The sequence below is a fragment of the Centruroides vittatus genome, unplaced genomic scaffold, assembly GCF_030686945.1.
Source record: "Centruroides vittatus isolate TY-2023 unplaced genomic scaffold, ASM3068694v2 contig_134, whole genome shotgun sequence".
NCBI lineage: Eukaryota > Metazoa > Arthropoda > Arachnida > Scorpiones > Buthidae > Centruroides > Centruroides vittatus.
The window spans coordinates 119,554-686,074 of NW_027120852.1; the positions used below are offsets into that span (position 1 = coordinate 119,554).

Genomic DNA, 566,521 nt, shown 5'->3' on the forward strand with positions numbered 1-566,521 from the left:
GTAAAATTGAACCTGAATAAAACTGATGTCCAAGGAGACAAAAGTTTGCAGTTGTGGAGAGTCGAATTCCCTTGTGGTTCAACCACGAAAAACAGAAAAATGTTCTTCTAATGCTCGCAGGGTGGAAAGAATTTTTTTAAATGAATAATCTTCAGGTACAGGAATTTATTTATTTTATGAATCGACGTTCTTTCACCACTAATTAGTGAACAAATGGTCTTTAAATTATCTTCCCACCCCTATAACAATTAGTGAAATAATGTTGATATTGTTTCTTAGAAGGGTCTTCTCTCGCACAAAATGTATCTACGTTCGAAGCATTTTTTTTTTAATTTAAACTTTTCAGAATTGTATATTTAGATTCTGAAAGGAAATTTAATTAATTAGAGTTGTATCCGAATAAAATAAAAGTCACGAAGAATCGATTTATTAGCAACGATTAACGCACTGCGAACTGTCGCGTCGCCTAGAAAATGGCGTGAGTTAACGATGCAGACAATGGAACTAACGGACGCCTTATTACGTACAGAAAAACCAATTTACTGTAGGCAATTTTTGGAGCAGTTTCTATTGATGCACCCACACATTTGAGTGTCGAGCGTGTGAAAATCTCGTGATGATGAGATTTGCCACGCAATATATATTTAGTAATTCATAAACACAGTTATGGGGAAGATCCGTTCACAAGTATTAGTATAATACCTTAAATGCGACATATCGTACTAATTTTCTTTCTATAAATACGTTATAGATCCAGGAAAAATGCCGGTATGCTCGCTATGAATGAAAGTAAGTGTGTAAGAATTAAATGAATCACACGTTGCCTGGCTATCACGTGATTCGGTCTTAATTGAATGCGGATTCGGATTCTTTAGCGAGGTATTTACATTCGAGACAATAAAAAATATTTATAGACGTATAATGTAACAGAAGAAAATATAAATAATTAAATATGGAAGTGTTACAGACCACGTGCTTGTGGTGTAGTGGTTATCACATCCGCCTAACACGCGGAAGGTCCCAGGTTCGAGCCCTGGCAGGCACACTTAATTTTTTTTTCCGTCTTTATTGTCTTCTTTTATCATGTCATTTCCTTTTCTATCACACGTAATTTTATTTAAAGTTATTTAAGTATTAAAAATTTTAATCATTAATGCTAGCGCCATCTGTTGGCGAGGAAGAAAACAATTTCAAAAATCCAAGTGTTTTATTTCGACACGAGAAAACAATATTTATATACATAAAAAAGTTCTGTAATATTTTTTGTTCTCCGCTCGATTTATCAACTTAAAATTGCTGCAACGAATAGCAGAAAAGAAGAAAAAAAACAAAAAAAGTACAATTCTAAGAAACGACGGCGATTGTTCCCTGAGAAATGAGACTAGAGATAAAGTTACACATCGAAAATGTTACGCCCCCGTTTGGTTTTTTTTCGAACGGTCCGAGTTAAATTTTAGCTAATCGACGCGTCACTAACTTCAAAAATCGGTGGTTTGATCGTAAAAAGAAAATAAAGTGCTAATTCTTATAACGACGGAATCCGCGACGATCGGCCTGTTATCGTGACGTCACCGTAAAAAAACACAGGAGGTCACCGCGACAATTGCAATTTTCGAGTGACACTAATAATAAATCGATGGGTAGTGGTGACGTCATAAAAATAATAAATCAATCTGTTTGGGTCAATTGTTACGGATCGAAACGTCACATGTTTTACGACGTCACGCCATCGTCGCTAATTCGTCACGGTGCGAATGGGCTTAAGGCTGCGAGACGGCGGAGCTCGGAGCCCCATTGATAATAATCAAGACTGAAAGATCTTGAAGCCTTTGTTGAATAGTTTCATTTTGGGATTCCTCTCGGCTAGAACCAGACTTCTGTTAGGTTCTTCGTTTTTCCGGGCAGACAGGGACGATTTGACGGGTGATTTTTGCGAACGGGTGTTGAGGAGGCGGGTACCATTGGTGGGTGCGGATTCTCCTATGTACAGAGACTTGTTGGCTTCTCTTCTCAATATCTGACGCACGGTTTCTTGAAAGACAGCTGCCACTTCGTCGTATTCTTCCGCCGCTGTCGATTCTAAAAAGGTTGCTTCGTATTTAGTGGCTACGTTGATTCCTTCCTGTTTACTCACTTGCCTGTCAAAAAAAAAAATAATCGAGTGAACACACAAAGCCACAGAATTGATCATCATGTGGCCGGCCTTAGAAATTCAAAAGGACACGAGTCACTTTCATATTTCTAAACACTAAAAATGTAAAAAACTACTAAAGCATTAGGCCTGGAGGTCTTCTAAATTAAGAAGCCAGTCAAATGGCCTCCTTTCTCTGTTTAATAGGCCTTGCATGCAATTGTAAACGATAGATTTAAATAACATCACGGAATTTGAATTAAGTATCCTCCCCGAACTAAGTACCATCACGAAATTTGAGACCCCCTCGAATGAAGATACAAGCTTAATGGATTGCTCGATCCTTTCTTCGATAGGACCTACATACGATTGCAAACGACAGGTTTTATATTAGCGAGGTTGAAGCCGAAGTTTTAAACGCGAAAAAGTGTATGTCGGACGTTCAGCGCCGCTTTCCTGTAAGCCTAGAAGTTTGACAATGGCGTTTGGAATGTCGAGCGTGATTCCACTGACTTTCCAAACACCATTGTCAAACTTCTAGGCTTACAGGAAAGCGGCGCTGAACGTCCGACATACACTTTTTCGCGTTTAAAACTTCAGCCTCAACCTCGCTATTATCATCACGATACCGAATTGACGTCACGATGGCTATTACACAAGGTATTATAATCCGTAACATTCGTCATGCGATAACGATTGCAATTTAGGACGTTATTTACGAAAACAACTCGTCGATTATTCTTTTGTTATCGGTGCAAATTGCAATAAAGAAATATAACTATCGGCCTCGTATTTTCCAATATTATCGATTAGTGATAGTGTACTCGACGCAAAAGCGTAACAAATAACCAAAAATACTAGCCTGTATCGCTCCAAATCAACTTTGTTCCCTACTAGTATCAAAGGTATTTCTCTAGGACTGGAATTCTGTACTAAGTCCATATAAGAGTTGGCCTGTTCGAAACTCGACCTGTTAGTGATACTATAGACGATTATAAAACCATCTGCCCATTTTAAATAACGATCTGGTGTCTTGTAATCCTGAAAAGTTGTAAACAGGTGTTTAACTTCCAAAAATTATCACACAAAACACTCGAAACCTGCCACTTACCTTATCGCACGTGTCCATAATATTCAAAATTACCTCTTTCTGGTCGACGACATCCACCTTGGAATACGTATTTTCTAAAAATACAATGAGATTATTAACCATTGTCACGTCACTACCGGTGGTAAGTTATCGTTCCGATAAATGACGTATAAGAAATTCCCAACCAATGGCGGGATTCGTAACGCAGTTTAAACCGTTCCATTGTTGTGCCGTTTCTATTTTTAATAACTGTTTTCAACGAAATTTTCTTGTAGGTTTTTAAGAAAGAATCGACTAAAAATACGACTCGTCAACGGAAGTGAAAATACTACTAAAAATAATACAATGTACCGCTTATAGGCATCGTAGAAATCAGCTGTTTTACTACGTGACATCATTTCGTTGCGTCATCAAACGATATATAAAAGAATAATGCGCATAACTTGCCCTAATTGGGATGGAAAGTGTTTAAAAGAAAAAAGGGTCTTACCTAATTCCGGATCGTATTCATTTATAAAACGCTTGGTGATGTACTTCACGGTCAAGGCTGTAAAAAAAATGAAAAAAACACGTGTCAAAACAGGTGTAATGGCGAATTCTAAACACTTACAACACAACTGGTTGCGATATTACCAAACATTTGTATGTCCTCCAAAGAACGGAATGCTAAGAATATTTATATAAATAATTTTTCTCTTTCTATATAGAATAAGCGAGGGAGGCATGTCCTAAATTAGTAATATCTAATTGCTTCTTAGGATAAATAAGGGTGAAATGCCCCGTATTAACAATTAAACGCTTACGACATAACTAGTTGCGATAAAATCAAACATTTGCTTCCACTCGAAAGAATGGAATGTTTAGAAAACTCGAATATTTTTCTGTCTTTCTACGTGCCCTTTAAAAGTATTAATTAAGGTATGTAGGATAAGAGGGTAACGGCCTAAATTAGTAACTAATTGCTGTCTAGAATAAATAATAATATCTCGTGCGTTGTTATACGTTAAGCGGGGCAAAGGTTTCTTACTTAATACTTTAGTAATTATTAATGCGAGGCATCTATCCCTCAATTAAACTGTACTCAAAATATCCGCACATTTTTAAGTTTTATTGCCAATTTATCCAGAAAATAATCGAAACCGAACTCAAAACCACCATTTTGTTTGGCCACGTTTCTCGTCCGAACCCATAAATGCATCGATTTTATGTCCACAGCGTAATTTTTACCCTAGCGAACTTCGAGCGAACTTACCATCGACTTTTTCCACCTCGAAGCGCCATATTCTCCCTGGTGGTTGCGTTCTTTTAATTAGCAGCTAGTAAACGGATTCAAAGAGCATCTTGCGGATGAAATATAACTAAAATTAAATTAGTGTTTCCCGCCTCCTTAAGTACTTTTGCCAGACGTCGCCATTCGACACTTAAGCTAAGTGGTGCTCTAAAACGGATTTTTTTCGAAGACCTAACAGGAAATTAACTCTCGACGATGATAAGTATCGGTTGTTACACGCCATTAAACTCGAGTAAACACACTAAGTAAACAAATGCTTAAAGAAAAAAATGCATATTCAAACAGATGCTCTTATCATAAATCATAATTATTACTTTAGTAATTATAACGCCCCTATAGGAGATGCTATCTACCAAATAATAAACTTCGAATGATATTACGGAGGATGTCAATGTCGATGAACTATTTACTTTCGTTTAAAAAGAAATGAGTTACGATAACGATCGTGACGCGTAACGCTTTGCAATAAAAATAACATTAAATATTTAAAAATTTTTAATAATGATTAATCAATAGATGGCGACACGCTTAAAATACCGAATACGTTTAATTTTTAATCAAATTTATTAGCCTAATTTCAGCCTAAATTATTACGTAATCCGGTAAAAATTATTCGTATTTTTTATGTCGGCGTCTGTTTAATTTATTATTAATTTTAAAAATGTTATTAATAAAAAATTAACCAATATTTTTTTTAAATTAAAAGTGTTGTTTAGTTGATTTTTTTTAAAAATTTTCATAGAGATGTAATTTAAATTTCGTCACGAACAAGCGATTAGATCCTAGTTATACTTTACTCGAAGGTAATTTTTTTCATAAAAATACGAAGGCCTCGAGTTACTTTCGAGATTTAGGAATTTAGAAAAGAAAAATCTTAATTCATTTATACTTTATGATAATTTTCGTGTAATTAAAGATGTCGGCATTTGTTAAAGTATTGCAAGAGATACGACGCAGATGTTCCATTTAAAGCAAAGATAATGTAAATGTTTTAATTCTCGAAAGTACTCATCGATGAGGCGATATTCAATTATAAAATACTTTTAGAATTATTTTCTACGTTTTATTGCACTTTTTTACAAGTAAATATTTTAATTTTATTGTTAGATATTGAAAAAAGTATCTATGTTTATCGACTTTAAAACTTGATGAGAGTTTATAACGCGTGGCAAATTACGTCAGAGTCGTCGGATGCACAACTGGCGAACAGACGTTTTGTAAGAGGATGTTATTTTGGTTCTCTGACATTGGCATCGCTACCTGTGCGACTGAAAAGATTCCCAGATGTGGAAGACACTACACAAAACGGAACAATAACTAAACACCCGCTAGTTCCTTTGTGTAATTATCGATACGGCCTTTAAGTAGTTGATTTTATGTAACGCATGTTTTATTAAATATTTAATCATTTATTAAAAACCAGGCGCTTTTTAAGTCGTTTCGCCACACGAAATATTGAAGAAAGATTGCTTTGCACCTCCGCCGCTTGGAAATTTTGAAAGAGATGACCTTAAGCTTAGCTCTTCCACGTAATAACGGCGACTTTTTGAGTTTCGGACCGACTTACGTTACGACAAAAGTTGTATTAGTTTAAATATAAAGTTAAAAGCAAAACTTACCCGATTTTCCCACTCCCAAAGAGCCTAGTATAGCCAAATTGATCTCAGGCAAGGAAACGCTGGGACCTGTTGGCGTTCTTCGGCCGCTCATTTTGGAACGCGCATCACGTGACGATGGCAACCCCCCGCAGAAGTCCTCTTATTTATATAAGTTGGGAGGATCTACGTCACGGCTATTTCTAGCCGGAGATGACGTCGGTTAGACTTCTGCGCCTCGTTGCGGTTCCGAAACAAACGTCATCGAAAACGACCCCCTCGTCCTTCGTCGTTCTTTGTGGTTTGGCTGAACTTTAGGTTTTTGACATGCGATTTTATACTAGGGCGGCGATATTTTGGGAAGAGAAAATTTTGTTCGAATTTAATATTTATTTTTACGAAATGGTGGATATAAATTAAACTTCCATTTTTAACTGTGATTGCATTAAAATTTAAAAAAAAATAAAATAAATTTCCATTCTAATTTCCTTAATCGCAATAATAGGCAAGATAATGGCCATTTTTAAATCTCATATTTCATTTATTGGACGATTTAAAATTAAAATATTCAAAATAACCAATTAAGTATCAGTTATCATTCGAAATGTAAATTTCACTTTAGTCTCATTGGTCACTTTAAACCTCGAACGAAGGAATTAGCCAATGAGGCGAAAAAGTTCCGATAGACACGTAATTATTAATAATAAAGGTTTATTATCCGAATATAATTACAGAACACGTGCAGGTGGTAGCGTAGGAATCATTCAGGCTTCACGAAGCGTATCGTTTCTCTTCGTGGAAACGGTGACAGGCTGGAAGCTGACAATAGATCGACTTCACCCGGCACGCGGCCTCCCTAATATCACGGGATAGCTCCATCGGTACGCATTGTTTCGAATTCACGTAACTTCATTGTGCGATTCACCGGGGGCGAATTCGATAAAGACTCAGAATAGGCCGGGACGAGTGCAATATGACCTTATACGAACATTATTGCCACTCATCCTGACCTACCCGGAAATCAAATATGCGTGGTGATCCACACCGCACCTAAAATAGAAAAATTATGAAGAAATTAATTTCCTATACACGAGGAGTAACCTCTCATCGGCACTCGAATTAGAGGTTACTCCTGGTGGAATCTACGAATGGTTCTACGTTGTATCTACTCCATAATAGAGCCAATCTCCGGGTAAAAGATTGTTTCGTGGCCCAGAAAAACTAAATTTCGCGTAAAATATTCAGAAATTTGGTGCCTCTCGAAGGTAAATCCACAATTCTTATCTGGTTACATCGCTATTTTTGCTTAATTGATAAGCGGGGAGATCAGAAATAGAAAATCTTGCGGGCGCCATTTTTGATTCTATCGGAATAACTTTACTGTTCTAACATTTCTTCCAACAAATTTTCTACAGTTTATTGTTTGATCTCGTGACTAGATTACGTTTCTTCATTTATAATACGTCATAACTAGTTTGAATAGACTGCATAAGCGACACTTACATCGTGATACTGCGTTACTATAAATGGTGTCTTACCTGAAGAGTTGGGACGTCACCGTCATTCTTCTGTTTAAAACGTTGTCGAATCGCTCGTAGGATTGTTTAAAAATACATAAATTTAATATTTTTCTCCTTTGTTTAAGAGTTTTCGTGCCACGATTAACAGATACTCAGCGCGTGGTGCTTGTAGAACAATACTAAAATTCAAAAAATCTAGTGTTTGTACCCTTAAGAAACAATGAAGAAAAGGAGAGTTTCATACCTAAAAGGTGACCACATTCCCGTTTTGGTAGAGATGGAGGTAGACAATAAAGCACGAGCAATGCCGAGGGGATATTCCCGCCGAACGAGGTGAGACGTCGTCTTACCTGAGTCCAGGTGAGCCGAGGGGTGCGACCGTCAGCCAGCGAATCCGGGAGCCGAGTGACGAGGTCGGGAATAGGAAGCTAACCGGCCCGGGGGCACCGGAACTGGTTCGTGGACCAAATCCCCATCCGGACGCCGACAGATGGGAAGATTCTTTCCGAGGGGGAAGCGGGAAAGGGAAGAGCAACCATCTGCTCTTACGCACTTGTATAATAGGGTTCTCGGCCGGAGGCCCCGCACACTTAGCGTGTGAATCGAAGAAAAAAGCTCGTCTCACCTGCAAACGTTCCCTTTTCTTCCCCCTTCCGGACTAAACATTTTTGTGAGGCCTTATTGGGTTTGTGTCAAGACGTTCGGCTCCGCGCCGAATCGGTAAGAAAAAACGCTCGAAAATCGGGCGGAATCGATATCCGAGGCAAAATTCGGCGGTGGCGATGTAACTTCGACGCTTTACGCAACCGTTATAACGGGTAGAGATACCTAACCCGCTCGATTTTACGAAAATCCCTTCTTCCATCGCTCGGACAACTAAACTCCTCCAACAAGAAAGTTCGAGTTTAAATAGCGAAGGTGGTCGAACCCACGCCCGATTTTTACAAGAAAACGCTTCAAAAATCGGGATAATTTTTTTTTTCTGGGGGCCGAACGACGGAACAAAGAACCGTCCCCGGGGCAGGAAGTAAAAGCGATACTAACAAACGGTTAGAAAAGCCACTGCCAGGTGTTCTGCGCCGTCCGTGCGCCCCCTTTCGCTTCCCCTCGGGACCATCTGTCCCGACGCGTCCCACCTGGTCTCACAGAATTAATCTCGTCCGACGTAGATCATTATCCCGTTGCTTCGGCCCGTTCCCATAATAGAATCAAAGAAGACCATCGTCGACAGGTTAAATATTTACACGACGTCATCATGGAGGAGACATTTTCTTAATTAAACTCCTCCCCCGCGCTCTATAAACAACTGATTTTCCTACATTCGACCCACCGGCGAATAATTTAAAATTAAAACCTAACCTCGCGTGTTCTCCACACAATTACTCTAGTGTTGTGTAGTGTGTTCCCGCTTCAATTCTCCGCTTTACCATACTTATTAAGATAACTTTCAAGTGTTAAATCATTTGTTTTCACGTTAGGAAATGCTCTTTCCGGCCTTTCTAGTTTGTAACCTTGGAACAATACGGCCGATACCGCCGGCTCTTATCCCCAGGCTAGTGTAAAGTCGGGATGAAGTAAACATCGCATCTCACGCGAGATTCTACGCGCGTAATGCAGGAAATGGCGCGTACGCTCGACTTTCCACTGGAGTAAATAAGCTACTTAGTTGGTTTGTTAGTCCACGTACGATTTGCCCAATTCTGTGTCCTTCCGTGACGAACTTTCTGCCATTTTTATGGGGATTACCGTGACTTTACGAGCACTTTCTTAAAGACTCGTATTTAAAAAAAGTCCTTTTCGTGGCATTCGGCGATTTTCGAACTAATCTTGCGATTGGTAATTGCGAGGATACGCGGAAATTCCTACACTCCAGCTTAATGTACTGTATAATTACGGGATTGTTATCTGATTTGGCGGCTTTGTTATCGCATTACCCGCCATTTTATTTTAAAAGTGGCGAGTAATGTGAGAACAAAGATGGTCGATAGATGGGTTTTTAACTTTATCACGGCCAGATACAAATCACCTCGTAAGAATTTATAAAACTACGCGTTAAAATGCTTGATTTACGCTTCGAAAATACATAAGAACACCCTATTTTTAATAAAAATCCCCCTTTTGTATCCTGCCGTTCGACTTCTCCTGTTAAACTGCGAAGGTAATTACTTTGTTTAGGTTATCTTTCCTCGCCTTAATTGCCCCTCCTTTCTAATTATGATCATTAGTTAACGTATTCTTTCTAGCAAAAGCCCATCTACCATTTAAAATACAGCTTTCACCCTCTACTTTTTGGTATTTTGGCATTTATAATTAACCTAAATTTACGGCACGTGAAAAACCCAGTAACGCAACGTTACGGCTAAATCGTAACGCGAATTGTAACGGTATTTCCCGGCTCAATTTTATATCGTTACGCGTAGAAGTAGAGGTATTATCGACGTACAAAACTGGACAATTTCGTGTGACGAAATATTTTAGCGGTAAAATAAATGCAAAGTAAATTTCTATCTGGTTCCATTTTTCTTGCCGGTGGAAGTTCGACGACTTCCAGACTGCAGCGGGCTTTTATAAAAGGGCAGCTTTTCTCCCTCACCTGCCTTTTATTCTCTTTTCTCTACTCGTGTATACAAATTGGAACATTCGGCTATTATCCGCAGGAAGAGACCTTGTTTTGTGCGTGTTTGAAGCTCGAATTTTCGGGTTTTTAAAAATTGTTATTGCTTTTTCCTGTTTCTCGCTGCGATATTTTAAATTAATGAAAACTTTCGTACCTTTTCCAACTTCTGAACACTTTGAATCCTCTTCAAACCCTCTAAAAATGCTTAAATCTCTTGATAATCGTCTTCTGAGTAGTCAAATTGTCTTTAAAACCTTCTAAAAATGCCCAATTCCACTTTAAAATCCTTTAAAAATGAACCGATCTCTTCGAAAATCTTTAAAGAATCTATCATTTAAACGTTTTCAAGATTTCAAATCGTATAAATTGCGTGCACTTATACGGATCATCGCGCAACTTTTATAAAAAGAAAAATGTGACGTTTAATACGTTACGATCTTATCGAACGTAACGTATTAAAAATTAAAATAAGAGAGAGTGCATTATTTCATTATTAAGTTACGATGCAAAAAGAAAAAGAAAAGCTATTAGTCTGTGGAAGCTACAAAACCTTTCGTCGTGACCTCTGCCCTTTCAAATGACGACTCTAAAGACACGTAACTATTCGAAAACTCATAGTATGACCTTCGTTATATCTATAACCGCCCCACTCTTTATGTTATATACGAGACGTGAAATACGGTAACATTTTACACCGTAACAACTTCCGTTTCCGGTTTTGTATGGTTCTAAAAATACGAAATATATTATTATTTTTTTATCTTTTGAATTATCTAATAGCCGAATGGTTCCTATTATGGATTGTAGAAAAAATCCACGATGTGAATTGTTTAGTGTATGCGTAGAATTTAAAATGTGAACAGTTCACGTCCCTAACCCCGAAGGAATTTTTCGTATTTCTGATCCCGTAGTAACTGTGTCATATTCTTGATCCTGAGGAGTTGTCCATATTCTTGGGCGCGAAGAATTGTTTAAAAACCCTGATCCTAAAGGAGCTGTGTCTATTCCTAATCCCGAAGAGCTGTCCACATTACAAATGCTAAAGGAACAATATATATTGTGAGCACGATTGCTAAATGAATCGTTCATCAAGGATCCTAGTTCATAATACGAACTACTTTTTCAAAATAGGTGTCGAATAGTTCAGCGGCGTAGCAAACATAATTGGTGCCCGACACTTTATTGGCATCCTCTCCCCCTCCAGAAACACATATAGTTTGTCTCGGAGACCATTTGGGCGCCCCTCTGCGAGTGGCGCCCTGTGCATGATACACCCCCTTGCACCCCCTCGCTACGCCACTGGAATAGTTCATATTCTGAATAAGAAATAGGACACCGAATCGAGGAGTTCATACATAACACAAACACTACGAATAAACTTCAGTTCTTTGTAGATATTAATAATATAGTTAAATGAAAGAATATATTGAGTGGGGTTTCTATAAGTTAAGTAAAAAGCAAAGAATTCTCACGGTTCTTTAACTTCCTCCAGCGTATTAAAACGCCATTGGAGACGATTCGTATGCGGTATTCGTCAATACTCGATTGTCTTCCTCTTATCTGTACAACAACGTTGTATTCTTTTAAATGACACAAAATAACACCGTGTCGAGAGAATCTGATACATTTCACTCCGAAAGACAACTCTATTGTTCAATACCGTGTTTGCAGTGTTATCGTGATACGCGAGTAGACCTACACAGCATCGCTTTGTGTCGCATACACCAGTGTTGTTTCTACGGCAAATTGTTATGAATTTATGTAAATTTTTTTTAGTATAATATATTATTCCACTCGTTGGATCGGTGGTAACAAAATGACGTCACAAATGTTCGTATTGTTCGATCAAAACTTTCGTTTCTGACACTGCGTTCGACCCCAACGACCTTGATCTATATTCGAGAATGTAGCGACTCTTAAATTATTTATTGGCTTTTAAATAAAACTGAAATGAGTAATGTAATATTTTGGGTGGTCCAAAAATCTCCACTCCCTTCGAATGACGCAAAATGGTAAAAAAAAAAACTTTAGCGCAAGGCGCGCGGTGGCGTCGTCTGCGACGCCAGCGCGCGCCGAAGACCTCGATACAAACATTAAAATATTTTTATTACTTCTAAACTGATGTATTTGGAATCGAATTAATTCAAAATATTATTATTATTATAATTATTTGGAAAATTACACACTTAGTTACTTTTTTTATAAAAACGTCTTTTAATCAAGCGCAGCGTGAGACTGTCGCGCAACGCGTTACCCGGCGAACCAGCGCGGCGTCGTCTTTAACGCCGAGACGAAAGACGAACGCTCAAAATCATTTTTTACCAAATGTTTAGCCAGTTATCCGCAGTTGTTTACTCGCTTAATCCGCGTGTTTTACATTTAAATTAAAATACAAAGGGACGAAGATGAAAAGAAATTCTACTTTTCTCTCGACCGAAAATCGTGGAAGAACTATTAGCGGCCGTGATTAGGGCTCTAGCCGGGATAGTTGGATAGCGACATCTAGTGAAAAAGATTGAAACGTAATTAATTATAATTATTTTTAAAATTATATATATATATTTTTTGCTATTATTTTTTTAATCAGATTTGTTAAAAATATTTTTCGAACAATTCAATAATTTTTAAATTTAATTATAAATTATTAAATTCTATATTTTTAAATATTTATTTTACTACCTGGACATCGACCGAATAGTCTTTATTTTACTTTACATTACTTTATTCTTCGTGGTAGAATATGTAAAAAAACTTTGGATTATTATTAAAGATAGACAAATAGATAAAATTTCATTATTCTAATGATTTAATGAAAAAACGCGTCAGCTTATTGTCTTGAAGGATCCAGGCAGGGCACAACTGGATCCTTGGTCATATAACACGCCCTTCTCTCCATCACATACATGTAAAAGCGTAAAGATCTAAATTACAGACTGATAACGTAAAGCCGTAAGCCTCAGTTTATGTAGTTTGTGTGCAAATCCGGCCCTGGACACCGGTTGGTAAGTTTTGTAGCGACAAACATTAAAATGGGAATTTCTACAAAAACCAGTTAAACAGTGTTTATTTCTAACATTTTATCGATGACGGCCGAAGAGTTAAGACTGTAAATATGTCTGCTTGCAGCTCTGGATTCTAGGTTCGACTCGAATCATCAGAAATTTCCAGATATGGTTTGATCCAACCACGTCGACCCGTTTCTATCATCTGACTACGCCCTATTACAGATCCGATCCAATCAACGATGGACATAAAAATCCGTTCTTATTGTCCACGAGATGGAGAAAATAATAGAAAAATTATTCAAAGAACCAACTGCAGATATATAAAATCATTATTTAGTGGTTTTATCCACTGAATACATGTAGTTGGTCGCGGATTCGCGCCCGACCAGCGGACTGGACGTGTGGAGTTTATCGGGTTTTCTTCGCTTGTTTAACCATCTAAATAGGGTCCACTTCCTCTAGAACGTGTTTCCGGGAAGTATCTCTCACCTCGGATGATCGTCCACGAGTTGCTTGGTGTATTCCACCAAACCTCAAATCTCAAGAAGAGTATTAAGTTCGAGTTATCACCTTGCTCGTAATGAATATTTTTTTAATGCGCGCATCATTTTCAGTTAAATTTCCTTATTTAATTTATTTTATTTTGGATTCTGTTCGAATGGCAGCGGGGAGTATGTATCACTCCAACTTCGCTTTTTTTACTTGTTAAATTATTTGTAGTTGGACAGTAATTAAAATGTTAAGAAAATATCAGTTAAAAAGTAATACTGTATTTCTTTTGAGCTATATTATATAAACAAATTTATAAATTAGGCTATTTTTTGGCTAATCGTCATTATTGGATCGGATCTTGGCAACACTGATTTTAGTTATGTCGGGAAGAGGAAGGAAGCCACGAGGTAGAAGAAAAGATGTGGTGGACGACGTTCGTGGAGAAAATGTACCTCCTCCCATCATTCAACCTCCCGCTATGTATCCGGTAAATGAAAATTACGCATGTTTATTACGTTGTTTTCCATTGTGAACGTATAAACTCTTAAAATTGGTCACACGTGATGTAAACACGTGATACACGTGGTTTACAGTTCCATTTCGTTCGCCTGCGTATAAGTTCAACTCACGAGTTTATGAAAAAATAAAGATCTTGGAAGTTAAATATTTAAACGTGGATTTGTATCTCGGCTGTCAGATTTTAATTTGGTGCCAGCGTGTACTCTTTTTTTAATGAATCTAAATTTGGTAATTTGGAGGAGGGGGTTGATCAGAGTGCTGGTACAAATATAGCTGTGAATGAGATGGTTGGAATCTTATCAGAGCCTACAGGAGTAAAAATGTAAAGGAATCGGTGGTCAACATGTGTGCCTTCATGAGACAGCCCCAAAATCAATTTTACTCTGGGGCCAACAAGCTGAAAGTATTAAATGGTATTATGAATTGAATAATTAGGTGTAATTTGTCAACAGATCCTAGAGTTAAAAGATGAAATAATATATTCACTTGGATATTTAAATTATAAAATAGAAATTGAGATGAGGAAAAATACTAATGTTTGGAATAAGTAAATCATAAAGAAAGAAACAATGAATCAGAATCTATTTTATTGTAGATGATGAAAATTGAGGATTGTCATTTGTGCTCCTTAATTTGTGATTAGGAAATTGGAACTTAAGAGTGAATTTTTCAGGCAATTTTCTGAAATTGTGTGATTCGGCTTGAAGAGAACAGCTACTAGAGAGGAATGATAGGATACACATTTAAAGAGAATGAGGTTATATGTGCTACTTATACGAATGCACAATATTTAGTAGTAACAAAATAGTTGAACATTTAATATTTGATTAAAATTATCTACATTGAATCGATTACAATATACTAATTTATTTATTCATTTATAGTTTCGGACAATTCTACGAGCGTATAAATTTAATTCGTTTGAACTGCACTTAACGTCAATGTAAGTGATAAAGTATGTAAGATACATTGCCTTTTGACAGTGAAAATACTTTAAATGAAGTAATAAAACTTCAAAATATACAAGTACTTTCAAATTGCATAATGTACAGTACACATAACTCTACCAAAAACCTTATAACCGATGAAAGGTAGAGTTATGTTTACAACCCAGTGTTTATAGGAGTTAAATGTACAATACTTATATAATTTGCAATTTTTTTATTTTATTACTTAAAAATTAAACCATTTATTGCCAAAAGATAGTCTGCCTTACTTATTTTGTTTCTTAATTTATTTACGTGCATTTGAACTGTTAACAAAGAAAAATTGCATGAATAGTTCAATCTTTTGACTGGTTGATTTAAATTGCATATATTTTAAGTTAAAATTCAGTTATAGAACAAGACTAGTGAGAAACCTCACCTCTTTTTTCCTTCCAATATCCGTATTAAAATCGGGGATCAAGACAAAAAAAAGCTATTTTATTATTTCTTTATAAGCACTGCATTTTGGATTAAATTTTCTTAATATCTCCTCAAGCTATAAATACACAAAAAATGCACTAACAAAGTTATTTGATGTATTAATTACAAATACTATAAGATACAAAACACTAACCTTCTGACATAATAGTCATTTAAGTTGTTTTACCCTCATTTCACATTTACAATTTCCTTTACAGTTTAGTATTACGTCGTACCGTACGGAATTAATCTCCATTCCGTTATTGTGATGTGCTCTTTAAACCGTCAAAAATTTACATTTTTTTCTTCGCATCAATTCCACAATCATTCTCTTCACAATGAGGGAACCGCAGAGAGTGATGATATTTTAACCGAATGTTCTCCTATACAAAATATTTTTCCATTACAAATGAAGAAAATAGATATATTAAGTTAAATTTAAAAACACAGGACGATAAATATGTATCCTTTCCTTATATACAGGGTATATTTGAGAAATAAAAAATATTTTATTAACTTTGATATAGTGTTGGCTGCAAAGCTAAAGAATAAAGTGGATTATAATGTAAAGTTTAATGAGCAAGTTTTCAGTTTTTGTTTAAACTGAAAACTTGCTCACTATACTTTATCTGGAAAATTCTTTGAATAAATTCAATAATGTAAACTTGAACAGTCTTCATATTTTACACAACAAAAACTCAAAAACTGTTATAGCTTATGTTATAATGTACTAGCTTGTCAAATGTATTATAAAACTCTCTACAAAGTTACTAAAATGTATTCAGTTATCTTAATTAAATCTTAAAATGGGAAACTGAATGAAGCATTAAGATTTGTTTTAAATATTTACATATAAAGATGTAAATCGATAAGAAAATGATATATTCGAGTTTTAATATGAACTCGGTTTACATTTTGTTTACAAAATAATAATTTTTTACATTTATATTTTGCAGCCGCTGGAATTTAAACCGGTTCCTCTCGTAAGTAACGAAGAGGAAAATTATTTATTGGCACTGAAACAGGAACTGAGGGGAACGCTACGCGATTCTGGATTTTACGTTCAACCCGTCCTGGTTAAAAAAGACATCGAGAGGTATTCCGATAAATACCAACAAAAGGACATGACGGCAAATGACATTAAGTGGGGTGAGTTTATTACCATAAATTTTCTTTAGTGCAAGATTACCCAAAAGTAAAAGTCTGCTTGCATTTGTAGATGTTTTATGTTCGAGCGGGTTACTTTTGTAGTTTTGAAAGAAATTAATTTAAGTTGAATGTTTGTAAATATAACTGAAATATCCAGCACAAATTATACTTACTAAAACTAATAAAAAAAACAAATGTTTTTGACAATTTTCAAATTGTCATCTACGGGTTCTTAAATTAATTTGAGTCTTTCTACGGTTTGTGTATTTTTGATCGTATACATCTAGCTTTATAATGTAAAAATGAGTTGGAATATACAAAAGCATTATCTATAAAAGCACTTCCTTGTGATTTTAACAGGCCAGACTCATAAATGCTTTGATAGATAAAAAATAATAGTAAAGTGGTATTTATATTGAGTATGTGAGAAAACTTAACAAATAAAGGGACATTATCAGAGATGGCATTGGATAGAATGTACATTAATTGGAATAACACTGAAATTTTGAAGTAAAACAGGGAGCATGTTGATAAGAACAATTGAAGTGTTAAGTTTTTGAAATTCGAGGGATAAAAAATTTAACAGTAAGTCAGAACTCATTACATAAATTGAAAGAATTGTCTTTATTTAGTTTTTTAATAGCCTAATTGATGTATAATTTGATGGACAGCACGTGGCCGTGCAGTTAAGGTGGCGGCCTACCACTCCGGAGGACCGGACTCCGGTCCTTGCAGATAGGAAGATCCCTGGGAATTTTTCGGGGGTTGTCCGTCCGATTACGTCCGACTCCATACCTCGCCTGGGTCCCATTGCAGGCTTATCAGAAACCCATAGTGGGCTTGCTAAAAAAAACCCTCTTAATGACTACAAGGCGGAAAGTTAAAAAAATATAGTTTATGTGAAACACGTCAATGGTTATTTAGTTCAAACTTGTTTCTGGGAAAGTCGGCATAATTTGAAAATGTTTAATTATAAATAATAGTTTTGGCCTTATTTCTGAATTAGAATTTTGAAAATTGAATTTGCTAATTTTCTATGAATCTTTAAAGTCAGAAAACTTGTAAAAAATTTGTGAATTTTCTGTTCAGAATTCTGAACTGTGTTAACAGAAAAATAGGATTCTAAAACAAAAATCTGTTTACACCTATCCACTTCTGTTTTCAAGAATTTTTGGAAAAAGCATTACATTTTTATTGCATGCTTAACCGAAGAGATTATAATCGACATTTCTTTTAATTGCACTTTAAATATCCATTTTAGATTTTAAAAGATTTCCAAAGGAACTGAGGGACGTCAAACGTAAAAGACCCGCCGCCAAACAGCCGAAAGTATCCAAGAAACGAAAGAAAAACTTTTCCCAAGATGATATTAAAAATAAACTTGAGGTAAGCAATCCTTCTGTAGAATTTACTATTTTATTTACTTTTATATGTAAACTATATGTGGCAATATTCCCAAATTTCATTTTAATTAGTCAATAAAATTACTGTTTGTCATTCTGTAAAATTATATATTATTTTTGTTTAAGAATTTGATATTTTGGATTCACTATCTTAAATCTGCTGTAAATTTAAAATATACCCTAAAAATTATGGTAGATGCTTGATTATTTAGAATATTAAAAAAAAAAATTATACAGAATGCAGCATTTTTATAGAAAACTTGTGCCAAATGACTGGTATATATTAAATACAGCATTCCCTTTTGTGATTTTATATCAGTTCAAAATTATTATTCTTATTATACAGACTGGTGGGCCACAAATATTTTCTACGTTCTACATATACAAAAACTAGGTTTGTTACCATCATAAGTGAAGTGTGAAACGTGTTTGCATGCCGATTAATGAGTACTAGGGCCGTAGTTTGGCAGCACCAATGCCGGCGAAAAAACTTGTTCCAAAAATTCCTACGTCAAACAATTGTACGTCTCATATAAAGGTATGGTACACAAGCCTTTTTGCAGAAAGCGTTTGTCCTGCCACTTTTTTTGTGTCAAGGATGCTTTGTTATAGAATCTGGATAGAGTTCTTTGTTATATTTTATACTTAATTTTTTCCATTTCAATCAAAAAATATAAAATACCAAAACATTTGTTTTGTCGAGCCTTGTCCAATATAGAAATATTTATAAGCTTACATCTGCCAAAACCAAATTGAAAGAGGGAGAAATGCACTAAGTATTGGAAATAGGACAATCTTCCCAAATAAAGTGTCTGTCCAAGCAATCTTTTGTTACTTAAAATTGCAGGGGAATGGTACTTATAAGAATAGTATAATGCCATAAAACTTTCAAGCCTCGGGCTGATTTTTTATTTACTAAGTTTAATATTACCATTTCACAAAGTAGAAAACATTTAGCAGTAAGTGCCAATCATTATAAATTAATCTTGTTTTCAGATTATGTGATATAGGTAATGCTCAACTGTATATCAATGCATTGTAGTCATAATATTGCTTTTACACTGCAGAGTTAAATGTTTACTAGTATAAAATGCAGTGAAAAAAGACCAATATTAATTGTCATAAAATGTTATATTTAGCAATTGGAAACAAACGAGAAATCCGAGACGAGCGAAGAGGAGCAAGAGGAGGCAAAAGAGGACGAAGAGGAAGGCGATAAGGACGAAGAAGAATTATACGATGAAGAAGAACAAGAGGAAGTAAGTAGTTTCGTACTTTGACGCAGTAGAATTTAATAACTTTTATTCTGAAAAAAGTGAACAGTTTCTGGCATTTACCATTCATTTTTTATATATTAGAATTTTTTCTTTTATATGCAGGGTATGCTATATAAAAACACTTGACATTTGTCATTTCATATTTAACATTAGAATACATATTTGGGAAATATTGATTTTCAGATGCTTTGAGTGCACATTAGAATATTATACTGAATTGTAAGTGCTAAAATTATAACACCAGGCAAGTTGGTGAAAGTACCAAACTTACTTCTGTGGGAACCGAGCTTGAGTACAGGTTGGCTCAGATACATTACCTAGATGGAGCACTACAATTTTATCAAAATTGCAATAATCTACATTGTGTACAAACATTTGAGGCAAGCAATTTTTGATGCAGTCTTGCTTTGGGAAAGTTTTTCTAGTTTCTGTTACAACAATTGCTTGTGATTATCATTGGCTGTGTGCAATCTAGTATTGACTGAGGTCATATTTTCACTTAATCATTCACCAAGGATAACGTTATGTAAACCATCGCTGCATCCAGATCTATGAAATCTATATGCTTCTCTCTCTTCGCTTTCTTTGTCAGTTAACACACAACACCCATTTGTAGTTATTTAAGTGTCATATATCGAGGGGGGTCAGATGTAACGATGTTATTCGTTATTAGCATTTGCAATCTTTTATAATACCTCAAAAATAAGCATTTTGCCATTTTATAATAATTAAAAATATGAGATTTTGTTATAAAAAGGTTTTTGTAACAGATGTTAATCATAATAAATTTGTTTGTGGCACCAATATAAAAGTTAAAACTTGGCCAACAGTATTTAATTAAAAAAAAATATAAAAATATTTTTAAAATAAAATCTCATAACTGGGAAAGTTATACAACTCATTGCTGAATTTTTTTTTGTTTTTGAATCAAAAGTTGAAGTGTGTGGGGCCATCAAAATACAGGAAATCCTCGTTGAATTTCAAATTAAGATAAGAAATAATCACGACTAAATTATCTGAGATTTACATATTTCTATACAATATGCCAAATGCCACATAACTGATATAATTTATTAAGCAAATGGAATACAGCTATGTATACGAACACTATTTTCGTTAATTAATTATTATTATTATTAACGAAAACAGTGTTCTGTATATATCTTATATATAAAATTCTCGTGTCACAATTTTTGTTACCGTACTCCTCCGAAACGGCTTTACCGATTTTTACCAAATTTTATATGCATACTCAGTAGGTCTGAGAATCGGCTACTATCTATTTTTCATACCCCTACACCATTTTCCCCCTTTCAAAAATGTATTTATATATGGATTAAGGCTTTTATGTCCAACAGATGGCGCTACCTTCCGAACGACCTAAGTTTGCTTTTCTGTGAGAATGGACTGAAGCAGATCATTTTCTATCTATCTGTATAAATAAAATATAACGTTCGTTTGTTCCTACCGATTCCTTTGAAATTTTGACACAACGTTGCATTCGAATACGCACGTGTTTCTATATAATATACATGTCGAAATTCTCCATACTGGGGGAGATGGACGGGATTAAGGCTTACCGTGAAGAACTCGGCTTCTATTATACTATTTTACATGCAGTTTTTTGCGTTTTTAATTGCGTCAACAGAATATACACTAAAAAGGGATTTTTCGATATTCCCCAGCGGGAAAAGTGACGGGATTAAGGCTTACTGTGAAGAACTCGGCTTTTATTATATTATTTTAGATGCGTTGTTGATTGCGTTTTAATAGGGTACGTCAAGAGAATGTACACTAAGAAGGGATTTTTTGAAATTCCCCCCACGGGAGAAGTGTTATACATTTATAATAGATACATTTTGAGCCACAACAACGCGTGGCCGGGTCAGCTAGTATATATATATATATATATATATATAACTGCAGGTAAACAGCACACTTAGGATGAAAACTTCACAAGATGCCAGATAGTTTTTTTATAAAAAATTAAGCAGAATTCCTCAACGTAATCAAAATTATTTTTAAAGTAGCCCAAATGTAGTAACCTAAACTCCTACAAATATCTCAATCTGCAACTTGTAGTCCAATCTTGCAATCCCAAAACACAGCCATATTTTATGAGATGGAAAAAATAGCCCACAAGTAAGGAGATACCCAAAAATGTAAAAAGCAAAGTCATATTGCCAAGATTAGAGTTGTTCTAGGTCTATTGTTCTCTTATTCATTTAGATCAAAGTGCCTCCATACTATGAGTTAACATATGCATATCACAGTTCAGACAGAATTTTCACTTTGTGTTTCAAACTAACCAACTTCCTTAACATGTAAATTGCTATATCTGTGGCCAGGACAGATAGTTCGAAACTTTTTACATAACCGTACTATCAGAGTTCAAATCAGTGAGAACTGCGATATGTGGGTGGGCAATCTAATTCACACATATTATTGTGTGCCAAAACTATAAGATGCTGAGTATTGGCAAATTGGAATAAAAAGTTGTAAGCTGCATACGCAAAGATGTTGCAGTGGGGAATTACCTAATAGGTCCCTATCTGCCCACTTTTTCCATAATCATCAAGGATTTATTAAAAAGAAAAGAAAGAGAACTAACAAAACATGCACTCAATGTATTAATCATAAAGTCATGATTGAGAGGTAAAAATATTTTGAATGTTTTCCTGCAAGTATTCAATTTAATGTACAATAAATGTACTGCAGTTCACTAGTTAAGCACACACTAAATTCTTAAGGAATAAATCCAAAGCTTAAATTGGTATTTTTATTTGCAGGGTACAGATTATGCAGTCAATTATTTCGACAACGGAGAAGACTATCTGGACGAAGACGACAACATGGACGACGGACCACTTTATTAAAGAAATTAGCCAAATATTGCATTTGTAAATATATCACATCATCAATATATGAAATTTTATTTAATACTGTTTCAAAGACGAAACAGACAATTTATCATCTTCTTCCAATAAAAAATACGAATTTCACGTAGACAATTGATGTAAATCATCGAGTTTGATTAAAAATGTGCCACACAATTTAATTTTTTTTTCTTTTTGTATATACACTTATAATACATTGAAATACTTAAGTAGAAATCCTGTACAATACGTCAATGGTCCCTTATCTAGCACTCTTCCATACCACTACTATACACAATCGTTTATAAAATAGTTGTAATATGTACAATCCATACAATTTCAAGGTTTAATTACAAAGTGTTGTCGTACTGTGATGTAAAACAGTCCTCTTCTGGCATAAAAATCACATTTAAAAATTAAGAATGGTGCAAGTTTGAGAATACAAATTTGAAAATTAGTTATTTTATCTTAAACAAAAATTTAATGGCACATATTGAAAATTTTAGATCATGTTTTAGTGTTCTCTGAAAGATGTGATGAGAAATTAAAATATCAGTTTTAAAAAAACTGTAAAGCACAATATAAATTTTGGTTCTGTATCGAATAAAATCTTCAAATATAAATTTGACTAGACTTTAAAGAATTCCAAATTTACAGGTAATTAAGATTTTAACAACCAAAAATCCTGAGTTTTTTAGTATATCGGACTGAGTGAGTAAATTTTAATTTGTCCTAGAAAATTTTTGAAGTACTAATTTATTGCTCACATTAAAAATATATCTTGGTAAGAAAAATATTTAGCCACCATTCTGACTATGTATTTCTGTTGAATTGTTTACCTGAGGCACCAAACTTTTGTGTAACTGAATATATAGAATTACAATGATTGGCAAAATCAATGCAAAAACTACTATTGCCACAATCAGTGTCTTCCACTGGAGACCGCAGTCGGCCCCGTTATACTTTGCGCTCCCGCCGTCCACCAGTGGTCGGAACTGCGGAGCGGTCAGCGTGACGGCGGCCTCCTCTAAAGAATCTTTATAGAGTTTTGTGGATTCTCTTATTTTGGTCAGGTCTTCGTCCATTTTCTTCAGGAACGCCGCCGCTTCCGATCTCTCCTCTCCATTCAGGACTCGACCTATCCCCAAGTGGAACGTTCTTACGGATTCCCCTTCCTGTTCTGCATCGACCGTGCCGTTGCTGCACCCGGCAGAGGGTAAGATCTCGGTCAAAATACTGTAACTCTTAACGGGAATTTTAATTTTCTTTAGACCATAAAACTCTTGATTGCTGAGTAATCTATTTGCCCTTTTCAATTCTGCTACCTGTAATATAACAATAAAAAACACATTAATAATACTAATTTTTTCATTCAATCCCATACAAATAAGTAGTATTTATATCTACATTTAATATTTGTACACATCAAAACCTGAAGGAGTGGACTTAATTCATAGACAATATACTATGCAAATGATCTTCCTAAAAGTGTGCCACTATCTGCAGATCATTTTTAAGTAACATTAATCTAGAATGTCTCAATCTGCAAAAGGATTTTTACAGAAAATAACTTTTAATATACATACTGGATTTCTATAATAATTTAAGTGTTTGGCCATATTAACAAATCTCATTAAGTAAACATCTTCCATATAATGCCAATAAACCCCTTCCCAAAACTGCTAATTCACAATCTATTCCTATTATTTTAAATGAGAAAAAGCATAACGTCAATCCGAAATCTCTAATTTTCAAAAATGTAGCTAAGATCCATAAGTAACAAAACTATCATGTTTTGTCATGTATGCAAAATATTTAAAAAATTCTGATAGCCAAACAATTGATGATGTTAACATGTTAACACATGATACTATTGTATGCAGAAAATGCTGTCTGCACACTGTATCTTAAACATATATATATGTGTCAAATGTAAAGTTACTGTTCTTTTGAAGTTTCTCCCAACGAAGGTCAGTAAAATACAGCCAAAAATGTTATAAAGTGGTTAATGCAATTTTTAAGATTTTTTGGAGTGACCTCTTGGCTGTTACAATCGGTAAAAATTTTACATTATGAACATACAAAGTGCTATATCTCTGTTGACCACCTCCATGTGATATACAGTTTAAATTCTAATGAACTATAATAATGGTATAATAAATGCTGTTTTAGTAAACAATACATTTAGTATAACCAATCCGGGAGAAAACTAACATGTTAAATAAATGCATTATTTAAGATTTAATATAAAAGAAATATAACAAACTCTTAATTCTCATTCTGCAGGTATAAAAATCCATTCTGAGTGATAAAAACAATGTTTCCGGAAAAAATAATTTTGAAAATGTTATTTAAGTATTAGAACTACCATATTTAAGTGTCTGTCAGTAACTGTTAAATTAGGTTAGTTTAGTCAACAGAATTTTAAACCTGTTTATCATATTTTACAGTTCGCATTTGAATTGCAAAAGTGATGCAGCTGTTAAAATTTATGGAAGAAGATAATCTGCTTTGCAGCCATCTTTCCCATCTCCAACAATTGACATTTTTTTTTACTTTTTTGTTTAAATTAATGTAAAGGCAATATCATACAGACATTATTATTTCTCCTCAATATAACAAAAACCATTAAAAGTAATTTCAAACAATAAGATATTCATATAAAATATATTTAGAAAAACTTAAAATTCAACATTTGGAGGTATATATTATTCTTTTGCAATTAAATTTGTGTATGTGATACTCTATGTATAGCATAGTTTCTATATTAACAACTGATTTATAATAATAGACCAAAAAAAAAGTCTGATTTTAATATAGAGGGAACAGAAAGGAACATACAGACAAAATATTTCTGTTACACAAGACTGCAAATACAGTGAATAAATGATGCAAGTTTGAAAACATTGGGAAATCCTAAACATATTCAAGCAATGTCATAAAACACGGGTGATACAATTTACTTAAAAGAAAATATATTTCAGAAATTTTTTACAATAGAGAAAATGCCCAAACTAGTAAAACGTAACTGATTAAAGACTGAATATTAATGAAACCAGCAGAAATTAAGCAAAAATCTTCCTCTGCAAATGAGAGTTGTTTGATTAAATTATTGACACGTAAATTGAAGGTACGCTTAGAACGAAAAATTACATCTAAATCCCGAACTTGAACCAGTTATGTATTATGGCAGTCAATTTGAATGTTAAACAGTAATTTAACTAGACTGAATAACATTACATTCATTTTTTAAATTTTAATCAGGAGAATTAATATCTTAAAGGATTTGTTTAAATTATTTATGTTGTCTTATAGTTATTTCTTTTTTTTCTTCCAATTCTTTTATAAGTTTACCTTATCTCCTATTGGCTAGAAAAGAATCATGTAATTTTACACCATTGTTACTATTCATTTTTATTTCTAGTTTTAATAATATCCAAACATTCTAATATTCTCTTTCTTAACAATTCTGATAGTATTCTTTTTAATCTCATGGCCAAATATTACAATGGCAAACAACTGAGGAATATTGGTTATTAATTTTGATGGCATTTATATGTTCCTTTATTCTTTCACCAACATATGTTTTGCTATTAACACAACTACACTGGAAATTATAAACTACATTCTTACTATATAGGATATTTTGTTCTGTTTTTTGATTATTATTATTATTATTAATGGTTTTCTTTAAGCTATTAAACTATTCTGGAATCACTATAAAATTGTAATTTTTTAAAATTTGTTTTATTTTTTCAAAAATGCCTTTTTCATACTTTAATTTTACATAATTATTTTGAAAATTTCTATTTAGTATTTTGATCAGTCTGATTATTTTTATATTCCATTTGATATAGCCAATTAAGAATTTTTTTAGAGTAACCATTTAACAAAAACATATTAAGAACTTTGTTAATTTCTATCTGTTGATCATATGTTCTAGTGTTCTATCTTGTATTTTTTGAATATACATATTAAAAGTATTCTATTTTATATACGACGGTACTTCCGATTTGTAATTAATCACTTTTGGTATCAGACAATTTTCTGCATATTTTTAATAGATTATTTTGGATTTTTTACAAAATATCCTAATATCTACTTTTTATATTCAAACTGAAGTTCTTTATCAGAGCTGTTTGCTCTTTCTACTATTGTTTCTTCATTTGTTATATTACAATCAAAAACAATTAGGAAATCATGAACATATCTATATATAGGTTTAATCCTTCTATCTTAGCAATTTTATTATCAATTTTAATTCTGCTAAAATTGGGACCGAATAGGATCCGATCGGTATCTCGTTTTTGCATGTAAAATACCATCATGTTGAAAATAATTATTTTTTAATACTAAATTTACAAGTTCCAGTAACCATTCTGGACAATTTATATTTTATAATGTTCTTTTGATTCTTTCTTATGTGATGGAAGGATACATACTTACAATGTCTAATGACATTAACATTTCATTTATCTGTAGACCACCTAATTTACTTATATCATCATCCATATTCCTAATACTATATTGGGACATATCGAATCAAATTTTTGTTTAATAAATTTTTCTAAATTATAAAAAACGGTGCCTGATATCTATTAATGGTCTATACTTTGTAGGGACCTTCTGTGTTTTTACTCTGTTTATTTTTGGTAACCTATTTGACTTCAATTAACCTGTTGTATTTTTCTATTATAAATAAATATCCCGATTATTCTTGCAATACAGTAGTTTAAACTACTGACATTCCTTACAGTGGTAGAACTACAAAGCGATTTGGCCAAACCACGGCCTACCAAACATGTCAAGCAAAATGCCTACAACTAAAAGAAACATCAAAACAATTGTTTTGATTACGGGTCGGGTGTATCTTCTTTCAGTCAATGGCTAAATGCTTGGGGAGGATGCAAGATCCATCCTTTGTGGCAAAAAGTGGAGTTGAGAGAGAGAGGAGGCTCATATTGGGATTTCTAACCATGTCTGAAATGAAGTTCCGCTTGAAGAACGAGTTGCACTGCTAATTTCTTATTTTAATTATACACTTAACTGTTGTTAAAGACAATAAATACCAAGAAATAATAATGGTTGAATTATATATATTAATAATAATTATATAACTTGAAAATTTATTAATTATAATTTTTTGATTATTTAACATGTAATTTTAATGTTAAAATCAATAAAACCATAATTTCCACTAATAACAATCTTATTTATTTATCTCAATTGTCATTATTATGGTATATTTGTTGATTATTTTTATTGGAACAGGAAAGTCCCGATTGAATTAAATAGATTCTACTATATTTCTGAAAATTTGGCAAAACTTCTGATTCTTTTTGTTTACCACGAGATATAAAGCGAATTTTCTTTGAATCTTTAAACTCAAAAAACTAGAATTGATCCATTATTTGCAGTAAAGACTATTTTATAATGGGCATACTATGCTTTAAAGTGAGTCTAACCAACCAGAAAGAGAAGACTATTAATAATCCTATCATGCAGGCTTTCTAACATTAGTTAGTATTGTTGGAGATGGATCCCTACTTACTAAATTGGAAGTATTCTTAAACATTTAAAAGTTCTTTAATTTTGCTCATGTTTAACATTTGAACCCGTTAAGATGGAGTATTAGATATGACGATAGTTCAATCTTAATAAATCCCAGACTTAAACCGTTTTAGCGATTTATGATTAAATTAACTTAACATGACTTAGGAAATCATTTATTGGTAAAAAGCTGAATTATAAATGCTTGAATGTAAGTTTCACCATTTAAGCTAATTATATGCAAAGTTTACATAAATAAATACTCAAAACCCTCATAATCCAGCAGGAAAGGTTTTATTAAACTAACATTTGTTTTTAAAAGATGCCTTTAATTCAATGCACAATCCAGTGACACATTATCCTATGGGAAAAAAGGGCAATTGACTGGGACCACAAACTAATCATTTATAAGAAAACATTTCACCCCAAAAATTCCTCCAAAGAAAAATGCCTATATGTGGGGCCCCCTAATTCAATTCTGCCTGGGCCTCATGAAGCTATAATATGCCACTGGTACAATCTGAGGAGAGCTTTAAAAAATGTTACGTTAATAAAACTTTTCCCGATGAATTTTAAAGACTTTTGAATATTTATTAATTTAAATAGATCTAATATAGCATAAATTTTAATGTACAGTAGTACAAAGTTTGTCACTATTTACTGATTAATTTTTTAAAAATGTACGATAAAATTTTTACGAGATCTCGATGCAGTAGATGTCTTTATCTACACGATATCTATTCCACGTGAAACAGTACATATTAAATAGATAATGTTACGTTTAAATCATATTAACTACACTATAAACATAGCAATCTACAGATCTTAATAATGAAACAATTCTTCTGTAAAATTACTAAAATGTAGTTTTTTTAAAAATTTTAAAATTAAGAAGTTTAAAAGTTCTCTATATATGTGTACACAGTAGAAAAAATAATGTTATTAATTTTAAAGTTAACTTATTATAAATAAAATATGTGCCACAATAATTTTCATTAATGGATTTAAAATTATAAATTATGCAATTAATTCTATTCTGGCCACAAAATAATAATCACTGTAAAGGAATTTGGAAAGTACTCATTAATCAGTATAAAAATACATTTCCTTGAAATTATTTTTAAATGTTGCACAATTGAAGAAATCCCCAACTTAAACCACTTCCCATTGTTAAATTCAGGATAGTCTTTAAATTTAAATTTGTCCCTAAAGTATTATATAATAAATGGTATGTAAAATTTCTCAACAAAATAATATCAAATCATATTATAAATTATTAGCTGATAAAATTATACTAATAATACAGTATTTTAATATTTTATCAACAAATAAAGTTTGAAAATTTCTGCTTATATCAAATTTTTTCTCTTTCAAATTTGTATTTATAATTAGAATCAAATTAGAAAAGTAGTCATTGAACTTCCTGAATATTTCTAGTATTTTCCATTCGGAAATAATATTCACAGCTGTCAAATGTCTCATTGTTTGAACTATTTACATTTTCTCCTTAAGTACGGGTAGTTTAACCATCTGTTCATGCACTAAAACATTTGAAATTAGACATAAATTGGATACCTTAATACAATAGATTTTTATATAATTATGATATTTCTCAATTACACAGAATGACAATAAAATTCAAATTTATACTTTCAGCATGTCGCTACAAAATATTCAATTCCCAAAATATTATGAAATCATGTTCATAAATTTACTTTATCATTCTTATTAACGAATAAATTTGCATCATCTGAAATGTTCATTTATTGTTTGTATAAAATTATTTGAAACTAAACAATGTAAATCTATCTAAAGTAAAAACTTGATATGTTACAAATTTTATACTCTAATAATCTTGGCTACTGCATTCAAGGTATGAGTCATTGTAATTTTAGATATAGCTTACAATGTAAGGGGAACTTTTAGATGGCTAAAAAACTTTTAAAAATTAAATTCATATTACAATTACATGGCTTTTAAATAAATATACATCATCATTACGTAAATATTTTTGAACTTTTACGTTTCATCTTGAAATGTATTTGAAACAAAGTGTGAAGTCATTAAAAATAATTTTGTTATGGTAATTAGGATGTGTATAGTTAATTACAAAATGATTTATTTATTTTCAGCCATTCTGTATGCTAAGAAATTAAAATATATCAATATTAAGTATAGATTTCTGCTTGCAATAATTTAATTTTGTACAACCCCGTTCCACAGTTTAATCAATCTTTCCCTGCTAAAAATTACTATATGACCTATTAATCATGTACAAACTTTCAAATCTCTATTTCTTAATTAACAATCTCTCGAATTTTGATTCCTTAACTGGAAACCCTCCATGTGACTTCTCAAACATCAATTTGATGTTGAGTAAAAACCATTGCTAAATAAAAATTTTACCTTTTAAAATTTTTCTAAACATTTATTTTTGAAACAACAATGATAAATTATGTACTCCGAGACCGTCTTCCTTTTATTCTTTTTTATCTTCGCTACTAGGTGCATTAATTGACACAAGGCTTTTTTACATCGTCTTTATTCTGGATCCTCTACAGGCCGATACGCATTTCGAGCAAAGGCCCCTCATCTGACGGCATGACTTGCAGGATTTTCTTCAGATGGTGTTGACATGTATACATTCCGTTTAAAAATTACTTATTTATACAGGTAAAATTACGAGTATATGCTGGTTGATGTTCGATGTTAAACCATAAAACCTTCACTGTAATAGTAATTTAAAATTGTAGATATATTTTAAACTGCAATGGTATTTTTAAAAATTTTACCCGTAAATAAGTAATTTTTAAATGGAATGTATACGTGTCAACACCACCTGAGGAAAATCCCGCAAGTCATGCCGACGGATGAGGAGCCTTTGCCTGAAATGCGTATCGGCCTATAGAGGATCCAGAATAAAGATGATGTAAAAAAGCCTTGTGTCTATTAATGAAGATAAAAAAGAACAATGATAAAGTTATGTATTGCTTTAAAGATAAATAATTTCTAACATATTTTTGCAATATATTCAATCATCAAAAATATGAATATGCATTTTTTGAAGGTGTTTTCGAATGTATACCTTGTTTGAAATGATTTTGTGTAATATTTAAATATGTAATTTCTAAGTCACTAAAAATCATATAAATAGTTAACTTATGCAGTTTTTTAGTGCTTAAATGTCCTAGCCTTAGTAGTGACATTAATCAGTGGCATGTTATACCAAAGCAGGGATGTAGCCAGAAATTTGTGTGTGGGTCATCAACTCGGCTGATAGCTTGTGTAGACTTAGTTAAGGTAAGTAAGCTACCATAAGATATGCAAAGGCTCACAATCATTAGAAAGGAGCCGCTATAGAGCTAGTAGAAGGAACGGCAAAACTAGATCGAGGTGCCTCTAGCGGCGACGCCGGGTGACAGAATCGGGGCTACAGAGGCGGCACCAGTGTTGTTCCACCTAATACTTTTGTATTAATCTAGTACTTTTTTACTTGTTCAAGTACCAAGAACCCAACACAATTTTCTTAGTACCATTCATGAAATCCTAATACCTTTCCTTTCAATTTAGTACCTTTCAAAACATTTGTTTTTATTCTATATTTCTATATTTTTTTACTTTACTTTGGCAATAAATAGATGTTTTTATTCCTTCCTCATTCAAGTGCAGCAGTTGAACGTATTTTTTTGCAATTAAATTTAATAAAAACTAAACTACAAAATCGAGTTCTTACCGATTCCTGTGAAGCACCATTATTAGCAAAGGAGCTACTTAAAAGCAACAACGATAAAATGTTACACTTGGAAACTTGGAAACCATCATCTGCTTCAATCATACAAAAACATTCTAGTGAGGAAGATTCTGATGATGATAATCTTACCAGTGATTTTTCAATGTGATAATTTTAAAGTTAAGTACTTCATGTACATTACTTTGTTTCAACATTTTGTTCATTTAATTGTTGTTGAGGAATAATAGCATTCTTGCAATATATGAATTTATCCTGTATGAATTTTGTATGTTACATGTAACACAATATATATTTTAATAAACAGAAATTTGATAAATTATAAATTTATATATTATTTATAAGTATATATTTAAAAATAATATATAATATATACATACATTCGGCAGTTTACGGTCAAAGTAATGCCTGCATTAGTCGATACAATCACTTCTCGACTTGCATCCGAAGTTGCAGAACCGAACCCCGTCGTAAGTTGAGAAGTAACTGTACTTAATAACAGAACAGTTAGCCATCTTACACAAGCACATGTGAAGGGTAACTAACTGCAGAACAAAACTAAAGATGACACAATCAATTGCAAGATATATATGTATATGATATATATTTTACAAAAACTAAAAAAATTGATACATTTTTAAAAATTTTTTAATGAAATTTTTTCGTCTTAAGTGCAAATGGTCATAAGTCGAGAAGTGACTAGATCATTTTGACTTAATTTATTGATTCTGCACGTATGTATGTCGTATTATCAATATTAATATCGATTTTTAAAAAAAATACTATCCCACATTACTGGTTAACTTTGTACCTGGCAGCGCAGTAATATAGGTAACACTAAAACTGACCACACAACAGTTATTTGAGGTTTTGTTATGGCAGAAAGCTATGGTTCATTATCATAGGAACAAAACAAGCACCACATGTCCAACCCAAAGATGCACGTGTTTTCCCGAAACAGTTTGCTTTGCCTGCGTACAGGTGGTGCTCAACTCAGTTCCACTAGCTCTATACTAGGGATGGGCAACCTGCGGCCCGCGACGCACAAAATGTGAATAAATATATCAATTTCCCCACTTAAGGAAGTATGCAACAAAATTCAAACGTTATTTTTACAACTTATGTATGTGAATAGTTTTTCCCGCAATGAATTTAGTAAAAATTAAAACAAGAAACCGGCTAACAGACACATCAAAACTAATTTAAAACTAGCAGTGACGAGTATTTAACCAAATATTTCCAATATATTACATTTACATCAGTTTCAGAAGCTAAATTAAGTATACCTATGCTAATTTATAATTATATACGAATAAATAATTCTGATTTACCAACATTTTTTTCTCTTTCTCTTGTATGCGGCCCGCATTGGTTCAAAAGTCTTAAAATGCAGCCTTACATAGAAAAAGGTTGCCCATCCCTGCTCTATACCATTATCGACTGTATGTCACACACAAACCATCAAAACACACGACAACACTCAATAAAAAAAGAGGGAAGGCCGAAGAACAAGTATTAAATCTTATACTTCCTTACCTCCCAGCTACCCACAGGGTCCAGCATTCAAGTCCGAGGCAACTGTTTTTCCATTTTGGCAATCGACCACCAGCGACATTCTTTTACATCCGATTTACTTTAAAGCTCGAGCAGAGCGGCAAGAAGGACGATCAGAGCAAAGGGGAAGAAGAATGCGGGCAAGAGAAATGCCACCCACCTAGCTACGTCCCCACCGAGGCAAAACGACATTCGTCGGACTTCAGTTCTAACGCACTTACAAATTATTTTATTTATTATTGTTATAATCAGAAATAAAACAACGACCGATACTAAATGCAACAATTTCAAAATTAAAACTGTGTTTGATTACCACTCAAATTTGTTAAAAATTGTATAAATTTAAGCACAGACTTGCATAATGGGGCAAGCATCGTAATATACAGGGCAAGTCATAAGTCTCCATACAAATGGTGAAAGCAGCGACTAATTTCTTTTTTGTTTTCGGGAAGGCAAACCAATCGAAAAGAAATGCCACTAACGAAGGAAGAATGAATCGACAATATTCTGTTGCATCATACGATACCATTTATACGAATAAAATAAATATTAGTCACCGCTTTCACCACTTGCACAGAGACTTACGACTCACCCCGTACTCTGCTCGAAATCGAGATCCGACAGCATATAGCAACACTTTTCCGGTCATATTTATATAAAAGTTACATAAAATATCACCAAACAAGAGTACGATTACACCTCCGGACGTAACAGTCGAAACCGTACAGGAGCCATAAAATTCATCCACGGGAGAAAAATCGTCAAACAAACCACACCATTATAAACGTTGCGAAAAGTTCACTGAGTTCAGCGTTATATCCGCTGAACTCAGTGAACTTTTCGCAATGTTTATACGGTCTTTGGCGTGAATATTGTCGTACTGACATTTAACCACACCATTGCATGCGACCCCCTGCGAAACGTGGCACCGCAAAAACGACTCGTTTCCGGGACGTACACGATCGGGAGCGGCACCAATCCGCCAAGACCATCGTGCCCAACTGTTTAGTTCGGGCACCCCGTGCCAACTTCGAGTAACCCGCCAGACCATTCACGCAGCACTTGACATTATATAGTTTTAGGGCGCCGGGCTCATCTACACACGGTGCAGGTCTACGTGCGGAGTGTGGGTCAAGGCAAGCCTCGTCCAACGCGGAACACGGAAAATAAGCTGTCGTACCGAAAAGCAGTAAAAACCGACTTTCGGTGGCGAATAACTGGCAAAGGGTCGCACATACGGGTACGGTTCCTTAATGTTTTTTCATACAGTGGGTGGGAAACCCCTCATTCTTACCCAAACAAAACTAGATTTACGGAAAACCAACAGAACATACCGGGCAACGATAGAGGAGAGATAACTTTTGAAGAGAGTCGCCCTCCCGAATTTGATGTTCCAAATAATGGACAGATTTGGAGGGGGGCGATTTCCTTTCTTTGAGAGGATAAACCTGAGAAGACAAGATTTCATCTTCGGTCGTGTCTCGGCCATGAATTTCGTCGTCGTCAGTTTCTAGTCGAGTATAATTATACTTTTTTCGTTTATCTTTTCTTCTTTTCCCCACATGTCTGAAGAAATCCGAACTCATCACAGATGCGATCACTCTTCATCTGCCATATTCTCGCTGCCAAACCTTAACCTATTTATTCTATACAATAACATATTTTATGTCAAATTGTTACGGATTAAAGTCGCCTATAAAAATTAAAAAACCAAACGGCAATTCTCGGAAACACTGTGTCACAAATTCGCCGAGAAACTGCAGTGTTGCCAACAAATCGCATTCGAAATTTATTACGAAAAAATCTTTAAAATTAAAAAAATGCCTAAATTATTATTTTTATTTTAAAATATGTAAATTGATTTAAAATAATATACATAAATATATTATATTTCTTATAAAAAAATAATAATTAGTACATATTTAAATATACTGCCCGGATGGTGGGATGGAACGTCCACGCTCTATCGGAAGGGCCGGGATCGCGGTACTTTGGTCGGGATAGATTTGTAGTTTCTTTCTCGTTTTAGTATATATGCGGAAAGGAATGTAAATATAATATATTTAATTAAATATATGATTCTCGAGATACGAACTTCCAACTTAGATCCGAACTTGGATGATCGGATCCAAATAATCATGATTTTTTTATAGATGTTCAGAATCAGAAAATCGTTTCAACTGTCGTCATTTGCAGCCCATTGCTACGTAACATCACCTATAATTTGTAATTGCGTATAGTACTTAACGTTCCACAGAAAAACGTTTCAATTCATTGGTTACGTGGTTCGCTTTGCTTCGCGCCCACGGGCTTGGTCCATTTGTTTTCACTAAGGACAGTTTTTATAAAACTTTGTGACGATTCAACTTCCTACCATCAGTCCCTATTTGCTTCTTCTCCTTCGTTTTATTATCCGTGGATGGCCACCCAACTCTCCCACACCCGCGCATTGCTCACTTGGAGATATTTATGGCTTAATTAACATAATTGAGGTTATGCTAAGGATAGCCAGGCGTTCTCTTTCATCCAAATGCGTCCTCGCTTTAGATGCTGAATGTCTGAGCAAAAAATTTTAATCGGAAAATGTCCTTTGCTTTTCATACGCAGATTGAAACATTTGATGTTTTAATGCGCCACAACATTTTAATTATAAAGGTAGAAACATTGCTTCGTACCGTGAACTATAATCCTCAGCAGTAATTGATGTTTGACAGAAGTAAAAGAAAACTTTGGTAGAAAAGTAAGTTGTTATGTTTGAGATTTAAGAAAACTATTCGAAATATCTGATGAGTTTGACTTTTAATTGGTTGAATCTAAAACAGAATATTGAGTACGGGTAGATATACAGAGGACTACGTAACTTCACACGTTTATCGAGAATACATTTTGGATGGTACAGTACTTAATTTACGCAGGATGGCCAAAGCGGTCAGCCTACCGCTCTGGGGACTCGGGATCGAATCCGAGCGGTTCAAAAACCCCAGGAATTTTTTGGGGTGGTTTGTCCCGTCACTCACACCCGGAGAGCCCACCAGTGGCCGATTGGATAAAATCCACTGAACACTGGTAACTAACTACCAGTGTTCAGTGGATTTTATCCAATCGGCTGGTCACGCGGAGTTTTTCGGGTCTTCTTCACGTTAGTAACGCCTAGATAGGGATAAAAGATTTTCCGAGAAACATTTCTCTCTTCGGCAGGTTGCGTTGCCTTAATCAAACCAAACCTCACACCCGACGTTCCCATTGTTGTCCTAGCAAAACTCGCCATGGGTTTTTTTTATAACTTTTTCCGTTTTGTGTGCACTAGAGGGCCTCTTTTAGCAAGTCCATAATGAGATCGGCCAGGCCCACAATGGGGCAGCCGGGTGCTGAGGGACGGTGCCCGACATATTCGGACGGACCACCCCCGAAGAATTCCTAGGGATTTTTCGACCTCGGGTCCCACAGAGCGGTAGGCTGTCATCTTGACCGCTAGGCTATCCGGCCGCTAGTAACTAGCCATGGGCCTCTTATAAAGGTCTTCTTATAAGATTTTACGATAAACGCAGTAAATTTTCAGAATTTATTTCAGCATCTGTTTCTGGCTACTTAGTTGTTAGTTAGTTAATGTGAGTAGTGTAACCAGATCGGACGTAAAAAGAGGCCCAAATTTATATAAATCGCTATACCTTTTAATAAATTTTCGCTTTTAATACTTACATAATGGATTATAACAAATATGTATAAATTATTAGGCCAGTAATTAGCTCTACAATCAAATTATTTTTCGTATATTTAGCAATTTTATTAATTAATTTTTTACGAAGAGGGCGACCCTCTAGACCTTTCCCTGGTTACTCCATTGTATTATTACTTTTTTATGACTGACATAAAAAAATAAACTAATTAAAGTTACGTAAATTAATAAAGATACTCAGACATCAATCGCATATCTTTCCAACAAATTCGATAAAATACAAGAAAAGTTAAATTAACTTTCATACGGCCATATTTACAACCGAGCAACAAGAAATTAAACCAATAATCATTCGCGACTGAAGTGAATGGCAATTGGTTATTAGAGAGGTTACGGCCGACGTTTTCGTGGCAAAAACGTAAACGCCTCCTTCCCGTAAACCTAGAAGTTTAGAACGTTAGTAGAATCCTGCTCGACGTTCCAAACGCCATTTCAAACGTTTCAAACCTGCGCAAATGCCCTTAAGTAAGACTATTTTTGGCCTCTTTAATGTCCATAGAGTGGAAGAGTTAAAATAAAAAGAAAAGATTACGCCATAACTTGACGCAACTTGCGGATTTTAATTTAAGGAGAGTTTTCGTGGATGGTCTTTCACGTCGAGCTCCATTATGGCGTTATTTTCATTTTAGGCTTGACCAAATCCGCAAAAGTCCTTGTAGTCTCCCAGGAAGGAAAGATTAAAAGTTAATATCACATCAATTTATAAATATTTTGTAATCTTTGATGGATCCATTTTGACGTATCCAGTTTGAAAACATTCAATACGATAAGTTTAATAATGTGATAACACTGAAATCTTTTTAGATCAGTGAATAATCGGTAGAGTTTATCTGAAATGCATTATTAAGTGTTTATTTTATAGATTTACAACGTTGTTTTTAAGTTTAATTCGTAATTTTTACTGCTCTTAGAGTCGAAATTGCGAAAAAATTTCATCAAGTAACAGCTTAAAACTAGTTGATTGATGATGATCTTTTACTGATAAGTGAGATATTCGTGATCTTACTCGTACTTGAAAGACAACTTATCGTTGTAGATAATAATATACGTGTCCAATAATCTTAAATGATTTCTTTCTAATGACCGTAGCTACGATAAACAAATATTAAGCATATTTTTATGCAGCTTTTGCGAAATCACTATCTTTTATTTACAAGAAAAAATAATGAGTTTGTATTTCATTTTTCAGGATAGCTTTTATTAAATAAATAACCTAAATTTAAGTTTAAAGAATATTTAGCTTCATTTGTTTTTAAAAAGTTATAAATAATAATAATATACGTTTTGAAAAACTAATGTAAAAAAATTAGTAAGAAAAGTATCAGAGCCACCTTGATTATTCTGCCAAGATTTCGTTACGTTTTCCAATATGGCGCCGATAACATGGTGAGAATATTTTAACTGATTTAAAAATTATATTAAAAGACACTTACGTTAAATAAAATAATTAAAAGAATAAAGTTCGGTTTATCAATATTCAAAAATTTCAAAGAAATTTAATTACTTTTATAACAATTTGTTAGAAATGTCTTACAAAGTGTCGTGACATTATGAGAAGCCATTCTTAGATAGGTTAGCTTTGATTTTTTAATGAAAAAAAAATAAAGAATAAACCTTTTTAATTTACTGAATATTTTTAACACAGAAATACACAAATATAAATTTTCAATTCAATTTACTTTATGTCCTGAGAAGTGTCAGTTCAGCGATAATTTTCTGAATGCAAGATACTTATTTTACATGTCCTAATTATAATTGTTTATCATTCGGTGTTAAATCAGCAACGAAACAAGTAAATAATATTTTAATCTTTCATCTTTTGGCATTTTAAACACGGGAAATAACTATTATCGATGTTTATGAAGACTAGCTTCAAGATGATGCCGAGCATCTTAAAGATGGAGTAAGATCATCAAGATGATGGTGTAGAAACCATCTTTCTGATGATATAGCATTGAAATGGTCTTCTTTTTCATCCTTATAATATTTTCTGTCTTTATTTTTTGCCATTTCAAATACGATCTTGTTATATTTAAGGTATCAAATAGGACTAATTCTATTAAAAATATGTCAGAAGACTTCTTAAAGATGATACAGATTAGTATTTTTAAAATGGTCTTAGATGTATGAGGTCTGCAGGGTCTGTCAGAGATGTACAGAGGTGTGCTGCGTGAAACGTGTGTGGTTCACCAAGCCTCTGCACATCTTTGACAGACCCAGCGTCGTAACCAGCTTTACACTTGCGCTGTGCAAAGTTTTATTTTTGGCCTTCTTGAATTTTTTTGGGGGGGAATAATAATAACTAAAGAAATATGATAAAAGTATTGCTTATAAATATTTTTTGTGTACACAAGAAATATAGATACTTGAATTGCTTTTGGTCCTTATGTTACAATATAAGAAGATAAGAACTAATTTTTGGGTACTACGGTGGACTTATCGCACAATGTTGATGTAGTCGGAAAAATTATACAGGTTTATGCATTTCGGACAGGTCGTTTGTTCCTGTATTTATTATTGCCGTATTTATTATATAGGCCTATTGGTTGATATATAAACGCCTGTATATCAATCACGTCACCCTGTGTCGCTCTCCGCTATATCGGATGGATATTGTAACTACCATTAGCAGTGGCGTAGCGAACATAACTGGCGTCCGGGGCACGACACTTTATTGGAGCCCCCTTCCCCTCCAGAAACACATATGGTTTGTCTTGGAGACCATTTGGGCAGCCCTCTGCGAGTGGCGCCCGGTTCATGATACACCCCCTTGCCCCCTCGCTACGCCACTGGCCATTAGTTTACCTACAAAAATAAAAAATAACACATGTTAGTGCATACAACCATATCAGAAAGAATTATGTATGTACTGTACGTTATCTTACGCTAAACGTGCATTTGAAAATTGGGAGTGTCTTATCCCTCCGTACGTAGGTTAAATACATAAATAAGCGTTTAGCTATTTTGTTAATTATTACAGTTAATTAACACAAATAATTAGCATCAGTTTAATTTTAATTACAAAGCAGATGTATTCGCTGTTACAGCAGACTCCATTTTTTAAAGACTTACTCGTTTCTTGAAATATCGTCTTAAAGCAGTCATTTTATTTCCATAAATTCAGGGTCGTAAAATGGATTAGGTTCTTAAAAATTAATCCTAATAATAGTGAGATGACTAATAAATTATGCAACACTTAAATATAACATTTCACACACTTATAATAGAAAATTTATACCACTCCTAAAAGCAAAGCAAAGTCGTAGTAAAGCGAGAACAGTTGCACAGTAGAACTGCGATTATCCGAATTGATTCGGATAATCGAATATTTCGGTTGACATGTATAGAATGAAATTACAGATAAAAATCATATCACAGTATTATACAAATATTGTTACTGTATTTATTTACTTATCAATAAATACAATAACATCCTACCGATCATTTGGATCTGTTATAGCAAATAGACTCGTGACGTAAGAGAACTGCAGCGTGATGTCAGTGGGAGAGAGAAAGGATAACGAGCAGTGGTTCGGATAATTGGACATTCGGTTAATCGACGTTCGAATAATCAAAGTTTTGCTCGCTTTACGAGTTTGCATCTATAATTTATGACGTTTCAAGTACCGATTTTATATACGCTATTTTAAAATAAAGGCTATTTCATTGGACTTAGAAATTGTAACTTCCGGTAACAATTAAGATCTATTAACCTAGTTAAATAAATAGGGGTTAGTAGATTTTCTTGCAGCCTCAATATTTGATTTCTAATATATGTCTTACTCGGGATATTTAGTAAATCGCGTTAAACAGAGTGGAACTGATTTTAACTAATGTGCCTTTCCTGACGTAGAATAGTTCAAATTTCGTGAAATGGAATTTATTGCAACGGATACGCTATTCTCAGATTACAAGTTGCGAGTGTAATGATAAATGAAGCGCTAAAACCTTGCATCTAGACTTATATAGACTGTATTCGTTGCTACGATGGAGATTCTAGAAAATTTAACTCTAATTTTTAATATTATTTTTGGGTGTTTATATGTAACGATTAATCGTAAGTGGGAATTACCCGTGTATCTCTCACGAAAATAAAAGTAATTCCCACTTACGAATAACTACTGCAGTATAAAAAGCTTTGTTTTATAAATAAATTGGCCTTTTTTTTAAATGGCGAATTTTATAGCAGATAGAAAGGAAATTACTAGCCCGAAAAAGATAAGTGATTAGGGCCTTTCTCAACTTCTGAAAGGCCCTTCTTTTCATTACAAAACCAAAAGTCTTCGTAAGGGTAGTTAACAAGAAGAAAACGGGCGAAATTAAATGCTGTCGTGTCAATTTTAGGGAAAGAACTAAGAGGAAATGTGAAAATATCGATATTAAAAAGTCAGTTATATAATTTGTTTGGTTGCATAAGAGTTAATTTGGAAAAATTCCATGTTTTACGCTTCACCCGAAACGAATTTCCCGAATCGATGTATGTACAGTACATAAGCCTTTAAACAAATATTTAGTAAAAGTTTTGCCACCGAATGAATGAATTTACAGAATTATCTTAGGCCGGAAAGCGAAAAGATGTACTGTACTTCACTAATCAGCGAACGGGAGCGTTAGCTGCGAAGTTATTCGTAAAATTACCAAAACTAACAGAAATGGCCAAAATAAACTTTCGAATAAACCTGGCAAGAGGATAGATATTATTTTTGATTTCACTTGGCTGTTAAAAAGTAAGTCGAACCTCAGATATTTCGTTTAAAATGCTACCAAGTTCTTTGGCATATTTCGCCAACTCTCTTCTCTCTCGCTCTCATCATCCCCTTTATCTGCCAACTTTTTATTTCGCAGATTTATAAAATGAATGAAGTAAGTGGGTTGTTTGGCTGTATCCATCGTATTGTTTATGGCGTAGAATGCGTCATTCGTTGCCATCCTCTCAGAAATTTCTGGCCCCGATTCCCAAAGTTCAAGAACATTTCTTGCGTAACGTAAATGTTGACGTTTATAGAGGTTTAATCCGGGAGACACGACATTCCGCCAGTTACTTTTGTTCGTTTCTTTTAAATCTTTCTCTGGGAAATTGCACCCAACTTAATAAGAATGGCGCCGCTAATCCTAGTAAACAAATTTCATCTTCTAATAGAGGAAGAGAGGAAAAAAATTAATGTTTTTCCCCCATTTCTGCTGACAAAAATAGATTTTTAAATGTACTCTTCTTCGAAGGAACGGCTCTAATAATGTCGGACGTAAATAAAAGCCGAACTTCCTTTACTCTACCGACGAAGTGTGGAAGATATTAATTACTTTAGTGAAAGGCTTTTACATCTAAGAATTCGAGGAATGATCGAAAGCTAAAATGATACGTAAAATGTTTGTAAGGCCCCCTAGAAGACAAGAAAACGGCACTACTTAAAATAATTAAAAGCGACTATAGAAAAGTGAAGGTTTTGACACAATTTCAATATAATTTGTTACAAAAGTACAAATTATAACTACATTTTGATAGGCCTACGACAGATCTCGCTTTACGACCTAATTGATTTCTAAAAAAAAGGCCAAGCCAGCTGTCAAATTTCCGTACGTTCAGCGAAGTGAATTGAGGTTACCTTCCTGGGTATTATCTACGCGATACCAACAAAAATTCGGCAGTTTATATCATTACGATGAGAAATTTATACTTGTTAAAGCGGCGGTTATAAATCGAACGGTCGTAAAGTGAGGGTCTCCTATAATCGTTGTCTTGATTCAAGATGGATTCGCATTTGGATCAAATCTCACTTTTTCGTTTCGATAATGACATTTATTTGTCTCGAATGAATCAATATGCCATAATTTTTTTTTTAATTTTTTCTATTAAAACTAGTTACGCAAGCTTCAAAATATCATACAATGCCTGATTTAGACTCGTGGCCTTTAAGTTTTAACATATGAAGCTGTTTTCCTTATTAAATAAATTTAAAAGAGCAACGCCCTAAATTACCATCTCGTGGGATGAAGCCTTTCAATAAGGTATTTCGTGTATCATTATTAAAAATTCATATTAGTAATAAAGCGAACGGTCGTAAAGCGGGGGTCTACTGTACTCATTAATTTACGAGATTTAGGCCTAATCATATAGGTATTTGCCACGCGATTGGTGAAGGCTCTCTACAGAGTCCACTTAAGACTTTAGCACGGTATGTACCGTATATATAAATAAACAACCGTGCCCGAATTATTCTAATCTTAATGACGGATTAAACTTAACACAAGATGGCTGCACAGCTGCTTATCTTTAATCCAAATTACGTAATACGTATAAAATTAAGTAGCCACGTTCTAGCCCAATAAATCCGTTCTTATCGTTTGATTATTAAAATTCAGACTAGGTCGTTTCTATATTTATATAAATTTATATATTTAATTTTAAAACTTTTATATATTTTTTACGTATAATAATTAATACGCAACGAAAAATTGTTAATAATTCGTTTTAATATATTGTAAAATAATAAAGCCACGACGACGTTCTAACGTAGCTCACGAATCGTCTGCTTTTGAACTTTCTTATTGGAGCAAATCTCTTATCGTTATTTTTCAAAAAACGCGAGATAAAAATTCTATTTTACTTATAATAATTAAAATATGGCAAAAATCAAGAACAATTAGCTGTAATTAATATATTAATAATGCCGTGGCGACATTCTGACGTAAGCGCACGAGACTAGAATTTCGAAAATCGTCTGCTTTTCTAAAAAATGAACTCTGTAAAATGCGGTAAAAAGATGGTGAAACGTCGTTTATTCGAAGAGTGTTGTTCGGAGAAGAAACTAAAACTTACGAAGAGTAAAAATAATGCAAAATCTGTGAGTAATTCACTTCTGAAGGACCTGGATTTAGACAATTATTTCGGGTTCGGATTTCTTTCCGATTCGAGCGACGAAGATACAAAAAGAAATTTTAAAGACGATGGCAACGACTGTGAATTGACTCTTACCAAAGAAAACCTGGCTTGGTTATTAAACCTACAAGTCGGAACGTTGTTTAACGAAAAAAAAACCATCTACCACGACCACAGTTATGAAAAAAGTCGAGATCGTAAGTAGGCTTAAAACCAATGGCAACTTTAGCCATAGGCAATCTAGGCTTTTGCCTAAGATTTTACTTAAGTCTTACGCAAAAGCCCTAAAAGCGGAGTATTTACAGTACGTCAGAAGTACAGTACCTAAGGACAGGTGCTTCTGACATACGTGCTTATCGATTAGAATTTGCTATTAGGTTTTTAACTCTCCGTTCTGTCAGGATCAGGTCGACAATGAGAGTTGTGGACCTGACCTTCAATTCTAGTTTCCCGCAGTGATAGACTAACACCTTATTAAATATCATGTGATGTGGGCTTAACATAATATAAACTTACATATATAAGTATGAACTGCTTCGTAATGTAGCTTTAGTGCCGAGAAACAGACGTTTTCGACCTGTCCTAAGACCTCTTTGGCTTTTAAATAAAATGTTTGAAAAACAACATGCATTTTTCGAACGTCTTATTTAAAAACTGAAGTTGAACTAAAACAGGCGGGAAATGTTTATTTCTTAAAATAAAACTTTTGGCTAGCTGAAAAAGCAGTTTATATTTCTATTTCGTAAAATACGATGCCAACATCTATTCAATTTGAAGATAAATTTACATAAAAGGGACTTGCCAGCTCACGTTTGCCTTGATCTGTCATAGTCTAAAACTATTATCATAAAAGTATACGTCTGTAAATAAACTATTGACAAGATTATTTACAGAGGTATATGAACTTGTATATACTTTCGCAGATTAATTAAACAGATCTTCAGTTTTTATTTAAAAATAAATTTTTAGATTATCATTCAACAACCGAGGAATATTTGTGTTTGACAGTAAAACCCGAGAAACCGCCATATACTTACAAGGAATTAATTGAATTAGCCCTTAAAGAAAGATCGCAATTAACCGTTTCGGAAATTTATCAATGGATTGGGTAAGTGTTTTTATAAATTTAATAAAAAATAAGAAATTTAATTACGTAAAAATCGAGTTTCATTTCCATTAAAAACTTTCCATATTTGCATTATTGTTTCTGTGAAAATAATGAATACAAAAGTCTCAATACATATTTATCAACGTGTTAATCATATATTACTTTATGGTGTTAATCAATTTATTTTCGAATAGTCGGTCAAGTTAGTTACTAAATACTCCGTACAAGGCAAATTGGTAGCACTGTGTTATCGTATTCCTATTGGTTTCACAATTTACATCGTTGCGTCTTGTCCAGAACTCGATTCTCGGAATGCATTCGATTCTTTCCCTCATTAATTCCAACAAATACTAATATTAACAAAGGTACAGATTTATTAATTTTACTAGAAAATAAAGAAAAGGATTTAACATAAAGAAATTGCTTTGTTCTTAAAGAATTTACTTATTTTCATTAGTTTAAAATAGCAAATTTTAAACTGATTAAGTAGTGGTTTGATATAATTTTATAAAACTTCATTTAAATTACATAAATAATTACATAAATCCAAAAAAATAATTTTGGAAGTTATTAAATTGTCTTGATTAGTTAAATAGCAATTTCTTGATAGTCCATTTCGGTGTTTTTCTATTCGAATTTTATGAAACACTTGCTTTAATAAAGAAATAAATACCTATTATACAAATATTTCTTTATTATGCAAAATTCATAAAAATAGATAGCAATACTATTAAATCAGGGGTTCTCAAATGTGGTCAACAAAAATGCCTCGAGGTTGTTCTAGATTAATTTTGTTCGGTTCTTCAATCCAGGGAGCCGATTTTGTAACTACATTCACTAAATATTGTCGAAATACCCGTCAGTTTGGACATTTTTCGAGTTAAGTTCATCTTTGTTCTATATAAAGAGACGGTCACGAGTATGACCAACTCCTGTTATAGAACATATACCTATTTCTTAATCGAACTTCAGTAAAAATTTTAGAAATCATTCAATTTAAAATTAACAAATTTGAAGAATGGATCTATTATTTACATCATTTATTTAATATCAAAAAATATGGTTGATGCCCAATTTGTATAAATTATATTAAGAATTTTGTTTTTAATCAGCTTCTGTTTTATAACTTGAAATAGATCTTCATTCTTTGCATAGCAGTGGGTCATGTGGCACAGTGAAATCCAGTCTGTAAGATATTAAAAAAATACTCGTATAACCATTTTATTTTAGAGTGCATGTTCATTATTTATTTTAATTAACTTTTTTCCCTAAATACTTATAGAATTATGTAAAATTCAAGTTTAAACTGGATATATTTCATACCTATGCGGTGGTAGTCGAACAACTCACAAGTTTACCCCGTTAGCGACAAAATATGCGTGAGTTGGCAGACAATCGTCCCGATAACAGCAACACATTGGATTGAAAATAGTCTCCTTCGTTCCACAATGTAGAATTTGATCGCAATTATTGAATTATTTGAAAACTTAATTTCAATAGATAAGTGTATAATCGAATGTAAGATTTCCCTATCAAATTTAATTCACTTTGAAGATTTATCTTTCACACACTAATTAAAAAGCAATTCTGGGATTGTCCTGTCTTCTCAAATTAAGATTTTCATATACTCCCTCCTTTTCTAGTGAAGTGTAGATAGAAATGTTGAAGAGATATATAGAATCAGGCTTTGCGACTTTACATTTAAACTGATGTTTCTTTAGAATATAATTTACATAAAATATTTTTAAAAATCCCATTGTCCCATTGATTGTTTAAGATGATACAAAAAGAATTGTAATTGGTTGGATCTCGTTTAAATTTTATGAAGTTATGCAGATAAGTAGCTTTGATTTTTTAACAAAAAAATCTTTTCTTTGTTAAAAACACAAAGCTACTTATCAGCATGTTTCATGGATTTTCGATAGACGTGTATGTATATATGCACTGTATACTGTATGTATAAAAAAATATTTGAAACTAGATTTTTTTTTAAATAGCAAAATAAAATAAAATTGTGGTCGACGTTATTTAACATTTAATAAATGTAAAAATACAGAGCTTTCACAAAGATAAAACCTTTGTCGTTGCCTTTTCCTTTCGTCGTTGCACACCATCAGTAGTCCATCGAAAATTACAAAAATTACGGAGACGACCTTTCTTGGAATTATATTGTTTAGCATATTTACGGTTTTACAGTTATGCAGAGCCTTCTGGCAGACAAACATACTAATTCTGACACACTAACGGTCATATTCATGACCAAGGAACAAAAGTTAGAAGTTAGCCAAATACTGTTCATTTTATTTTTAGTGCGTGAACCGTTATTGTTTAACTTCTTACTCTAACTATTGATCCTAGGTTATGAATACGGCCATAATAAGCAGATACGCAATTCCGCAATTTTTACAGTGTTTTAGAGGTATAAGAGATCCAAAAATGCCCTATAAAGCCTTTCAAACGTATTGTTACAGCTCTGGAAGGGAGAACATAATCCCAACTTTATTCCCTTCTAGAGCTGAAGAAGGTTTAAGTCTTAAGGGAAACCCTACGTTTTTGAAAAATGTAAGGTTCGCTTGCATTTTTTGGTAAAGCACAGAAAAATGAAAGGCATTGAGATTGACACTTAGCACTACGGCAGAGAGCATCTTAAATCAGAGCTACCCTTTCTCGAGCTGAAACAATACGTTTGAAAGACTGTGTTTATAAAACAATTTTGGATCCCCTACGTCTCTAGAAACGTTGCAAAATATTTTCACCACTTAGCGGAACATCCTGTATCTATGTAACTTTTTAAACTTTGTGATAATATTTAAAGATACAAAGTTTAAAAGTGTTCTGTAAAAGCATATTTTCTATGGAATTATCGCTTATAGGCCTATACTTGTAATCTTATAAATTTTACATTTATAATATTGTGTTTCATTTAGAATTTAATAGTTACGTTTCATTTATTTTCCGTATTAACACCTTCTCTACCTCTTTTGGCACCTCAATCTGGTCCCATAGAATGTATGGCTTTATATCTCGTTTTTGCCCTTTGGGAGCCTGTTTCTTTATAATCCATGTCATCTTTCTGCAATACTTCCTTTCCAAGGTATTTTTAACCCTTTCCGTAAGCTTTACTGTTCTACCGTTGATCTCGTTTAACCATTCTGGATTTCTTTGGTATATTGTGTTTTCCAAATCAATGAACTCATTTAAAATTCCATATTTTTTGTTCTTCGTAAGTCTGATTGACCTACGTAAACATGCCTCTTGAAACCTCTTCCTTAACGTGTCGCATTCTAACGGTACTCTAATTCTGTGTATGGACATCGGAAATACCTTGTTATCCGCACATTCTTTAAGGAACCTCAATTTGCAGCCAGTTTTAACTAGTTTCAACGCAACCTTTCTGTATAACTTATACATGTTGGCCGGTGCCGCCATTGAAACAATCCTTACTTCCTCAGCAGATTTACCAACAATAATACACAAACACCTAATTTTTCCTGAGGATGACCTATAATAACTAGGTTGAAAACGTTTGAAAATAAAGATATAAGCAAGCTCAGCAAGTAATTAGGTGTTTGTGTATTATTGTTAATGATTTTAGCCGAATTAGAAAGTGGTAAAATGCTGTAGTAAATTCTTCTGTATGGTATTCTTTAAAGAATGGGCCCAATTATGTTCCTGGCGACAAAAGCGAATGGGAAACTGCAATAGCTGAGCTGGAAAGAGGGATGGCCGGCCTTAACGAGGTTGAAAGAGATTATTTCAGATGGAAAATGGCATTTAGAAAAAAGAAAGAGGAACTAAAAATGAAGGGAAAAGAAAGATTAAATGTGAAGTTTACAAAGGAATGGATGGCAAGAGAGCAGCTAGTGTTAACAAAAGCGGATAAGACTAAACAAATGGTAATTATGAAAAGAGAAAGGTATAATGAAGCCATCAAGGATTATATTAGGAAGACGGAATGTAATATTGTGGATGAAAAGATTGTAACGGCAACGAACAACAAGGTTAAGCGGCTTGAAAGAACACCACTCTCAACGTACCTGCCATTCTTAAAAAGATCGCATAATCCTAACCCCCGAATGCCACGAATATTTGCGTTCGCGAAAACACATAAGGAGGGCAAGGAGATTCGGCCGGTAGTTGAAAAATGCAATGCACCAACCTTTATACTGGAGAAGAGATTAAAAAAGTACATATATGAGGAGATGGTGGAAAATATGTATGTAGCGAATGATCCGAATAAGGTAGTAAAGGACTTGCAGGATTTGGCTTTAATGAACGATGAGGTGGGGACGGTAATGGATTATGAAAGCATGTACCCGTCCGTGAATCTAACATCATGCTTCAATGCCCTTACTGAATTTTTGATAGAGCATAATCCAGGGTTGGCGGCGCATGTTGAGGACTTAAATGGACTTGCGGATTTGATGTGCTATCAATCGTTTTTTGGATTTGGTGGGGTGACATACAAGCAAAAGAAAGGTGTCCCGATGGGAAGTCCCATGTCGGGACTCCTATGCGAGTTGGTAGTACGTCAACTAGAAAAAGATATCCTAAGATCATTTGAGGAGTACATTGTAATGTACAAGAGATATGTGGATGACGTATTGATAATTTGGAAGGATGAACGAAAGATTGGAGATTTTTTAATTGCTATGAATGACAATCCGCATGGGTTAAAGCTAAAAATGGAACAAAAAAAGCCGTACGCAACTCCATTTTCTGGACATAAATATAAAGTTTAAAAGGGGAGGTATACAAACTTTAGTATATTTAAAACCCACGCTTGCGCTTCTATATATACCGGCGTGGTCTAATGATCCGTTCAAATATAAGATGGCAGCGTTTAAAGCGCTTATTAAAAGGGCGTACGTATACTGCACAGATGTACGAGATCAAATTAAGGAGATTGACAGAATTAAAAAAGTGGCAAAGCAGTTAGGTTATAAAGCAAACATAATAGAAGGGTTACTTAAGAGTTACAAACAGCATAGACACAGAGGATTTAATAGAGAGGATCGGATCAGCAAGTTCACGTACGACAGAAAAATGGAAGGGGTGATAGAAGAGTTATGTAGATATAAAGGCACAAAAATGATTTATAAAAGAGCACCAAGCATATACAGATTACTTAGAAATGATAAGGACGCAATGAGAATGCAGGATAAGGCGGGGGTTTATAAGATTCCATTTGAGAACGAGCAATTAGCGGTAACAAAAGAATATATTGGAGTAACTAGACGTAATTTGGCAACACGTATAAAAGAACACAAATATGATGTAAAAAAAGGGCACAATAACACCATTTTGGCGATCATGGGACAAGAGGAAGGAGCGAACGTAAAATGGGATGAAGCGAGAATAGTAAAGGCAGTCCATTCCCCGACGATTGCATTAGGGATGGAGAAAGTAGAAATATATAAGAGTAAGGTGGAAAACAAATGTTTAAATGCAAAAGACGCAAATAATCTTCCAACAGCATGGAAATACGTAATAGAAAAAGAAATGGGATTTAAAAACCCGTAGAAAGGACATGGCAGCTTTAACTGGTTTAATCTACTTTTGATACAATATTTATTTATTTATTTATTTATTTTATGTTTGTTAATTAGTAATGTTTTTAATGTGTTTGTAGTTGGTTTAATTTGTTATTATTTAAACCGTTAAAATTTTTGAAAATTTCGAAACGTTGTAATATCACGAGCATTCGAAGGCTATATATTCGAATGTGAAAATGGAATAAATTTTTCCTGAGGATGACCTTTAATAACTAGGTTGAAAACGTTTGAAAATAAAGATATAAGCAAGCTCAGCAAGTAATTAGGTGTTTGTGTACTATTGTTGGTAAATCTGCTGAGGAAGTAAGGATTAAAATCATTAATTTTTTTCAAAATAACTAAATTGAAGTTTGAACTTTATAAGGCAATAATAAAAAGGCTTTCTATTTTTCCTTGAAATTTAATATTTGTAATGGGCGGATGTCCAGGGTCAGTTCGCCGAATTTAAATTATACGTATTTAGTCACAAAACTGTTAATTATCAGATAATTTCCAAGAAACTTTCTTTGATAGTCAAAATGTATTAGTGTTAGTTTGAAGGATGGTTTACGGAAAATAATATATTTATGTTAAATTCTTTAAATAATTAAAAATATACAGAAACAATTTTGACAATTTAAAAATTACAAAATTGTAACTTATAAATTTATTAAGCAATTTAAATTTGTAATTTTTGTCTTACCCTCGGAACAAGAAGTAATTGCTATCCTTTGACGAATTGATATTAGAGTAAAATTTAACACAGAAATTAAGATATTTTATTAGAAATTGTACATTAGTAACAACATATGTTCTTTAATTAACATTTGCATTATTATTATTTGCAAAATCGAAATATCAATCAATCGCTGTTAAATTTATTCTGATTTTCTTTCTATCTGAATAATCATACCAACTATTTTAAAATTACAGAATTTTCTATATTCATAAATAACACCAGTATTAATCTTTTAATACAGATCTTACTTTTATAAATTTTATGTCTCCTGGTAATAAGATAAAACACTTTTGTATCTTTAAATTAATAAACACTAATACATTATATTACCAACAATATTCTTCGAATTGTTAAACACAAGAGCGTGTTATTAACTCAATCACTTGGCTTTTGACTCCACCTTTATTTAGTTGAGATCACCCGTCAATATCTCCATAACAACGACTAACAATATTCTTTTCTTTTTACAGTAACACTTTATTAAAATTTTCTTACATGGTTTGTTTTGAAAGCATTTTATAGCTATAGAAGTCTAGAAAATGTTTACAAAAGTAAAGATATATAGAACCACAAAAAGAATATTTAATTGACTAACTTTTTCGAATTAAATTTACGTAGTTTAAACACTCTTTCACCTTGCCATAAAATCACTCAAATTTTACTGTTTTGTGCCGATTCTGAAACGGCGAGCCGCAAGAGATAGCAAAATATATCACAAACATTATGAAAGTATATTTTAAAAACGAGAAGAAATCGATTTGTACAAAGTGGCAGCATTTATTCTCTGTTGAATTCATATTGCTACTTGTTAGTCTTGCAGTTTCTAAATGTTTTTAAAAATAAGTCGATACAAATCCTATTGTTTTTAAGATGTAGATGGATTTCGTCATTCTATCTCGACAAAAATGGTAGGCTAGAAGAATTGCTATAATAAAACACTATTATGTAAATTCAAACGTAAATAACAAACTAATCTTATTATTTATCTATATATAATCTTTCTATTTGATTAAATATTAATTAATTCTTAACATAGGGAACACTTTCCTTTTTATCGTAATTCTGACGGCAGATGGAAAGTAAGTACACGAGCTAAAATTCTAAAAAACTTTATAATTTTTGTAATGATATCATAAAATAATTTATATTTAGAAATCTATTCGATACAACTTATCTATAAATCCACATTTCGAGAAAGGCGAAAAGTCCGATAGAGGAGGTCATTTATGGAAAATAGTTCCAATAGATTTTACTACGAATAACCAAATATTTGCGCATAATACGCACGTGAGTATCTTGGAATTTATTTTACTATATTATAATTAATTAAAACGAAATAAAATTTTTAAATATTTATTTAGAAAGAAAGAAAACGTAGAAGGAAATCTCATAATCCAGATTCATTTTACAATTACAAAACTACGTTCAGTGAAGTATCTAATGATATCCACCTGGATGCGATCAGTAATAAGCGTAATTTGTTACATTTTGACCACCAAGATTCACCAATTAAAAGAACAAAAGGTATACTTTACGGTCAGCAGGAAGAGAAGGTTCACGTAGAAGCTATACCATATACAGATGTGTTCGATCAAAGTTACTGTTCATCAAACTTAGATTACCAGTGGCCACAAATAGGTAATTTACTTAAATTTAGAAACTTTGTATCTATTTTCGACTAATTTATGTTTATTTTACAGAAAATATAGACTTTCAAAATGTATTGACAAATCAAATATATCTTACGGATGTTGGACAAGAATGTAATACCATTTCAGACTTCTCTTACCAATTCCATCCCATATAAAAATCGCCCGAACTGTTTAGCGAGTTCATTCGATTATAACATTTAAATATATTCAATTTATTTATTTCTCGGATTTTACCAACTGAACATATTTTCTTTAGATGTTTACATTGTATAAATGATATTTGTTTAGTTTAATTAAGATTATTTTAAGCATATTTTGGCAAAACTACACGATAGCATGATATTTAGTGTATGCTCTACCCTTTAAATAAATATTTCTCGAAATATAGATGTATCATATTTCGTTTCATGCAGAATATTTATATTTTTTGTACTACCGTTTAAATATGCATGTTTAAAATAAAAGTTTATTCGTTGATTCTAAATCTTTTGTTGATAATTATCGCCAGATTTTTTTGAATTTACAATATTTTTCTCGTTATTTTCATAATTTTAAATGTATTTTATACGATCGATTTAAATTTTGTAGCAGATTTCAAAGAAGAAATATGAAAACAAGTTGGAAAGAAACATCAACAAGGAGCAAACGAGAGGGGAAAACGTCCAAAAATACAGCATTGCAGCTGTCATATTAAACGTGCATTTTGAAGAGAATTTTCTCTTTTGGTGAAAGTATGACGCACACTTTAAATCGATTTGGCAGCAAAATCGAAATATTAGAAGAAACGGAAAATTAAAAAAAATATATGTCATTTAAAATATGAATTTATTTTTAATTTATTATTGTAGTGTTTTAGAGTTATATCTACTTATCTCCTTTTATAATTATAAATTATATTTATCTCAAATATTTGTATTTTTTTTTTTTTTTTTTTTTATAGAAAAAAGTGCATTTCTACGTTAACGGTAATGAAATCTGAAATGAGGAATGTAAGTAAGAATATATTTCAAACGATGATTTTGGCACTTATTCAAGATTTAAATGAAGCTTTCTTCTCAATAAATAATGAAATATAACTTCATTATTATACAGTTATAAAAAATGTTGCAAATATATAAATTTAACATGAATAATAATGAAATATTAAGAAAAAATGCAAAATTTTGATCGATTTTCTTACAATAATATAATAAATATTATCAATGATTATTTTTGTTTTATTTGGTGATATAGATTGGTACGTGTAGAAAGCGAATTGAAGATTGCAATGAATTGTAGGATGTACGCTTCAAAATTAACTTCAGTTTGCTAAAACCATAAATGGAAAGCACCCCCACATTAACTTATCCAATCAGACTTTAACTGGCAATGGAGAAAGATGCCTGGGAAAAAGGTGTCAGTTGTCTTATGCCATACCCAGTTCTCAAAGGTCTTGGGGTGCTCTTTGTGATTGTGCCGTGAAGAGGTTTGGTGTAAATCATCAATAACTCTGTCTATTGACTAGGATTATTCTGGAAGCTTGTAAGTATGTTTATCGTTAAAGTTTTTAGTTATTGGACTTCATTTTGAAAATAATTTTTCTTATATACACTACTTTGATTGCATTTAAAAGAAGTAATTTTTTAAATAAATATCTGTAACTCAGATTTAGCAAAATTTTAGGTCTTTATTCCATGAAATTTCTTTCGTTTCTAATTAGCATCGATTAAACAAGATATTTTAATTAATTTGAGTTCGTGAAATAATCTTTTTAAAATAAAAATCATCTTTTATATACATGTAATAAACGTAGACTTCTTCAATGTTTTTTCTGCAACCATTTTTTGTCATAATTTCCAATATAAAAATCTTTCCTCTTCCTCTTAAGCACTGAATTCAGAACCGTAGAACGTTTGCTGACGAAGCTCATTCATTAACTGTTTTTGCCAAAAATTAAGACGAAATGCAGACAGAACGAAAACATTTTTCTGGCTACAATTATCTTGTTAACTTAGACTTTGTTGATAGGATATATTTCATAATTCAAAGAGATTAATTAAAATGGCAACTCAACTGGTAATCTATTCCAGTTTAAGTGTCGAGAATACACTTGGCTCGATTGTTTAAGACACAAGTGAAGGAATGATTTTGCTTTTTACATTTCAACAACGACTTTCTTGTTTTTCGCGAACGGAAGTGTGCCGAAAATTTAGAAAAACTGGCATGGATGGCAGTGATTGATGCATCACAAAATAATAGAACGTTTAACGATTTCATGCCAAATTCCCGTGTATTATGCAGGATATTTGATAATCCACTATTTACTCAATGAAGTTTAACTGGTTATTTTTTATCATCGGTTAAAAAAGCATTAGTAAAAGGAATTAAATATTTATGCCTAGATGATTTAAAACTTATTTTTTAATTATCATTGTTTTAAAATTTTAGTTTAATGTTAATTAAGATGAAAGCATATAAACATCTAAAATTATTCTATTAAATTTTTATAGAACGTTAAAAGCACATTTTAAAACTACCTTATTTAATTTTGTTTAGATAAATCTTTATAATTTTCAACGTATTTAAGGCAAAGATCTTAAAAGATTTAGCCAATGGAAATAAAACCTGCCAAACAAATTTTTGAACGTCACTCGAGAAGACTGAAACTAGTATATTTATTACATCCTTTTCGTTACACTATGTTTAGACGGCGACATCTAAAATTAACTTTTCAACATTTGAAAAGAATCGCGTCGCCTTTTAAAAAATTTTAATGTTTTATGACAATGATGTCCGACATCTCCTAAAACATGGCTTTCCCTACTGAATGCAACTATATTTTTAAACTGTCATATCTTTTAAAGTAAAGGAAAATAATTTTAAAAGCAGTTGTCGAGTAAAAAATATTATTTTTAGTTCAAACATTATATCATTTTTGTTGTTAAGTGATAGTAGTAAAGTAGATGTTGTTAACACAAACAGAATTACAATTCATTGACCCGTTAACTGCTGAATGAACGATATAAATAGGAATCTTGAATAGGTACAATCTTGACAAGATAACTTTGTATGTTAACAATTCCAATTCAAAGAGAAAAATACTTAAGATAGGAGGGGAATATATCGAACGTTTAAAAATATCCGGCTTGTTGCCAAAATAAACAACTTGACTATATAATCTTGTTCACTTATTTGTTTCTCTGAATTTTTATTGTTTAAACCTTGCTCAGCGAAGTGGTATAAACGTCATTCAAGTCGTATTGTTTATTTTCCCCCAATTTTAAAGTTTTTCTTCCTTTTCCAGCTATAATACTTCTCCAACTATAATACTTCAGTAATAAAAATGGTTTAATATATAAATTTTTCAAATTCTTTATTCGTTTATTTTCAATAATTAACACCATTTTATAAACAGAATTTTGGAAATAAATTGATAATTAACACAACTTTTTTAATGTAATGTAAATAAGGCTAGCGGGCAGAAAATATACTTTTAGGAACTTTCTAAGAATAATTTGATGCGTTCCCCCCTCCTAATTCAGGAAATGAAAGATTTCGACCTTTCATTTTCTGAATTATGGGAAAAATATGGTCTTAACAAACCCGAACTATTCACACTTCAAAAAAGATGCATTCGAAAAGAAGACAATGATTTATCGTGGTATTAACTTAGCTTAACGGTGCAAACAGTGAAAAATAAGATCATTAACTTCAAGTTAAATGCGGTAAGAAACCAAGAGCGAGAGAAGAAAAAAATTGTTACAAATCCTCCCGGAAATGACATATCATAAACAAACTATAAATAGAATGTAACTCAGTGAACATGTATTTTGCAGTAATTTTTTTTTTCAAAAAAACTCATTCAGCTAGTATCAATTTTCCTCTTTTTAATTTCCCCTTTAGTTCATGGCTCACGACACAGACCTTGTAGCGACGTACTCTCGGAAAATATTAAGATATAATATTACCCGTTAGGAACTTAGCCATGATATACTTTAAAACTCAAAGTGTTTTAAAGCATCTAAACCACACCTTTACATGCCAAATATAGAGCACGACCAAAGTTTGAAGTATGTATGCCAACTGATACAATTTTCTTCATCATGACGAATGATATCTATCTTTCTTATCGTTTCTCCTCAGATTCGCTTAATAAAGATGTTTAACAGATGTTTTAAATTTATATATATATATATATAATTTTGTCATATTCGTGGTTAAAATTTTATGCATTCATTTTATGTTAAAAATTTAATATTATAAAAGTAATTATCTTAGCATTCGTTTTTCCTTATAAAACTGACTGAAACAGTTTATTTTGCAATATATAATAAATACACCATAGAAATTATTAAACAAATTTTTACGTTACGTTATAATTTAACAAAATTTAACTAAAAATATAGCTTAAAATGGTAACACAAAACTGTTATTTCAATCATATAAATTGATAAATATAGTTCTAAAAAATTATTAAAAAATAATCTCTGTTTATTTTTATTAACATTTTTAAGTTTTGCATGGTTATATTTATAAGAAAATTTAACAAGTTAATAACGAAATAAATTATAGAAGAATACTTATTAGTAACAATCATATAACTACATTAAATCTAAATAATTCAATTAATTTCAGAACTTTTTAAGTGTTAAATTTTTATTTAATTATAACTTTATCAGGTTTGAATATAATTTCATTATTTTAAGAGTTTACTGACCGGATATTTTCCTATTTCTATATCACACTGCTGTAATTTTATATCTACACATATAAATTCTGTAAAGTTATTAATATATCAACATATCTTATCGATTTAGCTTTAAGTCTTCTGTTACAGGGTCAACTTGGTAAAATGTCTGCCCTTTGCCATTCTATACCGAATGGCAAAGGGCAGACATTTAGGGCAAGGGTATAGCTTGTGTGTATTATATAGATTAGTTTTCTAACTTACATGATTATCTTTACATCTATTTGTAGAAACTTAATAGATATTTGAATTTATTACATTGATATTTCTCACCCTAGTTTTATTGTGAGTCGAATTAATTTCCTAATATCTTTTCTAAATATTTACACTAATTTCATTTGTCTATTCTAAAAAATTACTTCTGTACTTCTGTCATTATTCTATAAAAGTTCATAAAGTGCGATTCGTTAGAAGCTAATATGATTTAATCTTATTTTAGTTGGCCAAAATACTATGCAGTCGTATTATAATGGCTTACAGAAATGCAAATTTATGATTTTGTTCGTTTGAAATTCATTTAAAAGGTTCTAATCCATAGATAATAGAGTAAATTAATGAAAATAATCAATAGTATCGATACTTTTGCAAAATTTATACATGTTCAATGAATTTTTGCAGTTTAAATTACATAATTAAAATGTTTATTCGTGGCTTATAAGTAATTTTTAAAAGTATATTCGATACAGTTTGTCACTGGAACAAATTTTTGGAATATTTCCAAATATAAAATTTTTAAATTTAATATATTATTGGAAAGATTTCAATTTAAACATAGAATGTTAAAAAATGAGAAATATTGATAATTTATAATTGATTGATTCGGGAATCGATTAATGATGATGATGAATTTTAATTTTAATGCCTTTACTCTAATCCGTTTAAAACTTGGCATAGACGTGACTGGTGTCAAATTTGCAATTCTCTGCTATATATTTCGATAGTAGATGACAAGAGCGTCTAGGAATGTTTCTCGGGTCACCTTGAATGAATCGAGTAATTTCTCTATTTTATAGATAAATTACTAAGATATTGCCCCTCTATATAGCATATAAATTATAAAACAAGTAAATATAGTTCCTTATTTTCTTACTTTTGGATTATTATGTTAATGGAAATTACTTCTCTACATCAAATATGATTTATAATCATTTTTCTTCTTTATTTAAAAGTCTATTTTTATTACGGTGTTTGAAATAATGTAAAGCCGTGTTATGAATGTGTTATAGTTCAGAGAGCCCGTGTGACTGCTGCTAAATAAGGCTAAGAAATCTGTTTTCGGTATCAGTTCAGGCGAGAAAAAGAACATCTGGATAACTTATATGATGAGCATAAATCACCCGAGTAAACATTTATCACTTCAGGTGATGATCCAAGATACGCGACATTCTCAACTTTGCCAGAGAACTTCTAGATTACCGAGAACATGATGAATGATTATTGATTATCTTTAATCGAATTTCAAACATTTTAAACTACGGTTATTCTAAATAATTAAATAGAATACTTTAAAATATTATTTTTAAGCTTTAAATGTAGCATGCTACCAGAAATAATTAAATAATCTCTATAAATCAATTAATGAGTGGATTATTATTTTTAGAAAGTACATTATTTAAATTGAAAACCTAAAATGAAATTACCTATTTTGTATAAAAGTTAAATGAAATTTTATTACATTTAAAAATTATATTAACGTATTTTAATTCCCTATTAAGTTATAAGTATTAAAATAGGACATCCGCTTAATAAAACGAGAAATTTGGGTGAAAAAATCCACATTTTAAGAAAGAATGCAAGTAATTTTGATAAAAATCACAAAAATTTGGAAAAGTTTTCCTACTACCAAATAAGACTAGTTTTTTATACATATATATAATATAAAAGTCAACTGATATCCAAAACCACATTTTTTTTTCTTATATAAACACATTCCAAAGGTTGTTAATTAGTTTTTAAAACCGGGATGGTATGTCAAATTTGAAGTAAAATCAGAAAAAAATCTTCCTCGTTTGAAACCGTAGATATTTTTTAAAGATTCTTCTTTTGGAACCAATCCGTCATCTTGTCATTCATGAACCAATATTCGTATTTTTCGTTATATGACACCCACATTCACTAGTAAGCATTACCGTAGATAGAATGTCAAATTGGTTGCCAAATGATATTTCGTGCTAATGGCGATTCATACGATCTGTGTCGAAACACTAATTTCTAAAATACGCGAAATAGAATTTCCTAAAGAAGAATCATCTTTATTAGTTCTACTTAGAAATGAATCTTGGCAAAGTTTAGTAAATATTCTACTTTTTTTTTGCCTTATACTTAAATACAGATTGATTCACTTCGTTCAAGTGACTTACTTAAAGTGCCATAATTTGTAAAAGGTTTATTAAATATTGTAATTTCCTTCGAAAATTTACAAATTTGCAAACTGTTTATGTACTTATAAACGTGAAACGTCGTAAATTATTTTGTTTTTATTCTCTAGTACCATTTTAAATAGTTATATATACATAAAAATTAGTTTTAACAGCTAAACTACTTATTGAAATATTAATACAGCGAGGTTTAATTACATGATTTACGAAATATTAAGTTTCGAATTAATTTTAGAAATTTTTTCAGCATATAAAATTGATTATAAACTATAAATACATATAAAACGTGCTAAATTATTTATATAAGGATATTTGAGTGTGTGGACTGAGAACGTCTTGTTCTGGGGAATATTTATAAGAAAATTGCTGAATCTTGATAAAATAAATATATTCTGAATGCAGAAAAAATAAACTTTCGAGCGCTTATAACTTAACATTAAAAGTTCATTTTATTAAGATTAATGTATTTTTAAAGTATTATATCTATAATAATTTAATTTTAATTAAATATTTTCTACTTTAAAGGTTAAAATGCCATCGAAGTCATCGGATAAACCAATTATAACGGATAATAGGGATGGCACAGTTAGTATTAAGTACGATCCTAAAGTAGAAGGTGTTCACGAACTCCACATCAAGTATAATCACGAACACGTACAAGGTAAACTTTTCTATATCTAATAATAATTAATGTAAAAACACCACGTTAATTAATTAAAATGTCATTTAGTCGTAAAATTAAAGATTTATTTCGACAACGGGAAACACGGCATCGGATTAAAATTAAAATTCCAACATGTCATTGTTTACATTTAACGAAAGCGGTTAGCCGTAAAGATATTTGTTTTTTATTCTACAAAGAGAAACAGGCCTTTGTTCTATTTGGCAAGGACGATTAATTCTTGTCTTGTTTCCGTGTTTATAACTTCGTTCTTTTGTTACCGTGCTTAATCTTACAACTGTTTACCTTTCTTAAATGTGAATGAAAGCGTTTAAAAGATACTTCAGAAGATACAAATGACAAAGCAAAAAGATACTAACTTATATTTTCGCGTAGCAAAGTGTATAATTTTAAATTTCTCATTAACAAGTTTTCAATATTTGCACATATTTACAGGAAGTCCTTATAAATTTCACATCGACAATATTTCTTCCGGTTACGTCACCGCTTGTGGCGAAGGCCTGGCACGTGGGAATGCTGGAGATCCCTGTAATTTTATCGTTTATACAAGAGGGGGTAGTAAGTAAAATATCTTCTTATTAATGAGTTAAAATAAAAAATATACCTTAATTTTGTATTCATTTAATTTCCTCTAGCCAATTTATCGGTTCACGTCGATGGACCTACAAAATCAGAGGTTAATTGTCACGATAATAAAGATGGAAGCGTCAGCGTGTCTTACATACCTCCGGCTCCAGGAGAATATAAAGTATCTGTGAAACTTGATGGAAAACATATCAAGGACAGTCCATACACAGTTAAAATTGCAGGTCGGTAAAAATAGAAATTAAGAAAATTGCGTAATCTTCTCTAGAACATTAGAATCAAATTTTAACAACAGTTTAATCCAAGTTTATTCTAGAACAGCCTTTGACATTTTACAACGTGTAATCGCGCTCAAACAAACAAACTTTATTTATTTACATTGCATTTACATCCATAAATTTTTAATTTTCTTGATATATTTAAATAATATAACCTGCTTATATATAAAAAATACTGTTTAACTTATATTTATTTATTAAAATTGTAATCATTTAAATAACCGCATAATTTAATATTCCTAATATAAATCTAAATTATCAAACATGTCATAAATTATTTTTTACACTATTAATAGAGGATTAATCGTTTTATATTCAATTAAAGTTTGAATTGAAAGAATAAATTTTGATTATTAAAAATTAAAATTTTAAACTGAATACTTTTCCAATTATAAGTTCATGAATTTTTTAATTATATTTTGACGCTTTCAAAATTTCGTAAAAATTTAAAATACATTTTGTACAGTTTAAGTCTTTAGAATAAGAAACTTGATAATTTTTATTTATTTAAATATAAATTACTGTGTTAATTACGTTAATAAGAATGTGATTTGTCCCTCATTTACACAAATTTTCACCTATGTTTAGATGAATAGAAGTTTCGTAGATTTCGAATGTCTGGTATAAAAGCAAAAATCAAGTTTCTGCATTTAGAATAATGGAAGTCGAAGATTTATACTAATTTTTAATTTTCTAAATAATATATCGATGTATAGAATGAATTATGTGTATTATTTTGAAAATATAATTAATTTTATCTTAATGAATATGGGCTTATACGGGATGTCCACTTAAACATCCATCCATGATGAATGAGGTGGCATGCCATCGTGCTGGTATCATCAAACTTGCCGTAATTGTGTCAATGGCAAATCATCGAAATATTCGTCCACCACCGTGTTAGGATATTCAGATATCGGTCATTATTCGGGGTACCGTCGATGAATACAGGACCGAGAAGCTGTTCATCTCAATTCCCGCATCGAACGCTTAGGGTAAAACGTACTCAGTGTCGCATGCGTGTTAGTCACACCGTCACCATGTTCTGCCCAGTGGCGCACATGGTGACGATTCTGGAAAAACAGTGCTCGTCGTCCCATAAAATATGCCGAAGGAGTGGTTCGTCGTGCTGTAAATTTAACGTCATGTTCTACCACTCAAATCGCTGTGCTGCATCTCCTGCATGTTGTGGTGGTTGCAGATGGCGGTGCATGTCATGGCGACCTAATATCCTCCGTATTTGTATTAGCTACAGTCCACAACCTAACCCACTGTTTTCAACCTTTCTTTCATAGTTCCGCCCTGTTTCTTTATAGGATTATCGCTCTTTTCATATTTTTAGTAATACACGTAAGACATGTTATGGCGCTGCTCATCACTAAATTTCATTGTACCCGGGTGAAAACACTGACTTAACCTACTTTAACCAATGTTGGAAATATCTCTTTTGCTTCTGGATTTAACTTATGTTTAAGTGTCACCCCATACATTCATTATAGGCCTAAACTTTGTTTTATTCGCTGATTTTGTCTTTGTTTTATATTAATAAAAAAGCATAAAATAAAATTTATATATATATAAATTTTATATTATGCTTTTTATTGTATTTATTTATTTCAGAAACAGCGTGCATATAATGACCTTTGTTCGTTTTGCTCGTCTCTATACCAGTCATGAACAACCCATGGGCCTGCGAGGCCTTAATATGCCGGTCCTGGGCTTTGTCAACGCAAATTTATTTTCTAGTTTTCTGCTTCGTGCCATTTTGCAACCCTAATTCGACGGTCAGAGGACAAAAGGGCATAAGTAACTTTTTATCGATTATTAGTTTATTGAAGTTAAGTCGTCACTAAACATAATGTACTTTTATGTTTATTACAGTAACGTCCTGCACAAATTAATTTCCATAATTTTCATATACATAAGCAAAAAAAAAAAAACAACATAATATTATTCTAAAATATGAACTATAAAGTTATTTTTAGTTTCTGAAAATATATTGATATTTTTGACTTATACTCTTTTACCCTCTGACCCTCTAATATTCATAACGAAGAACGTTAAAACTAAACTTGACCAGTAAAAAGATGAGAATAAAACTACTGGTATATATTACTAGTGTGCATATCATTAGCATATTAGCATTTTAGTATGTAGTCTACTGGCGGCTAGGCAATATATTGTTATTCAACAGGCCTGAAACTCCATAAGAAAAACTTTATGCGGCCCGCAACCGGAAAAGATTGTTCATCACTGCCTTACATCGTGGCAAAAGGCATCATATGATGCGCAGTGCAGCGATATCAGGAGGAACAAACAAACAAACGCACTATTCAATTATATTATTATTTATAATATCAATATTTACAGTATTAATATACGAGCGGCCGGATGGCCGAGCGGTCAAGGTTAGCAGCCTACCGGCCTGGGGACCCGGGATCGAATCCGGACGGGTCGAAAAATCCCCAGGAATTTTTCGGGGGTGGTCCGTCCAAATATGTCAGTCCCCGTCCCTCACCACCCGGCCTCCCCATTGTGGGCCTGGCCGAACCCATAATGGGCTTGCTCTAAGAGGCCCTCTTAGTGCCCACAGGGCGGAAAGAGTTAAAAAAAAGAGTATTAATATATGCCAATAATATTTAAAATTAATTGTAGCAATGACAGACATTAAATAAAAGCAATAAATTGTCTCGTTTACAAAAAATAATAATAAAATTTCATAGAATCTGTATGGATAATGAGGTATTAAAACTACCATGACATTTTAAATATTTATGTATTTGTATTTATAAATTTTACAATTAAAATTTCACAGGTGTTTGAAAGTTATTTCATTTATTCTTCACATATGCTAAAAAATAATCCATAACATTTAGTAATATTAAAAGTCTTTAAACTCTCGTCAGAACACATCAATACTCTAGATTTAAAATGCATGATTCATTTTAAGTGGGAGGGCCAAATTACGTGACTTTCCACTAGAATAGAAATGAGTATGAACGTCTAAAAAAGTTTGTGGAAAGGGAAAAATGCATAACTTGGCGGATTCCATCTATAGAAATGGTGCCAAGATTGCAGTTAGTGAAGAGAAGAAGCAGTTTTACTACCGTAGATTCATGAAAATGGCTTTCAAAATGTTTTTTCCATTTTTTAACTATGTTGCTTCCTGGCTACACTGTGCATTACATTACAGATTCCATTCCGAAACAGTTCTCAACTATTTCTCGGTCTTACAGCTGCTTATAATGTCGTAAAACTATATTTAAAGTTTAGACTGCATAAATTGTTATATATAATTAGAAATTTAAAATGTTTTTATAAGAACTTGATTAAAAAAGAAGATAATAAATTTTTAGGTGAAGGACGAAAACGAAGTCAAGTATCCGTTATGCATTCCAGTGAAGTGTCGATTAATTGTACCGAAAAAGATTTAAAGACTTTAAATGCGAGTATTGTCGCACCTTCGGGATTGGAAGAACCTTGTTTTTTAAAAAGAATGAAAGATGGATTAGTTGGTGAGTGTATTTATTCATTTGCTTTTCACTAATATTTTAAATCAATTTAACTAAATATGACTCATTGAATATGGACCAATGATTATGTAGAACACTTCAAAAATATAAATTCAAATTTTATTCACAAATTTATACATAAAAAGTAATACTTACCATATTACCATATTTAACATTTACCATTTTCTGGAAGAATCTTCGAAAAATTCTTCTCTGTCGTTTATTAAACTGATATAAGTTCACGCTTTCTTTTAAAGAGAATAATTATAGGATATTCTGTATTTCTGCAATTATCAGATGTTTTAAGAAGAAATACTATGAATGAAACTGGTAAAATTTAGTTTGTATTAATAGATTTTTCATTCTGAATATCTTCATTCAAAAATCAAAAGAAAGAGAAAATGGTTGGCAGAAGTGTTTTTAGTATTTGCCAAGGTCTTTTCTCTTTCTCAGATCTATCATTTCTGCCTCTTAAACAAAACCAATTTAGAGCGTAGAAATTTATTAAGTATGTTTCGTATTCGGACGGGTATATAATATATTTAGAATCTTAAAATTAAAAAAAATATGAATAATTTTTATTGCATCTCTTCATGCATGTTCTAAAATTGCATAACATATTCATCATGTTTAGTTTAAAAAATTAAAATTTATTATTTAAAAATATTGTTTCTATACAGTTTATCATTCTTTACATCAATGAATTGCTTCACATAATATTTTCTGAAATAGTTTCATATGTGTATTATTTGTAATACATAAATTACGAGAGAAAATTATATTCGTATTATGCGTGGGTACGAAAAAATATTACATAATACCCGTTACTTTGTTCAAAATATGGAAAATGTAATAGAAAAAGTAATATGAAATCATATAGAATTTCAGCAAACATTTTACTATCATTAAATATCATCGCTATTGATTAAACACGTAATTAAAAACTAATAAAGTTTCTATAAATTCACAATAGGTCTAATTCTTCCAACTATTTTCATCAATAATAAATAAAAGTTAAAATAACATTAGTTAGTTATTATCAACAGGCTAAGAGGGATGTTATAAATATTATGTAGATATTAAAGTAAAATTTGGGTTGGTTTGGCCTAATTATCCTTCAAACGTTCAAGATTAAATCATTTAAATATAAATCTATTCAATAAAGTACATGTCGATTTATGAAAATGCAATGTAATTATTACATAAAATTAATAAATTTTAAGACATGCCTGTTGAAACAGTCACCTTTTATTCCAAATTTCATTTTTCAGAATAACGCTTCGATCGCACTGACCTTATTGTGTAAGTTGTTTGGCCGTTTTGCACATAGTTTCCTCTTAGCTGCCATTTCCACGGAAATGTATGGCGGCTTAGAGGAAAATATGTGCAAGACTGCATATTTCCAAGGAATTGCAAATTGCATAGGTGTTTTTACTTTCCGAGCACACAGCCAATAAAAGACCTCTACATATAAAACATTCAAATAATTTCTATATACAGGGTAATTCAGGAGGAATCTTTAATATTTCGGGAGATGATAGTATGAGTGATTATAAACAAAAACGTTCATATGAACATGTATCTGATTCCTTGTCTTAAAATTTTTGCTGACGAGCATTTCGGTACTGCGCAGCTATACGAAAAATTAGAGGAAACAGGTCCAGTGGTGAAAATTTCCTTCAATTATTATTTTCTAATTTGGTCTTCGATTTGGTTAAACAGACTTAAAGTTAAATAATAATAATAATAACAACAATGTTCATCCAGTCATTTCGGTTATTTCATCGTATGTTCTGTGTTTATCTAGGTCAGGGGTGGCGAAAGTAGCACGTAAGAAAAAATCGTCCTTTCGGTTTATCACCCGATCATCCTTTTTTCAATCAGCTTTTTTCATTTATTCTAATTAAAGCATATTCCTTTAATTTCTTTAAATACCGTTATTCGAGGTCTAAAAACTTTGGCATGCATAAACATGTTTAAAGCTAAGAATGCTTACTATATTGCACCTTAAAAAGATTCGCCACCCATCATCTAGGTCGTGTCTTCTGTTTGTCTTATTTAGCTTGTGCAGGGCCCAGCTGTACCCTTCTTTCGAGGGTTTTACCCGAGGGAATCCGGATACATCAGGTAGTAAAAAATGTAAGGCATATTGTTTTCTTCCCGCAACCTCCTCTAAAAATTTCTTGATCTGCTATTGTTTAAAATCGATAGATATATTCACAAGCAGTTTACAATTATTCTATGATAAGCAAACTTGGTATTAATTCAATTCATTCTTCACTTAAAAGCGCACAACCGACACTATACTGTAAATTTTATGCTTAAATTCTATTGTTAAGTCTTGTTTACTTGTATTCGAATTTTATAAATTAATGAGAAATTTTCTATGAGTGATTACGTATTTTCTTTCTAATGATAAAGATAAATTGTTTTGTTAACGGGAGAAAATTACTAGAAAAAGTTTAGAAATTATATTTAAATTCTTAATTTTATAATAGTATTTAATTTCATTGATTAGATACTATTATGAATCACTAAATATATTCATTTGTTGAATAATATGAAATATTAATATATTTTTTTAATAGTATGGTGATATTTTAGGAATTCGCCCGTTGTCCTTGTCCACAGATACAGTGATAATGTCAATAAAATAGAGAGATGGAAATAAAAATAAATCTGGACAATAAGAATTTATTAAGATAACTTTAGTTCAACTTTTAAAAAAATCTAGCAACCAGTTGCATCTTCCCCGGCAAAAAATTTAAAATTGTGGTTCTACCATCTATTATGATATTTTATTTACAAAAACTTTACATATTAATTATCATGAAATGGCAAAATGCTTAATTTCAAGGGTAGACACGAGTTTCATAGAAAAAAATTGAAAATACTAACGAGCAATTATTTATTATGACATCGTCGCAATGCCAGGCTGCAATTTTTAATCATATTTTTAATACATTTAATTTAAAATATATGCTCCCCACCTCGAATTAGTGGTGGCCCCTGTACATCATACTTTTCCTTTAACAATAGAGTCGTGCCGGTCGTCTAACTCCTTTCGGAGGTAAATGTTTTAATTGATATAACCCGACTTCAGGTGCAAATCGGAAGTTCGTATACAGTTAATCTAGGCCTCCTGCTCCTAAGTTTATTATAAGTTATACCTTTGTCTTAATTCTTTTTACCTCTTTGTCCTTACTTTTTACATTTCTGTTTGTATATGTCTACTTCGACTTTGTTTATTAAAAAGGACTTATACCGGTGAAGTTTCTGATTAGCAAAGAGAGGAAATCTTAGTCAAAAGTCAAAACAAAATATCTTTATTTTCATCCGAAAATAAAGATACTTTGTTTATACCTTTGTGTATTTGGCATGTATTTCGAGTGTTTTTGAACATAGTTTAAAAGTAAATAATGTGAATTTAATACATTTTTTTTAATTAACAAGTAAGTAGATCTATATTTAAAAGCACTCGAAATGCATAAGTACACAAAATGAATAAAATAAAAAATCTGTCCCACGAAAAAGTAAAAAAATTTGGAAAAAGTTTATCTAAGGTTTTTAAATCATTATAATAGATAATTTTTCTGTTATTTAATTTAAATCTGTTATTAGAAATACTTTTAATTTTTGGGCAAATATTTTCGTAATTCTCTAACATCTAAGTATCTTATGAGAGAATTGATGAGTCTCATGGAAATTAGTAATTTATTTTAACGTCTTTCAGAGATTGTTCAATTATAACTATTCTTTTGTTGAATTAACTGATAATGATTCTTAAAGATCGAAAAAGTTTTCAGAAAATTGTTTTGTAGCTTTTAACAACCTGTGATGATTATTTTGTAAACATTCTTCACATCATTATGTAAACATCATAGATAATTCTTCATAGATATATCATTGATGAAGATTGAGAACAAACGAACTTTTATTGAGATTCGGTTTGTAATGACGGCTATACTTTTAGAAGTTACGGATATAAATCGAAATAAATCAAAAGAGAATATTATCCCTGATTGTTTGTTTTATTAGGTCTGATAGGTTGAATACAAAATATGGATTAAAAATAGTCCTTTTCAGATAATCTCGGCACTTTAGAAATAATAGCAACTCAACTTTAAGTAAAAACTATTTAATAAAATTGAGATAATTGACATCTTCGACACGTTTTAACCTTAAAATACCAATAAAGTCACCCACAAAATTTCTTTGAATTACATTCGAAATTCTTCACCAAACACATTTTCACTCCCAAGGTATAACGATTTTCTCCTTTTGGGAAACACTGCACAACACATTCGGGTTTCCTATTACGCGCCACGCGATGGCTAATTAACGAGTCAGAAAATATCTTGATTTATTATCAAAATAGATAGTTAATAACAGTATGATTTTTTAAACATACTTATTTAAATCAAAAACGTCTCGACGATTTAATAATTTTATAAATTAAAATGATAGTATTTAATACAATAAAAAGTAATTAATTAATTTAACTATAACATAATTAATAACGGAATTTTAAAATTACTTTGAGGACTCGCAATGTTATGCTTAATGTGAAAAATGTAAAATAATTATATTATTGTAGCATTAAACATCCGAGAAATGACAACAATTTAGCCGAAAGAAGGCATTTACTGATTAAAATAATCATTTCATTTAGTTATTCAAATATTCCACATTATCTTATAGTATATTGAAAATTATAGACCACTCTTCCAAGACAATTTTTTTTTAAATGCGAAGTAAGAACATATAAAGACTGTTACTAAAAATTAGTGAAAATGATGGCCATCTTTCTTTAATAGATTGATTTATACTAAGAAATGCACAACTAAATTAAGAACCGAATAATACATTCACAAAATTAACAAATTTGTTATTTCATTTTAAAATATGTATAATAGAAAGTTTCTATTATATATAGGGAAAACCCGATCGAGATTACTTTTATTAAACTCATCATATATGAATTTTTTCTGGGTTATTCTTTAGTAATCTTTTCTATTCTTTCGTAATAGTTGACGTTATATAAGTAGTAACTGGTGTTCGGCGTATAATAACGCCGTGTTATTTAAACGATATCTTGTCATAGTGCTTCGATAGATTTCACCCGTTTTCAAACAGATAAAGATCTTTCTCTCGAACTATTAGAAGTGGGCTTTGTCGAAACTTTATTTGGAAAAGCTAGACTTCAAATCTCCATCTTCATAAACTTTAATTGCAGTAGTGTGATTGCCCTTTTATTCCTTCTGGCAATTGTATTAACTTTAAAGATAGAAAAAGCTTTTCATATCCATGGCAATGGTTTTTATGAAAAACCGGGAATTACTGACATTAACTAATTATTATTATTCTGTAATATTTTATATCTTATTTTTATATCTATTATACTTCTATACTTCTTAAAATTATCACAATTATTTACATTTATAATTTTTTGTTCTTTTACATCGTTGTTTTTGTTCCAATTAAAATTTTCGTTACTGGGAGTTAAAGGTTTAGTTGATTGTGCTTTTTATTACTTCGAAAATAACAAAAATTGATGTAATTTATCTTCTAAAAACGATCAGTGTCTACATATTTTTAAAAATTGATCTTAAATTATTAACACAATTTTTTTTTAAAATCATAATATATCTTAAAATATTCGACTGTATCTTCGTATACCTTATTTTTTCTAACAGTATCAGCTATCACGTCTAAAATAAAACAAAAGTATTAAGAAATAAAGTATTCGTTTGAGGATAATAATAATGATTAAGCTTTTCACTGTTTCTTTCACTAAAAGAAAAAAAAAATACAAGAAACTTTTCCTTCTTCTTGGTTTTAATGCTTCTTTGCTAACTTGAGAAAATCGTTTCGTTAGCTCCTTTTACATTTTCAAATTTACCATGAAAAGTTTTAAAAAAATTCTCCAATAAATTCAATAACGTAAGACCTTTAATTAGTGTGCATTCGGGAGGAAATTCGCGAGAACCCGTAATTTAAATTTCACTCGTTAAAGTAACAGAGTATTGTAATAGGTCAAATTTTGACCTACCTGTTGTTTTACGTTTCTCGACATTTAAGGTTCTCTGGTCCAAAAAATCAGAAAGTGGAAACAAAAGTGCGTGTGTATGTTGGTCCGTATTACGGACTGAAATTTTTGAAATTTGGCAGGAACACTTCTATATATAAACATTTTCAACATTGCTTTACATTTTCAACATTGTAAGTCGAGGGAAAGGAGAGATAGAGGAAGTAGGGATCATATCTTGAGCCAGACTTAATGAAAATTTCACACGTTGTTGGACTGCAATTTTAAAAACTTGTCGTCCGTCTGTCTGTCTTTCCTCAATCTCGAGAACTGAGTTGATAGATAAAAGCCGAGACCAGATATAGAAAGTTTAAGAATGGGAGCCCCGATTAACTGTATACGAACTTCCGATGTAAACCGGAAATCACACGTTATTTCAATTGAAAAATTTTTTCCTATAAGGAGTTAGATAGATGACGGCACGACTCTCTTGCTAACAGGAAAAGTATGATGTACAGGCGCAAGACACTACTAACTTGAAGTGGAGAGCATACATTTTAAATCAAATAAATTAAAAATTGCAGTCCGGCATTGTGACGATGTCACAATAAATAATTGCTCGTTGGTATTTACATTTTTTTTAACTCAACCTTTTATCCGAATAAGGCTTTGCGTTTTTTTCTAACTTTTATAAACTATAATTGAAAATTGCCCTCCTTAATCTCCTGTTCCAGTGCCGGAAAGTCCCTAATTATGAATTGTTTCACATTTTTACTGATTATTTCTATAAATTTATCATGATAAATAAATAGTATTTTCCTGTAGAAAGTTTGTGTAAAAACACATAACATCTTATTTATTAATTTTAATTAAGAGATATAAAAAGCAGGGATACGAAACAGAAAATACGTGGTATATAAAACTCGAAACTCTCTAATTTGTTTGCTTAAGCGCAAGCTAGTTAAATTCGTAAACGTCAAATATCTTTTTTATTTCATGTAGTAAAGCAAAAAAAAAAAAAAAAAAAAATATTTTCAGGTGGATTTATTTGTTAAACTAAAACTATTATATCGTTAATGATAGAGATTTATTTATTGTTTATTAACTTGTGTGGCATTTCTTCTAAATGGGAATAAGCATTTCTATCATTTGTCATAACAATTCTAATCGAAGCAAAAATTTAATTAAAGTTTTTGGCTTTCGGGTGCGAGACTTCCGTGAGATATCGTTTGGTGATAAAATGTTTAATTTCTAAAAGTATTTGATTTATGGAACACTTTTTTTTTTAGAAAACTTAAAGGTTTATAAAGACGTTTCTCACGGAAATGGGAAGGCAATCCCGTAAGATTATTGTATTTTTAACAATTAAATAGACTTACTTATCGATATATTTATTAATTACCCCTTAAATAATACTTTAGAAAGCAATATTTAACGAAGCGCGATTGGTCGTAACGACTTTAAATTTTTCTGCAGGTATTTCGTTCACACCTCGCGAAAAGGGTGAACATTCCGTCAACGTGAAACGTCTAGGAAATCACGTAAAAGGAAGTCCCTTTAAAATTCTGGTTGCGGAGAAAGAAATAGGAGACGCATCAAAGGTTAAAGTTTACGGAAATGCTTTGAAAGATGGAGAAACTCACGTAGAGAACGAATTTGTGGTGGAAACGACAAATGCCGGTGGGTACACGTGAAAAATTTAAAGCTCTTTTTAAGGAACCGGAATTCGAACCTCTTTCTACATTTAATTCTTTTTCTTTCGATATTCAGGTTACGGAGGTTTAAACTTTTCCATAGAAGGACCGAGTAAAGCGGACATCAATTACGAAGATAAAAAAGACGGAACTATAAGATTTTTCTACACCGTAACCGAACCGGGTTACTACATCGCCAATCTGAAATTTGCCGATCATCACGTGAAGGGTAAGTTACGTGGCGACGTTTGATCCGCACGACAGACTTTCGGGTAATCGGTCGAATTTTGCATAATTAGGAAGCCCGAGCGCCATAAAAATAATCGGAGAGAAATCCAACATCCAGAGAGAAACCATCAAAAGGTTCAGGAAACCCGCTCCCGTGGTCGGCGTGGGCAACGAATGTCGATTGTTTTACAAGATGGCAGGTGAGTGTCGAGCGCCTTTACGTACCGTACGCGGCACTGCCCTGGTATTTATAAATGGAACAAATCGTAGGAACCGTGGCTTTTGACATGGCCGCCAAATTCACCGCTCCCAATGGAGACATGGACGACGCAGAAATCATAGACAAAGAAGATTCGGTTTACGCTATCCACTTCGTCCCCAAAGAAGTGGGCAACTACGCCGTCAGCGTTCGATATAAGGACATGCACATCCCTGGTTCTCCCTTCCAATATACGGTCGGACCCTTCCTGAACTTTGGGGCTCACAGGGTGCACGCCGGAGGTTTCGGACTAGAACGAGGACTGGCCAACGAACCGTGTAAGTGGTGACTCCAATCCCAAACAATATTTACGATATTTGCGATAACACATGTAAGCGTGGCAAAACCACGTGGTAAATGTTATTTTGGCATTCGATTTATTTTACAAAGGTGAATTTAACGTGTGGACGAGAGAGGCGGGTGCCGGCACGCTGGCCATATCCATGGAAGGACCTTCCAAAGCCGAACTGGACATGAAAGACCTAGGCGACGACCAGACGGCTCTGGTTTCCTACATCGTTACGGAGCCGGGTAAAGCCTCGATCTCTACTTTTGGTTGTCTTTTCGTCACCGATTCTTAGTCTTTGTCTCTTCCCTCCTTCAGGCAACTACCGCATAGGAATCAAGTTCAACGACGAGCCGATTCCCGACAGTCCTTTCAACATCTTCGTCATGGCGCCGGTGGGAGAAGCCAGGAAGATCGAATTGGGACGGATGCCCGATTCCAGCGCCCTTCAGGTCAACAAACCCATTGCCTTCAACATCCAGATGAACGGGGCCAAGGGCATGCTGGACGGAAAAACCATATCGCCTTCGGGAGTGGAGGACGACTGTTTCGTGGCACCTGTCGACGAAGGTGAGAACCCGACCCCCGTTTTATTTAGCCGTAAATTCGTCACAAATGGTAACTCGGCCATTTTCTCAACGCAGATCAATGGGCGCTTCGTTTCATACCTCGAGAGAACGGGATTTACTACATCCACATCTGCCTCAACAACATCCACATTCGCGAGAGTCCCTTCCGCGTTCTGATAGGGAAGGACGACGCCGACCCGGCGGCGGTCACCGCCTACGGAAACGGATTAAAGGAGGCCCGCTCTGGTAAAATTTCCTCTTACGTCACACCCCCGGAGGCCCGGACTGGTAAGAAAGGTCTTTTGTCTTTTTTAGGTGCCAAAACCGATTTCATCGTGGACACGTGCAGCGCGGGAGCGGGACAATTGGTGGTGACGGTAGAAGGACCTTCGCACGTCACCATGGATTGGACGGAAGTGGAAGAGGGTTACAAGTTTCGTTACACTCCTCTGGCACCCGGCGATTACTACATTAATATAAAATACAACGGTTATCACATCGTCGGAAGCCCCTTCAAAGTTCACAGCACAGGTAAGATCGCTTCCTTCCCAACGTGCAATTGCCCGGTTTGCAACACCGCGGAGGAAATTCGTGTATTTCCAGTTTATAAGCGCATTCGAGACGCTAATTCGTGATAGGTAACTGGCATAAAGAGGAATGTTTTGTAAAAGCGAATTAAAAATTACCAAATCGGGTCAAATCCTAGAGAAGGAAAGACTGCAGACGTCGCCGGTAAATGCCGTTAACAGAATTTCTAACATTAGTAATTTCAATTTTTGACAGGGAGCCTATTCGCCGAACCGGGTCTAACGGAAGTATCGTCGCTAACCGTCGACACAGTTCCGAAACAGGCCAAACACAAGGTAGACCACCTACCCCAGTTCCGTTCGGACGCCTCCAGAGTGACCTGCAAAGGACACGGGCTGAAAAAGGCCATGACCCACAAAAACAATCAGTTCACCGTCAACTGTCTGGACGCGGGTACGATCGCCTGGGTCATTCCCACCCCCGACCGACCTACCACCTCGCTGACCTTATCTGTCTTTATCTCTAGGTAACAACTTCCTGTTCGTGTCCCTCTACGGTCCCAAGGGTCCCTGCGACGAACTCAGCGTGAAACACATGGGAAGGAATCTGTACCAAGTGGGTTACGTCATCAAGGATCGCGGCGATTATGCCCTGATAGTGAAGTGGGGAGACGACCACATCCCCGGAAGTCCCTTCAGAGTGGAAGGATCTTGAGATCGTCGAGGTCGCAGTTTCGCCAATGTTTGACTGAATCAGACACCATCTAGACACGTTTCGTCATCCATTGTTCAGAAAGTTCTTTTCCCGACATATCAGCGATTACGCGTCCACCCGATGCTAAAAATATTCGTTTCGTCATAACCGTTTGTCGTTTTTCTTTTCTTTTCCGTAGTCGAATAGACACGTTCGTGTTATTTAATTCGATTTCTCTTCCGAAAATTGTGTAAGATAACAGATGGATTTCTATTCGCACGTTTGGACCAGCGTCTCTTCCCCGTGGGTTTGGCCCGTTTTCTTTTCCATTAGTCGGCAGGAACCCGATCGTTGGAAACATTTGGTCGCATCACTGCCAAAGGAGCCAGGATTAGCATTGAAGTCGTTCCTGCCATACGAACACCGGGGCCACTCATTAACGTTTGCGTCTCCGCTTTATAACCGCCAAAGTCGGCCTTTCGACCTTTAACCCTGGCAGCAAATTCCGTTTCCCTCCCAACGCGTAACCCATTAACCACGATTAACCTCCGATGGACTAAACGCCCGGCAGACTTTTTGGAAAACGGTGCGCGTAACACCAGAATAATCCTTAGCGTCTTCTATTTAATTCCTCTAAACGACGGCCTCCGCGCTTCCTTCCCCAAAACTCGGCTTTTAAATAATCTGGAAGTAATCGCTTCCTTCGAATGCCATGAGAAATAATAAAAGAGTATCATTCAATTAACAGTGTCAAATACTTTATTTCGATATTTGAAAACTTAACAAACGAAACGTAATGTACTTTAGCACCCTTCGTGTGAGCGGAATACTTGGTGACGGAAGTGATGGATAACAATAGAGAGAAGTGTTCGTATTCAAATACAGAGTAGGTAATATCGAGAAGTTCTGAAACGACATTGCATTATCTATATTAATTAATCGGAAAAATTGGCCTTCAATATTTCAAGTTCCGACAACTTTCCTTTACCCCACGTCGATTCCCAACGTAGCAATCGCCCGAATTGTGACGTAGACGATAAATACGTTTCGGAAATTATCGGCTTTTCCGCCAACGATACTAAATAGAAAAACGTAAAAATTAAGTAACGGCAACGAGCCGCAACCGCACTCGAAAGACCGGCGGAGATGCCACCGATAATACGACGTCGGCACCATTTTTAATTAATTAAAGGCCGGTTGGCCTACGGTAACGCGCGACGAATTCTATTGGTTGTTAGTCGACGCCTCCTTTGGCACTAATACGGCGATCCGGAAGAAATCACCGGTCCAAAAAATTGTCTAGCAAAGTAACAAATATCGGACAATCACGCGAGATTATTAAAAATATACGCGCAGCAAAAATGGTAAAAATTCGTAAACGCTAATTAAGGTAGAAAAGTAGAGTGACCCGCGCTTTCGTTTCGTTTCGTTATCAGAGGACGGGACGATCGTCCAAATTACAGAGGAAAGGCCTAAAGTTGCATTTAAAAAATACCAGGCCGAAAAATCTGCCGGATTTCGAAAACTAGGGGGCCCGGCGGATAAAGGCTTCATTATTGCGCAAGAGTAGAACGTCAGTGTTATTTTACCGTCACATCACCGAGACGTCGTCCAGACTGACTCCCGCGTAAACGTGATGGTAGTGACTGCTCCAGAGAATAGACAGGAACCAGGAGGAGGAAAGGCCTCCCGCCGCTCCCAGGACGGACATGACCAGCATCAGCACCCTCATGGACGACAGGACCGTCCGGCAATCCGTGCCGCGGTAGGGAAACAACTGGTCGTACAATTGTCCGTCTTTGCGACACACGCAGTCTCCCCCCGAGGGGGAACAGGAACTGTACCGATCCACGTACAGGAAGACGTGCACCGACAGAAAGACCGACGCTATGGTGCTGGTCAGGACGGACACCGGAAGTGCCACGAAACACGCCACCTGAAACGAAAATCGTCTTTTAGTTTCTTCCTAATCCGAAGATTTTCGGATTAGGAAGGAGTTACCTTAAAAGAAAAGACGGACTTCTTGGCCGAGTGCTTGTTTTTGCATCCGAAGACCAAGACGCTGGATATGAGTCCGGACAAAAGTAACTGGAAACAGAAAAACTCGTGATGGCGCTTTTAAAGAAAGAAAACGCCCGAATTCGGGTGGAAAATCGGAATATCGATACTCACGGGTATGGATGCCCAAAGAGGGAAGTGTCGGACGGAGAGGGAAGGGACGGTGAAGGCGGCGTGGATGGCCACCGCGGTCAGGACCGCCCCCGTCACCACCTGAACGATAGACAGTAGGGCGGCGCACCTCCAACATTTCATATCTGAAAGGGAAAAGTCTTCCGTTAATCGTTAACTCGCCACTTTAAGTATTACCGATCGTGAGAATCTATATTACTAACAGTACTCGATATCAACCGTTTGCTGTGTAAACGGTACACGACCAATAATCGGACGAAACAAATCGAAAGGGAGATCGACACAAGGTGACGCGGTCAATTCTCGTTTAGCACAATTTAGCGTACGATAAAAACGAAATACGGGAAACGACTTCTTACCCGTGGCAAAAAAAATAAAGCGTAGGTTAAATACAGTCTGACCTCGATATAGCGCCGCAATTTGTCGGCACTAAATGGAGTATGGCGTTACTAACGGCTTCAAACAATTGTATGTAGACTTCATTACTATTGTAGGTTTGAGAGCTGGAAGCCAGGTGATTCGGTGTAAAAACACAAAATCTTACGTTTTAACAATTGACAGGTGAAGAATGGTTCCGTATTTAATACTTACGGGTGATCCGAGGGTGACACTTATTTAGGAGGGCATTATACCGAGGTTTGATTGTACATATATTTAATAAAATAAACCTAAAGCTCCCAAGAAAAACATCGACGCGCATCTCAGATTCCTTATTACAGATGTATTACATAAATCGAATGCGAAGTTATGTACCGTCCGCTAATTCCGCAATTTACAAATCAAACGACGAGTAAACGATGCTCCGTCATCAGTAACACCAGTCTATCGTCACGGTATTACTACCGTGACGATAGACCGACGTCTTCGTTAGTTGTTCGTTCGTATATTTTCCCGTAGACGAATCCAATTTGATGGAATTCGTTTATCTTATTAAACAACTTTTATGGTTTGTAACTATCCTCATAGAAAAATCCAAAGACAAAATGGTCCACTCCACCAGTGTATTTATTAACCGTACTAAACCGGGATAAAAACAAAAGTTACAAGTGGACGTTCGGACGGCAAACTTCTTTCCGGTGTCTTCGCATCTCGACTTTTGCTAGCCACTTTCACGAAAATAATAATTGCGAGGTTGAGGCCGATGTTTTAAACGCGAAAACGTGTACGATCGGACTTTCGGCAGCGCCGACTTCGGCTAACAGAATCATGCTAAAGTCAGTCGAATCACGCTCGACATTCCAAACGCCATTGTCAAACTTCTAGACTTACAGGAAAGCGGCGCCGAACGTTCGACGTACACGTTTTCGCGTTTAAAACTTCGGCCTCAACCTCGCTAATAATTCTAGTTTCTTGTAAATATCTATTCGTCATTACTTATCAATATAGTCTGTCAAATAAGCATTATATAGTTCTACGTTTCGAGTTACCACTGGCGCCATCTTTGTCTCCTATTGTCTACAGTATAACACACGTAGCAACTAAAATTCGATTATTATTCATTGGATAAAAAACTTCTGGCAAGCTTCGTAAACTTTAAATCTTTAACTAATGGCGCAATCCGGCAAACGACACTTTTAAAGACTTTTATCTCGTCTTGAATTTTTTCGTGTCGACGGAGCATTAAATTTTGAGTAATAAGACGAAAACCCTCGAAACTATCTTTGCTCAAAAATAATAAAGCGGAAACGAGTTACTCGACTTTCCCGGCAACATTTCAAATTTTAGTGATGCCATCCGTTATCATATTTTATTTAAAAATATATACATACAATTACCTCCCCGAATTCTTTTGCATTTCTCGACGTTTCCCGGTATCCAGTGTCCAAAAATATACAAATCATTTTTTGACCAATGGCCATACTTTTCCTGTTATACGTAACAGCCGGGAAAATAAAAATTAGAATTCGGATAAATAAACTCCTAATGGTTCTCTGCTGGCACACCACCAGTGATGCCAAATCAAAGACATTTTAATAGCAACTATTATAGTACGTAACAAGTCGTACGAAAGCAGTTACTCGTGACTGGCTTCCGTTTTCTAAATTGTTCATTCAAACCACGTGCCAAAAAATTATAATTGCAGATTACTATTTCACACATTTAATAATAATGAATTTACCGGTTAAAGGTTCGCTAAACATTTCAGGATATCGTTTCTAAGATCAAAAGGGATGATGAAATCAGATAAAACAGCTCTGTCGGGCCCCGTCCCTCACCACCCGATCGCCCCATTGTGGGCCTGGCCGAACCCATAATGGGCCTTCTAAAAGAGGCCCTCTTAGTGCCCACAGGGCGGAAAGAGTTAAAAAAAAAAAAAGATAAAACAGCTCTAGAAAACGGTAACGCCAACAGAAAACGTAAAAATTGTAAACAATGCAAAATTACTGATTTTTTGCCATCGATCGATATAATAAAGAAATGTAGTGTCTGATACACTAAAATGTCAAGTTTCTTTTTTAAACTGGCCGTGTTTGATTGTTTTTAAAAAGCAGTTCGATTTAAAGCAACAAGCAAGATTGTATTAAGCGCAGTTCGGCTGTAGGAAACTTGGCTTAGTAATCAACCCTCTTATTAGACCCGACTGATTCTATTAAGCAGACTCCACCGTATTATGTTCTTCCTGGGATTTCTCTAACGCAGTGTTTCTCGATGGTGGCGATATCCAGGACCGGATTTTAGGCGATTGGAGCGATTGGTGCCAATCGGGCCCCGCGCTTGAAGGGGCCCCCGCATCACGTCAAAATTTATATATTTAAAAATAGTACATGTTACAAAAATAAATATCTAGGTATATTATTATTAAAAATAAAACAACATATTTCAATATGTAAATTAACAGTTAATTAATTTTGTTATTTAAAGTTTGAGGGGCCCCGCAAAAAAAAATTCAATCGGGCCTCGCACCTATTGGATCCGGCGCTGGCGATATCGCCCCCATGTGGGCGTTTTTCCGTGTTGGGGGAGGGCGATTAGTAACAATTTATATTTTGGGGACGAAAAACAATTTTCTGGGCGATATAATAAAACATTATATTAATTAAGAATAATTAGCTATTTTATTCCTTATATCATACAATAAACAAACAACATTATACTAGTACATAAATGTTTAATTTTTTCACAAAGTATAGCCTATAATTATCAAACAAACTAATAAACCCAACAAAACTTTTTTTGAAGTGATGGGGGCGATACTACATAACCGTTTTATTGAAGGGGGCGACGATTCGTTAGAGGTTGAGAAACACTGCTCTAACGGGATCCCGGGTGTTTTTTAACCCGGGAAATCCCGCAAATTTCTTAAAAGTTCACTTTTTCCTTATTTTGTGTTAAGGTTGAGGAAATTTTGCGAATAGAAAGTATAATTAACTCGAACTGTCAGAACACATTTGTATTTATTAATTTTAAGCCCGCTTATTAGTTTTGCTGGTTATGGCACGTCACGGATGTGGCAGGACTGAAAATTCTTTACTTGTAATATCTCGAATAATTGTGCCGATGCCGTCTTAATTTTTAACCGTGCCCGGTAACTTCACTAATTGCATTACGCGGGTTGTGCAGATTGGACGAGGATCAAACGAGTATAAAATATTCAAGTACCAAGTTTTTCTTCGTAAACCCGATTATTAAAGCCAAAAGAACTGCCGAATTATCGGGCTGTAAGCCGGCTGCCACTATTAAAACAACCGAAGTAGACAAATCGAGAATACTAGACGGCAAAAGAACAGCTGCAACTCATCTGGAAAACGAACTAGAAATCTTCCAGGCTACGGGTGAAAAACACACACAAAATTCGTCTTCTCTTAAATGCATTAAAGACGATTCCACCCACATCCACTGAATCGAAAAGAGCATTTTCGATTCAGTGCGGGTCTTTTCGTTACTAAATAAGAATCAAATCGAGTGATGAGAGTATCGACCATCTTTGCTTTTTAAAATCTTATTATATAAATTTACAATAATATTTTGTATTGTTTTATTTAAAAAACGAAAATTACCTCTTCTAAGTTAGAAGTTTGATCTAAGTTCACTTTTTTCTTTAAATTTTCCGGAATTCCGGGACAAGCAAAGGACCGGGAAATGAGAAACTCTACTTCTCGCAGACTAACGACAACGAATCGATAGGCGGGTGAAAATTATTAATGTATAAAACGAAAGGCAAGTAGCGAGCAAAATTATTCAAAAACGAACTAAGTCGATAGAGATTTTGGAAGATTTCCATTTCGAGCGAAAATAGAACAAAATGAAAATAACTTACCCCCACACAAAACAGTAGAAATACTTTAACTTCTACACTTTCGCCTCGACTACGAAAGAATATTGAGTAAGAAACACTTAATAATTCGTTCACGTATCGTAACGCGCCACTTCACCGCTTTAAATACGCAAAAACAAAACTGAAACTATCCGCAAAGAATTTGTTTACATCTTACCTCTAAAACATATGTCGTCCGGCATGCTGCCAACCTCGAGACCAAATTTTAATTCGCCAATTAAAAATAACTATCGTAAGATATAAATTACTTTAAACTATTACTTCAATTCGTAAATATAATAATAATAAATACTTAAACTAGAAAATACTCGCACAGATTATAGATAGTTCGCCATCTCTCCTTTTTTTTTTTAACTTTTTCCGCCCTGTGGGCACTAAGAGGGCCTCTTTTAGTAGACCCATTATGGATTCGGCCAGGCCCACAATGGGGCTCCGGGTGGTGAGGGACGGGGCCCGACATATCCGAACGGACCACCCCCCGAAAAATTCCTGGGGACTATTCGACCCGTTCGGATTCGATCCCGGGTCCCCCAGAGCGGTAGGCTGCCACCTTGACCGCTCGGCCATCCGGCCGCCATCTCTCCTTCCCGGCTTTTGGTTTATTGTTATACTCCGACGTACACGAGATAGAAGAAGCAATAAATATCTTTATAATTGTGAATATTTTATATTTTATTATTGTCCCGGACGTTGTATCAATTACATTTTAGTTTTAAATATTTTCTATTCTAAGTGCATCTAATTAAATTTATATTTAAAAATACGGCAACGTCAAAATCTATAAATTCGATTTAAGTGTTGCCAGCCAAACTGTAATAATTCTATAAAATTTTATCACGTAACAAGTTGTTTTTTCGATTTGTTATTTTTCTTCCGAATCGAATCGATAATTTGGAGGTTTGTGAAAACAATATCAAAGTACAGTATAGAAATTTATAATAGTAACGTCTGGTTCTTTGATGGTAGAGATGGATGTGTGGAAAAATATCGTAAAAGATATCCTTTCCGAGATCAAGAGTCGCGTGCCGGATTATGACGATTCCTTACTTTTGGGTCCTCGCGATACGAACGAAGCCAATCCATCGGGCTATCTTCGGGTAAATTGGTTTTTTTTTTTTTTTGGTGTGTGTGTGTGTGTGTCTGTAAAAAGTGTCAGTTTCTTACCTTTTACTCGCAGGATTTGTTGGGAATGGCGAAAATGTTAGTAATGAAAATTCCGAAGGATGGGACGGACGAGAAATCGGATAAAATCGGTAGGTTAATAAATAATTTTCTATTTCGCTTTCTCTACCCGAGACAAATAAGAGTAATTTTAAGTGACGTAAGCGATTATAAACGTTTATATTGAAAATAATCATAAGAAAGTAAAGAATAACTTACGAATTTCAATAGTCGTGCCGAGTGAGGAATCCCGTTTTAGTTGCTCTTTCCCCGATACAGCAAGTTTTGTGTCCGTCGTCCAGATGCGCAATAAGGCATCATCCGTAACTGCTTGATTTTTAGACAATATTAGAATTACGAAAGATTTGCTTCTTCTGATGCGACACCCCACGAATTTTCACTACATACACAAGGGAGAAGCGAATCTTGTTGTTGTGACAAAATTTTCATCTTCGGTGCTTTGGAGTGTCCACGAAGACTAGCTCAAACGTCTGAACACGCGCCTCCAACATGGCGGACACATTGAATACAGCTCGCAACCATTTTGTAGACAATTTGCATGCGAATAACTCCTAAACGAATAAAATTAAGGTAAAATCGGATCTTTTGGGATAAATTTTAGGTTCAATTCATATACGACACGTCCTCTTCCCATTGAAAATTGTGAGCTGCATTCAAAGTAGCGGTTACGAACGTAACCCTAACAAACTTCAATCCCTCTTTAAAGTGATATAAGCTTAACGTTTTCTGCGCCTGTATTGAAGTTTTAATTGCTTACATCATTTGTAACAATGTGCATCGATAAAAACATAAAAAGAGGTAAATGAATTTTACGGTAGGTGAGCTTCGAAAACAATTACAACTGTATCAACTACGTTGCAATAGTTTAAATGGACTCATCCGAAAGCTGCAAGAGCAATGCACGAATCAAAGCGAAGTGGTGACGTCTTGCATTGGTAATTTCGTAATATGCCTTATACTTCTGTTCTAAGAAGAATTCGTAATGATTTTTAAAATAATGCAATTCGCAGATTTTATTATTCGAATGAGACATACCGGAGACAAATTTCTGGAAGAGATGATATTCAAGTACGAAGAAGAGAAGACAAAGAAAGAAGAAGCGGAGGTAAGCGCCTGTTCAATTATGCAAAACACGAGAAAGGACTACAATCGACATTCATGTATAACACTGCACGACTAATGCTTCCGAAAACTAAACAAACAAACATATTATAAATCACCTGTGTCACCCAGCACCGACGTACGAAAGGACCATTGCGCGGTCCGACCGGAAATCGAGGACGGGCATGATATATCCGGAAGTGTACCCATTTGAAAGTCTACAACGGGTTCTTACTCTGTGTATTTTCAGTTTTTCCCACGGGGTCCAACATCCACACCATCTCGACTTTCAAATACGTATTACAATTTGTAGTTGTATCTTTACAGAAAGAATTGATGAAAATGGAAAGTGCTTACACTTCGACACTTCAGATACTTTCAGAAATATCAGACATGGCCAAGAAGTTGCGCGCTCGCTTTGTCGAAAATAGAAGCTCAAGAATAGAAGAATTGGAGGAATTCGATAAAAAAGACGAAGAAAAAAACGGTTGACGAGACGTTACTATGAAAAATATAAATTTTTTACGTATATAAAGTTATAAACTTTTCTTCCTATAGACGACCCTCCGTGTTCGATATCCGAATACACCACCATAATCGATCGTATGACGTATACTAAATTAGAGCCACTTCGAATCGGTAAGTTGTAATAGAAACAATAAAACGGGCACGTTCCAGGAATTTTTATTTGAAATTTTGAATATTTCGTGCAGGCATCGATTGCGGGGAGTAGAAAAACCAGGACCTTTTGCCTTCTACTGGACTTTTAATATTTCCACTGGCAAATTTATTCAAAATCTCCGAAAAACAACAGATTTATTCAAAATTAATTTTCATATAAATTTCAATAAATAAATATTAATAGCCAACTATTTCTTTAAAATCGCATAAATTCTCGCATGCCATAGTAGCCAAATGGCCGCGCGACAAGACGTTTGCATACTCTGCAGGAAAATCTGGATTCGAATTTGGTTTCCACGTATTAAATTTGAAAAATTTTATCGAAATGTTTAAACTTTTTACAGAGTTCGTACAATAAATGGACAGAACAATCGCCTATGCCAATCACTCCAACTCAAGTAGCGCTCGCAACCCATAATGGGTAACTAAATAGCATTAAATATCTACGGCTGTAGAGTGAATCGTGTTTATTGACGTGAAGTGGCTATTTTTTGCCAGTCAAAGCGGGACGCTTTTGGCACGTGCCAATTTCGAGTAGAATACAATCTCGGTAATCCGACATACGGATAGGTGTCGAATTAATGTAAGCTTTTCTATTCCAGTACATTTGTATTAAAGTTATTTTTATCCGTTCAACTTGGCTCCCCGAGATTAAATCTTGAGTACACAACTGGTTCCATTTATGAAGTTATCACTTTTAATTTCCTTTATTACTCGTGTTTTTCTGCAGATAAATATAAGATTATACTAGAACAAATAAATAAAGCTAAGGTTGTGCTTCTATTCTCTGTAATACGAATTGCCCTATGCAGTTACCATCACGCGATAGCAAAGGCAGCTTTGGCAGTATCACAAGATATATTGAATTATTAGTCGAGTTGTAAAGTTGTGATGTGAATGTAGGAGCAATTCCGTCCCTCGATGCATCATTCGATCGACCGGCAAGGCACATTATACCATGTATTCGTGCAGAATCGGCAAATTGAGAGCGTCCAAAGCCTCCTTTGTGACAGACATTCTAAGAATTTGGCAAATTTTCCAACGGCCATTACAATGCCATATCTTTTTGTAAATAGATACAGAAACTACCATAAAAGAATGTAGGATATTTGCTTATAATGTATAGCATCACAAAGAAGGTTTGGCTATTGCTTTTGTCGATTCCTCCAAAAATTAGTTTGTGGCTGGCTCTTCTAGTAACCTCCCCTGGTATTAAAAGTTATCTGTGTCGATACAAATTGATGTTGTAGTCAGTGTTAGCTAATGGAAAACGATAGAAAGACGCTATTTTTTGAAAAGGAAAAAACAGGGAGCACAAAATCATTGGGAAGAACAATATTGCCAATAGGTAAAGTGAAAGAAGCTTGTTTGATATTCTATACAGAAATTATCAAGAAATCTTAAAAGATAAAAAAAAATTGAATTCGGAAATAAATTTGCAAATTCAACAACTTTATAAATTTATTCTAAAATTATTTAATTTACTGTAATAGAAATGTATGGTCTTTTAAACAGCAATAAATAACTATTTATACAGTATTTCTATTCGTTTTCCTTTAATTTCTTGGATTCGAATCTTTTGTAAATGGAATAGAGGGCGCCGAGGGTGAGACAGGCCACCACCGTTCCCTGCGCGGTCACTCGAAGTTGCATCAGGTATACGGAAGTAGTCATCTTGCCCCGTCTTCTGTAGTTGTAGATGCCGTACAGACAGGCCAGAGTGCATCCCGCCAGACCTGAAAATAGAAATCACATTTTGTCAATTTTATTTATTGTGCATCTCCCAAATGCATGTTGAAATAACATTGATATTGTATAAAAGTAATAATAGCTGTGTATTAGCATATTTTTCAGAAATCGTTTCCAAACAATACATACCGAGAATATCAGACTTTAGATTTAATTAAATCTGAGCAAAACATTTGAGTCGAACGCAACGAAAGTATTAGGCCATTCCTAAAGAATTCCTATAAGTTACACCTTACATCTCAGAGATGGGTTTAGAAATAAGTCAGTAAAATATACTACTACATAGGTTTACAAAATTCTATAACCAACAAAGATTTAATTTTTAAAAGAAAATTCATATTTTACAAATATTTTTAAAAGATAGAGAAATTAAAATTCTTTAAAACTACCGAACAATTTATAAAATGTTGCCAGAACGTTTAAGAAGTTTACACAAATCCATAAATTTGAATAGATCAGGATGAAGAGAAAGCAGATGAAATTTAGATGCCATATTAGCCTAAGAAAAATGAAAGGAGAAATGACCCAGAAATACAGACACCAACAAAATTATATTTACAGATCCACTGAATGAAGGATACTTTAACTGGTCTAAAAAAAATAATGCAATGTTTCCATGTATTTAGAATAAACCACCACATAAAACTAAAAAATTATGGAAATACTTTTTTGGGTATTAATTAATGGGACGTAGATCTGTTTGTTAGCATCGACGATAAGATTTATCACCATCTGCAGACTCAAATATATCCAAAATTACTGTAATTTTGGGTGCACAACTCATGCTGGTGTATACCATGCAAAAAATTGAGAGAACATAAATAAAACCCTCCTATAAGATATGCATATAAAAGACTTGAAATTGCTTCTTGCAATGCCAAAAACTAAGAAAAATACTAACACTGTCTATCAGTGTTATTATTTTACTTGAAATATTATTACAAATACTTTTGACGAATTACAGATAAATTTGTTTGCATTTCTCAACGTTTTGAGGTCCCCAGAGTCCAAAAATGTGAAATATCTTGAGGTCATTTTTTGATCAATTGCCAAATTTTCTCTCATATATAATAGCCAGGAAAGTAAAAATTGGACGACGATTTAATAGTAAATAAGACTACCGTATCATCAAAATACCGCCAAAAATAAAGAAAACTGTAAAACTGGGTACAAGTATCAATCATCACATATATTAGAATATTAGACATATAAAACATCCAAATCTCAACAACGGAGGAAAAAACATCAAACAAGAACTAGTGCAAGACATAAAATGTATAAACAGATTGATAAAAATGGAAAGACATTAATTACATCAAATAAAAATAGGAAAAATATAACAAAGAATGTGGCACTGCTTATAGAATAAAATGTATTTGTAAACAGCCAAAATTTTATTTTCAAGAAACTGGAAGAACATTTGGTAAAAGATGAAAAGACACCAGGAAACTGTAAGGCTTAAGAATACAGAATTGCCGCAGTATCAATACCGTCAAGAAGAAAAATTTAATATACATAAAAATAGATATAAAACATTACCTAGTAAAAAAAGTATGTTTAAACAAAACATAAAAGCATTTTTCCATAATAAATGGAAATAATGGAGTAAAGGTAGACAGAATACGGAGTGACGACATTGATAATAGCAGACTTAGGTAATCATCTATAGCAGATAATGTAGAAGCAAAATATTTACAAGTGCACAAAAAACGTTTGGGTTGACCGTAACAGAAATTTCAAACTTTTTCTGAGAAAAATGTACACTAATTTCATAAAAATATCATAATTTAATATCGACGTAAGAATCCGTTTCTTTCTTAAAAGCAAGGTAAAAAATAAAGCAGTGTCATTAACAAACGTAATAATTTGTTTGTACAAACCAGTACTAGATATGTTAACGTCAGTCATTTAATTATAAGTGTAATGCATTTTGTGTGTTATTTACACAAACTTTTTATTTTATAGTCCCAAGGAGAGCAAGTGTTGGGCTGGAAATGCATTATTAAGAAAGTTTTTAAGAGCCGTCTTCCAAGTAATCGGTCCGAAGAGAACTATGCTCTAGTGTTTCTCGTATTAGATTAATTTAATTGTTACAACAAAATACTTAATTCAATTGCAGCCAATATAATAATGTGAACAAATTATTTGAATTTACATAATATACGTATTGATGAATTTCAATTTTTCCCCCCTGGAGGGAGGCAGTTAGACACTAACTGCCTTATACAACTAACTAATGATTACAATAATTTTTGAATTAAACTTAATTATTATTTTGAATTAAATTTCAATAATTATTAAATAAAATTAACAAATTCAAAACTAAAGATAGTTTAAAAAATAATTCAAAAAAGTAATTATAATATAAAATCCATTTTATATTAATTAAAATAGCATTCATATTAAATTTTATATACTACATCTTTTAATCATGTCCACAAAGACAATAGCTTAGTATGGGGGTATATGCACACAAGTGTGCGCTTGCACGTTGTCTTTTCTAATGCACGTTTGACGATGCCTCGTGTACGGTACCGAGCCTTAATGGGAAGTTGCTACCGAAAATTCCTCCGAAATACCAAGAATTTCACCACCGTACTCGCCACCTAGTAATTCGACCGCAGAAGGATTTGAAACTATCCAATTACGTAAATTAAGTATAAAAATAAATACGACCGTTTTTATTTTGAGACTAATTTCCTTCGTCCAGTAGTATTAATAAAAAAAATTAAACAGACGATTTTATTATTGATATTAAAATTATTTCTTTAAACTTTTTTAATTGTAAAGAATTATTGTAAAAAAATTTAATTGTTTTTGACTTCTTATATCTTGTGTTGAATGAACATTAATCTATCTTAATTGCAAGTTGCACATACAATAATATGCTTTCAGAGGGAGAGAGAAATGAAGAGAGAAGTTACCGGTCAAATCCAAGTTGGATGGAAGAACTAGAAACATGCCAGGAGTTGTTCGTGACAAGAGGATAGGGTAAAAAAAACTACAGTAAGACTGATATTTGTACAAGGTGCACAAACTTTACCTCGAGCCTCAAAACACACAATCAGCAGCAGGACGAGCGTTGCAAAAATGAAAATACCGAAATGGATACACAGAATGAGGAGGATGAACTAAATTACAAAATGAACATTTAAGAGGAACAATAAAGCTAACAGACTTTGCTGGAAAAAAGTGAAACACAAGACTGACATGATACTAGATGCATTATGACAAAATGTGAAGTCTGATTATAATGGAGCCTGGAAGCAACTGAGAAAAAACAATGACCCCATATAAAAAGAGAATATGTAAGCTATAAAAAGAATTTAACAAAATCAAGTTTATGCTCTTACAACCCAATTGGTTCCAAGAAAACAATATTTAGAAGGGATCACTTAAAATATTAATTCACGGTAATCGTTTAAAGTAGAAAAATTTTTACAGATATCCGCAAGAGAGAAACAAGCGGTCAAATTTTGACGAAAGGGCAATTATGAAAATATGAAATCGAGCAAACCGGAAATACGAAAATGTTAAGCGAGATTAAACTTACAGTCAAACTACCAAATGTAGATAGCAACATAAGCAAAACTCCAACTGGTTGGTACTCCATACAGCTATTGTAATGCAATTTCACTCTTGTATGTTTCTGTAGTGGGCATTTTGAATATCATACTTAATTGTAGTAGAATTTGATTCTTGTTTGAATGATTATGTTAATTTTCTATTGGCTTTTAATATGCCTTAAACCTAAACTTAGCATAACCACAAATGACTTTAAGGTGACTTTTTTCATTTCATTTTTTATTGACTCAAATATGCATTTCACATTATTATATAGTATTGAATTAACAGTTAAAAATTTCACATCTTTTTTTGTATAAAACAGGTAGAATATGCATAAAAATTTTAACTTTAGGTTGGATTCCATAACAGAAGTTCTATTATTCCCTTAACGTACGAAACAGTTTTCACAATTTTCTAATACTTCCAACAACTGAACTCACAAAATGTTTTACCCCAATATCCATTTCACTGACAACTGCTTATCTGAAATATTTTTGAGTCTAGCTTGAGTTTTTGAAAAGAAAGAAAAAAAAATCAAATATATTCAATTAAAAATATAACTCGTTTGCTTTCTAATTATCATCTATTTAATTACTTTTAATTAGAAAATATATAACTTTCAATTATAGAAAACTGTGCTGTAATAATTCTTTGTTCTTCTAGAATAGGGGTCGGCAAACTATGGCCTGCGGGAACGATAGGAATTACTAACTCAGAAGTCCGGCGTGACGAAATATTGTCTCAAAAGAATTAGTTTCATTCTTCACATTAGTACAAATTTTCATGATTCTATAGTAAGTTCAGTAACAACGTTTTTATTTGTTTTTAAGTATCAGCAATAATGTGTATAAATATTAGATATGTAAAAATATTACTTCCTAATAAAATGATCTGATGCAACAATTTAAATTTTTATATGTATTTTTTAAATCTATTTCAAACTTTTCAGTCAAGTTTCCATATCAAATTTTATAAATGTAGAAATCAATGCTATTATAAACAATTACCAATATAATACATCTCAAAGCCGGATGATATATTAATAAACCAACAAATGCCTAAAGAATCGGGCTATTATACGGCTATAATTAAATAATAAATACAAATGAATTTGGTATAGAGGTAAGCATTAGGCGCCATCTCTTATCTAAATTAATAATTATAATTTGATAATTTAATAAATAATTTAGAACATTCTGGAAGAATAAAGCTGACCCGGGGTGGGGCTTGAACCCGCAGCCTCCGATTGCCTGCGGAGCGCTATCAATTTTCTAAATTAATTATAAAAATTATAATTATTAATTTAGATAAGAGATGGCGCCTAACGCTTACCTCTATACCAAATTCATTTATATTTATTATTTAATTATAGCCATATAACAGCCCGGTTATTTAGGCATTTGTTAGTTTATTAAACAATTACCATTTATATTTAACATTTTACTGACCGCAATAAAGTTGTGCATCTAACAATATTTATTGCAGACAGGTTTAAATTCAAAGAACAAGTATTATTACAATTTAAATCAAATTTGAATCTCAAAATGTATTCAACTGCCAACAGGTTTCAAATAAAATTCCCCAAACAACAAGTAAACTTAGTAAATTTATTTATTTCAATAAATTTTCCGTTACTGGTTTTGTTCTGTTGATTTTCAAAAAGTAAAAAGCTATAGGCTTTATTTTTCTTTCTTCGGTAACACATCACACAAGGAGCATTTGTTGATATTGATTTTATTGGAGGAAATTCATTTCGGGTCTTAGTGACCCCTTTTCTTTTTGTAAAGTCTAAGAACTGAAGAGGGGTCACTAAGACCCAAAATGCATTTCCTCCAATAAAATCAATATCAGCAAATGCTCCTTGTGTTACTGAAGAAAGAAAAAAAGCCCATAGCTTTTAATTCCTTAACATCAAATTTATTTATAATTTTTAGAATATAATGGAAGAAACTTATACCATAAAATTAGCATGTAGAATCTGAGGGAACCCTACCCCCACCAGGCACATCTCTCCTGTGGTGGGTGAAGGAAGCCCAAATTGTTTGATCTGAGTAAAGAACTGAATAAAAGTGTTAGAGCAGGCAAAGGAAAAAAATTTCTATTTCTTCCCAGTATATGAATTACACCAACAAAAATTTGTATGATAGTGCTGACACTTATAGCAATGGTGTAAGGGACCTTTGCTGACAGGGAAAGTAATGTGGCTTCCAAGTTGTCACCATGAAAAACCCCCAAAGAATAGGACAGAAGTTGAGAATCGACACGTGGAATGTTAGAATTATGCTAAGATTGGAAAACTGGAAAACTTAGATGAAAATGAAGAGAAAGAGATTGGATTTAGTGTAGATATAAGTGAAGTAAAGTATGAAGGATCAAGAGATTTATATAGTGATAAGTTGAGAGTAATCTATTGTGGAAATGTGAGGAAGGAATGGCATGGCAACTGTTCTTGGTAAGAAAATAAAGGATAAGGTTGAGGGAGGGTATAGACTGTGAATAATAGGATCATGGTGGTGAAAATAAAGGTCAAAAAGTTGCTGTTCATTCATGTGTATATGCCAACAAGTGACAATCCAGATGATTAGAAGAAATGTATGCTCAGATTAATAAAATTATGCAAAGAGAAAGAAGAGAATGGTTGTGTTACAATAATGGGCAATATAAATGCTGTGTTTGATGATGATGATTATAGGTGATTATGGATATTGATGATAGAATGAAAGAGAAGAAAGGCTACTGAACTTCTGCAAAGAGAATACAATTATTATTAACACTTGATTCAAAAACCATAAGAAAAGATACACTTGGAAGGCCTCAGGAGACAAGAAAAGGTTTCAGATTAACTACATTTTGATTGGAATGAAATCTTTAAATAGCATCAAAAGTGCATTTACTCATCCTAAAGCTGAAATAAATTTGGACAAAAATCTAATTATTGTGGAATTGCAGATGTGACTGAAAGGAATTAGTCAAAAATTCAGAAGTAATGGAATATGGGAGAATTTAATGTTAAAAAATATCTTCAATCTGCCTTGCCATTTCGTAAGTTAAATACAGTGGAACCTTGGTATACGTCTGCTTTAGAATACGTCCCGTTTGGACAAAACAAATTTTGCTCAGTATACGACTTAATTCAATTATACCCGCCATCTACAAACAAGTAGCACTATCGGTGTACTAGACAAGACTAGATGTTTGCAATGCCAGGGTTTATAACTTTGTTAAATTTCTTCTGATTTTAATTTGTAAGTAAAACTTTTTATTAATCATGAATTGCAAAAAGGCAAATGAAAAGCAACAGAAAACTAAAAAATGACTAGAATCACAATGGAACTAAAAAAACAGATTGTTGAGAAATACGAAGGTGGCATGGGTGTTCGAGATTTAACTGTTGCATACCGTATTCCGAGAACGACGATATCGACAATGGTGAAAAATAAAGACATTATTAAATCTGCTAACGTGGCGAAAGGGGTTTAATCAATTTCTAAACAGATTATTAGTATTAAGGAGAGTTTGATTTGATATGATTTTGATTTAATGATTTAAATAATATAATACAATATACTGTAACAACTTTAAAAATCTATAATAAAATTTTTTTTTTTATTAATGTGCTCAAACAGTGTTTAAATTATTTTACAACCCCATTAATATATCATATCAAGAGGGTTTTTTTTTTTTACATGAAAACGAATTAATCATTTTTACATTACTTCTTATGGGAAATATTGGTTTGGTATACGTCCTATTCGGTATAAGTCCAAACATCGGGAACGAATTAAGGTCGTATACCGAGTTCCACTGTACTTCAATTAGTAATAATGTAATAAACCAATGGAAAATTTTGAAGGAGGAAATAATCAAGGCAGCTGAAAAGATCTCAGGATCAAAAAATAGTGTAAGGTTAAAAAAAACTTGAATAACTTGATATGATAGAAAAAAATGGAAGAAAGATAAAAATGGAAGTGTAATAATGATAGAAAAAGAAATACAGAGAATTGAAAAATTGCTTTTAAAAGAAAACCAAAGGGGGCAAGAATTAAATGGTTAGATAATGAGTGCAAGGGAAGAGAAATGGAGAGGTATGACATGTATGATAAGGTTAAAAATTGATAATAGAATAATCAGGGCATTTGAAATGTTGATATAGAGAAGAATGTTAAAAATAAGCTGGATTGATAAAATTAATAATTACAAAGTGCCGGAAAGAACTGGAGAAAAAAGATAACTATTGAAGAAAACTGGTTAGGACATATGAGAAAAGACGGAATAATGAAAGAGGTTATCTGTATTAAATGTTTATTTCAGGTAGCTATCATTTAAATTTATCACAAAGGAGCATTTTCTTCCTTTATTAGGACAGCTTCAACTTCTTGACAAACATCAGTCACTGTTCAAATTAAATTCAAACTTTCCAACTGTTTTTGAGGATCAAACAATATTTAAATGCTATTACATATTTTTGTTCTAAATTTGTAAAAAAAAAATACTCCATGCAAGCACAGCATTAACCTCGCTTCTCTGCCACTAAAAATATTAACTTACATCCAAATACTAACTTTACACTCTTACATCAAACTGCCTCACTCATTTTTGTCACGTAAACATCTAATTATATCTTCCCAATTTTTGCAGTACTCCCTTCAATCTTGTATCCAGTTCTATCAAGTCTTGTGCATTAATGATGTTAAGATGCTTTTTTTACTATGTAAATAAAATCATTGTTCTTAATGCCATACCAGCTTCTAAGTATTATTGGCGTTGTTTCCAACTTTCTTCTATTTCTTTCTCTATGGCCCATTGTGTTAAAATTGTGCTGCTCATGGTAATGAATTTGAAATGCTCTTTAACCCAGAGATTCACACAGATCTACAAGTTGATCCTATGAAAAGAAAATTCCTTAATCCCTTTGTCAATCGTAGATTTTCAGCTTTTTCACTTCTTCCATCTTCTCTTTATCCATTCTAATTATCTGTATGATTAAGGGTAATCTTTTAATTACTATTTAGGAGTTATATTTTTTCTCTAATGGTGTTTGTTCACACCCGGTTTATAATAAATATTGTCAGATGAACAACTTTATTAGTCAGTAAAATGTTAAATAGGCCTATAAATGGTAATTGTTCATAATAGCATCAATTTGTAACTTAATAAAATTTGATACAGAAATTTTATGACTGGAGGAGTGCTGCAGACATTCAAAATGCATATCTTAATTATTAAATGTTGTCACATCAGGTCATGTGTTGACCTTGCCTTTTTCTGAAAGAGTAAACAATGTAGAAAATGTGTAACTTAAAAATCAAACACTTGGAAAACAATGAAGAAATATAAAATAAATTTATCTCCTATAAAATATTGTACATCATTGTGTGTGAAATGAATTGGTGAAATCATTTCTTTTGTGTAAGTACATTTATATTCAGTTTTATTTTAAAATGAATCAAGGGAAGAATAGATTAAACAGAATACTCACCTATAACCATAAAAGGTGCATCCTTCGTTTTTCTCGCTAACTTTTGGCCTCCAGATTCCTGATCGTAACTCGAAATATCTTCTAGGGAGTCTTTCATATTACTGGTCTTTTTTTTTTTTTAAAGGAAAACTAAAAATATATGAGTATTAATTTAATGATTCAACTTTTTTAATATTAAATAATCAATATAATGTTAAAAATTTAAGTAAATGCACATTTTATTGATCTTAGTTTCTTCATTAGTAATCTTTACTAATACATAAATGGCAGCAGAATCTAGAACATGCTCATTTAATACACAAGAAAAATTTGCATTGCTTGAGAATATCAAAGCATATTCAGTTTGTGAATAAAAGGAAAATATAAATTTGTATTCTTCATTTTATTTTTGAATTAAATTTTTCTCATTCTTTTTCATTTCAAATGTTTATATTTTGAAATGACAATAATACACTGACACAACAAACATAAGTGATGACAATATCTTTAATTACAATAAACACTACCGCTTAGGGGCAGTCCATAAATTACGTAAGGTATTTTGGGGTGGGTGGGGGGCGAGGCTTTCTTACGATTTCTTACTCGGGTAGGGGCTAATAAATCTCGGCTTACGTAATATTCCTATTTTTTAATCTCATTGAGTGGTGGAATTTTGAATTTGGCGGTTTCTATTAAAAATGCTCGTTGTACTAATGCCATCTCGTGTAACGTGATAGAATAACAACACTAGCAGACTCACGCTCTACACATTTATCATCATGGGAGAAAGGCCATGTGGTGGTTTCTGTGTCTCTCTTTTTTTTTTTATTAGAATAAGTGAACCACTTCTATGGGTGTATAACACTAAGAATACGTAAACTAAAATACATGATACAAAGTAAACATAAAATAAGTATTCAGCTTTCAGTGAAAACTAAAATGTATCACTAGAAATTATAATTAGTCTTTTCTTCAGTATATTCTGAACATAATTGTAAAAAGCATCAAACAATGGCTTCTGAACAAGCTTATCGAGTGGACATGGCCACCCGAAACCAAGCGTAAAGATTTCTAATTTCAGAATAAGTCTATCTTGATCGTAAATTGGACAATGATAGATCATACGGTCGACAATGTCTAGGTTTTCTGTAAGAGGCAGTTTCTGCCCGGTTATACATCGCCAGGTGGTTTCTAAAACTATCATGCTCAGTAAGTAGTTGATCAGTAGTGAATGTTAAATCTCTAAGTAATGATGAGAACCTGCATTCAGCACTAGGAAAACAGTCTTGTTATTCTACCAGTTTTGCTGCTCAACCATTATTCATTCCACTTTTGAATAGCATTGATATGAATATAATTTTTAAGGCTGGTGTAAGGAACTGAGTCCGAACCTTATTTTTTATTTTATTATTATTTCCGTTTTATTATCTTTTTGTTTGGGGTTTATGTTTATTTAGGACGAAGGTTCCCCACCACTCTCTTGTTAGTAATGAAAAATGAAGAAAAAACAACTCACGGAGAAATAAGCGCCATAGGAAAATATCATGCGCACGTGCGCTGCCCGGCGGAAGTAACAGTCCGCAGAAAAAAAATGGGGGGGGAGTCCCCACAATCACTAGTAGAGAAATACTTGATAAACCGTCTTAAACATCCCAGAAAATTATGATAAATATTTTGTAAACGGTTTATAAGCTTTGTCGGAAACTTAAAGCTACCAGAACAAAGTTAATGTTAGCAACTAAGTATGTAAATAAGAGGAGTAACCCAGCTCAAGTGTGACGTCACCTCACAGTATAAAACCCGTACGTTAACCGAAGGAGGAGGGGTGATTTCCAAACCGAGGTGATTTCCAAATCGAGGCGACTGTGAGAGCGAGGTTAATTCGAAAGCGAAGTATTTTCTGATACAAGTGCGGATGATCCAAGGTGCTAAAGAGGAGTTCGATTGACGATATCGAAAGGATTGAGGAAATAGTTTCTTCGTATAGTGAGGTGACGGATAGACGTTTAATTAGTAAGAGATTTTGTTCATAGTTGCTAAGTTTTTGATTTGTCGAATTTCAAAGGGGAATTACTATTAAGTTAAGCTAAGTTTATTGTCGGGTTGACTTGTTGATTTTCGTTAATAAATTTTGTTTGGAATTATTGATATTTGTACGTAGTACGTTCTAGTTGCTAATTAAATATATTTGAACTTTTGATTTGACTTGATATTTATCGTTGTTATTACTAATTTTTCAGTGCACGCTTAAAAGCCCAGGCCTGGCAAACTAATCTCGAATCCGCGTAAAGTACCCGTTAGGTTAACGGAAGTTTTACCGACCGTAATTATAGTCGGTTTCCTAAGATACTAAAAAAAATAGTACTTTACACTGCTACGTGAGAGAGGGATGCGAGTGTAGTCCAGTCAGTGTCCTTTGCAGCCGACTTAGCCTCAAAGTCGGCTTTTTCATTTCCTAGTATGCCAGTATGGCCAGGAACAAATATAAAAGTTATTATATTTACAAGATTTTTAATATGGTGCTGGATATATGTGATTTTATTGCTATTGCAGTTGGGATTTAATAGAGCTTTTATGACAGACTGAAAAATCACTGTAAATGTTGATAGACAGTTTTGTTTGGTAGTGAACTGACCCACTGAACAGCTTGGTAGACAGCATCATCTTCAGCTTGATATATGGGTGGTATAGTACCTTCTAACATATTTTGGGCAAAAATGTCAGTTTGGAGGAAGATAAATACTTGAGCGGACATGAAGGGGGCTTTTGGACTTATCTGTGTAGATATTGGACTTATCTGTGTGTAGATATCTGTAGTCTGCTTGGTTATCCATGGAGGAAGCAGATAACACCAAATGTACCCTGGTGATAACCTTGTTTACAGGGTGATAGTAGCTTAATTGCAATGTGGTAGCATATGAACAGCAGTAGATAGGAGTAGAGACTGTTGTTGAGCCTTGATGTTTGTAGTTCTAATGTAGTAGTTTAGAACCACTCTACAATACATAGTGGCAAAGGAAGTAGCTCTCCTAGTATCAGACAGACATTAGTAGAAACAGTTCTGCAGCACTTTAAAATTCTGATGGCAAACTGTCTTTGAAAGAGTAATTTACTTGCTACTGAATTTTTATTACTTACATGACCCCAGCTAGAGGCAACTTCTGCTATCCGTGCAGACACGTTACCAGTTACGCTACCCGGACCTTCAGTCCGATCGCCTCCTCCAGTATATATAAGCTAACACGACGACCATTACTTGATGTGTCCCCAGCCGGCATTGTAATGGCCGTCGAGTTAGCTTATATATACTGGAGGAGGCGATCGGACTGAAGGTCCGGGTAGCGTAACTGGTAACGTGTCTGCACGGATAGCAGAAGTTGCGGGTTCGAGTCCCGCTTCGGGCCGATTTCTTTTCCTCCAGTTCCAAATTATTAAACTTATTAATTTAATTTAATTATAATTATTAAGTTTAGTAAGAGATGGCGCCTAACGCCAAGCTCTAGTGACAAATTGTCTTATTAATTATTTATTTATTATAGCCGACTCTAGCCCGATAATTTGGCTCTTCTGGATGTAAAGTCTTTAATAAATAATAGTACATATTAATTAACTAATTAATAATTATATACATTGGACCTAAGGTTTTTAGGGTTTCATAAAAAATTTTTTTTTGTTAAAATCTTTCTATAAAATCCCGCATAAATATTATGTAAGATAGGGAAGAGGAGGGGATCAAAGAAAATATTACGGTTTCTTACACGGGGGTGGGTGGGGTCTAGAATGGCCGAAATCGGCCTTACGTAATTTATGGACGGCTCCTTATCATAATTACAGATGTTGTGCAATGTTATCAGAACTCGCAAATCCAAAACATAAGTTAAAATACACTTATTTGCTTTACTGCAGTGATCTGGAAACCCAGACAAACCCATAATAGCTTGCTGAAAAGGCCTCTTAAATGCCTACAGGGTGGATAAAATTTAAAAAATTTGAGATGTCTACAATTCCTAATTTGTACAAGTCAATTAAAAAAACACTAAAATAATGCTACCAGTCTAACTTCACTCCACCTCAAAAAAGTCAAATTAGTTATAGTAACTACCAAATATTCAAACATTCTAATTACATTTTGATTTAAAAGTTAGTTTTCATATAGACTATAAATATTTTCAACATTTAGTTTAATTTAGAACTTAAAATTAGATAGAGTTAGATAACCTAATAAATAGGATTTAACAATATGGAGGGCTTATCACACCGAGGCCAACAGAAATAAGGACCAGATCTTTTACAAAAAAGTTGTGATTATTAAAGACTAACTTTTTTGTAAAAGATCTGGACCTTATTTCTGTCGGCCTCGGTGCGATAAGCCCTCCATATTGTTAAATCCTATTTATTAGGTTATCTAACTATCTAGTTTATAGTCGTGGGCTAAAAGCGTCGTTTATTATTAGAACTTAAAATATTTAATGGTAAACCATAGCTTTCTACAGAATACGAGGCTAGGCACGTGCCCGTATCGGAAACCTGCCACCGCTATTATGAAATATGGGTATCGTAAGATGAAAATAAAGAACAAATTGCATCCTTTTTCCTTTCAACAAAGAAGTTTAGCCATGGTTACTAGATAATCTGGTTTGGGAGCAGAACAGAATTTCCTACCTAGAGCCACTAGAAACGCTGCAATTAGGATCCAGACAGAGTATATACAAAACATATAAAACTAATACATAACTAGACTTCTAAATATAAATTAAGATCTTTCTGGATATATTTAAATTCAGAAAAAGGAACTGTTAAGAATTTTTCCAAAATTGCAAGGGCACGCTCTCTAATAAATGACAAAAAATTATGTTTAATATGACCTAATAGTGCATGATGAATTTTTACTTTTTAAATAAAAAAATTACTTAAAAAATAAAAGCATTAAAATTATTTAAGTCTTCATTACTTTAAAAATGCATGCATTTTACCCCTCACCAATAATAGTTTTCCCCCCTTCTTTTTTTAAATTAATAATTTAATTTCATATAATAAAAGAGTTAATACATATACATTACACTGTTTTATTCTTTAAACCAGACAATAGAACAAAAATTCAAGTTTTTATAACAAATCAAAATTTTATACAAAAACTCTCCTTAACAGATTTGTTGAATTAACTTTTATGTCTAGGGTATTGTGACTATTACACTACAGAGATGAAAGATACCACCGCACCTTACAGATTCTGACAATTATTACAAAATTACAACACAAGATGGATTTTGTAATCAAACTTCTTAGATAAGGCATCTAACTACATTTGATTAATTTAAATAGAGAGTAAGTTATTATTAAGATTAACAACAATTAAAATTATTAACAATACTTCAGTCTCAGAACTGGGCAGTAGGAAGAAAAAAAATGTACGTAAAACCTCAAAGTCAGTCCAGAGGTGAAAATATTAAAAAGTTCAAATGTTTTTGACCAAATCGAACCTTTGAGAAGAAAAGTTGAAATCCGGGACAACGGTCGAAGGAAGTTCTCAAAACATTTCGTTGTAAATTCACTGTTCAATGAGTATATGTTTATATTCAGAGCTTACGCTAGCCTAAAAGTTTTGAGTCACAGTGACTTGTTAGGTTTGTAAATGTGAGTCAACTTAAGTAATCAAGAACTGTCAGTCAGTCAGTTTCAAAAAATGCATTTATTGTGTACTTTGTACATCATTACAAGTTGAAATATATTGCAGATATTATAACTTAAAAAAACACCAAATTTTTCCATTTTTCCATGCCAAAAATTGTTTTCTTTCATGCCCATTTTGCCTGAAATTGTGGTTAAGTTTATGTTGATATTTGCAATTTTAGTCATTTTTTTTACAGAAAAGTGAAAATTGGCCCAGAATTTGACCACAATTGTTTTAGGTGTAAAAAAATGTGTACACCTAAGTTTGTCAACTTTTGCCTAGAATTTATAAATCTAGGTATCTGGCAACACTGATAAGATTCAAGCTTGCCTACCTGTCAATGAGGTTATGACTTTGCCAAGCCAATCTGGTAAGCCTACATTTGTTCAAGTCATGTACTGTACATCTTAACCTTTACACAATGGAAGGAAGCTCAGCTTTGGTTAGATTGTTGGCCACTACGCCATACGGCATTTGCATTGTTGATCCCGTACCCTCTCATACTAGATTACGGCACGCCGATAGTTGCAATCTCGAATTTCAGCAACTCGCAGACTGACTCGCCAGTAAAAATGTTGCCAAAGCCGTAGAAATATTAAATTTGAGGAGTAAAAACTCAAGTGAGCAAATGCACCGATATTTGGATTTTAGCTGTTCTTTGAACATTCGGTCTAGAATTCAAACATTCCATCCCAGATCTCGGCCGCTAATGAAAGGTCTACGGAGGTGATAAACATTTAAACTTTTTAATATCTTCACTGCTGGAGTGAGGAGTGAGGTAAAATTATTGATTTGGCAATGGAGAAATTAATAGAAATTATATTATTCAATAGAGTGGTTATTCATTTCCCAATATCCGGTTTCATCACATGCATCCAATAAGATACATTGCCACAAAACTAGGCACACTCGATATCATTCACGGTTCGGTTTGACACCATTAAAGTTGAAGCAGCAACTAGTTAAATTAATGAAGCAAGCAATACACTTTTAACAGTGGATAAAACTTGAAAAATGCTGACATTTTTGACCCAGTTAAATCATCCTTAGATAAGACATACCTAAGAATGCTAGTGTAGCTATCCAGCACCAGCATTTCTCTTACATTCATTTACACCTAAAGACAGCCTATTTGATTTGATCAGTTACGTTTTATCGTAGAATAAATGCCAACATTAAATTTGTAATTATAATGTTAAAATATTGTCACTACAGCAATAAAACGTTCCAAGTTGAAGCATTCAATACAAAATTTACTCCATCAACAATATATTCATTCATAGAGTATAATTATGTTACATTAATGGATAGTTATTTAATGAATTTATAACCTCTTATGGTAATTTTTGGTAGATCGCAAATAATTAATTCACAATCGGTTCCACACTATTTCCGATTTAGCAAAGGATAGAGGAAAAACAACTTGTATTAAACAGTACTTATTTTTTTTTTTTATCACTTTTTATATATTAGTAGGACTAGATACATTCTTCACCGTTTTCCTTAGAAAAATCAAGACACTGATAAAAGAAGGGCCTAATTTTATAAAATTTTATTTAAATTTGAAAGAATCTAATATATATAGGTATCCCCGTACAACAAGGCATCCCTTCAACACAGTTCTGCTCTAACAGTTCAAAAATTAGAAAAATTCCCCATACATCATGGTGTTCTTACAATGTGATATGATTTTGCTCTAGGTTTGGAGACATCTTCATACAAAACGTCAGTTTTTAGGTGCAAACACTGGTCATTCACAATATAGATTCGAACATATACCTAAGCACTAATTTTCCAGCAAATAAATGTAAACAAACTTACACTTCGAACGTTTTCAGCCACAAATTTATTGGCCTCCTTCAGGAAAACAACCTGTCGAAGTGTAAGTTTTTTTACGTTTATTTGATGGAAAATTAGTGCTTAGGTATATGTTTGAATCTATATGTACCGTTCCAGTTTTTTTGAGGAAGTTATATTCATGGTCATTCAATATTTTTTTTTATTCAAGCAAGCATGTGTGTCATCTCATATTTGCCCATAGATTTTAGAATGTTGAAAATTTCTTTTGTTTCGTGCCTTTCACTCTGCTTTCTCTAAAGAGAATCGACCGTACAATTTTTCTTTTTCCTCGTCCTAGCTTTCCTATAAATCGGGTGTGGTTGCCGACAGTGCCGTAAACAAACCAAAAGACCATCCCCGTGTTTTGTTTTTATAGATTAAATTTTTAAACGCAAGCAAATTAAAATATCAATTTTATTAAAAAGAAACAGTAAAAAATCAAGATGTTGCCAATACTTCAGATTAAGGGCAATATAAAAACTCAGATGTTTCACTAAAAAGGGTTAAAGTGTACCTAGGTAACCCCTATGGCGACATTTCCGGAGTCTCGATAGCATTTGCGATTAGAAATGCAAATTTTTAATTTTCGTGGCCCGAGGATGCACGTTCTAACGCAACCTACTCTAATAAATTACCAAATTATTGGTAATTTATTAGGGAATAGAATAGGTTAGGTTAGAATGTGTTCCCTGATTCTAGCAAACAGAAGAAAACAATTTGGTAATTTATTAGAATAGGTTAGGTTAGGTTAGAACGTGCGTCCTCAGGCCCACGGAAATTAAAAATTTGCATTTCTAATTGCAAATGCTATTGAGATTCCAGAAGTGCCACCACAGGGGTATGGTGGCACTTCCGTAATCACTTACCTAGGTACACTTTAGCCCTAAAAAAAAACATACCTGTTTAACAGTATTTAGCAGTAAAGAAAAAATGAATATTAACGTTCAATACTTTTGATTGCGATTGTTAATCGATTATCGATTGCTTTAATAAATATACTTATCTTAATAACAAAAAAGAATAATAGACTTTTAAAAGCCTTACCGTCCTTAATTCGAATATTACTGTTAATTGTCTACTTGGACTTTACTTATTAATAGGACTTTAAACACCTGTGTAAAGTCCTATTAATAAGTAAAGTCCAAGTAGACAATTAACAATAAGAATAATAGACTTTTGCTAACTTTCGGAACTTAACCCCACATTTTCTGCATCACGGATTTGCCTAACACGACTCTTTATAGGAACCTAGCTACGGCATTATACGGGAATATCTGTAACGGATACAACTAACACCGTAATTACCATAAATATCAAACAAATCAGTGGCACGCTCCAGGGGTGAGCCAAGTGTCCACGACACCCCAAAAATAAAAGGAAAAGAAACATTAGTAAATTTTCCAATAGTATTTTCCTAATTAAAATTCATTTTTATTTATATTGTGTCACTTGTTCTTTTACTACATTACTTACGAATTAGCAGTCACAAACCAAAACAAAGAGCTCAATTCCTCTCTTAACAAAAAAATCCAGCTGTTCACCTAATATCTGTAGAATTAAAATAGGATCTTGCTTGTCAGAGGCAAAAACTAGACACCGGACAAGAGTACAACTCTCAAAAATTGTCACCCAAGTAACAAACACCACGTGTTTTTTGCCCAGATAAGGCATACGAACAAATACTGCCGAGGGATAATGGGCCACCTACCATAATTCAGTAAGTGGTGAATGGGCACGTAAGGGAGAGAGAATATATTCCAATTAATGAATTTATACTTTAGCAGGCCAACAAAATTGGATGACAAAATCAAACAGGCAGAACGGTAGAAAGTCGTCAATGTAGAAGCATTAGCGGCATAGAACAGGCGATGCATCCGATTAGCACCAAGTGGAGTGGCGATTTTCATCGAATTTCGTGTATAATAGATTATATATATGTAGAATTTGTCACAAAACTTCTATAATTAGCATTTAACTTTATATTTAATACAATTTACACGACATTTCTTACTAAACAGAAGCAATGTCCGACAACTCACCACAACGACCTTCCCCTCCGGTCGGAATCGGCGCCGAAAAAGATAAATTTTCCCTTCACGCCGAATGACGAAATCGCATTTCTGACGTCGTTATGAGATCACGAATTACGCAATAATATTACATCACTAATGACGTAACGGAAATTTTTTAATTTTTAAATTACAGTATTTATTTATTATATTCGAAAGTTTTTAATTTATATATTCGTAAATGTTTTAATAAAATCTCTACAGATTATTGCTTGTTTTTAGATTAGAAAATTTATATAATATAATAAAAATATAATCGTATCTATATAATTTATTCGGATAAATTTATAAAATTTATCCGAATAGGCTGGATGGGATTGTCCGATTTAACATGGCGGCGGACACCGCTTTAGCAGTTTAAACAATTTTAATACAGTATTAATCATTTTTCAAAATTTTATCGGGCACTTTTGTCTTTTTTTAACTTATTATGACAATTCACGAACCACTTTAAGAAAAAAATTAGAAAATATATTAAATATGAAAATGTAATTCGTTGAAAGTTTAAAAATCGTGGAAAATTTCACTTTACTTTGAAAGGAAGATAGGTTAATTGATACAGTCTCTAGGAAGCGTGTATTGCATAAATTTATTGAAACGGATTCGCGGAAGTTTGCACAATTTAAATAATATAAAATTCGAAATTTTTCGAAGACTATTTTATATTTTGTCCCATAATTTTCTTATGCGGTATTATATCGGCTTATGCGCGGCCTTTTTCGATTGAATTGAGAAATGAAATGTCATCTAAAAGTTCGAATTGATTTTTTAAATGTAGGCAAATTATATATTCTCACTACGCTACTTAAAAGTGTATCTAGCGGTCAGATGTTCGCGAAGTAAAGTATTGACCTTTCCTTCATGTGGCGATTACCATGGAAGATCCGGATTCGATTTGCGATTCAATGCCTCCCGAGAGGATTTATTGTGTTACGGTAACCATACTTAGGCCAGTACTGCGTTCTCCGCCAGTGGCCGAGGGATTCTGTGGCTGATTTTTCCAACGTCGGCTTCTGTTTAACCCGCCAACGCGACTTCGTTAACCCGGGCGACGTCCAGGTCCAGGTTATTCGTGCTGTAAACGTATGACAACCATACTTGTTTTACAGTAGTGTAGCGTAGTGGGGGCGGCAAAATTTCACAATAAATAATAATATCTTGTAAAAATACCTAAATAAGGGGACGGCGAAATTTTCCTCCGCCCCGGGCGGCTGACACCCACGCTACGCCACTGTTGTTTTATCTACAGAAGTGGAGAAACATATATCTAAACCCAGTGGCGTAGCTAGCATGGGTGACAGCCGGTGCGGATATCGTGGTGTCACCCTTTTTAACTATTTTATAAAACACTGTTGAATTGTAATATCTTCGCACTCGAGCAACTTGAACGCTATATTGAGTATGCGATGTCGCGACGTATAAGTTTAGATTTATAGAATAATGCGAGCTCTGTGGCGTCTCCTCGTAGCGAAGAAACAGTCATGGGAGGCGAGCCGTTGACCTCTTTTGTTCTTTTGGGTACAGGCCTACCGGGTGTCACCCGTGTAGGGATGACACCCGGGGCGGGTCTCCCCCACCGCCCCCTAGCTACGCCTCTGTCTAAACCCAGGTGTTTACAGATCACTGGCACGGAGAACAGATGCTGTTTAGCTGCCGCGCCACTCTGTATCAGATGTTGCTTATGGGTCGCTCTTTGTCTCCTTTTTTTTCATAGACCTTATTTGCATGAGTGATCTTATTGGTAACCAATGCTCCTGCCGGAATTTCTCTATTGTTCGTTGGAACTACTAAGCTCTCTCATCTCGACAAGGTAGAGAAAAGAGGTTCTGCCATTTTTTGGTACTAATTAGAATGGTGTTGTAATAAACGGCAAAAACTGTCAATGAATAAAACTCCGATAAATGTAGATAATAATTATAATTATAACAATACTTCAGTGCATTTATTGTTAATTCTCAGAATATTTTATACTAAATATATTAAATATACGTTTAAAAAAGTTCAAAGTTTTCATAAACGAAAGATAATCCAAAATACTTTAGAAATTATTACATTATATAAATTATAAAAAATGTATATATTTTTGAAAATATTATTTTTATTAATAAATTATTTATTTAAAAAGTAATTCGATAGGTTCTAATTTTCATTGTGGTTTTATTAACAAAATTATAAATTTTCGATAATTCGATTTCATGAAACTGGCAACACTTAAAGTCGCCTTCTAAGATGGCGTCCGCATGGAGCATGGAAAAGAAGCATTCGGATCGTGAAAGGTTTTTTCTTGTTTATATATTCAAATATTTATATATATGCAATTACTGTTGCCGTTTATTAATAAATCTGAAGCTAAATTATTAAATTATGCTATTACTTTTTCTTTGGTAAACTGTAGGTCTTCTCAAACCGAACCTGTCACGTAGCATATGTTTGTATTAATGGGATTCATCAGCTGTTCTGTCGAAATGTGTATCGAAATGTTTAAGATTGTTTCTAAAATATTTTCACACATATTAATTCGTTATTAATACCGTAATTAAATTTGGAAGATTCCAGCTCTGAACGAGGGGTTGACACCCTTGGATTTGCATCCCCCTCATTTAGGTCTAGAATCTTACCATCAAATTGTTATTTATGGATCTTGTTTAATCTGTAGGGTGCATTCATTAATTACGTGTACAGTTTTTGAATCACTTTCGACCCCATTTATCCCTGTTGTTTATAATGATAAAATTAGTAAGATGTGAACTCTGATTTGCCACCCCCGGAATTCTACATGCTCTGCAACAGTCAAGGCAAACCTTGGCTGCAAACCTTAATCGACACTCTGCGCGTAGTTGTGAGCCCACGGCTTGCACCTCGGTACCTGTGTGGGGGCAAGCTCGCATAAAACTATGTAATGTTGAGTACTCCACGAATGGTAGAGTGGGCTGAAAAGTTAAATGCAATAGTGGAGCATTTGGTGTGACTCCCGATTACACCCTGAAAGTAGGTTGATTTTGGGGTATATCTCGCAAAGGGTCACATGTAGAAATATGATTCCTTTTAATTTTTTTTACTCCTATGCTGGTGACATTACAGATGTTTTTTTCTTTCCATCCTTACCACTTGGAGATGTTTGAACTTTATATCTACTGGAGAATAGGCACTGGTAAATGTAGATTTTTAGCTTTTTCTTCAAATTTATGTTTACATAATTGCCATTCGATGAAATTCTACAATTGAAAAGTTTTTCAAAGATTAGTCACCAGAGACAGCTAAAAATCCACATTTACCAGTGCCTATTCTCTAGTAGATATAAAGCTCAAACATTCCCAAGTGGTAAGGATGGAAAGAAAGAAGACATCTGTAATACCACCAGTTCTGATTTTTTAATTGGATATTTTTTGTTTTTTTTTAAAGGACTTTTTTATTTTGATGGCCAAGTAGCCTACAAAGATCAGTCGTCAAAAAAGTTTGTATTCTAGAACACAAAGTGAATAAATGGTGGTTTCTTTTGGACAGACTTTGTCTTCAAATTTATTTATATATTATATATATATATATATAAACATTTTGTAAACCTGATATATTTGTAATAAGCCAAACAATCAATGGATTATGTCGGGCTATTTTTCATGATTAAATTTAATTAATTTTTCGCTAGAGGGAGGCATTAGGTGCCATCTCTTATTAAATTTAATAATTATAAATAAGTTAAGTAATTTAGAATATTCTAGAAGAAAAGAATTGGTCTGGAATGGGACTCAAACCCGCAACTTTCCGCTTACCATGCAGACACAGAAATTAATTAAATTTAATCATAGAAAATCATTCCAATGTAATCCGGTGGTTACAGTGATTGATTTCAAAGAGTCCAAAATATTGGTGTAGACTCTGTCACAGATTGTACTTTACTGAAGGGGTATCAGCAAAAATTCTGATACAAAATGCATTTAAATAAAATATCTGAGAATTAATCGTCTTCTGAGTAATTTTGAACTCGGGTGATTGTTAGATTCGAAAGGCAGAGCATTTCAGTTTATTTATCCAAAAAACCCCTTTTAAGTAGTTATAAGACTGGATTTACAATTTTATATGTTCATGTAAAGTGTGTCTAAAATCTTTGTGTATTCTCAGATAGCTATTAGAATACTATAAAGCATGTTAGGTCACTTGATAAATTGAGGTTTATGCATTTTATTTAGAATAATTCCAAAGCAATTTAAATGCTATTGGCTTATCGCGTATAAATATAATAAAGTTAAAGTATAAAAACTACAAATACTGTAGAGTCCCGCTAGTCCAAACTAATTGGGACAGAGCCCTGTTTGGATTAGTGGATTAGCCGAATAATTGAAATAGTGCAGAAGCAAGCAGTAAAACAGGTCTGGTTTATATAGATCCAACACCATCAATGACTTTTGTTTCTGTTTTTGTGTGTAAGTACTGTATAGATAATGCTGTTTTAATAGGCCATGTCAAACACTGATTTATTAATTTTGTACAGTATTAATACAGTACTACAGTAAAATACAATTTTGTTTTTGCTGTGGAATTCTAAAATTAGTTACAGCTTTATCTCTGTCTCTGGTTTGAATCTAATTTTGATATTTCTAATAGAAAATTTATAATACAGCAAAGAATTAGTGACTAATAATTATTTCTGTTTATAATTTAAGAATATTCAATTAAATAATTTTACTGTTGTAGGTGGGTTTGTTTATATCCTGCATACATTAATAGCAAGAAGACAGTTGCAGAAGGAAGGAGGATTCCGAAAAATAAAGTAAATTATATTATTATAATTACATTTTAATGGACTATTGTTTATATGATATCAATTTTTTTTTTATTATAGCCTTAAAATAATTGTAAAGTGATATCTAATGGCAAATGCTTTCTGTACATTTCTATTACATACTTTTAAATACTGATATTGTGCAGTATATCATAGTATGGTGCAACAAAAACATAAATTACTTAATGTGATAAGGCTATGATTCTATACATTTCTATACATAGAGATTTATTATATAAATATTGATTTAGAAATCTAACCACAAATTATCTATGTTGCAAGTACTGTATACATAACATTTAAAAACTTAAAAATATTTTTACACTTTCATATTATATAGATAACTTAAAATTTCATAAATACGGGGTCTTCAAAATGAATGCTACCATTCTAAATGACTTTGACTATGTTTATTATCCAAGAAGTATGTGACATACACCAATCGATAGTCTGTGTTTTGTATTCCATCTGCATCTGAATCTCATCTGCTACCTGTAGGAAGTATAATAAATGAAAATAGCAACTCCATAACAGAGAAGCATTTTGTATTTTGCAGTTTACAAAGTTGGAATGACCTGTCAGTGTGCAACCTGAGTAATCTGTAGGAGCTACAGAATTTTGGCTGCCATGGGTGTATTGACAATGGATACGCCATAACCGGCATAGGAAGAATTTGAGTATCTGTTGGATGTATACTGTATAACGTGCATGTTTTGAGAAATTTGGGAAAATGTAAAACTTGGATGTTTTCCAGTGTTTTAATGTAATTACGATGTTCTCAGATAATTAACATAATTACAATAATTTAAAATGGTGGCCTTTGTTTGGAAGACCCTGTGTATTTGTATGTATTGTAATTAGCAACTTTACAATTCTTAGTAAAGAATATAATCTCTCTACACACCAGAATTTGTAATAATTGAATAAATTCTTTTAACCAGTGTCGATCTATTTTTAGAATCGCAAACGTTTTCACAGCCCCTCCTGGGCTCTTCTTCAGGCTTCGTCGTATAGGCCGTTAACATTCGAATAAATATTCAATTTGAATTTCTTTTCGGAATAATTGCTTTCTTCTTTTAGTAAAGAATAATTGTTAAATTTAGTACAACCTAAAATAACATGAAAAATTGAATTGTATACTGTTTTTAACAAATGTTTGGTTTTACATTTTGTGATATTAAATTACAAAACTTCTGATGAGGAACAGTGATAAAAAATATTTGTGTTTCCTCAATGTGGATTCTTGTCTGATTAGAGAACCTCTGAGGAATAGTTTAGAATTTCTTTACCATCTCTGGAATCTAAATATTATCCATGCATTTGCTATGTATGGAAATCCATATGATCATAAAAGATTCTGGCAGTTAAGGCAATTCCAGTTAAGTGTGATTCAAGCCTATCATTTATAATGAAGCCTCTCATAATTGACTGAAATATGAATTTAATTTCAGTCAATTGGCTGGTTGTTGAGTCACTTCTGACCTTGGCTTGTAATCAGCAGATTGATGTGGAACAAACAAGTACTGGTTGTTCTTGTTTTTCATGTCAGAAAAAAATGTGATTTTGTTTAACTGCATTGTAAAGGTACAACTCCTGGAAAACTCTGGTATGATGGTCTATGGGTGGCACCCATGTGATGGCAACTAACAAGGTTCTCTTGATGTGGGGTCACCAAGAGCTGAACAGTTTTTGTAATTATGGATCCTACAAGCCAGAAACCTCTGCTGTTGATCAGTCACTACCAAAGAATGTCGCATCCTCTATACTTGATTTTACACATAAGTGGTAAACTTCCTTCCAAGTCCAAAAATTACTTAATCAACAGTTGGTAAAACCTAAATCACCCAAACAAAATAAAAGAGTTATTATCAGATGAGCTTTTAGTAGAGACCACATCTCTTCAACAGACCTGACAGCCAAAACTGATAGCCAAATAGAGCTTGCAGACCAAGATGTAACAGCTGAATGACATTTACTAACCAAACATCTCATTTTGACATTTAATTTGCCAATACTATCATCTAAACATTGTTGCATGTTGTTTGCTTTTTATTGTTCATCCATATGTGCCAAATCCATTTTATTGCTTACAATGTCAGCATTATGATCATTCCAAAACGTCTTGCCAAGGGATGAGTATACACTCAGAATGTGGAACTACAGGTCACAAGTGTATCATGTAATTACATATTGTAAGTATATTCCTGCTTGCTGCTAACCCAAACTATGTCAAGCAAAGAATTCAATGACATAGGCTTCTGTATTGAAATCCACAACAAGTAAAACATCTGTTAGGTTTAACTTTTTCATATTATCTACCAATGCAAACCACTCAGCATGGTTCCTGGCTTATAAAGTTTAAGTAAAGAACAAGTCTCTTAATTTTCATGATGATATGAGATTTATAGAGAAACAACAGCAGACTGCACTGAATCACAGCACTGTTTAATAAGAAGGACTTTAGCTTCAATGACAACCAAATCTCATGCATCCATTTTTGTTGTAGATGTGGATTGCACATAGATCCAAACACCCACTGAAACAACAGAGATTCTAGTGATGAGTAACCGAAATTTCTGGGTGTTACTTTTGATGGAAAGCTCAGTTTCCATCACATTTATGCAGTCTAAAATATATGCCTGAAATTACTAAAGCACCCCATGATAAGCAGCTTAGAATTCTAAGCTGCTTATCATGGGGAGCTGATAAATGCTCCATGCTAAGAATTTATTATGCTCTAATTCACTCAAAGACTATGGTTGTGCTCTTTATGGCTCTGTACATGAATCTACTCTCTCCAATCATCAAGCCTTGAATTTGTGTTCACACATCTCATGTGCAAAGCTTCTAGTTGATACATCTGAGATGTTGCCATCACTGAGGAAGAAACAGTTGCTTCAGTAGTATTATGTAAAGGCAAAATGTCAGTGTCATCCATCCATACAGGTGGATTAGACTGAGATCTTCAATATTTAGTCAAATTTAAAAAGGTTATAGGTCTATGTCGTCATTAAGTTCTGACCACATTACATTATAACCTCTCAGATGCTATTATGTTAAAGGAATTTTATATTTACTGTATTAAACATTTTTCAAGTCCACTTGACTCATCTTCAGATATAACTTTCAATAATACTTAATTAAATATAACTGATATTTGAATCTTCAAACATCTGTTGAATTTTGCATGTGAGAATACATGATTTAAAATAGTAAAATTTTAGTTTGTAAATTTCTCGTCTGTATAATATGCAGAAAGTAACTGTAAGCATAGAATAAACAAACAAAACAACATAAAAATGCAAAAGAAGAAAAAGAAAGAAAAAACAGAGAAAAGAACAAAACAACTAAAACTATTTTATCATTATCTATTATTCTGTATATATTCTGGTGCCTTTATCCATTTTGTTTGTGTTCCTTGTTTCGGCTTACAAATAAAGTTATCCCGTCTTGGATAATTCCCTCCATCTCAGTTGACCTTAGCTTAAAGCAATATCTTAAGGATTCTACTCCAGACAGCAATTATAAGCAATACTTTGCAGAAATCAATCACCAAAACAGTCATTTCATACCATACATACACAGATGGCTAAATCCAAGAATTGTGTTGGTTAAGCCACGGTTGTTTTGATGAAATTATGGCAGATCAGATTTCTCCTTTGACCTCCATTTTTATTATGGAGTTATATCCTATCCACTTAGCTTTAAAGCATATTGCAAAAAAAAGTTATTGTTGCTGCACTGTTTATTATGATTCACTTAATGCATTGCAGGATTCTGATTTTGTGTACATACATACATAAATACATACAAGAAAGACATCGGCTGTACACGAAATGTTTAGCTGGCAGAAAAGAGGGTAAGGGAAAGGGGGAAGAAGGAGGGAGAGGAGATAGACAGTAGAGAAAGGTAGGAACCCTCTGAATGGCATACATATGGCTACAGTACCCTCTATGTTTGATGTTGGCATGCAGTTTTTATGTTGCAAGGCCGTAGTCTCCCAAAAGGTCTAAAAGAAAACCTGAGTGTAGCGAACACCAATAATTGAGTGCCGCCACAAACAGCTAAGTGTAGAAGTTAGTGCCAAGTGGCTGTTAGTAGGAAGACTTATATCTACTTAATACTAATAAAACTGAACGCGATTGCAAATCTTAATACTACTAAACAGCTAGACAGACAATGCAAATGGAAATGAACACAATGACAAACTAGATGAGACAAACGGACAAGACCCCAACTTTTTATTTATTTATTTATTTTTATTTTATTTTTGAACATTAACTTACTAACTAAACTAACCTACCATAACCTAGCACAAATCTAAACAGAGGACTAAATCTAACAAACCCTAATTTAATATAACCTAACTTATCATATCCTAATTGGAAACCAAGCTAAGAGTCCCTACTCTTAGCTTGGTTTCCAATTAGCAACTTACAATTAGGACTAACCGAACTTAGACTGAAAAAAAAGACAGAAAAAAGAATTAAAATACAAAATTAAAAGGCAGCTAAATGCTGACAGTTGAAACAAAGCAAGGAAAAGCTAATTGTCATCCATACCCCTGGAGTGAATGCTCTCAAGAGCCCCACTAAGGGATTTAAATGTGAGTAGATGATTGAACATTGTACGAGTGTGAATGAGTTGGTGTTGATTGCAAGGCAAGTTGTATCCTTCAAGAATAGCAGCTCTCATTAAACTATCCCTAATGTGATTGTACCTATTGCAGCGAAAAACTAAGTGAAGTGGTGTTTGGTCCTCCTGAATACCACAATTGCATTGTGGATTGTCCCCAAGGTTAAATCTATGCAAGTATTGCTTAAAGTTGCTGTGTCCTGTAAGTAGCTGAGTGAGGGTGTAACTAGGGTAAAAGTGGTCAAGAATTACAGTAGTGTCAACCTTGGGATGAAAGTGTAGGTGAACCTACTAGTGGTGTCGCAGTCCCAGCTGTCTTGCCAGAGAATGAAGATTTGCTTCTTGACATGATTGTTTATGTACAAGGTAGGAATGTAACAAAGTACTAGTGACTGAAGACTTTGCAGCTTGTTTGGCAAGATGGTCAGTGGTCTTGTTGCCGAAAACCCCATGTGACCTGGGACCCATTGGAAATCTATTCTAATGTTGTTGTCTAAGTGTCTGAGAATGTGGTGTATGAGATGGACAAGTTTTAAGTGGCTATCAGACTTTGCAATCCTGTGTAAAGCTTACTGTCAGAATGAATATGATAGTGTAAATAGTGTCTTTTGTCCTTCCTATGCCTAATGTGAATTAAGCTCATATAAATAGCTAAAGTTTTCTGCCTGTGCTATTGAGCAGTGTGAACCTAGATGGAAGCATGCATTGTGATGCTCATGGCCTATGTCGGAGTGAACTACAAAAGCAGTATCCACGTTGTCATCCATCTTGGAACTGTCAGTGTAAATCCTAAACATGGGATGATCACCTGGATCTTCAAAGTAAACGTCAGAGACAAGCTGATGGGAGGGATGGTAATTGCAAGTCGGGAGGGTATTTTTGTCGATGCTGAATTTTTTGATATCATCGATCAAGGTCAAACTGGGGGAAATCTTACCTACTCTAATCATATTGTTGACATCCGGGTCGCTATAATCTTGCCAGGGCAAGGTGACAAGATTTTCCTGTCAAATAATGCATTTAATTTCTAAGTCGATAGAGGTCAATCCTGACATTACCAAAAGGACACTAGTGGGTGCAGTCCTATAAGCCTTATAAATGTGGAGAGCTGCAATCCTTTGAACAGATAACAGTTTTTTTGCAGTTATGGACTTTGGTGGCCACGTGGCCCCAGATCTGACGGCATAGAGAGTGCTGGCTGAATCTCACCCCTGTAAATAAGCTTAGTAGCATTAGGGCCAAGGCCCCATGTGTTCGTAGCAATACTAATGAGGGCATTGGCTGTCTTTTTAGCTTTGTCCGTGATGTATTTGATGTGGGGTGTGAAGTTAAGTCACTCATCAAGAATAATGCCTAAATATTTAATTTCCGTTGTTTGCTTTATTCTGTGAGCACCTATTTGAAGGGTAAGCTTCCTGATGGTGCATTCCTACCAATTATCATGCTTTCGCATTTATCTGTGTTAATGGGTTGCCTATGTTTAATACTCCACTAGTGAATGTTATTGAGTATGTCGTCGCATATGTCATGTAAGCGTTCACTGTGAAGCTAGGATAATTGTATTGTCTGCATAGCCCTGTATGCAGGAGGCAGGATGTTGTTTAAGTGCAGAATAGAGTTATAGGCTATGTTCCAGAGACCAGGACCAGATCTCAATCCCGAGGACAGCCTCGAGTTATGGGTATGACTATGTTATTTTGTGTTGTATACCTGCACTCCTGTTGCTAAGATAGGATTGAAGAAGTTTGTAAAGATTTTGAGGGCAGTGATGAGCATGTAATATGTGTAGGATGGAAGGCCACCAGGTGTGATTGAAGGTGCCTCTAAAGTCAATAGTGATAATTGCAGCATGCTGATTGTTTTGTTTAGCCTGGTGGATGTAGTTAATGATCTGATGGATGGCATCTACTGTATCTTTATTTTTAGAGAAGCCGAACTGATTCTGATGCAGGTGTCTATGCTTGCATAGGTGCCATGTGATCCTATTAATTATTAGACCGTCTAACACTTTTCCCAGAGTTGGGAGAAGGCAGATCAGCCTGTATTTTTTGTAAGTGTTATTGCTGGTGGGTTTGGGAATCAATTTGACACTAGCCTTTTTCCACTGAGTAGGAAAAAGGCCAGTGTTTAAGCAGATATTGAAGAGAATAACAAATGCTGTAGGATTGGCCTCAAATGCATGTTTTATCAACCTAGTGGTTATGCTGTCAAGACCTGGGCTTTGTTATCTGTGAGCAAACAGATGGCATTTGAAACCTCGATGTAGGTGAAGTTGTGTTGTCTGTATTAGGTGGAGTGAGTGTAGAACTCTGGATGGACTGCTTGTGTGTTGTCATCCTGCTGTGGGTCATCCGAAGGGTAAAGGCTGGTGAGGATGTGCGTGATAGTTTCTTCTGTGTTGTTGGTGTAGCGACCTTCAGGGAGCTGGATAGTGGAGGGAGTTTGAAGCTGGCATTTTTCCTTACAAGCTAACAAGTAAGTAGTACGGTTCAGACCAGGGGTTGCAACCACAAGTGTTGGTACAGAAATCCTTCCAAGTGTTAGTCCTTGTTTTAGAGTTTTGTAAGCATTGTGTTTGTTCCTGTACTTGTCTCTAAGTGTGACTTTAATGTTTGGGTCCTGTTCATTCCTAAATTGCCTCCTTAATCTCCTAACTACTTTTTCTTGTTTTCTAGCTCAGTAGAAAACAAGAAAAAGCATTTTGTTTGATGCTTTCTGATTAGAAATGAACTTGTGCAACCGGAAGCTAGAATCAGGTGGTTCTGGAAATGTTTGTAAAGTTATTTATTTTACATATATACTGTAAACATATTCTGATAATACTAAGTTCCAGTAAGAGTGAAGTATGTTTGTGTGTTAAATTACTTTAAGCATATCAGTGAATTTTAAAAAAATCGAAAATCATGTCCAAGTTTGGTCTATGGCCAACATTCTTGGTAAATTTGTGTCAATCTGGAATCAGGTGGATTCCAAAAATATTAATAAAGTCATTTATTTACATGTTTAATGAAAACTGAAGAGGTTCAGTAATCTTATCATTTATGCAATGTTTGTCTTCCAAGATAATTATAAAGGAGGATAATTATCAAATGGCCAAGATTCGACTACGGCTGTGACTTAAAAAGTTATGCCGAGGAAACGTGCATTGAAAAATTAAAGAATATTTAGAAATAAATTCCTGTGATACTTTATCAGTTGTTTTAAAAGAGTAATTTTTAGAAATGTGTTGTCATTTGTTGTAAATTTACTGATTTTTATCTCAGCCTTAAAATTTATAATAAAAAATACCTATCTTTGGACTAGACAAAATTCATCTTACCATTTCTTTTCAACAGTTAATTTATTAAAAAAAAAGTCTCTCTCTAATAAGGCATAAAGTTGTCATTGATAAAAATGCAGAATATATTTTAACTCAGAATTTTGAAGTAGCAGTTTTCATTCATTAGAAAGCCTTTCTCATTTAAAAATTATATTATCATACAACATTTGAAGGAATTTAATATGTGATAAATCAGATGAAGCTGTAATACTTTGATTTGTTGATAATTGTTGCAAAGATCATAGTATTTTATGCTTATTATAAAACGCGCACACAAAAATGTTAAAATATCTGTGGAAACCATCAACTTTTTTATTGCCGGAGGTTTTAAATTGTTATATTTACTCGAGAAGTAAAAAGTAATTGAAAAATGTTTGAGAGAATTAATTGACTGTTTCCATTATCACAAAAATGAATTGGTTTTCTGACTTTATATTATTATTAAAAATGTTGTTGATAAGTTTATTTGGTCTACCGATTGGGTAAAACTACCGAACACTGGGAGTTGGTACTGGGTTTGAACCCGATCAACGGCCTGCCACATCAGTTTTCCAGGTTTTCTTTCTGTCTAACATCAAAGTAAGAGCCAGTTACACATAGGAAGTCCTCCAGGAGGCATCCCTTGGCAGATTGCCCTTTTGTTGCTTTACCTTATCCCATCAAACGAATAAACATATTTTTATACAGAAGTATATTGTAAAGTTGTCAGATATGTTGTCTTGCAGAGGTTTGAGGTGCTCAGAATAATAATAAATTTCTTCTCTATATTTAATGCACTACTATAAACATTCTCTAAATTTCTTTCAGTCTATTACAAGAATACATCCAAAGCATAAAACAAAAGTTTAAAACTTATTTCAGTAGATTTCTATATGATTTCCATTAAAAATGTAAATCGACAGTTTGATATTTTCGACAAAATATTGTTAGACTGCGAATAAAAAAATTGCATCGTTAAATCCACATTTATAGAAGTATTGGCAAATACTCTGCTTTTTAGGATCCAGATGATGCAAGATCGCCTGTTCTAAATTATTAGGATAGCTGCCAAAATTAAAATAATATCTCTTACTTGTTATAATTACAAAATTGTATAACTGTTGTACTATGCATTTATGTAGCCAGCATGACGTAGCAATAAAAGTATTGTCAACATTACAAGCATTTGCATTGATTATAATGCATTTTGTTTTCATGACTAATTTAATAATATATATTTTAATGTCAAATGTGTTTTAACTATAATAATTTTAAATTGTTTATAATTCTTTAGTGTGTGGAAAATCCGACGTATCACGAAATTAGAGATGTTCTGGATGCAGCTGGTTTTAAAGTAGGAGTAGAGGTAACATATTTTTATCAATAATTATTGTCTGATGAGATAATTGCTTGTTAAATAGAAATAAAAATACTTTTAATTATAAAACACAGTACATTATATTTTTTTAAAATAAAGAAATATAATTATTAAAACTCATTAAACATTTTAATTGTCAACAAACTGAAGTCACAATATATGAAACAACACACAGTACAGAACCTTTTCACTGGAACAGTTTATGGTTCTATGCTCTGAATTACTTTATAAAATTTTAACACTGTTTTAATAAGAAATATGCAGTTTTTCAGTCTGATATAATTTTCAAAATAATAGATATGTATAATAAAATTCTTAAATAAACTATTGTTTATTTACAATTAAAATATTGATATTGTTTTTATAGAACAATAAATATATAAATGAATAAAATAATATATATGTATTAATGATGAGATGAAATAATGGTCATATAATTGAGATTTTCACATAAAATAATTTATTATATCTGTAATTAAAAGTTTTGGTGCCTACAAACAGCAAAAATTGAAACTACATTATCAGATAATAAAAGCACATGGTAATATATATTATTATGCCTTTTATTCTCTCAAAGCTGTTTTTTACTTTTTCTTGTACAAAAACATTTGCAATTACTTATTTTGAGTATATTTGAAACTACAGAGAAGTTGAGAACTATGCTATTGTGAAATACATAAAACTTAAGAGATTTACTGCAACTGTTGTAATTATCTTAATAACTTAGCTTTATTTTCATTATCAAATATGTGTATTCAAAACAACTAATTACTTAAAAGAATCATCTAGAGGAAGGAAGGAAGTAAGAGAATTAAAATGTACCGGTATCCGTCATATAACGTGATAGTTTTGTTCCGAAAAAGTGTCGTGTAACGCGAATCCATGCTATACGAAACGGGACTAATGCAAAACACGGTGATACATTTCAGAAGTTAGCAAAAGTATACTATTCTTTTTCATTACTAAGAGAAATACGTTTATTAAAGCAATCAAATATTAAAAAAAATCACAATTAAAAGTTCTGTATTAGATGTTGTTATTAATTTTAGCCAAATGAGGGTATTTTCTTTTTACAAAGTATTGCCGTCATCTCGGCTTTCTTTTTTATTGATTTTGATCAGAAATATCGGCAACATTTTCATATTTTATATTTTTATCATAACAAATTTTTATGGATGATGAAATAAAAATATGTAATTAGTCAAAAATTTGTTCTAGTGGTTGGCGTTTGTTTGGTTGAATACCGAGCGACTTTTTTCTAGGATTTGTGTTTGAGTACTGAGATAACACTGTATTTTATTTATCATTTTACAAATGATTGCTTACCTACGGTTAAAAAAATAACACTTACCTGAAAATGTTTAAATAAACTTCACTAAATATGAAGATTAATCTATAAAAAGAAAACACAGTGACAGTCTTTAGGGCTAAAGTCTGAAAGCAACGACAATGACACCTGGTTGAGAGGAAAGTTAGTGCAACTTTTTTTCTTTGTCCTATCAGTTTTTATTAAAGTAAACTTGACAAAGAGCACAAAATAAATTGAAAATTTCAATATTCTAAAATTTGTGGACAAATTTGAGACATGCATTCTTGAATTTTAAAAAAAATATTGAATAATGAAGTTGACACACAAAAATTGTGAAATTTTGTACTGAGGATTTCCAAATCTGTGTCAGAGCGAGATTAGAAGTTGTGTCGTACGGGGATATCCCCAATTTTCAAACTGTTGTAGAAGTACCATGTTGTACAAGGGATACCTGTAATTTGTTCAGTTATTGGATTGTCATGACTTTGAAAGAGGATGGAGCAAAGAGTTGTTCAGATTACTTCTGAATGGTATTTTAGGTTGGAAAATTAGACAGTTGTGTTTAAAATGTTAGGAGGTAAAAATGATTCTTCATTCATTATAAATATAATGATGTGTAAATATGACAGTAATGATCCAATGGAATGAAGTCACCAGCAGGTCTGCATATAAAAAGTATGCTGACTGAATTACTAAGAATTCTAGAAGTGGGCAAAGTCAGGAATTAGGTAGAAAAGACTTAACAAGAATTCTGCATTACCGAGCAATGCTCTGGATATTTGATTGAGGCACTTATGTTGCAGACATGTCGTATACCATAATCTTTAGTGCATTTTTAATGTTTTCTTTTACTTGTTAATTTGTTTCACGCAGCATAACTATTTTGGAAGAGTTTTTTTCTCTATTTACAAATAGCATAACTACTACACAATGCTTACAGAGTACACTAATTTCTTAAAGATAAGTGTGAATTATATAAATTTTTTAATGTAGGATTTAATCTAAATGTTCATTTGATTCAAACTTACTGTCAGGAACTAGTAGATAACCCTCCGAGTTTCAGAATTTTTGGCTTTGAGATGTAATGCAAAATAGATGCGCACGCACACAATTTTGTAAGGGTTTGTTTATTTTTGAACTCCCAGAGTGTCAAAAAGTCAAGAAATCCAAAAAAACTAGGAGGGATCAAAATTTGACAATCATCATGCTTTCCCTGTTATATTCAAAACAGCCAAAAAAATAAAAATCTAATTATAAATAATAATGTTAAAATTTTTACAATATGATGGTATGAAAGTAGTTTTCATCTATAAATGTTATAAAAGAAAATATTATATATTGGAATTTTTTAAGCAATCGAATCGACATAAAGTAACAGTCTTCTTGATTTTTAAACTGAAGGAGAAACACCGATATTTCAAATTTTGGCTTTTTAAAGAAATAATGGCATAACCAAAATAGTTATATGCTCTCGACAAGAGAAAAATAATTTAGCCGTTTGTTTTCCGAAGTTGAGCTTAAAATATAGGATTGCAGTTAACCAAGAAGCTGTTACTTTTAAGAATTATACAAAAAAGTAATGTAAACAATATTTTTAAATTTTCAAATTTACATATTTGTAATAAAATCATTAGTTTGTTGGTTAAATGTTTTCTTGAGTTGTAGTTCTAGATTCAAAATATGTGAAATATATCAATATATCAATATTTGTTAATGCAACTGCAGTATGCTATGGATTTCTCTCACATTTCCATGGTTTTAGCTAGTTTACATTCTTCTATTGTCTTCTAAGATCTTACCTTTCTTCCATCAAACTCCAATGTTGGTTTCTTTAATTCTCAAATCTAACAACTTCACACACATTTCTGATATGAATATATTAAAAAAGTACATTCTACATCTGTATAAAACAGTAATGTTGTTCTCACATTCCTGCTATTTGGTATATTTTCATTTTTTTCATAATTAAACAAACTGATAGGTCTTTTAACATGATAAATTTTCTGTCTTTGTCGGGCATAACTTTTTACATTTGTTAAAATTGTTAGTTGTACAGTAGAGCGTTGTTTATCCGAAACGTTGGTTAACCGAAAGCTTTCCGGTCGGACTGTGTCGTGCCGAATCGAACATTTTTGATACTAGATTAACTTCTAAAGTATAATTTTTTTGTTTTTATATTTTTCAATATATTAATTTTGTTTGTACAAAATAAAGAAATAATTTTTAGCGATACAATAGCCACGAGTATTATTATAAAAACTTTCGTTAGGCTGAAAATCGACGAAAATTCAACGCAAAGCGACACGCGACGGAGAAACATTTCAACATGGGATAGGTTAATATATTTTTCATACATAATCGGTTATCCGAAAAATAAGTTATCCGAACAACCCTGGTCCCCAATTGATTCGGATAAACGACGCTCTACTGTATATGCAAGATGCATGATTTTCAGTATTTACACTAGAACAGTCATATGTCTTTCAGTGAGATCATAAAATTAGAATTTATCAATTTTTAGTCTTTCTGACAACCAAAGTAATGTATGTAATTAAACTCTGCATTACAATATTGCAAATATTTTAATGTAAACCCAATAATCCATTGATTTTTGGTAATTTATTCCAAGAATTTGGAAGTTGAAATCTTTACCTCACTGAGAAAACTCTCTCTTTTAAAATGTGATTCTTATAATGGAAATATTAGTATTTTATAAAATTTAAAAAGCTGAAAACTTAAAAAATTAAAAAGATAAATACGATAAATATCCCCTGATAGAATGATTTAAGAAAATGTTTAAAATCATAAATTCCAATCTACTCAAAACAGTATTTGCATGGCCAATTTTGCTTATCTATCTACCAGGCTCATTCACCATAGTGCCCAGTTGGCAGTAATCGTAAGCCTGCAAAATATGGCAAACTCTGCTTTATTACAGAGAATCCATCATAAATTGATTTTGTGTGTCAAACTGATTGTAAATCAATAATCCGCCATACTTCTGTCATCTATAGCAATGTCAGAATTTGATCGTATACTTTTTTGGTTTGTGTCTTTGAGATCTTTACCATTATGCACTCTATCATTGTTGTAGTGGATCAAAACCAATTTGAAAAGCATATTAACCGAGTAAAATTGTATAAGTTCTGTTTCTGTAAATTTATTCTGGAAGGTTTACTAAGTGTGCTTCATACACATCTTTTCATAAAAATCATTTTTGTATAATTTTGAGAGAATAATACATATTCCTCTGTTGTGTTACATATAATACAAAATGAATTGTTATTTTATTGCATTTCATTAAATTAATTAATAATGTTTTGGAACAAGTTAAATAATAGTTTCGTAGACACACTTCCAGTAAAGAATAATTAATTAAAACTTTTAGATGTCAAATATTGAGTTTAATAGTGTATAAAATAGCATTATTTGGTAATGAAAGTGTATAAGGAAGTAAAAGTTCAGTATTAAAAAATGATTTTTTATATTTCTATTGTCTTTTGTTACATGATCAAAGAGTAAAACTTTTGGTTTGAAAAATGAAAAGGCTTTTTTTTTCTTAATTTATTTTAGATTTTCCTTGTCTAAATTGCTCGAAGCTAAATAAAATTTGTCCAAATTATGCCTTTGTTTGTCTGCAACAATATAGATTCTGCTTAATTTTAAATGATCAGTATTTTATTAAAATATAAAATAAGAAAGAAGCAATTCATTACAAAAGTTGATCACAATTTTTTTTTTCTTAAAGTTAAAATTCTTTAATAGTAAATATGATATACAGTCTGTGAAACATCATGTGAAGTTAATGCATTATGTGATACTTCACAGAATATTTCTGATTTTATTTGATTAATATTACCATTTGTCTTTCTTTTAATAAACAAATTAAACTGGTTTTATTATTAATAAGGATATGTGTAATAAATTGACAGTTCTACTTAACATTCGTGCCAAAATTTGCTTTTAAATTATTCATTTTGTTGAAACTGTTTGTTTGTTTAGATAGTTGTAATTTTATAAAATAATCTGTAAGTTAGCAAATGTTTTTGATCTTAAAATGTTACAAGCAAAGACTATTAACCTATACTCCTAATTATAGTTGTGAAATGAGCACAGCCATACGTTTTCTGGGGAGAAATGAAACTTTACCACACAGAGGAAGTAGTAAGGTGACTACGTAAGAGTAATGTCTTAAATTCGATACGGTTACGTCGAGGTGCAACGGAGTTCTTGACGAAGAGAACTACCAAATGTAAATTTATCTGCCAATTTATGGCATAAAATCAACAGAACAAATTAATAAGAAAATCTAATTTATTATTGATATAACCGAAATTTTTAAATTTCTACAATAAATGGAATTTATAAACTTTCATATACACCGAGTAGTCTTGATAACTTAATAGAGTGGTTAAGGAAGTGATGGCAAATCTTTTTCCTAAGGTGGGTCGGAATTGAATGTGAAATAAATGAAAAGAAAATAGTAGTGTGATTATAACAAATGTTTCATTTAATAGAAAACAGCTATTGTTTATTTGATGATAGTCTTTCTGAGGTTTACGATTACTGGCCTTCGAGACTTTTCGGGCGGCTTTACGACCCTGCTTTAGCATAACATATGCAAAGTTTTGAAATCTATCAAATACTTTTTTGACAATTTATAAAAACTAATACTTTCTAAACTTTTGGTGCGGGTACCTCAAAATTGATGTAACGGTCAGATTCTCCTGTACGGGTTAAGGTGTCGGCCTATTTGGGACGCAGGACAAACCCGGACGGGTCGCAAAACCCCCGGCAGTCCATCCCAGAAATTTTAGACCCCCGACCCTCGCCACCCGGTCTAAATTATCCACCGCAGGCCTGCTCGAACTCTCTCGGTGCCTGCCGGGACAGAAATAACAATAAACCCTTTCGTCTTACCTTAGTGATTTACGTCATCCAAATGCCCTTGGCATTATAGAAATTTTAAGATCAATTTACGTATCCCATAGGTTTATGTAAATTTATAGTTATCCCAAAAGTATTGAATAAAAAATAAATTTAATCCAGATTCATATAATCTTGATTTAAGAGAAGTCATTTGGACAACCAGTAACTTATGTAATTACTGTTTTATTAAATCATAGGGTTTTATGATTTAGTATAATTGCATGAATGTATAGAAAATCAAAGAAGAAATGAGGAAAATTTACGTATTTTACTTTTTTAAATAAAAATTATCGTATTGAACATTTTTAATCCAGCCAAAAAGTTTCACTTGTTACAAATGAGTGCATAAGTTGCAATTATTAGTACAAATGTATGCACGAAGACCATGTAGATAGCAATAATTTTGTCAGTTTGTTTATAAGAAAGCACTAACCTTATAATACCTTCAGGAATTAATCTCGGCAAAAAGTTTGGCTCCATGAATTCTCCAAATTCAGCATACAGCTGTATCTCAGACAAATAAAGGATTGCAGTTGTGGTTCACTGGCGTGCCAGATAATTCCAACAGAGTTCCTTACAAGCACTATCCTAGTATCCTATAAAAATACACTCAGAAGCCCACACTGTTCGAGATTTTCGGTGTTGTTTGTTGCTCTTCGAATGATAGAAATGTCTGCAAAATGCGCGGTCAAAAACTTTGCACAACTGACGGAGTTCGAGAGAGGCGGCAATATCGGACTGAGGAAGCAAAGCGGCCGTTTTTTCGAATTTCCTGCTATCTGGGCTGTTCCGACCCGACGAAGAGATGTGGGGAATAGTTGATGTATTAGGGGGCACAAACAGGCCAAGCAGGTTCCGGACGCTCTAGACAGACCACCGGAAGACAAGCATAAACCGTTGCAACTCCGCATTGTTCGACACCCAGAGAGTCTTTCTATAGAACCCTGTTGGAATCACTGCAAATGAAGTTAACAGTTGACTTCATTTGCAATGATGCCATAACAGAGAAGCATAGACTAATACAAACTGTCAGCTTTATTGCTTTTAGTAACGAATTCGGGTTTTATTCTAGAATAGAAGATCAATGTGTAGTGTGGAGGACCACTGGCGAGCGCTTTAACTCCAATTTTACTGTTAAGCGGCACTCTGCACCACTGCTGGCGTGCCTTACGTTCAGGAAATCCTGCATTCTCGTGTGTTGCGTTTCGTACCAGGGCTGCAAGTAGCCATTTTCCGGTAAGATAATGCTCGGCAACGCGGCTGAGGTTTCCCACGAAGGTCTTAATCACGTGGCCACAGTTCTACCCGATCTGCAGATTTGTCGCTCTTGGAGCATATTTGGGACCAGACGGGACGCCAGCTCCTGGCATTACAAGTGTGAGAGTCCTTTCGTTTCCATGCAAGCTGGCATCTTACAATCGCCAACTGTTCTACATAAGAATTGCTCTTTAAATCAGTTTTCTACCAGATAAATGTGGAATGCTTTCTTTAAAATAACTTTATATGTTGTTATATTTCTCAGGAACACTCCGTGAATAATAAAAACCTTCAGACTAAAATATGTAACGAAGCTGCTCTTTTGTTACAACACGGGAAGCGTCAAAAGTGCTAATGCATTTTTGATGTAATTCTCGAATTTATTCTCTAACAGACGAGGCAAATCACGACGCGTTGTACTTACTATGGTAATTTTCGTATGGCCAAACCCGAAACGGCATCTATTAAACCAGTGGCATACGTTTATGTAGATGGATAGTAAGATCCTAGCCGAATTTCATTGCAAAATAGTTACATTTTTACTCCGCGATGCATTTTTCTATATTAGGATTAAGGTGTACCGAAATGGCATTTGAGGCTGGACGACGTACATTTTAAACGAGTATCCTTCGAGTTAGTTTGCAGTTTTACTTAACTTTTTAATATCAAAGTATCGATGGGCATTCGAGAAATTACCCAGAAAGCAAACTAAATGTCGGCATCCGTCTTTTACATGAAAGTATTTGTTTCGGTTGTTCTACATAAGAATTGGAGTATCGTATCCAGGAAGGCAAACAGAAAGAATCAGAGCGGAGAAATTTCGGCAATTAGCAGAATGTCCGAGACAAGTTTTCTGGCAGAAGAAACTTCAGTGTTGACAGAGATCACCAGAACGAAGACTTGGCTATTGCAATTTTTTTAAGAAGTGCCATTTCAAATTGATCAAATGTCTGAATTTTCTTCAGCTGCCAGTTCGATTGAGAAAGAGGATACTTGAAAGAATGGAACTATAAAAGAATTGTTCGCACTGGTTCTTGCAAAGTGGCATTGGATGCAACTCTAGAATCGGTTGGAGAATGTTCATCCCCATTTGAACTTCTGCGCTCGAAACACAATGCTTTGCTGTGTAAGTGACACTAGTCGGAAAACCGGAAGGTATTTTTTTAAATATCACACTAAAGAACAAAACACAATACGTAATCTTCATTTTAACATCTTATTTAAGGGTTGGCCCAAATTGAGATCCCTTCGTGTTGTACGCTTCACGCATTCCTTGGATTTTGTTTTTTAATCTTTCTGTGCCATCGAAGAAATTTCGGTGAATTAATGACGTTTCTCTGTAGTCTTTCCCAGAATAAGGATGTTTTATACGCCAAGGAAAATAGTTTCGTGTTCGTTACTAAGTAGAACGAATATTAGAAAATAATAGGACACGCTTAAACTTTTATAATTTATTTGAAATTGCCTACCTGTCTGCATGAAATTAGAGATGCGAAAAACGATTTGAATTTTCGATTTATTATCTACGGCGCGGAGTGATGCAGCACGTCGGCTCCGTTCTTATTCTAGTTAATGCTGTAATATTTTATTTTACATTATTACTTACAACTTTCGCTTTTCTGATGCCAATTACTCCTCGTTAGGACCTAAATTACTCATTTGTTTTCTGAAAAACAATTAAAATACCACGTCAGGAGATTGAAAGGGGGTGAAATTTGACAATGTGCGAAGTTTTATAGAATTTAGAACGGCCGAGTGAAGCTCTAAAGGTCGTCGTTATTTTAACAAGGGATAAAGTTCGTAATAATAAGTAGTTTACTAAAACACATGAAAAATCAGTTCGAGTGTTAAATGGATTTTAATTAGATTTGATATCTTAAAGTTCTATTCTGTAATTACTCTCTTACTAATATATATTTTAATATATTTTCTCAGAACAAGATGTACCCTCGAGAATTGAATCACGATAACATAATATACAGGGGGAGGATTCGAGTACAGTTAAAAAATGACGACGGTACTCCAGTCAATTCCAATTATCCCACTCGTAAGTATCTTCTCTGTCTTAATTTTGACCCTCTTATCCGCCATTTTTGCCTGGTAGCACAAGGGCCCCGGCTGTCGTTCAACCTAATTAAGTCCCAAATAGTAAAAAATTTGGCACTTTTACACATTTTAATAATAGAGAAATGGTTAAAATTGAAGATAAAGTATATAAAAAAGCTAATTTGAAAAGGAATATAACAGTGTATAATATAAATAAACGAGCTCAAATATCTGTCGGATTCATACAATAAATACACCCAGCTGTATTTATTGTATGACTCCGAGGAGTCAGAAGGGAATAATTAGTTTCGAATAAATTAGTCTCTGCGGTAATATTGTTATTTACGCGACACTACGCTACGCCAGATAGTGATTTCCCTAAAACAGGTGAGGCAACCCACATATTAACATACGGAAAATCCAGGAATAAATTATAAACAGTACAACACACGTGGATAATTTTTTTTTCACCACGCGAATTGTAGATTTTGTTCCGGTTAAAAAAAAAGCAAATCTTATTGCTTATAGGAGCGTTTGTTCACAGAAAGGGAAGTGCCAAAAGATACAGATCTTCGCCCTTTTAATTTTAAAGTCGATGAAATCGAGAACGAAATTTTTTTCATTCGATAGAAAAATCGTATACGAGACTAATTTTAATTATAATGTTGCCATCGTTCTACAAAAGAACACCTGTAACTATTTGCCACGTTGCCAGTTTTGATTTACAACGTTCGGTTACGCGAAGTTTTAGTAGCGCGTGTTTAAGGACCTAATTCTTTGGTGCCGGTGTTGTCCGAGTAGACGAAACACCAAGAAGTTTCCCGGTTTTCGAACGAAACACTGGATACAGATGAGTATTTTGTGGTATACGTTTGGTGTGACTGTCTGTACTTTGTTCGGAAGCACTAACGTGTGTCCTTGTCTTTCTTTCGGAACAGGTACTTCGCTAATGTACTACGTGTCGGAGATGATACCCAAACTGAAAACCAGAACGCAGAAGCAAGGTGGCGGCGACCAAAATCAGAACCCGCAGAATGCAGCCAAGAAGAGCAAGGGGAAGAAGGGCAAACGATGAAATTCGCGCACGATCCTCTTCTTCTCCCTGTTTTCTCCATCTCTGGGGTTTTGCCATTTTGCGAAACGCGAAACCGAAAACTTTCTTTTGTGTACGTCACTTCCGATTCCGGAAACCGAACACGCCATTGGCCGATTTGAAAAACAAACTAACTCTACAAAATTCACCAATAAAATTTACTAATTATACAATAGAACGATTACGAAATGTACTGTATAACTGAATAATCGATTATTTAATGTACCGTACGTTCGACAAACTTATGTAATATAATATTTCGAATAAATTACGATTTTCGTAAAATCGATTTCCGTCGATTACTTACTCGCTCGACGCCATTTTGCCTTTGAAATTGGCATTGTTCTCACTATTGTAGAAGTCGTTAAATAGGGGGAGAGAATTAAAATTTATAAAAATGCAGTCGAGAGGCTGTCGTAGGCCGATTGGCACGGCCAGACCTCGATATGACGTTTTCTTAAATAGCTCCATCCTCGTAAAGCGTAGCCGAATCGGATCTTGCTCGTAAATATCGAATAAGGGATTGTGAGTATACGGTGTCATCACGCGACCTAGAAACTCGAAATTTGGCGCAGATTCTCATTGTTAGAGGTTTTTTCGATTAAACACCGCAATCAGACTCTCAACCGGTTTTAGAGACGAACAGGTGATGTGGCGTTAAATCGAAGTTTGTATTGCAGGAGCGCTTGTGTTGCAATCTTCGATCCTATCCATTACCATTTAATTTCGAAATTACGTTTACTCGTATTCGGGGGACGTTTCAAACCGGAAATGGAATCATTAAGATGCTGGTTTCGACCTTAAAAGAACGATTTAGCGCGCGCGTGAGCGTTCCGTGACGAAACTTCGTTGTTTACACACGATGGCCATTGTAAATTCTCGACTCCTAAACCGGAAACGGAAGTTATTAACGGCGACGTCGATCGCGTCGGAACACGCGAAACGTGGTAGTGACGAGACGATCTTCGTGTACTTAGCCTGGTTTTTTCTTCTTGTTTGGTTGTTGAATATCGCGTTTATAAATGTTTTAAACGCTACTCTTACTACAGCTGCCGCTAATAATGACAGTGTTAAAGCAAAACGAAATATTCTACCGGTAGCGTGTTGTCCGGTCGTTGCCGACTTTCGGGGAACTCGCAGCAACCTTACACTTTAATTTAATCGATATTAAATGTCCATCGGGAAACATCTCGAGAAATTTGGAGGATTTTCTTCGATTAAAATCAAAAAGTAATTTTCTTAAGAAGCCGTCTGCATCGGGACTCCTAACCATTTAGGTACAGGGGGCGTAGTTTACGCAGCCTGACTCGGAAAAATCGTTGCGGAACAACGCTCGCTCCGGAAGGTCAAAGTTCGCGTGGTTTAGAAGCGTGGCAAAGGGTGGTAGGGAATAAGTTCGTTCCATGACATCCACCGAGTGGAGGGAGGGAGTATTCGTCGGGTTTTACACTCGGAACCGGATGTAGAGACGGGAAATTCGAAATGGAATAGAAAAAGTGGGGACGGGCGGACTTTTCGGCGCTATTTTTGCCGACGTCGCGAACGATCGATAAGGGAAGATAAAGCGACGGCGGGAACGAGTGGAGCGACCGCGACTGGTCGTCGCTCCGTCGCGAAGTAGAACGAGAGACGATAAGAAAATGCACGCGTTCGGCGCTTCCGAGGGGGGAGGTCGAATGCCGCGCGATTCGGTCGGTGGCGTCGCTTCTATTTTAAAAACGTGGCCGGAAATTAGCGACGCGACTTCCGTCCGCCAAAGGAAAAGGACCGGACGAATCGCTTTCCGGTCATTATTAGACCGGACGCCGCCGCACGGTCGCGCGTCGCAAAGTTTTTTTTTTTATTTATTTTTGGTTTTGTTTGCGACGAGGGGGCGCCGTTGGGACTCAGGCGTCACGTGAGAGTAAATTCTGCACATTACATAAATTTCGACTTTGTTAATAAACACTTGAAAGGCGTCGCCGCTCATTACGCGGAATAAACGACGCGACTTATCCTAATTTCTAAACTAGTGTTTAATTTATCGCCGGTTTAACGGCATTGTTTGTTACAGAAATGCCAGGCGGGCGAAGGTCGTAGCGAGTTACTTTCTAAAAACTTTGCGTTACGCGAGTGACGATGGCGACCTTTGTTTAAATAGGTAAAAAGGAAGATTGGGAAAACAATCGAGATTTAACAATAGGGAAGCGCCTCTTCCTTACCCATCGATCGATTTCTTCCTTATTTTTCTCTTCGATGGGCCAGTTGTAGTCGATGTACATAAACACTGCACGTGACTGTCTTGGGAGGACCCCAAAATTTTTAAAGTGCTAAGCGTTTCGGATGGCGTATCGTCTAAAACAATGCGTTCTTCCGACGACGTGACGCGTGGCCATCGGTTACGCCACCTAAATGCGGAAGTCGTCTCGTTGGCGCTTCTTCTCCGACGTTACGTCTAAATGCGTCGCTTCGGGGGATCGAACCTATCGCAATCAATCGCGCGTAATGCACGAGATGCGACCTACAGTTTTCGAGCCGAACGCCAGAACGCAACACCCAAGCGCGTTATTTGTCGCGTAGACGCGAGCCGCGCGCGAAAATAGGAAGGCGACGTATTTCTATTTCCGGCGGTTTGGCCGTAACGGGAAGACCGGCGACGAGAGACCGGGTTTCACAGTTTTCCCCGACGGTAATTAGAACGGCACCGGCGGAATATTCGCGTCACGCGAGCGACGTTATTTATTTGTTTATTCACGCTCGAAGGGGAGACGAAAGCGACAGCAAAACGCTGCGAATAGCAAAAATAAAACTTTGCGTAACCGCGAACCAGACCGAGTTTGGATTTACAACACAATACGATAAAGTTTATTGTTTGGCTTATCAAACCGGTCGGCTCATTGTTACGGTTAATAGTAACGATACAGAGGAAAAAGCGCTTATGTATAGGTAACAATTCGAGAACCGATATCGATCGAGCGTAACACTCGGAGGGGGGACGTGCGCAATTTTGTAAAAATGGGACGGAAAGTAGAGAGAGAGTTAACAAAAGGAGCATTTTCCCGTGCAGATGGAAACAGATAAACAGCGTGACAGACGTCGTCGACGGTTGGCGTAACTTCGATACCTTTACTTATAAAGCGTAACCGAGTCGACGGACGAAACCAGGTTCTCGGCCATCGGCCGTCACTTTCCAATAACGGCCGGAGTGTTAGGAAAGCCAAGAAAGTCGGGGAAAAAATAAACTTTGGCCTTTTAATAAATATTCGCGGTTACGTTTTTCCCCGATTTCGGTAGAAATTCCCGCTCGGCCGGTCGCCGCCGTGGCGCGCGCGCTTTCCCACGTTTTTAAAGTTCCCTCGCCGCCCCGTCGCCATCTACCGAGGGAAGAGGCAACTAACCCGACTTCCGGTCGTCCCGTAGCCGGAAAAGGAGCGAGGACGAGAGTGGACGGTCCGGGCGCGAAAGCGGAGAAGGGAAGAAGGGAGCGCGCGGCCCGCGGGCCCCCTGGCCTCCTTCCTCCCCGGAGACGGCCCGGGCGGCAGCGGCAGCGGCGGCGGCGTCCGGGAAACTCGATCCGGCGTCGGGGCAACCTTCCGCGTCGAGTAGCGCCCGTCGGTCTAGACGGTCACGTGAGACGCGTCGGACCCGTTGCGCCGTTAATCCGCGCGGCGTCGGCGTCGGTGTCGGCGCGCGCCGGCGGGTGGCCGCGTCCGCCAGGTCGGCGCTGGAGTCCGGAGCGGTCCACCCGGCGCGGGGGTGGCCGGCGGCGGCGGGAGGAGGGAGCCAACGGGCGCCGTCGGAGACAAATCGCCATCGGACGCGGCCGCGCGGGTGGCTTCGTCCGCAGTCGGCCATCGTGGAAGCGTTATTAGCGCGTGCCCGGCAGTCGGGTGTCGACGGGAGCGAGAAGAGAGTCGGCCATTGGCAGAGACGGGCGCGTCGACAGTCGACGACATGTTCGCTTCCGTTCATGTTTCGCAGTAGACGCAGCTGCCTGATCCGCCGCTTATGGAAGAGACGCGGGACCGACGGACAGGCGGAACGCTGGCCCGAGGACCCCGAGGACAAGTCTGCGGCCTACGCCGTGCTCAAGAGGCTGAAGGAGGTGCACCTGGAGGCCCTGGTCCGAGCGGTCGAGTCTCGGGGCGCCGAACCCTCCGACTGCGTGCCCGTGCCGGCGGCCGAGGCCCGCCCGGGCCGAAGGACCTCTTCGCCCCACGTTCTGTGCTGTCGCCTGTGGAGGTGGCCCGAACTCGGACATTCGCAGCAGCTCAAGCGCCTGGCCTGCTGTCGCACGGGGCGCGACTCTACCTCCGTCTGCTGCAACCCCTACCACTGGAGCAGGATCTGTCAGCCCGGTGAGTCCCTTTTCTTCTTCTTCTGGCGGGCCCCGGGCCCTTCCGGTGGCGGCCCGAGCGGGGGACGCAGGCCGGCGCCGTCCGTTATCGGCCTCGGCAGACAATTAAGGTTGGCACGAGGCCCGTGCCGGAGACCGCGCGGCTGGCTCCTTTCCTCCTCCCCCTTTTGGTGCCGGCGCCGTCGGACCGGGCGCGCGCTGCGACCGCCTTTCCGGGACGGTCTGCCCGATTCTTTATAAATAGCCGGGAAATTTCCCTCTGATGTTTCTTGTTTTTTCTTTGTCAGAATCGCCGCCTCCGCCCTACGGCAGCTGCGTCCGGGACGGACAACGTCCTCCAGGTAATTTCCCTCTTTCTTTCGCCCGCCGGAAACTGGGTTACGGACGCGCGCGACTTTTACCCCGTCCGGGAGACGATTTCGGAGCGGGAAGGTCGTCTCCCGGCGGAAGACCTAACCGGAAGCGCGTGCCGTCCGTCGGTGGCCGCCGCCACGTCACGGGCGTACGTGCCCGGTCTCACGAAGGTCGTCGGACGCGGTAAAACCGCTAGGGGGCGCTCTTCCGGAGCGTCGGGTCGACCGGAAGCGCCGCCGGGACACCGGTCCCGGTAAATATTTACGCCTTCCGGAAGAGGTGGCCCGACGGCCCGTTTCTTTCCCCCCGACGGAGTTTAAAGGTCGGCGTCGTTCGCCGTTCCTTCGATTGGCGCCACCGTTCTAACTCGGCCGATCGTCTGCCCTACTTTCTCGACCGGTATTTTGGCCGCCGACTCGGCGCCATCTTGTTTTCCCGTTTGGGCCGGGTCCGGTCTTTCGCCTCCCTCGCTCATTGTTTTTTTCCTTTGTGTCTTTGCAGCTCGCGCAGACGAGTCGACGCCGTCCGACGGAGGAGGAGGAGGAGGAGGAGGGCGCGTGTGGTGTTACGTCGCCTATTGGGAACAATGCACCCGAGTGGGAAGACTGTATCACGTGTACAAATCGAGTCTGGACATTTTCTCTCAGGTGGCTCGAGGCGAGGGTCTGTGCCTTTCCACCCTGGCCCAGAACCACGCCACCTCCAACGACAGCGTTCTCAAGACCCGCGACAAGATCGGACTGGGACTGACGCTGACCCGGGAGGACGACGAGGTGTGGATCTACAATCGCTCCGAGCACTCGCTCTTCTTCAACTCCCCCGCCCTGGATCCTCCCTCCACCCGCAACCTCACCGTTCACAAATTGCCTCCGGGTCACTCCGTCAAGGTCTTCGATTACGGCCAGTGCGGCCGGGACGACGACGACGAAGGGTCTTCGGACGGACCGGTGGACCCCAACGCCGTCCGCGTCAGTTTCGCCAAGGGATGGGGTCCCAGGTACTCGCGCCGTTTCGTCACTTCCTGCCCGTGCTGGTTGGAGATTCTGCTGTCCGTCGACAGGTGACGCCCGACCAGTCTTCCCGGAAATGCCGTCGGGGAGACGACCACTCCTTCCGGTCTTTCCATTCGATAGTACAAACTGCGTGAACTCGCGGTCGGGAGTTCGCGTTGTCTTTTCTTACTCGCACCGCAACAAACCGTGCGTTCGTAAACGCATATACAGTATATAAATAAATATATATATTATATATATATAACATTATTTAAGAATTGTTATACGAGGATAAAGGAAGAAGTCCGGGTTTTATCGATTATTTAAAAAGAAAAAAGTGTAGGAGACCCGACGGCGCGCGGACGATCAAGCCAAGGAAGAGCTTCGTGTTCGCTAATCGCGCGGAGGAGACGGAGCACATATTCGAACGGGTTCTACCTCACGTTCCGCCGTCCGCCACGCCACGCAGCGGCGTTTTCGAACCGTTAGCGACTCCATCCATTTTTTGTTTTCCTTGTGTTTTTTCCCCTCTTCCAATCGAATGAAAGCGTTCGAAGAGCTGTAAATAATATAAACAAATGCGGCGTTTTGTATCGGAGAGAAGCCAAACCGTCTCTTGATTCCACCGGAACTTGTATAAAAACAAAACAAAACAAAAAAAAAAAGGTTGAATTGTTAATGTTTATAAAAGTAATAAATAGCGAAAAATCTCTCGTACTCTCATTTCCGTTCCTGTTCTTTCGTATTTCTCCCGCTGGCCGATACCGTCGACTCTCGATTAACCGGCACCAGCGGAGAGAAGCGGCGCGGGTACCGGTTAATCGAGAATAAGAAAATTCCCGTTTTCTCCGATCTACATACGAAATATTGCGCTAAGTAAGTCGGATTGGCGTAACTTTGTTACGGTGGAAAGCGCTAAACCGAGGGGCGCATTATCCGTTCTCGTCGCACGCGGGGAGGAAACAGACGCCGGATACGCGTCTACAATGCTAGGCCGTCAACGTTTTTCCAAGTAATTAATCTGCAGCTGTCGTCGCCGAAAAGAGCTTTTGTTCCGATCGAATTCTTTTTATTCCGTCAAACAATAAATAGCGAACAGAAGCGCCGTTGTTTAATTAATAATATACTTCGGTAATCCTCCCCCTTCCCGTTTACGTCGCGCAATTCGGACCGGTGGCGGAAGAAAGTGACGTAACACTCGGAGCGCGTAACCTCGTAACTCGCGCATTTAAACCAACGATAAAAGAGATTTGGCCACGAATTTGCGTCACAAATTCCCGCTTTAAGAGTAATGGGAACGAGGTTTGCCGGTTGCAAATCGACGACGTGAAAAAATTTACCGCCATTCGTTAATATTATTCGTCGCTTTTCCAGAAAATTCCTCCCCTCCTTTTCGAGTCGCGTCGAAAAGGAGGGGAGGAATTTTCCCCGCCTTAATGTCCGATACGCTCGTAAATCCTCGGACGCGGTTAACGTTCCCGCGTCGAAAATTTAAAAGTACATATTATATATTAAAATAAATTGTGACAAACGTTTCTTCGGTAGCGATTTTGCGACGTCGGCGATAAATATCGACTGGAGTTTTGTGAGTAACGACGCAAACGTGTGATACTAACTCGTTCATTGAGAGCATTCGCCCAACCAGTTGATGACACGTGACACTCCCAACACGTCGGTGTTGTTACGTAACACGAGACTATACTAAAGAAACGAAACTGGTCTGGCAAATATTAGCCATGGTTAAAAATACATTTTGTTTTGCTCTGATTACGGTCCGTTCGATTGTCGGTCCTCTTAAAGAGGTTCTACAAAATTACCTCCGAAGAGAATCGTTACAAACAAAATCTTCTATAATGGCCTTTGGGACTACAATGCTTAACGATACGTTTACTTCTATAGGCTACTTACGTCAATTACGAACGTCGCGGATGTTTCTAGTGGCGGCGCGGGGTAAAATGAGGATCTGAAATGAAAAAAAAAAAAAAAACAATAGTGCCGGGTACTTCGGATCGTTTAGGGCCTGGCTCCGTTCTTAAAAACTGTATACGTTTACCGTGTCTATTGTTATTTAACGAGGAGGAAGGGGCCCTTTACCAATAACATTTTAGGGCTTCGAATTTACCAGAAATATTACGTAATTAGCCAGTTACGACTTTGCGCTCGCTACCGTAACTTTAATTGTTTACGCGAATTAAAACAAACCGTTCGTCACGCGACAATTTCGAGTAAGGTGTCAGCCCGCTTTCCCGTACGACGAATAATTTTCTAGCGTACGTAAATAAGTTTTCTTTACAAAAAGACATTTGGGACAATTGTATTATTTAAAGGCATTGTTTAATGGCATTCCCACACGAATGTAGTGTTTTCATTGGGTATTTTTAAACGACGAAGTTCGTCGATAACCATAAATGATTCATTCTCTCACACTAATCCGAGTCCGTCGGCGTAACGTAACACTCGGTCGTCCTTAGTGTAACTTTTAATCGATAGAAAAGTAACGTAACGACGTCACGCGTGGCCGGCCTTTCTTAATAGGGGAAAGTTACGCCACGAAACTTTACAATTTCGGGGAAAATTGTCCCCCTCCCCGAAGGGACGTGCATTACTTAAGAACCCGCGGTATAATAGAACTCGAGCGATAAGATTCTCTAAAGATAAAACGACGTTTCGGTTAGCACAAAAATAGATTTTAGCTGCCAAATTTCTACGGGAAATCACCTCAAAACTGGTCATTTCATCCACGCATTCCAGTCTTAAAGCTTAAGAGGCCCTTCCGTTCTTAAAACGTAACGAATTTAAAAGCGCCAGGCCCTCGGCCTTTTAGTTCGGGCATAAATCCAGCCCGGGTTGGTGGATACAAAGTATAAAGTAGACTTTTTAAACTCGCGGTTAAGGGTGTTTTAACCGAGCGAATTAGTTAAAATGTAAAAGAGTATTGGGGATTTAAACTGTTCGGAATGTGTTTTAAAAGGTTTAGTTGTTATTTTGTTTTTTATCCTTTAATTTATGCCTCTGAAGAGGAGCCAACCAGACTCCAAAGCGCTTAAGCTTTCAATATTTTAAAGAATTTCTGGCGGATTTTCGAAGACGAAATTTATACGGATAAACGGGTTTAAATGAAGAATATTTGGCCGACGATAAAGGAAAAAGAGTTGCAGGAAGCTGGAAAATGCAAGTTTCTGGTTAATTGGTCGTTAAGAAATAATCAAAGCCCAGATCTATTTTTACTCGGAATTTCTTTGGAAAAGATGCGAGACTGAAAAATTGCGTAATTCAACAACCTTTATTTGGATTAGATAGACAATATAAAGAATATTGTCCCGTCTTTATACTTCGATAAAACAAGATAAAGAAAAAAAATCGGCGATAGTATTTTTAAAAACAATTTGAAAATATTTACCCATTCATTTATCAGTCGACAAACAATTTTTTTCTTTTCTTTCCATACTTTCCCTCTGTTACATACACGAACCGTGCGTAACACGGGGAAAGTATGACGATCGATCAAACTCTCCAAATTTTTACATTTTTGGATTCGGGGAACACCAAACGTCGAGAAACGCAAAAAATTTAGGGGTTTTCTCTGTATGTATGGATGTTAGTGTGGGCGGAGGGGAAGGCACGATCTTCTTTACCCCTCCGAAGCTTAATAACTTCCGTGCCTTTTGTCGAAAGTTTTTGAAATTTGGCGAGGAGATTCGTATATCGGGAAGATTAATACTGTTAAGTTTTGGTGGTTAAAAGTCGAGGGGGCTGAGGAGATACGGGGGGTGGCGTTACGCGTGTCTAGCGGAGTCGGACTTAACATTTACATTTGTTTTTAAAATTAAAATTTGTCTCTATCCTCAAATCGTGTCTTTTGTCGTTTTACAATAATTTAAAATATTAAATAAAGGCTTTATAAATAAAAAAATCTCGTAGCAGATGGCGCCACGCGCGATTTCAACTTCTTTGCTGGAAAAGTTACGCAACTCGTTGCCGGATTTTTTAAATATTTAATGATTTTTTTAGAATTTCAAAGTAAGGGCGATTCGTTATAATTTTCGATTATATTTAGAAACTTATCGGACTACGCCGTTCTTTTTCGTAGAAATTTAATAATAAAGCGGCGAAATTCCCCAGAAAATTTGCATCCGATACGAAATTTTCTATTGTAATTTATATCGGGTGTTAAATTCCTACTTTACTAAGGCCTGTACTGAAAGAGAGCCTACTAAAATTCGGATAAGTTTACATTTGTTTATAAACAATTATCAATGAATCCAAGTATCTCACGGTATTTATATTATCTAAAAATTTTTAAAAAATGTAAAATATTTAAACCGTATCGCATCGATAAAGCCTGCAATTCAGACTTTTTTCTTGTCGGTGGGATATTTTGCCAGTAAACAATTAAAAAATTGTGGGAACAATTTCGGTTTTGTATCGATCTTTCCACACTTATTATGCGGGACAACATAAAAAAAAAAGAAATTGTGCCAATAAAGAATGCGAAACAGTTCAAAAAAAACAAAATAATTACATTTTTTTGGGTAATTTCGCGTCATCCTCCGCGCCACAAAAAAATAATAAATGAATTTAAAAATCGTAACGCGCTCCACTTTCCATTTTAAATACCCGAAAAATAATATTAATTCTTTTTTATTTTTAAATTTAAAATATTTCCTATCGAAGTGTGCAGATTTTTTTAGTACGGAGAACTAAGACCTTACTGTACTCGGTGGCACGTTATTCTAGGGTAAAAAAAGGGCAATTTTCTGGGGCCCCAAACTAATCTGTTATAAGACGTATGAAGTCGACACCGTACGGGGGCCCCTAATTTAAATTTGTCCGGGCCCCATCGAGCCGTAACTGTACTTCGAATCTCAATATTATTGAAGTAGGTCGAGCCGTCTGCTATTAAACTTATTCCCAGAAAGAAAAACAAAGGGTCTACCCTTGGAAACGTAGCGTAACTCGGATCTATATTACGACTACGTCTCGAAGAATTTCGTGGGTTCCGCCATATTTATGGCGGAATATTAATTTTTGGTAGAATTACGTTAAATAAAATCTTTATTAATTATTGGACGGTGCGATAAAATAGCGATTTTATTTCTTTTTCAAACGGATAAAGTCGATTCGATCGACCGAAAGGCGACGTAAATCTAATCTGCTTATTTTCTGTCGATAAAGAAAAAGTTCTTGCAAAAGTCCAAACGATTAGTTAAGGAATTTACGTTACACGAACAGGAAAATTAATAGGAAAAATTAATTAATCTTCCTCCGTCTCGTCTTCCACCTCCGGGGTCGAAGGGTCGAATTAATCGAATATTTAAGCCCTTCTCTATACTCTCTCGCTATTAATAGACGAGAAAACGAACCCAAACACCAGAAATTCAAGAACGGTTTGAATAATTAAAGAAATTTAATTTTTCGGTGCCGTTAAAGCCAACAAAAGCGGTGGCAGCAAACGGGGTGAACGACGAAACGAAAAGAGTCCATTTATCTTTTTGTTTCCGACTCTACCCCGAGACACAGATACCGACTGACGAAACAAGGTTGACGAAACTATGACGTGTTAGCGCCATCTAGCGGAAACGATTGGAATCGTTTTTTTCCAATTAGGAATTAAGAAGAAACAAACAGAAATACGAAATACGAAACAATAAAATTAACAAATTAGCATTAGATTTGTTCAAATGTTTGGATATTAACTTCTAGTGCGAATCTCTCATGGAACGAATTTACAGTTCGGGTGGTGCGTGAGGGTATTATTTTCCCCGAATATTCGCGTACAAAACGGAGAAAAAGCGGGAAAGAGGAAAAAGTAAGTTTTCCCACGCTGGAAAGTCCAATTAATTAAAGAAAGATGAGAGTGACGCGTGGAGATATTCCCCCACACTTCATTGAATGCAAGTAAGAAATTCCCCACGAATTATGATTGCCTTGCACGTATTATAATTCTTTTCGATCCACTTTGAACGGGGTAGATGCGATTGACACCGACCGGGTCGCCGACACGACATAACGGTCACTCGGTTCGCTCCAGAGAACACGAGACAGGACCATCCTGTGTATTTAAGTGCCGACGGAGTGGACTTGGTCACATCCAGCTGCGAAACGACCGAGACGAGACTAAGGTTACCATCCACAGCGGCGGAAGTCCATCTTGCAAAATGGTCAAGCTGATATCCCTTTGGGTAAGTGCGAACTTTGCTCTTCTCTCTTTTGCGCAATTTCGCGTTTACGACAACAGATGGAGACTCGTTCCGCGTGTTTACCAACCTTCCAATCAATTCATTATAAAAGTATTATCATGTTTTTTAGGAATTTTCATTCAGAAATAAGATTTTCCCCGTTAAATTTTAATTTAACGCCCGAGTCTTATTTCTTTAACTTTACTATTAGATAATTACCTTTAGTGTGAATGGAAGCAGTGAATTTTCGGGAAGTATGACGTATTTTAAGTTACGTAGGTATAATTATTAGCATGTGCAATGACGAAGTTTCGTATCTCTAGGGAAAGTTAGGGATGTATTCGTTAGCCTTGGCGTGCTGTATGTATGTAGTTAGTGGCGAAGAATTAGCTTTAGAAAGGAAGTTGTCGGATTTGACTGCGCCCGAAGCTTTGGCGTTTGGAGATTTGGAAGGAGCGGAGAGTAAGCATCACAGTCATTCCGAGAAACATCATCATCACCACGGAGAACACAGTAAACATCACAAGGAACACGACGGTCACGACGAAGGCCACAAAGACGACAAACACCATCACCACGACTGGGAAGACCACGACGATCACCAGCACCACGAAGAAGGCGATCACCACCACCACAAAGAAGGGCACGAACACGAAGGACACCATCACCAGAATCATCACCACGAAGGCGATCACCACCACCACGAGGAGGACGGAGAAGGGCACCACCACCAAAAACACGGCGATCATCACCACAAGGACCACGGGCATAAAAAGCACGGCTTCAAAAATTACTACCATAAAGAAGAACACGGACATCACAAAACCTACCACGATCACCACCACGACGGCGACCACCACGATAAGGAACACGAAGACCACCACGAACACGAGCATCACGGGCACAAACATCATAAACACCACCACGAAAAAGACGATCACGACGACCACGAACACGGCCACGAGCATCACAAACACCACGAGGGTGGCCATCACAGTCAACACGGAGAACACCATAAACATCACGGCCATCACGATCACGACGAACACGATCATCATCACAAAGGTCATCATCATCATCACGAGCACGACGAACACGGAGGACACGGCCACAAACACCACGAGAAATACAGTGGCCATCACAAACATCACCGTCGTTAGTTTAATAAAACAAATGATATTTATAATTATTTATATTGTGACGCATAATTACCACTGTAATTATTTGCGCAAGTGGTTCTCTGTAATGGACCTATTTATGAAACGAAACCTCAATAAATTGGTTTACTGTTAGATCGCGTGGATCATTTATATAATCTAGTTTGTTCCCATTTGAATCTCCAGAAATCAAGTCATGATATATATATTTATATACTGTATATATATGCGTTATATGATGGAGTCGATGAACCTTCATCGTGTAATATTTAAGGACTTTTTACTTATTGAGTAAGTAAAGATTTTTCATTTAATTAAGAATATTTATTATTGTCACACCTATTTATTCCAATATTTAAAGAGCAAAACCTGTGTATGACTTAGAAAATTCGTTAGCATTTTATATTATTTATAAATAATAGCTTATATTATGAAGATGGGTTCTAGAGCAAAATAAAGTGTTGTTTTGATTGGTTTCATTTGTTTCTAATTTGAATAATTTGAATTCTTATTCAAATATTGCTGGTGTTTATTCATGCAATAAAAATGTTTTTGAAGTATTTTATGAAATTTTCTCTAAAATAATTTTCGTTATTTAGGAGCATTCGGCTTATTTTTTCTTCATTATCTACCTATTTTGGATGCCCGGTGTTAATACCGAAAATAGCGAGGAAGGTTCTATTGATTATCCTATTCGTTTGATCGATTTATTAAATTCTGGAAATCACGAGGTTGCGGATTTGGAAGTGAGCGAAACTAAACATCATCCTCACCACGAACATCACGGTTCGGAGCATCATCACCATCACGGTAAACACGAGCATCATCATCATAAGCACCATCACCACGACGATGGTCATAAGCACGACGAAGGCGAACACCACAAATGGAATAAGCATCGCCACCACCACCACCACGAAGACGGCGACCACCATCACAAAAAACACGGTCATCATCACGAGAAACACCATCACGACAAACACGACAAAGAAAGCGATCGTCATCATCGCGAACATCACGGCGACGGCCATCATCACGAAAAAAAGGGAGACCATCATCATAAGAGCCACGGCCACAAGAAGGACGGCTTTAAAAACTATTACCACAAAGAAGAACACGGCCACCACAAAACCTATCACGATCATCACCACGACGGCGATCATCACAGCAAACATCACGAAGACCACAACGAACACGAACACCACAAAAAGAAACATCACGGACACCATCACGATAAAGGCCATCACCACGACGACGAAGACAAACATCACCACCATAAACACCATAAAAGCGAGCATCACAACCACCACGGAGATCATCATAAAAAACACGGACATCACGAAAAGAAAGAACACGATCATCATCACAAAGGCCATCATCATCACCACGAACACGACGAACACGGAGGACACGGACACGAACACCACAAAGAATATCACAGCGGCCACCCCCACCACCATCACGATCATCACCATCACGACCACCACCATCATCATCACTAATTTACCCACGGCATGCGGATGGAATGCTTATAAATTGATTAATATGTGCTTTCAAAATTTGCTCAATTGAATTTTTTAGTTTTTTACTTTTGTATTACTTTTTATACCATTTTATAGAAATAAAGGCTTTTGTATACGAAAGAAAAATCATATTTCAATTTTTCGGCAGTTCGGAAGTCAACGAGAAATCTTCTGTTGGTTACAAGTATTTACGACGTATAATAACACGCAATTGTTTCGGAGATGCGCGTACGTTAATTTTTAAAGCAGTTAGGATACTGCAAAGTATAAGGAGGGTGAAGCACAATGGATGACGAAGGGTGCAGGAATAATGAGAATGAGAGGAGGAGTAGAAACAAATCACAAAGTCATTATGTTTACGCTTCTGGTTGTAAATGCAATTTTACATACCGTTGCTGTAAAAATGAGATGTAAAATTGCAATGGATGTATCGAAAGAAAGAGCAATTGTATTTACTGTTTGAGTCCTTCTGTTTGCATAAATTTAATTTTTGTGTAATCGAGACACCACTTTCGACTCTTCGTATGAAATCTCCCATGGATTTTATTGCTAATTTACTATGGCATCGCTATTTACACATTTAACGGGATTTATTTTAATAATTGTATGCTTATCTAATCGAATTCCTTCTGTATGTTGGATCATACAATTTTAAAAATATTCTTCTGTAAATTACATTAGTGGCATTCACATTGGCTTCTTGGAGTATTTCGTATCAAAAATATTTTCGAATGTATTTCTAAATCAAATTTCGTCTGCATTTCGTAGTATTTTGCACAATTAGTTGTGAAAAATTCGACTCTCACTTATCGGAAAATAATAATTTGGTAAACATTTTCTATGTATATATATATTTAATTATTAAAATGTTTAAATTGAATTATTATATTTATGCACGTCTGACTATTTAAATGTTTTCTTCCCTAGGGAATGTTAGCGTTATGCACTATATTTGCTTATTGGGTGTCAACGACTGATGCGGATAGAGTGGAAGAAATAGAATTTACGGATTTCCCTTCGTTCCTCTTGAAATTCTTGAGAGATTCGCGTGGAAGCGAAGAAGAACTGGACGTAGCCGAAGGTAAACAGCACAAAAAATCTCACCAGAAAAGTAAAGAAAGTGGCAGTAAGAAACTAGAAGTTGCAGAAGGAAAACATCCTCAAGACAAACATCACGGGAAAAAGTATCATTATCATCATAAAAGTCACGAGTCTCATCACAAAAAGCATCGAGATCACGAAGACGGACATAAGCATCACGATCATCATCACAGCAAATATAAGAAACACGGGAGCCGACATCATCACGAAGAAGGAAGCCATCATCGTAAAAAGCACGGACAACATAGCGGCAAGAGTCGTCATCATAAAAGCCACGAACACGGCGATCGTCATAAATCTAAATACCACAAAGACGGCCATCGTCATCGAATACACGGAGATCATCACAACAAAGATTTGGGCCATAAGAAACACGGCTTCAAGAATAAATACCATAAAGAAGAATACGGTTATCATAAAACTTATCACGATCATCTGCGTGACGGTAAATATAAATCCAAAGATCGCGAAGAACATGGCAAACACAAGAAAAAACCACCCCAGAAAGTTCAACACCATCATCATCCCCAAAAGGAACACAAAGAAGAGCATCACGAAGATCATCACCATCACGACGACGGACATCACGACGATCACCATCACCATCACGATCATCATCATCACGGCGAGCACGAGCACCATCACCATCACCACCACCACCACCACCACCATCACCATTATCATCATCGCTAGAAGACGATAATTATATCTCTATCGTATTCTATCGCGCTAACAATTAAATTTTGATGTGTTGCCAAAATAGCATAGAATTTTGTATATTTTTATACATTGTATACAAATTTTAATAATAAAAATTTATATTTTACGACGAATTTCGTTTTTTATCTTCAAAGATCGGATGTTACGCCAAAAATTTGGAAAAGTAACCTGGAATTTTTAGAATTTTACGAGAATTTGTATGCAGAAAAAACAATCAAACAATTGTTCTAAAAAGTAAAATGATTTTATTTTAATACAACAGGTGTTCGTGGGGATCGTTATCGTCGGCGAGGCTTTCGCAGACCAATCAAAAGAGTTAAAATCATCAGAGGCGAAGAACTACCCTCACAGCTATCATCACCATCACGTGACGAGCAAAGACGAACAAGGCAGACATAACAAAGAGGGTAAAGGAAAGAAGAGTGGAGGGAAAGTATACGAACAGCACGAGCAGTACGGTGACGGACACGAGCGCAACAGAGGTAGCAGCTACCTCAAAACCTTTAAGTACGATAGTAAATCTCCCAGCGACGAGAGCCACAACAAGAAAGACAAAGACGTAGAACGTTACAGCTTTCGTCGTCGGGGTGGTCGAGGAAGAGACAAAGGACACGAACTGAAAGGGTTTAGGAATGCCGATCATAAAGAGCAGCAAGGAGACGGCATGTCCTATCATCGCATGCAATACAAGGGAGATCCACCGATGGATCACTCCGACAAGCAACACAGGCGCCAGTACTACTACCGACCCCGAAATCACCCCGATAAACGTCATCACGACGACTTCCACGATTATTATCGTAAACCGTAAACTGTACACGCCGACTTAAATATGGTGTATATTAAAGTTTTTTGAGTAAATATTGCTTCTACTTTTTAATAAATAATTGCAGAAAGAAGCTAATTAATGGGTTCGAATTTAAACCCATCAATTAGAATCTCTACCCTGTGGCTTACGGGGTGAGAATTGTGTGCTGCGTTCTAATTAACCATTAGGAGTTTCAAACATTCGAATTCCTAATCTGAGCTGTAAGAGGATTAATACGGGACCTTCCCTGTATTAATCCTCTTACTGCTCGTCGTGATACTATCATACATACAAATATATACACCTAGTCAGCAACAATATAGTCTTTCAGCAATTCGTGCTACACTAATACATTTAAAACGATAAACCTGTATGTAGAACATCTATTTAAATACACTATATACAGGTTTTTATATAAAAAAAAGGGGGTAATAATAATAAAATACACGTAAAGGTAGGCACGAAAGGGATTAAACAGTCGCCTAAATAAACACTGCGTAAGAAACACCAATAAAATTCTCCCAATTAATAACTGCCAGAACGTTTCGTAGAATAACACCTTTTCTTTAAAAGAACAGAAAAAACTCACACCCGAAAAATCCCACTCCACATTTCCGTTTTTTAACGGAAATGACGTAAATCACGTCATCTCGACTTCTCAAAGAACGCCACAAATTGCGAAACGTTCGAATGTCGTATTAATCCAACACCAGGAAGGGAAAACAGGTTTTTCGAACCGACACTTTTATATGGGGATTCCAAATAAATTTATCTCCCAAAGGGGGGGGAAGAAACGTGAAATCACGTGATTATTTTTAATCATATCCGCGTTTCACGCGCGGTGACTGGCAGAATGTACAGTACAGTGATGTTTATCGCGGCGGTGTTAGTCCGTATTGTTGCCCGGACATATTTGGACTTATCAATTAACGATACTTCATACAAACGATGTACACGCCAGATTCGAGGAGTTTAATAAATACGGGGGTCGATGTACGGAATCTCTATCTCAGAAGGGGGAATGTTTCGGTGGAGTGGCCAGACAGATGTCAAAGGTAATGTCGTCTTTTCGTGTATTTAAATATCAGTCTCGAGATTTTAAGTTTATTATTAACAAATATTACGAATTTTTCCTTTTATACGCATATAAAATTACTTCTGTATTTAAAAATACAAGTGATTAATAAAATATTATTCTTGCTATCGATAAATTTACTATCGAAACTTTATCTGAAAGTTTAAAGGTTAATTTCGATCCTTGACAGACCTTCTCAATGATCCTACACGAGTTTTTGGAACTTTCTTTTACTCGGGGATAACTTTTCCACACAAGAATCGTCGTCAATTGAACTTTTGTAACTCCTATAAAATTTACACAGCCTTATAACACTACTAAATACACTTAAGTGGCACGTGAAAGCACACTATTCTACGTTGCCAGAGGCATAGAAAGTTAATTTATTGTTCAATTTTATTCAATTACTAGCTGTTACCCGTGGCTTTGCCCGCGAGGGTTTTGCAATTTGATAGACAAAGCCTTCAGTTCAGCCCCAAATATATAAAATTACTTGCGTTACACACACCCATTATTACCGAGAATCTTCTAATGCAATCGAACGTTTTCAATTTGATCGATTTTCTAGTACGTTTGCAATCGTTCTATAATCGAACAAGTATGTAGTAACAAATTCGAATTTAAAACGGTTCGAACATTTGGTTAAAAAGTCACACGTACTGTACATATTGTACGTTTGGAAATTAAGTTATTACTACCAGAAACAAAAAATCGCATCTAGAATAGTACAGTAGAAGCCGTCCTTCGGGTTAAGACTTAATGCTCTCTCTCTCCCCCACGGGGGAATTTCGAAAAATCCCTTCTTAGTGTGACATACCCTGTGTACCAAACTTCACCTCTTTAGGTTTAACGGTTTGCTCTGGGCAGTGATGAATCAGTCAATCAGTCAGGACAAGTAATTTTATATATTTAGATTTAAATACACTTTTCAACAGATATTTATTTTAAAAAATCGAAACATCACCCCTTCGCTTTACAACTACTATGCATTGTTATACAATAGGCCACGATCTGCAATAAATAAATCAAGTCAGAGATATATTTAATATATGATTCGTATCCGTTAAGGTTATAAATATATATATATATATATACAATAAAACCTGTGTAAACCGGACTGGTACGGTACCGAATATTTTCTCCGGTTTGGTAGGTTTTTTTAAAGACAGAAAATCGCTGCATTACTAAGAATTTTTCTGGTTTAGGCAAGTTTCCGTTTGATTAAGGTTCCGTTTTGGACAGGTTTTACTGTATTATTAAAAAATAAAATGTTAAAGAACTCGTTGTGCGTTATATAATTATATAGCGTTAGAAAATACTAATATTTAAACCTTTATAAACGTTTTGTTCGCGGCCTTATGGATAAATAAATTGTTAAATTACTTCGATATCGTCCTAATTGGGTCGAACCCGGTTTAGCTTCGGACGGAGTTTTGCAAGGTTTATTAAATATTGCCTAAATGGATTAATCGGTCTTTATACCCGTATGCAATTTAGTATAATGGATCTGTATTCGCTTACAATATGATTTATGTCCATTGTATTTCGTGTTAATAAAGGTTATGCGAGTTAACAATATAGAGTAGAGAATGTTACATTATTCCAAAATTTAAAAAATTCGTGACTATCGATTGCTTGTCTTCCTCTTCCCGTGTGAGAGGGAGATCTAATTTATTTGTCTTTATCGAAATGCATAAATAAATTGAAAGCGCTATTGTCCGCATTCCGCTTCGCCGCTATAAATGCACTTTTTGAGATCCAATTGTTATATATTTGCAAATTCACCGTTCTGCGAAGACGTGGAATACGATAAAATAATTGTTGAGAGCCTTTAACATTCTCTGTGTGCCAATTCAACTCGCATCCTTCTATGTCAACAAGGTAAAACTTCCTCGTGTTATTTTATATGAAAGATCGTCATTTCGAGTCTATCGAATTGTTCCATTCGTTGGATATTTAATATAGTAGAATGGTAATTTTAATTCGTTTTCACCAGTTCGAAACAATATAGAGAATTTGTTATTTGGTTTTTCCAAATATAAGTAGTGTTTTTAATCGTTAATATAGTAAATATTTACTCGGAAACAAAGTAAACGGAAAGCTCGTATTGTTACAATAGGAAATGCCGTCTAGCGTATCGATGATTTTATTTATATTTACTTTCATTTGAATACTATCGAGTCGTATCGTATACACACACGTGTCGAAGTACACAATAATCGATGAGTAATCTGTGTGTTTCATACAACTCGATAACACGTCAACCATCGATCCTGTGTTAATTTAGTATATCCTACTAAAATTATAAGCCAATTAAATTTCCATTGAAAAATCTCGTTACTAACGATAAATGTTTCTTCGATCCATCCCATTTATCCGTATATAACGTTTTTTATTATGGCTGTATTATTGCCGGGTTATCTAGTTCACTACGAATAGTTGTTCACTATGTTAAGCACAAAGAAGAAATTAACTGTAGATTAATGATTGAAATAGTATTTAAAAACTAAAAACAGGATTAAATTTCCGTTTCCTATTTTTAGAGGATTTGGAATTTCCGTATCCAGTTTCATTTCTCCTTTACAAATATTTGGACGTTTTTATTGCTTAATTAGACGTTATCTAATATTAGTGAAGTTACGAGTTCTGCAAATCGTCAAACTTTTTCTCAACTGGAAAAAATCTGTCGTTAATCACCATAAACACGTTTTAATACATTTATACTATATCCAGGAGAAGTATTGGCTTTTCTCCTAATAAGTGCGTACAAAATAGTTATGGGGAGAGGAGAAGGAAAGAAGGAGAACGAGAAGATAAAAAGAGAGAAAGAAAGGATCCCTGTGAGCGGCGTACGTAGGCTAAGGTTACTACTCCCTACACGTTTAATAATGGCGTGCAGTTTTTTAGGCTGCCAGGTCGTGGGTCTAAAAGAAAATCTGAGTTATGGCTCACACAATTAAGTAGTGCAGCTAGATAAAAGGTAGACAGAGTAAAGTTTAAAACTACAGCGAAGGTTTAAATCTAATACTAAAATTAATACAAAATCTAAACTAGAAACCCTATAGGAAACAGAATAACATAACCGAAATAACCAGGAGAAACAGCTTAAAAAACTGATAACTTAAAGTAAACCTATTACTAAACGAGAATGTTGACAAGGACAGATAAGAACGTGCCATTATCTGAGTTGTTGTCCTTCTCAGCGTACAAACACAAACACACTAACCTCACTCGGCCACCCTATTGTGGGCCTAGCCGAATCCATAACGGGCTTGCTAAAAGAGGCCCTCTTAGTGCCCACAGGACGGAAAGAGTATAAAAAAAAACACTAATACAAACATAAACGCACAAATACAAACAGAAACATATTAATACAAACGCACACGCCTGATTCACGACACAGTTTACAGTCGATGCGTAATACAACTCCCAGTAATCACTCTTATAAAAATGCTTAAACTTTTAAGATTTCTGGCTTTATAATGAGTTCATCAAAATTTTAATTTACTTCTCTTTTCTTTCGTTTCAAAATTCACTTTTAAATCGTTAATGAGACCCAACGATCTTCGTTTGTGTTTCCATCAAATCTTTACTCGGAATTTCTCACTAAATTCGTTACGTATTTCTTAATTTAAACTACATAAATAGATCGAAATTATTTTATTTGAAGTCCGAAATCATTAACCACCGTTTTACTTTTTTGTTTCTCAATCGAAATTAAAAAAGATACCGTAATGATTAGGTCGGTTGCATTTTGCTTTCGCCGCCATGATGAAGGTTGATACCTTTTCGCGTCATTTGACTGAGAAATTATAGCGGGGGAACTTGCCGTTGCCGAAAACAGATTAAAATATTTTATTTTGCATTTACTTTTTATTTCTTACAACAATATTATGATATATAAAATATTTTTACTTTCCTCATTCGCAAATAAACATGTACGGTTACGAGGGAGAAATTTGTTTACCGGAAAAGGAGCCATTTCAATTATGTTTACGGTGAAACCTGGGTAAACAGGACTCGCACGGAACCGAATATTTTTCTCGGTTTGGCAGGTTTCCGTTTTGAACAGGTTTTACCGTATATAATCTCTAATTTGCTTAAAGTAAATAATATACAGTAGAAAGTCCGTCAATCGGGTCACGATATTCAGAGTAAAGAAAAAAAAAAAAAAAAAAAAAAAAAAAAAATGACGAACAAATGAATCTCGAACGATTTACTTACGTGCGGTGACAAAATGTAGTCATTGTGACTCAACGAGCTAGAATGTACAGTACTACATAGAGTGGCGCCTGAAGTGATGCCCTGTTTGAGAAAAATTGAATACACGTCCGCCATTTTCCTTTTAGTCAAGGGGGAGTGGTATCTGTGTTGTGTAAAGGCAACGAGCTAAAATATTCTAATTCGTTGATAGCATCCGTCGTTGCCACCAAGAACGCTGTAACCATAGTCACAGCCACTCTATGTACTATATTCTAGTTTGTTGTTGTGACAAATGTACCAGTTTCGGTTTTAATTACATTAATGTTACATGTAGTTATTCTAATTACGCGAACTTTTATTCTCTAGTTAAATTAATTATAAATGTGCACTGTCAAATAAATAAAAGAAAAAAATCCAGCAACGAGTTGCATAACTTTTCCGACGGAAACACTAAGATGTATTAGCACAAAATTAAAATTGTGTATGGCGCCGTCTGTCACGAGATTTTGTTAGAAAATAACTTTTATATTATTAATTATTATAAAATGAATTTTATATAAAAATGTACATGCTAATAACGAGTAAAATCTTCGTTAAGTCCGACTCCACTCAAGATAAGGGACAGTCCACAAATGGCGTCCACACTGGAAAAGGGAGTTACGTTCGTTAAGTTATGGCAACGCAACACTTAGGGATGCCTCCCGGAAAGTCTTTTAAGGGAAACTGGCCACAATTTAGTTGTTACAGACGTGGAAAAACCCGGAAAAATCCACAGAGCTAGCCCGTCCGAGCGAGGCGCGAACCCACAACCAAATCCCCAGCGTTTAGGGTACGAAGACCACTTGGCAACTGATCACTCGCGACTTAAGTGTATTTAGTAGCGTTATAAAGCTGTGTTCGTTTATAGGAGTTACAAAAGTTCAATTGGCATGGAAGGAGTTATGACAAGTCGGACAAAGGGGAGAGGAGGAGGAATTGAACTTCAATAGACATCCGTTTTATTTCATTAAATTTTATACACTTTTTGCATTTTATTATTAGTAAAGTGATAAAGGTTTCGAGGGGAGTCGAGTTTTGTCGAACGTCCGAAGAGGGAAGCGGAAGTCAAAATTTCAAGAAAAATGCGGACGTAATTTATGGACAACTGCTAAGACACGCGACTCTCTCTATCTCTCCACTCCTCGAATTTTAACCACCAAAATTTAATACTACCGATGTTCCTTATATACAAGTTACCGTGCCAAATTTTATCTCGCTCCGAGATATTAAACGAAATAGACGCTAAAACACACACACGCACACACACACGTCCATGGAATTTTTTTTCTGTTTTATTTATTACTTTCTTGGGTTCGGGAAGTTTCAAAACGTGTAGATTTACGAAAACCCGAAAGAAATACGGCACGGTTCTAATACTTCCCGTGTTATAAAGTGTACATAAAGGAAAAAGCCGAGAAAGTAAAATACAGTATTGTAAATGTCAATTGTATTATTCGTGTTTTTTGATTATCGGAGTGTACTTTCAGTATCCTCATCTTTGGTTTACAGGAATTTCTACCGTATTTTAATTGTTTACTTGTTCGTAACTGTGTAACCCCTCACGTAACCGTGATAAATATAAAATCCACCAATTAGGGTTTGAAAATAAATAAAAATAGGCCTAATTAAGAAGTTCGCCATTTTTCGTTTTTCTTGAGTAAGTTATTCGTCGAGACGATTAATTTAATTTTATTTGTATTCTGTAATTATAAAATTTAGTGGTGTTTCTATTTGTAATCAATGGAGATTTTAATGAGGGTTGTTGAATGGAAGAGTGATTTGTGCGTTACGCTTATCAAATAATTAAAAGAAAGTATAGGATTTACTATACTTTTCCTAATTTAAGACTTAACGTGTTACATAAACATTTCTCAACTTCAATTCAAAGAACTAAAACTATTTTAAGAAAATTGATGCTCTGTCTGTATTACACAATCTTTTCTTTCTCCATTTGCTACAGATTTGTCGCTAGTATCGAATATACCAGTTGTCTATGTTATGTAGTTCAAACACGTAAGAGCCATTAGTATGAATTCGCTGCCAACTGTTGGAATATCGATCGTAATCGGTGAAATTCTAACTCGTTGCACAACGCTGTTAATCGAGCAATGTTAAGATAGCATTTTCATTTTTTCTCGTCAATCCTTTAATAGAATTTAAATCGAGAATAAATTTGTCGACTTTTAATAAAATACGCTCCTATTGTTATAAATTATGACGAGTCGTCTCGTTACTTTCCCGACTCTAATACATAGGCCTAAAATAGGGAATGTATGGCCGTGGGTCAACAAATGACCTTCCAGAATTTTACATTTTTGGACCGAGGAAAGCTTGAATCGTGGAGAAATACAAAACAAAATTCGGGGGTAATTCCTGTATGTATGCATATTAATGTTATTTACCCTTATAAAACTCAACTCTACCTTCGAAATAAATTTTTTTTTGTCATTTCATACTAATTAAAAATATAAAAAGGATTTTTAATAAAATATCATAACAGATGGCGCCACACACGCAGTTTTAAATGTCGCCGGGAAAGTTAAGCAGTTCGTTGCTACATTTTTTTTTTTGTAATATAATTAGTTTTCAAAAAGTAATCTTCATTAATTCACATTTTGTTTTACCTCCAAAACGGCGCGTGTCCTATTTCGGTGTCGTCATAGCGGATAGCTAGACTTTTTAAAAGGAAATTTTGAGGAAAATGTCAAGAATTCAAATTACAAATTGTGAAAATCACACAAGAAATTACTACTTATTATGTCTTTCGTAAAATATGTCAAGAGCGTTTCTTTCAGGTTAGTGGTTAAATGTAATCGAAGAATTTAGGTAAACATTTCAAGAAATCGTCAAAAATAAATTTAGTAATAAGACAAAAATCTAGTCATTGTTGGAAAATAATTACAAACATTCTTATTCAGCTGCAATTTTCTTAAATTGCAGCTCAATAAGAACCTATAAATTCCCACTATAGTCGGTTTGCTGTCTGTCATTCCTTAATATCAAGAAAGGAGTTAGAAGGATGAAATCTGAGACCACGAGTGAAAACTTTAAGGGCAGGAGGCCCGGATTAACTGTATAAAAACTTCAAATTTGTGCTTACAAGTCTCGTTATTTCAATTCAAAAATTTGAATTGAAAATTAGAAGAAAGAAGATGGTAAAAATGGCTACATAAATTGTATCGCAATTATTCTGGTCCCGTCCCTGGTCATCCGGCCACCCCATTGTGGACCTAGCTAAACCTACGATTGTATAAAGGGCTCACGGGGAGGAAAAGAGTTAAAACAGCAATAAAAAGTTAATTAAAACGATTATGGTTATGAGCACTTCTTAGAGCCAACAGAGAAAAAAGGAAAAGATATCGCGTGAAGTTGTCCAATCACAGAACATAGATCATTGCATAAGCCCATACCCGTTTGAAGGCCGGTCGAGACGGTTAAAGTATCCACCTGTGGCTCTGGGACCCAGCATCGAATTCAACCGAATAAAACATAATATTTCGCGAGTGTTCCTGTAAATAATATATCCATCCATATGCCGGGAGTGGAAAGAATACTTTACGCGCTAACGGTCGTAGAATGTTATCCCAAAATATTACTGATATTTCAAGCAGGACATTAGACTCGCTATCCACCATGTTTTCAAAAGCTTTTGAAAACATGACGGATAGCGAGAAGACGCCAATAACACGCGTCATAGTTTGTTCGTAACACTAGACCCAGCGCTGCTGTTGGTTGCAATACTAGATTTTAGATTAAATACACACCGCTGAGGCTTGCAAACCAATCTCAGACTTTGTAGCAGACGATCAATGGATTTTCTATGGAAAGTGTATATTTAAATCTCATGGAGTTTTCTAGTAAATAAAATCAATCATTTAAATTTTTTCGGGGGCTTACAGAGCCCAAACCTCCAATTGTATGGGCTGGTTGAACTACCAGACAGGTATTCGTAGCTTACATTTTGGCAGCCGAATTCTCGAATTTTTCGTTGGTGCACGGTTTAATATTTTTGTAATTTAGCTCTTAGGCTAGTTCCCAAAAGAAGACCCTCCGTAAGGGTTCAAGCTTCGGGGTTCCAAACACGTAGGTCTAGCAGTAGTCTACATTTTTAGAAGCTTGAATTGTTACCGTATCAAACAACAGGACCGTCGAGAGGGGGCGAGCTAGGAATTTTCTGGGCCCGGAGAAAATTAGAAGGCTCGCAGAGGTTCCCGCTTCTTTACAATTAAAGTTACTTTACTAACAGAAAGAACTTTTAAGACTGCTTTTTATTAATAAAAAAAAAACAAACGTACTACGTATTTCATTTTTTAAAAAGAGGCAAAAGAGTCCCGCCCGCCTTACTCGGGGCTTTCATACAAGCTCCCGTTGGCCCTAACAAACGATGAGAAATACACGTTTTCTTAATCCTCTGATTGATGGCAAGCGCCGGCTACCGGCTGTAGTTTGCACTAGAAAAAACGCTGAAATTAGTAGTTACGCAGACCACGCGCTTATTAAAACAAACGAAGGTGTGTATAACCCGAAAACTAAAAGAATATCGTAATAAAATATATAAAAAAATACAATGTTTTAAGATATAGCGAAAGAAATAGAAACTAATGGTATTTTCGATCGAACTTTTCTTGTTCTTTCGCGTTTTATCATCGTCTAGTCTATTTATCAACTAGATCAGATTTTAGTTCCCCGAATAAGTAATTATTTAAATATTATCAACCACTTTACGACTGTAACGTTAGCATCTAAATATTCCGCTGTACTGGACAAATACGTATAAAGTGAACCAGCTGCACTGGGGGGAAATCTCGCAAACTAAAGCCCGATTCCCTCCAGAGTTACGTTTCATTACCGTCTGTTTACGTACCCGTATCAGTCAAATGCCTTCCCACCTAAATAAGGGTACGCGTTTAAATGGGAAGTACACCGTACGTTAGTTCACGCAACCAATGAAACACGCCGCTCACCGTTTGAAAATTACAAGATAACCAATCAGGAACTAGAACAACATTTTAAAACTAAAATCGTAACGGTAATTAAATGGAAATGTGCCTCGTACTTGCATTTTTTCTCGTTGTTTTATTTACCTCTGTACTCTGGTATAGATTTATTTAGTAAACTCGGGTTTCCGAAATACGTTACACCGAGGGCGGTAAAATCGAAAATAAGCAGAATTTCAAATCTTTCTGTCTTCATATCAGAGAAAATCCTCGAATATAATGTAATATAATGCTGCCAAGAGATTTTTTATTCTTTTATTGGATTAAATGAATAATACCGCACTACGATTTATTAAAATATTTTATTTTTATTACATAATAGGTAAGAGAAATTCGCGAAACGAACGACAACGTTATCTTTCTAAATGCTGGCGATTATTATCAAGGTACCTTTATGTATACCGTTCATAAATGGAAAATAGTAGCAGATTTTATGAACCGATTGGGGCACGATGCTATGGTAAGTAAGCGTATTTTTGTACGGAATACAACTATAAATACAAATACTCGGTCCCGGTGCCAATTAGATACCGTGGCTAGCGCTGAATAGCGTTATGTCATTCCAATACATTCATCAAATTTTCGGTTTCTCCATCTTAATAACAGTATTGCTTAACTAAATCGTGGGCCAACTTGCAAAGAGGTTTATTAAATAATTAATTTAAATCCCTCTAGGCTCTGGGAAATCACGAATTTGATGACGGAGTCGAAGGACTATTACCGTTTTTGGAAAACGTGAAGTTTCCAGTTCTCGGATGTAATATCGATGTCAGCAAAGTACCCTCTTTAAAAGGAAAAATACTTTCATCGATCGAACGTGACGTAGGAGGTCAGAAAATAGGGATTATCGGTTACGTAACGCCAGAAACTTCCTTTTTAGCTCGTCCCGGTAACGTGTCGTTTAAGACCGAAAGCGACTGTCTGAAAGAACAGGCGGAACAATTAAACAGTAAGGGAATTAAAATTATCGTCGCACTCGGTCATTCCGGATTTAGGAGGGATCTCGAAATTGCTAGAAGTACACCTTATCTGGATGTCGTAGTGGGAGGACACACCGATACCTTTTTGTATACAGGTTTGAATTTTTTAGCTTATTTTCGTAGTATGCCTAATAATGTATGCGTTTCTGAAATATTGCTGTTGTATTTATTCTAGGAAATCCTCCTTCGATCGAGAAACCTCAAGGTAAATATCCGGTCGTGATCGATAAAGACGACGGAAGTAAGACTCTGGTAGTTCAAGATTATACCTATGGAAAATATTTAGGATTTCTTCAAGTGAAATTTACGGACGTTGGAAAAGTTCAAAGTTGGACGGGAAATCCTATTCTTTTAGACGAAAAAGTCGAAGAAGGTCAGTGTTTATCTTAAGAATTTCCTCTGTAATTCTTCAACCTGTAAGATATTACAATCGAAGATCAAATATAAAATTTAAATCATTACACAAAATGGTCAATGTTGCCTATGGTTCCAAAATGGCTGCTCGTCTCCGATTCCAGCAAATAGAAGAGAGGAAACAGTGGGAACGCACGTTCTAACCTAACCTATTCTAATAATTTTGTTGGTAATAATTATGGTAATTTATTAGAATAGGTTAGGTTAGAACGTGCGTTCCCGCTGTTTCCTTTCTTCTATTTGCTGGAATCAGAGACGAGCCGCCATTTTGGAACCATAGGCAACATTAACCCAAAAATGTTCTTCATAGGTACAAAAACAATTAAAAACTCTTACACGGATACATTTCCACGAATGTTTTAATTGTATTACGGTGAATTTCTTTGTAAATAGGTTTGAAATTTATTTACGTTTTAGATCCTTTAATACAAAACGCCTTGAAGCCTTACGTTGACGAAGTGGAAAAAATGTCGAAAGAAGTGGTAGGAAAATCGCGAGTATTGCTTCTCGGCGAACGAAGTACTTGCAGAATGAGAGAATGCAACATGGGCAACATGTTAACCGATGCCGTGGTCAGCGAATTGACGAAAATGCCAAGAGACGGAGGTGGACTTCGGTTAGTGTCGCTCTTTGGAATTCGGGAGGAATTCGCTCTTCCATCGACGAAAGATCGCCGACGGTAGGTTTATCGTTAGACCGTTTCTTCCTTTCATTCTCGAAAATCTTTTAACCACACAATTCTAAACGTACACGTTTGAAGTCCCGTTTTATATTTTATACAGGAAACATTACAATGGAAGATCTGATGAACGTTATTCCCTTCGCTTGCATTTTCATAATAGTTGAACTGAAAGGAAGCGATCTGATCGCAGCTATGGAAGAAGCTGTCGAAAATTATGACGTAACGGGCATTGACCCTCCCGGGGCGTTCTTACAAGTTTCTGGTAAATTAATTTACAGATTTTACATTAAAGTTGGATATAATTTTTTAATCACCATTTCTTTAGAAAATTATATATTTTATACGAGTTAATTTACTAATTTAAATCGACGGTTACGGCATAGTTTTTATTATCTTAGGAATGAAGATCCATTATAATATGAAGAAAAACCCGGGAAAACGAGTGGAAAGAATGGCGATTAAATGCTCTAACTGTAGAATTCCGAAATATTTTCCTCTAAATACCACTTCTTACTATAAAGTTGCAATTCCAGACTTCATTTACAATAATGGCGACGGATTTAAAACTTTTGCGGAAAAGTCCACGTCTGTTATTAGTACAGGTAAGGTTTTACGACAGAAATTTATAAATATTATCGTTTTTCTTTGTTTCGTTAACCAGACCGGAGACAGAGAACTCTTTTCGCCACGGCTCCACCCGGTTTCGGAGGGATCCGGTAATGTTAAGTGTTGTAGTGCGGGTTGCATTAAGTGTATATATTCAATAAACACGTGCATATATTCAACAAATAAATGTTTTTACCGAACAATATACTTCGAAATTTACGACGGAAGAAGTAAACTTATACAATTTCATACTTTATCAGAACTCTCAAAAATCCATAAAGTTAATCCGTGTCTCTGTTAATTTATACAGTTCGTATACAAATGCTATACGCACGAAATCGCCAAGAAAGGAATCCTTTTAATCTTTCGCTGTGTAGCGGCTCCACAATTTAAACGATTAAACTAAACGAGGTGGTAGGTATTCGATAAAATACGACGATTTGTATTCGGCAAAGTGCAGGGTTATCAAAACAATGACGATGATAATTAACATCGTCCTTGGCAAGCGCGCACTCTTCTAAGAAATTGTTTTGAAAAACACAGCGGCTGTTCTTTAATTCGTAGAATACTTTAAAATATATATATATATATAATTTACTTATTAATTTATCTAAATATTTATTAAATGGAACAATTTATATTCAGGTTTTTAATATTCAATTTTAAAAGTTGGCAGTGTAAAATTACCTTACGCACCCGCGTATTTATTTTAAGTTATATCGAATGTAGCGGCTTATATTTTGTATTAAATGTGAACCAATTTAAATTTAGGTTTAGAGGACAGTGACGTTATTAAATCGTATTTACGAACTTCTTCTCCACTCGTCATCGGTGTAGAAGATAGAATAAGTTTCCAAGACGAAAACCTGTGTTTAAAGTCGACGAATTTTCAATCTTCCAACAGGAAAGTTAATATTTTATTAATTATTCTTTCGGTGGTTTATTCTTGTCTACGTTAGAATCGGTTAACTTTGAAAAAAACAGTCTCCCGCTCGCTTATCTTCTATCGTCTTTAGTATAGGCCCTATACTATATGTATTGTTTATGTTTTATATCTAACTGCCGATAAGATAAGCACTTAACCTAATAATAATTTACATCTTAATATTAAAAGATATAATAATAATATATTGTCGAATATCTTTCATTAAACTATACACAAAATGTATATATAATTACTCGTATTATAATGCTAAAATGTAAAATTACGTAGTCTTACCAACAGTAAAATATAAAATAATGATAATTGCATCTAATTATATATATTTATATTATATCCATTTACTTTTTCGTACGAATTTCATTTAGTACAAAGCGAATGTATTTAAGAAACCCAAAAAATTATAAATGTGATTTTAAAAAAACAGACAAATGACACGTATAATATAATAAATAACTGATGTATATTTTTTGTAAAATTTAAATTATAATATTTAATTTTAAATGCGTCATACTAGATGTAATTATTCTTAAATATCGGGAATAGAAATAGGAATTTGACACTCCCGAGCTCTTCGCCTTGTGCGGCCAAATCCTGGACAATATAACCTACTTTACTGTGTAAATTGTAGATATTTATGTAAATCGGTAATTTTAATATATTTGAAATAAAGAATTTGATTGTTTCTGCATGTTCTGTAACTTCTGTTTAAGTAATATAATAACCGTAGGAACGGCATCTTATAAATTTAAAGTAAAATTCCGCATTTGACATTTATTTAATTAAAAAATAACCATAAAAAAGTGTAAAGTGTGTGGTTGAAAATGGGTTTTGTTTTTCGACGTATTTATTTATTAACGAAGACGAAAAATTAATGAAATTTTTAAAAAATAAATACTTAACAGTTTAACAATTTAAAAGTTTAAACGAGCGAGCGTTTCGTAACCACGCCATCGGATGCGACTTAAAAGGTTGGGGAAGATTTAAAAAAGTGCATTTTAATGACGTTTAATTCAGTTATTTTGTCTATACAAGAATAGCCCGTTGACTAGTCGTCGTGTGACGCCATTATCCGGTAAGTGTCCGGGGAAGTTTCGTCTTCGCTGTCGCTGTCCTCGGCCATGCTGACACCGCTGTCGTCGCCGATAGAATTTAAAATCTCTTGAAAGTTAAGCTGAGCTTCCTGCATTATCAAGTGTTGCCAGAGGCTGACCACCAAAGGGTGATCCAACGGAAGTTTCTCCTCTTCCGTCAGGTAACGGATGGCTTCGACCGCGCAACTTCTGTACCCGATTAAGATCTTCCTCCAATCGTCGTCCGTGGACTCTGAATGGACTATGGACGCGGCCATTCAGAAGACATTCATCCTGCCAAAAAAATTAGGAAGCCATTAATAAATCAATAAAAATACACCAGTTATTTCCTCTTCTTCCAGCTTCACCTGTTCTTTGGCCCTCACCTGTCCCACGTGACTAGACAGATGCTTCGAATCGTTTCAAAGATTTAAGTAATATCAGCTGCTCTTAATATTAATTAAAATTTGCGTTATTCCCGTTTTTCGCCGTCGAGTTTAATTGTTTAATTAAAAAAATCCGTTAAAATTCGTTGCCGAGGAATCTCCAGTCGGAGTCTATAAAATGTGTGCGCCCCTCTATTGATGTAAATAACGTAAAGATCTGGTCTTTTACTTTATGTGTCGAGTATAACTTGTCTACTCGGACTTTCTTTATATCGAAGAGACGAAACACGCGCAATCAACCGGGCATTAAATCGTATTAAAAGGCCTTTATTGGTTAAGGTTAATAAAGGCTTTTTAACTTCCTCTCTTCCTCGACTTTTCCTTCCAAACTTAAGCTCCGTGTCTCCAGCATCCTTATTCACTTCCTTCCGTCTTTTCCTCTGTCTACATTTAGCTGTTGGCTTGTTTATTCCCACAGCAGAAACGCTTTTGTTAGTCTCGAGGGGGACAATACACGTTCCTATATTACTAAGCATTACTTAGAACAAAACAATTGTAGAAACACAGCCCCGTGCAATAGTCTTCGTGAACACTTCCATATCACACGCCTCTATTATATTAGACTAATAATGTATATAATATTTGTACAATAGTATGAATATAATAATGCGTAACTAACAGATCCAATTTGAACACAAACTAGATTTTATGAGATTAATTGCCTTTCGAATAATGTTAAATACTGCTAAACACTAGTATTTAGTGCATTTATAACTATACATTAAATACTAATACTAGAAATTGTTTCATAATTTAATGAAAGAGTTTAATTTATTATTTATAAAGTATTAAATAAAATATTTAATTAGAAAAAATGATAGGCCTACAGTATATCATTTTATTAAAACAATACTCGACATTAACCCCTCTGTTATTATTTTAATTACCATTAAAGCACTTTCGTTCGAATTTTAGTTTTATCAATTGCAGCGAGAAGTCGGAGGAGCGCGTGAAATGATACGATACAGAAGGTTACCCTCGGGGTCAAAAGTTCAAATCTGCCGGCAGATACGATAAAAAACTGGATCGGCGATCCTTTTTTCCGTCAGTTCTACCGAAACAATAGGAATTCAAATAAGAGATAAAAAGAAATTTATCGGACGTATTGAATAGGCAATACGAATATATTATTTCTTTCCGTTTTCGTGTGGCTTAACGCATAAAACACCCGGTGTTAGAGACACTGCCAAGCGATGTTTTGTAATACGGACAAAACTTATTTTTGTGTAGTGTTTTTTTCTGGATGCGTCCAGACCAAGGCTGGTTAATATGGCATCTGCCAAAAACCGTAATCGTTTGCCTTGGGCAACAGGTGGCCAATGTAGAGTTGTCCTTGACTAGAATACTGTTCACCTGTCATTAAAACAGGTACAATGGTTATAAGTGTGATGTGTCAAAAATATCGGACTACACCCTGAAATATTTACTTTGCCGCAGCAGAAGACGGAATAACGACTCCACCCATCCATTCGCTCGCATGTTGATAACAATTGATGCATTACGAGGTATCGTGTTTACGTGTCAACGGCCACCGTCGTTTCTTCCACTCGATCCGACTTGGAAAAATCGTCGACCGTGAAACGTCGATTAAATACACACAAAAAATAAAATTAATAATCGAAGAGGCTAAAGCGCGGGACTCGAGTTTTATCGAGAATTCGATTTAGCGCCGACACATGAATTATTCATCGCCTTCTGCACAATCATTAGATAGGAGTTTGTTTCTCACGCAACTCCTCTAAGCTCATTATTTTAATTCGACCATACCCTAAGGAATTTCCAATTAATCTGAAATATTTCAAATCTCGTTTGACGAGAACGTCCGTCTGTACACCCGTAAGTACAATTATTATGTATAAGATGCGATTAACTCTTTAAATCGTATTCATAACAGAAGTCATTTAAAAAATAATGGAGTAACTGGTTACCAGAACCATTTGTTAAGAGGGGGAGAGCGCGAGGAAGATGGCGGAATGCCTGCGGATCCATATATCGATTAGGATCCTCTGTACTCGAAGAAAACGAAAATACGGGAGTAGTGTTAAATTTATTTTCAAATCCCTCGTTCTAAGCTTACGACTAAGTCGCGAATGGTGCCGGTAGGACAATACTTACCTGCACTGCACGAGGATAAGATGTGTTGTGGAGGTAAATTCCGACACACGTTCACACGCACTCGCACACACACACATTCGTCCAGTCGTAACTACGGAGCAGTCTCGATCAGCCAACCGATGCTTGTGTAAAGACTCAGCACGTGCCAGATGGTTGACAGACACGAGCGAGACACGCTCCACAAATCAACCAACCAATGGCCATTGTTGATGAAATGACGTCAGAGGTCTGTCTGATTTTTCCGAGTTCGGCATCTGCCCGTATTCGGAGGAATGAATGGTGGTGGCCAGGTGACAATTGGTCGGCACGACCAGATGCCGGTTGTCGCGAGCCACGCGCGAGTTGTACAACAAGAACAATAGGATCTCCATCTTCCGGAAGTTCTTTTATGATTTCCAACACCTTTGTTTCGGTTCCTTCTCGATACGTCAGCCGGATCGACAATGGTTTGACCGACGTGTTTACCGAATGTCCGATTCAAAACACTATTATTAAAATTTTCAATACGACCCCAAGAAATTCGTGTGTTTAATTTCCCAAGTGATCTACAATTCGAAAAAATAAAACCAACCTTAAAGCACGTGACTCGATTTCTCTTCTAATTTTAACAGCGATCGATTTAGAATACACTAAAACAATTAAATTATTGGTGTTGAAATGAATTAATTCACAACACGGGCATTTACGTGTTCTGTTCTATGAAATTTAAATCTATTAAAGTATTCTTCGAGTTAACACGAGTCAACTAGTGTTACGTCTCTCCATTTCCTTCGGTGTTAAGTGTTCACAATTGAATAAATCTCTTCCCTCTCGAGGAATTAAAACACCTAAATCGAACAGAAGTTATCGTAGTATTGGTAGACGAAAGAAATCTCCGGGTTAATTGTTAAGGGTGAGGATATTTTCAGGTTATTGTTCTTTGTAGATTTTCTCGAACCAGACAGATGTTGGGCTAGTCTCCCTGTTCTATACACACACCTGTCCCTGCAAGGGAAGCCTTCAAGCTGCGATTCTTCGGCTGATTTGCCATGGATTATCCTTTATAAAAATTATTTAGGAGCCTGAATTTTAAGTTTAAGTGTATTCTTATACAGTAAAAGACAGAAAAAAGTGGATAAAGAATGGAACGCAACACGGAAATTCGGTGTTTTTTGCTAAGAATCCCCAACAAAAATACTAGGAAGTTGCATAAATTACAAATCGAGCATTTTTGCTACAGCTAAGGGGTCGAATTTATCACACTAGAATAAATAACGTATATATTTATATACTTTATATATATATAAATTAATACAAGCCGTGAATATGAATGTATTTATTATTTATTTATTGTTTTCATCGACGTTGTACAGAAATGACACAGCCACACCAATTTAAAATTAATTAAAAATAAATAATTTAATTATCGATCCGCTTAGACCCTATATTTAATAAGGTGTAAATGTACTGGTCGAGTTTCTCTGTAAATTACAGCAAATTTTTTAAATTATAATTAAAATATACGCGGATGCCTATTATTATAAATATAGGCCTAATACGGGATGGTGTGTATTATCTATATACAAATATAAAATATAAAAGATATTCATTATCGTCAGGATATTTGAATCAAGTTAATATTAGATACAGGCCCTATCACGAGGAACCAGCGGAAGTCATTTGGTCGGGATCTCACGTTTAACAGACCTCGGAAATGTAGGAAATTGGGGCCTCCCCGTACTTCCGAAAGGCCTCCGTTGTACATTTCGTACAGATACACTTCGTTTCTAGGAATTATTCATAATTTTTGAGGAATTTTTTATGTATATTTTAATTGTCTTGGATCCCAAGAGGGCCTTTTTCGTCATGGATTATGGAGCGAACTTACGATGATCTATTGTGATTTCTCTTGTGGGTCTCATGACCAATCACATTAGAGAAATGGGGGAGTCCCACGCCATGATGATTTGTGGTGGATCCCGGTCCTCAGAGGCCTAGGCTCTGGAGGCCCGCATCATTAAACTAGCCTAAAAGTATATGTTTTAGAGTAGTGTATAAATACCTTCTCGGTCTAATACGTAAATGTATTGTTTTCTTCACTCGATTCATCCCTCTGCACTTATTAAACAACCAGAATAATATAAAATCCATTTTTATATACAACATCTTTAAATTCCGTTGTAAATTTTACAAAAACAACGATAATGTTGACGATGCAACACCGTGTCTTTGAAAGTTTCTTCCGTCAACAGATGGCGACACCATAACTAATCTTGTAACAGAAGGTCCAAAAGAGAACAAGAAGGTTAATTTTAAGGAACACTTAACCAGATTAAAGGGAAAAATCGATTAACTCCCATGACTTACATTCAACACCTAGAACACTACAATGTTCCTTTACACGTTGCCGATTTGCATATTGCACGTGCTTACATACAATTCTCGTTGTTTTGTGGTTTAGCGCCACACTCGATTCGGAACTCACACGGCGCTAAATTGAGGTTAAAATATAAAATAGGAACTACACGCTATACGTTCGATTTCTTTCATGGAGTGACCTTTAAAAGTGACGTCCTTACCTTTCGAGTGTGACGTGATTAAAAAAATTGTCCCAATTAAACCGCGACACAATTTGCTTAGCAATTTCACCTTTCCCCTTTTTGTTTGATATTTACACAGATACGAATAAAATTAACGATTTTAAAACACTCGTCGCATATCTATGAAGAGAGTTAATTAATTAAAGTCGCAGCCGATCTATAATTAGAAAAACAAGCTTGGTTTTTAAAATAAATACTTTTAATTAATTATTACAAATAGGCACTACGCGAGGACACCAGCAAAGCCCGGGCCTGGCATTTACTAAGACCTCGAAAACTTTAATTTTTCGGAATATACCGGAGGGCCTGGAAAATTTTCGAGTGGGAAGACGGTCAGACATCCCGACGCTCCTTTATTAACTGGTATTTAGTAATCATTGGTAAAAAGGATTAGAATGAAATGTAATGATAAAAGTACAGCCCATCAGACTCATTAAATCAGTACACTTCTTTAACTCTCAGTGATCATAGAGGTCGCTGATCATCATCATCATCTGGACGGTACGGGTCTCGTCACCAGCGCGAAGAGACGAAGAAAAACGTGGCCAATGACGTATATATACTACTACTCGAAAGTGCATGCGACTCTCCGGTGTGGCTTTAAACAATCGCCGTTTTCTCCTTTATTAAAAAATCACCGAAGCTTTTCTTGTGTATTCCATTAGATTTTTCTATTATCCTTTATTATCACTTTAAATATTTGAAAAATACGCTCATGGCCGTATTTTAAGCGCACAAATCTATAAAATTACCGTAGCGTAATAGGAAAAAATCGATAAGAATGGCTTATTCGATTAACTTTACGATAATTTTATATTGTTTACGTATGTAAACAATTTAAAGAAGGTAAATACGTTTGTCGGGATGTTGCCATCAAACCGCAGACGTGAATTTCGCTTCGAGGTTAGAACAGTTGGCCAATTATTTAAGTGTCTTTCTGCGAAAACGGGACACGGAAATTTTATCTATTATCCAAATGCCACGTGGATTCGCACTTGCAGATACGATTTTATCTTCTGTTCGCGTGACTACGTTTAATGGCGCTTTATTTTTCTCAATGTATTCGAAAAGTTTTAAAATACAGATATTTTTACGTGTTATCGAGTTCAGATAAGCCAGAAATGTTTGCTTTGCAGGTGTACGACGGCGATGGAAATGTCACCGTGCACCTACATTGCGTCATTTGTAAGTGCACCATGATTTTTCCATAATTTTACACGGTACACAATAAATGGTACAGATACACACACTATTTATTGTGTCCTCGACAAGCATCTGGTAAAAATATGCGTCTAATTAAAAATATGATGGGATTTTCGAGGGCCTTGTCAGTTTCATAAAATTAAGCCACTCCACCTTACGGGGCAACTTTAGAATTTCAAACGAGACCCCTTATTCTTTCTATTTTCTTGGATTTAGGATTATAGAACGATAAAGTTTTATTTAAAGTCCTTTTCCAAATTACTAATTTCGAAAGTTACGACCACTTAGAAACGCTTTTTTCTTATATAATTTACATTACAGGGGTGGGGAATTAATTTTAATGAAATCGAAAAGGCCCCCGAAGAATAAATAACTTTTATTATTATTTCTTTTTAACCAGATATTTATCGGAGATATTATAAATGGACCACCCGGTATACGACTGCTTACGATTAAAATTTTAATTAGAATAATACGTAAAAAGCAATTAAGATACCGTGTTTAATTTACTTATATCACTCGTGAGTAAGATAAATAACGTATGGTGGGACGTAAAAGTAATTTATCTTCGAGTATAGATATTGGCACGCATTTTCTCTCCCCAATCCTCCCGACCGTGAAATTTTAGTACAAGAAATACAGTAGTTTCCTTTGTTACAAATGCACAAATTTGCAATCGTGAACAATGGCCTCTGATTTACGAATTATATAGTAACTCCGTACAATAGACAAATAGACCTAATAGAGGAAACGTATTCCTTGTTCCAAGAAGAGAAGAGCAATATTCTCGAGGCACGATGGTTGAGGTTTGTACGTAAACCTCCGTGCCACACTTGCCGGTGGGCAATTTTCAAGGTTAGTATAGTCTGTCTACGGAAAGATTCGTCTCGAGTATTAACCAATGGGCATCGGCCATCGGTGGCAAGTTACTTCCGGTTTCTTTCTCGTTTCTTAAACACGTCACCGTCATTATAAACGTTCTAGTATTGGAATACGAGGAAGTTGGCTTAAACGTCTGATTATTTACACTTAATAGAGAGGTTGAGGCGCAAGTACAAACGTTAAACTTGCACGGCAAGCAGAAGTACACGTTTGACGTTCTAAGTCCAAGTAAAAGACGTTGCGGCGCTCGTTCACAACATCATGTGACTCAGTGGACGTGGCGCGTTGACTCGCGGGAAAATTTGTTGAAAAAACGGCGGATACATTTAACATCAAAGGTTACCAGCGAAGGTAAATAAACAAATTAAACTGTTTAAAAGTATCTATAAGATGTTTAATAACACTAAATAATTCTTTTTAATTAACATCGTGTCTTCTACCGTACGATCGGACGACAGGACTACCTCATACTTTTGTCGAGGGAAGTAGTGGCTTATGTAAATTCGAAAGCTGCTCGGAAAATTAACTGCTAGAAAATTTGCAAACGTATTACGCCGTCTATGGTAGATGCCGTGAAAGAACAAACCTACCTTAAGATAAGCTATTATGAAGACAAATATATGTAAATTCTATAGGCACTTCGCATCACTCGCTAAAAAATTGAATAATTCATTTCTGGGTTAAAATCGTCTGTTTCTTTACAATATTATTCGTAAATGCTTAAATAACCATTATTTTAATAAAATACGTCATAATTTTAACCACAAACACACAAAAATGAAGTAGTTTAACCGATCTTCTACTCGCCATTCTAGACGTAGCAAACGCCATTATCGACCTTATACCGGTAGAATTGCCAGATGGCGGCGCTCGTCCGTCCGCCGTTCACGTTTTGGGCTGAATACGTGCGCCTCAACCTCTCTAATGCTATAAAACATTAACACAATTAACGGAAGTCGTTCTGCCGTTAGTCAGAAAAAATAAAATAAAATTCACATATTGCCCGAAGTATTAAGCGAAAAGTGCCGACGTCATTAGGGAATGTGCCATTGGTTTAACCCAAGCGACATCATGCGTGAGTTGTTTATAAGTGTGGAATATTACAAGTCGAACGCGTTGACATTTCGACCGATTCATGTAGGCCTACAACAAAATGGCCGTTTCTAAAATCGAAGTTACGAATATCGCTAGTGCAGTCTTATCCGAAATATTTTTCTTAGATTGCTTCCGGTAAAGTTATTCGTATCATATCATCTTTTAACCCGCAATTTAAACACTCAAATATATTTAGAAACATCGATATCGTCGGGCGCCATTTTCTTCGCCAGGTAAATTGACTTTCCTTCGTGAATTCCGTTTAAAACGTCACCTACATCGAGCACGCGCACAGAGTAGAATTTGTGCTACCGACTCGTTAGGTTACGTTCGTAAAGTCGACAATTCATTATTATAGAGGAAATTAATAGAATCGAGAACGTGGCGGCGAGTGTTCAAAATGTCCCCATCGCCATCTTACCAACGCGCAGGAACACGGCTTTTCACCATTCAGTGTCTTAGAATTTGTGCATTGGAAATTGGAGCGGTACGAACCGTATGTTTGTGTTCTCGTAAGAAAGAATTTACGGGTTTTTAATCCTTAGAAGACACCGTAGACTAAATTGTACTGGCGGAGGAAAACCGTGTGGCACCGGCGGTAAATGGATTAGCATAGTTTTAGTAAACTAAACTAAAACTATGCTAATCCACAAGTAAGACGACTAAAACAACGTTAGTATAGATACAACACGTCAAACGAGTGATTCTTCTTCTGTCTCATACTAGGATCTTCGTCGATTCTTGCTCTTCCCCTATGTGTAGCGACTTTTAATAGCGTCAAAGATTATCCGGGTTTTCCTCCTCCTGTAAGCCCGTGAAATTTGGCAAAACACTTTTATAACACCACGTATATTCTACGGTGTGACGTAAACAATTACCGGAATTCGTCCATAAATGTATTCCGAGTTAGGAGAGGAATAAAAGATCGTGTAGAAAAGAGATGGGTAAGGTAAAACTATCACGTAGTTATAGATATTTTAATAAAGCGAATACGTGTTTTTTTCAGGGATGGGGCTAGAGACCACACTGACAGCGAAAAAGATAATAATTTCATTATTTTTATTGGTAGAATTTCAGTAAACTAAATAAGTCCAAAATAAAAATTTACTAAATATTTAAGTCAATTATACTTTTATTGTTCATAAAGGTTTTGCAATTTCATGGATTTGTAATAAAATATGATAAAATTTCATCAGTTTAAAAGGATATTTGTTAGAAGAGGGTCAAATAAACATTTCATTTAGACAATGTTCTTTTGTTTGAAATATTATTAATAATAATTTAACAAGAAAGTTTCTTTGTATAATACTGATATTTATTTTATCTGAACTCCAGACAAAGTTTAAAAATCTAACTTTCATTTAGAAAAGGAAATATATTTATATATATTTGTTTCAAAAATAACATTTATGTGAAATGTTCACTCGATAAGAGAAATTTTTTATTATTGTGCATTTTCTGGACAATAAAGAAAGAAAGGAAAAAAAAAAACACAACATACCACATTAAAGTAAGACAATTCACAAAATTATTTTCATTATATGGCAAAAAAAGAATAAAACGTTTATGCACCTTTCCTTTTAGAGATATGTCCTCCGAAACTTGGTTCGAATGCGTGTGTTCGTGGAAGTTACAAATTAACGCGACCGAAGTCGGTAGACGTTATTTCCTTCGCCGAAACGTCGGCCCGGCCGGCTACAGACTCAACAGGTCGTCCGTCTGTTCTTCCATGAACGGGTCCATATCACAGCTTTCTCCTTGATTCTGCACGAACTGTTCCAAGTTTTTCAGGTCTTCCGTCTTGTAGTTTGTGTTAAACATGGGATGAGATCGCGACTGTGCCAGTCTGAAAAATTTCCAGATTAATTTTTAATTACCGTTGCTACCTTAATGCATTCGCAGACCGATTTTAAAAAGTGATTTTGAACGTTTTATGTCTAGGCCACTTTGCGAATGTGTTAACGTGATTTTGATCGTATTTAAGATAATTACAATATTTCGTATGAATATTAATTTCAATTAGATTAATATAATATAAACATTTTATTGAATTTGTTGGTTAACTTATTTATTGTAACACTAAATATATTTAACTTATGAAATGACATTCTAGTTTTGAATGCCAGAGAATGATTTTAAAGATTAAACTACTAAAAATCAAAGAGAATTGCAATGCCAAAAATATTATAAAATGAAATGTAAAATGTTTTCGAGACCAAATAACAACCTTACTACAATCCTTGCCAAAACCGACATAATTATTCAAAATACTTTTGATCGATCATCAAATTATATGATTATTGACCAGATATTTCCGATTGCGAAGTTATTATAACACCATAATTAACTAAACTAAGCTCCCACTTTCAAATACTGTTGTGACTGCAGACTATGCTTTGATTTGGTGATATCTTTGTAAGAATTAGTGTAGTTCATCCAGACTCATTACGTACGGAAAATGATAATCTATCTTTTGATTAAGGCAAATAACTCCTATACAAATTAATGTTAGGTTTGGAATTGTACTTTTGTAAGAAATTTGGAGTAGGATTTATAATGTTAAAACCATAGACAGGCAATGGTGTCAAAGTTGTAAGGTCTTACTATGCCTAATCTCCCTCTGTGCATAATAAAAAACAATAATAATACTTAAATATGAAATAGTACAATATTTTAAATGATTAATCTTGTTACACTAGATTAATATGAAATAAATTTCCTTTAATACCGAGATGACAAAAAATGAAGTTTCTTATTTGGCGGAAACTAACAAAACTTTATACGATGTTATAAGATGTCGACAAAACTTAGAGAAAAGAAACTGCACTGGCAAAAATAATAATCATAAAATGCTTAGAAATACTAAATAAATCACTTTGATCATAGAGTACTTTACAAATTAATAAACTCATAATAAATGAAAAAAATTAGCATCTGTCTTAAGTAATATTAGTTTACTAATAGAAAATGTCAATATGCATTAATTCCAAATCTAGAAATTCTTAAATCTTTAGTCAGATGTGAAATTAATAAGTGTTAACTAAACAATTCAACTGAAAAAAGAAAGAGTAATTTAAAGTTTAAATCGTCTTTTCTAACAGTTTAAGTTTGTTTATGTTACTCAAAAATTGTAAATTTTAAGATTACTTCTTTCAATCAATAATACAGTCAAATCTCAACTTAGTGCTACAATTTACTTGCTCCTGAAACTTTAAGTTACTTCGGTTTAATGCCAATAACATTATACATGTTTCGTGCAGTTTACATATAAATGAGTTTAAAAGTTTGTCATCACTAAATTACTCAAACTTCACTTGCAATGTAAAAATCATATTTCATAATTCACAAGTACAAAAAGGATTCTTTATTTACTATTTGTGAAGACAATCCATTTGCAAGTATTTGTTAGCACTTTACAAAAGTGGCACTATATGAAAGTTTAAAAGTTCTAATGTTAAAGTAGTCAAAGAATCTTTAAAAGTTAATAATACAGTGTCGTAGTGTATTTAAAATGGACAAAATTGCAATTTGTAGGAGAAAGACTGCACTACATTTGTGTAATTCTCTGTATAGATGACAATAATTTTATCCGAGGGATTGAGTTTGCTGTAATGATGTGTGAGCAATTTGTCTTTAACATCAAAATTGTTATATATTGAAGTTTTCTTGAATGGTTGGTTATTGAAGAAAAAAGTTTTGAACACTTTTTTCGAAGAAATTTTACCCAAAAGTCAAACTTTTCTTATAACTCAAACACAAACAAAAATGGCCATATTGTGCATTGTATGTCTGTATGGGTACACATGATAAGGCCAAGATTAACCCAATGTTGCCAGATTGGGTTAATTTTTATTTTCAGATCCAAGCAATGAAAATCATTACTTTTCTAAATCCACCAATATAAATTTGGGACACATATTGAACAAGACCAGCCATCAGTTCATCTGCTCTTGTTCTGAAAGCATCCTTGCATAACTTGTTTTTGATGTTTTTGTAATAACACCCATGTGCATTTACCATGGTGCATAAGAAGAATGTTGAGGGTTACGAAACCTCAGAGAACATTTGAAAGAGCAACGACCTAGGTAAAAAAGGAACTCGTTGCTAATCAATATGGGCATTTATAGGGTTTGGGAACAGATTAATTCACTTTACATTATTCCTTGTGGAAAAATTACTTTGGAACTCAAACACCCTCTAATAACAAATTGAATTTGAGTTCCAGGGTGCCACTGTATTACTGAAATCATAATGAAATTTTAAAAATTTTGAAAATATTATTTGTAACAAATTAAGACATTTTAAGTAAGTCACTGCTTTGTATTACTTGCTTGAATAATCTGATTAATCAAAAATGGTCCTTTATATTATTATATATGAATTAAACTGTTTAGGTTATGCTATTTAGATATAGGCTAAATAGGATGCCTATTTTTTTCGTATTTGCTTTATTTCATAAACTGAAAACAAACCAAATTTTCAAGATACATTTACACTAACTGTTTAATCAATCAAATTATAAAATATGATCTAAAACTAGACAGTTACATTATATATCTCTAAATTAAATTTTGTAATTTGGCTAATTAAAAAATGAGTGCAAACTTAGCCTGAAAATTCAACAGTTTAATTTATAATTCATTGGTTCACAGTTTTGTTATATTGTTTAAACAAATTTTTATGTTTTCAGAGAAACTTAACAGAAAATACTTACGTAGAAAAACTGTCATTGAGATTCATGTCATGCTCGAAGCCCTGTGAAAGAAAAATATACATAAATTTGTCTTAGTTTCATAAATGTTATTATTTTAATTTTTATGGTTTAAAAATCAGAAGCTTATCTAACAGACAATATGTTAAATCCCTATCATCTACAATTTATACAATTATCCAATATCGGTATACTGAATGATTAAATGAAAAATTTACTTTATTTACAATACAAGAACAGACATAATGCTACAGTATAAACATTATGAGCTGACTACACTTGCTATTTGTTACAAGAAACAATTCTTGAATATTTGTAGTAAATAAATGTTCAAGAACATTTATTTACTAAGGGCAACATTTGAAACTCCTTGTAGAGTACACACCAGTCACAAGTCAAGTTTTCATTTAATCATTCTGTAGCAATTGCATGATTACATTCTCATACATTAAAATATTTTTGCATAATATAAAATAGTAAACCAACAGTTTATTTGATATTATCCTATGTTAATTTATGAAAAACATGTCATTTGATATCAGTTGACAATTTAAAAAAATGTAAATACTGTGACAGAAATTACTCCTTAATGTTTAATAATTGTCATGTTATTAGCATTATCTATTCTATGTTTAGAATATACCAAAATGTTAAGATTTTCCTATTTTCTGAGTTAATAGCTTCAATAAAATATACCATGTGAGGTTTCTCTGCATGGCCCCGAGTACAGTAATACCTTGATTTACGCTATCCCGACTTATGTGAACCTGGAGTTATGCAATTTTCAAATCTCGTTGATTCGTCTTTTGTTTGAGCACCATGCAACTCTTGATTACTCACTCCCCCACACTATTGTTCAGCTTACATGTTTGGGCGTGTTGCGCGGAATCGATGCATAGCTACAATTTATTTTGTTATTTATTTCTGTGTTTGTTATATCTACAGACTTGAGAGACTTTACTATGTCATCCAAACGAAGTAGAACTGATTCTTCTGCATCAAACAAGAAAAGAAAAACTTTATCTTTGAAATGTAAAGTTAACATTATTAAAGACTTCAATACAAAAATGAAAATTTGTGAATTGGCAAAGAAGTTTGATCTACTGGAATCAACTGACAGAACAATTATAAAAAGTAAAAAAAAAAAATTCTCAAAGCTGTGAAAAATGCTCAATCTTTAAATTCAAGCATAATTTTTAAACATTATGGTATTATCACTGAGATGGAAACAATGTTAAAATTATGGTGTGATAATCAAGCAAATGTGAAAAATTGTCCTGTTGATCAGAACACAGTGTGCTCTCAAGCTAAGCTGATTTTTGAGAGATTGAAAGAGGATGCTGGAGATGTGGCTAAAGAAGAAAAGTTTAAAGCTAGTAACAGTTGGTTCAGTTGATTCAAAAGTCGCTGTAATTGGCATAGCATTGCAGAAAGTGGAGAGGATGCAAATGCTGATAAAGAGGCTGCGTCTTACTATCCAGAGAAATTCAAAGCTATTGATAGATGAAGGTGGCTATACCAGCCAAACCATATTCAACATAGATGAGACTGGCCTGTTCTAAAAGAAGATTCCTAATAAGAACTCTTATCGCGCGTGAAGAGAAAACCTTTCCAGGTTTTAAGGCTGCCAAAGATCGGTTGACAGTGATGGCTGGTCCGAATGCAGCTGGTGATTGTAAGTTAAAACTTCTCTTAGTTTATCGCTCAGAAAATCCAAGAGCATTGAAAAATAAATCTAAAGCTGGCTTGCCTGTGATGTGAAGTCAAATCGTAAAGCTTAAGGTGACAGCTTCCCTTTTTCAGGTCTGGTTTGGTCATCACTTCATACCTAAAGTCAAATGTTATTGCTAATCTAAACAAATTCCATTTAAAGTGATGCTAATAATCGACAATGCACCAGGTCATCCCCCTGCAACTTTAACTAATTTTGATCCACGTGTGAATGTTGTATTTTTGCCACTAAATGCAACCAGCTTGCTTCAACCGATGGATCACGGAGTCATCAAAACATTCAAAGCTTATTACACGAGACAATCGTTTACACATCTGCATGAAGCTATGAGACAAAACGAGCTCTCTGTTAAAGACTTTTGGAAACAATTCAATGTTTCAGATGCAGTGAGAATCATTGGACAATCTTGGAATAAAGTTTCACAAAAAACTTTAAATGGCATCTGGAAAAAAATGTGTCCTTTTTTTTCACCACTGAAACTCAGGCAGAATCAGTGCCAGAGCCTATTGAAATTGGTAATGTGATTGAAGTTGTTGATCTTGCCAGGCAAATAAATTTAGAAGTGGATAGTAATGATGTTCAAGAACTGCTGGATTCCCACAATCAGGAGCTGACAATTGACAAGCTCATAGAAATGTGTGAGCAAGAGCAAGACATTGAAGAACTTGATTCTTTAGACCCAGTTCAATCAGAAGATCGAATGACAGTTGGAAACTTGACAGAAGGCCTCGGTTCAATTGAAAAGGGGTTACAAATTTTAGAAAATATAGACTCCAACGAAGAGCGCATTTCTTCTACAAAACGAGAAATAAAAAAATTATTAGCATGCTATGAGGAAATTTTGCAAGAGAAAAAATCTTTGAGCTGTCAGACGAATTTGTTAGATTTTATGAAGCCTTCTACATCAAAATAAATACGATTTTAATTACGGTTATACGGTTATACAATAAATACGGTTTACGATTTTAATAATATAATTTGTTATACATATGTATTATCCAAGATTTTATTAAACATTTTTTTCTAAATTATTGTTTTCTTTAGTCTCCGGCCCCAATTAAAAATAATTTGTATGTATTTATATGCGAAATTATACTCCAACTTACGCGGTTATCGCTCGGTCCCACCTGTCGCGTAAATTTAGGGTATTACTGTACTTGAGATCATGCAGAGAAGCCAATCTTGTCACTCTTGTTTGAGTGTGTCCAGCTGATTCCCTTTAGAGTATTTTAACTTGACAAAAAAGTTTCAAACTAATCTCAGTATGCTCTACATCTTTGTAATTTAAACTAAGTCATTATCTTTCGTAGGACAAAAAATAGGATCTGCCCTCATGCAAAGGGAGAATGAAATGTATGGCATACAACCTCACAAATAGCTTGCAAATTATTCCATGAAATGAATATTTTGACTTGTTTAACAAAGTCACCTTCAGGTTACAGAATAAAAATGTTTCTTTTGTAAAAACAAAATAATTTGCTGAATAATTTGCCTTTATACAAACTAAATTAATCTAATTTTGATTTTATAAAATATCAAAGCTAATTTATCTTACCAATTTCCTCATTGTTTCGTTTGTCACGGTTTCCGATTCATTATTAAAATCTATTAACGTAATTTGATTATTTCTTTCGGGACCATTATTGCTTTCGGAACTCGATTCCTTTGTTTTATTTTCTGCAGATTCTTTATCCTAAAGAATAAAATTTATAATGCAAATTAATGTAATTAGTCTATGAAAACAATAAATATGCAATCAAACTACAACTGGAGTAGTTAGCAATGAAAAGAATGAAAAACACTCAGTCCACTGACAAATATTTAATTTAATTTAATATTCTAAACTATTCTTTGTCCTGTATGTTCTAAAGAAGCAAATATATGTTTGATTATTACAATATTCCCATTAATTTAATTTTTGTAGTGACTAAAGATCCATTAAATTCACTCATCCTAAAACAGAATTATTTACCTGATTACTAGTTTGGTTAAGCTTTTCCCCCTGTGCATGTTCCCAGATGTCGAATGCGATGTTAAAAGCTTGGGATATGGTGAGGGCCGCTGCCTGTGCCACCTTTCGTTTGGAACAGAGAAATGCATGGCACTCGTATGTCTCATTTTTGTTCGTGGCAATGAATGCGACCACTCTGTCGTAATTTGCATCCGCCGAGCAGAAAGATATCCTGAAAATACAGAATCCAGCAAAGATTACGTACGATTATTTAAATTATTTTAGATCGTTTATATATTATACTTTACCTATAAATAGAAAAATTTGATTGCGTTTCTCCAGAATTTAGATCCGATATTAATATTCCTTTTGGATTAACCGTCATCGCAACTCTCTGAAGCTTTTTACTGCTAGCTTTTGCCTGAAATATATTAAAGAAATTAATGAAATAAAAGAATATTGAAACCTTTCACTAATCTAACCATCTTTAACAATGACTAGATTAATGAGAATTCACTTGGGTTTTTCTTTTAACTCTGTCCCACATCATCACGAGGGCTTTTTTGGAGCCATCGCAGTTTTGATCGAATCCGCAAGAAGGACAATCGAGTGGAAAAGAATGGGGTATAACGATCCAGTTCGATTCACCCACGAAAATTTCTGTACTACACTGGCTCAAACCAGACACCCTAGAGTGGCCAATGCCTCGGCCTATCGCTCTCATCGAGAATGCACGAAGATATATTATATTATATATATTTTAAATAATCTAATTTGTATTAGAAATTAAAAACTACACTAACTAGATTCTTATACAAACATTGGTTAGATTAAATTGTAATTAGAAAAATTTGTCATTAAGGTGGGATAGGCTGTGTTTTAATAACAATTTCATAATTAGATAAGTTAAAGATATCCAGAAAAATCCATTTAGGACTAGAACTGAACTCTACAAGCTTGGTAAATGATTTCTGATGGTTCTAAATCAATAATTATATTATCAAAATTACCATAAATTTACCAACCCACAGCAATGTATACTGCCACAAAAAGTGAGAAGTGAAACTGCAAGAGACACTGCGTGGCCTTTACCACTTAATGACCTGCAGAGAAACCATTTTTTTTTGACAGCATTTGCTTTGGGTATTTTAACTAAACAAGAGAACAGTTTGTACCAAAGTCGAGATTCACTACAATTCAGTAATTTAAATGATACCGTCATCAAACGCAATTAACTTAAAACTGGATATATTACAAAATAACAACACAAATTCCAGAACAAACTTCACTACAAAAAGAACGTTTTTGACATTTTATTTTAGTGGAGTTTTTGTGGTTTCCGTGTTCTTATTTTGGCGACACCATCTTACACAGAACTCAAAATGGGATTCGAATCCGTGGGAAGATCGGGGCGCACGGCAACCATGCCGCCTTAGCCCAATACCAATTAACCACACACTCGCATTTAGCTAATACTTAGTAAAAGTAACATATGGACTGGCACAATGTATTGTCTGCACCCCAAATGTGGGACGATCTGACAGTCAGAAACAGATTTAAAAGTTCACATATTAGTGAAAAACGTCCACAGCTTTCACAGAAGTACTTTAAAAGGAGCAAGAATTGTTGGAAAGAAACACTTTGAGCAAATTTTAATTACAATTTCTACCGGCGGTGTCGCTGCTCAGAGATCCATGCTAAACATCATAATAAAACGAGTAAGGTAATTTCCCAAGTTCATCTCATTAAAGTCGTAAAGTAATGGCAATCTTTTCCGTGACTAGATGGCCTGCCACCGGTCACGTGATACTAGAGCGCCTAGTTTTTTTCCAGCCGATTACTCCCATACCTTAGTGAGGTTGAGGCCGAAGTTTTAAACGCGAAAACGTGTACGTCGGACGTTCGGCGCAGCTTTTCCTGTAAGCTTAGAAGTTTGACAATGGTATTTAGAAAGTGGAATCACGCTCGACATTCCAAACGCCATTGTCAAACTTCTAGGCTTACAGGAAAGCGGGTCGGACGTCCGACGTACACGTTTTCGCGTTTAAAACTTCGGCCTCAACCTCGCTATTATCGCAACATTTTTTTCCACTGCGCACGCCGTGTTTAAGAATTGCCAGAAGGTGGCGTTCCGTTTTTCGTCGCCATTTGTTATTTATAGATCTTCACGTTTCGTACGGGCGCTACCTAACGGCAGGAATTGTAACTAAAATTTCCGTAAATTGTTTTCACTTAAAACTTAATTTTTTCTGCGGAAATGTGTGTATTTAGTATCGGGACTCGAATCTATGCAATTGGAATAGTAGCGACTGACGACAACGCCGTCGCCAGAGTGCATTCGGCCTTGTATAAACCACTATAAAGGGCGGGCGCGGCGTTTGGTGTAACGCGTCGCTTTACAAAACGTAACTCGATATTTTCCAATAAACGTCCAACGCGTTAATTTCCCGAAAGGCGTGCCCCTACATCACCGCATTACGCAGTCTGCCGACATACTTTATCTTATAGAAAATTCTACTGTCCTAAGAGCGGGTGACGATGGATATGAAAGATACGTCGCGACGTAGACGTCATTTATTTATAAATATCGCTTGAAATATCTCGTTCTGTCCATAGTAACCTATTTTCGAAATATATCTCCAGTACGATCGGCATTTGTTTATGTCATTCTTTATATAAACTGTTTACAGAGAACGATCCTATTTTTTTCCGACGTGGGCAGAGATGTAAGCAACCACAGTTAAAAATTTTATATTTTCTAGAATATCGGCAAATTATCTTTTATAAAATGATGATCTAACGCATTGTTTTGAACAAATGTTTTCGGTCGTTTAATTAAAAAGGATTGGATATACGCGAAACTCGAGCGTTTAGGTCTGTACCACGACAAAGGATTAAATGCGGGAGGTTAACCAATAAGAATTCGCGTATTAAAAGTAAAACGAATGGTAATTGGTTAACTTCAACTCTAGATTCTCGGTCGAGAATACGGCCAGTTTCTTGAGATCTTCAATTTTTCAAGACGTTCTCGAATGGTCTTGAAGAACCGAATCTTGTAATCCCGAAGATCTCTAAAGCTTTTCGAGTAAACTTTCCCGAATTAATTTTCGTTATTTATTATTAAATTCGTATTTCCGGAGAGCAATTTAACGTTTAAGTTACTCGTTTCCTCTTCTTTCTTCAATTCAATCCTCCTCCGCCGAGGTTTGAAACAAAGAGAAAGTTATTACAAAGAGAGAAATAGGGAGTTAACGAACCAGAACTAATCAACGAAAACAAAGGCAAGAAATTTGTGTAAATTATACGAAAGATGAGAGAGCGGCACGAGAGGAAAATAACCCTTCTAGCTATTGGATGAATGGAACAATTGAGACGAGAAGAAACGACCTTGAAACCAATAAAAGAAAAGCCAGTTTAAAAAAAGTGAGAGTAACTATGCGAACGTCTAGCGTGTTGCAATCATTTTTAAGTCGATATATTTAATAAGAAGCAATTAGATAAACAGAAATTAGTAACCACCAAAATAAATTATCAATCAAATTATCATAATAATTAACATACTTCCATTTAGCGCCGCGGTTTCTTCGCCTAAGAAATTGGCACTAAATCGAGTGCGGCGTTAAACTGAAGTAACAAACAGTAAGAATTACACACAGACGTAAGACCCATACAAAACCTTCATTCCGGAAGTCACCTGACATAATAACAATGCCGTTTACTACGCAAAATCATACATTCAGTGATTCACGAATATCCAAAGGATTCCGTATTCACTGGCGCTTTACCAGGGTGGCGCTATGTCGACGTATATTAGCATATATATGTGTGTAATTGCTCTTATTCTGTGACTCTGCCGCACATTCCTGCTTCGTGTTAATCAATGTAAAAACTGTCGTTGTCTAATGATAAGAATGAAATTACATTTTTCAGCACTTTTTAAAAGTAAAAAAAAAAAACCATTGGGTATTGAAGAGTACGCCAGAATGGGCGAGACATACTTTCGGTCGACCAACGGCATTTTTAACATAAAGTTGGCTTTTGGGCCAACTTTTTATGTTAAAAATCGAAAGTGAAAGAGCAATAAATAAATTTATATACAATCTGGTTGTAATTCATAATTTGCTTATCGAAAATGGCGATTTAGATAATTGGGCAGCTTTCTTGGTCCTTATTTTGAAATCCCCTGATATTCCTGGTAATATTTTTAATCCAATTCAATGTAAAACTTTGAATATTTTATTTATACAAAACTGACTTACGCAAATTTATTCTCTGACGTAAGAAGGATACACGAAAAATAAACCACACGTGATAAGATCCAAAGATTTAAACAAATGCTTATCTCTTGTTTAGTGCAAACTATAATTAAATCATTAATAAAAATTACAAAAATATTAAGAATAACAGCCAAATTATTTATTTAAATTACAATTTCTAATCTATAAACTTATTTTCTTTCAAAAATAACAATTTTCTTATTAAAATAGAAATTTTCAGTCATAAAATCATACCATAAAACATTTCCTAATATTGAACCAGTCAAAGCTGCCCAAGCATTTTATTCATCCATTTGAAGGAACAAACGTCGGTGTGGAGTCTTCAATTCTTGCCAATATTACTTGATTAAATGGCATTTTTTCATTACACTTCACTATTAACTATATAATTATTTTTTTCCCATATAAAATTTTTAATTCAAAGCTTTAAATCTTGTTTTTGCATATTTGGATCTCATGGTATAATGGAATAATAAATAATCAATTTTTTTCTTGATACAATTGTATAATAAGTGCAGTGGCATAGCGAGGGGGGTGCAAGGGGGTGTATCGTGCACCGGGCGCCACTTGCAGAAGGGCACCCAAATGGTCTCCAAGACAAACTATACGTGTTTCTGGAGGGGGAGAGGGGCGCTAATAAAGTGTCCGGCGCCAGTTATGTTCACTATGCCACTGTGTAACCTGAATGTGATGGAAAAAAATCAATGAAATTATCAAGTTAGGATGATAGACTCCAAAACAAAATCTAATTTTAAACTTAGCTTTCCCACAAAAAGACTGAACGAGGTGGCAAATAAGATAACAATAAAACTATAAAAGTATAAGATTATTACGTATTTCAATTACTTTTATATTTTATTGTCTTAATATTTTTTTGCACTGCGATAACGTAACAAGTTGCGTCTAAACTTTGACTTTATCGTAGAATGATTTAATTTCCTAATTTCTTTGTATTGATGGAATTATTCTTTTGAGTGTGTATAATTGAAAATTAAATGACGTTATTCTTTATATTAGCATTCTCATTATTTATGCTAATACTCTATATTCTATATGGCATTGAAGTTTTTTTTTTTTTTTAAACCATCTACTAATATTTCTTATGTTTGAACTTTCAACAAAAATATTTCCTTTCTAAAATAATATTTTATTGCAATCATTATTAAGAATAACCGTGCGATCGATACGTCTTAAATTAAAAGATTCGACAGAATCCCGTCTGCCGAGCATTGTTTGGCACGGTTGTTGGCTTGTAATTATAGAAATTATTTTGGGATGCTTTTTCACATACATGTGGCACAAGAAGTTTTACATTTGAAGACTTGTGAAATTTACTCTGTTATTACTTTTAGTCTTTAATAATTTATCTGATAGTTTGACTAAAATTATTTATTTGGAAGAGGTTTCTAATAATTACATTTGAATGTTTCAATGTATTTGTTTTAACATATTATGTTATTTAATAAATAAAATGATGTTATTTCCCAAAAATATTGTTTTGATATTGTGATTAACAGGTATGCAGATGTTAACTGATGCTTGGTGAATCTTTTTACCAAACAATTTACCAGTTTCTGCACAATATATGCATAAATGTTAGTGCTTCTTCAAGTAGCTAATGTGTATCAAGATATAATACACCAAAACAAGATTAATCATTGGAAGAAATGCAAATGTTTTATATCTACTTTATGTAGAAACATGTACTGTACTATGCTTACATTTGCTTATCTAAAACATTACATTAAAAATTAATAACTTTCATATTTATTAAAAGTTTTTAAAAATGTGTTTGATATTTATGTTATACTGTATTTACAAATGATTTTGATAAAATTTTTCTTCGAGAAAATTTGCATTTTATATGAACACATTGGGTACATTCCAGTATGCATAAAACACTACATTGGTGAACCACAATGTGCTAAAATATGTTCCAATATTCGTCAATGAGTTCGTAATTGCAGTGACTGATGTGCACTGCATTCATTGGGCTGTGGATTTGTTGAGCTCTGACGAAGCAATACGATATTTGCTATTCATCTGTATTCAGTGGTGTAGCTAGCATGGGTGACACGTGGAGCAGATATTGTGGTGTCACCCTTTTAAACTCTTTTATAAAACACTGTTGAATTGTAATATCTTCGCACTTGAGTAACTTGAACACTATATTGAATATGAGATGTCATGATGTATGAGTTTAGATTTATAGAATAAATCATAGTAAGATTTTTAGCTGGCGCAAGCCCTCGTGGTGTCTTCTCGTAGCGAAGAAACTGTCATGGGAGGCGAGCCATTGACCCTTTTGTTTTTTTTTAGGTATAGGCCTACCGGGTGTCACCCCTATGCAGGTGACACCCGGGGCGGGCCACCCCCACCACCCCGCCTATGTCTGTATTAACCCAAAGTTATACAAAATAAGAGCTGATATAGCATCATTTGCTTCTGTCATCTTTTTAGGTTGCCTGACATTCCAGTAAAAGCTTATTAAACTGTTCACCGGTACATTGACTGTGGCCGAGATTGATGCATACTCGCATGTATCCATTGAGAAAAAAATTTAAACAAAATCATTTCAAATTATATGCATGTTAAACTTCATATTTAACTCTTAATGATCATCACTTTCATTTAACTCCTTACTGAACAGGAACTAAAACACTGCATGGATCAATAAATCTATAACTGGCCCATTTTCCCTCCTAATTAATTCCAATTAAATTTCTTAATCCATTTTTCCTTATTTAATTGTAATTATTATAATAATCACAATTATAATTATAAATTTAGATTTCCACACACACATAATTTGAATAGGTGTTGTTAAATCCATCATATTTTTTAAACTGTTTATATCTCCTGTATTTATATTAAAGTATTCTGTAGTAGATTATTATTTTCATCAATTATAATTTTTCCAAATCATAATTTTTTACTTCTAGTATCTTGTATTTGCTGAATTCTGTAGATTAACACTGACTCACAATTAATGCTATTCTTTATGTGTACTGTATATATGTGCTAATACGGATGTACTCTTATGGATTTAGCTTTAGGTCCTATCTATTACCAGGGTGTATGACCCTATTTAATGGTTATTTATAAAAATAATCTTTCCTTGTATAAAATAATAATTATAAATTAATGTATTTTAAATGTGCAATAAATTTTCTTGTTAGAATTCTTGACATATTTAACATATTGTTGAGTCATTTTAAATAAATTTTGCAACAGAATATATATAAAATTACTGATTAAAGCTCCATACCATGGAAATAATAGCTTTGATGGCATCCGCCGTCGACTGCTGCCCGTTAGGTTCTTCTACCAGCGTACTGCCCAGATATTTCACGTAAAAAGTAATTCCATCTAAAACTGGTTGCTTGATGCTATCTCCCCATTCTTCGGGTAACTCTGACAAGAAAAACATTCGGTTAAACGTAATCAATATTATCTAATTTATCATAGATTTTATAAACAATAGTAAGAAAAAAACATGAATGAAACTTGACATATCAAATTAATAAACACATCATATGTTACCAGTATTTCCTGTCCTCAATATATTTAACCGCACAATTAGCAAAATAGGTCAATTCGTAGTTTTTTCGGCTACAAATTTGATCGTATTTTCCTAGTCGGAAGCTTAAGTTAGCAGAATGCAAGCTGCTTTTATAAACTGAAAATTCATGCAATAAATAAGTTATTGATATAAGAGATAATAAACATACACTAGATAAATATATATGTTAGTAGAATGCTGAATAGCTAATAAATGGATTTAATTTTATGTTTCTGGATGCAGAAACATGATTTTTTTTTTGGATATACTGTAAGTAACTTTTGTCATAAGAACAAATTCAAGAAAACATATATTTCACTTTAAATATAAACAAAATGAATCATTTCTGAAAAAATAAAATAAAAATGGGTTTCTTTCATGTTTAATTTTATGAATGAATGGCTGAAGGTATTTTACACATTAAAAACATACAGAAGAAAGTAAATAATAATTAGATGTGATAGAAATGTAAAAACATATTTAGTTTCTTTCACGTATTTTTAATATGCAATTGCTCCAATGAAATAGTTTTTATGCCAGTTTTTATTTTACTTTATTAAAAAAATATCAATATTCTGATGTACACAAACGAATGTGTTATACTGTACTCGAATTATAAATTTCATTACTATTATACTTGACGACCGAAGATAGAAACAGTTATTTTTAGAGGGAAATATTTCCATCTTTATAAGTAAATTCAAGGCTTTGAGTGATATTTACACATTCTGAACTGTTAAACATAATTATGTAATTAATTTTGCAAAAATTCACCTAAATACATTATTAAAATGTGTAACAATTTTGTCCAGTTAAATTTAATTTTGTTTTAAATATTTTATTTAACGCGAATTTTTGTATATTATGAAGAATGTCGAAAATATTTTTCGTTACTGTTGAACATTCTAAATTAAACTTTACATAATTTGTATTAAAATTTAAGCTGCTGATTTTTTTATAATTTACTTTTAATTAAAAATATTTTCATTAGAGATCTCAATAAAACAAACTTACAAAAGTACATCTAGCCTAATTATTATAATGGAAGTCTTGAATAGAATAAAAACTATGCAATAAAAACGTCTCTAGAATTTAATTTACTTTAACACAGATAATAATTTTCTTATTTGCAATTTAGAATACTGTATATAGCTAGCCTTGTTTTTTTAAATGAAAATTTAGTTTTATATGAATATTTTAATAAAATTCCTTAATGATAAATAAAAATATTTTGTTTAAAGTATGAAGTAAAATATAAAATTAATTCAAAAGTTTATATAAGGACTCGACCTATAATGTAAGTACAATCAATAAGACAGTATAATAGACATAATTACTTCGGAATTTTATTTATTCTTCTAAAGACGACGTAACTGGCGTGTGAATCGACACTTGAAATGTCATTGAAAAAATTAAACGCGGTTGTTATATAGAATTGTGCACCAGTCGTCTTCTTTAGAAGAATAAATGAAGAAAGATTACTAACAGTTTGGTTCTCTAAATTTAAAATATACAACTTAAAGTATTTAAGTAAGTTGTTTGTTGTGTTTTATGCCCAAAGAAAGTACTCAATTGCTTAATTTATTCAACTCCAGTTAAAACAAATTACAGATATCTATCTAATTCTTGTTTGCCCCGATGATGTATTCAATCCACTAGTTTTTTAATTCTGCAACAGACAGTTTTTACTGTGGCAACTGTGGCTGCATGTGGACACTAAGAAAACCTTGTGCCAGAGAAGTGATTCTTGTAATCTTTCGCTCGTTACCTATCGTCAAAACACCTCTCATTTTAGACAGTTTCTGATAAAAAACTTACCTCGGATTATAAAATATTAAAAACAAAGGAACGTAGATACCGTGACGACAGATTCGTATCGTGTTTTAACACGGTCGTGGCCACGAGTCGTTTTACGTGGCCGCACGTGCAGCCGTGAAAAAATGTATTCCGAGATCCCATTCTAGACACAAAGTTTGGATTTACGAAGAAAATTCATCTAATTAACAGAAAAATATAAATTTAAAAATATTTTAGCGAGATTGGAATGAAAGGTTTCTGCTTAAATAAAAGAACATTTGTATTTTTATGATTTAAAATTAATTAAATGAGTATGTACTGTACATAGCATATAATTTATCATCATACTTTAAAATTGATTACTTTCATTTTATTTTTTCAGCAGTTGTAAGTTCATTCCGTTCTTGTGTTTTAAACTCCCAAATTATTCTATATTACAATAAGAGATAACTTTTATCTTTTTTGAATTTATAGAGTTATTTGATCTTTGTTTAAAAATTCTCATTTAATAAACTTATAATTAGGATCAAAACTGTCACATCACTGAAAGAATTAAATGGTAAAAAATTGTCATTGGTTAAATAAACGAGAGTGGGAGAGAAATTAACAATTGCTTGTACGCATCTAACAAAGATGACGTACGATTTAAAGTACATTTACATTTACATCTACAAATTAGGATTTTAATATAAATCATCAGAGTTATTTCTCAAATTAAATAAAATTAAAGTATTTAAAAATAAAAATTTAATTTGAAAAAGTTATTTGTTAAGAAAAGTATTAAAGCTTTGTACTTTTGAACTTGTACACACTCTTTCATTAGCTAGTAAAAATGCCATTGATTAGAACTTCAATTTAAAAATACTGTAGACTAAATGGTATTTAAACAAATTATAGATCTTTACTGTTTTGAATAAAACCTTATTAATTAATAATTAAAATAGTGTGTTGTCAAAAGCTGGAACTTATCTCAACAATAATCAATCTCACACACAGACTTGCGTGTTTTAAAATGTTTGTTTTTATAAAATATTGCTGGAAGACATAAGCAAGGTGTGAGATTGATTATAATTAAAATAATTAAATATTAAACCTATTAAGTAAATGAAAGAGAGTTTAATATTAAAGTTATTTTACAAAATGTAAAAAGATAAATTTGTAAAACAATGATATAAAAATATATTCTTACAATATTTAAAATTATTATTTGTGTTACTGTTCTTTGAAAAGCGCACGAATAATTTCAAGTTTATGCAACAACTTATCCTAATTCAAAAAATAAAAATAATCTTAACGAGAATGTCGTAACGACTCCTTAAGAGCAAGGCCGTTATTTTAATTTTCGAGTTACTAAAAAATGGATCGACATTTCCGTATCAATTTTAGATTTAAATTGATTCTTGTATTCGAATCCATTGTATTATTGCACTCTTTTGAAATAGTCACTTGTTAAATAAACCGATACAGACAAATGAGATTACAATAGTTTCTTATCTATATTTTATATTGTTTTATATCTCGATTCTAAACTGTAGGAAATGTTTTAACCATTACGCGGTGACAATTATTTTTTTTTAACAATTATATAATTACAACAATTATATTTAATTAAGTTGACTACTTGGACTTAAATTGAATAAAGTTTAAATTACAATAAGTTAATCCCATAATTTGCTTCTCGTTCTCCTCTCGACGTAAGGATCGGTAAATAAACGCATACACGATTGGAGTAATTATTGAAGATTAATGTTTGAGAAAATTATTATATCGATATAATAATATAATAAATCAAAAATGTAAAGTCATCTTAACCCTTCAGAGTTTCTTCCCGGCAATAATGTCTAATTTGCAACCAAATATATTAATTTTTTTCTGTCAAACCATTGTTAAACATTGTCATCAATATACTCAAATTATAACTTTGGTTACTCATACAACTTTCCCATTAAATCACCAAATTTTAGATTTTGAATTATCATCATTCTAATCCGGCGAGAAGCAATCCACGTAATACCACCACTACATTGTAACCTTCACCAAACAATATAAAAACTTTATTGAAATTTCATAAATATAATCAAACGACACCCTGCAGTAGTAGTATTCAAATCTTCAATGTGATAAATTATAAATATTCATTTCTAAAAACTTTTAAATTGCTATTAGCTTACATAAACATTGCATCACTGAAACAGATGCATGTACAATTGTAAAATATTTCAAGTTATTAAAATATAAACAGGATGATAATGAGAATTTTTAAAAAGTAACATAGGTAAAATATAGAATTTTATTATTATTAACATTAAAATAAAATTAATTTCTTTAAATATCAAATCAGGATGTTAGATAAATTACAACTTTCTTGTGCAGAGATTTCAAAATCCTCACCGGATCGTTAACAAATGTGAAAATTTATCCGACCAGTCTTTGCACTATCGGTGGAGTGTAAGGTTATATAAAGCGGTCTTTCTTGCCAAGGATGTTATCATAAATGGTATTGTATATCTAAACACACCAGAGAACTTCCTTGTTTATTGATTAGAAGTATGAAACATTTAATTTTTTAACAAAAAAAAACTCCGTATAAAGAAATGACAGTGTCTGAACCGAAATTTCTCAAGACGGATACGTTGGTCACATTTCTTAGCCAAATCTCGTGTCGGAATTTTCATTTTTGGATTTTAATAAAGGACAATGTATTAACACGAACGCTATTAAGCCAGTAAATCTTCAAAATTTTTTCTAATAAGTGTACCTTGCTATTATTCAAGTACATATGCATTGCATTGTCCTTTGCAAATCCCCAAAATGTCATACATCTAGTATGTGCAAATATCTCATAAATATGTATCAAATGAGAGTATTGTTTAGTTTTTCATGTTACTGGGTTACACTAAATATTTATAACTAGCAGCGTTAAAAAAACAACTTGAAACAAATGACATTGTAATAATTACTCATCAGAAAATTTTCAAATTTGTTAATTTTATTCTGTTCCTATGAATCACACAAAATGTTGGATATTCTACTGTATTTATTTTAAAAATTTAATACAGAATTAAGTAAAAATTTGACGTTAAAAACACGAGTTTTAGCACTTTTCGGGTTTACTTCAATACCGGGGAACACTTAAAGCAACGTCTTTTCTAACGAAAATTTTCCGACTCGCGGAGCATTCTTCATAATTAATTAGAAAAACGGAATTAAAATCAAATTTGTGATTCGGGACAATGACGATTTTTCATATTAGCTTGCTTTTCGTCGATATATTTATTAAGTTTATTAATTTAAATGCAAGTTACCGAATTCTTGTTGTTTGGAATGTGTTTAGAACTAACTTTAAAATAATTTTATAAATATTTATAATTTTTAGTTCATAAAAAAATAATAAAGCAAAGAACTTATTGTAAAAATGCACTTATTCTATTAACGAAAAGTCCACAGTTTCTCTAATATACAACCTTGTGCATAAACAAGGCATAAAATAATTGTCTCTAGTGTTCTAAACAAGTTAATTGTTGTCTCAAGAAGAAATACTTCACACTGTAGATCATTTTTTTCTTAATTTGAAATAAAATATCTAATTATATATTGTAAAATAAACCTGTTAGAATGAATTTAAAACTATAAAAGAGAAAAATTTTATAAGGAAAGCAATCATTTAAATTCAATAACAAGTATAAAATAATCTCTTTTAATTAAAAATATTTACTCGAAAACAAAGTCGAACATTTAGCAACGTACGTAAACATCTATCCAATGATGGCATAAACAATCTACTCTAATCTGTCAAAAAAAGTATCAAAATATAAATTTATAAAATTTATTATAAACAAAAGTAGCAACTTGTGAACGTTTGTTGTTTGTTGCGTGAATACATATTTATTTTCTGTTGCCGATTTTAGTTTCAAATTGAGATTTTTGATTATGTCAATAACATGTTTTGAAAATTATAATTAATTGGTAATAACATTGCGGTTAATGTAACCCTTGGTGACAACATGGCAGCTCGTCTCCGATTCCAGCATGGAAACAGTGGGACGCACGTTCTAACCTAACCTATTATAATAAATTACCATAATTATTAGCAACCAAATTATTAGAATAGGTTATGTTAGAACGCGCGTCCCACTGTTTCCTTGCTGGAATCGGAGACAAGCCGCCATCTTGGCACTAAGGGTTACATTAACCAAAATGGCTAATATTATAAAAAAGTTTTTGTCTTAAAAATATCGTTTTATTTCAATTGTGACTGACGTACACGTACACGTACACTCACTGATATTTTTGAAGTTATGTGCACTTAGTAAATTCAAAACAGACTATAAACATAAAAATAAAATATTTGCTTTAATGAATTTTAAAAACCGAGAAAGAACACGAGTTCTAGCTCTCATACTATACGTCATCAAAGGAGCATCTTTAGGTGTTTTTGATGATACGCTGCAAGTCTAAAAAGTTTTATTTCTATTTTGCTTTTTAAATTTCATTAAAGCAAATGCTTTTCGTGTTTACTGATCATTGTTTACGGTAAATATAGTATTAGAATTAATTATTATGTTGAAAATGTAATTTTAATGATTTTGTTGGAGTTTAAAAGGTTATTTTCAAACGGATCTCCAGTTGAAAAACGTATGAAAATTAATTATATTTACCGGAGAATGGAAAGCAATTATTATCGTGTTATGACCACATAATTTTGCGTGAGATTAGACTGCAGAAAAGTATTTGTGCCTGTAAGAAATCTTTTTAGACTTGATTTTATAAAAGAAATCCAAATCGAAAAGCACTCGTAATATATAAAACAGATATTTAAATGTAACGAAATATGGTTTTACTCTGCATTCCTTTTTCTCTTAAAACTGTAATTCATTTCTTAATAAGAATTTTAAGTTACAAACTGTTCCCATTCTATCAAAATCATATTATTTGAAATAAAAATAAAAAATTGTCTGAAATGAAAATTTCTTTTTAAAGTTACCTTATATTTTATGTTATTCTGTAAATGAATTTGTTCTTATTTTATACTATAGTTCGGAAAAGAGTGACGAATTCAAATAGCACAACTTTCGCGAACAAGGTCTGGCACGAAAAGCAGAAGTATGACACAGACTATGTTGTAGGATTGTAATAGTCCATCAATATGTTAATTTACTACGATATTGTAATAGAATACTTTATAAGTTCTAGATTAAATTGGCAATTTACTTTTCAACCTTTCATTTAAAAGTTGGTTGGCAAACTATTTTTTATAACTATTGCAATCCAGAACCAATTAAATCCAGTCTATAGGAATACGGTTAACCCGTACACGTTTAAGAAACATTCCCCTTAAATTCGTAGATATCGCCAAACAGACCGAAAATCCTTCATAAATAAGAGGCCATTTAATTATTGGAACAAAACACAGTGAAAATCTAATTAAATCTTCCCACACAAGTTCAATTTGTATGTATATATATGATACGACAGACGTGCTACGTTCGAGTTGACCAGACAGTCGGGCACTGGGGCTTCGTTCCACAATTGGAGTATCCGCCCGAAACCTCGACGGAAGGAGCCGGAGTGACATTTCTCGTCTGCTCGGTCCCGAAGATCTCGTCCGGCGACCGAGGCGTCGGCCCGACGCCCCACGGAACGAGTCGAAAAGCCCGGCATTTTTTGGAGATCCGTCTCGGAGGCACCGGGGTCCGACGGCAAAGGCCCCGGCACCCACGGAACGGGAAGAGTAATACAAAAAGAGTCTAAAGCATACAAAACCGACAGAAACACGGCCACGTTACGTATCCAATATCAAACAATTGGAGCTCGGGCAGACAAGAATAAGACACCGGGACACCTTTCTCACTCCACATCACCCCTCCCAATTGCCCGGATACTATTCAAAGAATAATCAGCTTTATAAATCTCTGTCTCGACCAGTCAAGGAGTAGCTTAAGTCCAAATTTCTAGGTAAAAAACAGGAATAAAACACTTTACGCGATTACACCAGACAGTATATCGTGTATAAAAGAGAATAAGAGAAACGAACTTCAGGCAATGGCTATCAGATCGAACGGGTCAATGGCACGACTTTCTTTATTAATTAGAACAGAGGAAAATTACGGCTTAAACATGGCCCGGAGGAGGCATTAATTGCCCGTCTACGTATTGTATTCGTGCTATTAAAACAAGGGCGATAGTAAACAACGCGAGAAAGCACGCGCGCCCGTCAATCACGCGATTAAAGGGCACGAATAAACGCGGGAAAGTTCGTTCCGTAACCAAAAAATAGCCAAATTCTTTAATAAAAACGAAAAAAAAGGACTCACTTTTGTGTTTGGAACGTCCGAAAAATCCCGAATTAATCCGCACGGCTTTAAACAGCGATGCCATCGATACTTGTGACGCGAGTACAGAAGGAACTAGATCGAAGCGACGTCTGCCGGTCGAGCGGCGTCCAATGAGAACCGGGTTTACTTGTTCTCCTTCTCGGCTCCGTTTCTATTTTTAATCTAGGTCAAAGGTAAAAGTTGCGAAAACGTTCCTCTCCGGCCGATTTGAACAGTTTTTTAAATTAAAAATTGAAAAAAAAACACTGGGCTATTTTGTTCCGATTATATAAAATTGGGAAGAGAGATCCGCAAACAGGTTCTCCAATTGGGAGCCAGAGCCAAGGGGAATTGGGAATTAAATGAGGATATCCCAGAGAAAATATAATTTTATTAATAGAAAATTATAATTATAAACGTATTCGAAGTATAATTTGTTTTGCAACTTATTTCTACTCGTTTTAAACTTTGTATGTAAATTTCAATTAGGTAAACCCATTTTATCGGCGCTGTTTCCATACTTTGCAGCACCGTGGCAACATATCGGCATGCTATATTTTATTGTGTACAGATTCAGATATTTAGCCTAATTTGCCTTCACTACGCCGAATAAAGGATAATTTTATCGGCCGTCTATCAAAATTACCCTATAGAAGAGACGAAACCGTAAAGGCAAACCATCCTAAATATTTTATTTACGTACAGTACATACGTTGCAGCTGTTGCTCGTAAAAAAAGACTCGAAAAAAATATTTATAGAAGAAACTCTGATAAATTAAATGAGTTTTACTCCGTATTAATTTTATCGGATTTATAAGTTATTCCTGTACTTTTTTTTTCCAATTTAATGATGCCACTCCGCTGTTTTCTCACGAAAAATGCTCGCCCTTTATCCGGAAAAATGCTAGATTAATAAATGTACAACGGCAATTTTATTTTAAATGTAAAAAATAGCTTCTCTTTCATAAGATCGGGCTGCGATCCTTAGAAAAATGATACCTTTACTTGCAATTCCTTAGCGGATATCGAATGTTAGATATAAAATTATTCTTGCATTTTATTGCCGAATTTTCTTTTCAATTAATTAATTAATTAATGACTAAGTAAATGAAGTTTTGCGCTGTTAATAATACAGAAAAATACACCCAGACTACAGGAGCTGTATTTCATACGTGTATTTTAAAGGGGTGATAATGGGTATTTAAATGGTACGCAAAAGGAATTAGGTTTAAACTACGAATTCTTAATTAAGTAAACTGGTCTTGACACTAATTTTGAATCGTTGCCAGATATAGAGAAGGTGACGGAGTAGATATTCTACCTTCCGCCTCACACTTCCGAGAATTTGCAGTGTGATAATAAATGTTGGATATCGCCTATTGTCTATAAAAAATACATAAAAGTTTTCATTCGATACGAAAAAATTACTGTATATTTATAAAGGGTGATCAAACTGCGATCGACATCGCAGTTATACTCGGGTATTTCACGGTTATATTCATCACCGTGCACCTATATTATAGAGGTAGCCTATAATGCAGATGCGCAGTGAGTTTTTAATCATCCTGTATAAATAAATAACTTGATTTTTGAAACTTCTAATGTATAATCTTAAATAAGCTTAGTATAAATTAAAACTCTGTAACAATTACGATGGTAAGCGCATAAGGATAATACTGTAAAACCTCTCAAGGTATTAAGCTAATTAAATTCTCACAAGTAGTAGGAGCATTGAATATATTGAATTATGTTTACTGTATGTAAATAACTGTTTAAAAATTAAATGAATAAATTACCGTGTTTATGTTATCACTTAAATTATTTTTCTTATACTTTCCGATAATTAAATTAGCAAATATTTGTCCAGAATCCAGAAGTAAACGTGTACTTAAAGATAAAGGTAGCTTCCCAGCATGACACTCTACCGATATATGCACTAATTTATTTACATAATAATACAGGCGTAAGAAGAAGACAACATTGTAATTAAATTTATGACAATAGAAACTCTTAGAACATAATAGAACCCGCTAAATTTCGGAAACGTGGAGAGATACGACGTAACTTCCGGTTCCGATGGAGTCTCGTCCTAGACGTACGATATAAACTTGCGACGTTATATATAACTAAATTACTTTTCTATAGAAGTTTCAATTATATTGGCGTATATAGAAGCTTTCATAGTCGCGAACTCATGCGTAACTACTTCTGATATCGCCTAAGGATAAGAACAATTAGATGCGCTAACCCCCCCAACGTCTCCAGTCTGCTTCGGTGGTAGAATTATGGTTTCCGCTAATCTTTGTTAAGTCGTGTAAAGTATAATGAATACAATTGAAGATATAAGACACTGTAAAAAAATAATATAATGAAAAGAAGTTGACGACCGCTCGTTCAGACCCATTAAAGTTCCCTCCTTAACGAGAGTGACTCAACGTAAAGTACTATTGAAAGGTAATAAGCCGTAAATTCTTATTTAAAACATCAAAATAAGTGACTTTCGATATAAAAAGTATGTAAGAAATTTTGTAAATAAGGGAAAAGGGATGATGAGACTGGTTTGCATATACCGATTGGTTCCTCAAACACGTAAACGAAACGGGAATAGGAATTTTGTAATATAAATCGTTTTCGTTAGGGTGACAATAAACTCAACACGTAAACGATCACGTGACCCGAGACTCGCCCTTAGAGGTAACGTATACGTGTATCCGACCATTTAGCAAACACGATTTTGCTCGTTTCGACTAGCAAATTCGTGTTTAGTGCCTCGCAAAACGTGCGTATCGATCAAACGAGCGACATTGACCTTATTCCTCCTACGAAGTGTCTCTGGGGAAATAAAATTGCAAAATTTGATCTTACGAGAATTATTTGTTAAATAATGAAGCGATAATATTGGTATTTTAAAAATGTTTTTCGTCCTTTGGACATTAACAGGGCCCCTTTACGTGGCCCGATCTATACAGCACGAACCTTTAAATTCATCAGAATTTATCGGCTTCCGTGCCTCATCACCTCGTTGTCCGTGGCCGAACCAACGATGGGCATGATTAAAATGCCCTCTTAGTACTCACAGGGCGAAAAACGTAAAAAATATTTCGCATGGACCGCCCAAGAAACATTTTCTGATTCGGAATCAAGCTCGAATCCCCAGAGCAGTAAGCCCAGGCCTTTATCTTCCCGATTATTGGGCCGTTAAAACATAACTGAAACGAAAACCCTGTATGTTTCAGTTTTGTTTTCAGGTAATGTGGAGTCCAGGCTTTACAATCGCAGGTAGGCCTATGTGTGCTATATTTATAATAAATATCCTACTTTTGAAGGTTAGAACCTCAAAATCACAGAAAACGCGAGTGTGTAATCCATATAATTGTTTTGATTACACACGTGTTTACTGTTCATACCTTTTCAGGTCCGTGCAAACGGGGTGCACTAGATGAACCACATCGGGATCCCCCAAAACAGAATGAAATTTGAAAGAGATACAAGGATACAAGAAGCCTCTTTGGTTTCTTTGTGCCAAAATATATATTTAATACAACAATTGTGCAACAATTTACAGGAATTTTCCAGAGATGCAATCGTTTCAATTTGAAAAAAAAAATCCACGTCTTCCCTTTTCTCCTATTCCTTCTTCTCTTACAAAACAGTAAACATTTTTATTTCATCTCATTAACTCAACAAAGAATCACTTAATGCAGATTTTTAAACGAATGAAATAATTGATATTTAATCGGTTCATCGATAAAAAACACAAAAGTGGCACCAAAATTCCAACCTCGAACTTGTACTTTGAACGGCTCGTTGCAAAGCACACGATCATCACAAAGTGGTTATCTGTAAATAACTTTAATTACGATTAATTTAGCTCAGTTTACGTATATACAGAGCGTGGGAGTATCATACAGACGACCTTTTATCTTATAAGGGTGGATCGATAAATAAGAGGGCGGGGAAACCAGCCGTGCCGATGTTTTCGGCTGGTTACTTATGGATCCACTCTGATATAATATTAATATTTTCGATACTTAACGTTGAAAACGTTCTTCGGTGATTAATTCAATTGCATCTTAACCAAATTTTTCGTAGTAATGAGGATGTTCTTCGTTACCACGCAAAATGTATTTTGTTAAGACAAAGTTAATGAAATTCATTCTCCACCAATCTTACACGGTTAAAAATTTACATCTGCATCTTCGAATTTAATTGGTGAGAGAGTCGCGCGTGTGGTTCCTATGTGGTTCCTAGATTTCCGGTAACGAGGGTGACACCTGCTGATGTTGTGCCGTTTGATCCTCGCGAAATATATTTATCGATCATAAACGTCATTTATTTATATCGAGAATAAAAATATCGGCAATTTAAAATAAGCTTTACACAATATATGGAATAAATTCGTCATAACTTTAACCAGGACGATCGGGGTTCGATTTCTGTCGAATGACTCTCGTGATAATAGTTACGCTACTGTATTAAATCAGGTGATTTGCTACTGTATTTTAATGGGTTATATTCATTAAAATATTTGGACGAATATAAATCGACAAGAATGGTTCCCCGTATAATTTTGGGCACAAGTTTTCTGGATACGTTACTTGGAGACTCGTGACTTTCGTTCAGGATACTGTCGAGTAAATTGATTGTTAATGTTACGTTTAGTCATCAAATATACTTAATATATGACTAAAGTATAATGTAAACACGAAATTAGGAGGTTAAAATTGCGCATTGTGTAAAGCATTACTTGTATATTTAGTAATAGTAGTAAGTGACATTGATAAAGGATGTATGTAGGAGAACAAGGGTATGTGTGTAAAGAATTCTTGGAAGTGTAAAATCATTTATCCTGATCAGTCGAGAGCTTCCAATAATTCGTGTTCGGACAGGCATTATCCCATCCTTTATTTACGTTTATGTATTCTTAATTGTTCTTAAAATTTATAAGTATGACGACCCAGAAAGATAATCTTCAATTCATCGCTGCAAACTAATCCGGTAATTATTATATCGATAGAGATTCCGTTAATACAACATTAGAGAAGTTTTTATCTACGATATTTATATTGTTTTTTATGTGAACGTAAGAAAACGCTGTGTCCCAAGACACGATGAATAAAGGGCCAAACATATTTCACCATTTCTTCGCCTGGCGTAAATTTTAATGGGGATTTCCCAAGTTAGTATCGTGAAAAAATTCGATATTTCACTTAATTTTGGAGGAAAATCTAAAGGAAACTTTGCATTCGATTAAACAAATCTTCAAGTATTTGCCAAAGGTGGTAATTGCAAAAGTAAATTTAGGAATAACGCCGTGCGTCATCATTCGCTTTCTTCCAAGGCGAAATTCACAATTTGAAATTCGTGCTTTTTATACAACTTGCATTTCTATATGGGAAATATACTTTTGATTTTCTAAATAATCTTTTCAACATAAATTATGTTTGCTTAAACTTCCATAATTTGTTAATTTTGCTGCAATGGAGTCGATTAGCGCGGCCACCTCTAACGATCGATTCCATCGTAGACGAAGAACGACGATGCCCACCGCAAAGAAGACCATTGCGGGTTATCTATCGATTTGAAATTGTAATTACGACGTCACGCAACAGTTTTTCCTTTGCTTAAACTTAATAAAATCGCCTTCGAAAATCACTCTTTCCCACCATTACGTACGACTCCTACATAATAAATTACAGGGGTGTAGATTAGATTCTAAATTAGAAAATGCCAGACACGTTGAACCCTTAACTTTCATTTCTCATATTTCATCGCATCTTGCAGTAAAATTATTACATTTAGACTGCAGAATTGTCCTTTGAAAAAAAAGTGAAATCTAAATAAGTTTTTCGTGCTAGAAATTGTATGAATTCGCCAATTTTCTTGTAATTTCTGCAATTTTTCCCTTTACGCTCTTGATGATTAATCAATATGTTATTATGATATGTGGGGTGATCAAAGTACAATATAGGTGTACAGTGACTTTTCGATTTCCTTTACGATTTATATTATGATTAATTTAATATTCGTTTTTAAAACCATTTCTGTAATATATTCGAAAAATAAACGAGTAAACTTGTATACTGCATATAGAAACTACGGGAGAATATTTAATAATTATTTAATATAAACGACTACGCAAAATCATAAGAAGTAATCAAATATGTTTCCTCCTTAAAACAAATTTTAAACTGCATTTAACATCGTAGAAACCCGTTCCGACCCTTCAATGGATTGCGATCTACCAGTTGGGAAGCTCTGACCCACACTTTTTATCTTTATCCTCGTCTGTGCCTTCCTTTTTTCTCGGAATTGTTTGTTGCTCTATCTATTATCGCATACGTAGCGGCCCAAAAAGCAGTTAAGCGAGTTAAACTGACTTCTTTTGTAATTTCATTAACTAATTGTCTTTTCTAACTGCTATGCCGAAGGTAAAGTCTCAACTTTCAAAAGCTCAAATAAATAGGTTTTTCGTGATAAACACGGACTAAAAGCTGTATGAAATTAGCCTGTCAGATATAAAGGATGAACTATTAACCCTCTTAACACGCTCAACACCCGATTATCGCACGGCATCTGTAACGAATCTCTCATTAAAGTATCTATTCTAGAAATTAGACTTTCTTACATTTGAATACACTGTATATACAAAATTCTTGACCTTTTCTACTCGTAGGAGTGACTTTCGGTGTGGCTATATCAATTGTGTAAACAATTATATGATGTTTCCATCCGGTAATCATCGATATTATTGCAAATAACACGTTCGGGGAATGGCGCGTATCGCCCACGATTTATTTCCTAGAGAAATGCAAATTTCCAGAATTCAAAATTTCAATTCGTTCGAGTTTTAATCTGTTAAGATAAGGGGATTTATGTAAACAGTTAATACCCAAGTTTATGGTTCACGTATCGAAACCTCGGAAGGGGAACGTTGCGAAATTTTGATGAAATTACTATTGGTCGGATCCACCGTGAACACGTGATAAACCCTTTAAAAAAGTAAGTCTGGTCGTGAGGGTTTGTAGAAAATTTCTATAATAATTGTAGAATGAGTAGAGCGGAAATTTATTTTTTATTCGTTTGGATGATGGTGGGAGTCCATTGCTTCCCTCGTAAGTACTTTTTCCAGAATGTAGTATTAATATTCACGAATTAGAGCTTTAAATTATCCAGGAACACGCTTTTCATCCTTCCTCTCCTCGAGGTAAAGGGAGAGAAAGTTCAAGGCAAACTAGATTAATTAAATATATACAGATCACCAAGTTCACAAAATCATTACTTTTTTATGTAAATATTAATTTTCTCGACTGTTTTAACTACTTTTTAAAATAATTTTACCAGTAAACTCTAAATTTTTAACCCATATTCACTGCTTGTCGCTGCGTAATCCTTCGTTTGAATGCTGGTTTTAGTCTCTAGCATCATCCAGGATAAGCTATTTAATGTATAAATGCTAGGAATTCGAACGTCTTTATGTTGTCTGTAATCGTGGCAATTATTTTTACTCGGTTCACTCGATATTTTTATTTATTTTATTGCGTTTAAAATAAAAATCCGCCATTTTTTCCTCGAATATTAATCTCTGCTCTATTGTTTTCCGGCATCCTTGGCTTACATCCAAGACTGCTACCCCTTTTTTCCTTTCCTCATCGAGGGAACTTTTATTAATTTTACTGTCGAGACTGGCAATAAAATTAATGAAAATCATTTTATAAAATACCAAAAAATCTGTAAAAAATTTATAATTAAAATAACAATTTGAAAAACTCTTTTTCGTAATTTAAATTCATAATTCTGTGGGGAACCGGGATGCAATCCGATCCGGATATTTCTAGAAAATTTACGTGCGTGGTCCTCTTTTGATTCGCTGGGACCCTCATTACTCGGCCCTTGTTGTGGGCCTGGCCGAACCCACGAATGGTATGATTAAAATGGTTTTCTTAAGCCTGGACTCCACATTACCCGAAAACAGAACTGAAACATACATTGTTTTCGTTTAATGTCCACAGGACGGAAAAAAGGCAAAAATGAAAAAATAAAACTAGTAGTTAGTACAATGGTTATAGTGCATAGTACAATAAATTGAGTATCGTTTAAACCACTACTTAATTTTTACTATTGTTTATCTCGATTATTATAATTTCAAGATATATTTCATGCTCTCGATTTCAGTTTTAGTACCATTTTTGTTCTGAAAACTAACGACCACGTAAAGTTTTAATTATTACTTCCAAGCGATTATTTTTGAGTATTGCCGAAAATCTTCATTTTTATATAGTGAAAATAGTTTATCTTTAATGCTGCTCGGGAGACAAGAAACAAAATCCAATTCCTCATTACAAATAGTAATCATTTACGTTATCTTCTTCCTAAAATCTGTAAACAAATTGAAATATCAAATCTAATCGTTTCATTACTTAAATTACAATAATTGTATTAAAAAATATATACTTGTTGAATAAAGTATATTCGTATTTAAAACCACAATTGAGGCAATCGGGACCTTACGCATCCGGGTTTCTTGAAAATCTTTTGGAATGAGGGTTCTTTGAAAGTCCCGAGGTTTGGGGAAATTTTTCGTTGAAAATTTCTCAATAAGAGGTAGGCCGATGCCTTACCTCTTCGGCTCCCGACCTATATTTAATGCGAATTAATTAATACAAACTACGAAGGTCGATGGCCGAGCGTTTAAAGTACCCACAAAATGGATAGAGAAGTAACCACTGTCCATAAATTACGTAATGCTCTTTTTAAACTCTTCAACTTACATCCAATCCCCGTAATGCTCCGTAACGCTGTCGTTTATACCTACCCCCAAATCATATTCTCATAATGCTACTAAGGAATAATACACGGCACGAGGTACTGGAAGTTATATTATTTTATTAACTGCAGTCAAGCTTCGATTTTCGAACTTAATCCGTTCCTAAAAGTTGTTCGAAAACCGATTTGTTCTCAATCCGAAACAAATTTTCCCATAATGCTTGCTCTCCACTTAGCGCGGTCGCCGTCCTACGTGCCTCCACACTTCGGGCGAAATGGAAGGCGATTTGCGATGAAGTAGGGAAATTTTTTTAAATGGCAGCAAAACTTTCATCTTTAACACAAGAAGTGCAGGGAGTTGACCGTCTATGACGGCTCTTGCCGAGTAGCTTGTTCGGCAACCGGGGCAAATATGGCGTTTAAATTTTGTTTGTAAACCGAATTGTTTGTCATAAAAGGCGTTCGAAACCCGAGGTTTGACGGTACACATTAAAGTACATACGGTGCCATAAACAACACGGTTTGCTATTCAACACTTCGGAAACAAAAATGAATCGTTCCGTTACCCGAGGATTGAGACCGTAGTATTACGTAACATTTTGTGAACATCTCCACCCTCTGTAACCATTGTATCAATTACCTGCATACCCACTCATCCATATCTGCGTTACGTAACTTACGACCAGCTTGCTTACGTTTTTCACTTACTAGATTTTTGTTATTCTGTATATTATTAATTTATAGTTATTACGTAAACATCTATAATACCATTAAGTTATTTCTGAATTAGAAATCAAAACTAATTGTAGTAACTGACAATGAAATCGAATGTACTGTACAGTACTGTACATCGAGTCTTTCATAACAATTAGTTAAGTAATATAACAAAACCATGTTCTAAACAATTTCTTTCAAGATCCTTAACAGAAACTACATTTCTTTTAAGAATCCTCGTTTTTCAAGGCCTGCACCGTAGAAAGTCGATACATCACACCACATCAAGCATCGCGTATTTGAAAGTTTCACGGACAATTAAATGGTTTACTGAATGTAATTACCGTATTTACAGGCAAATTAATTTACTCGAAATCTAACGTAATGTTACGTATAGGAGCGACCTAATTTCGCGGTGCTACAATCGACAGATAAAGTAGTGCTTTCTCGTTACGTGGTGGGTTTGGTCTCTTTGTATTATATGAATCTACAATGATACAGAATCTGATTATTTTTTTTGAAAACCGTTTCGAATAATAGTTTCCACCGCATATAAATTACTTGGCAATATAAGAACACTCCAGAAAAATTCCGGACGTACAGCACAATTTTAAAAAACGATCCGAAAAATTAAGAGTATTAAAATCAGTTTTAATTTTATATTTTTGCTTGAAGATAATAAAGAGGAGTAAATAAGAATACAAATCGGTTAATGTTACTTTAGGTAGCCAAGATGGCGGCTCGTCTCTCAATGGCGTGCCGTGACATTTGATGATAGGGAAGCTGTGTTTCTGTAAAAAGCCGACTTCCAGGGGCAATCAGTTAATTGCGCGTCAGTGATGACCTAGGGTCCATTCGTACGCGCGTGGTGGCAGAAGAGACGTATCTGACAAAAACCGACAAAAAAGAAACATAAAATAAACATATACTATGTACAAAATAGTTTGCTTTAGGACAATCAGCCGTTTGGACATCCTGAGCGTCGATGTGGTTCTTTGATGATCGATCGAAGGTGGTCCCGGGACAGTGGCGTTGACAAGTCTGTAGGGCACGGGGAGACCTACCTCTGTTGGCGTCGGGGACACGGTCTAAGTCCGAAGTGACACGGGTTACGGGTTGGCACAATAGGCGAGAAACTGTTTTTTTTTTTTTTTTTTTTTTTTTTTTTTCCTGCGCGTTGACACACGGCATTTTGGTTATTCGGAACGTTAACCGAGTGCCAGGTGTCCTCGATTGTCGGAGATTATATCAATCTCCGTTCTTTCTTTCATCCATTTTGATTGGTCGTTCTCCCTCAATCACGCATCCCGAGTGGTTGGTCCCTGGTTACTAAATGTAACGAGACTCTTACTTGGAGCCGGAGAAAAGTCAAAATAGAAGATGAATTCGATCTTCCACCGATCATAGGACGACTTCCTTCCACGATTTATGATTTCTGCCTCGCAGTTTGATATAAACAATGGGGATACAAACGACTTTTACCTGTTTTTTTTAAACTAATAAATTTTTCTCTAAATTAATTACTTCATCATAAAGTCGCTGGTCGTCGACTCCATCAACGTATTCGAAAGCTTTTTTTCTATTGAAAGCAATGCTAGCGACCACGATTTTTCCTCCGACCGAGTGTTCCTGGCCAATGTATGAATTTGTTCCGTAGTCGAAAAACTGCGCTAAACAGACCCACCGATAGATGGTATCGTAAATATTAATGATATTAAATCATATAATTCTTTTAGTATGTCTTTGTTCGGATCGACATTAATTATAATATGTTTTATGTCTAAGAGTTACTTGTCAATATAGTCCGGACACGAATATAAATATTGCGATTCGCTGCGTAATTTAGATAAATCAAAAAATTTCCCATAAAATTTACTTAATTTAAAGAATTAAAACATTCTTAGAAAAATTGTTTTTCGTAATAATAAAATTATTAACATCTAAAAGTGATAAAAATTCTAAAAATTTTATGTCAATATAATTACAGTATAATTAAAAGAAAATTATAATCAAATATAACTTTGCAAAATAAGTACATAAAAATAACATTGAATACTCTTTACTTTTTAAATCTTAAACAATTCACTTAGTCAGATAGCTCCCTGCCAGTGACTAAGGGATAGAATCGTTGGAAGCGTTACACGTGTGTAGCTTCCACCAGCTAAACCGGGTGTGGTTGGTGCTCTGTAAAGCGCACGCGCCAATGCCCTCTGGCTGCTTTACACCATTCAGTTATTCTCGCCGTGGAAGCTGTCTCGTAAGCGCTTCCATTCCGCCATTGATATTCGAATATACAATAGTAATCTTATCGTTTTTTTTCACATGTAGTATAGAAATTTGTAATAAGATACATAATGCAGTTATAATAAAATATTAATTTTAATTAATTCAAAGTACGTTAAAATAAGAAACTATATTTTAGAAACTACAAGGGAAGGTGGAAGCGGCGCTTCCACTGCTTCCAATCACGGCACGCCACTGTCGTCTCTAATTCCAGCAAGGAAACAGTGGGACGCACGTTCTAACCTAACGTAACCTATTCTAATAATTTGGTTGCTAATAATTATGATAATTTGTTAGGTTAGAACGTGCGTCCCACTGTTTCCTTGCTGGAATTAGGGACGAGCCGCCATCTTGGCTACCTAAGGTAACATTAACCCTCCAGGTTCGTTTTCGATATTAAAGTAATTTAACCCTAGATTACTAAGCTTGCTTTACCGGTGCATAATTACTAACTACAAATAAATTTTATAATTTGTTAGTATGAAAACAAATATTATTCTTTAAAAATCTTGAGAGGTTGTAAGTGTAATCTTAGAGGCAACTTAATGTTTATTAAAAGCTGTTGTACTGTTTTTGTTGTCACAAGTTAGGCGGCAAAGTGCAAATGTTCTGCACAGAATGCTTGCTCAAATTGCGATGTTTCCAATAAATGCTTTGGCCTGTCACGCTAATTTTTTGATATGCAGATGTAACAGGTAATCCATTTTGAAAGATTAGGTCCTTGTTGTTGTTGTTCTCATCAACTTTAATCAATTCCTGTAAGCGAGTACTGCATAGTTAGGATATACTGCCTCTCTAAACAATATCCTATTATTACTTACAAAGTTTCGCTATAAAATCTTTTCTTTGTTCAGATCTTTATCAGTAAGAGTCCTATCTTCCATTTTCTGGTCGTTTTATATTAGAAAGACATTAATATTAACATTGATTTTATTAGTATTAATTATTTAATGTTCAGTCATTCAAAGTTCAAAATAACAATAATACCAACCTTTTCATAAATTAAATACACACACACTTGATAAATTGTTAAAATAGACATAAGTAGCTTGTTAGCACCATAGAGGAGGCTATATGTAACAAATGCCTATAACTTTTACAAAGTCACCATGCACTATTATTTGAGTTTCACAAATTTTATGAATGCTTAGTATTCTATAATTAATAATAATTCTATGCTTTAGTGGTAATAGCCACGTGTCTGCTGAAAACTTTTCTTGTATCCCTAAGATAGGTACATCACACATTGGGAAACACTGTAATACGTGAACTAGATTTATTCAATTTATAAAAGCTATTAGGCTGTCTGTTGCCAGTCGATGCAATTCCGCATCGTGTGAAGGTCGCACGATGAAGAATTGAATCGATTGGTGGCAAACGTGTTAAACAATTTGTATAAACTTACTGTCTATAATGTTTTTAAAGCATTAAATCAGACGATACAAATATAAGACCATTTTTCCTTTCTCGATATAATCGGGGAATAACGAATGATCTACACCAAGATTACTTAATCTTTCTTACATCTCGTTCAAATACGAACTTAATGTTTATACATTTTGACTCCCAAATTAGAATTTTATCTAGTGATTTTATCCAATTGTAAGACTTTTTAGGGGGCGCCTTGTACTCGAGGTCGACGAGAAGGGACGCCGAGACCGTATCCCTAGGATCTGAACTATTCTAATTTACGTACTTATTTTCATATAAATAATCAAACTTTTGATAATAGAAAAAGTATTACAAAAAATAAAACTATTTCATTATTACAAGAGAGCACTTTGAAGTGTTGAGAATATGATAGCCTAGTTGCGTAGCACTACACCTGTTTGTCATCATATGGAAGAAGTATGGCTATTGTCATGATCTAGCCAGTGATTCCTGAGATCTTTCCCTAAACATTCATTTGATAAGCTTCTGGATGATCCCAAAAACCTTGGTGTGAAAAGAAAAATCAGTTATCCACTAAAATTTGAATTCTTAGCATCCCACTTAATAATAATCATATTGTCGGATTTAATAATAATCATATTGTCCAATTTACCTTAGCTCTATGTAGAGAAGTTATTGTTCTACATATTTTAAATAATTTTGAATGTTCTCTGAGTAGAAAAAGCCTTCTTAATTCTCTATCATATAATATAATTATTTATTAATTGATTTATTTTAAGAACAGAGAATCCTAGTTATATGAGTATTAATGTTTTCTATGTAAAACAAACTTAATAAACTAGGATTTTCCTTTTAAGGGAGTTCAAAATTTGTACAGAATTGATTAAAATTTACCATTTATTTAACAATAATTTAATATTAATTTGAATTGATATAACAACTGATGTCGAATTTTAGACAAATTATTTTATTTAAGGTAATTATTAGAATTTATACAGTTAATAGTAAATATGGATAAAAAAGACTGTAGTAAAATACATTTTTCTTTTCAGAACAAGTAAATTTATCTGAGTTTCAAAATATCACTGGTATGTTAATTTTATTTAAATAAATTAATTTATATTTGCTTTTTAGGATTTTAAGATGAAAATAGCAATAAAATGCTAGTACTTTCAAGCTTTCTAGCTCATTCTTAAAAGGTATCAAGACTGTTTTTTTGGTACTTTCGAGGATGGGCTGGAAAGTCTGAAAGTACTGAGATTTTAGTGAACATTTTTCGTCTTGAAAGACTATGTGCCGAAGGAAGTTGGAGAAATAATTTTGGTTGATAAATTGACGTGTCTGTAATTACTAAAATAATTTTTTACTTTTATTACCAGAATGTTTTTATAATGGTTCTCGATATAATTTTGGAGAAGAAGTACCCGTTGGAAACAGTTGTTTGAAGTGTGTCTGTGACGAGCATTTCAACCAATTAGGCGAAGCTTCCTGTGCTATAATTGATTGCCAGTGGGGTTATTTATTCTCGTTATATCCGGGATGTGTCCCTTTATATTCGGACGAAGAATGTTGTCCGATAAAATGGGACTGTGGTGAGTGTACTTATTTATATAATAAAAGCATTTCGTAAACTGTAAATTTTAGTTCATTATGTGAGATATTAAAAAGTTTGTTAATTTCAATATATTAAAAATTTAAAGTAGAGATTAATAATAATATACTGCACTCTTAGAACCTATAACCGGTGTGATATAAAAAAACAAAGGATGCTTATCACCACAAACGTTTTCGAACTACTGAGAGTTCTTCAGGTGTGAGACTGAATTACTGATGGGACAGAGCAAACTGTTAAATACTTTTACTACTACTTTTTCTTTGTCTTAGCTTTTTTCATGTTTATATGGGGGTTGGCATTTCCATTTTTAATCTGTCTTCTCCACTTTTCTCTATCCAGAGTGTCATCTCTCCTTCATCCCTCCTCTTCCAAATTCTCTACCACCTTGTCTCTCCATCTCAACTTTGGTCTTCCATGCTTCCTCATCCCTATTGCTTCCAACATACTAATTCTCTTTCCAATGTAGTCCTCAATTCTCTCCACATGTCCAAACCATCTTAATCTACTTTCCTCTATTTGCTTACTTATAGGATCTGCCTTGACTGTTCCTCGTATGTAATCATTCCAAATTCTGTCTTTCTTTGTCACACCACACATCCATCTTAGCATTCTCATTTCTGCTGAATCCATCTTCTTTTCCTGGGCTCTTGTAATTGACCATGTCTCAGCACTAAACATCATCACAGATCTTACCATGGTTTTGTATATTCTTTTTTTCATTTTTCAGCTTATTTTTTTTTATCACATAGTACCCCACTCATCTTTTTGCAGTTCAGCCATCCACTCTGAACTCTATGTTGGATTTCTGCACTCATTACTACATATGATCCAAGACACTTAAATTTGGAAGCTGTTATTAACTTTTCACCCTGGAATTGTATATAACTTTCATCCCCTCTAACAAATGTCATAAATACTGTCTGCTCTGCTGATCTTCATACCTTTCTCTTCCAGTGCTTTTCTCCATTTCTCTACCTTATCTTGAGATGTTTCAGACAGCACAATGTTGGCCTCACACTGCATATTCCATGATGCCTTGCTCTTCACATCTTCCACTATTACATCCATCACCAAATTGAACAGAAACAGGCTAAGGGCTGAGCCCTGGTGCAGTCAAACTCTCACAGTGAATTTCTCTGTCATACCTACACTACTCTTGAGTCATTGCTCTCTTATACATTTCTTTTATAAGTCTTACATACTTTTCTGGTATTCCTTTTACCCTTATATATTTCCATTGTCCTGTTTAGGCACCCTGTCATACTCTTACTCTAGGTCTATCAATACCATATACACTTCTGCCTGCATCTCTACTTTTCCATCTGCTGCTTCAGAGCAAAGATTGCATCTGTTGTTCCTCTTCCCAGCATGAAACCAAACTGTTCCTTGCTTATTGATGTCTCTTGTCTTAACCTTCCTTCCACAATTCTCTCCTAGATCTTCATTGAGTATGACATCAATTTAATTCCTCTGTAACTCTCATGTTCCTGCACATCTTTTTCTTTCTAAATTAGTACCAAAATATTTTTCCTCTACTAATCTAGTATCCTCTCTTGCTGACACAGCTTTTTCATAAGATCCCATGCAATATCAACACCCTCTTTGTCCAAACATTTCCATATCTCAACTGGAAACTGATCAGCTCTTGTTGCTTTCCCATTCTTCATTTTTCTTTCCACCTCCTTGCTTATATCTATTGTCACTCCTTCATTTTTCTCCCCATTCTCACATAATACTCTTCAGTAGCTTCCTATAAAATAATTCTTCCATCTTTCTTTTATCTTCTCTTGGTCTTGTAACACTACCATTTTTCATCTTTAATCTGTTTTATTGATATGAAATCTTTGATGTCTCATCCCTTGCTTTTGCAATTCTTATCAGCTGTCTATCCCCATTTTTTCTTTCCAATTTCTCATAGGCCTTTTGCCTTTGCTATTGGTACAGCCCTTTGTCTTTTTGCTTGCCATCTTATATGTTTTTTTATCATCCCTGTTACATTTCATTTCCATCTTTTCTTCATTTCCTTCTTTTTTTTTTTATTGTAACTTGCATCTCCTTGTTCTACCACCAAGCCTCTTTTCCATAGGGTGGCCTTTTCCTGATGTTTTCTGTAATACCTCTTCTCTAATTTTTCTTGTAATGCTACTATTAAATTCCCACCATTCCTGCACATCTTCCAGTAAATTTATTCTTTCAAGCACTTTTCTTAAACTTTCTGTTCAGGTCCCTCTCTTTCAATTTCCACCACTTTATCCTTTGTTCTTTCTTTCCTGAGTGTCTCTGGATCTTGTTTTCACCCAACCAACTACAATCAATCTGTGTTGTGCAGCTACACTTTCTCTGTTAATCACCTTGCAGTTCCTCATTTCCTTAAGATGTTTCTTGCAATATATAGTCAATCTGCAGTCAATCCTAACCCCACTCTTGTATGTTATAAGCTGATTCTCCTTCATTTTGAAGTAAGTGTTGCCAGGTCAAATGTTACTGCATATTTTACTATTCTATCTCCCTCTTTATTTCTCTCACCTATACTCCATTTATCAGGCACTTTTCTCTCTTTTACACTTTTCCACATATCCATTTAAATCACCCCAATGATAAGCCTCTCACTCTCTAGTATTTCCATTACCATTTCATCTAATTCCACTCAGAAGTTATCCTTTTCTTCTTCCCTGCATTCTGTTTGGGGATCATACACACATACTCTTGGGATTAAACTTCTTATCTCTAGCTTAACACTCATAATCTTGTCACTTCTGATTACCTCACAAACACCATTTCTTAACTACTTTTCAATAATACTACTCCATTTCTGCAAAGAACATTTTCTAGCCATCCCCCAGCTCCCTTGCTCTACCTTCTTTCCATCTAGTTTCCTTCAGGTATAAAGTCCTTAGCCTTCTTTATTGCATCATCAAGTCTATTAACTCTCTGCTTTTCTAGTCATTGTCCCAATGCTTAACATTTCCAGTCTAACATTAAACACCTTCCTCTTCTCCTTTTCTTGGACTAACTTCTTTAGTCAAACCTGTCCTTAGTTCAGTAGCCCTAGCTCATTTCTTTCAGTTTTCAGACAACATACTGTGCATCATTTGTGGGATATGCCCAAATTCTCATATATTCTCTCTTAACCATTATTCCGTTTGGATTTGCCATATAAGTTTTATGGTCGGATGCCCTTCCTGACCGCTCACCATTCACTGGGCTTGGAATGGCACCTAATGGGCTGGTTTGCTCTCTATGTGGCTGCTATTTAAAATAATTCTGTTAAATATATCACTGTCGCAAGTTATGTGTTCACAGATAGTGAGTAGGATACCTTACAAGTAAGTATAAAATTATACACGACTACTTTGGTCCGTTTCAAAGTCATACTGAACCAAAAAGTGGTGGGCTTGATAGAGACGCTCACGTCGTGGCCATTTATTTGTTAGAAAAATAATACAAAGGTTATATAACACAAAGCGTTGCTACACACATAGATAATGACAGGAGAGAAATTTAACAAATTCATTTCATTAAAATTATAGAGACAGTTACTTAAAGAGAATTTAAATCAATTTAAATATTAGAATGTCTTTCTTCTAAATATTCTAAATATTTGATTTTTTATTTTATAGTATTTTATATTTATATAGTAGACTTTTAGTAGAAGTAGTGTGTCGGCTCCGGGTGTTGACTTATGCGAAGTCGACTGTATTTATATATATTATATAGTACATTATATTTCTGTAGTATTTTTGTATAGTAGAAGTATTTTATATTTATAGAGTATATTTGAAACAAATTTACTCTATAAATATAAAGTATTTAGCTTAAAATTATAAAACTTTTCCATATTACAGAGAAAAAAATAGAAACAGTGATACCAGAATTGAATTGTCAGAGAATTTTTGTTATGCATAATCAACTTTGAGAACAAGTGGGAAAAATCTGCCTGTGAAGTGAGCGAGACAAGCATATGAGTTGCTTAGCTCTCTGTCTGACCTGTAGTAAAGCCCCTAGTTTGTGGTGTGTGTGTGTGTGTGTACTATATATATATATATACACTGCAAATTATATTTACTATATATATATATATATATATGTGAGTGTGTGTGTAAAAATATAATAGAAATTTTAATTTTGAAAATAATAAATTGGATAATTAAGTTTTTTTATGTAAATTATTTTAGGTGCCGGCTTGTTGATAAAAGATGATTCTTGTCAATGTGATTTGAACCCCATAACAAAACATTATGAAAGCAGAGGATGTACACCTGTGTATGGAAAGAAAGGATGTCATTGTCCAACTAGATACACATGTCCAGAAGTTCCAGAAAAGTCTTCAGGTATTTTTATATTTTATTGCATATATTATTAATAAATATTATTAATCTTTAAGCAATTCTATAACTTTAACTTTTTTTGTGATATATGCTTATCATTGGGGTCATTGAGATGGAAGAGCTGGGGACTTTTTCTTGGACCCAGAGAAAAATTATTGCCCATAGCAGTTCCTACCCCTATAAGTTAAAGCTATTTTTATTAGCAAAATATAAGAGCTTTAAGATTGCTTTTCATAAAAAACAGCACACCTCTGAACCTTAAAAGTACAATTCCAGAATAGTTTAATGAAGATAAAACACAAATGTTTTCGATCTACATAGGAGATTTATCTGCATTAAACTGTTCTGGAATTGTAATTTTAAGGTTCAGAGGTGTGCTGTTTTTTATGATATACTATATTTCAGTCTTACAGTGTTTGAACAATTGCTTTTCATTAATAAAAGAAACATTCCAATTATTCTATTGTTTAAAAGAATGACTAAATGGGCCCACTCTACCTCTAGGCCGCACAAAAGCTCTTGACGGTCCTGCTTACCAGGCTTGAAATAATTTTTTTCCAATTTGTTTTGTTAATGACAAGTTCGATATTATATTATTTTTCATATACTATATATAGAATATTGATAATTAAATAAACTTACTTTCCATCAGTCATATTTTGTTTCATTAATGTAGTACTGAACTGTTTTTTGAAAAGGTCAAGTTTAAAGGATTTCCAAGCTGTAAGGTAATTGTTTGGTCGAGCATCTATATATCGGGCTTTGGGATGTTTAGTATATTCGGAAATATTGGTATTTATTTGTAAAGCAAACCGATATTCCAATTTTTAGAAAATTTTTGATACACGTCCTTTACATTATTTTGCTACAGCAGGCATTCAAACATGCCAATGGCTGTGACTACAGACTTACTGTGCTGTAAAATAAGCCCATGATACACAGAGCATCCTTTCTGCATGTGATTTGTCACTGATAACCACATGATGTACTGCTGTTGTTGCTTTTGGCAAGTACTAACTTGGTACAAGACACTGTTTTGTAGGAGACAGAGCATACTTTTAGCAAACCTTTGTGCTGAGTTCTAATTTCCAGCAACGAGTAATGCAGTGGTGGTGTTGGTGGGGCAATTTGGCATGCCATTATTTCAAGAGCTCAATTTTTGACTTTCTGGTCATTCTTATATTTTAGCATAACAATAAAAAATTTATTTATAATAAATTAAACAAATTTATTGATATTTTTACAAATCGCCATCTATGTAAAAAATTAAATGAATTGAAACTGTTGAGGTGCCTATAACTAAGACTTATATGACATAAGAAAAGAAATTGGGAATTTGAACTTCTGTAGTCAGGTGCTTGGTAAAATGAGAATTATGCTTACTTAGAAGAAAGAGATATTATTATCATGTTTTTCTTTTCCATTGTCATATTCTAGCATTGTGTAGAGGAATGGCCAGATGGCTGAGACAGTTAAGGCATCACCCTACTGCTCTGGAGTCTTGAGAATACGTTTCCAAGAATTTTAAATTGAATTTGAGATTTTGGAAAGGTAGAACATTTGAAGAACAAGTGCTGAAACAGTAAACTTTTTGAAATTTAATCTGAAGTTGATGAACATTTCTGTTAGTCAAGTGATCAGTATTCAAAAAAGTGGTCCTAATGTCTTATGTGCTTATATTTCACTCATCTCTTGAAGAGAAATTATACATGAATATAAACATCCAAACTCAATAGTTATACAGGTACTCCTCACTTTACGACGGAGTTCTGTTCTGACGACTACGTCGTTAAGCGAATTAGTCGATAAGCGAGGAGCTTGCGCCGGGAATATAGGATCGTTGTAAAATTATACAAATTATGCAACAAACTTCAAATTTATTCATAAAAAGACTATTATAGTACTGTAAGACTATTATAGTACGCTTAGTGTGCATGTCACCACTCGCCACTGACCGACACTCAAGCCGAGAAAGGGGATTCCCCGAATTGCAGGTCGAAACTCGATTGGTCGTAAGTGCGAGTGGTCGTTAAGCAGATAGGTTGTAAAGTGAGGAGTACCTGTATACTAAAGCCAAGCAATTAGTGAATATAACCTGATATAATTTAGCAATCATTTGAGAAATCATACATTGAAGATGGCCTTAGAAAGGCTGAAAACATTTTGAAGGTTTTTTTAAACTATGAACTGAAGATTAAGGTAGCAATTACTTTTAACTCAAGTAGATAATGTTAAGTCAATTAAATTTAATCAGACTTGCTTCTGTTTAACTAATCTAGTGATCATGGGTTACCCATTTAGATTCACGGTGACATCATCTTTAATTTGGATATCCAACCCACACAGTACAGGATGGTTATAAATTATTGAGTGCATTTCAGGAAGGAATAAAAAAAAACCACAAACATAGTGACCTCTATTTTGTTTCAGATGATAAGAGTAGCTATAAGAGTTTGTGCTAATCTTGGCTAAACATAGGTGGCATTGTGATGGAAAATTAGGGAACCTTCTTTTCCAAATATACAGTGACTATCACTACATACCTTGATATGTTGTAGAGTTATGCATGTGAAACTACAAAGTGAATAGTGGGAACTGAATGTTTACTTCCAGCAAGATGGGGCACCTCTACACTGGGATTTAATTGTTCAGGACTACCTACAGGAAAAATTTCCTGAATGTTGGATTGTCTGCAGAGGACCAATTTCCTGGCCACCTCAATTTCCCAACATTACACCACTTGATTTCTTTTTTTGGGGTTTGTCAAAGATAGAGTGTACACAGGTTTGTGACATTGAAGAACTGAAAAGACAAATTTGTGAAGTCAGTGGAGGAATAATTGCTGAAATGCTCTATAACACATGATGTGAAATTGAATGCTGCCTAATGTTTTATGTGCTACACATGGAACTCATATGGAATTTATTTAAAGTGTAAAATATTTTATTCAATGGTCTATTAAATAAAACAGCATACTTGTGAGTACTTTACCATGTTTTATTCCGCCCCAAAATGTGCTCAATAGTTTATAATTATCCTATACAATGTAAAGGTGTATTTCCCATCTTAAGCCATTCACTAGTTCCAACTTTCAAGTAACTAATTACAGGAGCAAGCTTTACTTGCAACAGATAAAATGTTGCTAATTTAATAATTAAATGTAAGTTTTTATGTTAAATGTTATGCTGTCTGCCTATGATAAAAAATAATATGAATCAGAAAATGCTTATTGGTCTTCTAACTAGCTATGTACTGTACCTATAGTTAGAGAGTACAATAAATACAATACAATAAATTTCTTTAAAAAGTTTGACTCTCAATAAAAATATTTTGTTTATTGATGCAACAATATATTAAAATTTAAACATTAAGAATATTTTTAGAAAAAAACTATGATTATTGTGATTCATTTATTAACAAATATATAAGATGTTTGCTTCAGTGTCACCAATGAATTTTCTGGCTTCTTTGTGTGATTGAATATAATTCTGTAACATTCTTGATTAATAATTTATAAAATGCAAGCCATGCGTTCCATTTATTTATTTACTCTGAAATATTAAAAAGAAAAAAACTTTTTCCTATCAAAATTATAAGGAATGTGATTAATAAATTAATCTGATTTAAAAAATAACATAAAACAATATTTCCTGCTTGAATTTAATGGAATATTATTTTTAAAAGTGTGTAGATATCGCGGAAAAACTTACGAAATCGGCGAAAGTATCGAATTAGATAATCCTTGCCAGATGTGCCGATGTACCTCTTTGACGTCCGAAGAAGCAACTATACAATGTGTTAATGTCGAATGTCCCTCACATTTTGGTGTTCCTCTAAAAGAAGGTTGTTACTACGGTCACAATTTTTCTTATTGTTGTCCTCGGGAAATATGTCGTAAGTTTTAATTTTTAAACTTAAAGTTAATATTTGACTATTTTTAAGATTATGTATTTATTAATTTATAATCTTTTAAATTTTAGCTACAGAAGAGGAAAGTGACAACTGTAAGTATATAGATTTTTCTTTATACAAGGATTTTTAAATTATATTAATTAATGTAGATAACAATAATATTTATTAATCCATAAATATTAAAACACCATTAAAAGCTGGAAAATAATCAACTCACAGACATCTTCTATATATATGCCAACAAGTACATTTATTGTAAGAACCAACATTTTTGATAACTTTGAGACTTTCATCAGGTTATTGTACATTTCTATAAAGAAAATGTGATTAATTGAAAAAATTTTAAATGGAACATTCTATACGAATTGTGATGATATTCAAATTCAAATGTAACACAATAAAAATTACAGAATATGTAAAAAAATATATCAGTAATAATAAAATGTAATGTTACCTTTGACTGTAGGCAAACTTTAGTGCAATGCCTCGTATTGTAACTATTGTCACCAAAATCAAAGTGATCAAAAACATTTGTTCTTCCAATAGATGTACCTGCTGGAAGGTGTTTGTGAGTTGTTAATCCATAAATAATAATACATTGGGCCACTAACAAAAAAATATCGTTATTAAATTATAATTATTTCTATTATATTATTAAATAGAGAAAATGAAAAAATTTATTTGATTATAAAAATTTATTCTTGTAATGCATTTTGTAATTCCTACCTAGTTTATACTTCTTCTCTTCTTTCCTCAACCCAGGGGTTGGTGGGAAGAATCAAGTCCACCATTCACTTCTATTTAGTGCCAGTTACTTAATTTTGCTATAGTACATTCTGCCTTTCACTATATCCCAATACTTCATTGTTGGTCATCCTCCTACTGCTTTTATCTTCATCATTTCCTCAAATAATGCCTTCATCCATTCCGAATGTATTAATAGATATCCTATCGTATTATTTGTTTGTTTATAGTATTAAGAATGCTTCTTGTTTATTCTGCTCTTTCTAAAACCTGATCATTGGACAATATTTCAGTCCAAACTACTTTCTGTATTCTTCTCCAGTATCACATTTCAAAGGCCTGTAGTTTTTATCCTCAATGTTTATGTTTCTGCAACCTAATAGGTTACTCCCCAAACATAACTTTTGATGAGATTTTTCTTCACATCCACAGAGATGTTCTGTGATGTTAGCATTCCTTTTATTCTGTAGAATGATTCCTTACCCTGAGCCATTCTTGATGTCACATTTTTTTCACATCTTCCTTCAGATGTTATGAGGCTTCCCAAGTAATGGAAATTCTGTCTAATTCTTTCCTGTCTAGTTTATATGTAGAAAACAAAATACTTAGGATATTTGATACTAATCTCTTCATTATTAAATTCAAGTATTGATTGTTTAGAAATCAAACTAATAATTGTAATAATTTGGCATTACATCTAAATACATTACTATTTGTTATTTGGATCAGCAAGACTAACCCAACTGCATAGTGTTGATAAACCAATGGATCGAAGTCCACGGATGTAACAAGGATGTATATTAAGGACTCAAGTAATGACCAATTACACGTGCACGAATTTAGTGAAACAACAGTAATTTATTCTAACAGTACAATATCCTAACCCTCAAGTTTACAAGATACACGACTTAAAACTAACGAAATTCACAATACTCTATATACATATATACATACACATTTTCCTTCTCTTTACGTCAATTTTCAAAACTAATAGTTCAGTCCGATACCTGAACGTAATTCACGTCACCCGAAGTATGTCCCTCGTTGATACTCCTCGATTACACTACGATGGAAACGGATTGTGCTTCCCGACTGAAAATGGTCACTCTTCCTAGACTCCTGTTCTCCCGGTCTAACTCCGACGCCCTTGCTGACTCTTTCCTCGACGAATCCGAAAACAGCCAAAAAAAGAAATGTCCTACAATCGTGAGAGTTCCTCAATTTATACTCCCGCTCTCCGGAAGTCCGCTTCACATATTGTCCCACTCTGAACCAATCAGAAGGCTTTACACGTATTCTAAGGTGACATCATAACAAAATTCCACGCGACACGGTACAAAACAAGAAAACCCGATACATACAAAAAAGGAAACCGAGAAAAAAATATATATATATATATAAAAATAATAATAATACATAGTCGCGTAGCACTACAATAGTTTGCCTCACATTTGGATGTGCCTTTTGGTTACAGAATCTGTCACATCACAGATACTAACGATAAGTATCTCTGGAAGCTTGTCTCTTGCCTGTAAAAGTCCCTCTTAATGATAAAAGATTGCAAGTAATAAAAAATAAGAATAAAAGATTATTTGTTATCAAAGTATCAGCATAACTTTAACAATTAAATAATTTAATTAAATTTAAATATAAGAGAACATAGACTATTTATTTAAGGAAACTAAAAATTGTTATTTAATCTGGAATATGAATAATTCAGGCTGGAGTTTGAATCAACAACCTTCATTTAATGTGTTTCTTTAATATGTAATATCCAAACACTCTCTGTCAAACTTTTAATAAATATTTTAATTTTAGGTTAGTGTATAAACTTAATGGCTATTTATTGTCACATTAACCAGAAGTTCCTTTCCATCTGTAGATTGTTACAGGTGGAATTAAGAAGATGAGAACATCAAAAAGTAATATATGAATAGAAATATGCTTATCTGTAATTAGATGTACTGTAACATGATAACAAAGATAATATATAATGGAAGAAAATGATATAGATGTTAAATGCTTTCAGACAATTTAATACTAAAATATGAAAGATTTAATTATATAGGTCTTGATATGCAGAATTATTTATCAGAATGTTCATTTTTTTAATTACTAAACCCTCTTTTAATAAATACGGATCTATGATTTGTACCACTGTGACTAATTAATATAATTTATCTCAAAATTATTGTTATACCAACTTAAAAATGCTTTAGTTTCTTTTCATAGAAACTTAACTGCATTTAATAAAAAACAAAAGTAATCAAGATGCTTAAATTATGAATAAATCAGACATTTAATAATTGATTAATGTTTTCAAAACAGATTTATTTTATCATCACTTCATAATAAAAGATAAAATAAATAACAAAATTTAAGTATTAAGAGTAAGCATAAAATTGCTTGAGAGAATAAATCATACAGAAATGCACAACAGAGATGGATATACAGGCTTCATTAATTATGGAGGAAATGCATTTTAGATTATATATTCCACAAATGATGATCAAGGAGGATCAAGAACAAAAAATGATGGCCTGGCATGGTGTGGCTAATTCTGTTGTGGCTCAAGTCAGTTAATAGTGAGTAAAAGTCAAACTAACTGTTCATTCTAGAGAAAAATCAATAATCAAATTGATTAATTGATCTTTAATTAGTTCATTTTTACTTTCCTGGTTTTATGTATAACATACATAATGAAAGACAATGGTTGTACAGTGTTTAGTCAGTGGAAGAAGGGGAGGAGAGAGAGAGAAAGGGAAGAAAGAGGGTAACTAGATAGAAAGAAGAGAATGGAAGGATTCCTCTGAGCAGTATACATATGGTTACCCCCCTCTATGTTTAATGCTGGCGTGCAGTTTTAAGGCTATAATCAGTGGGTTTAAAAGAAAACCTGAGTGGTAGCATATATCAAGAAGTAGCATAGGTACATGTAAGCTATACAGAGTAAAGTTTAAGACTTAAAACTAAAGTAAAAGCTTTAAACTAATATTAAAATTAATACAGAAACTAAGCTAGCAAGCCCTGTAAGAAGTAGAATAACCTAATTGAAACAACCAAGAGAAACGGCAAATATACTGATAACTTAAATCTAAGTTAACTCTTGTAAAATCTTGTAAAATTGACAACATAATTTGTTCACATAAAGCTGGACAATCGGGAACCTTTTTTTGCCAATTCTTAACAGTCAAAATCTTAACAGCCACTCTCCATCGATTAGACTTATGAGTTTCTCCGAATTCCGATTTCTGAATAATCATCTGTTTTCATGTGGGAATGGATTAAAACTTATATCGGTCTCCCGTGTGATTTCAGAATTTCAATCTGGAATTCGATTCAAAAGCTTTGCTTTTCCTATCGCTATTCATTTTTACTCCTGACAATATACAAAAGAATGATTCAAATGACCTAGATAAAATACTTACGTTTTTAAATGCAAGAGGGTAAGCATCCGGTAAAATTGCAAATACACGGTTCACAAAAATATGTGAAAAGCAAAGAATCTTTTGCTTGCACGTATCATACCTAGGAATTGAAGCTGTGATAAATGAATAAAAACCTCATCTTATATGCAAGTAAATACGGCATTTATTTATTTGTTTTCTGTTAATATTTTATTTATTTAATTATGTTAATGATGTTTGTTTACGTTAATAGTTTTATATTCTTTGTTTATAGTAAATTTTTATTTTAATATCTGGTATTTTATACAGTATTTCAGTGCGAATGTGATGGCAAAAAATATAAATTAGGGGAACGAATAGATCAGAAAGAAAATCCCTGCTTGCAATGTTTGTGCACCGAGAACTGGAATGGTGTCAACGAAGCCAGTTGCAAACCCATTCAGTGTAGCATCGATGAACCTTATTTAAAACACGAGTGTATTCCTGTTTATTACGAGAATGGCTGTTGTCCTATTCAGTTTTATTGCCGTAAGATTTTAATATTTATTATAAAATAATGTAGCAAATTTTTACAAACATTAAATTTAATTTCATTATTTTGAAATGTTAAACTAGTTATATCAATTAAATTGAAAGCTACTGTTTTAAATTTTATAAATAATACTAATAGATTATCATGGTATCCATCAGTCTTTGGTATGCAAGGGAGACATTTCTCTCTTTAACACAAATTAGCAAGGGGAATCTCAAAAAAGTTGAGGAAAAGTTCAATTACATTAAAAAAATTCATGAGAATGTTAAATTGTTACACACTAACACATTAATACAGTATATGCATAGAGTATTAATGTTTGAAATGCTGTAAATCTAGGGATAATAGAGATTTACGAGATGAGCATTGTTTTATGAAGCAACCTAGGGTCGGAAACAAAATTGGCAGAACTGTGGCATGAAAAACATTTGGACACACCTGTCTGATAGGCAACTGTCATTTTGCATCTGCAATTATCTTCTCTGTCTTATTGTGTATGTGTTTTGGGATAATGAATACTAGATACATACAGGATAGTGAATGAAACTTTATTTGATATTTTTCTATGTATCTATGACAAATATTTGAAGTGGCAACTGTCAACTTTGTTACACAGAGTACAATGATAAATTATATTTTGTTGTTATGTATTTGGTCTTTTGGGCTATGAGTGGATGGCAATGGGGATTAGGGATGCGACAACAACAGCTCTATGGGAAAGCAACAATTTTCAGTTTCTGCGACTCAGTGATGACATTTATTATTCTGGTATGCTCAAATTACTCTAATAAAGAATATTATAGTTCCTAAATGTGATTGTGTTGTATTAGTCAAGTGTGGCAGATACACAACAGTTGTATTCTTGTGATGAGTGCTTGTTTCTTTTGATAGTATCAAATGATACAGATAAACAGTTCTTTTTTTGATTTCACTGGTGTTTCATATACCATACCGTACTCTTTTCGACATATCTCCAGAGAAAGAAGTTGGGAGGTGAGTCCAAATTTTCTGCATATTGTAGCTCTGCCAATTCTTGACAGCTAATTTATGACCCTAGATTGCTTCATAGAAAATATTCAACCTCTACTATGTACCATCCTTTAAATTTAAACATTAACATCTCATATACAGGGTGGTCTATTTATAATGTCCCTGACAAATATCTTGTAAAAATGTGTTCAATTAAAAAATTGATCAGAATAAAAGTTGAGTATTTTTGGGGGTCTTTTCAATTTCATAAAAATTAAGCCATCCCCTTTCCCCTGTAAGAAGGGGCATGGATCAATTTTAGAATTTCAAATGGGACACTGTGTATTTTCTTTTTATATTTTTGGATTTTCAATTAAAAAATAATAAAGTTGCTCCCTGTTTCCTTACAGGAGGTAGGAATGGCTTAATTTTTATGGAATTGAAAATATAACTTTTATTTTAATAGATTTTTTAATTGGACACACATTTTATGAGATATTTATCAGGGACGTTATAAATGAATCACACTGCATATATTGAATAAAGGAATAGCATCAAAAAATGTCAAACACAGTCACAATATATGATATATAATCTAGATTCTGCCAGTCATATACAGAAAGTCTACCATCACCCTCCAGGAAACCAGAAATGCCATCTTTGTTTTTCTCTCAATTCAAAGATTTAATAAAAAATATTTCATCTCACAGCACATTTTAATTTAACATATTGTCATAATCTGCACATATTCTGATAGTAGTTATGTATTTATTAAATACAGTCGATTCTGCTTAATTGGGACACATTGGGACTAATCCATTTTGGCTCAATTAAGCGGCTGTCCCAATTAAATGAACTAACAGTAAATTCTATAATAAAATATGTAATACGTAGGTAAATAAATAAGTAGGTAATAAATAATAATTAGGTACCTATTTTAATGCTTTATTAAACCAAAATACAGAAAATATTTGTACTATAAATTTGCCAGACTCGTGACGATAGATAACTGATTTGCATAATGCTAGTGTTGCCAAATATTAGTAGTGACTTAAACAAGGGTTGACCATTCGATCTGTTCCTGATCGAACAATTTTTCCTTTCTTTCTTTTTAGTTAGAACATGTTCTAACTAAAAATGGCGAAAGAAAGGGTTCGTCCAAAAGTCATTTTACGATCTTCCTTTGAGCACAGTTTCCTTTACTTGGAGATGGGCCACTTTGGTGGGAGTGTCCGTAGAATCTGCCAGTTCGATGCCGGTCTCCACAATTTGATGGCTGCTGTCTGAATCTAGACGTAATTATGCACACAATACCTTCCAACTCCTTCCAACTCAGTCGAGAGACCTCGAAAAATTGTCCGGCGATATTTTTCCCTTTGCTTTTGAGGGGATTGTCTGGTCCAATCTAGAGCAGGGTCAGTAACTTGTATTCAATTCAGGTCTGCCTCAGACGAAATTCCCGTGTGATACATCATGCTATGCTGACCCCCTCCAAAAATCTACGCCCAAGCAAAAGACAAAATTGCTTTGTCTCTGCCAACCATTATCTCTATACGACATTAGTGTACATAGTGCCTACATATTTTTGAAAGATAACTAAAATATATAAAAAATTGCTAAATTCCTTTTCAACTTAACTTAACTTTAGGAATATTCAACTAAAATGCTTCAGAAAAACATTGAGTTTAAGAATGTTCCCATAGACAAAATTGTTGGGGGTGTGTTGAGCACTTAACCAAAATTTTCGTGCATCATTCTGAATTGTTTAGCACAATACATGCATGTATGCATACTGTTGAGAACCCCTAATAGTATATATATGTATATACTGTCTTATTATATATTAAATTTTCTGAACAATTTTTACTATAAAGTGCACACAGTAGCATTAGACAGACATTAAGTTTGTATCAATATTATATGTATTTAAAATGAATCAAAAAGGTAATGTTGGAAATTCATACATTGGTAGGTTATTCAGTATGCAAACTAACCATTTGATGGAGGTTCTTAAGCTTAAGGGACCCCAAATATTAATAATTATATATTAAATGGGACATACAGGAGTTGCAAAATTAGTTAATATGTAAATTTGCTATTTTCTACTGTTTGTACAGATAGGTCTTAAGTAGATCTTGTTACAAAAATACATTTGCTTGATAGGAAAAATTAGTAGTTTATTATCCTGTAGAAAATACAAGAGTTTAGGAATTAAATGTTACTTTTTCACAATTTCCATAATTATTGGTTGTTCGGAAAGTAATTTCGTTTTTTCCATAGAAAAATAAACACAATATTCTTATAATAAATAAATATTTTATTGAATTATATATTGACCATTTTGGTCAAATACCTGTTGTCATTGTTTCTGGTAGTAGCACGATTTCGCATTCATAAAAGTTTTGATCGTCATTTACAAAAAACCGATCAGAGTGATTTTTGACATTGTCATTTCAAGTAAATGTCTTACAGTTAAAAAAAATTTGTATAGACTGGAACAAGTAACAATCTGAGCGTGTCTGATCTGGCGAATATGGTCGGTGCGATAACGCATCCCATCTAAGCTATAACAGTTTCTGACCAGTTACCAAACTCGTGTGAAATTTGGCATTATCGTGGTAAAACGCTACACTTTGTTTGTCGATCAATTCTGGCCTTTTCTGTTTGATGATATTACTCAATTTGTTTACTCCATGGCATACACTTTTGAATCAATTGTTAAATTGTCTGGTAAAAGCTCAAAAAAAAAATTTCTTTAAAATCTAACCATAGAGAGCATCTTTCGTTAATAACGTGTGGAACCCATATATCGAGCTTTGAAACGAAACCAATTCGTTTTAAGTAATAATAAACGGTTCAATTTAACAGATTTAATCTCTTAGTGATTTCGCGTGTTGTTATACGGCAGATTGCTTCCATCGGTACCTTTATTTTGTTTTCGTTTGTTTCAAATGGCCATCCGGAATGTGGTGTATCTTCGATATTAAAATTGTCAGGACGCAATTTTGTAAACAACATTGGCACCATCTTTCTCTCAACACGTCTTCTCCAAACATGTAACACATATTTTTTCTCGTTTCAACGGCATTTTGATTTTTTAGTTATAAAAAAGCAAAATATGCCGAAAACGATGCTTTCGATTTTCCATATTTGATGGGTCACCAAAAAAAACAATTGTACAGAATCGAACAAATTTTTTTACAAATAAGCCTTAAAATGTCAGCTGTCGAAGTATATAATGAAAATGTGGTTTAAAATAAAATTAACTGGTGAAAATACACGTAATTCCTGTAGTAATAAAAAAACGAAATTACTTTCCGAACAACCCAATAGTTAATTGTTATAGTTGGAAGATCAAGGATCAAATCTCAAGGGGAAAGTAAGTTTCTTAATTTCATGTAATGAAATATTTTAGTTATTATTATATATTTATTTCTATTTTGGCATTTGATAAATTTATTGTTCACATTTGGTTTGGTTAACATTTTAATTTTATTCATTATTTTTCCAGCAACATCAGCCGAACAACAAACTGGTCAAAAAAGTCTGTTAGAAGGTAATGAAAGTTAATTATTGTGTAGAAAATTCAGTATAATTTGTTTAACAATTTATTTTTTTCACATAGTCATTACTTAGAATTATGATCTTTAACACTTACCGATACTTTCAAATAACTGTGCTTAAAAGCAGTCATCCGAAAGTATCAATAAGTGTTAAAGACAATGATTTATCGTAAAAAAATAAATGTTGAATATCAAAACATTTTCTAATTTGATCCAAGATATGCGTATTGAGAGTTTTACATAAATATTATACTGTAGCCTATAGTTCATTCTGTTTAGTAAATGATAGTTAAAGTATAAACTACTAGATATTAGAAATACAGTAAATCTTCAATTTATTGGATCTTCACATTACAAATTTTAAGTTTAAAGGATGAAAAATGTCTTCCCTAAAGGAAATAACTATAAAACCTTTTCTTTTATTATCCAGTAGAACATGTTAAAAGATATTGGGTCAATAAATCAATGAGTATGGATTACTTAATGTACTATACATTATAATCATATTCAATCTGTACTTATATGTTATAACATTTTAATACATCTTACATGTTATAAATTTATATTCATTATTAATTAATGTGTGTTTTTAAAGTACGTTCGAGTTAATGGACTTTCGACAATAACGGACACCTCTTTTAACCAATTAGTTTGCTAAATCAAGGATTTACTATATTAAAGGTCTTTTAAGATATCTCCTGTTTAAAATAATAAAATTTCAGTTGCACTTTCTGTAACTTGACTAACAATTTACTCACAAAACTATTATTTTTGTCTTTAGTGAAAGCTTGTTAAAAAGTGTATTTCCATATTTTCTATGTACTTTTTTATGCTGTATCATTATTATGTAGTTATTGGACACTTCAGATACATACATATGTGCATACTTACAAATTATGTATGATCATGTGTGTATGCATATATAGCAAACAGTTTGCACATTAATAATTTTTAAAGTTATACAGTTCTTTAACCAATTATAACCCTGCTGGGCCACCTGTAGTGTGAATATCTGATGTGATATGAGTGGGCATGGAGGCATACGGGTGCTGTATGGTGTCCTGCATCATCTCGGTCTACAGTTGCTGCAAGCAGTCCTCTAGTTTGGCCAAACTCCTATGGTAGATTATCAAACTATTCTTTATCCTTCCTTTCTCCTTTTAGTTGTAAGTAGTAATAGTATTAGGTTTAAGATTGATAGGTTCTCCTTGTTAGTGTTAAGCAGGATTGTATATATATATTAATTGTGGTGGGAAGTTTGAATGAGAGCGGGGATTTTGTACACATATCTATATATAATTGTTTCTGTGACAGGCATTCCAATCTCTGTTCCCTCAGTTGACCAATAAAACGATTTGATTGTTATTTACGTTGTCATTTTATCATGCGTCATCGTTTTATCCTTTTATATATATATATATATATCAACTTCCTGAAACCCGATGTATAGATACTAAGCCAAACAATTGCTGTAATTAATCAGGCTCTTATCTAAATTAATAATTTAGATAAGAGATGGGACCTAATGTCTACCTCTAGTACCAAATTACTTGATTTCTAATTATTAATTATAACATATTAATAGCCTGAGTAATTATGGAAATTGTTTGGCTTAATCCTTGTATATTTAATCTTTCATGAATGTTTAATATTTGATATTCATTTATGTTAATTTTCTTATTTTAGATAATCAATGCTCTTTTGATGGTAAAACTTACAACATAGGAGAAAAATTTATTTTAAAACCTGCTGATAAATGTGTGACGTGTGAATGTTCCATGCCGCCAGATATAATGTGTATACACAAAGCTTGTCCTTCTCCACCATCTTATGAGTTTTGTTATTCAGTTCAAGATCCAGATAAATGTTGTTTGGAATATAATTGTACAAAAGAAGGTAATATATTTGTAGAAATTATTATATTTACTTATTTATAGTAATATTTTTACTGTATAATTTGATATGTTAAATCTACTTTATAAAAATATATCAGTAAGTTGTTGTAATTTGCATATATTCTTCTGTGATTATCAGGTAAGTGCACCCCTATCAGTCAGGACTCTGACACCACCTATATATTTGACTTCAGAGATATAGGAAACCCATTTGAATGATTTTTGGCATGTGTTTTTCAATGCACGAGAGCAAGCATCATATGTGGGACTTGGGTGGATGGAGGAGGGAAGTAAGAAAGACTGGGAAACCTGGAAGTGATGCACTCAACACCAAAATTTTTCTAAAACAAGCTACATTTATTGATGGGAGTATATTTTGCTATGATTATACAAATAAAAATAAATTCTAAATTACATAAAGACACCTGACAATAAAATGGCATACTTATCGACGGTGCACTTATCGAATCGCTACTTCAAAGCTATCTTAACAACACAATTCTACTGCCCATGAAAAAAGAGGGTTTGCATTAGGTTGCATATAGATTACCTTCAGTAATAAGTGATGTTTTCAGGGCAACTATTTCTCTATTTCTTCTCCATTTCTATTGGTCTTCTATTGATTTCTGGGCAGTGGTTATTGGATCAAAGGGCGACTTTTGTAGCAGTTGGAATAGTCGAGTAGCAACGGGACTGGACTGGAACTAGTTGATTGAACTAGACTGAGTGATGACCACCAAACTGTGTAAATGGGAGAGGCCACGAGTCTCCTCCTTGGGCAGAACTAGTTGACCTAGTTGACCTTTTGGTGGTCCTTTTATACCTTTCCCTACTCTCTCTGGGTCAAAACATTTTGTTAATCATTAATTTGTCTCACATTGTTTATATGTTAATTGTACATTAAATTACTTAAAAATTAATTTGAAAAGTATAAATTTACCAATCAGTTTCTAAAACTATACCAGATTTAGAAACAATATAATGTCAAATTTAGAAACATTTTTATACCTAAGTTTCTAAATCTAGTTTCAAGTTAATAAAGTTTCTAAATTTATTAAAGATTACGTAATTATAAATTTAAAATCAAAATCAGTGAAAATGGGTCTAAAACTGATTGAACTTTGGTTATTTTTAAAAATTTATTTATTGAACTATAAATTAGTGATATTATACTGACATGTTAATAAAATTGCTCTATTCAAAGATTGATTCTAAAATCAAATGTTAAGAGGTGAAACCAAGAATAGGTCCCAGAAATTGAGTCGGGTCACCCAGTCTATAGTGGAGGATACTGAGGAAACAATGAAAAATGTTATATTGCAGAATAGTTGAATTACAATTTCACAAAATGACAGATTCAAATTTCATGAGAAACTCCAATTAAAACTATGTCATTAACTGGAATTCACAGGTAATCTGACCCATATTGTGCCCTCCCTTTCTAACCGCTCGGCCAATTTTACTACTCAAATTCATCCATAATGAACAAATCCGAAACAGTCTTATGGCAGAGTCAACTATTTATTAAAGGCTGCTCATCCATCTCACTATGCAAAATGTTATAGGACTTCCTTCTGGTGATGACACAAATGAAAAATACAATATACATTTGATAAAATTGCCAAGACTATACAGTAGACCCCTCTATAACACGGGTTTGTATAACACGGTGAAAAAATTGCAACCGGGTTCGTATAACACGGTAAAACATCAACGCCAACACGTGTCGTGACAGGATTGACAAATCTGGACCAATAGTGGATATTGTACAAACCATTGAGTTTAAACAAGCACTGGACCTACTAAAAAACATTTATTATTCAACGGCCATAAAAATTATATTTTTATTAATGATGTCGCCAAAGTTCAGCGAATTTTTCTGCAAAAAATTCGCTGATCAGGAAACATGCGCCCGCCATTCGACGAGCCGCTCTGCGACGAAAACAGGCTTAAGCAATGGCGTCGTCGAACGGTGCGCACTCGGTAAGTAATCTTACAGTTTTTTGTTTATAACATAGTTTATATGGATTATTCCCAAAAAATTATACATGATTTGGAAATCTTGAGTCAAATTAATCTAGAATTGATTAATTTTATGGAAGAAAACCTTTCAAACAGCCATAGCCCCTAAACTGAACACGTGCCGAGCTGTGATTGGCTCATGTATTTAAGTGACTCGTACAACACGGAACGTATCTACCTTGTTATAGAGGGGGGTCTACTGTAATTGTAAAATTAAACTGTATATTAATTTTAGTAATATATAGTTTATTCTCATATTTTCACTGGTCAAGTTTAGTTTGAATGTTCTTTGTCACAAATAGCAGCTTAATTAGAGTTGTGTAATGGCAACAAGATAGAAAACAGGAAAATAAAATTACATTGACAAAGTCACAAGGGCTGCATATTAGGACCTCGAGGGCTGTATGCCATGGGCAGGGGTGCTCATAACTCATTAGATTATTAATAGAGGAAAGCTTATTGTAGAGTAAGGATTTGTAAATATCAGCAACAAAAAATAACCAATATTAAAGTGAAACGTCTTTGCTGCTCATTTCTGATGACAAAAACACATCATTGAAACCAGGCACTCATTCTGGATGGTAGTTATTGCAATGTGTAAGATATTATTGTTTCTAATGCTGTATCTTAAGATATTCAAGTTTTCAATTAACTAATCTTAAAAAGTAAAATGTTTATTCTTTTTATTTCATTGATTTGAACAAGAATAGTACAAAAAAGATTAAATTTCACAAAAGTGTTTCATCATTAATATTGACTAAGACAAATGCAGAAAGAAAAAAGTATTAAGCTCAAATTTGAGCAAGTGAGCCACCCAAGAAGGTGTCTGATTTTACAAAACACAAAGAAGTTCACTTAAATACAAGGGTTCAGCACACATTCTTCCTTGTTTTTATTTTATAAATACAAATGAGATACAAGAAAATTATAATTACAGTACTCCTATTCAACACTGTGTGGAAGGCTATGTAGTAGTCCAAACTCAACCAAAATTTGTAGGCTAAGTTTTCTAGCCATGAAGAAAAGATTCAGTTTCAGAACTCACCATTATGAGACTTCTGGCACTGTAACAGCAACAAAATCTTGGCACAATTTCTTAAGGTGTCATAGATCTCAAACACATTTGCAGCATTGGTATTGTTTTCATTAAATATGCAAGAATTAGAATGTTATAAGTAAATCTCACTTTTTTAAATAAATCAGTCAATGACAAAAACTTTTCAAACTTAATCCTAACATAAGTCAACCTCTTGCAACATTGACTTTCTAACAATGCATGCATAATGTTAAGGTTTGTGCAGGCCAACTTCTCAGATTGATTATGCTGCACGTACCTGAACCTCACAAACAACTTTACCAGAAATATGTTCGAGCTGTCGCGACCATTGCTGCCGATCTGCAATAATAAAAACGTTATTTCACTTGCCGTAGACAGTTTTATATCCAGAAATTGACTTTAGCATGTGTACATTATGCATATTTTTGCCACTCTTAGCACCTCATCCCATGATTACTTTTGGAACAAAATTATTCCCCACAGAAATCTCTTCTGCATGTTTGGAAACATCAGTATACAAAATGTGGATTGCTACAAATCCTTCCAGGCTGCATTGAATGGGGGTATCTTAATTATGATCACCTGGTTTAAAACTAAATTAAAGCAAATGATAATTAAATTAAACTGTAATTAAACAATTTATTAGAATTTTGAAAAAGAAACAATATTTAATTTTATTATTTTCCCTTAGCTGAATCCCTTCTATCTACAGTTTCTGACTTCATAGTTCATCACAGTGGTGATTGGATACTATTAAAACTGAAAGAGTCTCCTCAACATAGTGTTTCAGCTGAAAAAAAGGGTATATTTTTGAACTATTTATTCAAAATCTAGAATTTTTTTAATGAGGACTTAGATGATTGGCCCTTTCACTTATTACTAAATATCGTTATTTACATTTTGTTAAAACAGAAAAGAAGTGCAATATTCCTCAGTGTCCAGATGGCTGCGTAATCGAAGAAAGTAAATCAGAAGATGTGTGTCCAGGATGCCGTTGCCACATATTTACTAGCCCTCGTGAGTGTTGAGTATAAAATTTTAGTTTTATCATTATTATTTTCAGACATTTTATAATCCATAAAGCATTATTTGTGAAACTTAATATAAAATTTATATCTTGTATTAGCTCTTAATTTAATTTTTAATTTTTGCAGTTTATTTAATAATTATGTTATTAGACTAATACTTACAAATTAAATGTTTCAGCTAAATTTGAGGCAAACTGTCCATTAATAAATTGCGTTGGGCCATATTGTATGGCATACAAAGATAAAAATGGTTGCGCCCGTTGCATATGTGCTCCTCTTTGTCCACCCATTTCTTGCAATCCCAACTGTGAAATTGTACGTGATGAAGCTACCAATTGTCCTATTTGTAAATGTGCAGGTAGGTTAAACTACGTTAAATATTTATATCGGACTAATAATTAATACAATTATTTCTGTTTCATTATTTTCACTAGTAACTTTTATTTAGTTAACTATTAAAATTATTAGAATACTAATTTGAAATATATATATATATATATGACTGACTGCACACAATCCAGCATCAAATTGTCCACAACGGTAAGTGCAGCAAGAAGACAAGCAACCAAGTTGCTTTCTGTAGTTTTCAACAGTCACAACCTGTGCTCAGAGTCCAATCCTCATGCAATCCACTCACAGAGATATCAAGTCTGCTGGTCTGTAAATGTGTGGGCAAGCATACTGGGCAATTGCATTATTGGATCGTATCTGCTGCCTAAATGGCTTGACGGGACATTCATACTTGGTATTTCTCCATGATATACTAACTGATTTCCTTGATGACGTACTCTTATTGGCAAAAGTGACTTATGATTTCAGCATGATGGAGCACTGGCACATTTCTGCTCTCCTGTACACGATCGGTTGGATACAGAATATCCATGTTGCTGGATCAAATAGATGTTATAAAAATTTGACATATGTTTTCTTAATTAATGAAATTCATTTTCTTGGTTCCTGTTTGGATAATCATAAAATGTTACCATGCACTTGAAATTGTCCCCTCTTCCTTAAAATTGATGCATTCCCCCTCTCAATATGAGTTTGTAAATCTCCAGAGGTTCAACTTTAGCATGCTCTGACTGAATGGCGTGTCTGATGAGACTAGCTTGTTTTAAGTTTGCTTTCACTCCTGTTTTGGAGGCACGTGTGGATAGAGCAGTGGTTTGTTTCTTGAAGCAGGCATTAGGTGCCATCCCTTATTAAATTAATATTTATGAATAATGTAGAATATTCCGAAAGAAAAGATTGGTCAAAAGTGGGACTTAAACCTGCAACTCTCACTTACTGTGCAGGCACGTTGCCAGTTATTCTACTCGAACCTTCGGTTTGTTTCTTCTTTTCTATGTCATATTTGTATTGTACAATTCATTTAGTCAGTGATCTGTTAGTGTATCCAATATATACTAGAACTTGATCAAATCTTTTGTCAACTACTGGAACCTTGTATACTCCCAGTAAATGTAAATTTATTTTCATTTGGAAATCATACATTTCTACGTAAGGACTGTGTAACAAACCTACTTAGAAATCACAGATATATGGATTGCACTATTTAAACTTTTAAATAATTAACTCAATATCTTGCATCAAATACAGTAAAACTTTTGTAATTCAAATATTTCTTTAACTCGAAGAAAATGAAACACTTGCTAGGCATCAATGGAATAGCATAAGGATTTAACATCTCCAACTTGAATTTCCTTCACTCAAACTCTCTCCAAGTAGAAGCTTTTCACAGTCCTCTGACACTGATTTATGTTACTTTCAACTTCTCTGAGTCAAATTTTAATATTTATCTTATCCAAAGTGATTATTATCAGATATCCATGAAATTTTCAGAAAGTTAGTTGTATCTACTATCTAACTCCCATTGGCAGACATTCCAGTGCAAAGAGAGAGAGGACTATTACTTTATGTCAGCAAGATGTACCTGCAAAACTGTTTAATTCCATTAGCTACATTGAACATTTTGCTGAAAGGCATTATGTGGACTGCTTAAAACAAAAAAAAGCTATCAAAGATTCTTTATCTAATGCAAAAGAGGTAAAAATAAAAATCTATTCAGAATCAGCTGACTTGAATCATCTGTAACTTGTAAGTTTCTTCATGCTCCTTGGAGCTTCCAGTTAGAGAAGTTTTAATGCGTTTAAATTTATTTTTGTTATTTTATAATCCTATTACCTCGTGGTATTAGCTCATAGTTATAGTAAAATATGTATAAACTTGATTCAGTATAATATTAGTTGGTTCACTTATAAACAAAATTTTTGGACTCTGTCCATATTATATTAGTTTTGCAGTATATTTAATATTTGTTACAGAAGGATAATCGGATCTTTGGATCCATTTGTAAATTAGAAAAATGCATTTCAAATTCAATATTATTTTATAATTATTTTAATTTATGGATGTTTAATCCAATATCAAAGATGTAATGGAAATAAAGGGCCTAATAGCTAAAAAAATTAATTTAATTGTTTTAATTTCTGAGTGTAGGTGATAAGGTGACATCATATTCATGTATTTAACTGTACATGTGATATTTCATTGTAATAAAAATTTATACAAGATAATTACAATTTTAAAAGGGCTGCACGAAAACGTCGACTGGGCCGTGGGTCGGACATGCAGGCTTAGTGTATTGTTACTTAAATAAAATGCAACAATTATCTGATTTATTTATTTTATTTATATTTGATATTGCTGATGTATTTTGTAAAAAAGAATACGTTTGTAATTATAAAACAATGTTTAAAAAATTGATTTTATTAAAAACTTAAAATTTTAATTTCAGATATGGCTACATATCAATTATTTTGTTCTCCTCCTAAATGTGAAGCAGGATGTCATATACAACCAGCCTTACCCGGAGAATGTCCTGGATGTGCCTGTCCTGGTATGCATAATATAAAAACTAATAAATTAAGTTACTAATTTTATTTTTTTGAATTTCTGGGGCTCGGCCAACCCCGTCACGTAAACACAGGATGGCCATTTAGTTTGAATTTTAGAAAAATTGGTATTCCCGACACCAGTTAGGATATATTAGTAATAGCGTCCTAACTCGCAATTTGATCCTTCTCGATTTAAGAAGAGAACTTTATACCGTAGGTAAGATGATGGAGTTAGGCAATTAATTAACCAAGACAAACTTCAAAAAATTAACTAGAATTTGATTTATTAATAAAAGAGACAAGACACAAAAATTTCATGAATATGGAGAAAATTAAAATCAGTAAGCACTTTAAAATAATCAATACAAATTTTTCTTCCTAATTTTTTTCTCTACTTTCAAACTTTCTATTCTTACTAAAATTTCATTAAAACAAAACCATGTTAAATTGTTGTTTCCATCAATGTTAGAACAAGATAAGACCACCTCTTTCAACTATCAACAATTCTCTACATTTGAGAGCATTTACACAAAGCTATATTACGTCTTAATCCCTTTGTAATTCTTTCCCTTAATTTGGAGAATAATTCTTTGGTTTTGGCATCGACTTTAGACGGAATTTTGGTGGGATCAACACTTGTTAGGTGACAGGAGACTAGCACAAAAACTACTAGGAGAGCCAAGAGGAGAACTCAGCAAAGAGCACCCATTTAGGGGTTACCTTCCCCTTTTAAACAAAATCTTCCTCCAATTAGAACTTCAAAATAAGCTCTCCGTTCTTCTGACGTGACGGAAATGGTCGGTTTGGCGGATAAGTCACGCGAGATTTCACGTTAAAGCTATCACTGTTGAGGGAAACTGTATTATCTTAATCTAACATAAAGGAATTCCTTTTCCGACATTGTAAATTTTACAAAAATATAACAAAAAGAATTTTGTCAAAAATCTAATAATTCTCCCTATTTGTTAAAATTAAATTATTAACTCTGGATTCTCACTTTTCCATTTTGAAGGACCTGAATTCAAATTGGGACTGGATCTGTAGAAATTTTTAAGAATGGTTTGATCTGTATGTTTTGAACCATCCTTTGTCATTTAGTTACCTCGTTTGTGGACTGGGTGGAACTGTGACAGATCTGTCAAAAAAGCCCTCCCATTGCCAAAAGGCAGGAACAATTTCAGGAAAAAAAATATTTTTGAAAAGTTTTCTTTATTTTTAGTGAATTTTTAAAAATTTTCATTTTATACATAAAATCTTATAATTTGTGTGAATAAAATTTAATCTTGTTTCTGTTAGTTAGAGAAGATTTAAATTAAAGATTGTTTTAAGAAAGAGAGAACTTTTGATTTCAACTTTTGACTGAGATGATAATTTTAACAAGAATGCTGAAATCGAGAATTCATTGATCATACAAAGTTTTTAAATTAGTCATTTATAACAGAATCAATGAGTTATTTTAAATATATGCATGATAATGTAAAAAATTAATTAATTTAGGCAGCGACCCGGTAGAAATTCAGTGTTCCCAACCGAAATGTGAGCCGGGATGCTCCGTGCAGAAAGTATCGCCCGGTCAGTGTCCTGGTTGTGTATGTTTTGGTAAGTATTAAATTTTTTTTATACTAAATTTAAATTAGATTATAATTTATAATATCCACAAACTATGTGAACTCTGGTCTCTGGAACTAATTAATGAGCAGATTGCCTTAGTCATTAATAAGTTCCTACACTACTGTTATTAGTTTTTGTGTATTGATAGTTGATAAATGAAGACCAGCAAAATGTGTCCTACACATTTTGGCTGGTCTTCGTGGAATGAGGATGAAGACGGTGCTTAGTGTTGTCGAGTATCTAAGAGATGAGTGAAACTAAACTTGAGTATGAAAAGTTTATGAACTTATTGGAGTGATGGCATAGTGAATTTTGAATATAGAAAAAAAGGAAGATGGAAGCACAAAGTGAGTCTAAGGAAGTTCCATGTGGCCCCTCACGGAAGCTAAATAACATTTGTACATCTTGGATATTCTATTATTTTCTATCAGTCATTTTGCTATTTCTTTTCTATACCCTCTGATCTCTTTTTCCCCTTAGCATAAGTTAGTTTTAAGGATTAGTTATGAGGAAACTCTTGTTGTATTATCTGAGCTCAGTTCCTTTGTATACTTTGCAATATTGCGTAATTGTCCCGCCAACATTTCAGATTTTGGGTGACCCCCTGTTATACTGTTTTAGAGTTGGAATCCGTCGGAATTTGTATCTTTTGGACATAAATAAATAAATACTTTTTTCCACCATCTGCTGTGCATGATTCCTTGTTCACTGTATTCGTTCTTGTCGGCTAATGGTATTTTCATTCATAACTTTACAGTAGGATGTCAGTTAAAGCGGCTGGACCGACCTAGCTATAAATTGAATCCAACAGCTGGGTGTGCAAAAACTTTACAAATTTAAGAATAATTTATTTGCTTGGATTTCATAGAAACAATTCGTTCTTAATTTTAAAATTACATACTAATTACAGTATTTAATATTGTAATTCAGTTGTTTTGTTCTTTCCATTATTAAAGCAATTAAAATTAAGAACTAATCTATAAAACTCCAGATCTTTAATCAAAAATCTCCCCAATTCTGTTAACTTCCTGTGTCCAATGTGCACATCAACTGTGTTAACTAATCATTTGGCATTGTTACATCATACAAAGCACCAAATATAAAAGAAAGTGAAATTTTTTGAGTTGGAGTGAACATTGATTTGTGACATATATCTATACTGCCAATGACAATACTATTGAGACAATGCTAAGAGGGACTTTTTCAGAGTCTGAAATGCATTTTGGGGTATTGTATACATATTAGATTTAATCATTGTAAAATTTCTTTATTCTTTTGTAAACTTAAATATAAAATAAAGAAAATTTTTGTTTATATTCACTGGTGTGATAAGTCCTAAAATATAAATAACTAGTTAGGTTATTAGAAATATTTAATGAAATTAAAGGCAAAATGCAAAAAGTAATACTATTGAAGTTGTAAGCATAAGTCAAAAAACATGCACCTGGTTGGGATTTGGCTCCTGCGACTGGGAAAGCTGGAAGCAACGTGTTTTGTATTAAACGACATAGTATAATCGTTATTAAATTCACAGGACCACACTTTGTATTATGTATTAACCAATATTTTCTATTAATCAAACTCGTTAACATTGAAATGCCTATTCTCTTTCACGAGGTTTCAACTCTGCTTCACATTAATGTGGATTTTGCATAAATGAGTAATGTAATAAAAGGTTTGACTGTATTTATTTGATGAAAGCATATAATTTTTATACAACTTCTGATACCAAAATTTTAAAATTGCATTATATAGTGGGTGATCGGTTAACGGACCTAATCCGTTCCAAGACTTTGTTTGCCATCCGAATTGTTAGTTAACCGATTATCGATTTACCATAGGTTTTTATGGGAATTTGATTAATTTGTTCTGGAGACCCCAAAAAATTAAAAATATATACTTTCTTACTACATTTATTTATATGTAATAATAAAAATACATATATACCAGTCTTGCATTTTTATTAGTCGTGTTTTTCCGTTTGTGGTGGGGGTTAAAGAATCCGTCTAACGTCGATTGCTTTCCTGTCTTCTTTGGGATTTTTCGGAAGTAATTAATAGCATTGTAATTGTAGAGATCGCTAAGCCTATTAACCTCAACCTGGTTTGGATGCCATTCTAAGACCATTCTTCTGAGATCCTCCCACTTCTTCAAAAGATCTTTAATAGCAGATATCGGCATTAATCCTCTTTTTCACAAGAAAACATATCTTGCCGAGTTTCTTGGTGTTCTTCATTCGAGAATTCTTGGTGTTTTTCTGTCATCAGATCAATTTCAAGTTGTTCTGTTATGAGCTCTTTGATGTTCTTTATTTCTCAGATGTGATTTTTGTTACTCCTTTAGCTGCTTGAGTCTTCTTGAATATACTGTATCTTTCTTAGATAAGATTGAACTGCAGCCTACCTTAGACCTGTTTGAGCCATACTGCCAGCAACATCAAACATCTGCCACTCTCACCTTTTGGAAATAAAAACCGACGCAAAACTTACCGACAGTCTCGCGAATATTATAAAAAATTGTTTCTGTCAAAAAAATAAGAGGCTGGAATTACAAGGGAGAGTTTCAAAGTTTGGAGGAATACTATTCGATCAGGGTTGAGCATCGATATCGACGTCTCCCGTGCTCCGAAAAGTTTCGAATCATTTCCCGAAGAGAAGGGAAGACTAATCAGTATTCATTATTTTACGTTGCTGCTTCTCATGTTTGTTCTGCGAGGCGTTTGTTATCCGATTTGTTCGTAGTCCGAACCGTTCGTTAACCGATCACTCACTGTAATGATATTTATGTCAAAATGTGAAAAAAGCCAATTAATATAATGAGATTTAGCATTTAATTTGTTTTAAATACGTCTTTCATAATTCAATATTAAATCTGGCTTACTACAGCAATGCAAAAGTATACCAAGTACAGTGAAATTCCATTAACATGGCATCCAGTATGCCAGCAAACCCGATAAGTCGGCATGTCCAGTTCATCTTTAGAGGGTAGTATCAGTGAACTGGATATTCATCTATATTTATATGTAACTAGGTAGCCAGTTAATTAAAACTGTAAATAATAATTAAATTTTAAAATATTTAATTTAAATTTAAAACTAAATTAAAATTTAAAACTCTGAATGTAATCTGATGACCCAATGACCAAGATAGTAAAGGCATTAGCCTGCTGCACTGGGCAGCAGTGTGTCTCACTCAAAAACCTGGAAATTTTTTATGAGTGGTCTAGCCTAGATACATCGAAACCTCTTCACTGGATGCTCTCATTGTTGGACTGGCTAAATCCACAATGGACCTGGAAAAAAGACCTTCTTGATGCTTACATGGCAGAAAGAGTTAAAAACAATAGCAAATTACTCATCTCTCATCTCTATGCTTACAACACAAAGCACCAAATTATCAGAATATTAACGTCAAATATAGTTGAAAATCCCAAAAAGCGCTCAATCGGTTGAATGTTTTGACTCTTTTAATGCTTTAGAGTTCTTTTCTTTTAAGTCTAAGCTTACATAACTGCCATTTAATAATAAATATGATTATTTTTTAAATATTTTTCTCTGCAAATATATACAAATATTGTCAAAAGTTTTGTTTTTACTACTGTATTATGCAAATTTTGATCCTCATTTAAATGTTATCAAAACAATTGCATAAAAGTTAAATTCAGTCAGAACCAAAATAAGATAGAAAAAAACTTTTTAAATCTCATTTACATCATAAAATCATCTGTTATGTGATAAAATGCAGTATGAATATGTTTTGCTTATCCCTTAAAATATGTTTTAACATCATCAAGAAAGCTTTTCCATTAATTATTATTATTGATGTATAATGCCACAGTCTAATACTTAGTGTGAATATTATTTATTAGCTTCTGAGAATATTTGAAAAAAAATAAATAAAAATAGTAAATTAATTTAGTTACATCAAATGATGATACATTAATGAAGGGCAAGAAAGTTCCAATCTAGAGTCATTGGTGGGGACATAGATTTATATATAAGCAGAAACACTATGCTCTCCGTTAATAAATACAATTATACATGTAAAAATGTATTTTATATATGTAAAATTTACACTTTATACTTGACACTTGTTGATACTTTACACATTTAATTAGTTAAATATTTATTAATCTTAGGATGAATTTTGGAAAAGTCTCAAGAAAATAGAATGAAATGAGATTTGAACCAATAGATTTTGTATAGTGAGCAATTATGGATGATTACACCATTCAAATACTTTCAGATCTTTTGTAAATACAGTATAGCATCGATTATCCGACTCAATTGGGGACTGGGGTTGGTCGGATAACCGAAAAGTATGAAAAAATACATTATTAGTATAGTGTATTAGGTCTGGTTTAAATACTAGCCTCCCTTTCATGGTCGAGCCAGTGCTGCCAGCTAAAACATGCAAAAATTTAACAAAAATAATATTAAAGTAGCCAAGACGTAACCAAATATTGTAGCGCCACATCACTAGTGGACATTTGAATTTGCCGACTAGAACGCAGTTGGTTAACCGATAAGTCGGTTAATCGGGGGTCGGATAATCGATGCTCTACTGTATATAATTTAGCATAATGGTAGTAATATAATTTGTTTTCTGTAAAAGTTGATTTAGTATTCATATTTTAAGAATACGATTCTTTTATAGATATAACAAATCCAAGTTTCAAGCACTGTTCGCCTCCAAAATGTGATCTCCCGTGTCGTATCCAAACGAATGTCGATCCCGGCGAATGTCCCGGATGTGTTTGTCCTGGTAACTTATTATCACATTGAATTTGTTTAATTTATGATGAAATAAATGAAATTTTTCACGATTTTCTTATTTTTTATGTATTATAACAGATCCTAATTTCAAGCATTGTTCACCTCCAAGATGTGATGCTCCTTGTTACGTTCAAACTGACGTTGCTCCCGGTGAATGCCCCAGATGCATTTGTTCTGGTAAGTGAGCAAGGAAGTATGAATACATTCAGATTCCACTTTCTGTCAGGGATATATTCTTAAAACAACAGCGTAAAACGGAAGTAATACAATTGAAATATTGAAGATTGTCAACTTTCATGACAGTATTTTTGGAAATTGAAAATTGATCTTCATTTGTCTTTTTAATATAAGATTAAAGAATTGAAGTAAGCCAAAAAATATTTTAACATATAAAGGAACAGTTTAAAACTAACCTGTATAATAATTTTTCATGGAATATAATTTAATCAGTGGGGGAAAAGTGAGATAATATCTCAACTTCAAAGCTTAGTTGAAAACAGTGGTACGTCACGGGCCCGTGAAAATTTGAATCAGGGAGCCCCGTGCACAGTGTTTACTTCAGACATTTTTCTTCGGTGGAATTTTTCGGTGGAAATCCCCCATTATCCTTGTTCCTTTGTTTTTATTATTCAACCTCTGAAAAGTTAAGTTCTGCACTGTACCACACCAACAATCTATGGTCTCTAGATATGGTGCCAAATTTAAATTTTAATATCTTACTGCAGCAATGAGTTTATAAAAGATTGGTTTGGGGGCCTCAGGCAATTGCCCTTTTTGCCCATACCACTAGTTCAAAAAAACTGTAAGCATTGAGGATGAGATATTTTTCTGCACTTTTTTAGCTTTAAATAGTTTTCTCTAGTTCAAAGATATAGGTTTTCTTGTTTTTTTGGCACACCAATGGCCAAATGAATAAAAACACTGATAGTTGGTTGTGGGTTTGTACCTGGCCAATGGGCTTACCTTGTGGAGTTTTCTGGGTTTTCTTTATGGTAGTAACACTTAAACAGGGACCAGTTTTTTATAAAAGACCTGTCAGGAAGCATCCCCTTCCTCAGATCTCCCATGCATTGTGTTTCTATACACGGATAAAACACGCCTTTTAATTTTACATACATTTTTGATATATTTTCTTTAATCTGCTAAACATTTCCTTGTTTTTAGCCATGCAAATATCTTTATAACAATTATAAATCAATATTTAATTTTTAATTTACATTAAATTTAAATCAAATATTAATTTATTTATAATTACAATGAAACCTGGTTAACTTGAACTAGGAAAACTTGAAATCTCATTTACTCAAAGTGGTTTTCTTTCCCCGATTGTGTCTAGCAAAGGGATTTATACGTTAAATCAGTGTTTAATTGCAATGGGGTTTTGGTACAGTATTTTCATAAAATCTCTGGATTTTAATTTTCCATTAAATAAAATGATTATTGCTTATCTATCGAGTAAACTAATCAGAAACTATCCATAAAGTGTGAACCACATATGACTAAAAATAAACATCATGTAACACGATGGCAGGTGGGGGTTGATGACTTTCAGACAGCGCGTGTGACCCGGATAGCGTAACTGCCATTAAAACCCGCTTTTTATTCAAACATTTTTTTATTTTATTCGATTGCCGACAGATTTCTCCGGTTAGCTAATATAATAAATAAATAGATTTTTGATAAATTAATTTTTAAAAAATGACTATATTGCAATTCTATGTAAAAATTTTAACTTTTGTGGCAAAATTTTAAAAATAAAACAGTCGTAAAGAGTGGTTTTTTTGGCGATTAAAAAATAAAAACCAGATTGATTCTAGACACAAAATATTGCAATTAAAAGGAGCCCTTAATAAACATTTAGGAGTGAATGGAAAAACCTTTTCACGAAAGTATTTCTAGGTAGCTTATTTACGTATTTGGTTGAGTGTTTACAAGTTTCTGGACAGAGAGGATTACATTGACACAATGATTCTACATAATAAGACTCACAGAAATACTGTATGATTCTAATTGTTTTTGTTTATATTAATCTCTATTTTTAGCATTTTCATACCATTTTGTTTATTTGTTTGTTTAATTATTTTGTTAATGTTAATTTACTATGTAAGCACTCTCTTTTGGATGCTTTTTAATTTTTAAATTATTACCATTGCATTCGATTTTCTTATGTTTGTTATTTTTATTTAAATTTGTGTAATTCGCCGAAGAAGGCCTACGATATTAGGTCAAAAACGTTCCGATTTACTGAATTTACCGCCGGAGTTACAAGGTGCTCTGTTTATTCTGTTTCTTATTCTGTGGTTAGATCTTATTTATTTAGTTTTACATAATTTAAAGAAGCTGTCCTAAGTTTATGACAATTTCTCTGGCATGCAGGACGTTGTCATAAATCACAAAACTCACTTCCAACACACATTAGTAAAAAAATAAATAACTAATTAAATTAATCAATTAATGCTCAATATGCTTTCTGTATAGCAAAGCTGTTCGATTTCCACAATTGAAGTTCTTTTAGTTTTGAAAAAGATTATAAATTACTAAGCTAGTTCAGAAAAAACAAAAAGCGGGAATCCAAAACACACACAATGATAGAAAGTAGTTTGGTGTAAATTATATTAAATTATTTTGATTTTACAAACTTTTCTATAAATGATTCGATAACAATTCCTCATTTCGAGAACTGTTCACCTCTGAAATGTGATTCCTGCGTCGTGTTTACACTGATTTTGCTCGTGATTCGTGTCCCAGTAAGTGCAATAAAACTCACCTGTAACAAATTACCTCAAGGAAGCACAGAGAATTCATTATAAAGGATTTTTATTAAATGGAAAAATGTATCAATGACGAAAAGAAGACATGGTATTTTGAGTGTGTTGCTATTGACAATGAAAATATCCTTGAATTTATATTCATAAGAAAGTAAAGTATTATGTATGCATTTTACAAGAGAAAATTGAATATAAGATATAGTAATTTTTAGTGAAATTGAGAAAAATATTATGATTGAAATAAATGTTCTTACATATTTTTGTTAAAAATAGTAACTTTTGTCTGTATTCCTTACACCAAAAAATACTGTATTTTAAACAAATGATTCTAGTTTTACTTAAAAAATCAAAAATTCTATCTGGATTAATTTTACTCCATTAATGCGTGGATCATAACATTTTATTTATTTGAAAAACCTTATAATTCTATCCAATGATATGTGTAAATCACTCTTTAGTTATCAGAACTACAGGTGTTGCTTTTTAGGGCAGTAAAATAGCAACAATAGCATGGAGTCTAGTTCTTGTGCTCCCACCCCCACTCCACAGTAGCTGTTCAATAATAATTTAGATTTATATTTTATGGTAAACGTACACATAATTAATTTTGTAGTTTTGTATAACATTTGTTGTACACTTGCAATTTAAAATTTAAGATTTATGCAATTATTCCCGTGTTTGAAACATTTAAATTTTGTACATTAACTCTCCAATTTTGAAATATTATATTCCATTATTCAAATTTTTCTAAAAAATTAGAATCTTTTGTATTCTATATTCAAACTTCCTTGTCTGAAGACAAGTTATACATTGTCAAAAGTACTAATGAGAATTTTGTGTAATTAAAGTTGTTATAATGCTGAAAAACAGTTGCTTTTCTTTATTATATTGAGTTATTTTTAAATGTAGAAAAGACAAATTTTTAATATTTCATATAAACAGTTTTTAAAGAAAAATATAACAGAACAATAAACTGCTTCACTTGATTTACAAGTTGCTCTCTAGCACTTTTGGAAAACTAAATCCGTCATCAGACGTGCAAGTGACTTAAATTGGTACGTAAACTTAATTTGTTTGTTTGTCTTCTGATGACGGGTTTAGCTGTGAGCAAGTGCTAGAGGGTGACTTGCAAACTCTAGTAAAGCAGCTTATTGTTTTGTTTTAGTTTTCAAAGAATTTGGTGTTGTTTCCACATTAAAAAAGAGAAATTTGTAATAAAGCTTGCTGTGTAAATGGTCAACTGTATTCAACATAAATGAATTTTCTTAATTAAAATTAATTTTTCATAATTTTACTATTTTTTTCAAATTAAAACAGATATAACAGATCCTAATTTCAAGCATTGTTCACCTCCAAGATGCGATGCGCCTTGTTATATTGAACCTTTTTTTATTCCCGGTGAATGTCCTAAATGCGCTTGTCCTGGTAAGCAATATTTATTATTAACATTAAAGAAAAACCTTAAATTAAAATTAAATCATTAAGATATTTAATGATTTCTTTTATTGATAGTTGTCTATTATGATTGTGTGGATTGTTTTCCATAAATTATCTTTATTCAGTATCCAAAGCAAAATTTGGTATAAATTATTCAATAACATTGAAGAAAAAGTATTTTTTTTTAAACAAGTTAATGAACTAATAAATATTACATTTTATTTAAAATATTGTGTAATTACGTTTCAATTTTTATTTTAGTTTTTCAGAAAAATTAACACCAGCATACAAGGTATATAGTAAAGTCCTTAAACACACACGTAACTGACGAATGTAGCTATAATTATGAACGTGGCATATTAGTTACAGTAAAGTGATTACGGCTACAAAACGAGACTGCTTTTTGTGCCCCTAGTGGTAAAATTTGGAAGTTGGCACTTCCGTCTCGTAAACAATGCACAATATGGGAAAAAGTCAATCAGAAAGTTGTAGAACGTGATCGATTTAGGAGAAAAGTTGCTTTGCATACGTGAATAAAAAGCATAAAATACTAACATACATATTGAGCTTAGATGGTAAAATGTATATTTCTCGTGTTCATTTGTATATTTTCATTCGTTTCTTGTGTTTATTTCTCATTTTTCTATAACTTTGTGCCGCATTTGTTACCGTGTGTCGTCCACAGTCGGTACTTAAGGATTTTACAATGCCCCCCGTATATCTGAAAGACAAACCATTTTTGTATTAAAATTAAGCTAAATCAATTAAATTTAGCTTAATTCTAACCTTAAAATATTCATTTTTATAATAATCTTATAATAATATTTTAAAAATCATCATTTAGATATATCTAATTTTTATTTCTAGAGAACCACACTATTTATTTTTTACTTTCTTGGGAAACTATGGTGATTGATCATAAAATGACCACAAGATTTTTACATTTTTGGACTTGGTACCTTAAAACGTTGATAAATGCAAAACAGTTTGGGGTTTTTTCTGTGTGTATGTGGGGAGCACGATTTTGTTCGCCCTCTTTGAATAACTTGCGATTTTTGTTGAAAATTTCTGAAATTTTGCAGGGAGATTTGTGTATTAGGGGAATTGATGCTATTAAATTTTGGTGATTAAAAGTCAACAGGGTGGAGAGAAAGGGTGGTTGCGTGTCTTATCTCGAGTAGGGTCGGACTTAATGATGATTTTACTCATTAATAGCATTTATAATTTTTTTATAAAACCCATACTTTCATACTTTCAAAATTAAGCTTTTGCCATTTTATAATAATTAAAAATATAAAAAGTTTTTAATAATAAAATATCATAGCAGATGGTGCCACACGCACAGTTTTAAATGTTGCCAGGAAAGTTAAGCAACTCATTGCTGGCTTGTTTTCTTTATTTGTTGTTCTAAAAAAAGCATGAATCTATGCAAATCTTGCAGATGGCTCCATTGATTCTATTACACTTTGTGATTTTATAATCAATATCCAATTCAATATCTGCTATCATGTTTTCTAAATATAAAAATTTATAACCCGTTCTATACCTTATTATTGATACCCATTTATCCTTGATTATAGTGTTACGGGTTACATAAAGGTTTTATTTCTGTCTTAGTGATTTTTTGCAGGGTATATGCTGGTCTGTTATGTGCAACTATCGGTTATTCTTGCAAAATTAAAATATTTCATATTTTCATATATATTTGTATATTGTAACAGATATAACAGGTCTTGATGTCAAGCTTTGCTCACCTCCGAAATGTGATGCACCCTGCCACATTCAAACTAATAATGTTCCTGGTTCTTGTCCTGAATGTGTTTGTCCTGGTAAATATTTAACATAAATGAATGTCTAATTTAAAACAAGCTTTTTCTGAATTTTGTAAATATTTTATGCTCTAACAGATATAACAGATCCAAATTTCAAGCACTGTTCACCACCAAGATGTGATGCGCCTTGTCATGTCCAAACTGATGTTGCTCCTGGTGAATGCCCTGGATGTGTTTGTCCTGGTAACCTATTTCATATAAATGAATTTGTTTAATTTAAATGAAATATTTCAAGATTTCCTTATTTTTTATATATTACAACAGATATAACAGATCCTAATTTCAAGCATTGTTCACCACCAAGATGTGATGCGCCTTGTCACGTTCAAATTGATGTTGCTCCTGGTGAATGTCCAGGATGTGTTTGTCCTGGTATGTGTTGAAGATGAGCAGTTTACATTTAATCTAATTTATCAAAAATTTTTAATTATTTGATTGTATGAATGTTTTAGTAGGCAGTTCTAATTTCAAACATTGTTCGTCTCCAAACTGCAATTCTCCGTGTCGTATTCAAAGTAACGTTGCTCCCGGATTGTGTCCAGGATGTATTTGTCCCGGTATGTGTTTTAATTTGAATATGAATTTATGGATACAAATATATTATTTTAATATTTAGAATAAGTTATTAAATAATTTCAATAATATAATTATTATTGAGTTAAATTAAAAATTTGGCTAAATAAAACTGAACAACAGACTAATTTTAACTATGTGCCAAACGATAAAAACAAAAGGTTTGGTCGGTAATTTTCTTGTAAACAAAAATTTGATGATGATAAATGCCGAACAATACATTATTCAAATTTTTGTATAATTCTCAGACATCAGAACCTAAGCTATCAATGCTCCTACTTGCATATGCTGAAAGTGTAGAGAGAGTATTGATAATGATCAACATATAATTTTCTTAACAAAGAGCAGTAAGAATTATTTACAGACTTACAATTAAAATATTAGAATGCTCTACCTCTGTCTTGCAGAACATTGTGACAATGATGTATGTAGCAAATGTACAACAGAGCTAGCTAAAAAAGTGACAGAGAGTAACTTTGAGCCACAAACTTCCTTTTTAAAACACTGTGGGGATCGAAAAACATTATTCGTGCGTGAATCCCTTTACATCTCAACGATGTCACCATTCAACTCTCCCAAGCTAGATATACTAGAGCAGTGGATAGCACTGTTTAACCTTCTAAAGATGTAAATTGCATGGTTTGCAATAAAGCATCTCACAGCATCATTAGCACTGCTATAAATTTATTATTTGTTTATTTAATGTTTAATTTATTATGAATTATGTATTTTATATTTTAATCCAATTTAATTTTTTAATGTTTTTCTTTTACATATTATTGTATTTTTGCATTATTGTATAATTTTGTATATTGTATATATATGCAATTTCAATTCTGTGCACTTGCAGGACGAACAATTTGAAAAAAATGTTATTTGGGTTCTATTCTTGAATTCAAATGTTTTGTTCTCTAAGAATGATTCTGCCTGAAGAGAACAGTTATGTGTTGTCAAAAGTACTTGCAAATAAATCTTTTTACGTAATGCCGACAAACAGTGGTGTATATTAGGGAAAAGGAATTGAAAAGTACAAATAAAAGATACTAAATCTTCTATAATCTTTTATAGGTATAACAGATCCAGATTTCCTGCATTGTTCACCTCCAAAGTGCGATGCGCCTTGTAGCATGCAAACTATGATTGCGCCCGGTCAGTGTCCTGGATGCGTATGTCCCGGTAAGTAGTTTGCCACAAATAGAAATCTTAAAATGATTTTTATATTGGATGTTATCACTCAAAATAATGGCCAAGATGACGAAACATTTTATTTTAAATTAAAATTATTTATTTTATACATTTCTTTGCAGAAATACCAATAACAGATCCTAATTTTAAGCATTGTTCACCTCCAAGATGCGATCCACCTTGTTACGTTCAAACTAATGTTGCTCTTGGTGAATGCCCCGGATGCACTTGTCCTGGCAAGTATTAAATCTATTAATCTATATTAATATTTTTGATAAAATGTCCCATTAATTTGATGAATTGTTCTACAGATAGTTCATTGACAGATCCTCATTTTAAGCATTGTTTAACTCCAAAATGTGACCCCTGGTGTTACATTCAAATTAATGTTACTTCTGGTTCGTGTCCTGGATGCATCTGTCCTGGTAAATATTAATATGAATAGGTTAAAATTAATGACATTGTTTCTTATGTGGATCTATCTTTAATCTCTTATAAATAAATACTTCTTTCTTTAGCACATTAACCACCAAATCAGATGTATACGTCCGATACCGATCGGCTTAGGAGTCGTGTCGGACATTTTCGACTGACTCCCTCGGTTTAGCCAGAGCCGAGTCGGCTACTTACGGTTGACAATCTGTGTAAATTTGTATTACCTTTTAAAAACATGGCATCCGACGAACGTGTTAAAAATATCATGGAATTGCGGGAAGAAATAAGTAACTGATAATAGAAAATATGTATGAGTAAATTAATTATAAAATTGAATGGTTGTATCTCAAAACTTGTTTGATCCAGAAAAAGAAATAAATTTTACAGTACAGGAAAGCCAAAAAACTGCTGCTCAAATAAGGTACTTTTCATATAAATGGTGGGCTTCGGTTGCTTATATCAACAACAGTAAATGAGAATTCAAATGTGCCTTTCATATCACAGAGAGCCACCATTTGGAAAGGAAAATTCAACAGTTGTTAACGATCATAGCTACACGAACAAGTTTTGGATTCAGCCCTTCATTTATGATTTATGATGTTGTCCAACGTGTTAAGAACTAATTTTTTAAAAATTAGTGAATTTGGCTAGAAGAATGGTAATATTTTTCTATATTTCTCTTGTTACGAATAGTGATATTTTATTCACTCTATAAAATTTAACATACAACTTGTGAATAAGAACCCCTTACCAAAATTTAGACAAATTTTTGAATTGAAAAGAAGGAATGTAAATATTTAACATAATTTTTAAAACTGAAATGAAGTTTTCTGATCTTTTACATATTGTAACAGATATAACAGATCCAAATTTCAAGCACTGTTCACCTCCAAAGTGTGATGCACCTTGTCATGTTCAAACTGATGTTGCTCCTGGTGAATGCCCGGGATGTGTTTGTCCTGGTATGTGTTGAAGATGAGCAATTTACATTTAATCAGATTTATCTAAAATTTTTAATTATTTGATTGTATGAATGTTTTTGTAGATGATTTGATAACATATCCTAATTTCAAACATTGTTCGCCTCCGAATTGTGATCCGTCCTGTCATATTAAAACAAATGTTGCTCTTGGTGAATGCCCCGGTTGTATTTGTCCTGGTAAGTATTTGGTTGCAGTCTTTATTTTCATAAGGTAATGCATACAAAGGACGGACAAACTAGTCGAGGTAATGTTCTCGTCATCGACTGGCTGGCCGACCGATTGTACCAGCTGTCAGGGAACATAAAAACCCCTAACTTTCTCTGAATTCTTTCGTCATTAAACGGTTGGCAGTTGAAGGTTTTGCTTTGTGAAGCTTTGCTATTGTCCATGCTTAGTCAATGAGGAACAGAAAGTTCTTTCTAGATGTTTCACCTGTCCAAGACAAAAAGGCATGTTTCTGCTATCCTCATTTTTGTAGATGATAGCGTTACTAGTAAATTATAAAATTTGATACCAAACACGAGTATTACATATTATCAAAATATTACAGTTTAAATAATAAGACTAGTCATGACACATTCTGAAAATCAGGAACATGCTAAAACCTCTTGATAGTGTCAACTTTTCATTTGAGGCTACTCAACTTTCATTAAAAAATTTCAATGCTAAAATGCTCCAAATACAACACCTAGCATTTTTCTTGAATTTGCTTTTTGTCTGTTAGTTTTATTAATGGCCATCAACATCTGTTGTAAATACTGGATTTATTATATACAGAATGGGAAATAGAGCCCGATTAGAAAATCATTAATGTTTATTAGTTTATTTTAACCGAGGAATGCATTTTGGACCTTCTTGTCCCTCATTGGCCCCTATACAAGTTATACATTGTAAGTAATTGTGCATCTTTTTTGACACCTGAATACATACATAAATAAGAAGTTTCACTTACATATTTTGACGATGACTACCTTATTCATTTTGAAAAGCAACTTGAAACTTTTTAACCATACAACCACAGATGTCAACACCATTAGAACCACATTTTCACTTATGATCATCTCATACATTTTAACAGCCCTACTCCCTTTCACTCTTGTTTTTACACACACTTAACTGTATGTCCCTCCTCTAGTCTACACTTAGCATCTTGTTTCAAGTCTGGCCTCAGTTGGAACTATTGAAGCAATCACCAGCATCAAGCAGTCTCTATATTCAACACTTCAATATGCAAATGTTCTCAAGAATAATATTTCAATTTCTTTTTAAAATTTAAAAATTTCAATGGACAAAAAATAGATGGCAGAGGTACATTTGCATATTGAAGAAAGCACCAATTTTTTAGTTTTTAAAATCAAAATGATTGAATTCTTGATTGGAATAGAATGACTTTTATTAAGCAATTACTTCTTTGTATAAGTCATTAAAAGTTATATTTCTACAGATTTTTTTCATTAAGTTAATTTTTTTTATCTTCTAATCGATTACTGTAGTTACTACTTGTCATTAAATATTCAAAATTAATAATTTAACCTTTTTTAGATGTAACACATCCTTATTTCAAGCATTGCTCGCCTCCAAAATGTGATTCGCCTTGTTACATTCAAACTGAGGTTGCTCCTGGTTCGTGCCCTGGATGCATTTGCCCCAGTATGTGTTTAAGATGGACAATTTCACGTTAAAAATTTTCATTAAATTACATTAAATTGTTTAATTTTATGAATTTTTCTGTAGGTGATTTAATAACAGATCCTAATTTCAAGCATTGCTTGCCTCCAAAATGTGATTTGCCTTGTTACATTCAAACTGAAGTTGCTCCTGGTTTGTGCCCCAGATGCATTTGCCCCGGTATGTGTTTAAGATGGACAATTTCACATTAAAAATTTTCATTAAATTACATTAAATTGTTTAATTTTATGAATTTTTCTGTAGGTGATTTAATAACAGATCCTAATTTCAAGCATTGTTCACCTCCAAAATGCGATGCGCCTTGTTACATTGAAACTAATATTGCTCCCGGATCATGTCCCAGATGTGTTTGTCCTGGCAAGTACTAAATATTAATAATCTATATTAATACTTGTTATATTGTTATTGGGCTACAGTTTTCAAATTACAAACCTATAAATTTCCATTCTCGTTTATCTTTCATTAATCTCAAGAACAGAGTCAGATAAATGAAAATCGAGACCAGATATGAAAAGCCTAGGGATTAGAGGCTCCACTTAACTATATACAGTGGAACCTTGCTTAACAAGCACCTCGCACAACGAGCATTTCGCATAACAAGCAAAACAAATTGTAAAAATTTGCCTCGCTTAACGAGCGATATTTCGCATAACGAGTGACGAGGAGAGGGGAAAGTCCCGAATTGTGCGCATGCGGCATTCTCCATCAGTCTGTGTTTAGCACTTGTTCTACTAGCATATTAGTGTCACTTGTGATCTCACATTTTTCCAAACTTGTGTTCGCACATATTACTTATAAATATCAACAACCATAGCCCATAGCCCATAGCCCATTATATAATAAACATGCCAAACGATATGCCAAATTCTTGGGTCATTAAATTTAATGACCAATTCCAAATTAAATTTTAGAAATGTCTGAATTAAAAATTAACTATTTATAATTATTAAATTTAATACAAGATGGAAATATAAAATATAACTGCCTACCTCTAGTCAAATTAATTAATTTCTAATATTTAATTATAGCATTTACATAACCCAAGAATTTGGCATATCGTTTGGAGTGTTTATCAAACGTATTAGCTGTAATTTTCTTTTTTTTTTGTTTCTGTAAATAGAATTCTCATTCCAGGATGATTCATTCTGTGCTAGAGGAAAAGATGATGATGATTCACGCTTCTTAACAGGGTACATTGTACAATTTTTTTTGGCCTGGAATGCATTATCGTATTTTACATTAATTTCTATGGGAAAAATTGTTTCGCTTAACGAGTGCTTTGCATTACGAGTAAGACTCTGGAACGAATTATGCTCGTTAAGCGAGGTTCCACTGTGTGAACCTTCCAGTCTAGTCATAAAGTCACAGTTTTTTAAATTCAAACATGAATAAAAATTGTAGCCTGGCATTATGATAAATTTATGATTATTTATGAATTCTTTTACAGGGGGTTCAATAACAGATCCTCATTTTAAGCATTGTTCACCTCCAAAATGTGATCCGCCATGTCAAATTAAAACTAATATTGCTCCCGGTGAATGCCCCCAATGTGTTTGTCCCGGTAAGTGTTAATATAAACAGTTCTTCTAGATTTATTTTTTCATATATTCACATTGTCCATAAGAGGCAAGTTTCTAAAAATTTTAGTCAATTTTACTAGGATATTTTATAAATCTTTCTTAAAGACAGAGAATTACCTTTAATAATGCAGCCAAACTCCATTCATATGTTTTTCAAGGGAACTGAGGAAAACATCAATGTATAATTATGAAAAATGTACAACTGAGAAATGTATAAACAGAGTCTGACTGCATTTATTTTTAATTAATTAAATTACAAACATGACTAAAAAATCTGACAGTTTAAATTTTGATTGATTCATAAATTATTTTTATAAATAAAGAGAGATTATTATTGGCTTTTAAACATATTAGATATTAATTAGAAACAAAATCCTGTATAATTATATTTATAATATGATACTTATAATTTCTTTTATAGAAATAACAGATCCAAGTTTCAAGCCCTGTTCGACTCCAAAATGTGCTCCACTTTGTCACATTCAAACAGACGTTGCTCCGGGATCGTGTCCCAGATGTGTTTGTCCTGGTACATATTTAACATTTTAAAACCAAAATTAAATATTCTAGAATTTCATGAAATTTTTACATGTAACAGATATAACGGATCCCAATTTCAAGCATTGTTCACCTCCAAAGTGTGATGCACCTTGTTATGTTCAAACTGATGTTGTTCCTGGTGAATGCCCTGGATGTGTTTGTCCTGGTAATCATAAAAATATACATTCTTTGTCTATGAACTTTTTTGCAATTACATAATGTTACAAGTATGCACACTTTCCATATATTTCAATCACTTCACATTCATTAGCCAATAATCTACTACTAACACTCCATCTTTGATGCAATATACTTGATAAGGACAGTTTTATTGATGAAAATGTGTGATATTTGAGAAAAGTTTTTTATTGTTTTTTTAATTCGTTTTGATTTATCTTAATTAGTATTAACATTGCAACATAAATTTTACTTATTTTTACATTATTCATTTATATTGTTTAGTCATGATGAATAAAATAAGTAAGCTAAATAAAGAAAAGATGCATGGATGTGGCAATAAAAGTGTTGACTTTCCACTCTGAGGAACTCAAATTCAACTCTAGGTCCATCATTGGAAATTTTCGTGTGTAGTTTGACCTGTATACGTCTGGCTACTTTCCTCGCCACCTTATCATCCTATTGTGGGCCTGACCAAAGCCACAATGGGCACAAAAAAGGCCTTCTTGCTATCCTTAAGATGGAGAGTTTAAAAGATAAGGCTATATGCAGCCAGTATTCCCTACACTATTATTGGAGATTTGAAGAGAGTTATGTGAAATACATCATTAAAATTGAATTAATTTTTGTTTATGTGAAAAAGATTAAATATACACTGAGTGGCCAAAAAAATTAGACACACCCCTTATTTGAAAGTAAACCAGTCCAACAGTGACAGTGTCGTAACAATGCAGAATTGCTTATATAAGGAACGCTCAGCTTCGGACAATGTAGTTATCACAAAAGTTAATGTCAAAATGGGTAAGACAAAAGATTTAAGTGACTTTGAACGAGGGATGATTGTCAGTGCAAGAAGAGCTGGTGCCAGCATCTATGAAACGACAACTCTTTTAGGATTTTCTCGCCCAACAGCATCTCGGGTGTTTAGAGAGTGGCAGTTGAGAAAAAAAAACTTCAAGCGATAAGGACAATTCTGGTCGAAAAAGGCTGGTGGATGAGAGAGGTGAAAGGCAATTAGCACGCATAGTCCGCAACAACACGACAAATTACAGCAGAATTCAATGCCGGTGCATCACAAGACATATCCCAACACACAACAAGACAGACTTTGCAAAGGATGCAGCAGGAGACCATCAAGAGTGCCTTTGGTATCACAGAAAAATAGGAAAAGGCACCTGTTGTGGGCCCAGGAATGACGAAATTGGTCACTGGAGGACTGGAAAAAGTAGCCTGGTTCGACGAATCTCGTTTCCTGCTCCATCATGCAGATGGCAGGATCAGAATATGGCACAAACAACACGAATTCATGGACCTTTCCTGCCAAATGACAACTCTTCAGGCTGGTGGCGGTGGAATTATGGTGTGGGGAATGTTTTCCTGGAGTACACTGGGTTCCTTGATAGTTGTGGGCACATCTCTGAATGTTTCTATATTTATAGGGGGATAGGAGGCATTACTCAGTGATATATCCTCAAAGAAATGAAAAGTGAGAAGGGTTAGTTGGAGGGAAAGTCTGTTGTGGCAGGGGCCAAAAGTGGGTGGAAAAGTTGAAGAGAATTGAGAAGAGGAAGGGGGAGGTCATGAGCCGCACCAGGAACTTTATTTAAAACAAACAGGTTACATATGGAAATAATATTTACAAAAGAAAACGAGAGGGGTACAGATTTTTAGGTCCATACATAAAAATGCGACTATAAGTCTGTTCCTTATTCACAAAAGTAGTCATTGCTTGGCATAGTACCGTAAAATTTACAATATTGATGCCATAATGGTGAATACCATGATTAGGTTTACAGGAAATTCTGCTTAGCAGATAAGAGTTGTAACTCACCTACACACAAGTAGCTATACATTATACACATGTTAAACGCGGGTTGAACCACAGCCTACAATAAGAAACAGCCTAGTCAAATGGGGGAAATCCCATTGAAGAGTTGTGTCCAAACGAAAATATTTTCTCCCGCTAGATGGAGCCACACAACGGACCATAACAACACACACTGATTAAGTTATCCTAGCTACATGCTGTCATATGTTCGTAAAATAAAACAGTAATTCAAACAGGATATAGCAAATTATTGATTTTTTTTAATTAAGATTTTGCCCGGATTTCTGCAGAACAATCTAAAACAATAGACATGTTATCAATAATTATCTAGACGGTTAAATGCGATAATAATTAATGGGCTAGATGTACTGTACCTATTCTGGTCATATTAAAACAATTTTCAACTTTAAAAAATATTTTTATATCCTTACAATTTTTTAAAGCAATGAAACAGTAAAAATAATGCAAAAAACATGTTCTCTTTTACTTTATTACAATAATTTTTATTAATTTTAACATTTTATAAACAAAATTTAAATTTTTTAAAATATACAAAAATCACGAGTTTTCACCAGGCCTGTACCAGTTGTGGCCACCCCATGTTTATAGAGGTGCCACTTTTATTATTTTTCTTGATAAAGCTTTATTATTTGACGTTTTGGGTCTATGATTCTCCCGAATATAAGTGTCGTTCACAGTTCTTATGTAGTTGGAAATGTAGGGTCTGATGAATTTTCTTAGAATTACATTACACAGTATATTTTGGTGTCCATCTTTACCACACATAAACAATGGATTTTTCTCCATCCAAGGAAGAATAATCTTACATAAATTATGCATCACAGCTGGTTGCTGAATTAAAAATGGTAAGCCTGCATGAATAGCCTTCTCCAGTTGCTGCAAAAACCCAATAAACTCTACTTTTGGATATAAGAGCCCGCCTAGATCATTTAAATTTATTATGCCCATGATAGGTGCAGGGGATTTCACTGATGCAAGTATGTCCAAACAGTCGGAACATTCAATTTTCTCTTCGGTGATACGTACTAAGTATCCAGCAATGTATGCCATTGTAGCAGATTGAATGTTTGGCTTTATAATATTGGAAGGTCTAATCTCTAGCTGTTTCAGTTGTGGCTCAATATGCTTAGTAACTTCCTTGATAGTATAGTTCTTATCCATGCATGCCTTTAAAAATAATAAATTATTATTATAATGATTACTTTATTAGGTATATTAAATTAAATTAAATTAGGTCTATTAAAGTAATTTATTAATCAAAATATAATACCTGATTTACAATAATGGACATGTCTTCATTAGGAGACATCCATTCCTCACAATCTAAGCTTTCTGCATTGCTTTCAAGGGATGCACTAATTAGTCCTGTTTTAAGAATTGTATGCAGTCCTTGCATTATGCTGCAGGCGTTTGTCTGGTCATTGAATCCAGACATGGACCGCAGTCCACTAAAAAGGTTCTCTATATCATCTGAATTGAATTTTCTGGTTAATATAAAATCAAAACCATTCTCCAACAAATACCTGATACACAGAACAGTGGATCTGGTTGTGAGACAAGCAGCTTCATAAGTTTGCTTACTGATAAATTGAACATTGGGACTGTCACAGCTATCTTTCCAGGACTGTAAATATCCCAAAAACTCACCATCCAACCAATTGAGCCTTTCATCATTAGCAGAAACAAACTGCATCACTGTTGCATTTCTGGAATGAATGTGGTGTTGAGTATTGCTGATATTGTGAATAGCAAACCATTTTTGCATCATTTCCAAATACTCAATTGTGCCCTCGGCCTCAACAAAGTTCAAGTTCCCAAACCTGTGTCCGTGCTTCTGTAAAAACTTCAGTGCAGCAATTACATTTTGGCTGCATATGTCCACTGCACGCTTAACCTTCATCTTATCAAAATTTGTTGGATAGACATGTTTAAAAGTTAAGCATCTTACTGGTTTAATAACATGATCTCTCTGTAGGTGAAACAAGTTTCGGAGAAATACACCACTAATATGTTTTCCATGATTCACCATTACCCTACTTGGAGAAAGAAGCAATGACCAGAAATTTTTTAATATATGACATGGATCATATGATAGGAATATTGAACGATTATTATCCATTGGATGTGGAATCTTTGGAATTGGAGGGTTAACAGCACTAAGTAATTCAAATAACTTAACATTTTTACTATGGCCATCAGCAACTATCCTGAGTACTTTTAGACCTGCTGTCTCCACTGAATGAATCACATCTAAAGTTAAAGTATAAAGTTCCTGACCTTTTAAATCATTGATAAAAAAATATGCAACAGGAATTCGAAAATTTTTTGATAATCCTGAAAACACAAAACACAGGAGACTATTTGCTGTGACATGTTCAAGTCCAAGTTGTTTTTCCAGGCCATTCATTTTTACTGTTCCCACTACTTCGTCTGCTTGCTTGTTATACTGTTGATTAGGTTTAATGGTCATTTCATCCAAAATAAGTGAACCTAATTTTTCCACTTGTGACAACTTTTTTGCCTCCTGAGTTAATCGTTGCTTAATTAGGGAACCCACACTAACCCCAGAAACAGAGCCTATATATCTTTTCAATGTTGATTTTGATGGTAATGATAAAAGTGGAGTTTTCCTAGCAAATGTATATGCCCTAGAAGACTTTTTGCTCCATAAGACACAGTATTTTACTGTGTTGTCACTCCAACGAGGCTTTTGTTTATTGTAAACAACCATCAATATTCTCTTTTTCAATCCTGGTTTATAATCTGATTCTAGAAAGTGCTTACTGCAGACAACTGACCAGTCACTTGGCTTCCAAAGTTTGGAACTGTTTTCATCTGTAAATTTTAAAAAGAGTTAGCTTATACAGTAAATCTATTAGTTATACCATCTATAAATAATTTGTATGCATAAATAGATAAATTGTACAAAAATTTAAAATGCAATTGCAATATAGCCTAATCTCATTGAAGTTAGGGGTTGTGCAAAAACCGTACTTGTCCTCATTAAGGGGGAGTATATGTATTTAATTTTATTTGTATTTTAAAAAGCTGAAATTAAATGCTTTTCAAATACACCCATGTAGTTTTCAGCAATGTCTTTCTACCGTTTTTGAAATATCCGAGAAATTTGATAAAAGGAAGTAATATATAAATTTTCGAGGGTTGAAATTTTCCATGTGCTTTTTTAGGGAGGTTTTATAAAAGCCACAAAAGATCATAATGGGAAGGGGAAGTAAGATTTGGGAAATATGGGGACACGTGGTTTTTGCACGAACCCTTACAGCATATAATAAAATAATTGCAAAAGTGTAGCATCAATGGCAAGTAGCATAGATGTTAGAAAATTATTCGTTTTTCCTACATTATTTAATTATGGAGTATTAAATAAATCTTACCTTTTCTACTGACAGCTTTTATCCATTTTAAACGTAAACTCTCTTCTGCTGGATATTCGTGAAAACTTGTTCCATCTTTTTTTGATTTATTTGATGTACAAAACGGCACAGAGCAATGAACCATTTTAAATCAAACTTTATAAAAATTTACCAATATCTTGATGTAAAATATTTTCAAAATTTTAATTTTTTAAATATATTATAACCACGTCTTTACAACAGAATTAGCATTGATCACTTGATCGAATAGTCCGGTCATCAGCGCTCCTAGTGAGGACTATGTGCAAACCGCCTCAGGAATCGACACACGTGTTCAGAGCAAATGACTAGGCTGTTTCTTATTGTAGGCTGTGGTTGAACTATGAAGATGTTTCTTACTCATTGTCGTGTTGCAGGTCCAGTGCCTTTGTTGACTCGACAAAGGTTTATAAGTGCCTTGAAGATCATCTTATTTCTAACTAACTTGTAAGACGTTGTGGTCGCAAGGCCAGTTGTATCCCTCCTGTAACACTGTCCTAAGTAGATTCATCCTATGTTGGGTGTATTGGTTGCAGTCGAATATGAGATGCTGTGCGTCTTGTTGCGAAGTCCCATCGCACTGACAATGCGGGGAGTTCCTGTGCCCAAATCTGTTTAGGTAGGCCAGGAAGTTCCTGTGGCTGGTGAACAATTGAGTAGTTCTGAAGTTAATGCTGAGGTGTTGAAGCTGTAGCCGCTGTGCATTGCATCTCTGAATAGCACGACTTACCTCAACATCGTTGCCGATCACATACACACATATATGGTTGTAATGTTCTCTGATGGAGATGGTCACTCTCAGCAGGACAATGCACCTTGCCACCGTGCTCGATCGGTCTCAAATTGGTTTGAGGAACATCAATCAGAGTTTAACCTACTTCCACGGCCAGTTCAGTCTCCTGACCTCGATTCTTTGGAGCATTTTTGGGACAAAGTCGAAAGATCATTTCAAAGCTTGGAAATGTCACCATCCAATTTGACCCAATTTATAGCTGCCGTTATGTCAGCATGGGCCAACATTCCTCAGCAACGGTATCAGCAACTTGTTGAATCCATGCAAGAAGAATATCGGTTGTGATCAGAGCTAAAGATGGACCAACTCATTATTAGAGGATGTGTAGTGCTATGCGACTATTTATTATTATTATTATTATTTTGTTGTCTCGATTTCCTTTTTTGTATGTATCAGGTTTTCTTGGATTGTACCATGTCGCATGTATTTTTGTTATGATGTCATCTTAGGTATACGTGAAAAGCCTTCTGATTGGTCCAGAGTGGGACACGTGAATGAAGTGGACTTCCGGAGAGCGGCAAGTATAAATTAGGGAACTCTCACGATTGAGGACACTTTTGTTTTTGGATTCGTCAAGGAAGGTAGGAAGAGGAAAGGTCAGCAAGGACGTCTGAGTCGAGAAAGGGCGACCATTTTCAGTCGGGAAGTATATCCGTTTCCATCGTAATGCAATTGAGTATCAACGGGGGATGTACGTCTGGTAACATGAATTACATTCAGGTTTCGGACAGAACTATTAGTTTTGAGGTTTGGTGTAAAGAAAAAAGGAACGCTCGGGAACTCGAGACCATGATTCATGGAAGGCTACTATATGCAATTATCATATATGAGGAAAGCGTGTATGTATATAGAGTATTGTAAATTTCATTAGTTTTAAGTCGTGTATCGTGTAAACTTGAGGGATAGGAAGTATCTCACGGTTATTGTCCTGTTAGAATAAATTTACTGTTGTTTCGCCAATTTCGTGCATGTGTAATTGGTCATCATTTGAGTTCTTAATATACATCCATATTACATCCGTGGATTTCGATCCATCGGAAAATCTACAGATGTCTAATTTTTTGGCCACTCAGTGTATAAATAACTACTGTAACAATACAATTTGGATTTATTATTTGTTTACAATCTAAAATTTGGAAAGCAAGTATTGAAAATTTGTTGTGCATTATGTGGTTTAGTAATAAGAAAATAATAATAATAAACTATTTTGCAGACAGCAGATCATACGATATCATCCCCAAAGTTTTATGCTTGATGCCGTTGTGTCTTGCACCGTGTCACATTCAACAATATATAAATCACGGTGAATGTCCCAGTTGCATTTGTCCAGGTATAAAAATACTCTAATTTATGCATTAATTTTTTTTTATTCTGTAAGAAATTTAATTATATTAATTTATTGATTTTGCTATTACATAAATATTATCATCTATAGATGTTGCCAAGTTCTCATTACATTGTTCTATGCCAAAGTGTGATTCTTCTTGCCAAATTGAAAGAAATGTTCTTCCTGGCAAGTGTCCTAGGTGCAATTGTCCTGGTGAGTTTTGCAATCCTGATTTTATGCTATTTAAAAATTATTAACTAAGTAGTCATATGCAAATTATAGTTTTAGTAGTTTTCAACCTGACTTTCGCAGTGTTTCAAGAAGTGTTATGAGATCGGATAATTTGACTTAAAAAATAATTTTCTTCTTTTGAAACCGTGTTGTTTAATTCTGTTAATTCACAAACACAAGGTGCGTTATTTTTTCAACACTAGGCGATATTCAACTAAATAAAATGGAATATCGCCTAATGTTGAAAAAATAACGTACCTTGTGTTTGTGAATTAAAAAATAATTATTAGTTATTAGATACAGTAAAACGTGCATAAACTGGAATCATACCATACCGAATTAATTTTTAACCTATTGGACAGGTTTAATCCAAATTAATCTGAAGTGATTCCAACTAAAGATGGGAGAATTTGAATGCAAGAATTGAGAACTATTTCATTCTAAAAAGTTCTTATTGCTCCAAGAACTTGTACTAGGTATTTGATTACTTCTCGGATGCAATTGTTGAGTTCGCACAATGGCAAACAAGCCAGTTTGAGTACAAAAAACTAGTGTTTTGCTCTGCCATCAGAAATTTTAATACTCTGATCAATCATTTACTTCAGCATATTTATCAACATCAATCAACTTATTTTTGAATACCAATACTATTATTTATGAAACACACTGTACAAGGCAAATTGGCAGTGCTTGTGTTACATTCTTCTCATTGTTTTAACAAATTACAATCATTGCTTTGTTCCCAGAACTTTTTTGATTCTGCTCTTAGTTAATTGTAACAAAGATGTGTCCATGTCCCTTTGTCATGTGATCTTTCTCTGTAAAGGTTCAGAATTTAAGATTTCCAGATTATAGAAAATTTTAACATAGAAAAATCTTCCTGTTAGACAGGTTTCACTGTATTTACTCAACGTAGTAAGTATGGTTGCTGTGTATACTAATTCTGTGTGTACCGTCCTTGTAATCCAAATAATGATTCTGGTAGACGATCATACAGCAATGGTTAGGGAAATTTTCGTTTATTTAATCAAATGCATTTCGGGTTGGTTTATCTCCCAACCCCTCTTCAGTGCTGTTAAAGAATACAAAATATGGTAAGATTTCCGACAATATTAAACATCACGTAAATTGGAATACAACAACATAAAACTTGCATATCATATGTTGGTACATTTTAAAAAATATTTTTCTATATTTTAACACAAAGGTGTATTACATTCTCTATAACATAAAAATTTTTTTTTTATGATTTATGTTATAGAGAATGTAATACACCTTTGTGTTAAAATATAGAAAAATATTTTTTAAAATGTACCAACATATGATATGCAAGTTTTATGTTGTTGTATTCCAATTTACGTGATGTTTAATATTGTCGGAAATCCTTACCATATTTTGTATTCTTTAACAGCACTGAAGAGGGGTTGGGAGATAAACCAACCCGAAATGCATTTGATTAAATAAACGAAAATTTCCCTAACTATTGCTGTATGATCGTCTACCAGAATCATTATTTGGATTACAAGGACGGTGCACACAGAATTAGTATTTACTCAAATCTAAGATGCCCTTTAATTTCTACATGCTCACCCACAGATCTTTTTAATGAACAATTTGAGACAGAATTAAGTCAACAGAAATGTTCAGTATTATTTGTATTAAGTAACAATTATATTATACATTGTATATTTTAAACTTATGCTAGATTTTAAATTATATATTAAATTTCCAGAGGAAATTTCTGAATAATAAATGATAATTTCAATGTAATCCTGATTTAATGAGATCAAAGATGAAAATTATGTATTACAAATATTCAAAATATCTTTTATGGATGCATTTTGACAAGTACGACTTTACCTTTAACGGACAATTTCGACGTTATCGGCAACTCGTCGTCATTATTAACACTTTACGACATAGGATCCCAGTGCCGAAATAAGCAGATAATCTGAAAGCTTCATAGAAAATCTAATTCAAATTTTTAAAAAGTAATGCTTTCAATTTGGTAATATATAATTTGAGTTATTTATGGTATAAAGCTTTTATGGAAAGTTGATATATCTGCTCTTAAGGACACCGAAACCACTTGTTAATCTAGAAATGTTTTCGGTCTTAATTGGATCATCTTCAATTATTGAAGAACAGACTACACATTTGGATCTCAAAATGGAATGATGTTGATAATTTAAAAATTATTTTTTGTTGTTCGATTTTGGGATTCAAATGTATTCTGTTCTCCAGTAGCAGAAGATGGTCCGATTAAGGCCGAAAATGTTTCTAGATTAAAGAACGGTTTGGCATCCTTAACGAGCAGATACGTTGACTTAACAGCGATAATAAGCTTTAAATGTAAAGAAATATTTTCTGTTCTTTAAGAATATGAAAAAGTTTTACTATAGAAAATATTACTAGAGTTCAAAGTGTGGTATAAATTTTAAGATGATATTTTCATATATTTATATGTCAAAAAATTCTCTTTTAATATCAAGATGTTCAGAATATTTTTGACAGTTTTATGTTATAATTATTTTAGCTTTGTAGGTGAAATTTATAAAACTAAAATTACCACCGATTAATATTCAACATTAATAATAGCATTAATACTTTGCATAATCCATGAATATTTTTATTCAGAAAGAGAAGACCTTCCCGAGATATGGTGTTCCCCTCCGAAATGTGCTTCGAATTGTTATCTTCAGCATCTCCCCGACGAACCCTGTCCCGGATGCGTCTGTCTTCCGGAAGGTGAGCGGATATTTTATTATATTTACACCGACGACAAACGTAGTTGGCCGTTGCAATTTGTTCTGAAAACATTAACGAAGCAAGCAGATAACTGCAGGTTTCTAGAAACCATTACTTTCGTATTTGAGTATTTTTGAACTCGTTACTAATACAAGTTTGGGGATGACCTTGGCAATAAAATTCAAATAAGAATTGTGTGGCAAGATGTTTCTAAAATAAAAACTGTTGTCAAACAAGATTAAATCAAGCAATACAGATATTACAAGATCATCCTTGAAGATGGACTAGTAAAGAATTTGAAAGTAATGGTTTCTAAAAGACTGAAGTAGTTAATGGGTGTTTTTGGCCATTTTAAATGGTTATCAGATTTATTATTTTGAATTGTTTTGAGAATGGGATTAATATGTAAATCCAGTGAAAAATCTTGATTTAAAATGGAGTATTATTTAATTTTGAAATTCTGCCATATTCTAAAACTCTGTCTGAGGATTGACAGTTTCTCTTATATTTATCACAATATATATAGACTCATCATATGTCACATTGTGATCATTCTATAAAACAATCTTATATTTCCAGATTTAATGGACAGCTGATAATATTAGGCCATCATTTCCCTCTGATGGTCCTTCGCGTAAAGGATCACTAATATTAATATGTGTATTCGTTGTACTAGTTTCGGTTCTACATTATTTTCATAGTTTCTGTTAACTTGCATTTCAATAAAAGTAAATAATGATTGCTATCAAATGGTGTTCGTATATTGTCACGGTGATGTCTGGTTTTTACCTATTGCGGTCTTTGATCTGATATCTACCAGCCTTCATTTCAATGGATACTTAGAGAACAATCGAGTCAACATTGGTGCGAGATAGACCGTCTTGTCTACTATTCTAGCCCGGTCACGAACAGGGAGAACTGCACGCCCTCATTCTCTGATGTGTCTTTATGGTCTACAGTAAAACCTGGTAGGTGAGCCTATAATTGTTTAAATGCCAGCACCCTGGTGATGACTTGTGGTGTGGCAGTGGGGGTGGTCTGGTAGGCCCTAAGCAGCATTAACCCTTTCCATGCGGAAAACCTTTAGCATTAAGTAAATAGGTGGAATTCGTTATGCGGCGCATTTTTGCACTTTTGGGTAATTTTTTGAATCGCGATATTTCGCTTCAATATCGCGCTATATTCAATCTGTTTTTTGTGTTTGATTAAAAACATATGAAGTTTACGAACAAAATATATAAAGGAACAACACCGGAGTGAAAATAAATTAAAACCAACAACTGTAGTGCCTTTGACCGGTGTGCTTCTCTCCTCTTTCTCTGTAAAACGCAAACGTTTTCGAACCTCGTTGGTTGGAGATGCCCAACGATTTTCGAGTGGCTTAGGAACGGAAAAGACGCTCCAGATAAAAACAGACTTCCAGGAATATACTCTATACCCATCGCCGACCAGAGATAACAGCGAAGCCATCTACATCGGATCCACCAAACGCAACATACACATGAGGATCAAGGACCACAAAGCGGACATATTACACCATAGACAAAACACCGCCCTAGCAGTCTATTCATCCGATCCAGAAATAGAGCCTCTTTTCACCCGTGCCGCAATCATTCACCCCACGTTTCGACAAGATCACCTCAAATGGCTTGAAGCTATATACATCTTACTCAACACCCGCAGTAACACGCACTGCATCAATTTTAAAAAGGAGGTCATCTTATCATCGGCTTGGGAAGCCTTTCTCAACAGATCCCTGACGTAGCGCTATACTCACATCGCGCAAGTCTAATATGACGACATTGGCTGCACGCAACAGCGTTCCAGAATGCAAATTTTTCTAAATCAACGATCAACTTCGACGGGATATTTAAATTTTGTAGAACAGAATTCCGTTACGCCTGAGGAAGAACCAACGAGGTTCGAAAACGTTTGCGTTTCACAGAGAAAGAGGAGAGAAGCACACCGGTCAAAGGCACTACAGTTGTTGGTTTTAATTTATGTTTACGAACAAATTTGAAGGTTACGAACCAAAAAAAAAATTAATTTACAGAGAATTACTGAACTTTGTACATCTGTTAGATAGAAACATCTGTCCTCTATTAAACAAAACAAACTGCAGCTTTCTACCTAGAGTGGGGGAGAAGTTATTGCCATTATTCACACTGTCTCTAATTATTTAGCTGGGAGAGTAGTCGATTGTTATCGTGAAGCGACACCGATTAGTCAGCTGTACAACTGTGTCAGTCGTAGAGCTTTGCTCTTACTTTTGTAAAATAATTAAATGTATTCAAAATATATATGAATTCATTTGACAAAAATTTTAAAGCCAAATTAACAGCGCAAACACCTTCCATAGACATAGGAAGGTGGAGTTTCCCAGGAATATTTATTGCTAGATAGTTTTAAAAACATATTTACTCGCCTAAATATTGTCAAATTAGTTAATTAGAATTAAAAATCGAATTTACAGTGATTGTTTACATTTTACTTTGAAGGTTGGAGGCAGGGCTTTTCGCAGCAATTTTTTCGTTTCATAAGTCTGTGATTAGTTAAAGTAACGTCAACAAAGACAGAAGAGACTCAATAAAACTGTAGAAGGAGTTTCCCTTTGATTGTTTTCAGCCAACTATGTAGTTAACTGCGAAGATTTACTGTAGAATAGTAGGGGATGTATTTACCAAAATATTTATGGCCCAGGGGTGGTAACAAAATATTTATTGGCTTAAACAAAGTCAATCAACATACAGAAGAGCGAATCAAAGCTAAGATCTCTGGAAAACTCAAATATAGCGCAAATTAATCGAATTTTTTAATTGTTACCGATCGGTAAGTTTCGCATCACCGATAAGCGAAGAAGTCACGTGATACACACCGATCAGTAGCTAACCGCATGGAAAAGGTTAAGAGAGTGATCTGTTGGACCCGAGTTGTGCACCATAAAGGACAGAAGTCTCAGAGAAAAGCAAGCAATAGAAATTTGGATAGAATGACGACCAAAGATCCATTTGAGATAAAGGCTTTTATCCCTTTTGGTCTTTTGACTGACTGTTCTGATTGCTAGGTATTCGGAAGGATGAGAAATCACTATCTTTTTTCATTCTCAGGTGGAATTTGAGACTTTCTAAGACAATGCTAAAGTTTGAAACCAATCTGAGTCATTCAGTCTTGGGAACTTAAACACAAAGATTGTTTATGCACTATTCTTTTCTATTTTTAAGAGTTTTAATTCCCTTTTTCCTATAGTAAAACATTTTTAAGCACATTTAGTGAGAGGTTCAGACTTTTTCCAGAACCTCATAAAATGTACATTATTAATAGAGTTAAATAATTTAAACTTTTGCTTATTAATTTCTTTTTAGACATTCATAAACGTCACTGTTCCATGCCGAAATGCGAAGATCCCTGCAGACTCAACACGGATGTACCCGTTGGCGCATGTCCGTCCTGCATCTGTCCGGGTAAATTCATATTTACATTTAAAATCTAATTACCTTATATATCTATTTAAATGATTCTAAGAAGCTGTCAGTTGATAAGTAATATGAAACAAAAAATTTATATTTTAGATATTCCATTTAAAGTTTGGCATTCATTAGATTTTGTTACATTCAGCATTTGTAATTTTCAGTCAATGGTCCTCTCTGCTTAATCTTTGATCGAGAAAATTCCACAAGGTAATTTGTAAGCAACTTATTTTAGCAAAATAAAAATTTATCCATTTGGTCTGTAGGATGTCGAAACACACGACTTCATCTTAGAACAACAAATAAGAGTGTCCACTCTTATTTGCAAATTCATAATCTATAGATGCATACAAAAATTTTGTAGAAATTTGTAATTAGCTTGGATGATTTGATTTCCTGCTGTAGTGCTAACTTTGGCTACCGAATGGATGGCATGATGATAAATTATGATTTGATTTTAAAGAAAACAAGTACTTATCTTTAAAATAAGTACAAATGAACCCATGACAGTATAATATTCTTTGTTTGCCTCATGAACACATGCATTAAAATTTTTTTATCAATTGAAAGGGTCTGATTGAAGGAAGTGTTTAAATTTATTTTTTTTTATACATGGCACAATGTCTCAGTACATGGAAGCAAATGGAATGATGTACTGTGCTTCCGTTCACTTACGGACATTATCACTCGTGTGCAAAGGCACTTAGCCTTGCCAACACAAGGAGGATACCAGGAGAGGAAGCCCTCTCGGTCTCATTACATCTTTATTCACTAAACTTTCTGGAACAAGAGTGACTTTGGCTGTCTGCCAATCTGTCTTCTACTCTCTGCAAGAGCCTGGGAGAAAAGTGTAAAATTTTTAACGACGCGTCTTAATAGCAGAGATTGGGATTCTCTTTCCCTGCCGGTAATTTCTCGTCGATCTTTCGCAGCATCTGCCGACGTCGCAGTCTTTGGTTATTTGTCTCGTTCCGTCTTTTATGTCAGAAGATTGCCCATTAACTGGATCAAAAACATTTAACAGTGGTAACAGTATAAGTTTGCATTTTTCCAAACCATTAAGTATTGCTCTTAATACAGAAAGTAAAGTATTCTAATAAGCCAGTAATAACCAATTTTCCAAAGAGAATTCTGAAAGTTATTTAACTCCCAAAAATTATTTTTCTGTAAATTGAAGCTGCAACTTCAATTTACAATCAAGATAATATTGGACCTCTTCAGTAAAGTCATCATTAAGTAACTTAATTACACTTTTGTAAGCTTATTAAGAATTTGGCTTACAGGTACTTATTATCGCAACACATTCATAAATTTAGATGCAGTATTGTGCTTATTAACTACATTGGCGCACACCTCACAAAAAATTAAAACAAAAATAAAAAATTTATTTAGCCCGTGCCGTCAAAAACAAAATGTTCTATCCGTAAGCAATTTAGAAGACATTCTGTCATTCCGTATTTCTGGATGTAATTATAAAATAAGTGAAAGAGAAGAAAGGAAGGGAGTATTTGAGAAGAAAGTGCATTATGAAAAATAATGAAGTAATTATTATTATTATTATTATTATTATTATCTTTTGAACAGGGTCAAATGAATTGGTAGTGGGCAGATAGGATAATGCAATTCTGTTTAGAAAATATAATATAAACATTTTATTTTACTACCATCTTCAATTTTGATTATTATTATAAGAATTATAATTTAAAATGGATTTTCGAACTGCAATCATTTTTAAAACAAATTAATGTCATTTTGCTAACAAAATCCAAACTACAATAATACCGCTGTGTGTAAACAAAATATGAAATGTTTAAAACAACCTCCCTAGCTTCATCTTTTAACATACAAGTGTATAAAATGCTTATGAAAAGTTTCAGTCCCCTTGGCAAATATATAATCATTTTAATTAGGGGTTAAATCTTTTGTTGGACCGATACAAAAGTAAAAAAGTATCTAGCTTAATGTCAATAATACCTGTGCAGAATATTTCTTGTTTGAAGTGCAGGATGGCAAGAATTATTGCCATACTGCATATGGAGTAAATTAGTGACTATTACTTTAACCACTTATGTCGTCATTGTCGATTGAAGACTTTGAAACTCGTCATTGGATATTGTAGAATCTACTGCTTAGTTCTCTACGACGAATAAGAGCTAATGCATGCTAAACCTGACAGTTCTGTGCGTGTTATGTGGAAGGGAGGGTATGGCCGGATATTTTAAATAGGAGCATCTAATAATATCAATTAAAATGTGGAATGACATACAAAAAAAGGAGATATGCATATATCTTATGGTTTTGGGAAAAATTGCAAGGTGTGTAAAGAATTTTGCGATTTTTTCATTTGTCTAAACTTCTTTAAAAATCTATTAGACGGTTTTCGTATTACAGTTTAAAACATTTGAAAGGGACGTGGATTATTTGCAGAAAATCTTAATATGTCTGGAATAATGATAGAATAAATGGAAGCAATTCTAACTATCATTAGATTAATCTATAACAATTATCTGAATGAATTTATATATAAATCATAAATCGGATTACGAGCAGTAAATATTCTCAGTTGGCACAATGATACTAGACATAAGTTATTAATTTAATCTCAAACAAAGAAATTTAATAATTCTTACATTTACTTATTACAATTCAAGTTATTTTAATAATATTTTATAAATTACAGGTGACAGTGTCCATAAATACTGTTCTCCTCCAAAATGCAAAGAGCCCTGTCTAATACAGAGAAACGTGATTCCCGGAGAATGTCCCGGATGCATTTGTCCAAGTAAGATCCGACAAAACTAGTAATTTTTCTAATTCGGTTTAATTCTAAATAATGCCGAGATGTTGTCACTTTACATTCTGGATAAATGGATGCAGGGGACAAATGACCACTTGTTTGATGTTCTTGAAAAATTTAATTTGTTAAATGGCATAAAAACTACATTAAAAATATAATTAATATATTTTAATTAAGACAATTTCTAAAATTTGAAATAATTACATTAAACTTTCATTTATTACAAAAGATGTAACAACAGAACACCAGAAATACAAAAAATACTGCTCACCTCCTTTATGTCCTGATCAGTGCACAGTGCAGAAGGATCTGCCTCCTGGAGAATGCCCTGGATGTGACTGCCCGGGTATGTAAACTGTAATTAAAATTATTAATTTTTTTTTATTTATCTTTATGATCAATTTATTTTTTTAAATTTAGATGGACGGTTACACTGTTCGCCTCCCAGATGCGATTCACCCTGCCGCACCCACGTTGTTACACCTGGAGGATGCCCTATCTGTTTGTGTCCTGGTAAGTGTATTTGTTGTTATTACACATCACAAAATTTGGGCACCACCCCAATTTTGGAAGAATACGGTGAAATTTGCTCTAAACATTACACGAGACCTCCTTTCAAAACATAATTAATGGACTACTGCTATAGGCAATAGCTTTTAAATGTACCACTTTGAGATAATCTCAATACTCTGTTACACAATCTGAAACTTTGTGACGTGCATGGTCTGTCCTCTCCTACTCGGCAGTGATAACTTTCTGGAGTGATAGAGGTGTATGGTTTGTTGTAGCATGTCCCAGATATGCTTTATGGAAGTCTGTGTGTGGAGATTTCATGGGTCACTTGATCTGTCCTCCTGCTGCAAGTGTGTGTTTACAAAATGCCCATGCTGACAGGGTGTCAAAGACATGCAACACGTCCAGACTCTCGTCCCACTTGTCGAGTGTCAGACTGCACTGTGCCATCATTGTAAGATCCCACTCATTTGTATCAAGCTTTATGGTGATGCTGGTTGAGTGTTCTAGCTCAAAAATCATCATGTAATGCATTGATACGGAATGAGTTTCTGAATGCCACTGGAGTGGCATTTGGAAACTCTGAACAGAGCCCTCTCAAAGTAACCTCAGAATTATGACTCTGCAAAAGTGTCACATACCAAGTCCCAAGTTTGATTTTCTTACATGTGGTTGACCAGTGCAATACCTATCATCAATACATCCAGTGTTTTGGAATCTTTGCCAATATGCAAAACAGCACTGTGGCCTCTCCCAGGATTCAAGCATTTCACAATAAGGTCTGTCAGTATGAAAGATTGCAAGCCGTAATCTGCGAGCTATCAAAACGGAGTAATGGATCGACGAGGCATAATTTCAATACTCCTCTTGGGAGGTTGCACGTAGTCTTGTTAGATTGACTATCATAAAATGGTTTGGGCTCAGCTGGTTCATTGAAGCCAGTTCAGAGGTGGTGACAAACTTTGGCTAAGATTTAATAAATATACACATGCTATAAAGATGTTATGTTTAGTTACTGTATTATCAGGTGACAAATGCATGAATAGAAGAGACTAAACAGTCCAAGACGGATAAAGATAACTAAAGAATAGTAAGCTGTAAGCTTTCAAAGAAACCATTGTTTGCCATTGCATAAATAGAATGCAGTCTGGTAGTGATATTTTGAAGTGTCATGTGATACAGTTCTAGAATGACAAGGAAAGGGGGCTTACTGTGAAACTAGACAAGTTCTACTTAATAAAGAATTGAATGCTAATTGTGAAAATGTCCTCCTTTATCTCACTATTGGAAGTTTAAAGTTGACAATGCACGTAGAAAAGACTAAAGCCTTCTGATAGATTGTCCTCTGTAGCAAAGAGGTTTCAAGTTATGTAAACTATGTAATAAGTTACAGATTTGTGATTGAACACCTCTCTAATGCTGTCTTTGTTTTTAATATTTTATACAATAAAAATGCAAAAATTTTAGAGATCCAACCTACTTAGAAGGAAGAAACAATTTTTTTTCTTTATTTTAAGATTTTATCCTGGAACCTCTCTCAGTAGAAGCAGCTGCATACATCATCAACTTTAATTGCCAATTTCTTTAAAACCAGGATGATACCGAGGTAAACAAGGGCATTTTTAGAGTCTGCATAAAAGAAAACGTGCCACGAGATAAAAAAATGTCTTTGACCCGTTAACTGTTTGGAGAAATAATGTAATGTAATGAATGGCCCATTCGACAACCAATGCTCTTAATTTCAAATATTAATGATGATGTAACATTCTTTGCTATTAAAAACAACAAAATCTAAAGGAGTCAATGCCCATAGAGGTATTCCTAAATGAAAGTGTGTACTATAAATAGAAGAGGTGATGGGAATTGTGTAAATTTTTTGTATTTTGTGGTGATTAATTTAATAACTAAAATATGGAAACCGAAGAGAAACACCAAAAGTGCAATACCATTTATCATCCAACATTTTTGGACCTTGTAAAGAAACTCTAGTATGAGGTTTTTCTTAAAATTCAAACTAGAAATGTCAGTACTAGACTTTCTGATTACAGCTGAAGAGAATATTGCAGAAACTGGATAACAATAAATTCCACTACAAATTCTTTGAAAAAAGTCAAAAATATTCATAATTGTGAACACCCTCCAAGACAGCTTAGTGCAAAAGCTGTAAATATAGGAATAGGATAGGAATTGGGGTCCATTCTGAGACAGAGGCCATTCATTAACTACTTTAAGATATTTCTTCCAATAGTTCTTGTAATGGGAAAACCTTTACCCATTTACTATAAAGTATTTCAGTCATTACTGACTACAAGTTACCATTTCTTGAATCTTAATATTGTACACTATTCATTTTTAATCTGTTATAAAAACAAGCTTCTTAATGTTATTTGGACCATTTATTTTGAAAGTGGTGTAAGTCCATTTTTGGAAAAAATTGAGAAATCACACAATATACATACAATTTAGTGTGAACTTATTATTTATGAACAATTCACACTTAGCATTTTAAGATAACCGTATGCTTTGATCGATTAAAAATTTGTCGGTAAACGACATTGCGTAACCGTCGATTACGAAAGTGGAGTAAGTCCATTTTCTGCAGTCTAATTAAGCACTTGGGTTGTCCATAAATTACATCTGCATTTTTACTGAAATTTTTACACCCCCCCTCACGTCCCAGTTTGTCCAAGTTTTTGTAACCCCTTCCCCTCTTTGAACGTCTAACATAACGCAACCCTTGTTAAAACCTTCATCACTTTATGAATGATAGATACCATAAGTAGAAATGTAACACAAGAAACTTTATACATTTTATTATATTTATTTCAAACTGTATAAAATTTAATGAAATAAATGGATGTCCCCTAATGCTCAAACCCCCTTGTCCAACTTTTTAAGTGAAGGGTTGACCCCCTCCCTTGCTTCCAGTGTGGACAGCCCCTTACAACAGAGTAAAACTATGAATTTTATCAACAAATGTACAATTTAATGGAATGGAAAAAACATCCATGTAATGAACCTAAATGGTAAGCTCATAATAATGATAATTTTATTGTTAAGTAAATATTTTTAATAAAATAGTTTATCATGTTAAGAATTAACAACACTACATATAATAGCAAGAAATAAAATTGAGTTTTACATAATAAAATTTTACAGTTCAATAATTATGAAAGTGGTGTAAGTCCATTTATGGCTTAGAAAGAATATATTAGTTTAGTTAAATAAAGTGTACTGTGTGAATTTATATTTTTGAATCAACTAAAATGCAAATGTTTTAAATATCTAAAAAAAAAGAAAAAATGGAAAAGCCTAAATATTTTTCGAGACAAGCAACGTCTCGTCTCCAATAAAAATGAGGTTCTTAAAATGACTAGTGTACAATACTAAGAATACATATACGGAGTCACTCGTAAGCAGGAGGAGGCAAATTATGTGGAGAAGTTTTTCCTTAAGGTTGGTGTTTCTTTCTACTTAATTAAAACGTATGAAATTTCGGGTTTTGCTAACGAGGGGACGGTGGGACGTCGGGCTCGCCGATTTTGATCAAACTCGATTAGGTTATAGTGCATCCCCAACCGCTGATACGTGCTAAGCAGAAAGGCATAATACTTGACGAGTTTGATAAAAATTGGTGACCCCAATGTGGTGCCATCTCCTCGAAAGACCTAAAGCAAGAGAACATTGGATTTTATAAACCACGAAACTCAAGTTTCACTATCACTGAGACCGAGCACACGTGTAAAGTGATAACCTTATGTATGTAGCTGACTCGGAAGACAATATTCTTTTATATATTACTGTGTGTGCTTAAATGCATTTCTTCCGACATCCATTTATAGGAAAAAATCCTAAATAACTTATCACTACACCCAATGAGTATATAATAAATCACCAAACGATCGCTTAAATATCGGGCTTAAATGATTGGTACAAAGTAATATATAGCTGGCCGTGGGCGTAGGAGTCGTCCACAGTCAGTGCCGTATTTAACCAAGTAAGGTTATATCTAAATTAATATACTTCTGTAAGCGAAGACTCGCTCTGGGTCCTGGTGGCGTAACTGGCAAGCAGAGGTTGCGGGTTCGAGCCCCGTCCCGGGTCAGTTCTTTTATTCCAGAAAAATAAATAATTAAATAAAATTTTAGAACCAATTATAATTATTAATTTCTTAAGAGATGGCACCTAATTATAATTGGTTCTATCTCTTAAGAAATTAATAATTATAATTGGTTCTAAAATTTTATTTAATTTATTTTTCTGGAATAAAAGAACTGACCCGGGACGGGGCTCGAACCCGCAACCTCTGCTTGCCGTGCGGTGCGCTTGCCAGTTACGCCACCCGGACCCAGAGCGAGTCTTCGCTTCCAGAAGTATATTAATTTAGATATAACCTTACTTGGTTAAATACGGCACAGGCTGGGGACGACTCCTACGCCCACGGCCAAAGAACATCTCCACGACGGCACTCGGCCAGCTATATATTACTTTGTACCAATCATTTAAGTAGCCCTAAATAACTTAATCATATTATAAATAGAACATGAATAATGAAATAGAATTGTATCTTACTTAATCTCTATTTGTATAATCTCTAATAAGAGTTAACATAAATGAAAAATAATGTAACTATTGATTTTTGATTCAGTTATATTTAGCTGTGTGTTGCTACCTCATAAAAGCTCATTAAGTTGATTATTTCAAGAGACAATACTTTAGCATAAATATCGTCCAAGTCTCTTGTCGTAATAACATTTTTGAAAAATCATATTGTTATAATTCCCAATTTTATGCAAACTAAAGCAATTAATTTCTTTGCAGATAATTTACAGAAGCACTGTTCCATGCCCAACTGCCAACCTCCCTGTGAAGTGCAAAGATCAGTGGTGTACGGAGAATGTCCGGGATGCATCTGTCCCGTCGCCTAAAACGAGCAGCCATTACCAATTACTCTAACCAAACTAAATATCAGGAGGGGTGTAAAATATTGTGAGCATTAATCATTTTATAAATGTATGCATAACATCTTTGTTTGAAATAAAAATGATAATTACATTGTAAATTATTGGATTTAAATGTTACTTACACCATCTTTTCTTATTCAAATGTTCACTGTAAATTTATGAAAGCATTTATGTGCAATTTTACATTAAAAACCTAAAAAATGTTTTTTTCCCCTCAAATTAACATCAATTTCACTAACGTCCTATAACTACACATCATCTATTATATATATATATGTTAGTCAAAACCTGTTTTTAGTTAGAACACGTTGAAACTAGTTTATACTGGATGTCTTTGTTAAAACCCATTTTGTCTAATTAAGACTTCCAGTATAAACTAGTTTCAACTAGTTAAAATGCATCCTAACTAAAAACTGGTTTTGACTGCAACATATAGAGTGATTCGGGGTAAGATGCCTACTTTTTGATATTTTCAAACGGTGACGTCAGATATTGTCACGTGTTTGTATGACGAAGCGTTGGGCCAATATCGAGTGCGGAAAATCTGTAGTTCGCTACCGTTACCTCATTTTCTACATCCGAGAAGAATAAAAGCAAGATAAGAACGAAGTTTTTGTTGCGAAATGTTTCTAGAGTCATTTTAAAACTAAAAGCTAAAATAGAATTTATTAAAAATTGCAAAAAACAATTAATGTGCGAGTTAAGGTTCTAAAGTTTCCATTGTGAACTACTGCCGATCTCGATCAGACATGCTAGAACACGTGACTCCGCAAGGCACCTTACCCTGACAAATGGAAAAGATGCCATATTTTTCTTGGGATAACATGCCTATTTTTTGTTAATTGAATTCCAATATGCCTATTTTAAATAAATTTTTGTTTTCTCGTTTTATTGCAGGATAATGATATATAAGGACTTCTCAAAAAGGTTTTTGGACTGAAAAAAGCTTTCAGCTAGCTTTAGAGCACGTTAGAATGGGTGGAAACTTAACAATACTTATACTGTGCTGTTACACTCATCATGAAGTACTTTGTACTACATACGCAATAAATTAAATTTGGTTAAGATATTCGAAAGTTAATTTTATGCAATTATATTTGTTATCTTACCCTAATGGCATTTGGCATCTCACCCGGATACTTGGGGTGAGATGCCTAAAATGCCAGACGGTAAAAAAGTCGTCATTGCAAACACAATATACAATTATTTTTCATATACTCCAAACTTTTATTTGAAAAACATGCTCAAGAATATGATATTTTCGTTACAGGCCTCCAAAACCCAAATTATCGCTATAGTTTCCTTCATAAGCGAAATGTTAGGCATCTTCCCCCGAATCACTATACATAACTTTATTTATTTCCCCAAACATATTTATGTAGCTAAAATTAGTTTTAACTAATGTTAAAAGTTAAAACTAGTTTTATCTAAAATCAAAATATGTACAGCAGTAAATTAACTAGACAAAACCCATTTTGTCTAGTTAAAACTAGAATTTACTGCTAGTCAAAAATGAATTTGAGTTAAAACTAGCTTTAACTAGACAAAACGGGTTTTAACAAAGACATCCAGTATAAACTAGTTAAAATGCGTTCTAACTAAAAACAGGTTTTGACTGTAACGTATATATATACAGTGGTGATATTCGAAATATTTAACAAAGGGTTCGCTAGCAGAAAATTTTTTCCTAACAATCACCGACACAACAAAATAGAAGTTCTGGCTATAAATAAACACAATACCTTTTCTTGCGATATATCTAATAATCAGTGGCGTATTTGGAACGTAAGGGGCCCTGGGCAAAGACCAGGTAACAATAGTATATTAGTGCTGTCGACCTTTTTTGTTTTTCTTTTATGAGGAGAAATTTTTCACCCGAATGGCACTGCTGATAATAGACAGATGTCATCGTCTCTCAAAATACAATATCCTTTTTATTTCGCTGTCCATAGCCCGACACGCGTTCCATGGCCATCTTGTATTATCTCGCGTGCGAGATTGTGGGATCTCTCTTATGACTGGATCTAGTTTCAAGAACTCTCTTGAATCGATCGCGATTAAACCTTGTTTCGGTCGAGAGAGATCGCACCAAGGCATAGTCCCCGACCTTGCTCACAATCTAGATTGAAATGCTCGGTGTGAACGGGGTACAAGGCTCTAGTTTAGTAGTGTTACAGAGTATAATACGTATATTTTAATATATTTTTTAAAAGAAACAAAACCACTGAGAAATGTTACGTGTTTTTAACAAGGTTCGGGAAACTGAAAATTTTACCAATGGGTTCGGCCGAACCTGTGCGAACCCGCCGAATATCACCACTGTATGTATGTATGTATATATATATATATATATATATATATATATATAAAACTATACATTATTTATGACCAACTAAAAGAATTTCTATATCTTCCTTATATCAGCAACATGATAACAGTTGCAATATTTTTAATTTTGTAGTTGTCAAAATACAGTAGATCAGTAGACTATTTACTGTAATTACAGATTTAAGTTGTTTAGCAGATTCAAAACATACTTCATCATTTTATCAAATTAATCTATTTTGTACATCTATAAACACACTTTAAATTATTCCAGTAACTTAAATTCTCCTACATTAAATATTAATTTAAGGCCGTGGTCTGCGGAACTCAGGTGTTCCTTGAAGCCACTTCAAGCGTTCTGCGAAAAAATCAAATATACAACTAAAAATTGTCAAAAAAGAAAAATCGAATCAATGTACAATAACTTTTGTATGGGAATGTAATCAGCAAATGCCAATGATGTCATATACAAGACCGAATGCACTCTTGATTTCAAAAAGGTTTGCCACCTCCCGTTTTAAAGCCAGTGTATTGTAAGTGTTCCAAGGAAAAAAAAAATGTCAAAGGTTAGCGTTCTCTGACTTCAAAAAAGATTGAGAACCACAGATTTAAGGTGTGTGTTTATTATATTGACATTTTCCTCCAGTTCTTTAGTCAATCGGCAATTTTAAGGCAAATGTTATATATAGAAACAGAGTGTAACCAGGAACTGACGAAATCTATGCTGGAAATGGTGGGCACTCGCTTTAGCTCCGTCGTCCCAGCAGGCGATACCCTCGAGGCAATCGAGCCGAAGCAACCGGGGAGGGGGGACAAGGAGAATTGCCTCCGTACGGGTCAAGCAACGGAAGCAGGAAGTCGGGCTACTTATCTACATATTCTATTAGCTACTAAACCTATATAAATTTCTAAACAAAAAATTTACAGGGTGTAAAAGAACTCTGTGCCAATATTTAGGAATAGGGTCAGAAAATAAGCTTAAAATTCTCTATAAAGTTTTCAAAACTTGCTTAGTTTTTGAGATTTGGCAGGAAAAAACAAAAAACAAAATTTTAAACCAACAAAAAGAAACAGTTTGTTTTCCACTTGTGTTACCAACACTTACAAACTGAAGCTTTGTCTTTTGAATACGTGGAAATCAAACAGATTAAACCAAGTATTTGGCTTCAACTGTTTGTAGAAGTAAACATAAGCATCCATTGAAGACATTTTGAGCAATCCTTGTAAATTATTCTGTTTAATCTTGTAAAAGACAAAATGACGTTCAAAATAAATTTACATTGAAAAACTCTTGCTTCCTGGCTATTTATTTTTTTTATCATAAAACAGGCAAATTCTGCAAAATGGATAAAGCTTTGTTCTCATATTTTCAGACTGATTCTAAGGTAAAAAAATTAAGCTTGAAATCCTCTATAAATATTTTCAACCTCTGTTCTCGAGATATAGCCTTTGCAAGGTAATTTCAAAAACAAGCAAACTGGATTTTGAAAAATTTTTACAGAGGATTTTAAGCTTATTTTTGACCTTTGCCAATATTTTTGGATAGATTCTAAGTTTTTTACACCCGGTATATGAACAAGTGGGCAAAGCTCGTGGGGCGAGTGACAGATAGTCTCCTAGCATAATATAAAGCTTTGTTTATTATAATTCGGAGTTAACCGTTATTGTTATTTTAGCTACCGGTACCTGTTTACCATCTTAATCGGTGCTTTAAATACCATTTTAATCGTTATTTGCTCATTGTATGGTGGATTAAATTGCCAATATTTCTTATCGCAATTATATTCTAGATGTTGCCGAAAGTGATTGCAGGCAGATTACATACTAATTAAGAACTAAATCACTGTTATTTTTAGGACCTGACATTTTATTAAATGAAAAATATTTTCAGTAAAAATCCTTATTAATTTTGAATTTCTTCTAATTTAAATATTCTATCTGAACGGTTACAATTTTCGAATTTGAAATCCACGCAATAAGAACATGTGAAATAATATAAATAAGATGAAACATTGTTCTTGAATTTTTACAAAATTCTAACACACATAATTAGGCAAAATTTTGACATTAACCTTTTGCAGACAGAAGAGAAATCAATGAAATTTGTCAACTGTATCCAGGAACTGCCAATTTCACAAGCATGCTGTGTATTATTAATGTTAATGCCTTTCCAAAACATTTTATAAAATTGCTCTAAAATTCTTATTGGGGCATAACCATTCCACTCTTTCAATGGATTTATTCTGTAATACGTCTGTATATAAAGCTTTCCTAGACAAGGCATTGGTTATAACCTCTTTAGAAGCATTGGACTAATGTTCTTCTTTTTCTCTTAGAAACTGATGTAATAGGTGGAACCAATACAATATAAATTAACTAAAGGTTTAACTGTAAATTAACTGAATAGTTTAAAGGTTTTAATGGAGTTATTTAATAGTTTATTACCAGCTTAAAAAAATTCAATAAATTAACTAAATTTATTAATAAGAAAGATTTGTAAATGCTATTTTTATCTACTTTTTTCAATGTTATCTGACCGAAGATCTGCAAAACAATAACTCTTGATTATTATATCTATTGGCAAGTCTTTAATTAGAGATGCCAGGATGTTGGCCATGCTTTTTCCAGTAATTATCAATCATTTTTTATTAGATTTTATTGCTGCTAGTAGTATATCATCTTTCATAACTGCATACCAACTAGCATATATCGCAAACAGAGTCACCGCCCACTGTTAGTACAGTCTAACTCTAGTTTTACATAATTTAAAACAAATATATGGTAATTAATCTTTATTTTTGCTAAATATCAACTTGATATCTTGCAAGTTTAACAAAATTGAGCCCGTCAAACCGAGTCACAGGCATCAAAAAAACTACTGCATCATTCCATCAATAAACATAGAATTCCTTAAATCTTCTGAAACAGCTTTTCCTCTGGCCATTGTAGACAAAATGCAAAGGTTGGTAAATAAAAGCAAAAAAACACCTTATATCATTCACATGATCACTGCAGGCTAAAATAAGGGTAAAATAATCAGTTGTTTCAGAAATACTGCAACTGTAACATTATTTAAATACAAATTATCAGCAGGTCTATGTTCATTGATAGAGGTGACGCAGCAGTCTATGTTTTTTGATGCCTGTGACTCAAGTTTGACGGGATCAATTTTGTTAAACTTGCAAGATATCAAGTTGATATTTAGCAAAAATAAAGATTAATTACTGTATATTTGTTTTAAATTATGTAAAACATTCATGCAATGAATCAAAGCTACTTTTTTTTAAACCTATCTATTGGATAGCATGTTAACTGCATCCTGGGCTAAGTTCAGTGGAGATACTCTAGATTACTGTTTAAATGTCACACAATCAACTGTGCCAGCTTCGGTTCGGTCAAATATTTTTCTGCAGACTGGTTAAATTTTTTTACAGATTGGCATCGGTCGATGGATTGATGACCGATGGAATTAAAGGAATTAAAATATTTAGAGGTTGCTGTGGTAAAACATTGTTATCTAAACAATTTAACCCACTATCTAGCACACACCTTTAACAATAGACCACAAAATATCTCCAACTCCACACACACAGTAGTAGAATACAACCAAGACCTGCATGCCATTTATAAAGAAATAGCTAACAGAAAAGTCAATTTAGCTTTCAAGCACAGACCTATTATAGCCTACACAAGTTACTGAACAATGGTAAGGACCAACAAGTATAGAGCTCCAGGTGTATGTAGGGTTCCAGTGAGTGATAACAGATGCAATAAAAACCTATCATATATATAAGATAAAAAAAGGGCTCCTTGTGTAAAAGGCAAGAACACCAGTACGACATTGACAATAAGAGAACTCAATACCACTTTGACTGTTTAGACACTTGACAATGATTTTCAAACTGACCTACAACATGCTACACTTATAAGACATTTCGTGCAAACTGACCATCTCAAGATCCTAGAAGCATGGAAATCTTCAAGACCAAGCTTAAAGAACAGTGTATTAATTTGAAAGATAAACTACAAATCTTGTATGCCTGGCAACACTTCTACACTATACAAAGACCTAACAAAGCTCCCAACCTCTTTTTATGGTGTTTTAAGTGTTTCTTTATACAACATTCTGTTGTGAACTCATCCCACATATTTGTTACAATTTTCTTATTTTATAACCTCGTGTCCCACGTATTTTCCTTTCCATAATACAATATGTTCTTTTCTTTATTATTTTTTACCACACATTTTAAAATGTTACAATATATTTATTTTTATTTACATTTATCTCTGTTTTAAAATTCATAATACTTTATGTTCCACGAAGCATTCCAAAATGAAACACTAAATTTGAAAAATAACATTTTTTTGCATCATCCCTATATACATTGAAAACATTACCTTCCTACAAATGAGAGATTCATTAAACCTAGGAATATAACAAGACACTTCAATTTAAAACAATTCTACACAAAAATAAAAATAGTGTAGAAAAAGTGGAATTTTTGGGCTATATAATTAACTATGACTCTTGGGCTGGACATTTTGCTCTGCTTGCCCATAGAATTAACATTGCGAACTTTCGACTCTCTCTACTCACGGGTTGAATTTTAAAATACCATTTGCATCGCAATCTAGACAGAGATGAATTCTATTTGTGTGCAAGAAATGATTTAAATCAGTTAAGCAGTTTTGGAGAAGTTAACAGTCACACAAATATTAAAGTCATCTCTAAGAGAGCTCGGTCTCATTCCCCTCGATAAAAAAAAGTTAATGTAAAAGGAGTTTTGTTCGTTAGTTTTATGCCAAAGATTGTTTCTAATATCAGTTTTGGTAGTTGTATCATGCTTAAAATTGGCATGCCAATAAAATTTGCCAATTTTCTTTGTTACAAATCTTTAATTCACTCGTAAATGTATCACTTTTATGATAGTCTGAGAACCTTGGATAGTATTTTGGCAATTTACGAAATTATAATTATTTAATATTTATTAAAATGTTAAACAAGTCAAGAGAAAAAGCAGATTTAGACAGGGAAGTTCATGAGATTTTTCTCTCTGATAACACTTCTTTTTGAAATGACAAATCTTCCTGAGATAACTACTCACCCAATGAAGCAGTTTGCCAAAATTCTTGGATTGGACAAGGGTCCAGCTTCCGTGTGATTAAGACCAAATTTGAACACATGGAAGAGTGAGAAGAAGAGACCGAATAAAAGGGAAAGGTGAAAGAAAGTTTGAGTGTTTGAATCTGAGTAATGTTGGAGTAACTTTGTTTGTCCTCCGGATGCACCTTTAAGATCCTATCATCTATTTTAGTACTTAGAACTGTTGTCTCGTCCTGACAATGGACTCTGCGATTAATAATTATATGGAATTACTTAGAACCATCCATCAACGTGGAACTGTGAAGAGTGAACTGAAAAAAGGAACTTCCTGTCCTGTTAAAGCCAGATAATAGTTCTCAAAATTGATAGATTAGCATGAGATTTTACAGGATTCTTTCGCTTAACTGCCCTTCTTCCATCATGTAGCAGAAGAGTATTTAGACAAATTTAATTGGATAAATTTTTTGGATAAAAAGGAGGGGTTACCCCAACTTGGTAGTTCCTGACCATTTTTAATTGTTCCTTGGCAAATCTATCAATCAAAATTCCCACCTAACAAAGAAAAGAATAAGCACAACTTCTAATGCTTATAAAAGAAGAGAGACAATAAAGACAAAGGGAAATAACTAAGTATATTATAATTATGTTATGTTGTAAGCTCTCTCTGTCTCTCAATCGAAAGGAAAGATCAAAAGGTAGGGTAATTTCTGTTGTTTCTATTATAATTTGATAATCATAGATTATATTTAAAGCACATTAATGTAAGGATTGGGGGAAACAATATAGGTGTAGTCATGGTTTTGATTTATGTTGTTATTTCATTTTTGTTAATAAACTGAACTTGTTTCGATATAGAGTATGTTTGAATATATATTTTTCATAAGGTCTAACACCATCATCTTGCCCACAAAACGAACTTCTCCTCCTCAAACATCCAGTAGATCAAATCACGAGTTAGGAGGTGTTAAATTATCCTAAACAGTGTTGGGAATCCCGATTTTCAGTTTAGGATTAAATTAAACGACCAACGAACACGTGACAGGGTCGACTGGAGCCCTGGAAATTCACATATACATAACAGCTTCCTGTATTGCAAAAAGAGGAAAAATACAGGTGTATCGAATATCCTGACCCGGGGCACTTCACAATAAGGTGAGAATCTGGAGTTGAAGAGATATATTTTTATAAATTTGTTAAATTTATATTTTACAATTTTTTTTCTATCAAGTTGATTTGAAATGATTTTATCTCTGAAAGGAAGCACTTCCTTTGAGTCATGATTTAGTTCCTCCTAAAACAGTAGCTAAGTATGATGTCTCACTTAACTATCGGCTAAAAAACTGCCTAGCATACTCCTCGTGTCGGAAGCATAAAATGATGTTCAAGTAATATTATTGGTGATCCAATGAGTATATAAGGTGAAGGGTCACCTCCAAAAGTGCTTAAGTTGTGTGTCTGTCACCTTTAGCCATACGCTTAGGTCGTGCATCAGACATCCTTTAGCCACCATGCTTCAGTTATACAGTTAAGTCAACTAGACTTTAACTGTATAGTAGTTCCACCTGCTCGTTTTGGTGCTCTTACTGAGTGTCAAATTGTGAAGCTGTAGAACTCCCTATTCTCCATCTCCAGATGTTAACAATGCTCCTGACATCTTCACCACATTTGAATGTATGTAAAGGTAACAAAATAATTATATTGGTGTAAACTCTCTTGGGATCCTTAGTCTCAAATTGATGTCATTGAACTCGCTCGTGTTACTATAACTCACATAATTGGTAGTCTCGAGTTAGACCCATCGAGCAAACTTGAAAGGCAAGCAGAAATACATGTCATACCCACTTGGTTATGTATGTCGTTAAGCACGATGGGATTATTTACAATGCATTTGGTTTGCCACTATAATGATTTGACCGATCAACTTAACTGTAACAAGTTGTAAACAAATCAACATGAATTAGTTTACACGTGTTATAGTTAGTTTATTCATAAAGCAATATAGTACGCAGAAACAAAATAGAAACATCCAATGTTATATTTTAAAAAATAAGTGAAGAACAAAAAGAAATATTTACATATATAGAAAATAATATAAAGATAAACAGTGGAAAATTCAACAAATTTACAAGGAAAAGACAATTCGATTTGTGGAGAGAATTAGTTGAAAAATTAAATGCATGTGTTGGAGCTATTATGCCATCTACAAGAGACTTTTCTAACCATTGAATTTTTCCATATAAATGCATCATGTACACTACAAGGAAAATGAGCACTAACATTCATTATATACATGTTTGCATCACATTCTGAAAAAAGTATATTGAATAAAATTATGTATTAATTCTGTGTGTGTGGTTAGTGTATCATAAAGTTAAATGCATACCAAATGTTGGATCCACATATGGAATAAGAAATCAACCAACATTTTCTTGGAAGATGATATTTTGTGATATTCCGAATCAGAATGAAAAATGTTGGTCGATTCCTTATTGCACGTATGTATCCAATTAAACAGTTAATTTTATAATGCTCGTAGCATAATTCATTTTCAGCAATGAATTATTAATTCAATATAAAAATACAATATCAAAAGTAACTTTTTAATTGCTAGATCTATTTTGATAGATAAGTAATGTAATATTTACCAATTGCACATTAAGAGTGATATCCTTTTCTATTAACATATATATGTTCTGGATAATTGATATTCTCTACAGGTGGCGATACAACTGCTACATGACAACAATTAATTGCCCCTATTACACCAGGGAAAGAGTATTTTTCGTGAAACCTAAAATGAAAAATTTACAATTTATTATTACTACTACTAAGAATGCCACAGTATTATTAATTCACTTACTGCTGTTTCAATCGTGCATGATCTTGTATGTTGAATGGAATTCTAACCCAATCCTTTAATAAATTAGTCCTTATAGCTTTTCAAACACTTCTAATCGCTCAACTTACTGATTTCTGGCCTATACTTAGAGTAAAATCTTGGCCTATTCCTAACTGGTACGAACCACGGGCAAAAACCATACGGCCGCCAATACCTAATGAACAGTAATATAATACATAAATAAAACAGAATCAAACTTACTTATGAATGCTAGCTATAATTCATTCAGAATAAAAAAAATAACTTTTACACAATACACTTAATGTAATCTTTAAATTTGAGTGTGTTAAAATTATATTAAGATCTTAATTCTAAAATATTTAATTTTAGTAAAATTAACATAACAATGTCTACAATATATAGTGACATACACTTATGCAATTTTTACTCACATAATTATTACTAGAGGAAGATATTTTAAATACATATATTGTAATATCATTTAAACTTATAATAAATGATTATTTAGCACATTCACATCCGTATTATATTATAATTTAAACTTACTTTAGTTTAAACACAATGCCGATCTACTAGTCTGATCTTTCGGTGTTGGTCGAAGTGTATTAATAAGATTTGATGCCACTTCTTCAAAAGCCTAAATAATCTCCCGAAATGTTTTTTGTGAAGATCAAAGGCATCTACTCGTGGTTGAAAAATTCCTTACTTTCTTAAACGACATCTTTCTAATGTTTTGATTGTGATCAGAATATCATATCAGTCAGCCATTTCCACTTTCGTGTAGAGATCTCGCATGCTCGACTCAAAGTGAGTAAGAATTCGCATGGAGAGATGGGAAAGCACGAGTTATAACTCGAGACTACCAATTTCGTGTTGGAGTGCGAGATGGTACCACGTGACACCTTCGACATGTTGGGAGTCGTAACGCGAAAAAATCGAGACGGTTGGGGTCGAGGATCATGCGAGATTTTGAGTAGTTAGAGGTTAGTCAATGAACCTAACCAATTGTAATCTGTATAGTTATCGTTTGTTTATTCTTATTTTAATTATCATCATGTATAGATTTAATTAGTCATTTAAATAAATAGTCAAGTTAGAGTATAACAAGACTAAGTGCCTAACTCCATCGTCAGTCCTACGGAAAATTGTCACCCCCACGTATATAGTTGATCTTGCGAGTAAGATAAAAGTAAAACCCTCCTAAGTCCCAGTCATACTATTCGATAAAAGCATTTTCAGACCACTTGGAAATTAAGAAACTAATGCAATTTCATCGCGAATTAGAATGCAAATTTAGTCTACCGTAATTGGTGTCAGGACCCAACGTTAAAAAGGAGATTTTACTAATATCTCCTGAATCTTGACATTATCCAGTTAGCGAGAGGGTAATCTGGAACACCCTCCCCAATCTCACATTTGGTGACAGGAGTTTGGGTCTTTTCCTGTACCCTCACTGGCATTCTCACAATAGTGTTAGTTGTCATTTTCTTTGTCTCTTTTCTGTTCAATAAAGTTTAATTTCTTGAAGAAAAAGTGTATGCAACTTATTTTGCATACACAAAGAAGTGAAAAAAGACAGTCTTTGACCACTACACACAGCATTATAGAACTACTGACAACCAACATCAGTAATTAGAAAATTGATTAAATAAATAAATTATAAACAAAGTCTCAAAAATTCAGTTAACATATTTTATTATAAAACGAAAATTTTTATTGTACAAAATATTTGATTTATTTTATCCTTGCCATATTTATATACTCACTTTAAGTTATTAAAATATATTTATTATATACATAAAACATATTTTTTTGCCATAATTTTGTCGAGGCAATATTATGGCTACCTATCATCGTTTGCAGATACAAAATTTTGCAATAGACTGGCTTTTTGACGATCATTTTGTATACATTTACATTTATTTATATATATTGCATACGACAATTCATAGAAGTGGTTAAATTGAATAATTTCAAAAGGGTCAATAGGACCGTATAGAATTTCAAAACTAATTATTTATTCCAACTAAGATCTTCTATTTTGCATCACGTGGAAGAATCTCTGGCATCCAGTACGCCGGCGGGAACGTTCACTTCCAGACCGTCCAACTCTTTCGTCACGCAAACTTGACAACCCAGTCTGGATCTGAATAGCAATTATAAGTAATCATTTCTTTAAAATTATGATCAATAATTCTAATTTATGCTAATTTAATAAGTTATCGGCTTAATGTAATTTAGAAGTACATGTCGGCTAATATACTACTTGCTTGGCTACAATACATAATGCTATTTACTTCCTATTTTTAATAATTATATCATGTTATAGTTTAGCTTCATTTATCTTTGTTTAGAAAAAAGTCAAGAGACATTGTATGTGTATATAGGTATGTAAATATATTTTAATCATGGTGTGTGTTTGTGTGTATATAATAATAATAATAATAATAATAATCCTATATTAATTTTATAGTGATGAAAATCAAATTTGCTAAGAAGTGAAACTAAATAATTTTTCACACTTTGCTTTGCTAGTAAATGTATGTGAAGCAAGCTTTAATTACATTATCTAATTAATTCTGCAACAACAAAATCTTGAAAGAGTAAATAATGGTTTTAAAATCTCATTTAGATTTAAGACCACCATACAAAAATAAGAGCAATATAAAGTATTAGAGAACTGTTATGCAAGTTCCTGGTACATATCCGATTCAGACTGTTCATGTTATTTTCCATCTTTGCTTCCTGGCAGCCATTTTCAGTGTGGATTAGATCCATCTGTATCTAGCATAATTTTGATTGACTACATTTCCTTTAAATTTATTGTTATGAAAAGTGTGCAAGCATGTTAATAAATTAAATCAATCAATTATTTTTCTTTTGTACTGTACATATCAGAAGTTGTATGCATCACTTGCATTTCTGAATAAGATTTTTGTTCAAGATGACAATTACAAAGTTGATTTGCATGGAAGCAATAAAAAATGTGATAAATGTGTTTTGGTGTCACTAAGTTCTAAATTATTGTTCTATATTAGAATAAATACATCTATAGTTCATAAACTGTTTTATAGCCATTTGCTTTTAATAAACATTTGATAAAATGGCCAGGACTATAATTTTACAATTATAGTCCTGGCCTTTTTATCAAATGTTTATTATAATTTTTTATTTGTGCCATCACTAAAAGGAAGTTTTGTAATGTTTTGCATAGTGAGGCAGATGAGTAGCCACTAATGAAAGGTCAACTCTACTGTAAGACTGTTGTTTTCACGAGGTGTGAGAAAGGAGATCAAAAGACTCATTTGTATAGTCTTAATTGTGTATCATCTTCAGGCTTATGGCTCCAGTGTCCAAGGTTGTTGTCTCTACCCAACTTCACATCGAAAAAGGTGTCGCAAATGTGAAGTTGGTAGAGACAACAACCTTGGACACTGGAGCCATGAGCCTGGAGGGAATGGATAACACCAATCCAAAATGCATTGTTAAATAGGTGAAATAAAGTGAACTATTTTAATCTCAGTCTCTGTTTATTGCAAGATAGTTAAGAAAGATATACATGATAAAGATCACTATTCTCACTATAAGAAGAAACTTTTACACCTGTAATGTTTGATCCTTTTTTTCCCTTGTTGGTTATTACAAATAAATTTTTGATGTAAAGCCTCATAATATATGACAGTATCTCTCCAATATCAAAGTTAGCAGTGTTTTATATTTTACATTTACAAAATGCACTGTATCAATTTGCAACAAAATAAAAGTTCGTAATGAGTATTTTCAGAATTTTTCACATCTCACATATTTACAATGTCCAAGAAGAAAAGGTAACAGAATACGATTGTTAGAAAGTAAACTATGTATGAAGCATTGTAATTCTATCACCCTATGCTATCATCAAATATAAAAGATAGCTGTGACCAACCAAGGCATGGTACAGAAACTGTTCAAAATTGATACGGACAGTCATTATTAATACAAATATTGAAGAAATTTGAAAAAAATGAACAAACTAATAGTTTTTATAAAAGAAAAGGTTAAAAATCTCATTTAATATATATGCATGATGTATATATTAAATTATGTACTAAATTGCACAGCATAAGTACTAAACTAAATTACACGATGCATGTGATTTGATTTAATACACAACTTTTGTACAGATGTTTTCTATGAAAAAAATTACATACATTTTTTTAATACAAAATTTATTTTAGTCATTAACAATATTATATTTCATAATTATTTAAAGATTGAGAATGTGTATCATTGTCATCATAAACTTCTGTTAGAGATCTGAAATCAGTTTTATTCACTTAAACCATTTTTCCAAAATAATTTATATTTAATAATTAACAATAAATAAATAAAATAGAAATTTAAGTACATATCTATATAACTCATATGACAGTAATTAAAAGTTTCAAGTGTTTTGTTTTTCAATCCTTAATGTTTTCAAACATGTTTTGGCTGTCACAGTCAGGTTATGCTGTAGTGTTAGATGTTTGAAGTTATGTTCTATTTTCTATCTTTCAGGGCAGTGCTTCACCACTATTTAAACAGTTTGCCAGATTAACTAAATGTAAATAACAGACAAGAACGGCATATTATATGTTTGGATCTAATTCCATTTTATTACATTGTGTGAAGAGCTAGAGGGGTTAATTAGAGCTAATTAGCCTACTGGTTTAATTATAAATCAAAAGGAAAAACTTGAGGAAAAGCCTGGATCTTCACCAGGAACTTTCTGATTGAAAAGATAACATCCCTCTGAATCACTAATATTTGGACTTATGTTACAAAGTTAGCCAAACAGGCAATTAGTCATGATAACAAACTGTCAAACAAACAAATTCATGAAGTAAAACGAGTAACAATACCAGAAAGATGTCAAGAAATCGTCGAAATATTCGATTCTTGACAACCCGTATCAGCAACCCATACCTGGACCCAAATCGAACTTAGAACACATTAAATCAAAGTCACCTGAGTCAGTTCTCACGCGTGACGGGTATAAAAACGGGTCACACCCGATCATCGGGGCGATTCGTCCAAAGAAAGCCTCCTAACCGACAACACTACTTCAGACCTCTAATTTGCCACCTCGGAGCCGTCCCGGATTTAGTCGCTTTACCAGTGAAACATAGAGGTATTTTACTTGGAAATTGATGAGATTCTCTCTCTCTCGGGAAAAGTTAGTTTATAGGTTAGACTAGTGTCAACTAAAATAACTAGAGAGATGAATTATATCAATCCATATCCTTCACGGCAGGACTGTTTAATTTCTGTCAACCATAATCTTATAGAATTGTTAAGTTTATATCGAATATCTTGTTTAATCCTTTCCTTTTTTGTACTCTTTAGTTAGTTAAATACAGTAGAGCATCGATTATCCGAATCAGTTGGAAACTGGGGTTATTTGGAAAATTGATTTTTTGGATAAACGATTATGTACGGAAAAATACATTATTAATATAGTATATTAGTATATCCCAATAATAGCATATTAATATATCCCATGTTGAAATTTTTCTCCATTGCATGTTGCTTCACGTTGAATTTTCGTCAATGTTAAGCCTAATGAAATTTTTTATAATAATAATCGTGGCTATTGTATCATTAAAAATTATTTCTTTATTTTGTACAAACAAAATAAATATACTGAAAAATATAAAAACAAAAAAATTATACTTTAGAAGTTAATCTAGTATCAAAAACATTTGAATTGGCACGACACACGTCCCGACACAGTCCGACCGGAATGCTTTCGGTTAACCGATGTTTGAATAATCGATGCTCTACTGTATAAGCATAACATATTTAATATAAGTGTCATCATTCGTGTATCGCCGACACCTTATTGACGACCTTTGCGACCTCCCCACTCGATTTATAGCCCTCCTAGCCATTCATTGACAGTGAATGGGCTTAGCCAGCCTGTTGCCAATAAGAGGGATTTAGAGTTTCCTTCTCCACACCCCCACAGTTCTCACAATTGTACGAGAAAACAGTTCCATAGAAAATAAGAAACATTGCCATGTATTTTGTACCAGCATAAGCAGATAAATGCTACTAATATGTTTGTTTAGGCACAATCTTTAAATCAGTTTGATGATGATACAATGCACAATTACACTGTTAAAACTGATTTAAAAACCTACAAAAACCTTACTGAACATGTTACTGCCTGGAGTCTTAGTGAAGTGTCCAAACAAATTCCGATTTGTAAAATACTAGTATATCTGACACTAAAATTGTTTGAAGGTAATGTCAGCTATTTTTCGAACATTGCCTAATCGTAGGGCACTTCAGATTATCAGATACCAAATTAATATACTTCTTTGATATGATCAATTTAAAATTTGTTATGCCAAAGCAGATTATTTGACAGAAAAAGTTAATTTTTGAGTAAGAGTATATTTTCTTAAAATTGTGCATAATTTTATTTATATTTATAAGCTATTATTAAAGCAACTCTTGGAATGTTTAAAGTACTTACGTGGGCGATCTTCCGAAAGCCAGATCGAGCATGTCCAGTTCTTCATCTGTAGGTTCTTCTTCCAGTCTGTCGTAGTCGCTCTGCTTAAATATCAGATGGCATGTGGAACACGATAGCGTTCCTTCGCAGGCACCTAATCAATTAAAATAAAAGAAATTAAATAACATTAATGTGAGCCCGCAGAAAGATCCGATCCGATCAGAAAGAGAAACCAAAAATCCAAGACATCGCGATCAGATCAAAAAGAGAAAACAGAAGTCACGGTCATTGCGAGTCAGCAAATTAGTCATCGAACATTGAATAATAGACTGGCTCAATGCCAACAACGATAGTATAAAAACCCGAGCAACTCTGGAAAAGCGCGATCATCCAGGAAGGTCTGAATCCAGTGTCTCCAGTCATCGGACCACATATCACCCGGACATAAGACTGATTCCAGCTTCCATAGTCCAGGAGGTCGTCGCATACGGTCATCGGACCACCTATCAAGGTATATTGACTTTGTAAACTCTCTCCCACTAGACTGTATTGGTTAGCTTGCGGTTAGCACTAGGCATATTTTATCTGCATTTTAGCAGTAATTATCTGTATTCTTTATTTTATGTGTATCTTTAGTGTATGTGCGCTTTTGTTAGTTAATAAACCTTTATTGTTATTTGTCAAACCTGTCTCCTGTCAAAGTAAGGACGCCTGTCGACTTACTGACGCACCTCCCCACTCACTTTTTGCCTCCTAGCCATCCAACGACAACGAGGTCGGGTTTTACCAACCCGTGCAGCGTAAGTGGTCAGCGAGGTTTTCCCCCTGACCCTCTGCTTATCTCACATTAACATTGCAGTATGAATCAAATACATTGCCATTCATGATGTGCAATAATCAATGCACATCATGAACTGCAATGTACTAAAATGTGTTCTGATATTCACCAAAAAGTTTGCAGGCACATTGCATTTGTTGGACTGTGAATATGGTGAGATCTGATAAAGCAATATGGCCAACTACATGGTTATATTATTCCAACATTAACTGCTTGTCATTAATCAGTTTTGCTAACTTTTCTTTAATACTTTATCTGTATCATTATCTTTCATTCACACTGATGCACATTTTACAAAACATTTTAAATTTCAAAATTCAAACTCATCCAATGCCACACAATTGCTTTTTGCCAGAAGACAATGCAAAACTATTCATTCTCTGCAGAGAATTTTTCAATAACTATTTATCATATTACTTAAAATAATGTAAACTTACCATATCCTTCTAAATCTATGTCATTGTTGACGACTATGTCCAGTAGATTGTCACCTTCTTTCCCTGTTGCGGTGATTCTTTCTCCATTGGCTTTAATGTATGTAACTGTTACACTAAAGTGGATTTAAAAAATGTTATTAATATGCAAAATATCTTTTAATTTATTAATAATATTTCTACAGCTTGTTCAAAAATGCAACAGGTATATGGTCAAGCTAGCCAAAGTGGTTAACTTAATAAAGTTAATCAGGTAAAAATTACGAGCCCAATTTTGCACCTATGTGGTGTCGATATCCAATGCTGGATATCCTATTGACTGTTTATATTCGCACATCTCCACCTAGCAGCCGATTTGAACATTGAGTTCGTCTGTGCTTGTTACGCCTGCTTTGGAATGGAACTATATATTCTCGCTACTGTCATACAACTATCGGATAGATTATAAGAAAAAGTCTCAATGAATTGAATCTCAAGAATACATCTTGGCATATCTGGCACCGAAAATCTAGTGTTCGATGCTGGACAATGCCAAGATTTTGTCCGACTATCAGGTGAAGATAGTTGGACAAAATCTTGGCAATATAGGTAGCCAGATAAACATGTGAAATTCTCCCATAAGAGCCCATATACTTTGTAATTGGATATGTGATGCAGGGATGTAGCCAGAAATTTTTGAGTGAGACACCCACGGGAAAAAGTCTGCAGAAAAAAAAGCTTTCGGATCGGTGTAAATTTAAGTCAAATTTTTAACTTTTCATTATATAAACATGTGTCTTAGTCAAGCAATGTGTAGAACATGGCAAAAAGCATAATTTTCAGGAAAGAGATGAGTTTTAAAAAATAAACTAAATGCCAACAACAAATAAAATCTACATTATATCCAACTCCACATATGATATGGCACGTGACACCCTAACTTTCCATCCCCTTGACCTTTCAAAACTGAAATTTAATAGCATCAATGCCCCCTTACATACAAGCTACCATGCCAAATTTTGTTTAATATCTAAGGCTGGAGTAATGATGAAATGAACAGATGCCATAACACACACACACATAAATTTCCCCCTTTTTTGGTTTAAAGGGTCTGAAAAATATGGCAAATGTGCAAAAAACTCAGACGGTCAAATTTGATGCAATTCCAATACTTTCCCTTGTTACATAAGTAACAGCTGGGAAAGTAAAATACTTGTTAATTCAACTAAAATGAGTTTACCAACGAAACAAATTTAGTAATTAACTATATATTATTATATAATAGTAAGGATTATTAAAAATATATTAATTATATTCTTAATAATCCTTGCTGTTAATATGTCTCCTGTATGATCATATAAATATAAAATATTGAGCACAAAAAACCATTTTAAAAAACAGACACTGAAAAATATTACAATAAAAAAGACAAAAAACTTGTTAGAGTCCACAGAGAAAAACATTCTTTGCTTGGACACTGTCAGCAGAAACAGAAAGGATGATTGAAAAAGACAGAAATCATATGATATATTACGTGCCAGATGATTTCTCTTACTTTGGGCATGAGTGCTATAGGTTTGCCATCCTTGATCTAGAGCTTTAATCCATTCTGGCTCTATATTGTCTGGGCCAGCAGCCTTACTGGGTTTGAGCTTTTACAACTTCCCATTTGAGTATTGGTGGGCCTTCTAACTCCCTGGGAGGCTCAATCTCCTCCCTGTCGCCTTGGAATAATTCCTTTCCATATTCATACCACCTTTTCATTATTTCCTCTGTCTCCAGGACCATTCTCCCATTTAAATATCTTATACCTTGTGTTTGAAAATTCCATGTTTTAAAAGTTACTTCTCTGATTTTTTCATGGAGTTCTTTTATTTTCTTTGTCCAAACTTTCAATTTCTTCACATGTTTTGTTAAGCCACTCTTCTTTAGCCTTTCTACACTCTCTTTTTATAGATCTTGTTAAATTCTTATAACCTGGTTTATTTTTTAAACGTTTCCTATTCTCCATCATATTTAGAATTTCGTCAGTCATCCAAGGTTTGCTAAATTTCCTAATGTATTCTGGGATGTTATTATTAGCAGCTCTACTTATACATTCCTTAAAGGCAATCCATGCTTCATTGATATCCTCTATTAATTGATTATATGCTTTATTTATTTTATTGTTATTGATCTCCCTATTAAATTCTTCATTAAATTTTACTTTTACTTTTATGTTCTCTTCCTTTAATACTGCTGAATTTAACTTCTTTGCTACTGACTTTTGCTTGCAGGTTTTTAGTTTAATTTTTGCTTTCACTACAACTGGATTATGGTCGGAATTAATATCTGCTCCAGGATATGTCTTGGCTTGTTTTATAATATTTCTGAATCTTTCCTTTATCAAAATGAAGTCTATTTGATCCTGCATATGTCACCTGGACTTTTCCATGTATACACTCTTCTTGCTGGATGTTTAAAACAGGGTGTTGGTGATTATCAACTTATTTTCCTCACAAAATTGAATGAGTCTATCTCCTCTTTTATTTTTCTTACCAAGTCCATATTGGCCCATGCATTCCAAAAACTTCTCATTGCCCATTTTTGTGTTAAAATCACCCATAACTATGATTATATCATTTTGATTTTGCCATTTCCACCGATTCCTTCAGATTTTCATAGACTATTTCAACATCATCTTTCTCATGACCAGTTGTGGGAGCATAAACCTGGATTAGGAGGATGTCTAAAGGTTGAGTAGCTATCTTTACTGCAATGATTCTCTCGTTGACTGCAGTGAAGCCCTTTATTGATCTTGCTATACTATTCTTCATTATGATAGCTACTCCATTTACATGTGCCTCTGCTCCCAAGTACATCATTGTATATTCATTCTTATTAAACTTTCCTGAACCTGTCTATCTTGTTTCACAAATACCTACAACATCAAGCTGCATTGACTTTATTTCTTGAATAAGATTAACTAGCTTTTCCGATTCATACAGTGTTCTAACATTCCAAGTTCCTATGTTAAGAAGTACATTCCTGGTCTTCAGTTTGGGTATTTCCGATGTCGTCCTCCCAAGTGGGGTTAAGATGGCCTCTTCGTATTCTCTAATATTGAGTCAATTTTTTCTAATAAACTTGCTATTCTAATCTAATAAACTTGCTATTCTCAGGACCCGACTCCTCTTCCCTGTAGCAATCATTAGAGACACAGTTCACAGGGGGCTCGACCTTGTCCCTATAACTAATTATTTTAGTGGTAGCAGTTCTCATGGCTTACTATGGTGGAGGATACGTGGTGAGGCTCCAATCTCTTCCATGGTGACTGGCCCACATCTCACTTTGGATGCCAAGAATGTGCCCTTAGTATGTCACCTACTTTGCTGTTATGCCCATTACACCATTGATCTTTGATATTAGATTCTTCTGCCGCACTGGCCATTCCAGACTTCGTGCACTATAGAGTGGCACACCCTAACTACCAGTAGCAGATGGCACTACTGATACTCTCAGTTAGTTTAGCCCACCAGCCGAGGCAGTTTCCCAGGGTGTGGCCATTGGCATGCACTACCAACTACTTGGAGCCATAAGTGAGAGTTGGGTCCTCATGGGGAACAGTCTACGGTGTCCACTGTTTCAGTGCGGCTGACACTTTCAAAAGTTACTACCCCTCTAAGAACCCCATACACCCCCATTTACTCTATCTTAAATTCTAGGTTCTAACCGCGTGAGAGAGAGTTTGACATAAATTTCCCGAGTATGACATACTACCTTGACAATTTGTAGACTTGATGTTGACTTGCAATTCAGTCTTCTAGGGCAGGGCTGTCCAACTGCGGCCGCGGCTAACGCCCCAAATTATTTTTACGGCCCGCGAGTACATTTTACTATGAATAAATTTATGTTACTAAATTATTATTATTAATATTAAAATTATTTTACTGTGTGAAAATTATGGCCACAATGTTCTCATTAATATATTACGAATATTTTAAAGTTTTCTTTTTAGTATAAATAAAATATTTTTTTAATTAACATAAACTGACTATGCATTTATCAACCTTCTTGGCCTCCGAAATGTTTGGTGAAGAAAATATGGCCCGCGGGCTATGATAAGTTGGACAGCGCTGTTCTAGGGAAAAGTTCATTTCTATTCGTTCTTAAAGTTCTTTCTCTTTCACAAAATTTAAGTCTTGATTCTTCTACTTGGCATTTTTCTACTTTTGGGAGAATAATTCGGCTCGGACTTAGGACGAGGCTTTGGAGTACCTTTGCGTGTTTTAACAAGGAAAGCTTTTTACAGACTCCTAATTATACATTGGAGAACCCTAGTTCACTTCTTTGTGGGTTGAAGTTTCTAAGCAGACTCCTATCTATATTGGAGGACCAACCTTTATTTCTACTTCAAAAGCTGTGGATGGACTCCCTGATTTGGGCACGTATTTCGATAATATCCTTACAGTTTACCCAATCAAATCCTTTCAATCTTACATCATTTGGGAAATAAACAAAGGGATAAAACTGTTTGACGTCAACGTGATAAAGTGATGATAAACAATCTTTAAATCGGAAACTAACTTCCTTTTTGACGGAAGGGGGTTAAAATCCTCCCTCTACAAAACTGATGAATTTAAGATATTTCTGGTCCTTTCTAAGTTAAATTAATACAATATTTAGTTTGGAACATCATCTAACAACAGATTGTACAAAAATTTAGGACCTTTGCAGTTCATTATTTATAGTTATTATGTAAAGAGGGGGCAAAATGACTGTTATCAGTCATCACATCAATTTCTGTCAACACTTCCTTCTACCGACTGCATAGTTGTTAGATTAAATATTTTTATAATATTTTTAAATAAATAAAGTAAAATATTTTTTCTTTAACCTTTAAGAAATTAGAAAAGGGGGAAAAGGAGGGCTTCCAGTCCTCACAGGTTATTAGAGATTATAAATTCGGGCACTTTATCGGAACCGTCGAGAGCTTGTTGTGGGGCCTGTGCTCTTTTGTTCAAAAAAAGTTGACAAATGAAATACATAGGATGTTTCTTTATTAATACAAAGTAGTCTTAAAGCTATTTTTGTTGATAAAAACATTAATTTATAGGAGTAAGGAAACTATTAGCTCCTAAGTTTTCTCTGGGCCTAGAGAAAAAAATTTCCATCTCTCTCCTCTAGTCCAGTAATCTCCAAAGTTGTTTGATTGCATATCCCTAAGACAAAAATAATTATAACTTGTATCCTCTATAATATAACATAATATACTTACATTTAAATTAAATTACAAATTTACATTTTGTATTAGAACTACAGTATTTTGACTGTATAGGGGACACACATGGTATTTTGAAGAAAAACTTGGCTTACCCTACTTTGGAGACCACTGCTCTAGACAATCCTACACATTATTATTGGAATCTATCATGTCTAGGAAGAAATTTTAACAGATTTTTGTGCTTACATAATAAATTAAACAAAGAAAATTACAATATCAAAATTACATTTACAAAGTATTTTTGTTTTTACGTACAATGTAATTTTGATTAAAAAGTTTTGGTAATTGTGAATTAAATGATTATCGAATCATAAAATGCAAATCAAACAATACATTTTTATTGATGTGGCACTACGTGACAACTCGTTAAAAAAGATGCGACCGAAACTAAATATGCGGATCTAAGTTGCTACTTGTTATCTTGTACCTTTATGTGGCTACTGAATATTCTAGCATTTAATTGCATGTGGTGGAGAAAAACCAAAATCAGACATTTCTTTATAAAGTTTTTACAATGATTCACGTAACTAATTTAAAAATATCAAAAATTACTACTGCATAAACAACAACAGGAAAGAGGGACACCGTCAACCGGGCTACCGTCTTTTCTATTGATCTACGAGGTAAATTTAAATATTTTAAAGAAATCAATTACAAAATCATTCTTTTAACTCAACGTATTTATTCACGTTACATACTTTTCTATTTATTTATAAAAATAAATATAGCCCTGTAGAGTAGTTGATATTTACCCCCCAAAATTAACAAATACAGTAGAGCACCAATTATCCAAATACCGATAAACCAAAACGTCGGTTAATCAAAATCATTCCAGTCGGCAAATTCAAATTTCCACTAGTGCTGTGGTGCCAAAGCACTCTCCCCCTTCCTGCACTCTCCCAACCTAAACTGTAGGCCTACTTTAATGTACTACTTTATGTAAGGTATGTACTTGTAAGACATGCGATACAAAATATATGCGGTACAGTTTTGTGTTTAATATATTTTTTCGTAAATGATCGGTTAGCCGAACGACCCCAGTCCCGAATTGTTTCGGATAATCGATGCTCTACTGTATGCATAAAAACAGACAACAATTACCTAAAATTAAAAATATATTATACTATAGTTTTAATCAAAAAAGTATAAAAGTTCTTCAAAAAACTGCTTTTATTTGATATGATTTGTTAATTGCTTTGACTTAAAATAATTAACAATGCTACAGTATGTTACTCCAAAACATTTTCTTTTCCTAAGTTGGAAATAACGCTTAACTCACAGTATATAACTTGTACTGTACCTCAAATCTTAACCACATTTATATTTATATCTATTTTACCAATATTAAAAAAAATCCACCAAACTGTACACTTGTTAAGTGAGCAAAAATTTTTAACTTTACATCACCCAAATAATGGTTACCTAATTAACAGTCGTCCACTTGATTATCACCCATGAAAGATTATTATTTAAATCCTGTTTTTTTAATTTACTTTGTTAAATAGAAAACTTAAATCAAAGACTAAGTTTGTCAAAGAACAATCACCGTTTATTCACTTTAACTGTTCTGAAAAGACAGTCATCAAAAACTAATAGTTTTTGATTACTGACCTTTCTTTGTAGGCTACTTCGTTGCCAAAATTTTTTAAAGGAAATATTTCTAAATAAAGTTTATTTAAATTATTAAATAGAAAACTTGGATGTTGTATAGATTACTCCCGATGGAATTTCGAGACTGAGTATATATCTGAACCGAGAGGACTGAGACGAGTTCGACGGTACCCTACTTTTGGACCAGAGACAAAAGATAAGAAAGTTATATTTACAATTTCTTGCCTTTCACAACGCATTCTACGTCATTTTAGAATTTTTCAATAGGTGGCACTTTGATTCTTTATACATATTGTCCCTATTAAAAAATTATTTCATTATCTCATCAAGTTTATTGATAATCAAACTTTAACAACTTACATCGCAATTGGGAGTTGCGTCGCTCTCTCTGCTAAGCCTATTGCGTGTTTAACAGGCAGTCCGCCAAACCGGCCATAAAGACACATCCGCAAAGACTAAAGAAAACTGCCCACGTAAAAGGCCAAGAAAACAGATTGTACACTCACCTTCAACAGAGGCAGATGTTGATCCACAGGAACAGCAATCGTCTGCATTTGGAGTAAATTCTTTTTGCACGTTCCGCACTCCTCCACCCCGGGGCCTAAGGCCCCTTGGCCACCAACACACTTGCTATCGCTCACGGTCGGCTAGTACTACGCACCACTTTCGCGGCTTGTCCAAAAACCCTAACCTACCCCTCCGGGAGGTGACCGTCCCTAGTTAGGCTAATAGAAAACCTTTTATTTCAGCTCAATCGATATTAAGGCTGCAAGTCCACGCATGGTTGGATTAAATACATTACCATAGAAAACTCTAAAATGGCGTAGAATTCATTGTGAAAGACAAGAAATCGTAAATATGATAACTGTCTTATTTGTTGTCTCCGGTCCAAAAGTAGGGTACCATTGAACTCGTCTCGATCCCCTCGGTTCAGATGTATACTTAAAGTCCCGAAATTCCACCAGGATTAATCTATACAACAGCCGAAAACTTCAGACTCAAAGTAGCCAATATAATTGATTTGACCAAAAATTGATTTATGTAAATCATTTCATTCTATAGAAGCATGTTTCTGTAAATTATTAGCACTTAAGCACAATACAAGAGAGCAGTCAGTTGTATTCTGCTTAAATTTTTATATGCTTTTTACAATGTTTTATAAGAATTATATGCAATTAGGTTTTATAGAAACATGGTCTTTCTGTAGTCATTCAAACATACTACATTTTAAAGAAATTTATAACCTAAAAACATGAAATATAATTGTTATTTTTCAAAATAAGCTTTCCTTTAAAATTATAAAATAACCTGGTAGGTTTTTTTAAACAGGATTTAAAATAATAGGTCCTGTTAAAATAGAGATATCCAATAGTAAAACCATACCTTGAATCAAAATTTACCTCTAAAAGCTTTTTTGATAACTGGTGATCACACAATACATTTAATAGAAAGAAATACACGATCCTCTATATATTTTGCAAATACAATGTATATGGCATTAATGCTTGGATCACCTATATTCCATTACTTGGTGATGTATGTGATTCAGCAGGAATTTTAGCCTTGCTTTAAACAGAACTTAAGCTGGACATAACATAGAAGGAAAGTCATTCAGCAAGATAAATTTTGTGATCTGCTAATATTAGTTTGTGCATTTGCACCTTAAACATGCAATAAATGTGAACTCGTGGGTCAGGATGAATTATGTGATCCACTAATATGTCTTCGAATCTAGGCATTTGCCAAAAATAAATTGTGTACTCTTCTATTCTTTAAACCCACTTAAAAACCATGAGTCCTCATTTCTTTACTTAAAGGCTCTTAAAAAAGAACTAACTCCTTTTCTTATCAAAAACAAAGTCTACAAGCAGATTTGAAAAAAAAAAGTCATTTTAAGTCTTAAGCATATTTGCTTGCTTGATCATGGCACATCATTATATTTTGTCGCATTGCATTGAGTTGATCCATACTATTGCCACAATTTTTTAAAATGGCAAGACACATTTACACTAAGAGCAGCCGATTTTACTTCTAAAGTCGTCGATTCAATATTCTGAAAGGTACACTGATGAGATTCCAATCATGTATAGGGACATTATGTCAATATCATCATGCTTATGGGAGAACTGTCAATAGCTTGGACTTGCCATGATATGGCGACCAAAGACTTCTCTTTGGTCGCCATATCATAGCAGTTACTAAATGAAGGATTGCTAAAACTCATGTCTGACTGTATATTTAAAAATAAATGTTACAAGACATATAATGAAAGTTATGCACCTCATAATGAGGGCAAACTCGCATAACAATTTTCATAATTAAATTTTTAGAATTTAAGAATCTTCAATATGGAGAAATTGTCATAATGATCTTTTCCAACTCCAGTAGATCCCTTAGATTTTTTAACATTTACATTACTGGTTTTATTCTAATAATAACCAACCTTGAATAGTAGCTTTATCTACTATTCAAGGTCTTCTAAAAATTAGGAAATAATTACAATAGGTACTTTTTTTATTTAAAAATATGAAATACGTAAAACTTATAATCAAAATATGACATATTATTGATTAATATCGATAAAATTTCTAACTCAAGAAAAAAAAACCAGTAAAACAAACACTCACTTGAAAAGCAAATGTTTGCATCCATTTTTAAAAAGACATTATATTTTAAAATGTATAATATGCAGTAAGTATACACTTCCTTAAATCTGTTACCGGCGCGTAACGCATATAAGATATATGCGTTATGCGCCGGTACCAGGTTTAAGGAAGTGTAGATTTTACTCCGATGCCGAAGTCGGAGTCGGTTCCGTATGTAATGAGTATACTTACTTTCAAATTATTTCCTTACTATTGGTAACAATTGTCATAAAGATACCAATTTCCATTCCAAAAATAAAATTGTTTTCAAAATTAAATATTTATTTGTGAAAATTTGAACATTTTATTAATAAGGGATTTGGAACAATAAATAACATTCTGAAATAGTCCACAGAGAAAACATGCAGTTTAAAACAGTATCCACAGCTATTATTTCAATAAAATGATTTTAAAAAGTTAAAAATGTAAAAAATATAAAATATTTTATCAACATGATTAACCCGATAACCCAGTTCCATCACAATGCCACATATCATCCCAGATCGAACACAACAATGCAGATATGATAAACACATTATCTGTTACAGTTTTAAATAAATAAAAAAATTAAAAACTAACTAAAAATATTTCTAATTATTTTGCGAGTGCAGAATAGTAATTTCCTTCACATCCCACATCACTTTAGGGATCTTAATGCACCATCCCAAAGCTTCCAAGTGGCATGGTAATTAATCAATCCTGGCAATAAGTAGAGAAATTCTCACGCCCCATTAATTATCCTGGCAATAAATGTATACATTAAAGTATATATTAATAATATTTAGTTCAATTTTATAATAAAAGTGGGAATATTACAGAACTTTCGTTTAATGTAACACTTCCAGTACATTGTTTAACCGGATAATCATCATTTTTTTTTCTTTTCCTGTTATGTAACGAGAGGTGAATGAATTTTTTTATTTTTATAAGCATTAGTTAACTCTAGAGCATAAATTGAGAGTCAGAAAGTTAAAAATTCGTGATTCAATCATCATCTTACCTACTTTTCTTCAATTTAGGAGCACTTTCGCAAAAAGTTCTCTGCCCATTCGGTAATTTGGATCGATCGCAGGATTTCCCGCAAAATAATTTATTTAATGCGACGGATTGCGGGCACAAGCTCGTGCAACGGCGCGCGTAGAAGTTCGTTAAACGAAAACATTCTCTTCCTAATAAATTAAAAGTCATTTTTTCGATGTTAAAGCCAACCGCTTACCACTCGACTGGCAGAAGATAAACCCACCATGTGACGATTGTTAACTCGTGGCCATCTGGCGGCAAAAAATATTCTCGTCTTCGATTTATATATTTTGTCTTTATTTTCAGATTTAGAAAACATATACATTTAATTTTAATAAAAATTATAGTATACTGGTAAATAATTTAGTATATAAACAAATATAGTTTTTGTTAATTTTAAGGAATTTTTTTTTTTTTGCATAATTGAACGTCTTTAATATCAGGTGGCGAAGGTGTAGTTATCTCACATGTTTTCCGACGTAGGGTCCTTTTAATATCGTTTAGGTAAACTGTCAATTAAGTTTACGTGTCTGTTTGTTTCTCTAGTTTCTATTTTACTAATATTTATTTTTCAGTAATTATTAACGGATATCTTAGTGAATCTAATACGTTTTAAACTCTTCTTACACGCAACTTGATCTGCACGTGACCTTTGGCAAAGTCATAGTTCGTTATATTAACACGTGATCGGAAGTGTCTGGGAGTTTTGTTAACATTGCATTTTCCACATCAAGTTTTATAATTTGTGCATTACTGATGTTAAAATTACAACCAGTGGATGTGTTAATAAACAGCATCAAATGTATAAATCGATTTGAGCCACGTGCATTTTTTTTTACTGAGATGCGGGCTTTTACCAATATATTTGATAACCTGTAACAAAACAGTACTGGAGGTTATCAAATATATTGGGAAAAAGCTTCTTAAATAATATATGCAAACTAGTAATATATATATATAGTATAGTTTATTCTAATCTTTTCACTGGTCGAGTTCCGTTTGAATGTTTTCACCACAAATGTCGGTTCAATTAGGGCCGCACGGTGGCACGTCCGAGACGGAAGACGGGAAAATGAGTTCGTGTTAACAAAGCCCAGGGTTGCAAATTAGGACCTCGAGAGCTGTGGGTAGCTTGTGACTGCTGTAAATGCTAAGATATGAAAAATTAAATAATTAACTAAATTTTAGAAAAAAACTTTATTTGTTTGAGAATCCAAATTATTATTCTATAAAATTTTTAAAGCTAATGATATTTTATTCTTACTTTGTTGTATCTTTATGTGTAATGTCCAATTTACAAGGAATTTTTTGCGTAAGGCTAAATTTTCTAATCTTCTACTGGCAGATGAATTGCCATTTAGAGCTGTTGTAATTTGCCTACTTGAAATGTGACTGTGTTAATTCCTGTGTATGCTGTCTACTAGGACCTTGCTTATTAATAAGACTTATTATCTGGTGTAGTTTCTGATTAGCAAAAAGAGATCATCTAAGTCAAAACAAAATATCTTTACAAATTAAATGCATAGAAGTATCACAAAGTGTCTTCTTATTAATCTTAACCACTTTGGGAATTAACTGTCCTTATGGGAGAGTCAACCTTCTTTTTTAGGCTACTCTTCTGCCTCAATAGGTAAAATACAGTTAAAAATATTGTCCAAGTTTTTGGCACAATCATTAAATTTAGTTTACAAATTAAAAAAATATAATTATAAAATGCTAGGACGATATGCTTACGTTACAAATTAAATGCGTAGAAGTATCACAAAGTCTTCTTAATCTTTAATTTGTAAACTAAATTTAATGATTGTGCTGAAAACTTGGACAATATTTCTAACTGTATTTTACCTATTGAGGCAGAAGAGTAGCCTAAAAAGGAAGGGCGACTCCATCGTAAGGACGGTTAATTCCCGAAGTGATGAAAAGGACATTAAGATTAAGAAGAAAACACTTTGTGATACTTCTATGCATTTAATTTGTGATGCATGCATATCGTTCTGGCATTTTATAATTATATTTTGTAATTTGTAAACAAAATAACTTTATTTTTACCTGTGAAAATATTTTAAAATTAATTTTTTTCACTGTACTTGTAAAATTTGTACTAAAATAAATAAAAATATGTTGTTTTTTAAAATAAAATGATTTATTGATTCAATTTTCCATAAAAATACCAATTTTAAAAAGTTTTCCTAGTCATAAAGGTAGTCATAAAAATTTTATTCTCCTTTCTTTGTGCAAGTGAATAATTAAATTCCCTCTCTTCCAATGAGAGGAATATGCTATGCACAGATTCATACAAAATTATGAAATTTAATGACTGTTTGTTAATATGTATCAGTATATAAATTTACACAAAATTTAACCTTGACACCTTAGTATTGGTTCAATTAATTACAGTGTTACCAAGCTGCTTTTTGCAAATCATTATTTTTCTCCAATAAATTTGTTTTAATGCTTTGACTTAAAAGTGATATCGCTTCTAGAATTTTGGTAAAGCAGTTTTCATATTTGCTTTAATAATGTGGAACTGTCATATATTGTTGCTATCGTGTCTGTTTTGAAAGATAATTATGAAATGGAGAGGGATTTTATAATGTTTAATTACTTACAGATAAAGCTGTAGGATAAGTGAACGACAACATGGCATCTCAGGTCTTAGCCAACTTATCTGAAAAAGTAGCTTTGATAACAGGTAAGAAACATTAGCGAAGAATCAAGCATGTTAAATTGTACAGAGTATCGATGCTCATAATTACATAGCATTGGTATTTAAATAACAGAAAATAATATAACAATGTCAAAAATACGTAGGTGCAAGTTCGGGAATCGGTGCGGCCACGGCCGTTCTCTTCTCAAAACTCGGCGTCCGGGTGTCTTTAACGGGAAGAAATAAAGAAAATTTAGAAAGCGTTTCTAAAAAGTGCGAGGAGGTCTCGAGCTCAAAGTACAAAGTTAGTAAACTTCAAGATTTCAATACTGTATTTTTATTAAATTGAATTCTTAGTTGAATCTCTTTTTTGTAGCCTCTTATGGTAGTTGGAGACTTAACAAAAGAAACCGACGTAAAGAGATTGGTTGACGAAACCATTAAACAATTTGGAAAATTAGACATATTGGTAAGTTTCAGTTTGGTTATCCTTCAAAAATATTAGCAATAAATTGATAAATATTTAGTTATTGTCCTTTGTCACATAACAATGGCTTCTCCTATATGGTGCCAAACGGAGATGATGCATTCGGTTAAGATTCCAATGATTTTATATCATCATATAGAAATTATGTTATTGTAACTTTGATTAATATCACACTATTCAAATAATTCAAATATATTGAATAACTATTATATATTTTTATATAACTTCTTTCTGACATTGAAGAGAATTTGAACTCTTGCTCAGGTATATAAATCATCTCTTCTGTTATAAATTTTCTTTGCTGTTCATATCTTTGCTGCAACTAATTAAGAAATTTTTGCATTTCTGTCTCTGTTTATAATAATACAGATATTTGACAACAAACAAAAATTTGCACAGCATGCAAAAATTGAGCCAAACAATATAGTATATTATTTAAATTTAGTATGTAAATATCATTAAGAACAAAGAAACTAATACAAAATGTCTACTAATTCTCTCAACAAGAAGAAAAGACAAGAATGAAAGAAATTTCTGAAATACTAGCAACAGATCTTATATAATGCATGATTCCTCAGTTAAATTCTTTAATAGAATTGCATAACGATTTTGTTTAAAATTAAGGCTAGATAGAAGTATAATCTTATTTATTCTGTCAATAAACAGCAATTTGGAATTATTAAATTTCATTTTTAAAACCTAAAATTATCTTCCTACTTTTTGTTGGTCTTTTTATAGCTGCAGAGAAATTTCTGTAATTAAAAATTTAATGATGTCTTTGCTACAGTCTTGCATAATCGAGGTAAATTTTATACGTAATCAATGAAACTGTATATTTTATTACAGGTTAATAATGCTGGCATAATAGAGTTTGGTACAATTGAAAACACCTCGTTGGAACAGTACGACAGGATGTTTAACATTAATGTTAGGTTGGTGAAACACTATTTATATTTCTTTATAGCATTTGAGCAGTTTTTAATATAAGGGGTTGGACAAAATAATTTGAACAGTCAAATTGAACTCTTTCTGAAATGTGCAATCACAGGTACAGCCTGTTTTCATCGTTTGTCTAGATTATATCACTGTTGATAAACTTTACTAACAACAATGATGTAAGCTAGGCTGTTGAAAAAGCTATTTGACTGTTTTAAACATGATTATGTCAGACCTAAAAGATTTCCAAATGGAAATGATTGTTTGTGTATGCCTATTAGGTAGGGGCTTCTTTGACCTGAGATGCTGAGTTGATGGGTGTAACAAAATCTACTGTTTCTTTCATTACATTTTAGTATGCAAAGAGAGGCAAACATCTGCTAACAGAAGCAGCTGTGGTCAAAAGTCAAAGCTGGATGTGAGGGACAGTGCAGATTACTGCAGATTTGGCTGCAAGTGCAAGGGTATCAATATTGGGGAAAACCGTCCAACATGCACTGTGTAAAGATAATATTAATGGCAGGGGCTGCAAAAGCTAAACATTTGTTGATATCATGAAACATCAAACAGCATGTCCAGTGGTACAAAGAGTACAAAACATGGACACTAGAGACATGGAAACATGTGAAATGGTCCAATGAATTCAACTGTGTTTCCCACTTCTGGTCATGTGAAGCCCCATGTGAAACCCACTGTCAAGCATGGAGGAAGTTGCTGTATGATTTGGGATGCAATTTTTCAGGACAACAATGCTTCTACCCGCACTGCTGGATGTGTTTGATCTTGGTTTGAGGATTATGAAACTAAACTTAGCATATACCTTGACCACCTTAATCACCAGACTTGATTATTATTGAGCCTGTGGGGCATCTTGAGAAAAAGATTAGGAGCTGATTTCTGCCACCTACTTCAATCAAAGAATTAACATCAGTATTAGTTGAATAATGGTCAAAATTGACATTAAAGTTGTTTGTGATTTATATTTGTCTATTCCTCAACATATTTCAGCTGTATTATCTGCAAAAGGGAGTTGTACCCCTTATTAATAAATGAAAAGTGATCTTTTGTTGGTATTTTGTCCAACCCCTGTACACGTGTATGTGTGAGAACTTGGGGGGTATAGAAGGGAACTCTAAACTCCTCTTATTGGCGATGGGATGGCTAAGCCCGTTCATGGTGTCTAGGGATGGTGTAAGTTAAGCATGAGTGGGAGGGTCAGTGAGGTCGTTGATAAGGTGTTGGCGATACACGAGTAATCAATCATTTAAACAGACAGAACAAGTTTAATATACAAACAAAAATGAGATTACACTGGAAGGATAAATACAAACGATAGCCAATTGACAAGAGTCAAGACCGACATAGAATAACAGGAAATTAATTCCCTAGCATGGTTAAGCTATCTTAATAAGTCAACCGAGAGAGAGAGTTTACATAGTCAAAAAAAAAAAAAAAAAAAAAAAAACGTACCTTGATAAGCATTCTGACGACAGAGTGTAGAGCTTGTGGTCAAGGTGGAGGACAGGAGCAAGGTCTGGTAGAGGTTTTTGATGCTTGCCCCAACAATCGGGTGTGAGCCTCTTTTATATGGTTTTAGTGGGGCAGAATTATCATGTGATCTTTGATTTAATAGCTCGGAGTTTGAGCCACGTCTGGGTCCAGCTGACAAGGGATGTCGCGGACCGGACGGTTTGGTCTGATTGTTGATATTTTATGTTGGTTTGTATGGTGGAACAATGTTATTTACGAGGGTGTCACGAGCGGGCAAGGAGAGAGGAAAAAATGAAAGTTTCCCTTTTCTGGTGGTCGACGATCAGCGAAATAATTAACAAGATCTTGCTTTTTATAATTAACTAAAATGCAGATCACGGGGTCGAAATCTCAGATAAGTATGGCAGCATATTTGTCAAAACTTAAACTGCTCATTTCAATCAATATTCATTGTACAACACATACTTGGTTCTGCCTTTACATCTTAGGTCAAATTACTTTACATTACATTAAGACACTTTTTTGCACAAGATAAATTGACTTGTATAACATTATGTAGAAGTATCTAATAACTAAATTGGTTTAAAATTTGGATGTTTGCATGTATACATGCAAAATTTGTCATACAGTTTACTAGCAACTTCACACCAGTGAGTTACATTAGTTTATTCTGATAAGGTTTCATGAAAGTAAACAAAATTAAATAAATTTTAAAGGGATACATAATACTAGGTAGAACTGTCAGGATGGTTCAACCCGGGCTCCTAGTGAAAGTATCAACATTAGGGTCAAACTGTTCTTTGAACTGCTTTTGGATTTGGCAGATGGCATTGTATGTGGCATCATGCCAAATCTCATCATTTCTTGTATTTGTTAATTAATTACTTGAATTTTTATTTTCAGATCAATTTATCACTTGACGATGTTAGCCACACCATTTTTAATAAACAGCAAAGGTTGCATAGTAAACGTGTCGAGCGTTAACGGCTTGAGATCGGTAAAAAATTAATCTAAAAAAGCTAAAGGAAATTATTATTTTAATTGTCTTTTGATGTATTAAAATTTCTTTCAGTTTCCTGGAGTTTTGGCATACTGCATGTCAAAAAGTGCTATCGATCAGTTTACTCGATGCACGGCTATCGGTAAGTATTCAGAATGTTTACAAATTTTGCAACGTTATCGTATATTTGCGAATATTGGAATTGTTTGATATAGACGACCACACTTGAAACCGTATAATGTTTCCGCATTAGGATAAATTTTTTTGTAGTTTCATTGCATTAGATATCATCTTCAATTTTGATTGAAACAAGATTGAACATGATTGATTTGTTATTGTAAAGGCAGTTTAAGGTGACGTTACAAAATAAATTTAAACGATCGCCCTATCTTATGATAAGTTACCAGGATGAAATTCTATTGAATAATGATATCGACGACATGCCGATTATCTTTGTGTAACTTACGTTTTTGATAAAATATCAAGTGTATATTTTTTTAATTGTCGTCGCCGGGGAAATTTTATAGCAGTTTACTAATCGAGGCAGACGAGAAGCATCTAAAAAACCGGTCGACCTTTCCACGAGACTTATTTTCCGAGATGCATAGAAAGGACGAGACGTAAAGACATTTTTAATTTATTAATCTTTTTTTGAAAGTTTTTATAAATTTTCTGAGTGTATCTTTAATTTATATTGGCATGACTTATAAATAATAAGTGTATTAAATAAATTTAAACTGCATATAAATAATTAATTAGGAGGAAATGTGTTTATAGTAAAATTTAAAGGAAGTATTTTACAAATTAAGTTCAATATTAATAATATGTAATTTATACCATAAATACAACAAAATATGCATTTTTTGGTTACACTTGTAAGTTAAATTCATGGCTACGGCTAATTATAACATCTTTGGTTATCCACACCATTTCTAGCAGATGGCATTCAAAATTTAATGCTTTTTCTATGAGAGAATCTTTTTCCAAAAAATTGTTGAAAGTGGAAGTAGATAGAACCAAATAGTTTTTGCATTAGAATCCTGTTTAGTTCTTAACTTCTTAACGTAGGGCTCAGAATTTTGAAAATCAAATTGGTTTACTTTTTACAAATTTTCTACAATTTTAAAAACTAATAGCAAATTAACGTATTCAGTTTTTAAAATACTTCAGAATTAAACAGTATTCTAATGCAAAGTTTTATTTACTTCTGTTGTTGAGAATTCATGGAAAAATTAATTTTCTAATGCTGTCTACTGGAGAAGGAATGCATAACCAAAGAGGTTACACTCGTCTTTAAAGAACTCTTACACCAAATAAAATTTTAGAACTCTTTCAAACGGACTTAAAAAGTCGAAACAGTCAAAATAACGTTTTATTGTTTCGACGTTTTAAATCTCTCCGAGAAAGATCCAAATAAGAGAGGAGGATGTCAAAAAGTTGTATTCATCATTAAATACAAGAAGTTCCTTAAACCAAAAAGTTAATGATAACTTTTAATGGTAGAAAAGATTTGAAAGATGTTCGGAATAATAAAATTGTTATAATATAGAAAATTACATATTTAATTGTAAACGACAAATGTACATTTTAGACAATATAAATATATGCTTTTTTTTTTAATTATCAAAAAAAATTGAAAAGATTAAGAATGTATGACACAACTCTCAAAGGAACCTTAAAATATCTGCACTAACAAATTTTAATATTTTTATGGTTCTTTTCAGAGTTGTGTTGCATATATTTTCTTCCAGCCTGATAAAGATTTTAGAAGATTACGAATAAATAATAACTTTAATTCTGATATTTTATTAAGAATTATTTTTTCTATTTTAATATGATTATCATCACATAAAATGCTGCTTTTTTTAAAAATAGAATTGGCTTCTAAAGGAGTCAGAGTAAATGCCGTAAAGTAAGTAAAATTATAAACCATCGTTTCTTTTTTTTCGTAATTTTATTATATCTTCCTTCGAGTATATAATTTGAATTTTGGATTAGTCTCTTAATGTATTGTGTATTATCAGTGAAATGTCTGGCAGTTTTAGTTAGGTATTGAATAAATCACCAGTGATGTATTTGTCCCTCAAAACAAAAATTTCTGTGTATTTTTAATGGTCTAGAAATGAAACTTTCTTTAATTTAATAGTAAAAACTTATTTGGAATTTCTTAAACATGGAAAAGCCAATTTGGTGATTGTTAGTTGCTTTGTTAACACAAAATAATGTTATACTACATGTTATGTTACTGATATTAACCATACTATAGCTAGATTTGATATGTAATGGGTAGCCAGACATTGGAATTGAAAATAAAGTCCGTTTCGTACTATCCGAGGAGCATCGCGCAGACCCAATAACATATTAATCTGTTGGAGTGAGGAAAGTGAACCGGATTCCTCGTTAATCGGTTAATATTCTTTAAGAGATATCCCGACAGTGGCCACAGAGATGGTCGAAAACATTTAATAAATAGATTGCCAGTTAAAATTGAAATTTTTTTGCTTCATAATCAGATTATATTGTATATTTTGTAAACTGATGTTAATTTTGATAAATGTTATAGAAAAACTATCATCATTTAATTTTTAAAGTGCATTTTTTTTAAAAAGAAAAGAGTCGGACAAACGGAGAAAATGCAAAAATACAATTTTGGGTAATTTTATTGATGTTTTTTAATAAATTTACAATACATACGTTCAATTAATTAATTTTATGATCGAGTTTGATTTTAAATTAAATGTATTTTAAAAGCATCAAAACAGATGTTATATGGTATTTGTAATGTCATTTCTGAAGTAGGGGTGATTTTTGTCCGTGCAATTTTTTAAAATTTTAAATACTTACCTATTGTGGCTTTGGACCCTATTAATGCACTCCATTTTTCATAAAGCTTTAATCATGGCAACTTTGTCCACATTTCAAAATATATAAATTACTTTGCTATATAAACGAAACTAGTCTTTACTCTTAATAGTAAGTTGTAACTGTACACAAAAATTCATTTGATAGTAGTAAAAATACAGAATAATTTTGTGTCGTTTGTTTAATGACGATAACATCTGAAATTCTTTTGTGTAATGTCTACACAAAGTACCAATGTACTAAAAATCTGTGACCGACCGTCGAAAACAAAATTAACACGCCACGAGGTCGGACGGTGTCGACCAGAATGGAAAATAACGTGGTGATGCTAGATTGGTATCTTATTGCAAGGACCCATTAGTCGTAAGCATACTTAGCATCAAAGAAACTTTACAAATTATTTATTTATTTTATTAGGTTATTAGAAATTTACTTGAAACTATGGTATGTTATATCACAAGGGGTTGAAAATGTGGAAAATATAGAAAATAGATATGAAAGAAATTAACAGGAAATAAATTTGTTTTGTATGATTTGTAATTTATATTTCTTATTAAACTTTCGTTAGTAGAAATTTTGCAAATAATCATTATTAGCTTTTTATGTAATTAGTTTTGATTTCTTGATATGTGTAAAAACATTAAATTGTTCTTGATTGTACAAAAATAATAACTATTGAGCCCTGTTAAGAAATAATTGTCTTGTTTTCGAAATGTAATTATATTTAAAAAATAAACTTTAATTATTTTTTTATTCATTTTTGGAATAAATGCGCCTAAACTTTTATGCAATTATTTCCAGATTTAGAGTTTGCAATTCAATAGCAATTTAGTAAGCGTAGTTGTATGTAGACAATGTTAATGACGTAATTTGAATATATTTCATATTAACTATAATAAATCTCTACTTTCAGATGTAATTGGTTTCTGGAAAGTCACTAAGTATCATAAATCAAACTAATTTTTTCATAAATTGAGGTTCTGTCCTTGAAAATAAACATTTAATTATATCATATTATGTTGAAATGACAACAAAATAAAATATAAATAATTTAATATAATCTTTTATACTGTATAATCATGATAGAAAACTTATGATAGTGTTAAAACACTGCTGTATTTTATTAATTTAAAATTTACAAAATATAAGGTATAAATGATCTAAAATCTTCTCCATAGAAATCTTTAACAATAAAGTTTACATACTAAAAGTGATTTATTAAATACTATAGGTACTAAACTGTTGACAGAGAATATATTATTTAAAGTATTTAAATTGTCCACATTTATCATCTGTTATAAATATCTGGTTTTAATTCAATACAATTTTTTGTATCAAATGATTTTACTGCTTTCAATCTTACTAATTTATTACTCCATTTTGGAAGGTAATATCACTACACTCGTACCAATGAATTATTACAAATGTATGTACGGTAGTTTGCTCGACGGATTACATTTTATATTTCTAACGCGCAAATTTATTTATTTCCTAGAATTACGTGACTACAATTTCAATATAAATTTAACATTGCTTCTGAAAATAAGCTGTGATAATTTTCTAAAACAAGAATCTATTTTAATTATTATTATCTTCAATTAACTGTAATGCAAACTTACATTTTTTGAAGTCTGAAAAATTACAATTTTACAGCCCCGGAGTGACCGTGACAGAATTACAGAAACGGGGAGGACTCTCCGACGATGCTTATAACAAAGTAAGTGTCCGTAATTAAATATCTTATTTAATTTTACGAAAACTGTTAATGCAATGCATAAATAGATTTCTGTAACTGAAAATAATTTATTTATATTTTTCTGTTATGTTTTTTAAAAAGGAAAAAATTTTTACTCTACACTTGTTCTGATAAAACTTAGCTCCCGACTTAAAAACTTTCCTCAAAATTCTCGGTAAATTTTGACTCTCATAAATAACTGTAAAGAATTAGAAATGGAATCACTAAATCATACTCGCAATATCATGTATTACTAAAATGGTAAGTCTATACTGTAATAAGGATAGAGAAATGTTTTCTGTACAGAAAACCTAAGGTACCAAACCAAATATCTGACCTGTTAGAGACCAGAAGTGGTCTGGATTTTCCATTTTTCTGCATAAAGGTTAAATATATGCTTAAAATATAAAATAAACAATGGAAAAGTAAAGAATAAAACTGTTTTTAACACACCGTAGACCAGCAGTCGTGCCAGAATGGGTACGGTGTGACGTGTGCGCCACCGAAAACAAAAAACATAGTAACAAAATAAATAGCATCCATCCAATATTTTAGCTTCCCATTGATATCGGAGAAAATGCCATTACTCCCACAGATCGCACGTCTTCGAAGGCATTTAAAATATTTTCAGACATTACCAAATTCTCTTGTTAAATCCATCTAAAGCATCCTGTCCGAATGCAATAAATAGTTCCATAGAAGTATACTAATGGAAAAGTGCTAACAAAAATCCACACCGGCTCATTTTCTGGCAACAAAGCATTAGAAAAGTGGATCTCAAAATTTTCAAATTATTTTTGTGTTGGTATTTATAACGATTTAATTACATTCTACACAAATATATTAAGTCAATACACTCATTTCGTATGTACTGTACAGTACATTACATTTCCCTTTTATTAATCAATTATATTCAAGTAAATTATTTAATTAATACCGCTTGCAGAAATTCACCATCGATTACTTGTCGTAGAGTATCCGATAAACAGTTTACTTTAAAATTAGAACAGTTGGTCGTATTTGGCCTTGGTTTCCCACATATTGCGCCAATGTCGTTAAAAACGGGTGGGACGGAATGGTCGAATTACGTAAAATTGACGAGAGAAAGCGATACGAATGACGTATCACTGCAAAAGTATGGTCACTCTCTTTTGTTAACGTTAGCTTCTAAAACGAGACGAACGTGCAGAAAAATGCACTTATCTCTTTCGGAATTTCCGGAGTTACAAAAACGTCTGTAATTAGATAAAACTCGAGCCGAATGCAGTAATTGATATTAAAAAAATTCGCACAATATCCAAAAAAACACTTTACATGTACAAAATTTGTATGCTCACTATCGCTTTCTTTGAAAGTTAAATATACTCGTCATACTCTGAACAGTATAATGCAGTGTCACCTAAGAGAATTGGGTTTTCCCTATTCCATCTTCTCTGTTAACGATGTAACGATGACCGATGCGAAATAAAGTTTAAATTGCCAGTCATCCATTTTAATTTTTAACGTATATTTATTTCTCGAAACCAAACCAAATGTAGAATTTACTGTAACTTTATCCAGAAGAATTCTAGTTAATGATGTTGCAATCACCTCTCACCTCAATGGTGAAAGCCGAATGCCGTCTGGTTCCACGGACAACAAATCTGAAGAGATGGCGACGTGACGGAGACATTCCTGTGAATCTGCAGAGCCGGAAAAGGCCGCTACTCCGTCGTGTAAGGCCGATTAGGGCCCCGAATGTACCTTCGAAGTACCTACTAGGAGTGACCCGTCATACGAGATTACTTGTCAGATCGGCACACCGGAAGTGGGAGGTCGAACGCCAAGCAATGCGCTTCGACCCCCCCCCATATTTTCGGTTTACCTTCGAGCGACGGTTACACCGAAATTATTGAAGACGGGGCTTCCGAGAGCCTTTCTGAGTAGCGAATTTAAGGCACTCTCGTAGTGCATTTATAGATTTTTAGGTGTTTTCTGAAGTAGTTTAAATTTATTTCCGATAATTATTGTGATCGTAAATTGTTATTTCTTTCAGTTCTTGGAACACAGCAAGACCACCCACGCTCTGGGAAGACCGGGAAATCCCGAAGAAGTGGCCAACACTATAGCATTTCTAGCGTCGGATGGCGCGTCGTTCGTGACGGGTGTGACGATACCCGTAGATGGAGGACGTCACGCTCTCTGCCCTCGATAAATTCTCCGAAACTAAGAATAAACGTGACTAAGAAATTTGTAAATTGCGTGTTTCTTAATTGCTAAGCGTTAGCGAACTGGCTAATGTAAACAAACGGGAGGAACAACGAGAGACCATTTGTTTAAATTTTCTCCAATGCCAAGTTGTGTGGTGCTCCGTTACATGACGTAACAGATATTCCATGTCTCAAGATGATGTGTTTTTAGATTCGAAAACTCTTATTGGAATATACAAAAGGTCAAAAAACCATTATCTGGGTCGATTTATAATAATTTTTCCTCGTAAAAAAACAATAAACATTTGTAGTGCAGTGTCACCTCGACGACAGTTATTTTTACACGCGTGGTCGACCTATTGCCTGATATAATAAATAAAAATAAATTGTAGGAACAAGTAATCGTATATACTCGTTAGGACAATTGCGCAATTGTCTGTTCCGTAATATTTCGTCTATTTTAAAACTTTTCTAACTAGTTATTCGAGAAAAATATTTTGCGGAAGAGCGAATTTGTTCGATGCCCGGGAATCGATTCGAAAGCCAAAATTGTCATTTATCTAACGGTATGAAATAACGAATTTTGAACAGTGCTTCGACGTAACGTTCTGCTTCGTTTGGATCGTGTGGACTTTCCTCGGAACATAGTGACGTGACGAGATTCTTTACGTATCGCACTATTTTCATCTGAAATTTCTTACTTTATGAAAATACTGTAAGTGATACGTAAAGAATTCCATTGTTACGTGAAGAAAAAACTTTTCAGAAAGTAATAGAACACCGGTTTTTGAATTATCGCGTTATCTTGAGTAAAAGTTCAGACAGGCGTGTATACGGGGGTTGTTTACAGAAGCTCCAACTTAATTTGACCTCATTTCTATCGGACATCGATCCGTTTCTACGCGAAATTTGTCGGAAAATTACATTTTATTGTGGACTTTTAACTTTTTCCTTCCTATTACTGGGCCCGAACCGCCGCGGGTCTAACTTAACTTGGCCATACCGCTGATGAAAACATTTCGAATACGAATCCTCGGACTGCTGAAGATTATTGTTAATGGCTCCAATATGGGAGAATCTACATATAAAACTACAAAGTATAAACAACCCAATTTTTATTGTGCTCAGAATTATTAAATAAATTTGGTGTAAGATGTTAGACATAATTTAGACTATAAATAATGGTTATGTAAAAATATACATGTATCCTTAACCTCGTTCTGCGTCTTTTAGTGTTTGATCACGTGAATGATGCCACAAGCCAAGCGATCGCCGGAATTTCCGCTCTTCTTGCTCTCTTCGTCTCCCCCTTGTCCTAAATCGTCTGGATTGGCGTGCACCTGTCAACGATTCTCTATGTTAATAAACGGGTGAGTAAAAACTATAATCGACCTAAATTTGTAAATTATGGGTTTATGGTTCCCACTTCAATTGGATAAATCAATTCAAAAAAGGTTACCATTCGTCATTTGTTTTCGTTTAGTGACGTATTTTCGTATTGAACTCGTGAAAAAAGTAAATTAGACCACTAGCCAACCGTTACGAAAAACGCCACTTACGAAAAACAATACTGTATTTTCTTGAATATTTATGTTCTATGCTCCTTTTTATTCTTAAAGAACTGGACTATCCCGCGTGTTAATGGATACAAAAGGCTTACCACCATGGTTCTTCCGAGCACGGAATGTTCTCCAAACAGGCTCATCACTTGGTCCACTTTGTACACTTTGGCCACTCCGTGTCCGCCGGCCACGATGTTACCCAAATCTCCCAAGTGTCTGCAATGTGGAAAGATACTCACAGTTTGACACACCCAGTGTTTACCAGAAAATTAACCGAAATTTACCTGTCGTCATCGAATTGTCCTCCGTGGTTCTTGTGGTAGGGGTTGTAATGTTCTCCCGCACTCTCGCATCCTAGACAATCGAAAAACGTTACCAGAAGACTGCTGTGTGTAATTACCATTTATCTTTGTTAAAATAAACACTCACCATGAGTTAAATCTCCGAATTCGTGAACGTGCATTCCGTGTTCACCCTTTTCCAAACCGTGGATCTCTCCCGTTATAATCACGGGACTAATGGGCGACTGAAATTTAAAGATAATTTTATGAAATTCCTGGCGATAAACAAAGTTAACTGAAGCAAAAAATAAGTAAAATTATTTAATAAGAGAATGAACTTTTTCCTCTGTACCAGTTATTGTATGCGATATGATATTTTTCCGCACGGGCATAATATATTAAGATCGCAATCGATCCACGCTGTTTTAAACGTAAATTTTTGTTAATTGTAAGATAATTTATCAAAAATAATCAAGGAAAATTCGCAATAAAACTTAAAAATTACCATACTAAATGCTGGAGGTGCGAAATTAATCCGACATCTTCATTTCCATGGTAATAGCAACTTTTTAATTATTAAATTCGAGTTTTTTTACTTTTATTTATCTTTTACTTATCAAAAATATTCATTTTTTGACCCAGTTACGCTCCGAAACCATCCAAATTGGACAATTTATCAATGGAAGGCTGAAAATGACTCACGCATCTTTGCAGGTTTCTTTGGTACTTTTAATAATTTAAATAAATAACGAGGGGTGATTAAGCGATTTCATCGAAAAAATCGAATTATAACTTATTAGTTCGATAAACAGAAATTGAATTTTCCGGGTTGTTCCCCTTTCTCGTTAGCCTGCTTTCTAGTTCAGACTTAAAGAATTATTAAAAAATAATATAAAGCAGGGCATTCGAAATATGGAACTTGCTAAAAACATTGTCTCTCTGCCTTACTCCTATCGAATTTTGATCTAACAATTTCTTTAATTATTTGATTTTTTCATACAGTGCAAACTGTAGAAAACGGAAATCTTCCAAAAAAGAAAAATTCTTCGAAACAAAGCGATTTTCTATGTTAAAAAACCTGCCAAGCCGGAAAACAGTGCGATTCCGGTTTACACAGGTTTTACTGTATGTAATTCATTTTCGTATTATTATAAGAATGAAAAAAGCTCTAAAATTACTGTTTAAAATTTTTTAAAAAAGGCGACGAACTTGTCTTTCTAAAAGAACGCTCTCTCACTAAAAAGGGATCCTTTCCTTAAAAGTTAGACTTTGTTCTCTTCTATAACAAGGCTGATTCTTTCTGGAAAAAAGGCTCCTCTATAAAACGAGGCAATTCGACCTTTCTTAAAGAGACTATTCTTTAAAAAATGCAATTTTATCACAGTAACAACGACGTCGCGCTCGAAACAGTAGCTAAGGTTTAGCGCTCTGCCACGTCCACCCCTACCTAAAATCTTTGCCAATTTTACAAATTACATAAAATAAGAATTAATTAAAACAATAGAATGGTTTTAATTAGCTTACAGATTGATGGAAGTAAAGAACTCCGTTGGTGTGTTGACCTTCCATGTAAGCGATGGCATTCAGAGGTTTGGAATGGCCCACGTGATGAAGAGGAGCGAAGTTATCCAACATGGGGTAGAAGTATTGAGAATTGACAGAAACAATCAAGAAGACGACGAAAGCGAAGAGGGCGACTTTTGCCATGTTTACTTGTCTGGAGTCGACTACAGAATGAGATTTGAGATTTTCTCCTTTATATTTGCCCTAATCACGTGATCGTTCGGCAGTTCATTTGATTTGCTTAAGGGGAATTTTATGTCGTTCTGTTTATTTTTTTAACAATCGAACGCGAGTAGGTCTTATTAGATAACAAAATATATTTTTCGTTTTTAATTTATAATCTATTAATAATGCGGGAATATGCTCACATCTCTGGTGTATTTTAAATATAGAAAGAAATGGGTCGAAAGGCGATCGTTTAACCAGAATTTGAAGTTTAAAAATAGTTTTAAAACATGCAAAAATGTTTTAATTCTTTGCAACGAAAGTTCATTGCGTGAAGGATAAATATCTACCTCAAAAATAGAAAGCTTGTTGTATGGCTTTTAACTGGCATTTTCTTTAAAAATGCCTCCATGTCTCCTTTGCAATAAACATCAAATGGTAACGAACGAACACACAGACATACTATTTTTACGGGATATACATCGCACTTGAATACACAGAGTTGCGATACTTTGACGGGAATGCGATTTCGATAGAATTACCTATACCGTTAGAATTGGATTCCGGAAGAGTCCGAGTTCGATTCTCTTGCTGTAATTTCTTGTTCTTCGAGTGCGAATGAAATGGCACGCACGCAATTGTAATAAAATTGCATACACTATGTCACGTTACGAATCTCCAGGCCCTAAACGAAAGGAGGCTACGCGTAGGTCGTAATATAGAGAGCAGACATTGGACCAAACGTAAAGTTTTCCTTTTAAAAAAGGGCGCTAAAATTCGCCTTTTTTTTAGCAGGGCCATTATTCGGCCAGGTCTACAATTTTCCCTCAACCGCTAGCCAAAACGTTTACTATAAAAAGTATACCTAGTATTACCTACATTTTGTTAACAAATTGACTATCCGTACTATTACTATTTGACCTTGATGCAATAACCAACGATTTACGATTTTACGCTATGTATACGCGTATCGATAGGCCATACAAGGCATAGGCAACAAATCAAATAAAATTAAATAGGGCCCTTTAGGCCTACGACTGGATCTCTAAGCAAGTATCTTATATCTACCGAATAAAAGGTCGTTGCGCATAATAATAACACAGGAATCCTTACGGAAGTGCAATTGTAAGTGTATGCACGGATCTATTAACTGTTGCATGGGACAACTTACATTTTTATGTTACGTTTAATGTATTCTGTAATATTCCATATAAAACAAAAGATAAAAAGCTGACCCCGATCCTATCGATCATTATGTAAATTAGTGCGTCAACAGATACTTTAAATGAGGTTATAAGGTGTGTATCAGCCTTAATTGCCGTTATCGTTATTATTTAACTCAAGAAAGTAGTTTTTCATTAAGGGCTTAGGAGAGTAAGTAGGCTTTGTGACCGTGTTCATGTGTGTAACGCGTTTGTCGAAACTGAATAAAAGTAACGAAGCGGCTGCAAAGATAAAGTTTCTGTTGTCTTAAACGTTTCTAACAGGTTTAAGAAAAGGATCCGGTCACGTGTGCTCGGAGGCCCTGCCAAAAACAATAGTTTCCACCCTCCTTAATATCGGGTTGATAGCGCCCTCTATTGAAGAATTTCCGAACCTCACCGGCCTAATAGACAAAACTTCGCCCGCAGTTAAAAAGAATAGTTAGTTATTAATTGTCATCTCACTCCGAAATCGGGAAAATTCCCCAAAAGGTGGGTTTTCTTTCACCCGTTTCGCCGTTTCCTCATCGCCTTTTACTTTCACCCGAACGGTCGAGCCCGTCGATCGATATTTCGGATGCCAGCGACGTCACGCTACGGAGAAGCGAGCACGTGGACGAATTTACGAAAAGAATGGAGAGGAGAAGGGCACCCAGACAGCTCAGCACCGAAGACAAATTAAAAATACTGGAAGAAGTCGACAAAAATCCGCACATGAAACGTATGGAAATCGCTCAAAAACTGAATCTCCCACCCTCCACGTTGAGCACCATCGTGTCTAACAGGTAAACGACATAACGCTGTTAAAGACGCTTACGACGTATTCGCTTACAACACACGCGCTACGTAACTGTACCGTGTGACGTAGGAAGATGAATGGCGCTTGTTTTTCTTTGTTCTCGACACTCCTCCCCGCGAAACGGCGATTGCTGGATGCAGGAGTGCAAAACAGGAATAAAGAACATTTGTTTCCTGGCGTCTTCTCAACGTAGTCTATAGCACGAAAACACTACACTAGTTAAAGGAAAATTCTCCTGTTTATTATTATTATTACAGAAGCTAAAACTGGTGTAGTGTTTTCGTGTAGTAATTTTTAACACCACTTTCCTTATTTAGTCGACGGGATATTTGTATTTTGGACTTTTATCGACTTCGAAGTGTATCGTCTCTACGTCTCCCGTTTACTACGAAATCGACTCGATCGATCGCTATTTCGGGGCATGTAAGAAGAGACGATGAGGTCTGTAACGAAAAAAATATAAATAAATAAATAAAAATAAAAAATTCCGTCTCTCCGTGTCGTTTCGACTTTTTGTTTCCGTTATAAAAATATGACGTCGATCGTTTAAATTTTTTCGATTCGGAAACAAATATGGCGTCGCTTCTCGATTTTGACAACCTTATTTGATTTTAATACTTTTTTAGAATCCGTTTAAACGTTTTAATCGATGATGTTTTTTGTTCCACTATTCGATTAACTGGAGAATTGCTCGTAATTCGAATGATAAGTGGAAAAAAGGGTTTAACAGTTGTTTCGGGTTTCCTGTTTGTAATGTAATTGTTAAAGTAACATCTTACTTATTCTACAATTATACGTTTAATGAATTAAAGCAATAATATGATTTATGCACGGTTTAATTTACTGTGGAACTCCAATTATCCGAGGTTTCGCATTATCCGTAAACAAATAAACTACTTTTCTTATGCTGTAATTCATAGTGTTTAAAACGATAATACGTATTACCCCGGATAATCGAGGTTAAAGGAAAAGTAATGCGCAGATTGTAATCGGAATTTCCAGGTTTAGGCTTTTTCCCCAAATTTAGGGAATTTACTAGCGAATACTCAAATGCTACGACGACATAAAGTAAATTCGTATACTACGAACACCTCCAATATGGCGCCGTATTGGAGGTGTTTGTAATACAATGGCTTCTATAGAGAATCGGACTTTAATCGCTTTTTAAAATTAATTTATCGAAAATCCATTTATTTATTACGTCAGCTAGTCGGAGAAATCAATCAGTAATGAAGTAAAAAAGAAAAATGTAGGAAAAAGTAAGTTCGAATGGCAGTTACAGAATCTAGGTCACGCGCGATCACCACCCCTCGCCCGCCGTCACGTGACATCGTGTTTATTTTTAATCGTGCGAGGTTTCTCTCGCTTTATACAACGTTTCCGATTAATTTATTCTCTAGGTGAACGTTATTTTATTTAAATTAAAATTCTGGAGAGTTTATGAAAGTACTGTATCAAAATCCCATTTGAGTTAACCGGTTTGATTTAACATGTAATCTAGACGACAGCGAAACAAAATGACTTCGAGTTATCCAGCTTCCATTGCAATTACTTAAATAACGTGTTTTGAATGGCATCAATAGTTGTAATTACTGCTAGTATTTAGATTTTTTTTTAACTCTTTCCACCCTGTGGGCACTAAGAGGGCCTGTTTTAGTAGGCCTATTATGGGTTCGGCCAGGCCCACAATGGGGCGACCGGGTGGTGAGGGACGAGGCCCGACATAGCCGAATGGACCAACCCCCCAAAAAATTCCTGGGGATTTCTCGACCCGTTCGGATTCGAACCCGGGTCCCCTAGAGCGGTAGGCTGCCACCTTGACCGCTCGGCCATCCGGCCTCCGCTATTATTTAGATTATTTACAGTCTTTGAAACTCGTAACAATTGGAGGTTTTTTCTATTATACTTAGAGGTTTTCTTGGTAGTATGATTTTACACAAAACGGCAACACTGACCACTGTCAATACGACGTGTTTTTCTTGTCTCTAGCTGTAAAATGTTGCTATGCCTCGTGCATTTTTATTGTTTTGTACGCATAATTCGCAATATTTCGATAATTAGAATATTAGATCCCCTCAAATTATTTCCGGATTCCTTAGAATTGGAATTAGCACGAGCTACAGTAGTTGTTCTTAATTAGTGAATCCAAATCTCATCCAAACCAGAGGTAATCCCCACGCACTTCGCCTTTTCCTTATCTCGTTTTTTTCTGGTCCGAAACGTGATGCGATTGATTCTTCAGAGAGCGTCACCACAAGCAGTAACGTCGCGAGATTGTCGAAGAAAGACAGTCACGTGACTACATAAATTATGTATGGTTTATGGACTATGGCTTTAGTACAACTGGAGTATACTTGGGTGGTCTCAAACTACACCCATTCTGGGTAAGGCCTAACCCACAATGGAGCCGGCAGATTGTCAATAGAGTTAGCTAGACAGGGATTGGAGGCTTGGCTTCCCGAAGGCTAAACAGTCCCAAAAATTCGCGAAATGATAAAGCCAAAGTGAAATTCTTAGGTGCCAATCTAGAAAAACAGAACCCCTACGAAGGGTTTATTACGGTAATGATGGTAAGGAACAGGGCTCAGGAACCATATTGGATAAAACTGAAGTCCCTTTCACCCCACACGGAAATTGATTATGAGCCACTTCATTTTTACATTGGGCGATATGGACCGTTTGCAAATATGTTTTGAAATGTCAATAACGTCACTTCCAATAAAAATCAAATATTTGAAAATTACGGTGCAATGTTCAGTCAAGGTGGCAGCCTACCGCTCTGGGGGACCCGGGTTCGAATCCCAACGGGTCGAAAAATCTCCAGGAATTTTTCGGGAGGTGGTCCGTCCGGATATGACGGGCCCCGTCCCTCACCACCCGGCCGCTCCATTGTGGGCCTGGCCGAACCCACAATGGGCTTGCTTAAAGAGGCCCTCTTAGTGCCCACAGGGCGGAAAGAGTTTTAAAAAAAAGTAGCCAAGTGGAAGAAACCACCCAACATCGGTAGTCGGTGGTGGATTGGCTTCTGGCCAACGACCCGGCCGCGTAGAATTTTCTGGGTTTTCTTTGCGTAAAGAGGGACCAGTTTTCCATAGAGAGTCCTCCGGGGAGGCATCCCCCCTCGGCAGATGGTCCACGTCTCGTGTTGCCGTATACAAAGAAACAAACGCTCTTTCAATCACTAGTTGTCATGAGTTTCACCCCGCACACATATTGTATAATAGACGTAGAAGGAATTATACGCGTTTTCTTTGTTATCGTTCTCCTCCTAGTCGATCGTTGCCTTTTTAAGAGGAAAACAGGAAGGGAAACTTGCTCCTGTATTTCCTACAGGTGCGTCTATAGCAAGAAAACACTACTCTAGTTAAAGGAAAATACTTCGGTATTATTATATTAAAAACTGGTTATAGTGTTGTTTGGATAATAATTATAATACAATATTCTTTATTTAGTTCACGGAATATTTGTTTTGGAGTTTTTATCGACTTATCTCTGAAGTATATCGTCTGTCTACATCTCCCGTCTATTACGAAATCGACGCCATCGATCGTTATTTGGGGGTTTCTAAAAAAGACGACGAGGCCCGTAACGGGTAAATAACATTTCACGTCGTCCTGATGTCCTTTCGACTTTCACTGCTCTATTTCTTTTTTCTTTCGTGAAATTTCACCTCGGATCGATTAAAATCGTTCTTGTCTTGCATTTCTTCGAATGTAGAATCCATCGAAACTTTCGATTTTGTAAGTTTATGCCTAATAAATTCCCCGAATTAGTAGTATAAGTCATAATTTAGAGTAGACAATTGCAGAATGCGCCTACAATATGATAATAATACAGGTTGAAAACGAATCGACTGTCTGTAATAACAATTCTGCAATGTAATCTCATTCGTCGTCCGGGAGCTTACAATACTGATGATGCGTACAGTACATTGCCATAACATTAGTAGGGGCAGCAAGACGACCGAAATTCTTTGTGGTCCCTAGGAAAATAATAAACATTTGTAATGAGCCCTGCATTTTATTTTTGTTCCAATTATCAGGCCCAAAATGGCGCGGTCTGGTGTGAGGGACGGAACTCGACGCATCCGGAAGAACCCTCCTCGAAAAATTCCTGGGGTTTTTAGACCATCCCAGCTCCTCTAGAGCGATAAGCTGCCAAACTTGCCAAATTTACGATCCAAAATTTTCTCACGTGCCAACCTAAATTTTTGGGAGTGTATTATTTGGCGTCTTTTAAGAATCGAGAGAACGTTTCCAAATAATGAAAAACCCACACTAGAAACCCGATAAATTCTCTACGGAACAGGAAAAATATAAAAAGGGATGGTACAGAAATCACACGCCCTAGTATAGGCGCATTCGTATTGTCAGATCGATGCTCCATTTTACACATCTCCGTTACAAAAAAAAAAAAATTATACGAGAATGACGTAAAAATATATACAGTGAAACCTGTTCAAAACGTAACCTGACTAAACGAAAAAATATTCTTCGGAACGGAACGATTTTCTAAGTTAGAAAAGAACCTATTCAAATCGAAAGAAATATTCGGTACCGTACAATTCCGGTTTACACAGGTTCTACTGTACTATACAGAAGAAAACAGTTGCCTGTGACGTTTATTTTTTACACACTCTAGTGACATCGTTCTAATTTGCATAAAAATTTCTTCAAATTCGATCTCCCTGAACGTAGGACAACGGCAATAAAAATCATTGGTAATTTAAATTTTAAATATAACTAACAACAACAAAACAATTAAATTTTAAAGTTAATCGATTCTAACCGTCGTTGACGTAATCCAACCAATTTTCTGTAATTTCCCGTCCATCTAACTTTGGTAAATTTGAAATTACAATTTCTATTGGCTAGAAAATTTTAAACTTTACTCCGCGATTGGTTATAGAAAGTTCCGTCTTCTAACGGCGATTGGCTAAACGGAAGCGACGTCACTAATAAGGTTTCTTCCGGCGAATGTATTATTTTTCTGCCGGAAAATCGAGAGAATTGAAAATATTTTACTGTAAAAATCGAGATTAATCAAAAAGAAATGGGAAAATATGCTAAAAGTAGAAATTATGGTTTGTAAAAAACGGTTTCTATTTCAGCTAACAGATGGCGGGACCTGTCTATTTGATACGAAACGTAAAACTTCCGGAAATACGTCACCGTTGACGGAACGAATAATTATGACTTATAAAATTTGAATTTAATCTGCCACGAAATAACAAGTCGAGTTGATCACGCCTCATTTACTTTATTTTCACTGTTTTTTTTACGATAGTTCGCTATACGAAGGTCGTGAAGCGTTACGCTTCTCCATCACGTATCGTTGTATCTCTATTGACATACGAGAAAGCTCCGCGAATGTTACTTGAAATCGTACAAATGCTTCATTTAGGAAGTCGTAAAACGAGTTGTAAACTCTTTATCCTTGAGTATTTACGGTATCCACGTCAACAGTAAGCTGTGTTAGCCGCACAGCACACAGTTAATACAGCTATATTTGTGCTGTGCTGTTCTTACTGTAAATCGACGCACCAAATTGTTAAATCGAAGTTTAAATTCGCTCGGGTTATTTTATGTTCCTGTTTATCCATTTAACACCGCGAATAAATATGTTTACCCCATTTTCGTCACAGGTATAACAAATGTATTTGGGAGAGAGCCAGACATTTTCTTTTGTATTTTAGGACTGGATTTGGCTTTTCCGTCTCGATAAACATTTGTGACATATTTTTATTAGAAAGAAGAGAAATGCTCGTTTTCGAAGTTGGCACTAAATCGAGTGTGGCGCTAAACTGAAGGACCTCAAACTATAAGAATGGTGATATAAGAAACTATATACATCTCGTTATTATATATAATAACGAGATATATATACAAAGTATACGATTTCGCATACTTGAGCTCTGTATATTATTCGTATCGGAATGTAATTTATGACGTATAAACTGATTTAGGAGTTATTTGTAATAATAGCAGTTATTATTTGGAAAATAATTTAACGTTTTTATTGTTTTTCAGGGAAAAAATCATGTGGTGCGTAGAAAAATTCAGCATCAAAAGGAAACGCTCTCGAGAAGGGAAGTTTGCGCATTTGGAGTACGCAATGGTGGAATGGATCAAACAGATTCAAGAATACGACGTTCTGATCGACGGGCTGATGATAAAAGAACAGGCCTGTCACATGGCCAATCTGATGGGAATCGAAGACTTCAAAGCCAGTAACGGCTGGATCGACAGGTTCAAAAATCGATACGCCATCGTTTACAGCAGCGAAAATAAAGAAAAAACTTGGTTCTCCACCGTTTCCAAGGATTACAAATCGGAGGACGTCTTCAGCGCCAAAGAAATCGGTATATATTACGATCTGGTACCCGAAGACATGGCCACCCACCAGGAACCAATTGGCAAGAGGCTAACAATATTGCTGTGTTGCAACCAGTCCGGAACCGAAAAACTCCCGCTCCTGGTTATAGGAAAGCACCAAAATCCTCGATCCTTCAAAAATATTCGCACGCTTCCTTGTAAATACGTAGCAAACAAGAACGCGTGGATGACTCGTAAAGTCTTCGAAGCTTACCTGAAAGCTCTCGATACCAAAATGGCGGCCAAAAACAGAAACGTTCTTTTGTTATTGGATCGAAGTTCTTCGCATCCTCCGGATACCGAGCGCATAAGTAACATCAACATCGAGTACTTCCCGTCGGACGAGAGTGACGTGTTACGCCCTCTGAAACAAGGCGTGATCAAGGAATTTAAACGGAACTATCGAAGACACCTGATTCAAAAGTGGGTTTCGTTAACGGATCGTTCTTTCAAGCCCAAAATTAGTGTGTTAGACGCTCTATACTTCGCGGTATCGGCTTGGGACGAGGTAGAAAAATCCACCATTGTAAGCAGTTTTAGGAAGACGAAATTTCTTAGAAGAAGAGAAATGGGGGAGGAAGATTCACAGTGTCATCCTTTGGTACCGTCGGACATTTGGCTACGGGCCGCATCTAGCGAAGAATTGCAATTCGACCATTACGTGTCCTGCGACGACGACGTACCTGTCTGTCAGACGACGGCCGATCAAACGCTTTACCCTAAACAGAGGAGAGGAAGAGGAGACGAAGAGAACGACGAGGAACCTTCCAAGATTCCATCCTTCTCGGAAGCCGTGCAAGCTTTAGATACCATCAGGAATTACGTCACTAGCTTTGACGTGGGAGACAAAGCCGTGTCGGCCATTACCAAAATGAATTCTGTCGTTCACAACGTAGCGGGTATTTCGTCGAAACGAGCCAAACTGCAGTGAAGTAGTCCCCTCGACGAAATTTTTGTAAATTCCTTTTTTAGTACTTTATTTATTGAGCCGTTCGATTGTTTAAGTTCACGTTACTGTTGTAAGGATTCGCACTTGTTTTTGTCGTTTACGGTTGTATTTTTACCAAAATTCTATGGGTGGACAGTCAGCGCCGGATTAAGCCTCTAGCGGGCCCTAGACAAAATTTAAATTGGGGCCCCATTTAAATAAGTTGCTTCTAAACAAATCTTATATAATGTGACATTAACGTAGGTAGCATGGGTGACACCCAGTGCGGATATCGTGGTGTCACCCCAAGTCACACCGTGGTGTCATCCTTTTTAACTCTTTTATAAAACACTATTGAATTGTAATATCTTCGCACTCGAGCAACTTGAACGCTATATCGAATATGCGATGTCGCGACGTATAAGTTTAGATTTAGAAAATAAATCATAACCATACATCAGTACTACCACAAGAGGCGGCCCTAGGAAGATTTCTAGATGGTGCGAGAGATCTCGTGGCGTACAGTACATTACTTCTGACGCACGGGTGGCTGTTGACTTTTTTTTTTTTTTTTTTTTTTAGGCAATGGCTGGTCGACTGCAGCTTACTAACCATTGTTAAATACAGCCTTTTCTGTCCTATCGAATTTCTTAAATAATTTTTAACTCGTTTTGAAACACAGAAATCTTCTGCACTGAAGCCGGGCCCCTCTGAATTACGGGCCCTAGACATTTGTCTACTTTGCCTATTCGATAATCCGGCCCTGGGTAGACTAAGGATGAAGATACGCTTTATAAACACGTGGCCAACCGAGATTTCGACGAAACCTTCTTATATTTAACATAAAATAATTGTAAAGTGATAATAAATGACATTATTTTCGAACCTATTTTTCCCAATTGTTTTATTTTTATTAAACATTAAAGGAACGAGCGTGGAAAACCAACCAGATCGGTGTTTCGTCTACGACATTTGATCTATATTCTTCCAATCGCATTCCAGAAGTCTCGCTTCAGATTTATTGGAGTATTTCGAGTACTTAAACATATTTTGATCTAAACATCTGTTTAGCATCGTCAACCCGACCGATTTCTTTAAATTTCGTTATACTCTACCAGAGTGTCGTCAGTCCTGTTACCCGTATAAAATTATAATTTACCTTCTGTAATGTTTTTTCTGAATTCACGATGACATTCGAGTCTGCAGAGGTAAACCCGAGCTTACAGTGAAACCTGTGTAAAACGGATATTTTGTAGAAACCAGTCTAAACGGAAAATAATCACAAAGCTATAATACTGCTATAAGCAGAAACCCGTCCTTAAACGGGAAAAACCTGTTCTTAGACCCGTCAAAAAACCAGAATTAATTTAAAATATACGCTTTCCACCTCAAATTACTAGTGGCTTGCCCTTGTACATCATTAACAATAGTCGTGCTTTCGGGGGAAAATTTTTGAATTGAAATAACGTGACTTCCGGTTTTTATCGAAGTTGCCCCTAATCTTTCCATATATGGTTTCGTCTTTCATCCATCCAACTCTGTTCTCGATATTAAAGGATAGAAAGCAGGAATTTATAGGTCTACGATTTTTACTTTTCTGGCTATTACATATAACAGAGGGAAAGTATGGCAATCGGTCAAAGAATGACTCCCAATATTTTTACATTTTTGGACTGAGGACACCATGAAACGTAAAAAAAATTCGGGAGTAATTTCTGTATGTATGGCGGTTAGTGTGCGTGAGGGGCACGATTTTGTTCACCCTTGTTTGAAGCTTAATAACTCCGGTTCTTTTGGTCGAAAATTTTTGAAATTTTGCAGGGAGGTTTGTGTATTAGGGAGATCGATGCTGTTAAATTTTGGTGATTAAAGATCGAGGGAATGGGGAGATAATGAGAGTCGTGTGCATCTCCAGTAGGGTCGGGCTTAATGACGATTTTACTGGTTATAAGCATTTTCATTTTGTTCTTTTTTTATAAAACCCGTCTCTACCCTCAAATTAAGCTTATTACCATTTTATAATAGTTAAAATATAAAAAGTTTTTTAAAATAAAATATGATAACGGATGGCGCCAGCAAAATTTTAAATCTCGCCGGGAAAGTTGAGCAAATCGTTGCTGGTTTATTTCAAATTGCAGCCCAATTACGGAATGGCGCAACAGACAACTCTTCACTCGCGAGCAGCTGATTAAAGTTAAATTCGGTAATCACACGATTGCTATTTAACTATTTTAATTTTAAAAACTCGTTCAGTAACCTTTCTGGAACAGTCTAGACATATAAAAAAAGAAATCCCTCGGGCATTCATTATTACTTACGCGTCGCTCTCATTGTTCTTTCTTCCAATTTCTTATTTTAATAGGGCATCTAAAAGAGGCGCAACTTTTTGTACGATAAGCCAATATCGCGCCGACTTATTCCGTGAACTGGCAGACGAAGTAAACCGGAACAATGAAGGAACGGCGCTTAAATTAGACTGAAGACAAATGGCCGAAACAGATGCGTTAAGTAGTAAATGGGAAGGCGGTCTGGTCCTATTTTTCTTAAAACTGATCCGTATTATTTGTTTTAATAAAACTGAGTATTATTAGCGTCTTAAAGGGTACCTTTTCGAATCATTTCTTCTCGCTCTTCGCTTGTGGCCATTCGCGAGAAAATACTTTAATTTTTCCATTTTTGAAGATTCTCTCTTTCGTCTCTGATTGTTGAATACGAACGGTTTTCAAATATAATTCGTTCCTAAAAGTTCGAAAACCGAAACTAATTTTCCTATAAGAAACATGGATTACTCCGTTTTTCCACTCCCAAAACAAAGCCTTTTTGTTACCTTTTTAGATTTTTTTATGCATCAAAATGCCTGAAAATGCAATCACAATAAATATTTGATCATTTAATTGGCCAAGATAATCCAATCCGAATGTCCAATTTAACAATCAATTGTTTATATCGTTACGGTTGTTGTTGTTCTAAACGTTTAAATTCAATTAGAAATAGCATTTTCTAAAAATCGAACTTTTAATAATGTCCATTGTGCCATTGTATGCGACGTAATTATTTACTGTGGTTGCAATGGACGATAATGATGCGTGTGTTCCGCGTGTGTAGTGTGAGTGTGTAGTTGCGTGTGCGTGTTTTCAGATAAGCGTCAGTTTTCTCGTAAATGGAAATTAAAAAGGTAGTTGAAATGTTGAAATGTAGGAAATTAAGGTGAAAGACGGAAGTGTAGAAAATAATCATCCAGCAAGACATCGTTACGCACACGTTTGTGACGCTCGACTGCGTTCATTTTCCCACGAACTGCGGTAAAACACACAAGGGAATTCCTCCGATAAAAGTCTGTAAATTCCCTTATTATAAACAACAGTAACTACGATACTGAAAAATTCTTATTAAGAAAATGTAACAAAGAAAATATACAAAAAATTTGTCTATCAATAAATAAATCGAACGCTATTTTTACTATTTCTTACGCCCACAATGCCAAGTGCTTTTGGAAAATTCTTGTGAAACGAACATCAACGAAAATTTAGCATCATCCATAATAATTTTATATAAATCATCACACTAAAACGACACGATAATTACTTTCTCGTGTGTTATAACGATAAATAATGGATTATGCCGGGCCCACAATGGGCGAGGCCTGATCAAAATACACACAAATTTCAATATTTTACTCCAATTGGTTGTTAACAAAATTTTATGCAAATTTTTTGTGCAGTTATTCGTTCGGTTTTTGTTTAATTACGTGGCAGTTATAAGGATACTTAAGGCAGTCACGTGTTAAGGACCGGTAGGCGTTAGCGAAACAAAGAATTATATTGAATGATCTCGATCGGCTACGAGAGAGACGGATACTTTCGGAAGAGATTTACGTGATAAAATTTTTATTTAAAAATTATTTTGAAAGTGAATTTTAAGAGGTAAAATAAGAGCGGAAGCACCGCCATTATTATCGTCTGGAACGAGAATCGTTTACGTCCAGCAAGTATAAATACGAAAGTAATTAAGAAAGTATTAAATAAATATAGAAATAGTCTCGAAATATACGCGGATTACCATAAACTTATAAAAAATGGGCCGTGAGCACTCGAAAGACGAATAATGGCGTCACTTCCCGTTTACTGATGTGCAATAGGAGCACGTATGCCTCTGTCGTTTTTAATTCGGAATTAAGCTCAATTAGGATTATTGGCACCGGTGGGCCGATAATCCTGATCGAACCTGATCAACCGATTAACGGCTGGCCGCGTGGAGTTTCCTGGGTTTTCTTTACGTGTCTAACACTTAAACAGAGGATAATTTCTCATAGAAATTCACTTGGGAGGTGTCCTCCCTTGGCAGATCGCCCACGTCTTGCGTTGCTTTATAATATCAATCCAATCCTAATTGGATTGAATTGGATTGATGCAACGCATGTTTTCTAGCGATGGTTGTATTTATTATTTCGCGTTTACCTCATTTTATTTTATAACATACACAACAAAATACATTTTGGCAAATTCCTTTTGCTCGACGGTAGTTTATTCGGGTTTTTTTTCGGTAGATTTGAAACAAAAATCGCTAGATCTACCGAAAAGTCGGAGGCATTAACAATCCCGGATGATAGACTTATGCGATTGGTGGAATACCGATCACGTGTAGTGTACGAAACTTTGGTTCCGATTAGTTTTACGTGAAATTTTTCCACTTGTTGGAAAATTTGATTTTTTCCATAGTTTGAGTGTTGAAAATTAAGGTTCCGTTTCTGGAAATAAGACTTTTAACTACGTAATATCGCGTATATGTTAAATATGGCGCTTCCTACGGCCGTAACAGAGAATTGACATCATTCGTAAAAAAATACAACGCGAGTAATTGGTAATACTAGGGTTTCTCAAACGGGATCCCGGTTGTTTTTTTTTAACCCGGGAAATATCCTGAAAAATTCCGCAAATTTCTTCAAAATTTACTTCTTTCTTATTTTGTGTTCAGTTGAGGAAATTTTGCAAATAGAAAGCATAATTAACTCATAAATTGACAAAATACATTTCTGTTTATTAATTTTAAACCTACTTATTAGATTTTTAAATTTTTGCTCGTTATGGCATGTCACAAACGGTCAATAATCAATACGTAGCTTATTTGTGGCAGGACTCTGAAAATTCTTCACTTGTCAGAACCTGTAATATCTGGAATAATTGTGCTTACGCTGTCTTAGTTTTTAACCATGCCCAGTAGCTTCAATAACTGCGTAACGCCAGGTTGTGCAAATTAGGCAAGGATTCAAACGAGTACGAAGTGTGCAATTATGTAATTTTCATAAACCCGATTATTAAAGACAAACGAACTGCCGAATTATCGGGCTATAAGCTTAATGTTTCTATTAAAGCAGTCGAGATAGACAAATCAAGAATACTAGACAGTAAAAGAAATACTACAATCTCGAAAACGAACTAGAAATCTTCCAGGCTACGGGTGAAAATCACATAACATCTGTCTTCCCTTGAATGCATTAAAAACGATTCCACCCACATCAATTGAATCGGAAAAGGCATTCTCGGTAGCGAGACTTTTCTTTACTAAAATAAGAATTAGATCGAGTGATGGGAGTATTGATCATCTTTGCTTTTTAAAATCTTATAAAAATTTACAACTAGTTAAGTAACGCTGCATCAGCGTGTAGTCGGAACGAAGCTGCTCGCATCTTTATTTTCTAGATTATGAGGGAAAAAGAAACAAAGGATCATTCGTTTGCAACAATATATTTGATTTCTATTGGATCATTTAAAGGTACAAATATAAGGTCGGAATAAGCCATTAATTAATTGCTATGCCAACGTTTCACGAAATTCTGTCTGTCACTACGGGCCTTGGACTTACAGATTGACTCGTAGCGATCTTTATTGTAACTCTCTAAAAATACTGAGTCAGTTATTTTTTCACTCGACTCAATGTAACATAGGTAAGACCGATAGCTGTCTCTTTTTTCCCTATATCTATTTTGATTTTTGGAAGAGTTAATCCCTGTGATTTATGTATAGTCATCGAGTATGCTAAGGTAAGGGGGAACTGTCTACGAGATCGCAATATACTGCCATCGTTCGAAGAGCGTGTTATGGGGATTATTGGAAACAGATTACCATAGATGAATTCCACTAAAATAAACAGAGGAAGAGCGGGAGGGCGAGCATTAGGATCATATATAATGTAGCGTATAGTTCCTAGTGAACCATTGACGAGACCTCCTCGCACCCATAAGTTGACTCTCGGCATGATTCTGGCATTAACTGAGAGATTCAAATACTTGGAGAGACCAAGAGCCGAGTCATCTTTGGACGAAGGCGGGGCAATATCTGGAGTGTTTTCGGATGCTATATAAGCAACAGGGTGCCCAGTTGACTGCAAGTAGTCTTCGTTGCTTTGTTTAACTCGCTCGTTTGTTGGATATAGCCGTTTGGAACTGATCAAGTTCATCTCTGGATAAATAGGCTCCATTTCTTGTCGTCAGAGTGTTCAGATCTGTATCAGAGAAATCACCCGAAGCTAGATGTTGTAAGACATCTGTGAAGGAACTATCTGCGCTATTTTGTCTATGAGAATTACTAAGTACAACGAACTTCACAAAAGAATCAAATGCGAATGTAATGTAATGTCCCAACAAGGTCCCTACCTTGTTGGGACATTACATTGTAAAAAACACTCGAGGAGAGAGGAGTATCTTTAACAGGAAGCTGACGAAAATCACCAAACAAATAGACAAAGAATCCACCAAACGGCTCATCTTTCTCGGGGTTTATCTCCCTCAATCTTCTCTCGATCATGTAAAGCATTCTTGCACCAATCATGGACATTTCATCGATGGTGATGAATTTGAGCGACTTCATCTCAATCTGGAATTTCTGTGCAGCTTTTTTGTTTAGAGATCGAAATTTCGTACTAACGATAGGAAGACGAAGGAGAGAATGGATCGTAAAGCCATCAATATTGATCACTGCTACTCCATGTTACAGAATAATAAGTTAAAAAAAGAAAACTTTTTTAACTTATTATTCCATAAAGATTCTTTATATCTGTTGTGTATCTAGTTAGCGGTAACATTTACCTTTCAAAATTACTGTTTTAATGCTTGTCATATTTTCCGACCACTAGATGACGCTTCTACACGTGCGTGCAGGAAGCGACTAACACTTGACTTCGTGCATTCCTTGTCAACAAAATAACTCTGGAATGAGTTGTCCGATCTTGATGAAATTTTCTCGGACGACTCACCATCACTCAAGGACGAACTGATTAAAATTTCAACTCTCAAAAATGATCTATACTGAAGAAAAACCCCTATCTCCAGTTCTACAAAAACAGATCATTTTTGAAAGTTGAAATTTTAATCAGTTCGTCCTTGAATGATGGTGAGTCGTCCGAGAAAATTTCATCAAGATCGGACAACTCATTCCAGAGTTATTTTGTTGACAAGGGATGCACGAAGTCAAGTATTAGTCGTCACTACGTTCCGACATAATACTTTGTATTAGGTTTTATTTAAAAAACGAAAATTACCTTCTAACTTAGAAGTTTGATCTGAATTCATATTTTTTATTTTTAACTCAATTCAAAGCTTTTTTTTGTTGTTGTTGTTGTTGTTGTTGTTGTACGCAGTTTCCAGCAAACTTTAATAATTTTTTTCTATTTGTAAACATTTCTACGTAATTCAAAGGTAATTTTTAATATAGGCCTATATCTTACACAGCATTATTAATATGATATTGGAGGTTACAGAACGTATCGAATTACTTTAAAAAACGAAAAATAATTAAATCATTTGATTCTAAGATATTTTGTATATCTTAAAAATAATTAATTCTATCCAGGGAAACAGTTTACTTTTATCCCGGAATCCCGGAAAATGAGAAACCCTAGGTCAGTGATTCTCAAACTTTTTTTCGTCACGGTACACTTTTAATAATTTAAGAGTTTGGCGGCACACGCGGTTACTTCAGTAAGTACCGCAGGACAACCGGTGACGTCATAATAGTGATTTTTTAAACACAGTTGGTTATTTAGGTACATTTTCTAAACGCCTTGGTAACTACCGGCAGTTACCGATAACACCGGTTACAAGGTAGAACCGAATGAACTACTTGTTTGACGTCGCTTATGTATGGGTATTCGTAGTGGCGGCACACTTCGAAAATCTCGCTGCACACTAAAGTACCGCGTCAAGGAGGATGCACACATGCGGTGCGGCAAGGAAAAGCGGTGAAGCAAACGCGTCTTCTCCGCGCGGCAGCACGACCACACAAGCGGCAATCCGTTTACATTTCGGCGCATGCGTTCAGTATTCAAGATGGCGAATGATATCGACACTCCGCTATCCACGTGTTTACAAATTTTGTTTTGTACGGCTCGTTTTATTTAGCTAGAAGATTTCGTCGAAGATTCGAATGAATATTTTGGATTAGAGATATCGTATTGGCAAGAATCTTGCCGAGATATTTTGTTGGATCGATAAAGAACTGATGTACAAAATAGGCTTATTCTTCGATTAAGATCTCTCGATAAAGAATACTATTTCGAGTAAGATTCGGTTGTTTTGTTCTTTGAATTAAATAATATATGATTACTGTATCTGTGTAGAATTTGTGTTAAATTTATTATTCTTTCTTCTTTATTCTGATGTTAGTTATCTCGGTTAACCACGTCGAACTTTCCGCCATTAAAACACCACGTGATTGTATTTTCTCACGTGACTGCCAGACGAAATGTTATTGGCTGATAGAAACGCGTCTTGGCGGCGGCCGCCGCGAAAGATAGAATTCGACCAACTTTCGCGGCATGGGAAAAGCGGCACGAAATAGACCTCTGCGGCGAGAAAAAGTGACGTCATTCTGCCGCTTTTCCTTGCCGCGCCGCATGTGTGCATCCGGCTTCACAGTAGTTGAGAATCACTGCCCTAGGTAATACATTACAAATTTAATGCATTGAAGTATCACAAAAGTGTCTTCTTAATTTTTAACGTCCTTATTTCACACTTCGGGAAAAGGACGTATAAAAAGTTATGTAATTATTTGTAATAATTATATAACTACATAACTCTTATTATCGCGTGAAACCGCTGCGTAATGTTAATTAATTAGTTGTAAGGAGGAGATTAAAACGATTTCCACGTAATATTCTTTTAATTGTAGCTCATTCATTAATATTTACTGCAATAACATTTGAATTTCTGGTTACGTAAGCAGTTTGATCGATGATCTTCGTTAAAAGTTTCGGTTGGAAGAGGAAATGAATGACAAACAGCAAAAAATAAGTGTTAAGAATAATAGAACTAGGATGTATCTCAACATCGGAGTAACGAAAACTCGAAATTTATTTAGTGCAACGTGCAATAAATGCCATTACCTGGAATTGTTGAGAGAATCATGTAGATACGATTGGAATAAGAGGATAAATTCAGGACTTGCCGACGACTTGTTAAAATAGGATGTTAGTATTCAATAAATCCAACGGGAGGGCTCAACACGACTTCGTATCTACACGACACTAACGATAAAAATACAATATTGTGCCATAAAGTCGACTACAGTTGTACAGTACTTCAATGTAGCATCTATAGACAGCTAAAGAAAGATGGCGGCAACGATGGATACCTAAAAGAATTAAAAATGGCACAACCGAACACAGATTACAGGTTGTAGAACAGCTGCGATAAGTTAAAAGATAAAGAATATGGAAAAAATGAATTGAAGAGGATAAGATTCAAGATGGACATCTGGATTCGTATTGTTCAGTTTGGTTTGTCCGTATACGTGGGCGATCTACCGAATGGTGCCACCCGGGAGAACTTTTATTAAGAATTATAAACCGGAAGAAAACCAGGAAAACTCCACGTGGCCGGACGCGAACCCAGGGTTCGGTGGTTTTATCCATTGGGATACCGGTGGATTCGTATTATTCGGAATGCTCTTGGCATTTTATTGTTCGTGACGTATGATAGTCTTCACGACTTTTGCTGGTGTGTTGAACGCTGTAAAAAGAGTCAAGAAAGAAAATTTGTTAGCAGATTGTCTGCTATAGGAAATTGCGAACATTTCGGTATTTTCTGCAATGTTGATTCCACGAAACGGACTCTCGCAAAATGGGAATTTCGCATATTATCTATTGCAGGAAACAATGAAATGTCTAACTCTGCCATCCGCGTTACGAATTCCTTGAACAGTAAATCAGTTTTTCTTTATAATATTACGTAGATCCGTCCGGGATTGATTAAATTAAAAACAAATACAACAATCTTTTTCATTTTAGTTTTTTATTTATTAAAAAGTTCGCCAATAGTGTAAAGTCATATTTTTATGCTAAAATAGAAGAGACTGAAAAACTCTAGTTTAGTATTTAATGAAAGACCAACATAATTTCATTACATACTTTATACTTTTTAATACGGCTTCGAAATTTAAATTATTTCTGGTACTGTCTGATAGAGTGGCTGTATTAATTAACAGCTGGGAAGTCCACTTTGTAAAAGTCAGATTCAAATTAATAGTAGGCAATTTGCTGACAAACCGGCTAAACACGTGACCATAAACGACGTCACACGAATAAACCAAGGATACTGGGATATGTTTTTCTCCGTTTACCCGTTTCCGAAGCACGCAAACGTAAGTCACTATTCCACTTTTTTGTGTTTTTTAATGGCAGTTTCCTAACCTCTTTCACGTAAGTTGTGCTTCGTTATTCCTTAAAAACCGCCTACATTTCGCTAATTACTGTTTATCGAGTACACAGTTCTATAAATTAATGTTTAAAATCTTGGTAAAAACGTTTGAAAGATCCTTTTCGAACCGACAAGTGGTACTAATTAAACCTTTATTTAACAAAACATATCCAAATGACCTCGCAGGCTGACAAACAAAACTGTCCACCTGCATGAATTTTAAAAACTTTAGTCAACTCAAATAACTTATTCATTCTTGTACATATTATTTTGATATGATATATGAATTATGAATTATTCGGTTATTTTGTTTCCCGTCTAACTACAAATAAAATTCGACCTATTATGAGGTCAGTGGCTGTTTAAAATAGCTTTAAAATTTAAAAATGGCGACGTAAATATATGCGTTTTCCTCCTGTATATTTGATTAACTTTAGTACTTTAAAAAATTAGAGCTTCTGTGTTACACATTCTCTAATTTTAATATTTAAACACAAAATAATTCACCGATTTCGCGCGAAGCAATTGTTTTACTTAATGGAACAATGAACTCGAAATACAGGATTGAACGCCGCCCCAGGGACGCATTTCATAAACTTTTGTACTTAAAATGATGCAAATTTAAGTAATTTTCGGTACTTAGACTCAGATTATTTCACGTCTACTGGAAACGAAGTGTAAACTAAAAAATTGCACAAACTATTTTCGACTTCTACGCACAATAAGCGAAGTATTTTCGATCCGAACTACTTTTGTGTTGTTTGTTCCACATTCGATAATTGCCAATTTTAGTGGCACGACGTAGTAAAAAATACTTTCACATATTTCCCCGTGTGTCGACAATAAAACATAAACACGCGACGTTGGTAAATTCGAAACTTTCTTATAACGTCAGCGCTGAATTTTCTTGGAAAAAGTCCAAATTCCCCTCACTCCTATTGATAATAGTAGTAGATATGCAATACAATTATTTCAGTTTTCCATCAGCATAAATGCAATTAACGAAAAGAATCGTTGTTTTGAATCAACACGAAGCAAAGTTGGAATGCTTTTAGTAAGTAAATCTTAAAACAAAAGTTTAAAGTAGCTTTTCTAATTTTTAATGTAATAAATAATCGCGCTTGGAAGCAGCAAATTCGGCCAAATAAACAAGTAGCAGCCACGATCAAAAGCGACCAGTGATTTTTGAGACAAAATTTGTTTATTTTAAATCCAGCAGAGAGTTGCTAAACTTTCCCGGTAAACAAAGTTACAATTGCGTGTGGTGCCATCTGTTATCAGATTTTATTATTATAAAATGGCAAAATGCCTAATTTTGAGGGTAGAAAAAAATTTTATAAAGATTTGTAAATGCTAACCCAGCAAAATCCGACCCCTCTCCAGATACGGCACGTGACCTCGTTCTTTCCCCACTCCTTCGACCTTTAACCACCAAAATTTAATTGTATCGATGCCCCCAACACGCAAACAACCCTCAAAATTTCAGAAAATGTCGACAAATGACACGGAAATAGACGGACAAAACTGTGCCCCCCCACACAAACACCTACGCTCACAGAAACCCCAAGTTTTTTTCCTTTTTGCATTTTTGGAGGTTTCGGGATCCCCGAGTCCAAAAATGCATAAAAGGTGGGGAGAGTAATTTTCTGACCGATGGCCATACTTTCCCGGCTGTTATATAACAGAAAATTCACACAAAACTCATGAATTTATTCATTTTTTTGGAAAATATTGTATTATTTGATCGCAGTTTTATAACCGATCACGAACTTATTACAGCTGAACGAATGCGTGAAAGTAAGCAAAGTTTATAGAAGTATTATTTACCAAAGTTCTTAGCCTGACAATTGTAATTCCTATTATGAAAAGTGTTGCCACCCTTATAGGTTAATTGACATTACTATTCTTTTACACTAATTCTAAGTGAGATTGACTGGAGAGATGTAGTAAGATACGCAATTCCTAAAAATAACTGCGACCTTGCGCGTTGTTTTTTCCAGCATGAATGAGAGGAACACGTTTTTTGGTCATAGCAACGTCAAACTATAGGATGCGCGGCGCAACTCCATTTTCTCTTCCTCAGTTTCGTAGAGTCACACGCGAAGGAAGGAATCACGCGACGAATCTGCAGTGAATAGTGTATTCGTCGTTTCGTTTTCACTCGATTTTAACTCCGTAAGTCGCATTTCTGACGTATAATACTAATTTGCACATTGTGCATTCTGACGTAGAGTTCGGGTGCTAATTTTTAAAGTCGCGTAGAACGATGAAGAGAGGGGAGGAATACGTAATGCGTAAATGTTATAGGAGAGAAATTAATGTATAATACGAAACGTTCGTTCGATTTAATATAAGATTTCGCTAGTGAAAACTTTGCCTGTTCTCGGGTCAACAACACGTCATCGTCCCGATTCTTGCCAAAATAACTGAGAAGAGAATCATTGTACTAAAGTTTAACGGGGTTAGCGTGTGTGCCGTAGTACAATAAGAGTTCTTTTGTGGAAAATAATCTCGCATCGGAAAAAATATCGCACAGTAGCTTATCCAGAACGAACTTCAAAAACAATACAAGTTAAAATCTCGAGGTTGAGGCCAGATATGGTGGCCTCTATTAACTACATACGAACTTCCGATTTCTACTGGAAGTCACGTGATATTTTAAACATAAAATATGATTAAAACTTGCAGCCCGGCATTGTGACGATGCCTCAGTATGTGTCTGAGTTTTTATTTTAAAAATGAAAAAATCAAAAACTCATTCGGCCCAAGAACAGGTAAAACAACAACAATTATCAAATTACAGTTACTTATTCAGTTTCTTCCTCCTTTGCATTTCCATAGAAATCGAAGCTGAACCCATGGACAAAAATAAACAGAGGCCGGCCGATCTGATCGATTTGGTGGGAGGTTACGGACCTTGGCAAAGGGACATCTTCATCATGTTTCTGTTCGCCAGCTTTCCAGGCTCGTGGCAAGGTTTGGGTGTTAGTTTCTTTGCCGCCGACATGGACCATTGGTGCGCCAGACCACCCGATGCCAACGTAACCGAGGAAGAATGGAAAAATTTCAGTATTCCGAAAGAAAAAGTTAATGGAATTTACACGCAGAGTTCTTGCAATGTGTACACCAACCGTTTCAGAAACGAAACCGCAGCATGCCACAAATGGGAATACGACACTTCCGTTTTTACTTCCACCATCATTAGTGAGGTACGTATATTTACAAAACGATAAAAACAAGTTGAAAGTCGCAAGAAATGTATTAAAATTTGCAAGTAAAAATTGTATAGAACAATAGCAAATCAACAGTAAACACACGTACTCGGCTATAGATGAACAGAGCAGAAACCAGTCTAACGCGGAAACGTGGACTGTTTTTGGGAACCAGTCGCCAAACTAAAGCTTAGTTCACACTGAACGCAATTCGCCGGCGAAAGCGAAAAACGGAGCGAATAACACGTCAGACACGACGTCGTTTCCGGCGAATTTTACCATTTCGCCAATCGCTTCGAAGTTCGGAACCGTCGAGCTATTTCGCTAGCGAAAAAACTTCGCCACCAATCGTATTCCCGCTAGTTGTCACCGTGGTTCTTGTTTTCAAGATGGCTACAGAAACTTCCTACGCAATAGAGTAAATGTTGTAATTACGGATTTTTAATATTCCTCTCACCCAGCATCGTTTTCTTTTCGACGTATCATTCTTTCTCGATAAATAAACAAACGTGGTTAACGACGGAATGTCGGAAGCGGCCATTTTGTTTTTCGAGATGACGTTTTCTCTCGTTCGCAAATGATTGGCTCCTTAAAATTCGCAATCGCTTTTGCTATTCGCTTAGTGTGAACTAAGCTTAACGTTAGTAAAGCGGAATTTTACGGCTTAACAGCAGCTAAATTCTAAATCGTAACTAACGTTTAGCATTCAGGTCCGAATAGAGCTTCGTAGTGAAGAGAGATACAGGTTATGTTACTGTATTTGTTTTCTTTATTAAAATAGCGATCGTCTGGAAAGCATCTGTGATCCCATAGCGTCGTGTTTCGTTTTAGACAGGTTTATTGTATTTTAAAAGTATAAAACTTGCGAAAAATATAATTGTTCTGTTTTATGACTTTTCCTGCTAAATAATATGTTTTTAAATGTTAATATCAAAATATAAATGTTCACGAGTTGTTACAGGACGTTTATCGTCATCGTAAATCATTCGTATGATGACTCAGAAATTTAAAACATATTATTCGTGTGCTTAGCGTCACGAATTTGAATGAAAATAAAGAAATTTCAAAATAGGATACGTTTAAAATGTATATAAATTTGCAAAATTATTAAAGATAAGCGATTTCTAGAAATTAACTTCAGATTTAAATTCTAGAGCTTAATTCTAATTATGAGTCTAAAAATTATAAGAAAAATAAATTAACCATTCTAAATAATATGCAAAGGATATTTTTCTTCGTAGTAATTTTTCTCTACTCGATCCTGGTCAATTTTAATAATTAGATGATTGGAAAAGTTTTTTTCTCTCAAATATATTATTTTAAAAATATGAAGCAACAAAATTGCGTAACTTTCCCGATAAACAAAGTTAAATTTATATGTGGAGCCATCTGTTACGAGATTTTATTAAAGAACTTTTTGTATTATTATTATTATTATTATTATTGTAAAGTGACAAAAAAAAACTTAGTTTTGAGGGTAGAGACAAATTTTATTTTTTAAAAAAAGTTGTAAACGCTAATAACTAGTAAAATTTTCATTAAGTCCGAAACCATTCCCGATATCACAAGTGACCCCTCGACCTTTAACCACCAAAATTTATGAATATCACAAGATATGCCGGTTATTCACAAAATATCGTGCCAAATTTCGTGTTTTAATCATTATCCCATCCCGAGATATTAAACGAAATACATGCCAACACACACACAAACCCCGTGAATTTTTCCCATTATTTGACATTTTGCCCATTGTCTACGGTCGACAGTGGAATTCTTTGGCATTTTGTCGGAAAATTAGCCAAATTTTCTGATATTTACATTGTTATTTTTTAAAATATGTCCGATTCGTGAAAACGGCATATTTCTATTCTTTTCTTTTTCTTCTTCTTTTTTTTTGTAGCGATCTGGATGACAAATTTTACTAGAGAAGATCCGAGGAAGAATGCAAAAATTAAATTATTACAGAAAACTAATGATATTGTTTCCTCTGTAGTGGGATCTGGTATGCGATAGAGCGTGGTATTCGTCTTTCAGCCAATCCATCTACATGGCCGGCTACATGTTGGCAGTTCTAATTTTTGGTCAACTGTCCGACAGGTAAGTACTTCAGTGGTATGAGTAAAGTATCCATGGCGTGAGTATATATTCACAGAGTAAAATATTTCAGGATCGGCAGACGACCGGTCATGCTGTTGTGCGTGGTTATAACTTTCGTATCGGGATTAGTAGGCGCATTTTCTGTCAATTTTCCCATGTATGCCGCTACCAGATTTTTAGTGGCCATGGGTGCTTCGGGTCTCTTCACCTCGGCTTTCGTCGTACGTGAGTATTTCCATTCTTTTTTCTAGTATTCGAAGAGTAACGTTTGTTCCCCAATGAATGCTTTATTGGGGAACTCTAATTCTTCGAGTATTCACTGGGAAAACTAATTCTTCGAGTATTCATTGAGGAGCTGCAAATATTCATTGGGCAGCTGCATTTCTTCAAGTATTCATTGGGGAACAAAGATTCAAATATTAATTTTAAAAAAAATGATTATTCTCTTTATAAGATGTTACAAATATTTTAACGATATATTATTTTTGATATATTCTGTCGCTTTAAATGATTGAATACACAGTTAGAATATGCAACTGTACCTTTGATATTGGGTTTGAATTTCAGTATTTTTGGGAATCTGTTTAGAAAGATTTACGATCCGTTTTCTGGCCTTTACATTGTAAAAATTGAAGTAAGAAAAGCAATTTTTTCAGGTGGATCCAATTGTTCCGCCCTCCTTCCGATTTTACTTCTGATTTTCTCTTTGCATGATTAACAATATGCCGCATGTATTTATGTAATATTCTGCATACCGTACGCTCTCGTACATTTTTTAAAAATCAAACAGTGTGATTCTAACATATATTAAAATGTACGAAAATTATTTAGAAATGTCATGTTGTGTGACTTTTATGTACAGTACGTCATACTTTTTGTATACATACCATTCAATTGAAAATTTATACAGAATACTTCAGAAAATAAACAGTAAGAAAGAAAAGTCAAATTTTACATATTTATGTATACGTAACGTGAATCTAACTCCGACCCACGAAAAGTAAATTTGAAAATTCCACTTAAGTTTAACTATTAAATGTATTCGTCTAACCGATAAATGATCAATATTTCAGAATGACTAACAAATTCTTAGTTCACTAAAATGTATACTACAATTTTTTTATAATCATTTCCTTTACAATATAATTGAACGTACACCAAATATTAAACAAGATATGGTAAAACCTCGATTTAACGGACTAAATGGGGCGAAGGGGTGTCCGTTATAATATAGTAGGTTTTCCCAGTTCGCGTGTTAAAAATTTGACAAATTAGTTTATCTATTTTTTATTTATGTAGATATGTTTGTGAAAATAAAATTAAGTACAGTAAAACCTGTGTAAACCGGAATCACAGGGTATCGAATATTCTTTTCCGTCTTAAACAGGTTTTTTATTTTAATGTAGGAAATCGCTCCGTGCCGAAGAACGTTTACCATTTAGGCAGATTTCCGTTTTAATCAGGTTCCGTTCTGGACAGGTTTTGCTGTATGTGCGAGAAATTTAATTTCACAGATAAGCTTTCTATATGTATTATTATTTACGTACTCACCGTAGTTCCGAGACTGTAGTAGAACTAATTAGAAATATATATATATGTATTTTTTAAAATATACTTTAAACGTATTTAATTAAGAGCGGTGGATAACCCGTTAATTAGGGGTATTTGTCATACGGTTTCTAATGTCATACGTAACACTAAGTCACGTATGACATTAGGAACAAAAATTTTGTCAGTTAAATCGGGGGTTTACTGTGTATACGAGGTGAATGAAAGTTCTATTACACTAACAATTCAGTGAGAGTCTGAGAATGTTACCCCTTTCTATATCAAGTTTTAATTAAGTCATTTATTTAACTTAGAATAATTAGAGAAGCCCGAAATAAATGAAAATACATTATCGAAATGATAATAACATAACATCTTTGGAGTGACTTTCTCGTTTTCATCATCAATTTTTCTACGAAGATATTACTTCACAAATTTAAATCGTGGAAAATTATAATTAGGTTTCTGTTTATTTCCAGTGGTGGAGATAGTGGGGCCCGAATATAGGTCCTTTTTCGGGATCGCTATCGAATTTGGTTGGGCCACCGGATATATTTTGCTGCCCTGTTTGGCTTGGTTGATCAAAGATTGGCATCATTTACAACTGGCCGTCAGTATTCCCGTTGTTTTTCTCGCAGCATTTTGGTAATACGAGTCGAAATTCTTCGATTTCACTGTTAAAACGAGAATATTTCATTATGTTTTTAAATACAGGTGGGTACCGGAATCGCCTCGTTGGCTTCTGACTCAAGGAAGGTTAGAAGAATGCGAAGCCGTCTTGAAAAAGGCAGCATCCAAGAACGGAAAAGATGCTTCCAACTTGGGAGCGGATATCAAAACCTTCTACAAAGTAGCAGAAAAGGTAAGTATATTAAATTATTTTCAGAATATTTGACATGTTCATGATGTTAATGACTAAACAGGAACAAGAAATAAACACGGTGAGGCATTACACGATACTAGACTTACTGAAGTACCCCAACATGAGGAAGAAGACGTTGAACATTTACTTCAATTGGTAAGCTCATTGCTTTCTTACGTGGTGCCCTTTCTCGTATTTTACATTAATTCTTGCACTTTGACAGGTGTGTAAACGCATTCGTTTACTATGCTCTGTCTCTGAATACCAGCGAGCTGGGAGGAAATATATTTATCAACTTCTTTATAGCGGGAGCGGTAGAATATCCCGCTTACGCCGTATCTATCTTCGTTATTAAGCATATAGGAAGGAAGATTCCTCTAATGGGAACTATGATATTTGGAGGTTTAGCTTGCATTCTAACCTTACCCATACCAGAACGTGAGTGTTAGAATCACTAAAATTTGGTTTATTTCTTAAAATATGCATAAATTAAACCTATTTTTCCATTGTAAAGACCTTCTATGGGTGAAAATAACGCTAGCCATGGTGGGAAAGTTTTGTATAACCGCATCTTTTGGTATAATCTACGTGTTCTCAGCCGAACTCTTTCCCACGGTGGTTAGAAACGTGGGCGTGGGTTCCAGCTCCACCTTCGCCAGAGTTGGTTCGATTGTGGCACCTTACGGCAAGGAACTGGTAAAATTTCACATTTTTAGTAAAAAATGTAAAGCTTTCTTCACAATAATTAAAACAAGGCAAAATATTCCAGAGTCGAGCAACTTACACCAATCTTCCATTAATTATCTACGGGGCTATTTCCATAATTGCGGGAGCTTTGGTCGCCCTTTTGCCAGAAACAAATAATAAACCGGTGCCGGATACTTTAGAAGAAGCCGAATTAACTTCTAGGTTCGTATTTTCCTGATGTTAATTCGTTAACTTCGTAAATTTCCAGTGAAAATGCGTTTAATTTCTCTCTTTCTTTTAGAAAAATGTCTTCGCAAACTCCAATCGAAATAAGTACAATATGTAAATAACTTCTTGGTTGGAAGACGGTGGGATTTACTTCTTTCTACAAGAGAGGAGGAAGGATTTCACTTCTATATATGCAAGAATAATTAAACGGAAAACACTTTTCCTATTTTTTCACGAGAATTTTTTACGAATTTATTCCCAATTATTCGGAAAACTCGAAAGGTGTACATTAATACATGCCACGTCAACTTTTCTCGTTGAGTTATGAAGACAACGTAGACCAATTTTTTTGGAAAGCATCGTGTGACTATTTTTAACCTTACCAATAACAAATTGTTGGGTTGAAAGGTCTTCTCGGGCACACCGAAGCGCGTAAGAAATTATTAGCAAAAGAAACTTTCAGACGTAAGTCTTACGTTTACTCAGAATGATAAATTGAAGAAATCGTCTTTTGATGATGTGCTTGAGGAGTTTGCAGCCGAGAAGATTCGGAAGAAGTTGTAATTTACACGATAAACTAAGTAATAAATTGTATATTGATGATAAACGAGTTTCGTTCCTCCTTCAAAAACCTTACAAACCAAAAGAGTTCTTCGCTTTTACTTTTGCACAATCATTGCAAAAACAAAAAAATCTCGCATTTAAAATTTTCTAGATACAACTTCGAAATATCTTATGTGATCATTTTTATAATTTCCTCGGCACCTCGCCACATTTAAACACCACCTTCTCAGACATTAAAAAAATATAGTAGACAGTATTAAAAATACGAAAAACCCCAGGAACGACAAAATGGCGACTACTTGGCCAAATTTCGATGACGTCGTGCAACTTTCGCTACGTAATGCCTTTAGTTATGGGAAGAGTTGGTGTGGCACGATTTTTTCAAATTAAAGCTTGATAACTTCTTTGTCTTCAGTCAAAAATTTCTGAAATTTTGCGTAGATGTTTGTGTACTAGGGGAGAGTATTTCTAGAAATTTTCAGGAAAATCGAGCCATTGGTTCGGGAGATATTAAGGGGTGCCATGTATGAAAAAGCTTCCGAGTTAAGAAATGCTTTTACTCGTATGTCGAGTTGATCAAAATCGAGAAAAATTTTCTTTGGTTAATGTAAGATCTTATTTTTCGAATTCACATTTCTTTTGTGAAATCGTGAAATGTTTGCACTAAATGCGTTGTGTAAATAACCCATCAATACTCATTATTAAAGCTTCAGTTATAAATCATAAAAGATGTTTGATACCTACATAGAAAGATGTTCGTGTATCAAATACTTCTATATAATGTTTCTTACAAAAGATATCAAGAAAAGTATCCAGTGACTAGAAGCGTAATACTTAGCATAAGCAAATCTCTCATCGAGAACAATATCTTTTAAACTCGTGAATTGCGTTATACCGAGGGAAGAGCGTATTAACGATATTCGAAGTGTCGAGACAAAAAATATTTAGATTTTCAGTCTTCGAATTACGTATTTATATTTTAATATAATAAAGAATTGCTAATAATAATTGCTCTACAATATTTCGGAGCAACATTTCTACATTTCGAAAGCTCGTCAGTCGAAATTCAAATTAAAATGGTGAGTGATAAGATTCGGTCCTGCAATTTAACAGCAACGAAATCAATCGTTTGTACTACTTTTTAACTTTTAAATAATCAATATTTTACCTATAATACACAGTAAATTCTTTAATAAAACCTTCTTCCACACGAACATGACACAGGAAATCATGAAAATACAATTTTCAAAATATCCTTCACAAATAGAAATTCGTGTAAAAATTCGTTCGAAAAAACGTAGCCTCGAAGAAGAAAGTTTATCTAATATACCAACCAAAATGCTTTATATATACATTTATGATAAATATATTTCGTTCAAAAATGCAAGAAAGAGTTAAATTTATGAAAAAACCTATATAAAATTAGGACGTTTCTGTCTCTTCTCCGTACACTTCTAAATCCTTCGACCCACCTGAAATATTTCTGTTACCCTAAATAATTGACAAGGCGCCACTGTTTGTCGAACAAGCGAAATAAAAAGAAAATCGGCTGACAAGGGGTACGCAAGTCAGAAAAGGTTGGGAACCGCTACTCTAGAACTACGCGAAAAATATAGGCTACCGTAAATCTCGAGACCAACCCTTTACATGAATTTATCTCCTTGACACTTTGTGATCATGTTAAAATATTATGTAATACAGCATAAATATCTTGATAATTTATTAAAATATTGACGAATATAGTTAAATACTTTAAAGTATTAAAATGTATAAAGTTTATACATTGTATGTGGGATGATCACAGACAGTTATTTTACAAAGCCAATAAAACAGATAAATACTTATCTTGAGGAAATGAATACAAAGAGTTTATCTGCCAGAACTGTTGATCAAAACTAAAACCTCATCAATAAGTGGCGCGTTATCCTGTGAGCAAAAAAGGGAATTGCCTGGGGCTCCGCAAATAGGGGCCCACAAATCAATCCTTTATACGAAAACATATCCCTCAAAAAATATCCTCTAAGAAAATGTCTATAGTCAACATTGTACATGTGATCCCCAATTCAAATTTGCCTGAACCCCGTGTCCAGGCAAATTTGAATTGGGAACCCCATAACGCTCCGCTGACATCAGTCATACATACTCCATCACGGAAATTTTAATGTGAAACACAAACGTTTACGACCGTATTTATGGGCTGTTCTATAAATCGAATCAGTTACAAAAGTTTCAAATACCGAACACCATTTTTAAATTTTCGTTTTTCGGCCATTAAGGGGTATTGCACAATGAATGCAGCTATACTCGCCACAGCGTATAGATAGGTTCCATCCGATGGAATTAAAATAAATCTTCATCAGTGTGGCGAGTACACAGTTCACCAAACAAAAATCATGTGTCGTTTATCATCGGTGAGAATAACGAAGTGCAATACCAAAGGCATTGAATGCAGTGAGTAGTCGTTTTTATTATGGCTATATATTCCGACAATAACGAATAAGCATCATATACAAATATTTTTCTTCTTTACAGCAGGAAAAAATAAATTATTAACTTAAACTTGAATCTTGTAATAAAATATTAAAGTTAATTCTGCCGTTCGATATCAAATAATTTTTTCATTAAAAAAAGAAAAAGTGAAGATTCTAATGATCGAGAAGCGTCGACATGTAGCAAACTAACGAATCAATTAGCACAAGTAAATCATCAGAAACTGAGGGCTCTATTAGTGAAGATTTGACTACTTTTAACATTAAGCAACAAACAAGCACTGTTGAAACACCAGAAACAGTAAGTTCTCGTAAAAATGTTGTATTAACAAACAATGTAAAAACTCGTTTATATTAAGAGAGTTACCTAAAAATGAAATTCACGCGGTGTGGTGATAAGTTAATTCCCAGACCTGAATGTATTGTGTGTGGTTCGGTTTTATCAAACGAAGCTATGGTTTCCAGTAAACTATGGCAACATTTCTCTACGAAACATGATCACTTGTCTAAAAAACTCCTGAATATTTCAAAGATCTGATAAGATTACAAGAAAAACAAAGTAAAAGTTTTGTAAGAAAAAAATATACAATTGCCGATCATTCGCCGAAATAGTCGCATATGAAACAAACCCTGTTATAGTTCCCACCATCTGACATTTACCCATATTCTGATGTTAATTTATTCTATACTTCGTTCTGGATGTCTCACTGCTTCGTACTTGGGTAACAATAATTGCTCTGTTTGTTTACTCAATTTATATGCATTACTGTATACTGTACTTCCGACTGTTTATATTTATCGCTTTATGTCCTACTGTATTATTCTTTCATTTTGTGTTAATTTTTATATCTTCTGTAATTACGTGTTATTGCATCTGTATTAGTAGCTTGACAATGCTTATGCGGAGCCAGGCTGCACATTATGCTAATAAATAATGTTAATAATAATAATAAAATAATCTACGTATACTTCCAAGATAGACCATTTGTTTTAAAATGTGTTCGACATATCAAAAACATCTTTTTCCGTCGTAGTTTTTTTCGAATTTCTTGTAACATAAAAATTCATCCACAATTTTATCATCTCCAATAAATCGAGTGAAAACAAGTAATTGTGCTCTATCACCGATATCAGTTGACCCATCCAACTGCAAACTAAATATTTTCTATTAGATTATTTTATTTATAATTGATATTTCAATATCAACTAATACATCTACTCATAGTGTCGTTTGATAAAGGAACCTTCTTTATTTCCTCTGCTTCGGCACCAAAAATTGTTCTCACAATTGCTATACAGGCCGGGCGAATTGATTTCGCCGATAAATGAAAACATTGTAACTCACTGCTTCATTCATCGTGAATAATTGGTAGCAAAGACAATAGGCCTGGAACTAAAAAGTGTATTAGAAGAAATCATTAAAATGGTTAATTACATCAAAACTAGAAGATTAAAATTGCGAATATTTGCAAAAGTACACGAAGAAATGCAATTTGACCACAATAATCTTCTTCAAACCGAAGTGAGATGGCTTTCAAAAGGTCGAGTATTAATTCGTGTTTTTGAACTTAAAAAGGTAATATTAATATTTTTTCAACATGAAGACATACCAGAATTTTGTGAATGATCACAAAATAATTTTTGGTGTTCCAAACTACCATATTTAACAGACATATTTGATCAAGTTGAACTTCAGCGTGCGAGGAAGAAATGAAAACATTTTGACATCTGCAGATGAAATTAAAGCTTTTAAATATAAAATAAAAATGTGGAAGATAAAAGTAAACACAAATAATGCAGAAATGTTTCTTAAAGTTGCCGAAGGAAAATATAATAATAAAGATTTGCAAAAGCTATTTACAGTCATTTAACATCGTTAGAAGAAAAATTAATCATTATTTCCCCGACATATCAGTTGATTTGTACGACTGGATTCGAAGTCCGTTTGTAAACATCAGAAGTAAGTGAGTTAAATCTTACAGAAGCCGAAGAATTAATTGATATACGTAACGAATGCACGTTAAGATCGAAGCATTCAGAAATATGTGTGGATTCATTTTGGATAACAATTACGAAGGAATACTCCAATATAGGGTTCAAAGCACCTGACAAAGCACTTGGTGTGCTATCAGACAAAAAATTGAGAACCACTGATATAAACTACCGTATATTTAAAAGCGAACAGTCACTTAGTTCACACACTTCTCATAGATCGAATTTAGAAAAGAGGTCTCAAATTATACCTCGTGAAGACTCCTTTGACAAAATTTCACTCACAAAGGACAATTTGAATGCTTTGCGGGTGACTTACGAAACCTCAAAAGAAAGGTTAAGACACTGAAGTTTCTCGTGTTTCTCACGTAAGACACTTTGAAGTTTCTTTAGTGTCGTCGTCTGGTATGCTTTACATGAATAGACAATCACTTTTACGTTTAAAGGTTGTGTTATTGATTTTTTTCAAATAGATACTGTCGTATTCCAGAATATGAATTCTTTACTTTTAGTATACTTAACTGCATCTATTGCACACGTTTTATTTTATATTATATAACAAGAATTTGCAAAAAAAAAGTAATTTCAAAATAAAATAAATGAAATTCTTATTCTTTATAACTATTATGAAATATCCGAACGGCTTATTGGAGACACACATTACAAATAGAGAAGAAGCAGTTATATACAATGCAGTAATTATGTAATAAAAATATTTTATATAGTTTTATATAATACATATATCATAATAACTTATTACAAAGCACAGTCGTTAACGTTACCTGTGACGATAAATACAGTTCCTTATAAATATTTTTACTTTTTGTCTGTGGTTAATATATCTTGATCCAATGTTAACAAAAGGTTTGCTAAAAACGTCCTCTTAGTATCGACAGGGCGGAAGGAGTTAATAAAAAAAAAATCCGCCGAAATCACTTATCCGGCACCCAACAGGTCCCAATGATGCCGGATTAGTGTCGGTCAACCTGTATTGTATTTTCTACTTTGAGACAATTAATTATAATAAAGGTTCGTTTTTGAATTATAGAAAAGTAATAATTTCCATTGTTGGAGAGGAAAGTTGTTATAGAAAATTTTACGTGTTTATTTATATATATAAATGAGGATGTTTGGTTGTTTGTTCGTTATACATCCTAGGGCGTTCGACCAATTGTTACGAAACTCGGCGGTTACGTTTACATACTTCTAACTTATAATCTAATAATTTTAATCTTTGCTGTTGTTAACTTTTGTCTGGGTAATTAATAAAATAAGCGCAAGTTTTGTAAAAATGCTGAAGTGTCTATTAAACACTGCTAATTCATCAATAATTTGAAAATTCAAGTTATTTTGTATATAAGTTTAAAATGCTTACAAGACATTAATTATGACTTGAACATGGAAGAAAATATAAATTACAATTAACAGATAAAATACCGCGTGTTGGATACCGGGGTCAACTAATAAAAAAGTAAAGGAAGGATTGATGGGAATTAGATTGAGAAAAAATAAGAACAAGTTTTCTATTGTAAATTAAAGACACAGTCGATTCAAAAGACCACCATTTATTACGTTCTTTTAGATTAAAACATTTGGACGATCTGACCTTTCTTTTTAGGCTACTTGGCCGCCTCTAGTTAAAAAACACAAAATTTTGGGTCCTAAAAATATTCTGCACCCCTTTTCATAAGTTATATTGCACCATACTACTTTTCGCTGCCTGAAGACGGCTACACTTAGTCAAGCATATTGTCAGCAAAAAATCAACGAGGCAGCCAAGAAAGCAAATTCCTTGACTTTTTGACAATTTTTAACAAATTCTCTGACATTTCATGACTTTTTCTGAACGCTAATGAAAATCCCTGATTTTCCAGGTGCGAGGGAACCCTGTCCAGTTTTACTTAAACGTGCTTGCAAAGAATGCGACCTTGTATCACACTGAGATGCTCGGCAAGATGACATTTCAGTTTGATGACGTACAGTTGGGAATTATAAAGTTCATCATCGAACAGCTAAATCTTATTGTTCCAGCTAACCTAGATGTGAGGAAATATTTTTAAAGAATGGCAACCAGAAGTCATTATTAAATGCAATACTACCAAAACGTGTTGGAAATAACGGCGTGCGTCGGTGTGGTGTAAGGAATGTTGATATATTTCGTATAGCTATTCCTATTCCATGCAATATTTTCATTGATAACTACGGGGTGTCCCAAAAGTCTCCATAGCGACACAAATCAAGTCGTCCAGTGGCCGAATAAATAAAACCATTGAACAATGGTACTTAGTCATTGATTCGTGTCTGACCAATGGGCTGGCCACCATGCAGTGTTCTGGGTTTTCTTCGTGTGTCTAACACCTAAACAAAATCCAGTTTCCAGATAGGAAGTCTGCTAAAAGTTACTCCATTGGCAGATCAACCACGTGTTCCGTTGCCTTACTCCGTCAATCCACTGACACAAATCTTAATGCTGACATTTTAATGTTTTGTGAATAAAGTTACATTTCACCTTGTAGGTACGGAAACTTTTGGGGCACCCTGTATATGAAAATTTGCAATAAGACTCTTAGAACCAAGAGTTTCAATAAGCGGAAATTGGATACACTGCATTAAAATAAGTCATTTCGATTTTATGTTGAGAATTTATATTTTGTGAAGTAGGTTACGATGAGAATTTTTCCCATATTTTATTTTATGTGTATGTAAGTTATATATATGGTTAATTGTAATAATTAAAATTTATGGTGTAACTAATCCCCTGTTTTGGGCCTAGTGCTCTAAGTAGAAATAAACATTTAGAATACTAAAATAATAATACTAAATATTTTTTGTTTTAGCTCTTAACTCATTATTTTTTTAATATTACAAATCATTGCTTTTTGTAAGAGAAATTAGTGAATGTCTGAATTCCAATTATTATTTGCTTGTACAAGATTATTATAAGTTATTTATTTACGGCTTATTACCGATAACGGGAATAATTAATGTTTAATGATTAAGAATCAGTTCATTTAAAGTATATTTTTGTTAAAATTAATTGAAATAAACTAAATTATGTGTAAAAAAACAGCTGGAGGGCTTAATGATATTTGTAAATACTGTTTACTTAAGTAGGAATCATAGGTCACCAATGTCGGCCATCTTGCAAAATGGCGGCATTAATGATTAGACCTGTTGTAGTTGGCTGTGATATTACATTCCTATCACTCTCGAGTCTAATACTAAATCTGGTTTTGTTCGAGGTGTATCTTCTTTCATGTTTATGTACAGTTTATAATATTTTGCGAACTATGACACTCAATACGTGTTTGCTCAGTTCCCATCTAGTTTTATTCATGTTTAACTTGTAATATTTTGACCTATATATGTATCTTCGTATTTTAATCATTTATATAGTTTAAAAACGCTTCTGGTTAGGTGTAAAATACTGTACTTTAAAATTTAAAAATGGTGTTCGGTATTTGAAACTTTTGTAACTTATTCGATTTATAGAACGGCCCATAAATATGGCCGAAAACGTTTGTTTTACATTAAAATTTCGGTGATGGAGTATCTACGACTGATGTCAGTGGAGCGTTATATCTTCATGGAATCCAGGCAAATTTGAATTGGGGATCACATGTACTGTACAATGCTGACTATAGGCATTTTTCTTCCAGGGTATTTTTTGAGCGATATATTTTCTTATAAAAGATTGATTTGTGTGCCCCTGTTCGTGGGACCCTAGGAAATTTCCCGTTTTGCCCACGGGATAACGCTTCACTTATTGATGTGTTTTTATTTTGATCAACGGTTCTGGCAAATAAACTCTTTGTATTCATTTCCTCAAGACAAGAATATGTCTGTTTTATTGGCTTTGTAAAATAACTGTCTATGATTATCCCATATACAATGTATAAAATATTAAAATAGTTAAATATACTCGTCAATATTTTAATAAATTATCAAGATATTTATGCTGTATCACATATTTTAAATATTTGTAATATCAAGATCATTATGCAATATTTGAACGGAATAAATCATTGTTGTTACATCACTATCATAATTCTATTATATATAAATATTTATCACTTATGTGTAAGTGATAAATGTTTATATATAATGGAATTATAAAAAAATATAGTGTATAAATGTTATTATATGAAGCTTTATATAAATTCTGTGAATAAAACAAGTAGAGGGGAGTGTTTAAAGGTGATAAAATGCAATAAAGTGCTGTTTCATAACAGGGAATGAACTTAATTAAATGAAATTGTAATAAATAGAGGCTACTTCCAGAGATAAATGAGTGTAAAATGTGTTTACGTTGCATAATTTTGGTGTAAATTGATTTTCAAGGAATAGAAATGTCTTCAAGTGTATAATTCATATTTGAAGTACTATAATTCAAATATGAAGTATAAATTTTCATCATTCAAAAAGAATTTCTATATAAAGTACTTACCATTTAAATCATTGTTCGTATCGAAGATTATTTTCACAAACAGTAATTCGTAATTTAACAACTTCGAGTTAAAAAGAACTGGCTTATATAAAATCCAACATGGCGGCGTTTTCTAGTCGTTATGGAAACGCGCGATATTTTTAAATTGATATTGCAAATAATTTTTAATTATTATAGCATATTAATTACGGAAAATTTAAATAAAATAGTATACAACTGTTTTGAGCGGTTCAACTTTTTGGGAGGAGCCAACGAATACAACTAGTAAACCCGACCTGGGCCGCCGTCTTTGAAGTCAATTGAACACGTGAAAGTTTTTCCGCCAGAGGACGTGTTTATTGTCTTCAATGTTGCCAGGTAATTTTTAATGAAATAAGCAATTTTTTCGGAAAATGGCAATGTCCCCGGATTTGCCTAAATAAATCTGATCATCCTACTTTAGGAAGTCCAAGAAATAAGGCAAAGAAGTATAAAACAATACCAGAAAGGTGTAAGATTTCGTGATATGAAATCTACTTTATGATGGACTCGGCGGAGAATTTTTTAAACGAGGATAGAGAAAAATCAACCATTATGAACTACTCTAGATAAATTGCGCAAACGAGCAAGGATAAAAATACTATTTTTTAAATTTTGTTATTTAAAAATTTTTTAAAAAGTGGCCCGAAAATCTCATACTCGAGATCTCAGATAATTACATTCCTCCTCCCGTTATCGATATTACACAGCCGAATTTGTATTTGTTAATACCATAAGCATGCGGTGAGGGGTGATTCGTTAGAATAAAACGGAATTTCCTAACAATACAAAAAGACAGTTAAGCAACGCAACAAAAAATGCACGCATACTTCGCTAGATCCAAATCTCGTTTAGGCTAATTCTTAAAACTGAAAAAAAACATTATAAACAACAAAATGTCGATTATCACTCGACCCGAACAATCAATAATTAGTTTATCCTTGTATTTCTAAGAAAAACAAGTGAAAAAATGAAATATATATCCGGTGACATAACACTACCTTTTCCTTCGAGAATTTGAATTTCCTTACGTCAAGTCACATCACGCGCGAGCCTATGTTATTATTTTCGCACATGCCACGTGCTTCTTTTCTTCGCCGTGTTAACCGAAAGAGTTCAATAGGACACGAGACTACACTCCGAAAGAAAACATAAACAATCGACTAAATAGGGAAATGGGTTAGAAACAAAAAGGATTCTGTGTTAGCGCATTGTAAAGATCCGACTCTCGCCCATTATGGGGTGGGATTAGTTCGATCTTACTAAACTTCGCTTCTCGGGAATTTATCTAATCGCCGACAAACCGTCTAAGTCACGTGACTCGAAGAACAGTCGCTGCAGATATCCACCCTCGTGTTTTTCTGTTGGCAGTCTCGTACTAAAGAACGTGCAAGTAAGTTACACGCTCCACTTTTTCTCTCTTTATTCTTTAGTAAATTCTTCCTGTATTCAAGGTACACTCGAATTTTTATTGTAATCGTGTAAATTAGTAACTTTCTATCACTTTTTAAAAATTTTTCCAAGTGTTTCGTACATTATAATAATTGCACACGCGGAAGTTAAGTGTAATGTAAGCTGTATAATTACAGCTTTGTCAACAGAAACTGTATTTCTCCAGTTTCTGTTACATTGGAGCCACAGGCAACACAACGTTAAACTATAGGAACCGCAGGTGGATAAAATTAGAATTACAGTATGAATTACATTAAGAACACGAAACTGAGACCCAAGCAAAAACATTTTTTCTCTTCGGATGTTGATTTTTTCACGGGGTGAACGTGTACTTGTGTATTACAACTCCTTCTGTTACTCATTTATTAATTAAACACCTGTACGATCATATTTTGTGGGTATTTATAGCACGGTAGCAGTTACTAGGCCCGTGTACTTACTTGCGCATACTCGGGCATTGCACAGGTGTTGAGCAAATCTTTATACTGAGCTCGCTGTCTAAAATAGAATTCGAACTCGATAGCCACACCACAACATAATTAAATAATTCAATTTAAAAATATCCTGTCGAGTAATTTTTAATTAATTTATTAGCTAAAAATAAAAACAAAAGTGTCTAATTATGTAATAATTTAATGCGTGTCAAATATGTTCGGAAATGCGGAAAATTAACGCGCGTAGAGCGTGTGAAAGGCAACTTTTTGGTGTTAATTGCAATTAAAAGCTTGACATTTTGGAATTTTGCAAACTTTTAACCTCGTGAAATTATTTTCAAAGCATAAATTATGCTTGAAAATTAACAAAATACGAAAATTATAAGCAAGAAAGAGGATAAATTCCGATATCGGACGAATGCCCTGACCTGTTGCAAACAGGATTTAGGTCTCGAAATCATCGAAATTTTAAGTAAATACATCAATTTTACTTCACAAAAATAATAACAAAGAAAAAAAGATAAACGACCCCGCTGCCAACTATTTTTGACTTTCTAAGTGATATTTTTTTTTCGCCTTAACCTGACAGTGACCCCATTTGAACTTCGTCACGTCTCACCAAATCCGTTTTTGCCTGGTAATACACATTTGAAAAAGCTCATTTTAATGATTTTAAAGTTGAGAAATGCTTAAATTTCGATGGAAATAATTACATCCGTCGCGGGGATCGATCATTTTTGGAAAAATTCCAAATTTTCGATTCATTCCGCTCGGGCAGACGGGAATGATTGTCTTTCCTGTCTTTCGTGACGTTGGAGATTTCATAATTTGAGAAAATACAATTTAAGTTACGTTTGGGGAATTTATTTCCGAAAAGTCTAAACGTTGCTCGTGAATAAATTTGGAAAATGTCACCGAATTTCTTCGTGTTAAGCGCGTAACTTCAGCAAAAAAATGCGTCACTAATTAAGCATCGACATCAACAAAACTGACTCCGGGGGCAATTATCAAACTAAACAAGATAATGTGACGATAGATTTTTGTAGACGATCGATTTGTTTACTCGAGTAACAGCCTGGAAATTGCGTAAAGTTTATATTTTTCTGGTTAAATTATCTCCTTTCCTTGAATAAAAACGTCCGGTTTTTCCCGAAAACACGAAAATTACCATTAAGGTGGCAAATTTAAACACACTTTTTGGCACAAACAATCCGTTCCGACCCGTGTGTAACCGGCAATTCGAATGATTAAACTGTTCATAAGACGATTGCTGCAAAATGGGTAAGGTTGGAAGGATGAGTAACTGGGGCCAATATTAAGATTTACAATCTCTAAAAATACATGACCTTGTTACGCGCCGCTTTCGCAGTATGAATGGAAAAAGAAGAAAATTTCCGATCATTCCCAGCTTCGGAAGTGAGGAATATCCAACGAATGCGCAGTTTAAGCAGTTATACAACTTTCATTGTTCTTTCTCGGCTTGCGTGTGAAGAGGGGAGCTCGCGCACTAACTTTCCGGTAAGTTAAACCTCTACATGCTTTGTTTTAATCCAATTTTGGGACCCCCTAACGAGCTCGTAACACTAAATGACAGCGTATTAACGCGTGGAATCGTTACTTCCCCCCGTTCTGGGGTCAGCAACACGTCATCTTTCGGGATCCCTGCCAAGGTATCTGGAGAAGAATCGTTACGGTTACGGGATGGGTGATGAATGAGGTGCGAGACATTTCTATTTTTGCCCTATTATGCAAATAATTTGACGTCAGCCAAGTAACACGAGATCATTTAACGAGTGACTATCAAAAGATCGAAATTTTAACGAGGAAAGAATAGAATTTGGTGCGAATTCTTGCCCAAAACGCCAACTTTAAGTGACATTTTGCACTCGTTAGTGGGGAAAACGTAAACAGGGCAACGTTTGCAACCTTCTACGAAATATCGTTGACTTAAATGACCCGTAAGTCACGTGTTATCTTATCACGTAATTGCCGTATATAACACGTGACATTCGGGGGTATACTACGATTGAAAAACGTGCAAAGAGTGGAAATTATTTTTTAATGAGTTGGCCAGAAACAATAAGATAATAGGCAATTTGTTATAAAGGTGTCGGCTTAACGACGTCACCATTCAATATATAGTTACGTAGTAATCCATATCCTATCACTTTCTAAGGAACTTTGGTCTCGCTATCACTTCCCATAAACATCTGGCATTTCTGGTGTATTAAAAACACAGTTTTATTTTTTTATTTCTAGAAGACCTTGTAGACGACAATGAACAAGAAGAACAGAAATAGACCCGCGGATCTAATTGATCTGGTGGGTGGATACGGACCATGGCAGAGGGATATTTTCATTATGTTCTTCTTCGGCAGCTTTCCTAGCTCGTGGCAAGGTTTGGGTGTTAGTTTCTTTGCAGCCGACATGGACCACTGGTGTGCCAGACCCCCCAATTCCAACCTGACCGTGGAGGAATGGAAGAATTACAGTATTCCCAAAGAAGTGGTTAACGGCGTTTATAAACACAGTAACTGTAAAATGTATAACCAGTTCAGGAATGAAACCGTGGAGTGCCAAAAGTGGGAGTATGACACTTCGGTTTTTACCTCTACCATCGTTAGCCAGGTAAGTTTACTTTGAAAGTTCTGTCATGTCACAGAAGTATCCTGTAAACTTCCCTTTCGAACTCCAAACTCTGTAGTATCTTAAATCTCCCTGCAAACTCGAACTTCAAACTCCAAATCGCTTGGTATCCAAAAGGAGAATGTGTCCTCCATTTCGCCTTCTCTCTCTATTCAAACACAACCCTAGTGTCTTCTTTTTCAGAAATCCTCTTCCCACACTCGAAGGTCCATCGTGGTACCACAATAAGCTTTTTTTTTTTTTTTTTTTTTTTAACTCTTTTCGCCCTGTGGGCACTAAGAGGGCCTCTTTTAGAAGGCCCATTATGGGTTCGGCCAGGCCCACAATGGGGCGACCGGGTGGTGAGGGACGGGGCCCGACATATCCGAACGGACCACCCCCGAAAAATTCCTGGGGACAATCTTAGTTTGCAACGTTTAATTGAGTTGCGATATCTTTCACGAAATCGTCATCGATATTCCGGTTTCATTTTCCTGAAAATTCAATTGTTTTATTGAGTTTTAAGTCGACAAACGACTCTACATGAGCCTTAATCTGACTTTGAAGTCTGAATTTAAAGTTTATGGCGGTAATTTTGTAAGGCTATGAATTTCCACCATAATCCATATTCGAGATGATAATGACAATGATCCCGAACCTGAAGAATGTGTAGGATTTATGCTCATTGCAATTTAGCAGTATCATAAACATCAATTTTATGCAATTTAGTGTTTTCTACAGGTAAATCCACCGTTCTCTTCCATTAGAAACATTAAATTCCAATACTTTAGTACAGTAGAAATTATTATCTTGTATCTTTCACGCTCGTTGTTTATATTTCTTTATCAAATCAATAAATAAAGATTTCACAACTTGATTTGTGTAATAAATATTAATCTTGTTACAATTATTGAGGTGTATTTTACTGGGCACGTGTCAATGCCACTCCAATAATGCGTATCAACATCCTTCAAACGATTTAATTCGTGATTTAAATGCCTTCTGCAATTTTATTTTTTTTTGTATACCTCACAACTGCCTTCGTAAGGAATTCGGGTTAAAATTGGCACTCTCGAGATTTTCGGTAACAGAGCCTTATAAAATAAAGTGCTCGAAGAACTCGAACTCAAATTCCTCGAGCGCTTTACGCGACCAACAGTATGGTCCTAATAACCAATTGTTGATATCGGCGACCTCAGCACAAGTTTCGGGTCTTTTTTTACTGTATTGGGCTGCAATTTTCAGATTGCAGACCTATACATTCCCACTGTCGCCCGTCCGTCCGTCCTTCGTTAATCTCGAGAACGGCGTTACGTAAATGAAAATCGAGGCCAGATAGGGTGGCTGGGATTTACTATATACAAACTTCCGGTTCGGACCGGAAATCGTGTCTTTTTAAATTAAAAGATTATTAAAATTGCAGTCTGGCAATGTGGAAATGTCACAATAACATATATTCGATTTTTTACATTTTAATTTCGAATTTACCATTGCATTTTTTATTTTTAGTGGGATCTGGTGTGCGACAGAGAATGGTACGCATCCTTCAGTCAAGCTATCTACATGGCGGGATTCATGCTTGCCGTTCTCATTTTCGGTCAACTGTCCGACAGGTAACGCTATGTAATGTTTATTTACCATAATTATGTACACGTTTATTTACCATACTTATGGAACCGAATCACCTTTAGGTTCGGCAGAAGACCAATTATACTGTTGAGCATCGGCATCACTTTCGTAGCGGGATTAATTGGCGCATTTTCTGTCAATTTCGCCATGTATGCCGCCAGCAGATTCTTAGTAGCTATGGGAGCTTCGGGTCTCTTCACGGCAGCCTTTGTAGTGCGTGAGTATATCCCGTTTTCTCCCCCCTTAATGCCCATTCGAATTCCTTACCCCTATTTTGTTCCAGTGGTGGAGATAGTGGGGCCCGAATATAGGTCCTTTTTCGGGATCGCTATCGAATTTGGTTGGGCCACCGGATATATTTTGCTGCCCTGTTTGGCTTGGCTGATCAACGATTGGCATTATTTGCAACTGGCTTTGAGCATACCTGTCATCTTGCTGGTAACATTTTGGTGGTAAGTAGCGAACTTTACGATTTCATTATGCAAATTAGATGCTTCATGAAGTTCTCGTTGTAGGTGGGTGCCGGAATCGCCTCGATGGCTTCTGTCGCAAGGAAGGTTAGAAGAATGCGAAGCCATTTTGAAAAAGGCTGCATCCAAGAACGGCAAAGATGCTACCAATCTGGGAGCGGATATCAAAACTTTCTACAAAGCAGCGGAGAAAGTGAGTAGATATACAAAATTATGTACAGAATATTCATGTTCATGTAAAATCTGAAATGACCAAACAGGAGCAAGAAATGCACACGGTGAAGCGCTACACAATCCTCGATCTACTGAAATATTCCAACATGAGAAAGAAGACGTTGAACATTTACTTCAATTGGTAAGCTCATCGCTTTCTTACACGGTGCCCTTTCTCGTGTTTTGTATTAATTCTATCACTTTGACAGGTGTGTAAACGCATTCGTTTACTATGCTCTGTCTTTAAATACGGGCGAATTGGGTGGAAGTATATTTATCAACTTCTTTATAGCGGGAGCAGTAGAATTTCCCGCTTACGTAGTATCTATCATCGTTATCAAGCATATTGGTAGGAAGATTCCTCTAATGGCAGCCATGATTATAGGAGGTTTGGCTTGCCTCCTCATAATTCCCATACCAAATTGTAAGAAATTACTTTATTTGAACTTTATGAGCAATCGAACCCTTCATTCACATTATTAATTTTTTTCCGCTTTAAAGACCTTCTATGGGTGAAAATAACATTAGCTATGGTGGGTAAGTTCTGTCTAACAGCTTCTTTTGGTATAATCTACGTGTTCTCAGCCGAACTCTTTCCCACGGTGGTTAGAAACGTGGGTGTGGGTTCAAGTTCCACTTTCGCCAGAGTTGGCTCGATTGTGGCACCCTTTGGCAAGGATCTGGTAAGTTGGTTTATTGAGATAATTAAGGTTCTGCAAGGATCTCGGCATTTGTAAAACAAAGCGTATTTCAGGGTCGTGCAACTTACGTCAACCTCCCTTTAATCATCTATGGAGTCATTTCCATGGTAGCCGGAGCATTGGTCGTTCTATTACCAGAAACAAACAACAAACCCGTGCCAGATACAATAGAAGAAGCCGAACAGATTTCTAGGTTTGTGAAATTTTATTTTCGATTCATTAAATTTACATTGTAAAGTGAAAAATGTTTATTATTTTGTAGAAAACTTCCGTGTCCCACTAAAACGGAGCTAGCAACCATTAGTAAATGAGTTTTTCGGCGGAGAAACGGTGCGAGTCCATCATTTTGGTATAAAAAATGTGTAGAAGAACGTAAAAGTTTTGCTGACGTCGTGGCACGATTCTTTTTATTAAACACAAGCTTTAAATGTCCATTTTATACCAGAAAATTTTACCTTCTAAATCATTTTTAGCTCTTTAAGCAACACTCTCTCTCAGGAAAAATGAAAACTTTATCCAATTACGTGACACATTTGTACTTCTCATAATTATGGTAAAATTTGGATGGTAACCAATCAGGTTTAATTATCGTCATCCGCCATTATTATCCAATGACAATTTTCCCAAAATATGGAAGCTTAAGACAGTCACTACCTTATAATCATCTCGTATTCACATATTTTATCTTATATATGCGTATATATAATCAATACTTTTATATTTTACGTGAAAAATTCAAATGTTTTAAATGTGACGAAATAATCGAAACTTTGAAGAGTAAGAATCGATTCTTTAATTATTGACGTTCCTTTTGCTAAAGAATTTTTCGATACGTTCCTGTAACGAAATGTATACTTTATTATAAAATTTTGTTACGCGTGACTAATCTGCCGAATGTCGAAACAATACAAACCCAATGTCAACGGTTCGAGGGATACACTAAGCAATTATGTAACGGAAGATCAAGTCGATACCGTAAACGAGAAACGTGTAAATATGTCCTTTCGCATAATAAATTGTTCTTAAGTATTTTTTTAAATGTTGTGTTTTATGTGCGCGTATAGTCCTTAGATAACGGAAACAATAACAACTTCTATATCGAGATAATGTAAATTGTAAGTTAATGCGTAACGTTGTTTTTTCTTTGTTCTTTACACGTAATTTGCATAGATATAAATCAATGAGTTGACATTCTAGGAGAGATGCGTAACACTACTTGATGGAATAACGCCGGATGGCAAATTTAAAAGATTAGTTTTTTTAACGTGCTGTCTTCAAAAATTCATTTTTAATTTTTAAATTTTAATACTACTTGATTTTATCCCATCGTCGCCCGATGATGGGGCGACGATGGGATACCCCTCGATATACCACGTGATATTATCCACATCACTCGAGCCGTTCACCCTCACTCACACTCGTGAAGTCAGAACGAGTGACTAAAACGAGGGTGCATATCGGGGAACATGTCTGTCGATAGTGCATTCGAACGTGCTTTTATTATTATTTTTACAGTAGGGAGATAGAGGGGGTAAGACTTAATGAAGATTTTATTCGTTATTAACATTTATGCCCTTTTATAAAACTCACCCCTACCGTCAAAATTAAGCTTTTTGCCGTTTTATAGTGATTAAACATATAGTTCTTGTAACAATATACGATAACAGATGGCGCCACACATGCACGATTCTTGAGTTAATACATGCTATAAAAATTAACACAATTAATAGAAAAGTCGTTCTGCCATCTTGTGACAGAAAATAAAATAAAATTCTCATATTGCCGACGTCATTAGGGAATGTGTCATTGGTATCTGTTGCGTATAAAGAAAGAAGAAACCTATGATATACACAGACATTATTATGCATTCAGTAATATATATATATATATAACAGTCTTTTATTTGGGAGGAGATATTCAATAGAGAAAATGTTCTCTCTCCATTGCCACATTTTGACTTGTTCATTCCAGAAATTTGACCCAAATTGCCAAATTCCTTTGTATAATTTGTAGATGTTTGAAAACGTTAAAAGCATGATATTTACATTCCTTGTGTCTCCAAAACAAATAAATTTATCAACACAATTGAAGAAACTTGCATGAATGGTGCTACTATAATTTTCTGCTTAGCCTCTATCTTCAATCACATTTCTCTAAATTTGGCTACCTACTTTAATTCTTTACTTACAGAGTTAGGATTGATTAACGGAATAAGGCAATGCGACAATTAGGCTATTTGCCAAATAGAGAGGATGCCTATCGAAGGGACTTTCTGTGGGAAATCGGTCCCCGTTTAGGTGTCGGGTGAGTAAATAAACCTAGAAAACTCCGTCCGACTGGTCGTTTGTGGTGCAGACCGGCAGCCGACTACCGGCGTTCGGCAAGTTTATCTGCTCGACAGCCGGTCTTTTATCCTTAAGAGAATAGAAAATAGGACGTTAGATGAAAATTATAAACTTTTGTAAGGCTATCACGACACGATATATTGATATTTAATTAAATGACAAATTAGTACAACTCGTTAACAATATATTAGTTTAGGTGTAAATATCAATGCTTTATTATTATTATGAGGGCTTACGGGAGAAAAACTTTTTGTAAAGCTTGAATATACTGACGTGAAATAATGCAAGAAGAAAAATATGCCTATTAATGGAATGTTTACAACATTTATTCAAAAGTTGATGTATTAAAATAACTAATAATTGATTAAGTTTTTAAATGTGGTAACATCTGCTGAACAGACATCATTAACAATCATTTAATATCAGAATTAGCATGTCCCAAAACATATAAAACTGCTTATTTCAGAGATTTGGTAATAGTTATTTTTAATATATTTTTGTCCTACAAACCTTGAGATGTATAATCATTGTCAGTCTTAACCAATGCTTAAATGATAAACTAAGTCCAAGTTGCAAAGTCCATACCCAAAACCAGTGAATTTGACTCAATTTCTAAATCTTCAACTCTAATTCCTTCGTAAGAAATCAATACGTATTAAAAACTGTAAATGATGATGTAAGACGGTTTGTCACCGTGGGGTGAATCGTTGGTCTATTTTTTATACTTAGATATGTGTCGTAAATTGAATTAATTCATTAGTTTAAGTTTAATACATTGAGATGAGAGCTGGTAAAATATATCAACTATAACTCCAATTCTACAGTCCTATATGAAATGCTAATCTTAATGATTATTTATTCACAGTAAAGTAGTTTAAACTGCTATCATTTCTTACTTCCATTATACATTAGCATACTAATTGTTTCTTCAAGTGTAGCTTTCAATTGCTTTACAGATAGTACTGCTAAACTTGACAAGTAAGCAATACTGCATGAATTAATGTTAGAGAGTACTTAATAATAATTATAATTAATAAATGATAAAGTTATACAATTTTTAATTGTTTTATGCATGTCTTTTTAATCTCCAGAGACAATAAAACCACAATTTCCATTAACTGTAGTCTTATTAACTTAACCATTTATTTCCAATGTAATGAATCCCAAAGTAATTACAATAAGAGAATTTTACTATATTTTTCACTTAGTTTTATCTCATCTCAATTGTTCGGCACAGTAACAAATGTTATAGATGAAGTCTAATTGGCAATGACGGTAAAAATACAATCACCACAAAATAATTTAAATACGAACAAATGTTTTCGGCTACTAGAAGCAGCCGAAGTCAAGATTTTGCATTTGGTCGCGTATAAATTTGACTCGGACGATATAAATATTACACCAAATTATTCTGAGCTTATGTTTTAATAGTATAAAACAATACATAGATTTAAATTGATAAAATGATCTAATTACTATAAATTAAAACATGCAATTAACTTTAGGCACTTTGGATGACAAATGAATACATTCTTTGGGCAACGGTTTAACTCTCGGTAGAAAGACGAAATTCTTAGATAGAGAAATTCAACATTTATTATTAAAACTTTTAGAATTTTTCAAATAATCTTAATTTTTGAATTTAATATTTTTAGAAAACAATTTTTTGTGTTTTTGTCTTAATTTATACAACATTAAAGACAGGAAAATGTCATACTAAATATTAATTTTGAACAATATAGTGTATTAAAAATTTATATTGGTTAAGAAAATATGGAATGTCAATTCAAACATTTCTCATTATTTAAAAAGTATTACTAAATAATCATTATTCTCAAAATTGTTCACAAACATTTCTGGTCCTAGATGAAGATGAAAACACTTCTTACCACTTCTTCAAATCTAGTCTGTGTCGACGTTTTAATCGATTTTACCCAATGCTCTAATTCTTTCTAGGAGTGATGGATGACTGTGATGCCAGGTGGAATACCAAGAATCGTTTAATGGAAATCCCAGATTATCTTTGTTTAACTTTATCAGTGCACCTCTCAGATCGGCAGCTTTGTTCATCGATTTGGCAAAGGCGTCGGCTTGGTACTCGAAGTGGCGACTCAGTGCAGTGTTCAAGAAAGAATGTATCTGCAAAAAGATGTTACATGGTTGTATTTTTTAAAAAATAAATACTTTATATTGTATTGTTGTACATTATATTGTTTAAATAATTAAATTAATTATAAATTTACATTAAAAAACAAACTTGGTCATTTATCAAAAAGTTGATGGCTTATTGAGCATGGTTTCAAACTTAAAATTTCTTGTTTGAGGATTTTGAGTTTAGCATTCCTGTTCTTGAATAAAATTCAAGAACAGGAATGCTTTTCTTTTATTTCTGATCAAAAAAATTATATAAAAAATATAATACAAAACATTTGATTTCTTAGTACATCTATGAATCAAGATGAGAAATGCTTATAACTTTATTAATAATAGCTATCATTTCATCAGAATATCTTAAAAACTACAAACAATTACACATCTAGCAATAATGTCATCTAATACAATTAGAAACATTTACTCTAGAACTTTATATAAAATAAAATATAAAAATATATTCATGCAATAATTAAATGATTAATACACAAGTTCATCAAACAAAAATTCACAAATCAGAACAGAAAAAGTATGCTTGACTAAAAATGAAGGAAATATGAGGTCCATACAGAAAGTAATGCAAATGTGTGCATAACTTTTTTATTAACTGATATGAGTCATTCAAATTGCAAACGTTTGCAGAGTAACTCTTCCTTGCACAGAAAGTCATAGTGAGCATTTTTTGGGATGATAATCCTTGATTTTTTGGAATGTGGCTCTACCATGACTAGTGAGCAGTACTGTACATTTAAGAAGCTTAGTGAAACCATGTGGATGAAAGGACCAAGCAAGAATTTAAAAGCATCTACATTCACTATGACAACATGCAACCATATACATCTCTGGCAACTGGCAAATTCAGCTGGTTGGCATTCTCCCATCCATTGTACAGTCCAAATCTGGCACTTTCTGACTTCCACCTGTTTGGTCCAATGAAGGACAGTCTTTTGATGATTTCATGACACAAACAAGGTGAAAGTGGCTGTGAAGAAGTGGGTACAACAGTGCATAGATGAATTTTTCAAGAAGAATTCCAGAATTGGATTCAATAATGGCACAAATAAATTGCTTATAATGAAGACTATGTTGAGTAGCATCTTTGTACAGAGAAGATACTCTACAGACACATGTAATTTGAACAAACTATTCCAGTAAATAAAAAAGTTATGCCCATTTCTGCATTACCTTCGGCACAGTCCCTCATAAATGATATAATTAATGTTTCCATATAAAATTGTCCCATTGAAAGACAGTATTACCATGTCTCGATACCTTAGGATGTTACTAAAAAGCATTCGATTAAACTCACCAAAGCATCAGTTTTGGAAAATGAAGGAAGACAACATTAAAATCTATAATTGATATATATAATGACATCGATTATTCCGACTTAATTGTGGACTGGGGTTGGTCGGATAACTGAAAAGTCGGATAACCGAAAAGTATGAAAAAATACATTATTAGTATAGTGTATTAGGCCTGGTTTAAATACTAGCCTCCCTTTCTATGAACGTGTTTTGATTTAACCGATAAGTCGGTTAATCGGTGGTTGGATAATCGATGCTCTACTGTATATATTAATTGACATACAGTGTAAATTATATTAGAGACTGTTAACACATTGGCACTTACAGTTTTGTTAATTATGAGAGGGACAATAAGAGAGATAGTATCCTGACTCAAAACTGCCCATGAAAAGTTATTAGAATCTGTGTAGATTCTTCATTAGTAGGGAAATTTTCATGTTACATGATTGCCAATTCATTGATAATTAGAAATAGACAAGCAATGAGAGAATACAGCAGATTTTCAGTCTTTATGACTGTTATACATTTTTCAGTATGATTGTAAGAAATGCCGTATTGTTTTCTTAGTTATCTCAAGTATACAAGTAGTATTGTATCATTCAAGCTGTATATTCTGAAATAGACAGTTTATAATACAGAGTCTGGAAATTACAGTTTGATTTAAGACAACATTCCAGTTCCAATTAAATCATAAGACTGGTTTACCATTTATCAGAGTTTATAATAAATGTCATTCTTAGAATAAAAAACAATTTCCCTAAATTGTTGATTTATGTTTTATGATATTTCTAGTATTATTACACTGGCAGAAAATAAAATCCCAACACCAAGAAAAAATTAGTTTAGAGGAATGAAATTCAGGCAAAGCATTTTTCTAGGTAACATATTTATTTGATTGATCGTTGTGTAAGGTCACAGGTCTAAAGTATGTGCATTTTGTGGAAAGATTCCATTCTCAAATGTGAAATGGTGTCAAATCAGCAACAGTTAATGCTGGTTATAGGTGACATTGAATTTGTCATCCAATAATGTCCCATATGTGCTTGATGGGAGAATCACAGGCCGAGGCAACATGTCGGCACTCTGTAGAGCACATTGGGTGACAACAGCAGTATGATGATGTGAGTTATCCTGTTGGAAAACGGGGTAACCCCCTTGGATATTGCTCATTAATGGCAGTACAACCAGTTCAATCACAAGTCTGATGTAAAAATTTGCTGTCAAGGTGCTTGGGATAATGACAAGAGTGCTCCTGCTGTCATAGGAAATTACTCCCCAGACCATAACTCCTGGTGTAGGTCCACTGTGTCTACTCACAGATACTTGGTTTCAAGTGCTCACCTGGCATCCTTCTAACCAACGTACGGCCATCACTGACACCAAGACAGAAACGGCTCTCATCTGAGAACACAACAGACCCACTCTGCCCTCAAATGAGCTCTTGCTTGACACCACTGAATTTGCAGTGAATTGACAGTGATTTGGAGTTAGTGAAATGAACGCCACAGAGTGTCTGGCTCGGAGCTGTTCCTCAAATAATCAATTTGTTACAGTTCACTGGGTCACTCTTGTGCCAACAGAAGCTCTAATTTCTGCTGCAGATGCAGTACGATGCGCCACAGCCATGTGGCGAATACAGTGGACTTCCCTCTCAGTAGTGGCCAATGTGCAGCCAGATCCAGGTCTTCTTGAGACAACACCTTCCTGTGACCAGAGCTGCCAACAATCATGCACAGTGGATACATCTCTGCCAAGTCTTTCTGCAATAGTGCAGAAAGAAAATCCACCTTCTCGTAGCCCTATTACAACAGCCTTGTTCAAACTCAGTAAGCTGCTGATACTGCCTTCTTCGTCTCCTTAAAGGATTCTTGACTCAAACCTTAACCCAAAACATTAAATCCAGACAATAAATAATGCTCAACAAGTTTACATTGTGTATTTACAGCAAATGTGATTTTCATGTTCATAGTGGCACGGCACTACTCGTGCCACTCTTCTTCGTCTAGCGTGAAATTTGAATAGATGTCATCTTTCAGATATGAAAACACACCTACCAAGTTTTTCTTGGTAGCACAACTCTTTCTTGGTGTTGGGATTTTATTTTCCATCAGTGTATTTTTATACAATACAGACATCATCTTTAGAAAATTAATAATCATTTTTAATATTAATAAATTAAAATTTTCTCTTAAACAAATGACAAAGTCCATCTTAAGAGATAAATAGATATAAAACAATCACATTGCAAAAAAATAAATCTTTAAACCTGCATATTAAATAATTTATAAAATGTTCATGAAATAGTTAGAAATGAAGAAATAATTTTGATTTCCTATCAGAATTTAAATGTTTATCATTTTAATCTATACTACTATATAAAGAGACAAAGTATTTTTCATTTGTGACCACTAACCATGAAAACTACTGAACCAATCATTACCAAATTTTAACTGTAGTATCTTTATGATCCCCGGAATGTTTACCACTAATCAAACTTTCAGATTTATTATTAATTAAATAAAACTTCAACGGATTTTTGTCTGTCTATTTGTCTCTCTCTTCACTAAGACGGCGACACATGAATTAGTACTTTCTGTCTATAAGAAAAGTCTATTATATTGAAGTTTACTATTATATTTGAAGAACTTACATTAAATTATAATTAGTTAATTAGCAAAATCTTCGAGGAATTAAAAAAGTGACGTCATCATGCTAGATGGCAGTATGTGTACTTACGGCGGATTTTCGAATCATTACGCATTAATTTCTGCAGGTAATTGTACAAAATATTCAAAATAGTTATTGGATTTATCTCAAGTGAATATTTTTGATCATAACTGTAGACAACGTGAATATAAGCAGAGCAGTCTCAAAGACTGGAAGAGCAACAAATTTGTTCGGCTCAAAATCAAATGCGATATTGCAAGAAATTTTTTAGGTTTCAAATCAGCTTTTGATTATTATCCTGAAAATGACTATTTGGATATGAAAGAGGTTCGAATAGGTAAAATGATCAAAAATATGTGATCATTGTTTTGCCAAAAAATAGTATGATGAAACTTCTGGACATTATCCACAAGAGTTTCTTAATGGTCTCAGCCCATTTGGATTCCCACCACAAATTAAAATTAAAAGTTGGTACTCCAATTATGTTGTTACATAATGTTAAACTTCCCAATCTCTGTAATGGTACCAGGTTACAAATTACAGTTATGCGTGACAATATCATTAAAGCTATAATTCTCAATGGACGACTGGGGAAATTGGGATTCTAGGAATAAATGCAATAATTCCTACCGAACTACCATTTCAATTTAAGCATTTACAATTTCCAATTAAAGTTTCTTTTGCTATTACAATTAACAAATCACAAGGCCAAACATTCCAACACACTGGAGTGGATCTTCGTAGAGAGAGCTTCTCCCATGGGCTTTCCAGAACTGGAAATCATAACAATCAAATAATTTTGATACCGACAGGTGACAAAACTCACAATATAACTTATTCAGATGTATTATGATTTTATATTTTGCAATACTCTATTGCAATACTACACATTGATCATCCAAAAATAATTAATGAACAATTACTTCAAATTTTCGAAGTTCTATGTGTGTATAAGAGTGGGCAAGGCCACAACGGGGGATGCTAGTAATACATACATAGCAGATTTTGTACAGTATTTTGAACAACAAATAAGTCAGTGAACAGAAATTCTGTTTCCTCTACAGACGAAGCAGTCAAATAGAAGACAGTTAACTAAATCTAACAAATCAGAGAGATGATAAGTTACCTAATTTATGGAACTGAACAGATCATGTAAACAGTGAAAAATCATAAGAAGAATCTAATGGGATCAACGTTATCTCTCTACTCACTAATAATAGTACTCTGCCAATTGTTAGTGAAGAAAAGCAACTTTTGAAGTTGAATCAGTGCTGTTACATATACTAAACTTGATAATAATACTATTAATTTTAATTGACATTTAAATTTTGATAATTCAAATGAATTAAATGTTAATCAGCAAATCGTCTACATTCTTAAAAAAAATCAGGAAATACTGGTTTTATTTCAAATGAACTGTATGACAATTTTATTTTTGTGGCCCCACAAACAACTGCTATCTTATCAAATTTTTAAATGTTATCAATTATTTAATTTCTTTGACAAATAAATTTTAAAGGTCACAAAAATGAACACACAGTTTATCAAATTTATCATTTCATATTGAACATAATTATTATTTATAACATAATTCATATTTATCGTTTCAGGTTCATATTCAAGCCATACAAAGACTATCAGAAATGAACACATTAAATGTAGAAATATATTAAAAATTTTATATATTTCATAGTAAATGTATGATCATGAGATTATTGATGAGATGAAATTAATTTGTTACCAAATGTTTTCTAAATAATCATGCATTAGAGATTGCTAATACATCATAATTAGTGACCTCTATTGCCATGTATCTTATTTCCATATCACTATAAACAACTAATTTCATTGCATCATTTTAATGATTTTATTAGACCAATATTTAAGAGGTAATGCAAATATTTAAGAGGTTAACTTAGCTCATGCTCATTAGTCTATTACAGTAATGTCACAAGTACTTAAATGAAAATCTAGACAAAGTTGTTATGGAATACTCTTTCAAGAAATGTTGCACTTCCAATGTTTTAAATGAAACTGAAGATAATTGCAAATGGGAAAATGTAAGAATTAAATTAGTGTTGATTTGGAAGAGTCTAACACAGAAAAGAAATAAGTTTCTGGTTTTGATACTACAGAAGACAATGATAACTTACTTTACTGTTCAATAAATACTAAACAATTTATGTCAACAGAATCAGTCCTTCTGACATAAATTTGTATCAAGCTGTCTATTTTTCAAAAAAAGAAAAATTCTGTGAGCGAGCATATAGAAATTAAGGTGTGTCTTAGATTTGAGTAAATACAGTATATACAAAAGAAATAATAACTATTTTATACAAAAAAAAAAAATTCTTTCTGCTAAATTTCATATTCAGCACATACTCCAGATATATAATGTATGCTACATAAAAGAATGATAATTAAAATTAATACATTTTAATTATAATTTTATAATTTTAATTTTATCATACAATTACATATTTTTATTTTAAAATTTAATAACTATTCTATAGAAGTCAATAATTTATATTAATAGAACAAACCTCATCATAAGGAGCTAAAATGTACAATATTATTATAAGCAAACCAATCATGATGGGCTGTTCGGTGTGAAAGCCAAATGCTGCATATAGAACCTTTTTCTTAAATAATAGTGCAAAAACACTAAAGCATATCAGCAAATTAACCTGAAAATAGAAATTTTACATTAAAGAAAAATAATTTTCAAAAATATTTAAAACAAATTATTAAAATTATTCCATATAAATATTGTAATATCCTAACAAAATCAATTACAAGTTTATTGTTACACATAAAACCTGTCAAATTATATACAATTTGACAGGTCTTACGTACAACAATAACTGTGATTGTGCAATTAATCTTTAAACTTTGATCACAGGTAAAACACTTTCTGATTTTTGCATAGCTCCACTTATGCTCTGCTCAATAATCAGAAAATTACTTTCTCTTTGTATAATATTTTACAAAAAATTAAGAATATTCAATATCATATTCAAGAAATGAAAAAGCCAAAGATTATCAAAACAAAAAAATTTATAAATTTTAATTTTTCTCTATATTTTCAATATTACAATAAATATTATCTTTAAAAGGATATTTAATATATTTCAAATACATACTTGTGCAATTACTATATTTTTTAAATTATGGTTTAATTTCCAATGTCCCAATTCATGTCCCAATACAGCAAGAATTTCATCATTATTACAACCACCTTTATTCTGCAAGAAAAACAAGTTAAGATTTTTATTTACACAATTAAAAGCATTTAAAATTAAATTTGAGCAAACTATATTTACCTGATTATCAGAATGTTCCTTGTCCTCTTTAGACTCATAATCTTTAATAAGAGTATCAAACAAAACAATTCTTTTGTTTTTATAAAATCCATAGAAGAAAGCATTGCTATGAGCAGAGCGTTTGGAACCTAATTTTAAATGTATTTATTATTTTTTAATACAAAAATAACCTTAAAATCTAACAACTATATGTTAAAAAATAATTCAATCTGGCTACTTAAATAGTATAAATGCAGTACACTCTTGTTAATGTAAACAAATTTTACTCTTTTTTTTTTTACTAATTGTTCTGGCCAGAAACAAAAGAAGTTCACTAATCTTTTTTAAAAACATGATGAAATTATGAAATGAATGTGTACTATATATTTTGGCATAAATAGATCCTAAATATAGTATAAATTTTTAAAATATATTCATTCAAAAATATCACACAGACAACCTTTTCATTTTCCAGCACAATTATTTAATGTTTGGACAATGTTTACAAACTGTTTTACAGATCAATAAGCTTACATATACATTACGTATCTTTTGTTCTATTTCTGAAACATTAGAACATTCTGTGAGATCTGGAAATTCCCTTTGACGTAAAGTTTTACTAAATTATATCCGAATTAATAATTACCCCTTTATATTCAGATATAATCCAAATATAACACGACTTATAATAAAATTATTCCCTATATTAAATCGAAAATTTTCCTATTATAAACATCCTGCCTTAAAAACGGTCCTGGATATAAACATCCTGGCTAAAAACGGTCCTGGACGAGAAAATATGCGTCCCCGGCCGTATAACTGTCAACTATCCATTGTTCTTACGCTGAGTACAGATCATCTTGCAACTTAAGTTTATAGTTAGCGCCCAAATTCGCCGTATTGTTTCCAATCCCGGGAACACCTGTGGCCTAAGCACATGCACGTGACCAACTTTCCCAGCAAAAAGCTATATAAGAGGCTTCCTCCCCCCCTCTGGGGAGTCAATCATCGATTTAGATCAGGTCGCGATCTCGTCCATTTTGTCCTGTGTGCCTAAGGGAATATTTTACGTAGTGCCTCAAGAGTTACCGATCCTTGTGACCGACAGAATATTTGAATTACTGATTGTCCAAGAGGTATGGAACCCATTTATGTGAACTCTCTCTCCCCCTTCGCGTGATAGGGATAAATAGCTTTTTATATGTCACCCCTTTTATGTCAGATTTTTGTAACGTATATTTTGGTTTCCATTAAATCGTTGTTATCCTGTTAAATGGTGTCTTGTTTGCTCGAATATTCGCTTATCGCCTTACCACGACTCCACCTTCCCTCCTACACTCGACCGGATGAAAAAGTAGTCCCGTCCCTACGGGATCCCTACCGACAAATAAGCCATCTCTGACACGTGGGCAAGTCCCTCCGACTTGTTGCCGAAATTAGACAGAGGTCTGACCTCGTACTCCCTCCTCGGTACCCACAATTCAAAATACATTTACCATGATTTTTAAATTTTGGAATTTATAACTCTCTCTAAAACCAATAACTGGTGCAAAGTAAGGTTAAGCAACAAATAACAGACGTTTTCTTAACTCCTTCAGAGTTCTTCCTAGAACTCAAAAGAAGTTAAGAAGGCCTTGGCAGCAGAGTTTAATTGACAATCTTATTTAAGGGTAACACAGGAGTACATATGTGCATAAATCCCTTGTTCAAACTCTTCATCTTACAGTTTGATTATATATTTGAATATTATATTTTAGAATGAATTTAGAAGATCCAGCTAATTTCAAATTAAAAAACCCAAAGAAATTGGAAAGAGTTAAGAAAACATTTGTTATTTGTTGCTTAACCTTACTTTGCACTGGTTATGGTTTTAGAGTGTTATATTATTATTATTATTATTATTATACTGGTGTGGTATGCAGATATTTGAATTTATATAAAAAGTTTTGTTCTTTTTAATTTAACAACAAATCTATTTGCATCTAAAATAATTACTTGTTATATATGTTACCAGCAAAACCCGATTTTATGCCAAACTAGTTTGGCGTAAAATCGGGTTTTGCTGGTTTGGCGTAAGCATGTCAGGCCAAACTAGTTTAGAATTATTATTCAAGTATATTAATGGTTGAAATAAAATTAAAAGGCAATCAATTAGATGAACAATATTTATTCAAACATAATCTACTTAATAATTATGGTAATTTATTAGAATAGGTTAGGTTAGGTTAGAACACACATCCCCACTGTTCCCTGTTTACTGATTGTTGGACTCGGAGATGAGCCGCCAACCTTCGATACGTAGGGTAACATTAACCCCATTTTTTATAATTAAGTAGACTATGTTTGAATAAATATTGTGCATCTAATTGATTGCCTTTTAATTTTATTTTAACAATTAATATATTTAACCATTAATATACTTGAATAATAATTCTAAACTAGTTTGACCTGACATGCTTACGCCAAACCAGTCTGGCGTAGGCAAAACTAGTTTGGCGTAAAATCGGAACATTTTGCCGGTAACATATATAAACAAAAACGGAGAAGCAGATGATAAGTGCACTATTACATTTGTGCATTCCTTTGGGAGTTGTCATAATATGGCCTCCAAGTGGTTGATAACAAGTCACAATCTTTGCAGTTTAAACAGATCTTGCCCAATGTTGCTTTACAAATTTCAAGTATCTCTAAAGTTCTTGTCTTGTTTCTTTTAAAGTTCACTTTTATCAATTTTGCTTCATCAACCTAGCCTCTAACCCAATATATTGCTAGTGTGGAGAACTATTTTTTCTTTTTAATATCATATTTGTGCTCATTTATTCTACTAGAAATTGATTTACTTTTAAATAGATTGTTGCAGAGCAAAAGATAACTTATTTTTTCAAAAACAAAACATAATTTTATTAAAATTTTTAATACTACTGTTATTATATCTACAGAGTTTATTAACATAATAAATGCTAAATAGCTCAATCTATAATTATAAGATATATACATTCTTTAAACCAGTACTAAAATGCATTTTGGCCCTCTTCAGTTAGAATATTTGGTCTACAAGATTTTATACAAAACATTGTATAACAAGACTAATATAACAAGACATCCATCAGTTTAAATTACAAGTATACAATACTTTGTAACCAAAGTTGAGGATATCATATAAATAGACAATTTAAATTATGGAATCAATAAGCCCATGAATAAATATTCACTAACTATGTATAAAAATATCAATATTACATTATTATGTGATGTATCTATTACACTCACAAAGACATGAAATAATATGTATAAAAAAAAATGTAGAATCAAAATGTTAAACGTATGGTGGCTGTCAACAGCTGATTGACTATTTTATATGATATGTTTAACTTTGATTACATAGTATTGTATACTTGTAATTTAAACTGGGGGATGGTCTTGTTGTATATCAAGTCTCATACTTCCCAGCAAGGAGTACTCATACTTGTTTATGTAAAAATCTAAATTTGTCAATGACAATGCAAAGTTGTTTTGTTTTTGCCACTCTTTGATTACATGATTCTTTCAATTATAAGATTGCCACTTTTAGGGCCCTTATAAGAAGCATCTACATGCATTGTTCATCAGCAAGAGATAGGAAAATAGAACTTGATTACATCTCAAGTATAGCCAGACAACATGGATATCCTTGCACAACTAGTTAACTCTCCTATTTTATGTCAAGAATAACCCATAGAACACTTGCAATCAGACAACAGGTCACATATGGTCATTATGTATAATAAGGTCCTAGCTAACATCTATCAGGAAATTTCCCACTCCACAAATAACAAGATCACATACAGGAGATCTCCTATTATTTTTTCAAGTATCAGAAATGATAAAGACCCAATAGAAAGGAGCTGCTTGCTGGGAAGCTATACTATCCCTATACAAGATCATAGGGTGAAACATCCTATATTGGAGCCCATTACTCAATGCCTGAACATAAAGATTATGGAACATGTGTACAATTTGGGAACAATCAGTATACAAAGAAGGGACTCTCCACAACAGCACTGGCTAGTTTTGCCAATGATAACAATGTTCATGTTAAATTTTATAATGCCTGTATCTTACACCACTGTGATGACCCAGCCAGCATGAAGTATCTTGAACAAATCAAAATATTCAAGGCCTTAAAAACAGGTACGGCAATTTAATTATAAAAGAGATGGACTCTCAACTACGTGGAAGGTAGTTCTATGACCTCCAATAAGTCTTGTATTAAGGCATATATGTTTTATTTAGTATATTGTAAAATCTTTTAATTTTTAAATTGTTATATATTGTAATATGCAGATTGAAGCACAATGTTAATGCAGCATTGTACAGTACATATGCACATTTCACGACAATGCCATGTTTTAAATTTGTATGGTGTTCTATTTTTAAAATACACATTTATTTATATCTACATTTTTCTAACTTGAAAATGACCATTTAAAATGAAAGAAAACATATGTTTTCTTTAAATATATTCATTTTTTGCTGGTTTTTTGTATTTACATGCATATACAAGAATTACTAAAAGTAGAACAGTTATACCACTAACTTATGTTATTGTGAGGTTCCAGACAAGGTTTGAAATCAAATTAATTATACACTATTAAAAAAAAGAAAAGTTACTGTTAAATCAGAACAAAGGTTGCATAAGTTATGTAAGAGAGAGAAGAGAGAGAGAGAGAGAGAGAGAGGAAAAAAAACTGTAGTAGTCAAAGCAAATGCAACGTGGAGATAAACAACGTCATAGATCATAGTGGAATGTCGACTCGGAGATATGAAATTTTGACAGAATGCTCATATATAAGTGATCTAAGTTAGAAAATTGGGAAAACAGGAAAGGATGATGGTCAAAGAAAAGGCAATAATGGAGTAAGATACGAGCACAGGTTTCACAGTTTCAACATCTCCCAGTCAGAGTTGACAGATAGTATCAGGTAGACTCTGAAATGGACCTTTCTCATGACCCAAACAGGTCTTGGTTTTCACCTGGAGACAGAGGAGTGGCAAATCAGGAAGTGAAATGAGGGATGTAGGGCCAATCAAAAAGACAGACAGAGAGAAAAATAAACTATAAAAACCCCAAAATCCAAGGTCAAAGCACAGTTTTCATCAATTTTGTTCTGTGACGAATCTGTGCCATCCAGAACAATGAAATAGCTACTGTTTGGATAACACCACTCTATGAGCTACCAACTTGAGTCTCCCACACTTCTGGACAGACTCAGCAATGTTACTGCCCAAGACCATCATCAGTCATCTCCCTCCATTGCCAACTATCAACTGTCAGACTCTTTAAATGATCTGTCAACACATCCAGCCACACAACTGAGGAAATAATCTCTGTGGAAACATGAACGTTGTCCCCTTCAAACCCCGATTGGTGTCGTGACCTCAGAAACAAACTGTTTATTAGCATTATATAAGTTCAAAAAATTACATACCCAGAACCTTTTACAGTGTGACAAATATTAACAAACAAATGTTTTCGAACCCCTTCTGGGCTCTGCTTCAGGTCACAAATCGATTCTAGATGGATGCTCGATTGCCGTTAAATATCAGTTTGATTGGCATGTCATTTAAATATCAGCTTGATCGTAGTTCGAAAGGATTTACAAAAAACGTGTATAACAGGTGACTAGAGTGTGCTGTGAATTAACTCTTGCCAGGCCAATGACAAAACCATCTCCTCTTTAAAATTTATGCACGTGCTGGTGATGGACGATTTAAAGATGTGCGTAGCCTCCAACCATTTGAGGTGTTCAATGGGAGGTGCATTGTGAAGGAGATTTGCCTGGGTGAAGTCTGCTACTAAGTCTGGATTGGTTACATACGTAGTGAGGGCCATGGAGGTTCTCCCATGATGAATGTCCGCTTGATGTTCTTGTAATCTGACACCCGTGGATAGTTTAGTAGAGCCTATATATATCAGGCTCCTATCGCACCTACTATCCCTTAAAGGGACTATAGATTCTGGGACATCTGTTGGGGTTAGGAGGGTCCTTCCCATTATGTAGGATGTTGAAAATAGTAGGGCACCTCCTGAAAGCAAGACGTAGCTGGCGCTTCCTGGCAACCTTGGTGTATAGAGATCTTAAGTACGGGTTGTATGTGATGGAGATTCATTCTATGTCTTCCGGTTGGTTATCAGCATGCTGGTCCAATTCCCATGCGTTTTCTGAATATATACGTTGATGATGTATCAGCCTATGTATACCTTTGTGATACCCGTGCTCAGTAGCTAAGTGGACTATATACGCTAGTTCGGTATCACGAGTCTGGATGTTGGAAGAATGTGTAAAGGCTTTTCTGATTAAGGCTCTAAAGGCTGGAGTCTTGTATGTAACCAGATTGCAGGACCCAGCAGGAATGTACAACAATGTAGATCTGGGTTTATGATATACTGAAGTGTGGATGCCCAAGCTTTCCACTTTAAATTTTTATATTCAGAAAGTGCACTTCGGAAGGGTTAGATTGCTCTATTTCCAGTGTCACCCCGTAGAGGTTATTGTTAAAAGAATCGACCAAGGTTGTTACATCCAATGCGGTTTTCCAAAAAATGATGTAATCAATATACCTCCTATACAAGCAGAGCCCAGAAGGGGTTCAAAAACATTTGTTTGTCGATATTTGTGTTATCACACTGTAAAAGGTTCTGAGTATGTAATTTTTTGAAGTAATTCCAGTGTGGTGAGTAGTGAGTTATTTATTATGTAAGTTACTTTTGATTCACAATAAATGGTTTTGTAAGGACATGTGTCATCTCTACCTCTAACTCCACCACCCACATGCGAAAAGACCCTAGACCACTCCTGACATGGGACTAACTGATCCCCCCCTCGTAAGTCAGCAAACTCATATTATTGTTATTAATTATAAATTAATTTTGAATTTGATTCAATAGAGAAAATTCAGGAAAAAATTACATGAAGCAAAACCTGAATCCACATCATCTGCTTACCACACAGTTTAATTGTTGAATGTTACTTAGAACTCTATTTGTCCAATTGTTTAATTAAATTCAATATAGCCAAATTCCATAATTTAATTAATGAAAATTATCTTAATTCTAGTCTAAAAATAAATTTTTAGATTTGTTTTTGTTTTTACTATTTTTGTACTAAACATATTAACTAATGTAAATAAATTACAGTCAATTAAGCTATTGATGTTGTTTCAAAGGAAATTTTTTTTATCAAGTCAAATAACTAGAAAACTAAAATACAATAGAGCGTCGTTTATCCGAATCAATTGGGGACTTGGGTTGTTCGGATAACTTATATTTTGGATAACCGATTATGTATGAAAAAATATATTAACCTATCCCATGTTGAAATTTTTCTCCGTTGTGTGTCACTTCGCGTTAAATTTTTGTCAATTTTAAGCCTAACAAAAATTTTTATAATAATAATCGTGGCTATTATATCATTAAAAATCATTTCTTTATTTTGTACAAACAAAAAATAAATATATTGAAAAATATAAAAACAAAAAAATTGTACTTTAGAAGTTAATCTAGTATCAAAAACGTTCGATTCAGCACGACACAGTCCGACTGGAAAGCTTTCAGTTAACCGACGTTTTGGTTGATCGGCTTTCGGATAAACGACGCTCTACTGTATTTATTCTAATTTCTCTTATTCACATTTAAAGTAATTTTCTTATGAAAGTATAATAAAATAGAAGTATAACGAGAACATTTCAAATAAAATTTAATTTTATTTGAAGTGAAGTTGAAGTGATTATTGTGATGAAGTGATGTTAAAAATTCATAAATTGTACCCAATTTAACATTTTTCAAGAAACTGGTGAAAAAAAGGCATTATATTGTGGCATATGTATGAAAGAACCTACTAATAGAAAGAAAATAAAGTTGCCTTTCTTACGAAAAGTATTGTTGGTTTTTTATTACAGTAACCAATCTTACAGCAAAACAAAAATAATCAATGTACAAAAGGTTTAAAAAACAAGCTCACTTAAAAATTTTAAACTAGTTAGATTTTAATAATCCAATAATATACAATTTAATACTCTAAAATAAATACTAAATTTATTTTAAACAAAGAATGTTCTAACTATATAGTTTTATTCAAATATACTGATATTATATTCTGCAGAACAGTATTAATATATTTATAGTATTTAATCATAGAGATCAACATTTATCTTTTTTTTTTTTTTATTTCCAGTTAACATAGTTTGAGAATGAGAATTTATAATATACTTTTTATATAATTAATCAGCTAATTAAGAAATATTGAGTTTTTATTTACCTTCAATAACATATATCTTCTTTAATGGAAAATTAATACTAGCAGATAATTCTTCAATATCAGATTTTAATTTTCCTTCTGATAGTGGTTCATATTTATCAAACAAGGGTGCAATATAATCAAGATAAACAGTTACCAAAATCTAAAAAAAAGAGAAAGTAATATTCAAAAAATTACATACAAATTATTTTCATTATACATAAAACCTGCATAAACTGGAATTACACAGTACTGAAACCATTTTCTTCATTTTGGCAGAATTTGTTAAAATCTAAACTATGTCAGATAAATGTCACATAGTTACATTTGTTTTTATAGTAAAATCTGTTTTATGTATGTAAAAAAAACTTTGTTACTAGACTGAAAAAAATTTGATTGTAAAAAGTTTTCACTGTTTCCAAGAACTGAGTAGGGTATTCAAATATTTCTAGGATGTGATCCTTATGAGCTCATGTAACAGTGAACAAGCCAATTAGAGTAACAAAACTTGGTGTCTGGCCCTGATGTCCAAAACTCTAACTACATGGTGGTAGATGGTATTACAGAGACAAAGTTATTCTGTAAACTGGCTTCTCAAGGAATTTTAATGCTATAATTAATTATTTACTTCAATCTTTGTAATTAACAACATTTAATTGGCTTGCTTTTGAATACTCCGTCTACTTAGTATATAACTATTACATACAAGGCAAGCAGACAGCACTGTGTTACTATATTTTCATTTCATAAACAAATAACCTTAATTTTTTTATAAATCCAGCACAACTTTAATGAATTGACTGTTTTTGGTCTATTTTATAGGCTAGCATCAAGCCAAAGTTACAACCTAAAGTTTGTGCGCTCTATTTTAGAATGTACACAAAATATTACAAATTCAAGAATTTGGAATATTAGGAAATTTTAAATGCATGTTCTAGATAAAATTTATAAATAAGGATTGAAAAATTATAAATTTTAAATATATTTATATTTTACAGTGTTAACTACAATTTCAGATTTTGAATGATGTTAAGATTGATATAACAACATAACAATTATGGTCACTCTGCCTGTTCAAAACTTTGGCTTGTTCAAAACTTACTTTAACTCCCAGTTCAAGATGAATATAGTATTTTTGAGTTTTTTCGTTTTGATGTTATACCTGTGTTATCAATCTTTTATTTAGTGATCTGTTGGTGGACCCAATGTAAATTAGATTACAATTAAAAATCTCATCAGTGACTGGGACACTATACACTCCTGGTGCCTTCATTCTAACTATATTGATTTTACAACTGCATAATAGTTTATGTACTGTGGGATTGTGGTGCTCATATATTTAGCAATTTCCTTACATATTTCCTTTAAATCCTCCACAACACAGGTCCTCCAGGAAGCTCTGATTTTTCCCCCACTTCTCATATGTAACCACTTTTGATTTTCCAACAGAGTGGTAAAAAAGTTTTACTGTATTTTAAAACTGTTGTATTGAAACAAATAGAATCCTATACCTGAAGGATCAGTAAACAAAAACTAAATAAACAGCAGTAATCCACATTCCTGAAGTTTTTTCTGTTCTGAAAAATACTTTGTTCATCCTAATTCCAAACTGTATAATTTTAAATTTTTATATAATAATAATTTTTTCTTTAAACTTGTCATTTTAAAATGAACAGAAATTGTCAAAATCATTTTGATTTTACAATTTATTTTTGTATATTATAATAAAACAGTTATATATTAAAAGGACCGTGAATAATCAAACATCTTTACAACACCCGATACAAGTTAAGCTATCCACTAACCAAAGCCGAATATAATCGAGTGAGAAATGGCTATAATGTTAATAATTAATAGGTAATTTGGCATTAGAGGTAGACGTTAGGTGCCATCTCTTAATAAATTTAAGTGTATCAGGTGTAGTAAAGATGTTTGATTATTTATATACGCCTTGCCGGGGTTTGCGATGACCGGTTGAGTGCCTTGGGTTGCACGTTGTGGACGATGAATTCGTCCCCAGCTGGCGTTGTAATAACTGTCAATGGTTATAGCTTATATATGCTGGAAGAGGAGATCGGGCCGAAGGTCCAGGTAGCATAACTGGTAACGTGTCTGCACGGATAGCAGAAGTTGCAGGTTCGAGTCCCGCTTTGGGCCGATTCTTTTCTTCCAGTAATTCTAAATTATTATTTAAATTATTTAATTAATTGTAATTATTAAATTTATTAAGAGATGGTGCCTAACATCTACCTCTAATGCCAAATTGTCTATTAATTATTAACATTATAGCCATTTCTCACCCAATTATATTCAGCTTTGGTTGGTGGAAAGGACTGTGGATATAATGATTAGAATTTTATTACAATACATATTTAAATAAGAGTGTATTGATAGCAAAAAGAGTACATATATAAATAAATTTTAAAAATGTAACAAGCAAAAAGTTATATTTCAATAAACTTACCAAAGTAACTGCCACAGAGAATAACCACAAATACAAGAAAAAATAATCTCCTCCCATTTTAACAATTTGTACAACACATGCAGATACTGGCAATGCAATCATCATGATCACTAAAAACTTCTTCAATTTATCAGTAATGAAGAATGTTGGTGTCTATTAACATATAAAAAATAATACAAAAATTGTATTTGAATCTTTTATAAATAGAAAAAAAAATGTTACAATTTTCAATCTCTTTACTTTCCAAACTTTATTTAGATATACAACAAAAGCTCTATATTCATGCATTCTTTATCTGTAAATTACACACATTTGCAAACATTTATCATAGTCACAAAGCTAAAATTAGTTTATTTGTGGAAGGATTAACAAAAATAACATATCAATAGATACACAGTCAAAGAATTTTTAATACTTTTTATCTTAGAATACAATTTATATTGCCAATTTTAACACTGCATTAATAAATAAATATACTATCTTTAGTTTCTTGCATTATTACAGCATGAGCTCTTATTAGGATAGTAAATATCATGCTTTATATAAGTATGTATTGTGAATGTCAGTGACATGTTTTATAAGTAGACTTTTATTTTTTTTTATCTTTATAAATCAACAAACTTAAGTCAGCTAAACACTCTAGTAGCAAACTATTGAAAAGCCTAAAACAGTGATGCTCCTTTAAGACAAAATTAAAGTACTAGCTAATTTTGAAGAGAGAAAAATTAGCATCTACAATTGATTACACTTTCATTGTAAATAAATCTATCATAAGATACATTAAAGAAGAAAAAGTTAAAAATGTTAGCAAAAGTTCTTTATATAAAAATATATATTTTTTTAATTTTCTAATCTTATATTACTTAAATTTCCTAGCTTAATTTTTTCAATGAACTTTTTCCTTTCTGTATTTGCAATTTCCATTTTTCCACAATTTTGCAGAACATAATCCCAAGAACGTAAAGTTTCTATGGTATAGATCTTTTTATCATCAACACTAGAACCTATCTAAATTATTATACATCTAACATTTCAGAAAAACTTTAAAATAAATAAATTAAAAACTTTATCAAGAATACTTAGTAAAAATTATAACAATTTTTAAGTGAATAAAATGAAAAACTATTTTATTGAAACTTCAAAAATATAAATTGAAAATGTACTTAATTTTAGCAACTACAATAAAGAATAAAACTTTCTTCCAATATTGAGACTAGTGATCTTTCCCAATTATCCACAATAAACAGAGACTAAGATTAATAAATCAATTCACTTTATTTGCCTATTTAATAATGTATTTCAGATTGGTATTTTCCAATCCCTCTTCAGGCTACAAATTTTAAATGTAAAATACAATTTTAAGAAAATATGTTAAAAAAATCTCATTATTTAGGGTGATAAAATTTTGATAATGGATAATATTATCTATTGTCAAAATTCTATCAACCTAAATAATGGGATGGAAATTGATAACAGATGGTATGACATCATTAAGAACCATAAAAGGTGTCACAAATGTGAAGTCAGATAGTGAAACACAAAGCAGTGAGGTTTTTTGTATACTTGTAAATTTAAATGTTTTTTTAATATATAGTTTCTTAAAATTTGTAGCTTGAAGAGGGATTGAAAAATACCAATACAAAATGCATTATATAGGCCAGGGTTGTCCAACTGGCGGCCCGCGGGCCGTATACGGCCCACCAAATTATTTTTACGGCCCGCGAGTACATTTTACTATGAATAAATTTATGTTACTAAATTATTATTATTAATATTAAAATTATTTTACTATGTGAAAATTACGGCCACAATGTTCTCATTAATATATTACGAATATTTTAAAGTTTTCTTTTTAGTATAAATAAAATATTTTTTTAATTAACATAAACTGACTTTTCATTTATCAACCTTCTTGGCCCCTGAAATGTTTGGTGAAAAAAATATGGCCCGCGGGCTATGATAAGTTGGACAGCGCTGATATAGGCTAATAAGATGAATTGATTTATTGATCTTGGTCTCTGTTTATTGCAGATAATTAAGAAAAATGTGATAAAGATCACTAGCTCAATATTGGAAGAAACTTTATTCATTGTTATATCTGTTCCATTTTAATATTTTTATTAAACAGTTTATAATAAAGAGGTTTCAATTCTTTTGTAACAAAAACATGGAACTAACAATTGAATTTTTACCTTTAAGTGTTCAAGTTATAAATTTGAACATTTTCAAATTTATATCACATTTAAGTATAAAATATTTATTTTTATAAACAATAACAAACTGAAAAATTCAAATAATAATATAAGCAGCTTATAACTAGCAGTAAGGTCATTACTGCATATATACTGTACATACATACACATTTTTATTTAAATATTTATGAAATTATAATGCTTCCTGCATAAGATATAACCACAGCTGTAACAAATCTTACCTTACTTTTTTCTTGGTACATAATAAAAGGGGTCTAAGATATTCAGGAAATTCAAGATAGAAACAGTTATCAAGGTATTTTTCACTGTTTTCATATTTATAAATTTTCTTTTTATGTAGTTTATGTAACAAAGACAGAAGTTTTTGATTTGGGATATTTTCTTAGATAAAAAATTACTCGAATAAATTATTTAACATCAATAGGCATTTGAATCATCCTCCATAAAATAAATATATATAATCTAAGTTTTGCAGTTTGATAAAAGATGGAAAATATTGAATTTTAGGAAAAGCAACAGTCATGACAAGTACTCTATTTTTCCATATCTGTACCACTTGTATGCTTAAGAACACTTTGTCATTTAAAATTTAAATAATATTCTTTAGAATATTCTTCTTAGTCAATCATTGAAAAAAGTGACAAAGCCAGAAATAATTTGGAAGTCTTTTTCAAATACGGTAAAACCCTGATTATCCGAGGTAACGTGGACCAATGCAACCTTGGATAAAATGGATGACCATGATAATTTTAGATTAAAAATTACAAATATAATAGACTAACAAATGAGCCCAGCATTGCTTGGGCAAGCGATTTGGATGATTTGGTAAATATTGTACGTTTGGAAATTAAGTTATTACTATCAACAGTAATCTTTGACAACCATAGTGATTGTTATATAACACATACCCTCTTATTGCTGAGAATCATTTTATGCTTCAAACGAACGTTTTCAACCTGATCAATTTTCTGGAACATTTACAATCATTCTATAATCGAACCAATATGCAATATCAAATTTAACACGGTTCAAACATTTGGTTAAAAAATCAAAATATATAAAAATATTTATAACAATGTCTGAAATGTTATCAATTTAATACACCTAAGTACTCAATAAATACACAACTCAATAAAGACTAAATGTACTTAAAAACAAAAATTTGCATCTAAAATAGTACAGTAAAAGCCATTATTCAGGTTAAGCATTAAGCCTCTCCCTCCCCCACAGGGGAATTTCCAAAAATCCCTTCTTAGTGTGCACTTTTATGACGTACACTGTGTACCAAGTTTCACCTCTTTAGGTTCAGCAGTTTGCTCTGGGCAATGATGAATCAGTAAGTCAGTCAGGACAAGTAATTTTATATATTTAGATTTGTGGTAATAATTTAAAGCCTCTTTTTATAGTGAATTTAATCATATAGCCTATAGCAACATTTTTTACATCATTTATTATATAGCTAATACATACAATAAGAATAAAAATGTGCAGTATTGTAGTTACATTTTAATACAAATTATTTGCCTCACTGAAGTTAAAATGATAAAAGGTTCCACCACCTTGTCATTATATGCATCAGAAAATGCTCAAAAAGCTCAAATGCAGAAAATGTCAAAGCTTTACTACACCAAACATGCATGTTACTCACTGCCCTACAATGTAACCATATAAAAGTCTTGGAATCCTTGAAAAGTTGAGCATAACAGTAATTGCATAAATCAAAAAGATGAAATACAGGTATCAGAAGTGTGGCAAGAACTTTAAGATAATTCCTTGCAAGCTCTGTCTGTGCATGTCTGGCACATGCCTGTATTTTTAAAAGAACAAAATTCTATGGAAGCTCTACTGATACATTCCAAGAATAAAACAATTTAGCCTGAATCATAACTCAGGAAGAATCCAAAAGTTTTTGGAATAGAGTTTGTGATCTTCACTCGACTTATTTTAGATATTTTGGTGTTTTACTGTGTACTCTAACATTCAGTTTGAGATAAATAGTGTTGTGGTGCTATGTCTCAATGATAAGATTTTATTTATTCTGTATCCTACACTTCATCTTTCTATTGCAACTGAACAGGTTTTAAAATAGCATGAAATTCTCAATGATATTGTTTGTAATACTGCCCCAATCTCCAACCCTTCTAACAGTCCGCTCCATCTATTTTATTAAATAATTTTAAATGATGTGAAAAGCTGTATAGTTTCAAAAAATTTGATTTTACATAAATAAATATCTAATTCAAGCAATTATATTGCTTATATCAAACATCTTTAAAAATTTTTTACTACTTTAATTTAAAATATTTAAATAATTCAAAAAAGAACCAACCAGTTTATTGAATCCATGTCGTTCTTCAATGACGAAATTGCCATAAGCCGAGAAAGGAAGATCTATTATAAAATTCAAACAACTTGCCAAAAACACAAAGACTAGAGTTTGAGTTATCTGCCAGGAAAAGAAAAATTATTAATTTACAATAAATTAATAAATTATACAATGTTTAATAAACATTTTAGTTACATTTAAAAGAAATAACTGTTTTTCTGTTATCAGTTTAAAATAATGTACAAATTAGTTTTTATTTTCAATCTTAAAAATTTAAATTAACAGTTTTATTATTATAAATTATTAACAGCTTATTAATACTATTTTGATTCTCAATTATACAGATCTTGATGAAACAGATATCAGAAAAAAACAGTTCAAAATTGCTTACTTTATCCATCAGACTGTAAATGTTACAATGCAGAATGTCAGCAACTTTTGTTTATATCCTTGCTTAAAACTGTGTTGTTTATTTTTCCTTATTTTTATCAAAGTATAGACTCCCTGTCTCTCTCAGCATTAGTATCTCATATAAAATTTGTTTGTAGTTACTGTGATAGTTTGGGTTTAATGAACAATAAACATTATTAGACTGCCACTTCCTTCTATCCATCTACTACATATTGAGGGTCAACAGTATTTACAAATAATATATTTTTATTTTAAGCACTTCTGTTTTTAATTTAAATTTAAAATAACTGAAATTTTAAAAATTAAGTAATTTAAAAAGCAAAATCTGTCATCCATCAGTTTCCACTTTCCTATCCCTTTTGCATGCAGAAAAATAGAAATTTCACCAATTAAGAAATTCATTTATCTATAAAACAGACTAAGACAAAAAACAAACCAATAAGATTTCTGTTTATTTTTATATTTAACTATTAGAGATGATGAAGAATTACTGATTTACTGAAAATACGAGGGCTGTTCGAAAAGTTCGCGGCCTTGCCTATATGCGGCACTGCAATCAATTTAATTTTTGGCGGGAACTATTCAGACATCTTTGCAAAAGATACAATACCAATTTCCGCTTGATTTGTCGTAAAGTTTTGCCACGACCGCTTAGCAGATAGTTAGTGTGTAAGTGCTTTGTCAAAAATGGAGAAGACAGAGACTCGTGCGGTCATAAAATACCTGACGAAAAAAGGGTTGACCCCATTTCAAATCAAAGCTGACATGGATGAAGTTTTGGGAGAGTCTGCTCCTTTGTACACCATTGTGGAAAAATGGACAGCCCTTTTTAAATCTGGCAGAGAGAGTGTGGAAGATGACCCTCACAGCGGACGGCCGTCAACTGCTGTAACTGAAGAAAATATCGACAAAGTTCACGATTTTGTGTTAGCAGATTGCTGTTTGAAAACGCGTGAGATAGCTGAGACAACAGGCATCTCTGTCGACCGAGTGCATGACGTCTTAACCGAAAATTTGAGTATGACGAAGGTCTCAGCAAGGTTGTTGCCGCATCTGCTGACCGCCGAGCAAAATTGTGTTCACACTTTCATGTCAAAGGAGTGTTTGGACTTCTACCAGAAAAATCCACAGAATTTCTTTCATTGGTTTGTGACTAGTCATGAAATGTGGATCCATTACTACACTCCTAAAACAAAATAACAGTCGAAGCAGTGGAAACACCACAGTCCGCCACCACCAAAGAAGGCAAAGACAGTTCCATCAGCAGGGAAAGTGATAGCTTCAGTTTTTTGGGATGCTAAAGCCATCATCTTTATTGACTACCTAGAAGGAGGAAAGACCATCAATGCTGTCTATTACTGTAAACTTTTGGAAAAACTGAAGAAAGAAATCGAAAAAAAGAGGCAACACTTGAAGAAGAAAAAAGGTTCCGTTCCACCACAATAATGCACCTGCATATTCCACCAGAATCTTCGAACAAAAGATAAACAAACTTCGCTTCCAATTAGTTCCACATCCACCATACTCACCTGATTTGGCTCCCAGTGACTTCCACCTTTTACCAAACCTAAAAAAATTTTTGGCTGGAAAGAGATTCCACTCAAATGACAAAAATCATCTCTGAAGTGAATGAGTATTTTGCACACCTTGACAAATCGACCTATTGTGATGGCATAAAAAAGCTAGAACATCGCTGGAATAAGTGCATTGCTAATAAAAGAAACTATATTGAAAAATAAAAAAGTTTTAACATTATTTTGTTTGTTGTTTTATTCGAGGCCGCGAACTTTCCGAACAGCCCTCGTAGACTATTCAAATTTCAATTCTTTTGAAGGATTAACATAAATCTATTTATACAAATTGTAAGTTCAACCAGAAAATGATCATTTATATTTATTACACATATATTTAAACTGCAATATGAAAAAATTGTAAACCTATAAATTTCCATTGTCATCTGTCTGCTCTGTCCTTTCTTCCTTAATCTTGAGAATGGAGTTAGCTAGATGAAACTGAGACCAGGTAGGGAAAGATTAGGGGCAGGAGACCCCAATTAACTGTATAGTAACTTCCAATGCAAACCAGAAGTCATGTTATTTCAATTCAAACATTTTCCCCCAAAGGAATTAGATAGATGACCAGAATGACACTATCGCTAACAGGAAAAGTATGATGTACAGGGGCAAGACACTATAAATTTGAGATGGATATATGATTTAAATTAAATAAATTTTAAAAATATGATTAAAATTGCAACACAGCATTGTCCAATTATACTAATTATTTATATCTTTTATGGTTTGGTTTCACAATAAAGTTCATATGATGTTATACCACATTGAGATGGTTAACAAAAATTGTGGCATTTTATATAATTATAAAAGGAAAATTTATACCGGTAGCTATAAGATCATTAATTGTAAAGTTAATTAAATATATTATCTTCGGGAGACTAGAATGAAACCTGTTTAGAACAAGAATTTTATTCAATGTTCATAAGTGTTAATATGTATGTTACTCACAATGTATGAAAAGCAGGCATTGTATAGAATAGGGGTGGCCAACTTTTGTGCACATAAGATCTACTTTTTATCGTAAAAATGTGTCGCGATCGACTTGTTGTCATAGGCATAGTCTAAGTGGGGAGGGGGGAAGTGTGAAATACATACTATGTTTATACACAGTTTCAGTAAGAAGTGAACTCACTGCTTATGAGTCGAGTCATAACTGCATGCATACAGTTGCGTTCGGTTACAAATATAATACATTAAGTCAAGACATCGCTAGCGATCGACCAGTCGATCCCGATCGACTTGTTGGCCACCCCTGGTATAGAATGCCTGGCATTTTTGGGAAAAGCATGAAATATCCAAATTATTTTATTATAATATATACTTTCCATATGCGCTGTTTGTAATACCTAGGCATTATACACCGAGTGGCCAAAAAATTAGACACACCCCGTATTTAAATGTAAATCAGTCCAACAGTGACAGAGTGACGTAACAATGCAGAGTTGCTTATATAAGGTATGCTCAACTTCGGACAATGTAGTTATCACAAAAGTTAATGTCAAAATGGGTAAGATGAAAGATTTAAGTGACTTTGAATGAGGAATGATTGTCGGTGCAAGAAGAGCTGGTGCCAGCATCCCTGAAACGACAACTCTTTTAGGATTTTCTCACCCAACAGTATCTTGGGTGTTTAGAGAGTGGCAGTTGAGAAAAAAAACTTCAAGCGATAAGGACAATTCTGGTCGAAAAAGGCTGGTAAACAAGAGAGGTGAAAGGTAATTAGCACGCATAGTCTGCAGCAACAGAAGGGCAACAACACAACAAATTACAACAAAATTCAATGCAGGTGCATCACAAAGCATATTCCAATGCACAACAAGATGGACTTTGCAAAGAATGGGCTTTAGCAGCAGGAGACCATCAAGAGTGCTTTTGGTATCACAGAAAAATAGGAAAAGGCACCTGTTGTGGGCCAAGCAACAACAAAATTGGTCACTTGAGGACTGGAAAAAAGTAGCCTGGTCTGATGAATCTCATTTCCTGCTCCATCATGCAGGTGGCAGGATCAGAATATGGCACAAACAGCACAAATTCATGGATCCCTCCTGTCAAATGACAACCCTTCAGGCTGGTGGCGGTGGAATTATAGTGTGGGGAATGTTTTCCTGGAGTACACTGGGTCCCTTGATATTTGTGGACATGTCTCTGAACAGCACAGCTTACCTCAGCATTGTTGCCGATCGCATATACTTGTTTATGGCTGTAATATTCCCTGATGGAGATGGTCACTTTCAGCAGGATAATGCACCATGCCACCGTGCTTAATCGGTCTCAAATTGGTTTGAGGAACATCAATCAGAGTTTAACCTGCTCCCATGGCCAGTTCAGTCCCCTGACCTCAATCCTATGGAGCATTTGTGGGATGAAGTCAAAAGATCACTTCAAAGCTTGGAAATGCCACTGTCCAATCTGACCCAACTTAGAGCTGCCATTATGTCAGCATGGGCCAACATTCCTCAACAATGGTATCAGCAACTTGTTGAGTCCATGCCAAGAAGAATATCAGCTGTGATCAGAGCTAAAGGTAAACCAACTCGTTATTAGAGGGTGTGTCTAATTTTTTGGCCACTCAGTGTATAGAATGACAAATGCTATTTAGGCAAAGTATTAAAAGAAAGTCATGGAAAGGCTTTTATTGAAAAGACATATATGAAAAAAAGAAAGAAATACAAAATAAAATATAGGACTTTCCTATTGAGAAAAACAAGAGAAAATAAAATATAAACCTACTTGTTGCTTATTTAAATTATATCTGCTGGTATAGTTCGAAGGTTTTAGTGGCATTACTTAATACAGGTACTCCTCACTTTACGACTGAGTTCCGTTCCGACGACTACATCGTTAAGCGAATTGGTCGATAAGCGAGGAGCTTGCGCTGGTAATATAGGATCGTTGTAAAATTATACAAATTATGCAACAAACTTCAAATTTATCCATAGAAAGACTATTATAGTATGCTATTAACCTGTAGTACTATAAGACAATTATAGTACATGCAAGCCTATTATAGTAAGCTTAGTGCACATGTCACCATCACCACTGATCGACATTCAAGCTGAGAAAGGGGATTCCCCGAATTGCAGGTCGAAACTCGATTGGTTGTAAGTGTGAGTGGTCATTAAGCAGATAGGTCGTAAAGTGAGGAGTACTTGTAGTTTATAACCAGCTTTGGAAAATCAGAACTACTTGTTGCAACAAGGAAGGAAAGAATTTTATTTTAAATTGCACTTAATCGTCTTTCTCTCAAAAAAGTAAAACTTGAAAAGAGGGTTATAACAAAATTCACACCTAAATGCTAATTCCAGCAGTAAATGAACAAGAACCTTTAATGTTCAAACATTTTCGGCTTCTTTTAGAGGCCCTCCTCAGGAATGTACAAAAAAACAGTTCTAACGTTTGAAAATTCTTTAACTGTCGAATACAGACATGTTCCAATTTTTTAAAATATTTAACGATGTACTGTGTGATATTTACTTTTGTTTTCCATTAACATCCACATCAAAAAAAAAAAAAAAATTGGAACACAGCTATATTCGACAGTTAAAGAATTTTCAAACGTTAGAACTGTTTTTTTTTGTACATTCCTGAGGAGGGCCTCTAAAAGAAGCCGAAAATGTTTGAACATTAAAGGTTCTTGTTCATTTACTGCTGGAATTAGCATTTAGGTGTGAATTTTGTTAGTATAGTTCCAGTTTATATGTGCTAGTTTTTTTTGTCTGAGGAGGATTATAAAAAGACCTTCATTGAAAATACATAAATGGAAAAAGAAAATATCAAATAAAATACAGACCTTTCTTACTGAAAAAAATTAACCTACTTGTTGCACAAGGAAGGTTTGAATGGCATTTCGAATTGCACTTCATTGGTTTTATCACACAAAAGCATATCATCTTTTGGCACTTGATCTTATACAGACATTGAGAGACCCACTTTAGCTTTGCAACCAAAAAGAGTTCTACATGGTGTTATTTTGATCCCAGAATGATAAACCCTATTCTTCATAAGTTGAATGAAATGTAGTCCCTCACTCCAGCAGTCAGTTTTATCATCCTGTATCCAAGTAAATAGCATATTATCAATATCTTGCTTAGCTGTTTCAACACTACCTTGGCTTTGTGAGTGGCAAGGCTTGACGTGGATGATCTTCAGTGTCATCCAATACTCCTTCAAGCTGCTCAGCACATTATTCACAAATTCCCTACTGTTGTCAGACTGTAGAACAAATGGTGCCACAAGCATTGAGAATATGTCCACTAGATTGTAGGATACTTCTCTTTGAAGTCAGAGCCTCATGAACTTAGTGAGATGACCTTGGTAAACCATTATAAATTTGTATTCCCTGTCAGGTTGGGATTGAAAATCAATGAGATCAACCTGATAATGGAAATTAAATTCAAAAAATCCCATAGGCTTCACAACAACATCTTTTTTTAATATCTTTTTGTTTTTTCTGCTCAGCACATTATTCACAAATTCCCTACTGTTGTCAGACTGTAGAACAAATGGTGCCACAAGCATTGAGAATATGTCCACTAGATTGTAGGATACTTCTCTTTGAAGTCAGAGCCTCATGAACTTAGTGAGATGACCTTGGTAAACCATTATAAATTTGTATTCCCTGTCAGGTTGGGATTGAAAATCAATGAGACCAACCTGATAATGGAAATTAAATTCAAAAAATCCCATAGGCTTCACAACAACATCTTTTTTTAATACCTTTTTGTTTTTTCTGGCACGGCTCACTAAGGTGAATGTACAGTTCAATATCATGACGAGTAACATTCTTGTATTGAGTGAAAGTTCTTTCAACACTCTGTCACTGGCCAATGGAAAAATGAGTGTCATGAAGTATGTTAAATAACTCAGAGTCCATGATGCAGAAGTGGATAGCACTAATGCCTTCTTTAACAAGATAAATCAGTTTACTTTTGTTTTCCATTAACATCCACATCATTGCAATTCAGTAGCCAATAATCCCATGGTTCCTTCTTAGTAGTCATCTTGACCTTTTTCACACCATTCACTAACTTTTGGTAAGTTGTTTCGGTTAGGAAAATACTATTTTCTTGAAGCATTGGCTCGCACCTTAGATGGTTTGTCATAGAATCGTCACTGTATGTCAACACGCCATGATTCCTTCTCAGATGCTTCACCTTGCTCTTTCACTTTCATATAGCACAGTATGGGCTAAAGTCCTTGCTGAACAAATTCAAAGTAAATAAATAAATTTAATCACTTTCACACAAAGACTGAAGTGTAATGGAAAATTCCCCATCTGAGGCAAGTCTTGAAAGTCACGTGCCTTGTCATGTTAGTTTCTTACATCTTTTCAATAAAAGCCTTTTCATGACTCTCTTAATACTTTGTTAAATAGCATTTGCCATTCTATACAATACCTAGGGAAAGTATATATATTATAATAAAATAATTTGAATATTTCATACTTTGCCCAAAAGCACCAGTCATTCTATACAATGCCTGCTTTTCATACATTGCCAATAACATATAAATGATTAATGCATTTCTCTTTGTAATTCTATTTGTATATTTCAAGGATACTTGGTCTGGATTGGGTTACAAAGAGGTTTAATAATGTCCCATAAACAATTAAACATTTTTCATATAATCAAACATGTTAAAATGATGTACAGTAGTTACTTTGACAAACTTGATTATAACAAAAAGTTTGAGATACAGTTCATTAAAGTTCATTATTATATATACATATTTTTATAATAATAATAATGTAAAATAATTAACACTATTTTCTTTAAAGTATTTGCAAAAAACAAAAAATTCTTTTAGATTACAATAACTGTAAAAACTGAATTTGTAATTTTGAATCAAATTACCTCATACTCAGATCCATATCCAAAATGAGCAATTGTTTTTCCACTCAAATACCATATGTGATAATTGACCTCAAAGATGAGTACAGCCTGTAATGTATAAATGTATACATTAATTAATCTAGACAACAAAGAAAAACATTTAAAGATACATAAATTCCAAACAAAAGTAAAATTAAAGCTAATTTCAATAAATTACAGTAGAGCGTCATTTATCCGAATCAACTGAGGAGGAGTTGTTTGGATAACTTATTTTTTGGTTTTACGAACAAATTATGTACGAAAAAATATATTAACCTATCCCATGTTGAAATTTTTCTCCGTCGCAAGTCACTATGCGTAGAATTTTCATCAATGTTAAGCTTAACATAAATTTTTTAAAATAACAATTGTGGCTACTGTATCGTTAAAAATTATTTCTCTATTTTCTACAAAATAAATATATTGAAAAATAAAAAAATTATATTTTGGAAGTTAATCTAGTATCAAAAACGTTCGATTCGGCACGACACAGTCCAACTGGAACGCTTTCGATTGATTGGCTTTCGGATAAATGATGCTCTACTGTATTTTGCTTTATTTCATATAGGCATCTTCATATTAGTAACATTCAAATAGAACATTTACATGATAAAATGCTTATCATTTAGATTTTCTTACTAAAATATTAATGTAACCATTATAAAATTCATAACATAACCTAATATGGTAACACTATATTAATCTCATTTACTCATTTATTGACATGAAATACTGAAGATGTAAAATTAGTCACTGTGGTAACAGAATAAACAAGAGGGGACATGAGCTATGATGATAGTGGTTAATATGAAAGAGTGAAGAAATACCCTCATTTTTTCACATCAATTATTACCATCATAGCCTGCTTGTTTATTCTATCAAAATCTATCACTCTGTCCTTCCTTCTGACACTGGCCTAAGGATGGCCCATTTTATTTGAACATTCCAAAATGGAATGTTCAAATAAAAGCATTATGCTATTTAAACTTATAATACACAGACAATCATACATACACAGGTGGGACTGAACTACATCACAAAAAAACAACAAACAATTTAAATAAACTACAATAAAAATAACTCTCCTAATAAAATTAACCTTAAAAAACAAAAGTTCACATTATTATTGAGTTTAAGTTTAAGAGGAGTTATTGAGCAGATTGCCAAGCCACCGAGAGGTTTTTATTCTCCCTATTATTAATGCAATCTCCCTTGAGCTTTGCTTTTAGAATACACAGTACTTCATTCAATCTTTAGCAAATTGTGTAAAAAAACCTGAAACAGACCCCCAAAAAGGAGTTGAAAACATTTATTATATTAAACCATTGCTAGAAAAAGTACAAAAGGCATCATGTCATTTAGTGTAAGCATTTCCAGCTATGGAAGATGTGGTTTTTTCAAAGAACACATTAAATATATTACCAAAAACAAAATAAAATTTAAAATAAAAATGTTATGTTTTTATGTAAAATATTATTTTGTAATAAAAATATGTCAAAGTTCAATTCCTGCCTTTTCACAGTATACCACAATCTGAGCAGGTAATTAATTTAATCTGTTCCGTATCATTTTGATAAGGTTCTAGTTTCTAGTAGTTGTGACATACCATCATATGACCAAAAAAGTCAAAAGGATTATGGTCTAAAGCAGCGTTTCTCAACCTGGGGTCACAAAACAATAATGAAATCATTTTATGAAAAAAAAATTCATTTATTATAATCTTTTAAACGTTTTACTTACAATAAGTACACATGCAAAGAAAAGAAATTAATATGATGGTTGCATTTGTTTTTCATTTAAAATTCTCTCCATATGTAGATCTACGTTAGAGAAACACAAAAGCAAATTGTTTCGAGTGATAAAAGACGATTCCTGTATTTAGTTTTTAGCTCAACCATATATGAAAAACCCTTTTCACAGAGATAAGACGTGGCGAAAGGGATTAATTTTTTCAATGCTTCTGTGACTAAATTTCCATATTCATGTCGACGAGTGAGCCAAAACGTATTTAAATCTTCAGATGTAAATTTCAGTTGTAGCATTTTGTCGGCAGACATTTCGATGAGCTGGTCGTGAATCTCAACTGGTAACTTAGCAGTGGCAACAACATTTTCAGTAAACGGATTCAGTACCCATCTCTTCAAGAAATCATTTTTATCTTATCTTCCGAGAAATACTCCATCAACTGAGTTTTTAGCTCACACAAATGCATCTCCATGCAATCCAAACAGTGGTGAATAATACTGTCTCGTTCATTCAAATTTTTCTCAATATAATCCAAAGTGAGTGGGAACATATCCAAATTTTTGCTTTGAAGGTGAATAATCCAGATATCAAGCTTCTTAATGAATGCATGAACTTTGTCATTAATAAAATGTTTTTATCATGTCCTTGTAAATTCACATTCAAGTCATTTAAATGCGAAAATACATCAGCTAAGTAAGCCAACAACAACATACACACCGAACATCTTTACAAGAAGACATTGATAAAGAAGTAAAACAACTATTTAAGAAGTACTTATTAAATGACTATCCAAAAAGTAAAATCTGCAAGTGGTACATTCTTTTATAAATTATAGATACAATGTAAAAAATCAAGTAAATAGTATTGTTTATGTAAAAATTCCTTATATATACAATCTTTATGAACGATATAAACCTATGTTTAAGAAATTTTCTATATGTGCAGTGGCCAAACAGGAAAATAAATTGTCTAATGTGATTAACATAATCAACACCAAAAAACAAAACAGGATTAAAGATCAACTCGATGTCGCAGGAGTAGTGTACAAACTGTCATGTACTTGTTTACAAGCAAAATCATACATTGGAGAGACGGGAAGAAAACTCGGGACACGCCTAAACAAACATGAGGCTGCAATTCGTCTTAAAAGACAGGAGTCACCTTGGTATCGACACTGCAATAATTTTCATTGTAATATTAATAGAAATAATGTTAAAATATTGTACAAAGTAGAAAACATGTTTAAAAGAAGAATTATAAAACACTTTTGTATTGAGGATTATGTTAACTTGATAAACCTAAATGTCGGGACGAATGTTGATGCATGCTGGGAACCTGTAACCAGTATAAAATAAACAAACAGTTCTCCACTGAAGAGGCTTAGACAAAGCAAAATGCATTTGGAGATGTTGAAAGTAATAAACAGCAAAAATTGGTTCTAGTAGAAGTTAGTATTTGTTGTTAATAATTTGTCCGCTAATCACTCTAAGTCAGTTATAAAAGAGTTTCTTTTTACTCGTCTTTTAATCTAAAAATAGTATATTTTTAGAATCTACAAATAGTTTAAAATACTACTGATCCCATTGTTTTTTTTATTGAACAACAATGAGAATGGCATTTGTTTATCCTGGAAAAATATTAATAATTCATCTCGCTATTCCAATACCCGGGTTAACACTTTCCCTCACGATAACCATCTAACTTCTGTATGGAAAAGAAGAGATTTTTTATTTTTGCCCATTTCATTGCATATTTTAGCAAACAGCCTGTTCTGTAATGGTCGGCTTTTAATAAAATTAACCAACGTTACAGCTTCACAAAGAATTTGATTGAGATTTTCTGGCATATTTTTTGTGACAAGAGCATGTATGTGAAGGAAGCAATGTGTCCATTCCATCCTTGATATAAGACGATCTCTTAATACTTTCATTAATCCATTGTTCTTTCCTGTTATCGCCTTTGCACCAATCACTACATACTGCAGTATGTCCAATTTATGTTAGTATAGTTTGTCATAGCTTCATAAAAAACATTGTCCTGTTGCATGACCCAGTACTGTTTTGTAAAACAACATATTTTCTTTGATTGATGTGTCCCTATCGCATTCATACCTCACAAAACATAAGAACTGAGACATGTTTGCTACATCTGTTGATTCGTCAAATTGAATACTAAAAAATTCACTCGAACTCACTTGCTGAATTATCTGATCGCAAACATCGACAGCCATGTCATCGATTCGCCTTGGTATTGTGTCGTTAGAAAGCGGAATGCTTTTCAATTTTGTTGCTTCTTCCACACCTATTAAAACACTGACCATATCAAATTGCAGCAGGCAATATGAGGTTTTCAGCAATCGTATGGGGTTTGGACATCTTAGCTACTAATGCTACAAGATAAGATGCTTCAAGTACTTTTATCAGTATGGCTTAACTTACAAATAGAAGTTTGTTGATTTCTCAAGGTATGTAATTTTTTTTTGAAAAATTCCAAGGGTTTGTGCTTATGAGCTGGATGTTTAGTTTCCAAGTGTCAAACTAATTTTGATGACTTTGTGCTTTCATTGGAGAGAACTTGAGAGCAAACAACGCACTGTGGCTTTCCACCCAATGAGGTGAAACCATAATTTAAATAACTGTCATTGTACAACCTTGTCTTTTTACCAACTGATTCACTGGATATAAATGGCTCACTTCATTTTTTCACAAATTTATCCATTTCACATTAGAAATAAAAAACAATTCAGTTTTATGGTTGACCGCGCACTAAAATAAAAGCACCAGACACACACTTTGCATTCGAAACTTAGCTGAGGTGGTGCAATCGCCAGTGCCTCTTTTATACCAGTGACAGAACGACTTGTTCAAACGTATCCATATGCATGTTCAAACATGCTCTCACAGTGAGTATTAAAGAAGGAGATCAAATTACAAAGGCTTACTGTTATTATTCCTTTGGGTGGGGGGATTGCAAAATATTAATTTTATTTATATTTACTATTTGGGAGGTCGCGGAGCTAAGAAAGTTGAGAATCGCTGATCTAGACCAAGCTTCCATCATACGACGATCTAAACATGACGACCAAATAAGGACACTGAAGCTCTCAAAATATTTAAATCTATAAAGAGTGGCCGTTGCATTAATTTCAAAGAGGAAGGACAAGTATCTTGTGCATGGCAATCATTATACCTACGGGAGAAGTCAAATTAAAAATTATTTTGGAGAAATTTAAATTCGATTTAAAATATTATTTTAAATTTTTAAGAGAATTAGTTAAAAAATTCTCGTTTATATGTTTTTATATAATTTTTAAAAACGTTCCAATTTCTGCATTCCAATTTAATAAATCCTAAGGAAGATCTCCAAGTAGATCGAAAACGTTAGAGGTTGCAATTAATTATCCTGGAATTTCTTTAAAGGTTCAATTTGTTGCTATTATGTATAATATATTCCAGGCTTGAAGAGTTTGAGTACTGTACATGTTTAAATAATCATATTTATTTCTTGTACAGTATTTGATTTTATTGCCTGAAGATAAGTTGAATTTATCAAAAGTATTATTTATAATTAAATTTAAATTTTGCTTATATGAACATCCCAAAGCCTCATACTTTTTGTAATATGCCAAATGACTGCTGGATTAAATCTGGCTACTTTACTGCTAATGGAGTAAGACCCCACTTAACGCTGCCTCAATTAATGTCGATTTGATATAACGCGGTCTGCTCAAAGCCTAAAAAAAATGCTCAAAATTTATGCTGATTCAAATTATTGTAGCATTTCCTTGATTCATATATAATACGGTTATTCCCAAATCCGAACCAATCAGCAAAAGGTAGCAATTCGTCGTAGTGCTGTACTTTCCTTAAATCTATGTTTGTTTGATTCAATTTGAAAAAAATATATCATCATTAATGCCATTGGCAATATCGACTTGGCTTGGAAAGAATTAACTGATAAATGCATGAACGAAGTGTTGAAGAAGGAGTTATGGCTGAAGGTATCCAAGAATTCTTGACAACGAATGCTTATCACTGTATCGTTAGCATGACCAAATTGTCAACTTAATCAATACACTTTAGCTGACAGGGGCAGAAGACCAGGTGCACTCAGAGGTATTACCTGGCTTGAAAATAAAGAAAAGAAGGAAGAATGTGAAGGCAAAGACAAAAATACAGAAAAGAGGATAGGGGTGGAAAAAGAGAGGCACAGGGTGTCTTTGCCTGATTTATAAAATCAAAGTAAAAATACAAAGAATCCAGAAATAACATACAAAAATACAAACAATACAATAGTAACATCAAAAATGTACCAAACGTACACCCACTACACTTTGTGGGAACGACATAAGTAAAATATTTACATTATATATATTTGTGATCAATTGTTGAAGTAATGTTTACACTAAATAAATGCACTCACTGTCATGATGATCAATAGTCAGATTCCAACACTCCAGTTGAAGCAAGGAAGTCCATGAGACTCTTAAAAAGTTTTTGATCCGTGACAAAGTTGTGCATTTCTCATGGCCAGTTGAGTCCTCGGGAGAGCACAGGCCTTAGAAGTGTTTCTTATCCATGTGTGAAGTTATCACAATCAAATATATAATGATGAACGTCTTATATTGAGGTGTTGCTACAGCCGCATAAGAGAATGTCTGTGACCAAACCGGTGAAGATAGGTCTCAAGGTTACCATGTCTGGTAAAAGTTTGTGTATTTATATATGTGATGGAAAGATGCTTCCGATTAAGTCTTGTCTCTATGTTTGGGATGAATGAAAATGTTATCCTTCCAGTGTTACCATTCTCCCATTCCCTCTGCAAGTAACAAAGGCTGATAGCAGTAGCATGAACAGTGTTCTTGATACTGATATAGGGAATGTCACCGAAGTCAGGAGAGGAGGAGGAATTTGCACATAACTTTACTTGTTTATCAGCTGCCTCATTGCCAGGTAAGCCTGCATGCCCTTTAACCCAGGTTAACACGATTGAATTACTGTTGATTTGGATTTCATGAAACACCATATGAGAAAAGTTACATGTTGGATTTTTGAACTTTTGGATGGCAGTTTGGCTATCACTGCAAATCCTTGTTATTTGGTTCTCAATCCCCATGTTGCTAAGATGATTAACAGCTTTAAAAATGGCACACAGTTCTGCTTGAGGGACTGTACAGTAGCTTTCTAGTCTGTATCCAGCAGTATAGATCAGAGTTGTTGACTTATTTTTCATTATAACATATGCTGCTCCTACCTTATCATTTTGTTTTGATCCGTCCATGAAAATCGTTTAAGTAGCTGAGACTTTATCTTCCAGAGATTTAATAGTGATAGATGGGTATTTTGTTGAATGGATGTTAAAGATTTCGTGAGGCAATGGGCATTTTGTGACTAGCCTGTTAAGGAGGGATATGTTCATATTAGGAAGAAGACCAATACAAATATACAGTAGAGTGTCGTTTATCCAAAAGCTGATCAATGGAAACGTTGGTTAACCGAAAGTTTTCCAGTCAGACTGTCATGCTGAATCGAACGTTTTTGATACTAGATTAACTTCTAAAGTATAATTTTTTTGTTTTTATATTTTTCAATATATTTATTTTGTTTGTATAAAATTATTTCTTTATTTTTAACGATACAATAGCCACAATTATTATTATAAAAATTTTCGTTAGGCTTAAAATCGACAAAAATTCAATGTGAAGCAACACGCAATGGAGAAAAATTTCAACACGGAATAGGTTAATATATTTTTTCGTACATAATTGGTTATCCGAAAAATAAGTTATCCGAACAACCCCAGTCTTCAATTGATTTGGATAAACGAAGCTCTACTGTAGTTAACAATTTCATCATCATTCTGATGTGTGATTCCATTTTTTCCTAGGTACCAATTCCATATCACTTCTTTGGCCCTAATATGTAGGGGAAGCACAACTGCAATTACCTGTAAAGCCACAGTATGAGCTGTTCGATATGCTTTGCAAAGCCGAAGGAGAGTAATGCATTGAATTTTATTTAGTTTCTTTTGAGTCCTAATTTTATCTGTCCGGAAAGGTGCTCCATAAAGGATTGTTGTTTCTATATTTATTGTAATTCTTAGCGTAATAGTTAATATTAATTCAAGATGGCAGTCTATCTACTAACTTTAGTCCAAACTACTTAGTTCCAACAATTAAAATCTAGATTTTAGATATTTGGTTCAAATTTTACTTTATTCATTGATTTCTTAACAAGAGGATAGCCACAATGTTGGCAGTACAAGGAAAATTGTCTCCACAATAAGATCAGGCAAACTAAGAAATGAATATCAGTGGGTACATTCCAGTATGCATCAGTCTCAGCCACAACCAATGCACTGATGATCATCAAATAATCAGGCAGTCCTCTACTTTCATACCTAATTGGTTCCTGAAATGTGTATAAAAGTTGAAATGTACAAAAATACAGCAATGTAAAAAAATCATCAAAAAGGATTTTCAAAATATTTATTTTTTTTTTATTGATTAGTATCTGATGTTTTCTTTATAAATTCATCAAGAGATTATTGGATTGTACTCTTCTTTTTCTTTTCTTGATCAAGAGTTCTGAAACATGCTGCTTTTTTGTATTGTCTTTCAAACAATCTCCATTGGGATCACATTCTTCCACAATGGTCAAAAATTTGTCAACATGCATAAAGGCTTCGTTCATATTCTTGATTGTCAAAGTCTTAACAATGAGTTTGTTATCAGGTTCTTCTTCATTTTGTATTTCAATCATCTCTTGTAGTTTAATCAAGTCTTCATTTGACAGAGGTTCTGAGTTAAGTTGCATTAATTCATCAATATCTTCATTGTTGTCATCTAAGTTTAATTCATTTATTATATTGACTATTTCACTTGTGATAGCTCAGAGTTTCTTCAAAGTCCATAGAATGATTCATCATTTGTGGACATATTTTTTTTCCAACAACCTTTCATTGTTGACTTTTTTATTTCAGCAGAGTCCCCAGTAATATTTATTGCATTCCATATATTATAATTTTTCCAAAAATCTCTGAATGTAGATCCAGCTTCCTTGTCAATTGTTTTGATTGCTTTATTCATTAATCTCCTCATATAAACCGATTAAAAGTAGTTATCACTGTTTGGTCCATGGGTTGTATTTTGTTTGTGGTATTGGGAGAAAGAAACACAACATTAATTTCCAGATATAAATTTTGCAGGGATTTTGGATGCCCAGGAGCATTGGCTAAGAGTAACAGTGCTTTAAATTATAAATTATTCTCACTGCAATATTGCACAGAAGGCACAAAATAATGTGAGAACCAATCTTGAAAAAGCTGTGCAGTAGCCCAGGCTTTAGTATTTGATTTCCAAATGACTGAAAACATTTTTTTATCTTTTCCTTTCTGCTATGGAATTTTCTGTTTGATAAATTAGCATTGGTTTCAGTTTAAATTACCAGCTAAATTACCTCCAAGGAAAGTTAATATGTTTTTAGAAGGTTTAAGTCCAGAAACAACTGATTCTTTCTTTGCTAAATATGAGGTGTAGGCATCTTTTTCCAAAATAATCCCATCTCATCCACATTGAAGATTTGGCAAGGAGATCTTCAATGATATGGGAGAAAGTGGGAATAAATTGGCTGGCAGCTTTCCCAGTAAATTTAATATTATGTAAAGATGACCTTGTCAAACCAGCCATTGCTTGCTACAAATTCCATAGCAGAATCTTCTTTTAATCATTTCTTTCAATATTCATACAAACTAAACACCTTAGCTTGAATAACTGATAAACTCAGCAGGTTGCCTTTTTGATGTTGATCTTCAATCCATAAAGTTAAAGATTTCTCCATTTCATCCATTACTCTGCCAAGTCTTTTTGAAACAATCTTTGAAGAAATATTTCTATAATTTTGAACATATTCCTTAATTTTGTTCTTGTTTTTCATAATGGAACATATTGTTGATCAGCTTAAATTATACAAACAACCAATTGAAGCAAAAGATTTGCCACTTTCAGAATGTCTAATTATATCTGCCTTTATCTTCATTGTATGGAGGTCGAGACCTTGATTTCTTTATGCCCATATCAGCACTGCCGATTTTTCGTTTTTCATTCATCTTTAAGAATTAATAAGGGCAATTTTTTCCACCAAAATAAAAATGTACATAAAGTGATAGCACACGTCCTAACAACCCGACAAGACAACTTATCAACACAAGTGCTAACTCAAGACCGAACCAGTGACACCGAAAATGGACGCGATTCATACCGGAGAGGTGGGGAGAGACTAGTGACTAATAGTTCACAAGAATAGGAGAATCATTACTTGAAAATACACATTTTGTCTTATGTATCGATAAAATTCGAAATAGTAAATTCTATAGAAGTAGAGGCCCACCCATACTACTATTGTAATATCCTATTCACACTGTATATTTTAAGCCAGCTTAAGGTATGAAATATGAATGGAACTGACTTAATGTTAAACCGGTTTAACTACCAACAATCGGCTCAGCATAAATCACTTTCTCAAAGAAGCTTAAGTCTCTTCAAGCTTTCCACGAGGTCCGCCACAAGTTCAAAAATAATGGCAGAAGGAGATGCACAAACATTCGAACAAAGCGAGAAAAAACGTTCAGAAAATTGGTCGGAGGAGGAAATAGCGATTTTAATTGAAATATGGCGGGAGAAGATCGACAATTTACGTCGAGCGAAACGAAATAAAACTATATACGAAGCAATGGCAGCAGAAATTCGTCTTCGGAGGCCAACGTCTAGAGCCAGAACGTGGTCCGAAGTAAGGACAAAAATAAAAAATTTAACTGTCAAATACAGGTAAGTTAAGATTGTAAAAATATGTCATCGTTAAATTAATTATCGTTTAATATTTAAGTAAAGAATTCTTTAAACAGTTATATTTCAAACGTTGATAGTAAATGACAAAAATTATTTCTTGTTACTCGTACAATAATCGTAAATGATGTAAACATCAAATTAATAACTAATATGAAATTTTAAAAGAAAAAAAATAATCCTTTCTACTAGAAACAATGAAATTTTTTTAAATTTTAACTAGAGAAGAAGTAGCAAAGATTGGGCATTCAGGAGGCAGCCCATCTACCTGGCAATATTTCCAGGTAGTTAATTTAATTATAGGACACCAGCCAGCCCAGAATGTATCATTAATGGAAGAGAGTTGTAGCAGTATAATGATACAATGTTTACCATCACTTGAATTGGATACAAGTAAACTGTCATTAAATGTATCCTATTAGCCTATATCAAGGTCTATTACTTAACCATCAAAAATATTTATTATTATAACTTAACTTCTCATAATACTTGATCACTTTTAAATATAACACAACATTCTGGAATTTATTATTAAAATTGTACATGTGTACCTTTATTACCATTTGGCATCTATAACTGCAAGGATTATGGAATACCAGTTAAGTTCAAAAGTTGTCAGAATACATTTGTCCTGGATAGACATTGTAAAATATTTAAGCGTGTTCATAAACTCCATTTTACATATATTTTTGTATAATTAAGCATTTAAGTCCTGATGATTTTTCTTGTGGTTGTTACTAAACATGTAATCATTTACTCTAATAAATTAATGTTTTCATATAATTTACATCCTTTATTGTGTGTATTTAAATAAATTAGTGTATATTGTTAAATAATTGTGCTTGTATCTTTTAGACAACAACAAAAATTCCAATGAATTAATAGATGATGTATCGGTACCAGAAGCGCTTGAACCTGAAATAAGGGTGACAAGGTCGAAGAGAAAGAAACGGCCATTGGAATGGCAAATAAATGAGTTAATAAGCAAAATTAAAAGAAGTAATGCTGTTTCTGAGGAATTGGAAAAGAAATCAATAAAAATTTCAGAGGAAGGACTGCAACTACAGAGAGAAAGTATAGAATTGGAAAAAGTATTATCATCCATAATAAAAATGTCTTAATTGATTTGAAATAAAAATCATTTTTATTGCACGTGATCATTTATTTTCCTCAATTGAAAATACATCTTTGATGATTGCGGGAGGACTGCAGTTATAAAGGCATTAAAACTCGAATCTGTATTAAAATCTATGAATAATAATTAATGAAATTAAAAGTAAAAACAATAATTGTATTAACTATATAAATATTTATTTTCCTGACTTTATAAATGAATAAAACTACAAACACTAGACAAATTTTCAGTCAAAGTAATTTATTTCAGCTTAATGTTAGAGTATATAAATTTTATAACAGTCTCCTGATTTTCAAGAGCTTGTTTAATTAACAGCAGTTACAAGGAGTTTCATTTAACACTCAAATTATGAGTACTGTTCATATAAACATTAATTAATATTAATGATTTTATAACAAACAGATATTAAATAATTATAAAATTCTAACTATTAGCAATGTCAAAATTTAAAGTATAACTATATTCTAGTGAACTTCTGAGTATTATCCTGTAATAAATCTTGTTTTGAAAACTTAATTTAAAATCTTATAATCTTAATCTTCATCCCTAAAACTTCTTGCAATACCATTTCTAATTGAAATAACTTTGGTGTTGTTTATCCCTATAACACAAATTCTCTCTGATGAACTATCAGACTGATTTATTTCATTAAGCCATGTTTTCTCTATTGGATCATCCCTCTTCTCACACAAATTATGTAATATACAACAAGTTTTAATTATTTGTTTTGCTATATCAATCCTATTATCCATTTATTTAGAAAGTCTTCGAAATCTTGCTTTTAATCTTCCAAAGGCATTTTCTACTACTCGTTGAGCTCTAGATAATCTAAAATTGAATGTTTTTTCCATTTTATCCTCTGTTTTACTTGGAAATGGTTTTATTAAGGTTGGCTGTAAAGGAAAAGCAGAGTCACCAATAATTAAAGGTGGCACAACTTCTCCACCAATTCTTTCCCCTAATTCTAAGGAGTTTATATTTTGTAGGCATGTTAAAAGAGAGTTAGAATTTTTAAAAATATGTGCATCATTATTTCTTCCAGGAGATCCTGCATTTATATATGTAAACATATATTTGGCATCTGAAACAGCAAGGAGGACCACAAAATACCATTCTTTATAGTTGTAATAGTCAATGCAGTCTTTTTTTGGTGGTGAAATAGGAATGTGTGTTCCATCAATTGATCCAAAGCATTGTGGAAAATTCCAAATCTCGTAAAAATCACGAATTTTTAAGTCAATTTCATTTTTAGTCTGTGGAAACTGGATAGCAGCAGACATTAAATTATTTACAACTGCATTGCAGAAGTCTATAACAATTTTACAAACAGTGGATTTTCCCACACCAAATAGATGTGAAATAGTCCTATATTCAGACAATGATGCCAATGTATATAGAGCAACTGCTACTCTTTTTTTTGTAGAAATACATCGTCTCAAGTGATTATTATTTCTTTTCATTTCTGGTAATGCAGCAAATAAGAAATTAAACATTTCTCTAGAAACTCTAAAGTTTTCACGCCAACTTACTTCATCCATTGCAGGAACACACTCTTCCCACCATTTCTGATTTCTTGGGATCTTCCAAATTCGATCACTAGGAAGCGTAGAGCAAATCATGGCTACAGCACACGCCTTTTCTTTTGCTCGTCGTCGCCATTTCAATGCTTTTGTTTGTGTCAAATGATACTCTTCTCTGTTAGCATGTATACGCTGCTTCAGTACAAGCAGTTTAAATAATAATAATAATAATATAACTTTCTGTCGAGAATCCATTATCATCACAATTCTGTCACTAAAGTGATAATGTTGAGAGAATCGTGCTGCCAATGACAACGATAATGACATCACTGATAATAAATGTTAATAATTCCTAACTAATGTCTTATGTATTTTAAGTAAGTTATTTATATTTTAAATTTCTAAATATAAATTAATTTATAATGATTTATTAAAAATAATCAAAAGTTTGATTTTATTTAAAATGTAATATTGAGCGCACCTGCTTGAGGGCTAAGCAAATAATTCGCTTTAATTACCTAGTGTGAACGAGTAGTTAAACTTGTTTTCGGCAATGCGGCTTAACTTAATTCTGCTTAAATCTTAATCCCGCTTAAAATATACAGTGTGAATAGTGTATAACTGGAGAAAAACTAAGCTTAAGTAATACACCTAGACTCTAGTAATAAAGTTCAATATTTACACCGTAGAACAAATGTTTGCGACAGTCTTAAGCCCCCAATTCGGTTCTAAAGTCTCTTGAACATAGAACAATACTACTTTTCATTTCTATATGCATTACAAGCTTTGTACAGTGTAATTATTGAACCTTACTATTGGAGTTTGGGTGTATTACATAAGCCTTGGTGAATAGTAATATAAAGCTTTACTGGAACATCTGGCAACCTAACAAGATAGCAAAAGCAAATAGTTCTATTGTATCATTTGCAGACTTATTTTGTCAAAATTACTTTAGGGTAATACAGAATAGCAGTAAAAATGGCATTATAATATAACTGCAGAGGCAGCCACAGGGTTCGGCCAGGGCGCGGCCACCGGCCTTTACACACACAAAACAGCCAGCGGCCACACCGACAAACTCGCCAGCAAATATCGGAATACACCGCAGTTCACCGAGGCACACCAAAACATACCTAGTATTCCATCCACACTGCTCATAATAAATTATAAGAATCATATTGCACAGAAAGTTTAGTTAAAATTTCTCGTTTCATATTCTAACCGTAAATCACGGCGCATTACCGTCGGCAACCACTTACGATTAGAACACGACGGCTCGAATTATTTTTCAACCGGTTCAGAATTTCACCCACACTTACCGTGGTCACAAACTGCTTGACCAAGGAACAGAAGAAAGAAAATTTGGCCGTATCCAAGTGATAGGCACGAGCCTTGTTGAAAGTGGTCTGATCCATGATCCCGATCAACTCGGGAGGAACCGAAGCTGCATTCTTGTACACTCTATACTGAAAATATAAATACATTAAACAGGTTACAATTAGATATTCAGCATGCACTTAGAAGAGCCTAAGTTTAAAGTAATTGTGAAATTTAATCTATTGAAATAAAATATAAAATGAACAATTCTGTCGCTCCAGAAACGAACTTTTTGTCGAATTACTCAATATTTAATTTAATTTGAATAGAAATAATAAAAATCAGGAAGAAACTCACCTGCCTAGCAGACAAATAAGTTTCCCATAGATACACGAGCCAATTGAATCCCAAAACGCAAATAAATATTCCCCTAGCTGTAAAAAATCTTCCCAAAGATTCTAAACGCGATATAATTCGAGAAATTCGTAAAGTTTGTAACCAATCCATCTTTTTTCTAGCAGAAGACTAGTCGACGTTAACAAACGATACCGGAATAATCGATTTCGGGTTGCCAACTCTCCCCATATTTTTATTTTGTAACAAATCCATTTTAAAATAATTTCTCGAAAATTTGTTACGTTATTTTTACGTAAATACGGTATTAAACGGCAATAATGTAATTTCGGTTGATGATGAATGGAAGTGAATGAATCAAAACATTTGAAGTCCTCGAGAACATATAGGGCGCGTTTCCTTTCAGCTAAATATGAAACGAATAAGCAAGCCAATGAAGTAGTTCGTTTCATATGAAACGAACTACTTCATTGGCTTGCTTATTCGTTTCATATGAAATGCTCTATGTCAATTAATATCTATTTTACATTACGTTTTCCATTTAAAAAGAAAATTTAAAAAATGTTTGTTCTCTTATTGAAAATTTTTGTTGGGTGCTTTATTTCGACAAAAATCTTTTGTCTGATGCACCGTTGAAAGTATTCGCTTGTATATGTTATGAGACTTTATGAATAATTAGAAAAACGATGCCACAGTCCGATCAATACTGAATCGTTTATCAAAGTGAGCAGTCGTTATGAATAAACACTTTGGGCATTTCGAATTTCAAAAAACTTTACTTCATTAAACATGTTATATTTTTGTGAATTATCGTAGACCTAAGCCATACGCGTAATGTTATTAAAGTGCCAACTTTGACCCTTAATTATTATCTCAAAGAGCGATGAACTCATTTGGATGAAATTTAACATATTTTGTGTCCGTGATGAGTACTATGGACCTCTTAAATTTTGAATAAATTGATTCATTGGATCGTTTTGGACTTACCCAATTGGCATTTTGTCGCCTAGATTTACGAGCAGAGACGGAGCTACGAAACAATTTAAGAGTCTGCATATGATTAATAGCTTTTTTTTAGAGCCGACCGCTTGCTAATGGCTCATTTGATAGTTTTGTTTAATAATGTTGAGTAATTATAAAATAATAGCCCATTTTAAAAATTTTATTCATATAATTCTTCATTATCTTTTATTTATTTATTTATTTGAATCTTTGAAATTCGATTCTCTCACAGCCTATCGTCAGCTTGCGACGCTTGTAATATTTGTAAACATATATTTTAACAAAGGCGTTTTACCTTGTTTCGCCGCGACAACACACGTTCGACAATTGATATACAAGTTAGATTTGTAAGATTTAAAATTATAATAAATATGTAAAAATTTCAACAACGAGTTGCGTAATTTTTTTCCACGAAAAACACTAATGAGTGACACACATTAATACAAAGTTAAAATTGTCTGTAATACCATCTGTGGCGAGATTTCATTTTTAAAATCTTTTGTATTATTATAAAACAGCAAAAAACTTAATTTTGTGGGTGTAGATGACGACAGTCACTATCTCCATAACATATAAGCAACTACATTCCTTGGTACTGTACATTAGTCTACCGTCTACACAACGTAAAAGATTTTTATCGAAATAAAATATCGAACAAACGTTTTATAAACTCTCTCTTTTACGTGCCTAGACACAATTAGAAATTACTGTAAAAATGCTCAACTTCGATAAATATGGAATCCTTAAACAGTTAGCCTAATATGAAATTTAATAAGTTTTATTACAGTATATAAAACATTTATGAATACAGTACAATCAAGAAAATTCCATGTACAATTTTAATTGTTGAACTAATTATAATTCCGCTTTGGACATATATCGACTGCAAGGTGTGTTTTTGGTTAAACTTCAACGGTGAAATAGTTTCCTCCCGTATGCACTACAAGAGTGCATTATTCTGTCGTAAAATATTTTACTTGTAGAGCACCGGTCGAAATATTAAAAGTTTCTTTGGCCAGTTATAGTCGTTTAAAAACAACTGCGTAACACAGTCTTTTATTAAACACGAGAACACTACTTAGGGTGCGACTATGCAGACGCGAATTTAGAGCGAGCGAGAGGTTGCGAGAGATTTAGTTTTCGCAAAGGAAAACCATGCACAAGCGAGAATCGAGAAATAACGCTAGCGAGAGCGAATTTCTGACAGGTTTTGATATTTATTGCGTTTCGCCTCTTCTCGACACACATTCTCGCTCGCTCGGGTCTACATAATCGCACCCTTATGACGACCACCCGTTTGACGTCGGGTGTATGCGACTCTTCCTCCGCATCTTTCGGAAGCACCCGTATTACATGAGGCCAAGACGAGGCGCCATCCTCGGGCTCGGCATGGCCCGAAGTGTGCCACTTCTTCAATTCTTTAAATTATCCTTTCTGCAAAGAAAAATGAGCGAATGTGAAAATAAAACGTGCATCTATTCTAATCTGAATTGTAAATTTCTAATGCAAAAATTATTGTTTTAATTCCTTCAAAGTCAGAAATGAATATTATAATAAAATCTCTATTTATTATATATAATAATTTTAATCTTTTCCGCGATTTTTAATGTTCGATAAAGAAATTAGAGTTTATAAAAAATTGTGCTATTCTGTTGACTGCCGTAACACAAAACATGTGTGAAAATAGACGAAACGAGACAATGAATGAACCCGAACTATTCTAATTAATTAAGATTCAGACGGAATATTAATGTATATACGTACGTAATGTATAAACTATAGCGGGGGATAACAGATTTAAAGTAGGCTATTTATTAATTTTCATTCTGATTTAACAATTTCATTGGAAAATTAACAATGAAAAGACTGAATTGGCTCCTTCCAAAATAAATGAAAAGATCCGATTTCTCTGAAGGAAACTGATTAATTCTTATTGAAAACCTGTTAGGTATGTAAACCTCCAGGAGATAACCCACACCCACACCAAACGGGTTGGTCGGGTGGTCGTTTTATTATTGCGTAGCAACTCAATTTAATGTTAAAAATTTGGATTTTGTAGTGAATTTTGTCATCTCTGTCTATAAAGAGTGGGATTTCGACGGATCATTGCACGGTTTTGTCTCGAATCTTCAACTCATCCTCACAGAGACGAGCTGCTATAATCAATTTACGAAGAGTTGGGATATTCTCGAACATCATGGGGCTGTCCATAAATCATGTCCGCATTTTTTTTTTTTTTTTTTTTTTTTTTTTTTACCCTGTTCCTTTCTCCCAGTTTGTCCAAGTTTCCGTAACCCCCCTCCTTTCTTCGAACGTTTAACAAAACCTTTATCACTTTATGAATGATAGATACCATAAGTAGAAACGCAATATACAAGGATTTTTGAAATAGATATAATGAAATGCATAAATGGTATAAAATGTAATGTTTTGTAAAATTTAATGTAATGGTTTTTTTTAACTCTTTCCGTCCTGTGGGCACTAGAGGGCGTCTTTTAGAAGGTCCATTATGGGTTCGGCCAGGCCCACAATAGGGCGACCGAGTGGTGAAGGACGGGGCCCGACATATCCAGACGGACCACCCCGAAAAATTCTTAGGGATTTTTCGATCCGTCCGAATTCGATCCCGGGTCCCCCAGAGCGGTAGGCTGCCACCTTAACCGCTCGGCCATCCGGCCGTCAAAATGTAATGGTTAAGACAAGTAGGACGGCCAAATGGCCGAGCGGTCAAGATAGCAGCCTACCGCTCTGGGGACCCGGAATCGAATTCGGACGGGTCGAAAAATCCCTAAGAATTTTTCGGGGTGGTCCGTCCGAATATGTTTGGCCCCGACTCTCACCACCCGGTCGCCCCATTGTGGGCCTGGCCGAACCCATAATGGGCCTACTAAAAGAGGCCCTCTTAGTGCCCACAGGGCGAAAAGAGTTAAAAAAAAAAAAAAAAAAAAAAGGTGGTGAAGGACGGCGCTTTTAGTGCTCATAGAACGAAAAGTTAAAAAAAACTATATTTAGATTAGTTTTCTAATTTACTTAAAATTAAAGTATTTATATAACATATTAATATAACAACACTTACCAAATTAGTTTATTTAAAATTTTCTATAAATTTGGCGACATTTGGGCTGAAAAGTTTTCGGCGACGTGAGAAAGTGGGCAAAGGAAAGTTGTGGAATCGTTTGTGGCCGGAGTAGTTTTATATTTTTTATTAATATTTGTTAAATCAAATAATATTAATCATGCCTCGGATTATGATTAAAGGAGGCGTTTGGAGGAATACGGAGGTAACAAATATTCTTTGTATTTCATTCTTTCCATCATAAACGTGTTTAGAGAGGCAAGGGATAAATAAAAACAATATAAAAATCAATAATGATGCAGGAGAGCAACAGAATTTCTGATAAAACACCTGATTATTATCATTTAAATACACAATTATCATAGAAAAAATGAAATCGATTACACTGATTCGGTGTAAAGTAATTTGTTGTTTACAAAACACTTCCAAATTCGCTTACATTTCATCCATTTTTGGTGGTCGATGGCTACCAAAAAGAAAGCAAAGCTGAAGTAATAATTCCTTTTTAATTATGTACAGTACATACTATATAATATTGTAGAATTATGTACATACTATATGTAATACCGTATGTATAAATTGTGGAGCCTGGAATAATGTGTACGGCGATCGTTCCGATGATCGCTATGTGCCGCCTTTGGTGGATGATGGGTGTCTCGGTAAAAGTGCGAGGCAAGAAGATGGTCGTCGCTATCTGTTGGTCTCTGTTGGCGTGTCGCAAGTTCGCCACGTGTTTATAATGAAATTTATGATTTACTTGACCTCGTTGATAGATTCTTGTAATGTTTATCCATTGACAGTTGGAATTTGATGATTATGTGCTGTAAAAAGCTTAACTTACCAATAAAGAATTTTAATATACTTAATTTTTGGACAGATTTGTTTTGATCTACTACTAAGATTGTCTTTAGTGTTCAAAAATTGGAATGTAATGTAATGTTGATTTTCTTGAAGTTTCTTGTCCTTTAATTATTGTATTTCTTAAATTATATAATTTGATAAACTAAGAATTTATTGTACAGATTTGTATTTTATGGAGATGGATGATTTAAGTTTTTTAAATAGTCATTATGCAGAATACATTTTGGGCCTTAGACCTGTCTTTGGCTGCAGAACTGTAAGAACTGGAACTGGTGTCTGCGGCCTGAAATGTCTATTTAAAGAAGTTAAGTTGTCCGCTCCATAAAATATGTTCCTGTATGTCTTTAATTTATCAAATTTAGTCTTTGCATGAAAATTAAGGATATTAAAATTCTTTCCTGGTGATTTAAGGTTTTTATGGTGTGTAGTTCTTGTGAAAGTACTTTTAAAAGATATTCTCATAAATGTGTTAAAATAATTTTGGATATATTCATATTGAATGTTATTTGATCTGTTGGAAAGAATGCATATTTGTTTAAATTTTAAATACCGTATATATCTCGGCAGATAAGACGACTTTCAGATGAGACGAGGTATAAATTTTCGTCGAAGTTTTATAGTTTTAGCTTATATCTGTCCTATAAGACAATCCCAAACTATCAATGGCCTATGAATTTAGTTTAGATCAGTGATCATCGTCTGAATAATAATACTGTATAACATATACGGAATTATGTCCTATTTGTAATTTTTCAAATGAAAAAATTTATTTTCTTGCATCTGGCAGCACTGCCTTGTGATTGTTGCAAGCATTCACACTGCTTTGGCATTCGGGTAATGACCTCGACTATTCATCAAAACGTCGTATGGGCTATTCTGTTTTGTGCACATGCCCTACTCTCTACTAGTAAATAATTATGGTTTGACCGTTTTTTTTATAATGGTTTTAATTTATATAAATTTCAATCTAAGTTTTTGTATCTGTCCTACAAGACAACCCCGGATTTTGGGGCCTTTTTTTATGGTTCAACTATTGTCTTATCTGCCAAGATATATGGTATGGTCTTGATAAGCATATGTTAATAATCAGGATGTATATGCTCCAAGAATATAAAAAAGTCGTATTTTTGTATATACAGTAATACCCCGAACTTACACGATAGGTGGGACTGAGCGATAACCACAAAAGTCAAATTTGCATAAGTCGGGGTATAATTTCACATATAAATACATACAAATTATTTGTAATTGGGGCCGGAGACTAAATAAAACAATAATTTAGAAAAAAATGTTTAATAAAATCTTAGATAATACATATGTATAACAAATTATATTATTAAAATCGTAAACCAAAGTTATTTTGATGTAGAAGGCTTCATAAAATCTAACAAATTCGTCTGACGGCTCAAAGATTTTTTTCCCCGCAAAATTTCCTCATAGCATGCTAATAAATTTTTTATTTCTTGTTTTATAGAAGAAATGTGCTCTTTATTGGAGTCTATATTTTCTAAAATTTGTAACTCCTTTTCAATTGAACTGAGGCCTTCTGTCAAGTTTCCAACTGTCATTCAATCTTGTGATTGAACTAGATCTAAAGAATTAAGTTCTTCAATGTCTTGCTCTTGCTCACACATTTCTATGAGCTCATCAATTGTCAGCTCCTGATTGTGGGAATCCAGCAGTTCTTGAACATCATCACTATCCACTTCTAAATTTATTTGTCTGGCAAGATCGACAACTTCTTTAATCACATTACCGATTTCATCAGGCTCTGGCACTGATTCTGCCTGAGTTTCAGTGGTGGAAAAAAAGATACAGTTTTTTCCAGATGCCACTGAAAGTTTTTTGTGAAACTTCATTCCAAGATTGTCCAATGATTCTCACTTCATCTAAAACATTGAATTGTTTTCAAAAGTCTTTAACAGAGATCTCATTGTTTTGTCTCATAGCTTCATGCAGATGTGCAAACGATCGTCTCTTGTAATAAGCTTTGAATGTTTTGATGACTCCGTGATCCATCGGTTGAAGCAAGCTGGTTGCATTTAGTGGCAAAAATACAACATTCACACGTGGGTCAAAATTAGTTAAAGTTGCAGGGGGATGACTTGGTGCGTTGTCGATTATTAGCATCACTTTAAATGGAATTTGTTTAGATTAGCAATAACGTTTGACTTTAGGTATGAAGTGATGACCAAACCAGACCTGAAAAAGGGAAGCTGTCACCTTAAGCTTTACGATTTGACTTCACATCACAGGCAAGCCAGCTTTAGATTTATTTTTCAATGCTCTTGGATTTTCTGAGCGATAAACTGAGAGAGGTTTTAACTTACAATCACTAGCTGCATTTGCACCAACCATCACTGTCAATCAATCTTTGGCAGCCTTAAAACCTGGAAAGGTTTTCTCTTCACGCACGATAAAAGTTCTTTTAGGCATCTTCTTCCAGAACAGGCCAGTCTCATTTACGTTGAATATGGTTTGGCTGATATAGCCACCTTCATCTATCATAGCTTTGAATTTCTCTGGATAGTAAGACGCAGCCTCTTTATCAGCACTTGCCGCCTCTCCACTTTCTGCAATGCTATGCTAATTACAGCAACTTTTCAATCGGCTGAACCAACCGTTACTAGCTTTAAACTCTTCATCTTTAGCCACCTATCCAGCATCCTCTTTCAATCTCTCAAAAATCAGCTTAGCTTGAGAGCACACCATGTTCTGATCAACAGGACAATTTTTCACATTCACTTGATTATCACACCATAATTTTAACATTGTTTCCATCTCAGTGATAATACCGCAATGTTTATGAATGATGTTTGAATTTAAAGATTTAGCATTTTTCATCTTTGAGAATTTTTTCTTTACCTTTTATAATTGTTCTGACCATTGATTCCGGTAGATCAAACTTCTTTGCCAATTCAAAATTTTCATTTTTGTATTGAAGTCTTTAATAATGTTAACCTTACATTCCAAAGGTAAAGTTTTTATTTTCTTGTTTGATGTAGAAGAATCAGTTCTACTTCATTTTGTTGACATAGTAGAGTCTCTCAAGTCTCTGTAGATATAACAATCACAGAAATAAATAACACAAAATAAATTGTAGCTATGTGTCGTTTTCACATGACACGTTCAAACATGTAAGCTGAACAATAGTGTGGAGGGAGTGAGTAATCAAGAGTTGTGTGGCGCTCAAATAAAAGACAGACGAATCGACAAGATTTGAAAATTGCGTAACTCCGAGTTTGCATAAGTCAGGGTAGCGTAAGCCAAGGTATTACTGTGCAAGTATATATACTTCTCATGAAGTTTATTGGCTGGGCAGCCAATAAATTTCATGAAAAATCTGGTCAGAATACCTGGTGTAAAGGGTCGGGAGAACACTGGCTTTTTATTACAAAATTTGATAATTGAAATTGTCTTTATTCAATATCCATGTTGTGCTGCAATGTTTTGAATGTAATTCAGTTTATTTGCCTATTCTGAACATTATGATGCATAATTAATATGATCATCTGAATTTGATGGTATTAACAAAGGCTGTTATCCTGCTTTTCTTAAAATATAGTAATTTGTCTCTCCTTGAGAGGAGCGTGTGTATTTATAAAATGCTACCATGGCTGCTCTCTTGTACTAGTCGGATTGAAAGTTTGGGCTGCTATTTACTTTACCCAAAACCTTTTCTAAATTAGATTTCTTGCACCAAGTAGAAAGCATTTCATCAATATATTTTTTTTTTTTTTTTGGTGACTCTTACCATCCTGTGGGTGCTAAGAGGGCCTCTTATAGCAAGCCCATTATGGGTTTGGCCAGGCCCACAATGGGGCAGCTGGGTGGTGAGGGACGGGGACCGACATATCTGGATGGACCACCTCCCGAAAAATTTCTGGGGATTTTTTGACCCATCCGGATTCGATCCCGGGTCCCCCAGGATGGCAGGCTGCTAACCTTGACCGCACGGCCATCCAGCTGCACTCATCAATACATTATGCATATGAAAGAATCTGTATGATACAGGAAGATAATATAAATCTCACCATCACTGTTAAGACATATTCATACAATACACCTAAAAAAGGACTTCCTATTGGTACTCTTCTCTTCTGCAGATAGGTTTGTTATTAAATTCAAAAAAATTATAACAAATAAGATTAGTTAACTCTAAGACAAACTAAGGGGGTGGTGTAAATGGGAATCTCTGACATCAAATTAAAATCTTGTAACTGGCAAAACATGCTGTATCTTGTATTTATGAGTTTACATATAAATATGTAATACTGTTTATATATATAGTACATATGTATATATATATAATATAAAAAATATTTGTGAATATTTATTGATAATGATTAGAAATAATCACTATTTATATTTACAGGATGAAATCTTGAAGGCTGCAGTTATGAAATATGGAAAAAATCAGTGGTCTCGTATAGCCTCTCTCTTGCATCGAAAATCTGCCAAACAGTGCAAAGCGAGATGGTAATTAAGAAATTTTAATTAATTGAATTAATAATCATAATTATATCTGTCTTTAAATTTATGTTATAGTGTAAACAGTTACATGACAGAGATTAAGCAGCAGCATTAACAAATGTTATACCCCTTTTGCACTGAGCATTTCAATCTAGATTGTGATCAAGGTCAGTGACTGTGCCGTGGTGCGACCTCTCTCAATCGTTTTTATCTTGACTGAAACGAGGTTCAATCGTGATTGACTCAAGGGAGTTTTTGAAACTATATCCAGTCATAAGAGAGTTCCCACAATCCCACGTGCGTGAGAAGAAACAAGATGGCTGCGGAACACATGTCGGGATGTCAACAGAAATAAAAAAGATATTTGGAGAGACAATGAGACCTGGCTATTATTAGATATATGGCAAGAAAAAGTATTTATTTCTAACCAAAACTTCCATTTTGTTTGTTGGTATTTATGACTTACCGCATAGTTATGTTAGTTTTATCATTGCTTGCAATAGCTGGGTTCTCAAGTGGACTGCCTGTGCGAACAGCTGGACATTTGACTAGTGACATTTACAATCGAGATCAAAGTGAGTTGTGGATTGTGTGTGAACGCAGTATTATGGATAAACTTTTGGATATTATAAGCATAAATAAATAAAATAGAATTGTTGTATGTTGTAAAGTTAGTTTTGTAGTTTGAATATGTATATTGTTGTCTCTGGGAGCAAATTATTAAGATACAAATAGGAATTGCCAAATTTAAAACAATTTATAAGTAAGTGTTTATGATTGATTTATTAATTTAGAAGCTGTACTAAATATTTTATTAAATATATTTGGAATCTTCACATTTAAAAGTTGGCATATGATGATTTTTAAGTGTCATGATTTCTGTTGATGGAAACAACTCTGTTTTCCTTGATTAATATCTCTTTAGTAAAAGTTTCTAGAAGGAATATGTAAGAACTTCATAAATAGCGAGTATTGCAAATCAGTATTTATGAACTCTTCTTGTTTAATATTTGAAATTCTAATGAAGAATTTAGAATATAAAATTTGCTTTCATTGGTTTAAAAATAAAATAACATCAAAAGAATTAAGAATAGATTATATTGAGTTGGCTTTTCTGTTAACTGTGTGTATTTCTTTTATGTTAGATTGATTATTTATTGTTTTACCTATAATATTTAAAATTGCTCATTGAAATATTCCAATATCACAATATTAATACAATAGAATTATGATTTTATATAAAATTAATCATTGGGAAATAAGGAAAAACTTTAAAAGAAGATGTTTATGGCATAAAACAACATGATAAAGTTTTATAATTGATTGGGGTGATTGCAGCTAGAATTGTAGTGCCTCTGATTCAGAAAAAATAATATAATTTGAAAATATTTCATGAGTAATGCTGCATACAAGACATTAAAACTGGAGTGATGCTGCTGATTTTTTTATAAAATAAAATTGCAGTACATTTTGAATAATGTATTCAATTTTCTATTACATATTATTGGTGAAATTTATAATACAAATTTTATTAAATTATACAATAATACATTTTTTTAAACTTGTTACTAGGTACGAATGGTTGGATCCGAGCATTAAAAAAACTGAATGGACGAGGGAAGAAGAAGAAAAATTACTGCATTTGGCCAAATTAATGCCTACCCAATGGAGGACTATTGCACCAATTATTGGTAGAACTGCAGCTCAGTGCTTGGAACATTATGAATATTTATTGTAAGTTTTATTTATTTTTATTATATTTTTAATCAAAAATTATAGAAAAGTTTTAAATTTTTTAAGGAGCTTGAGAAGATGAGTATTGATATTTCCTCTTCATTTTAAAATTATATAGTATGGAAATTATTAATATAGAATGTTTTGCTTCTATTTAAATATTAATCAATAAATGATTTCATTAATCAGCCACAAATAATCATGAACCAAACTATTGAATTTAGAATGTTTATAAACATCTAACAAATTTGTTGTTTTGTTATAGATTTTAAAAATAATTTCTAACTTCAAATTTTATTATTTTTTATTTAATTATTTTGTATTTTTACATTTTTGTTTCACTTTAATATTTATAAAAATTCTTTAATGTAAAATTTAGAGATCAAGCTCAAAGACGAGAGGAAGATGGCGACGTTGCAGACGATCCTCGTAAATTGAAACCGGGAGAAATAGATCCAAATCCGGAGACAAAACCTGCAAGACCTGATCCTAAAGATATGGATGAAGATGGTATTTTTTGTTTTGAAAATTTCAATTCTAATTTATTGCATTATAAATATAGCTTTTATATGAAAGTACAGTACATAGTTGAATAAAATAACTGACCATATTAATAGCTTGAGTAAGCAAAGAAGTTTAAAATAATTAAGAGAAAAATAATTATTCTCTCTGTATAAGAATAATTTTGTTCATGTTATTAACTATAAAATATGTAACTTAAAACTAAAAACAAATAGTTGATTAAAGTTGGCTGATGGTATTAAAAAATATAAAAATACATGGAAGATACAAAATGTCTACAGAAACCTCATTCAGTTATTAATTACAGAATTGTCACTAGAGGACATTTTTGTGGAGTTGTAGCCTCCAGTAAAAGGTTCTCTCTATACGAGGATTGTGTGTGAATGGTGATTGTGAATGACGAATTTGTGAAGACATTTTGTATCTTCCATGTATTATTATTATTTTTTAAATGTATGAGATGGTCTGTAGACTGACCTAGTCATTATTTTTTTAAATTTAATTCTTTGCCAGTTAACAAGAGAAAAGATTATTTTAACATTGTTTCCTGTAATCTTTTCTCCTTACTCTCTCCTCTCAGTTATCTCCTCTAATAGATTACTGAATAGTGAACAGAACTATGGGTCTGCATCTGTATCTTGATTTAGTCTGCGAGTTCTGTCTAACTTTAAGGGAATTATTGTCATTGTCTTGTTAACTATATACTTACATAAGTATATTGTTAATTTTATTCAGTAATTATCAGCCATTTCATTACTAATACACAAATCCTAAGTTTTCGTCACCTTTAAATCAAACTAAGTGACCTTAGCATACTGTTCCTCATAGATTTTGCTTGTAGTCTGTTTTATAGTTCTTTAATGATTCCTATGTAATTTTTGCAAATTTTTAATTACTTTCCAATAATTATAAATTAATTTTCTTGTACAGAATTGGAGATGTTGTCTGAAGCAAGAGCAAGACTGGCTAATACTCAAGGTAAGAAGGCCAAGCGGAAAGCGAGAGAAAAACAGTTAGAAGAAGCAAGACGTTTGGCAGCACTTCAGAAACGTAGAGAATTAAGAATGGCTGGAATCGAATTGGCTCCTCGAAAAAAGAAGAAGCGAGGCGTGGATTACAATGCAGAAATACCATTTCAGAAGAAACCCGCTCCCGGACTCTACGATACTTCCGAAGAAGTGTACGAACCCATTGAACCAGATTATAAAAAATTAAGGCAACAGCAATTAGATGGCGAGCTTAGAAGTGAAAGAGAAGAAGTAAGTGAAATAAATATAGCAGCTAGATTTTATAAAAGTTTTAATTTAATCTTTCCGACGTTGAAATTTTTCTTCATTGCATGTCGCACCATATTGAATTTTTGTCAATGTTAAGCCTAATGAAAATTACATGTGTTTGAAAAATATAATCATAGCTATTGTATTGTCCAAAATTATTTTTTTATTTTGCATAAACAAAATAAATATTTAAATAAATGTAAAAACAAAAAAATTATATTTCAGAAGTTAGTTTTAATATAAAAATTATAACGTCTAGCGACATCTAGTTTCAAAAACATTCTGATGCTGAAACGAGATATCTTGGGTCAACCGGTCAAGGTCAGCAGGTTGCAACCCAAGATATGTTGGGAATAACACAGGACACATTAATTACAATATTAATGATTGTCATAAATAAATTTCTGAAGATGAATATATTCAAGTATTAACAGAAATTAACTAGACCAGCACAATAAACTTTTATAAGCATGATTTATAAAACAAATATATCTTTATGAATATATAAACATCATTCTATTTGGGATACAAAGTTATCAAGTTGTTTTGAAACATATAGCATAAATTGCATATTCTTATCTGTATTAATTTGAAATCTTTTTCTGAATATTGAGTTGATGTGAAAGTTTCTGGAATTTTGTAGAGTTTTATAGTATAACATATATTTTAAAAACAAAAAATAGTTTATTCCAGAAAATAGCTGCCATTATATTCAAGCATCTTGTTTCATTGATTAGGCAAGTCATGGATTCTTGCTGAATAAAACTCGGGTTGTTTTGACTCAAAGAACTCTGTAAGTGCAATTTTTATCTCCTACTCATCCACTAACTGCTATCCATCCAAGAAGAGTTGCATGGAATGGAAGCAATGGTAATTGGATGGTACAACTGTGCTGTATGGAGGTGAGGGAGAACCTGCCAGCCGAGATTAAGCAGCTTCTCTCGAGTCAATCTCAAGACGTGCTCTAGTGTTGTCATAAAGAAAGACTTGCAGACCTTTCCAATGACAAACTATAGTGGACTGGTCACAACCAACTGTCTTGCTTACTTCTTGCATGGTCAGGTATAGGTTGGCTTCCACCAGCTGTTGCTGCTTATCATCCAATAGGACAGAAGGCCTTCAAGATCATAGCTTATCTTCAACTTCATATTACCAGCTTTAAATTTTCCGAGTCATAGATTGTAGAGTTAGAGATGAAATTATTGCACCATACAGCAATAAGATTTGGCTCCTTTTATACCAAATTGTAAAGTGCACATATATGAATTTGGTCATAAGAAGGAATTGGCAAACTTGATTTTTAAAAAGTTGGCATTGCCACACACAATATCTTTTCGCTTATGTAGTGCACCTCAACACCCTTCATTTATGTACTCCACAAGAAAGTTCTAGATGCCATCTGTCAGAGAACAATTTTGAACATTCTAGAGAGGTTTAGTAAATTCCAGAAACTTGAATCAATTCCACAGTTTACTGTTTGTGTTCTTCAAGTGCTGTATGAAGTAAAAAAATTAAAGTTTTCTATATGTTTCATTTTTGTGTATAATCTTTCGAGTAGCTAAAATAATATATGTTTTTTTATTTACTAGAAAGCAAGTTTTATTGAAGCAATGATTATCTAAATGTACTTTTGAAACTACACTTATTCTAATCAGCATTGACACAAATCAGAGATGATAATAGAATTACATAGGCATGCATAATTTTAAAGTAAAAGATTTATAGTTTTATTGAGAATACCAAATCCAGATTTTTCAGTGAGAAAGATGTCCATGTATTTTTTGTTATATATTTCTATGTATTAAAATAAAGTGAAACAAATGAAGAAATGAAAATAAATGATATGGCAATATAATTGAGTTTAACAACATACTGTACAACAAAGAATTGCATATTAATTATTGAAAAGTGTTAAAATTTATAAATGCCTTATATGTCTATAAATGTTTTGAACTTGATAACACCATAAGATACTTTTCAATTAATAATTAAAGTACAAAACAAGTTTACAAGTACTTTCAATAATTCTACATTATCATTTCCATGTGTGGAAAAATCACATTATTCCACATGCTTGAGAATGATAATAGTATTACCAAAAGAATTTGAGAAAATTATCTTTTTTCACTTTGATTTTAAGTAATTTCTTGTAAATTTTTTGAACTTGATAACACAATAGGAAAGTTTTCAATAATAAATAGAACTTAATGTAGCATTGTAATTTTAAGATATCCATGATTGTATTATTCCTTGGTTGCTTTCAGTTAAATTAGACTTTTTATTTTGTGGATATCAATCAGGCATAGTCTACTGTTTCAGTCTTTCTAAAGTAATATTTTTGCCATTTTTTTAAAATGTATGTTGATTTTTTATAACTTTGTCACTTTAAATTTTGAATGATCAGGCATTTTGCATAAACTGTGTTTCTGGCATTTAAAAGTTGTATGTGATTTGCAAGCTGCATATGGCCAGTGTAGCTATATTAGGTTATTAAAAAATAATTTTTAAGTTTAAATTCACTTTAGATTCACTAACTAACTTGATATTTACTCTTCTGAGATTAATTATATCATTGGTCTTACTCATACTAATGAAATGTGAGAAATTTTGAAACTATAAGAACAAAGATAGTTGACCAAACTTAAAAATGTCTAAAAGAAACAAAAGGTACTTTAATGGATCTATTAAAGCAACTTTTGCTTTATTAAGAATTCATACCAAAATAAATATCAAAATGAATGCAAATAATTTTTCAAATGAATCTCAAACTGCTTTGTTTTTGTTATCATTGCCTGAATAAGGAGGCAGCATAAGACTGTTTTTAAATGAACTGCTTGTTAACAGAACTGTACATCTTACTTGAGTAGTGATGTGTCATCTGAAATCTTATTAACTGAACTTGGCAGTTTAGTTTAAAAGAGAGTGTGCTGTACGCTAGTATACATTGAGTGTCTTCCATAAACAGTTTTGTTAGATAATTAGTTAAACAGTTTGCATTTTTAACTCTTTCATTTTAAATTAAATTGTAATCAAACTTTACAAATTTTATAAAAGGTCAAAATAGGTCAAAATACTTTTTTCCTATTATATTTTAAATTTTGAAGTTTTGTAATGATTTGTAAAAGGTCAACATTTCGTAACATTGCATGGACCAGTAAATCTGATGCAAAAATTTACCTATGTAATTTACAACAAATTAATATTTCTTTTTTAGGATTTGAATTGCTGAAAATTTAAAAATTACTATTACTATTGTTATCACATTTTTTTAAGATATGGAATAAAAAGTGTGTACTTTCATTGTTGCTGTTATATTAATATAAATACTCTAAATTCTTGCATTCCTTCCTATATCAGAGTATTACTCAATTGTTTGAATCTGACATGTAACAGTTGAGAATTGATTTTACAGTTTGTAAGAAGTATTTATTAAAGTTAACCGTGATGTTTCTCTTTTAATGACAAACTTATAATTTTGTTATTGATTGCAATTTTAAAATTTTGATAGACAGTATAGTCTTTTATTTCTTTTCAGTTATTATATGTGATCAGATGAATCTCTGATCACATTTAGTTATTCTCTGATTTCAATAGATTAATTAAGTATAAATAGCTTAAAAGTATTGCATATTAATAAGAAGTTTTATGGAATTATAAGTATAAAAATTATTAAATAAATTTATTTAATTTTAGAAAGAGAGAAAGAAAGATAAACAGAAGCTTAAACAAAGAAAAGAGAATGATATGCCGACAGCAATGTTATCTGGAAATGTAGAACCATCTAGAAAAAGAAGTAAATTGGTTTTACCTACACCTCAGATATCTGATGCAGAGTTGGAACAGGTTTGTTACTCATTTTTTAATATATATTAAATTCACTCAATGATCTTATTTAATAATCAGTAATTTCTATTGCATATTTAATTGGTTGACTTGAGTTTTAGAGTGTAATGTCTTTACTGAATTCGTTGAAAATATGAAAATACAGATTATTAAACAAGATTTGTTGTTATTTTTAAAATTGTGTTGTGTAATGGGATTGCTTAAATTATTTTACATTGTTGCTTTAGGTGGTAAAATTAGGAAAAGCTAGTGAAAATACCCGAGAAGTTGTGGAAGAAACCGGTAATAAAGCTTCAAATGCATTGTTAGCAGATTATAACTTAACTCCCAGCACGGCCAACATCAGGACTCCTCGGACACCACTTAGTAGTCGTGATACTATTTTAATGGTAAATTTCTTATTGAGATTTACATAATGCATTCTGTAAATTTTTCAGTATATTAATATTTATTTGAATGTAATTTAATTCAATTACTGTTGTTAATTTTGTTATTTAACTTGAATATTATATAGGAAGCTCAAAATATTATGGCTCTAACAAATGTAGATACTCCATTAAAAGGAGGATTAAATACACCTCTGCATGATTCCGATTTTAGCAGTGTCACGCCTAAGAGAGATACAATTCAGACTCCAAATAATTTGATTACTACACCGTTTCGAACTCCTTCACAAAGCTCAATATCTGACGGTACAAATAAGTTTTAACTTTCTTTTTATTTACAATTCAGTTATATAAATGTGTATTTTTTTTACAGGCATGACTCCAGGACAGGATAAATCATTTGGTTCTACTACAGCTAGTAGAAATCAACTGAGTGGTTCTACCCCTCTGCGTGATAAATTAAATATTAATCCAGAAGAAAATTTAAATTTTGATGAAGTTCAAAATGCAAAAAATGCAATGGTAAGTATTTTAAATTCATTATAAATAAACTACTGTTCTTCTCTGTTCTAATGTGCCATCAAATGTAATGCACACACAATTTTTGAGACATCAAAACTCAAAGAAAAGTTAGCTTGCAAATTTAATGTGTGCACTCAAAAATGCAGCAAAAAGTTAATGTATTCAATATTCAAATGGTTATAAATGCATTTTTGAAAAGCATTTTGTTTTCACATTATTTTTGTGTGTACATCAATGCTTTTATATGTCCACATTTTCAGTGTATTAATTTTTTAATCCATTATCACAGGGGTGGCCAACACCGCGCCTGCAGGCGATTCAAGTGCGCCTGCAGGCGATTTATTATGTGCCCACGACACGTTTCCCGATAAATTAAAATAATTATTTAATTTTATTTCCAATCACTTTCATGATCCAGCTTTTATGCAGAATTTTCTTGAAATTATTTATTACTTATTTATTAATTGAAATTTTCAAGTAATTATTTGTTGATATATTAAATAACTCTATATATAATAAAATATAAGTACTTAGTTCCACTACAAAAGTTATTATTTTATCGAATTCTATCAAATTTTAGCGCCATCTTTTATTTTTTTTTTATTACTAATGATCATTCTGCCATTACATCACTCTCCTGATTTTGAAAAGTTATGTCAAGAAATACAGTCTCAACCTTCTCATTAACAAATAATAATTTTTCATGTATTATGTAATAAATGTCGTCCAATAAAATTGTTATTACAAATTTTTATTATTATTTTAACCTATAAAATAAAATCAAAAAGAATCAAAATTAAAAATGACAAAATTAAATGAAAAAAAAAATCTTAAGAAAGTATAATTAAGAATTTAAAAAAAAATTAAAAATAACTTTAACAATAAACATATATGATGTCATTACATATTGTTGCGCCTACAACGTTCATGAAAATTTGTAATTGCACCTTCACTTCCAAAAAGGTTGGCCACTGTGGCATTATCAGGTACAAAGGATCTTTGGATCAATACAAAATCAGTCAAAATTACATAGATCATTGTTTTAACAGCAAGATTTTATATCTGTATGAACAAGCATGAAATCTATCAGATACCTAATATCACACTGAAAAATGTATACATATTCTTCAGCATACTGGATAACACTCTTCTTAAACACAGAGATTTGTCTGCTGGACATCATTCACTTGGCTTGCTAGTTTAAAAGATCACAAAACCATTGCAAAACAAATGTAGTGGGTGGAACATGTACTGTGTGTATACTGACTGACATCATAATATGGACAAATTACCAAGCAGAGTGAATCGCAAATGATGTGAACAAGAGTGGAGTGTGCTTTAAATGATTCTGTGCCTGGTTCTAATATATTGATATACAATATCTATTTATAAATGTGATCATTATTATCCTCATGGAGTTATTCAGAATATTTTATTTTATAATGAAATTTTATTTCTAGCGAGAAAGCAAGGTGGCTCTACGGGAAGCTTTATCATTGCTTCCAGTTCCTAGAAATGACTACGAGATAGTTCTTCCGGAAGAAGAACCTGCCACGTGGGAGGAAGAAACCATACCAGACACTTTAGATGATCAAGCGGACATAGATGCAAAATTAGAAGCTGAAAGAGAAGCTCAGTGTAATTAATCTAACCAATGTTGAAATTTTTCTCTTTTGCGTGTTGTGCCAAATTGAATTTTTGTCAATGTTAAGCCTAACAAAAATTACACATTTTTGAAAAAGATAATCGTGGCTATTATATCATCCAAAATTAATTTTTTATTTTGCACAAACAAAATAAATATATTAATAAATGTTAAAAACAAAAAAATTATATTTTGGAAGTTAGTTTTAATATAAAAATTATAATGACTAGCAACATCTAGTTTCAAAAATGTTCCGATGGTGAAACGAGATATCTCGGGTCAATCGGTCAAGGTCGGCAGGTTGTGGCCCAAGATATGTCAGGAATAACACGGGACAAGTTAAATAATGTCTAATTAAATTTGGATAATTTTAAAGTTTTATTTTTGAAACTCTTTTAGAGAAGCATATAATATTACATATGTCTATACAGTGGTGCCTCATACTTTGAACTTAATTTATTCCAGGTCATTCAAACTTCGAATTGTTCAAACTGTGAAGCAAATTTTTGTCAAATTTTGTGTTTGAACTTAGAGTCATTTGAAGTACGAGGTTCCACTGTATTGACTATTAATTTGAAGAAACTGCAATAAATAGAATAAGATTTGTTATGATAACTTGTATAATTTATTCTATAAATCAAATTGAAAATTTCAAGATTTTTTTTATATTTAGCTTTATATTATTCAATTTTTATATTTGTTAAAAAATTTATTTTGATAACTTGCTCTCATTTAAGCTTGATGATACTTTCCTCTAAAAAATCAGTTATAGTTTTTAAGCATGATGCTTTAAAATTGTGTAGAAGCTACTCTCATTAATTTTAGTATTTATATGTGTTTTTAAAGCAAAATATTGTTGATGCATAAACAAATGTAGTTACTAGATTTTTTGTGTAAGTTAAAGTATTTAGTTTATATTGCTATTCTAATGTATTGTTTCAGTTGTTGCCTCATTTTGTTGTCTCTTTGATGCACATTCAAGTTCACCGTTTGAGACAAGACTTTGGCATTATTTCCATAATTTTGTTTTTCTCATTTTTGACCAATTCTGCGAGCTTGCCTCTCAGTATTTTCTTTCTTTGGCTTAGATATTTTCCTTTTCCTACACCATCCTTTTCTTCTTAGCATAGATGCTCTCATGCTTCTGCCTCTTCCAAATGGAAGGTTTAAATAACATTCTTATAAAAGGTACAGGGCAGCAAAGAATTGGAAAGTGTGGGATGTCAATGAGGGAAGGAAAAGAAGAAAGATTGGAAGAGGCAGAAGCACAAGAGCATCTACTCTGAGAATTCTGATTTGAAAGCATTTGGAGAATTTGGGTTATTCTAAAATGGAAAGATAGAACACCTGATGTGGGCTTATAAATAAGGCCAAAAAACATTTTCTAATGGTTATAAATAAAATTTTTTAGTGTAGAGGTGAAAGTTTTGATACTATCTCCAGAATTTTACAGCCTGTTAACTGAAAGCAGTATTTTTATGGAACACTAAGGTCTCTTTAAGCTATTCTGTTGCAATTTATTGCACTAAATTTTTTTAATTAAGACACTATTCATTTGTTTACAGTTGTGATCTCTACACTAAATTCCTCATTGCCTCACTTATACATTATTAGTTTGAGTTTCTTGCAATAACAAATATGATCTGTTGTAACAGACTGAAACGGTGTAAAATAATATATAATAATAATTTTGTTAAAGTGTTTTTTCATTATAAGATGCTAATTTTATATTAATTGGATAATTTTTAGTAGAGTAAAAAATCATTTTCTGATAAGGGATAAATTACAGGTCTTATATGACAAAGATGCCATTAAGCTGACTAAAACTATTGTTCAAGTTTTAAATATTTTTTGGTTGATTTTATATCAATTGATTTATTCATAATTGCAGTTAGCAATTTTTTTTTTGTCAAGTTGAAACTACATTTGACAGCCAAATAAATATTTTATATATTTGGAAACATTGTGATCAAAGTACATTTTTTTGTATGGCAAAATCTTCATCTACTTCATGAGTGATTCAGATTTAAGTCCACTTTGTATCCTTATATCTTCTGTTATATAATTCTAATTAGAATATTTTTCAGTTTTATTTACAATTGTGACATCATTCAGATTAGACTTGCTTGTAATGAAAATAATTATGATAATTTACATAGTTCAAATAAAATAAGAAATGTTAAAGAATATAGAGTTAATTTAGAATTAAAGCAGCTAACGTTGATTTTAAACGTAACTCATGATTTAAATTTTACTTAAAGTTTGACCTAAGAGTGTGAATATGGTTATGATACTATATATTAAACTATGACCAATTTCTCAGTTATATTAAATAAGACGTCTGAATGTAAACAAAGAAAAATAGATATCTTGATATAATTTAGACTTTTTTTTATACTTAAAAGTTTTTATTTTTAGTGGCGTTAGAAAGAAAAAGGCAATCGCAGGCAGTACAGAGGAATCTTCCGAGACCGCTCGACATAAATACGACCATTTTGAGACCGTTAAATTCTGATCCGCCGTTGACTGAACTACAAAAGGCAGAAGAACTTATCAAACAAGAAATGATTGTCATGTTACATCACGATGCCGTTCATCACACAACAGAACAACAACTTGGATTACAACAAACGAAAAAAGGAAAACAACCTCACTCGATGGTCGTAAATCAAGCACAACATTTGGCTTATTTAGAAAAACATCCTTACGAGAAATTTCACGATTATGACATTGAAATGGTACGACTTTAATCTGATATTATTTCATACTCTTATAGAAAAAAATTATTTATTGTATATTATTAATGCGTATTCAATATGATTAAAATGGAATTTCATTAATTAAAACATTTTATTCTCACATTTTATGAAACAAGTAGTAATAGAGTATATTTAATGATATTTTGATGTTAATTGAGACAGAAAAAAGAGTAAATATTTAGGAAAAGATAAAAAAATAACTAGTAAATTCACAGACTTGAATCTTGTATAGGTTCATAATTGTGAAAATTATCAATGAACTAATAGCTTAATTTTCTATAGTCTTTATTGTGCACATAAATATAAAGAACATTATAGCTTGATAAACATTTAATAGAATAGTCTGGCACAGCAATGAAACAATGTTTTATATATTTTTTGTTTGATGATAATTTCTTCTATTTTATGTCATGTTTTAATGCTTATTGCAACAAATGTAAATATATTAATATCAGTTTCTATAGGCATAGTTATTGAGAAAACAGTTTAATATACATACATTCAAATCTTTTAATATCAATTATCAACGTAACAATAAGTCCTTTTGTGATGATAAGAAAAATGGTTCCCAGTCCTACTAGCTATGTATTAGCTTAAACTAAAACTTCTCCCAATTGAACAATATCCTCTACTGTTGTAAATCTTGATCTAATTTTTTATTGTTTAATTAATATAATCTGCAAAATACACAGTATTTTCCTTTCTCTGCAATGATAATCATGCACTAAATTAAATTTTAATTAATATTAATTTATTTATCATTTTTTGAATAAAATGTACTCTAATGTAGTGATTCTATAACAAATGATCTTGCAATCAGTAGGCATTGTACAGAAAGCATAGGAAGATAAATTTAGATTTTGACATTTAACATATACTCAGAAATAATATGCATTAAAATCACTTAAATCTTGTACCAGAAGAGACTGATAATATGATGTTTTTTCTTCTCTGACATTGTCTAACTTTGTAGAAATAACCCTATTTGTAATCTGACAGCATTAAATGAGAAAGGAAATACTTTTTAAAAAAATTCATGCTATAACAATAAATCTCTCTATAACAATGTCCTTTCTTATTCTGCTTAATTAATATCATTATAGAGGAATTTGATGTATATGTTAGGCTCAAAGACCAAAATTGCTCATTGAGCAAAAAAACAACCACAAAGCAAAGTTCATGTCGTGTCATTTGTAAAATGGCCACAACATGTTGTGGCTAACTCAAAACGATCACAAAGCAAAATTCGTGTTGTGGCTTTCATGATATTTGACCACGATGCATTGTGGTGATTAAGAAAAGACATAACGCATTCTGAACGTTAGCTGATGCAACCATGATAGAGGATCATACGACACACAGTGGTTTGTAACTTTAAAATATGGCTTCTAGCCTCAAAACATTTTTATTTACAATTTTTAATGCCGAACAACATTAGTTCTATAAGTTTTCCTAGCAATTTAATTTTCATACTTAAAAAAATTTCAAAGAAATAAAATGTATGGAGAAAAAATATACATTTGTTTCTTTTGTTTTGCTAAAAAGTGCTAAAGGTCTAACTACATATATGTGTAGGTGCTTCATATACTATGCACGATGAAATAAAAATCAGCTGCTAAAGTTAAAAACTACTGTGTGACGGATTTATTATGGTTAAAAGCCGCCATACATTCTGGATTTTAACTAATAACGAGGTGATGATAAGAAAATAAAAACTTCTTTTTCATTATGATTTATTTATCTTCAATCATCTTATATAAGTAGGTAACAAAATTATTCATCACATACAGAAATGTAACTTGGTTAGATTTCAACATTTAATCATTCATGAAAATCTGTTGCGATGTTTGAGATGTCAACATTTTCTAACAACTAATTTACTAAAAAGTAATTACTTTGTCAGGAACTTTTATTAATAAATCAGGCTTTTTTTATGAGAATCAAGAATGTTGCAGAGTTATTTTCGTCGATTGTTTTCAAATGGATTATGGACGAAAACCGAGGTGTCACTGTACAGTGTACACTCATGTACTGTACCTAGCATCAATCTGCATTATTTCTTTAGCTTCTGTTGTCTTATCCTAAAAGCCTCCAGTTGTAGAGAAAAACAGAATGGTTTTATGCTAAAACTTTTTTCAGCAAAACTTGTGGTGCGATGAATAATAAGACCACAGAACACAGGGTAGTTTTACCCTAGATATACCCTAAATATAAGACTACCTGAAACATTACTCTGAGAGGTTGAAATTACTCTAGAAAAGGGTAATTACCCTAGAAACGGCAGCATTGGTCAAGAATGAACACAATACAAACTCTGCAAGTGTTTGCAATGCGCCCGTTGACAAGTTACAACCCATCCTTTGTATCGTGGTTGCATCGGCTAATGTTCAGAACGCGTTATGGCTTTTCTTATTCACCACAATGCATTGTGGTCAAATATCATGAAAGCCACAACAAGAATTTTGCTTTGTTGTGGTCATTTTGAGTTAGCCACAACACGTTGTGATTGTTTTTTTTTTTTTGCTCAATGAGTGATTCCGATCTTTGAGTCTAACATATATGTCCCTCATGTGTATACAAATTCCTCATAATTGACCTGTATATATATATTGTGGTGTTCAAACCTTGTGATGATAGGAGCTGTATATCAAATATAGATTGTTATATATTAAAGCCAAACTATTGCCAAATTATATTGGGCTATATTACTACTACAATTATTAATTAAATGCTAAGTAATTTGGCACTAGAGGCAGGTATTAGGAGCCATTTCTTGTTAAATATAATGATAATAATTAAATTAATATTTTAATAATTAATTTAGAAAGTTCTGGAAGAAAAGAAGCAGCCTGAAGTAGGAGTAATGGAGTATGGTTATATCAAAATTAATAAGTTTTGGAAGTGAAGATTGGATGAAGGTCTTAGATGGTGCCTCTGGTGCCAAATTACTTATCATTTAATTAATAATAATAGTAATATAGCCTGATGTAATTCTACAATCATTTGGCTTGAGCCATATGTCATGAGTGACTTTTTTCTTGTAGACTAAATGCTCAATATCCAATATTTAACAGAAACAATTTGTTAGATATTTATAATTCTATACAAAATGCTTAGGAATTAACATAAAATTTTTAAGCCATTTTTAAACTTGATGATAAGATTTTAATTATTTAATGTTTTTATTTTATTTATTATTAAAAATAAAAATTTTTAGTTTTAAATAATTTAAGAACAGTTTATTTTCCAAATTATTTATATAACCTTGACGTTTTGATGCTTGAATATACTAATTACTCAAATGTACTTTTAATACTGTCTCTGTAGCAATAAATATATGCACATGCCATTTGTGATTGTTATAAATGGTAAGAAACCAGACTCGTTTTCATTTGAAACAAAACTCATTTAATAAATAAAATATTCTACTTGAACTATGGTTTATAAAAAAAAATTGGCTCAATCATTGTAACAGGCATCTCTTTACATGTCTTAAAGCATTACTTCTCTGAAAAATCAGAGATAATAAATGTACATGCACCCAGCATTCGCATACAATTACCAGTTCCTGGGTTCTCCCCTTACAGTGTACTTGTCAGTAACGTGCCCAGACATCGATGGGACATAGGCATGGCAAAGATCTTTTGGAGTGTTCAGCCACACTTCCTGAAGAATCATCTTTAGCTGATCTTTTGTTTGGGGATTGCTTTTCACACCACTTTCTTGATGACACATGAAAGGTCCCCAATTGGATTTTGATTGGGCAAATTTGAAACTCAGTCCAAGACTTGGATTAGACTTTGGTGAAGTCAAGCACCAGTGACGTGCACAGTATGCAGTTTGGCAAGATCTTGCCAGAAGATTTTATTCTCCTCGGCCAAAGATGGGTTATGGAAGGCAGTAAATGCCGTTGCAAAATTGCCTGGTAGGATTGTGCATTGACAGTCCCATCATATCGAACCAATTCACCAATGTCAGAATACACAAACACCCCTACTCTTAAACTGTACTTTGAAACCTCCCTCTTCACACAGTTTTGGGTGAGTCCTTCATTTGGCCAGTGGATGCACTGGCCAAATGAATTTCTATGTTTGACATTTTCATACAGGACTGGAAAGGGTGACTCATCAGAGCAAATCACCTTTCTCCATTGAGCTTCTGTCCATGAAGGTGGTCCCTAGGCCATACAAACCACTATTTCATTGAACTGGCATCAACATAGGCTTTTGCTTACTATTGTATGAACTATAACCCATGTCACGTAACCTGCTGCTATCAGTTTGTCAAGATACCAGTCGGCCTATTAGTTTGCACCACAGCTGTAGCTTTTATAAATGTACCAGGTCAGTATTTCATGACAAGCCAATGCAAAATTTGATCTTTCCTGAAGTACTAATTGCAAATTTGTCATTACTGCACCAGGAGTGATAGAACTGGTTTCTTCATAGTGTCTGACAAAAGTTCTGACAGTAGACTCATTCGAACAGAATTCCTAAGCAATCTACCATATAGCTGTTCCATTTTGTCATTTCTGAAGAATGTTATAAATTACTTGAATTCCATATCTCTGTATTGCCATTTTTTGTGTTTTAACCAATGCAGAGACTATACAGGATTTTATAATTTTTTTCATTTTTGTATTTCTTACTGAGCCTTACACAAAGTAGCAAAAAATTTGCACATACAGTTGAGCAACATCTACCAAATTCTGGATGCATGTAAATTTATTGCCTTTGATTTTTCAGAGGAGATTCCTGTTATAGTGATTGAGCCAATATTTTTTGTAAACCATAGCTCAAGTAGAGTACTTTATTTACTAAATGAATTTTGTTTCAAATGCAAATGAGTTCAGTTTTTTTACTATTTATAACAACCACAAATGGGGGTGTACATATATTTATTATCATGGCAGAGGTACAATAAAAAGGTAAAAAATTTCAATGAATTTTAATAATGCCAAATAATTTTTAAGGTTTCATTAAAGCTGATTCGAAGAAAATCTTTCATTTATGCAAACAATTACATCTTCAGTATATATAAAAAAAAATATAATGTTAGTTCAAAATTTAAATTATATTTTTTTAGGCCAGGGAGAAGTTATTAGAAGAAATGGAATTTGTGAAGAAAGGCATGGGTCATGGTGAACTGAGTCTCGAAGCTTACAGTCAAGTTTGGGAAGAATGTTTGGCGCAAGTGTTATTTCTTCCTTCTCAGAATAGATACACGAGAGCTAATTTAGCGAGCAAAAAGGATCGTATAGAATCTCTGGAGAAAAGATTAGAGGTAATCATTTGAAATAATTTTTCTTATGTAAGCTTTTATATATAAATATAACACAATAAATAAACCAATTATTTTATAAATGCCAAATGAACTGCCTGATTATATTGGGCTAAGATAAGGCTACTACTATGTAATTGGTCTTTTTTGGCTATAACTTCCAAAAAAACTGTGTATGTTTAAAGAAGCTTTAATGTTTCATGGGATTATTGATGATGACAGAGAATTTGTAGGTAAATCACCCATCATTGAAATTTGTATGTACTCAATGTCATATACACAGAAGCAGCATTAAAGTATTGCCAAACCAACATATATTGTATAGGCAAACCTCAAGATGTAAATTAACCTCAACCTATACCTACCACATAAGTTGAGTCCCAAAAATACACTATGTTAACATTAAGCTAAAGCTGAAATATGGATACAGATTATGGTAGCTTATGGTAAAAGCATATAATAAGGCCACACTATTTTCATTCATTGAGACAGTAACCATAGTACCTTTTGGTATAAAAGATATATTACTTAGCTTGTACAAAAGGGAACATAGACAATGAGATTTATATGTTAGGGTCAAAGACTGAAATCACTCATTGAGCATAAAAAATGACCACAAAAGCAAAATTCGTGTCGTGGCTTTCATGATATTTGATCATTAGCCAATGTTCTGAACGTTAGCCGATGCAACCACGATGCGAAGGATAGGTTGTAACTTGTCAACGGGCGCATTGCAAACACTTGCAGAGTTTGTATTGTGTTCATTCTTGACCAATGCTGCCGTTTCTAGGGTAATTACCCTTTTCTAGAGTAATTTCAACCTCTCAGAGTAATGTTTCAGGTAGTCTTATATTTAGGGTATATCTAGGGTAAAACTACCCTGTGTTCTGTGGTCTTATTATTCATCGCACCACAAGTTTTGCTGAAAAAAGTTTTAGCATAAAACCATTCTGTTTTTCTCTACAACTGGAGGCTTTTAGGATAAGACAACAGAAGCTAAAGAAATAATGCAGATTGATGCTAGGTACAGTACATGAGTGTACACTGTACAGTGACACCTCGGTTTTCGTCCATAATCCATTTGAAAACAATCGACGAAAATAACTCTGCAACATTCTTGATTCTCATAAAAAAGACTGATTTATTAATAAAAGTTCCTGACAAAGTAATTATTTTTTAGTAAATTAGTTGTTAGAAAATGTTGACATCTTGAACATCACAACAGATTTTCATGAATGATTGAATGATTAAATCTAACCAAGTTACATTTCTGTATGTGATGAATAATTTTGTTACCTACTTATATAAGATGATTGAAGATAAATAAATCATAATGAAAAAGAAAGTTTTTATTTTCTTATCATCATCTCGTTATTAGTTAAAATCCAGAATGTATGGTGGCTTTTAACCATAATAAATCCGTCACAGAGCAGTTTTTAACTTTAGCAGCTGATTTTTATTTCATCGTGCATAGTATATGAAGCACCTACACATATATGTAGTTAGACCTTTAGCACTTTTTAGCAAAACAAAAGAAACAAATGTGTATTTTTTCTCCATACATTTTATTTCTTTGAAATTTTTTTAAGTATGAAAATTAAATTGCTAGGAAAACTTATAAAACTAATGTTGTTCGGCATTAAAAATTGTAAATAAAAATGTTTTGAGGCTAGAATCCGTATTTTAAAGTACACTGCATATTTTACCACTGTGCATTGTATGAACCTCTATCGTGGTTGCATCATCTAATGTTCAGAACACATTATGGCATTTCTTAATCACTACAATGCATTGTGATCAAATATGAAAGTCACAATGCAAATTTCACTTTGTGGCCATTTTGAATTAGCCACAACGCATTGTGGTCGTTTTTTCGCTCAATGAGTGATTTTGGTCTTTGAGCTTAACATATATAGGAGACTGAGTAACTGCTAAAATATGTAAGAACTCTTTTGTACGTTGGGACTATTAGTCAATACTATCTATTAATATGTTTTTAAAATGCATTTGCATATCATATGCTATTCTAAAAATTTTTGTGAGTGATAATGACTCATTAAGTTTATTCATGTTTGCAAACTAAGTAATTCACGAGTCACATAAGTCAGTTTCGAAAAATGTGTTTATTTTGTACTTTGTACAATATTACAAGTTTAAATATATTTCAGAAACTGTTAAGAAATCCAGCACTGGTACATACTTACAAATAAAACTTGGGGTGGCCAAATTTTTTCATTGTCCCACGCCCACAAATGTTTTCTTTTGTGCCGATTTTGCACTAAATTTTGGAAAATTTTTGGCTAAATTCTCATATTTATATGTTAATTTTTTCAATTTTAGCTATATTTTTGGAAAAGTGAAAATTTGTCGAAAATTCATCCACAATTGCTATGGGTTTAAAAAAAAAAAATTTGTATAAGCATAAGCTTGTCATTTCTCACCTAGAATTTAAAAACCTAGGCATTTATATTCTCATTTGGCAGCCCTTATCAAAAGACTTGTGCCCTTCGAGTCTGCCTACCGATGACGCTACAATTTTTCAGAGCCAATTTGGTAAGCCTATACTCATTTGAGTCGTGCACATCTTAAACTTTATCCAACGAAGGGCAGCCCAACTTTGGTTAGATTGTTACTCCACATGTCATACAGTATTTGCATTCTCGATCTCATGCTCTCATATACCAGACACGGCATACCAATAGTTAAAATGTCAAAATTCAGTGAGTCACAAACTGACTCACCAGTGAAAATGTTGCCAGTCAAAGTTATGGAAATATTAAATTTGATGCATAAAAATGTGAGTAAACAAATGTTCAGCATTTGACGTAATGGTCTTATGGAATAGTTGACAATCCCTTCAATTAGTCTTTTAAGTTGAAAGTTAACCGTATATCAGTTTCTTGCTCTTTTAAGTATATTTTGGATTCTATCATAGATGTTGATTTAATAAAACTTAAATATTTGTGTTATTTATAAAAAAATTTCAATACTCTATTGCTTTAAATTAAACTGTTAATACAGAATATTCTAATAATATCTGGAGTGTTTGATCTTTCATAGTAAGAATATTTATTTTGTATTTTATGATTATTAATGTATAAAAATTAAATTACAAATGAAAAATTGAATATAAAACTTTATTACAGTTTAATAATTTATAATTATTTGTTATTTGTTCATGATATACTGCTTATGTCAGAATCAATCTGAATCAGTTTCTCAGAAATTTTCATAAACAGTTTGATCCAGATACATTAAAATTTTTTCCTCCATAATTGTCCTCATTGTAGGTCTAGCAAATCTGTAACAGGTATGATAAAAAGGCCCTTTTGGTGTTTACAGAATGGAAAGGGTTAAAAACAGACTGCTACAATTAAGAGTAAAAGAATAAAATTTAAGTTAGATCAAGAATTATGTTTTTTGTGTTAAGAATAATAATTTATTTTCAGCAAAATCGAGGTCACATGACAAAAGAAGCTAAGAAAGCTGCCAAAGTAGAGAAAAAACTTCGAATTCTCACCGGAGGTTATCAGGTAATAGTTAAATTAGTCCTAAAATATAAAGAATTATATATACACATATGAAATATGCTTTCTGTTTGTTTAAGTTTCAAATTTATATTACTCAAAGAATGTTAAAATTGACATAAGAAAACATATAACAGAGATGCTGCATTTATAACTGATGTAAAATGTTAAAAAATTTCATTTATATTTAAAGTTAGATATTTTTACATCCAACTAATTTTAAGAATATAAGTTAATTTATTATTTTATTCAGTGTATAAAAGAGAAAAAGTAATTTAATAGCCAATAGATTTTATAAAATATTAAGTGATTGGCTACTTATCTATTACATCAAAATGATCAAATCAAAATGTTTTGCCGAGCTTGTGTTTGATTCTGTTGGTAGAATGTGGATAGTATTCTGTATTTTCAATAGTCTGTGTTCATTCTGAAATACTTAATTAATAATGAAGCAGAATATTAGAATTATGGGCTTATTTAATATACTATGGAAAAAATCAGGCTTTTCCAGTTAAATTTACATTTGATTTTATTAGTCAGACATTATTTTATTTGTGAAATTACTACTACTGCTTCTGTTTGAATAATAGCAGTGTCTAATATTGCCTACCAGTGGCTGTGTGGATAAAACCATCAAACACTTGTAGTTGGTCGTGGGTTTGTGCCTGGCCAACAGGCTGTCTATGTGGAGTTTTTCAGATTTTCTTCACATTTGTAACACCTGAAAATGGGCCAGTTTCCCACAAAATGTCCTCCCAGGAGGCAGCCATTCTCATCAGATCACCCACATGTAATCAATTAAACTAAAATAAACTAAACCTTGTGTATTATTTGAGAATTTATGAAAACTCTTGGGGAAACAATGTAAAAACAATATAAACCATATAGTAAGTATAGTAGGTAGGTACCATATTTATTCAACAAACTTTAATAGAAAATGAAATATGTAAAATATACAGTGTACAATGTACAGTTGGGTATATTTTTTAATTATTTTCCTATTACTGGTACACAATGTTACACTTATTATAAAGGAAGATACCAGTTGCCACTACAAGTATAATTTGTTTTAAAAATCAAACTTTTATAAATAAATACATAAATACTTGATTAATAATGGGCATGAATGGATACATGCAAAGAAAATATGCAACAAAGTACTATACATAGAAGAAGCTAAAATGTCTTCACTTTTTTGTCATTTTTGGTCACCAGAAACAGTGATGAAAAGTGTGAACATTTTAGTTTCTTCTAAATATTTTACTGTGTAAATATCGTCAGCCATTTTTAATTGAGAAAATATGCAGTTTAAAATAATAGTCATGGTTATTATTCAATTAAAATTGGTATTTTCATTTTATCAATTTTCTCTGAGCACAGTTGCTTTTAGATGTGTTCATAAACTAGTAAATAAGACACAAAAGCCATAAAATTTTACTCTCTTAAATATAGAAACTGCATACAGTAAGTTCTTCATTTTGAAAGTGTAACTTCTTTACAGTCGAGAGGACAAGCATTGATAAAACAACTGCAGGACCTGGCGGAACAGGTGGAACAGACTCATCTCGAACTGAAAACTTTCGAGACTCTGAGGGACCACGAAGGATTGGCCATTCCAAAAAGAGTAGAGGTGAGTTCTTATAATAATATCGAGACTCGTTTAAAAGTACATTTTGCACTAATCTCACGCAGCCTCCCACGGCAACAAAAAGATTTATTCGACTCGAAAAACTTATACGAATTAAAAACTATTTTGCTAATCGGAGTATTTTCTTATAACGATTTTAGTCGCTGACCGAAGACGTGAACAGACAGATAGACCGAGAAAGAATGTTGCAAAAAAGATACGAGGAACTTCTTCAAAAGAGAGAAGAACTGCAACGCTCTTCCAAGGGGACATTCAAGTAAAATGCTTAACGGAACGGTCAATTCTTTCCAGAAAGCTCTTCGTGTACAGATGCGGGCTTATTTTAATAGGCACATAAACAAATCCTTTGTTCATTAAAAGCCATTCTTGGATTCTCATTTAGTTCAGGTACACGTTTACTGTAAATTTACTTTCATAAAGTGAATGTATTATATATATTTGTTTTGTTCAAATATAATCATTTGGATTAAAGACGTCGATTTATAGTTTAAATCAATACAAGCACAACAAGAATATGGTTTAAGCAAGCAGTTATTTTGTTTAAACTTCATTCATTCAGTAAATTGTGAATCTAACGATTAAATATTTACTGGAGTAATGAAATTTAAACAATTATTTGTATATGTTTATCGCCAGATCTCTTTCGTGTAAGGCTTTGAAAATTGAATAGTCGTCTTTCTACTATTTTCATCTACGATTTTATTTGAAAAACTTTTATATTAAAGGAATATTTTTTCTTTCAAACAAACACAAACAGGCTTCTACATTGGAGAAGTGAAAAACAACAAAGTATCAACACAAATTCTTCAGGGAGTGGTCCTCGGTGCCACACAAAATTCACTTTTATTACTTCAAATTAAAACTACAGAAATTTACCTGAGAAAAGAAAGAAAACGTCATAAAACGATATAAAAAGTGAAAGTCAAGGTAGTACATTTTTTAAAGATGAAGGAATCTTTTATTTCGATGACTTTTTTTCACTTTTCTACATTTTAATCCATTAGTAAACAATTAAATATCTCTGTTAAATAAAGAGGGTTTACCTGACAGATATACCTGAACGTGTGAATAACAGAACTGTCAGTTTTTTCATCCATACGTTCAGGTATACGATACGTGTGTACCTGGCTTTACGCCCATCCACGCTTTAATCGTCGTTCTACCAAAGTGAACCTCGTTAATACAACGCTTTAATTTTTAAGTCCGAAAGGTAAGCAAAATAATAACTGTAATTAATTGAATTATAAAGTTGAAATTATAATTTTTCCAACATTTTCAACGTAAATGTTTATTTTTCTGGAAGAATTTCTTTTAATTATAACTGTGGGATTATGTCAAAGGTATCAGAAGATTAATTTGCATGATGAGGAATTCGTTTCTTCATAAATAATTTGCATAAGAGAGGAATTTGCCGTTTGTTTACGCATTAACCAAACAATTTTTGGTATTTTCGTTATATATTTCTTTAATTTCATAACGTAAAGAAAAGATAATTTAAATGGTGTGTAAGAAAATAGGAAAATAAAATTCTTAAACTGAAAGACTGGTAGGCCCTTTTGCCAAAAAGCAAATTTTAACCTAAAATTAAGTCGAAAATACGTAAAAATATGCTGCGAAATTGATTATAAATCAGCAATTACTTACGACATCGTCACAATATCGGTCTGCAATTTTTAATAATAATTTTATATAATAGGAAGGTGAAAATTCTGTAAAAGATGTTTGAATGGTTTTGAAAGAGAACATACGTTGAAAGAACAGGTAACAATATGGCTATCGGTCAGAAAATGACCCCTCCTCCGAAGACACCGAAACGTCGAGAAATGGGAAAATGTGGTGTTTGTGTATGGGGGCACGATTTTATTCACCCTTTTTGAAGCTTAGTAACTCCCGTGCTTTGGTCGAAAATTTCTGAAATTTTACAGGCAGGTTTGTATATTAGGGAAATCGACGCTATTAAATTTTGGTGGTTAAAGGTCGAGGGGATGGGGAGATAATGGGGGTCGTGTGCATCTCTAGGGTCAGGCTTAATGACGACTTTACTGGTTATTAACATTTACAATTTTATAAAACCTGTCCCTACCCTCGAAATTAAGCTATTTGCCATTTCATAACAGTTAAAAATATAGGTTTTTTAAAATAAAATATAACAGATGGCGCCACCAAATGTCGGGTAAGTTAAGCAACTCGCTGGAATTTTTCTACAGCAACAAAAAGACTTATTGAGAAGAAAATAAATTTTTCCATATTTTAAACGCGAAGATATACGAAACATCTTTACCCCGAAAAAATGTTTTTATAATGAATTAAATTGAGAAAATATTAAGGACACCGATTACAATCGTGTTAAATTGGTTTGAAAAAATTAACTTGTAAAGATTATTTAAAAATTATATCAATTGTAGATACATTTCAAAATTTTAGAAAACAGTTTAAAATATAGTTTAGATACGATATATTTTATAACCGCTCCAGATTTAACCCGGAACTGTGGATTTAAAATGACAAAAATTCAATTGTTTAATTAACAACCTTAACGGCGCATTTGTTTATTCAAAATGGAATTAGAAGAGAAATAAGTTTAGTAGGGAAATGATTTGCAAAGACAAATAATCCCTTAATTTCAGAAACTTAGGATAAAAATCAACTACATAATTGTCAGGCAAATTTGTGGAAGAGTAATTCCTTAAAGAATTTTAATTGTAATGTTTGGCAACAGGGAGCGCTATTGTTCCAACGATAGATGTGAATTAATTGCAACGAGCTAGAATATACTACATAGTGTGACTGCGATCATAGTTACAGAGCCCTTTGTGGCAACGACGGGTACTATCGACGAGTTGCAATATTCCAGCTGGTTGCCTTTACGCGACACAAATGCCACATTCCCTGGACTAAAAGGAAAATGGCGGATGTGTATTCAATTTTCTTCAAACGTGGCGTAGCTTCAGCCACTCTATGTACTATATTCTAGCTCGTCGACTCGTCGTAACGAACATAAATAGGTTAGGAAGACGAATAACTTGTCTTAAGAATTTAGAATGACTCGAAAGATTAGTCACGTATCGGAATGTAAGATAACTCTAAATGCAAAGATAAAACTTTACCCTCGCATCGTTTCGTCGATGAAAATAACGAGCGAAGATGAATTTATTTAAAATGTAAATATTTTAGTATTGTGCCGCGTGAGAATTGTTTAAAAATTATCACAAACACTCGCGAATTACTATCGATATCGGTTCAACTCATTGAAAGATTCGCACCAAATTCTAAAGATTGGCGACCCGGTATACCCGATGCAGAGTCAATGGATTATCTGGTTTCCGAATGCCTATTGTTTTCACCCTCAAAAGTAGAAGTAATAAATATGTTTGCCGATTGGTGTGCCGCGATCGTTTGGGCTCTCGGTTTCTTTATATCCTACGCAGAAAAGTATCGTACGGGTGTAAAATAAATGTAATATCAGTAATTGCGCAAGCAACTGTATTTTACACATCTAATCTTCCTATTAATATTCTTACTTAATACAAGTTAGCTTAAAATAAGTGAATAAAAACTAATAATACATAAAAATTAATTTTACACAAACTTTTGTTTTATATAGTAAAAGTTATATCTAAAAAACGACGGACAAATTCAGTTTATCTAAATAATTTCCAATCTAACGAAATTTTCAGGGCTTTACGTGTCAGTCAAGTAAATAATACTCATTTAAAACATATATTAATGGTTATTTAAGGTTTTAAATTATTGATTTCGAGTCATTTGTTAAATAAAATAGGAATTTAGCGTTCGAAGTACGAGGGGCCACTGCATTTGTGATGGATAGAAACGGTTCTACCCTACTTAATACATCGCGGGTCCTTTCTTTTTCTGTTTTAATTACTTCCGTTTATTTAAAAATAATTCTACAAAGTATTTTGTTTCGCCCACGAGATCAAAAAAATGCGAACATTATAAACCAAGAAAAATACAACTTTTATTTCTTGTTTTAGTCCAATAAAATTTAAAGATTAAACCTACACGAAGGATACTACCACACCAGAAACATTAAATGTTTATGCCAGGTTCACACGTATTACCAACACGGATGAACAATATCACAAATCAATGTAATTTATACATTTTTTCTGAAAACAAAAATAAAATATTTGCAAAATAATTTTAAAACGTCTTCGTTGATTCTTCACTTGCACGAACCATGTTTTCTTTGTTGATGTATGGTTTCCCAACACTGGCTTCAATTTTAGTGTTCCGTTAACAACGGAAGTTAAACGCATTTCCTGGAAACAATTCTTCATTCAGTACACGGGAATGCTCTCGATTGGTGGTTAACGAATCGGAAAGTAACAAAAAGTCCCGAATGAAATCGGATACGAGAATGACGTTACACATTATTTTCTAAGTCAAATTTAAATATTTCAAAATTAAACTAGTAATTCTAAAAATTCTTCTTCGGACATTTCTCGCCATAAAATTACAGATGGGTGCAAAACCAGAAAATGAAACAAACTCGAATTAATCTTTCTTATTTAGGAACCGTATATTTATACGTTTGAAACAAACTCAAAGTAGTTTTATCGCGATTTTTACAAAGAAAATCAGGTATAAATGTATCTTATGAAGAAACTTCCCTTCGGTTTTCACATTTTACAGTCTTCATCGCGAGACTAAAAGTTCTAAAAACTCAACTGTTTCTTGAAAATTGCTTTAAAAAGTACATTTGGAACAATGTACAACAGTTAACGAACCTTAGACAAATCGCTATTCTGCGCTCCACGTTAAGTGGGTTTCGCTACGGGTAGTCGGCCGCGATGCGTCTGGGTTCCACGCTATCGATAGCTATTACGCTTTAACCAATCACAGTTTAGTTAACATTGTATTTTTGTCACGTGACTGCAACCCGTCGTTTTCTAAGCGAGGCACGTGGTTTTAGCATTCGTCATGTATCAGCGCTAGTGAAATAGTTTTGTTTGAAAATGTCGAAGAAAGGACAACGTCGCCAGTTCGAATTGCTCTTTAATTTTATCGAAGACGATCCTAAATTAAAGTCGAGGAAGTTAGATGCTTCCTTTGCCGTAAAAGATCGCCAGAAATTGTGGCAAGAAATAGCCGACCGTCCGAATTCCGATGGAGTCGGCTGACAAAAAGATCCAGAAAGATGGCGAAAAGTAATTGATAGCTTTGAATATAAATATATAAATATATGACTATCATTTTAATTTACGCATATGCGAATGAAACCTATTTCGGAAATAATATTCACGCTATAGCTACTTACTTTAAATTTTAACAAGAAAGAATTACATTATTCATACAATATTCATAAACAGTTGAGGTAATTATTTTTAAGCGATACAACAACATAGTTTATTAACTCTCTCACTCCAATTGTTCGCGAAGTAAAATCATTCTTACACTAAAAGACGCCATGTTGTTTTCACTTTCGTTACGTTCCTAACGGCAGCTCGAGAGTGACCGATAACATAAGCTTAGTTAAACGACGGTTCGAAGTTCAAAAGCAGATTTTAATGTTTTTTCCTGTCGACGAGTCAATGGGAAGACTTAAGCGCCTGCAGTCTCATTACGTCCTCACGATTTATTATGCTCTCAAGAACGGTAATTTATCGTATTATATAAAAGTCTAAGAATGGCATTTTGCCATTCGAGTTTCGAAAGCATCCCATTTTATTAATCCGCGTATAGAATCCATTATCATAAATTTTTCATTAAGTCAATAGAAGTTTGTTTTCCATTAAAGCCAACGTCGTTTATTTGGTAATTCATCAGAAACCAAACACTTTTAAGAGAATGCGATTATAAAATGGTTTACCTTCGACGATCGAAGCTATTCGCGATCCGTAGAAATTGGTAGAAACAAAATGACGGAGAACGTGGCGAATTCAATTATGGAAATTATCCGTCCCTATTTGACAATTTTGCGTATTTTTGGCATATTTATACCCGAGCGAAACGACGGTTTGTGGCTTCGACTATTGGCTATTCAAGGGTATTTTCTATCCACGTTTCTCGTATTTTTCCTTTTTTCCGAAGATTTTTCGATGGCTTTCGTGAAATTCGAATTTTGTGGCATCCCGGAAGTTTGGAAGATCTTCGGACAAAATGCGCGGTGTGTAGTGTTCTTTCTGACCCTGATTCCTCCGTGGTATTTCTACATTTACAATAAAAATGCCCGTGCGATAATAAAGGTCATCGAGTTTGTGGACGAACGCGTAAAGTGCGCGAGTAAAACTTATACCGAATTTCGGCGTTTACGAGATTTCGTTGTATTTTTTATCATTGGGTTCAACTTTGTGACGTGGACCGTCGCGGGTGCAGTGTATATTTTTTGCAGGAACTTTTTCGGATATAACGACTCTCTCTTTGCCGAAATATTCTGTCATTTTCACGTCCTTTCATCCCTTTATATTATTATTAGCTACATTTCTTTCGGCTCCGTCTTCCTCTGTATTCTTACTTTCCTGGCCACCGAGTTATTAGGAACATTTTCCTCGGAAACAAAACAAAGTTCGGTTATAGGTGAGGCAAAGAACAAAGAGATGTTATTCCAATTATCTTGTATATTTTACTTTATTAAATTCGTCGATAAACTATATCAAACGGGCATCGCCGTAATAATTACGGTAATCGTTCCGGTTGTATGCATTTTGTATATTTACACGTTACTTTACGTGACGTATACCTTGGAATCTATCGCTTTAATGTTTGCGTGTTTTCTGTCTGGAATGGGCACAATAGGTTTATTTTTATACATGACGACAATCCCTTCTAAGGTAAGTCTATTTTCCTTAAGTTTACATTTACGATTCCTTTAATAATCCGAAATCTTTATAATTCAGATTGGCCGATTAATTTCGTGTATCTTGGACGTGTACATTCGCAGTGACGATGACGACTCGGTCGTAAGTATTTTATTCTTTTTATTTTCGGGATTTCCATAAAATTTCACCATCTTAAATTTGAGCTCGTCGGTGACCGTGTGAATAAAACATTAGTAATGGCTCGTGTCTTCCTAACAAGCCGGTGGCGTGGAGTTTGCCGGGTTTTCTTCCAGCTCGAAACACCTAAATAGAGATCACCTTCCCAACGAAAGTTGCGTCGCGTCGCGTGTCGCGTCGCGTTATCACACGATTCGAACACCGTCTTCTTCTTACGAACGAAACTGTTTAATAGTCCCTTTTCATTTACAGATAGACGTATTGTTATACGTCGTAAAAGCCGAAATAGGATTCAGAAGTAACAATTTCTTCTTCTTTACTAAGAAAGCGATTATAAAAGCGAGTGGACCTTCTATATCTAATTTATTTCTGGTGTTTAACATTAGTAACGAATTTCTTTCATTTCAGTACGTATTCGAATTCATCACTCAAATGACTGGATTTTGGATTATAAGAAGTGGCCGACGGGTCGTTAATCCGCCCGAAGATTAATGCTTTAAATCTTTTAAATTATACGGTAGACGAGTAATTTGTAAAATGTTATTTTTAGTTGAATAAAATGTAATTGTTTTGGCACATAAAGTTATTAAGAATATTTTCGTTTACGTAGGCTTTGATTATCTTATAATGTAATCGAGATGGGTCGATGATAATAATATTAATAATAAGCGCAGAGTCCAAACGGTTAGGAGCCGAAAGTTGATATTCGGTACACGGTTAGGACACGTCACGAGAACGTACACTAAGAAGGGATTTTTTCGAAATTCCCTCCCGCGGGGGAGAGGGAAAGGATTAAGGCTTATCTTAAAGATTTCGGCTTCTACAGTACTATTTTAGATGCAATTTTTCATTTTTATCCGCGTTTTAGTAGGGTATCGTGTGGGGGATGAAAGAAGTGTATTCCTTAATTAACAATGGAAGTGTTAAGAGAAAGCGATGTGCAAGATTTACAGGCGCAGATGCGATTTTTTGCGTTTTCGAGGGAAATCGAACATATTTTTAGACCCATGTAATAATTCTCTAATTAGTCTGGAAACAGGGGGACCTAATTCTTGTAATCTGTGAAAACGGGTGAGATCGGCTATAATATAATAATCCTAATCTTCGCTATCGTTACTTTTCGCCCGAGCAACGCCGGGCCTACCTGCTAGTATTATCATAATCTTTTGTCGAAACTTAATTTTAGAGGTTAAATAAGATTTTAAAAAGTCGAAAAAATTTAATTAAAAACTATTTTGGAATTAAATTTAATTTTTCACGCAAATTCCTATTTGAAAACTTTGTATTAAAAAATTATGCATATTTCCACACTTTTAATAATACTAGAAAATTATTAATTTTAATTTTTTTAAAAAATCTTTCATTAATAATATAATTCCATTTTACACCCGCCGATGTAGGAAGGGACAAAACCCTCGACTAAAAGAGAAAAATTCGTAAACAATTCCAGTTAGTTCGTGTCAACTTTGCAGAATGGAAACTGTCACGCGCTTTTTTTCTTTCTTTCTCCCTTCCTTTTCTTCTTACTCCCAATTCGGCTTAATCAAATAAGAAACTAAGGTAGAACGGCCGATTGAAAATCTCTACGAGTTCAGAATAGAACAAATGCCCCTCTATGTTAGGGTCTAACAAATATTTTTTTAAACTTTAAAACTTTAGAAGGATGAAGGATGTCGGATGAAGATGATTCGCATTCGTTTATAATAAATTCAGACTTTTCTAAATTAAATTTCTCCACCGAAATGGCGAATATAGTTCAATTAACAATTCCCGTGTCGTACTTATTAATTACGTTCGTTTAAGACCGCGAAGAACTCGACTTCTATTATACTATTTTAAATGCGGTTTTGACTGCGTTTTAGTAGTACTGTACGTGCCACGAAATAAGGCGCATTAAGAAGGGATGTTTGGAAATTCGACTCTCCCAGGGAAAAGAAGGCGTGAGTTAGTTTTAGTAAGCATAAAGTGTAAATGATAAAGGAAAGTAAATAGTGGTACGTATGGTATACATTTTGGAAATTAATAAATATGCTAATCATTTCCACTTTTCGTACTAGCACCGTAATCGATAATTTGCAAATGACTTCTAATCGATAATATCTGCCACAGTCGACGGCGTCCTACCTAAACCCGTGGCAAAATTTTCGTATTGGCCGTACACTTACTTGTTTCGACCGATGTGGACCGACAATGGCTTTCGCCGGCATCTTCCATCGTCGTTATAACTGCCTAATAAATAAATTGACATTATAAATAAACAATCTACATTCATTTTCGTATCTATATAATATTTTATAAATATTATTAATGAACGCCACAAGAAACATCGCGGTCTTCGTTAATTAAATTAAATTAAAATAAAATAAATAAAAATTGTTACGTACGGTTTATATGTACGAGGTATGTCACAAATTCCCATAAAATACATTGTTATATATAATATATTTCACACGTATATAACAATTTATATTAATATAAATAAAGTTACCAAAAGCTAAACTGTGAGAAAACAATTTATAGGATTTTTTTATTAGCGAATATATTCATTAATTAAACAGATTTTTCATACATCCAAACATCATGAAGATATTTACAACACAATCATTATCGACTCGTTACTGCGTGTAATGCGTAGTGCTAAAGTCAATTAACAGTCTACTTCGCTGGAATAAGCTTTCAAAAGGTTTGTAAGAGGTTAAAGGGGGTCGCGAAACAATAACGAAATCGTTTTATGAGAAAAAATCATTTATTATAAACTTATAAACGTTTTACTTACAATGATACACACGTAAAGAAAAGAAATTAATGTGATGGTTGCATTTGTTTTTCATTTAAAATTTTCTCCATACGTGGATGTATGTACAGTACACGTCATACATGCCTGTTACCCGCCATACCCGTCGCTATAAACGCAGCGACGTAAAATAAGAATAGTTGTATTGCATTTTTTATACCGTCGGTATTTTCTTAATGTATAAAATTAGTGCAATGTGATTATATATTTAAAAAAATTTACATTTATAATTACAGTCAAAATTCAATTAGTAATAGTAAGGTTTACTATTACTAATTGAAACCGGGTGGGGGTCGCGAAACATTAATTTTATTTATATTTACTATTTGGGGGTTCGCGGAGCTAAGAATGTCGAGAATCGCTGTTGTAAAGTTTCTATATTTGGTAGCGCCTGGTTTTTTCTCTAAGGGGAATCCAGGAAATTTTTGGCCATTCTTCTGTTTCTTATATCTCGTTGCACAGAGGAATGCCCTTGTTGCTATCGCTTTCTTCTAGACACCTCGGGAATTCCACTGTTATCCAGTCTGCTGCAATAGCCTTACCAATTTATTTTTCTCAACGCTTTTTCCATTTCCTGAATTAGTATGGGAAGACCTTTCTCATCGTCGTGTACAGTACCTTCTCTTCTCCGTTTATGTCATATTTTAAAATTTGCTGTAGAGGACAAAGATCCTCTATATATTCACTCCACCTTGAGACAATTTCTTCTTCTCTCATCGTATCCTTTTGCCAATCATCTAAGCGTGGCGAGAGGATGATGCATCTCGGACCTTAAATCCAACGCATCTTACAACTTAGATTCGATGCATTTCGGGCTCCCTATCTCCTGAACTAGCGCATATTCTTTATGTAATCATGCACGACAGCATAGTCGTCGTTTTTCTTCAAATGCTCAATTTCTTTACATTCGCTTTTCAACTACAGTAATCTTTTCTTGCCTTGTTCGTCACTCTTCTCGGGAAGATATTTAGTTCTCTGTAGTTTAATCCTTGTATCCTTTTTAATCATACCCGTAGTTCAGCCCCAGGAAAAATAGCGACGTTTTATCCGCGTAGATTTTAAGTAATTACGTACGTAGACTAATCTTATCAATACTCGTGGATTACGCTAATTATGTTTACAAGATTACACTGTAATTTGACGCTCGTCGAAAAGCTATTTTATTGTATCCCAAATCAATAAAACGTTTATTCTGCAGCTAATATTTCCGCAAATGTGTAGCCTATACTTTCCGTCGGAAAATAAAACGAGTTTAACGATAATTTCGTCCGAATTGGACAAAAATTGCCAGAGTTATAAGGAACTGGCATAAACACAGACGAAGGCTTTTACATCAGTAATATTCACGTACTATGTGTTTTTCACGAGACGTAATCGTGTTTTTCAACAGCTCTCATTTTAATTATACTTATAGTTCGGTTAGGTCCACGATAGAATGGTCCGATAGCAGGAATTGGAGCTGAAGTTCTGTAAAACAAAATTCTTTTTAATATATTTCTCACATTAAAAGAAAGCCAATTTATTCCTCGAGTAAGGAAAAACGAAAGTTCGTACAAAGTACACCGCACGTACACGGTCTTATAAAGTACAAATCTGTATATTGTAGACTTAATCGTGGGTTTTATTCTATTTTCTTCATTCCCGAAACCTGAAAAATTTCAAATGGGACCGAAATTTCGCCGTTTTTCTTTTCGGTGGCGTATTTGAGGATTATCGGTTCGGCCTCTTTCAAAAGACGACGTTTAACACCCGGTTCCACTTTTTCGAAGATTGCTTTAGGGAATACTGCTGAAAATATGTCTGAAAATATAAATTATAGTCGGGTAAAAACCATTTGTTTCAATTTAGCCTTTATTACAATAAATATTAAAGAAAAACTATTTTATTTGCAGTTTAAGACTATTTACAAAAAATAAATTTTCCAGTCTTTTCACATACCGCACAACTAGCAGTTATTGTACAGTACATCAGTAACTGGAAGTGCTTACGGTTAAAGAGCACTTAATTGATAATATAAGACTTAATAGTAACCGCGTATTAAGATCAGTTCTTCGTCTATTTTGAAAAAGTTTGAATAACTCCGAATTGTTTAATGAATGAAAACTACCCTAATTGTCGAGATAAGTAAAAGTAATTTAATTAATATACAAAAATCACTATTTAATAAGAGTTGTAATCAAAATGATAAAATCTACGTAAATTGAAAATAATAAAATATGATGCAGAATAATAGAAAGTACAGTATAAAGTAATACAAATAATAATTATAAATCTTTCGATCTTCTTCCAGAGAAGAGAGAGACTGCGGAATTTAAGATTAGAACACAAAATGAGATTATAGACAGAAATAATTACAGAACCTACACTCGAAGATACAATACAGACGACACGGAAAAATGCCTCATTACACCGAGATTGTATTTTGTGGACCTGTCAGGTCGGAGTTTACGGAGTAAAAACTGTTCCGACTTCGAGTTAATGAGTTAAATACCAGATTTTTCTGAAGTTTTCCTGGAACCGCAAATTTCCTAGAATCGAACCTATTTTCCAAAATCAGTTTACAGAGTGATTACAAAATTGTAGGCACGTTTATGGCGCTTTTGAAGAGCTCTGTCCTTTGTACCGTTAAAAGAATGTTGTTAGAAGGTTATACTGGCGTATTGTTTTGTGTTCTGTACGAAGCCCGTTTACGTTCGCTTAATCCTCTGTATTCACACTAGTATGAGTGCGAATGAACATCGCAAAGTTATCGACTGATAGAGAGTACGCGAGAATATAGGTTTGAGTTAAAACATCGACACTCGATTTAACGAGATCGCGCTTGGGGAAAAACCCTACATACTGTGCCCGGGGTCTGTAGACAGTTACACGTTAATATAATATATCAAATCGGTATGCAAGATCTCGAATTTAGATAATATATAAATATACAGTCAAATAACAAACATTAAGTATCGCAAAGACTCGCATACAAATGTGAAAAATACAAATTTAATGTGTCAAGGTTCAAATGTCGCATTACAACAAAAATGTAACTATATAAATACATTTTAATATAAAAACATATATAAATATCAGACTAATTAAATTTAAATCACACTAGAGAAAGAGTTGATAGTAAAAGAACATCAAACCGACCTAATAATCTTTATTACGTAGTTTTTTATTAGCATGGCTCGAATTTACTCCAGAATAACGTATCACATCTATATGAAATGTGTTTTATATTTATTTAATAACTAGCTATTACTCCGGCTAGCTATTACTCCGGCTAACTATTACTCCTCACTTTACGACCTATCCGCTTAACGACCACTCGCACTTACGACCTCGAGTTTCGACGCGCAATTTGTTGAATCCACTTTCTCAGCTTGAGTGTCGGTCATTGGTGGATGGTGACACGCGCACTAAGCGTACTATAATAGTCTTATAGTACTATAATACGCCAATAGCGTACTATAATAGTCTTTTTGTGAATAAATTTGAAGTTTGTTGCATAATTTGTATAATTTTACAACGATCCTGTATTCCCGGACGTAAGCTCATCGCTTATCGACCAATTCGCTTAACGACGTAGTCGTCGGAACAGAACTCGGTCGTAAAGTGAGGAGTACCTGTAATTGTTATCTAACACCTACCGCCGAGAATCAAACGAACTGTTTTTAATTTGATAAATTTTCTGGAACGTTTACAATCGTTCTATAATCGAACCAATATGTAAAATGAAATTTGAATTTAAAACTGTTCGAACATTTGGTAAAAATATCGATATACAGTCAAACCTGTTTTTGTGCGGTCTTTTTCTGCGCGATTTGTTTTGTGCGGTTTATGAAAATTTCAATCAAATTGGAACATAATTGACTCCCGTAAAATTTTTTAAAACTCTATTGGTTGTTTTCTATGACATCGGCAGGTTTTTTCATTTTTTATTCAGTAAAATTTTTTTCTCATACGTTTTTTCGGTTTCCTCTTATTTTAATAGTGTAAAAATCATAAATATTATGTTATATTTGAACAGATGCGGTAAGTTAGCTCCTTTCCAGCTTTAGAGCGTGGGTGTGAAATTTCACGCCTTGTTAAATATAACTGCAGGAAGTGTTATTTCATTTATCAAATAAAATCATTTTTTAACGATTATTTTGAACTTTTTAATGTTAGATTGGTATTTAAGTGGAAATAATTAATTAATACAAAAAATAAAATTCTTAGAGGATTTTTTTTCCCCATTAGGGATTGCAGAAAAAGGCCCGAGGAGTTAAAAAAGCAATTCCTAGTTATTTCGTACGGTTTTGAGTTATTTTCTACGTGAGACTTTTTCTTATGCGGTCCCTATTCACCGCATAAAAACAGGTTTGACTGTATATAAAAAATGTTTATAACAATGTCTGAAATGTTATCAATTTAATACCCCTAAGTACTCAATCAAGACTAAACGTAATTAAAAACAAAAAATCGCATCTAAAATAGTACGGTAGAAGCCGTTCTTCGGGTTTATGCTCTCCCTCTCCTCCACGCGGGGGGAATTTCGAAACATTTCCCCTTAGTGTGCGTTTTCATGACGTATCCTAACTGTGTACCGAATTTCACCTCTAGGTTCTGGAACTTTCTAGAAAAAACTGGAACATTCTCATTGAAGCGTTATACATTTTTGTAGTAAACCACTTTCAACCCCCATATCTCCCACACCCTTATAGCTTTCGAGGCGCAACCATCATAGCGCACGATGGGAGACTTGGGGCTACCACCACACACAAAAACCATTCATGCGCGATGTGTAATTTTGGCTGCAGAGTGATATATAGGCACAAACACGTCCATATATATATATTAATAATAGAAATTAATATCAACAAGCCTCTGAAAATGTAATAAAATTAACAAGTATTTAAAATAAAATCAAAAATTTACCCAAGAAATGCTTTTTATCAGAAAATGGCACATCCAACACTTCACATTTACTTTTTGTCACTGTCAAATCAAACTTGGACACATAATTTTCAAATTCCGACTCCACGTCATTCCAGTCGTGAGCCAATGCAGTTGTCTCGACTATATCTCCGGTCTGAAAGTAATTGTAATTTTCAACTCTGGTCTTTGTGGCTTTTATACAGAAAATATGAATTGAATAATCGACCTTTATGTACTTGGTCCATTCTTCGTTGGTACTCAGATCCCGCATAATCGGGAATAAGGGGAATTTAGTAAGAAAGATGAAGAAGAAATATCCTCCGGGCTTCAAAATTGAAGAAATGACGGAAAACAATTTCTGGTAATCGTTTATGAAATGGAAGACGTAAATGGATGTAACTTTATCGTAATTTCCAATTTCTTGTAAATCGGGACTAAAAATTATAAATTTACAAATTATAATGTATATTTTACGGTCAAAATTCTATTTACTATATAATTATTATGGTTAAAAGCTTTTACGCAATATTTTATGTTCTTTTGTTTATTCTCTATTTGTATTTGTATCGCCACTTCCTATAGAGTTCGCTCGGAGTTTTGGAGAAAGATGATAGATACTTGTATACGTTTGCGTGGGTTATATGCGCTTTACTTTTTCCACTCGTAAGCCCTGTTAGAATTCCATATCCTTGTACGTTATTACGGCACTTCCATTTAATGATGTGTTAGAATACCTTAAATTAGAATAATTAGGCCAAATATATTAATGGCAGACATCAAACCTTATTAGAAAGAAATTTACCCGTCATCAAATTGAATAATTTGTGAAAATTTTTATGAATTGTATACACTCTAAACGTCTGTTCGCGTACTACAACAACTCGAATCTGACTGAGATAGCGCATTTCGTTCTAATTAATAATTAGTTTTCATGATGGATACAATGCAAAGCACTAAGTGTCTCGATCGTATTTATGAATACTTGTAATTATGTGTAATTTACTGTACATAAAAATATTTACACGAATTTCGCTTTATCACCTTTTCGAGCTTTACTTGATTATTCACCGGTTGTAACGCTTATTAATCGTTGCATTTAGATCACCCGCCTACAGAGTAAAACAATATTTGTACAACTTGCCTTTGCAGGATATCTCGAGTCTTATATTCTATTTTCTCGTGGAAATACGTCTTGCTGGCATACTCGATGTAATCTGGTATTACGTCGATGGCAACGATTTTCTTTAATTTCTGGCATTTTGGCAAGAGAATGTTCTTGGTGGTTCTTCCAGGACCGCATCCGATGTCCAAAATAATATCCTCGTCGGACCATTTCATGGCCGGAAGATGTAAATCTAGAGACGAATCCACGTAGGAAAATAATAATTTCGGGCATAATTTTTCGAAAACTTCAACTCTTCCTTCCATATTGTCTAGAATTAAAAGTAAATAATTTTGTGAGATTCGGAATTTTTCCCATTTTTTTAAATTATGCCCTCCTATGACCAATAAAATCGAACAACGAAGTCCGTGAGAACGCCTATAAACCCCCTCTTCCTAAAGTAAACATTCACCTATCCGAGCACTCGCTCTCATACCGCAACGACTCGGAGTTTATGTTTAACGCCCGAACTCGTCATTTGTTTTATTTCTGACGACAATTTTAACCTCTCAACAATCGGGCCCGTGACATAGATTTCCACCGCGAGATTATAAAAGCCATTCTCTCCCCCCTCCAGGAGAGTCTCTTGTCCTCTAGCCACGGAGTGTGCCCATCGCCGAACCTCCGATTCGCTCCAATCCTCGATCCCCGAATTTTACCTAGTGTCGTTTTGGATAACTCGAGACTCCAACCAGTATCAACCTTAGAGCCACCGTTTTTAACCTAGTGCCGATTTTTATTTGGATATCTCCATGCCTCCGACCTCGGCTCCATCCGGCTCGATCCGTCTTCCACGGAACTGTCTAAGAGGTACGCAAATTGGTATTGTAAAAGCTCTCTCTTGAGCCCCCCCCCCCGTGTATTAGAGAGCTAGAACGCTAGGGAACGAAATTAGCGTTGTACTTGTCGATCTTGTTACTTTTAATAAATCTTTCCTTTTGATTAGATGGTGTCCTTACTCGTCTATCGCCTACGCCTTGTCGTCGACCCCTCTCTCTCCTCCACTCGCGTAACTGAACGAAAGACGTCCCGACTCCACGGGACCCGAACCCGAGAACAGCCATCCGTGACAAGTGAATAGGTCAGTGACCTGTAGTCGAAAGGGGCGGCACGAGCTCTTCTGACCTCCCCGGAGGTTCACATTTATTTTTGTGAACTCGAAAAGAACGGGTCGCGAAGAAGTAAAAAGGGAATATTCTAGAAAATGCGGGCTGTAAGCTGTCACGAAGAACTAGATTAGGTTAGGTTATAATAACGAAAGTCTACTATAGATCAACATTTTCTACCCACTGTATGTGTTTTGTGAATTTCCTATAAGTCCTTGTATTTTTCCCCAAACATGGGAAAATTTTGGTTATATTTTTTGTTCCAATGGAAAATTTAGTAATGTATAGAAATATAAACTAGAGAACAGGTATACTCTCGAGTTACGTCGTTCCCGATTATACGTCGTTTGTCAAAAAAGTATACGGAAAAATAAAAATTAAGTTTAAATCAGTTTATTCGACTTTAAATCCGTCCGCCACAAACATTGAAGTCGTTATATCACTAGAAAAGCGTTAAAAGCGCATAAAATCATATTAAAATATGTATATTTACAGTAAATGTTAATATAATCATCATAAATCCTAGAGAACGAAACACGAAAACATCTGTGTCCCTGTGTTGTCGTCTTATTTAGCGGTCTTTAAGTGCTCATTATTGGCGTTTCCTCCATTATTGGCGTTTAACTAATTCGACTTACGTCGTAACTACACAAGTAAATTCGACTTACGTCGCCTCTCCTGGAACCAATTACCGACGTAAGACGAGGTATACCTGTATTAGCTTTAAAAAGTTTCATCGATTTCAGCTCAGTCACGCAACTTACGTTGCGATGACATCAGTGCAGTCAGTACTTTACGTTTTATTTTTAAAATGACGTGGCAAATGGCGTAATATTAAAATTACTTTATTAAATTTAAAATATAAACTTTAAATTAAAAAATAGCCGCATCGTGCCGATTCTATACAAATAAATGCCCTATATAATAAATCAAACCGGGAAAATAAACAGTAACACACGTAAGTAGCGTATAAAAAAATAAAATGTAAATTGCATTTTTCGATACCTTTTGTGAAAAGTGGTGATGACCCGTGTTTTAATATCACTCTGCAGCTGCTCGTTTCTTTAAAATAATCCTCTCGGAGACGATTTCCCCAACCAATTGCTTATCACACATCCGCATTATAAGGAGTTTCTGATATTTCCACGAAAACGCGCATGCTCCCGGAATGTCGACGTTGCATAATTTCGCGTTTAATTGTTTCCTTGTTCTAAAAATAAAATTTGCTGTATATTTAAAACAATGAATCGGTGTAAAATTATTGCGTAATTAATAGGTACACATTAATTAATACAAAACATTTTTGAACATTTCCTAACTTTATTTCATTATTGTACGTATTCGGTCTCGTAAATAGAATTATTTCACTCGTACACGTAGTACTTATTTTTCGAATTTTTCGATTCATTGACAATTTTCGTTATTTATTGCCCGCGCCTGGCACTAACCGAAACCTCGTTTATGTAACGCGCCGATAAAAAATATATCCGAGCTGTCGTATAAATGAAGACGTTACAAACGTGCGAAAAAAATTTAGTTCACTCTTTCAATTTAACATTAAGTATTAATCTATATTATATAATGGCGACGACTTGATAATAATAATAATAATCAGTGCAGAGCCCAAACGGTTAAGAGTTGAAAGTTGAAATTTCGTACACAGTTAGAATACGTCACGAGAACGTACACTGAAAAAGGATTTTTCGAAATTCCTCCCCACGGGGGGGAGGGACGGGATTAAAGCTTCTATATACATTATCGAAACGTGTCCAAACGGTTAAGAGTTGAAAGTTGAAATTTCGTACACAGTTAGAATACGTCACGAGAACGTACACTGAAAAAGGATTTTTCGAAATTCCTCCCCACGGGGGGGAGGGACGGGATTAAAGCTTCTATATACATTATCGAAACGTGTCCAAACGGTTAAGAGTTGAAAGTTGAAATTTCGTACACAGTTAGAATACGTCACGAGAACGTACACTGAAAAAGGATTTTTCGAAATTCCTCCCCACGGGGGGGAGGGACGGGATTAAAGCTTCTATATACATTATCGAAACGTGTCCAAACGGTTAAGAGTTGAAAGTTGAAATTTCGTACACAGTTAGAATACGTCACGAGAACGTACACTGAAAAAGGATTTTTCGAAATTCCTCCCCACGGGGGGGAGGGACGGGATTAAAGCTTCTATATACATTATCGAAACGTGTCCAAACGGTTAAGAGTTGAAAGTTGAAATTTCGTACACAGTTAGAATACGTCACGAGAACGTACACTGAAAAAGGATTTTTCGAAATTCCTCCCCACGGGGGGGAGGGACGGGATTAAAGCTTCTATATACATTATCGAAACGTGTCCAAACGGTTAAGAGTTGAAAGTTGAAATTTCGTACACAGTTAGAATACGTCACGAGAACGTACACTGAAAAAGGATTTTTCGAAATTCCTCCCCACGGGGGGGAGGGACGGGATTAAAGCTTCTATATACATTATCGAAACGTGTCCAAACGGTTAAGAGTTGAAAGTTGAAATTTCGTACACAGTTAGAATACGTCACGAGAACGTACACTGAAAAAGGATTTTTCGAAATTCCTCCCCACGGGGGGGAGGGACGGGATTAAAGCTTCTATATACATTATCGAAACGTGTCCAAACGGTTAAGAGTTGAAAGTTGAAATTTCGTACACAGTTAGAATACGTCACGAGAACGTACACTGAAAAAGGATTTTTCGAAATTCCTCCCCACGGGGGGGAGGGACGGGATTAAAGCTTCTATATACATTATCGAAACGTGTCCAAACGGTTAAGAGTTGAAAGTTGAAATTTCGTACACAGTTAGAATACGTCACGAGAACGTACACTGAAAAAGGATTTTTCGAAATTCCTCCCCACGGGGGGGAGGGACGGGATTAAAGCTTCTATATACATTATCGAAACGTGTCCAAACGGTTAAGAGTTGAAAGTTGAAATTTCGTACACAGTTAGAATACGTCACGAGAACGTACACTGAAAAAGGATTTTTCGAAATTCCTCCCCACGGGGGGGAGGGACGGGATTAAAGCTTCTATATACATTATCGAAACGTGTCCAAACGGTTAAGAGTTGAAAGTTGAAATTTCGTACACAGTTAGAATACGTCACGAGAACGTACACTGAAAAAGGATTTTTCGAAATTCCTCCCCACGGGGGGGAGGGACGGGATTAAAGCTTCTATATACATTATCGAAACGTGTCCAAACGGTTAAGAGTTGAAAGTTGAAATTTCGTACACAGTTAGAATACGTCACGAGAACGTACACTGAAAAAGGATTTTTCGAAATTCCTCCCCACGGGGGGGAGGGACGGGATTAAAGCTTCTATATACATTATCGAAACGTGTCCAAACGGTTAAGAGTTGAAAGTTGAAATTTCGTACACAGTTAGAATACGTCACGAGAACGTACACTGAAAAAGGATTTTTCGAAATTCCTCCCCACGGGGGGGAGGGACGGGATTAAAGCTTCTATATACATTATCGAAACGTGTCCAAACGGTTAAGAGTTGAAAGTTGAAATTTCGTACACAGTTAGAATACGTCACGAGAACGTACACTGAAAAAGGATTTTTCGAAATTCCTCCCCACGGGGGGGAGGGACGGGATTAAAGCTTCTATATACATTATCGAAACGTGTCCAAACGGTTAAGAGTTGAAAGTTGAAATTTCGTACACAGTTAGAATACGTCACGAGAACGTACACTGAAAAAGGATTTTTCGAAATTCCTCCCCACGGGGGGGAGGGACGGGATTAAAGCTTCTATATACATTATCGAAACGTGTCCAAACGGTTAAGAGTTGAAAGTTGAAATTTCGTACACAGTTAGAATACGTCACGAGAACGTACACTGAAAAAGGATTTTTCGAAATTCCTCCCCACGGGGGGGAGGGACGGGATTAAAGCTTCTATATACATTATCGAAACGTGTCCAAACGGTTAAGAGTTGAAAGTTGAAATTTCGTACACAGTTAGAATACGTCACGAGAACGTACACTGAAAAAGGATTTTTCGAAATTCCTCCCCACGGGGGGGAGGGACGGGATTAAAGCTTCTATATACATTATCGAAACGTGTCCAAACGGTTAAGAGTTGAAAGTTGAAATTTCGTACACAGTTAGAATACGTCACGAGAACGTACACTGAAAAAGGATTTTTCGAAATTCCTCCCCACGGGGGGGAGGGACGGGATTAAAGCTTCTATATACATTATCGAAACGTGTCCAAACGGTTAAGAGTTGAAAGTTGAAATTTCGTACACAGTTAGAATACGTCACGAGAACGTACACTGAAAAAGGATTTTTCGAAATTTCTCCCCACGGGGGGGAGGGACGGGATTAAAGCTTCTATATACATTATCGAAACGTGTCCAAACGGTTAAGAGTTGAAAGTTGAAATTTCGTACACAGTTAGAATACGTCACGAGAACGTACACTGAAAAAGGATTTTTCGAAATTCCTCCCCACGGGGGGGAGGGACGGGATTAAAGCTTCTATATACATTATCGAAACGTGTCCAAACGGTTAAGAGTTGAAAGTTGAAATTTCGTACACAGTTAGAATACGTCACGAGAACGTACACTGAAAAAGGATTTTTCGAAATTCCTCCCCACGGGGGGGAGGGACGGGATTAAAGCTTCTATATACATTATCGAAACGTGTCCAAACGGTTAAGAGTTGAAAGTTGAAATTTCGTACACAGTTAGAATACGTCACGAGAACGTACACTGAAAAAGGATTTTTCGAAATTCCTCCCCACGGGGGGGAGGGACGGGATTAAAGCTTCTATATACATTATCGAAACGTGTCCAAACGGTTAAGAGTTGAAAGTTGAAATTTCGTACACAGTTAGAATACGTCACGAGAACGTACACTGAAAAAGGATTTTTCGAAATTCCTCCCCACGGGGGGGAGGGACGGGATTAAAGCTTCTATATACATTATCGAAACGTGTCCAAACGGTTAAGAGTTGAAAGTTGAAATTTCGTACACAGTTAGAATACGTCACGAGAACGTACACTGAAAAAGGATTTTTCGAAATTCCTCCCCACGGGGGGGAGGGACGGGATTAAAGCTTCTATATACATTATCGAAACGTGTCCAAACGGTTAAGAGTTGAAAGTTGAAATTTCGTACACAGTTAGAATACGTCACGAGAACGTACACTGAAAAAGGATTTTTCGAAATTCCTCCCCACGGGGGGGAGGGACGGGATTAAAGCTTCTATATACATTATCGAAACGTGTCCAAACGGTTAAGAGTTGAAAGTTGAAATTTCGTACACAGTTAGAATACGTCACGAGAACGTACACTGAAAAAGGATTTTTCGAAATTCCTCCCCACGGGGGGGAGGGACGGGATTAAAGCTTCTATATACATTATCGAAACGTGTCCAAACGGTTAAGAGTTGAAAGTTGAAATTTCGTACACAGTTAGAATACGTCACGAGAACGTACACTGAAAAAGGATTTTTCGAAATTCCTCCCCACGGGGGGGAGGGACGGGATTAAAGCTTCTATATACATTATCGAAACGTGTCCAAACGGTTAAGAGTTGAAAGTTGAAATTTCGTACACAGTTAGAATACGTCACGAGAACGTACACTGAAAAAGGATTTTTCGAAATTCCTCCCCACGGGGGGGAGGGACGGGATTAAAGCTTCTATATACATTATCGAAACGTGTCCAAACGGTTAAGAGTTGAAAGTTGAAATTTCGTACACAGTTAGAATACGTCACGAGAACGTACACTGAAAAAGGATTTTTCGAAATTCCTCCCCACGGGGGGGAGGGACGGGATTAAAGCTTCTATATACATTATCGAAACGTGTCCAAACGGTTAAGAGTTGAAAGTTGAAATTTCGTACACAGTTAGAATACGTCACGAGAACGTACACTGAAAAAGGATTTTTCGAAATTCCTCCCCACGGGGGGGAGGGACGGGATTAAAGCTTCTATATACATTATCGAAACGTGTCCAAACGGTTAAGAGTTGAAAGTTGAAATTTCGTACACAGTTAGAATACGTCACGAGAACGTACACTGAAAAAGGATTTTTCGAAATTCCTCCCCACGGGGGGGAGGGACGGGATTAAAGCTTCTATATACATTATCGAAACGTGTCCAAACGGTTAAGAGTTGAAAGTTGAAATTTCGTACACAGTTAGAATACGTCACGAGAACGTACACTGAAAAAGGATTTTTCGAAATTCCTCCCCACGGGGGGGAGGGACGGGATTAAAGCTTCTATATACATTATCGAAACGTGTCCAAACGGTTAAGAGTTGAAAGTTGAAATTTCGTACACAGTTAGAATACGTCACGAGAACGTACACTGAAAAAGGATTTTTCGAAATTCCTCCCCACGGGGGGGAGGGACGGGATTAAAGCTTCTATATACATTATCGAAACGTGTCCAAACGGTTAAGAGTTGAAAGTTGAAATTTCGTACACAGTTAGAATACGTCACGAGAACGTACACTGAAAAAGGATTTTTCGAAATTCCTCCCCACGGGGGGGAGGGACGGGATTAAAGCTTCTATATACATTATCGAAACGTGTCCAAACGGTTAAGAGTTGAAAGTTGAAATTTCGTACACAGTTAGAATACGTCACGAGAACGTACACTGAAAAAGGATTTTTCGAAATTCCTCCCCACGGGGGGGAGGGACGGGATTAAAGCTTCTATATACATTATCGAAACGTGTCCAAACGGTTAAGAGTTGAAAGTTGAAATTTCGTACACAGTTAGAATACGTCACGAGAACGTACACTGAAAAAGGATTTTTCGAAATTCCTCCCCACGGGGGGGAGGGACGGGATTAAAGCTTCTATATACATTATCGAAACGTGTCCAAACGGTTAAGAGTTGAAAGTTGAAATTTCGTACACAGTTAGAATACGTCACGAGAACGTACACTGAAAAAGGATTTTTCGAAATTCCTCCCCACGGGGGGGAGGGACGGGATTAAAGCTTCTATATACATTATCGAAACGTGTCCAAACGGTTAAGAGTTGAAAGTTGAAATTTCGTACACAGTTAGAATACGTCACGAGAACGTACACTGAAAAAGGATTTTTCGAAATTCCTCCCCACGGGGGGGAGGGACGGGATTAAAGCTTCTATATACATTATCAATCAACGATGGAATTGTTTACGTAACAATTGATGTGTTAAGAGAACGCGAAGTGCAAGACGCAGATGCAGTTTTTTCGAAATCGAATATATTTTTAGATTTATCTAAAAATTATGTAATTAATCTGGAAACAGGTAGGACCTAATTATTGCATTTTGTGAAAACGGTTAAGGTTGACTGTAACGCAATAATCTTAATTTTCGCTTAAACGGTTATGAGTTGAAAGTCAAAATTTGGTACACAGTTAGGGTACAAAATTTAAGTACCAAAGTGTTAAGTAACAATAGAAGTGTCAACAATGGAAGTGTTAAGTAACAATGGAGAAGAAGAGAAAACGACGTGTAAGATTTACTTGCGCTGGAAAAAAGATGAAAAAAGAAAGAAGTAATATGTTAGAACATATTCGATATTCAAATTTAAACAGATTAGTTCGGTTGTTTTCGATTTTTCTTCTTAAGAACATTCGAATAAAATCGAACGATATAACCAGAACACGTCGTGAAAATCGAACAATATTAGAACATTCGATTTTCAAATTCGGCCTTTCATTAGAAATACTTAGTTCTTTGATGAAATTACTCTTTTTCTTTCGTGACTATAACGTAATAATCTCAATCTTCGCTATCGTTACTTTTGCCCGAGCAACGCCGGGCCTACCTGCTAGTATAAGGATAATACAGTAAATCCTCAACCTCGTAAAGTTCCAATAGCTGTCACTCGGCCGGCTATTGGAACTATACGAGTATAACGATTAAGATGTCAACCTGTCAATCTGGGGGTGTGGGGATGTAATTCGAGCAGGTGGACAGGAAGTGTTTTTTTTGTGAGTAGAAGCTTAATAACTTTTGCGCTTTTCGTCGAAAATTTCTGAAATTTTGCAGGAAGGTTTGTTTAACAGGGGACTGATAATATTAAATTTTCGTGGTTAAAGGTCGAGAGGGTTGGGAGATATAGGGCGTCGTATGTCGTATCACACGCTGTTCTCGAGTAAAGTTCGCCAGTCATATAAAATCTGGAAAATGAAAGATGGACAATTTTTTTAGTTTTGATATCGATTAAAAACGAGCGTTTTCAAAAGTGAATAAATAATAATATCATTGTATTTCAATTGTTTAAAAAACTTTTAATTAGTAGACCATGTCATTTGTTTATTATTACTTTCATCACTTATTTTACGATTGTATAAGTACTTATCTACTTTTCTGGTCCTTTTTCTAAAGTATTGCGAAAACCATTGTACGAAACAACACGTAAGATTGCGGAACTAAATTATTCCGCAACACCCGAATTTCTTCGCTACTCTATTCTTATTCGATAAATTTACTTCTACGTGTTATCGCGTCGTTATTCTCTACGCTTATCCTGGGTTAACACCCTCTCCAGCTTGGCTGCGATGGATTCCTATTGATACGATAAACTGGAAAATTAAATTCTTCTTATCAAATTATGATGAAATAATTTTTCTCGAATTTAATGCCAAAATCAAAATACATATTGAAGGAAACTTTCAATTAATAAGCGATAATGATCGGAATCTTTTTCGTCCTCGAGAGACCACGCGAATATCAATCGACATCGGCGAGAAAATAGAAAGACTTGCATTAAAATTTTCTATAAAGGAGACGTAAGCCACGCTAACAGACAGAACTGTTACTGGGGAACTTCCAGAATCAGTTGCGGACGTAGTACAAATACCGGGTGGGGGGGAAGTAACTAGGCATTAAGAAATCGCTATAATTTTTACATTTCGAATGCAAATATAACGAAAATTTTTTGTCCCGTAGGATATTGAATGGAAATGCGGAAGCGTGTCTCAAAATTCAATGTAAGCACCGGCGCCATTCGTTAACTTCCTCGAACTACCGGGGGTCGTGGCGTAGACGAACGTCCGCTTCTCTGCGCGTTCTCAATCGAATCATAGTCAATAACTTCCGATGCAATTCTCGATTGTTTCCGGACAAATTGTGGCACGACCTCCCTTCGCCTTACCCCAATATCTGTGCGCGGCAACCGTGCGGGGAAGTCGATTTTCTTCACCCACTTTGAAGCTTACGACTCCTGCGCTTTTTGTCGAAAACTTCTGAAATTTAGCGGGTAAGTTTGAGTGTTAGCGGGATCGATGCTGTTAAATTTTGGTGGTTAAAGGTCGATAGGGTGAGAAGTAGATGGAGTCGTGTATTGTATCGAGTAGGGTCGGACTTAATACTAGTTATTAGCATTCGTTTTATTAAAAAAAAACTACCTTTACCCTCAAAATCGAGCTTTTGACACTTTATAATAATTAAAAATATAAAAAGTTTTTAATAATAGATCAGTTATGTAGAATCGTGTTAACTCACATTCTTTCTATATTTTTTCCTAGTACATATTTTGAAATACGAGAATTCCGATAAGGAAAGTACGCAAACAGTTCTACGATTTTGTCTTTATCCGTCAACAATCGAAGCTGTAAGAAAAGAGAAAAATCTATTTTACTATCGAAATTTCTCGAGGTAATTTTGAATTTAGAATTATGCATTCATTCCTTCTTTATAAATGTTATACGAAATAAACAAATTCTAACTGTTGATGTTTATATCTTCTAATATCAAACACTATTTATATTTCGTATACAAAGATAAGTTTGTGCAATGACTTCGTCTGGAATGGATAACGATATCACTTACGTCGTCATTATTATCGCCCGTTTCTATATTAATCGATGCGGGACAGAGGCGGAATTAAAGGAGAGAAAATTTCGAATTTGGACCCGCAACGGCCGAAGTTGCCGAATCCCCGTTTCCAGGTAAATATTAAATTCTAGCAGAACGTTTTTACAACTTCGATAATGTAAATTAAACCTTTTTCAGCTTGTAAATTCTTATTCGTTTCGATTATTAAAATTAAAGTTTAAACCATTTCAAACGTTTAAATAAATTTTCAAGAGTTGTTTAAAGAATTTTATGTATTTTGTTAAGTAACTTGTATACAGAATCCACGGAATTAATGGTAAAAAGCGCATTTGAGTAGCGACGGAATCGCCTTCTTTTGCAATACTTTAACTTATAAATGTCTATCTTTACGTCAGCCATTTTGATTAAAGTAGAAATAGAAACCAATATTCAAATGTGTTTATAAATGAATTTTTATTTATAACGTAGTTTATTGATTATTGTTCTCTTCGCGAGAATAAATTATGTTTTTAAGTAATAAATACTGATATAACTTGAATTATATAAGAGACGTTATTATATAATTGACTTACGTAACTGCTGATAAACGTTTCGACGTCCAATTCTCCAATAATCGCGACGGATTAAACCTTTACTCGTTCTCGAATGAAGTTTACAAGTTCGGGTGGAAAAGTTTTTTTAATCCATTATATAAAATGCATTTAATTCCTGCGCTTTTTGTGGAAATTTTCTCAAGTTTTGCAGAAAGGATTGTTTACTAGGGGGTCGACGCTATTAAATTTTAATAGTTAATGGTCGAAGGGGCGAGAAAGTAAAGGGGATCGTGTCGTATCTCGCGTAGCGTCGGATTTAATGACGAGTTTGCTGGTTATTCGCATTTACATCTTTTTTTATAAGACCCATCCCTCTCCTCAAAATTAAGCGTTTTGACATTTTATAATAGTTGAAAATATAAAGTTTATTAAAAATAAAATATGAAAACAGATGGTTCCACAGAACGTTACCGCGAAAGTTAAGCGACTCGTTGTTGCATTTTTTGTTCCGTTACTCGGCGCTGAAAGATTAATATTTAGGAATAGAGAAGTTTCGACATATAATCGTACATTCGTTTATTTTAAGTCGATTTTAACGCTATTTCGAGTAAGGTTTGTAACGGAGGAAAAATGATAATTACCGTCAAAATCCCGGGAAGTTTTACACGTGATTCGTCTCTGGTTTATCGAGCTCCCCCCCCTTACTTTCTGATGGCGTCATCGAATCCGTTATCGTTAAAATTAGGAAGGCTCTCAGAACACTGAAGAATATAATTAATTGTTTCCCATTTCATACATTTTAGTAAAGAAACTCTTCAATTTTCTCCTATTAATTTAGTGTTTTTAAAAGAATTTTTGATGCGTGAAAAAATTATAAATTTTTAATAACTTTTCATGAACAAAAATTACTTTTACAGTTTCTTTATGACTCTGCATTGGAAAGTATTTTTCTATTCAAAACGTAAAATCGCTTTTCGTACAGATACGAATTCCTAATGACAAGTTATTGTTGTATATTTTATCGTTTTTTATTGCGAGTAATAATAGGCCACCCGTCGTGTCCGTCGTGTTCGGCCCGAACCACAATTAATTCCTCGACACAATGAAGAACTTCGCCGGACGGATCAATCGCCAGAAACTCCCGACCCGGTTCCAAACCGGAATACCTGTCGAGGTGTTCAATCGCACCTTTATAGCTTTTGCTTTCTAGTGTCGGTTTATAATATTTTTTATTGAATATTCTGTCGAATCTTTTTTACTCGTTTACCCGATAAGAATAATTTATTATTCCAGATAGTATGGAAGGAACGGCCGAAGAGTACGAAAAATCCTGCCCCGAATTACTCTCTCGCTACGCAGATTCTTCTGTAGATTTACATTTTCCGGCCATGAAATGGTCCGAGGAGAATGTCATTTTGGATATAGGATGCGGTCCGGGAAGGACCACCAGAAATATTCTCTTACCAAAATGTCCAAAACTAAAGAAAATCGTGGCCGTAGACATAAATCCCGGTTACATCGAGTATGCCAGGAAGACATATTTCCACGAAAAAATAGAATTTAGGATGCAAAACGTCTTCGAAAGGTAACGAAAGCGCCTCACTCGTCTCTTGCCTGTTAGCAAAGTTTTACTTTGAACATAAATAAATTATAGAAATATCATTACAAAACTGATTCCGTATTCAACCAATGTAATTAACACAAAAAATTCCAAATTCTCGAGTAAGTTATTAAACAAATAATTCGGAACATCTGCCGCCTCGACAGAAAATACCCCGGACACTACTAAAAATAAAATCTTTCTATTTCGTCCGAAAGTTAAATCGGTCGAAGAGGTCCTGTTAATAGATTATAGTCGGAGTAGACTAATATTAATTAAACTCAAATAGATTTCGTGATTTATAATTTCTAGATTGGAATCGACAGAAATCGAAAAATACGATAAAGTCGTGTCTTTCTACGCCTTCCACTTTATAAATGATCTGAAAAATTTATTTTCTACCATTTCTTCTCTTCTGAAGCCCGGAGGATCTTTTTTCTTCATTCTCATTACAAAACAACCTCCGTATTCCATCAGACGCCAGCTGAGTACCGACGAAGAATGGACCAAGTACATAAAGGTAGCCCGTTAATATACTTTCTACAAAATTAATGTCGAGTAGAATTAAAAATTACAATTGGTTTCAGACCCGAGATATGCTCGACACAATTCCACCGACTGACGATTGGAATGACGTCGAATCGGAATTTAAGAATTACGTTTTCCAGTTTGACTTGAGAGTGACCAAAAGTAAATGCGATGTTTTAGACGTGCCATTTTCTGATAAAAAGAAATTTTTGGGTACGTTTTTGATCCCGTTTTAAATATTTTTTCAATTTATGTTTAATTAATACGCTATTACAGCGTTACCTTTTACAGTTATTAACATAAAATAGATTAAAAATATTTTCGTGATTAACGCTATCCTAATGACATACTAACGTCGAGCCATTCGGTGACCTTGTGAGCGGATCTCACCGATCCGTGCCGATAATAGGTAATACCATTTTGATCCCCGGCTTCTCACAATGAAGAATATGTGCAATTCTTACCGTCAGACAGCGTGCTCTTCTCGAATAACAATGCTAGACCTCAAACTAATGATGCGATGAGCAACAAGATCGAGAACTTCAAACGGGAAATTCTACAGAACCCACCCTATAATCCGACTTTCACAGTATTGTTTTCGTGTGTTGAATGAATTGAAGAAACACACGAAGGGTTGCAGTTTGCCAAGGATGCGGAAGGGCAGACGGTAATAGACTTTTTGAAGCAGGAACCGCGGGACTTATACTAGCCCGGTTCGTTAACCAACGGGATAAATGCTTTAATGAAGGCCCTTACCATTTTTCATTGTCGGCAAGAGTTTGCGAACAAATCGCGTCGGCTCACTATTCTGTTTTCAGACAGTTCTATTTTGGGTACTGCAATTGAGGAAGACGGGACGGAGTAGTTACTTATTTAATGTACAGTTTAAGGCTTTTCTTTTTTTGCCAACGAATGTACAGTACAAAAAGCGAGTAATATTTATTGGTGTATGATCTATTCTTATAGTTTATCTGAAAGTATATCATTAGTTTTAGCATAGTGAACATAGTGAATGGTTTTATATAATATTTCTGTATTTTGTAATCAGTTGTATTTTTATACAAGCCCGAGAAATCCAATGTTTGTGATTCGATAATATCTCAATAAATAATCTATATTTATAACGTTGCATCTGGATGTTATATGTTATATTCTTTCGAGTATGACGTGATATTTCTCCCTGCTTCGTCCGCGTGTGTTATATTTTTTACTATGTATTTTCTATAATTTTTTCTGTTTATAATCTTCTCTCGATCGATAATCTTACATTAAGGATTTATCTCCTCTCTCTCTATGAAAAGGTCAAAGGATTTAGAATTGTCGTATTCTCATTTTCATTATTTTCAATTTTGCCTATCGTTATTCTAATTTTACGTTTCATACTTATTTTTTATTTGAAAATCATCTTTAATACCCGCTTCATTAAACAGAGATTTTATATATCAAATTACTTTTTAATTACTCCAGTAGTGACTCTCAAAACGTAATACTATGGAAACCGTGTTACACTGTAATTCGAACGTTTCCATACTTTGGCAAAGAGCTCGTTTTAATACAGTCATTTACAAGTCACAGAATGTAGGTTGACACGTTTTTTTCAGGAAAAAAAAGATTTGACTACCAGAGATCAAACATTTTATTGCATTGTATAGAGCATTGTTTATATTAACTCAAATACCATTTACTTTTGATTCAGCTGCTCATAAAAAAAATTTTATTCCGTTTTGCAAATCGGTAAAATTGCTTACGAGTGAAAGGGAAATTGAGTGCAATCTGTAGTTCCAAACTAATCAGCTCCTATGGCTTCTGTTTCCAACATCTATCCATTTATTTGTTCGTTATTACTGAAAAACTCTTTCTACGTAGGTATTAGAGCCTGGAATACTTAGTAAAAACCGTATAACTTTATTTATGTTTGAACACTTTTCTTAGAAACTGTAGGAAAAAATACAGTCGCTTATCGACATCACTGATTTGATAACTTAAACACTAATAAAACACTTCTACATTCACAAAATTACTCATAGAGCTCATCGAGATTAATTCAATTCGGGATATATCAACGGCATTTTCAAAGCTCTAGTGAATTACATTCTAGTGAATTACAATGCAATTAGAATATTCCGAGTGTTTTAAATATAACTTTGAAATGTGTACGAAATGTACGAAAAATACATAAAGGTTAAGGAAAAAACGTAAGACCTGGCAACCTTACAGAATGTAACACGTAAAAGTGCCTCTTAATGAATGCATTTCCCTTTCTTTCGTATCACGAGTATTAGTATAAGTGTCTCTTCGAGTGTTCTACGTATACTATGGGATTTTGTATTACGTAAACAATAAAAACAGTGATTTCGTGATTCGGCATTTTCCCCATACATATTATACAACGTTATTACATAAATAAAATATACTAAGTTATCTGGAAAGATATTTTTCAAAATACGCATCGAAGCGCTTTTAAGAAACGGAAGAACAAATGAGAAACGAAAGCGAAATTTAAAATATTTCAGTAAACTATTGTTAAAAAGAAATAAATTTCAAAATAATATTCGAACATAATTATTTAATATTTATCTCAATAATGATTAAGTGTAAACGGAAAATCAAATATATTTTTCCTGGCCTTAATTTCTTTTTGTTCTAGATTTACTACTTGCCGTATCACCTAAAGTGATGTGGGAGAAGATGGAACCGGATGTAAAACAACGCCTTTGGGAGCGGGCAGAACCAATTATTCTCAAATATGCCACGCAGCAGAAAAATGGTGAAATTTCGGTCCCTTGCGAATTTTTGCAGGTTTCGGGAATCAAGAAAATAGAATAAAACTGACAATATAACCTTCAATGTACTGTACACTCCGTAATACTGTATAAGCGCAGTTTATTTGATATAAAGCTTTGTTTTTCGTTAGTTTGGATTGTCGTAACGCAGAAAAATAGACAAGCAACAGTTTCGTATTCGGTCGGTCTAGGGTAGCGGTTAGGGATTGCAATTGCTGGATCCTTCATCCAGCAATCCAGCCGGATCCAGCGCATTCTTCAGCCTGCTGGATCCAGCGCTGCGGATCCGCAAATACTCAATTAACTTTCTAAATAATGGAGCAAAAGTCTACGTTGTCGGGGTTGCCGCTTTTCTACGTGCGCTATCGCTCGGCGGCGAGAATGACGTTGCCGTTCAGTGCGGCACGTGCTATACCCCCTCTCTACACTGCACCGCCCGCCCTTTTGCCTCTGCTGATCTAACGGCCAGTTGACTTTCCGCTCTCGCTAAATAAAGTATCTTCGCGCTAAATAAAATAATTAACTCTTCTCCTAGTCCTGATGCATAATTCTAATTTACGGTCAATAGTTCCGTCAATGAATCACGTGACGGAACGATTTATGATTATTTGATGACCCTGGAACCAACTAACGTAGAGGCAGAAAGGGCTTTCTCCGCAGCGGGATATATATATATATATTCATTAAAAAGTAGGTTGGGAGACAACACCATTAATACCATTTGTTTCTTGAGATCCTACTCCCAGAAAAGTAAAAAAAAAAAAAAAAAAAACAGAAGTGATTGATTTAATTTTATTTAATCCTTTAAAATATTTTATTCAACACAAGACTAATATTTTATAACTTCTACTCTAATTGTATTAATTAAGAGTTTTTAACTTTTATTCTGTAAGTGGTTAGTGGGCTAGGCTAGGCAATTTTTTATGAAAATTAGTGAGAAACTGAAACTACCTAGTTAGTTAAATAGTTAATTAAATTAATGAGTATCTTAGATATATGATGATACGAATGTATGTGATTCGTGATTGTGATAATTATAACTAACTACTAGACTACTACTAATTACTTACTCACTACTTTACTAACACAAATAGTTAAATTAGTTACACATAACTACAGACTGATATGTAGAGCCTATATAAGAAAACTGGTAAGACTGATAGCCACTTAGCCACTGATTATCCGTCCTTACATTATTATAATATATTAATATAAATTAATTAGTAGAATTACCTTTGTTATTATTTAACTTAAAGATTACATTGTAATTATAATCTAACTAAACATTTAAAGTTAATTATCTCTATCTTAAGTGTCAAACCGAACCAAAGTTAAGTTTACTACCTAAATGTGTAAGAAGTTTTACTGATTTATAGCGACCAGTCTAAATAATAAAAGTTTCTTAAGTATTTAAAAAAATGTTTTATTTCTTTAAAAAAGAACCATAAATTGCTGGATAGATAGATAGATAACACTTTATTGCACCAAAAATACATCTGCGCTGGATCCGCGCTGGATCCAGCTGGAATGATGTTGGTCCAGCAAAAATCCAGCTGGATTGGAAACACTGCTGGATTGCAATCCCTAGTAGCGGTTACGCGCCAACACCGAAAATGGCGTTTGGGCAGCGAAACTTTGGACGTCGAAGTGATAGAACGACGAAATCGGTGTCGATTTGTACAGAACGACGGGATCTACAATAATATTTAGCAATAATAACCGATAAAATAGTAATTGCGAAGTTATAAGCCGATAACCCCGCTGATCGAAGAAAATTTTCATGTCGAAGAAATTGCGAAGAAAATACAAACAGAAATGTGAGAAACGTATATGATTGAAAATGAATCAGAAAAGCCCAAAATGACTAATGCCGGACGATGCATATTGTACAGAGAGTGTAGGAAATTTCAGCCTGTCAACTTGGACGCGAATATTTCCAGTGCGAAATTTAAATTTCGGAAATTCACGTTTTTCAGAAGTTTACCAAAATAACGCCATAAAGTTAAAATCGGGTATTGAAAAACACCATCGACGACAACTCGCTTTTCCACCAAAACTCCGCCGCTGCCACTATACGAGATGGACCGTGCTGGACCAAAAGTAACGGGCGATAAGCGTTTTCTCTTCTGTTTAAATCAGTTTAAATTTACCGCCTCCTGGCTTTAATAAAATTCGATTTTACGACGCCACGCGAGTATTTTTATTATTTAAATCAAATTTATCAATTAATTTAAATTAATTCGTGAATTTTTTATACGATGTGGAAATGACGTAGCTAATTACGTAATCGATTTTACGCCAAGTTTTTCGTTTTCTGTAATTGTATAAAATGTGTTTTAATAAAAAAAATTTATATATTTGTGTACAAAACAAGCTTAAATAGACTTGGCCGAATATTACATAATAAAAAGGAGACGTTAATAAGTCGGGGAAAGTCAGGAAATCGCGGATCGAATTACCTGTACAAACCCCGTATAAGAAAATTTTGTCTTGGTTATAATAATCTCCCTGTTTATATTTGCGCTGAGGCACAGAGCGGTATGCAACCATCGTTTAATATAATAACATATCCATACACGTACTCGTAGCCATTGTTTACATTTCATCAGTGCCGCTACAAAATGCGGTGGCAGCGACGGGGGAGATTAACGTGAATAAATACTCGTTCGAAATAAAACTCATTATTGTTTTATAATTTTGTAACGCAATATACGAATAGTTGACGAAGTGATTATGCTTCGACGTGATCGAGAATCTTACAAGTTACTATCGTCTTTGTATTATCGATTGAAAAAGTCGGCCATTGTTAAGAATTTCAAACACTTTTTACTGTTTATGATTTAAAAAACGGCGTTTAAGGTAGAATGAACTTAATCACTTTCGGATTGTTTGCTGAAGCGAGTGACGATAATCGGTCCCCGAGTAAACACGATTACAACTTGTCGTGTTTCTAAATACACTAATTCTAATAAACGAATTACCCGTAATTAATAGAAATGAATGTTATCGCCCTAAATAAATGACACGTACTTAAACTATTAAAAATAACAACACGCTGTATTTTTACAACGAATGAAAGTTGACTTAATTCTATAAAATACTTTTTTTTCGGTACGTAAAATCAATTGTTTTATATACAATACGAAAATTACAAAACGAAGAAAAGAAAACTCTAAAAACCTCTTGTTTTATGTTCAATAGAAACTAAAACACGAGTATTACATACTTTTCAAAGAAATGCACTAAAACCAACCAATTTTTGTTCTTCCCCTTTTTTTCCATTAAAGTCGTCATTCGTTATTATTATCGTGTTTAATAATAAGATACTTTAAACTAGCGTCAAAACGGAATTTTTGTGAGCAATAATTACGGAAGAATGGCTTCTCTCCGGTGTGAAGACGATGTGTTAATATATTATCTTTTCGTGACAAATTTCGTTTGCAACGATCACGGGCAAAGGGTTTCTCTCCCGTATGAATCTTGATGTGCCTACTTAAACTGCCGAATTGATTGAACCGACGACCACAGAATTGGCAAGACGGGAGCCCTTCTCCAGTGTCAATCCTTCGATGATATTTTAATCCGTCCTTCGAAGCGAATTCTTTCTCGTAACTGTCACGTCGATACTTCCCATTTCTTAACCTCCGATCGTGTAAACCTGTAAAATATGATAAGAGCATTAAAACCAAAACTACCTTCAATTTATTGCTAGTCAAATATGTAAATATCTAAATTTAAGCGCACTGCTTTTAAAATTTTGTGTGCAGATAGAAAAAAAATTTCTTTTTCTAGCAAGTTTCCTTAAACTAAAATTTAAACCTTACAATTGAAATATAATTTTTTACGTATCGTACATAAACTTCATACACCAGTATTCACAAATACGACACAATCACAAATTAATGTAATTTCTACATTTATTTTGAAACAGTGTATACAAAGTGCATTTTGCAAAATAACAACATATTTAGAAATTATTTAAAATATCTTCATTTTTGTTTTTCTTCATTTCCTTGAAATATATATATATATATATTTCAAGCAAATGAAGAGAAACAAAAATAGACGAAAATTCAACACGCAGCGACACGCAACGGAAAATTTAACACGAAACGACACGCATATATATATATACAGTCAAACCTGTTTTTATGCTCTTTTTATGTGCGATTTTTATTTGTGCGATTTTTTTAATGCGAATTTTTAATTTGTGCGGTATAGTTGGCGACTAGTCTCGTGCGATTCGTCATGTCTTACGTTGACTTATTATAGCTAAATAAACTTATTATAGCATAAATGCACTTATTATAGTAATATTATTGCATGAATATGCGAAAAATGAAATAATTTACTTTTTAAGTCAACAAAACACCACCTGGACAAAAATATGTAAAACAGACGATAGACCAGACGATGCAGTCAAGTGCTGACATCTGTTGTCAATAAGTTCTATTTCGTACGGTTTTGAGTTATTTTCTATGTGAGACTTTTTTTATGCGGTCCCTGTTGACCGCATAAAAAAAATATTTTTTAATTGTGTCGCGAAAACTATTATTTACAGCCATTCGTGAAGTTTCGTGAGATATTTTTTATGCGTTTTTTTTAATGCGGTCCCTATCCCCCGCATAAAAACAGGTTTGACTGTATATATATATTTCAAGCAAATGAAGAGAAACAAAAATCGACGAAAATTCAACACGAAGCGACACGCAACGGAAAATTCAACACGAAACGACACGCATATATATATATATATATATATATATATATATTTCATATTGTATAACTTTTTATCGCTGGCTTCAATTCAGTCTTCTGTAAACAGAACTTAAACGCACTCCTCCACTCGTTTTTTTTCCTGGAAACGATTCTTCATTTGTTACTTTTCCCTTTATTGGTTGATAGTGAATCTGAAAATAACAAATCTTTGTTATTTTCAGACTTCATACAATACGAGAATGACGTCATACATTATTTTATAAGACAAATATTTCAAAATTAAATAATTTTTGAATTTTTCTTGGACACATCCCACCACAAAATTGACGCTGAGTTCAAAATCTGAAAAATAAACGAATTCGAGTTAATTTTTTAATCCAGGAATACGTACGAACTACATTGATAAAATGATATTAATTATTAAATTATTAATACGATCTTTAAAGTAGTTTTATCTGGATGGTTAGAAACAAGTACAGTAGAGTCGAAAATCGAAATCAATTGGGGACTGGGTTGTTCAGATTAGTGATTTGTTCCGATTACCGATTATGTACGAAAAAAATATGTTAAACTGTCCGATGTTCAAATTTTTCTCCGTTGCGTGTCGCTTCGTGTCGAATTTTCGTCGATTTTAAGCCAAACGAAAATTTTTATAATATTAATCGAGGCTACCGTATCGTTAAAAATTATTTCTGCATTTTGTACAAACAAAATAAATATATTGAAAAATATAAAAAACATGAAAATTATACTTTAGAAGTAAATTTAGTATCAAAAACGTTCGATTCGGCACGACACAGTCCGACTGAAAATCGTTCCGATTACCGGGGTTCCGATTAACGACTCTCTACTGTAGATGGGATAATACTGTATTTTACGAAGATCCTTTCCTTTCGTTTTCATATTTTACAGCTTTGATTGAAGAATTTGAAATTATAAAAACAACCATTTCTAACCTTTTCTTGAAAATTGTGGTTTGAAAGATGCTGGAGAAAAACTTACAGATCTACTTACGTTTGTCGACACTAAGTCAAAAATCTTCGGTTGATGAAGAAACTTCGAGCACTTTCAATACTTCGAAACTTTACAACAGCGATTCTCAACCTTCTTAGCTCCGCGACTCCCAAATAGTAAATATAAATAAAATTAATATTTCGCGACCCCCATCCAGTTTCAATTAGTAATAGTAAACCTTACTATTACTAATTGAATTTTGACTGTAATTATAAATGTAAACTTTTTTAAACATTATATAATCACATTGCACTAATTTTATAAATTAAGAAAATACCGACAGTATAAAAAATGCAATACAACTATTCTTATTTTACGTCGCTGCGTTTATAGCGACGGGTATGGCGGGTAACACGCATGTATGACGTATACTGTACATACATCCATGTATGGAGAAAATTTTAAATGAGAAACAAATGCAACCATCACATTAATTTCTTTTCTTTACGCGTGTACTTGTTGTAAGTAAAACGTTTACAAGTTTATAATAAATGATTTTTTCTCATAAAATGATTTTGTTATTGTTTCGCGACCCCCCTTTAATATCGCCGCCATCCCCAGGTTGAGAAACGCTGGTTTAGAACAATAAGTTTAATTTCACACGCAGCAAAAATACAAATTTCACATAAAAAGCGACGAATTTAACCAATTAAAATGTCTTTTCAGACCTTATCGATTCAAAAATCTCCGTTAAGATTTTTAATAAATTTCACTGTTAATGATAAGTAATACAAAACTATGCAGTGTAATACAGAACAACGGATCACTGTCAGCAAACAAGGTTAGTGTTGCGCTAATTCTATCCAAAAACAAACTAACGCGATTAAGGGAAATGGATTCTACCGAACTAAAGAAATGATAGACGTACAGTACCTGTATTTACGATAATGTATTTTAAACTTCCATTCATTAAAAGATAATTTTACGAAACATTTTCTGTTCATTTACATAAAATCAAATGTATTTTACAAAATGTAAAAAATACAAATCGAGAAAACTTCAAACATTTCTTGTTTTTATGTTAAATAAAATCTAAATACGAATATTAGTACAAATAAATACTTTTGTTAACATTTTCCTCCATAATAAATACCGTTATTCATTATTATTATTATTATTATGATATTTAATAATATGATAATTTAAATTACTTTTACAACGGAACTTTTGTAGACACTAGGTACACGAGGATGACTTTGCCATCGAATGAGTTCGAAGATGTCGAATCAGATTTTCTTTCAGTGTAAAACGTTGTTTACAATGATCACAAGTGAAAGGCTTCTCTCCGGTGTGAGTTCGGATATGTTGAATCAGATTTCCTTTCAGTGTAAAACTCCGTTTGCAATGATCGCAGGTAAAGAGTTTTTCTCGGGTGTGAATATTCACGTGATTATGTAGACTGCCGGAATGATTGAACTGACGATTACAGAATTTGCAAGACAAGAGCCCTTCTCCCGTGTGAATCCTTTGATGACATTTTAAATTATACTTCCCAGCGAATTCTTTCTTGCAACTGTCACATTTATACTTCCCATTCTTTGACTTCTGAATGTTTAAACCTGTAAAATACGATAAATAAAACTATTAAAAGCATTGTCTAAAGATCGAAACACTTCAATTTATTGTTGATCAAATATCAAAATTCAAGCGCTATATTTTTAAAGTTTTGTATGCGGATAGAAAACTATTTTGCAATTTTCCCACGAGTTTCCTTAAACTAAAAGTTAAGGGTTACAATCTATTGCCACGATTTCGCCACACCACACCCTCACTGTTTACACCACCGTTCACGAATATTATCAACAGACATAAATACTATCACAAATCAATGTAATTTATACAGTTTTTTCTGGAAACAGTTTATACGCATTTTGCAACAAAAATATGTAGATAATAATGTTAAAATATCTTCATTTAATTTTCTGTTTTTCATCGTTTGCACGAAATATACTTTCTCCTTCGATGACTTCTTTTATGATTTCTTATCACTGATTTCTGATTGTCTTCCTTAAACAAAAGTTTAACACATTCTTCGGCTGTTATGAGAAATGGTCTTAATTGGTGGATGGGGATCTGGAAATAATAAAATGCTCTGTATAAGACATAATACGAGAATGAGGTCAAACAATACTTTCTACATCAAATTAAATATTTTAAAACTAAAACTGATAATTCTGGAAATTCTTCGACATTTTCCATCAGGAAATTAAATCTTTATCGAAATCTGAAAAAGAAAGAGATTCCAGTTAATATTCCTCATTAAAGTATGTGTTTACACCCATTAAATTTCATTCCACATAACAGGAAATATCTGAGAAACCTTGACTCGCGCTTCGTAAGAAACCTTTCTTCTGTATTTTCCTGGTAATATAATCAGCAAAAAGATTTTCTTCTTCAATCGAGATTGTAAATCAGTACAGTACGTCAGATTAATAAATTGTATTCATTCTATTGATAATCGAATTGAAAAATAAAAAACTGTAAAAATGATGAAGAAAAGACAAAACTAACTTTTAATATAGAGCTAAAGTTAACAATATTTGCCGAATATAATCACTTATTTCGGAAACTACTGAAAAGGGAAACCCCTTTTCAGTTGTTACCGAAATAAGTGATTAAACACAGACGAATAAACACTGAATAAGAGGTGCTGAATTTTTTAAATTTATAAAATTTTATTTCTCCTGCAATTTTTATCAAAATGGTATTGAAGTTCTTTCTTACGTTATTCTGTAAACGTTCGACTGAGTTTGAGAATTTCGAAACAGCATTTGTAACATTCAAAGGTTTACCAGTTGTCGCGTAAAGTGCTTCCCTCGTCTTTCTTTTCCATATTTAAACTGGAAATTGCCTGTTTTACGAATCTCGACTTTTTCGTCGATGGCTTTTCCAGTTTAATCTCTCACCGTGACACTGTCTCTCCCACTTCCAGTTTGAAAAATACTTTACATTATCTTTTCAACTCTGTTTTCGAAGATGGCGAAAAAGAAAAGACAAAAACGTAAACAAGTGAGGGGGTTTTGGACCTCACATATAACATACGAATAGTATGGCGATGGGTCAAAAAACGACCCCCTTCCCTAGATTTTTACATTCTTGGACCCGGGACAGGATGAAACGCCTAGAAATACAAGATAACTGGGGGATTTTCCTGTATGTATAGATGTTAGTGCGAGTTTGTGTCCGTGGCCCGATTTTTAGTCACATTTTTTAAAGCTGAATAATTTTTGTGATTTTTGTCGAAATTTTCTGAAATTTTGCGGGGAGGTTTGGCTATTAGGGGGATTCGTACTTTTAAATTTTGGTGATTAAAAGTCGAGAAGTGAAGAAATAATGGGAGTCGTGTGTATATCCAGTAGGGTCACACTTCATGACGATTTTATTCGTTATTAGCATTCACAATTTTAATAAAATCCATCCTAACCCTCAAAATTAAACTTTTTGCCATTTTATAATAGATAAAAATATAAAGTTTTTAAACAAAATATCACAACAGATAGCGTGACCAAACGTTGTCTGGTCAAAGTCTATAAACGTAAGATCGAGACACCAACGTCCCCTATGGAACCGCCCTTTTGGATCCGCAGTTCCAAAGTCGGGGTATAGATTTCACGCTATCTGCGTGCCGTAAGCTGTACGTTCCTCGAAGTTCGAGCCACGTAATTCCTTTTATAATTTCAAATAGAGTATATTTTTCATTTAGTGGTTATCCAATATCACTTCCTAATTAAAGGCTTTAACTAAGTAGGTTTCAAAATAAAAAGCTGCGTCAATGTTACTTATAATAAAGTACCGGAATAAATTTATTTAGTTTTGTATATTCGCATGCACAAACTGCAAACAGGAGCTCAGATGAAACATTTTTATAAATTAAAATTAGATGAAGAGAAAAGAAAACCATTCTTACAAACTTTACGTATTATGCAAAGTAAACGTTCAAAAGTGTTTGGAAAAGATGATAATTTTCTTCATTTGGGAACTTTCTTATGCACATAAACCAAGTTTAATTATTTTATAGAGAATAAAATAAATATACAGTAGAGACTCATAAATCGGCACCCCGGTAATCAGAATCGCCGGTAATCGGCACGATTTTCAGTCGGACTGTGTCGTGCCGAATCGAACGTTTTTGATACTAAATTTACTTCTAAAGTATAATTTTCATGTTTTTATATTCTTCAATATATTTATTTTGTTTGTACAAAATGCAGAAATAATTTTTAACGATACGATAGCCTCGATTATTATTATAAAAATTTTCGTTAGGCTTAAAATCGACGAAAATTCAACACGAAGCGACACGCGAACGGAGAAAAATTTGAACATCGGACAGGTTAATATATTTTTTCGTACATAAACTGTAATCGGAACAAATCCCTAATCTGAACAACCCCAGTCCCCAATTGATTCCGATTTTCGGTTCACTACTGTATTTATAAAAATTTATTAAACAGTAGACAAAAAATAGAAATACCTACTTCAAGTTCATTTATTGTTTATTTTATAATAAAATGACTATTAAGCAACAGTTAATTAAAATATGCAATTTGTAGTATGTTACATTACTCTCAATTATAATTAAATATTACCTTAAATGGCTGAAAGTTTTAATTTCAATTACTATATTTTATTTTAAATTTAAAAATGTGTTTTTTAGTCCACATACAATATTATTTCATTTATTCTCTGTAATAAATCTCTTATACTAATGTTTCTGTTACTCTGTTTAATAAGTTACATAATGTTATATAACCTGTCAGAAAACTAAAACTTTACCACAAATCTTTTAAAATGTAAGAGGCATGTTTTTTCTTCATACACATTAAGTTGAGTACATTATCAAACAATTAAATGTCAATTAAGGCAGCATTTCTTTAATTATATTTATTCAAACTTATTGTACGATAGTCATTAAGTAGAAATTAGTTTGGTTAAATTTCATCTAGGCAGTCAGATGTCAGTCTCTATTTACAGCACTTTTTAAAACCTTTTTATATTTTTAACTATTATAAAAGGGCTAAAAGCTTAATTTTGTCGGTAGGAATGACTTATTAAAAACTGTAATTGCTAGTAACCAGTAAAATCGTCATTAAGACCGACCCTACGAGAGATGCACGCGACCCCCTTTATCTTCCGACCCTCTCGACTTTTAATCACCAAAATTTAACAGCATCGATCACCCTAATAAACGAACCTCCCTGCAAAATATCAGAAATTTTCGACACGAAGCGCGAGTTATTAAACTTCAAACAAGGTGACCAAAGAAACATCCATACATACAGAAATTACCTCCGAATTTTTTGCATTTCTCGACGTTTCGAGGTGTCCAAAAGTGTAAATATATTGTGGGTCATTTTTTGCCGGATGGCCATACTTTCCCTGTGTATAACATCCGAGAAAGTAATAAGGCTTTATTATGGAAGTCGGGAACGGATTAGTCTATTTTACACTGTTTCTTATGGAACAATCTGTTTCGGTTTTCGAACAACATTTAAGAACGAATTAACTTGGAAAACCGAGGTTTCATTGTATTTGTTCTTCTCGTGTATATCTTCCTAAGTTGCATAATATATGTATTTTTCTTCAATTTAATTGGGCAACACGATTTAAAATTAATTGCTTTATATACGTTACAAGATAATTTTACGTTTTAAAAGTACTTTTGAAAAATCGTAATGCAAGTTTAGTTCCGTCTTTTAAATTACAATTAACATTGTCTTCCGGGTGGTTGGTGACCCGTTGTGATTGTCGGATTACAAGGAGATAAGAAATTCGTTTATTCGTCTACAAACCCCTTTCTAGCGGTTACCAAAGTAAGAATCTAACTCTGTGGACAAGAATTCCATCGTGTTGCATTCATTTCGACTTAGGCCAGGAACACAAATGCGTAAAATTCGGCGTAAAATCTAGCATAAAACAGAAAGCGTAAAAAATTTTCTGAAATTTTGGCTGAAAAATAACTGAAAAAAAAATAGAGCGTGTCTCTACTTTTTACGCCACGACCCCCTTTACACGTGTTTTTTATTCTAATGATGGCGGCAATGGCGGTTAGCCCTACAATCGCGACGGTCTCCAAGAATAGAAAATAAATGAAATAGAAGACTTTATTGAATCCTTCGACCACATCAGTGTCTTTATGACAAAAAAGTGTCACGTATATACTATATTTAAACAAAGTTTATGGACGGCCATAGGTGCTAAATTTCAAGTAACAGGCAGGTGTCGTAGAATCGATATATAGTATTTAGATCACACGTTATTTCAGTTCGGAATACAAGTCTATTAATTTAAAGTTTCTAAATTATAGCAGAGGCAGCGGAGAAAAAATAGAAGGTATATAACAAAGGGATAGATACGAGAGGAAAATGTTTAAAATAAAGCAAAATCTACCGACTTGGTGTGGAAGATTGCATTTCGGAAAGACGACGGCACAAAAAACGAATACAAGTTTCCATCCGTTCGATAATCACAATAAAAAATATACTTTACCAGGTCTTTACTTCCGCCCGTTATTTTCCAATACGTAACGTAACTGTCAATTTTTTAAAAAAAAGAACAAGTGGCGCCACCTAATTAAAATTTAAAATAGTTAATTTCTAAGCGTAAAGTACAAAAATTGATGTTTCACTACGTTGTGAGAACATACAGTACACTATAAATAAGGTGACCAACTTTTTTATAATGAAAAGGAGGACACATAAATTGAAGGAAAAAATATTGTAAATGCAAGAAACATTTTATTCATTGCAATAATAATACACTATAATAATCTCTACTGCATGCGCAGTGGCGTAGCTAGCACGGGTGACACCCGGGGCGGACCGCCCCCAACGCCCCCCTCGGTACGCCTCGGTGTGCATGCGTATGTGCCGTGTTGTGTTTCGGTAAAAAGTAAACAAAGCTACTTGCATGCAGCGCACTCTCTCGAGGTCTCTTGTGCAAAGCACATGCGTTTCATAATCGCGTTTTGCTGCACTGTACCGAGCCTCGATGAACCGTCGTGTCAAATACAAACACATCACGTCACATTACATGCAACGGATCGGCTCAGCATCAATCAAATATGGAGATTTACAGATTAGTCTTCAAATATCAAAAAGAAGGACATTTTTCGAGGGAGGACAGAACTTACAAAAGGAGGACGGTTGGTCATCTTACTATAAAGGATTTTTCGAAATTTCCCCCGCGGGGGAGAGAGAGGATTAAGGATTACCCTGAAGAACTCGGCTTCTACTATACTATTTTAGAAGCAGTTTTTAGATGAGTTTTTTTGGAAATCGAACATATTTATAACCCATCTAAAAATTTTCCAGTCAGTCTCGGAGGAGGGGGACCTAATTCTTGCACCCGATGAAAACAGGTAAGATCGGCTATATGATTAAAAAGGTTATCTTACGTATGAAATTCTCAGGAGGAGAGCCTATCGTTGACCAGATTATCAAGCTAATTGACACAGCAGGACTAGGAAATGTAGGATATTTAGGAGTTACCGCAGGTTTCTGGCGAGAGCCTTACCAACGACGACCTTCGAGAACTGGCAGAACAAGAAATTCATGTACAACTGGATAATGCTGATTCTGAAAACGAAGAGTCCAAAAATTTCTCTACAGATTTCCTTAGTAAAAGTTTGGTAACGATAACCGAAATCATTGATCAAATTGTAGCGAATGATCCAGATTTTGAAAGCAGTGCAAAAGCAAAATGAGGCGTTTTGGTTGCACTCTTCCGCTCCCAACATTCGCTTAAAGAAAGAAAAACAAAGCGACAAATGAAACTTCGCGACTTTTTTGCAAAAAAAAAAAAAAACAGAAATTTCAGAAAAGTCAGGACCTTGGTCACAAAAAATGAACTTTACATTTCTGTGTGCATGTTTATGTGTTATTCAACATATATTGCTATACAAATTAATATAAAAATAACCTAAAATTGAAGTAAAATTTATATATTTTTGGTGGCGTGTTCCCCTATTCCTATTTACTCTATGTTAAAATGACCTCGTTTAATGCTGTTTCGTTTAGCGCTTTGTCGTCTAGGAACGCATCTACCGTGTTAAGCGAGGTCTTACTGTACCAAGCTTGGAAAGACTAGTATCGAAAGAAATATGGAAGAATCTTCAAAATGTGTTCGAATAATCAGCAGGATATCATTTTCAAAATTTTAAATTCTTAAAATCTATATATCCAGATACTGTTCGTTTTAAAATGGTTCATTGCTCTGTGAGATTTTGTACATCAAATAAATCGGAAAAAATATGAAATAGTAAATCTTTATCATGGAAAACAATAAAAGTGGCACCTTTATAAATGTTTGTATTATTTCGATAACCACTGTATATGCTATATTTAAAGAAGAAGACTAAATAGATTAATTTGGTAATACGAATTGGAATTGCTTTTATATGTTAAGTCATAAGGAACCGAGAGATAGGTATCAGCTTATATTTTAATTCGGTTGTAGAAATGTTGTTTTATGCTAACGTAACTTTAGGAAGTGCGAGAATTTTTTAAAGGTTATTTCGTTTATTATATTTACAAACAGTCGCGACCACGAGTGGATCAAAATATTCACGATGCACCAGTTATGCCTACAGGGGTGGCCAAAAATGATGTACTAGTTTTGGCCACCGTATGGATTCTTTTCGTACGCATTGTTAGGGTATTATACTTATATTAGAATTTTACTTTTTTCCAGTCAAATAAAAGCAAATAGTTTTATAAGTAAACTATACAACAATTTGCTGTGGCAGTAATATTTTGAGTAGTATTATTATAATATGGTTAATATAAAGTAGACTTGATGGGTATAAAACTACAAAATATTTTTCCTCGGTAATTTCACTAGTTTAAAAGCTGGAATAATATTCACAGGTTATTGACTATATATTATGTTCAGTTTTTGTCAATTATATTAAAAAATATTCTCGTAAAACAGTTTTAATAGTTTGATTGATGGATATATGCTCTCGAAGTCCATTACCGACCCAACTTCGTTATCCATTAACGCTAAATCCTGCAGATCCTTTACCACATTCATCGGGTTCTTTGTAACACAATGGTGATCCCCAATCAACTCCGACAAATACGCATGCATACGTTTTTCCAGTTTATACGTGGGGCCTTTACATTTCTCTACTACCGGTCTAATTTCTTTGTTGGTTTCATGCGTCTTCGCGAAACCAAACAACCTGGGTACACCTGGGCTTGTGACGTGCGCTCCTTTCAGAAAAGGGAAGAATGATGTCAAGGGCGATTTTTCCAATCTTTTTACTTTTCTGTCGATTTTTTCTACTGTATCGCGGTCTACCCTTTCGCATTTCGTTTTTCTTACGTAGTCTTCTAGGGCCCCAACATGTCGTTGCTTTTTCATTACTACCGAATGTTTGCTTTTATCTGCTCTAGTAACTATTAGACTATTGTCAGTCAACCATTGGAGATTGGAGAAATCGCCCTTGACATCATTCTACCCTTTTCTGAAAAGAGCGCACGTCACAAGCCCAGGTGTACCCAGGTTGTTTGGTTTCGCGAAGACGCTTGAAACCAACAAAGAAATTAGACCGGTAGTGAAGTGTGAAGGCCCCACGTATAAACTGGAAAAACGTATGCATGCGTATTTGTCGGAGTTGATTGGGGGATCATCATTGTATTACAAAGAACCCGATGAATGTGGTAAAGGATCTGCAAAAGTTAGCGTTAATGGATAACGAAGTTGGGTCGGTAATGGACTTCGAGTTTTAATAGTTTTACTTGCATTAAACATTGGGTAACCGCAACTGGTACACGGATGGGCCGGAACTGGTATAGGCACGGTCAAAACTGGTGATTTTTGCAATATTTTAAAAAATTCTAAATTTGGTTTATAAAATGTTAAAATTATTAAAAATTAATGTCATAAAGTGAACGAGAACGTGATTTCTGATTATTTTTACTATGTTTCATTGCTTTAAAAATTGTGAGAATATAAAAATATTTTTTAAAGTTGAAAATTGTTTTAATATGGCCACAAGTACGGTACATCTACCCGATTAATTATTATTGCATTTAACGGTCTAGATTATTGTCGATAATATGTCTATTGTTTTAGACTGTTCTGCGGAAATCCGGGCAAAATCTTAATTTAAAAAATGAATAATTTGCTATATCCTAAGTTTGAGTTACTGTTTTGTTTTACGAGCGTATGACAGCGTGTAGCTTGGATACTTTAATCAGTGTGTTGTTAAGATCCGTTGTGTAGCTCCATCTAGCGGAAGAAAATATTTTCCTTTGGACGCAACACTTCTATGGGATTTTCGCCATTTGACTAGGCTGTTTTTATTGTAGATTGTGTTTCGACAAACATAGCGGAAAATTTGTCTTATTTTGCAAAGTACGTGTACGAAGACGAAATAATACAAAATCACTTTTAAATTTCACGACGATTAATTTGTGATCGATTCGATCTTATAGAAAAGTTTGACCACCAAGTGTTTACTGAAAGATGTCGGCTCTGTGAAAGAATTGTTGTATACTTATGTGACGAAATCAAGAGCCTCTTGCGGTCATATAATACAACAGGAAACCGTCCTATATTACCTCTATTGCAGTTATCGATTAGTTTACAATTTTATGCCACTGGAACTTTTATCACGAAGTGGGAGATCTGACATCAACGTCGAAATCGAGTGTATGTAATTAAAACTGTATCTAAAGCTTTGGGGAGCCTTTCAATAAAGTGCATGGCATTTCCATCGACCGTGCTGGAATATAGGAGTCATTAAAAAAATTTACGATATTGCCAAGTTTCCAGGTGTTATAGGTGCCGTAGAGTGTACTGGTGTTCCAACTTCATCTCAGAAACAAATGCAGAATTATTTAAAAATAATTGAAAAATAACTTTTCCTAATATCCAAGTATGTTAAATTATACATTGTTCCTTATCACAGTGTTTACACGAATAAATTGTGTATTTAAATTTTAATAAATATATATTACATCTTTCGTTCAATTAATATTTTTCGGTAGTCGGCGATACTGATTTACTAAAGAGAAACTCGGTAGCAAGATGGGCTGGATCGGTACACGATTCTACAATATTTAATAATTCGGAATTGTCTGAAATTTGAGAATAGAGTTCCACCCGTCACACGCTATCTTCTAACAGATGGTAGTTATCCTTGCAAACCAGTGGCGTGCCGTGACATTTGATGATAGGGAAGCTGTGTTTCTGTAAGAAGCCGACTTCCAGGGGCAATCAATTAATTGCGTGTCAGTAATGGTCTAGGGTCCATTCGTACATAGGTGGTGGCTGTAGAGACAAAGACGACAAGTATCTGACAAAAACCGTTTATTTTAACATAAAATAAACATACACTATGTACAAAATAGTTTGCTTTAGGACAATCGGCCGTTCGGACGTCCCGAGCGTCGATGTGGTTCTTTGATGGTCGATCGAAGGTGGCTCCGGGAAAGTGGCGTTGACGAGTCCGTAAGGCACGGGGAGGCTTTGTCCGTTGGAGTCAGGGACACGGTCTATGTCCGAAGTGGCACGGGTTACGGGTTGGCACAATAGACGAGAAATTGTTTTTTTTTTTTTTTTTTTTTTGCGCGTTGACACACGGCGTTTTGGTTATTCGGAACGTTAACCGAGTGCCAGGTGTCCTCGATTGTCGGAAATTATATCAATCTCCGTTCTTTCTTTCATCCATTTTGATTGGTCGTTCTCCCTCAATCACGCTTCCCTAGTGGTGGGTCCCTGGTTACTAAACGTAACGAGACTCTTACCTGGAAAGTGAGAAAAGTCAAAATCAAAGATAAATTCGATCTTCCACCGATCATAGAACGATTCCTTCCGCGATTTATGGTTTCTGCCTGGCAGTTTGATATAAACAATGGGTGTCCGACTACAAGCGACTTTTACCTATGTTTTTCTAAACTAATAAATTTTTCTCTAAATTAACCGTTTTTTCGCGTCTTTCGTGACGGGTCAGACCTGTCCGGTACATGACATTTCCATAAAAGTTTTAAACAAATACTGGAAATGACAAAAATAAACAATTTATGTATTTTAGTTCTAAAATACAAATAATACATACATAATACAAATTAATACGATACAAACAATGATAGAAAAACTTTTTAAAAATTTTTTTAAACTAATGATATAAACAATGGGTGTCGGCGATTTTTTCCGAAAAGTCGTTAATTACTTTATCATAAAAGTCGCTGGTCGTCGACTCCATCGACGTATTTAAAAGCACTTTTTAAATCTTGTTTTAATTGTTAAATGGCGTCCTCTTTGACTCGAATATCGCTTTCGCCTTATCGTCGACCCCATCTCACCTCCCATCCACTGGCCCGACAAGAAGAGTCCCGACTCTCGGGACCGAAATCGTAAACTTAGCCATCTTGACAAGTGAAAGGTCAACGACCTGTTGCCGGAAAGGGGAGATACGACTTCCTCCTACCTCCCTCGGTCTCACACGTATCTCGGAAGGAATTTCAATAATGCAAAACATAGGGTTTACATACAAAACATAATGCAAAATACGTATCGAAGTTTACACTTAAAAATTATGAAATTTTGTACGGAGGATTTCCAAAACCGCGTTAAAGTGAAACCACGTTGTAGAAGTACCGCGTTGTACGAGGGATACCTGTATTTACGCTAAACAACATCGCAGTTTCCGTGAACGGATTCGACGGTTGTCAGTTATAATTTTAAAATATCCAATTAAAATCTGAAAATATTTTATTCTTAGAAATTTTAACCAACATTTCGAACAGTTACGTTTATTTCTTAAAATATTACAATTTTATGTTCACGCACATTCGTACAACTTTTTAATTCTGTAAACATCGCTAGCGGCTAAATACGGGGCTTTTTTGGCATACGGGTCTAGCAACTTTACCCCCGTTTTTGCTTCCATAGTTTTCGACTTACCATCTTTAGAAAATGCATAATTTCCATAAATCATTATGGAGTCGTAGTCAAAATAGACGTAGAGAACGTTTTTATCCGGTCGAAGACGTGCAAATTGCCCCTCCATTCCTAACGACATCGAAATCTGTATCATCTTTAAAACAATCAACGAAAATATCCGATAATGACACTTACCTTTTTTAATGTTCTGCCAATGAACGATTAGATAATCGTCTCTATCGGATCGATTCTGTTCGTGATGGAAACCCAGCGCGTGACCAATTTCGTGGACAATGGTTCCAACGAAACCGCAACCGTTTCCGAGAGATATAATTTGTTCGCGTCCAATTCGACCAACGTGCGAATAACAACTGAATTAGGTACAATAAAATTATAAAATGATAAAATATTCTGTTAATCACAAGAGAAATACTCACCCCTTTCCTTTAATAAATCTAACGTAAGCTTTTTCTTGTTCTCGTTCTTTGAAAGATATGCACCCTCCTGTCGCTTGATTTATGTGCTCCATTGCTTTATTAATATAACGTTTTATGTTTCCTGTTTTATACAATAGATGTAATAATAATTAATAAAGTCGTCTCGTCGATATTAAGTTGAAAAAACTCTAAAATTACTTAATTCTGGATCGATGACGTAAGGCATTACCCCACCGGTCCAGCGACGTGAAGGTTTCATTATGGCATTTCTGACCTAAATTTTAATTTTAATTAATTTAATTCACTTCCGGAGCATTTAAAATAAACGAACTTACGTCGTTGTCTTCTACTCCAATAATATCTCCTTCGAAGAGATCGGGGTTCTGTAAAGCGACGGATGGAATATCCACTAGAAATTGTGGAAGGATGGCATTATTTTATTACGAAAATGTTTTAAATGAATTTTAAATCGCTAAAAGGATAAACGTGTTACCGTGTCTGGCAAAAGTCACCGTAAACAAGGCAGACAAGACCAACATTTTTAATGGCGTTATCAATAATGCTGCACAGTTTATTTTTCACTAACAAGTTAGTGAATCTCTATTTATACAGTTTTCTTTAATCTAATCGAAGCTGTTTACAGATAATTAATTTAAAGGAGTTTATATAATCTATTTTAATGATTTTTATTTATTTATAATGTTTTATAATTCAATAAACAAGCCTAAAATATAAAGAGAGTGATATTTATTCTTCATGATTGGTACGTACCAGATGTACCAGTACCAAGCCTGGACAAATCCAAAATGGGTATTGAAAACGGGTTTCTTAATTCTTAAAACCCAATTTCGAAATATATTTGTAGCTGAGCTGTTTATATTTGTTTATAACTATACTAATTCATTTTTCTTTCAGATAGACAAATTAAATACCGACCACGCGAGCTGTATATTTAATAAAATGCAGATAAAATTTATCCACAGAGACATATATCAACTTCATTTTAACAGCTGTTAATTCACTGAGGAAAGTTGCGGTGTTCAAATCGCGTATCTCAGAATGTATTTTAGTAACACACGGTTGAACAGTAAAGTGTTAAACCTATACTGATTATACTGCGAATGAGTTTATTCTTTTGATATTCGAATATTTGAATTATGATAGACAATTAGTAACTGTGAAAGAGTTCGCTCCAGTTATATGTAAAATCGGGTAGGTTAGGTTATTTGTGCAAGAGAAAAACATAAATTTTTGAATTACAAGCAGTCCTCAACATTCGGTTGGTTTATTCGGATACGCCGTAAACGAATCGTATACGTTCGTGAAAATTTTTAATTGCGCCCTTGCTTCGAAAAAGGTTGGCCACAGCTGGTATACGGCAACGCGATCTGCCGAGGGAGGTAATGCTTCCCGAGTCTTTTGTGAGATACCGGTCCCTATTTAGAAACCCCGGAAATCTCCACGTGGCCAGCCCGTTGGCCAGGAGCGGACCCACGACCAGTGTTCGATGGTTTTATCCACTCGACAACTGGTGGGTCCCAACATTCGGGTCAAGAAAACATGTCGGAATTCCAATAATAGACTCGCTCGCACGAGGGGAGTCATTGGCAGTGAGATGAAAAGAAATATTATAAGATCTAAGATAGAAAAGTTATGCTAAATATACGTTACGTGGTTGTAAATCTGTTTCCCAACAGAGACAAATTCCTTATTGTCATTTTTGCTGAACAGTTTACCTTTCTGTCCGCGTGTCTACTTGACTACTTTTCCTGATTTCTTTCTTACGCATTTTAATTATTCCAATAACTATATTTAGTAGGTTTTATTGTTATTTTAATATGTCATTTAAATGTTTAAAATAAATATGTTTTTGGTGAAAACTCTAATTTTTAACGATAAAAAGAATTGCAAATTTAAAATTAAATATATATGAAACGTAATGTTTATGGTTTTATATTATTCATCTTTTATTTATTGAATTATAAAACGTTTTAAATAAATAAAAGTTTAAAGTATTTTAAAATTTAGATTATAGTAGAAAATTGTATAAACAGAGACGTTCAATTCCGTTAGCGAAGAAACAAGTGTGCAATATTATTCATAAATCCATTAAAAATGTTCGTCTTGTTTGCCTCGTTTAAGGTGACTTTTGCCAGACTCGGTAACGTGTTTCGCCTTTTAGTCATTTAAAATTCCTTCAAAAATGTTACCCACTTAAAGAATGTAATCCTCTCACAAGTTTGAGTCTATCTTCCGTATATTGTTACATAATCCCATTTCTTCGAAGGAATTAATGCAAAGTGAAATAAGAAATATCTCACCCAAATATCTCACCAATGGCAGAGCGAATATAACCGTTAAACATTGGTAGTTTGCCTCGTATTCGCTCGTTATCGACAACCTGGCCACTTAGAGGTTTCCAGCTTTTCTTCACGTGCCAACACCCAAATTGGAGCCAGTTTTTGATAGAAAGTTCTTTCGGGAGAAATTTTCCCTTGTCAGATCGCCCGTGTGTTGCATTGCTGTTTCCCACAAAACTGAACTAATCAAAACCCTTCTCATGCACTCATCGACAACCCGGGCTATGTAAGGTCTAGTATTATCTTCTATTAAAAGATGGTAAAGGCAATAGCTCTCCGAAAAAACTTGCCATGGGTTTACTAGGATATCGTCCTTGTAGCGTACGGCATTCAAATTGCCCCTAAGGAGTAGTTGTAAGGATGTGTAGCCGTTGTGCCTCCAAACCAAAAACATCCGCTTTCAAAAGAATCTAATTCTCTGGTGTTTTAAGGAAGATAAAGGGTTGGTTGTTTCCTCTAGAAGAAATAGTAACGAGAATCGATCTGCAACCGAACTCTCAAATCAACTCTAAAGAGATTCTCGACTCCAACAACAATGATGTCTACAAAAGTTCAAATAATCTCTTCTGTGAGAAGAGGTTAGAGATGCACAAACCACAAAAAAGGCCAACATTATAAAGCCTACGGTATAAGATTTACATCGATATATTTATCCCAGAGGCTGTAGAAATATGTAAAGACAATTATCAGTATACAACTTACCTTTAATCACGAGGCAACGATTTTCATTGGCGTTGTACTTCTTGGGCGACCTTGACCAGTTCTTTCTAATACACCTTAAGTCCGCCATAGCCGTGTAAGGGCATTCTAGGGTATCATCCACAATATTATTCATTCTTTATTCAATCTGGACTCGGGATTGTCTAATCATTCTCGTGTAAATTTACACACACGATACAATGTTATTACATTTTGTTCAATCGTCTTGATAAAATTCCCAAAATTACTTTATATGCCTCTGTGTTTCTATTGTACATATTAGAATGGAAAATGTCTACAAGGACTTATTTTATTAGTAGGACTTATACTGGTGACTTGGTACAGCAAAGTTTAAGAAAAACGAGTCAGAAAGCAACAGTCTATTTTTCACCCGAACACTTTACACGATATAACTTTGTTTCCGACCTGTTTGTCCCTCATCAGCAGGTTTACATCCAAAAATTTTTAAAATCAGAATATTAAAAATGACTACAATTTATAAAATTTTTCACCATAGAACCGACATTAAAATGAAATAAAATAACTTAAAGTATCTTGTTTGTCAATTACATCGAAATGAAAAGTTATTAACAGGATAAAACCGAGCATATTTCCAATATTCCTGCATTTAATAACAATAAGTATAAGCCATTTTATTAAAAAGACGAGGTAAATATTTGTAAAACTTACGTATTCCACCCCAACTATAACTTGAACAATTATCCTTATTTCGTTGTTTCTCTTACATACCCATTATTTCCTCCGCCAATGATACCTTTCTATGATTGGTGGATTTCTCTTCCTATATTGTTATTCATTTTGTTCTTTTGTTTTTTATATATAAATATGTTCATGTAATTGTGTTTTATAACTATCTCCCTCTTTTTTCTGACGCTTATTGGGACGACTGATTTATAGTTAATTACTTTGGGTATCTGCATTGGTTTAACCAAAGTAATTAACTATAAATGAATCGTCCCAATAAGCGTGAAATATAATATATTTAAAATGTATGTTGATAAATTTAAAAATGGAACGAGTAAAATAGAAACTCGGGAAAAAGAAACAAAAGAAATAGTTAAAATGTTCATATTAAACGATTACCCGAAAATCAAACTGGAAAAATGGATACATAAAATAGAAAATATTAAACGACCGAAAAAAACAATATGATAAAGAAAACAATTTTGTAAAATTAATGTATATACCTAAAATATTCGAAAGAATTAAAAAAGTAGTAGGTAATAAAATAAATTTAATACCCGAAAAAATAGAATCAACCAAAAAACATTTACATTACAGAAATGATTTAAAAAATATGAAATTACGGAAGAAAAAGGTGTAGTATGTTCGTTTGATTGCAATTGGGAACATAAAACATCATATATAGGAGAAATAAAACGAAAATTGAAAATAAGGTTAAAAGAACATATTCGTGCCATAAGTAGTAATTACGAAAATTCAGCGGTAGCAGAGCATTGTAACACAACGGGGTGCGAAATACACATCAACACTGTTAAATAAAGAAGAAAGAGAGAAATAATTATAAAAGACAATTATATGAACGTATTTATATAAAAAAGACAAAAGAGCAGAATGAATAACAATATGGGAAAAGAAATCAACCAATCTTGGAACAGTTTCATCGACAGAGGTAATGACAGGTATATAAGGGTAATGGTCTTTGCAATGTCGAGCGTCATTCCACTGACTTTCCAAACGCCATTGTCAAACTTCTAGGCTTACGGGAAAGCGGCGCCGAACGTCCGACGTACACGTTTTCGCGTTTAAAACTTCGGCCTCAACCTCGCTAATAAGATAATTGGGCCCACCAGCGGCCGAGCATTAGATCCTGAACACCGGGAGGTCGGTCGTGGGTTCACGCCGCGCTCGGACGGGCTGGCAGCGTGGAGTTTTCCGGGTTTTCTCCACGTCGATGACTCCTGAATAGGGCCAGTTTCCCTTAAAAGTCTTCCCGGAAGGCATTCTTTCCCCGCGCGCGCATTGGCCATTCTACATGGCCAGCTCTTCGACCAACGACAAGCTATTCGGAGTATAGAGCTTAACAACCATAAACTCCCATATAAACCACTCAACGAAACGAAATAAGGATAATTGTTCAAGTTATAGTTGGGGTGGAATACGTAAGTTTTACAAATATTTACCTCGTCTTTTTAATAAAATGGCTTATACTTATTGTTATTAAATGCAGGAATATTGGAAATATGCTCGGTTTTATCCTGTTAATAACTTTTCATTTCGATGTAATTGACAAACAAGATACTGTAAGTTATTTTATTTCATTTTAATGTCGGTTCTATGGTGAAAAATTTTATAAATTGTAGTCATTTTTAATATTCTGATTTTAAAAATTTTTGGATGTAAACCTGCTGATGAGGGACAAACAGGTCGGAAACAAAGTTATATCGTGTAAAGTGTTCGGGTGAAAAATAAAGACTGTTGCTTTCTGACTCGTTTTTCTTAAACTTTGCTGAACCAGGTCACCGGTATAAGTCCTGTTAATAAAATAAGTCCTTGTAGACATTTTCCATACTAATAGATACCCAAAATTACAGCACAGACTTCAATTTAGACAAAAATGTACAAACAACACAAGTCTACAAAATAATCATTCATATTGTACTGCTTTCTACTAATACGAAATCATACAATTCAAATGAAAGATATATTTTAACTGAATTGTTAGTTAATTATTTAACATAAATAGCGTAAATACCGGTTAATTCAGGCAATATACTGCTTGAAACATTGAAACACGAGTAAAGAATGGAAACAGAACACAACCCGTAAAACCTATAATAAATTATAAGGAGTTCGAACCCGGAACTTCCACGAAGATAAATAAAAGTCTGACCTAAAAACTTGAGAAGTCGACTATTTGAAATTATTTCGTTTTTATTGTGAGAATTCATGTTTTTATTTTTATCACACTTCTTAAATTTTTTATTTATTTTATCATTGAATCATTTATTTATCTCAATTAAATTTTGTCTACGTACACAGTTTTTATCTAAGTGTAGAAACGAAGATAAATAGTACTTATATCAGAAACTAAACTTTTTTCACATACTAAACAATTGAACTTATTAAAGAGAATTTAAAATTTTCCTACTTAAATGTATTCTCGGACACAAAAATACAGTTTTACACGATTCCAGACTTTTGTTTCCTTTATTAGATAAGAAATTTATTAATAAAAATGTGTTCCATTGCCATAAACTCATCAATCCAATCCATTCCTAATTGCTTATATATTTTGCTATTTTTAAGCTCTTTCTAGACACTTAGAAGCCTTTTAACCGGAATGGGGGAAGGTAAATAGTAAGACAAAACAGATATACTCGGAATTCAGAGTGTAACGTCCGAGGAATTTTTATGGGCCACGAAAACTCCTTGGACGTTGCTCCCCGAATTCGAACCCGGATCCCCCGAGGGAGCCTGACGCCTTACCACCTCAGCAATTTGCTTACACAAAGAAATGGAGACTCAAAACGAGCTTTACTTGCTCTAGTTACAATCATACAACTTCGGGTGAAGAAAAGACAAACAATTAAATTTATTTGTTTATATTTGTAGACTTAAAAAACTTACGTTTCAATCATCATTACCAAATTGCAAGAAAAGTTACCATTATATCAACCTGTTACTAAGATTAAAGTAGTAAGCCTTTTTTTAAGTCTAATGCAGGTATTTTATATTTTATTTTATATTCAACTTGATGATGTAGTGATAAATGCAATGTCTTATGTAGATGATATTGTGTTTCGAGCCAAACTTCAGCATCACTTATCACTTATAAATTCCCACTATCTCCTGTCTGACTGTATGTCCTTTCTTAATCTCGAAAACGGTGTCAGATAGATGAAAGCCGAGAGAGTTGTAGAATTCTTGGTGGCAGGAGGCCCCAATTAACTATATATAAACGTTATTTCAATTTTAAAAAATTTTTCTCGAAAGAAGTTAGATAGATGACCGCACGACTCTATTCCTAACAGGAAAATTATTAAGTACAGAGGCAAGACACTACTAATTGGAGTGGAGAGTATATTAAAAATTGAAGCCAGGCAGTGGGACGATGTCACAATAACTATTATAAGAGTAATTGTTTTATATTGTATTAATATTGCTACCTTATACTTATTTATTGCATTATAAATGAAATAATAGATTTAAAATACTTTCAAAATGATTTTCTATAAACACCATCGATTAAATTATGCAATAAAAGTTGATAAATAGCGACGTTCAGTTTACCTAGTAAAGAATCGAGCGTGTAGCATTACCGATAACTCCCTTAAATATGTTGCTCTTGTTTGCCTCGTTTACTGTGACTTTTGCCAGACCCGGTAACATTCTTTTACGGGTTCAAAGTTTATATTAGAAAAATGAAATTCTAACAAACAAATTTTCACGATTTCTAGTCGATCCGCCTTACACGGCCTTATATAACCCTAAGCTCTTCCAAGGAGATATCGTCAGAACAGAAGACATCGAGGTAAGTTTATTGATTTTAAATAGTTAAAATGTACTAAAATTAATCTAAATTTGAAGTTAGACAACTACGCCATAGCGAATCCTTGGGCTTGCTGGAACAATGGGATAGTGCCTTACGTCATCGACTCGTCTTTAGGTTAACTTAAAATGTTTTTAGAACTTAACATTAATAAAATGACTTTATTAATTTAATTTCGTATTTTTTATAATAGAAAATGTAAAACATTTAATCACCAAGGCAATGGACCACATAAGTCAAGCAACCGGAGGATGTGTCTGTTTCGCAGAAAGACAAACCGAAAGTGATTATGTTATATTTTTCAATGGAGATGGGTAAATATCACCATATAGTTAGTGTTCAAGTTGTAGATTTATATATTTTATAACTATTGCTTTACTATATTATATATAATATAACTATCGCTACTATATATTTATTTTATAACCAATGCAGTTGTTATTCGTATGTCGGTCGAATTGGAGGAGCACAATTTGTATCTCTCAACACCCGCTGCCATAACCTGGGGGTTATTATTCACGAACTTTGTCACGTATTGGGTTTCTATCACGAACAGAATCGATACGATAGAGACGATTATCTTATTATTCATTGGGAGAACATACAAGAAGGTAAGTTCTGGCCATCGGGTATTCGCATTTAGATTGTTAGAAATAATACAAAATTTTGATATTGTTAGGAGAGGAAAGCCAATTTGCGCTTCTTCCCCCGACTGTAAATACTGTCGACGACGCTTTTAGTATCGAATCTATCACGATTTATGGAAATTATGTCTTTTCGAAAGACGGTGTGTCGAAAACTATGGAAGCGAAATCGGGAGAAGTTTTGATAGACCCGTATTACAAGGATGGTTTGAGTGCCAGCGATATTTCTAGAATTAAAGCTCTGTACGGTTGCGCTTGAAAAATAAATATATCAAATTATAACGTCGTAATCTTTTATGAAATAAATATAAATATTTAAAAAATTCGTTCGATTTTCTAAGAATAATATTTTCACAAAATGTTTAATTTTCGCATTTACGGCAAGATTTTTTGGCATAATTAATAGCGAACACTTGAGGAAGAGAGAAGTACGTGTCATATGCAAGTAAAGTCGCTGCGGTATGTTTATTCGCACGAAATAGCGAGCATTCCTGGCTGTGGAAAAGAGCCGAAGAACAAAAGTAAGAAGTGCGCATTACACGTGCATTCTCGAGGCCCGAGGCTCTATACTATAGAGCCACGGTGGCCAAACTGGCTCTCGAGCCACGTGCGGCTCTTTTCTAGTATACTCGTGGCTCACTGCGAAATACTTAAATTTATATCAAATTTGTTTTTATTTTAATTTTGCTTTTATTATTTTTTATGTATGATTCCTGGATAATATAAAATAAATAATATATTGTTTGAAATAAAAAAGTCAAAATATGGCAACGTTATTATTATTGTATTATAAAACATAATATAAAATGAAATACAGTAGAGCATCGATTATCCGACTCAATTGGGGACTGGGGTTGGTCGGATAACTGAAAAGTCGGATAACGGAAAAGTATGAAAAATACATTATTAGTATAGTGTATTAGGCCTGCTTTAAATACTAGCCTCCCCTTCATGGTCGAGCCAGTGCTGCCAGCTAAAACATGCAAAAATTTAACAAAAAATAATATCAAAGTAGCCAAGACGTAACCAAATATTGTAGCGCCACATCACTAGCGGACATTTGAATTTGCCGACTAGAACGCGGTCGGTTAACCGATAAGTCGGGGGTCGGATAATCGATGCTCTATTGTAATAGCTAGTGTTGTTTTTTTTTTATAAATATTTAATGAATTGCATATAAGAATCGGAAATGTTTATATTTGCTTTAAAAAGTTTCCGTTAAAATAGCATGTAAAATTTAATCTATGTTGCTTCGTATTTATTTGTGAACTTCTATCCCAATTCTGATTCTGCAGTGGCGCCGAAGTCGAGTTAACGCTCCGTCTCTATACTTAGTATAGTTAGTTGTGTTAATATTACTCGAAAACGAACATTTTTGACAAAAAGGTAATATTTCTGCCGATTTATTAAGTGAACGAACGAACTCGTTTTTAAATTTTTATTTTAGAATACTTTTTAACACGGCACGTGAAAATAAAAAATAAAAGCGAAAATACATCGATGAAAAAAGAAATTTTAATGACGACTGGGAGGAAAATTGTGCGTTTATTCAACAAGACGATAAAGCCTTTTGCCTCGTATGTAAAGCGACTATAAACAATTTTAGAGTGGGAAATTTAAAACACGATAAATTACGTTCGGATTTTTCGGCTCAATTCCCAGAAAAATCAGAACTTGGCTCTAAGAAGATTAAATCTTTAAAACTGTCATTAAACAGTCAAATTAATTTAATGACCAGATTTACGGGAGAAGCAAAATCATTAGGCTTAGTTAGTTTTATAATGTCACTAAATATCGCGCGCGATAAACGTCCATATACAAAAGGAGATTTTCTTAAGAAAAATATTCTCGATATCGTTAAGATCTTAGATCCTAATAACACGAAACTTTTAAATTCGATTAAGAACATTCCTACCGCGCGGCATACAATCGAACGTCGTATTTCGGCAATAAAATTAGATTTATTGAAACAATTGCGTAACGACATAAATAATTGCGTGGCGTTTAGTTCAGCCCTGGACGAATCTACTCGTGTAACTTGATCTACCCCAGCTGGCAATTTTTATTCCATTCGTTTCCAATGACTGTACAACGCGAGAAGAATTGTTAGACACGATTGCTCTTAAAGATACTACACGCGGTGTGGATATAAAAAAAGCGCTCGATGATGTTCTTAAAACAGTCCCAAAAAATTAGTTAGTGTTGCTACACATGGAGCTGCAGCAATGGTGGGCCAAAACATAGGTTTAATTGGTCTTTTAAAAAAAGACGAAACCATTCCCGACTTTATCCCTGTTCATTGCATTTTACATCGCGAATTGCAAAACACCTAAATTTTGAGCACGTATTTACACCGGTATTAAAAACTGTAAATTATATTCGCACAAATGCAAAAAACCATCGTCAATTTCGATATTTTATCGAAGACTGTAATGTAACTGAACCAATAACAGATAAGGAACAACGGGCGTTACCGGTCGTGAGAGTCAAGGAAAACACCTCGTTGATTAGTGAATAAATACGTTTATTAAGATAATACTAGTAGAATTTTAATCTACTATAACTGTAAGTAGCTCAGCTTTCTTTGTCTTGCCTCTTTCTAATTTATCTCGTGGAAATTCAACTTTCAATTTTTTTTCATTCCCGAGGGTGGCACAGTTTTATTATTAGTGTGATTCTTTTATTTTTTGACGAATCTCACTTTTCATTCGATGCTCTTGGGTTTTCAGGATGATATCTTAAGAAGCAGGGTAGATACCATTGTGATGTAGTCCTATTTCCAGTGAGAGCAGACTTAATAATCGTTACGTATCTACAGAAACACGGTGTGACGTAGAACAAACCGCACTTTTCAAAACATTCGAGAAAGATAATGAAAACTCGATCCAGTAAAGCGCCATTGTGGAAAAGGAAGGAGTAAAGCAATCAATACAGATAATTCGGATTTCCATAATATCGAGTTGAGGAGGAGAATATTCTCATAAACACTTTTGCAATACTTGTATAAGTCTTCAGAATAAGTTTTGTCTTGAAATTTTTGATAAATCGTTATTGATTATTAAAAATTATTCGTGGTTTCTGTTTATGTTCAGTAATAAGGAAGAAAATCAACAGTTGGATTTCTTCGTCTAAATCTTGTGTCATTCGTTAAACTTTCACTAAAGACGAACGTTTACCATTTTGTGAAAAAAATTACGACAAACTTGTTAAGGTCCTTTCTTTTGGGAACTCTTCATTGCTTTCCGTTTACATTCGATTTATTTTCTGATTGGACTTGGCGAATAAATCAGGTTACGGAAGGGAGTTCATTCTACTCAGTTGGATGAATGCCGCACATATTATTATAATAGAGATAATTAACGAATAATATATAATCCGATAAGTTCGAGTAGACGAAAGTTTTGATCTATTCGCATCGGTAGCTATTCCAGTGCTGGGTTTAACTGACACCAACTCGTCCACGCTTTGGTTTCCGATGACGTCTCGTAATTCTTTAAATTTATTCTTTCTCGTCCTTTCTAATACGAGTTTCAGCCAGTCACGTTCCGTCTTTAATAGCCTTGCCGATGGATAATTAGTTACGGTCATCGGAAATTCTTTTTCTGGTGTTATACTTCTGGTATCGGCTTTGGTGGTGGGACCAGACAAGAGTCGATACAAATATCTTATGTAGTTGTATGCCTGAGTATCTTTAGGCGATGTTCCAGATTCTTGTGGATCCCGTTTCTCGCGGAACATACTGACATAACTTTCGTCTTCTGTTCTGTGGTCGACGGAATCAAAATGTCTACTCGGAATGGGTGAAGCCTTTGACAAAATCAACGGCGAGGATAAAATCAAAATTGAAGTATAAACGCAAATCATTGCGAGCGAAATCTTTCTTCGTAAATAATACATTTTAACAATAAACCTTTATTGTTATTTCGGTCTATTATTCAATTTGTTTCTTGTCGATTTTAGAAAAACGTATAATTCGAATCTGTTTTCAGAATAAAGACTTTTTCTAAAATTATAAACCAGTGAAAACCACGAATAAATAATTTTTAATCCAATCAAATGCGTAAAACATAGGCTTATTCAAGATTTCTTCTGGAATTGAATTGATACAAATATATCGCAATGCCATAAAAGTATACTTTTTAATGTAAATCTCTTTGTAAAATTTTAAATAAAACAGTACATTGGCAACGAGGTGTTATTTATAACCTTGTTTATATTAAGTTACAAGTTGTTTACTTTTAAAATGAAAGAGGAAATAAGCCTAAAAGTTTTAATTGCAAAAAATCGAATATTCTAATGTGCTAATTTTTTTCATCGGCGGGCACAAAAATTATTCTTTTAATGCTTATTATGGGTTTCTGTGGCCCATTAAGAACGGACGAGCAGTAAATTCTGAGCCTGTTGTATCTGAATTGACTTATCTTTAAATATTTCTGTTTTGCTGCTGACTAGACTCCAATTTGTGTGGCTCAAAATGTCAGACTAGTGGATTGGAATGGATTGATGGTATAAAGCAGATCGTCCATTAACATATGGACGAACTGACAAGGAAATAACTGTGGAAATTATAAGTGAAACAACTTCTTATTTCCGTGTTAGACACGTAAGGAATACCCGGAAAATTCCACGCTGTCAGACTGATCTGAAGCGAACCCACGATCAGCAGCCAGTATTCGATGCTTTTATCTGGCAGAGTATTGCTCTTACTGCCTCGGTCATTTGGTTATCGGACAATAATACTGTAGTGCCAATGAAACAATCTCCAGTAACGAGTTGCTTAACTTTTCCCGCAACATTTGGTTGCTCCGTATGTTATGATATTTACAGTTTTAACTATTATAAAATGGCAAAAAGCTTAATTTTTAGGGTATTGATGGGTTTTATAAAAAAAAATTGTAAATGCTAATAACCCATCCCAATTTATTGTTAAAGGTCGATGAGGCGAGATCGTGTGTCGAACTTAATGACGGCTTAACTCGTTATTAGCATTTACAATATAAACCCATCCCTACCCTCAAAATTATGCTTTTTCCATTTTATAATAATTAAACATATAAAATTATGGTTTTCGTATTTATTTATTTCACTCGTCAATTACTCGCGTGAATTACTCGTCACTACTTTTAATTAACAACACATTGGTGACAATGTCTTGTTTATGATTGGTTAAACTAGTCGTATGGATTTGGCCGCCATTAAGTAGTTAATCGGCTCGTGACGAAATGCGGTTGTTTACTTTTTATTAGAGATACCTATAAACATTTATGTAGAAGCTTTCGATGGGACATTTTTTACCAAAGATAAACATTTCATCGTTGTAATGTAAAAAGGTTACGAAATAATCCAGTAGTAATTAAACCTTCAGTTAAAATTAGCTGGACATTAATTATCCAGATTATAATAATTAAGTATGGTCCGTATATTTATGCAAATATTGTAATCAAAGACCGAAATCGCTCATTGAGCGAAAAAAAACATCCACAAGGCGTTGTGGCTAACTCAAAACGACCCCAAAGAGAAATTCTACAAGTTTTCCTAGAAATTTAATTTTCACACTTTAAAAACTTCCAAAGAAATGAAATGCGTACTACTAGGTGCTCGATGTACTCCACACCATGACATAAAAGTCATACGCTAAAGTCAAAAAGCACTGCGCCGCGGATTTGTTATGGTTAAAAGTCAACTCGAGTTCTGGATGTTAACTAATAACCAGGTGATGATAAGAAAATAAAAAACTTTCTTTTTCTTTACGATTTATTTATCTTCAATCGTCTATATAAGATGGTAACAAAATTATTCACCACGTGCAGAAATGTAACTTGGTTACTTATAACAACATTTAATCATTCGTAAAAATCTATTGCGATGTTCGAGATGTCGACGTTTTCAAACAACTAATTTACTAAAATAATAACAAAGAAATAATAGACTTAATAGAATTCACATACAGAAGTAACTATTTCGAAACCAATGGAGAATACTACACTCAGACGGACGGAATAGGTATGGGATCAGTAATCGGCCCAAAACTTGCCGAACTAATTATGACAAACATCGATAATATAATATATAACATACCGGAAATAAAATTTTACATAAGATACGTTGACGACATTTTAATAATATACGACGAAACAGAAATTAATATAAAAGAAATTAACAAGCAAACAAATAATATACACGAAGCAATAAAATTTAAAATAGAGAGCGAAGATCTAACTAGACAAACAACTAACTACCTAGATATTACAATAACAAGATTAAAACAACATTTCGAATATAGAATATTCAAGAAACCGAACTCTAACCAAGTTACAAAAAGATACCGATCAAAAATTCCGTCATACGTCAAGTATAATATACATAAAATAAAATACGACAAAATCGTAAACGGGACAAGCCAAGAAGCGCATATATACGAAGACCTTACGGAATTAAGAAAGAAATTTCTCCCAGCAGCACTTCCGCAGAGTTTACTAAAACGATGGGAAACCAGACTTAATAACCCAGGAAAGCTGTGTAAAAATAAACAAGTTTCCTTATATTAAAGGTCTATACGAATAAATCAGCGCAGAAATATTATAGAAAGAATACACTACAAACTAGCACCATCGTATCAAAAAATGGAGAACAAACTGTTAACCTCGAACCCGAAGAAAAACCAGCAAACACCGACCGAAGCCCAAGGTGTAGTATACAAAATTCCGTGTACCTGCACAAACAAAAAACATTACATAGGAGAAACGAAAAGAAAAGTAAGGACTAGACCGAAAGAACATATAGCGAACCTAAAATACAATAGAATAAATTCTGCATTTTACGAACATTGTACTTTAAACAGCTGTAATACAGACAAAGATAACGTAGAAATACTGCGTAAAGAAAAGTCAACATACAACAGGAAGTTTAAAGAAACCATAGAAATCATAAAAAGTAAAGACAGTATAAATAAAGACTTAAGTCTTAAAATAAACGAAAACTGGCTCAATATATTATAAATTAAAAATATTCTGGAAAAAGCAATCTTTCAAAAAATAACTTTTGCAGAATAGATTTTGGTAAATAATCAGACCACAAGGTGGCGAACGCCATACTTGGCAACACTAACCATACCAGGGCAAAGGTCAAAAAAGGGGTGGAAGGGAAGAAGGGGCGGAAACAGCTCAAAATTTTTTTACAGTCGAATGTATTTTTTAAATTGTAATGTATACTGGTTTAACCACAAAAGGATTAACACAGTTTTTACAAGATTTTAAATTATACAAAGTGTAACCAAAAGGTATGTCTATATATCGTTTGTATACTCATTTTTCGTGTAAGTTTTCTCTACTGCAATAGAAAAAAAAATATGTATATACTGTATTATAGTTGACTGAAGAGGGGCAAAGCCCGAAACGTGTACAAAACAACGTACCGTATCGACTAAAGTAAATAAAGATATTTGATATAAAAACTTGCCAAGTGTCTTTGGAATATAATACAACACTAGTGTTTACTAAGCCTGAATTATAGACCGGTTCCTCAAACAAAAAAAATTATTAATACAAATCTTTAAAAATATTTATTCGTCTTTAAAATGTCATTTTCACATAATTGATAATTTTATTTACAATTTGAATTTCTGATTAACTTTTTAAAATTCATTAAAATTAATAATATATGCTTGTACATATTTATTTTAGAAAATTGAAATACGGTCAAACCCGTTTATCTGGAATCTCGCGGGACGAGAAAAATTCCAGATTAACAGTTTTCGAGATACAAAGGTTTCTACAAAGTAAACGGTAATAGCATTGATAAGAGGTACGGCAGTTTATTAATACAATAGTGTGAGAGTTCGAATTGACCGGCAAATTACAGATTAAAATTAGTCATTATCTTGACATCAATAACCAAAGTCCAAACCAAAAACTGACCCGTCTTAGGGGAATGACTGTACCTCCCCCTCCCCTCGAAACGCGAAACTGAGTCACACTCGGAACTACAAACAAAATTCGCTTATTGGCGAGAAAACTAACGAGGGGACGAAATAAAAAGGGGGGAGCAAGAACCAAGGGCGTCATCGTCGTCGTCGTACGTAGCTCCCGCCGCTAGTTGGACACTAAGCAGAAATTCTACGTTCGAAGCCTCTCCGCCGAATTTCTACGCCTCTACGGATTTTTGTATTGACTCTGTCATCCGACTCCAATACTTGTTGAGGTATGACGACCATTTATTTGTAAACTCTCTCTCGGGTTCGAACTTTCCTATGTTAGTACGAAATCTTTCTGTCAATGTTTTTCGGTGTAACTATTCGTTATCGTTTCGTAATAAATTCTGTTTATTCTTGTAATTGGTGTCATTTATTCGAATCTCGCCTCTGTCTTATCAACGATCCCACTCTTTCCTCCTCCACTCGACCTGACAAGTAATTAGTTCCAGACTGGACAAGCCATCCTTGACAGTGGGCAGGTCGTAAACGACCTGTGAACCGAGAAAAGGAGGTCCGACTCCGTCCGACCTCCCGGGGTTCCCACAATAGCGAGTACTGTACACGCCTGAATTAGGTATAAATAAAACATTTTTGAGGTAATTTCAAACATAGAGGTTTCGAAAGAAAATTATTCGAAACAAGCGTGAAAAATATGTTGAATTTAGGCCGAAAATGCGGGGGAAAATTAAATTTTGGGATAAAAAGTCGGAGATAAACATGTTTGATATAGACGGGTTGGACCGCAATTGACCTTATTCTGTTACGAGGTGGTGTGTTTGTTACTGCGGATTAAAACCTACCGAGAATTCCTAGGCGCAGAAGATCGGGGGGCCCCTCTACGTCATTTTACCACACGATAAAGTAATAACGTCTAAAAATGGCCGCAAAATTATTTATAAATGGCGATATACAATTGCAAAAATAAAATCGATTATTTTTCCAATTTCGTGACCCCTTGGCGGGCTTCTCGCCTGCCTAATGCATAATCCACTTCTGCATTTTCTTAATATTAAAACCAGACGGCAAAAATATTTCTTATTGAATAACGTCTTGATTTCATTCAATATATGAATATCCATTTGGAATATTCCCTTTAAAAATAAACAATGTAGATAATAACGATATATTATTTTCGGCTCTTTCAGCCGTGCGTGAATGTTAATTTTATTTTAAAAATAGAAATAAGACTCTTAATTATTTTTAGAATATTAATTATATAAATAATTTTTTTAAACCAGTTGATTTTCAGTTTAAAATTAACAAGAAATTTTCACTTTATTTTCATAAAATTAACACAACGAACGTTATAATACATTTTTATTAAAATACAGTTTATAATTACAAGCGCCGAGAAAAAGCACAATCGTGCATTATAATTTTTTTAACTTTTAAATAGGTTTTGGTTTTTTCTTCTGTCAAACATTATTATAACCTTTTACAAACCTTTTGAAGGCTTATTGCAGCGAATTAGACTGTTAACTGGCTTTAGCACTACGCATTGTACGGTGTAACGGGTCGATAATGATTGTGTTGTAAATATCTTAATGATGTTTGAATGTACGAAAAATCTGTTTAATGAATATATTCTCTAATAAAAAAAATCCTATATATTGCTTTCTCACAGTTTAGCTTTTGGTGACTTTATTTATAACTAGCAGACCCGGCCACGCGTTGCTGTGGCTCAAAATGTATCTATTATAAATGTATAACACCTCCCCCGTGGGAAAATTTCAAAAAAATCCCTTCTTAGTGTACATTCTCTTGACGTACCCTATTAAAACGCAATCAAACACGCATCTAAAATAGTATAAATAGAAGCCGAGTTCTTCACAGTAAGTCTTAATCTTGTCCTTCTCCCCCAGTGGGGGGAATTTCGACATGTATATTATATAAAAACACGTGCGTATTCGAATGCAACGTGGTGTCAAAATTTCAAAGGAATCGGTAGGAACAAACGAACGTTATATTTTATTTATATAGATAGATAGAAAATGATCTGCTTTAGTCCATTCTCACAGAAAAGCATAATGCCTCACAGAAAAGCAAACTTAAGTCGTCGGAAGTTAGCGCCATCTGTTGGACATGAAAGCCTTAATCCATATATAAATATATTTTTGAAAGGGGGGAAATGGTGGTTTTCACATATGCCACAAACCTTCGCGGGAGTGTATTAAACAACTTCCCGAAGTTTCGTGGTAATCGGATAAATGGTGTGGTAATGCATGAAGGACAAACAGACACACAGACAGACATACATTCGTTTTTATATATATATAGATATGAATTGTTATATACCTGAGAAATGTGTGTAACAATTTATTTTATAGGAATTTGTTATGTACAGTACAGTACCCATTTCACAGCGCTTCTACACGTAGACTGCTACTGTGTTCCCTAAAAAGTGACGATTGACACGTGTCCCCGGATTTGCCTAAATAAATCTGATTGTCCTAACGTAGATCGCGGGAAAGTAAACTCAGTTTTATTTCCCGTGTATATATTAATACTTTGTTGTGGGATGCATTTTAGAGCAAGTTCCTCGTCATCCATTACATAGGATAAATTACAAAAGGAATAAGTTTGACTGTTACAGTAAATGTAACTTTGGTTTGGTTTTATTTAATTACGGCGAGCGACCTGTCGAAGGAATACCTTTCGGGGGACTTTCTACGGGAAACTGGTCTCTATTTAAGTTGTTACAAACGTAAAAAACCCGGAAAACTTCACGTGGCTATGCGCGAACCCACGATCGACTATCAGTGTTTTAGTCCATTTGGCCATGAAGAATTATCACTTATAGACGTTCCACCTTCTGTAATTTACTCTATGTTATGGCCGGGGAGGGATTTTCTCCGAAATTCATTCCACAATAAAGACGTTCGTACATACGTGCGAAAGAAACGTTTATTTTCCATTTGATCTACGTGTCTCCTTGTCTCGGTGTAAGAAGTTGATATTAAACTGATGTTTTACAGTCATTATACATACGAGGTTATAATTACTTTGAACCCAAATAGCCCGAAACGATTAGATTGCGGGTAACGGATAAATTCCCTACTAGGATTATTTAAATTTTTTTCTCATTCTCGATAGAGAAGTGTAGTGCTGTTCGCTTGTACTCCGGAATAACAGGAGGGAAATGGATCAGCTGTGATCTGCATTTCTGTATTTTATTAATTATAAATTAATGAGCGAGAGTGATTTCATTTCATCACACGGAATTCAAAATTTACGACAATAAACGACGATAACTTTCGAAAATTACTACCTTTTTTTCGGTTCTAATCGATTCGACCATCGCCCAGGTTTCAAAGACGTTTTACAGTTTACGATAAAGTAAACGCTAGTGTAGAACACACTTATTGCAGTCAGCTTCTCACTTGCCTTTAGTGCTGATAAACGAGTGGTGACAATTGATCGCTGTCGGTGAACAAGATTACAATATCGCTTGTTTCTGGCACAATAAACGAGTTAACTACGATCAATAAAAGCGGACTTTACCGTACTAACCCGCTATTCCACCAACAGACGATTAGACAAATCTCGGGATTATCTTAAATACTGGATTACCGATTTTGCGTTTCACCATTTTAAGATTAGACGTAATCTGGCATTAGTAGCTAATCCAGCAAATTCGGGCGATTAGGGCACTAATCACTGCCACAGCCTACAATAAAAACAGCCTAGTCATTTGCTCCGAACACGGGTGTCGATGCCTGAGGCGGTTTGCACATTTCCTTCACTACGAGCCCTGATGCCGGACTATTCGACAAGTGATCAATACTAATACCATTGCGAAGATGAGCTTGTTACGATAGCATTTTCGAGATTTTAAATTCTTAAAATCTATATATCCAGATATTGTTGAGTTTTAAAATGGTTCATTGCTCTGTGAGATTTTGTACATCAGATAAATCGGAAAAAAATATGAAATAGTAAATCTTTATCATGGAAAACAATAAAAGTGACACCTTTATAAATGTTTGTATTATTTTGATAATCACTGTATATGCTATATTTAAAGAAGAAGACTAAATAGACTAATTTTGGTAATACGAATTGGAATTGCTTTTATATGTTGTCATAAGGAACCAAGGGATAGGTATCAGCTTATATTTTAATAAATGTATAATTTAGTTGTACAAATGTTTTATGCTAACGTACGAAGCTTTAGGAAGTGCGAGAATTTTTTAAAGGTTATTTCGTTTATTATATTTACAAACAGTCGCGACCACAAGTGGATCAAAATATTCACGATGCACCAGTTATGCCCACAGGGGTGGCCAAAAATGATGTACTAGTTTTGGCCACCGTATGGATTCTCTTTGTACGCATTGTTAGGGTATTATACTTATATTAGAATTTTACTTTTTCCCAGTCAAATAAAAGCAAATAGTTTTATAATAATATGGTTAATATAAAGTAGACTTGATAGGTATAAAACTACAAAATATTTTTTCTCGGTCATTTCACTAGTTTAAAAGCTGGAATAATATTCACAGGTTATTGACTATATATTATGTTCAGTTTTTGTCAATTATATTAAAAAATATTCTCGTAAAACAGTTTTAATAGTTTTACTTGCATTAAACATTGGGTAGCCGCAACTGGTACACGGGTGGGCCGGAACTGGTATAGGCACGGTCAAAACTGGTGATTTTTGCAATATTTTTAAAAATTCTAAATTTGGTTTATAAAATGTTAAAATTATTAAAAATTAATGTCATAAAGTGAACAGAATGTGTTTTCTGATTATTTTTACTATGTTTCATTGCTTTAAAATATTGTGAGAATATAAAAATATTCTTTAAAGTTAAAAATTTTGCCCGGATTTCTGCAGAACAGTCTAAATTTTAGACTGTTCTGCAGAAATCCGGGTAAATTCTTAATTTAAAAAATGAATAATTTGCTATATCCTAAGTTTGAATTACTGTTTTGTTTTCGAGCATATGACAGCGTGTAGCTAGGATACCTTAATCAGTGTGTTGTTAAGGTCCGTTGTGTGGCTCCATCTAGCGGAAGAAAATATTTTCTTATGGACATAACTCTTCTATGGAATTTTCCCCATTTGACTAGGCTGTTTTTATTGTAGATTGTGTTTCGGCAAACATAGCGGAAAATTTGTCTTATTTTGCAGAGAACGAAGACGAAATAATACAAAATCATTTTCGAATTCCACGACGATTAATTTGTGATCGATTCGATCTTATAGAAAAGTTTGACCACCAAGTGTTTACTGAAAGATGTCGGCTCTGTGAAAGAACTGTTGTATACTTATGTGACGAAATCAAGAGCCTCTTGCGGTCATATAATACAACAGGAAACCGTCCTATATTACCTCTATTGCAGTTATTGATTAGTTTACAATTTTATGCCACTGGAACTTTTATCACGAAGTGGGAGATCTGACATCAACGTCGAAATCGAGTATATGCAGTGCTGTAACTAGGATTTTGGACGCCTATGACAAAGAACAAAAATGGCGCCTTTTTAATTTTTGTTATTAAATAAAAATAAAAATGGTGGTTTATTTTTGAAATATATGTTTGTAGAAATTACAGATCATAAATACTATATAAATATAAATATAGACTTTTTTGTGTTATTAATTTCGAATCCATATTATTCCGAAACCTTCTCGTTGGTGCCTTTATTAAATCGGCGCCTATGGCGGGGGCCACGTTGGCCATACCCTAGTTACGGCTCTGAGTGTATGTAATTAAAACTGTATCTAAAGCTTTAGGGAGCCTTTCAATAAAGTGCATGGCATTTCCATCGACCATGCTGGAATATAGAAGTCATTAAAAAATTTTACGATATTGCCAAGTTTCCAGGTGTTATAGGTGCCGTAGACTGTACTGGTGTTCTAACTTCATCTCAGAAACAAATGCAGAATTATTTAAAAATAATTGAAAAATAACTTTTTCTAATACCCAGTATATTATACATTGTTCCTTATCAGAGTGTTTACACGAATAAATTGTGTATTTAAATTTTAATAAATATATATTACATCTTTCTTTCAATTAATAATTTTAGGTAGTCGGCGATACTGATTTACTAAAGAGAAATTTGGTAGCAAGATGGGCTGGATCGGTACACGATTCTACAATATTTAATAATTCGGAATTGTCTGAAATTTGAGAATAGAGTTCCACCCGTCACACGCTATCTTCTAACAGATGGTAGTTATCCTTGCAAACATTTGATGACACCATTTACACCAAAGCAAATGCAGAAATATAATATAATGCGGCTCGAATTAAAACTAGATACACGGTAGAGAGACTATTTGCGGTGTGGAAAAGTGGATTTTCTTGTCTAAGGTTTGGTCTTCGAACTAATCTAGAAACATCAGCTATTATAGTTGTTGCTAATAGTATTCTCCGCAATACAGCTTCGCTACGCAAGGATAATTCACTTGTTTTCGATATGGTTAATCAGCCGTTAGATTGTAATGGGGATTGGTCCGTTGGAGGAGGAATATACGTTAGGAATACAATAATACAAGATTTCAATAAACGAGAAATACGTAGTTATTTTCTTATTGAAATTTGTCAGTAATTACAGACTTTGATATGCATAATTCATAAAGCATAATAAAATTCAAACGAAACTTTTTTAAAAATTTAATTTTTGTATAAATAAAATTTGTTATATCAATATGGTTATGAGTTGTGTTTGATGAGTTAATTAAAATTTAATTATTAAATACAATACTGCCTGTATTATTTGCATTAACATTTTCCAAGAAACATTTGTTGTTTGTCTTTCATATTAGGCTTCTAGTTGTTAGTAAATTAGCGAATAGAAACATATTTCTAGTTAAAAGATGCAGAACTCGAAAGCAAAAATGAACAAAAGTTGTTATGTATCTTAATTAAACTTCCATTTATTAAAAAGAATTTTATAAAACATTTTGTTCGAATCCACAAAATCAAAAGTTTCAAATGCAATACAGAAATTATAATAAAATAAAACGTCAAAATTTACTGTTTTTATGTTTAATGCTCGTGTTTACATTTTATTGAATATTTTTTCAAATGGAACAATGCAATCATTTTCATCCATTTTTGTTTTTCCGTTTCCTTCGTATACAACATCATTTAAAACTCTTATAATTATGACATTTAATAATATGACAGTTTAAACCAGATTTAAAACGGAACTTTTCTAAGCAATAATTACCCGAGTGGCTTTTCCCCCGAATGAGTTCGAAGATGTCGGATCAAATTTCCTTTCTGTGTAAAACTTCGTTTACAATGATCACAGGTAAAAGGTTTTTTTCCAGTGTGAGTTCGGAGATGTTTATTCAGGGAATCTTTGAATGTGAAACTTCGTTTACAATGATCACAAGTAAAGGGTTTTTCTCCGGTGTGAGTACGGAGATGTTCAATCAAGACATGTTTTCGTGTGAAGCCTCGTTTACAATGATCACAGGTAAAGGGTTTTTCTCCGGTGTGAGTACGGAGATGTTCAATCAAGACATGTTTTTGTGTGAAGCCTCGTTTACAATGATCACAGGTAAAGGGTTTTTCTCCGGTGTGAGTACGGAGATGTTCAATCAAGACATGTTTTTGTGTGAAGCCTCGTTTACAATGATCACAGGTAAAGGGTTTTTCTCCGGTATGAATCTTGACGTGCTTACTTAACTTGCCGAATTGGTTGAACCGACGATTACAGAATTGGCACGAAAAAAGCCCTTCTCCGATGTTAATCCTTGGATGACATTTAAACCCTTTCTTCCAAATTAATTCTTTCTCGCAGCTGCTACGTCGATACTTTTCATTTCTTGTTTTATTACCAGAGAAATCTGTAAAACAAATAAAAATATCAAATCTCTGGATTTTAGTTTAATTAAATACATAAAAATTAAACTCAAATGCACTATTTTATAAAGTATTGTTAAAACTTGTGTTTGCGGATAAAAAGGCAATTTGCATTTTATCGCGAGAATTCCCTAAACTAAAAGTTATGAGTTACAACCGACTCGGACGATTGCGTCACACCACATATACGAACCGCATTCCGGCGCGTACAATTATTACCAACGAGCATAAATTCTATCACAAATTATATAATTTATACATAAGAATATATTTTTCTGGAAACAATTTATACGAAGAATGTTTGCAAAAATTATTGGATAACAATTCTAAACGAATCTGCATTCAATTTCCTTTTTCTTCATTTGCGCGAAATATGTTTTCTTCTCTCATTTTCTTGCCACTGCTTCAACTTAATTTTCCGTAAACAGAAGCCGAAGGATTTCTTCGACCGGTCTCGTGTTTTCCGGGAAACAATTCGTCGGTTATTACACGGGAATGTCTTCTATTGGTCGAATGTGAATCCGCAAATAAAAGGTTCTATGTCATAAAGTACGAGAATGACGTCAAACATTAGTTTATAAACGAAATTAGATATTTCCAATTTTATCTTATAATCTTGCAAATTCTTCGACATTTCACAGCTCGAAGTTACAGCTCTACCCGGACATCTGAAAGAAGAAAGGAATTCCAGTCAATTTTCATATCCGAAAATACCTATTTATATGTTTGAAATAAATTGTTAAAGTGACATTAAGTATTGACACAACGTTCAAAGGCGTTTTATCTGCCATGTTTAGAAACAACAAGATCGAGTATTAATGTGTTTTAGGAAGAAGCAACTTCCCTTCCATTTACACGTTTTACAGCTTTCACTGCAAAATTAAAAGTTATAAAAAGAAACGTTTCTTGAAAAACGTGTATTTCAAAATACCTTCAAGAAAGAAATAGAAATCTACTTACATTTTCTTTAGACGAAGGTAGAATTTTACTTACGGAGCCCCAATGGCGGCACTCGGAGAATCTTTACAACACCAGTCTTAGAATAGTTATAATCGATGTGGCAGTCGGCCTAAACTATTACAACACGTATTCTGGTTTGTAGATTAGGTTCAAACCATTTGTTGTAAAACGCACGTGGTGAAAAAGAGTCCGACGAGGGGATAGGAGGAAATTAAACTTCTTTATTTTAACGTAGCAGGTGTGGATGCTGTAAATATTAATCTTGTGTAAACCGTCTTTGTAAGCCAAGTAATGAAATTGGTAGACGCTCTAACGGCATGCGGTTAGGGAAACTTAGTTTATTTATACGTATGCATTTCGGGTTGGTTTATTTTCCAACCCCTCTTCAGTGCTGTTAAGGAAAATTACAAAAAACGTTGAGGTTTCCGACAGTATTTAGGATCACGTAAATTGGAAAATAATAAACATAGAAACTTACATATTATAAAGCTGGTGCGTTATTATAAGTTGGTACAATTTTTATAATTTTTCCGTATTTTTAACAGGAGTGTTACATTCACTACAACAAAAAATCTGTGATTTAATACAATCGTGAAAAAATATATATATTTATATACAATTATACATTTTATATTATTTAAAAAACAACTTACATTTGCAGTGCAGGTGTTATGTTCATGATGAGAGTGAAGATGGGTAAAGACCGGTGTTTAACGGGACTCACTGCTTACTGACATGTGTTGTAAGGTTACCGAAAGTCAAGGCAATCTGAACAGTGGGGTGTGCTGTAAATGATGTTTAACGGATGGAGGTGTCTTTTATTAGTTGGTACCATTGGGGGTTTATTGTCATACCCTCAGAAATATTAATGAGTTGCTCTGTAGGGTGTTTTTTGATTTCAATATGTTCTTTAAATCTTCGTTTGTAAGGGTCTTTTTCAGAATGTAAAATTTTGATATTGTTTCTATTAATTTGGCAGTTATTTTCAATTGTGTGGGTGTACCAAGGGGAAGTGTTATGTTTAAGGCGGATAGCAGCTTCATGTTCTTTAATTCTAGTATCTAATATGCGGCCAGTTTCACCAATATAAATTTTCGGGTTATGGCAGTTGCATTCAAGTTTGTAAACTGTTCCGATACTTTTAAGGACGTCTGTCTTATTGTTGTATTGTTTGTTGATGTTGTGGTGTATGGAGTTGGATATTTTGTTGGTCAATGATGGAGCTAAGCTGATGTTGCCATTTTTAAGGATGTTATTGCATTTGTCAAAGATATTTTTTATATATGGGAAGGGTTTATATAATTTGTCTGGTTTGTGTTTGGTATTATATCTGTGTAGCCAGTATTGTTTTTGCCATATGTTTAATTTCGATTTGGGGTAGTCGTTAAGTAAAAATTTAGTTTCAAGTTCTTTTAATTTGTTTTTTTAGATCCATGATAAAAATATTCTTTTTAATATTTTCTGGAAGATTTGAGTAGTAGTTGATGGTTTTGTTAACATTACAGGGTTTTTTGTATGTTGTAAAGGAAAATTTATTAGGTGTGTTCGTGATTGTTATGTTCAGGTAATTAATTTTGTTATTGTTTTCTGTTTCTAAGTCAAATTGGATGTTTCCGTTAACATTGTTAGCGATGTTGAGGATAATATTATCGTTTGTTATTTTGTTGTTGTATATGAGTAAGCAGTCATCTGCATATCTAATAGCTAGTCTTATGCCTGGGATATTGTTTATTGTCATCTATGTTTTTCATGACTAACTCAGCTAGCTTAGGCCCCATCTTTGATCCCATGCTGATGCCATCTATTTGCCTATAATAGTCATCATTAACTTTAAAATAGTTTTTTTCGTATGCAAATTGTATCAGGTTAATAAAAGTTTTATCTACATTTTGTTTAATAAGGCTTTCTTCAATTAATTTCCATTTTATGTTTGGATACATATTGATAACGTCTAGGCTTATTAATTTGTCAGTGTTTTCTTTTTTCAATTTCAGTATTCTATTAATAACATCATCGGCGTTTTTTACGCTGTGATGAGAGTAGTCTATGACTGTTAATTGTTGTTTGATATATTATTGTTCTAAATTGTAAAGTATAGAGAATCTAAAATCGACTAAAGGTCTGCATTTTTCTTCAATTTTGTGGGTTTTTAATCTAATATTTAGTTTGGGGTTCTATTATTTTTGAAATTAAGGACATGATATTTGTTGTATTCGGTAATTTTATTATTAAGGTACATGTGCTTAATTATGTTAGTTAACTCCTTTTTTATTTCTTCGTATGGGTTGTTATTTAATTTAATGTAATTTATGTTATTAATCTGTTCAATCGTTTTCTTTTTTAATTTGTTAATATCTATTATGATCAGTTGGTCGGTTTTGTCAGCTTTAATTATTGAAAGATTATTATTTTAGGAATTTAATGTAATTTAAATAAGCTTAATTATTTAGATTATTAAATTAAAGCTGACAAAACCGACCAACTCATCATAATAGATATTAACAAATTAAAAAAGAAAACACTGAGCAATTAATAAGCCTAGACGTTATCAATATGCATCCAAACATAAAATGGAAATTAATTGAAGAAAGCCTTATTAAACAAAATGTAGATAAAACTTTTATTAACCTGATACAATTTGCATACGAAAAAAACTATTTTAAAGTTAATGATGACTATTATAGGCAAATAGATGGCATCAGCATGGGATCAAAGATGGGGCCTAAGCTAGCTGAGTTAGTCATGAAAAACATAGATGACAATAAACAATATCCCAGGCATAAGACTAGCTATTAGATATGCAGATGACTGCTTACTCATATACAACAACAAAATAACAAACGATAATATTATCCTCAACATCGCTAACAATGTTAACGGAAACATCCAATTTGACTTAGAAACAGAAAACAATAACAAAATTAATTACCTGAACATAACAATCACGAACACACCTAATAAATTTTCCTTTACAACATACAAAAAACCCTGTAATGTTAACAAAACCATCAACTACTACTCAAATCTTCCAGAAAATATTAAAAAGAATATTTTTATCATGGATCTAAAAAAACAAATTAAAAGAACTTGAAACTAAATTTTTACTTAACGACTACCCCAAATCGAAATTAAACATATGGCAAAAACAATACTGGCTACACAGATATAATACCAAACACAAACCAGACAAATTATATAAACCCTTCCCATATATAAAAAATATCTTTGACAAATGCAATAACATCCTTAAAAATGACAACATCAGCTTAGCTCCATCATTGACCAACAAAATATCCAACTCCATACACCACAACATCAACAAACAATACAACAATAAGACAGACGTCCTTAAAAGTATCGGAACAGTTTACAAACTTGAATGCAACTGCCATAACCCGAAAATTTATATTGGTGAAACTGGCCGCATATTAGATACTAGAATTAAAGAACATGAAGCTGCTATCCGCCTTAAACATAACACTTCCCCTTGGTACACCCACACAATTGAAAATAACTGCCAAATTAATAGAAACAATATCAAAATTTTACATTCTGAAAAAGACCCTTACAAACGAAGATTTAAAGAACATATTGAAATCAAAAAACACCCTACAGAGCAACTCATTAATATTTCTGAGGGTATGACAATAAACCCCCAATGGTACCAACTAATAAAAGACACCTCCATCCGTTAAACATCATTTACAGCACACCCCACTGTTCAGATTGCCTTGACTTTCGGTAACCTTACAACACATGTCAGTAAGCAGTGAGTCCCGTTAAACACCGGTCTTTACCCATCTTCACTCTCATCATGAACATAACACCTGCACTGCAAATGTAAGTTGTTTTTTAAATAATATAAAATGTATAATTGTATATAAATATATATATTTTTTCACGATTGTATTAAATCACAGATTTTTTGTTGTAGTGAATGTAACACTCCTGTTAAAAATACGGAAAAATTATAAAAATTGTACCAACTTATAATAACGCACCAGCTTTATAATATGTAAGTTTCTATGTTTATTATTTTCCAATTTACGTGATCCTAAATACTGTCGGAAACCTCAACGTTTTTTGTAATTTTCCTTAACAGCACTGAAGAGGGGTTGGAAAATAAACCAACCCGAAATGCATATGTATAAATAAACTAAGTTTCCCTAACCGCATGCCGTTAGAGCGTCTACCAATTTCATTACTTGGCTTACAAAGACGGTTTACACAAGATTCTTTATTTTATTTTTCACCCGCGTTTGTTAATTTATACAGGATTATCGTTTATATTCCGACACTCCTTGGACATAATTTTTTTGACACTCGTGCAGAATCGTTTTTCTATAGTCTATTTATCCTAACTTGGCAGCTACTGTAAACAAACTAAGACACACCTCTCTTTGTTTATTGGCTTAAACCCACGTCCATCAATTAGAAACCGCGTTGCATCTCATTTGTCCGCAGAAAATAGTTTTTCGTTATTTATAAAATCATTAATGAAATACTAGTCGCTTAGCAATGATTATAAATGTAATTATTTCATATTTGTTAAATTGTTATTTTAATAAATATTTTCACATTCTGAATCACTAAAAATAAACTTTTTCCGGTCATGCTCACTATAATGTCTTGGTTTCGTTTTCCATTCATTTCAAACTGTGTGTTGTCGAATTACAAAAATGGAAAACTTGAATGTAAATACGATTAAACATCAACAAGGAAAATCGCTGAGGAGCTCGGATAAACGAATAGTATTAAATTTGTTTAATTCTCTAACTGAAACGAATCCGGAACTTGTGAAAATGTGTAGTGAAGACAGTGAAAATGTTAGCAAAGACAACAGGGGCCGTATTCTGGTCACTTATCTCTCGTCTCTTCTTTCACCGACGAATGACGTCAAAGCGAGAGACGAAATTCGTCTCTCATACAAAGTGGCGATTCTGGTCGTTCGTAACGATCTCGTCTTTGTCGTTGACGTCACGATTCTATTCGGTTGATTATACATGTTCGGGTTATCTGCGCGCGCAACGCGGTATAGAATTTTAACCAATGAAATTGTACAATTTTCGAAAGTGCAGAATACGAAAATATAGAGCACGTGGTACCGCACGAGGTAATCAAGATGTCTCGACTTATGTTATCATCGGAACAAATGGAAATTTTGGTAACCGAGTTGCAAAAGCGTCCATATTTAGCTAAAGGAAAATTGGACGGAAATATTTCCAAAAATACTTTACGAGATGGATGGCAAGAAATTAGGGATAAAGTGAACTGTCTAGCTGATGGTCCACTGATCGAAGTGGAACAATTAAAAAAAAGATGGAGTCAGTGGCGTTCCCCAACGAAAAGTAAAGCGGCTGCTTTAAGGAAAGATATACTTAGAACAGGTGGAGGGAAAAGAAGTACTCCACCATTAACAGATCTTGAAGAAAAGGTGTCATTAATTGGGAACGAAGAATTTGGATTGGAAGAAGAAAATTTATACGAGCTTGGAGCTTGCACTACAAGTTCCGTTGAACCTTTACATAATGTAAGTAATACCTTTTTATTTATAAATTCATTTTTTATATATTAAATATAGTCTATATATATATATTTATATTTATATATCGTAGATACAGAATATAGTTCCCGAAGGAAATGATGTGGAACCACATCGTGAAATAGTTGAGAGGGAAGATCTTGAATCTGCAAGTAAGTTATTTATTATGTCAAGTAATTATATTTCTTGACTTCAAGTTTATTTAGTTTTAAAATTAAATGTTTTAATCTTCCCGTTCTAATGCCAGATTCTGGATGTCGTCGTCGTCGTCACCGATCTTCAAATGAAGATACTGTAACTTCATTTATAGAGCAATCTGCATCTAATCAAAATTCATTATTAACAAGGTAAACCTTATAATCTTTTTGGAATTTATTTTACTTTGAAGTTGACTTCATTGATTAAAATATTAATATAGTTAGATAAAAATATTAAAACATTTCTCTTTGATTAAATGCTTTGTCTAGTTTCATTAAAAGTATCTAGTCATTTATGTGTATATATATATATATATACATTTTTTTTATGTAGGCTTTCATCTATAGATGAAAACCTAGCAGAAAATAATGAACTAATAAGACGACAAAATAATATAATGGAAGAGAAAAATATTCTCAAAGAAATCTTGCAAACTCTGCAAAGGGTATTTATTTTATATAATTGTTTAACATTTTAATACTTTTTAAAAAATTTATTGAGTAAACAATATTTTTATATTTACATGCGTGTCTTCTTTTTTCAGTTTGCGTGATGTGTTCGTACTGCTAGCCAATTTAAACAATTTTGTCTGTCTCTTTTTTTATTTTATAATGTACTTAGAAATGAAATAAATAATAAATAAATATTTCTAAATAATAACTTAGTGTGTTTACTTATTTATTTAGTCTCTAAAGAATAAAGACTGGAAACAAAATTAATTCACTTTTTTCATTCATGTTTATTTTAACAGAATCTCTGTAATATTAACTGTTGCCTGACATTTACAGCATTCTGATTTGCAGAATGTTCCATTTCATTTATGCTATCATCATCATCATCATTTCCACAGATTTCTTCTGTAGGAATGTTAAATGCTACACAAATGTTATGTAAAATAGCACAAGCCATCACTATTTTTGCTGATTTTTCTGGAACATATTGTAATCCTCCAGCTGACTTCAAGTCAAGGCATCTGAATCTAATAATTAAAAATAATAATTTTAATATTTAATTTTGTAAAATTAGTAAATTGTTAGTAAGAAAAATGTGAGAATTTCTCATACCTCTGCTTTAAAACACCAAAACATCTTTCAATGGTGTTTCTGGCTTTTCTGTGAGCTGCATTGTAATTTAATTCTGCAGCTGCTGATGGATTACCTACAGGTGTAAGCAGCCATGTTTCTAAAGGATAAGCACTGTCTCCTGTAAACATAATTTAGAGAATGGTATTTACTTTTTCATACCAAATTAATAAGAAAATAATGTCTTTACATTTTTGTTTTAGTTTGGAATTACATGACACCGAAATATTTCAAAAGACAATATGTCTGTGAAATATATGCTTACCAAGCAACCATAATCCTCTTCCTATTACTCCATCTTCAAAATTTTCCCGCAGAGTGGAATTTCGCCAGATAAAAGCATCATGCGTGCGCCCCGGATACAATGGGTTAATATTCAAAATTCTCAACTGAGAATCACACACCTAAAAGCATAATTTTAGTCTTATAAACAACTATTATTCAATTGTAATATCTTGTATTCAAGTGATATTGATAGTGAAATGAGTGATTTGACATAGAAATTTAAAGATACCACTTTATTAAAGACATTAATTTTATTTATAGTTAGATGGTTAATTTGTATAAATACTTACAACTTGAACATTAATAGAATGAAATCCTTTTCTATTGATAAATGATTCTTCATTATATTTGGAGGCTGGAGGTGCCTTGATTGCAATATGAGTGCAATCAATAGCTCCTGCAATAAGTAAAGAAATAGTAAAAATCATATAATTAAATAAGAAACTTTATCATTTTATACACTAATTTTAAAATTATAAATTGTAACAGCTATTTAAAATAATAAAAGTAATTACATACTATATTATATTCTAATGAACAAATAAAAACAATTTACTCACCCACAACTCCTGGCATTTGACTGATGATAAAAAATCCAGAGGACACATCCAATTGTTGTTCTCTACTCCTAGGAAAAGAAATTTTGTGTCCCAATCGGCGGATGATACTGTTGACTACAGATGGCATAATTCGGGACACTGTCGACTGGGCAACTTTAAGTTGGCAGCAGGGCCGGCCATCGGGGGGGTGCGGCGGATGCTACGCACCGGGGCCCCGCGATTGAGGGGGCCCCAACATTATCAAGAATGCACACGAAAACTTGACAATATTCCTATCGTTATCAGTATGACGAAAAGTACATTTTATCGTAAACATTATTATTGTAGATCTCTGAATTTCGACAATCTTTAAACTAATTCTCGATGATGCGAATGTTTAGTTTTTGTTATTTGATTCGGGGAACTCCCGAGGATCCCCACCTAAATTCGACTTTTTAAAAAAAATTTCAAAACCATATAGCCCGCGTTAAGAAATGAAAATAATACTGTGGCCGTCGGCCATATAAAATTATACGATTTATGTATTCGTTTGTCATAAAAATTTGTCTTTCCACTTTTTTCCCGATACTACAAATATTCGAGTAGAAAGTAACCGGTTTCGACTTATTTCTACTTAAGAAGTAGTTAAATAATTAAGCGATTAGGGAATTGGGGACATAAACAAAACCCCGATGAAAGAGCCGGAATATTACTTAAACAAAAGCTTAACCGAACCAATATACAGCCGAGTATAGTGGGGACTGATTTCTTCGAAATATTGTATTAGATGTAATAAAGACAAATTTTTCCAATTCGACGAGAGTGACCGAAAAGTTGTAAATTTTGGAAATTTCCGTGGACAACACCTGGTCCTAAAACGAATTAGTTAGAAAACAAATGACTTTTAAGTTTAACATATTTAGATTTTTACGGCTATGGTGAGAAACGTTTAAAATTTACAACAGCCCTGTCGCGTCCTTTGAGATATACTAGTGATGCGACAAAAGAGGTATTTGACATTGACCGGTATCAGCACCCTGGGGATTTGGCAGTCCTCTGCAACCGTCTTCGATTCCATCCATTAGCCACTGGTAGGGAGCTATTTGACTAAGTACATTGTTTTAAAATTTTAAAAGTAAAGAATATTTTATATCTTTATGTACTGTACGTTTCTTTGCAAAGCTATATTTAATTATAATTTTCTTTAAAAGTATATTCATATAATTGAAGAATATTTTGTATGTACCAGTACATCCACCACATATTTTATTTCACCGAGTAAGTTTTTATTATTTTACTTTTAATTGTAGCCCTTATATCGTGGCTAGCGATTCGGAATGTAATCGTGATATTAAAAATGCATTTAGAGAAGTCTACGGTTTTTACTGGCTTATCGAATAAACGATACGAATGGAGCCTAGACCATCACTGACGCGCAATTGACTGATTGCCCCTGGATGTCGGCTTCTTACAGAAACACAGCTTCCCTATCATCAAATGTCACGGCACGCCCCTGGTATATAATCGTAGTTTTAATGTTTCTTTTATAATTTCTTCTATCTTTTTTTGTCTGTCTTATTTCTGGAACTTTCGGTCTGACTACAGCCTACAGGTGGGTCCTATTGACAAAGCCGGCGCTTCCTTTGTTTTCCCTCTGTAAGGTGTTGACCTTACAAGTGGTATTACCCGACCGCACGTGGGTCCAATTGACAAGGTCGCGCTTCTTTTGTTCCCACTCTGCTAAAAGATCAATACTTTACAAGGAGCCTCCGAGAAGTTGTGAGAGTTCGAGTTCAGCACGAGAAAGAAAGACGTGTCATACTACAAAACGTTTAATTATTGTTACATCTAATCATGTCCATGCCAAGGAAATATCCCTCTGGGTGTCAAAAAAGAAAATTAGCAGAAAAGAAAAAAGTAGAAAAGCTAAATTTCAAGAAATCACAAGTAGATCTGTTTTCTTGGCTACGAAGTAATTCCAGCAATGAAATTGTTTCGACTTCAGAAGTTACAGTTCAAGCTTCAACTGGAGAAGAAAGTTCCGCACAAACTACACAGTCTTGCAATGAAAATGTTGAAACTGTGAAATTCGTTGAAGAACCGCATGTTTATACAAATATGATCGAATCAGAAAATAACGTCGAAAATGACAATAACGAATATGATCAAATGAACATAAGTGATCCAGATTTATGGCCAAGTATTATAACTGATAAGTTTCGAATGTTTTGTGTTAAAACCGGACCTGTACAACACAAAGGAGTTTTTGCTAAGAATGATGAAGGTAGGTCATTTTCCACTACGTACTACTTTAAAAAAATGCCAAATGGTGAAACCCAGCTTCGCAGCTGGTTAATTTATTCAAAAACGCAAGACTCGGTATTTTGTTTTTGTTGTATACTATTTTCTAAAAGAAGAGGAAATGAACAATCTACACGGTTTATAGGTGGCTATAGTAACTGGAGAAAGCTGTCAACTGTAATTCAAGATCATGAGCGTTCTATTTGTCACTTTAATTCGTTTATTGCTTGGAAAGAATTACTAAAACGACTAAATTTATGTTCGACTATTGATGAAACTAATCAAGTTAATATAAATAAGGAAACGGAACGACTTAAATTACTATTTCAAAGAATTGTAGATGTGATTCTATTTTTAGCATGTAATAATCTTCCACTTCGAGGAACCCATGAAATAATAGGAACGCCTAATAATGGAAATTTTTTAAGTTTAATCGAATTTTTAAGTAAATACGACTCTGTGTTAATGGATCATATAAACAGAATAAAAAATTCGAAAAATAGAATTGTGCATCATTTAGCACATAGATCACAAGAACAAATTATTTCTGCGTTAGGAGATGAAGTCCTTAACAAAATTAAAAACGATATAAAAGCAGCCACATACTATAGTGTCCAAATGGATTGTACTCCTGATATTTCCCATAAGGAACAAACTTCAGTTATTATTAGGTATGTAAATTTTGAAGAGAAAAGATTAATTATAAATGAGTCATTTATAAGGTTTATTGAAGCAACTGATGTGACTGGAGAAGGACTAGCAAAAACTCTATTGAAAACATTAAGTGAGCTTGATTTAGATATTATGAATTGCAGAGGGCAGGGATACGACAACGGTAGCAACATGAAAGGGAAATATAAAGGTGTACAATCTAGAATAATTGCTCTAAACCCTCATGCAATATATGTGCCTTGCCTATCACACTCTTTTAATTTATTAATTTGTGATGCCGCTTCCAGCAGTATATATTGTAAAAATTTTTTTGGGATATTGCAACGTTTATATTGCTTATTTTCTGCATCTACAAAGAGATGGGAAATTCTACAAAAACATTTAAACATTACTCTTAAACCATTATGTGACACTCGTTGGGAAGCCAAAATAGATTCGGTTAAAGCAGTGTATACACAGTTTGAACAAACTTGTAATGCCCTAGAAGAATTTATTTATGTAAGTAACGATAATACAGCGGTATCCGAAGCTAAAAGTCTATTGGATTCAATACAAGAAATGCCATTTATTTTATGTTTAGTAGTATGGTTTGCAATGTTGTCTAAAATCAACGCAATCAATATACTATTTCAAGCAAAAACAATTATTCTTGAGTCGGCTTTTAATTTAGTCAATAAAATTAAAACTGAAATCCAAAATTTAAGAACAAAATTTAACACATTTTTAGACGAAGCAAAAGTGCTAGCACGTAATTTAAATATTTCAGAACATTTTCCTGAAAAACGAATACGAAAAAGAAAAAGGTTATATTCCGAAATAGCAGAAGATGAAGTTATAGAAAACCCGGTAGAGGAATTTAGATGTTATTTTTTTTAACACTCTAATTGATACGGTTATTGTACAAATAGAAGATAGATTTAAAAGTATACCAAATATTATTTCTGATTTCAAATTAATCACTGATATGAAAACCTTAGAAAAACATGAATTAGAAAAATGTTCCAAAAACTTTGTAAATTTTTATAACAAAGATGTAGATGAAAACCTAATCCAGGAAATTGGTTTGCTACGGGATTTGATTTTGAATGAAAGGGATGTAAATAACGCACAAGATATATTGCAATACATACTAAATAATAATTATAATGAGTTATTTCTAAATGTATTAACTGTATTAAAACTTTTCTTTACGTTGCCAGTTACTATAGCAAGTGCTGAGCGCTCTTTCAGCAAATTAAAATTAATAAAGAATTATCTTCGATCCAGCATGTGTGCAGAACGCTTAAATGCACTTGCTATATTAAGCATCGAAAAAGAAATTGCAAAAAATTGTAATTTTTCTGAAGTAATTAATGTATTAGCAAGAACAAAATCACGCTTTAAATAAACATGCATTAATATATGTTCGTGTTTGTAAATTTTTTTATTTTAGAAAAACATTTGGGCCCAAATAGTTTCTTGCACCCGGGCCCCTTTATCGAGAAGGCCGGCCCTGGTTGGCAGTGATCACCGACATTTCTTTGAATATCCACCAGAAGCAAAAAATTGTAAGGTTATCAATAACTGAACTTCTGGTGGAATTACGGTCCGTGACTTTCTCCGGACTAAATCATCCCGCAATTCGTTGCACAGCCACGCGGTAGCTTCTTTCGTTAGACGAAATCTTGAACGAAATTCATCATCATCTAAATCAAAAGCGTTATCTCTATCTCGAAATACTCTTTCTCGAGATAGGGAACGTTTTGTGAAGCGATCGTATAGCACGAGTAGCATGGAGTCGTCCATATTGGATATAACGAAAACGAGGCGAAAGACGAAAGACAAGCTATCCGCTCGTCTCTGATAAAAGAGAGAAGCGAAGAGAGAAAAAGTTGTCCAGAATCGCGTTTAGAGAGACTCGACGATCTCTCGAGACGTAAACAAATGATTAGCCAATCAGCGACCGGCTTGTGAAAGACGAGAGACGAGAGACGATGACCAGAATAGGGCCCCAGGGATATCAGAAAGAAGCATTTACAGAATTCGCAAAGAATATTTTACTAATGGTAAAGTAATAACTCCTTCGAAAACCCGTAAGCGTACTCAACTTGTTGACAAATATGATGAATTCACAAAATGTGCCATTAGAGGTAAAGTACACAATTTTTATTTCTTAAATGAATTACCTACGGTAGATAAGGTATTACAGGCTGTTAATGATGATCCAGATTTACCAGACTTTACTCGATCCACGATATATAATTTGTTAAAATTACTTAATTTTAAATATACAAACCGTAATAGAAATAGCAGATTAATTGAAAGAGACGATATCATTTTATGGCGAAGACAATATTTACGAAAAATAAGAGAAATGCGTTCTTTAGGCCGTAAGATTTACTATTTGGACGAAACGTGGATTAATGCGGGCCATACCAAGAATAAAGTATGGAAGGATTGTTCAATTACGTCATATCGCGAAGCTTTTGTGTCTGGACGATCTACTGGATTAAAAAATCCTTCTGGAAAGGGAAAACGAATAGTTCTTGTTCATATAGGCAGCAATTCAGGTTTTCTTAATGGTGGTCTATATGAATTTGAATCAAGTCAACAAAAGATTACCAAGAAGAAATGGATGGAAATAATTTCAAAAAATGGTTTGAAAAAATATTATCGAAATTAGAAAGTAATGCTGTTGTTGTCATGGACAATGCTCCATATCACTCAGCTAAAATTGAGAAGATTCCTAATTGTAGTTGGAAAAAAGCTGACATAATTTCTTGGTTGGAAAAAAATAGGGTTCGTCATAACGAAAAAATGTTAAAAATAGAACACTTTTGGATATTGTTAAAAAAATAAAACATAAATACGATAAATATATTATTGACGAAATGGCCAAAGAAATAGGTGTTGATGTGTTACGTTTACCTCCGTATCATTGTAATTTAAATCCTATTGAACTAATATGGGCAGATATGAAAGGTTACATCGCACGTCACAACACAACATTCAAACTGTCGGATGTGCGAATTTTAATGAATAAAGCTATCGAACAAATAACTGAAGAAAGATGGAGAAAATGTATCGAACACAAGAAAAAGAAGAACAACGAATGTGGGAACTCGATGAGATTTCGGAAACTGTTGTAGAAAAACTGATTATTCAGTGGAAGACAAATAGTGACGAAAGCGATATAAATGATTACTTCGAGCAACTATCTTCTGATACAAATGATTAATAAGGTAAGTTTACACTGTAATTATTTAAGAAAATTTTTAATTATATAAATATCACATAGATAAATTCATACATTACAGTAACGTTTTCCTTTAGAGGTTTGAGTATGATTTTTAAGGATTGCCGGAGAATTTCTTTTGTTTTATATCTATTTAATAAAATTGTTGTGTAGATAAAAATTCTGAAGTATGTTCAACTACACAATTATAAATATGTTTTGTGTAAGTCTTAATAATATATATTTAATAATTTTTGACTATATTTAAACGATGGAAATAATTTAAACGGCTACGTAAAAATATTAAAGTAGGCTATAATAAGTTTTCTAAGTATTATATCGGTAATTTTTAAATTGTTGTGACCACTCTGACCTACTTTAACACGTGCAGAGAAAGGGGCTTAACTAGTCAACACGTGTCTAGCCACTTCCGATTGTGATTTGACCAATAAAAATCTCCGGCGGATTAATACGACAAAATCTTTGTTTACAGTAGCTGCCAAGTTAGGATAAATAGACTAAGATCTCGCGACAAAAGAATTGAGGTATACGACGCGTTACAAAAGGAACGCGAAAAAAGAAGCTTATAACTAATTACTTAAAACTACTTATACTAGAGAGGGAAAGAGAAGGTGTAGATAATAGGATAGAACCAGACAAGAACGGGTACACAAACTTAGCTAGCGAACTCGTGGTGGTGGCTATAACTCAGGCCTTCTTGGACGATACGAAATTCGATGACTGTAGAGTTCGAATTTCCTCCTTCCTTTTTGTTTCCTTCGATAAACTTCCAGAAGGGCTTTTGTATTAGATTACTAGAGTTCCTGTTACGTTCGGCTTGCTGCCTTCTTCGTTCTCCCGTTGGTGCGAAATTCTTGGAGACCTCACCAAACACGTTCTTACAGCTCGATGTCTCAGCCAAAAGTGTCCAGTCTATCACCCTTTTAGCCCCTCCAGGCTATCCCTTTCTTTTGTCTTATAACCAGTTCGTCGCCACCCGCTGGGAGAAGTTTCCAGAAGAAGGGGGACAAGGAAACAAAGGATAGAGGAATAAAGGGAAATATATATATATACAAATAAAATATACAAAAAAAATATGGCGTAAGACCACACATTTAACATTTTAGGTACGTGGTATAGTCCCCGAAAGTGACGTCGCGCCGTTAAGAGTATAGCGTTTAATTATTTATCCCACGTGACTGTTGGTGGAGTACTTGATGTTACGTAGTTTTAGGGGTGTGGGGATCGCCCCCACCCGTGCGCTTGGGTCAAAACGAGCAATAGCGAGTGGAGCATGCAGAGTGGCGTGGAGAATCGGCGGTAGTATCGGTACAGAGGAAAAACTGACCTTTGAAGTTCCTTCTGCCTCGAAAATTACTGCCTAGAAGTCCGAACATTGTAAGAGGAAACTCGTCGACAAGTGTTAGAAAACGAAAACATACCTGCGAAGAAAGTTGAATTTACGAAAGAATCGGCCAAACTCTGTTCTTTACCGAAGAAAATGAAAAAAAATTTAGAGTTAATGTAACCCTTGGTGCCAAGATGGCGGTTCGTCTCTAATTCCAGCGAGGAAACAGTGGGACGCACGTTTCTAACCTAACCTAACCTAACCTATTCTAATAATTTGGTTGCTAATAATTATGGTAATTTATTAGAATAGGTTAGGTTAGGTTAGAACGTGCGTCCCACTGTTTCCTCGCTGGAATCAGAGACGAGCCGCCATCTTGGCACAAAGGGTTACATTAACCAAAATTAGAAATATTTGAACGGCCGGTGAAATTTGTATTTGTCCTATTTGAATTCCAGTGCAGTTAGTAGCCGCGCCGGTGGCCATCTTGTTTGTGGAACAATTCACAAACGAGACGGTGACCGAAAGTACCGCCATAAGTAAAATTCTACCTTATATTCTATTTATGAAGTATTAAGAGAAATTTCGTCTTCTGCTCGACAAATTGTCCTTCTCCTACTCGTCCTTCCCAATATTATCCTGGAGAAAATTTTGTTTAATCCAGACTACAAATCATTGCCTTAAATCTAATAAATTGAAGATCTAACTTAAATGATTATCGAAGTCTGCAGGACGACGAAAAGAAAACCTTACCTCTGTCGACAAGAATTTCCTTCCGTCCACACCCGAGAGAACGAGAAAACCCGAAAATGTTTCGCAGACAAAAATTCGTCAATAACAAACTTCGCCGTTTCTCTGCTTCTACGCTCCACTCGCTGCACCGACCAAAAACCGTTCATTTAAAAATTAGAATCAGTGTTGCCATCTAATATTTAAATTTCGAAAAGATATAAATTTGTGTTTTTCCGAAATTTGTAAAAGTAAAACTAAAGAAAATATCTCTGATTTCAATATTACTAAATATAATAAATACTTTTGAAAGTGTTATAAATAAATTATTTTGGACCCAAAGCCACAAACATCGAACGAATGGCCGAGCGGTAAAATTCGATTTGACCGAGGAGAACAATTTACATTTGAATCTGTTCTCCATTTTTATACAGTAATTTATTAATTATAAATTATTTCATCTATTTTTTCCATTCCTAAATCGAACGGGTCGATGTCGTTGGAAATTAGTTTTAATTAGCGAGGTTGAGGTCGAAGTTTAAAACGCGAAAACGCGTACGTCGGACGTTCGGCGCCGCTTTCCCGTAAGCCTAGAAGTTTGACAATGGCGTTTGGAATGTCGAGCTTGATTCCACTGACTTTCCCAACGTCATTGGAATCACGCTCGACATTTCAAACGCCATTGTCATACATTCTCGTACTTAGTAGATCTCCGTATAGCTAAAGCTAAAAAGCCATTTATGATTGGCGAGGAGTTCGTAAAATCTTGCGTCTTAGATGTCATAAGAGAAATTTTGAGACCTCAATCCATTAAAAAGCTGGAGCATGGCCACCGCATGGTACGGACTGACCTAACCCTAGTCAGGGAGCCCGGTATTAAAATGGCCAGCTTGAATTTTTTGCTTTTCTTGGATTTTCATATGGAATATCGAGTTCAATTTAATTGGAATATTTAATTCTTGACATAATTTAATTAATATTCTATGCTATTATTAATAACTTAATATAAACAATCATAAAAGTATTTAAAAAAAAATTGCGTGACACGTGGGAAATTGTGGTTCAGGAAGCAAAAGTAGTTGCTAAAGCGAGCAGGAATGCAGCCTCAGTTTCTAGAAACACGAAAAACTTTTATTGAAGCCGAACAAGAATTTGTAATTTCTGTGGTGTACTCAATATTGGACTTTATTAAGCACGATTTAAAAGATTTGAAGCTGCAAATGTACGTGAATTATTCTTACCAATTTTAGTTTTCCAAAACTTAGGTGAAAGTGAACTTTTCGAAAAAGCAGCGAAACTTATAAATGCATATGACAGTGACTGACAATATTTATAAGACAGTTTTCGGCAGTGAAAAAAGCCCAATTAAAATTCCGAATGCGATTTGCAATAGAAAACTTCAGGGTTTATTTGCCAATATTAATCTCGCGATTAAGCTGTTTTGTACTGTGTCAGTAACTGTTTCTTCGGTATACTGGCAAATTCGCAGCGTGGCAAAGAAACTCGACTGGTCAGGAGCGACTAAATAACCTAGTACCTATTTTCACCAACAGACGATTAGGCAAATCGCAGGATTAACAGCTATCACTAATACAGGATTACTGATTTTTCGTTCCACCATTCTAAGATTAGACGTAATCTGGCATTAGTAACTAATCCACCGAATTCGGGCGATTAGTGTACTAATCTCGACAAACATGGCGGAAGATTTGTCTTACTTTGCAGAGTACGTGTATGAAAACGAAATAATGCAAAATTACTTTCGAATTCCACGACGATTAATTTGTGATCGATCCAATCCTATTGAAAAGTTTGACGATCAACTGTTTATCGAAAGGTATAGGCTTTCTAAAAGAACTGTTGTACATGTATGTGACGAAATCAAGCACCTCTTACCATCATATAATACAAGAAGAAACCATCCTATATCACCTCTATTGCAGTTATTGATTACTTTACGTTTTTATGCCACAGGAAACTTTTATCACGAAGTAGGAGATCTGACTTCAACATCGAAATCAAGCGTATGTAGGATAATTAAAACTGTATCTAAAGCTTTGGGGAGCCTTTCAAAAAAGTACATCGCATTTCCATCGACCATGCTGGAATACAGGAAAGTCATTAAAAAATTTTATGATATTGCTAAGTTTCCAGGTGTTATAGGTGCTATAGACTGTACTCATATTCCAATTTCATCTCCTGGAACAAATGCAGAATTATTTAGAAATAGGAAAGGTTATTTTTCAATCAATACCCAGGTATGTTAAATTTTATATTATTTTTTATCAGAGTGTTTACATGAATAAATTATGTATGTATTTTTAGGCAGTCAGTGATGCTAATTTACTAATAAGAAACTTAGTAGCAAGATGGGCTGGATCAGTACATGATTCTACAATATTTAATAATTCAGAATTATGTCTGAAATTTGAGAATAGAGTTCCTCCTGTCACATGCTATCTTCTAGGAGATGGTGGCTATCCCTGCAAACCATATTTGATGACACCACTTTTAAACCCAACAACAAATGCAGAAGTTAAATATAATGCTGCTCATATTAAAACTAGAAACACAGTAGAGAGACTATTTGGAATATGGAAGAGTAGATTTCCTTGTCTAAGGTTTGGTCTTCGAACTAAACTAGAAACATCACTTGTTATTATTGTTGCTACTGGTGTTCTCCACAATATAGCTATACTATGCAAGGATGATTCACTTGTTTTAGATATGGTTATTCAGCCCGAAGAATGTAATGGAGATGATGCTCGGGATTGGACTGTTCAAGGCGGAACAGCTGTTAGGAATACAATAATACAAGCTTTCAATGAATGAGAAATATGTAGTTATTAATTTCTTATTGAAATTTGTGTGTAATTACAGACTTTGATATGCATAATTCATAAATAAAGCATTATAAAATTCAAATGAAACTTTTGTAAAATAGTTTATTTTTTGTATAAATAAAATTTGTTTATATATATATATAATCTATTTGATTATCAGTTGTGTTTGGTAAGTTAATTAAACACAATGCAAATTAATATAGACAGTATTGTATTTAATAATAAACAACAAAAGTTTCCTGGAAAATGTTAGTTTTTCAGATTATGCTTCCAGTTTTTAATAAATTAGTAGATAGAAACATATTTCTAGTTAAAAGGTACAGAACTTGAAAACAAAAAGAAATAAAAATTGTTATATACTGTATATGAACCGTTTATTTTGAAAGTGGTGTAAGTCCATTTTTTCTTCTTTCAAGATATTTAAACGTTTGCCTTTTAGTTGATTCAAAAATATAAATAAAGTGTACTAAGTTTGACAATGTTTCTATGACTTTAGAAATATGTAAGTTAATTGCAAAATAACTGAACTTTACAGTTCAATAATTTTGAAAGTGGTGCAAGTCCATTAATGGCCCAGAAAAATACATTAGTTTAGTTAAATTCACATAGAAGTCTTTATGCAATTAACTTATAATATTTCTAAAGTCATAGAAACATTGTAAAACTTAGTACACTTTATGTATATTTTTGAATCAACTAAATTACATGTTTAAATATCTTGAAAGAAGAAAAACTCATTAAATTTCTATTATGTAAAACTCAATTTCACTTGAAACACATTGTGTTTTATTCTGATTTTGTTTTATATTGTGGGGAACGTCACTCTCCACATCTTAACAGTCGTAACGAACCCCAGGTGGTAAGTGTTATTACTTCCTGGAACGGGACCGGACTCACCCCGTGGGACCTTTTGGTCAGTCAGTTGCCTTTTGTTAGCCACATCGTCGAGTCATGTAACTGTTACGCGAGCAGAAAATAAACGTAGTTTTGTTACTGTTCGTCTCATTCGTTTTTAATCGCGCGCAGTGACGAGAAGCAAAATTAACAGCAGTAAAAACACTACAATATATAATAACAAGAAATAAAATTGTGTTGTTTATTCTGAACATTAAAAATATTTACTTATTGTTAACACTGTTTTATGATAAGTTTATCATTATGAGCTACCATTAGACACCACTTTTTATTTAGGTTCATTACATGGATTTTTTTCCATTCTATCAAATTGTACATTTATGGGTAAAATTCATAGTTTTACTCCTCAGTTATAAGGGGCTGTCCATAATGATGTCCACTGGAAGAGAGGGAGGGGGTTAATCCCTTTCCTTAAGACAAGTTGGACAAGAACAGTTGAGCATTAGTGGACATCCATTTATTTCATTAAATTTTATGGAGTTTAAGCATTTTATTGTATATATTTCAAAGTTTCTTGTATGTTTCATTTCTACTTACGGTATCTATCATTCATAAAGTGATGAAGATTTTAATGGGGGTTGAGTTATGTTGGACATCAAAAGAGGGGAAGAGGTTACAAAAACTTGGAAAAACTGGGACGAGAAGGGAGTAAAAGTTTCAAGAAAAATGCATATGTAATTTATGGACAGCCCAAGTGCTTAGACTGCAGAAAATGGACTTACACCATTTTCATAATCAATGGTTATGCAATATCATTTACCGATGAATTTTTAATTGATCAAAGCTTATGGTTATTTTAAAATAATAAGTGTGAATTGTTTATAAATAAAAAGTTCACACTAAATTATATGTATATTATGTGACTTCACAATTTTTTCCAAAAATGGACTTACACCACTTTCAAAATAAACAGTCCATATACTATATACTAGTCCTTTTGTTTCTTTTCCTTGAAAATGTTAATTTAAATTTTTAATCATTAAATTAGTCTATTAATTGTTAATGTTATCATGCAAAGTCAAAAAATCCCATTCAATAGTTAGTTTGGACCTCTGAAAGAATTCTGTATCACTTTCATTAAATTTGAATGTGTAATTAAAATAAATTATTGAATTTAAAAATTATAAATAATTTTCAACAAAATAACTATAAAAATTAAATTTATTAATAAGACTATTTTTTAATGCTTTTTAATTTTTCTTGCAGTAATTGTATTTTTAATTGTTGTTCTTTTTTTTCTTCTTGCAAGAGTTCAATTCTACAGTCATGCTCTCTCTTTCTTCTTACATCTTCTTCCTTCATAAAATTCATTTTAGCTCTATGTTCTTCTTTTAAAAAATGCATTCGAGCTTTGTGGTATTCTAGTGCATATTTATCAATATTTTTAAAGTTACTGCGGCGATTGTTATTGGGTGGTTCACTTGTTGGGTCGTCAGAAAATTCTGATGGATTCACTACACATAAATCCTGTATGAGTACCTGAAAATATGTGTGATATATAAATGAACACTATTTTTAAAAAGTAATATAGCTCTAAAAATTAATTTCTGCTTGGCTAATTAGTTTATAGTATCAAAACATTATCATGATTAAAATACTTTACATAATTTATATTAACATCAAATTATAATTGTTGATAAAAGTTTTATTACTTTTATGCTAATTTTACAGTACTCTATATACAGAGGATCACTAAAATACAATCCTAAAGATAAAGGGAAAGGGGTATTAATTAACTATTTAACACTTACATTTGATGCATTCAAAGGTTCACTATTCGATTCTCCCGATTGCTGTTGCAGTAATTCAGGAAATTCAGCCACATTGTCTGAAAATAAATACCAATGTTTATAACTGTATTTAATAAATTTTCATTTATTATTATTAACTGCTTTACTACTGTTTAGTTTTGATTGAGTATAATTAGATATAAGCAAATTTACCTTCGACGGGGACATTAAAATCGGCATCACTGTCAACAGGATTCGAGAGAGGCGTAAATTGCTCCGGGATTAAGGAGAAAATTTGTTGGGTAATTGGTGGCATAGGACACTCGATATCGGCACATACCCCTCCTCCAGTACTCATCCGTGCTCGTTTATTTGACGCCACATCTTTTCTGGCTTTCTGTTTTAAATTTTTCCACAAAATTTTCAAGTTTTTCGTGTCCCGTTTACTAACCTCAGGAAACTTATTAAATTCTTCGGTTAGATTTTGCCACGTTTCAGTTTTTTTCTTTAAGGATACGGCATTCGTTTCCTTCGATTCGATTATATGTTTGTACTTCTCGACTAACTCCATTAAGTATTCTGTTTCTCGATGAGAAAAATCGGGTTGTCGACTTCGTTTCTTGTTTTCTGCCATGTTTTTATCTAAGCGCGTATTACGTCTTTCCGAAATATCCAATCGAGTAACGTGTAAGAAAATTTTCTAGTAACGCTGGTGTCGAGATTATCGGATTCACTAATCCTGTTCTTAATATCTCGGGATTTACTAATCCTTCGCTAAAATTTGTTGGTGAAATCCTCGCGTCAGTAATCTCGGTATTAGTCTAATCGCCGGATTTACAAATACCACGATTAGGCAATGTTGGTGAAACACCCCGCTAGTAATTTTCTGCATCGAAAATGAATTAGCTAAACAAACAAATTTTAGTGACGTGATCGAAAAATTTGCTTGGGCAAAAGCCCGAAAATTTACTGCGAAATAATTTAATCGATAGTTTCTTGGGTTTTATCTTGTTCACGAGCTTTGTTTTTTGTCATTTTTTCGTTTTTTACTCTTTTTGTTCTGTGGGCACTAAGAAGGCCTACAAAACGGAACGTTTTCGCAAGCCCACTATGAGTTCGGCCAGGCCCACAACGGGGCGGCCGGGTGGTGAAAAACTGGGCCCGACATATCCGGACGAACCAACTCTCGAATAATTCCTAGGGATTTATCGACCCAGTCCGGATTCAAACCCGGATCCCCCAGAGCAGTAGGCTGCCACCTCGACCGATCGGCTATCCAGCCATCTCGGTTCTTGCGCTGGTTTCTATTTTGTTTTTGTTTTTAATGTCGTGTTCGTCATTGTAAAACTTGTCAGTGTAATTCCTTTATTGTCTGTAATAAATCCAATCTATGTTTATGCGAATGCGTGCTTAACTTCAGAATGAAAATAATATTTTTTGCAATAATAATCTCAAACATGACAGTTAATTTGGCTCTATCTTTGACCAACAAAATATCCCAAAATATAAAGGAATCAATAACCAACATAATAATAAAACGCGAAAAGATGATCGCAAGAAAGTGGAAACTGTTTATAAAATAGAATGCAATTGTAATAATCCTAGAATTTATGTAGAAGAAACTGGACGTATGTTAAAAAAGAATCAAAGAGCACGAAGCGGCAATACACCCCAGGTACAGTAATTCTCTATGGTTTAAACATTCAACGAGTAACAATTGTCGAATCAATTTCAGGCGGGCAAATCTGAATTTTAAATATTAGGTGGCGCCAGTTGTTTTCTTTTTAATCGACAGTTAACTTAGTAGTTAATTAAGAGAAGAAAATGGAGGACGGAAGTACAGAACTTGTAAAGTATATTTTTTTATTTTAATTATTGAATGGATTGAAAGTCGGTTTGGTTTTCTGAGTAACTCTAACTCTTCTTTTGAATTCGATAATCAATTGTCTGGCGTACAATTAATTAATTTAAAGTAATTTATTATCTTGATTGAAACACGAAACTCTTCCGATTATATTACGAGAAAAGAAGAGAAAGAAGATTTCTTAGGAAGCACGAGACGAGATTTCTCAAATATTTCTTATTATGGAGCATGAAATTTAATGAGTGTAAATACTTATACTTTAATAAGGCGATCTTGTCTGAACGAGTTCGAAAGTAAACTTTTTAAATTCGAAAGAAGTGTATACAAAACGGGTGTTCCCAAAGAAGTATATATAAAACTCGAATTCGTTTCTTTACAGATTTCACACGAAGATTTTGTGCTGCGAAATGTCGAAGAACGAATTTCTGGAATTATCAGTTTTTATTTTAAAATATTTAATTTGATGTAGAAAGTAACGTTTCGATCTCATTCTCCTATCGTGTCTTATACAGTGCTTTTTTATTATCTCCAGATCCCATCCACCAATTAAGAGCATTTCTAATAACAGCCGAAGAATGTGTTAAACTGACTTCAGTCTGTCTTCCGTAAACAAGTGATAAGAAATCATACAAGAATGCATCGAAGAGAAAGCGTAATTCATGAAACGAAGAAAAACAGAAAATTATTCAATAAATGAAGCTATTTTAACATTACAGGTAGGCCTCCTACAACGCGGTACCTTTACAACGCGTTTTCGCTCCAACGCGGTTGGAAAAATGCGGAAATTTTCTTACAACGCGGTACTTTTACAACGCGGTTTAGGGTATTTAGAAACGAATTATCTTCCACATAACAGAAAAATCGCAACGGATCACATAAGTGCAGTGAAACCTAATGGAACAAGCTCAGATCTTGAAATAAGGCCAGTCAAACATTCTCGAACAACTATAATAAGTGACGATGAGGACTGAATTTGAGCATAACATTATGTTTCTTTTTGATTTTGACTCGAAATCATAATGTTTTTAGTTTTTATATGATGTTGAATTTTATTTAAGCTCTTTATGTACATAAATTTAAAAAATGATGAAAATGTTACACTATAAAAGGCAGTTTTCTCTTTTTAGAACCGAATCCCAGTTTTCGTATTAAGTTGGTGTCTCCTATAACGCGATTTCCCACAACGCGGTATTTTCAAGGAACGTATCTACCGCGTTGTAGGAGGCCTACCTGTATTATAATTATACATACAGTATTTTTGTTGAAAAATGCATATAAATTGTTTCCAGAAAAGAACTTTATAAAATTCATTGATTTGTGATAGTATTTATGCCTGTTGACAGCGCCGTAACTAGCCTTTCGTGCGCCCGGTGCGAGCTTCCGTAACTACGCCTCAAAACTTGGTCCAGGTCATTTCTGCGCCCCACTAGGGTCTACGCCCTGTGCCCGGGCACCGCTGGCACCGCCCTAGTTACGGCACTGCCTATTATTTGTGAACAATGGTGTAAGCAGTGAGTGTGTGGTGTGGTGAAATCGTGGGAATAGATTGTAACGTTTAAGGAAACTCGTAGGAAAATTTCAAATTAGTTTTCTATCCGCACACAAAACTTTAAAAATATAGCGCTCGAATTTAGATATTTAATCGACAATAAATTGAAGAGCGTTTCAATCTTTAGACAATGCTTTTAATATTTTTATTTATCATATTTTACAGATTTCTCTTGCAGTAAAACAAAGAATGGGAAGTATAAATGTGACAGTTGCGAGAAAGAATTCGCTCGGAAGTATAATTTAAAACGTCATCAAAGGATTCACACGGGAGAAAAACCCTTTACCTGCGATCATTGCAAACACAGAAAGAAAATCTGATTCGACATCTTCGAACTCATTCGATGGAAAAGTCATTCTGGCGTACTTAGTGTTTACAAAAGTTCCGTTTTAAAAGTAATTTAAATTATCATATTATTAAATATCATAATAATGATGAATAACGGTATTTCTTATGGAGGAAAATGTTAACGAGAGTACTTAATATTTTCATTTCGCTTTTCTCGAATATAAAAATTTTTGTAATTTTTGAACTTTTTTATTGATTTTTAATTTTTAAATTTTGTAAAATACATTTGATTTTATGGAAGTGAACAGGAATGTTGCGTAAAATTGTCCTTTAATAAATAGAAGTTAAAATACATTATCATTAGTATGTGTATCATTCGGTAGAATCCATTTCCCTTAATCACAAATTACTCGTTTAGTGCTGCTGTAATCTTTACCACGATCCGTCGTGTATCATCGGAGACGAATCTGAAAGCGATTACAATGCATTGTTTTGTATTACGTATCATTAACAGTGAAATTTATTAAAAATCTTAATGGAGATTTTTGAATCGATAAGATCTAAAAAAAGGTTGCTAATTGGTTAATAAATTCGTTTGCTTTTTTATGCGAAATTCCGAATTACGTTTGATGTAATGCGTTCTTCGATACACTGCATTACATCTGTAAACGAAATAAGGTTTCGTTGCCACGTTGCAGTTTAACGGCGGGTATAGATTTTGGAAATCCGATTCTGTTACGCACTGGTCGACGGTTAAACTTGTCTACTACAGCTCTCTGGCTAAACTCCCGTGGGTTATCGGAGCAAAAATGGCGTGCCGTACGCTCGTGTTTCGCAGCCGGAAAAAATTCAAAGAATTGTCTAGTAGCATAAATGCAGCCAGCACACGTCGGTAGAATTTGACGGAGACAGCAAAGGTCATCCTTTTTTAAATTCGAAAGAACTCTATACAAAACAAAATGTTGGCAACGGCGAGTCTACTTTGTTAACTTTTACTCGAGATTTAGAAGATGGTTGTTTCCCAAAGTTAGGATAGAATTCTGCTCTATAAACGTTATATAAATGACGAATTAATGATATAGAGCACGAAACCAGATACGGATAACTTCGTCAGCAAGATCGAAAGTAATCAATACAGATTAAAAATAGCATCGAAACAAATTAGTCAGACAAAGCAGATTCCTAAGTCTAAACGTCACGCTTAAAAGTGCGTATGAACAGTGGAGTGGTGTATGTATGTGTATATATATATGCTGATGGTATATATCAATGGTAATATGATATCTGATGAGATGTGCGAGTTCGCAGATGAGAAATCAGATGAGCCTCCGCGATATCTAACTGGGTGCGGCAGCAATTTGTTGCTACTAGCAGAATACCGGAAGCCCGAAGTGGCTTCACTGTGGGACAAACCGCCATATTGCGAGGGAAAGAAAGTTTGTTTTTATTTTGAACTCGACGATGGAAAAAAGAAGGCAAAGATAAAGAATAACATAAAAACGGCAAAGAGAACTTTCGGTTAGATTAATTTGTCATATGCAGTGCAGTGTTTCGCCCGTATATCTCTTGCTTCTGGATAAATCTTCGATCTCATTTTTCTCAATTTATACTGTATATATATATACAGTAATATCCCGAACTTACGCGATAGGTGGGACCGAGCGATAACCGCGTAAGTCGGAGGTATAACTTCGCATATAAATACATTCAAATTATTTTTAATTGGGGCCGGAGACTAAAGAAAACAATAATTTAGAAAAAAATGTTTAATAGAATCTTAGTATAATTTGTTATACATATGTATTATCTATTAAAATCGTAAACCGAAGTTATTTTGATGTCTAAAATTCGTCTGACGGCTCAAAGATTTTTTTTCTCCCGCAAAATTACCTCGTAGCGTGCTAATAATTTTTTTTATTTCTCGTTTTGTAGAAGAAATGCGCTCTTCGTTGGATTCTGTATTTTCTAAAATTTGTAACCTCCTTTCAATTGAACCGAGGCCTTCTGTCAAGTTTCCAACCGTCATTCGATCATCCGATTGAACTGGGTTTTGCCAATTCACAAATTTTCATTTTCGTATCGAAGTCTTTAATAATGTTCGTGTTGTCTCGATAAGCGAGGTATTTTTGGTTATATTTACCGATAAATTGAAGAAGGTGAAGAAAAATTATCGTACGTTGGCTCTTTTGGCAAGGATAAGAGAAGAGCAATATCAAAAGAGGCCTCTCCGGATCACATTGAAGTTTTATGCGAAATATGCGACAATTTGTTAAGAGGAAAGATATCGGCCGATGTTCGTAAATTAAGAAAATATAAAAATGCTATCGAGAAATTAAGTGCGAAACGTATTCCTTTAAATACAAAGTAAAAATTTTAGTAAATCAATCTGGTGGTTTTTTTACCTCTACTGTCGGGTCCGCTATCGTCTATGGCCGGTAAGGCAATACGAAAAGGAATTTAATGGCCGAGCAACGCCCCTTGTTCCTCCCGAATTGTTTACGACTTATAAGAATTGGCAATAACATCGAAGAATTACCGGAGAGTACCAATTTACCGGATGATCCAAAGTTAAATTATTAAGTTGACTAATTTCGAGATATCGGAGAACGGTTCGTGTACCTAAAGAACCTGTTAGAGTATTCGTTGATTCGACAAGCGAGTTCTCGACCCGAAGGAAAACCCGGCCGTGGTCAAATTTATTAAACAATTTACTATATCTGTGCCCGAGTTACGTCAAAAATATGTTCCGCATTTAATTGATAATTCGAAGCAAAATCATTACGGATGGAATTTCGAAGGCAAATTAGCCATCGATGAAAATTTGTTTCTGTTATTTCTTAAACAAAACATTCCGAAAAATTTGCAAACCGATAAAGGAAGGGAATTTTATAATAGATTAGTAAAACGTCTGTTTAAAGAGTTAAAAATTAATCGTTGTTCGATTCATTCGGATACAAAAGCTGCCGTTGTGAAAAATTAAATAAAACGTAGATTATTTACTTATCGTAACTCTTATAAATATGTCGATAAATTACCCGATGTTGTAATAGTTTTCGTAGAGTATTGGCACGGCTCCCTCCCGGGTTACACCCGTACATCGTGGTGCAATTTTTGAAAAGTTGTAACGCGAGCATCGATTCATTTCCGGAAAATAACCGGTGTCGTTTCATTGCGAAAACCAGTTGGCCTATTGATTTACACGAAAATTGGGCAGTCGGACCGAGCGAATATCGTTGCTTCTCGTCACGTTGCAGACGTAACCGCTCCTCTATTAAGAGTTGTATCTGTTTACCTTTATATTTCCCTTTACAGAAAAATTACATCGAGTTAGGAATTAATTTAGAAAGATCGAAAGATGGCGAATAACGATGAAAGATAAAAAGAAATTTCGGAGAAGTTTTCGCATACGACGAGCTATCGCTTCGCATCGCTAACCGCCGATCATTTATAATTAATTTAAACGAAAAAAGTAAACCCGGAAGTCATTGGGTATCGATATTCTTTACAAAAAATAAAGATTCCTGCTCCTACTGCGATAGTTTAAGAATAAAACTGACGAAAACAAAAATTATAAAAGTTATAGAACGAAATCCGAAAAATTGTTGTTGGAATGACGTTGTTATTATAGTTTGGTTTTATTAAGTTATAGCGACGCAACACTCGGGCGATCCGCCTAGAGGAATGCCTTCCGGGTGGTCTTTCAGTGGTAACTGGCTCCTATTCGAGCGTTACAGACGTGGAGAAAACCCGGAAAACTCCACGTGGCGGCCAGGCGCCAGCCCACCACCGGACTCCCAGTGTTCACCCGGTCGCCCCATTGTGGGCCTGGCCGAACCCATAATGAGCCTTCTAAAAGAGGCCCTCTTAGTGCCCACGGGGCGGAAAGAGTTAAAAAAAAAAAAAGTGTTCGGGAAACGGAACCGCTCGGCCACTGTCGGGCCTCTGTCCGTCAAAGTATTCGTCGAATGGCGGGTTTGCTATTTGTATTTTCTACATAAAATTAATATAAATCAATGTTTAACCGAGATAAGAGTAACCGATAAATTTTATAACGACGAATTTGTAAAAAATAATTCTTTAAAATCATTTCGTTTGTCAAACCCCCGAAATAATGTATAATCGACGTTGTACTTTGATGAAAAATAATAAATAAAAGACTAATTCGAATTTAAAATATTATTTATTTGTTTTTTGAAAAGAATACACATTTTCCTTCTTTTTTGCAAATCCTCCTTAATTCTTCAAAATATTTTCAATTCTGCATATAAAAAGAAAAATAAAATAAAACACTAACAACAACAACAGTAATAATAAAATATATTTATAAGAGATTATATCGCGCAGATAGCGGTGGGCTTTAAATTCGGGACATTTTTGTTTAACGAGCCCGTATATTTTTCAATATCGCATCGAGGGATGCTAATATTAAATCATTTATTCGTTAACATTAATCTTTTTCTAATCTCCTCCCTTATAAAAAATAAAGTTAGACTTATCAAACAATTGTTTTTTGGAGTTTTAATACGATGTATCCCATCGTGTTTTTTATTATACGCCAAGTATAACCCACGTAGGTTGTTGCAGAATTTTACAGATTTTTTCATCTTTACTTAACTCCCCAAAAATTAAATCGGTGTTATAAAAATTTATAACCCCGTAATCGTCCGAATCTAACCCCAAATACCCCAACTGTCGTAGTAACATTTTCCTTTTTAAATTAAACCCTTTAAAATTTATGACCACTCCATTAAAATATTAAGAATTACATTACAGTATAAATTTAAAAATATATATTTTAAAACAAAATATAATTTAAAATAAATATATAATAGTTACTATTCATCTTTTCAATGTCTTCTCGAAGAAAATTATTACCCGAATTCCCCGGGTTAATAAGGAATATTAACTCGAATTCCTTTCTTCAGTTTTCGATGAAGATGTAATTTTCTGTTGTAATAAAGACTTTCCAGAATTATGAATATTCGTTTGTAAATATTTGATTTCGGTTAGAAAATAATGATAGAAGTCGATTCTCGTATCCATTTACACAAAACTTTTTGTTATTTTCGGATTCGCTATCCACCAGTTAAGAGCATTTCTGCGTAATAAGTGAAGAATTGTTTCCGGGAGAACACCGGAAGAGTTGAAGAATGTGCAGCTTCAAATTCGGTCTTCCTTAAATAAAACGAGTCGGTCAAAATAAATGATACAAGAATATATCAAAGAAGGAAGCATTTCGTGCTAATGAAACGAGACAGAAAATCAAATGAAGATGGTACAAAATCTTTTTAAATCTTTTGTTGCAAAATATTCATCACACTTTTCGAAAAACGTATAAATCGCAGTAATTTTCCACACTGTATGCGTGTTGGTATAATATTTGTCAACCCCGTAGTAAACGGTGTATATCGCTTGGTGAAATCCTTGGAGTAATTGTATCTTTTAAATTTTAGTATAAGAAAGTTTTATCACAAAAATCAAATTATTTTGCTATCTGCACACAAAACTTTAACAATAATTTAAAATTACTGTACTTAAACTTATATTTTTACATACTTGACAGTAAATTGCAGAGTTTTGATCATTTGTTTTACTACTTTTCAATTGTGTTATTTTACAGATTTGACGTATGGCAAGACAATAAATGATAAATATCAATGTGACGGTTGCGAGAAAGAACTCGCTTCGAAGTATAATTTAAAATAACATCAAAAAATTCACACCGGAGAAGGGCTCCTACCCTGTCAATTCTGTAATTGTCAGTTTAATTATTCCGGCAGTCTACATACACGAGTATACCGAAAAGAAGTCATTTACCCGTGATCATTGCAAACGACAATTTACACGAAAAGAATATTTAAAAAAACGTTTCCGAACTCACACAGGAGAGAAACCTTACTCGTGTAATTATTGCTTACAAAAATTCTCTTCTAAACATGTTTTGAATCGTCGTATTAACAGACGACATAATAAGAATCTTGAATAATAATGTCTTTTATGAAGGAAAATTACAGAATTGTGGAGATTTTGATGGGTTCGGCAAAAAAAGGTTCCAGTAAAACAAAAAATTTCAATTTTTACTGATTATATTTTTATGTTTCATTACCGAAAAAGTAACATCAAAATACCTAAGACTGATTTTAGAATATTAAATAAAAATTTCGAAAATATTTTTCCCTATTTTATAATTAACCGTTTATATAATAAGAGGTCCCAGTTAGGCCTTAGACCGGTGGTTTTCGACCGGGATGTCGCGAAATGCCGCCGAGCGGTGCCCTAACACATCTCGTGTGTTCCTGAAAGTAATACAAGCGGAATAAAAAAGAGGTAGGAAACAGCAAAGAACACGGAGTCGAGGTTCTGCTACCGGAAATAGCGAAAAACACTGCATTATACCGATTTCATCGGTAAAAGAATGAAGTAATTCCGGACTGACGATTTAATTTTTTAGTTTGAACGTGTCTGAAGATTCTCAACGAAGAATACTTACTATTAATCCGGTCTGGAAATAGATAGTTTTTACTAAAAGTACATATATAGATTGAGTGCTCAACCTTAAATGAGGTAATTCGGAGAAACCCGATTTTTTTATAATTTAACAGTTAATTTAGAAATATCCCACTGCGAAGCAAAGCGTTTGTTAATGGACATTTATAGTGGTGCCTGGAAACTCGAATTCAATTCGTTCCTACAGGTTTTGGAAGTTAGAATTTCAACGTAATTTCTTGAAATAACGTAATGTTAAGTGAAATTCATCCGTTACTAAACCCTAAAAAATTCCCATTTTAATTCTATAACATTGTAATTTAAGTTAAAATAACACAACTAACAATAAAAAAAGTAAATACAGTAATGCAATAAAATGGTGGCGATAAACGGGGTGCAACCGGGCCCCTTTCGATACGTGTCCCACAGTCGTACGAACCGGACGTTTATAGAAAAGTAACGGATTTTTATTATTCGTAGCTCAAAGGTTATGTCTTGTAGTCTAAAATACAAAGTAACCCAAACTGGCAATCCTGCCGCATTTTGCGCGCCCATACAGATATCATACACCGTACAATATGGCCGCCTTCGTTTGTGTTCGTGTTTCGAGTAAAGTTCGCTTTTGGGCAAAATTACCTGAAAAAAGTTCTTGTATTCCAACTTGTTGGAGTTCCGAGTACCACTGCGGGTTAATTTCTTACACATTATTAAATTTCTGTGGTCGCGCATTAAATTTCCAACTTTTATATGACATATTTCCCCATCAAAAGAAAAAAAAACAAATGTAATCCGTATTGAGTTAAAAACAGTTTTAAAATTTCGAAAATACACGAATTTATTTTGTAACAATGCGAAATTCTTTGCTAATTCAGATGCAGAAATTTGAAGAAGAAACTTTCAACTTGGGTTTTATTATTCGGTAATTACGTAAATGTATTATTAAAATTGTCATAAATAGCCTAAACGACTTATTAAAGATTTTCTAAGTATATATAGAAAGAAGTTATCACAGTGTCCAATGGTCAAAAGTTAATTTCACTTTCTAACAAGTTGTAATTAAATTCAACAATACAAATCCTTCGGGATAAATTGGTTGTTTGTAGAGCCGTACGTCATCAAATGGGAGCGATCCCTATAAATAAATAAATATTTACGAATTGTTCGGTTAGACACTACGTAAAAGGTACAGTTTATAGGTCATAATAATTATTTCAGTTTGTGAATCTTAACAGAAAGGCGGCTTACGTTTACGAGTTATTCGCGCCAGCGATGTTAACGCGTTGCACGTAACACTTGCTCTCTACACGTGGAGTACCAAATAAACTCCAAACTAATTATTGGATCAATACCACCAGCAGAGACTACTAAACATTGTTTTTTATTTATTTATTTTTTTTTTTGCCAGGTCGTAGCCTTTCTGTATTATAATTGACATACATATCCCGAAGTTTAGAAAGATTTATTCGATTTAACGTATTAATACATAATAAAGCTTCCACGAAACCAAACAATGGCTGTAATTAATCGGGCTATTTTACTATTATTAACGATTAGATGATATTAAGTAATTTGGTATTAGAAGCGAACGTTATGCGCCATCTCTGAGCTAAATTAATAATTATAATTTTTAATAATCTATTTTTATTTTTATTTTTTCATTCATTTAAATAACTTTTATTGTGTAAAGAATAATTTCCCCGTTACTCTGGGGGAAATACAACAATATTAGTTTATTTTGTTATAACAATGTCGCTATATCAAACTTTTTAAACTAATTAGAAACACAAAACGTTAAACTTGATTATTTAATAAATTATTAAAAACTATAATTATTAATTTAGTTACGAGATGGCGCCCGATGTATACCACTAATACCAAATTACTTAATATCTAATCATTAATAGTAGCAAGATAATAGCCCAATTTATTACCTCGATCGTTTGGATTAGTAACGTATTTAAACGACATTTAAAAATATAAAACTAGATAATAACGAACACTTACTTCAATTCTACGTTTACCGTTTCGCGTCGAACGTTATTTATAACCACAACCATTTTGCCTTCTTCGATAGTAATGTCCGGGTCCGAAGGTTGCGTGACTTCCACGTCATAATGGTACACTAAAATAAAATTAAATTTTGTAATGTTTTAAATACTTATTAAATGTAATAAAATCAATTTAAATTACCAAGTCCAACTCACAAAAGTGACGGTTAGCGAAGTTGTACGTCGTTTCAGTCTCGTTTCTACTTTCATTAGGTACTCTTCTGCGCGTAGTTTCGTCGTATTCAGTCTTAGCCATTTTGGTTACAGCCTCCTATAAGAAAGGTTCGGAAGTTGTTGCATCCGTAAGCAACGGGAAGAATTTTAGAATAAATAGAAGAAGTGAAAAGACGAATTGTTCCGAAGACAACACGCTAATGCCGATAATACAACTGTGACGTCTAAAATTAAAACGTAAAATGTGGAAAGATCAATTTCTGCAATTTCTCGAGTTGTGTGACTAAGATTATGTGTTGCAAAAGACAAAAAATTCGGCAGCCAATTGCTTAACTTTTTCGGCAACATTTGATGGCGACATCTGTTATGATATTTTAGTAAAAAACAACTTTTTATATTTTTAACTATTATAAAACAGCAAAAAGCTTAATTTTGAGGGTAGGGACAAGTTTTATAAAAAAAAAATTGTAAATGCTAATAATCAGTAAAACGTCATTAAGTCCAACCTTACAGAGATACATACGACCACTTTTATCTTCTCACCCCTTCGACCTTTAACCACCAAAATTTAATAGCATCGATCCCCTAATACAGGGCTTCTTAGACTATGGGTCGCGACCCCATTTGTGGTCGCTTAACGAAATCTTGGGGTCACGAGATTTTAATGCAAAATACTGAAAATAATTTGTGAGAGTTTGAAAATGGCATGCTTTGTGTCGTAGGTTTCGTGAGTTGCACCTTGTGTCACTTCTGGTGCAGCGAGACAACGATTCAGCAACACTAATTGTAGTGTGAACTAGTGTAGTGTTGTTGCTTTTCAGTGTATTCAGTTGTCTCTGTTCCATTGTAACACAAGAGTGAACTGTGGTAGTACACCATTATTGCTTTTGCAAATTTGTATGTATCTTCAATATATATGTATATTTTCATTGTATTTCATATGTATATTGCAAAATATTTATATATCCTATTTTATTATTTTGGGGGTTGCGAAAAAAATCACAATCATAAATGGGGTAGTGAATAAAAAAAAGTTTAAGAAGCCCTGCCCTAATACATAAATTTCCCTACAAAATTTCAGAAATTTTCAACCAAAAGCACAGAAGTTATTAAGCTTCAAACGGCATGTCCCCCACATACTAACATCAAAACATATACAGAAAAATATCAAAATTTTTTTGCATTTCTCGACGTCTCGAGGCCCCTGAAGTGCGAAAATGTAAAAATCTTGGGAGTCATTATTCGACCGATCGCCATACTTTCCTTCGGTTAATATAATAACGAAAAAAGTAAAAAGTAGAGAAAGAGAGAATTCCGTTCGTTTTTATTAAATATTAAAGATTATTTTTCTGCAATGAAACTACTGCTTTGTCTGCAATGAATAAAATATATTGATTAAAACTGCACGCTATTGTTAAAGACATTCTCCATAAAACAGTTCATAGACGAGAGCGTATTAATAAAACGAAGCAGGTGTCGATGAAAACTTCCTTTCGGTTATTCTGATAATTTCTAAATTCTATGCGCTTTTATTACTTTTCCCTCCGTTATATATGACAGAGGGAGAATATGGTCATTGGACAAAAATGATCCCAAGATATATACATTCGTGAACTCGGGCACTTTGAAACTTCGAGAAATGCAAAAACTTCGGGGGTAATTTCTATATATATTGATGTTAGTATGTGTGTATGTTTGTGCTTATGTGTGTGATATCTTTTACATGAAATAATTCTTGTTGGGCCGCAATTTTAAAACTTCAGATCTATTAAATTTCCACAGGCGTCCGTGTGGTTGCCGTCTGTACGTCCTTTCTTAATGTTCAGAACGGAGATAGATATATGAAATTCGAGACGAGACGTGGAAAGCCGGAGGACCCGTTTAACTATATACAGTACTGGCTTCAGGTTTCTACCGGAGGTGGGGTTATTTCAATTCAAAAATTTAATTTGAACTAAACGTATTTCTTTTTATTTTTAGTATACGCTTCCCGCTTCACAGTCGTTGCTGGTGGCACAAAATATTCAAATACGCAAACTGGGCTACCGGAAAAACAAAGAAAATGGCAGCCTTTACTTTCGTATATTTGCAGAAGGTGCGTTGACGGTTGAATTATTTTTAATCTTTGCCCCGTTAGGGCAGGCGATGTAGTGTGGGCGCCGTAACTAGGAGGGTGCAAACGGATGGGCGAACACGGAACCTCAAGGCCGAGGGGCCCAAAATGACATATGAAAACGTGACTGGCATCAGGAATTACTGCAGCGACTCCCCGCCAAGTAAACCAGCAACGAGTTGCTCAACTTTCCCGGGCAACGTTTAAAATTTTGGTGGAACCATCTGTTATCATATTTTATTAAGAACCTTTTTATATTTTTAACTATTATATAACGGCAAAAAGCTTAATTTTGAAGGTAAGGACGGTATTTTTATAAAAAATTGTAAATGCTAATAACCAGTAAAACCGTCATTAAGTCCGACTCTACTGAAGATATACACAACCCAGGCCCGCCGTAAGCGGGCGTGCAAGGCGTGCACCGCACGCGGACGGCACGTCCAGGGGGCGGCAAATTGGTATTGCTGGCAAGCTCCGCGTAGGTAGTCGCAGTTAAACAGGGGCGGCATAATCGGTATTGCACACAGGCGCTCAAACAGCTTGCGGCGCTGCTGACACAACCCCCATTATCTCCCCACTCCTCTACTTTTAACTACCAAAATTTAATAGCATTGTTCCCCCAATACACAAACCGTCGTGCACAGAAACAGCAACTATAAACACCCGGTCCACAAAAAGGGCATTAAACTTGCGAATTACTGCTTTATTATGCAATTCCGTTGTAACAGTACGCCATTTACAAAGCATTCCAATCAGCTTTGCGGAAAGCAGATCTTCATCTGGTCCGACAGTCAGGCCGCTCTCTGGAGCATAAGCAACAAAGCCCAGGGTAACCATCTCCACCAACTCATCATGGACGAACTCGACAAAAACAAAAGGAACTTCATTTACTTTTTCTGGACCCGCGCCCATCAAAGTGTTATAGGAAATGAAAAAGTAGATGTGCTGGCAAAGGAGGCAGCTACTTTTCCTGCCACATCAAGCTTCGATGACATCTCAACCGTGGCTATCAAGGATCTTATTAAAGAAACGCTCATCATTTCTTCTGCCACATGTGGCAGAGGAAATGAAAAGAAGCGGACACCTGCAGGAGTACCTTCAAGTTTCTGCCTAACATTCCCACCCGTCTCTCTCTCAACCACATATATAGCAACTACTTTACCAGCCAACTTTTTACTGGTCATGAAAGTTACTTTCGCCAGTACCTCAATAGATTCCACCACAGCGATAACCCCTTCTGTCTGTGTGGATAAACTGAGTCCCAACAGAGGACTCAGTTTATCCACAAGGTTATCCCTCATTCAAGGTTATCACAGTTTATCCCTCATTGAAGGATTCTTGCCTGCACGCCCGATCTTCTCATCAACAACAGTGCCACTTACAACAGATTTACCGAATTTATTGGGAAACCGGCGCTCTGGATTCAGACTTCTCCGACCGAAATCAGGCAAGGGACTCCTGACAGGATAGCTGACCTCTACACGAGGGTCTTCGGCAAAACCGGCGAGGTCAGCATCACACACTAATTCTAATCATCTTCATCGCCTCTGTCCTTATGTGGCTTTCAAATGGACTTTGTTTACGTGATTGGAACTAGTGCTCATTGTCGTTTTCGCCTGCAATGCGGCTTATCAGTGGTAAATTATCTGATTTTGTAACCAGCCAAACCTACGTTTGTACGCCGACGGCATTCAACAACTACTATTGTGTAATCGTTATTTGTTTGTACTCGGTAACCCCGCCCCTTTATTGTAATCAAATTGTTACAGGACAGTCACTTCTGTAAAGGTAAAACGAACGGTACCTTCGCGGTACACTACCCGTGATGCTCGCGCTGACGATCTCTCCCATCTTCACCATCTTTCCCATCACACTTTTACCCCATCTTATCCATTCTTCCTCTTATTCTCCTTTTTCACCACAGGCGATACCTCTGAGTAGTCCCGGTCTTCCGCCCCTTTCATTATAAAATATAAAATATAATACACAAACCTCTCTGCAAAATTTCAGAAATTTTCGACAAAAAGCACGAAAATTATTAAGCTTCAAACAGGGTGAACTAAATCGTGTCACACGCGCACACACAAACATTCATACGTATAGAAATTACCCCGAATATTTTTGCATTTCACGACGATTCGAGGTGTCCCGAGTCCAAAAATGTAAATATCTTACGGGTTATTCTTTGACCGATGGCAGTCATATAGACCTCAGTTATATATAAAACAGGCGGGAATGTAATAAACGAACATTTCTAGTGTATTTATTTTTCTAAGAAAAGGAGAAGCCAAAAACAAAATTTTGCACGGGAAACAAGAGCTAGTCAGGGATTAAATCTTGATTACAGAAGAAACGTCATCGGCGTTCTCTTCTTATTGTTACAAAAGTTTACTCTAATATAGATTTTGTTATCAGTTGCCGAATTTTCTGATAAATTTGTTCTCGTTCGATGACTATTGTAAATGTCGTTCGTAAAATGGGGAAGAGAGCAAATAAATACACCTCCGTGTATTGTTGTTACGTGTCGGGTTTCTCTCCTCTTTTGCCAATTATTTCTACAGGATGCTTGAACAAACTGTTGACACCAGGTCAAATATTTGTTTTTTCTCGCGATTTGCCGAAAGGAAGGAAGGAAGAAAGAGATGTTGACTACGTACAGGAACGAGGAAGAATCGTATTGTGAAAAGACATTTGTTATCGCCTGGCATTGGGGGAACGTGTAACGGGGAAAATGAAGGTTTTTTCTCTGGCCCGGAGAAAATTTAGGGGCCCGTAGTGATTCCTACCCCTGTATAATTAACGTCAGTTTACTAACAGAAAATAAAATTTTAAGACTGCTTATACTAGGCCCGGTCTGTTTCTGGGCCCCGAGCAAGTTTTCGATAGATATCTTTCCTTCTGTTTCTATTGAAATCGTTAATTTATATCTCCGGTTTTCTCTCACCCCATTGTCAGTCTGTCCTTTAATTAATGGGCTGGCTAAAAAGGCCTTCGGTGCCCTCGGGGAAAAGAGTTTACAAAACATCGGTCGATCAATTCTACAATTTATACGAGCATCGAGGAAATTTTTTAAATGCGTAACAATTTATTCTTTAACCTTTGACGTCTCTTTATTACCGTGTTATTTGCCGTGACGTATCGTAAACGTAATGTTTATCGTACGGCAAACCTTATACGTAACAGCATATAAAACGCTTGTTCGTTTACAATCGTATAAATCTTTCGGTGATCGGAAGACGATGTTTTAAGAATTTTTGATTTTAAAGTGTGGCTCATAAAGGTGTTTTATTGCGTTCTGGGATGCATTGTAATACATTATAACTTTTCCTATTTAAAATAATGGAA

General features: G+C 33.7%; 33 protein-coding genes, 5 long non-coding RNA genes and 1 other non-coding gene across 49 annotated transcripts; 25 read left to right on the plus strand and 14 right to left on the minus strand.

Moving 5' to 3' along the window:
* Positions 1-972: 972 nt before the first annotated feature.
* On the plus strand, positions 973-1,045 carry TRNAV-AAC (transfer RNA valine (anticodon AAC)). The gene has a single exon. It is a non-coding gene; the product is annotated as a tRNA-Val (tRNA).
* A 143-nt stretch (positions 1,046-1,188) lies between these two features.
* On the minus strand, positions 1,189-6,369 carry LOC136990742 (ras-like protein family member 12). Of its 2 annotated transcripts, XM_067289171.1 has the most exons (5): positions 6,132-6,291; positions 3,712-3,768; positions 3,243-3,316; positions 2,994-3,172; positions 1,189-2,138 (listed from the first exon to the last, which is right to left on the minus strand). In XM_067289171.1, the coding sequence occupies exons 1-5, from the start codon at positions 6,220-6,222 to the stop codon at positions 1,805-1,807; spliced, it is 735 nt and encodes a 244-aa protein (XP_067145272.1). In that variant the 5' UTR covers positions 6,223-6,291; the 3' UTR covers positions 1,189-1,804. The 2 variants fall into 2 exon arrangements, with proteins under 2 accessions (XP_067145272.1, XP_067145273.1); XM_067289172.1 differs by lacking the exon at positions 3,712-3,768 and having other exon boundaries at positions 6,132-6,369.
* A 432-nt stretch (positions 6,370-6,801) lies between these two features.
* LOC136990757 (uncharacterized) lies at positions 6,802-8,241 on the minus strand. The gene is made up of 2 exons (XR_010883108.1): positions 7,872-8,241; positions 6,802-7,157 (listed from the first exon to the last, which is right to left on the minus strand). It is a non-coding gene; the product is annotated as an uncharacterized lncRNA (long non-coding RNA).
* A 5,863-nt stretch (positions 8,242-14,104) lies between these two features.
* On the plus strand, positions 14,105-22,548 carry Polr3G (RNA polymerase III subunit G). The gene is made up of 5 exons (XM_067289177.1): positions 14,105-14,228; positions 16,623-16,815; positions 18,077-18,201; positions 19,358-19,477; positions 22,285-22,548. Exons 1-5 carry the CDS (start codon positions 14,121-14,123, stop codon positions 22,369-22,371), a joined length of 633 nt encoding a protein of 210 aa, XP_067145278.1. The 5' UTR covers positions 14,105-14,120; the 3' UTR covers positions 22,372-22,548.
* Positions 22,525-34,984, minus strand: LOC136990741 (lysM and putative peptidoglycan-binding domain-containing protein 3). Its single transcript, XM_067289169.1, has 2 exons — positions 34,558-34,984; positions 22,525-23,696 (listed from the first exon to the last, which is right to left on the minus strand). Exons 1-2 carry the CDS (start codon positions 34,807-34,809, stop codon positions 23,169-23,171), a joined length of 780 nt encoding a protein of 259 aa, XP_067145270.1. The 5' UTR covers positions 34,810-34,984; the 3' UTR covers positions 22,525-23,168.
* Positions 34,985-43,657: 8,673 nt separating this feature from the next.
* Positions 43,658-53,364, plus strand: LOC136990732 (forkhead box protein J3-like). 2 transcript variants are annotated; one of them, XM_067289160.1, is made up of 6 exons: positions 43,658-44,033; positions 44,845-44,944; positions 52,254-52,296; positions 52,370-52,504; positions 52,579-52,855; positions 52,918-53,364. In XM_067289160.1, exons 1-6 carry the CDS (start codon positions 43,694-43,696, stop codon positions 53,022-53,024), a joined length of 1,002 nt encoding a protein of 333 aa, XP_067145261.1. In that variant the 5' UTR covers positions 43,658-43,693; the 3' UTR covers positions 53,025-53,364. The 2 variants fall into 2 exon arrangements, with proteins under 2 accessions (XP_067145261.1, XP_067145259.1); XM_067289158.1 differs by having other exon boundaries at positions 44,806-44,944; positions 52,918-53,363.
* An 859-nt stretch (positions 53,365-54,223) lies between these two features.
* LOC136990718 (filamin-A-like) lies at positions 54,224-76,056 on the plus strand. Its single transcript, XM_067289138.1, has 15 exons — positions 54,224-54,390; positions 60,499-60,634; positions 61,091-61,213; positions 61,291-61,464; positions 64,875-65,033; positions 72,535-72,738; positions 72,829-72,981; positions 73,052-73,180; positions 73,251-73,517; positions 73,630-73,770; positions 73,844-74,095; positions 74,170-74,340; positions 74,410-74,625; positions 74,878-75,075; positions 75,149-76,056. The coding sequence occupies exons 2-15, from the start codon at positions 60,505-60,507 to the stop codon at positions 75,334-75,336; spliced, it is 2,505 nt and encodes an 834-aa protein (XP_067145239.1). The 5' UTR covers positions 54,224-54,390; positions 60,499-60,504; the 3' UTR covers positions 75,337-76,056.
* On the minus strand, positions 76,057-81,956 carry LOC136990749 (sarcospan-like). 2 transcript variants are annotated; one of them, XM_067289180.1, is made up of 4 exons: positions 81,939-81,956; positions 77,488-77,630; positions 77,317-77,403; positions 76,057-77,251 (listed from the first exon to the last, which is right to left on the minus strand). In XM_067289180.1, the coding sequence occupies exons 2-4, from the start codon at positions 77,626-77,628 to the stop codon at positions 76,907-76,909; spliced, it is 573 nt and encodes a 190-aa protein (XP_067145281.1). In that variant the 5' UTR covers positions 77,629-77,630; positions 81,939-81,956; the 3' UTR covers positions 76,057-76,906. The 2 variants fall into 2 exon arrangements, with proteins under 2 accessions (XP_067145281.1, XP_067145280.1); XM_067289179.1 differs by lacking the exon at positions 81,939-81,956 and adding an exon at positions 81,764-81,868.
* Positions 81,957-82,540: 584 nt separating this feature from the next.
* LOC136990744 (uncharacterized) lies at positions 82,541-84,854 on the plus strand. 2 transcript variants are annotated; one of them, XM_067289175.1, is made up of 8 exons: positions 82,541-82,678; positions 82,748-82,878; positions 82,959-83,034; positions 83,782-83,898; positions 83,974-84,068; positions 84,392-84,551; positions 84,623-84,703; positions 84,778-84,854. In XM_067289175.1, exons 2-8 carry the CDS (start codon positions 82,750-82,752, stop codon positions 84,795-84,797), a joined length of 678 nt encoding a protein of 225 aa, XP_067145276.1. In that variant the 5' UTR covers positions 82,541-82,678; positions 82,748-82,749; the 3' UTR covers positions 84,798-84,854. The 2 variants fall into 2 exon arrangements, with proteins under 2 accessions (XP_067145276.1, XP_067145275.1); XM_067289174.1 differs by lacking the exon at positions 82,541-82,678 and having other exon boundaries at positions 82,726-82,878.
* A 1,326-nt stretch (positions 84,855-86,180) lies between these two features.
* On the minus strand, positions 86,181-416,189 carry LOC136990754 (HIG1 domain family member 1A, mitochondrial-like). Of its 2 annotated transcripts, none has more exons than XM_067289187.1 (3): positions 416,177-416,189; positions 95,541-95,669; positions 86,181-86,481 (listed from the first exon to the last, which is right to left on the minus strand). In XM_067289187.1, the coding sequence occupies exons 2-3, from the start codon at positions 95,635-95,637 to the stop codon at positions 86,288-86,290; spliced, it is 291 nt and encodes a 96-aa protein (XP_067145288.1). In that variant the 5' UTR covers positions 95,638-95,669; positions 416,177-416,189; the 3' UTR covers positions 86,181-86,287. The 2 variants fall into 2 exon arrangements, with proteins under 2 accessions (XP_067145288.1, XP_067145287.1); XM_067289186.1 differs by lacking the exon at positions 416,177-416,189 and adding an exon at positions 105,069-105,133.
* On the plus strand, positions 107,264-130,112 carry Srp19 (signal recognition particle 19). Its single transcript, XM_067289184.1, has 5 exons — positions 107,264-107,374; positions 109,791-109,866; positions 119,106-119,177; positions 128,620-128,731; positions 129,669-130,112. Exons 1-5 carry the CDS (start codon positions 107,328-107,330, stop codon positions 129,803-129,805), a joined length of 444 nt encoding a protein of 147 aa, XP_067145285.1. The 5' UTR covers positions 107,264-107,327; the 3' UTR covers positions 129,806-130,112.
* On the plus strand, positions 133,234-136,222 carry LOC136990734 (mothers against decapentaplegic homolog 6-like). The gene is made up of 3 exons (XM_067289162.1): positions 133,234-134,160; positions 134,447-134,500; positions 135,015-136,222. Exons 1-3 carry the CDS (start codon positions 133,773-133,775, stop codon positions 135,575-135,577), a joined length of 1,005 nt encoding a protein of 334 aa, XP_067145263.1. The 5' UTR covers positions 133,234-133,772; the 3' UTR covers positions 135,578-136,222.
* On the plus strand, positions 141,314-146,158 carry LOC136990765 (sex-determining region Y protein-like). The gene is made up of 2 exons (XM_067289201.1): positions 141,314-141,687; positions 145,292-146,158. Exons 1-2 carry the CDS (start codon positions 141,478-141,480, stop codon positions 146,156-146,158), a joined length of 1,077 nt encoding a protein of 358 aa, XP_067145302.1. The 5' UTR covers positions 141,314-141,477.
* Positions 142,020-142,844, plus strand: LOC136990701 (putative eggshell protein). The gene has a single exon (XM_067289114.1). It carries the CDS (start codon positions 142,020-142,022, stop codon positions 142,842-142,844), a length of 825 nt encoding a protein of 274 aa, XP_067145215.1.
* LOC136990761 (cation channel sperm-associated protein 1-like) lies at positions 143,483-144,343 on the plus strand. Its single transcript, XM_067289196.1, has one exon. The coding sequence runs from the start codon at positions 143,483-143,485 to the stop codon at positions 144,341-144,343; it is 861 nt and encodes a 286-aa protein (XP_067145297.1).
* On the plus strand, positions 147,833-161,027 carry LOC136990766 (protein 5NUC-like). Its single transcript, XM_067289202.1, has 8 exons — positions 147,833-148,048; positions 157,630-157,767; positions 157,983-158,382; positions 158,463-158,660; positions 159,119-159,373; positions 159,484-159,645; positions 159,782-159,985; positions 160,761-161,027. Exons 1-8 carry the CDS (start codon positions 148,040-148,042, stop codon positions 160,946-160,948), a joined length of 1,554 nt encoding a protein of 517 aa, XP_067145303.1. The 5' UTR covers positions 147,833-148,039; the 3' UTR covers positions 160,949-161,027.
* LOC136990735 (low density lipoprotein receptor adapter protein 1-B-like) lies at positions 171,742-194,799 on the minus strand. The gene is made up of 7 exons (XM_067289163.1): positions 194,667-194,799; positions 186,262-186,407; positions 179,025-179,137; positions 178,738-178,948; positions 178,321-178,458; positions 175,037-175,077; positions 171,742-172,168 (listed from the first exon to the last, which is right to left on the minus strand). The coding sequence occupies exons 1-7, from the start codon at positions 194,728-194,730 to the stop codon at positions 172,018-172,020; spliced, it is 864 nt and encodes a 287-aa protein (XP_067145264.1). The 5' UTR covers positions 194,731-194,799; the 3' UTR covers positions 171,742-172,017.
* LOC136990713 (kielin/chordin-like protein) lies at positions 201,666-277,574 on the plus strand. 2 transcript variants are annotated; one of them, XM_067289126.1, is made up of 39 exons: positions 201,666-201,781; positions 208,874-208,909; positions 209,201-209,413; positions 213,612-213,767; positions 217,449-217,658; positions 217,745-217,768; positions 222,137-222,355; positions 226,840-226,884; positions 228,578-228,787; positions 232,557-232,667; positions 232,778-232,882; positions 233,072-233,251; positions 235,691-235,792; positions 237,288-237,389; positions 242,057-242,164; positions 246,261-246,368; positions 248,102-248,209; positions 248,288-248,395; positions 248,477-248,584; positions 248,665-248,769; positions 249,854-249,961; positions 250,093-250,210; positions 250,286-250,395; positions 251,260-251,367; positions 251,451-251,564; positions 252,931-253,038; positions 253,123-253,236; positions 253,321-253,434; positions 254,525-254,638; positions 255,079-255,186; positions 255,256-255,363; positions 262,643-262,759; positions 262,865-262,969; positions 265,625-265,735; positions 269,098-269,196; positions 271,883-271,984; positions 272,229-272,345; positions 272,420-272,512; positions 277,334-277,574. In XM_067289126.1, exons 1-39 carry the CDS (start codon positions 201,718-201,720, stop codon positions 277,438-277,440), a joined length of 4,497 nt encoding a protein of 1,498 aa, XP_067145227.1. In that variant the 5' UTR covers positions 201,666-201,717; the 3' UTR covers positions 277,441-277,574. The 2 variants fall into 2 exon arrangements, with proteins under 2 accessions (XP_067145227.1, XP_067145228.1); XM_067289127.1 differs by lacking the exons at positions 248,477-248,584; positions 248,665-248,769; positions 249,854-249,961; ... (2 more) ...; positions 251,260-251,367; positions 251,451-251,564.
* Fdx2 (Ferredoxin 2) lies at positions 289,444-306,262 on the minus strand. The gene is made up of 4 exons (XM_067289181.1): positions 306,014-306,262; positions 295,519-295,631; positions 294,265-294,397; positions 289,444-289,911 (listed from the first exon to the last, which is right to left on the minus strand). The coding sequence occupies exons 1-4, from the start codon at positions 306,199-306,201 to the stop codon at positions 289,812-289,814; spliced, it is 534 nt and encodes a 177-aa protein (XP_067145282.1). The 5' UTR covers positions 306,202-306,262; the 3' UTR covers positions 289,444-289,811.
* Positions 306,458-319,428, plus strand: LOC136990740 (3-oxoacyl-[acyl-carrier-protein] reductase FabG-like). 2 transcript variants are annotated; one of them, XM_067289168.1, is made up of 10 exons: positions 306,458-306,537; positions 308,645-308,725; positions 308,845-308,984; positions 309,057-309,149; positions 310,014-310,099; positions 312,498-312,591; positions 312,667-312,736; positions 314,470-314,506; positions 317,110-317,173; positions 319,227-319,428. In XM_067289168.1, the coding sequence occupies exons 2-10, from the start codon at positions 308,674-308,676 to the stop codon at positions 319,383-319,385; spliced, it is 795 nt and encodes a 264-aa protein (XP_067145269.1). In that variant the 5' UTR covers positions 306,458-306,537; positions 308,645-308,673; the 3' UTR covers positions 319,386-319,428. The 2 variants fall into 2 exon arrangements, with proteins under 2 accessions (XP_067145269.1, XP_067145268.1); XM_067289167.1 differs by lacking the exon at positions 306,458-306,537 and having other exon boundaries at positions 308,600-308,725.
* Positions 320,479-323,105, minus strand: LOC136990747 (superoxide dismutase [Cu-Zn]-like). Its single transcript, XM_067289178.1, has 5 exons — positions 322,748-323,105; positions 321,372-321,468; positions 321,227-321,296; positions 321,041-321,158; positions 320,479-320,720 (listed from the first exon to the last, which is right to left on the minus strand). Exons 1-5 carry the CDS (start codon positions 322,928-322,930, stop codon positions 320,610-320,612), a joined length of 579 nt encoding a protein of 192 aa, XP_067145279.1. The 5' UTR covers positions 322,931-323,105; the 3' UTR covers positions 320,479-320,609.
* LOC136990756 (uncharacterized) lies at positions 320,663-321,390 on the plus strand. Its single transcript, XR_010883107.1, has 2 exons — positions 320,663-320,750; positions 321,000-321,390. It is a non-coding gene; the product is annotated as an uncharacterized lncRNA (long non-coding RNA).
* LOC136990726 (tigger transposable element-derived protein 4-like) lies at positions 324,466-332,508 on the plus strand. The gene is made up of 2 exons (XM_067289148.1): positions 324,466-324,938; positions 330,982-332,508. Exons 1-2 carry the CDS (start codon positions 324,787-324,789, stop codon positions 332,255-332,257), a joined length of 1,428 nt encoding a protein of 475 aa, XP_067145249.1. The 5' UTR covers positions 324,466-324,786; the 3' UTR covers positions 332,258-332,508.
* On the plus strand, positions 342,895-352,185 carry LOC136990722 (organic cation transporter protein-like). Its single transcript, XM_067289145.1, has 11 exons — positions 342,895-342,946; positions 345,786-346,153; positions 348,150-348,253; positions 348,324-348,478; positions 350,281-350,446; positions 350,516-350,663; positions 350,725-350,819; positions 350,887-351,101; positions 351,178-351,359; positions 351,433-351,572; positions 351,652-352,185. The coding sequence occupies exons 2-11, from the start codon at positions 345,803-345,805 to the stop codon at positions 351,698-351,700; spliced, it is 1,605 nt and encodes a 534-aa protein (XP_067145246.1). The 5' UTR covers positions 342,895-342,946; positions 345,786-345,802; the 3' UTR covers positions 351,701-352,185.
* LOC136990721 (organic cation transporter protein-like) lies at positions 362,372-369,651 on the plus strand. 3 transcript variants are annotated; one of them, XM_067289143.1, is made up of 11 exons: positions 362,372-362,481; positions 365,234-365,602; positions 367,109-367,212; positions 367,291-367,445; positions 367,512-367,680; positions 367,744-367,891; positions 367,959-368,053; positions 368,121-368,335; positions 368,413-368,594; positions 368,666-368,805; positions 368,875-369,651. In XM_067289143.1, exons 2-11 carry the CDS (start codon positions 365,252-365,254, stop codon positions 368,921-368,923), a joined length of 1,608 nt encoding a protein of 535 aa, XP_067145244.1. In that variant the 5' UTR covers positions 362,372-362,481; positions 365,234-365,251; the 3' UTR covers positions 368,924-369,651. The 3 variants fall into 3 exon arrangements, with proteins under 3 accessions (XP_067145244.1, XP_067145243.1, XP_067145245.1); XM_067289142.1 differs by lacking the exon at positions 362,372-362,481 and adding an exon at positions 364,300-364,492; XM_067289144.1 differs by lacking the exon at positions 362,372-362,481 and adding an exon at positions 364,785-365,115.
* Positions 372,364-418,757, minus strand: LOC136990723 (CAAX prenyl protease 1 homolog). Of its 2 annotated transcripts, XM_067289147.1 has the most exons (10): positions 418,436-418,746; positions 418,081-418,227; positions 403,501-403,587; positions 395,667-395,783; positions 391,125-391,277; positions 388,682-388,823; positions 380,406-380,533; positions 380,226-380,327; positions 379,626-379,769; positions 372,364-373,096 (listed from the first exon to the last, which is right to left on the minus strand). In XM_067289147.1, exons 1-10 carry the CDS (start codon positions 418,583-418,585, stop codon positions 372,878-372,880), a joined length of 1,389 nt encoding a protein of 462 aa, XP_067145248.1. In that variant the 5' UTR covers positions 418,586-418,746; the 3' UTR covers positions 372,364-372,877. The 2 variants fall into 2 exon arrangements, with proteins under 2 accessions (XP_067145248.1, XP_067145247.1); XM_067289146.1 differs by having other exon boundaries at positions 380,226-380,533; positions 418,436-418,757.
* Positions 418,758-422,608: 3,851 nt separating this feature from the next.
* Cdc5 (cell division cycle protein 21) lies at positions 422,609-451,458 on the plus strand. Its single transcript, XM_067289140.1, has 15 exons — positions 422,609-422,715; positions 427,747-427,850; positions 429,417-429,578; positions 429,958-430,088; positions 431,031-431,359; positions 435,071-435,220; positions 435,448-435,609; positions 435,735-435,912; positions 435,980-436,128; positions 437,589-437,766; positions 440,192-440,511; positions 445,618-445,815; positions 449,262-449,345; positions 450,841-450,969; positions 451,128-451,458. Exons 1-15 carry the CDS (start codon positions 422,671-422,673, stop codon positions 451,245-451,247), a joined length of 2,439 nt encoding a protein of 812 aa, XP_067145241.1. The 5' UTR covers positions 422,609-422,670; the 3' UTR covers positions 451,248-451,458.
* A 10,785-nt stretch (positions 451,459-462,243) lies between these two features.
* LOC136990737 (juvenile hormone acid O-methyltransferase-like) lies at positions 462,244-469,051 on the minus strand. Its single transcript, XM_067289165.1, has 5 exons — positions 468,922-469,051; positions 466,790-467,081; positions 465,875-466,082; positions 465,649-465,802; positions 462,244-462,540 (listed from the first exon to the last, which is right to left on the minus strand). Exons 2-5 carry the CDS (start codon positions 467,074-467,076, stop codon positions 462,362-462,364), a joined length of 828 nt encoding a protein of 275 aa, XP_067145266.1. The 5' UTR covers positions 467,077-467,081; positions 468,922-469,051; the 3' UTR covers positions 462,244-462,361.
* An 8,734-nt stretch (positions 469,052-477,785) lies between these two features.
* On the plus strand, positions 477,786-483,257 carry LOC136990738 (malonyl-[acyl-carrier protein] O-methyltransferase-like). The gene is made up of 5 exons (XM_067289166.1): positions 477,786-477,863; positions 479,577-479,868; positions 480,196-480,403; positions 480,471-480,624; positions 483,059-483,257. The coding sequence occupies exons 2-5, from the start codon at positions 479,582-479,584 to the stop codon at positions 483,235-483,237; spliced, it is 828 nt and encodes a 275-aa protein (XP_067145267.1). The 5' UTR covers positions 477,786-477,863; positions 479,577-479,581; the 3' UTR covers positions 483,238-483,257.
* An 18,428-nt stretch (positions 483,258-501,685) lies between these two features.
* On the minus strand, positions 501,686-502,817 carry LOC136990743 (astacin-like metalloprotease toxin 5). Its single transcript, XM_067289173.1, has 6 exons — positions 502,752-502,817; positions 502,594-502,667; positions 502,457-502,532; positions 502,259-502,379; positions 502,017-502,192; positions 501,686-501,950 (listed from the first exon to the last, which is right to left on the minus strand). Exons 1-6 carry the CDS (start codon positions 502,795-502,797, stop codon positions 501,721-501,723), a joined length of 723 nt encoding a protein of 240 aa, XP_067145274.1. The 5' UTR covers positions 502,798-502,817; the 3' UTR covers positions 501,686-501,720.
* A 7,081-nt stretch (positions 502,818-509,898) lies between these two features.
* LOC136990767 (astacin-like metalloprotease toxin 5) lies at positions 509,899-510,754 on the plus strand (the record flags this gene model as incomplete). The annotated part of the gene is made up of 4 exons (XM_067289203.1): positions 509,899-509,968; positions 510,045-510,165; positions 510,287-510,462; positions 510,531-510,754. Coding segments are annotated over 4 exons (591 nt in total), but the record flags the coding sequence as incomplete, so codon positions are not given.
* Positions 510,755-525,651: 14,897 nt separating this feature from the next.
* On the minus strand, positions 525,652-531,057 carry LOC136990768 (gastrula zinc finger protein XlCGF8.2DB-like). The gene is made up of 2 exons (XM_067289205.1): positions 531,054-531,057; positions 525,652-526,280 (listed from the first exon to the last, which is right to left on the minus strand). Exons 1-2 carry the CDS (start codon positions 531,055-531,057, stop codon positions 525,652-525,654), a joined length of 633 nt encoding a protein of 210 aa, XP_067145306.1.
* Positions 531,058-532,378: 1,321 nt separating this feature from the next.
* Positions 532,379-533,149, plus strand: LOC136990769 (uncharacterized). The gene is made up of 3 exons (XM_067289206.1): positions 532,379-532,786; positions 532,872-532,950; positions 533,046-533,149. The coding sequence occupies exons 1-3, from the start codon at positions 532,379-532,381 to the stop codon at positions 533,147-533,149; spliced, it is 591 nt and encodes a 196-aa protein (XP_067145307.1).
* Positions 533,150-533,358: 209 nt separating this feature from the next.
* Positions 533,359-533,656, plus strand: LOC136990702 (uncharacterized). Its single transcript, XR_010883099.1, has 2 exons — positions 533,359-533,441; positions 533,541-533,656. It is a non-coding gene; the product is annotated as an uncharacterized lncRNA (long non-coding RNA).
* An 84-nt stretch (positions 533,657-533,740) lies between these two features.
* Positions 533,741-535,082, minus strand: LOC136990770 (putative nuclease HARBI1). The gene is made up of 5 exons (XM_067289207.1): positions 534,924-535,082; positions 534,654-534,760; positions 534,344-534,482; positions 534,061-534,199; positions 533,741-533,975 (listed from the first exon to the last, which is right to left on the minus strand). The coding sequence occupies exons 1-5, from the start codon at positions 535,048-535,050 to the stop codon at positions 533,741-533,743; spliced, it is 747 nt and encodes a 248-aa protein (XP_067145308.1). The 5' UTR covers positions 535,051-535,082.
* A 13-nt stretch (positions 535,083-535,095) lies between these two features.
* On the plus strand, positions 535,096-536,436 carry LOC136990703 (uncharacterized). Its single transcript, XR_010883100.1, has 2 exons — positions 535,096-536,037; positions 536,114-536,436. It is a non-coding gene; the product is annotated as an uncharacterized lncRNA (long non-coding RNA).
* A 320-nt stretch (positions 536,437-536,756) lies between these two features.
* Positions 536,757-538,751, plus strand: LOC136990771 (zinc finger MYM-type protein 1-like). Its single transcript, XM_067289208.1, has one exon. It carries the CDS (start codon positions 536,757-536,759, stop codon positions 538,749-538,751), a length of 1,995 nt encoding a protein of 664 aa, XP_067145309.1.
* A 5,967-nt stretch (positions 538,752-544,718) lies between these two features.
* Positions 544,719-546,132, plus strand: LOC136990704 (putative nuclease HARBI1). Its single transcript, XM_067289116.1, has 2 exons — positions 544,719-545,424; positions 545,492-546,132. The coding sequence occupies exons 1-2, from the start codon at positions 544,864-544,866 to the stop codon at positions 545,996-545,998; spliced, it is 1,068 nt and encodes a 355-aa protein (XP_067145217.1). The 5' UTR covers positions 544,719-544,863; the 3' UTR covers positions 545,999-546,132.
* Positions 546,133-548,067: 1,935 nt separating this feature from the next.
* LOC136990783 (uncharacterized) lies at positions 548,068-548,822 on the minus strand. Its single transcript, XR_010883110.1, has 2 exons — positions 548,676-548,822; positions 548,068-548,403 (listed from the first exon to the last, which is right to left on the minus strand). It is a non-coding gene; the product is annotated as an uncharacterized lncRNA (long non-coding RNA).
* Between the last annotated feature and the right edge of the window lie 17,699 nt (positions 548,823-566,521).

Excerpts from the sequence above, each read along its gene's own strand:
- LOC136990735 (XM_067289163.1), bottom strand. The coding sequence starts at position 194,730 with ATGGCATCGCTGTTTAAAGCCGTGCGGATTAATTCGGGATTTTTCGGA. Across the intron at positions 178,459-178,737 it reads TTAACCAAACTAGTAATCAG|GATAAAGAATCTGCAGAAAA; the intron begins GTAAATAATTCT and ends TTTATTCTTTAG. Across the intron at positions 175,078-178,320 it reads ACGAAACAATGAGGAAATTG|GGCTTCGAGCATGACATGAA; the intron begins GTAAGATAAATT and ends TTTCTTTCACAG.
- LOC136990747 (XM_067289178.1), bottom strand. The coding sequence starts at position 322,930 with ATGGCAAAAGTCGCCCTCTTCGCTTTCGTCGTCTTCTTGATTGTTTCT. Across the intron at positions 321,469-322,747 it reads TTCTTTACTTCCATCAATCT|TCGCCCATTAGTCCCGTGAT; the intron begins GTAAGCTAATTA and ends TTTAAATTTCAG. Across the intron at positions 320,721-321,040 it reads TGCTCGGAAGAACCATGGTG|GTGCACGCCAATCCAGACGA; the intron begins GTAAGCCTTTTG and ends AATCGTTGACAG.
- LOC136990701 (XM_067289114.1), top strand. The coding sequence starts at position 142,020 with ATGTATTCGTTAGCCTTGGCGTGCTGTATGTATGTAGTTAGTGGCGAA.
- LOC136990726 (XM_067289148.1), top strand. The coding sequence starts at position 324,787 with ATGGAGAGGAGAAGGGCACCCAGACAGCTCAGCACCGAAGACAAATTA. Across the intron at positions 324,939-330,981 it reads AGCACCATCGTGTCTAACAG|GGAAAAAATCATGTGGTGCG; the intron begins GTAAACGACATA and ends ATTGTTTTTCAG.
- LOC136990765 (XM_067289201.1), top strand. The coding sequence starts at position 141,478 with ATGCGATTGACACCGACCGGGTCGCCGACACGACATAACGGTCACTCG. Across the intron at positions 141,688-145,291 it reads TCAAGCTGATATCCCTTTGG|GGAATGTTAGCGTTATGCAC; the intron begins GTAAGTGCGAAC and ends TTTCTTCCCTAG.
- LOC136990738 (XM_067289166.1), top strand. The coding sequence starts at position 479,582 with ATGGAAGGAACGGCCGAAGAGTACGAAAAATCCTGCCCCGAATTACTC. Across the intron at positions 479,869-480,195 it reads ATGCAAAACGTCTTCGAAAG|ATTGGAATCGACAGAAATCG; the intron begins GTAACGAAAGCG and ends TATAATTTCTAG. Across the intron at positions 480,404-480,470 it reads AATGGACCAAGTACATAAAG|ACCCGAGATATGCTCGACAC; the intron begins GTAGCCCGTTAA and ends AATTGGTTTCAG.
- LOC136990737 (XM_067289165.1), bottom strand. The coding sequence starts at position 467,076 with ATGGAAGGAAGAGTTGAAGTTTTCGAAAAATTATGCCCGAAATTATTA. Across the intron at positions 466,083-466,789 it reads ACTCGAGATATCCTGCAAAG|TCCCGATTTACAAGAAATTG; the intron begins GCAAGTTGTACA and ends TATAATTTTTAG. Across the intron at positions 462,541-465,648 it reads TGATAAAAAGCATTTCTTGG|ACATATTTTCAGCAGTATTC; the intron begins GTAAATTTTTGA and ends TTATATTTTCAG.
- LOC136990754 (XM_067289187.1), bottom strand. The coding sequence starts at position 95,637 with ATGAAAGACTCCCTAGAAGATATTTCGAGTTACGATCAGGAATCTGGA. Across the intron at positions 86,482-95,540 it reads TGCACCTTTTATGGTTATAG|GTCTGGCGGGATGCACTCTG; the intron begins GTGAGTATTCTG and ends TTCTATTTTCAG.
- LOC136990769 (XM_067289206.1), top strand. The coding sequence starts at position 532,379 with ATGTCTCGACTTATGTTATCATCGGAACAAATGGAAATTTTGGTAACC. Across the intron at positions 532,787-532,871 it reads CCGTTGAACCTTTACATAAT|ATACAGAATATAGTTCCCGA; the intron begins GTAAGTAATACC and ends TATATATCGTAG. Across the intron at positions 532,951-533,045 it reads GGAAGATCTTGAATCTGCAA|ATTCTGGATGTCGTCGTCGT; the intron begins GTAAGTTATTTA and ends TTCTAATGCCAG.
- LOC136990732 (XM_067289158.1), top strand. The coding sequence starts at position 43,694 with ATGAACTCTGTAAAATGCGGTAAAAAGATGGTGAAACGTCGTTTATTC. Across the intron at positions 44,945-52,253 it reads GAAATTTATCAATGGATTGG|GGAACACTTTCCTTTTTATC; the intron begins GTAAGTGTTTTT and ends TTCTTAACATAG. Across the intron at positions 52,505-52,578 it reads TATTTGCGCATAATACGCAC|AAAGAAAGAAAACGTAGAAG; the intron begins GTGAGTATCTTG and ends ATATTTATTTAG.
- LOC136990761 (XM_067289196.1), top strand. The coding sequence starts at position 143,483 with ATGCCCGGTGTTAATACCGAAAATAGCGAGGAAGGTTCTATTGATTAT.
- Fdx2 (XM_067289181.1), bottom strand. The coding sequence starts at position 306,201 with ATGACTTTTAATTTATTAGGAAGAGAATGTTTTCGTTTAACGAACTTC. Across the intron at positions 295,632-306,013 it reads CCTAAATTGAAGAAAAGTAG|TGTAACAGTTACATACATTA; the intron begins GTAAGATGATGA and ends AATCCACTTTAG. Across the intron at positions 294,398-295,518 it reads CATAGATTTAGAAGGATATG|GTGCCTGCGAAGGAACGCTA; the intron begins GTAAGTTTACAT and ends TTAATTGATTAG.
- Cdc5 (XM_067289140.1), top strand. The coding sequence starts at position 422,671 with ATGCCTCGGATTATGATTAAAGGAGGCGTTTGGAGGAATACGGAG. Across the intron at positions 435,221-435,447 it reads CTGATGCAGAGTTGGAACAG|GTGGTAAAATTAGGAAAAGC; the intron begins GTTTGTTACTCA and ends TTGTTGCTTTAG. Across the intron at positions 450,970-451,127 it reads CCATTCCAAAAAGAGTAGAG|TCGCTGACCGAAGACGTGAA; the intron begins GTGAGTTCTTAT and ends TAACGATTTTAG.
- LOC136990766 (XM_067289202.1), top strand. Across the intron at positions 158,383-158,462 it reads CGATACCTTTTTGTATACAG|GAAATCCTCCTTCGATCGAG; the intron begins GTTTGAATTTTT and ends TATTTATTCTAG. Across the intron at positions 159,374-159,483 it reads TCTTCCATCGACGAAAGATC|GAAACATTACAATGGAAGAT; the intron begins GCCGACGGTAGG and ends TATTTTATACAG.
- LOC136990770 (XM_067289207.1), bottom strand. The coding sequence starts at position 535,050 with ATGCCATCTGTAGTCAACAGTATCATCCGCCGATTGGGACACAAAATT. Across the intron at positions 534,761-534,923 it reads TCAAATGCCAGGAGTTGTGG|GAGCTATTGATTGCACTCAT; the intron begins GTGAGTAAATTG and ends TACTTATTGCAG. Across the intron at positions 534,483-534,653 it reads ATTCTATTAATGTTCAAGTT|GTGTGTGATTCTCAGTTGAG; the intron begins GTAAGTATTTAT and ends TTATGCTTTTAG.
- LOC136990734 (XM_067289162.1), top strand. The coding sequence starts at position 133,773 with ATGTTTCGCAGTAGACGCAGCTGCCTGATCCGCCGCTTATGGAAGAGA. Across the intron at positions 134,161-134,446 it reads GAGCAGGATCTGTCAGCCCG|AATCGCCGCCTCCGCCCTAC; the intron begins GTGAGTCCCTTT and ends TTTCTTTGTCAG. Across the intron at positions 134,501-135,014 it reads GGACGGACAACGTCCTCCAG|CTCGCGCAGACGAGTCGACG; the intron begins GTAATTTCCCTC and ends GTGTCTTTGCAG.
- Srp19 (XM_067289184.1), top strand. The coding sequence starts at position 107,328 with ATGGCGTCCGCATGGAGCATGGAAAAGAAGCATTCGGATCGTGAAAG. Across the intron at positions 109,867-119,105 it reads GGAGGATTCCGAAAAATAAA|TGTGTGGAAAATCCGACGTA; the intron begins GTAAATTATATT and ends ATAATTCTTTAG. Across the intron at positions 128,732-129,668 it reads CAATTCCAATTATCCCACTC|GTACTTCGCTAATGTACTAC; the intron begins GTAAGTATCTTC and ends CTTTCGGAACAG.
- LOC136990771 (XM_067289208.1), top strand. The coding sequence starts at position 536,757 with ATGTCCATGCCAAGGAAATATCCCTCTGGGTGTCAAAAAAGAAAATTA.
- LOC136990744 (XM_067289174.1), top strand. The coding sequence starts at position 82,741 with ATGGTAGAGATGGATGTGTGGAAAAATATCGTAAAAGATATCCTTTCC. Across the intron at positions 82,879-82,958 it reads ATCCATCGGGCTATCTTCGG|GATTTGTTGGGAATGGCGAA; the intron begins GTAAATTGGTTT and ends TTTTACTCGCAG. Across the intron at positions 83,899-83,973 it reads AGTGGTGACGTCTTGCATTG|ATTTTATTATTCGAATGAGA; the intron begins GTAATTTCGTAA and ends TGCAATTCGCAG.
- LOC136990749 (XM_067289180.1), bottom strand. The coding sequence starts at position 77,628 with ATGAAATGTTGGAGGTGCGCCGCCCTACTGTCTATCGTTCAGGTGGTG. Across the intron at positions 77,404-77,487 it reads CTCTTTGGGCATCCATACCC|TTACTTTTGTCCGGACTCAT; the intron begins GTGAGTATCGAT and ends TTCTGTTTCCAG. Across the intron at positions 77,252-77,316 it reads AGTCCGTCTTTTCTTTTAAG|GTGGCGTGTTTCGTGGCACT; the intron begins GTAACTCCTTCC and ends TTTTCGTTTCAG.
- LOC136990743 (XM_067289173.1), bottom strand. The coding sequence starts at position 502,797 with ATGTTGGTCTTGTCTGCCTTGTTTACGGTGACTTTTGCCAGACACG. Across the intron at positions 502,533-502,593 it reads TTGGAGTAGAAGACAACGAC|GTCAGAAATGCCATAATGAA; the intron begins GTAAGTTCGTTT and ends ATTAAAATTTAG. Across the intron at positions 502,193-502,258 it reads AGATTTATTAAAGGAAAGGG|TTGTTATTCGCACGTTGGTC; the intron begins GTGAGTATTTCT and ends TACCTAATTCAG.
- LOC136990718 (XM_067289138.1), top strand. The coding sequence starts at position 60,505 with ATGCCATCGAAGTCATCGGATAAACCAATTATAACGGATAATAGGGAT. Across the intron at positions 73,181-73,250 it reads ATTGTTTTACAAGATGGCAG|GAACCGTGGCTTTTGACATG; the intron begins GTGAGTGTCGAG and ends AACAAATCGTAG. Across the intron at positions 74,096-74,169 it reads CGTGGCACCTGTCGACGAAG|ATCAATGGGCGCTTCGTTTC; the intron begins GTGAGAACCCGA and ends TTCTCAACGCAG.
- LOC136990722 (XM_067289145.1), top strand. The coding sequence starts at position 345,803 with ATGGACAAAAATAAACAGAGGCCGGCCGATCTGATCGATTTGGTGGGA. Across the intron at positions 348,254-348,323 it reads TTTGGTCAACTGTCCGACAG|GATCGGCAGACGACCGGTCA; the intron begins GTAAGTACTTCA and ends AAAATATTTCAG. Across the intron at positions 351,102-351,177 it reads AACCTTACCCATACCAGAAC|ACCTTCTATGGGTGAAAATA; the intron begins GTGAGTGTTAGA and ends TCCATTGTAAAG.
- LOC136990704 (XM_067289116.1), top strand. The coding sequence starts at position 544,864 with ATGGCGGAAGATTTGTCTTACTTTGCAGAGTACGTGTATGAAAACGAA. Across the intron at positions 545,425-545,491 it reads ATTTTTCAATCAATACCCAG|GCAGTCAGTGATGCTAATTT; the intron begins GTATGTTAAATT and ends ATGTATTTTTAG.
- LOC136990713 (XM_067289126.1), top strand. The coding sequence starts at position 201,718 with ATGAGTAGAGCGGAAATTTATTTTTTATTCGTTTGGATGATGGTGGGA. Across the intron at positions 248,770-249,853 it reads TCCAGGATGTATTTGTCCCG|GTATAACAGATCCAGATTTC; the intron begins GTATGTGTTTTA and ends AATCTTTTATAG. Across the intron at positions 262,970-265,624 it reads TCCTAGGTGCAATTGTCCTG|AAAGAGAAGACCTTCCCGAG; the intron begins GTGAGTTTTGCA and ends ATTTTTATTCAG.
- LOC136990740 (XM_067289168.1), top strand. The coding sequence starts at position 308,674 with ATGGCATCTCAGGTCTTAGCCAACTTATCTGAAAAAGTAGCTTTGATA. Across the intron at positions 308,726-308,844 it reads AAAAGTAGCTTTGATAACAG|GTGCAAGTTCGGGAATCGGT; the intron begins GTAAGAAACATT and ends AAAAATACGTAG. Across the intron at positions 310,100-312,497 it reads ATGTTTAACATTAATGTTAG|ATCAATTTATCACTTGACGA; the intron begins GTTGGTGAAACA and ends TTTTATTTTCAG.
- LOC136990742 (XM_067289171.1), bottom strand. The coding sequence starts at position 6,222 with ATGAGCGGCCGAAGAACGCCAACAGGTCCCAGCGTTTCCTTGCCTGAG. Across the intron at positions 3,769-6,131 it reads TTTGGGAGTGGGAAAATCGG|CCTTGACCGTGAAGTACATC; the intron begins GTAAGTTTTGCT and ends TTTTTTTTACAG. Across the intron at positions 3,317-3,711 it reads TGAATACGATCCGGAATTAG|AAAATACGTATTCCAAGGTG; the intron begins GTAAGACCCTTT and ends TTGTATTTTTAG.
- LOC136990721 (XM_067289143.1), top strand. The coding sequence starts at position 365,252 with ATGAACAAGAAGAACAGAAATAGACCCGCGGATCTAATTGATCTGGTG. Across the intron at positions 367,446-367,511 it reads CACGGCAGCCTTTGTAGTGC|TGGTGGAGATAGTGGGGCCC; the intron begins GTGAGTATATCC and ends ATTTTGTTCCAG. Across the intron at positions 367,681-367,743 it reads TTGCTGGTAACATTTTGGTG|GTGGGTGCCGGAATCGCCTC; the intron begins GTAAGTAGCGAA and ends TTCTCGTTGTAG.
- Polr3G (XM_067289177.1), top strand. The coding sequence starts at position 14,121 with ATGTCGGGAAGAGGAAGGAAGCCACGAGGTAGAAGAAAAGATGTGGTG. Across the intron at positions 18,202-19,357 it reads ATATTAAAAATAAACTTGAG|CAATTGGAAACAAACGAGAA; the intron begins GTAAGCAATCCT and ends TGTTATATTTAG. Across the intron at positions 19,478-22,284 it reads ATGAAGAAGAACAAGAGGAA|GGTACAGATTATGCAGTCAA; the intron begins GTAAGTAGTTTC and ends TTTTATTTGCAG.
- LOC136990723 (XM_067289146.1), bottom strand. The coding sequence starts at position 418,585 with ATGGATTGGTTACAAACTTTACGAATTTCTCGAATTATATCGCGTTTA. Across the intron at positions 403,588-418,080 it reads TCAAGCAGTTTGTGACCACG|GCTGTACTCATCTTTGAGGT; the intron begins GTAAGTGTGGGT and ends TATACATTACAG. Across the intron at positions 388,824-391,124 it reads TCTCTGTGGCAGTTACTTTG|ATTTTGGTAACTGTTTATCT; the intron begins GTAAGTTTATTG and ends TCTTTTTTTTAG.
- LOC136990741 (XM_067289169.1), bottom strand. The coding sequence starts at position 34,809 with ATGAGTTCGGATTTCTTCAGACATGTGGGGAAAAGAAGAAAAGATAAA. Across the intron at positions 23,697-34,557 it reads CTCTCCTCTATCGTTGCCCG|GTAGCAGAATTGAAAAGGGC; the intron begins GTATGTTCTGTT and ends GTTATATTACAG.